At 40.2% G+C, this 576,716-nt stretch overlaps 2 protein-coding genes, 2 non-coding genes and 4 pseudogenes across 7 annotated transcripts; 4 read left to right on the top strand and 4 right to left on the bottom strand.

The window, feature by feature from the left end:
• Positions 1-15,085: 15,085 nt before the first annotated feature.
• Positions 15,086-15,450, top strand: LOC101431241 (NHP2-like protein 1 pseudogene; annotated as a pseudogene).
• Positions 15,451-91,845: 76,395 nt separating this feature from the next.
• On the bottom strand, positions 91,846-92,750 carry LOC131278407 (fibroblast growth factor receptor substrate 2 pseudogene; annotated as a pseudogene).
• Positions 92,751-113,306: 20,556 nt separating this feature from the next.
• On the bottom strand, positions 113,307-370,897 carry LOC101444420 (threonylcarbamoyl-AMP synthase-like; annotated as a pseudogene).
• On the top strand, positions 252,394-256,339 carry IL6 (interleukin 6). The gene is made up of 5 exons (XM_058296890.2): positions 252,394-252,479; positions 252,642-252,832; positions 253,858-253,971; positions 254,668-254,811; positions 256,080-256,339. Exons 1-5 carry the CDS (start codon positions 252,461-252,463, stop codon positions 256,251-256,253), a joined length of 642 nt encoding a protein of 213 aa, XP_058152873.1. The 5' UTR covers positions 252,394-252,460; the 3' UTR covers positions 256,254-256,339.
• Positions 284,252-284,411, top strand: LOC111764832 (small nucleolar RNA SNORA44; annotated as a pseudogene).
• On the bottom strand, positions 310,010-317,382 carry LOC111764828 (uncharacterized). Of its 2 annotated transcripts, none has more exons than XR_009185790.2 (3): positions 317,192-317,382; positions 313,774-313,822; positions 310,010-310,236 (listed from the first exon to the last, which is right to left on the bottom strand). It is a non-coding gene; the product is annotated as an uncharacterized protein (transcript). The 2 variants fall into 2 exon arrangements; XR_009185791.2 differs by having other exon boundaries at positions 317,150-317,327.
• On the top strand, positions 366,100-366,174 carry LOC111764833 (small nucleolar RNA SNORD93). Its single transcript, XR_002797341.1, has one exon. It is a non-coding gene; the product is annotated as a small nucleolar RNA SNORD93 (small nucleolar RNA).
• Positions 370,898-436,766: 65,869 nt separating the features above from the next.
• On the bottom strand, positions 436,767-553,566 carry HYCC1 (hyccin PI4KA lipid kinase complex subunit 1). 3 transcript variants are annotated; one of them, XM_071215122.1, is made up of 12 exons: positions 553,298-553,548; positions 498,622-498,700; positions 483,818-483,919; positions 479,558-479,737; positions 478,520-478,600; positions 477,906-478,021; positions 477,426-477,521; positions 469,291-469,407; positions 467,214-467,301; positions 466,106-466,265; positions 442,083-442,378; positions 436,767-441,300 (listed from the first exon to the last, which is right to left on the bottom strand). In XM_071215122.1, exons 2-11 carry the CDS (start codon positions 498,670-498,672, stop codon positions 442,110-442,112), a joined length of 1,260 nt encoding a protein of 419 aa, XP_071071223.1. In that variant the 5' UTR covers positions 498,673-498,700; positions 553,298-553,548; the 3' UTR covers positions 436,767-441,300; positions 442,083-442,109. The 3 variants fall into 3 exon arrangements, with proteins under 3 accessions (XP_071071223.1, XP_058152870.1, XP_058152869.1); XM_058296887.2 differs by lacking the exon at positions 442,083-442,378 and adding an exon at positions 517,506-517,635 and having other exon boundaries at positions 553,298-553,515; XM_058296886.2 differs by lacking the exon at positions 442,083-442,378 and having other exon boundaries at positions 553,298-553,566.
• Between the last annotated feature and the right edge of the window lie 23,150 nt (positions 553,567-576,716).

Below are 576,716 nucleotides of genomic sequence, written 5' to 3'. Positions count from 1 at the left end.
AGCCCTGGAAGGCCATCTAGTCTAATTTGTGGGAGAGTCACTGGCAGAGCTTGGAGCCGGGAAAGGTGGATATACCCAAAGTTCATTACCAACTCAAGCTTGAGCTTCAACAAACATCTACTGAGGGTTGCCGTGTCCTAAGCATGTTTATATGTACCACTTCATCTCAGGCTCACACATAGTTATCCCCATCCCCTTTCCGCAGATGAGGAAACTTAGGTGCAGACACATGAAGGCATTTGATAAATGGCACGCAACCAGTCACTAGTAGAACCAGAGCTTCAACTTCAGACTTCTGACTCCAAGGCCAGTGTTCTACTAGGCCACCTTTATTTCCTGCCAAAAGGTAAAATGAATAAGCCAACTTTTGCTAATGAAATTTCTAAATCTATTTTACAGATGACAAAATAAAGTCACGAAACAAAGCATAAAGGAAATGTATTCTCATAAGCCATTCATTCACTCAGCCACAGGTCATTCTGAAACAAAGACGTTAAAAGAGACGTTGGCAGAGCTGGCTCCTGATCTGGGCCTTGCCATCAGGAGCTTTCTGGTTTCTTCCATTTTCAACGTGTGTGTCCCAGGAGGAACAGAAGCTGAGAAAGGGAACCTGAGAAAGGAAATGGGAGGTGTCACTTTCATTCAATTTAGGAGGGATTTTTTGCTTTCAATTACTGATTCCCATATTCAGTCAGTAAGTCAGTCAGTCTTTCTTTATGGTGTGTTTTAAGTAAGACAACTTGGTTTACTCACGTGCTTCCTAAAACAATTTTCGAAAACTACATGAACTTTGAACATTTGAAAGACGTGATCTAAAGTTTGTCTTCCATGTTTAAAAATTGCAAGTAATATGATTCTGGCATGTAGTCAATCTTGACTATTTAAATAAAAGTGATTTTGGATACTTTTTAATGTATCCATCAAAATACATAGAAAAATAATAGCAATTATATGTTAAATCACCCCAAATTTTAAAAACATGAACCTTTTTTTTTTTTTTTCGGTACCAGGGCTTGAACACAGGACCCCATATGTGGGAACTCGGCACTCAACTACTGAGCCACATAGGTTTCTCTGAGTTGATTTTTTTGTTTGTGTTTTTTCAGGAGGCACTGGGAACCAAATTTGGGACCCTTCATGTGGGAAGCCAACGCTTAACCTCTTGAGTCACATCGGTTCCCAACAACCTTTTTTTTTATCGCCCCCTCTTGTGATTTTTTGTGTGCTGTCTGCTCTCTGTGTCCATTTCACTGTACATTCTTCTGTGTCTGTATTTATTTTTCCCTCCCCCCTTGTGGCTTGCTTGCTGTTTGCTCTCTGTGTTCATTTGCTGCCGGCTCTTCTGTGTTCTTGCTTGTCTCCCTTCTTTTCGTTGAGTCATCTTTTTGCTGAGTCAGCTCTCCACGGTGTCTGTGGGCCAGGCGGCGCTCTACAGCATGAGGGCAAGTCTGCCTTCACAAGGAGGCCCTGGGACACGAACTGAGGGCCTCCCATATGATAGATGGGAACTCATCTGATTGAGCCAAAAGCCTTTTAATAGCAAGAAAATGTAGTTGTTCCCTTTCCACCTTAAACTCATATTTCTGTTCCATTTTCCCCAATTTTACCCCTTTGTAATGTATTTTATGCTTAAATGTGTTTTATTAATTATCCTATCATAATTGTCTGCAACAATATTTTGTGTGTTAATTAAAATATTACTTTTTAAAATTTCCTGTAAGTCTAAGGCTTTATAAGTTAAAATATTTCTTCTGGATTGAGTTACTATTAAAATCATTATTAAAACAAAGATAATCAAAGCAACATAAATATATTACAATTTTTGGCAATGCACCATAAAATTGGGGAGATAAGAGGCATACCTTTTTTTTTTAACATTTTGATTATTTTACTTTTATTCTTCAAAATTTTCTGTCATGATTCAGGAATGCATGATAGAAATGGCTCAACATCTTCACATGAAACATGTGGGTTCATTTTCATTCACAAGTTTTTCTAAAAACATTTAACAATGCCCAACCACTATCACAGATTTAACTGATCATCCAATAGTAGTTGACAGCAACAGAGAGCTGGGATGCTTTTTGTGTACTAGTAGTATCTTTTCAAACTACCACGCAAGAGTATCATGATAACAAATCTCATTGTACATGGCAACCCCCAAAGTGACTGATATCCTCAAAATAAACTCCCTGTTTATCATGGAAACCTGTAGTCCCAGGAACTTAAAGAAATCCTTTTCCTTCTTCTGGAACTACTTGGTCATGCTATGATATTATTCTTGCAGGTAACAGCACACACTGATGTGATGATATAAATCATCATTACTTAGAGGCAAATATAGATAGCTGATACTGGTGTTGTCTGCTAACCATGTACAGAACATACTAAAAAACATGGATTGCTTGGAATCTAGATCCAAGAGAACTACTTTGAGGTGTTTTTTTAAGTATAGTTGTAAACAAAAGGAAAGAGATTTACATGAACATATATCTATACACATAGAGATAAACACTGAGTAATTTCAATGTGGTGCATATGTTCATTTATAGAGATACACACAAACACAGCATGCCTTTCTTTTTTAAAGTCCAGAAACAGCCACTCTTTATTATTAGTGACAAATTATCTACAAAATATTATTTAATAAATAAATTTTATTGATACATATTAATAAAGCATAAATCCATCCAAAGTGTACAAGCAATGGTATTCAGTATAATCACATATATGTGTATTTATCATTTGAATCATTCTTAGAGCACTTTCATTATTCTAACAATAATAATAAACAAAAAACGAACAAAACTCACCTCTCAATCTCTCTATGTTTTCCCTGCTGTACATAGCTGTTATTCTTTTTCCTTCTCTCTAGGAAATTTGTATTTATATTTTGTAGAAACAGTCTTACATATGCAATATCACCCATATTCGTGTTTTACATGAGGTTTTACTGTCTTACACAGTCCCATGTTACAGTTTTTAGCTTTCCTTCTAGTAATATACATGACCTTAGAATTTCCCTTTCAACTACTGTTATACCCACATAATAGCTCTGCTAGTTACAAACACTATGATATGCTTTCACCATTTCTGTTCAAAAAACAAGCTATTTACCAATTCTGCACAGATTAACCATCAGCTTTCTATTTTCTACCTTCCTTCTATTTTCTGATGTATAATTACATTCTAATTATTAACTCCATGAATTTACACAATATATTTAGTTCCTAATAGCATAATCATAAAGTATTTGTCCTTTTGTGTCTGGCTGGCTTCACTCAACATAACGTCCTCCAGGTTCATCCATGTTGTCATATGCTTCACGACTTCATTTTTCTTACTGCCGCATAATATTCCTTCATGTGTATACACCACAATTTATTTAACCACTCATCAGTTGATGGACACCTGGGTTGTTTCCAACTTTTGGTAATCATGAATAATGTTACTATGAACTTCAGTGTGCAGATGTCTGTTTGTGTCTCTGCTCTCAGTTCTTCTGGGTATATACCCAGTAATAGTATTGCCAGGCCACATAGCAAACCTATATTCAATTTCCTTAGGAACTGCCAAACAGTCCTTCATAGTGCATGCCTTTTTTTATGTTTTTTTTTTTTTTAAGATACATAGATCCACAAAATGTTACATTAAAAATATAATAGGTTCCCATATACCCCACTCCACAACTCCCACCCCCACTCCTCCCATATCAACAACCTCTTTCATCAGTGTGGCACATTCATTGCATTTGAAGAATACATTTGGAGCACTGCTACACAGCATGGATTATAGTTTACACTCTCCCCCAGTTCATTCAGTGGGTTATGGCAGGATATATAATGTCCTGCATCTGTCCCTGCAATAGCATTCAGGACAACTCCAAGTCCAAAAATTGCCCCCATATCACACCTCTTCTTCCCTCACCCTGCTCTCAGCAACTCCCGTGGCCACTATCTCTTCATCGATGATAGAATTTCTTCCATTGCTAGAGTCATAATAATTCTATAGTAGAATACCAGTAAATCTACTCTAATTCATATTTTATTCCTCCATCCCGAGGACTCTGGGATGGCAATGTCCACTTCACCTCTAAGTCAAGAGGGGGCTTAGATCCCACATGGCTGATGGATGGGATTCTCCTGTTTGCAGTGGTAGACACTCTTGGTTCTCTGCTATGGTGGTTGACCATCCTCATCTCCCTGTTAGCTGACCTGGGTAAATCCAATGAACCGGAGTGTAGGTGTTGCAACTCTGCTGAGGCTCAGGGCCCAGCTGGCACATGGACAGTCCAGAGAGTCAAGTCTCCTAAGCATACACCAACTCCAGTGCCAACCACAGGTTCAGTAAAAGGGATAGAAGAGGTATATGTAGAGAGGTCACATCTGAGTCCCAACTCCATCACATCCAGGAGCACAAATTCCAAAGTAGGGCTCACTGGTAAGGCACTGAACTCCAGAGCCATCTGCCATGAATGTAGGACCTGGGTGTCTCCATAGCCCTCCCTAGCCCACTACCTGGGGTTATATCTACTTTGGCTGTCTCTGGGATCCTGCTGAGACATGCATAACCATGACCCTGCTGATGCCCTCCCAACTCATTTTGAAGTCCCTTAGCCACATAAACTCATTTGTCCTTACCATTTTCCCCTTCTATTCAAGGTCTTTTTGTAGTTGCATCACCAACTGGTGCTTGGTAATAATCCCTCAGTGCCAGGGAGGCTCATCCCCAGGAGTCATGTCCCACACTGAGGGGAAGGTAATGCATTTACATGCTGAATTTGGCTTAGAGAGTGGCCACTTTTGAGAACCATGGAGGCTTTCAGAAGGTAACTCTCAGGCACCCTGCAGCTCTAGGCCTAGTTGAAATTTCAAGCACACAGGCTCATAAGCATAGTCATTAGTATCAAGGACCTATCATTGGACCATCCTTCTTCACTGGTCTTTGCCCTTGTACTTGGGGGACTGTTGCTGCTCCTTTGTGGAATGTGACAGAGCTCCGCAGGATGGGAACTCAGCACTCCCTCAGTTGTCATGTGTAACTCTACCCACTATGACAATACCCAATGAACATCCAAACATATCTGTATACCCTATATGCATATCCTGTAGAACTCCCTCCCACCCATGCATCCCCCACCAATGACACCCCTCACCAGTACTCCTCCCCTGCCATAGTTGAACCCCTCTGTCATCCAAAACTTCTTCAAAAATGAAGCCTAATATATTGCCAAATTCAATTAGTAGGAAAATGAAATAGTAATGATAGGTTTAAAGATTAGAAATAGAATACATAATAATTTAGAAAAAGTAAAATAAAGTAAAAAACAGATTGGGGTATTAAAAATGAAAAATATCATGAAACTTTTTTGACATTATGCCTTTTATCACTGTAGTAGGTTTTGCCCTGTATGTACAGTGTCAAGGCAATCTCTTCCATTTCTTCCTCAGTATATACATTCTTTTTTTTCCTTTTAAATGAATTTATCATATCTTCAAAATCATTTTAGGTCACAGTAAAGTCACATACAGAATATAGGGGACGCCCATATACCCAACATCAAACCCTTTTTCCCCTTCCCCAGCAATGATCTTTTTACATGTGGGTGTTATATTTGCTACAATTGATGTACAGATACTGAAACATAGCTACTAACCATGGTTTCATTAGGGTATACATTATGGCTTATATTTTAGACTGTACATTTTTATAAAATTTTGGTTACATTATGGTTTCCATTTTAGACTATACAATTTTATAAATTTTTGGTGAAATTTAACACGGCCTGTATCCGTCATTGCACAATCTTGTGAAACACTTCCATTGCCCCCCAGTTTTCCCCTCTTCCATCTATTCTATTCCTCTCTCCACCTCCCCTCGGGGACCACAGTGACAACCAGGATTCACTGCTTGGAGGACAAGATGCTTAGATACTTGCAACAATGCTGAGGGCTTGACACACTAGTCTGTCCTCCCCCACTGGAAGCCACCCATTGTCATGAGAGACACCCTCTCCTCTGTTTGAGAACATTGGACCTCCCCAGGATGGGGGTAAAACACCTTCCCACTCATTGTACGGGTCTCCACCCACTGATATAACACACTATGACAAGATGAGCACTCCCACACTCCCTAGAAGTCTACCCCAGGTGGACCCTTTGCCAGATGCCCCCTAACAAACAGGTTAAACCAGTAACCCTTCCTTATTATATTTTCTAAAGAGTTTTTGCAACGTTATAGTTTCAATCACATACCTGACAATCTCCCTTGTTCACCTGCTCCCCCCCAACCCTCCCACAATTCCATGGACCATCTGACCCATCCTCCCAATCCTAGCCCCCTCAAGCCTGCAAAGCCCCACCCAATAGTATCCCTATGCCCCTGTCTTAGTCCTTCACTGCACAACTACTTACCTCCACTGTATCATAGATTTTGCCTATGTAGTCATCATCTTACAAGCTTCCTCTCTCCCGTTTCCTGTAAGCCTATCTTCCAGTCTCTAGCTCTCTGAGACAGCTTGATTTGCTTAATTCATATCAGAAAGGTCAGGTAGTAGTTGGCCTTCAATGCCTGGCTTGCTTCACTCAACATAAGGTTCTCAGTATTCGTCCATATTATTTCATGTGTTAATACTGTATTTCTCCTTATAACTGAGTAGTATTCCATTATATGTATATCCCACATTTTGTTTGTCCATTCATCTGTTGATAGGCATTTGGGTTGATTCCAAGCTTTGGCAATAGTGAATAATGCTGCTATGAACATTGGTGTGCATATATCAGTTTGTGTTCTTGTTTTCAGTTCTTCTGGATATATACTCAGCAGTGGAATTGCTGGGTCACATCGCAAATCTATAGCCAGTTTTTTGAGGAACCTCCAAACTGTCCTCCACAATGGCTGGATCCTTCTACATTCCCACCAGCAGTGGATGAGGGTTTCCATTGCTCCACATCCTCTCCAACAGTTGTAGTCCTGTTTTTTAATAGTTGCCAGTTTAATAGGTGTAAGATGGTATCTCATTGTCTTTTTGATTTGCATTTCCCTAATAGCTAGTGATGTTGAGCATCTTTTCATATGCTTTTTTTTTTAAGATTTATTTTTTATTTATTTCTCTCCCCTTCCCCTCCACCCCAGTTGTCTGTTCTCTGTGTCCATTTGCTGCGTGTTCTTCTTTCATCCGCTTCTGTTTTTGTCAGCGGCATGGGAATCTGTGTTTCTTTTTGTTGCGTCATCTTGTTGTGTCAGCTCTGTGTGTGTGCAGCACCACTCCTGGGCAGGCTGCACTTTCTTTTGCACTGGGTGGCTCTCCTTACAGGGCGCACTCCTTGCGCGTGGGGCTCCCCTACATGGGGGACATCCCTGCATGGCAGCGCACTCCTTGCGTGCATCAGCACTGCGCGTGGGCCAGCTCCACACGGATCAAGGAGGCCCGGGGTTTGAACCTTGGACCTCCCATGTGGTAGACAGATGCTCTGTCCACCAGGCCAAGTCCGCTTCCCTTTTCATGTGCTTTTTAACATTTGTATTTCTACTTTGGAGAAGTGTCTGTTCAAATCTCTTGCCCATTTTTTAAATGGGTTGTTCGTCTTTTTTATTTTTGAGATACTGGATTTCTTTATATATGCTGGATATTAGGCTCCTATCAGATATATGGTTACCAAATATTTTCTCCCATTGGGTAGGCTGTCTTTTCACTTTCTTGATAAATTCCTTTGAGATGAAAAAGTTTTAATTTTGAGGAAGTCCTGTTTATCTATTTTTTCTTTTATAGCTTATGCTTTAGGTGTGAAGTTCATGAATCCATTTCCTATTGCAAGGTCCTGTAGATGCTTCCCTATGCCTTTTTTTTGAAAGCAGAAGGAGAGTTGGAAAAGGAAAACCTTCCTGTTGGCATCCCCCTGCAGGCATATTCTCAGGCCTATGATATTAGGAAAGAGTACATGTGGAAGTCTAGGATCTGGAATTGAATTCCCTTAAATACATTCAATCCAGCGTACCAGCTGGAAGACTGTTTCCCTAGGATCCAAGAGCACAGAGGCTCCTTAAGGGGCAATGGGATGTGTATACAAACCCATAGCACACGTCAGGGACCAGTCAGGAGACAGAAACCCTTTTAGTAATTTGAACAGGGGAAATCTAGTATAAGGAATTGTTAACCAGGCAAAAGATGGCTAACTACTAAAAGAGATAAAAGAGAACTCCAAAGTATAATAGAGGTAGTCACTAAAGAAAGCAACTAACATTTCTAAGGCTGAGGGAAAGTTGAACAAGGAAATAACTTGGCAACTTAGAGGAGGGACTGGCAAGGCTGAGAGGCTCACTGTTGCAGTAAGGAAGAAATTGGCTTTACAGCTCTCACTGCAGCCTGATGAGAGCCATCACTACTGTGGTGAACATTGCTGGGACCCTCTGCACAAGGACTTGCTCACCACGGCATGGGAACCACCACAGGGAAAGAATGGGTCCCTCTTCCCCTTCCTCTCTGCAGTCTCCTTCCAGCGCCCTCTATTGACAGAGCTTCACATTGGACTACAGTGGACCAGCAGCCAAAATAGAAATCAAATCAGCAGAGTCAAGCTCCAGGATCACAACACAGGGCAAAAGGGGGGTAGGTTTGGAGTTGAGAGGCAATAAATTAACAACTGGCACCAATGTTAAAAATAAAAAAGTATAAATTATTAAATGAGTCCAGACAATGGAGAAATGATTTTTTACTCTCTACCATCTGCAAATCAATACATTGACAGTAACTAACCTGGACCCTAAGCTGATTCCTTTGGTCTCAGTGTAAAACATGCAGAGTAATTAGAAGCTAAATGACTCCATCTCAGGGCTGAGACTCTTAACCCAAGCTCACAAAATCTTGACTTTGTTTCTTCTGTGAGTGTATACGGCACCCATTTTCTCACATGATCAGGAAGTACAACCAGGATTCTTGACATGATATTTATTTGTCTCTGTGGAAGTTGCTCATCCTGACATCTTGGAAACTGCTTTATTTCTGAGCTTTGTCTCCTTCGACTACTACCTGAGAAGAGGAGGTAGGCAGGGTGCCAGGGACAAACTATTTTGATTTCTCCTATTTCTGCACTCTATTTTGATGTGAGATGGTTTCATACAGTCACCAAATTGGCACCAATTTCCCCTTTTTACCAACTCCCCGTCAGTCTTTAAGTCAAGAAGACATTACTAAAGAGGGAAAAGAAAAAAAAAATCATGTCAGTGCCAACCAACTGTGACACGATCTTATTTCAAAATCATTCTCTGTTGGCTCCACTTGTATGAAATTCTTGGCCATGTTCTCTAAAACACCGCATTACTCACCTCAAATGTCTTTAGACAAAAAGACTCTGAAAGGTCACACAATGGGCAGACACTGCACTGTCTGGAAATAGAAGTCTGAGGTCTTTCCATTTCCACCACTAAGTGGCTGGCTGTGTACTTAAGGAAAGCCACCCGGCTTCTCATCCCCTCCCTCAGCTTCTCTCCGCGAACACTGCAGAGGCCTGGGAGCCTACTTAGAGTTGTCAGCCTCAGGGAAGATGTGTAAAATACCATGTTCATGTTGCTTGGCACTGTTGAGATGGATGGGGCCACAGGAATTAGCCAGGGGGCTCTTGTTTACAGTTTCAAGACATTACTCACAACTCTTTCTTTATTTTATATTTGCATTACTTTTTAGTTTAGTTTTTGTTTTTCATGAAGGCATTATATACAATATATCATACACATTATATATATATATATGTTAAAGTGCACAAATAGATGAATTCTTGCATAAATATACACCTATGTAGCCATGTTTTGATCAAGAATAACATATTTCAAATATTCTAAAAGGATCCCTTGTCCCTAATAAGGCAAACAAATATTTTAAGAATACCCTAAACCATTTAAATATTCTCCTTCCCTTCTGCCAGGTCAACTGTTGAAGTTGAAGATTTCCAAAGCAAGGGATTCAGGGTTGGAATTTATTATGGAAACTTTGAGATAGAATCAGATTGTCTTTCCCAACTTCCAGGGGAGACATCTGTTTAAAAATCTGTGGTGACTGTCAGGGCCCACTGGGTGGACTGGGGGAGAGTGTGGACTACAATGTGGACCACTGTCCATGTACTGCAGTGGTTCTCCAGAATGTATTCCCCGGGTGTGGTGGATGTGCCACAATGATGGAAGAGGTTGTTGATGTGGGAGGGATGGCATGGGTGGGGTGGAGGGTATTTGGGGACCTCATATTTTTTTCATGTAAAATTTAAAAGAAAATAAAGAAGAGGAAAAAAAAATCAATGGTGAAAGGAGCAGGTGTATCTCAGTGGTTGAACACTTGCTACATGTGTACAAGGTCCTAGGTTCAATCCCTGGTACCTTCGAAAAAGAAAAAAAAAAAACCAATGGTGAGACAATACCACTTTAAGCACACCAATAGCAACTATCCTTCCCCACCTTATAAATATGTGCATGGCTATCTTTTTTCCCCTCTCAACATTAAGTTCCCTGAAAGCAGGGACTAAACTTTGTATTCATCTCTGTAACTCCAGGGATGGCCCAAGAATTGGTGTGCACAAAAGCTCTCTATAAATATCCTTTGGATAGCTTGATTGAATCACAGCTGTAATCTATTCCACGTGTTGATTAAGACTCAAACTGGGTTTTTACGTATGCTTGTTTTTGACCAATATGGATGCTGATGGTAGATCATAAGGGGACATATGGGAAGCTGGAAGAAAAACCTAATTCCCTGAGGCATAAAAAATGGGAAATTGGAGCCCCAGCACAACCCTTAGAGATGGCAACTGATAAGAGAAGGGTAAATAGAGTCTTGTTTAGACCAAGAAGGGGTCAGAAAGGATCTGACCACTTAGTGCCAGAGGAATGTTGGTTAGAAGAGATAACAGAGCTAAGTGCAGGAAACCTTCCAGATCCCTTAGCAGAGGTTCCCAACGCCAGCTGCATGTCAAAATCACCAGAGGAGACTTAAACCATACATTTTCCAGGCACCACCACAGACTAGCTGATTCAGAACTGGGGTGGGATGAGTTCCTGTGTTTTTTTCTTAATTGTCCCAGGTGATTCTGATGTACAATAATGGTTGAGAACACTTGCTCTAGAGCAGGGGTTCTTAACCTTTTTTGTTCCATGGACCCCTTTCCCGGTCAGGTGAAAACCACAGACCCCTTACTAAGTCCACACTCTACTGTGTATTATTTAATAAATTTATCACACTCGCATCAACACGTCCCCACAAGAATAATGTATTTTCGAATTTCAATTCAAGCTCTTGGACCCCTGGTTAAAAACCCCTGCTCTAACAAGGGGTTCATGAACTTGAACTGAAATTTTTGAAAAACTCACATTGTTCTTGTGGGGATGTGTTGGCGTGGGTGTGATATATTTATTAAATAATACACTATAATGTGGACTTACTCAGGAGTCCATGGTTTTCACCTGACTGGCAAAGGGGTCTGTGGAGCAAAAAAGGTTAAGAACCCCTGCTCTATTGCAGTGTGAGGCTGGAGGACTTCTCACGAATGTTGACCCTGACACCTTTGTTAAGAAAAGGCTGGTTCATATAAATTCCTTTAGAAAAATCCAGAGGGTCAACCAATTAGAAATTTGGGTGCTGTAAGATGAGGACTTTTAACCTAGATCTGAGAGGTAGACTTGGCATTCTGATACTGAGGACTTAACTTTCTGTCACTATAGACAGGAAAGCAATCAAAGGGCTGGCTCTGATTTTGAACTGAGGGTAGAAAAAAATAAAGGCAAATTAGGAAGCCAAAAAGGCTGGACCTTCTACAATTACCCATTCGTATCCCTTTTGCACCCTAAGAGTGCCACACAGTGTGAGAAAGTCACTTTAGGGATTAAAAGGTTGAGCCCAGGACATGGAGGGCCTTGAATGCCAAGGTAAGGAGAATGGGTGCCTTGTGGGGGGTGACTGACTGTCTCCCTGGTACAGACTAGGGAATTCATTCCTGTAGCAGGCACTTCTCTAGTGCATTAGTCTCAACTCTAAAATTCTACAATTCTATGATATACCCTATTTGCAAGAAATGAAGAAAGAACTAGTTATTTTTTTAGTCTGACGTTTCATCACATATCTAATTAATGCCAGCATACATTAGTAACTCAGTTTTTCCATGTGAGTAAAACTGGCAGTTGCCGACAGGTTTTGAGAACAGCAACTCTATGGGAAATTTTTAAGTCTCATAAATCGAGGTTTAAACGTGCAAAGTCAACTGCACTATATAATGGCATGGTATTAGATAAAGAAAACAGATGAGGTTTAAAAACATTGTAATTACACACACTGAAATCTTCAGGTTCTGTGCCACAAAGAACCAGCTGGAGAAACCAGTTCTCTAGTCATTTCCCATCCTGAACAAACCCTTACCCAGCTAATTGTCCACAGCTCTGTCTATAACAAGTCCAGGTGAGCCATTCCAATAGGTTGCTTAGCTAAGTCTTACTTTTAAGAACATTAAACAATATAGTCTAGCTGAAAGCAAAAGGGAGATACCCTTATTCATTCAATAAGCATATCAGATGACAGCTATATGTGCTAGGCGCAATGAAAGAGAAATGCATGGGATTTCAGGGGAGCACCCAGACCAATCCTGGGGCCAGACCAGGTTGTCATCAGAGGAAGCTTCCTGGAGGGAGGGCACGCTGGAACTGCTCACACTGGCTTGCAAGAGCCAGTTGTGTAAATCTCTTCCCAAGTCAGCATTCAATGACCAGTCGCTAGCGTGAAAGCAGCAGTGGTATAGTTATACCTAAGAAATCAGTAAATTCTACAAACCAAACTTTGTCATTTTGGAGAGCCAGTTGTTAAACATTTACCAGCACACCACAAGACAGGATATAGTCCAGATGCGGGGAAGGGAAGATCAGGCCAACTTTAAACCTAAGCAAATATATAGAAGTCTGGAAAGGGATGGAAGTGGGGATTTCACTCTCCTGGAACATAAGTGCACACTCAAGAAAGAGAGAATCTGCCAATAGGTGACTTTGGCCCACACCGTTGTCCCTCAGCACCATCTCAGGGTGTGTCATATTGGTGGATGTGGTGCTCTTTGATGGTGGTGGACCATCAATGGTTGGTTGATGGTTGATCAATGGTTGATGGTTGGTGGACTCTTGCTCTTCAATGCCCTGCTTGCTCTTTGCTCTGAAGTACACTTCGGTCGGTGCAGTAAATGTCAGCTCTCCTTTAGAGTGTAGGCACAATGTTTGATTCAATTTCATGAGTCTATTGACGGAAAAATGCCTCAACTTTTAAGCTTAGGGGCTGTTGGCCATTTACTTTGTAAATTTTTCTAATTTTATAACTGGCCAGAATGGACAAAGATGATATCAGCTGGAAGAAAAGGAAGCTGTCATTGGCTTTCTTTGCTGTGTTTTGAATGTGGCTTCAAGTTTTCAGTTTCAACTTTAAAAGAGCCGTCCTAGAACTTGATCCGATCATGTTGGCAAAATGCCCCAGATTGTGGTTGGGTGCCATGGCAATGTGACCTGAACAATGACGTCTGCTGGATTTTACAATCATTTAAAAATGTCTGGGGAAACGGACTTTGGCCCAGGGGTTAGGGCGTCCGTCTACCACATGGGAGGTCCGCGGTTCAAGCCCCGGGCCTCCTTGACCCGTGTGGAGCTGGCCCATGCGCAGTGCTGATGCGCGCAAGGAGTGCCGTGCCACACAGGGGTGTCCCCCGCGTAGGGGAGCCCCACGCGCAAGGAGTGCACCCATAAGGAGAGCTGCCCAGCGCGAAGGAGGGAGCAGCCTGCCCAGGAATGGCGCCGCCCACACTTCCCGTGCCGCTGACGACAACAGAAGCGGACAAAGAAACAAGACGCAGCAAATGGACACAGAGAACAGACAAATGGACACAGAGAACAGACAACCGGGGGAGGGGAGGGGAATTAAATAAATTTTTAAAAAAATAAAAATAAATAAATAAATAAAAATGTCTGTTTTAGCCAAAATAGCTACATATGACAAAAAAAAAGGAAAACTATTTCTATATTTCCTGCTTAGGGTACTTTGCATATCTCCTTCTCCTGGCACAAGGAGAGTGAGCCAGGCTGTGCCACCCTTCCCAATATCTTGCCAGCCCATTATTCTGCCAGGATTATTCAACCAATGTCCTCTTCTGCAATCCATGCCATTGACTTGTACTGTCACCCTCCATCTTTACCCCCAGGATGACGCCTGCCTGCAGGATTCATTCACTGGCTCTGCAACCCTCCCCTCATATCTGCAGTGAGGAAAGCCTGAATCCTCCTTCTCAGTATTGCTTTCAAATCTCTTTCCATTTTGGTTGGTATCTAGTGGTTTTGAGCCTTTCTGGAAGTTGTTCAGCAGTGCCCAGGTTTCCCACCATGACAGCATAATGTGGCTCAGGTGTGAGGGGAGGTCTATGGGTGGTCCATTCAGAATTAGAAACCACACAGTAGGTTCAACGTGGGGGAGTTTAATACAAAGAATCATTAACTGTGGTAAAAGGGTACCTCTCAGATATAAGGAGACTCTGTATGGAACCCTGGGGCTGAGGGGCTACCCAAGGAAGGTCAAACTTGGAAGGGTCAGACTTTGATGGAGAACATGTGGTTCAGGCCACCAGATAGCTGAGAAATTTGCTGGGGGGCTGGTCTGGATAAAGAATAGGCCACTCTCGGGAATGAAGACAGCCAAACCAGCAGTCAGCCATGCATGTTGTGGGTGCACTGTGCAGTCCGGGAGGCGACAGCATGGGATTTTCAGAGCATGCTTGCCTCAGGCAACTCCAGAGAGGTTGTCACCAGGTCCAGGCTGCAAGGTGCAGAGGGACCACGTTCTGGGCTCGCCTCACCAGACGCCCTCACACCCCCACCACCAACCCCTGGCTCACCCCAGGAAGGCAGGTGCACCTCTTCCTCCTGCAGTGTCCCTCCAAAGCCCTCAGCTTGGCATGCTCACTTCAAGGGAGACACACTGAAAGGAATCCGTTGATGATCAGAGCACGCAATGGAAAAGGACATGGAGAGCACTCCTCCTCTGACGAAGGCTGCCCTCGAGGAGAAACGAGACCCCGGAACTACAGCCATGACTCAGGCCGATGTCAGTCCAAAAGCCTGCGCCCTCGCAGATGCCCACCTCGCCAAGAAGCTGCTGGACCTTGTTCAGCGATCACGGAACTACGAGCAGCTTCCTGAGGGAGACAGTGAGCCCACCAACACCCTCGACAGAGGCTTCTCGGAGTTCATCCTGATGGCTGCAGACGCTGAGGCCCTGGAGAGCATCCCACACGCCCACTGCTATGTGAAGACAGGAACATGCCTGCGTGTTTGGGCTCCAAGCAGGCCCGAGGGGTGGGGGTCTCCAGGCCTGTCATCGCCTGCTCTGTCCCCATCAAGCTGAAGCAGCAGATCCAGTTCATTCCACAGTCCTTTGAGAGGCTCTTAGTGTAAACCCCTGGCCTCCGTGCTGCTCTCCCAGCTGACTGCTCCCCCCGGGGTAGTGTATCACGTATTGTCTGTGTAGGCTTGTAGTGTTTTCAGCTACTTTTTCTTGTTATAAAATCTTGTAGTCCTGAATTGATTTTTGGATTGATGTATTGTTTTTGTCTTGTTTTACAGGCTTTTTTTCTTCCCCCTTCCCCAATCCTCTTCTCCTTCCTTTTGAAAATGAACTAATACCCAGTAGGAGAAGCAGAATGGTGGCCACTTGCAGAGGCAGGGAAGAGCCAGGAGAGAGATCTGGTTCCAGCTGTCACCCTCTAGCTTCCTGGATACCTCCAGCCTGCAGGCATCCAGGAAGTGTGAAGGAAGGAAACACTGCCTGCTTCATGTCCCTTGTGCTGGCATACGGAATCATTCCTAAAATTTTTAAATGATCAAGGGGCTTCCTTCACTCTCTGGGGAACTCTGGGTCATTTGGCGGCAAAGCATGTGTTCTGTGAGGTTGTTAGACATATCTCCAAGCATCGGTTACTAATGTCAGCCCACTGCTTCTGGTAATGTGAGGCTATGTTCTCCCACCAGCCCCCACGGTGCCTCTGAGGGCAGCAGGGCAGCAGTAGACCAAAGAGATGTGCCATAGGGTTCTGGAGGCAGCCTGGGCCAGGAGACCTTGGCCTCAACAGAGTCAGGAGTGACAAAGGAAAAGAGGGTCAGCTGGTGCTGGAATGAAGAACTCTGGGAAGGTCATGGAGACTGGCTAGAACGTGAAGCAGAGATTGCTGCCCTCTTTGGTAACAGGATTTCTTCAGCGGACACTTTGTACCAGCTTTGAGGGGCCTCACCCCTACTTCCTGCCACAGTGTGGGTCAGGTGTACTCTTTATCACATCAGAAAGACAGTGCTAATGTGTCATTCATTCTTGTGAACAGCATAATAAAGAAACACACCTATTCCAAAAAAAAAAAAAATGCATTGAGAGCTGAGAAGTAATAACTGGGGTCCCTCTCTTGGGTGTTTCAGCTCCGCAATAACGGACAGGTAGCTGCGCTGGACTTCTCATGCCACCCCTGGATTTGAGGCATTTCTCACCACTCACTCTGAATGTCAACTCGGGACACTTGACTATAAATTGCAGGTCTGAAGAGGGTCACCTCGGTTTCTGACATTGTGGTTTCCAAGTGACAGTGCCTGGCATAGTTGTTCATTTCTTCCAGCCACTAGGTGCACTCTCTGGGCACTTCTCCAGCGTTTGACTGACCTCCGCCAACTCTGGTACAGTTTATTGTCCCAGGATGCTCACATTTCCCACAGTCCCGGGCCACTGGACCAAACCTCCACTTCCCACTGTCTCTCTTTGAGAACAAAATGAGTCTCTGCAGTGGCAGCTTGGACTTCACGATGCACCTGTCACGAGATGCTGTGGTTAAAAGACCAGTTCCGGAGTCAGATATAACACAGGCCCAACATTTAATTTAAGTTGTGCACTAAGTCATGAAACCTCGGCTTTCTCATCTGTGAAATGGAGATAAAGAGCACCTGTTCATGTGACCGTTAGAGGGAATCAATGAGATGGAAAGTGCCAGATGCATAATAAAAAATCGGTATTAGTTCATGTCATTGTACTGTGCTAATGGCCAAAACTTGAGCTCTCTGAGAAACAGCCAGCTATGCCTTCCTCACAACACTGACGTTTTAATAGTCATTTATAATTATTGTGATTTTTAGCATTGTTGTTTACCAACTAAGAAAGAAATGAGTTTTGATGGAATGTTTTTTACTTATCCCATGGCTTGGCTCCGGGAATGGAGAATTTGCAAGGATTTGCCTATGATTTTTTTTCTTTTCTCTTTTTAATTCAGCTGCTAGTGTCGTTCATTATCCACTTGGCATTAGAATAAATTAATATTAAAATATTTAAATTTAGAACAATGTGTTTGAAATGCCATTAGGAAGATTTATTGGCTGCAATGAGAAATCAGTGCTTCATTAGCCGCAATCCCCTTTCCAGTAAGTTTGGAGACCTCCGGCTCAGATCATTACCCAGCACCCTCTCTCTCCCTCTTTGTCCACTGACTGCTGTCTGGAAGGCCATTCTCCAGTTTACTGAGGGCTTGTTCTACTAAATCACTTTTCACCTCAGACAACTGAGGTGTTTTTTAACAACATCAGCCTAGACTCTGACCTAGGCCCAATTGACAATACAAGGAAAGTCAAAACTCACTTGTCCAACCAATTGTGAAAGGTAATGGAAAATCTACTTAGGAAAGCAAGGGGGATGATTTGAGAACTACATTTCCAGCCTTAAGGACAGAACTGTCAGAGGATACCCTACCACTTCTGTGAGGCAGGCTGAGCAGTATGGTTGCTAAAAGCACAGATTCTGGAGCCAAACTGCCTGAGTTCACATTCCAGTCCTACCACTTACTGGCCGTGAGATGTTGAGCCAGTTACTCACTGAAGTACTCTGTGCCTCCATTTCCTCCTCTGTGAAATGGTGATACTGCCTCCTAGGGCTGTCGCAAGGGTTACATGAGTTAATAAACGTAAAATGCTTTGAACACCTGGCACATGGTAAATGCTAGTATTTGCTGTCATTATCTGGTCTTGAAAAAAGACTTCTGAGGAAATATAATTATAGGTTTTCCAATCCATTAAGCACCCGCCAGCATTCCAGAAGCCCCCTTATGTATCAGATCCCTTTCTGTGGCTCAGACTTGTTTCCTTTTGCCAATTTTATTCAAAAGGATAGAAATCTGCTTTTAAGTAGAAAGCCTCAAGGAAGTCACTTTGAGAAGAAACTTCTCAGGGAACTGCCAGGTAATTTGTGGAGGAAAAATATCAGCATTTTAATTCTGATTAAAAGCCGGCCAGGCAGCCCCAAACTAGTCTCCCGCGTTGCAAGTCAGGATAGCGGATTGGTGAAAGTTCATTCAGCTGAGAATTTGTGGTTTGTGCACATTTCCATCTGTGTATTCAACTTCAGGACAAACATTGCTTAGGAAAAACCCAAATAGTCAACCAAGATATATTGTCCTGGCCTCACCCCAAGAACCTTTGAATTTCTTCTACATCTTCCTCATGGATATTTGGGAATTCCTTTGGTGAAGAGCTTGGATCCTCCTGGGACTGAGCTGAGGCCTCAGCAAAATAGGTAGGCCATAACAGAGCTCCTCAGACATTTTAATCCCTCCCCCAGGAAGTGCCTCACTAAATCCTTATCAGTCATTAACACCTTAGTTTATATTAGCCCAAATTGAGGTGTGTGTAAATATGAGTTGGTAAACATTAGAGAGACTAGAAGCAGTAGCAATGAGTATATGTACCGCTCAGATCTTGGCTTCTAGTTACCATTCTCCAATTAAAGAAGCCATGACTCTTTGGAGAACAGGCTGATTCTGGGGTCAGGGCAGAAAAAATATAAGATCAACCTGGAATATATTATGGTGCCAGAAAGTCAGGAATTGTTACCAAAAAAAAAAAAAGTGGGGTTATATAAAAAAGGCACAGGAGCCAATTTGAAAAGCTGGAAAAACTTGAGCAACGAAATAAATTATAGTATTGAATTATAAGGTCCACATTCAAAAATAAGTACTAATACCATAAATTTTCATACCATAAATAAATAACCAAATAAATAAATGAAAAAGAATTCCAAAGTAGGGCCCGCTGGCAAGGCACTGAACTCCAGAGCCATCTGCCTTGACTGTAGAGCCCGTGTGTCTCCATAGCCCTCAGGAGCACCAGTACCTGGGGTTGTACCTACTTTGGCTATCTCTGGGATCTTGCTGAGATGTGCGTAGCCATGACCCCTCTGCTGACTCCTGACTCTTTTTGAAGTCTCTTAGACTGAGTGTGATGGAGTGGGACTCAAATGTGACCTTTCTACACATGCCATTTTTGTCACTTTTACTGAACCTGTGGTTGGCACTGGGGTTGGTGTATACTCAGAAGACTTAAATCTCTGGACTGTCCATGTGCCAGCTGGGCCCTGAGCCTCAGCAGAGTTGTAACACTTACTCTCCGGTTCACTGGACTTACCCAGGTCAGCTAACATGGAGGTGAAGATAGTTAACCACCACAGCAGAGAACCGAGAGAGCCTACAACTGCAAGCAGGAGAATCATATGCATCAACCATGTGGGATTTAAACCCCCTCTTGATTTAGAGGTGGAGTGGACATCATTATCCCAGGGTCCACAGGATGGAGGAATAAAATATGGATTAGAGTGGACTTACTGGTATTCTACTGTAGAAGTATTGTGACTCTTGCAATGGAAGAAATTGTATCATTGAGGTGGAGACAGTGGCCATGGGAGTTGCCAAGGGCAGGGAGAGGAAAGAAGAGATGTGATGTGTGGGCAATTTTCGGGACTTGGAGTTCTCCTAAATGATATTGCAGGGACAGACGCTGGATATTATATATCCTGCCATAACCCACTGAATGTACTGGGCAAGAGTGTAAACAACTATAATCCATGCGGTGCCATAGTGCTCCAAAGTGTAGTCACCAAATGTACTGAATGTGCCACAATGATGAAAGAGGTTGTTGATATGGGAGGATTGGGTTGGGGGGGGGGGGGGGGGGTAAGGGGGCGTTATATGAAAACCCCTTATGTTTTTTAATGTAACATTTTTTGTGATCTATGTATCTTTTAAAAAAATTAAAATTTTTTTAAAAAGAATTAAAAAAAGAAAGAATTGATAAGTCTTCTTTACAGAAGATTTCCAATGAACAAATATAGAAGGACTGAGAGATGTAGAAAGTCATTTCCCCACCACACAGTAATAATTGCGGCAAATAGAATCCACTGATGGATGTTAAAATTAGGAGACAACAGTTTAAGCAGAAATAGGTAGTTGCATAACCTTAAAGCATCCCTCTTCAGATGTTTAGAAACTATGAAGGGAAAATAATAAGCTTAAGGAGAACCCTGGCAAACACCAGCTTAGCCAAGTGACCCAGGTAATGGTAACCAGTAACACATGAAGAAATCTTGTAGCTCTGACACAATGCACTGAGTAGGGAAACCTCCCATCCTATCCTTCCCCAAACTACATAACCTCAATCAGATCCTGAAAAAATGTCCACTGAAGCCAAGTTGAGGAACATTCAACTTGAAGAGAAAGACAAGTGCTCTTCAAAAGTGCCTAAGTCATGAAAAACTGATTGGAAGAGACTAAGGAGAAATAACAAATAAATGTAACGTGTGATCCTGGATTGGATACTGGGCTAGAAAAAGAACATTAATGGAGACACTGATGATATCCAAACAAAGTCTGTAGTTTAGTTAATAGTATTGTCCCATTGTTAATTTCTTAGTTTTTATAGTCTATGGTTATGTAAGATTTTTACATAAAGGAGAGCTGGGTGGACAGTATACAGGAACTCTGTACTATTTTTGCAACCCTTTTGTAAGTCTAAAGTGATCTAAAAATAAAACACTACCCAAAAAACATAAAACCCTCATTGCCCCCTCCCCATCCCTTACTCTAGCAAAAGAAAAAATCTATTAAAGAGACAATTTTAGCTTTTTAGGGTCAGGCTTTCAATGTTGGGGCTAATAAATTATTTGCCCAGTCCTCCTTGCATCTTAAAATTGGGTCAGGAATCTTAAGGAGTCTATTTTTCCCCCCTTTCCTTTTTCAAACTTCTAAATAAGGATTTCCCACTGAATGCAGCTGGTGCTCTCCCACACAGCCCAAACGCTTGACATAAGCGACAAGTCACAATTGGTGGGCTGCAAACCTTCTCAGCCTCCACTGCGCATACCCTTTCTAAGTGTAGTTTAGGGAAAATAGTTTCCCCAGGGTGCCACATGCTGTTAGAATGTCTGCAAACCCTTCTGGAATTTTGTGAAGAAAGCAATTTGGAGGAATCCCACCCAAAGCAAGAGTTGCGAGGTCTGGTAATGAGGACTCCCAGTTGCCTTGTTTTTTGAGGAAAATAACTCCTATCTCTGAATGTACAAATGAACTATTAGTGGGTAACTAAGCAAAAACCATCTGCTGCTATCAGATACTGCTGCCAAACTGTGACATTTCGTAGGGTTGTCTACATTTTCTGTCTTTCCATAAGTCAGAATTATTTTTTACCTAAAGCCGGATATTTTATCCCATTAGAGTTTTAGATACTATACAAGAAGTAGACGGGTCCCTGGCTTTGCAGTTTGTCCCCAAGGAGAAGACCACATATGATTAATATAAAAGGGTTTTATGTTGATAGTATGGATAGTTTGAGGTAACTGCTTTAACAGGACATGTTTCTGGCTAATGGGAAAACCAGCTGTATTAGTCAGCCAAAGGAGTGCTGAAGCAAAATACCAGAAAGTGGTTGTTTTTTATAAAGGCTATTTATTTGGGGTAGGAGCTTACAGATACAAGGCCGTAAAGCATAAATTACTTCCCTCACCAAAGTCTATTTCCACATGTTGGAGCAAGATGGCTGCCGACATCTGTGAGGATTCAGGTTTCCTGGGTTCCTCTGGGCCCATCTCCTCTGTTTTCTCCATAAAGTCAGCTGTAGACTATCAGGTGAATGCCTCTGTCTCTCTCCCTGGGGATCCAGTTTCAGCATCAAACTCCAACATCAAAACTCCAACATTAAAAGCCCTCACCTCTGTTCTTTGCCATGCCTTTTATCTGTGAGTCCCCACCCACCAAAGGATAGGGATTCACAGCTCTACTGGCCAAGAGTTTTACATAATTACTCAATCAAGTAAACCTACGAATCCAATATAATCTAATATGCACAGAGGAGAAGATCAGTTTACAAACATAATCCAATATTTCTTTTTGGAATTCATCAATATCAAACTCCTATACCAGCTAACTTACCAAAAACAAAACAAAACCCAGGAACATACCAAATTGGAATACCTTTAATAGATTCAAGGCACACTGCAAAATTTATCTTTTGAGGCTCAGGATTGTTGTGCATTCTGGATGAGAGAACAGAAGTGGAACCTGAATGGATTCTCCAGTATTGAATTATAAGGTCAATGCTAAAGCCTCAGATAGACACACCCCAGTGCATGGTAGTTCATTAGTGCAAACTTCAGAAGGTATAGCCTGAGATCTGGAAGGCACACGTGTCCTGCCTCCCCATCTGCAGTCACTGGGCATCCTGAGTCTGATCTGGAGCCACCATCCTGAGAGTCCCACAGGAGGGTGAAGGCAGCCAGGAACAATTTTTGTCATTCGTAGGCCAATAACAAAGATGGCAAATATCAGCCTGGAATCTTACATGTGCTCTAGCCCTGTGCTACACAAACTGTGGTTGATGGACAAACTGTTATCTGTCCATGATGAGATAAGAACAAAAACTGAAAGTAAGTGCTTAGAATTTTTATAGCAATTTGACTGTTATTCTGTTGAATCTAGCAATTTTTCCTTTCCACTGCCCCAACCCAGCATTTCCTAACTTTTTGTAACATGCCTGTAAATTTACCAGAGTTTCTGGGACAGTAAGAGGAGTTTCCCCTTTCTTTGCATAGTACTCTTCTCCTGTCCAGATACCTTTGCAACCACTCTCCTCTCCCCACCAACACATGCCTCACCCTAGCGGTCCTTGCTCTCTCCCTCCCCCATTTTCTTGGCTGTTTGGAAGCTGAGAAGCAGAATGGAAGACATGGGGATGGGCTATGCGGGCAGAAGACCTATGTCTGTCTAGCTGTGCAGTTCATAGGAAGTCACTCGACCTGTCACTTCACCTCAACTTCCTCATTCATAAAATGGGGATTATGATGATGGTACATACCTCATAAGATTGCTATAAGAATTAAATGTCATGGTGAAAATGAAAGCCCTTTGTATACTTATACTTTACTGTGGTCTATTACTGGTACCGTTTCTTAGCCCAGACCCTGTAGAGAGTAGATCTTGAAGTCAGCCCAGGGCAGGGAGAGTGAAGCCAAGAGTGTAATTGAAGAAGGAAAGATGCAAAGAAATACAATGTGACGCATTACTGGCCAGGATAAGTGAGTCACTAAGCAGGCATGTTTACTGGGCACAAGGGATTTTTCTGGAAGGTTTGCAAGGAGAAACTATACCTTGGAGCAATTCTTGGAAGGGAGAGAGAAGTGGAGGGGTTTGCTCTCATCTTCCATCTTCAGATGATCAAGGGTCACATCACTCTTCTGGGTTCAATCCTCCAGTTCCTTGTTGTTCTCCCAGAAATGTTGCATTTCATCTTAGTCTAGACAGAAAATGTGACTCACGATGAGTGAAGAACCCAATAAGAGAGAAAGAGACAGTCAAGGGAGTCTGAGAAGCTACGTAAGATATATGTTTAATATGTTAATTACTGATATTACTTCTGCATCCAACTTCTTATAAAAAAATCAGCAAAGGAGAATGAGAAAAATGACGTTTCTGACTTGAGTCCAATGATAGCACTGAAATAATGCAATTCTAAAACATTGGTTTAGGAAATAGAATTTTAAGTATTTCCACAATTCCACTGATTTTTTTTTTAGGAGGTACCAGTGAATGACCTACGTTTAAACAATGGGAATTTATTAGCTTACAGTTTTGAAGCTGAGAAAATGCCCCAATCAAGGCATCATCAAGGTGATGCTTTCATCCTAAAGACTGGCTGCCAGCGATCCTTGGCTCCTCTGTCTCATAGCAAGGCACATGGTGGTGTCTGCTGGTCTCTCCCTTCTCTTCTGGGTTTCATCAACCTCAGCTTCTTGCTTCTATGGCTTTTTCTTCCTTGTCTGAATTTCATTCCTTTATAAAGTACTCCAGTAAGAGGATTAAGACCCATTCTGATTGAGGTGTGTCACACCTTAATTGAAGTAGCCTCACCAAAATGCCTTAATTACAATGGGTCCATATCCACAGGAATGGATTAAATTTAAGGACATGTTTTTCTGGGGTACATATAGCTTCAAACTACCACAGGAACCTCTGCTTTAATTTACGCATCACCCCAAGACAAAGATCCTGCAGACTCCTGGGTGTCCTGAAGCCTGGGTGCTGGCCAGGTGCTCTGGGGGCTCAGGTCATGTCAGAGGAGCATGTAGACCATGAGTTCCAGTCTAGAGCAGTGATGGCAAACAGAGACAATGGGATAGCATAGTCCTGTTCTACTGTTAACAATCCACCTAGGACCTACTAGAAAGTGCCCATCCCTGGCTGCATGTTGAGAATCAATTTCAAAGGCAAAAGATAAGTGCATTAACCAGGGATTGATTTGTATTCTTGTTAAAGCTCAAAGGGGTAATATGAACAGTTAACAAATCCTAAAGTCATTGCACTCTTTGTTGGTGCAGTTCTAGCTACATGCCTAGCGCATATATATACATACACAAACACATGTATCTGCAGAATGAATTGATGTGCAGAGGTCAGTCAACAAACTGAGGCCTACCTGCTGGAAATGAAGTAAAAAAGACCCTTTCTTTCAGTGGTTCTCTACTTTGGCTACACATTGGAATTATCTGGGGAGTTTTAAAAAATACTGATGACTGCTTCCCACCAGATACTGATTTTACTGATCTGGGGTATGACCAAGACATTCTAATGCACACCCAAGGTTGAGAATCACAGCATTGACTTCTGGGAAGATGGCAGACTAGAAAGACATGGGACTCTCTTCTCTGCCAGAAAAATAGCTAGAAGACAGGCTGAAAGGGCCTGGGAAAAGATCTTCTAGGGTTTAGGGCACTAAGCAAAGGTTGGACACTGCCCAGAAGAGAGAGGGACAAAGGAGGGGAATCACTATGATGGCAAAACTTTGAGCTGAAACCAGCAACTGCTACTGCCAGCAACTTCCCCCAAACTAAAAACACTTTAACATTCTCAAGCCTCTGAGCCACCTACAGACCAGGGGGCTCTAGGAATCCCCTGCCCCAAGAAAGAGGAGAGAGAGGGTCACAGCCTGAGGCAGACTCAGCTTTTGACCCACAAATTTGGTCTACTGTGTCCCACCAGCCATTCCAGGCCAGACAGGACCATGCCATTGTTTGCCCTGGGAGATGGCATGTGCCTAGAGAGATCCAACCCTTTCAATCACCCTCTCTTCCAGCCAGGGCTGATTGCTGATGAAGCATCTCCCCAGGAAAGGGGATAGGGACACAGCATAAGTATGACTCAGCTTTTGACCCACAAATTTGATCTGCTGTGTCCCACGAGCCATTCCAGGCCAGGTGGGGCTAGTTTGCCTTGGGAGTTAGCAGGCAGCTAAAGAGATATCCTTCTCTACTAACCAGTGATAAGGTCACAGAATGGAGAGGATTATTTCCTACCCAGGAAAAGTGAAGAGTTTGCCAGAGAAGGCTGTAAATTCCATTTACAGTAGCAACAAAAAGACTCAAATACCTAGGGATCAATTTAACCAAAGAAATACAGGACCTATCTGCAGAAAACTGTAAAACAACGCTAAAAGAAGTCAATAAAGGCCTAAACAAATATAAAGACATTCCGTGTTCATGGATTGGAAGACTAAATATCATGAAGATGACAATCCTACCCAAACTGAGTTATAGATTCAATGCAATACCAATCAAAATTCCAGCCACCTCCTCAAAATTAAACACTTTTGCACCTCCCAAGACTTTGTCAAAAGGGTGAAAAGGCAGCTGACTCAATGGGAGAAAATATTTGGTAATCACATTGTCTGATAAGGGTTTAATATCCATGATATATAAAGAGAATGTTACAACTCAACAATAAAAAGACAAACGACCAAAGTTTTGAATAGACATTGATCCAAAGAAGAAATACAAATGGCAAAAAAACACATAAAAACATGTTCAACATCACTAGCAATTAGGGAAATACATATCAAAACTACAATGAGATATCATTTCACACCTATCAGAATGGCCACTATTAAAAAGACAGAGAACTACAAATGTTGGAGAGGATGTGGAGAGATAGGAACACTTATTCACTGTTGGTGGGAATGCAGAATGGTACAGCCACTGTGGAGGACTGTTTGGCAGTTCCTAGAGAAGCTGAATGTAGATTTGCCATGTGACCCTGCAATACCACCACTGTGTATATACCCAGAAGAACCAAGAGCAGTGACACAAATAGACATCTACACACCTATGTTCATAGTGGTGTTATTCACGATTGCTAAAAGTTGGAAACAACCCAGGTGTCCATCAACTGATGAATGGATAAACAAACTGTGGTGTATACACACAATGGACTATTACACAGCAGTAAGAAGAAATGAAGTCATGAAGCATATGACAACACGGATGAACCTGAAAGACATTATGTTGAGTGAAGCAAGCCAGACACAAAAGGACAAATACTATATGATTGCATTATTATGAACTCAATAGATGGTGTAACATATTATATGATTCCATTTATATAAAATGTAACTATTAATCAATTTATAAAGATGAAATTTTATTAGAGGTTATGTAGGGCTAGGGAAGGTATGCTAAAGGTTGTAGAGCTTTTCTTTTTGGAGTAATGAAATAATTAAACATTTTTTGTGATGATGAATCCACAACCTTGTGATTATACTAAAAACCATTGATTATTCACTTTAGATAGATTATAGGGTATGTGAATATATCTCAATAAAACTACTTACTAAATAAATGATCATGTAAGAATCGCCAGAAATAGCAGCTATATACAGCAGGGGAAACATAAAGATATTGAGAAGTGAGGAATTTTTTTTGTTTGTTTTTTATTATTATAGAAATAATGAAAATGCTCTAATAATGATTGAAGTAATGAATGCACAACTATATGATTATACGAAATACTATTGATTTTACACTTTTGATGCATTGCATGCATTACATTATCTGTATCATTAATGTATAGATTAATATGTATCAATAAAATTTATCTGTTAAAAAAAAAGAATCACAGCATTATTTGGAGTCTAACAGTCCCATTTATAGTCCTATTATTTTATGGCTGTTAATTTCTATGGGAAACCGGAGGAACCAGCTTCCTGTGTGGCCACCAAGGGCAGCAATGAGGATTCGACATGGTTTATTGACTGCTTGTGCAATTTAGGTCACATCACCTTGGTTCTTATCAAAGATAAGATAAAACTTCATAATACACAAGCTGCAGCTGTTGCTGGAGCAGGGCTCAAGTTTATGCAGCCATGAGTTCAAACATGACCATAGAATTATCTGTAGATGGCTGTGAACTTCGTGTCACTTGTAATATCTGGGCATCCCTCAACCTGGCTAGAAAGCTCTAAACTCCTCTGCCCAACAGCTCACCTATCTCTGTAAAGAGCCGAAGTCCCAGATCAGTGGCTGTATGATGTTATACCCTTGGAGAACTTGTAGTGATGGATTTAGGTCCCTGAATCCAAATTAGCAATGTCTCTTGATTGCCAAATAATCAGTCCCATATACCCTTTGAATAATCTCCTATATTTCAAAGACCAATTCCCTAGTGTCTTTATTGCTTTGATTTTTCCAACCCTCATAGTTTCCTCATCTCTAGAGGAAGGAGAGAAGTAACATATGTGTGCCCTCCAGGCTCAGATGCAGAGGTTTACATATATCAACTCACTTCATACCCCGCCCCAACCTAAGGAGTGGCTTCCTAGCCTGGCCTGTGCACTGCTGCCAGCCCATGTGCAGATAAGTCAGTCCATCAGCAGCCCCTGCCCTTCCAAACAGCAGAGTTTCAAGAGTCACATCTACCTGGAGCTGAGGGTGGAGGCTCCAAACACACATTTGCACAAGGCAACGCTGTGCTCCTGCTGTGTGCACCTGTGTGTGCCCAGCTGCCTTCCATGTAGTGCCTTGAGTAGCTGAATCTTTCTGTTCCCCATCTGGCAACTGGTGAGTCTCCCTCCAAATGTAAGTATATTAGTTTTCTATTGTGCAACAACTCACCATGAACTTAGTGGCTTAATGACTCTTTTATTATCTCACAGTTTCTGGGGGTCAGGAGTCCAAGAACAGTTTAACTGGGTCCTCTGCCCGGGGTCACACAGGCTGCAGTCAAGGTATCAGGCAGGCTGCCTTCCCATCTGGAGACTTGGCTAGGGAAGAATCTAGCTCCAAGCTCACTCAGGTCGTTGGCAGAACCCACCGCCTTGTGGCTGCATGACTGAGGGCCCTGGCTTTTTGCTGGCTGTCTGCTGGGGGCTGCTCTCGGCCATGTTGCCCACATTTCCCTGTCATGGGGCTCTCACCACATGGAATTTTATTCCTTTAAAGCTAGGTAAAGAGAGTCTCTTGCTCCTATGTGCTCAGATGGAGTCTTATATAATGTACCCCAATCAAGGGAGTGACATCCATCAACTTTACTATAGAACGTACCCTAATCCAGGGGGTAGCATCCACAGCTTTTACCATGTAACATGCCCTCATCAAGGGGATGGTGTCCCTTACCTTTGCCATATTCTATTGCGTGGAAGCTAGTCAGGGGTTCTACTTGCACTCAAGAGGAAGGGGTTTTATAAGAATAGTTCACTGGGACCACTTTAGGGTGTGTCTGCCATACTCAACCATTTGTTTTCTGTGTCTGGCATTGACTACAGAATTGGATTTCCTTGTTGATCTTTCTTGCCAGAACTGAGCTTTGCCTAAATTTGTGTCACTGATTCCTGATGGCTTCCCACCAATTCCACCCCACTTTTTCTCCCTCCAAAAGCTCCTGGATAGTGTACCTTGATCCCGTGGTGGCCTCTAGCCTTATGAAGTAGATACATCAAACTGCTTTCAGGAATCTCATTCAGAGGAGTGTTGTATCTTATCCAAAGTCACACAGATTATAATACAGATGGAATTTGAACCTGGGTCTGTTTGATTCTAAATCCCATGTCTTTCTAGTCCACTTGGTTTATATAGCAAAGATGATAATCCCACCGACCTACCAAGACTACTAGTTAATTAAATAATGCATGTAAAAGTATTTTGTTAATTGAAAAGCACTATGCAAATATTTACTCAAAATTTCACTCACTGAAAGCATGGATTTTTTGGCTTTTTAACAAAATACATCCTTACTTGGATTTGCTCTTTAAAAACCCCACCCCTAGACAAGATTCTGTTTACATAGCTTTGTGGCACATTAGCAAGAGCCAAATCTTCTTAAATGCTTCACATATAATCCAATGTGTAACATCCCAAACTAGAAATGAGCAAAGATTAATCAAAGAAAAATACCTTTAATCTCTTCTCAGTCTTCCTTTGTTCTTTTCTGCTTTCTCTTAGCATGTTTCCTCTTTAGACCTGTGATTTCCATGAAAGAGTCACTGATCTTGGTGAGAGAAGCAGGCTGTCTGCTCAGATGCCCTTGATATCCAGAGACTTGGTGAAAGCTCACATCTCCTTCCCACTCCACCTCAGGGTGCTGTGCTGCCCATCAGAGCCCAGAGCTCTTTCTAATGCCAATCAGCAAGGGTGATCAGTTCATCATGATGTTGATCTTTCATATTCACAGCTTTAGAAGAATCAGAAAGAATGAGTGATGTTTGTGTTTTGTTCTCTCGAACTCCAATTAGGGAACTGAGGTTGCTGGGAGGGCATGCACCAGAGGCTGGGGTTAGGATACTGAGATTCAGGACCCTGTTGTAGCACCAAACTGGTCCCATTTGCTGGATAACTGACACTAGTCTCTAAAGCAAAGAGACAAACAATCACACCACTGTTCAAGAAATCTAAGGTTTCTCCTTGGTTCTGTGAGACACTAAGGATAGACCATGGAGATTTCCACATCTCTCTGGCACTAAGACTTGGAGCTAACAGGCAAAAATTCCTGCTCTCAGATACAGCCTACCATTCAAAGATAAAAAGCCATTCCTTCAGCAATGAAATACAACTCTGCTCTAATCGCAATGTTCCCACAGGATATTCAGCACATTTCTTTAACATGTCTTATGATAGCCACACACAGTTGCAGGGCTGAGTAGACACTCAAGCTCCAAGAAAATGTGTGATCAAAAGTCAGACTAGATTGAAATCCTCAAGTCTGACATTTGGCACCTGGTTAACCTTAAGCCTCTTTGGATCTTTATTCCTGCTCTATAAAATAAGAATAATAGTTATCTCATTGGTATGTGGTGAAAAATATATGTTATTACATGTAAAATCTTACCACAGGGCTTGGTCTACTTCAACACTGCCCAGTAAAATTTTCTGCCACGAAGGAAACGTTCTATATCTGCACTCATCAATACAGTAGCCACTGGCCATGTGGGTCCACTGAGCACTTAAAATGTAGCTAGTGCAACTGGGGAACTGAATTTTTAAATTTCTATTAATTTTCACATTAATGAAGGATGTTAATGTGGGTAAGTGTGGGAGGGGTACCAAGTGGGGCAAATGGGAATGCCCTACATTTTTTATATAACATTTATGAAATCTAAGTATCTTTTTCAAAAAAATGTTGAAGTATATTTTAAAAATTAAATTTAAATAGCTGCAGGTAGTTAGTGGCTACCTTATTGGACAGCACAGTTCAAAATAATAGCTCATTTCATTATGATGTTAGTTTATCTTTTATTTTCATGGCTTTAGAACAATCAGAAAGAATGGGTGATTATTGCATTTTTTCCTCTGACTTTTTTGCCTCTAGTCCCTAAAAGGCAAGTCAGACCATTGTGTTTCCTCACTTCAGGGGCACAAAAGGGTTCCCTGCTTTCTGTTTGGGGTTTCAGTAAACCTGAGTTCATTGCAGGGTAACACAGGAAAAGAGCATCTGAGAAAGTGGGGGCATGCTGTGCTCTAGGCTCCTGGCTAGCCCCCTGGCTGCACACCAGGAGAGTCAGGACCTCAGAGGAGGAGAGCTGGAGTGTGGCACCCAGGAGGCTATCTCCAGGTCTTCCTGCCAAAATGGCTGAAATTAGAGTCCTGAGCTTGGCAATTTGGTTTAAAGAAAATGAAGACATTTCTCCCATACTGACGGGGAATGAGAGTCATCCATGCTACAATATCATCAGCCTTTTCACCAGGGCTTCCATAGGTAAGACTGAATCTTAGACCAGGGTGAGCAATGGGGTAAAACGGTCTATGGAAGAAACTCTCAAAAGAGATACTAGAGGAAAACAGAAGTGCAGGAAGTAGGAGGGAGCAAAGTGTGATACCCATGCTGTATAGAGGTAGTCCAACTGCTCATGCTGTCTTCCCTTAGTAAAACCACATTATACAGTGTAGTGCTTTACAACATACAGCTGAGATCATTAATAGCCTCTGAATTGTAATAACTAATTCACTCTGCCAGGTAGATAGATAAGAAGACAGATTTTACTCATTACATCATTATCCTTGTAGAATAAACTTCCAGTGAGCAGGCAAATAAGGGAAACAACTAGGGGACTTCATACTCCCCTAAAATCCCATATGCTAATGTAAACCTCCTGAGGCTTTGATGTATAAAGTTGTCTCTCTAGAACAGCTCTGGGCAAGATGGCAGCCACTAGCCATGTACGGCTATTTAAATTAGTTTATTTAATAAAAATAAATGAAATTAATTAAAATAAAAATTAATAGCTACAGTTGCACTAGTCACATCCTTAGTGTTTAAGAGTCACATCTGGCTGGTGTCTCCTCCATTGGACAGAACAGTTGTATGATGCTTCCATCGCTGTGACAAGTTCTATCACACAGCACTCCTCTAGAAACAACTACTGAATACACACCTAGGAAAATGCTTTAGATGACCACTTTTTTAGTTTTTGTAAGCAATCATTTAGTTTACACTTGAAAAAATGAGAACAAGCCTTACCCTGCTCTATACCCTAAATAATCATGACCTAGAGTCATAATTTTACATAGCACTCACAGCTAAAAATAAAAAGCTAAGTCCTCCCACACACACAGCAATTGTTCTTTATTCTAAAAGTTTAAACTGTTTTGCTTCCCAGGAACCTACAATATTCCAAGAGTTTAGTCATGGTCTGTGAGCAGAGGTACCTTTTGTGTATAGAGACCTGGTGATTCCACACAAATGAGAACATGGGGCTCCATGCTCAAGGTGGTACAGCTGATGCCCTACTACCGAGAGGGGTTAAATTCACCGCAGTTTACAGCTCACCCCTGGGAGACCCAGTCTATAAAAGCCAAGTGAATGGGGAGTTGCTGTTCAGAAACAGGTAATGAAGGCACAAAGCTAACACCTCTACAGGGGGAAGAAGGGCTCAGGGCTGAATTGTCTGGGTACACTGTCTATACCAACTGAGTATCTAGATAATGGCTTGATGCACTCCTCCCAGATTTGTTGCTGCTGTGGATGAGCTGTGTAGTACAATGCTGCCTCCCATTAAAAGCCTTTACCCTTTCATTAATAGGTGCCAGCTGCAGTGTGCCTACACAGAATTCTCAAAGCTGCAGGACCAGGATATAATCATTTAAGTTTCATCCTAAAGAAACAGAACCTGCAGCGACAGGAAGGCCTGCATTCCAGGCCAGGCCCAGCCCACGTCCTCCTGCTGCCCCTGTGGCCCTGGCCAGTTCCCCCACCCCCTCCCCAGGGACCTTGCCTTGTTGTAGGAGGACAACCATTTCTGAGGTAGGGTTAAATAATAACGGTTACGAGCTGTTAAGGTTTCCTCTGGGACAGGCAATTGATGTGCATTACATCAGGACACCGTCCAGCACGAAGGGGTCATCGTTGTGACCCTATTGCACAGTGATGCAAACAAGTTAGGATGTCCCAAGGTCACACAGTCAGGAGAGTGACCACAACTGAGCACAGGTGATCAGACCACTGCTCGGGATTTCTGCGAGTCTCCTGGCACAGTTTCTTGTCACTTTGTGAACACGCCCATCCGGTCCCCATTCTCCTGGCTTAGTGGTTAAGAGCCTGAGCTCTTACCTGGGGTCAAATCCCAGCTCTGCTGTTAGCCACCCATGCGCCCTTCCCTAAGGCCCCTGGGATATGCTCAGTGTCTGACATCACCTGAGAGCCATCAGAAATGCAAAATCTCACGCCCCACTGCAGACTGACTGAGTCAGAGCCCACGTTTTATCAAGGCACCATCCTATCCTAGAAAATAGTGCACTATGAGGAATTATTTTGGAAAAGAAGCCTCCCAAATGAGCCTATTTTGTAAGGCCAGACATATCACAGGTCTAGTTAAACCTCCTGTGTGCACTTACTGGTTTACACAAGTTGTGTCTTCAGGGGAACACAGCCATTGTAAATCAGAGGGTTACTGCATTGAAAGATGAGGAAATGAGGCGAATTGCTGCTGTTAGGACTAACGTCAACGAGGTAGCATTAGCGGTACGGTTCCTGTCATCCGTGAGGGTTGGGGAGGAAATATCACTTAAGCAAAATGAAATCTGTTGGCACATGTTCCCATCAAGATTTCAAGCCTAATTAGGAAAGACCCTGGAAGCCTGAATTGTGCTCTGTGGGGATGGAGTGGCCACAGCTTTCCCTCTGGAAACTGACTGCCCCTCACGAGGGCCAGGCTGGCTGCACCTGGACCTGGGCCTCAGTCTCCCCGAGTGCCACTTCCAAGACCTGCTTCCAGGCCACTGGCCCGGCAGCACTGAAGAACGGGTTCTAAATGGTTCAAACTCTCCCTTCCTTCCTGCCCTCTGCCCAATCCCCACCCCTCCCCCTTTTTAAAGAAATTCCCCAAAACAGGGAATGAGACAGAGTCTTATTTAAGTGATTTACTGGGGGAGCACTCTCAGGAGAATGGGGCTCAAGTAGGGTTGCCAGATAAAACACAGGACACCCTGAAATTTCAGGTAAATAATTGTTTAGTATAAGTTGGCCTGAATGTTTCATGGGGCATACTTACACTACAAGAGAAGTCATTGCTTATCTGAAATTTAACATGGCATCTTTATTTCTATTTGCTAACTCTGGCATCCCTGGGAAGCAGGACAGGCAGGGAAGAATATGAGCAAGGAGCTGGACTCAGCTGGAACCTGGCTTCTGCCTGATCCCACAGGGAGCCCAGGACCACGAAGTCCACCCCACAGTAGTCCCACTGGGAGGTAAGGGGGTGGCATTTTATATCCTTGTGCCAGTCAGTCACTGATCAATGTCTACCCCTGGGGAGATGGGTCATAGGCAAGGGGGAGAGATGGCGTCCATGTGGCCCAAGGCAATTCTCCAGAGAAGGGGAACACCTGGGAGTGGGCAACGGCAAATTATCAGGGAGGGGTGGCAGACATCCACAAAACCCCTGTCCCCCATCACCCATCCTCGGGCCTTTGAGAAGTCATTTGTGACACCTTATTGGTGTTTTTGAACTGGGGAAGTGTCCCTAGGTATTTTATCCACTTTGGTTCCATTTTGCTGGGAATAGATCCGTGAACAGGTCTTTCTAGAATAGAAGTTTGCTTTGTCCATTAACTGCCACATCTGCATCATCAGCATGTTACCTTGTCAACTTCGTTTACTCTCAGTGCTTCCAAGAGCTAGGTCGAGCATTTTCTTTCCACAGTACTTCTAGAACAGTCATTGTTTCACCAGGATCAGAAAGCGAGGAGGAAGAGGAGCCTCCTGCTCATGTCCCCTCCTTGCAGGCCTTAGGGACTTGGCAGTTTTGGCCTGGGCCATATCAAGAATATAAAATGCTCATGGTGGCTTACAGGTAAGGCATAAAGTGTACATAAGAAATAAGCAGCTAAAGAAATTCCCCACACAGTATTTGATATCTGTTTGCCTACTTAAGCCCCAACAAAAACTTAGAAGTAAATAGAAGTATTTAGGACCAAATATTTGGAAATCCAGACTGGTACTCAAAGAAGAGGGTGGATTTTGCTAGATTTTGCCCAACTATTCAGCAAGAAGACCATGGGAACTCCATTCCCCAACCTTAAAATTCCCTCTCCCCTCACTGCCACTGCCAGGTATCACCAGCTCCTCACCAGGTACAACTAGATCAGTTTCCCCAGAGTGTGGTTCATGGAACACAATCTGTATATATCCCTTGTAAATGAGGTTCTGTGGTTTGGAAAACTGCGAACCATACTGCTACGGCCCCAAGAAGTCCTGCAGCAAAGAAACTCAGCATTTTGTACAAATGTACTTGTTTGCAGATCGTGTGGAGTTCTGTGAAATAGGCACTGGGAAGTGCTCAGCAAGCCCTACCACTAAGGGAGAGAGATCAGGGAGGCCTCCCCTCCAGCATCTAATGTACTGAGCCTACTTTGCTGCCTCTTATTCCTACATTACCAACTTCACATGGAAAAGAAAGGCAGTAAAACGTATACCTGGAATGAGGAAGGAATTTACCCAACAGATCCCCACACTGTTCCTGCCACCCCTTTAGCCCTCCATTCACACCTCGAGTACATATCAAGGAGAAAGAGTAAAGCCAGAGTGCCCAGGTTATCTTAGAATTACCAGTGGAGGAGACCTTGGTAACATGAAGGAGGAAAACTGGCAGAGGGTCCTGCAGACCCAGGAATTGGGAAAATATCACCATTTAACCTTTTGTAAAGAAAATACTTGGGGGAACCAATATGGCACAAGCAATTGAGTGCCTCCTTCCCACATCGGAGGTCCCAGGTTCAGTTCCGGGTGCTTCCTGAAAAAACAACAGCAACAAACAAAGCAAATAACAACAACAAAAAAAGCCAATTCAGGGGGGCTGATTGGCTCAGTGATTGAATGCTGCCTTCCCATACACGAGGTCCTGGGTTCAATCTCTGGCCCCCAGTACCTCAAAAAAAAGAAAAAGAAAGAAAAGAAAATACTTGGGGAGGAAATATCAATAAACCCAATGCCTCACACTGAGAAAAATGGTCAAAATCCCACGCATTTGGACACCTGGGAGAAAAAAATTCATCCTTAGAAGGAAGCAATAAATATACCCTATTTTGCCACATTTAGCAGGTTTTGTTTTGTTTTTTAAAGATTTATTATTTATTTATCCCCCCCTCGTGGCCCACTTTGCTGTCCATTCTCTGTATCCATTCGCTGTGCATTTTTTCTATGTCTGCTTGTCTCCCTCTGCTGCGTCATCTTGTTGCATCAGCTCTCCATGGTGCCAACGTGGACCGTCAGCTCTCCACAGCATGGGCCAGCTTGCTTTCTGGGTTATGAACCCAGGGCCTCCCATCCTCCCATATGGTAGACAGGAACCCAACTGATTGAGCCATAGCTGCTTCCCATTTAACAGGTTTTTATTTTACATAAGGATGAGTGGGGACAGACTGAGCATGGTCATTTTCCTCCAGTTAAAACAGTGGGAGAGGATGATGGCATCAGATTAGGCAGGCAGGGCTCAACTCTCTCACAAAAACAATGGAGAAAGGGCCAAAAGCCATCTAAGGGGACTGCTTTGGAAGTCAGCAGACCAGGACAGTGCTTCACAACTCCCAGGAGGGTGAGGGACTGAGAAACAAAGAACCCAAAACAACAAACATGAGTTACCAAACCTCCACAGCAGCCAGGAAGAGCTCCCCACCCCCACCTCCATGATTAAAGCTGGGGTAAAACCCCTGGCTCATTGCAGCTGACTGAGAGGGGAACAGACATCTTCCTCCCTGTGAGCTGTTACAATGGAAAAGGGATGGGGAGTCAAGGGGCTTTTCTTAGGGAATTTGGCCAGCAAAGCCTGCTTTGAATCTCAGCTGTCACCAGACCAAGGCACAGGAAAATGGAGTTTGAAACACCTCTGTGGAAAGGTGTACCAATGAGTGCCATCGGCCGACTGGTCTGAAAATTGCATGGACAAAAACTGCTTTTGTCCTCTCTATCTCCTAACTCCTGGAAGAAAATCTGTACCCCATTAGTGAGTCCCTGGCATGATTTTGATAACTTAAGCTGGGCAATTTTAAACACTTAGAATAAGTTGAACCAAATACCAAAGAAGAGCTGTGAAAAGAGAAAAATAGGAAAAAGAGAGATATTGGCCATCAGAGTAAAGTTACCAACATATTCAGATGCCTAGACATCAGCAAAAAATTACAAGCCATACTAGGAAACAGAAAAGATGGTCCAGCCAAAGGGACAAATAAAATATCCTGAATAAATACAGGATTTAAGACAATTAATCAGTGATAATCACACAACTGTAATACATCAATTCAAAGAATTGAAAGAAAATATTACAAAAGAGATAAAGATATTAAGAAGACTCTTAAAAAACAAACAAACAAACAAACACTGGGTGAGCATAAAGAACTATTTAAAAGCCTTCAAAGAAAAGTACCAGACTTTATGGGAATGGAAGACACAATGGATGAAATTAGAAATACATAAGAGCAGATTTGAATTACTCAAAGACAGAATTAGTGATTTCAAAGATAGAACAGAACAAGTGAACTGGAAAAAGACAGAACAGAAAGAGAAGAGAATGGGAAAAAATGGAACAGGCTCTCAGAGAATTGAATGACAACATGAAATGCACAAACATACACATTGTCCCAGAAGGAGAAGATAATGGAAATGGGGCAGAAATATTTGAGGAAATAATTACCAAAAACTCTCCAACCCTTATGAAAGACAGAAATATCAATATCCAATAAGGACAATGCACACCAAACAGAATAAATCCTACTAGACCTACCCCGATACACCTATTATTCAGAATGACAAATATCAGAGATAAAGAGAAAATTCTGAAAGCAGCAAGAGAAAAGCAAAGTATCACATAAAAGAGAACCTTGATAAGATTAAGTGCCAACCTCTCATCAGAAACTATAAAGGAGAGAAGAAAGTGGTATGATGTATTTAAGGTACTGAAAGAGAAAAACTGCCAGCTAAAAATTCTGTATCTGGCTAACCTGTCCTTCAGAAATGAGGATGAGTTCAAAGTCTTCACAGACAAACAAAAACTGAGAGAATATGCTCCCAAAAGACCAGAATTACAAGAGATACTAAAGTGGGTGCTGCAGCCTGAAAGGAAACAACAAGGGCAGAGACTTGGAGAAGAGTATAGAAAGATTAGTAGGAAGGGTAAATTAAAGAGTAAATTAAAACCAGACAATAGTATGATATGACAACAGAAAGCCAAAGGACAAAATGGATGAAGTAAGTAATGCCTTTAGAGTAATAGCATTGAATGTTAATGACTTGAACTCCCCAATCAAAAGACAGAGACTGATAGAATGGATAAAAAAAATTATGAGCCATCTATATGTTGTCTACAAGAGACTCACCTCAGACATAAGGACACACCAGGTTAAAAGTGAAAGGTTGGAAAAATATATTCCATGCAAACAGTAACCAAAAAAGAGCTGGAGTAACAATACTAATATCAGACAAAATAGATTTTAAATGCAAAACTGTTAAAATGAAGAAGGTCATTATATATTAATAAAAGGGCCAAATCACAAAGAAGAAATAACTATACTAAATATTTATGCACCTAACTTGAGTGCCCCAAGATACATGAGGCACACATTGGCAAAGCTGAAGGGAGATGTAGATATCTCTACACAAATAGGAGCCTTCAGTATACTACTCTCAGTATTAGATAGAACATCTGGACCAAAGATAAAGAAACAGAGCTTGAATAATATGATAAATGAACTAGACCTAAAAGACATCTATAGAGCATTGCACCCCAAAATATCAGGATACACATTCTTCTAAAGTGCTCATGGCTCCTTTACCAACATAGGCCACATGTTGGGTCTAGGGACAAGTCTCAGTCTATTTAGAAAGATTGAGATTATACAAAACACTTTCTCTGATCATAACAGAATAAAGCTGGAAATCAATAATGGACAGAAAAAGGGAAAAGTCGTAAATATATGGAGATTAAACAACACACTCTTAAAGCAAAAATTGCAAGAGAATTCACCAAATGTCTTGAGACAAATGAAAATGAGAACACAACATATCAAAACCTATCAGACACCCTCAATGCTTACATTAAAAAAGAAGAGAGCTAAAATTGAAGATCTAACTACATACCTGGAGGAACTAGAAAAAGAACAGCAAACTAATCCCAAACCAAGCTGAAGGAAAGAAATAGTAAAGATGAGAGCAGGAAAAAATGAAATCGAGAACAAAAACAATAGAGAGAATCAACAAAACCAAAAGTTGATTCTATGAGAAGATCAACAAAATTGACAAACCCTTAGCTAGACTGATAAAAAGAAAAAGAGAGAAGATGCAAATAAATAAAATCAGAAATGAGATGGGGCACATTACCACCGACCCCACAGAAATAAGAGATTTCATAAGAGGATACAATGAACAACTGTACACCAAAAGACTGGACAACATAGATGAGGTGGACATATTCCTGGAAACACACTAACTTACTCTGATCCTAAAAAGAAATAAAAGACTTCAACAAGCCAATCACAAGTAAAGACACTGGAATAGTCATCAAAAATTTCCCAAAGAAGAAATGCCCAGGTCCAGATGACTTCATAAGTGAATTCTACCAATCATTCAAAGATGATCTAATACCAATATTGCTCAAGCTCGTCCAAAAAACTGAACAGGAAAGAACACTACCAAGCTCATTCTATGAAGCCAACATCACCCTAATACCAAAACCAGATAACAATACTACAAAAAAGAAAATTACAAACCAATATCTCTAATGAATATAGGTACAAAAATCCTCAAAAAATATTTGCAAACCGAATTCAAAAACACATTAAGAGAATTATACAACACAATCAAGTGGGTTTTATCCCAGGTATAAAATGGTGGTTCAACACAAGAAAATCATTTAGTGTAATAAACAAACTGATAAATTGACAAAGAAAAATCACATGATCCTCTCAATTGATGCAGAAAAAGCATTTAACAAAATACAGCACTCTTTCTTAATAAAAAAAAAAAAAAAAAAAACAGTCCTTCAGTGGGGCACATTGCATTTGATTAATACCTTTTGGAGCACTGCTACACTGCATGGATTATAGTTTACATTGTAATTTACACTCTCCCCCAGTCCATTAAGTGGGTATGGCAGGATATATACTGTCCTGCATCTGTCCCTGCAATAGCATTCAGGACAACTCCAAGTCCTGAAAATACCCTCATATCACAGGGGGATGGGGAGTGGGCTACATGGGAACCTCTTATATTTTTTAATGTAACATTTTGTGTGAGCTATGCATCTTAAAATAAAAAAGACAATAAAAAATATTTTTTAAAACGGTAAAGGTATAGAAGGAAGCTTTCTCAATATGGTAAAGTGAATATATGAAAATCTACAGCTAGCATTGTACTTAACAGTGTAAGACTGAAAGCTTTCCCACTAAAACCAGAAACAAGACAAGGATGCTGACTCTCACCAGTTATCGTTCAATATTGTGATGGAAGTTCTAGCTAGAGCAATTAGGCTAGATAAAGAAATAAAAGGAATCCAAATAGGAAAGGAATAAGTAAAACTTTCACTATTCGCTAATGATATGATCCTATAATGAGAAAATCCTGAAAAATCCATAACAAAGCTACTAGAATTGACAAACAAGTTCAGTAAAGTAGTGGGATACAAGATTAATGCACAAAAATCAATAGTGTTTCTATACACTACAGATGTGCAATCTGAGGAGGAAATCAGGAAAAAATTTCCATTTATGATAGCAACTAAAACCATCAAATATTTAGGAGTAAACTTAACCAAGGACCTAAAGGACCTATATTCAGAAAACTACAAAATATTGCAAAAAAAAACAAAGATGACTTAAATAAATGGAAAGATATTCCATATTATGGCTTGGAAGACTAAATATCATTAAGATGTCAATTCTACCCAAACTGATTTACAGATTCAGTGTAATCCCAATAAAAATCCCAACAGACTTTTTTTGCAGAAATGTAAAAACCAACTTTCAAATTTATTTGGATGGGTAAGGGGCCCTGAATAGCCAAAAAATGTCTTAAAGAGGAAGAATGAAGTTGGAAGACTCTCACTTCCTGACTGTAAAGCTTATTACTTAGCTACAGTAGTAAAAAGCAGCATGGTACTGGCATAAAGACAGATATATGACCAATGGAACTGAATCTAGAACTCAGAATAGACCCTCATATCTCTAGTCAAGTGATTTTTACAAAGCTGTTAAGCCCACCCAGCTGAGCCAGAACAATCTATTCAACAAATGGTGCAGTGAGAACAAGATATTCCATATCTAACAGAAAGAAAAGGATCCCTATCTCATACCTTATACAAAAATTAACTCAAAATAGTCAAGGATCTAAACATGAAAGTGACAACCATAAAACTCCTAGAAGAAAATGTAGGAAAACATCTTCAAGATCTTGTGGCAGGCAGTAGTTTCTTAAACCTTACACCCAGAGCATGAGCAACAAAAGAAAAAATAGATAAATGGGACCGCCTCAAAATTAAACACTTTTTGCACCTCAAAGGACTTGTCAAAAAGGTGAAAAGGCCACCAATTCAATGGGAGAAAATATTTGGTAATCACATACCTGATAAGGATTTAATGTACATGATATATAAAGAGATTCTACAACTCAACAATGAAAAGACAAACTATGCAATTAAAAAATGAGCAAAAGACTTGAAAAGACAATTTTCCCCAGAAGAAATAGAGATGGTGAAGAAACACATGAAAAACTGTTCAACATCAGTAATGATTAGGGAAATGCAAATCAAAACTACAATGAGATATCACTTCACATCTATTAGACTGACCACTATTAAAGAGTTAGAAACTGTAAATGTTGGAGAGGATGTGGAGAAATAGAAATGTTTACTCACTGTTGGTGGGAGTGTAGAATGGTTCAGCCACTGTGGAGAACTGTTAGGCAATTCCTAAGAAAGCTGATTATAGACTCGTCATGTGACCAGGCAATACCATTGCTAGGTATGTACCAGAAGAACTGAGAGCAGTGACGTGAGCAAACATCTGCAATGTTCATAGCATTGTTACTCATGTTGCCAAAAGTTAGAAACAATCCAGGTGTCCATCAACTGATGAATGGATAAACAAATTATGGTGTATACACATGATGGAATATTGTGCAGCAGTAAGAAAAAATGAAATCATGAAGCATATGACAACATGGATGAACCTGGAGGACATTATATTGAATGAAGCAAGCCAGACACAAAAGGACATATACTGTAGGATTGTACTACTATGAAATAAATATATTGTGTAATCTCATGGAATTAATAATTAGAATATAGGTCACCAGAAAATAGAACGAGGGTAAAGAATGGAAAGCTGATGGTTACTCTGTGCAGAACTGGTTGAAGGTGGTGTGTAAATCTTTGGAAATGAGTGGAAATGGTGAGAGTGCAGCATGGTGTTTGTGACTAGCAAAGCTATTATGTGGGATGTGGTTGAAAGAGAAAGCCTAAGAACATTTATATTACTAGAAGGAAAGCTAAAAAACGTAACACGGGGCGATATAACACAGTGAAATCATGTAAAATACAAATATGGGTGATGTTGCATATTTAACACTGTTAACAAACTGTAAATACAAATAAACTAAAGAGAAGAAAACAATTGCAGCTATTGTACAATAGAGACTGAGAGGTATTGAGTTTTGTTTGGTTTTTGTTTTATAGTATTATTATTATTACTGGAATAATGAAAATGCTCTAAAAATGATTGAAGTAATGAATGCACGACTACATGATTATACTGAATACCATTGATTGTACACTTTGGATGGATTTATACTTTATTAATATGTGTCGATAAAATTGATGAAAAAAAAAAAAGAGTAGGAGATGTGGGGAACTTAGCAATGGGTGTTATTTGAGAGGCAATGAGAGTCTTTCTGTCCCCAGAACATCTCAACATAATGTACTGATGCCTGAAATTCTACCTTTAGAGATTTATTCCTTTGAGTTAAGTAAGTGATTCTCAAGTGGGGACAACCTCCACCTTTCTCCTCCCTCACTAGAAGGCTTGTTAAAACATGTTTCTGGGTCCTACACCACAAATTCCTGATTTGATAGGAACCTGAGAACTTGTGTTTCTAACAAGTTCCCAGGTGATGCTATGCTGCTGGTTCAGGCACCCCATTTGGAGAACCACTGAACTGAATGAGATGAAGCATGTATATAGCTATTAGCATGACTGGCACATGTAACCCACCACACTCAGTGGTTCTCAAACTTGGCTGCACATTAGAGTCACCTGGGGAGCTTTTAAAATGCCTATGTTTAGCCTATACCCCCAGACCAATTAAATCAGAATCTCCTGGGGTGGGTCCCAGGCGTCACTGTTCTTTAAGGATCTCCGGGTGCTTCTCCTGTGCAGCCACGGTTTAGATGCACTGTCATAAATGGTAGCTTAAAGAGAAAGTAAGCCCTATTCCTAGCGCATTCTGATTTGTAGCAGCAGGTAAAGGAAGAGGATGAGAAACAGATCAGTTGTGCCACAGCTGGAAGGCCACGCCCCAGGCCGCGATGAGCACACTTGCTCTTTCCAGAAAGGAAAGAGGCCAGGGGAAACACAGTCGAAGAGATTCATTCTAATCTGGCCCTGGGACTCTGCCTCTGCCTCCTCCCGATGGCCGGACGTGGTCGCCTCAAACCCCGCCTCTCCCAACCCCCTCAGGGGAGCAGCCCAAACAGTCATTTCTCTAGCCCAGGCTGCAGCTTGTTCCTCCTCTCCTGAGGAGGCTCTTGTTTCCAGAAAAGCCTCTCCCGTGCCCAGTGGGCAGCTGGCCAGGCCTCTGCTACTCCACGCCTCCCTCCCTCCTTGATATCCGGGGGGCCGGTCTTTTCAATACCCAGGCACCACCGTCCTCAGGTCCTCACCATTTCCCATCTGATTTCCACAACATCTCCCCATGGGTGGCACTGCGGCAAGTAGTCTCTTCCAGTCCACCGCGCACCGCTGAGGAGCTCTCCTGCTGAAGTTGTGTCAGGTTGCGCTGACTCCCTTTCATGAGACCCCTTCTCTCCCAGGGCCTCCTCGCGGGCTACCAAGGCACCTTGCTGCACCCTCGGAGCCTGCTCAGCCTCCTCTGCTGCAATGGTGTTCCCCTCCCCGCAGGCTGCCTGGTGACGCCTGTTGTTGTGATGACTCTTAGGATTACAGTACTTGTTGGTTTGTCTCTTCAAGTAGGGATGGGGACGAAAGAGGCAAATGAAAGAATGGAAGAATGGAAGTCTCCATTTTTAACAAGAACTACCATTTCTTTTTTAGGTGTCCACTATTTGTTTTACTGCCATGTGGACACAGAAATTGAGGACATGAGCCTTGCTCCAAGGAGTTAATATCAGATTGATCTGGTAGCTTCCCATAATGTCACCATGAGCGCAGGTCTAAACCTACCCGAAAATTAGGACCAATAGTTTGACAAAAGATTTCTCAGTTATATGAATATTTGAAAACTCTTACAAGGCTATGAAAATTAAAGCACGTTTTGTTACACATTTACCATATTGCCTTTCCAAAAGTGTAGGTAAAAAAAAAAAGACAGCACTGAGCAAATCATTAATCAGTATCTGCCTCTATTTGAACCATTGAAAACCAGGACTATCCCAGAACCCTTCTGGTCCACAATTACCATCACCCCAAACCATTCTTTTTTTTTTAATAATAACTTAAAAAAAAAAGTTATTTATTTCTCCCCCCTCCCTCCATTGTCTGCTCTCTGTGTCCATTTGCTGTGTGCTCTTCTGTGTCTGCTTGTATTCTCATTAGGTGGCTCCAGGAACCAATCTTGGGACTTCTAGAGTGGAAGAGAAGCCATCATTCTCTTGCACCATGTCAGCTCCCTGGTCTGTTGCATCTCTTACTGTCTGTCTTCCATGTCTCTTTTTGTTGTGTCATCTTGCTGTGTCAGATCTCCTCATGGGCCAGCACTCCTGCACGGGGCAGCCCTCCTTGTGCGGGCAGCATTCCACGTAGGCCAGCTCGCCTTCACCAGGAGGCCCTGGGCATCGAAACCTGGACCTCCTATACGGTAGACAGGAGCCCAATTGCTTGAGCCACATCCATTTCCCCCAAACCATCCTTGAGATTGGGAATCCACACTAAGGGCCAGCTCCTCTCCCACGGGCCACTGTGGAAACTGCTGTGGTTGCACAAACCTCAAGCCGCTTCTGAAACAGGTGGCTGCACTATTGTCTCCAACCTTGGCTTCCTTCTCTCCTGGCCTTTCCTCAGCTCCACCCTCCTGGAGCAGCTGCCCATCCCCATGGCCTTCGGGCCCCAGCAGCTGCCCAAGCAGATACTATTTCCTTTTCTTCCCCTGCCCCACCTATCCTTTCCACAGCCAGCAGAGAATTCCTTCCCCCCATTTCCTGCAGAGCCCTGCATTTGTGTGTGTGTTTGTGTTTGGGGGAGGCAGGTAGGAGAGGGGAAGAGTTTTATTATCTCAGCCACAACCTTTAGGAGCTAATCTTCCACCCATGTTATTCCAGAACCCAAAGGAAAGGCCAGTGCCCCAAGTGACCGAATCACCGAGTGGGCTCAGTGCCCAGTGGACAGGGGGAATCAGGGCTATTTGAATAAATGGACTCCCACCCTCATCCTCTCCCCTGCTGGCTTCACTATACCCGTCGCTTTCCTAAATATCAAGTTCAACCTTGAAATGTAGATTCAGCAGCATACTAAAAAACAAAACCAAAAAACTTTACCCCTAACAAAAGGGGAAGATGGAAAGCAGAGTTCTTATTTTTGGAGCAGCCATAGCACAGATGATGATTCCAACAGCCCCTTGAGAGGAAACCCTCCCGTCTGCTACCCAGCGTGATGGGGAAAATCTGAAAGTGTATATATTGGATTGCAAAGGCCTTGTCGCAATCTTCCCAAACACGTGATCTTCAGCCTGGTATCCCCCAAGTCTTCAACACACACAAAGACAGAGATTGAGAAAAGCCCTCGAGATAAGAGAAAAGCCCAGGGGGAGGGAGAAGGTATTATATTTTGCCATGGGCAAGTCCCCAAATGGATCTGAGAGTTGAGTGAGTAAGAAAAATGGATGGCAGTTGCAAGGACTCTGGCTGCAGAGCCTTGGATCTGTTTCTCACTCTACAACTGTATTGCCGTTTCTTCTACTCAAGGCTTTTTCTACAGGATGAACAGTCACAAAGCAGGCAACAGTGACATCTGCTGTTTAGAACGAAATTGGCACTACTCTATCAAATTTGACAGGATAGTTTCACTTCTAAGAATCTATCCTTCAGAAAAACTGTATACTTGCCACCCTTTGGCTACCCTGCACAGATACCTGGGCTGGCCTTCTGGAGACTGAGACCACAAGGAGCGAGGTCTCGGCCATGCCAGGTGTCTCCAGCATCCCAGCTGAGACCCCAGGCATGCCAATCTAGACCTGAGTGAACAACCAGCTGACCTGCAGAATTGTGAGCAAATAAAATAATGGTCATTTTAAGCCATCACATTTTGGGGTGGTTTTGCTACACTTCAAAGGCCAACAGATAGTAAGCATAGAGATCATGGGCTCAGCTGACTTTTTTTCTGATAGAACTGGAGAGAATGCAAAAAGAAAAAGAAATTAAAGGCCATGAATGCCCAACGGAGAACATACCTGGAAAATCCGAAGCCTCTATGGTAGCTTTGAAGGAATCCTTCATCTCCTGTAATCTCAGGCAGATATGACTGGGAACCAAACCCAGCATCTGACTGCCGGAGTTGCCAAATTGCAGCAAGAGATAAATATGCAACCCCACCAGGTATCCTAAACTATAGTAGTCATTGACAAGGGTAGTTCCCACTCCAGCAGCGACAATGTCAGCTGGAAACTTGTTAGCAATGCAAATTCTCGAGCCCCCTCCCCCCCACCCCCCCAGACCTACTAAATCAAACTCAAAGGTTGGGGCCCAGGAGTCTATAGTTCATTGCATTCCCCAGGTGATTCTCATGTACATGAACTTTGAGAACCACTGCACTGGGGTAATGGCAGTGATGAGAAGGTTGTGGAACTCTAAGATAAAAATGGGGACATTTGGACAGACACAGAAGAAGCTAAGAACTCTGAATCTCCCAACTTTCCTTAAATCTGCATTGTCTTCAGAAGCTGCCCCTCTGCCATCCAAGGAAACAGCTGACCCCTGTATGAAAGCCTTCAATGACGTCCAGTGAGGCAGCCTGTCATCAGGAGCAGCCAATTCTCTTCAGTCCTACCACCAGGACTTGCCTCCAGGCCTACAACCAGAATTAGATCTCAATACAGCTCACATAAAACATATCAGGCCTGCTCTGACCTCGCTGATTTGTGTTGGTAGGAGTTCAGAGAACATGTGTGAGAATGCATGCTCAGGGTGAGGGACAGAAGAAGATGAAATATAAGCATTGGTGTGCTGCAGCCCGGTTTTACCAGCTCAGGAGAGCCCATTGTTAAATCTTTAGGAATTTTGCAAACTAGTTCCTAACTACAGTCATTATTAAAATTTAAATTGTATGTCTAATAAAACTATTAAAATAAAGATACTCAAAACTCATTGCTTCTATTTATCTCTACTATATTTTACTATTTTCTAGGTTTTGGAGGTTATTTACCTCCACTATATTTGTATGATGGAAATACTACATAATTGTGTGCATCTTCTCCCAACTTTTGTTCAGTAATATCATGTTTGTAGCTTGAAATGAACCAGAATGAGAGTATTTACAACTTGGAAACTGGTAAATGCTACAAGTCAGTGTTTTTTTTTTTTCCTAGGGGGATGATTGCTACACATTTACTAGCATACCACTGACTAAGTTTTGATAAGGCTAACTTTATTATCATGTAATACTCATCTGAAATTCAGTATCTAATATATTGACTCAAGAACTTGGGAGTGACACTAAATTCAAACCTGGACTCAATGGTAGCTGTATAAATTTCCTATTGGTGCAGAAACATTAAAAACTCAGCGGCTAAAGCAGTATAAATTATGTAATTTACCTTGCAGCTTTGAAGGTCAGAAGTCGAAAATTGGTCTCAATAGGCTAAAATCAAGATGTTGGCAGGTGTGTTCCTTTCTGGAGTCTCTAGGGGAGGATCTGTTTTGACCTCCTCCGGTTTCTGGGGGCTGCCCACATTCCTTGGCTTAAAGCCCTTTCCTCCATCTTCAAAGCCAGCAATAGGCAGTTGAGTCTCTTTCTGCTTCTCTGGTTCTGAGTCTCCTGCTTCCCTCTGATGTTACATGGAATTAAGCTCCCTGATCTCAAGGAGCGTATCACAATTCTGGTATGATGAGCCCAAGATGGCATTGATTAACCAATAGGGGCACCTGGACATAATCATCACAATAAGCCCTAAGGTCAGGATGTTACTCCCAGGATTTGTGACTATGACTAATTTTTATGGCATCCTTAGAAATTAAATAGATGGGTAGCTGTGGTGGTTAGCTAATGTGTCAACTCAGCCAGTTAACTGTACCCAGTTGTTTGGTCAAGCAAGCACTGGGCTAATTGTAATATAAGGACATTTATGGGCTTTAGTCATCCATGAATTTACTGCATAGATGACGGAGTACATCTGCATCAACTAGGGAGATTGCCTTCAGCAATGAGTGATGCTTTGTCCAATCAGTTGAAAGCCTAAAAAGGGGAAGTGATTACAGCATTCAGAGAGTATTTCCCAGATCATCTTTGGACAGCCAGCATCTTCCAGGAACTTATCAAGGACCTTCCTTGGACTTTCATCAGAACCCTGGTTTGCAGCTTGCCTGCAGAACCTGAACCTGTGCATCCCCATGGTCACGTGAGAGAATCTTACAAATCTTGTAATATTTACAGGTATCTCCTATTGATTCTGTTTCTCTAGAGAACCCTGACTAATACAGTAGCCTACTAAGAGTCTGCTTGATATACATAGGTAGAAAAAATGTCTGTTTGTGGGTCAGAAACCTAAATCAAAACAATGTAAAGGGATGCATTACCCCTTTCCCGATCCACAGACCTGGAGCTAGAATGAAGACCCTGAAAAGCACCATAAGTTTCTCCCAAAGCTTTCCCAGAGGGAGCTGTGGCCCTTTACCCTGGTAATTATAACTGGAGAAAGGGAAATAGCCAAGCCACCTAGGAGTTACTAGATCCTGGCTCTGAGTTGACAGGACTCACCACAGACCACCAGGGGCCACTTCTTTAGTGGGAGTTCATGGTGTCAGGTGACAGGGAGTTGCCTGGCCCAAGGCCCTCTCACCCTGGGCCCAGTGTAGACACTTACTGTGGTAGTTTCCTCATTTCCTTCAGGACGTATAGAAGGAAGAGATAAACTCAGCAACTGGCAAAATTCTCACACTGCTTCTCTGACTTGTGGAATAAGGGCTATTATGCCTGGAAGGGATGAATAGATTCCCCCAGAACTGACCTCCCTGCCAAGATGGTAAATCAAAAGCAATACCACATCTTTGGGGAGCTGCCAAAATTAGTGTCATGGTCATGAACTTGAAAGATGCATCCCCGTTGAACTCTTCTGTTTGGTTGGTGCAAATTTTAGATGGGTCATAACTAGAGATCTTCACTACTTAGGACCTGTTGGGTTTTTTAATTCATTTTTATTAATTTTTCCCTGAAGGTGCACAGATGTTCTGGTTAGGAGACAGGTTAGTTATTATTCTCTACATCATATAACTGTGTCAGCCCCTCTTGCATGTCTCCTTGGGGAGACATGAGGAAAGCCAGATGGAAAAATCTCCCACACAGTGGGCAGATGCACCATAGGTGAAGGATAGAGAAAGATGGATTTTCTCTTTTTATATACTGAAAAGAAGCAGCTGTCCCCTCCTTTCCTTGAATGGAGGGAAAGTCTCTGCTCCTTGGAGATGGGATAGAAAGGATCCTGGACTCTCCCTCTATCTCTTTGGTATGTAAATAAAATTTCTGCAGAGGCCAGAAAGTCCTGTGGATCTCCAATTACAGTTATGACCCAGAGGTGTCTCCACAGTCCTGGCCCTCATTCCTTCTTGACATGTTGTCTCAGGTATGTCGAGGAGCTGTGTAAAATGACAGCTTCCCACTGAACTGAGAATGAAAACATTAGACCAAAAGAGACTCAGGCAAGTCCATCTGGCGAGTAATGAGCATTTGTTTAGGGAGCTTACATGGGGTCCTTATCCTTAGAGGCTGGAGGGGAGATAGCATTTTCCAAGGTCGATCATGCATGCCTACCACAAAAGGAGAGGGGTCTTTTATAATGCATGTCTATGTGCAGTTGGGGAAGGCACACGAGGGGCAGCAGGACTTCTAAAGAATGCAGTGTTACAAGATTTACTGATCAGTCATAAGTGCACAACCAGTTCACAAGTCTTGCCTTTTAACTATTTAGGAATGGAATGTTGCTGCAGCTGGAAGAGGAAAGAACTGGAAGGGCTGGGCGAGGAAATGCAAAGTCATATATGTCACAATCCACCCCATCCCACAACTTTTAGAATCTTTCCACCACCTCTTTTGCAAGAAGCCCTGAATGTGGAATGGGGTGGGGTGGGGGATTATAAACAGCAGTACTGAGATATAAGGCCACAGCTGCAATATAAACAACAACTATTAAACAGGCAGGAACTGTCTGAACCAACTATTTTTAAATGCCAGAGGCCACAAGAACACTGCACTGTAGAGCATCCAGGGAAGCGTGGGAGGAAAAGGCAAATAAACTACAGTAAAGAAATATAAATTGGCCTCTCTGCATGATGGCTACTGGTGCCCATGCCCCACTCTCACAGCAGGCTACCATAGGGTCCAGTCCCTGGCTACCAGGTGCTGACAGAAAGGGATATAAAATCCTCTTCCCCAAGAACAGAAGTAGGGACAACTGATCACTGATCACAGCTTTTGATTAACAAATTCGGATCACAGGGTACCAGCTCTGAGAGCAGCTATTGTTTCAACGAACCCTAGACAAAGGCAGCAGCTGTGATTGTTTCAATCCTCCCCAGAAAGAGATGGAGGCAGCAGAGATTTAAAGATATAAAATCCTCTCTAAACTGTAGGGGGATAGTTAGCTGAAGGGCTGCAATTGCTGGGCAGGTCAGGAAATCTCAGCTTTGGGAAGTCATCAGAGAAGTTTTGGGTGTCCTTCCTGACAACCCCCTCCCCCCCGCCACACACACATACACACAGGAGGAGCTTGGAACTGGTCTGCGTCTCTTTGGTGGGTCCCTGTCTCTGTTTGGGGCTGGAAAATGCCAAATTGGGAAAGTCCTCCCCAGGTGATCCTCCTCCAGAATTTGCCCTCCAGGAAAAAGCAGGATAAGACAATGAAAGGAGGAAGATCTATAGAAGCTGACAGTAGGGGACAAAGGCCTGCAGGCTTCAGATAGCAAAGGGAGGAAGGTTTGTCCTCTGGGAAACAGGAGCCAACCAAACTCCCATAAACAGGGAAATTCAAAACTACTAATAAGCAAAACCCAGGACAAGACAGAGGTCCAGTAAGACAGGGAAAATCCTACACAGTGCATTCACCTTGGACAAATCTTTCTGAAGCTCAAGAAAATCTGTCTTATCACCAGCTGGTTACAAAATTAGGAAACAGACATTCCAGGAAATAAATCCCAAAGTTAACATTTTAAAATATTAAAATATACATTATGCAACAAAAGAGTACAAGACAAATAAAGAAACAGGAAATGTTGGCCCATCCAAAGAAAGAGAATGAAAGTCCAGAAAACACAAATAAAGAAGACAAGAATGTGGACATACTGAAAAAAGCCTTTGAAAAATGATCAGTGGTGGAGTGGATGTGAATCAAGCAACTGGGTGCCTGCCTCCCACATGGGAGGTCCTGGGTTCAGTTCCTCGTGCCTCTTAAAGAAGAAGAGTAGATGCCACAATGAGCAGATGCTGCAACAAGCAGACACCACAACCAGCAGACACCGCAACCACCGCAAAGAGAAGTAGCCGCAACCAGCAGATGCTGTAGACTCCACAACAAGCAAATGCTTCAATGAGCAGATGATGCAACAAACAGGGAGCAAAAGTGGCTCAAGTGGTTGGTCACTTGCCTCCTACATGGGAGGTCCCAGATTTGGTTCCTGGTGGCTCCTAAAGAAGATGAGCAGGCAACAAGCAGACAGATGAGGGAGCCATCTTGGGGGTAAGGGAATAAAACATGATAAAAATGCTTGTGGAGATGGAAAGTACAGAGAAAGAACTACACTGTATCAGGAAAACAATGAATGAACAATATGAAAGTCTAAGTAAAGAGATAGAAATTTTAAAAAGGAACTAAACAGAACTACTGGAGATGAAGACTACAATAACACAAAATGAAAAAAGCCAAGGAAGTTTTCAAGAGCAGATTGGAGCCAGCAAAAGAAAGAATCAGTGAACTTGAAGATAAGACACTTGAAATGAGTGAGACTGAGAAGCAGGAAGAAAAAAAGAGGCACTGGACTTGGCCCAGTGGTTAGGGCGTCCGTCTACCATATAGGAGGTCCATGGTTCAAACCCCGGGCCTCCTTGACCCGTGTGGAGCTGGCCCATGCACAGTGCTGATGCACACAAGGAGTGCCCTGCCATACAGGGGTGCCCCCCAGGTAGGGGAGCCCCACGCACAAGGAGAGCACCCCATAAGGAGAGCCACCCAGCGTAAAGGAAAGTGCAGCCTGCCCAGGAATGGTGCCGCACACACAGAGAGCTGACACAACAAGATGGTGCAACAAAAAGAAACACAGATTCCTGTGCCACTGATAACAACAGAAGCAGACAAAGAAGATGCAGCAAATGGACACAGAGAATAGACAACCGGGGTGGGGGGGGGGGGGAAGGGGAGAGAAATAAATAAACAAATAAATCTTTAAAAAAAAAAGAAATATTAATAGTGAAAATAGTCTGAGACCCCTATGGAACACCATTAAGCACACTAATATATGTATTATGTGAGTTCCAGAAGAAAAAAAAAGATAAAAAGGGACAAAAGGAATAGCCAAAGAAATAATGACAAAGAACTTCCCAAACTTAGCAAAATACATGAATATGTACATCCAATAAGCTCAGAGAACACTGAACAGTATAAACATGAAGAAAAATACACCCCATCATATATTGATTACACTATCAAATGCAAAGGACAAGGAGAGAGTTCTGAAAACTACAAGGAAAAAGAAATGTGTTTTATACAAGGAAGTCTGAATAAAACTAATTTCTTAGCAGAAACCATGAGGCAAGGAGGCAGTGAATTGAAATACTTAAAGTACTGAAGGAAAACAACTATCAGCCAAGAATTTCATATCCAGCAAGACTCTCTTTCAAAAATGAGGGGGGAGCTGAAGACATTCTCAGATAACTAAAAGCTGAGGGAGGACATCACAACTCTACCTGCTCTACAGACAATGTTAAAGGGAATTCTTCAGACTGAAATAAAAGGACAATAGAAGTGGTTCAAAACAGCATAAAGAAATAAAGACCTGCAGTAAAGATAACCATTTGGATAATTATAAATTCCAGTATTATCACATTGTATTGCTTGGTATATAACTCCACTTCTTCCCAGAATTGTTAAAATGCAAATGCATAAAAAGTAATGATGGACTTCTGGGAAGATGGCATCTGGGTAGCTAGGTAGGGATCAACTCCTTCACAAAAACAATGGAGGAAGAGCAAAAAGCCATCCCAGAGAGCTGCTTTGGGGATCTGCAGACCAAGAGAGTGCTGCGCATTATCCAGGAAGGAGTGGGACAGAGAGACAAAGAGGCCAAATGAAAACCATAAGTTACTCACTCCTGTGGCTAGGAAAGGCACATATACCCCATCCTCAAGACAAATAGCCTCAGTAAAACCCCTGGCTTATTGCAGCCAACTAGATGGAGATAGAATGTTCTCTTCCCTGGGAGTAAGAGGGGTCTGGCAGAGGTGGAGAGCAGTTTCTCTTCAGTGAGTTTGACCAGCTGAGCTTCCCCTTGAAGCTCAAAAAAAGGCCCCAGCCAGCATGGAAGTGACCCCAGAAAGTGAGGAGGGGGGATCAGATCAGGCAGGCTGTCACACCCAACCACCCTGGGGGAGAAAGGAACTAGGTCAGTGAGGGGTAGGCAGAGATAGGTGCCTAACAGCCAGGGAGAGAAGGAAATCAGATAAGATAGCCCATGAACTGTTAGAAGTCCAACTTGCCTGAGAGAAAGGGGCAGGGAGAGCCAGATAAGCTTTCAGAAACCTACCTAACCTGTGGAGTGTGGGTGTAGCTCAGTGGAGAAATACCTGCCTCTCATATACTAGGTCTGTAATTTCATTCTTGGTACTTCTTAAGAGAAGGGATCCAGAACATAATCCAGTGGTTGTCAGACACCCAGCCAACACCTTATTACAGGGAATTTATAGACTGAGATTTTTTTATTTTAGGTTTTTAAATTTGTTATTTTATAATTTTTTATTTTTATTTTTTTATTTTATTTTTTATTCTTCAGTTGATTCACAAAAATCAGATACCTTACCTGTGGAGGGCCAGCTGCAGGGTGATTGATGAGCACTGGAAGCCTGAGACAGTTCCTCAGGGCCTAAGAGGGAAGCCTGTTTTTCCTGGATTGTTTTGTTTTTTGTTTTTTTGTTTGTTGTTTTTTTTTCTTCATTTTCATTTTTTTCCCCTTATTTTTTCTGTTTCTCCATTTACTTTTTTTCTTTCATTTTTCAATCTTGTGTTGTTTTTCTTCCACTCCACCTTCTCTTCTTTGGTCATCTTTTCTCCTTCTCCTTCTTCTCCTTCTCCTTCTTCCTCTTTTTCTGGCCTTTTTTTTTATTCTATTTTTTTCTCTTTTCATTTTTCCTTCCAGTCTTTTTATTCTTATTCCTTTGTATTTTTATGATTTTTCACTCTTATTTAATTTCCTGGCTCTTTTATGGTTCCTCTTCTATCTTTTTTAAATTATTACTATTATTGTTTTTCTTTTCTCTTTCCTTTTCTATGTTTTTAATTTTTTTTCCAATGGAAAACAGATAATTACAAGGATATAAAATAAGTGGAACCAAGTGTCAAAGAAGAACCTTAACATAAACCAAAACAAAATAAAACCGTAGAGTAAAAAGAGAAGCTAACCATCTGAATAAACACATCAAGATAAACAGATGCCTAGACACCAACAAAAAAATTATAAGCCATACTAAGAAACAGGAAGGCATGGTCCAGTCTAATGAACAAACTGAAAAACAAGAGGAGATGCAGAACTTGGAGCAACTAATAAAAAATATCCAAACAAATATTATGAATCAACTTAATGCAGTAAAGGAAGAGATAAAGGATATTAAGAAGACACTAGGAGAATATACTGAAGAAATTGTAAACATAAAAAGATAATGGATCTTTTAGACTGAATATCTCAGTCTACATATAATACCAGGAGTTAAAAATGGTTTTTGACCTGAGTAAAAAGGGGATTTGGAAAGGACAAATGAGTTTATATGGCTATGAGTCTCAAAAAAGAGCCAGGAGATTATCAGAGGGGTTGCCCTTATACACACCTGAGCAGAGTCCCAGAGACAGATAAAGTAGATACAACCCCAGGTATTGGTTCTTCGGAGGGCTACAGAGACCCACAGGTTCTACAGGCATGGCAGATGGAGTTCAGTGCCATGCCAGTTGGCCCTACTTTGGAGTTTGTGTTTCCGTGTGATGGAACTGGACTTAGATGTGATCTTTGTCCCCAAGTCTCTCCTGTTACTTTTACCAGAACTGTAGTTGGTGCTGTGGTTTAATGTATACCCAGGGGACCTGAATCTCTGGACTGACCATGTGATAGCCAGGCCCTGAGCCTCAACAGACTTGCAACTCCTACACTCTGGTTTATTGGACTTACCCCACTCAGCTAACATGGAGGTGAAGAAGGTCAACCACCACACCAGGGAGCCAAGAGTGCCTACAACTCAAAGCAGGAGAATTGCATCCAGCATCCATGTGGAATCTAAACCCCCTCTTGATATAGATGTGGAGTGGACACAACCATTCCAAGGTCCACAGGATGGAGGAATAGAGTATGGATTAGAGTGGACTCACCGATATTCTATTCATGAACTATTGTGATTAGTAATTGAAGAAAATGTGGCATTCGTGTGGAGAAAGTGGCCATAGTGGCTGCTGGGGGTAGGAACTGGGAGGAGGAGATGTGATGTGGGGGCATTTTCGGGACTTGGAGTTGTCCTGGGTGTTGCTGCAGGGACAGTTACCGGACATTGTATGTCCTCCCATGGCCCACTGGGTGGACTGTGGGAGAGTGTGGGCTATGATGTGGACTATTGACCATGAGGTGCAGCAGTGCTCAGAGATGTATTGACCAAATGCAATGAATGTCTCATGATGACTGAGGAGGTTGTTGTTATGCGGGGAGGAGTGGGGTGAGGGGGTTGGGGGGTATACGGGGACCTCATATTTTTTTAATGTAACATTAAAAAAATAAAGAAAGAAAGAAAAAAGATAATGGATCTGAGACTACCACAAGATGGCAGCAGAGTAAGGAGCTCCTAGAGTCAGGTCCTGCTGCAGGGCAGTTAGAAGTACCCAGAGCTATCTGGAGCTAGCTGAAGCACCTGTTTGGGGGCTCCAGGAGGCCAAAAGAGCATCCGGCCACATCCTTGATGGAATGGAAGGAGGAGACTGCCAATCTGCAGAGAAAACTCATAAGTAGAGCACCCCATGCCCTGGAGGCCAGAGCCCATCCTCCACTGGAGGCACAAGGCGCATCAGGAGCTGTTCCGCAGCTGGAATTGAAAGCTCCACTTCCCAAAAACAGGGGAGGGAGAGATGGTTGGACACCAGCTTCAGCTACTGATGAGTAAATTCAGCGTGCTAAAGTATAGTCCTGAAAACAGCTAAAGTTTGAGCCTGTCCAAGTCAGAAAGAAGCCAGTAGCCACCATCTTAACTCTGCCTGGCATGAGGGGAAGCAGGACGGACTGAAAATCACAGTGCTTGTGGGGCTGGCTTCTTTCCATCCAGGTCAGATTGTAGCTCTAGCCTAGCCCCCAGCACCACCTCCAGCAGGAAGGAAGCTGTGGGGACTGGCACCAGCCTCTCTAGGAAATTACAGGCCAAGCCACAGAGGCCAGTGATTATCCTACTCTGGTGGCATGAGCCGCCCCAGGAGCTATTCTGTGGCTGGAATTGTAAGCTCCATTTCCCAAAAACAGGGGAGGAGGAGACAGTTGGCTGCCAATTTCAACTACTGATTGGTAGACTCAGCTGGCTAAGATATAACCCTGAGAATAGCTGGGGTTTGAATCTGCCAAGTCGGAAAGAGGCCAGGGGCTGTCATTTTGACTCTGCCCCCAGCCTGCGGGGAAGCCAGGACCGAAAATCACAGGGATGATAAGAACCCATTTCTTTCACACAGATCAGCCTATAGCCCTAGCCTAGGCTTCAGCCCCACCTCTGGCAGGGAGGAGGCTGGTGGGCCCTGCACTAGCCTATCCAGATAACTGTAGGTATATTTGGCTGGCACAGACAGAAAATCAGAAGTCTACCGGGGCAACTGTGGTCATCTTGGTCCCGCACTGCATAGATTGCTGCCCACACCTTCAGCTCCATCCCCGCCTGAGGCAGGGGAGAAAGTGGCATGAAGCTTCATCAGTCTCTCTGAGATACTACAGTCTAGGACTGTACGACTTGGATTATTCCACACAGCTATGACTCTGTCCCTATCCCTGGCAAAGGAGAAAGTTGGGAGAAGCTTCATTGGTCCCTGGCACAATGAGGGCAGCTTGGGCCTCCACAGCTTATAGCACCAATTACAACCTTGGCTCTTACTGCACAACCAGCAAGGGAGAAAGGGCAGGAAGCCCTAAACTAAAGAGAAAAACTATGCCCAGAATAAATACTCTAGTAAGACAGATGCCAAGACACCAATGAAAAATTATAATCCACACCAAGAAACAGGAAGATATGGCCCAGTTACAGGAACAAGATAAGTCTCCAGATGACATAAAGTAGTTGAGACAACTAATCATAGATGTTCCAACAAATCTCCTTAATAAATTCAATAAGATGGTTAAAGAGATTAAGGATATTAAGGAGACACTGGATGAGCACAATAAAGAATTTGAAAGCATACTTAGAAAGATAGCAAATATTATGGGAATGAAAGGTGCAAAAATGAAGTTAAAAAAAACATTGGAGTCATATAACACCAGATTTGAGGTGACAGAAGAGAGGATTGGTGAACTTGAAGAAATGACCTCTGAAAGTGAACATACAAAAACAGATGAAGAAAAGATTGGGAAAAAAATTGAACAAGTTCTCAGGGAAATTAAAGACAGGAAAAGATGGGCAAACATACATGTCAAGGGTGTCCCAGAAGGAGAAGAGAAGGGTAAAGAGGCAGAAGGAATACTTGAAGAAATAATGGTAGAAAATTTCCCAACCCTATTGAAGGACATACATATCCATGTCCAAGAAGCACAACGTACTGCCATCTGAAAAAACCCAAATAGACCAACTCCGAAACACATACTCATGAGAATGTCAAATGCCAAAGACAGAGAGAATTCTGAGAACAGTAAGAGAAAAGCAATGTGTAACATATAAGGGATGCCCAATAAGATTAAATGCTGATTTCTCACCAGAAACCATGGAGGCAAGAAGACAGTGTTTTGATATATTTAAGACACTACAAGAGAAAAACTTCCAGCCAAGTATCTTACATCCAGCAAGACTGTCTTTCAAAATGAGGGCAAGATTAGAATATTAACAGATAAACAGAAACTGAGAGAATTTCTAAGCAAGAGACCAGATTTTCAGGAAATACTAAAAGGGATGTTAGAACCAGAAAAGAAAAGATAGGAGAGAGAGGCCTGGAGGAGAGTCTAGAAATGAAGATTATGTCAATAAAAGTAACTAAAAGTGTCAAAAGAGTGGTGAAAATAAAATACCACAGATAAAACTCAAATAGTCAGGAATAAGCTTAACCAACAAAGTAAAGCACTTGTATTCAAAAAACCATTACTTGATGTTAAAAAGAAATTTAAAAAGTCCTAAATAACTGGAAGAACATTCCATGCTTATGGACTGGAAGACTAAATATCATTGAGATATCAATTCTACTCAAATTGATATACAGTTTCAATGCAATCCCAATAAAAATCTCATCAGCATTAAAAAAAAATTGAAAACATGATCATCAAATTTATTTGGAAGGGTAAGGGGTCCTGAATATCCAAGAAACATCATAAAAAGGAAAAGCAAACCCTTATCTCCAGACTTTAAATCATATTACCTAGCTATAGTGGTAAAAACAGCATGGTACTGGCATAAAGACAGACACATAGACCAATGGAACTGATTTAAAGGTTCAGAAACAGACCCTCACATATATGGTCAAGTGATTTTTGACTAGGCTGTCAAACCCACACAGCTCGGGCAGAACAGTCTATTCAGAAAACGGTGCTGAAAGAATTGAATATCCATGGCCAAAAGAGGGAGAGAGGACCCCCATCTCGTACCTTATCCAAAAATTAACTCAAAATGGATCAAAAACCTAAAAATAAAAGCAAGAACCATGAAACTTCTAGAAAAATTATAAGAAAATATCTTCAAGACATTGTGGTAGGTGGTGGATTCTTAAAGAGATAAGAGAAGGACTGAGATGGACTACTGATGTTTAACGTATGTAGAAGTTTTAATTAGCTTTACTATAAAAGTGTGGAAATGTACAGACTGGATGGTAACATATAGTGAATGACAGCTAGTTTATATATGGGAATGTGGCTGAAAATGGTAGTCTAGGTACGTAAATGTCAATTGACAGAATGCTAGAAAATAATCTAGGAACTGAATAATACAGTAAACCAAAAGGTGGATCAGAGTTGTGGTTGATGGTACAGATACAAGAGTGTCCTCTGTGAGCTAGAGCAAATGTACATCAATACTGCAGGGTGTTGGGAATGTGGAGAAGCATGGAGAAAATACAGCTGGAGTGACCTATGGACTGTGGTTAGCAGTAACAATATAATATTCTTCTATCTATGCAAAAGATGTACTGTGTTGATAATGAGTCAGTATGGAAAATGTTAGCCAAATGTACACTATGGACGTGGTAACAATCAGATGATATTATCTTATCTGTAGCAAATGTTCCACCACAATGTGGTGTGTTGATGGAGGGGTGTTGTTTGGGAATTCTGCAAATGTGCATGATTGTTTTATAAGTTTACAACTCTGTCATAAAAAATATATTTACAAAATAATAATAGGGTGGATTGGGAGGAAAACACACCAAATGTAAGATAAGGACTATGATTAGCGGTAAGATTTTGACAATATTCTTTCATAATTTGTAACAAACTTCTCACAACAATGCAAGGTGTTGGTGGAGGGTTGATGTGTGGGACCCCTGTATGATGTTATGGATGTTTGCTTTGTAAGTTCAAAGCTTTTGCTATGCACTTAATTGTTTATGTATGTTAATGTACAAATGATACAAAGATAATAATAATAATAGGGTTAGTTGGGGGGAAAATACTTTGGTTAGTAGTAATATTTTGGCAATGCTCTTTAATCATTAGTTAAAAAGGTTTAACAACAATACAAGTTGTTGGTGATAGGGTGGGTTATGAAAGTCCTGTATGATGTTATATATGTTTGTGTTGTAAGTTCACAACTATTATTATACACTTATTGTTCATGTATGTTTATGTATGAGTGATATACTTCAATAAATCAATTTTAAAAATACTTTTAAAAAAGGTAATGGATCTGATTTTGATGAATGGCACAATGCAAGAAATCAGAATTATGCTTGAAGTACATAACAGCAGATTAGAACAGGAGAGGAAAGATTTAGTGATGTCAAAGATAGTACATCTGAAATCAGACAGATAGTAGAACAGATAGATAAAAACATAGAAAAAAGTGAGCAGGAACTCAGGGAATTGAATGACAACATGAAAGGCACAGACATATACATTATAGGCATCCCAGAGGGAGAAGAGAAGGGAAAAGGGGAATAAAGAGTGTTGGTGGAAATAACAGCTGAAAACTTCCCAACTCTTGAGGAACATGGATATACATGTCCTGAAAGTACAGTGCATTCCAGACACTAAAAATCCTAACAGGCCTACCCCAATAGGTATACTTATCAAATTGTCAAATGCTCAAGACAAAGAGAGAATACTGAAAGCAGCAAAAGAAAAGAGATCCATCATATACAAGGGAAGCCAGATGAAATTAATCACTGATTTCCTATTTGAAGCCATGGAGAGAGAAGGCAGTGGTATGACATAGCTAATGTGCTGAAAGCAAAGAACTGCCAACCAAGAATTCTGTATCCAGCAAAGCTGGCATTAAAAAATGAGGGAGAGGGGAACAGAGGTGGCTCAAGTGGTTGAATGCCTGCTTCCCATGTGTGAGGTCCCAGGTTTGATGCCTGGTACCTCCTAAAAACAAAACAAGCAAATGAAAAAACCAACTCTCATTGGGGAGAAGATGCAGCTCAGTGGTTGAGTGCCTGCTTCCCATGTACAAGGTCCTGGGTTCAATCCCTGGTACCTCCCAAATTAAAAAAAAATTTAAATGAGGGAGAGTTCAAAATATTCACAAACAGAAATTAAGTGTTTGTCAAAAATAAATCTGCCTTTCAAGAAATAGTAAAGGGAGTTCTGCAAGTTGAAAGGAAAGAAACAGGAGAGAGAGGGTTGGAGGAGAGTGTAGAAAGAAATAGTATTAGTTAGAGAAAGACAAAAAGAGAAATAAAAACAAAATATGACCTAAAGAAAATATGGCTAGTATAAGTACTGCCTTAACAATTTAACCCATTGAATGTTAATGGATAAAACTCTCCAGTCAAAGGACGTGGATGGGCAGATAAGGAAATATGACAGCAAATGCTGTCTACAAGAAACTCACCTTAGACCTAGATACACAAGGAGGTTACAAGTGAATGGTTGGGGCAGTGGACTTGGCCCAGTGGTTAGGGCGCCTGTCTACCACATGGGAGGTCTGCGGTTCAAACCCCGGGCCTCCTTGACCTGTGTGGAGCTGGCCCACGTGCTGTGCTGATGCGCACAAGGAGTGCCGTGTAGGGGAGCCCCACGTGCAAGGAGTGAGCCCCGTAAGGAGAGCAGCCCAGCTCAAAAGAAAGTGCAGCCTGCCCAGGAATGGTGCCACACACATGGAGAGCTGACACAGCAAGATGACACAACAAAAAGAAACACAGATACCCGTGCCGCTGACAACAGAAGTGGACAAAAAAGACGCAACAAATAGACACAGAGAACAGACAATCGGTGGGGGGATGGAGGGGAGAGAAATAAATAAATAAATAAATCTTAAAAAACAACAACAACAACAAGTGAATGGTTGGAAAATGGTTTTAAAGAATAACCAAAAAAGGACAGGAGTAGCTATACTAACATTGAACAAAACATACTTTAAATGAAAACTATTTTAAGAGATAAAGAAGGACATTATATATTAATAAAAGGGGCAATCTATCAAGAACAACCATAAACATTTATGCACCTAACCAGGATACCCCAAAATAACGAGACAAACATTGGTAAAATTAAGGGGAGAAATAGATGCCTCTACAATTATAGCAGGGGACTTCAATACACCATTATCAGCACTAGACAGAACATCTCAACCAAGGGTCAATAAAGAAACAGAGACCTTGAGTAATACATTAGAGTATCTAGACCTAAGAGACATATACAGAATAATACATACAAATGCAACAAAATATGCATTCTTTTTGAGTGCGCATGGATCATTTTCCAGGACAGACCACATGCTAGGTCACAGAACAACTCTCAATGAATTCAGAAAGATTGAAATTATAAAAATTATTTCTATAACAACAATGGAATGAAGCTGGAAATAAATAAGAGTTAGAGAACCAGAATAGGCACAAAGATATGGAAGCTAAACAACACACTCTTAGACGTGGGTCAAGGAAGAAATTGCAAAAGAAATCAGTAACTACCTTGAAAGGAATGAAAATAAGAATACAACACATCAGGAAGTGGACTTGGCCCAGTGGTTAGGGCATCCGCCTACCACATGGGAGATCTGCAGTTCAAACCCCAGGCCTCCTTAACCTGTGTGGAGCTGGCCCATGCGCAGTGCTGATGTGCACAAGAAGTGCCCTGCCACACAGGGGTGTCCCCGCGTAGGGGACCCCGCATAGGAGTGCACCCCATAAAGAGAGCCACCCAGTGCAAAAGAAAGTTCAGCCTGCCCAGGAACAGTGCTGCCCACACAGAGAGCTGACACAACAAGATAATGCAACAAAAAGAAACATAGATTCCCATGCCACTGACAACAGAAGCAGACAAAGAAGAACATGCAGCAAATAGACACAGAACAGACAACTGGGGTGGGAGGGAAGGGGAGAGAAATAAAATAAATAAATCTTTTTTAAAAAAGAATACAACATATCAAAACCTATGGGATGTAGCAAGAGCAGTGCTGAGAGGAAAATTTATAGCCATAAATACCTAAATTTAAAAAGAAGAGCTAAAAATCAAAGACCTAACTGCACCCCTGGAAGAACTAGAAAAAGCATAATGAACTAATCCCAAAGCAAGCAGAAAGAAGGAAATAAAAAAGATTAGAACAGAGCTAAATGAAATTGAGAATTAAAAAACAGTAGAAAAATTTTTTACAAAACTAAAAACTGGTTCTTTGAAAAGATTATTAAAATTGACAAACCTTTGCCTAGACTAACAAAGAAAAAAGATAGAAATTGCAAATACATAACAAAATATGAACAAGGGGATGTCATCACTGATCCCACAAAAATAAAGATTACCATTAAGAGGATACTTGGAAAAAATTGTATGCCAGCAAGATTGATAGGTTAGATGAAATGGACAAATGTCTAGAAACACACCAGCAGCCTACATTGACAAAAAGAAGAAATTGATTAACTCAACAGAACAATCACAAATAATGAGATTGAATTAGTCATAAAAAACCTCCCAACTAAGAAGAGCCCAGGACCAGATGGCTTCACAGGTGAATTCTACCAGTCATTCCGAAAAGAACTAATACCAATCCTGCTTAAACTCTTCTAAAATATAGAAGTGGAGGGAACATTGCCTGGAATCATTCTATGATGCCAACATCACCCTAATACCAAAGCCACATAAAGATGCTACAAGAAAAGAAAACTTCAGACAAATCTCTCTAACGAACCTGGATGCTAAAATTGTCAACAAAATACCTGCTAATTGTATTCAACAACACATCAAATGAATTATACACCATGACTAAGTGGGTTTTATCCCTGGTGTACAAAGATGGCTCAATATAACAGATTGAAAGAAAAAAAAAACCATGATCATCTCTATTGATGCAGAAAAAGCATTTGACCAAATACAGCATCCTTTCTTAATAAAAACACTTCAAAAGCTAGGAATAGAAGGAATCTTCCTCAACATAATAAAGGGTATATTTGAAAATCCCACAGCTAACATCATGTTCAATGGTGAAATGCTAAAGGCTTTCCCTTAAAGCTCTGAAAAAAGACATGGATAACCATTGTCATCACTCTTATTTAACATTGTGTTAGAAGTACTTGATTGAGCATGAAGGCAGGTAAAAGATATAAAATGCATCCAAATTGGAAATTTAGAAGTAAAAAGGTCATCATTTGCAGACATCATGATCCTACACATAGAAGGCTCTGAAAAATCTACAACAAAGTTTCTAGAGCTGATAAATGAGTTCAGAAAAGTGGCAAGATGTAAGATCAACACACCAAAAAATGAGTAGCATTTCTGTACACCAATAATGAGCAATCTGAGGTAGAAATCAAGAAAAAAAAATCCCATTTACTTTAGCAACTAAAAGACTCAAATACCTAGGAATAAACTTATCTAAAGATGTAAAGGACTTGTACACAGAAAACTATACAACATAGTTAAAGGAAATCAAAGAAGACCTAAATAAATGGAAGAATATTCCATGTTCATGAATTGGAAGACAAAACAACATTAATGTATCTATTATACCCAAACTGATTTACAGATTTAATGCAATCCCGATAAAAATTACAACAGCATTTTGTGCTGAATTGGAAAAGATAATTATGAAATTTATTTGGAAGGGCAAGAACCCTGAATAGCCAAAAACTTATTGTAAAAGAAAAACAAAACTGGAGGAATCATGCTACCTGACTTTAAAGCATATTACAAAGCTACAGTGGTCAAAACTGCATGATATTGGCACAAGGATAGACATACTGACCAGTGGAACTGAATTGAGAGTTCTCATATAGATCCTCACGTATATAGTCAAATGATAATCGACAAGACCACCAAACCCACTCAACTGGAGCAGAATGCCCTCTTCAACAAATGGTGCTTGGAGAACTGGATATCCATACCCAAAAAAATGAGAGAGGATCACCATCTCACACTCTACACAAAAATTAACACAAGATGGATTAAAGACCAAAATACAGGAGCCAAGACCATAAAGCTCCTAGAAGATAATGTAGGGAAGCATCTATGAAATCTTGTGGTAGGAAATGGTTTCATAAACTTTACACCTAAAGTGCAAGCAACAAAAGAAAAAATAGATAAATGGGACCTCTTAAAAATTAAAACTTTTACACTTCGAAGGAGTTTGTCAAGAAAGTAAAAAGGCAGCCTACTAAATGGGAGAAAATATTTGGTAACCATTTATCCAATAAGGGCTTAACATGCAGCATATATAAAGAAATCCAATATCTCAAAAATAAAAAGCCAAGCAACCCATTTTTTAAAATGGGCAAGAGATTTGAATAGACATTTTACAATGAAGAAACACAAATGACTAACAAGGTCATGAAAACATACACAACACCACTAGCTTTTAGGGAAATGAAAACCAAACCTACAATGAGATATTACACCTATTAGACTGGAGGTTATTTTAAAAGAGAGAGAGAGAGAGAACCAGCAAGATCCTGGGAGAATAAGGAGCTCCTAGAGTCAGCTTGTGCTACAAGGCAATTAGTAATCACTCAGAGCTATCTAAAGCATCTGTTTGGGGGCTCTAGGAGACCAGAAGAGCATCCTGCAACATCATTGAAAGGATGGAATGAGGAGACTGCCCATCTGCAGAGAAGATTTGTAGCAGCACAAGCAGCCTTGGGAGCTATTCCATGGCTGGAATTGGAAGCTCCACTTCCCAAAAACAGGGGAGTAAGAGACTATTGGGCACCAATTTCAGCCACTGATTAGTAAATTCTGCAGGCTAACAGAGTCCTCTGAACACCTAAAGTTTGAACCTGTCCAAGTCAGAAAGAGGCCAGTAACCACAATTTTAACTATGCCTGCAGCATGAGGGGAAGTAAGGCGGACTGAAAATCACAGTGCTGGTAGGGACTGGCTTCTTTCCACCCAGATGATGTTGCAGCTCTAGCGTAAACCTCAGCCTCACCTCCAGAAGGGAGGGAGCTGGGAGAACCTGCACCAATCTCTCTAGGAAACTGCGGGCCAAGTCCCAGAGGCCAGTGATCATCCTACCCTGGAAGCACAAGTCACCTCATGAGCTATTCCATGCCTAGAGGTGGAAGCTCCATTTCCCAAAAACAAGGGAGGAAGAGATGGTTGGCCACCAACTTCAATTCCTAACTAAAGTATAACCCTAAGAACAGCTGAAGTTTGAACCTGTCTAAGTCAGAAAGAGGCCAGTTGTTGCAATTTTTACTCTACTCCTTGCAAGAGGGGAAGTGGGTCTGACTGAAAACCAAAGTGATGGTAGGGACTGGCTTCTTCCCATGCAGATCAGACAGGAGCCCTAGTCTAGGCTTCAGCCCCATGTCTGGCAGGAAGGAAACTGGCAGAATGTGCATTAGCCTCTCTGGGTAACTGCAGGCACATTTGGCGGGCACAGACTGAACAGTCAGAAGTCTACTGGGGCAACTACTGTCATTTTGGTCCTACGTGGCAGATTGCTGCCCACACCTGCAGCTCCATTCCTGCCCCAAGCAGGGGAGGAAGGGGCATGAAGCTTCATTAGTCTCTCTGGGGAACTACAGTCTAGGCCTGCATACCTTGGATTATTATACATGACTGTGGCTCTATCTCTACCCCTGGCAAAGGAGAAAGATGGGAGAATCTTCATCGGTCCCTGGAGCAATACAGGGAGCTTAAGCCTCCACAACTTCCAGTAACAACTACATCCTTGGCTCCTACTGCACAACCAGCAAGGGACAAAGGGCAAGAAAGTCCTAAACTAAATAGAGAATAAATACATCTTCCCCCAGAAATATACATCTGCAAGCAAGATGCCAAGACACCAACAAAAATTACAATCCATATCAAGAAATAGAAAGATATGACTCAGTTAAAGGATCAAGATAAGCCTCCAGATGACATAAAGGAATTGAGACAAATAACCATAGATGTTCAAACAAATCCTCTTAATTCATTCAATGAGATGGCTAAAGAGATTAAGGATATTAAGAAGACTTTGGATGAGCACAAAGAAGAATTTGAAAGCATACATAGAAAAATAGCAGATCTAATGGGAATGAAAGGTAAATAAATGAAATAAAAAACACACTGGAATCATATAACAGCAGATTTGAGGAGGCAGAAAAAAAATTGGTGAGCTTGAAGACATGCCTCTGTGAGTGAACATATAAAAGAACAGATAAAGAAAAGAATGGGAAAAAATTGAACAAGTTCTCAGGGAAGTAAATGAGAGCAAGAGATGTGCAAACATATGTGTCATGGACATTCCAGAAGAAGAGAAGAGAAGAGAAGGGAAAAGGGACAGAAGGAATAATTAAAGAAATATGGTAGAAAAGTTCCCAACTCTATTGAAGGACATAGATATTGTGTTCAAGAAGCACAACATACTCCCATCCAAATAAATCAGAATAGACCAACTCCTAGACACATACTAACCAAAATGTCAAATGCCAAAGACAAAGAGAGAATTCTGAGAGCAGGAGGAGAAAAGCAATGCATAACATATAAGGGATACCCAATAAGATTAAGGGCTGATTTCTCACCAGAAACCATGGAGGCAAGAAGACAGTGGTATGATATACTTAAGATACTGCAAGAGAAAAACTGCCAGGCAAAAATCTTTTTTTTAATTTTTTTTTATTTTTTAAAATATTACATTCAAAAAACAAAAATCTTGTATCCAGCAAGATTATCTTTCAAAAATGATGGTGAATTTAGAATATTCACAGCTAAGCAAAAACAGAGAGTTTATAACAAAGGAACTGGCCTTGTAGGAAGTAATAGAGGGTGTGCTACAGTCTGAAAAGACAAGACAGGAGAGGCTTGGAAGAGAGTCTAGAAATGAAGATTGTATCAATAAAAGTAACTAAAAGTCTCAAAAGAGTGGTGAAAATAAAATATGACAGATAAAACCTAAAGGTCAAAATGGGTGAAATAAGAACTACCTGTACAGTAATAACACTGAATGTAAATGGATTAAACTCCCCAATCAAAAGGCACAGACTGGCAAATGGATATGATGTTTGCAAGAGACTCACCTTAGACCCAAGAATACCAATAGATTGAAAGTGAAAGCCTGGGAAAAGATATTCCACACAGGTAGTAACAACAGCAAAAAAATATCCAGAGTAATTATGCTTATATCAGGTGAAATAGACTTTAAAAAGCACTAGTAGGGAAGCAGACTTGGCCCAATGGATAGGGCATCCACCTACCACATGGGAGGTCCATGGTTCAAACCCCGGACCTCCTTTACCCATGTGGAGCTGGTCCATGCTCAGTGCTGATGCGGGCAAGGAGTGCCTACCTCACAGGGGTGTCCCCCGCCTAGGGAAGCCCCACACTCAAGGAGTGTGCCCTGTAAGGAGAGCCACCCAGCATGAAAGAAAGTGCAGCCTGCCCAAGAATGGCACCACACACACACACAGAGTTGACACAACAAGATGACACAACAAAAAGAAACACAGATTCCCAGTGCCACTGATAAGGATGGAAGCAGATGCAGAAGAACACACAGTGAATGGACACAGAGAGCAGACAACTGGGGAGGGGAGGAAGGAGAGAGAAATTAATTAATTAATTTTTAAAAAACACTAGTAATGTGCAAGCTGAGGAGGAAGTCAGGAAAAAATTCTATTTACAATAGTGACTAAAAGAATCAAATATTTAGGAATAAACTTAACATATGATGTAAAGCACTTGTATTCAAAAAGCCACAATGCATCATTAAAAGAAATAAAAAATGACCTAAATAATTCAAAGAACATTCCATACTCACGTATTAGAAGACTAAATATAATTAAGATGTCAATTCCACCCAAACTGATACACAGATTCAATGCAATCCCAATGGAAATTCCATCAGCATTTTTTAAATAAATGGTAAACACAATTCTCAAATTATGTGGATGGGTAAGGGGTCCCAAATAGCCAGAATCATCTTAAAAAGGAAAAGCAAATTTGGAGGACTCTCACTTCTGGACTTTAAATCATATTACCTAGCAATAGTGGGAAAAACAACATGTTACTGGCATAAAGACAGACACATAGACCAATGGAACTGAGTTGATGGTCCAGAAACAGACCCTCACATCTGTGGTCAAGTGATTTTTGATAAGCCTGTCAAACCCACCCTCCTTGGGCAGACCAGTCCATTTAACAAATGGTGCTGGGAGAACTGGATATCTATAGCCAAAAGAAAAAAAAGAGAACCCCTATCTTATGCCTTATAAAAAAATTAACTCAAAATGAATAAAAAACCTAAATATAAAAAGCAAGAGCCATAAATCTTCTAGAAGAAAATGTAGGAAAACATCTTCAAGATCTGGTGGTAGGTGGTGGGTTCTTAAAGGAGATGGACTACTGATGCTTAATGTATGTAAACATTTTAATTAACTTTACTGTAAAAGTTTGGAAATGTATAGAGTTGACGGTAACACATTATAGTAAGTAACAGCTGGCTTATAATGGGAATGTGGCTGGAAAGTGTAGTCTAGGGATGTAAATGTCAATTGAAAGAAAGCTAAAGAATAATCTAGGAAATGAACAACAGAGTAAACCAGAGGTGGATGAGAATTGTGGTTGATGGTACAGATGCAAGAGTGTCCTTTGTGAGCTAGAGCAGATGTATGTCACTATTGCAGGGTGGTGGGAATGTGGAGAAATATAGGAAAAATACAATGGAGTGATGTATGACCTGTAGTTAGAAGCAACACTGTAATATTCATGCATCTATGCCAAAGATGTTCTGTGTGGATAATAGGGGAACATGGGGAAAGTGTGGCAAATATACCCCATGGACCATGGTTGGTGATACTGGTCTGATGATATTATCTTATAATCTGTAACAAATATTCCACCATGGCATGGTTGTTGGATAGAATTTGGTATGGGAATTCTGCACATGTGCATGATTGTTTTGTAAGTTCACAACTTCTGTAATAGAAATACATTTTAAAAAATAATAATGGGGTGGGATGGAGGAAAAATACACCAAATGTAAGATATGGACTACAGTTGGTAGAAGCTCTTCCATTGTTAGAATAATAATAATTCTACATTTGTCCATACTTGCATTCCCCTCTTATGTTTGTTCATTCCTCAATCTTGAGGATTTGGGGATGGTGAGTTACCTCCTGAAAGCCATCCATATGCCCCATAGGATCTAAGTACCCTCTCAATCAGACACAGAGTGTGCATCAATGGAAGAGCTTCTAACATTGATATAAAAGCAGTGGCCACCAGAGGTTCTGAGGGGAGGGAAAGAGAAGCATAGGTGTAACATGGGGCATTCGGGTGACATTGGAATTGACCTGCATGATATTGCAGTGACAGATACAGACCATTATACATTTTGTCAAAACCTGTAAAACTGTGTGGTGCAAAGTGTAAAATATAATGTAAACTATAGAACATGGTTAGTAGCAATGCTTCAATATGTGTTCATCAATTGTAATAAATGTACCACTCTAATAAAAGCTGTTTTGGTGGGGAAAACTGTGGGAGGGGCAGGGGTGGGGTATATGGAATCCCCCTACATTTTTGATGTAACATTTATGTAATCTAAAGCTTCTTTCAAAACATATATTTAAAAAATTTTTAAGTCCAACAAAAATAATTTAATTGTTAAAAAAAAAAAAAGAAAAGATGGGCTACAGTCAGTAGCATATTTTGATGATGATCTTTCATAGTTTGTAAAAAATGTTTCACAACAATGCAAGGTATTGTTGATGGAATGATGTATGGGATCCCTAAATGATGATATACATGTTTATTTTGTTAGTCCACAATTTTTACTACATACTTATTGTTTATCTATGTTCATATGTGACTGATATATAAGGCCAAAAAGAATTTAATGATATATCTAGGTTCTTGGACACACAATGTACAAAGATATAAGTGGTAACAAGTATAAAAAATGGTAGGGTGACAGAGAGTTGTAGGAAAAGTACATGTGCATCCTATTGAAGTTAAGTTGATATCAAACTAAATACAAGTATTATATATTTAGGATGTTAAATTTTAGCCATATGATAACCACAAGGAAAAGAGATGAAAAATATATCCAGATAGAAATAAGAATGTACTCAATACGATATGAAAAGTGAATAAAAATAAAAGTAGCTTTAATGGAAGTTAGGGACAAAAAAGGTATAAGACTTACAAAGGTTGGGAAGTGGACTTGGTGCAATGGATAGGGCATCCGCCTACCACATGGGAGTTCAAATCCTGGGCCTCCTTGACCCATGTGGAGCTGGCCCATGTGCAGTGCTGATGTGCACAAGGAGTGCCCTGCCATGCAGGGGTGTCCCCCACATAGAGGAGCCCCATGTGCAAGGAGTGCACCCCATAAGGAGAGCCACCCAGCACGAAAGAATATTCAGCCTGCCCAGGAATGGTGCCGCATACACTGAGAACTGATGCAGCAAGATGACGCAACAAAAGGAGACACAGATTCCCATGCCGCTGACAACAACAGAAGTGGACAAAGAACACGCAGCAAATGGACACAGAGAACAGACAACCGGGGGGGGCGGGGAAGGGGAGAGAAATAAATTTTAAAAAGACTTACAAAGGCTAAATAGCAAAATATCAGAAGAAAGATATGCATTATCAGTCATGACTTTAAATGTAAATGGATTAAACTCTCCAGTCAAAAGGCAAAGATAGGCAGAATGAATGAAAAAGCATAACCCAACTACATGCTGTATCCAAAAGACTCACCTTAATGTCAAAGATACAAGTAGACTGATGGTGAAAGGATGGGAAATATATATATATACCATGCTATTAATTAGTAACCAAAAGAAAGCTGTGATGGCTATACTAATATTGGATAAAATAGATTTTAAGTCAAAAACTTTTTAGGGAAAATGATGTCATTACATCCTGACAAAGGGGATACTTCAACAGGAAGATGTAACAATTATAAATATATATGCACCTAATAGCAGAGTCCCAAAATATATGAAGCAAATACTGACTGATTTGAAGGGAGAAATAGATAGTTTACATTAATAGGAGAAGACTTTAACACACCTCTCTCAATAATGTATAGAATATCTAGTCAGAAGATCAATAAGGAAGTACAAGACATGAATGATACACTAAACCAACTACATGTAACAGATATTCTTCTCAAGTGTACATGGATCATTCTCCAGGATAGACCGTATATTGAAGTCATACAATGGCATATTCTCTGACCACAATGGGATGAAGCCAGAAATCAATAACAGAGAAAGAAAAGAAAAATTCACAAAACACGTGGAAATTAAACAACATACTCTTAAACAACCAATGGGTTAAGGAGGAAATAAAAAACAAAATCAGAAAATATTTGAGGCAAATGAAAATGAAAATACAACATACCATAACTTATGGGATGCAGTGAAGGCAGTAATGAGAGGAAAATTTATAGTTCTAAATGCTTACATTAAAAAAGAAGAAGGGCTTCAAATCAGAAACCTAACCTCAAAACTGAAAGAACCAGAAAAAGAAGAGCAAAGTAAACCCAAAGCAAGCAGAAGGAAGGAAATATCAAAGATGAGAGATGAGATGAGTGAAATACAAAAGAGAGAGAGAATCAACAAAACCAAAAGTTATTTCTTGAAAAGATCAACAAAATTGACAAACCTTTATGTATACTGACATAAATAAAAGAGAGAGGATATAAGTAACAAAAATCAGAAATGAAAAGAGGCATTACTACCAACACCAGTGAAATAAAAAAGAACTATACATGGATACTATGAACAACTATGTGAATAAAATAGATAACCTAGATGAAATGGACAAATTCTTAGAGACACACAAACTACCCAAAAAAAAACATAGAAGGGCTCAACAAACCAATATCTAGTAAAGAGGTTGAATCAGTAATCAAAAATTTCCCAAGAAAGAAAAGCCCAGGACCAGATGGCTTCACAGGCAAATTCTACCAAACATTCTAAGAAGACAATTCCAATTCTGCTCAAACCTTTCCAAAAAATTTATGAGAAGGGAATACTCCCTAACTCATTCTATAAGGCCAACATTATATTAAAGTAAGATAAAAATATTACAAAAGAAGAAAACTACAGACCAATATCTCTTATGAATATAGATGCAAAAATTCTCAACAAAATACTAGGAAACCAAATCCAACAGCATATAAAAAGATTATACACCATGACCAAGTGGGATTTATAATGATAGTTCAACTTAAGAAAAAATTAATATAATATACCATATTAACAGAATGAAGAGGAAAAAAACAACACATGATCATCTCAATCAATGCAGAAAAGTATTTGGCAAAATACAGCACCCTTTCTTGATTAAAAAAAAAAAACTTAGAAAACTAAGAATAGAAGGAAATTTCCTCAACATGATAAAGGGCATATATGAAAAGCCCATAGCTAACATCTTACATAATTGTGAAAGAATGAAAGCTTTACCCCTAAAATCAGGAACAAGACAAGGAGGCTCATTATCACCACGGTGATTCAAAACTGTACTAGATGTTCTAGCCAGAACAATTAGGCAAGAAAAAGAAATAAAAGACATCCAAATTGGAAAGGAAGACGTAAAATTTTCCATATTTGCAAAATATATGATTCTATAAACAGAAAATTCTGAAAAATCCACAACAAAGCTCCTAGAGCTACTAAATGAACTCAGCAAAGTGATGAGAGATACAAGATCAACACCCAAAATCTGTAGTGTTTCTATACAAGCAATGATCAATTGGAAGAAGAAATCAAGAAAAATTCTGTTCGCAATAGCAACTTTTTAGTTGATTGTTTTAAATCAAATATCTAGGAATATATCTAACCAAGGACATAAAGAACTTATACACAGAAAACTACAAAGCATTGCTAAAAGAAATTAAAGAACATCTAAATAAATGGTAGGATATTCTGTGTTCATGGACTGGAGGACTTAATATCATTAAAATGTCAGTACTACCCAAAGCAATTTGTGGATTAAATGCAATCCCAATGAAAATTCCAACAACCTTCTTTGAAGAAATGGAAAAGCCAATTATCAAATTGATTTGAAAGAGTAAGGGGCCCAGAATATAGTAAAGCCAACTTGAAAAAGAAGAATGAGGTTGGAGAACTCACACTTCCCAATCTTAAAAGTTATTACAAAGCCACAGTAATCAAACAGCATGGTACTAGCACAAGGACAGACATGTAAATCAATGGAAAAGAACTGAGATCTCAGAAATCAATCTTCGGACTTATGGCCAACCGATATTTGACAATGTGACAAAGACCTTTCAATTGGGAATGAAGTTTCTTCAACAGATGGTATTAGGAAAACTGGATCTCCATTTGCAAAAAGAAAAAAGAAAAAAAAAGAGGATGACACCTGCCTCTACCTCATCCCATAACAAAACTCAACTCAAAATGGATCAATGACCTAAATATAAGCAATAGAACTAGCAAACTCCTAGAAGAAAACATAGGGAAGTATCTTCAAGACCTTGTTATGGGGAAGAAGCAGCTGTGGCTCAAGCAAATGAGCTCCCATTTACCATATGGAGGACCTGGGTTCATTCCCCAGGACCTCCTGTTAAAAAAAAAAAAAGGAAACAGGCATCCCAGACATGCACGGAGAGGCACAGGCCCCCATGCAGTGAAGCGAGGCATCAAAAAAACGATGATGCAACCAGATAGGAAAAAAAGAGAAAATTTTTTAAAAAGACCTTGTTAATTAAACTTTACACTAAAGCAATGATTTCTTTGACTTTACACACAAGCAACAAAAGAAAATAAAATATAGATAAATGGGACCGGATTAAAATGAAAAGCTTTTGTGCATCAAGGTACTTTATTACGAAAGTAAAATGACAACCTACACAATGGGAGAAAATATTTGGAAACCACATAAAAATAAAGGATTAATATTCAATACATAGGGAATGTGGACTTGGCCCAGGGGATAGGGCATCCGTCTACCACATGGGAGATCCGTGGTTCAAACCCCAGGCCTCCTTGACCCGTGTGGAGCTGGTCCATGCGCAGTGCTGATGCATGCAAGGAGTGCCCTGCCACAGGGGTGTCCTCCGTGGAGGGGAGCCCCATGCGCAAGGAGTGCGCCCCATAAGGAGAGCCGCCCAGCACAAAAGAAAGTGCAGCCTGCCCAGGAATGGTGCCGCACACAGGGAGAGCTGACACAACAAGATGACGCAACAAAAAGAGACATATATTCCCATGCTGCTGACAACAACAGAAGCGAACAAAGAAGAACATGCAGCAGATAGACACAGAGAACAGACAACTGGGGCGGGGTGGGGGGGAGGGGAGAAATAAAATAAAATATTAAAAAAAAAAAAAAAAGAATAAGCAAAGTCATAGATTCCAAATCTAGAATACAAGGTTAACAGGGGATGGAGTAGGGTTAGAGAATGGGAAGTTAAGGCTTAAAATGTACAGCATTCATATTTGGAATGATGGAAATGTTTTGGTAATGGCTGGGGGTGCTAGAAGTACAACAATGTGAGCAAAATTAATAGCACAGAAATATATATCTGAATATGATTAAAAGGGGAAATGCTAGGTTGTATACATGGTAACATAAAAGAAATTTTTTAAAGATTTCACTATATAGTGAACCCTGAGTTAAACCTTGAACTTTACTTAATAATATAATTATAAACGTGCTATCACCAACTGTAACAAATGTTCCACACCAATGCAAGGTGTTGGTTGTGGGGTGGTATATAAGAATCCTGTATTTTTTGCATGATTGTTCTGTAAACCCACTACTTCTCTAATAATGAATAACAATTTTAGTTGTAATTTGAAGCCATGAAGCACAAGTTTCAATGGTACTAATGAAAACTTGAAATGAAGACATTGTCGATAGCTGAAGCTTCTGGCTAGCTGTGATTTGTTGTCTAAAAGATAAGAAGAAAAGTTTGAGAATATTTAACAACACATTAAAGCTATAGAATATTTCCCAACTAATTACCATCATATTCAAGAAATCTATACTTATTTCTGAATCTTATGTGGATGAAACTGCTTTTCTGTCAAAGTCAATTTACCAAAAAAAGAGCAAAAAGTTTTCCTGTACTATTTAGAGGATTGTAATAATAGTTATCTATCAAGGACTGCTGACCTGTGGCCTTAAAACTATGTATATTTGTTATTATAAACTACATGTAAATATTTGTATTTGTTCATTTGTGATCTATGTTTGCATAAGAGTTTTAACTTGCTCATCAACCTTGTGACACCGAACCACTAACTCTGACCTCATGGCTCTAACAAACAAATTGGCATGAAAACTGGGAAGTTTCTCTTGGAAATAAGAACATATCTTTATTTTGGCTTTCTCCTTGCATAGGTTTGTGTAAGTAAAATGATACTTAATACCAGGTTTATTATTTAAAGCATAACCCAAAAATATTTTTTTTAATAATAGTTAAATACACCAAACCAATGGAACAAAGAAAAAGAGCAAGGCTAAGTCCCCACTCCCATCCCCACCCCCTCTCCCATCTCTCCCTGCAGTGATTCTCAAACCAGAGCCTGGAGGGCTTGTTAAAACACTCGCCAACAAATCCCAGCCCAGAGTTTCGAATTCATTTGCTCTGGAGTGGGACCCAAGAATGTGCGTTTCTAACAAGTTCTCTTATGATGTTGGTGCAGCTGAACTGGGACCACGCTAACGGAGCACTACATTAAAGACATGAAATAGCTTTGTATGTGTGCTTGTGTGTGCCAAGGAGAGGATTTTGGAGCTGAACAAGGAAAAGATTTGACCAGTAGATGGCAGTAACACACAAGCTATTTTGGGGGACTGACTGACAGGTTTGGGGAGGCGGGCTTCCACAAGGCAGCCACCAAGGGAGGGAGCCACCAGAGAATACGCAAGGCTAAGGGAAAACTCCGCAGTTTCCTGGGGAGAAGAGAAAGGAAGAGGAAGAGAGGAATCCTTGTGTCCAGGAGTTCCAGTCAGCAGGGTGGGAAGCCTACAGGCCAGTGAGGTCAAGGGGCTGAGGCTGCGCAGGGCCCTGTAAATGCAGGGTCTTACCACCAGCTGTGTGCAGCTGGGCGTGGTTTCAAGGGCCGTGTAAAGCAGGGAACTCCCAGGGGCTCAGTGGACCTAGGCTGCGGTGGAGAAGTGAAGGACACACAGGGCTGCTACACCGGCCACCTCGGGCTCATTTACATAAATTACAAAACTGAAGTGAAAAATTCTCAAGACGCAGAAAGTTAAAAAGAGCAAACTAAAGACTGACAGGCATGTCTCATTTGCTTATGCATTCAAAGTGGCTGGAATGAAATTTGAGGTATAGACAGCCTCTTTTGGGCAGGGGTGAGAGAGCAAGAGGCTTTTGTGTACCCTTTTATACTGCTTCAGTTGACAACACACACGTGTTATTTTGAAAAGTGAAATAATAGTAATAATAAAAATAGTACAAGACACTTTTGAGTCTGGCAGTGGCTGAATTTATCTTTCTATTTGGGGCTGAGCAGGGCCTCCAAGGCTCAAACGGCCGAGCGCTTTTTCCAGATGATGCCTGGTGGCACATGGGGTGGCCCTATTGGAAGATATGCCCACTGTAGCAGGTTCATTTCTCAACCAGCGATATCCGGGGAGAGCTGTGGAAGGGAGTGGGTGGGGCTGGAGGTGGGGCGATGGAGCTGCCTCCCCCCGTTCCGGGGAGGCCAGGGCAGCTGGCGGTCTGGAATCTGCAAAGCTGCCTAGCAGAAGGGACAGAACAGCGGCCGGATCCTTCCCCAGCAAGGGAAGGAAAAGAAGCCACTGCTGGTGTGAGCGCAGCAATGAGAGGGGCAATGTGACAGAAGGCCAGTACGCGGCGGGAGGTAGTTGCCAGGAGGCAAACAGAGCCCCTGTGGACCACCCACCCCGCTTACTTTCAGACCCTGACCCTCCCGCTGGAGCGAAGAGGTAGCGCTTAGGGAGGGCCCTGTGCAATGCGCAGCGGTACTTGGCACCTGAGGGCAGGTGCGTCTCCCTTCACCCTCCTCTCTGCCCTAATCTATTGTGCAGTTCCAACAACAGCCCATCCTGCTGAGATGAGGAAAAACGGGAAATTGTGCCTGTAATATATTCTCTATAACCAGCATTCACGGAAATGTGATATCACAAATAACCCCACACCTCATTGCAGGCAATAGTTCCCATACCCATCACAAAATTTCTCTGTCCAAGTTGCAGATACATTGATACATAAATATATTTAAAGTTTCATACTCTTTCTTTTCTATTATACAGGGTGTTGCAGGCAATAAAAGGAAAAGTTTCCAAGTTCTTTGTTTTTCTTTTTTTTCTTTTTCTTTCTTTCTTTATTTTTACTATTGTCCTTTTTTTTAAGATAAATAGATCACACAAAATGTTACATTAAAAAACATAAGAGGTTCCCACTCTCCACCCCACCCCGACCCCCCGCTCCACATCAACATCCCCTTTCATCAGTAAGGCACATTCAATGCTTTTGGTGAATACATCCTGGAGCACTGCCACACTGCATCGACCATAGTTTAAATTGTAGTTCACTCTCCCCCAGTCCACCCAGTGGGTTATGGCAGGATATACGATGTCCTGCATCTGTCCCTGCAATATCATTTAGGACAATTCCAAGTCCCAAAAATGCCCCCTATCACACCTCTTCCTCCCTCTCCCTGCCCTCAGCAACTCCCGTGGCTACCGTCTCCACATCAATGATACAATTACTTCCATTGCTAGAGTCACAATAGTTCTATAGTAGAATACCAGCAAATCCACTCCAATCCATATTATATTCCTCCATCCTGTGAAACCTGGGTTGGATATGTCCACTCCACATCTAAATTGAGAGGGGGCTTAGATCCTGCATGGCTGATGGGTGCAATTCTCTTGCTTGCAGTTGTAGACTCTCTCAATTCACTGGTGTGGTTGACCATTCTTACCTCCCTGCTGGCTGACCTGGGTAAGTCCAACGAACAGGAGAGTAGGTGTTGCAACTCTGCTGAGGCTCAGGGCCCAGCTGGCACATGGACAGTCCAGAAATTCAAGTCTCCTGAGCATACACCAACCCTAGCGCCAACCTCAGTTTCAGTAAAAGTGACAGAAGAGACATGTGTAGAGAGGTCATAACTGAGTCCAACTCCATTACATTCAGGAGCACAAATCCCAAAGTAGGGCCCATTGGCAAGACATTGAATTCCAGAGCCATCTGTCATCACTGTAGAACCTGTGTGTCTCTGTAGCCCTCAGGAGCACCAGTACCTGGGGTTATATCTACTTTGGCTCTCTTTGGGATCCTGCTGAGACATGCATAAGCACAACTCCTCTGATGACCTCCTAACTCATTTTGAAGTCTCTTAGCCATATGAACTCATTTGTCTTTATCATTTCCCCCTTTTATTTAAGGTTATGGTAGTAATCCCTCAGTGCCAGGGAGGCTCATCCCTGAGAGTCATGTCCCATGCTGGGGCTGAGTTTGACTTAGAGAGTGGCCACATTTGAGCAACATGGAGGCTCTCAGGAGGTAACTCAGGCACCCTACAGTTCTAGACCTAGTTGAACTTTCACGCACATAGGCTCATAAGCAAAGCCATCAGTATCAAGAGCTCATAATTGCACCATCCTTCTTCACTGGTCTTTGCCATTGTACTTGGGCTATTATCGCTGCTCCATTGGGGAATGTGACAGAGCTCCTGGCTAGGAACTCAACACTCCCTCAGTTGTCCTTTGTAAACTTCATAACCATAATTTGACAAAAATGCAAACCAAGCACAGAACATATAATCCAATCTTAAAGCTATATACAAGCTTAAACATTTTAAAATAAATTTTAAAAATTAAGCAACAAAATAAGACATCTCAAACACCAAAGGGAAAAAAAATCTGAAGCTAAATGGGAACCTAATAGCACAAATGCCTCCAGAAAACAATGGCAATGTTAATCATCTATAGGAGAGGGAGCAGATGTGGCACAAGCAGTTGGGCACCCACCACCCACATGGGAGATCCTGGGTTCAGTTTCAGTGCCTCCTAAAGAAGGCGAGCATGACAGAAAGCTGATGTGAAGCAATGAGATGATGAAACAAGATGATGCAATGAAGAGATACAATAAGAAAACACAATGAGAGACCCAAAACACAGGGAGCAGATGTGGCTCAAGTAATTGGGCACCTCCTCTGACATGGGAGGTCCCGGGTTTGGTTTCTAATGCCTCCTAAAAGATGTATAGGCACACACATGGAGCCCACAGCAAACAGACACAGAGAGCAGACAGCAAGCACAATGAGGTGGGGGGACACAAATAAATTCTTTAAAATAATAATAATAATCTATAGTAGAGAAATTTTCATGGTTCGGATTTTCAAATATTTTTGGGTAAAGTATGAACTGAGACTGAATCTTGAGTCTATTGTGATTCTGATTCAGATGTTTGGACATGCCCTTCAAATGACATCATGAGATGATAAACAGAAAATCTTGTCTCCTTCCTGCCTCTTAAACACCAATAGCAAACCATATTCATGAACATAGTACTATTTCTAGTAACGCTGAAGGCAAAGGAGTTGCCTGGTATATAAGGAGGTGTGGTACTTATATTTCCTTTACATATGCTTTGGCTCAAGAAAAAAAGCCTTTAATTAATAAAATAAAGGATTCCTCATGTTACATGCTGGAGGCCACATACCATGAATAGTGAATATACAAATACTACTTTCAAAGCCTAGACTTATCTGTTAGCAATGCACATTATCAAGAGGCTTCATAAAATGTTTAAATGATGACCATAACTTAGACATGCCTAAGTCCAGAATATTGATAAAAACCAACCAGCATGTCACTTCGACTTTCATTTTAAATAGGCACTGTGAAAATGGGAATGCTGCTGTACAATGAGTAGTATTTAATGAAATTAGTGTTCTTTAATGAGCACCTGCTCTACATTAATTCCCTTTAAAGATGCACATGAATACTCAGGAAAAAATGTTATCAGTCTGTAAAAGGAGTTAGGGTTTAGAAATGAAAATGAGGCACTTGTGTCTTCATTTTTAAAAACTTCACAAAGGTGCTAACAATTTAATGCCTTCCAGGGTCACATGGGCAGATCAGTACTATTAAGTCTAATTTTCTTAGATATACCATCATCTTGTGGCAGTGCTTTCTGAAAATTTAATATAGCAGCAGTCCTCTCAATGTCTATCACGGCATACAGCTCTGTGCACCTGATAGGGGGTTGTAGAAGGGGAGTAGTAGGCATTTTTGGAGTCTGAAGTTTGTCAGAGTCACTGTCACCTTCCAAGTCAACTTCCAAGTAATTGTTCTAAACTTGGGTGTCTGATATCAAAGGTAAAGGCTGTCAGTACGCAGTCCTGACCCCTTGAATATTCTATTTTGTGAGCATTTGCTGGCACTATTACATTCTCTTTATTTGCATAGTTATGCATTGGATCTAAATTATTATGGTAGCCATTTAGAGATGGGGTCTTTGGTCCTAAATCTTCATCCCTACTTAGCTTGCAGGCTTCCCAAACAGAAGGCAAATGGCAAATTTTCATGGTTTAATAATGCAGTTCTCCTCTGAGCTGAGTTGTTGATATTCTGAGTATCTGAGGTACTGGTAAATGACAGACAACCTCTCTTGATCCCTGAGGCACTAGGGATAAATAGCCCATTTATATTTTCATACACCAGATTATTAACACAGGGTGCACCTCTTCATTCATCACTGTCATACCCAGTGTCCCATTCTGTGTTATTTGTACCACTTCCACTAACTTGACCTCTTCCAAGTTGCTAGTTTCTCTTTTTCCATTAATTGCTTTTGTTCTTTTTTAAAGATTTATTGATTTATTTATTTCTCTTCCCTTCTCTTCCCCCCTCCTTCAGTTGTCTGTTCTCTGTGTCCATTCGCTGTGTGTTATTCTTTTTTTTTTTAAAGATTTATTTATTTATTTATTTTTATTTTTTTAATTATTTTTTTTAAATTACATTATGAAAAATATGAGGTCCCATTCAACCCCACCGCCCCCGCCCCCCACTCCCCCCACAGCAACACTCTCTCCCATCATCATGACACATCCATTGCACCTGGTAAGTTCATCTCTGAGCATCACTGCACCCCATAGTCAATGGTCCACATCATAGCCCAGACTCTCTCACGTTCCATCCAGTGGGCCCTGGGGGGATCTATAATGTCCCGTAATTGTCCGTGAAGCACTATCCAGGACAACTCCACGTCCCGAAAACGCCTCCACATCTCATCTCTTCCTCCCGTTCCCCACACCCAGCAGCCACCATGGCTACCGTTCCCACACCCATTCCACATTTTCTCTGTGGACATTGGATTGGTTGTGTCCATTGCACATCTATGTCAAGTGAGGGCTTAGATTCCATATGGGTACTGGATGCACTCCTCCCACTTCCAGTTGTAGACACTCTAGGCTCCATGTTGTGGTGGTTGACCTTCTTCAACTCCATGTTAGCTGAGTGGAGTAAGTCCAATAAATCAAAGTGTAGGAGCTGAAGTCTGTTGAGGCTCTGGGCCTGGGTGTCATATTATCAGTCCAGAGATTCAAATCCCCTACATATATCTTAAACCCAGCACCGACTACAATTCCAATAAAGTAGCATGCAAGTCTTGTGAAAAGAGATCCCCTCTGAGTCCAATTCCATCACGCAGAAACACCAGCTCCAAAGAAGGGCTATCTGTCATGGCAGTGAACCCCTTCTGCCATGACCATAGAACCCGTGGGTCTCTTTATCCTTCAAAAGAACCAATACCTGGGGTTGTATCTACCTTATCTGTCTCTTAGACTCTGTTCAGTTGTACATAGGGGTATTCCTTCTGACAACCTCCAGACTCTTTTTTAGAGACTCACAGCCTTATAATCTCATTTCTCCTTTCCATTTCCCCCTTACATTAGGTCAAACAGCTTCCCGAAGTCATGTCATTATATGTAGACAGGTATATTCTGCTGTTCCGCATTGAATCTTTAATTCAAGGTCATTTTCTAGTTGCTTCTTCAGTTGGTATGTGGTAGTGATCCCTCGGTGCCAGGGAGGCTCATCCCCGGGTTTCATGTCCCACGCTGGGGGGAATGCATTGCATCTACACGCTGAGTTTGGCTGTGAGAGTGGCCACATTTGAGTAACATGCAGGCTGTCAGGAGGAAACCCCCAGGCACAATGCTACTCTAGGCCTTGTTCTTATTGCAGGTGTATAGGCTCAAAAGTGTAACCATTAGTATCACGAGCCCACTGTTGGGCCCTCCTTCCTTCCTGGTTCTTGCCGTTGCACCTGGAGGATTGCCGCTGCTCTCCCAGGGCCCACAACAGTGACCCCCCGGCCAGGAGCCCAGTACCCCCCCAGCTGTTGTTTTTGTTTCCACTATGAGTATATATAGACATTACCATATACCCTGGGCATATGCCCTGTATAACTCCCTGTCAACCATATATATCCTGTCAATAACATCCCATATCAGTATTCCTCCGCTGCCATTGTTGAACCATTCTGTGATCCAAAACTTCCCGTAAAGTGAATCCCAACATAATGTCAGCTTCAGAAGAGTCTTAGATCACTGAAATTCATATATACAATATACAGTATTTCCCCAGATCCACCATAAAACCTTTTCCCTTGCACAGCAATAATCTTTTAACTTATTCATATCATATTTCCTGAAACTGATGTACAGATTCCAACACTATAGTTTTCAAACAAGGTGACATTTGTGCTTACTATGTGGTCCATATTTTAGGCTGTACAGTTTTCTAAATTTTTTAGTTATCCTATGTTTTGTCTTATGGTTTTCATTATTAGTCTGTCATCCCCTATATGTTTTTGGTGTAATATTAGCTGTTTTATATTCATCCTCGTGTACTCTCACATAACTCCTCTTTTGCCCCCTTATTTACCTTTGTTCCATCCATTGCACGTCCATTTTCCCCTCCCCTTAGGGCCCACAACGCCTGCCAATCTAATACCCTGGGAGCCGTCCTTTCTCACAAGAGATACAGTTCTCTCTATTCAACGGCATTAGTCTTCCCCAGGATATGGGTCCACCCCACCCAATGGTAGAACCCACCTTGGCAAAATGAGCCTTCAGCTATTCCCTCCGGAGTCCGTCACGCATCAGACCATACCCCCTGAGTGTCCTAACCAGGTAACCCTCCTACTTATACTTTGATACGTTTTACTCAACATTTAGTTCTCAACGAACTTCTGACACTCTCCCATATTCGTATGTTGCCCCTCCCTCCCACCTATTTCTTGGACAATATTACCCCTCTACCCATCCCCAGCCCCCCTCAAACCCAGAAAACCCCACCCGAAGGTAACCCCTTGCCCCCATTTTGTCCCTTCTTTGTGCTCATACTTACCCCCAGCTCATCACAGATTCCACCCCTGCAGACATTAACTCACATCCTTCCTCCACCCCCCGATTTCCTGTAAGCCACTTTTCCAGACTCTAGCTCTCTGAGGCAGTTAACTTATTTCATATCATTGAGGTCATATAGTATTTGTCCTTCAATGCCTGAGTTGCTTCACTCAACATAAGATTCTCAAGGTTCATCCATGTTATCACGTGCGATTGTAGTGTATTGGTTCTTACAGCTGAGTAGTATTCCATTGTGTGTATATACCACATTTTATTGATCCACTCATCTGTTGATGGACATGGATTGATTCCAACTTTTGGCGATAGTGAACAATGCTGCTATGAACATTGGTGTACATATATCGGTTTGTGTCCTTGTTTTCAGATCTGATGGGTATATACCCAGCAGTGGTATTGCTGGGTCATATGGCAAATCTATGGATAATTTTTTGAGAAACCGCCAAACTGTCCTCCAGAATGGTTGGATCCTTCTGCATTCCCACCAGCAATGGATGAGTGTTCCCCTTTCTTCACATCCTCTCCAGCATTTGTATTCTACTGTTTTTTTCATGGCTGCCAATCTTATGGGAGTAAGATGGTATCTCATTGTAGTTTTGATTTGCATTTCCCTGATTGCTAGAGATTTGGAGCATTTTTTCATGTGCTTTCTAGCCATTTGTATTTCTTCTTTGGAGAAGTGTCTGTTTAAGTCTTTTTCCCATTTTTTAAATGGGTTGTTTATCTTTTTGTTTTCAAGATATATGAGTTCTTTATATATGCAAGTTATAAGTCTCTTATCAGATATATGGTTGCCAAATATTTTCTCCCATTGTGTGGGTTCCCTTTTTACTTTCTTGACAAACTCCTTTGAGGTGCAGAAGGCTTTAATTTTGAGGTAGTCCCATTTATCTATTTGTTCTTTTGCTGCTCGTGCTTTTGGTGTGATATTCATGAAGCCATTTCCTATTACAAGGTCCTGTAGATGTTTCCCTACACTGCTTTCTAAGGTCTTTATGGTCTTGGCTCTTATATTTAGGTCTTTGATCCATCTTGAGTTGATCTTTGTATAAGGTGTGAGATGGTAATCCTCTTTCATTCTTCTACATATGGCTATCCAGTTCTCCAGGCACCATTTGTTGAATAGGCCATTCTCTCCCAGTTGAGAGGGTTTGGTGGCTTTATCGAATATTATATGGCTATATACATGAGGTTCTATATCTGAACTTTCAATTCGATTCCATTGGTCTGTGTGTCTCTCCTTATGCCAGTACCATGCTGTTTTCACTACTGTAGCTTTGTAGTATGTTTTGAAGTCAGGAAGTGTGATTCCTCCTATTTCATTTTTCTTTTTCAATATGTCTTTGGCTATTTGGGGCCTCTTTCTATTCCAAATAAATTTCATAGTTAGTTTTTCTAGTTCCTTAAAGAAGGCTGTGTTGATTTTTATTGGGATTGCATTGAATGTGTAGATCAGTTTTGGTAGGATAGACATCTTAATAAGACATCTTCCTATCCATGAACAAGGAATAGTCTTCCATTTATTTAGGTCTTCTTTGATTTCCTTGAACAATCTTGTATAGTTCTCGATGTATAAGTTTTTTACCTCTTTAGTTAAATTTATTCCTAGGTATTTGATTTTTTTATTTACTATTGTGAATGGTATTTGTTTCTTGATTTCCTCTTGATCTTGCTCATTATTGGTGTATAGAAATGCTACTGATTTTTGCGCATTGATCTTATAACCTGCGACTTCACTAAACTCATTTATGAGTTCTAGGAGCTTTGTTGTAGATCTCTCAGGGTTTTCTATATATAGGATCATGTCATCTGCAAATAATGAAATTTTGACTTCTTCCCTTCCAATTTGAATGCCTTGTATATCTGGTTCTTGTCTCAGTGCTCGAGCAAGTACTTCCAAGACAATGTTAAATAGGAGCGGAGACAATGGGCATCCTTGTCTTGTTCCTGAGTTTAGAGGGAAGGATTTCAGGATTTCGCCATTATAAACAATGTTGGCTTTCGGTTTTTCATATATACTCTTTATCACGTTCAAAAAGTTTCCTTGTATTCCGATCTTTTGGAGTGTTTTTATCAGGAAGGGGTGCTGTATTTTGTCAAATGCCTTTTCTGCATCTATAGATATAATCATGTGGTTTTTTTCTCTCAATCTGTTTATATGGTGTATTACATTGATTGATTTTCTTATGTTGAACCATCCTTGCATACCTGGAATAAATCCCACTTGGTCATGGTGTATAATTTGTTTAATGTGTTGTTGAATACGATTAGCAAGTATTTTGTTAAGTATTTTTGCGTCTAGGTTCATTAGGGAAATTGGTCTGTAATTTTCCTTTCTTGTGGTGTCTTTGTTTGGCTTTGGTACTAGGGTAATGTTGGCATCATAGAAGGAATTAGGCAGTGTTCCTTCTGTTTCGATTTTTTGGAATAGTTTCAACAGGATTGGTGTTAGTTCTTTCTGGAATGTTTTGTAGAATTCACCTGTGAAGCCATCTGGCCCTGGGCTCTTCTTAGTTGGGAGATTTTTAATGACTGATTCTATCTCTTTGCTTGTGATTGGTTTGTTAAGATCATCAATTTCTTCTTTCGTCAGTATGGGCTGCTTATGTGTTTCTAGGAATTTGTCCATTTCCTCTAAATTGTCATTTTTGTTGGAATATAGTTTTTCAAAGTATCCTCTTATGATAGTCTTTATTTCTGTGGGGTCAGTGGTGATATCACCTTTCTCATTTCTTATTTTGTGTATTTGCATCTTTTCTCTTTTTTTCTTTGTTAGTCTTGCGAAAGGTTTGTCAATTTTGTTGATCTTCTCAAAAAACCAGCTCTTGGTCTTGTTTATTTTTTCAAGTGCTTTCTTATTTTCTATTTCATTTAGTTCTGCTCTTATCTTTGTTATTTCCTTCCTTCTTCTTCCTGTTGGGTAACTTTGTTGTTGTTTTTCTAATTCCGTCAAAAGTGCAGTTAGTTCTCCAATTTTTGCTCTTTCTTCTTTTTTGATATATGAATTTATGGCTATAAATTTCCCTCTCAGTACCGCTTTTGCTGCATCCCATAAATTTTGGTATGTTGTGTTATCATTATCATTTGTTTCAAGGTAGTCATTGATTTCTTTTGAGATTTCCTCTTTGACCCACTGTTTTTCTAAGAGTGTGCTGTTTAATTCCCAAATTGTCATGTGGAGTCTGGGTCTCTGTCCCTTGCAAATTTCCAGCTTCACTCCACTGTGGTCAGAGATATTGTTTTATATGATTTCGATCTTTCTGAATTCATTAAGCCTTTCTTTGTGGCCTAGCATATGGTCAATCTTGGAGAATGTTCCATGTGCGCTTGAGAAAAATGTATATCCTGCTGTGTTTGGGTGTAATGATCTATATATGTCTATTAGATCCAGCTCTTCTAATATACTGTTCAAATGTTTTGTTTCTTTAGTGATTCTCTTTTGAGATGTTCTGTCCAGAGTTGATAGTGGTGTATTAAAATCCCCCACTATAATTGTAGATGCATCTATTCTTTCACTTAGTTTTTCCAGCGTTTGCCTCACATATTTAGAGGCGCCCTTGTTAGGAGCATAAATATTTATGATTGTTCGATCTTCTTGACAGATTGTCCCTTTCACTAAAATATAGTATCCTTCTTTGTCTCTCACAATTGTTTCGCATTTAAAGTCTATTTTGTCTGATATTAATATAGCTACTCCTGCCTTTTTTTGGTTGTTGTTTGCTTGTATGATTGTTTTCCAGCCATTCACTTTCAACCTCCATGAGTCTCTGGGTCTAAGATGTGTCTCTTGTAGACAGCATATAGATGGGTCGTATTTCCTTATCCAGTGTCCCAGTCTGAATCTTTTGATAGGTGAGTTTAGTCCATTGACATTCAGTGTTATTACGTTTAGAGAGTTATTTATGGTAGCCATATTTTGGTTGGATTTGTGTTTGTTATATTTTGTTTGTATTATTTTATTTTCCCCTTCTATTTTTGTCTTTCTTGTTGCTTTTACACTCTCCTCCATCTCTGACTGTCCTGTTTTTTCCTTTCTTCCTGCAGAACTCCCTTAAGAATTTCTTGAAGGGGAGGTTTCTTGTTGATATACTCTTTCAGTTTCTGTTTATCTGTGAATATTTTGAACTCTCCATCATTTTTGAATGCTAGTTTAGCTGGATAGAGTATTCTTGGTTGGAAATTTTTTTCCTTTAGTACCTTGACTATATCATACCACTGCCTTCTTGCCTCCATGGTTTCAGATGAGAAATCAGCACTTAATCTTATGGAGTTTCCCTTGTATGTGATGGTTTTCTTTTCTCTTGCTGCTTTTAGAATTTTTTCTTTGTCTTGAGCATTGGATAATTTGACAAGTATATGTCTTGGGGTGGGCCTGTTGGGGTTTATGACCAGTGGAGTGCGCTGTGCTTCTTGGATATGTACATCTGTCTCTTTCAGTAGATTTGGGAAGTTTTCATTCATTATTTCCTGCAACAGTCCTTCTGACCCCTTTCCCTTCTCTTCTCCTTCTGGAATGCCTATAATACGTATGTTTGAGCGTTTTGCGTTATCATTCAGGTCCCTAAGTCCTATTTGGATTTTTTCTACCTTTTTATTGACCACTTCTACTATCTGTTTGATTTCCAATGCACTGTCTTCCACATCACTAATTCTCTGCTCTGCCTCTTCTAGTCTGCTGATATTTGCTGCAAGTGTATTTTTGATTTCTTGAATTGTGGTGTTCATTTCCATCATATCTGTTATTTTTTTGCGCATGTCTGCAATTTCCCCTCCAAGTGTTGTCTTCATGCTGTTAACCTCTTTCATTACTTCATCAAATTTGTCGGTGATAAATGATCTGAGATCTTTCATTGCTTGTGCGAAGTCCTGCCCCCCTTCCTGATTGGATTCAGCCATGTTTTCCTGATTACTGGTTTGGTTTGTAGATTTTTGTTGCTGTCTTGTCAACATTTTTTCTTGATGGGTTTAATCAGTTCCTTAGCTTCTTTGTCTAGTCTTGGAGATTAATTAGCTGTTGTTTTTGCGTAAGTGTTATATCTTCTCTTTGTCACTTTGTTCTTCTTATTCCAATTTCTTATTGCTAGTTAAGCTCACTTTAAAGGAAAGTATTAGTGCTGGGGAAAGGCAATTGTGTAAGGGAGGAAAAAGTGTGAAGTAGTATTGGTGATATATGTTAACAAAGCAACAATATGAGTTCTGGGAGGATGGAGGTTAGATCATGTAAATTGTGTAGAGTTATAGTAGTAGGAAAGTACCTATAATGAGGTAGACGACTGAATATGGGAGGAATGTGGTACGTACTAAGAGGCTATTGTTTCCGTGAGAGAGGGAAAGAGAAAAGAAAGGTAATAGTTTCAGGGATGAATACCAGATGGAAAACTAAACAAAGGTATTAGAAATTAAGAGTTAGACACTTTGTGGATCAAAGAAAGGGAAATGGAATATAGGAGAGATAGTAGATGGTGGAGGATATCAAGTTGTAGGGGAAAGGGGATAGTGTAGATAGGCTAAATCTATTCACAGAAAAATGAGGCAGTGGAGGGTGAGGAAACCCAGCAAATGTGAGGTATTTCCTGTAGGACCTATTGTATTGTTAAGATGAAATAGTATAAGAAGAATATTGGGGACAGGAAAGAGAGGATTAAAAAAAACAACAACAACAACAAAAATAAAATAAAATAAAAAATAAAAAAAAACAAAAAAAAACAAAAAACAAAGAACAGAAACCCTACCGCCAGGCTCGGCTGGGCTCGGCTGGGCTCGGCTGGGCTCCGGTCCCCTGCCCTCCGTGGCTCGGCTGGGCTTGCCTGGGCTTGGCTAGGCTCGGCTGGGCTCGGGTCCCCCGCCCGTCGCGGCTCGGCTGGGCTCGGCTGGGCTCGGCTTTCCCGCCCACCGCCCGCCGCGGCACAGCGCGGCGCGGCTCTCCCGCCCAGCGCGGTGCGGCTGGGCTCGGCCGAGCTCGTCTGGGCTCGGCTCCCTCGCCCGCCGCGGCTCGGCTGGGCTCAGCTGGGCCCGGCTGGGCTCGGCTTCCCTGCCCGCCACCCTCTGCAGCGCAGCACGACTCGGCTCTCCCGCTCACCGCCCTCCGCGGCGCGGCTGGGCTCGACCGAGCTCGGCTGGGCTCGGCCCCCTCGCCCTCCGCGGCTCAGCTGGGCTCGGCCCCGCTCGGCTTCCCCGCCCGCCGCCCGCCGTGGCGCGGCTAGGCTCGGCTGGGCTCGGCTCCCTTGCCCGCCGCCCGCTGCGGCACAGTGCAGCTTGGCTCTCCCGCCTGCCACCCGCCGCCCGCTGCAGCTCGGCTGGGCTCGGCTCCCTTGCCCGCCACCCGCCGCGGCACAGCACGGCTCGGCTCTCCCGCCCGCCGCCCACCGCGGCCCAGCTAGGCTGGGCTCGGCTCCCTTGCCCGCCGCCCGCCGCGGCACAGCGCGGCTCGGCTCTCCCGCCCGCCGCCCACCGCGGCGTGGCTCGGATCCTCCGCCCGCTGCCCACCGCGGCCCAGCTAGGCTACCCTGGCCGCCACCCGCCGGGGCTCGGCGCGGTGCTAGCTGCCTCGGCTCTGCCTACCCAAGGAGGGAATCCTCCACACGTAGCTGGGATCTCCGTGTATATTTCACGGATGGATCCTCTCTGTTACCTTCCCTCCAAATCGATGTCTAAACACCTTGGGACCAGGAAAAATCCCGAAACAGCCCCGTCCCAAGGAGTCTCCGACGCCTCCCAGCTGATTCCCTCCAGGAGCTAGTAACCGGGAAGTTCACTCAGCCGCCATCTTGCCTCCTCCCGCTGTGTGTTATTCTGTGACCACTTCTATCCTTATCAGCGGCACCAGGAAACTGTGTTTCTTTTTGTTGCGTCATCTTGTTGTGTCAGCTCTCTGTGTGTGGCACCATTCTTGGGCAGGCTGCACTTTCTTTCACACTGGATGGCTCTCCTTCGGGGCGCACTCCTTGCACGTGGGGCTCCCCTATGCGGGGGACACCCCTGCGTGGCAGGGCACTCCTTGTGCGCATCAGCACTGTGCATGGGCCAGCTCCACACGGGTCAAGGAGGCCCAGGGTTTGAACCGCAGACCTCCCGTGTGGTAGGCAGATGCCCTATCCATGCTTAAGAAGAACCTGAGGATCCCTGTCCTCAATGCTACTTGGTTCTTCTTTCAGTGTGTTGCTTTTGGCATTAGAAACCCTTGCCTCCAATGGGACGTGCACTCTTGTGTGATTTTTCTGCTCTTCTTGCACACCTGTACTGTTGACATAGGTATGTACTTGTTCCTCAGCCACAAGCAAAGGATGTGTATGTAGCTTCTTCACCTACTGAAGGCAGGCGTGCACTTCCTACAAATGGATGTCTGCTTGAAGGATGTGATGAAGCATCTCCAAATGAGGAATATCAGGGATATCCATTAGGTAAATTCTGAGCAGTCAAACCCTGGAGTTTAGGTGTTCTAGATGTTCTGTGAACTTCCAATTCTGTCTGATGATTATTTCTTTCTATGGCTGGCTTTTCCATCATATTTATACTATTATTTTGCATAATCTCTTGCAACATGTTAAATAATTCTTCTGCATGGGCACACTTAAAAGGCAAAAATTCCTTGTCCAGCTTGGCACCTTCGACCACTTTCAAAAGAAAAGAGATTTGAATCATAGCCATAGCACCACAGGGAGGGTAGTGCCATTTTAATGAGTCACATTTACAAGTGTATGAAATCAGTTCTGTGTCTATAAGTTCCATTATGCCTGAACCTAACTCATTCCCATCATCATCCACAGTAATAACCTTAAACTTGTTCCGATGGTTATCTGGGGCGGTGTTTTTATCTGCACAGTCACAACAGCTACCCAGGCTTCTTCAGAAGACTATATGAGCTCTAGATCTAGCTATTAGTAAGCTTAGCCTCTGCTGCAGCATCAGGAGTTTAATTATACTTCAAAATACCATGTTTTCTTTGTTGGCTGACTTAACCTTGTGGAACTCTCTCTGAGAAAAACAGATGTAATTGTGTTTCAATCTGTTTGAAAAGCTTCTGCTGCATCTTACTTTTTGACAAATTGACTGTTTCATCACTTCTGCCTCTGGGCATTTACCTTGTCGGTGGGGCACGGGTCGGCGGCGCGTGGAACCCCAGCTCCTACCTGGGCTGGAGCACCTGCTCAGAACTGATTGAGCCTTAGGAGCTGTAGCTGCAAGGCTTCATTCCCATAGTGTTTTTTAAAAAGTTTTATTCTGGTAACAACTATACAACCAAAATTCCCCTTTCACCACATTCAAATATATAGTTCAGTGCTGTCAATTACATTCACAATGTTGTGCTACCATCACCATCATCCATTACCAAAGTTTTCATCATCACTTTTAAGTCTTAACTCCCTATTCCCTAACATCACCCTGTCCCCTAGTAAGCTATATTCTAGATTCTGACTCTATGTGTTTGCTTATTCTATTTCAAGTCAGTAAAATCATATAATATTTGTCCTTTTGTGCCTGGCTTATTTCAGTCAACATGATGTCTTCAAGATTCATCCATGTTGTATGCATCTCTTCTTGGATTCCTTCCACCTTTTGGTAATTGTGAATAATGCCACTATGAACGCTGGGGTGAAAATATCTGTTTGAGCCTCTGTTTTCAATTATTTTGGGTATATACCCAGGACCTCTTACATGGGAAGCAGGTGCTCAACAACTTGAGCATCTGCTCCCCTCTAATAAGGTTTCAGGTCAGGAAGTGTGAGTTCTCCAACTTCTTTCTTCTTCTCTTCAAGATACCTTTGGCTGTTCAGGCTCCTTACCCCTTGTGGTAGTTTGACATTATTTATGAATTCCAAAAAGAGATATTGGTTATATTTCTAAACTCATCTGTTCCTCTGGGCATGATACCCTTTTATTGATTTACATTCAAAGGCTTTATGTTTACTTGATTAAATCAAGATTAGTGCTTTGATTTGACCATGTCATTGGGTGACTCAGTTTGAGTCCCTGCCCTCTTTGTAGGCTATATAAACAGATAATCAAGAACAAGGAAGTAGATATACAGAAGAACACAGAGGAAGAGAGAAAGCTCAATAGACACAGCAAAGGCCCTGGGAAGTGAGATGAGTTTTTCACCTGATAGTTTACAGTTGGTCTTGTGAAGAAAACAGAGCAGCTGAGCCAGGAAACAAATGAGCCCTGGGAAGAGAGAGCAGAATTATGCTAGACTACAGCTGAGACCAGAAGAAGCTGGACTCATGGAGCCTTAAGAGGGAAGAGGAAGGCTGAACCCTAGCAGACATCATCCACCATCTTGCTTCAACACATGGAAACAGAGTTTGGTTAAGTTGAACTCTTTAGGGCCTTTAACTGCAAGCTTTTACTCCAAATAAACACCCTTTATAGAAACCAACAGATTTTTGGTAGTCTGCATCAACACCCTTTGACTGACTAATATACCACCTTGTTGTTATTATTTTAAATATATTTTTATTACAGAAGTTGTGAACTTACAAAACAATCATGCACATGTGCAGAATTCCTATACAACACCCCTCTATCAACATAGCACACCATGCTAGAACATCTGTTACAGGTAATGAGATAATATCGTCAGGCTATTACCACCAACCATGGTCCACAGTGTACATTTGGCACACTTTTTCCATACTCCCCCCTTATCAACACAGTACATCTTAGGCATAGATGGATGTATTACAGTATTGCTTTTAACCACAGTCCATAAGTCACTCCAGTTGTATTTTCCCACACTTCTCCACATTCCTACCACTCTGCAATGATGATGTGCGTCTGCTCTATCTCACAAAGGACACTCTTGCATCTACACTCTGTTTCAGGCCTCTCTCATCCTATCTTTTCTTTTCAGACTGTCACACACCCTTTGTAGAAACACAATAGGTTTTGGCAAGACTCTCTTTTGTTTTAGATTTATTTATTTATTTCTCCCCACTCCCTCATTGTTTGCACTTGCTGTGTCTATTCGTCTTCCTTGTTTCTTTAGGAGGCACTGGAAACTGAACCCAGATCCTCTGATATGGGAGGGAGGTGCCCAATTACCTGAGTCACTTCTGTCCCCTCACACCCCTTAGTATTTCCCACAAAGCCAGTCTCTTGGTTACAAATTCTCTGTTTAACTGTGAATGCTCTAAACTCACCCTCCTTTTTGAAAGATAATCTTGCCAGGTATAAGATTCTTGTCTGGCAGTTTTTCTCTTGCAGTATCTTAAATATATCATACCACTGTCTTCTTGCCTCCATGGTTTCTGATAAGAAATTGACACTTAATCTTATTGGGTATCCTTTATATGCTATGCATTGCTTTTCTCTCAGAATTCTCTTTTTGTCTTTGGCATTTGCCATTCTGATTAATATGTATCTTGGAGTTGGTCTATTCTGATTTATTTGGATGTATGTTGTGCTTCTTGGACACAGATATCTACATCCTTCAATAGAGTTGGGAAATTTTCTACCATTATTTCTTCAAATATTCCTTCTGTCCCTTTTCCCTTCTCTTCTCCTTCTAGAACATCCATGGCACATATGTTTGCACATCTCTTGCTGTCATTTAGTTCCCTGAGAAATTGTCCCACTTTTTCCATTCTTTTCTTCATCTGCTTTTTTTGTATGTTCACTCTCAGAAGCCATTTCTTCAAGCCCACTAATCCTTTCTTCTGTCTCCTCAAATCTGCTATTATATGATTTCAGTGTATTTTTTGTTTCATTTATTGCAACTTTCATTTCCATAAAATCTGCTGTTTTTCTAAGTAGGCTTTCAAATTCTTCTTTGTGCTTATCCAATGTCTTCTTACTCTCTTTAGCCATCTCATTGAATGTATTAAGGAGCTTTGTTTGAACATCTATGATTAGTTGTCTCAACTCTTTATGTCATCTGGAGGCTTAATCTTGTTTCTTTAACTGGGCCATATCTTCCTGTTACTTGGTATGGATTATAATTTTTGATGGTGTCTTGGCATCTGACTTGCTAGATGTATTTATTCTGGGTGCAGTTTCTCTCTTTAGTTTAGGGCTTTCTTGCCCTTTGTCCCTTGGTGGTTGTGTAGTAGGAGCTGAGAATGTAGTTGGTGCTGTAAGCTGTGGAGGCTCAAGCTGCCTACACTGCCCCAGGGACCAATGAAGCATCTCCCACCTTTCTCCTTTGCCAGGGGTAGGGACAGAGTCACAGCCATGTGTAATAATCCAAGTCATGCATGCCTAGACTGTAATTGCCCAGAGAGACTGATAAAGATACACACCCCTTCCTCCCCTGCCTGGGGTGGGAATGGAGCTGCAGGTGTGGGCAGCTATCTATGCCTTGTGGGTCCAAATTAACCGCATTTGCCCTGGTAGACTTCTGACTACTCAGTCTGTGCCTGCTGAATGTACCTGCAGTTACCAGGAGAGCCTGGTGCAGGTCCCACCAGCTTCCTCCTTGTCAGAGGTGGGACTGAAGCCTAGGCGAGGGCTGCCGTCTGATCTGGGTGTAAAGAAGCCGGTCCCTACCATCACTGTGATTTTCAGTCAGCCCCACTTCCCCTCATGCTTGGGGTGGAGTCAAAATGGTGGCTACAGGCCTCTTTCCAACTCAGGTTCAAACTTTAGCTGTTCTTAGGGTTATACTTTAGCCAGCTGAATTTACTAATCAGTAGCTGAAGTTGGTGCCCAATCATCTCTTCTTCCCCCATTTTTGGGAAGTGCAGCTTCCAACTCCAGTCATGGAATAGCTCCTGTGACTGCTTGTACCACCACAGCAGGAAGAGCAATAGCCTCCATGATGTGGCCTGTATTTTCCCAAAGAGGCTGGCACAGGTCCTCCCAGTTTCCTCCCTGCTGGAGATGGGTTGGGGCTTAGGCTAGAGCTGCAATCCTATTTGGCTGGAAAGAAGTCAGTTGCTACCAGCACTGTGATTTTCAGTCAGCCCTGCTTTCCCCCATGCTAGGCGCAGAGTTAAAATGGCAGCTACTGGCCTCTTTCTAACTTGGACAGGTTCAAACTTTAGCTGTTCTTAGGATTATACTTTAGCCTGCCAAGTTTACTAATCAGTAGGTGAAGTTGGTGCCCAACCATTTCTTTCTCCCCCATTTTTGTGAAGTGGAGCTCCCGATTCCAGCCATGGAATAGCCTGTGCCATCAGTGGAGGTTGGGCCCTGGCCTCCATGGTATGAAGTGCTCTACTTATTTATATTCTGGGCAGATGGGCAGTCTCCTCCTTCCTTTCTTTCGAGGATGTCACAGGTGCTTTATATAGCTCTGGTTGATTATTAACTGCCCTGTAGCATGAGCTGACTCTAGAAGCTCCTTACTCTGCTAGTTGTCTCATAAGTGTTTTTGATGTAAAGCCTATTTTATCTGACATAGTATAGCTACCACAGCTATATTATGTAGTTACAACTTGAATGGTTTATTTTTGTTCAACCTTTCATTTTAAATCTACTTATGTCTTTAAATTTAAGTTGAGTCTCTTGTAAACAGCACATAGTTTGGTCATGCATTTTATCCATTTTGCCATCTGTATCTTTTACCAGAAAGTTTAATCCATTTACTTTAAAGTACTGGTGATGCAGGGCTTTTTTCTGCCAGTGTGCTACTTTATCTTCTACCTAAGTCTTATACTTTTTGTCCCTCAATTCTTCTATTAATGCCTACTTTCACATTTATTAGATTTTTTGTTTTGTGCCATATTGACTCCCTTCCCATTTCTTTCTGTATATATTTTTTTCATGTATTTTCTTCATAATTTCATAAATTTTAACCATGGAGTTAAAATTTAACATCCAAAATGTATAACAATCATATTTAATTTGATGCCAATGTAACTTCAATAGTATATGCTATTTCTATGTCCCTTTTTTTTAACTTGTTACAAATTATATTGTCATACATTGTATATCCAAAACCACAGATTTATCGTTACTTTTTATCCATTTACCCACCAGTAAGTTTTGAGAAACTGGAGTTACATACAAAATAAAAATTCAGAACAATAGAACTGGCAGTTATCAGTATATATATGGTTACCTTTACCAGTGGTCCTTATTTCTTTACACTGCTTTGATCCACTGTCTAGTGTCCTTTCCTTTCAGTCTGAAGAACTCTTAGCATCGCTTATTAGGGCAGGTCTAGCGGTGATGAAGTTCCTCAGCTTTTGTTTATCTGGGAATATCTTAATCTCTCCCTCGTTTTTGAAAGAAAGTCTTTCCAGATATAAAATTCTTGGTTGGCAATTGTTGTCTCTTAGCACTTTAAACATTTCAACCCACTGCCTTCTTGCTTTCTTGGTTTTTTAAAATGAGAACTTAGCACTTGATTTTATTAGTATTCTCTTATATGTAACACATTGTTTTACTCTTGCAACTTTCAGAACTCTCTCCTTGTCCTTTGCACTTGGTAGTTTGACCTGTATGTATCAGGACATACTTCTCTTCAAGTTTATCTTCTTTAGTGTTCTCTGAGCTCCTTCCATGTGCATGTTCACATTTTTTGCTTTTGGGAAGTTTCCTGTCATTTTTTTCCTTTTAATGTTCTTCCTGTTCCTCTCTTCTTTCTCCTTCTCTGACTCCCATAATTTGTATATTGGTGCACTTGATGGTGTGCAGAGGTCTGTTAGGCTATTTTTGTTTTTTCTAATTCTTTATTCTTTCTGCTCCTCAGCCGGACTCACTTTAATTATTTTATTGAGTTCATTGAAACTTTTTTCTGCCAGCTCCCATCTGCTGTTGAAACACTCCTGGGAATTTTTAATTTCAATTATTGTGGTCTTCAACTTCAGTAGTTCTCTTTGGTTCTGTTTGGTTCCTTTTAAAATTTCTATGAGATTCTTATATTATTTAATCATTGTTTTCTTGATATCCTTTAGTTCTTTCTCTGTATTTTCCTTCACATCTTTGAGCACATTGAGGGTTATTTTTTAAAAGTCTTTGTTCAGTATGTCTATAGTCTGGGTCTTCTTCATCAATGTTTCCTCTTCCTTTGGATGGGCCATTGTATTAATCAGCCAAAGGGGTGGCATCTCAGTTGAATCAAATACAATCAAAGGATATCACACCCAGAGGAACAGACCAGTTTACAAACATAATCAATATCTCTTTTTGGAATTCATAAATAATATCAAACTGCCATATTCCACCCTCTGAATTCCAAAAAGGCATACTGAAAAAAGAACCATATTTCAGTAACAATGCTAAGTACAAAATCATATCGCAATCAGTTTAGAGAAATACAGTATGTCTTGGGGCAAAATCCCATCCAGCTGTAGACTTCTGAAAGTTACAAAACAATTTACCTGTTTTCAATATACAAAGGGAGAGACAAAGGATAAACATTTGCATTACCCTAAGGAGAAATTGGGGGGGAACATGAGTCACTCATCCTCTACAGTTCCAAAAACCTGCAGGATATACTTCCTTAGATTTCAAAGTCTGAGAGTCATTCTCAAGATGATGGTTTCTTCTCCCTAGGGCCTCATGGGGACCCACCCTTTCCACAGGCTTGCCCAGTGGCCATTTTCTTGGTTCCACCCTCACTGAGCATCTGGGTGGTGACCAAGCTCCAGACCTCACCCTCCTAGAATACTGGGGTGATGCCACACTTTACCCAATCTCTGAGGTAGATTCTCGACCCTCTTAGTACAGTGAGGAGGAGGCAACATTGTCCCTAATCTCAGGCATACAAACCCAACTCTCTCAGAGCAATGAGTTGGCAACCTGGCCTTCCCTAATCTATGGGGAAAAGGCCCACCTACCTGAGATCTATGGAGTGTTGACCTCATCTTCCAACCCTTCAGGATTGTGCTCCACCCTCTCTGTAGCCTGGGGTGGCAAAACTTTCCCTGAACAGCAGGCTGGAACATCCATCCTCTTCAATTGCAGGGGCAAACTCATCCTCTCTGTACACATGGGTGGGGTTCCTCTCTTGGCCCCAAGTAGATATCTTAATTCCAGACCTCAGCCTCCATGGTTTTCCTCTTAAGCCATTTTCCCTTCTATCTCTCCCATTCCTGCCCCTTTCAGTCAGGCTGACAGTGGTTTTGTTCATATAGCTCTCTCAAAAAGCCCATTGGTTTAGTATGCAGGAAGCAGGGATCCAAGACATAAGACAATTACACTTTCCACAAGTCTTCCCTGGATAACTGCATTTTCAATCCTGACTTACAATTTCCAAGTTTAGTTAATTCCTTAAATGGGGCACTATTGTCTGAGGGCTTGATTTCCAAAGGTTGGAATTTCCAGAATCAGTTTCTGGTTTCTTTGTGCCCAGTAATTCTATTATCAGCTTATCTTTTTCCTCTAACACTTAGCTATAAGCTGCAAGGAGAAGCCAGGCTGTCTTTCCCACATTTAATTTGGAAATCTCCTTGGCTAAATATCCAAGCTCATAGTTTTCAAATTCTGCCTTCCATATAACATCAGGAGTCAATCATGCTAAGTTCTCTGCAACTTTAAAACATGGATCACCTTTCCTCCAGTTTCCAATAGTTTCATGACTTCTAAGGCCTGCCTTATCAAAAATCTCTTTAGCATCCATATACTATCAATAGTCTCTTCAGCCCAATCTAGACCTTTTCTATCAAGCATCTCACAATTCCTCCAAAAAATACTCATTTATTTATAAAACCATCCCAGCATTTTTGGTAATTGTATCAGAATGTACCCCACTCCTGGTACCAAATTCTGTATTAGTCAGCCAAATGGGTGCTGATGCAAGTACTAGAATTCTGTTGGCTTTTATAAGGTTATTTATTGGGGTAAAAGCTTACAATTACACAGCCCTAAGGAGTACAACTCAAGGTACCATATGAGGTACTTCCTTACTCAAAGTCTGTTGCCATGTGTTGAAGCAAGATGGCAGACAATGTCTGTGAGGGTTCAACCTTCCTCTTTCCTCTTAAGGCTTCATGATCCCAGCTTCTTCTGATCTCAGCTATAGGCTGGCAGAGGGCTCATTTCTTTCTAGGCTTAGCTGCTGTGTTCTCTTCACAAGGTCAGCTGGAAACTATCAGGTGAATGGCTCAACTCTCCCCAGGGCTCCAGGATCAAAGCTCTTTCCTCTGCTGTGTCTATGGAGCTCTTGCTATTCCTCTGTGTATCTTCTCTTGTGTGTCTTTTTGAGTCTGTATCTGTTTATATAGCCCTCAAAGGGGGTGGGGACTCAAACTGAGTTGCCCTACTGACGTGATCAAATCAAAGACCTAATCTTAACATAATTTAATCAAAGACATCTCCACTGAATCTAATACAAAGGGTATCATACCCAGAAGAACAGTTTATAAACATAATTAATATCTCTTTTTGGAATTCATAGATAGTATCAAACTTGCACAGTCATCATTTCCTGTTTCTCTATTTGTCTTGTAATCTTTTTTGTACACTACATATTTTAATATTTTAAAGTGCTAACTCTGGGATTTATTCCATGAGATGTCTGTTTCTTGAGTTTGTATCCAGCTAGTGATATAACTGAGAATTTCCTGAGTGTCAGGAGCTAATGAAACTGAGCAAACCTAATTAAAACACACACACACACACCTTTCACAGTCTTTGCAAATTGGCTTTGCATGGCTGGTATTCTCTTTCAGAGTTCAGTTCTCCTATCAAAAAGGTCAAGACAGATGCAAAGTGCAGGGCCCTCCCTGTCTTTTCTGGGCCTATGTCTTATCCTGAGCTTGCATTTGCTAGTGGCCTTAGGAGTTCCCCTGTTTTTAGGAATTTGAATGCTCTCTCTACAGGAAATAGACCTTCTCCATCTCCCAGGTTCTCCATCTGACCAGGACTTAAAGCAAGTAAGTCTTTGTCCCAAGCCACCTGCCTCAATTGTTTCTTACCCTGACTCAGGCTACTTTTGCTGGGAGGGCAAATTCTTGTGTGTGTGTGGGGGGGGGGGGGGGTGGAAATAGAGTGGGTGGCACCCCAGAAAGAAATTTCCCCAGTCACTCTTTTCCATCTGAAACAAGGCCAGGGACCCACAAAGGGAGCACCAGTTGCCTCCAAATTGCCTTGGAGTAGGGGGTTGGGGAGGGGCCAAAAGAGTGCCAGGAGCTTGTCTCAAAGTTCCCCAATGCTGCACTTTCTTGACTTGGCACCTGCCCAGCAAATGCAGCCCTTCTAATGTCCTCCACAACTCTAAGAAGTGTAACATCTTTAAGTCTCCTCTGCCACCTTTGTCCAGGGCAGGTTGGAATAGTGGTTGCCCTCAGAGCCAGGCATCTAGTGGTGTGAAGTAGCTAATCAAAAACAGTGATCACAAGGTTCCTGAGGGCTCTAGAGACATCTAGTCTCTATAAGCAGAGCAGACAATCTCAGGAATTCGGCACCCTGTCATTGGGCCTTACTTTGGAATTTATGCTCCCCTCCATAAGGATTAGATTCATATATAGATTCCCTACATATGGCTCTTCTGCCCCTTTTATTTGAACCTATAATTAGCACTATACTTGTTAAATATGTGTCCCAGAGACTTAAATCTTTGGTCTCTTCATGTGCCAGTTAAGCCCTGAATCTCAGCAGAGTTGTAACACCTACTATCCAGTTCTTTGGACTCACCCAGGACAACTAACAAGGAGACGATGATGGACAATGCCCATCCCAAGGAACAGAGAGTGTCTGCAGCTGCAAGCAAAAGAGTTCCACCCATCTGCCCCATGGGATCTAAGCCTCCTCTCAATTGGAAACAGAGTGGGCATCACCATCCCCAAATCCTCAAGACTGGGACATGAACAATGGACTACAGTAGATATTATTATTCTATTATAGATTTATTATTATTCTAGCAATGGAAGAACTTTTATCATTGATATAAAGGCAGTGGCCACCAGATATTCTGAGGGGAGGGAGAGGGAAGAATAGAATTGTTCTGCATGACATTGCAAGGACAGTTATAGGCCATGATACATTTTGTCATAGCCTATAAAATTGTATGGGGCAGGATGTAAACTATAAGGTAAACTAGACTCCATGATTAGTAGCAATGCTTCAATATGTGCTCATCAATTGTAACAAATGTACCACACTAATGAAAGATGTTGTTAAAGTGGGAATTTGGGCGAGTGCATATGGGAATCCCCTATATTTTTATCTAACATTTATGTAATCTAAAACTTCTTTAACAACAACAACAACAAAGCAGTGATCAGCAGTGGAACTGTACACTCCTGGGTCTTTATGTTCCACCCTGGCACAAGCACGCTGCACCAGGCCTGGGTTTGAGTGTCACTGCTGCCAGCTGCGAGACGGGGGGATGGTCCATGAGCAGCCACTTGCAGAAAGTGCAATTTGCTGGTATTTATTGCAATTTACCAGGCTCTTCCTCCTGCTCTTCCCTGGATGCTGCACAGTAATTTACTGGACTCTGAAGTTCTGAAATAGTTGATTCAGACAGTTGCTGCCTATTTTATAGTTGTTAGGGCAGAGGGACTGATTCCTTGGAGCTCCCCACTCAGCTGTCTCCCCACAGTCTTCCAGGATGTACAGTTCTTTACCTCAACCCCATTCTCCATCCCCCTGTTACTAAAGACATGGTTTGGAGCAGGGATCCAACTTCACGTGATCTATGAACTTGCCAAAAGTGGTTGCATAAGTCTGGGTAGATGTGCATTTGTTCTCTTTTTCCCTAGGGCTAGGCCGGTGTCCATGGTGTTCACACAGGGATTCTAAAGGAGCCATGTCTCCAAACAGAACAAAACCATTGCTTTAGACCAGGGGTTCTTAACAAGGTGTTGGCGAGCTTGAATTGAAATTAAAAAAAAAAAAAAATTCTTCTGGGGATGTTTTGGTGCAGATGTGATATATTTATTAAATAATACACAGGATAGTGTGGACTTAGTAAGGGGTCCAGGGTTTTTACCTGACTGGCAAAGGGGTCCACGGAACAAAAAAGGTTAAGACCCCTGCTTTAGACTGCAGCAGTGATTCACAAACCTTATTGTACATTGGAACCACCTGGAGAACTAGTTAAACCGCAGGCTACTGGGGTGTGGAAGGGTACAAGAATTTGCATTTTTATCAAGTACCCAGGTGATGCTGCTGCTGCTGATCCAGAGACCACACTTTGGGACCCCTGCTTTAAGACGCCAGCAGCAGCTAGGAGCACTATGCCCACATCAAGGGGAACCTCTCTTTACCAGCAGAGGGCAAACCTACATTAATTCCAACATGTGCCAAATGCATCCTATAGCACTAGATGGCAGTACCTGCATACAAATCTATAGCTCTCAGGAGTCCCATTTAAAAGGAAATATATATATATATAATATAAATATTTCAGGAGTAATGTATAATATAAAAGGCTAGGTTAAGGAAAACATGTGGGCAGCATTTATTCTATGAACAGGATGAGAACCTAAACCTGGCAAATGATCAAACTCTTGACATATGTATCGGTCAAGAACACATACCCATGTATATCAGGCTTCAAGTATGAGTAAAATACACAGTTTGAGAAACAGGAAAAGGAGGTAGATACTGTGTGGCCTCTGGCCTTGAGATTGAAACCTCTAGACATGATTTCATACTTCCCTGTTGGGTGATTCAGAAATGTTCCTCTGTGAACAGTCCTGGCTGGATGTATCAGAATTACCTGGTCGCCTATGAAAAATGCAGACCCTGGCCTCCCCAAGTCTCATTAAGTAGCTCTGGGGTTAGGGACGTGCATCCGCATTTTTAACAGGCAACCCAACTGATTCTAAAGTATAGCCATTGGGGCTACATGTTTCTATACGTTTAATAAACCTAAAGCCACTTCTTAGGTATGAACACTTAGCTAGCTCTGACTTATGCAAAGGGGTCCTTTCTAAGTTGAGAACTCTCAGCACCAAGTACAGAAGAGCTGCACTGTCCAATACTGTACCCATTAGTCACATTTGAAATGTGGTTGGTCTGAATTGAGATGTGCTGTTCGTGTTAAATTACACCAGATTTCAAAGACTTGGTAGGGGGAGAAAAAGAATGTAAAACGTTTCATTTATAACGTTTCATATTGATTACATGTTGAAATAATTTTTTATATTGGCCAAAATTAAAATACATTATTAAAATTAATTTCATGGGTGGCAGACTTGACCCAGTGGTTAGGGCGTCCGTCTACCACATGGGAGGTCCATGGTTCAAACCCCGGGCCTCCTTGACCTGTGTGCAGCTGGCCCATGTACAGTGCTGATGCACGCAAGGAGTGCTGTGCCACGCAGGGGTGTCCCCCACGTAGGGGAGCCCCACGTGTAAGGAGTGCGCCCCATAAGGAGAGCCGCGCAGCGCCAAAGAAAGTGCAGCCTGCCCAGGAATGGTGCTGCACACACGGAGAGCTGACACAACAAGGTGACGCAACAAAGAGACACAGATTCCCGTGCTGCTGACAACAACAGAAGCGGACAAAGAAACAAGACACAGCAAATAGACACAGAGAACAGACAACCAGGGTAGGGGGAAAGGGGAGAGAAATAAATCTTTAAAAGAAAAAATTAATTTCATCTGCTTCTATTTATGTTTTTTTAAGGTGGCTACCAGAAAAATGGAATTACATATCTGGCCCACGATATATCTCCATTGGCAGGGCTGCCTAGAAGATGTGCATAAGTTTGGCAAGACTAGAAGTGGCAAAGAATATGTGGAGCTCAGAGGAAGACGTCTTGAGTGCTCAGTTATTGCTCAACAGAGGCCCACACCTTGGCAGCTGGTCCTGGAAAAGAAACGCCCCTCAGGCTGCAGCCGTTGCCCGGGCATTCCCACTCACGCAGCGCTACGATCACAGCCTCTCCACGGATGAACTGCAACTTGAGCACAAGCCAGCTGCGAACACGCTGGAAGCACCCACTCTCCCAACAGGTTGAGTTCAGAAACAGACTGAAAATGTCCCTTGCCAGAACTCAGAGGTCAAAAATCACATAGGCAAAACGTGGAGTTACAAATGGTTGCTGGTATGCGGGGCCAACACACAGGGCCCTATTTAACAAGTAAGGCAGCTGAAAATGCTACTTCTGCAGTAGAGGAAAAGGTGACTGCTGATCATGAAATACAACCTTCCCTAATTGTTTGTTGTTTATTTTATTTATTAGAATAAGAAAGCTGCATTGAAATAGCCTCCCTGTAACACTACTACTGGACTCCAAGAAAGGAAGGCAGGCTTCTCTTTAGCAGTGGCCCTCCAGTTTTCCCTGGGCCAGCAGCATCAGCATCTCTTGGGAACTCAATAGAGATACAAATTCTCCGGCTCCACTCCATACCAAAGGAATCAGAAAATGTGGCTGCGGGACCTGACAATCTGAACTTTTATCAGCCCCCTACCCGGTGATGCATAGTAAGATGGAGAACCTCTGATCCGGAGAAAGAGAAGACCCCACCAAGGGAGGCCTGGAGGGTGCTGGAAGCCCGTGGCTGGATGTTGTTCTCTCTTGAGTCTGCTGTCACTGGAGAGCTGTTTCATGAGCCAGTTAAGAGCCCATGTCTTGGAGTCAGACTGAGTTCACAGTCAAACCCCATTCTCTCCTGTGGACCTGGGACAGTTACTGAACTTCCCTGAGCCTGTTCTGCCATCTGACACATGGGGAAAATAATACAGCCTGTGCGTAGCTATTATTGGGATTAAATGAGCTAACGTAAGGAAACAGCTGCACATGGTTCTTGGAACAGAGAAGGTTACTATTAGGTACATGAACCAAAGACGTCTGAAATTGCTAAGAAAAACTGCTCTGAGCACTTCCATAAGCATCACTCTACCCATTGTTATCTTATCTGTAGCCATAGCATGCTTGTGTTGTTGGTTTTCTTCATAGAAATTACTTAATTTTCCGCTATTAATCAGTGATTCTACCATTGTAGCTAATCTTTCACTCTTGCTTAATGAACTCAGAGTTTTATCTCCCCCATCTCACTGAATGAGGTTTGACCTCAATGGTGACTGAGAGTTTCCGTGTTCCCTGCTCCCTAGCAGCATGGCTTCAGACTCACCTGATGAAATGAAACCAGTTTGCCTATTATGTGTGCGCTGGAAACCTGATGCTCATTCCTGGGTTTATTGCTTTTCTAAGTATATCTCACAAAATCCAGAGAGTGCCATAATAGAACGGGTATGTGCTGGCAGGATAATACTCGCATGGCGGGATCTGTCATGTGTCTAGAAGCACATGTTTCACTCTCTGTTCTCTTCCTTTCTTGGTCTCTGAAGGAGAATCTTTGCAGGGAAGATGTCACGTACAAGAAAATATCGTCTTAAAAGAGCCTGAGATGGGCTGAGTCATCTGGGCTGATGGGATTAAATGGCAACCACAGGTTGTCCGCCCACCACCCACTCCCTTTACAAGCAGCAGAAACACTGAGGATCAGGTTGAATTACGAATCTGAAAACAAAAATCTCCTGGCTCCCACCACTCACTAGTCTGCCAAGGAGTGGATATTGATAATTGTTCATGATCTACTTCCCATCCTCTGTACCTGGAGGTGGATATCGTTGGAGCCCAGACTTTTTAGCCCTATCAGGATCTCAACTAAGCAGGAAACCATGGGTTTTACCTTCCAGAGGGGAAGAAACTACACTTCCAGTTTCCTTAGCTAAGGACTGGGCAACCCTCCTGTCTGCATGGAGTCCACCCAGGGCCGGCCTTCAGGAAAGCAAGGGAGGGAAGGAGACAACCACACCTCTTCCCAGGAAGGCTGGACGTTCATTGCAACCACGCTGTTTCAGCATGCAGGGCCAGCCTTACTGCACGCACCCCTTCGCAAGGCAGGGGCAGCAGAGAGAAGCTATCTCTGCACAATTGAGAAGAGAATTGAGAGACTTTGAACCTTCTTTCTAAAGACGTTCCTGACCAAGGGCCTCCTCCTGCAGCTATAAGCTGCCTCTTTGGCTTAGAGATGCATCTGGATTTTCACTGGTGGAAGCTCCCTTTGAGTCAAATCCATTCACCTCATTGAAAAGGGTGTCAAAAATGCCTGTCTTGACTTCCTGCTGAGGATGACTATGGTAAAGAGGTCTTGTTTCACAAGTAAACCACAAATAATTGGTACTAACCTGGAGCCGTAACTCTGAAGCTCCCCCTGGACTTGAGTGGCAGGACTCCAGGGGCTGACTACCAACGTCCGCTGAAGGCAGCAAATGAGAGTGATTGCCTGAACATGGCACACTTGCCACCTCTTCTGGAGCAATACTTCTTCAGTTTCTTAGCCTCTGCCCCAGAAGTCCTAATTAGACAATTTACTTCAATACCTTCTTGCAAAAACAAATAATGATGGCTGCAATATATTGAGTCCCCATTGGGAAGTGGACTTGGCCCAGTGGTTACAGTGTCCATCTACCACATGGGAGGTCCGCGGTTCAAACCCCGGGCCTCCTTGACCCACGTAGAGCTGGCCCATGCACAGCGCTGATGCGTGCAAGGAGTGCCCTGCCACGCAGGAGTGCCCCCATGTATGGGAGCCCCACACACAGGGAGTGCGCCCTGTAAGGAGAGCTGCCCAGCGCGAAAGAAAGTGCAGCCTGCCCAGGAGTGGTGCCACACACACAGAGAGCTGATGCAGCAAGAAGACCGAACAAAAAGAAACACAGATCCCCATGCCGCTGACAACAACAGAAACAGACAAAGAAGACACAGTAAATAGACACAGAGAACAGACAACTGGGGTTGGGGGTGGGGGGGAAGAGGAGAGAAATAAATAAATAAATCTTTAAAAAAAAAAAGTCCCTATTATGTGCAAACCATTGCTTCAGGTATTTTTCCCATAGCACCTGTGATCTTCACAACAATTCTTCAAGAAAAATATAATAATTCCTCCTTTGGATGAGATTGCTGAGCCTCAAGGATGTTTGGCAATGCCTCAGAGTAGAGCTGTCCGGGGCCAGGATGTGAACCCAAGCCAGCCCAAGTCAAGAGCTGCTGCTATCTTCACCCACATTGTACCATCTACTATCTTCCAACCTCTTGTTATTGGGTTATGCCTGGTTTCTTAAATATACTAAAATAGGCACCTTATTAATTCATGAAGAAACAAAGTACATGAAGCATGGAAGACATTCAGAAGGTAGAGGTGGAATGGATGAGTGGATTGGAACCATCAGCATCTCCCTCTCCACCCACAGGCTCGGGAGCCCCCAGAGCCCAGGCCCCTGGATGCGATTACTTCATGGGCCGTCTCCAGGCCCTGCACACCTAACGTGCTGGCCTGTTGCCTGACCTCACGGCCCCCTGTGGGTCTGAACCTTCCAAATGTTTTTTGTCTCCTGCCAATATTTGCCCAGATCTCAAACTTTAATCTCAGTCCCCTGTTCTGATACAGTCAAACCCGGTTTCTTTGGGATTCGGCCCAAACCAGAGAGCACAGGCTGGATGGATGAAAGAACATAGAAGTCATTTAAGGAATGGACCATCTTACATCATGAAGGCTATAGCAACCAGCCTGGGGACACTACAGACCACAGGTGGCTGAAGAATGCATTTTGGAGGCCTAAGAAGGTGAAGAGATTGGTAGCACAAGGAGCGGTTTGGGTTTGAATTTCAAATTTTTTCATGAAGACTCCATTTTTTTTCCCCTGTAAAATTAGGAAAACAGGAATAAGGTACCTCTAGGAGTATACTATAACATGACCTAACATTTCAAAAATTATATTTAGATTCAAGGATTCGGGGGAAATGGAGACTATGTTTTGTTAAACAAATTCCAGCCTGGTTAGAAACCACATGCACACAGCAAATGAAGAAGTGGCTTATGTAATGACTGACTGATGTTGCTAAAATCTCCTCCATTCATCCCTGAACTCATACCAGTTCTCACAACCCAATTATGCAAATTGCTGGTGTAGTCTTTTTCTCCTCATAGCAGGAAAAGAGAAGCTGTTTCTCTCTCTCAAAACCATTTTGCCTGACTAATTCCTGACTCCTGGACCCCAAGTATGACATGAACAAGACTTTCACTTGGGGTACACCTGGCCCCGCAGATAGCTGACAGAGCAGGTTACTCCTCCGCCTGGACCTACATCCTCACTTGCTTCTAGGCCCTCACTTTCTTTGCACCCCCCACCCCTGACAGTGGTTGCTCCTTCTTGGGCTCCTTGACAGGCTCCTCTCCAACCTCTAAACACGGACACACCTGTGGTCAGTCCTGGTCCTCTTTGCTTCTTTGGCTCACCCCTTGGTGAGCTCGTCCAGTTTTGTGGCTTTCAATAGCACCCCCACGCCACCAACTCCCATTCTTGTGACCTCTCTTCTGGACACAGCCCTCATCTCCAAGTCCTGACTTGACCTCCCCACTTTGATGTCTAACGGCCTTCTCTAACTCAGTAGGTCTAAAATGGAATGCCAGGTCTTGCCCCAAGCACGCCACAAGAAGTCTTCCCCATCACAGTCAGTGGCAACTCCATCCCTGCAGGGGCTTAAAGCAAAGATCGTCCTTGGCCCCTGTCCTTGTCTGGTTCCCTACCTACCATCTGACAGGAAGCCTGTGGCTATTTCTCAGAATCTCCCGTGCTGCTGCCTGGTCCAAGCCACCATAAGCTCTTGCTGAGATCGCTGTGATAGCTTCCTAATTGGCCAGCCTGCTCGCAACATACTCTCAACATAGCATCCAGAATAATCCTTTGAGCCCCTCTCCCCATTTCACTCAGCCTAAAAGCCAAAGCCTTCACAGTTTTCGAGAGGACCTTATAAGGCATTTTCTCTCTGACCTCACTTCTGACTACTCTCTCCATCACTTATTGGTCTCCTACCTATTGCCCAAACACACCAGCTACCTCTTGCCGTAGAATCTTGGCACTGGCTCTCTCCACCTCCTTCAGTCTTAGCTCAAGAGTCTGCTCAGTAAGGCTGGCCTGGTCTCCTCACTTAAACCACAAGCTCCGGATCCCTGTACTTGGCACTCCTGATTACTTATCTGCTATATATTTTCATAACACCTATCACTTTCTAATTTACTTTATAATTTACTTATTTACTGTGCTTATGGTTTATTGCTTTTCACTCACAAGAATGTAGGTCTGATGAGAGCAAGAATATTTTTGTTCACCAATGTATCCCGAATGCTCAGAACAGTTTCTAGGCACATAGTAGGTGCTCGATAAACTTTTATTGAATGAATGAACACTACACGATCCTTGAATTTGGATCTTATTAAGGGAAATAATCATCCAGGTATTCTTACTAGAATGAGGCCTCTAGCATCTTGCTGGTCCTTTCCCAAACACAACCAAAGCCATTTCTTCCATGCAACCCTAAGTTCCACTGTTGGAGAGAAAGTCCCATATACCTGAAATGAAACTAAAAGGAAAAGATGCAAGAATTTCATTCCTGCCTCTCCAGCACCCAGCTCCCCACGCCCTGGCGACTCCCCTCACGCAGTTTTGCCAATAGCCACACGCCCACTTGAGGACCAGCTGCCCTCCCTGAACCCTGGAGACAGGCACATTGAGCTGCAGATTCCTGTTGGTCCTAACAATCAAGGACTGACTCTGATTCTCACTGATTTCACTGCTTTGCCAATATTTTCTTGCCGTGTGTGCCTCCCACACTGGAGTACATGATTCCAACTGCGTGTGTTTCAATCTGAGCTGCCTCGCAAGTTTCTTCATCACTCTGGGCCTGTTTCTTCAAATGTAAAATGGAGATTATGATAAAAGTACCCAACTCACAGGACTGAGGTGAGGACTGATTAAGTTAATACAGGCAAAGTGCTGAGAACAGCACAGAGCACAAAGTAGGTGCTCAAAAAATGTTAGCGGTTATCTTTGGTAGTGTTGTCATCAACACTAATATTAAACAGAGTGGCTTCTTTGACTTTTTTTTTTTTTTTTTTAAGATTTTTATTTATTTATTTAATTTCCCCCCCTCCCCTGGTTGTCTGTTCTTGGTGTCTATTCGCTGCGCCTTGTTTCTTTGTCCGCTTCTGTTGTCGTCAGCGGCACGGGAAGTGTGGGCGGCGCCATTCCTGGGCAGGCTGCTCTCTCTTTTCAGCTGGGCGGCTTTCCTCACGGGCGCACTCCTTGCGTGTGGGGCTCCCGCGGGGGACACCCCTGTGTGGCACGGCACTCCTTGCGCGCATCAGCACTGCGTATGGCCAGCTCCACACGGGTCGAGGAGGCCCGGGGTTTGAACCGCGGACCTCCCATATGGTAGACGGACGCCCTAACCACTGGGCCAAAGTCCGTTTCCCTCTTTGACTTTTTATTTCTGGCATCAAATATAGTGCCTGGAACATGGGAAGTGCTTAGGAAAAACTTGCTGACTGGCTGATTGGCTGAGTGAATGAATGAATGAATTAATTAATTAATGAAAAAGAACGAGCTATTTCAGTTGCAGAGATTATGTTTTCATCTCTGTTTAGCACAAACCTGGCCCTAAAATTCTTGGGAGAATGCTTGTTGAATTTTGAATGAATTGCATACAGAAAGGTTTCTGCATTTATTCTGGACAGTATAGAAAAATTTGGAAAAGCTAGTGCTAGCATTACAGAAAACTGGGATGAGCTTAAGAAACTCTAGGAGATGGATAGACTGAGTCTGTGTCCTTGGGAAAATTCTTTTAGCTTTTTTGGTTCTCAGTGTTCCCCTCCATCAACTGGGGCTAATAATAGTCCCTAAGTCCTAAGAGGACTAAATCAGACAAAGCCTGCACGGTGTGCTGTTCAGGGTCTAGCTTGATAAATGTGAATGCTTGATAAATGTTGGTTTTGAAATCACATAGCAAGTGTGACTGACACGTGTGTCCTCCATGTGAGGCTGGGGGGCTTGATCAGAAAGGATGTTACCTGGCTTTATGAGGCAATAGTTATGCCTCCAGGGACCCATCTCTCTTTGCCCATGTCTATTCATACTCTCTTTTTTTGTCTCCTCTGCCCATGAACCGGGGACAATCTAGATAAGTTCCTGTTTTCTATAACCAGAACTTCTCCATTTGTCATGTGCAAGGTATTTCTCCAGAATTTTTCAAACAAGTCTAGACAAGTCTTATCCCTTCAGGAGACTGGAGAACAAAAAGAGCATTTTCCACTGGCTTCCTCTCCCCCACTTCCTCTCATGGACCCTCTCCAAGTCTTTGCAAGTGGATGGCAGGAAGGAGACTTGGAGCATGACAAATTGGGCTCTTAATCACAGAGTTCATCTTCATGCTTGCCCTACACGAACCAAACTTTTGCCTTCATTGGCTTAAATCCAGAAAATACCCACCAGTTTATCATGTATTATCTCTGACCATGATGTAAAACCTGTGTGATTAATATTTGATATCACATGAAATTTTAATTGATTGACTTCCCCAAAAACTTACAGTTATATTAGGTAAGAGAGAAAAGTTGAAAATGTCTTACACTTGGGTCAGTGGAGAGGAGAACTGCCTGCATCTTTGGGGTTTGTATCTAGACAAAGGGATTTGGGAGAAGCATGGAGGCAGCAGCTCATCTCTTTGTCTTTCAAAATTAAAAATTGAAAACTATTTCCATTACACTTTTAAAGGCTTAGTAGAATATCAAATCAAGTGATTAAGTTTGTTTTCTTTGCATGACCTTTAAAAAACAAGCTTGAAAATTGTTCAGCCTGGGAGAGGATGTGGCTCAAGAAGTTGAGCACCCGCCTCCCACACTGTAGGTCCCAAGTTTGGTTCCCAGCGCCTCCTGAAAAAACAAAAACAGACAACAAGCAAAACAAGTGAAAAACCAACACAGGGAAGTCAATGTCACTCAGTGCTTGAGCGCCAGCTTCCCACATATGAAGTCCCAGGTTCAATCCCCAGTCCCCGGGACCTCAAAAACAAAACAAAACAAAACAAAAAAAGTTGTCCACCCTAAAAATCTGAGAGCGTGAAACAATGAAAACAAATGTATGGCATGACAAAGGAAATAATACCAGCATTTTTTGAAAGAGCCCCATATTTTTTTCATTACACCTTACAAATGAAAAAAAAAAATCAAAGGGAAATATACTGCTCATACAGTGCTCATCACTGCAGTAATCAATGAGTACCTTTACTCTTTAGTATCTGCATTTTGATTATATTAAATGAGTTAAAAATGTCTGAGGCTTCAGTAATGTGCCTGCCATATATATATAATACTTGGTGACTAACTCTTTATGGGTCAGCCTAAAAGTATTATTTGTAGTAGAAGTTGTTAGACAGTATGATGGGAAAATAACGGACTTGGTCTGTCTTGTGTCCTACCAAAGCCTAACATCAAGTGTGTACTCAGTAAATGTTTGTTGAGGATATGAATGAATGAAACGGTGCATTTAACCAAAAATACATATTTAGATAAGGGAGTAGCATGTAAAAATTAGAGGAAGAAAATTCAATCAAGTAGAAGGAGGCTTCTGCAATGATCCATGACGTTCTGATATTGCCAATGGTGGCAGTGGCTGACATTTTGACATTCACACCAATTTTTATTTCCCCAAAACAAACATTAAATTTTCAACTTTTTTACTACCACAAAATCTGTGCATTTGGTGCCCTCACTCCATCCCTCAATGGCTCTCACTGTCCGTCTTTGACACTTGCCCCACCCCCTCTTTATACCTCCCTGTATCCTTTATTCTATCCTTCCAAATGCCCTCCAACATCAAAACATGCCTGATGTCTCAAGAGTATCATCCAAACATCCACAGGTGAGGGACCAATGGCCTGACCAAGGGAGGTAGGTGGCCATGGACCTGTCAGGAAAGGCAGATGGGACAGGAAATTGGAAGAATCCACAAGACATGGCAACAGAGTGGGTATTGTAGAAGGGAAGTAGAAAGTGTCTAAAATAACTTTTCTGGTCAGCATGTGATAAGAATAATGAGGACATTGGGGAAGTGGGGAGCAAAAGAGGGCGTGTGGTTCAGGAGGAAGAGAATGAGTTTGGATTGGGGCATGCCAAGGTCAGTAGAATTGCCAAGTCTGGAGCAGCTTCCCACTGGGGCAGATTAGAGATGGCATAGACGGTGCTAGGTGTGTGGAGCAGATACACTTTGCAGAGATAAAGAGCAGATGGAGGAGTCCTTGAGAAAGAAGTTCCTAAATGAGGGCTGTGTCCAAAAGGCTGCGGAGACCTGGCTCCCACGTATGCCAGGGCACTTTCCCCGGGTCGCACCAGTCAGGGCACCAAACACGTCAGGCTCCTTTATTACTGATGTCCCTTTCATTCTGAAGGTGGAGGAAGAGTCAGCCTCATAAGCCACGTGTGGATGAGGAAGTTGCCAGAACTGAACCAGGGAAAAATGCTCGCTTTTCTTTTATACCTCACTTTTCCCAATAAAGAGCCCCTCAGAAGCATTCCCTGAGAGAAAGGTTTCCACGCAGAGGAAGTGGAGCGGTGACTTGGAAACCTGGGGGCAAACAAGAGGGAAAGAGCGCGTTCCTGAGGAAGCGCATGTCACAGGAGAGCTCAGGAAAGCCGGAGTCTGTGGACTTGACTGTCATTGCTTAAACCCTAGACCTTCGGAAATCCCCTGCATTTGGTTTTCCCAGTTCTCGTAATCTCATCCCCTGGAAAAGACGTCTAAGTACATTCCATGCATTTCTGCTGAGAAGCTCACTCTGCTGCACCCTCTGCAACTTGCTAATTAGATTTTAACTAGAGTGGCTTAACTAGCTTGGCTAAAATAACATTCTCTGGCATTTCACCCATTCTTTAAACGCACACCAATCTGACCCAGGTGTTTAAGAGATTGTACAATCTCAGAACCGCTGAAACTTCATCCTTGGGGCCAGCGTAGGTTGGTGATGATGGCAGGTGGTGACCTTTCCCCCTTCTGTCGTTGCAGCAAAACCCTCTGTCGTGTTCCTCCAAGCTGGTTTGAGTGGCACTGCTGGGGGAAGCACAAGGTGGGCCCTTAGGACAGGTGACTATGGGCTCGTGCACAGGTGAGGGCTGAGTACCTGCAGCATCCCAGGTACTGTGCTAAGTCCTGGGGATGTACCTGTGAACAAAGTCATCTCCCAGGTGGGAGCGGGGACTCCCACGCACCCACAGGTGCATGAGATTTAGAAGTGGGGGGACCCAGAAGCTCAGAGACAGTGGGGTGAACCCCTTGCTTACTAGTTGTGTGAACACTTTGACTGGCGGGTTTCCACGCCAACCCAGTTGCTAAATATTTTTATATTACCTTCGCACGAGAGCATACTGTTTGGGGACTGGAATTGGCAACACACTCAAAGCTAAAGAAACAGGCTTTCGGTGGGTACATTTAGAGAATGCGTTTGGGAGAAATAAGCCAGAATTCATGCAGCAATTCTCAGACATTTTCTTATCAGGACCCTTTATCCTCTTAAAAATTATTGAGGACCTTAAAGAGCTTTTGTTTATGTGGCTTACATGTATTAATATTTACTACACTGGAAATTAAAAGAAATTTTTGTAATATGTATTTATTCAGTCATTTAAAATAAACCCTCTACATATGAATATAAGCAACATATTTTTTTGAAAATAACTAGAGTTTCCAAAAAAATATGTAGCGAGAAGACTGGCACTGTGCTACATTTTTGAAAATCTATTTACTACCTGGCCTCAGGGAAGATGGCATTGGTGTGTTGCTCGTGTTGCTTTGACTGCAGTCCATGAAGAAAATCTGTCCTTGTGCAGATATGTCGCTGGGAAAGGGAAGAACATGCAGATTCCCTGGAAAGAAACTGGGGAGTCCCTGGGAGCCCCCAGGCACACTTTGAGGACTGCTGGCCTGGTGGTTTTATCATCTTGTTACATCCTGATGGGAAGCCCCCTTCTAACTATACTGTTACAAAGGGAGTCAAAGCTCAGGCTTTTAATCTATAATAAAAACTCTGTTTAAAATATGTATCAAAGCTATGAAATCGTCGGTCTTTCTACTTCCACATTTAGGAAATCAGCCTTACACTAATCTCTGTCCATTGGGGGGTTTGCAGTGAAAAAGTTAGTTAAAAAAATAAATTAGAAACATACAAGTAGTCAGTACCTATATTTAGTCACCAGAAATAGTTCTCTATGTTTCCGACCCTGAAGACTGAAACACTTTTAACTCTGTACTTATAATATTAAAATATGTATCCATAAACCAGAGACAGCATAAGTATTCTGTTTTGTCATCTTTTTTTTTCTGGCCTTTCGAGGAACAATGTCATATGAATCATGATGACCACTGAGGATACACAGGAAGATAAGGACACTCTCTCGTTGCCCAAGAGTTGCAAGCCCAGCCCCTCTAAGCAAACCGTGGCTCCCTCAGCTGACAGAGGGACCTTGCCCGAACGAGACTGAGTGAGGCTACAGTGCAGCCCTCCCTGAGATGTAGATAAAGCCTCAATTTGAAAGCAGGGCACAAACAGTTTTGATAGGCCATAAGGTTTGCAGACTAGAACATGTTCTGTCCATATGGTTAACAAGGGTGACACTTCTGACACTACCAGGCCACAGATGCCAAAAAGGCTGAGAGAGCCCACAGCGGAGCAAAGCCTCCAGGCCAGTGGTTCTAGCCCGAGTCTTGGGCCCTGGGAGCAGCAGGAGGGAGGACAGGAAGGGAGGAGCACTCCCTCCTCCCTCGCCTCCAAGTAGAGCTGACCCCAGTCAGTATTTTCTCTTTGAAGAGTCCCTTCCACCAAACCTTCGCTCCCCTCTGCCACCTCTGAGGCACTTCTCACTGGCTTTCCTGTACCATCTCCTCAGGCCTGTGCTGGCCCCGATGTCATCTCCTCTGCCTCACACCATCCCAGCTGCCCTTCTTCTCAGCCTCACCCGGTGTCCAAACCTGTGGACGTCCCACCTCTGAGCTGTCAATTCCCGTTTCCCAAACCCTGCTTGGCCACCAGCTCTGGGCTCAGCCCGGGCAGTGAAATCAGTGATCCTGCCACCACACCTCCTTCCCCTGAGCCATTTGCATTTTTAGAAACAGCATTCATTGGTGGTCCTTCAGAAGAGTTCACAAGGAGAAGTGAAAAAGCTTCAGGTGCTGTGAGGGGAAATGCTGGGGACTGGGGAGAGTTCACGAGGACATCTCTCACTCCCACCCCCAGGGCTACTTTAAGCTATTCCTGTCAAGAGAGAGGGGTCATGCCCCACGAAACTTGACTTTGGGCCTCTGGTTTGATGTGAATTCCCCTACGGCTTTTCTAGAAAAGAACGTGAGATGTTTTTTCTTGATTTATTTAAAGAAAAATGGCTAATCATGTTCTAACTGCAGGGGAGGATCTGCAATTCAAGAGCTCTGTCTGGCCTTGTTTCCTCCTGATCTGGAGAGAAGGTGGGGAGTCCTCAGTGGGGTGTTGCCTACTGAGTGTGGGCCAATCTATTTTTGCAAAAGTGATACAATAAAAATGTACTTTTACACTTGCCAGGAAAAGGATACCTTTCTTTCTGCCTCTTTGCAAATCATTGAATTCATGGCAGAATCTGTCAGGCTGGACGATTTCGACTCAACACTCTCTTTTGTGGTTTGCTTTTTCTTGGTAATGATTCCATTCCCTACTTTCTTTCTGACTCTCCTGGATGTTATGTAGAAAATCAAAGCCGAGTGTGACGCTCCACTAAGTAAGGAGGGTATCAATCCTCGTCTAGTTTGCATACTGATATTCGTCTAGTAGACTGATAGCCAGACAGGTCCCATATGGAGTAGCACCAACTGCCTGGTTTCCTGGGATGATGGATTGATTTGGATTCTAACTTCAGCAGGTTCTATAACCCCAGCTTGACCCTGGAGACGTCATAAACTGGTCCCAGGCTGTAGGAGATATTTCACTCTCAATTTTAGTGAAGGCTATGCTGACAGACACAGAAGAAGATATTGTTGACGTTTAAAGAAACGTTCAGGTGATGATAATTGTTGAATTGTATCCATGGATTGTGGTGTGGAATAGGATAATAGGGTGTAAGGCGATATTATGGTTTATTTTAAAGGGTAAACACATCCATATACACAGTCATATTTCATGGAGCAATAGGGGAAACTTTCTTCCAAATGAGCAAATCAACTTAGGAAAACCAGATGCAGGAATCCATGCACATTCCTAGCTTTATGATCCCATGGTTTTATTTGGTTAAGGTTAACCTTCCACACTTGGCTACCAAAATAGGTTTCCATTCTGAGGTTGTTACAGCAAAGTGACTGTAGTTACTGTCTCACACTTCACCGGATATTAATCTTTCAGAATCCCTGACTTCCCTTTTGCAATGTTCCTAATTTTCATATTTCCTACTGAGAAACTGCCACACACACTGAGGATATCCTGCTTGGTCAGCGGGGTCAGCAGTTCTGAGTGGCAATTCTCGGGAGATATGCCCCCAGTATACTCCCCTGTCGCTGAGCGGGCAGGCACGCCTAGTGCCCCAGAGGTTCTCAGGTTCATCAGATCCAGATCATTCTCTCTGACTAATCAAGGCTTTGGACAACAGTTACCATCCAAAGCTTGCTCTCTGATGGAAAACCATGGCTAGATGACCAGTTCTTATTTAGAAACATTAGGCATTTTTAGATGTGACACCCTGATGTATGCCATCTTACGTTAGATTATGCAGAAAGACATCTTTTAGTAGAATCAGATACTCAATGAAGCACCATTATATTGAGTGGAAACAATTGTGAGTAGGGAGGAGATTTGAGGAAATGAGGATCCCAGCGAGCTTTGTTTTTGGACACAACTTTTCATAGCACTCGCATTGTTTCTCAATGCCAGGAAATCTGGGCTGGGAGAAATATGGGAAATTTTTCCTAAGATTCATACCATTGAAGTATATTTCTTTATTTGATGAGGGGGAATACGTTACAAATTGGGGGAAATTGAGAGAATAGTTTATAGGATTTAAATCCTAGTTGTGCTCCTGTCTCAGTTATCTATTACCATGTAACAAACCACCCCAAAATTTAGTGGTTTAAAAATAAAAAAAATATTTTCTTTTCCATGATTTTGTGGGCCAGGAATTTAGCCAGGGCTTAGTAGGGACGGCTCATCTCTGCTCCACCTGATGCCACCTGGGGCAGTTCAGCTGGGGCTAGAAGATCCAACTCACACGCCGAGAGCATTGGAGCAGGCTAAGGACTGGGGCGCTCCCTTCCCCTCCGAGGGCTCTCTCTCTCCACGGGAGCCAGCAGTCTATTTACACTGAGGTAGCTGCTCTCCAAAGGGGCTGGAAATCCTCTTATGGCTCAGAAATCACACGCTGTCATTCCTCCCACATTTTACTGATCAAAGTAAATCACAGAGTCAATCTAGATTCAAAACGACGAGAAAGACTCCTCTTCTTGACTGGAAGAGCAGCATGGGTGCACAGTAATTGTTGGTGGCCACTTTTTCTTAAAAAGCTCCTATAGTTGCTGACTTCTTGCAATGTGCTTCTAATTTCCTCCACTTACCAAATTCAGTTGTCAGATTTTACATATCACTTAAAAAGAAAATGAAAAAAATAAAAAGAAAGCAGCCACCAATGGAACCACAACATGATGTAAATTGTTAAGATATATCTCAGTTTCAGAGATTTAAAAGGTGGGGATAATGTGCATATGAGAATTAATGAAATAGGTAATTATACAACTCATAACTCTAAAGAGTTCTGAGATAATGGATAAAAATTAAGGTTTAAAAGCTAGAAATTATTTTGACTGACTCCACTGTGTTAACACTTGCGTGGACTAAGGCACTTATCCTGCCCAAGGTCTACCAGAACAAGGCAATAAGGGGGCATTATTTCTCTCCCATGGCTTCATCAATCCATGGGGAAAGGCAACCCATGAGAATCAGGACAGCAACTGAATATTTGTAGCTCAAAGAGGAAAGTAGGGCAGTTGGTCCCTCCTTTTAGTTGCTTCGCAAAATTCACCTCAACCAATACACCTAGACCTTCTTCCTGGTTGCTTTAATGTACTCACTGGATGGTCTTCACCACTGAGTAAGTGCTCAAGTACAGTCACAATAGCTTCCTTGATGATAGGGTTTTCAGGAATACACCATGTCATAAAAGCAGAGATCACCATATTTTCAAATTCAACCAACGTTTATTGGACCCCTATGTGCTGTAGAGGTCGTGTCATGTAGGTAGGCATGGAGCCTGCCCTTTTATAACGCATAATCTGTTGAGGGAGGCAGGCAATGGACAAGTAAAATAAATATGTAAGTCATCCAAGCTCCTGTTAAGTACATGTAGGAGTTAAAGAAGATGAAGAGGGATAATCAGGGGAATCTCCTTTAGAACAGAGGTGGTCATGGAAGACTGTTCTGAGAAAGGGACATTTAAGAAAACTAAAGGTTAAAAAGGAGGAGTCACAAAAAAGTCCAGGGAATTCTCTAAGCTAGACAGAGCACACCACAAGCACAAAGATGCTGAGGAGGGAAGGCACTTGCCGTGCCTTAGAACTGAATGTAGAATGGTGTGTCAGAGCACAGGGAGAGAATTTCTCTAGAAAACCAGAAACACACGTAGAGATGCGTGGTTATATTAATGTGGTGTTCCACACAGGCAGAACAACCCAAATCTTCAAAAACTAAATCATCATTGTCAACAACTAGACCCAGAATTTTACAAGCCTATCAACTTTCTGGGGGGAAAAAAAAACCACACCCTACAATGATTTTCTTACTCATCTAAGCCATGTGTTGAGAATGTGATGAGAATGTTTCTTGAATTTATAGGAGCTTATTGACTGAGGTTGTTTTTCTTAAATATGAGTAATGAAGTAACTCCTTTAGAGGAAAAATATTATAAACTATCAGTGTTGACTTAAATTATTTTAATAATAATGTTTTCTTACGATGAACGACGTGTAAATGACTTACGTTTAAAGCTCTTATGCAAATTGAAAACTAAACCAAGTTTAGCACAAAATCAAAGTAAGTACACACTAAGCTACAAAACCAATAAAATTTAAATTATCAATATTAATTTAGAGGAACAAATTATTTAATTTGCTGCCGCTAAATAGCCAATGTTTGGTTTAAGAGTAGAAAATGCACTGATGTATTTCATTACACTTCTTGGCTTGAGTCTTTTGGCTATGAATACAGTGGGTCATCATTTGACCCTTTATTATTAGAATCATCATTGTTTCTCTTTTTTCAAAAATTAAGATTTCCATTACTGAGAAGGGCCAATAGCACACTCGAAAATAGAATATTAAAATATAAAATACTATTTAACCAAAAAAACTTTGAGTTTAGTGTATTTGCTGCTGACTTTTGCTTATTTGTGTCTTCAGAGACAGAATTTGACAACAGAGCAACTGAGTTTGTAAGTATATACTGACAGACAGATCTGGGGTCTTTTTAGTTTTGCAAGCCTATGCTGTGGGCATTCAATTCTCCCACCACCTTTCCCTATCTGGACCACCAAAAAGCCTTCAGGGCTCATGTTATAATGTCATTTCACTTCACATGTTCCAACATGACCATACACTCAATGCAAATGTCTTTCTGAAACTGTATAAGTACTTCAATAAAAGGAGGTGTTCAAAGGTTCCAGAATGCGCTTATATTAATTTAAGATGACCACAAATATAAAATATCAAAATGCTTAATTCTTATAGATTTCATGAACTCACAAAAATATGTCAGGAGATACTAGGTTGGAAGCCCTGCACTTGATGATAATATATTAATATTGGGGTCAGATGGAAGAACATGTCATCTGAACTGTTATACAGCATTAGGAATTATCAAGTCCTGAAGGCAGTGAGGCTAGAGCAGCTCACAGATAGGACAAGGGATATGTATCCAGTTTAGTAAGAACTTGAATAAGGAAACTTTTTAAAAAGTAAATTCCAATTACTACTAATAATGGTTAACACTTATTAAGTGGCTATAGTACCAAGCATTGTGCTAAGCAATTAATAAGAATTCATTTCTGTCTGACTACAAAGCCTAGGCTTTTTCCTTAGCACTGCATTGCTGCTTGTTAAAAATTACAATAAAATGCCCCATTGTGCACCCATTTAAAAGTGAGCACAGGGAAGCAGATGTGGCTCAAGTGTTTGAGCTCCTGCCTACCACATGGGAGGTCCTGGGTTTGGTTCCCAGTGCCTCTTGGAGAAGACGAACAAGACAGCAATCTAGTGCGATCGGTAGAAACAGCAAGCTGATTCAACTAGATGACGCAACAAGGAGACACAAAGAGGAAAGACAATAAGAGACACAACAAAGTGGGGAACAGAGATGGCTCAAGCAATTGAGCACCTTTCTCCCATGTGGGAGGTCCCGTGTTCACTTTCCAGTGCCTCCTAAAGAGATGACGAGCAGACACAGAGAGCACATAATGAATGGACACAGAGAACAGACAGCGAGGACAAAGCAATGGGGCAGGGAGGCTAAGAAAAAAAACCTGAGTGCATGTCTATTATCTCTTTTTGTCATTATACATCCTTCTGAGTCTGCAAAGTCAGGTGTAGTCAACCCCATTTTACAGAAGAGAAAAATTCAATCCAATTAGATAAGTAGAATGCAAGTGATTTAAGACCACCAAGTAGCACTATGCACTCAAATGTACTTCTCACATTTGCTGCTGTTGTACCCAATGTTCTACCCTAATCTGCAGTAAACATGGGTACTACCAATGGAATCTACATAAATCTACATAAACCTCTGCGCTGGAAGCCTGCAGCACTTACACAGGGATGTGTTCTCGATCCTGCCATCAACAGGTTCTAGGGGGCCATTTGGCAGTGCGGTTCTCCAGCTGGCACTGGACGCAGCTAGCACACTGCTGAGTACCATGCTCACTGACACTGCTTTGCCCACACCTCACAAAGGGCCCTGGGAAGCTCAGTGTCAGGGTGAAACTGCTGTAGCCCTGCAGGTTTTTCAAAGCAGCGTGCTATCTGCATTTACCCAGCACAAGGAAGGCGGAAACCATGCTCGTGAATATTTTCAGCACTTGGGGCTGTCAGAAGAGCTAGAAGCACAACTAAACATATTCAGGTGGTTTCCCTGCATCATTAAGCAGGATTTATTTTTGTTTTAAAATCTTATCTCCCTTGGAACAGCAATAATATTGAAGAAATTAGCACTACAATGATAATCATACCTTTCTATGTAGTGAATTACAGAAACTTTCCTTCTGCTTATCTTCTCCAGAATTCTTAAATTTCTAGGAAACATGCTCTTAATAAGATCTTCCATTGGTATAATAGAATATTTTATGGAGATTTAGAGATATGGGCCACTAGTACACATAAGAACACAAATGCAATTTTCCACAACTATCAAAGTCCTCTTTATATTTCTTACATGTGTTGGCTAATCTACCTCTCGAAGTAAATTCTGACCCATCTTAAAAAAAAAAAAAAAGATTGAAAATCATTTAACTAAGTTACCTCAGGGACTAGTTGCAAGTACAGTATCTAAAATACATTAAATGCTTAGAGTGCTAAGTGCTTTACATGAATTATCTCACTGAATTCTCACAACAACCTTGTAGGAAGTACTATCATCGTCATCATCATCCCCATTTTACACATGAGAAAACAAGACAGAGCATGTTTCAGTAACTAGCCCAAGGTCACACAGCAGGTAAACTGTTAAGATTGTGATTCGAACCAGAATCCCTCTGATTACAGAACCAGCAAAGAGAACCACCCCATTATTCTATTAAAATTGCTTGGGAGGTCCATACAACAGCAAAGTAGGGCCACAGCATCTGAGGGCAAAAGGGAGCAGTTCCCAACTTTTGATTATCCAACTTACTAATAACACATATATTTGGCCACTCAACTGTAGAAACTCATCTCACCCTCAGTTCCCCTACTGTAGACGCTTGCATAAAAGGAGCCCTCTTTCAGCGCCATGCCTTCCACCACGAGGGTCCCCAGTCCCCTTCCTCTACACCCTTCTCTCTCCCACACCAGCCCAAGGGTTGCCCTCTCGGGGCGGGGAATTGCCAAAGTGCAGCTCGTGTCCTGGGCTCAGCCTCTCGCCCTGCACTACTGGCAGGACTGCCGTTGACTGCTAATTTGTCTGCCTGCAGCCCTCTCCTACGAGATTTTCCATGGGAAGAATCATATGTTAGTTTCAGACAACCAACTTAAAAATGAGCCCCATCCATTCCCAGGTTTTGAACTGCCTCTCCGAGATAATTTTATAGTGAAAATTCCTGTGTAACTACATCTTTCCAAACCTAAGAGTGAAACTGTGCTTTGGTACGTCAGGATAAAGTCAAAATTTCCTGTTTTACTTTTTACTGTACTTATGTAAATCCATCACTGGTGCACTCTCAAACTGTTTCCCAATGCCAAAAGTTTTTAGTCATTTCAGTGTTTAATGGCACATTTGTGAAATCCTCTCCAAGGCAAAGCCGCACGGCATCTGGGTTATCTCTTTTGTATTTCCTTCTGGCCTTCATAATTTTGAAATTATCTGGTGTACATTTTCCACTTCTGTTCATTTGTTGGCAGCATTACACTTTTCATCTCCTTATTGTCTTTCAGTCTAGTCTAAAATGTCAGTCCTGGCCTATTGAGATTAAAATTAGTGGAAAAGAAAAAATGGAAATGTATTAGAACTTCTTTAAAGTTATAAAAGTAATACATATTGTTTGTGAAAATTACTGTTTTGCCAATAAACATGATCTTTTGGCCTTCATCTAATAAATTAATGAGAAAAGAAAACTGCATCCATCAGTCTGAAAATGCCCTTCTTGTGAAAAACATATCCCCCTTAGTATAGCAATGCAGCAGTTCTCAAACTTGAGCTCACCGTGGAATCCCACAGAAGGCTCGTATCTTAGTTTGTCAGGCTGCTATGGCAAGCACCACACAACAGGTTTGCTTCAACATAAAGCATTTATTGGCTCACTGTTTTGAAGCTAGAATTCCAAAATCAAGATATTGGCTAGGCTTGCTTTCTCCCAAAACTCTATAGCGTTCTGGGGCTGGCTGCTGGCAAACCCTCGGGTTCCTTAGCTTGTCTGTCTCCATCCCATAGAGCTTTCGTGACTTCCACATTCTCCTTATAAGGCCACCAGTAACATGGATGAAGACCCACTCAGATTCAGCTGGTCATGGCTTAACAAAAATAACCTCTTCAAAAGCTCTATCTATAATGGATTCTCACCCAGAATGACACAGATTAAGATTAAGAACATGTGTTTCCTGGGGTACATAATTCAACCTAACACAGCTTGTTAAAACACAAAATGCTGCACCCCACCCACAGAGCTTGTGGTGTAATAATTCTAGGAGGATGCGTGAGAATTTGGCATTTCTAACATGTCTCCGGGTGAAGGTGATGCTGCTGGTCCAGAGACCCTCTTTGAGAACTTCTGGTGCACTATCAGCACTCAACGAGCCCTTGAGGGTTCTTTCTGCCTTAAAACCTAATGGTTGCAGTTTATAAAACCCACTTAAGCCGGCCTGAGTGCAGAAGAGGTTTTATTGGAAGCAGCTGGGATATCTCCCAGACTCCTAGGTAAAGTTGAACAATCAGGCCTAAGAGCAGGCAGGTTGAGGGGCACAGGAGGACCAGGAGGCGAGGACTTCCCTCTCTTTTACACTTGGCTCCCTAAATCCGGGCTCTGAGTTGCTCTCCTCAAATAATCAAGGGAGAGAGCTGATTGGCCACTGGCCAGCCAATGAAATGACTGCCCCTAGGGCAGGGTCTTCCCCCAATTTAATCAGCTTGGGCCACAGGTGCAGAGCTCCTTAGTCAAATATGGCACCATGAGGGAGAAAGGTACAGTTCTCAGAAAAGAGTGTGGTTCTCAGAGAAGAGTGGTGTAGGCTTGGCAGAGACCCCAAATGGTGCCTACTCTATCATCAGAACTCTCATTTCCCAAAAAAGAGAACGGTGATTTGGGGAGATGAAAAGACTTGCCAAGTAACAGACATTTAGTAAGTTGCAAAGCTGAAGGCAACCTTTACTTGTGGTACCCTGTGTTGGGGCTGGAGGGTGGAGTGAGGCAAAGCAGGCCTGGATGCGGTGAATAGAGATTTGATTCTTCGTCAGTGGTGTGTTGGAGTCACTGGTACCAGCACCTCCAGAGCTGATTGCTAAATATTCAGGAATTTTGTAGGCAGGTCAACCATCGATAGCTGGAAATTGGCAGTGGTCAGAGTACACCATGAAAATTAGCTAACACAGTAAATCAAGGCTTATTTTTTCCCTTTTCAAAGAGTTGGCTTACCAGTACACCATTGCCTAGGTCCATGTGGGGAGTTTCAGTACAGATCCGGTATTTCAGATGAGAGGCAATGGATTTGCAGAGTTTTCACGTAGTAGCTTTCTGCATGCCTACCATTGGCGATTGCCCCAGGACTGCCAGCTGGAACCAGCTTGGCAGAACCAGTCGCTCAAGCCTCTCTTCCGTGCCGGATGGCACTCTTCTGTCCACGCACAGCCACAAAAGGAGCCCACTGTCTCATTGCCTTGGTGCCTGCTCTCGTTCCCAAACTCGAAGCCAGCTCCTTTCTAACTCCTGAAGGTAGAATTTCAGTATTAAAAGAATACAAGCCTGAGCAAGTGCATGTCTGATGAAGAGAGGTGTCTTTAAGAGATTTCCCTTTTTTTCAAATAAATAAGTCAGCCAGCCAATCAGCAAAATTTCCCCAGAGATATTGACTTACTGTGTAGTTATTTAAAGAAGGAACCTCATTTGCAAATTGCCAAAGATGTCTTTCTGGGGCTCCCCTTGTGTGTCTTGGCTGCTTGCGCCTTCATTCCACCAGCGACCCAGGAGAGCAGGGGGCCACTCTGACAGTAAGTGCTCCCGGCCCTGGCCGCTGCCACCTGCCCCTGAGCCAGCTGACGCACCTCCACTGTCACACTTCCAGCGCTCGATGCTGTCTCCTGTCCCACATTTCTTAAGAGGCAAAAACTTCATTTTCTTCACTGACCACAAGATAGCTCTAGGGGATGAAGGGGGGGAGGGCAGAGTGTTCCTACCCAAGAATGCTTCCTGAGCCAGAGAGCCTAAAACAACAAAAAGCAAAGCTCCAGCCTACGCAGAGGAATGCAGGGGGAGTTGTTGTGGCTGCTGCCGCTGCGACTAGCATAATTTCCTGGAACAGGATGTTGTCATGCCATCTCCCCTGCGTCCTCTCCCGTGGCAGACTGGGGCTACTGGTGCGCTCATTTGGGATATGGAAAAAATGTAAGGATGCCAAAACAAATGTAAGTCCCAGCTCTTGCACCTCTGAAGATAAAAGCATTTTATGGATTTCTCCTTCCCTGTCTTTTTTCTTTCTTCTCCTCCTGCCTCCTCATCCTCCTCCTTCTTCCAGCCCTCCCTCCATTTTATAAATATTCATTGAAAGTCCACCATGAACTTTCACCACACATACTAAATTAGATACTTTGAGTAACACAAAAATGTGGGTCGAGGTGAACAGAATGTGGGGCATGGGATCTGGCTACTTCCTTCTCTAAGATTAACCTACCTCAGTTTTACTGTTTCCTCGAAAATCCACATTAAGAACAGCATTCTTAGTGATGTAGCATGCTCTCTTCCCCCACAGTCTCCTGGCAGATAGGCAGATAGTTAAAAAATTAATAAGAACATGGAGGAATATCTGCTATAAAATGGTGCATATAAAGTGCGAAGATCATCACACATTGAGTTTCATTGGATCACAAAGTGCTTTCAATGGACTAGTGCATGATACAATGAAATCTTCACAACAACCTATGAGGTAGGCAGATGACACAATAGTGTTAATTTTTGGCCCATTTGTCCCTCCCCTGGAGTGGGAGTCTGATTTGTCATAGAGTTAGATAATCTCATAGTTGGAAGGAAGACATCCGGCCTTGTACCTTCCTTTTACAGATGAAGAAAATGAGGTAGGAAGGCAGAATGAGGTGTTGGGGAAAGCATGGAATTCAAGCTCATCACCTGGGCTCCAGTCCCAGTTCTCAGCCACTTATTAGACACAAGATTCTACATGGACTACATGACCTCTTTATGCTTTGATATCCTCTTCTGTAAAATGCAGTCAATACTATTTTCTCTGTCCCCCTTATTAGATGGTCAATATTAAATGAGGTTCATCAATCTGATATGACTTTGAGAAACACTATTACAAATATGATAACACTTCCTAGCTATCTCTTCTAAAAGGCCTATCTAACTTTATGTTAGTGTTAGTGTAACATGTGGTCGTGTCAGCACCAGACTATAGGCTCTTTCGGGGCTGAAGACTTGTTTTATTTAGGCTTTATCACAAGCACTTAATACAATGCTTCCTAAAAAGTTGCTTTAAACATATTTGTTAGACAATAAGTTAATGGAGGAGTGGATGAAACATAAAGGTAACTCTCCCAAAGGCAGTTCTGAATGACTCTGGAGTTATATCAGGGATCACTCATGACTCTGAGGAATTACTCTTCCATCTCCAATTCAGTTCTTATGCTATGAGTACAACAGGGCAAGATAGTCACATTGCCTCTGCCACTGCCAAAAGATCACTCAGCCTTCCCACTCTAGCATTAATGAAGTTGAGAGGGAAGGGTTGCCATTCCACAGTCTGAATCTGAAAAGCAGTTTCCCATTTTCCTTTTGTAAACCCACTTCCATGTATGTTGAAGGCTGGCCAGGGACCTTAGGTTGTTGCCCTGAAGACAGTGCTGCCAGGATTGGCTGGCCCTTGGAGTGTAATCACAGGCCTCCAGACCCAGCAGAGCAGTGAGCCTGGGGCAGCCTCCTCTGCAGGTGCTGGGCCACTGTTAGGCTCACATCCAGCTGCCAAGGCCGCCAGCAATCCCAGACTGGTCCTATGAGACACTACCTGGAAAAGACATGGCCACTCTCATCAGCTACTTGATTAATTAGTTCAGGGGTGTTTGTCTGTGAAGCACCTACTCACTTCTGTGCTTGAATTACTGAAGCAGAAGTTGTTCAGAGAGGTGAGAGCTGATGTCATGAGAGTGAAGGCCTCCAAGGGAGGTTGAGTAAGTAGACTGGAACATTGAAGGATGTAGTAAATTGACGATGTACTCCAATTTAGACGTGTTCTTTTTTTTTTTTTTTAATTTAGATGTGTTCTTAATCTACATTTCTGTGGATGTAAAGCCATTGTAAACAGGATCTCTTGAAGATGTTATTTTAAGTTAACATGCGGCCCAATTTAAAGAGGTTAGATCCTAATCCAGATTCCTGGAGGCCTTATAAAAAGAAAAAAACTGGAAGCCAGAGTCAGAGCAGCTACAGGGAGGAGGCAGAAGACAAAAGAACAAGGAAGAGAAAGGAAAGGACATGGCCACATGATGGGACAGCCAAGGGACCCCAAGTACTGCTGGCAGCCAGTGCTGGACTATTACAGACTTTTGGGAGAAAGCATCACCTTCTCAACACCTCGATTTTGGACTTCTACCCTCAATCCCAAGAGCCAATGATTATGTAAGCCAAACCAGTTTGTAGTATTTATCAAAGCAGCCTGACAAACTAAGACAGAGGACTCTTACAGTTGGAGAGTGGGAGGGAGGAAGAGGAACTAGCAAAAGGGAGAAAGTTAGGAAACAATAGTGAAAGGGAGTCGCACTGGGAAAATGACATGTCATGGAAGCTAGAAAAAAAAGAGGGGAGGTAGCGTGTCATATCCCAAAGAGGTCAACAAACATGAAATCAGATGAAATACCATTTAATGTGGCAATAAGGAGATCATTAGTAAGATAGGGAGCAAGGGTTCAGCTATGCAGTGGTTATGAGTCAGCAGAAGAAAGCTAGGAAAGCTGTGGTGGTAGTTCACATGTTCAAGAATATGGGCATGGTGGTCTGGGCTCAAGGGCCATAAAGCAGGTCTTTGAAGGGGAGGGTGGCTATTCTTGGTTTTTTTGGCAAAATCTGTGACATGATAATTTAGGATCGGCAGACCAGCAAGGTGATTTGAGTCTTGCATGAGTAAGTAGTTGTTTGAACTGTCTATCCAAGAAAGCAGTCTATCGTCCTCAGAAAAGAGCTATTTGCCCAGATGAGCATACTATTTTCCAAGACAAAAGGAACCAGTGAAATTATTTATTGGTTTGCAGCCTGTTCTTTCTAGTATCATGTTAGTAGAAATGTTCTTGGTTCTCAGTCCTGAGAGTTAAGCTACATCAGTGCAGATGGCTCAGTGCTCAAACGGAGGGTCTCCTGAAGACTGAGCATGACAGACACAGCAGAAGTGATTCCAAACTTTGCAGAACATTTGAATCATCTCCAGGTCTTTGAAAAATACTGATACCTGGTTCCCACACCTAGATATTCTTTAGTAGTATGGGATGCAACAGGATTTTTAAAAGCTCCCCAAGTGATTCTAAGGGAAAACGTTTGGGAACTAGTTCACTAGAATTAAAGGAGAAAAGAGGGGTGAAATAACCATTTGGGGATAGAAGAAGAAGAAAAGATTGATAATCAGAGCACATTACAGATTGAAATCAGACAGCAGGACCCTGGAATAGGCCTCATCTGTAGCTCCTACCACCACTGCCCATTGTGGCAGGCCCAGTGGGAGGTCAGGCAGAGGGGACTGAGGTGCAGGGTGAGTTTACTGTGGTGATCAGTGTGTGGGCGGGGAGTTGGATTGAGGAATAAGATAAGGAGACAACTGAGAGAAATGATCAGCAAGGAGAAGCCTAAAGTATGGATTTCAGAAGTGGGGGAACCCCCAAGCAGGTTTAGAATGAGGAGGCCTGGGACATGAGGGTGGGGCTTCTCTGATTTGTGGGGCATCGTGGAGCAGGAGAAGGAGAGGGATGTGGTATGATCAAGGGTGATGGGATGACTGGCATGGAGAGAGAACAAACAGGAGCAAAAGATGGCATGTGCACCGATGGCGTGGAGTCCGAGAGATGAAAAAGGAAGAAAGACACGTGGGTTTTGAGAGCCTAGAAAGGGCCCTGAGAGTGAGAAGATTTTGCCCAGCCCCCTTCACTGCCAAGGCAAAAAAGGTGAGGTCTGTCCAAGAAAGAGAAGCAGGGAACCTGGGGCCTCCAGGGAACCTGGGAGTCAGATTTTTCACAAGGCCAAGAAAGGGAGGGAAGGCCTAAGAAATTGGTTAGAATTAAGATGAGCTCGTCCCTAAAAGGCGGGGCTTCACAGAGCACAAAGCATGTGGGAGGTGATGGGAAAGACAGGGGTGAAAAGGCATGTGTGGGTTTGCGACAAGAACTTTTGGAGATAGTGTGGATAAGAGCAGAGCATCAGAAAGCAGGCTGGAGAAAGGAATGCAGACAACTGACTGCCAGCTGTCTGCCGGGAGGCCGGGAGGTTCATGACCTCCTGCAAAACATGACGGCATCATCAAGGCATTATATATATATATATTTTTCATTTCTTAAAATGCTATTTAATTTTTGAACTGGGCATACCATCTATGTTTAATTATCATAAAGGTATTAAAAGGGCTATACCTATAGGTAAATGTCTCCTTTCCACCCCTGCCCCTAGTGGCCCAGTTCTTACCACTCCAACAGCTAAACATTAGTTCCTCAAGTAATATTCAAAGAATAAAGGTTTCAGACACACATGGACACAGTTCTGTTATATTATCAGAGCTGCTGAGAGTGCACAACTCCAAGGGATACCAATTCCACACAATACAATGTAAACAGTGCCCCAAGAGATAGTCAACATGAAAGTGTTCCATGACATAGGAAGCTTTTTTTTTTCCACTTAACAGTATGTCTTGGATATCTTTCCATATCAGTACCTAAATCACATCTTTGCCCTTTTTAAAAACTGCATATTTGGGGAGTGGATGTAGCTCAAGTGGTTGAATATCTGCTTCTCACATATGAGGTCTTGGGTTCAATCCCCCATACCTCCTAAAAACAAACAAATAAACGGAAAAGCCAACTCTTGTCGAGGAGTGGATGTAGCTCGGTGGTTGAAAGCTGCTTCCCACGTATGACATCCTGGGTTTCCCCGGTACCTCCTAAAACAAACCAACAAAAACACTGCATACCATGCCATGGCATGGAGGTACCATAATATATTAAGTGTCCTACAATGGACATTTTGGTTTTTCCCAATACTATGTTTTATGATTAATGCTGACAATTTCATTTTGCATATGTCCAAGCGTAATTCCTTCCTAAGGCTTCCATAACAAATTACCGTAACTGAGGGGCTTAAAACAAATTTATTCTTCCACACTTCTGGAGGCTGGAAGTCTGAACTCAAGGTGTCAACAGAGCCATGCTCTCTTGGGAGGCTGTAGGGGAGGGTCCTAGCTTGCCCCTCCTGGGTTCTGGAGGCTCCTGGCAGTCTCTGGCACTCCTTGGTGAGTAGCTGCAGCACTGTAGCCTCTTCCTCATCTTCACATGGCCTCCTTGCGTGTGTTTCTGCAGTGCTCTCCTTTTCTTCTAAGAAGAGCATTCAATGGATTTAGGGCTGACTCTAATCTCATCTCAACTTGATTTTATTTGCAAAGACCCTTTTTCCAAATAAGGTCATTTTCACATGGCTTAGGACTTGAACCTCTTTGGGGAGACACAATTTAACCCACTATACCTAGTATATAAGATAAATTCCTCAAAGCGCACCTACTGGACAACGGGTTTCTGCCAGGAGTAGGTAGGCAGACATCTTCAGTAAAGGGTCAGGTAGAAATAGTGTAGGCTTCATGGGTCATACAGTGTCTGTCTCTACCCTCAACACTTCAGTTGTAGGCAAAAGCAGCCACAGACAATACGTACATGAGTGAGCATGGCTGTGGTCTAGTAAAACTGTGTTTATGGACCCTGAAGTTTGAATCTCATATACTTTTCATGATACAAAATCTTATTCTTCTTTTGATTTTTGTTTCAACCATTTAAACAAGTAAAACTCATTCTTGTCTCATGAGCTGTACAAAGACAAGGTGACAGCCCACAGGCTGTAGTTTGCCATCCTCTGGTTTATGCAATAGAAATTTTGAAAAGCATGACCTAATTGCCCTTCATATAGGCTGCCTTGTTTCCTAGGGCTGCCACAGCAAAATACCACACATTGGTGGCTTAAACCAACAGAAGTGTCTTGAATCACAGTTCTGGAGAACTGCCAACTCTGAATCAAGATATCCCCAGGGCCAAGCTTCCTCTGAAGTCTGCAGGGTTCAGGCAGTGACTTGCCGGCAATCCATGGCCTTCTGTGACATTCTTCAAGCTCTGCCTTTGTCACATGGTCATCTTCTCTCGGTTTCCTACTGACTGTGTCCAAATTTCCTCTCTTTATAAGGGCACCAGTCATATTGGATCAGGATCTACCCTAATCCAGTTTACTCTCATCGTATCTACTAACATCTTCATTTCCAAGCAGGATCACATTCATGGGACCTAGGGTTAGTACTTGAGCATATTATTTTAGGGAACACAATTCCATCCACAGCATAGGTCCTATCACTTCATACTTCCACCAGCAATATTTAAGTGACTTATTTCACCATCAGCCTTGCCAGCAGAGTATATTATGGCACTTTTGGGTTTCTGTCAAACAAATGGGCCAAAACAATACCTCAGAGTAGTTTGAATTTGTGCTTCTCTGAGAATGAACATCTTTTCTTATGTTTAAGAGTCATCTGTAGTTCCTTTTCAGTTAACCATCAGTTCATATCCTTTGATGTACTTTATTTCAAATAACAAGTTTTTTTGTGAATAAATCCCTTTCTCTTCTAAAATGGAAAGGACTTTACTGCTTTTTCTAATTATATACACAATTATGATCACATGCTCATGGTCCAAATATTTATATAAAGAAAATTAAAGAATTATTCATAATCTCATTCCCAGGAATATCTACATTTTTATATTCATGTGTCTATTTTTCCAAGTCATTTTCCAGACCTTTGTATATAGACATGGTTTTAGAAAAACATGATTCATTCAACAAATATTTATTGTGTTATGCGTATTACAAGGGTCACACTACATATACTGCTTTTTAACTTGGTTTTTTCATTCAACAATGGATCATGGAAATTTTGATCTTAGCCTGTCAGTGCAGATAGTTGAGTCAAAAAAAGTAGAAAACACAATTCAACAAGAATGCGGCCTCCCTCATCTTCTCTGGGCTGATACCCTGTTCTGATGGACTGACAGTGTTACAAAGCCTGACAGTTAGAATCATTCATTCAACAAGTATTTATTGAGCTTCTACTGTGTATCAGACACTCTCTGAAATACTGGAAATATAAAAGGAAAAAGATTGGAAAGTTCCCTGATCCCAGGAACTCAGTGAAGGAGACAGAGAACAAACAAGAGAATTTTAGAGTGGGATATGTCTTATGAAAGAAAGAAAATCACATGGTAGAGATTGACAGGGTAGCAGCTTCAGACTGGGTGGTCAGAAAAGGTCCTGCTAAGGAGGAAAATAATGACAAGAAGGGGCCAGCCAGGTGAAGAGCTGGGGAAAGGGACTTCCAGGCTGAGGGTACAGCATGCCTCATGGACTTGACTGAGTCCAAGAACAGGAAGATGTGTGGAAAAGAGTGAGGAAAGAGAAAATGACAAGGCCATGGTCAGATAGGTAGACAGAACCATCCATGGGTGCCTTGGCAGGCCATGATGGGAGTTTGGCTTTTATTTACAGAGCAATGGGACTTTTTTTAAAAGGTATTATGGGACCTTGTTTTAAAGACTATTTTAGGATTTCCCAGTTACATCTGAATATCAGATAAATGAAAAATAATCTTTTATGATTTATTTATTTTGTAAGTCAAGCCACCCTGTTCTGTTGTTTTGGAGACTTGTTTGGAGGGGTGGGAGAGCGGAGGCAGAGCAATCCTTAAGAGGCTTTGTGTGTAGTCCAGGTGACTAGGGTGGTGGTCCTGGAGATGGGGGAAGGTAGGTGGATATGGAATATAGTTGGGCACAGAGGTAAAAGAACTTGGACTAGTATGGGGTAGGATGGAAAGAAAGACATCAAGGACGACTGCTAGGCTTTGACCTGGGTGGATAATTGCAGAGTGATTGTAGTTTTCTCTGCTTGGTTGTTCGCTCTACAAAGTCTGCAGAAATCCAACTGTTAGGTAAATAAAATTAAATAAAATAAGAAGCAAAGTGGTTTAAGGGAACAGTACGGTACCTCTTTCTTAATGACAACATCAGCCCTCTATCCCCATCTTCAAAACTCAAGTGACATAGCTGAAAGCCAGTTCACTTATTTTGTTTCTCAGAAAGTGAACTCTAAATTCTTCACTCAGCTTAAGAAAAGAGGGCATATTAAATCTTATTCAATGAGAACAAGCATGAATTGTATTGTGGCTCCAACCAATGGCCTGTTTCCCATTATATGGCAAGGACAAAATGACAGAGTGAGGAGAAAGAAAGGTGAGAAGAAAAGATGGGCAATGTGGTGGAGATAGCATGGGCAATCAGGAACCAAGAAGACAGGAGAGATTCCCAGTGTTTAGCTTCTAAACTGCCTATTGGACCATACTTTTTCCTAAATGGTTTAATCCTAGAGTATTTAAGGTACCAATTTATATGGGGTAACCATAGCAGCTTATACAGCTAAGTGGGAAGAGAAGGAATATTTATTGAGCCCCAACTAGGGACCAAGTACTTTGCATATATTTTCTCAATTTTCACAACCACCTGTGCTATAGGTATGTTTATTCCTATTTCCCATAAATTAGTACCTTGTCCAAGGACACACAGTAAATGGTTGGATTTGGATTTGAACATAGGTCTGTTATCTGCTTGAGTCCCAAGCATACATTTTCCCTACTTCCCTGTCTTCATGCTTCATCATTATAATTGTTTTCCTGATTGGCCCTTTTCTCCTTTACAGATTCTCTAATCCCAGAAATTGTTTTGTATGTGTATGTGTGGATATAAATAAAGACAAAAGAGGCAGAGAAGTAAATATTTCAGAATGGTTTTGCTATATTGTGAGAACAAAGATCTGTTTATGGATAGCGTCTTTTGCTAGGTGGTGGTCAATTCATTTTGTCTGGGAAAATATTAAACGACCTTATGCTTCCTTGATAAGGCCCAGGCTAATTTGATATGGGAAAATTTGCTAGAAAAGGAGGTGAACTTCATCTTAATTATGTGGAAAGGGGGTCGTCCTTCAGCAGAGTTGTAGGCTGGATTTCTGAGGAAGAAAAGAGTTTGTTTTGCCAGCTTGCTTCAATTAATGGATTTTCATTTTCCTCTACAGAATCTGGGACATGGGGATTGGAGAAAAGCAAAGATGGCCTTGATCTGTGTGAAACAATGGGTCTCTGAAACCAGAAAGAGGCCAAGGAAACAAGAAGAAAGAACACTGTGAAACGGAATGGCTGAAGGCGAACTGTGATATTCGATGGCTCTAGGTTTTCCTTTTCTGCTGTGTAATTCCCTTTGCTATCCTCATTTTCAGGAAACTTACTATCCACTGCAATTGATGTTGAGCCCTGGGTCATCAAGGCCTTAAGGAATGAAGCAGGAACTAACTGTATTTATTCTTGGAGCAAAGCCAGGAGAGAGAGTCAGTAGCCCTCCAAAGTTCTTACTAGGTAGCAAGAAAGCAATCCCTGGAGTCCACTGGAATATTCTGGGAGATAATAGATTTCCTGCTGTTGTGCAGGATGAGGCCTTGAGTATTTAATGTGGTTATTAAAGAATCACTGGAGATAGGTGGTCAGATTATAGTAGACTGGGAGAAGTTCGCATAGCATTATGTCTAAAGCAGGAAATTAGACACAAGATGAATGTAAGAGTCTGTGGTTGGGTTACCCTCAAAAGAGGAGGAGAAAATCCCAGTTTGTATCCCTCATCATGTAAATAATATGCAAATTACAATGGTCACGTGTTTACCTAGAAAATTTTGCTTACCTCATTTTGGCTTCTAGAGTTGCTGGGACACCAAAAGGGAATATTTGTCAACTGTCCAAGATTGTTTGTTTTCTTCTAGGGAAACAAAAGGGTAAATTTCTTATTAAATAAATGCCAGGTTTTAAAAATTTTCCTTCCAAAAAGTATACTAGAAAAAGGAAAAAAAGAAGTGGTCCATAGACAAATGAAGAAACAAATGAAAAGTTCTCCACCCCACCCCCCCCCCCTTTCGTTTTACCACAGGGTACTTTTTTAAAATAAACTTTAAAAAAAAAAATACTTAAGATTACGTAAATGTTACATAAAAAATATAAGGGATTTCCCATATGCCCCGCTCCCAACCCCTTCTACATTTTCCCACATTAACAACATCCTTCATTAGCGTGGTACATTTGTTACAACTGATGAACATATTTTGGAGCATTGCCACTAAGTGTAGATTATAGTTTACATTGCAGTTTACACTCTCTTCAGCACAATTTTGTAAGTTATGGCAAGATATACAATGGCCTGTATCTGTCCTTCCAATGTCATTCAGGACAATTCCCAAGTCCCAAAAATGCCCCCATATTACACCTGTTTTTCCCTCTCCCTCCCCTCAGAACCTCCAGTGGCCACTGACTCCACATCCATGATAAAAGTTCTTCTATTGCTAGAATAACAATAAGTCTATACTAGAATACCAGTAATTTTACTCTAGTCCATCGTTCATTCCCTAATCCTAAGGATTCTGGGATGGTGATGCTCACTCCACCTCTAACTGAGAGGGCTTCAGATCCCATGGGACAGATGGATGGGACTATCTTTCTTGCAGTTGTAGACTATCTCTGTTCCTTGGGATCATCGCTGTCCATCATAATCTCCTTGTTAGTTGTTCTTGGTGAGTCCAATGAACTGAAGAGTAGGTGTTGCAACTCTGTTGAGATTCAGGGCCCAGCTGGCACATGGACAGCCCAAAGATTTAAATCTCTTGGACACACAACTATCAACTCTAGCACTATATATTTATAGGATCAAATAGAAGGGACAGAAGAGCCATGTGTAGGGAAACCACACGAATCTAACTCTGTCACACTGGAGAAATGAATTCCCAAGTAGGGCCCACTGGCAGGGCACCAAGTCCCTGAGCTGTCTGCCCTTCCTATATTGTCTGGATGTCTCTGCTATTTGAGGCAATATTTACTTGGCAGTCAATGAGATCCTGCTGGGATGTGCATAAGTGTAACCTCTGGAATGACTCCCAACTCACTTTGACATCTCTTAGCCATATAAACTCATTTGTCTTTATCCTTTCCCCCTTTGGTCAATGTCTTTTTCTAGTTGCTTTGCTAGTTAGTGCTTGGTAGTAATCCTTTGGTGCCTGGGAGGCTCATACCCAGGAGTCATGTCCCATGCTGTGGGGAAGGTAATGCATTTCTATGCTGAGTTCAGTTTAGAGAGAGGCCACATTTGAGTAACAAGGACCTCCTCAGGAGGTAATTCTTAGACACCCTATAATACTAGGCTAAGTTCAGTTTCAAAAGTAAAGGTTCATAAGTTCAGTTATCAACATCAAGGGCCTGTCAATGGTCCATCCTCCTTCACTAGTCACTGCCCCTGTACTCAGGATTCTTGCTATTCCATTAGAGAATGTGGCAGAGCTCCCCAGGATGGGAAATTGATATTCTTTTGGTTATTGTGTGAATCTCCACCCACCATGACAATGCCCCATGAACACTTGAACACATTTATATGCCTTATAGCTATGCCCCACATGAACCACAGACTCCCAACACCAATGATCTTCCCCTGCCACAGTTGTGACCCTTCTGTGATCCAAAACTTCTTCAAAAATGAAGTTAAGAAAAATAACCAAATACAATTTAAAAAATGAAATAATATTGAGTTTCAAAAATAATAAATAAAATATTAAAATATTCAAAAAAGTTGAATTTTAAAAATATAAAATTAATTTTTAAAATTTTGCAATTATGTCTTTCATCACTGTTAAGATCTGTTATCCTATATGTACAGTGACATTTTCTTCTGTTTATTTCCCCACTGTTTTTTTTTTTTTAAATTTTGTCTTCAAAGAATATTTAGGTTATAGAAAAATCACATACTGAATACAGAATATAGAGGATTCACCACAGGGTACTTTTTCTCCCCTTTCTTGCCTCGACAATGTGAAGGAAGGGCAAGGATTTTCCCTCCAGATGATCATTGATATCACTGCTAACCTTTCATCTAAGTCTGGGCTTCAAATTTGTCACTTGGGAATGATACAGAATGCCTGTCTGATGGTGGTGACACCTGGGGCTGGGAATATCAGACCATCTGTGACCACCCAACTGCCTGGGCAGCAGCAGAAGCAGAGGCCCACCCTGGACGGCAATAGGCAAGAAAAGGCAGCTATCCCTGCCCTGGGCAACGGTGGGGAGGGAGTTAGAGGACTGCAGTATCTCCAAGGACAATCTAAAAGCCCAGAAAAATCTGCCTTGGATAGAATTTTAAATCTTTTCTGAACATTAACTGACCTACTTTAGGAGTTAGGCATCTCTCCCAATCTCAGCAGAAGCCTGTGGAATAGGTCTCCTATCAACAGGGATATTTTACCATCTTACAATAGGGCTGTTTCATAAAGGACACTTTCTCTGCTGCCCATAGTTCTCCCAATAACTACCAGAAAAGTCAGAACAAATTTAGCCATGCCTTCAGAATCAACACATGGTCCTAACGAAGCAACACTTTTGAGACCTGGATTAACTAATCCAAGTGAATGTTTTGGGGAGATTATTCTGAATGTTTCCCTATTTCTATTAAAAATAATCACTGCTCCTGTCCTGCTTCAAAACCTGGTAGTCTTTGTGCCTTCCTCTCATCTCACTTTTACCTCCTCTCCGTATATAATCCTCTCCTTCTCTTTCTCATGTTTCTGTGTCTTCTTTCTCTCCAATCTCTCACTCCTTTCCTTGCTTCTACTGCTCTCTAATCCCTTTCCAACATCTTTCAACCTTTCACCTCTTGTTCCTTCCTAGCCCCACAGCACCCTGTGGTAAGTGCTACCTCTTGTACACCTGCGGTCTCTCATATTGTCCCTCTCCCCGCACCCAATCCTCTACCTTTGTTCCAGGTACAGGCGGTCCCTTTCCCTTCCCAGGGTCTTCTTGACTCTAGTCTCTTCTCAAAATATTTTATCCTATATGCAGTTACCAAATCATTTTCCCTACAGCAGCATTTTAATCCTAATACTGTCCTGCTCAAACATTTTCTAGGGCTCTGCCTTTCCTCTGAAACAAGATCCAAAGTTCTAAGCTTGATATTCCAGGCACAACTTGGGCTGATCTTGATCTTCTCCTGCAGCTCTACCCCTCCCCATCTCCCTTCTGGTACCAACTGCTCTGGTCCAAATGCCTCTTACCCACCTGGGGCTTCTCTCCAGCCGTTTCCTCTGCATGGAGGCCATCCCTGCCCATTCCTTCATCTGTACACATCCCAAACCATCAGGCCTAGCTCAAGGTCTATGCCAAGGTCTATGTAGCCTTCCCTGATACCTCTGCTAAGTTTTTTCCTGAACCCTTTCCTAGAAGTTATCCACATAATGGGGTTAACCTAACAATAATAAATCAGGTGTGTGGTCTTATCTGGACCTCAGCCCCTGCTGAGTTCCATTCTACAAGTGTTTCTGGAAGTTCCTAGAGTACTTCCCATGTACTCACAGTTCAAGGACCCTTCTTTCAGCCTTGCCATTGCTCTGCCATCTCCCAAGCATCTGCTGGCACTGCTGCTCTGCCATCGTCAAGGCACTGAGCCCCTACCACGTCAAAGCTGTACTGCGTTCTGTGGTAAGATGTAGAAAGAACTTATAACTCTTCTTTACTGAGCTACTCCATTACAGGGGGTCCCCAGACAATGCTATTGATGCCCCAATTCTTTAATCCCTGTGAAACAGTTCTTTCTGCATTGTCCTCCTACCCCCCACTCCCACCAAGTCTCTTCTGAATCCACAGGACTCAGCTATTCAGATTTCGGGTCAATGTGGGCAGGAGATTGTTCTGTACTCATAACTGACCTACTCAGTCAAGTATGCTAGACCTGCCCCACCTTCTCACAGGAGGTCCAGCAGCCCCTTCTGCAGAGATGAGGGGCTGACCTGCCCACAGGCTTTCCAGAAAACGTAGCCTCAAGTGAGCCACTACTATTGTTGGCAATGTATCACATCCCTCAGGTGTGCTGAGGCAAAAAAGAAACACAGGATTAGATAAAATGCTAGCACTGCACTGTCTAACCACATGTGGTATTTGATATTGAGCACTGGCAGCTTGGCTAGTCTGAACTGAGATATGCAATGAATATAAAATACACGCCAGATTTTGAAGACTTACTCCAAGGAAAAGAATGTAAACTATGCTATTATTAACTTTTTAATGTTGATTACCTGTTGAAATGGTAACATTTTGGGTCTATAGGGTCAAACAAAATTACTTTTGCCTGTTTTTAAAAAAACTAACACACTTTCCAGAAAACTTAAAATGACACGTGGCACACATTCTGCTCTATTTCTCAGTGCTGCCCTAGAGCAATGGCTCTGTAAGCAGCTGGGAACTTGTTAGAAATGAAAATCTGTGGGTCCCACCCCAGACCTGCTGAGTCAGAAACTCTGTGATGGTGCCAGCAATCTGTCCAACAAGCCCTCCAGGTGAGCCCGATTCCAGCAGAATGCTAAGGAAGATAAGCTCCAAGGGGCAGAAATGAGGTCTGAAGCATCATAGGGCCTCCCTAATTTTTGTTTAATAATGATTTAATTTCTTATGATCCCTCTTAAGCTTCTAATGCATCTGAAAGTCAGTCCGTCACTGAGCAGCAAAGTAAATATTATTGTCAGGAAGAACTGCCAGTCATAACCAGGACATCTTTGGAAAATCTCAACAGAAATATAATGAGCACAATGGCTATGCCAGAAGCAAGAGGTAGCTGTGAAATCAGCATAGAGAACAATAAAACCATGATGACTATGTCATAATACAAAACAGTTCTGGATGCTAAGCCAGGATGAATGGCTAAGATCCTTTGCAATGGAGTAACTCGAGCTGCACAACCTCTTCCCCACTGCCTGTGCCCTTGCAGAGACTACCACAGCCTTAGTCCGGCAGCACGACTGCCTGGGCTTACCTGACACAGCCCTCAAAATCCTGCAGTCCTTGTGATCTCAACTTCAGTTATCCTGAAATTCGCCAACTATCATTCCTCCTATCACTATGCACCTTTACCAAGAGCATTAGCTCATGACCATGCTTAAAGAACAAGACCACAAAATATGCCAGGCACCCAACAAAGCATGTCTTATTTAAGTGTGGGGCATTGGTAGCAGGGAGAGGAAGGGAAATTGTTCTAGCAGCCTTGCTTTGGACACCCCCTGAGTGAAATAATATTCTCCAACCAGCAGTCTTTCAGGAACTGATACCATGCCTGACATATTTAGTGGTTTTTAAATTATCATCCGTTTACTTATTTAAAGTAATTCATGCACATTGTAAAAAAAAAAAAAAAAATCAAACAAAACAGAAGTGGATAAAGGAGAATGCAAGAGTTCTCTTCTCTAATTTAATTCCAATTCCTAGACAACTCTGGATTTTAAAATGCAGAGGGCAGGCGGGAGAGAACTGATACAGATATAGAGACAAACAAAATGATACATTTTTAAAAATGAAATAGTTTCAAGTAAGTTGCCTTCTTCACTTAGTATATTGTGGACAACTTTCAATATTTGTATATATAGATTTACCTTCTTCCATATAATAGTTGCCCAATATTCTATTGTATGAATAGTTTATTTAACCATAGTTTATTTCAACAAAACTTTGGGTTATTTCTGATCTTCCCCATCATCTGTATCTATCAGCACTTTAAGTATATCTTTAGGATAAATTCATAAAAGCAAATTAGTGCATCAAAAGAGGTGCAGTTAAGTTTTATAACTCAGTTGCCTCCCAGAAGATTTTACCCATTACCAACCAAATAACTATCAAATTATCTACCCAAAGTACATAAGCATGCCCATTTTCTGACATCTGCACCAAAAATGATGGTATCTTTAGTATTTGCCAATCTAGTGTTTAAAAAACACACTCTTTTGATGTTTGTTAAATATTTGTGTTTACTAGTACGTTCATTTTATGTTCACCCATTTTTCTATTGGGTTACATGTTTTTATTGTTTTGGAGGCACTTTTTATATAGTATAGGTATTAATTGAATTTTATAGTTTACACAAAATTTCTTTCAATTTGTCATTTGTATTTTTTTTACAAGATGTTTTTATTTATTTATTCTCTCCCCCCACCCCCACCCCATTGCCTGTGCTTACTGTCTGCTTTCTGCTCATCTTCTATTTTAGGAGGCACAGGAACCAAACCAGGACCTTCCATCTGGGATGGAACCACCCAATCACTGGAGCCACCTCCACTCCCGGCTTGCCGTGTCTCTTCATTGTGTCATCTCGCTGCATCATCTTGTTGCATCAGCTCGGTGCACAGTCCAACAAGTCAGCTCACTATTCTGCTCATCTTCCTTAGGAGGCACCAGGAACGAAACCCAGGACCTCCTGTGTGGTAGGCGGGTGCCCGACTGCTTGAGCCACATTCATGTTTCTGTCATTTCTATTTTACTTTTTTATTTTTTAAAAGATACTTAGATTACATAAATGTTACATAGACTATATAGGGGACATGTCATTTGTATTTTAAATTTGTATATTGTGATTTTGTATTATAAAAGTTTTACAATTTTATATGGTCATATCTGTCTGGGTTTTAGGTCCCACTTAGAAAGACTTTTCCCATTCTGGATTATAAAATTATCATTTTTCTACCATACATGTTTTGGGTTTTTTTACACTGAAATCTTTAATTCATCTGGAATTGATTTTTTGGTATGATATTAGATATGGATTTCACCTAAAATTTTTTTCATAAATGGTAAGCCAATGGTTCCAATTCTATTATTTCAATAATCCCTCTTTTCTCCCTTAATTTCATATGCCACCTTTATCCTAAACAAATTAAAGTGTTTTACATCCATGGATTTCCTATTCATTCAGTTATATATATATACATATTTCTCTACCTGTCTGCTCTCTGTTTCCATTCGCTGTGTGTTCTTCTGTGATTGCTTCTATCCTTATCAGCGGCAGCAGGAATCTGTGTTTCTTTTTGTTGCGTCATCTTGTGTCAGCTCCCCATGTGTGCAGCTCTCCTCCTAGGCAGCCTGCACTTTCTTTCGTGCTGGGCGGCTCTCCTTACGGGGCGCACTCCTTGCGCGTGGGGCTCCCCTACGCGGGGGACACCCCTGCGTGGCATGGCACTCCTTGCGCGCATCAGCACTGCGCATGGGCCAGCTCCACACGGGTCAAGGAGGCCCCGGGGTTTGAACCGCGGACCTCCCATGTGGTAGATGGATGCCATAACCACTGGGCCAAGTCTGCTTCCCTCATTTAGTTATATTGACCGGATATGATTTAGGAAGATTTCCATCATTTTCCATAAGCATAAAACATTATATCATTATGGGGTAGATCTTTAACAAATTTTAATTTTTTTTCCATTTGACCTATTTAGATTTTCTGTCTCTTCTCGTTTTAACTTGGTAATTTACATTATCTTTTATTTTTTAAAAAGTTGTACATGGTTCCTCTCATATTTGGGACTGCAGGGATTAACTCTAGTGTCTAAAGCCAGGGCTCTGGGTGAGACAGCCTGAGTTTGAAACCTGGCATCCCATCTTAGTGTCTCTGTAGGTTACTCTGCACCTTTGTTTTCTTGTCTCAAGTTAATATAAGCTGAGCACTAGAACAGTGCTTGGGACACAAAAAGCTCTTATATTTCCATATCTCCTTATTTATACTTCCTCATTCCTAAAACAGTATATTTGTATTTTCTCTTCTTATGTTAATATAATATTTTCCAGAAATACGTATATTTTATGGTCTTTAAGAAATAAATTCTAGCTATTATTTATAACTTTTACATTTTTAGCTTTATTTTTGTCTTTGCTATATTCTGTTTTCTTTGGGTTTATTTTTGTGCTCTTAAAAGGGGGAAATGGCAAAGACAAATGAATTTATATGGCTAAGAGTCTTCCACAAAGAATCGGGAGGTCATCAGAGGGGTCGCGCTTACGTACACCTCAGCAGGACCCCAGAGAGAGACAAAGTAGATTCAAACCTAGGTGCTGGTTCTCCTGAAGGCTATGGAGATCCACAGGGTATATGGTCATGGCAGATGGATTTGGAGTTCTGTGCCATGGCAGAGGGCCCTACTTTGGAATTTGTGCTCCCGAGTGTGATGGAGCTGGACTCAGATGTGACTTTTCTACATATGCCTCTTCTGTCACTTTTACTCAACCTGTGGTTGGCGCTAGGGATGGTGCATACTCAGGGGACTTGAATCTCTGGACTGCCCATGTGCCAGCTGGCCCTGAGCCTCAGCAGAGTGGCAACTCCTACTCTCTGGTTCGTTGGTCTTACCCAGGTCAGCTAACAGGGAGGTGAAGATGCTCAACCACCACACCAGGGAAGCAAGGGTGCCTACAACTGCAAGCAGAGGAATTGCATCCATCACCCATGTGGAATCTAAGCCCCCTCTTGATCTAGAGGTGGAGAGAGCATCACCATACCAGGGTCCACAGAATAAAGGAATAAAATACGGATTAGAGTGGACTTACTGATATTCTACTATAAAACTATTGTGATCAGTAATAGAAGAAATTTTAGCATTGAGGTGGAGAAAGTGGCCACAGTATTTGCTGACTGGGAAGTAGAGGGAGAGAGAAGTAGAGATGTGATGTGGGGGCATTTTTTGGATTTTGAGTTGTTCTAAATATTTCAGGGTCATGCTGGACTTTATATATCCTGCCATAACCCACTGAATGTACTGGAGAAGAGTGTGAACTACAGGGTAAACTATTATCTCTGTAGTGCAGCAGTGCCCCCACATGTGTTCACCGAGGGCGATGAGTGTGCCACAATGATGGGGGAGGTTGTTGGTGTAGGAGGAGTGGGGTGGGGGGTGGGGGGGTATATAGGAACTTCTTATATTTTTTAATGTAACTTTTTTTTGTGATGTATATATCTTCAAAAAATACAATTTACAAAAACGATGAGGTGGGGGGATGGAGAGTGGGTTATATGGGAACCTCTTATGTTTTTTGTGTTTTTTTAATGTTTTTTAATGTAACGTTCCTTGTGATCTATTAACTTTAATAAAAAAAAGTAGGAAAAATTTTTAAAAATCAGAAAAGAAAAAAAAACATTTAGTTATGGTTATTTTTTCTCCTGCTTTCTAAAAAGTATTTTAAAGCTATCTAAAGAAAATATTTTAATGTGGCTTTGGCTGCATCTTTTAGGGTTTAATATATCGTAGTCTTAATATGTTTTTCTAAATAAATCTTAATTTCATTTTGAGTTCCTCTTTGATCCAAGAATTATTTTAAAAATGCTTTTATATTTCCAAATGTTAGAAAGAGTTATTCTTGGCTATTGCTAAGCTTGAGTTTTATTGCAAGCATGGCCTGCATGTTTTCTATTACGAAAAAAAATAATACTGCATTTTTCTCTGTAGAAGAGGCATTTTTGCTACCAAGTATGTCTTCCAAGTGCTAATGGGATATAATGCAATCCATTAATCAGAGAATGTAATTTGTAGTAGGTGGACTGCTGCTGTTTATAATGGGTTTGCCATCTGTACAGGCTCTGTGCTTACCAGAAACAGGCTGTTTGCTTGTTCAGTGCTGGAATGTACACCTACTTTGCTTGGTGGGCTGCTCGGCTAGAAGCACAATCTCATGTTTACTGTTAAAGTTCATAGACTGTGATGCATGCAAACTGCAAGGTCAATGTCAAAGATGAAAGCTTGATGGAGAGACTCCTGTTTATAATTAAAATCCATAATCAAGTGACTTTAAATAAGGGAGATTATCCTTGATAATCTGGGTGGGCCTAATTCAACCAGTTGAAAGGCCTTACGAGAAGAGTTGAGGCTTCCCTAACGAAGAAAAAATTCTGCCTGTAGACATTAACTTCAGCCTGTGCCCAAGAGTTCCAGCCTGTCCTTCCTGACAGCCTACCCTATGGATTTAGGACTTGCCCGGCCATCTCCCAAGATCTCATAAACCAATTCCTTGCAATAACCCTCTTAATATAAATCTCCTATTGGTTCTGCACATCGACCTGCCTTAAATTCACCTTTACTTGCTCGCCTGCTTTCCTGCAGAGGAAATACCCTTCCTCCTTTTAACAGCCAACCTTTCCACAGCCTTGTGGAGCCCACCACCTCACCTTAAAGGCCTTGCTCCACACTTATTCTCTCTCTCTTCTTCATCTTCCTCTTTTCCTTTTCTTCTGGACCCTTCCCAGCATTCTCTAGTATGAGTCAATGGCTTGCATGTAGGTGGTTTATCTAGAAGTGACCCCAGGGTACAGAGCAAGAGAGTGTATAAGTATGATGTAGTGAAACAGGGGAAGGAGTAAAGTCAAGACAAGAATGCATAAGTTTGGCAACCTCTACAGACCCCTGTTGCTCAATCCCATGAGAACTTCTGAAGAGACTTATGAAATGTGTCTCAAAACAGGGAAGCAGATGTGGTTCAACTGATAGAGCATCTGCCTACCATATAGGAGGTCCAAGGCTTCAATATCCCGGGCCTCCTGGCTCGGGTGGTGAGCTGGCCCACATGCAGTGCTGCTGCGTACATCTACTGCCAGCCGACACAGGGATGCCCCGGCGTAAGGGTGCCCCCCGTGCAAGTAGTGGCCCCTGTGAAAGGAGAGCCACCCTGCATGAAACCACAGCCCACCCATGAGTAGTGCCACACACACTGAGAACTGACACAGCAAGATGACACAACAAAAAGAGACACAGATCTCCAGTACCGCCTGATGAGAATACAAGTGGACACAGAAGAGCACATAGTGAGTGGACACAGAGAGCAGACAATGGGAAGGGGGGTAGAGAAATAAATAAATCAATCCTTAAAAAAAAATTCATCCACCCAAGGAACGAGAGAAAACATTTATCCGTCAGCTCTCTTTTCAGGAGCTATCCCTCGGGTGTTAACTTCCCTGGCTTCTGGGTTGCACAGACATGAATGCCAAAAGGGTTCACTCAGGCATTCCCAGCCACACAGTCAAAGAAGCCCCAGAGAAGGAAGTGAGAGGCAGCGGCCCAAGGCAAGACATTGCCAAGTTACAATTGCAGTAAGCTGTTTGATGTCTACCCAAAACTTACCAAAGCAGTAACTAGATTAAGAAGGATGGTCAAGCAGCAAAAAGACACAGAAAACAGACAACCGGGGGAGGGGAGGGGAATTAAATAAATAAAAATAAATCTTTAAAAAAAAAAAAAAAAAAAGGAGGATGGTCAAGAGGATTTGAAGTGGTATACAAGTGGTGCACAATATAGTTCCCTTCCTATACTAATTAATCTCTGCAGGTCCTTCATAGTCACACTTCTTGGAAAACTTGTATACATATGCTACTTCCATTCTTTCACCACCTATTCACATTTAATTCTACGTAGGCTGGCTTTGCCGGCCCCCTACCTCTCTTCAAACTCTTCTCTAGGCCATTAATGATCTCCATGTTGCCAAATTCAACAGGGAAGGTTCTACCCTGCAGCCTCCTTGTCTCACAAAAACTCTCCCTCTTGGGTAACTCACACACACTCATGACTTTAAATACATTTTCTGTTCTTTATATACAGACTTCTAACATTTATTTATCAGCCTAAATTGTTCTTCTGAACTCCAACCATATAACCATCTGCACCCAACAATGCAGGTACCTCATACTTTACACGTCCAAAATAGAACTCCTGATCTTTTCTTGAAAATGTTCTTCTAGTGTGTCTCCCTCAGTAAATGGTATCACCATTTACCTAATTGCTCAAGCCAGAGAAGTAGGAGTTACCCGTGATTCCAGCCTCTCATCATCCTGTCCACACAAGACCAAGTTCTATTTATTCTACCACTAGCATATCGCTCAGATCCATCCGCTTTTCTCCATTTCCACTACCAACACCCTTGTCCAAGCCTCTACCATCTCTCACCTGGATTCCAGAGAAACCTCCTGACAAGTCTTCCTACATCCATTCTAGTCCCTACTCCAATCCTTTCTCCTGATAGCAGCCAGAGACATAATCTTATTAATGTTAATCAAATTGTTTTACTCCCTAGCTCAAACCACTTCAACGGATACCGATTGTATTGGGTTTAAAGTCTAAGGTGAGTAACAAGACCTGGGGGGCCTGTGATGGCGGCTTCTCTGTTTCTCCAGCCCATCCTTTACCCCCTCCCTTTCCCTCATATGCCCCACCCAAACCACTCGTCTTTTAGTGTCTCACAGACCTCTGGTCCTTTTCCTCTTTGGGTGTGTTCTACGTGCTATGCCTGCTGACCGAAAGGCAGTTCTCCCAGTTTCTCCTGGGGAAATCCCATTTTTCAGTTCTCAGCTCAAATGTCATTTCCTCAAAGAGACTTACCCTGGCCTACCTCTCTGTAATTTAGCAATTTAGTATTTTTGTTTAAGGAATTTATCACAGTTTAAAACGATATATTTACTTACGTGATTATTTGCTTAATGTCTGTCTTCCCGCTCCATGATGGGGGAAATAACACCCACATTTTTCTTTACAGGATGCTGAGAACCTAGCACAGTGCTTGGTACTCAAAAAACATTAACTGAATAAGGGAAGGGAAAGAGGATGGGCAGAAGGAAGGAATAAACAATTGAAATGAAATTCTTATAAGAAAATGGACTGTTGTATTAAGTGCTCTAGCCCCATCCCCCCTTTTCTCCACTGAAACAATTGCATGCTGAATCACAATGAAAGACATATTTGCAGCCAAAGTATACAAGCCCAGGTATTGGTTCTTCTGAGGGCTACAGAGACCCACAGGTTCTAAGGTCATGACAGATGGAGTTCAGTGCCATTTCAGTTGGCCCCACTTTAGAATTTGTGTTCCTGAGTGTGATGGAGTTGGACTCAGATGTGACCTTTGTCCACAAGCCTCTCCTGTTACTTTCACTGGACCTGTGGTTGGTGCTGGAGTTTGGTGTATGCTCAGGGTACCTGAATCTCTGGACTGTCCATGTGATAGCCAGGCCCTGAGCCTCAACAGACTTGTAACTCCTACACTCTGGTTCAATGAACTTACTCCAACCAGCTAACAGGGAGGTGCAGGTCAACCACCACACCAGGGAGCCAAGAGTGCCTATAACTGCAAGCAGGAGAATTGCATCCATCATCTATGTGGAATCTGAGCCCCATCTCGCTATAGAGGTGGAGTGGACATAACCATCCCAGGGTCCACAGGATGGAGGAATAGAGTATGGATTAGAGTGGACTTACTGATATTCTATTCTGGAACTATTGTGATTAGCAATGCAAGTAAATGTAGCATTGATGTGGAGAAAGTGGCCACGGTAGCTGCTGAGGGTAGGGAGAGGGAAGAAGAGATATGATGTGGGGGCATTTTCAGGACTTGGAGTTGTCCTGGGTGGTACTACAGGGACAGTTGATGGACATTGTAGGTCCTGCCATGGCCCACTGGGTGGGCTGGGTGAGAGTATATACTACAATGTAAACCACTATCCATGTGGTGCAGCAGTGCTCCAAAATGTATTCACCAAATGTAATGAATGTGCCATGATGATGAAAGAGGTTGTTGATGTGGGAGGAGTGGGGTGAGGGGGGTGGGGGCTATATGGGGAACTCATATTTTTTTTAATGTAACATTCAAAAAAAAAAAGAATCACCTTCATTCCAATTCAAGAACTACATGTTTAGCTTCACTGAGCCTCACAGTCATGTCATAGGTAATTAAATTAGTCAAAATCACCATCTAATATTTGCAAGCCCCAAAACCTTCAAGAACAATCACACACAAGCCACACCACCACTCTTTGATCAAAACCGTTAAAGAGAATCATTTGGAATAACTATAATAATTATTTTTAAAAAACAACAATGGCACAGCTTTCTGCAAGAGCCTTCTATTTGAAAGAAAGCTGATTGAGCTTTTAAAATGTGACCTCCCCCCGCCAAAAAAAGTGACAAAAGTAGACTACAAAGTAAAACTTTATTAGAAGGCACCATGATCAGCAGGTGGAAGGCCCAAGCTCAAGGAGCTCACATGCCATCACATGCCATACCAGACCCTTTCTGCAAACAGTGATTACTCCCACCCACTAAACCAGACAGACAGAGAGAACACACGTGCACTGGCGTGAGGAGAGGGAGAAAAAGGAGAGAACTAAAAAAGGAAGGTTGTAAAATATTTCAGCATTTCTCACCTTTCAGCATCTTTTCCTTCTTTAAAATAAATAAATGTGAAATAAACACAATCATTGAACAATTCTACATGCGATCAACCTACAGGACATTGATAAAACACAAAGAAGGTGTCTCCTGACAGGTTGGTTTCTCTGCAGTAACAAGTAATTTTCTTTGCCTTTTCCTTTTTTTTTTTTCTTTTTGGACTTCTAAGAAGAGGGTTAATTATGCATCTCAGTTCATGACCCATTAACACCATTGGTCTTCAAAAGATCACTGGCTTTTTTACTTGATTTTACCTTCATTCCCTACTTCCATTCCCCTCCCTGCCTATCCCCACCTCTCATAGGCAACTGTTCAAATGCATTTAATATATATATTTTTTGCTGTACAATGCATAATGTTTTGTCTATTTGCATTTTAATTTGTGTAAATGGCCTTTTATATTGTTTCTTACTTCTAACTTTTACATTCACTGCAATTTGCCTTTCTATTCTCCAGAAATTGGACACTAAGATGGTCTCCACTCCATCATCATAAATAACAGCCAACATTCAAATGCTACTTTTCTTTTTCTATTTAAGATTTATTTATTTATCCCCCTACTCCCCGTTCCCTCCCCCCTGCCCACTGGCATAGTCCATTCTCTGTCCATTTGCTGTGCATTCTTCTGTGTCTGCTTGTCTTCTCTTTAGGCAGTACTGGGAACAGATCCTGGAACCTTCCAGAGCAGGAGAAAGGTACTCAGTCTCTTGTGCCACTTCAGCTCCTTGGTCTGCTGAGTCTTTTATTGTCTCTCCTCTGTCTCTTTTTGTTGTGTCAACTTACTGCACCAGCTCACTGCTCGGGCCAGCTTGTCGCACAAGCCAGCATTACTGCAAGGGCCAGCACGCCGCTTGGGCCAAATCTCCTTTCAGGCCAGCTTGCTATGCAGGCCAGGTTGCCTTTACCAGGAGGTCCCGGGAATTAAATCCTGGACGTCCTATATGTTAGACAGGAGCCCAATCACTTGAGCCACACCTGCTTCCCCAAATACTGCTTTTCTAAAAGTCTCCAATATGTTTTTAATAAACTTCAATTAGAGTGAGTCATAAACTACCAGTGAGTTTTGAAGGACATCTTTCATAATGACTTAAGTTCCTAAAAATCTGTTATTTCCTGCAATCCTTGAAATATAACATTCACAGACCCTTTGGGAAAAAAAAAAAAACATGAAAAAGTATATTACCTCCAATATGGTGGACAACAAAGGGAAATTTATTAGGGAAACGGACTTGGCCCAGTGGTTAGGGCGTCCGTCTACCACATGGGAGGTCTGCGGTTCAAGCCCCGGGCCTCCTTGACCCGTGTGGAGCTGGCCCATGCGCAGTGCTGATGCGCGCAAGGAGTGCCGCACCATGCAGGGGTGTCCCCCGCGTAGGGGAGCCCCACGCGCAAGGAGTGCACCCGTAAGGAGAGCCGCCCAGCGCGAAGGAGGGAGCAGCCTGCCGAGGAATGGCGCCGCCCACACACTCCCGTGCCGCTGACGACAACAGAAGCGGACAAAGAAACAAGATGCAGCAAAAAGACACAGAAAACAGACAACCGGGGGAGGGGAGGGGAATTAAATAAATAAAAATAAATCTTTAAAAAAAAAAAAAAGGGAAATTTATTAAATATATAGGGTGTGTTGGGAACTCAACAAACTCAGGGAGAGACATAATCAAAATAGTACCATTCTCAAAGAGAAATAAAGGAAATAGCCAAGGTAGTCACACCAAATCCACCATTGCAAACCTAATACTTTTAGGCCCCAGGGGAAGGGGGGGGAATAACCTAACTGTTTCATCATCTGGGACAATCCTAATTTTTTAACATTTCTGTCTTGACGTTATTACTATTTTATTCATACAACCTCTGAACTATGATGACAGGCAGGTTCAAAATGAAAATAGCCACAAAATTATCAGAGAATTTCATCTTTCTGCCAATTCTACGGATATGTTGACATTTTGCAATTCTTGTTTCCAGATTTCACTCAATACGTCCCTCACTTTGCCCATATCCTCTCTAAATCCCTTCTAATTCATACACTGCATAGCAGCTTGAATGAGAGGTTTAAAAACTTGAATTTGATCCTGTTACACTACTGCTTAAAACACCCTTGAGGGGTTCTGCTCAAAGGGCTGCTCCTGCCTGCCTGCCCCATCTGCCTCCCACCCAGCTCCCATCCATCTCTGCTCTCCAACTGCTCACTGTATTCTCAGTTCCTCAAAAGCACTGGCTCCTTCAAACACCAGGCCCTCACACACCCTACTTTCTCTGTCTGGAAAGTTCCTCTCTATTTCCCTCCCTGACCCTCATCCCACAGTCACCTGATCTCAGAGCAATCATCAGTTCCCCAGGGGAGACTCCCCTGGCATCCCAATAAATGTGATCATAGACTCTTATACCATTTCTTTGGTTATAAATTACATACATCTCTGTGGGGCTCTTTGATTCATTTCCAGTCTCCCTCCTAGACCCAAGGATCTAAGGCCAGGGCCTTGTCTGGTACTGGTCACTGTTGTGTCCCCAGTAGAGAACAAGGCACAGAAAGTGTTTCAAATTGGATAAATAGACAAACTATGAAGGAATTCCTATTTTTAAATAAGCTATTCTATTCACTGTAATCAAAGCCCAATTCCAGTTGAAAAGTTTGTGAATTAGCCGTAATCATCCCCTGACCTTTATTTTTCCTGATTGTTTTGGTTCTCCTTTTTCTTTCAAGCATATTTGAACTTGTATCATTTTTTACTTGATGTGTGGTATGGAAAGAGGAGAGTAGTGATTGGTGATAATGGCCAAAGTGGAGGCCAGGTAAGAGACCATCGTCTCAGTGAGAGTGAATCCCACTGAAGAGCTGTGGATGGCCGAAGGAAGATGAGGATTTCATACATTACTATGTCTCATTCAAGAAGATCAATCATACAGTCAGAAAACCAGGACTGGATTGGTATTTCAATGTACAACCAGTTGGACTGCTGCCTAATTTGTATACCCACCCTGTTCCCCCTTCACTGGGAATAGCCCAAAGTGGTCTATCCAACTCTGTACCTCTGGCCATAGCTGGTTAATCCTGGGTTTGATCTGAGCTGGTCAACTTCTTTCCACCAAGGATTTGAAACCAAGAATAGAAAAACAAGGAGATTGGGAATGACGGGCATTGAGTTCAGGTAATAGCAGTGGACTCCAGAGCCATTTTTGTTCATAAATGTTCAACTCTTTTTATTCTGGGATATGTCTCTGTATCATTTTAATAGATTTCCCCTTCATTCAACTAGAGTTGATTTCTGTTATTAGCAACCCAAAGAGTCCCACATAATTACAAATACAGAAAAGATACCCCCATGAAGGTGGTAGCTGAAACTACAAAGGATGAGAGGTCATTTCATAAATTACAGGAGAGAGAACAAGAGGAGAGAGAGACTGAGAGAGCAACAGTGAGAGAAAGAAATAGGGAGAAAGCATGAGTAAGAAAGAGAGAAAGAACAAGGGCAAGAGGAGATTGAGAGCGAAAGCCAAGGTGTGTATGAAGAATTAGAGAGTGAAAGCAAGGCAAGGCAGAGGGGGAGAGCATGAGCAGGAAGGAGAGAGGGGGAGGGAGAGAGGAATTTGGAAGATTAGAAAAGTGTGGGGACTTGGGGATACCTAGCAAGGGTAGAGACTGAAAAGTAAAGTTCTGTTGGCTGCTAAAATCACATGAAGACCCAAATTAAGAAATAGGTCAGGTTCAGGAAAAAAAAAGAGGGAATTAAACATGTAATAGGAGAGGAAGATCACCTTGCATTAATTCTGACAGAGCTATGAAACTACAAACAGGCAAATATTGGGTATGCTTTCTAAAGGGATTGGTGCTTTTTTCTTTTTCTGATGGAGTTTTAATTTTTTTCTCCCACTTGGGCTTAACCTGATTGCTGACGGGAATTGATGGGGAAATATGAAAAGAATACAGATAAGGAGGAATCATCTCTGTGACCACAGATTACAATAAATTTGCTTAAAGACTAAAATGGCAGAGCCTTCATAAAATCTTGAGAAGTACAGTATAGACACAGGAGGGCTCATTTGCTCATTTACAGGCAGAGAGTAGGTCAAAGTCCTGAGGTTTCCTAACTGGAAAAACTACTGGATTTACAATAAGAATTGGCTTTGGTCAAGTTTGAAATATAGAGATACTGGGCCATTTTTGACTTTCCAAGCCTGGTTAAATATTCATAGCAGGGAAGCAGACTTGGCCCAGTGGTTAGGGCGTCCGCCTACCACATGGGAGGTCCACGGTTCAAACCCCAGGCCTCCTTGACCCGTGTGGAGCTGGCCCATGCGCAGTGCTGATGCACGCAAGGAGTGCCGTGCCATGCAGGGGTGTCCCCCGCGCATGGGAGCCCCATGGGCAAGAAGTGCACCCCGTAAGGAGAGCCGCCCAGTGAGAAAGAAAGTGCAGCCTGCCCAGGAATGGTGCCACACACACGGAGAACTGACACAACAAGATGACCCAACAAAAAGAAACACAGATTCCTGGTGCTGCTGCTAAGGACAGAATAGAGCAGCAACAATTTATAAGGTGGATCTGCAGGGAGAAATGAGCAATGCAGGGTTTAGGAGTGGAGTGTTTATCTAGGGACAGAAAGCATCTTCTTTCTTCCAATGCCAAGAGCAGTATAACTCATGCCTGAATGAAGCTTAACTAATGCACGTATTTGCTGCATACGGCACCACACAGCCTCGTTGCACTTAGGAACACTAGTCAGCACTTCAGCAACGTGCTTGGGGGCTATTTTAAATAGCAAAATCACCAATAGGAATCAGAAAATGCAAAAACTGTGCCACTAAACATATGCAAAATGCACACTTGTCTAACTCTGAGACTTGAAACAAGAAGGCAGAATGTTGCCTTGTTTGACCTCAGCTGAGAATATGTGCACCAGGCAACTCAAAATATTTCACCATTCTGCACATGTCCATGAATGACTGTGAAAGCACAACACGTATTGATTTGGGAGTGAAAAATAAGTTTTAGCCAGTAGGTAAATGCACACATTTGGATCCGTGAATAATGAGGATCAACTGTACAACCCCAACCACAATAAACACAACAAAAATAGTGGAGTGACAAAACAATTCTACTGAAAGAGAGAAATGAACATCATTCTGAAGACATAGAAGAAAAGCAAGCCTCCAAGAATGATCTCCTCCAAAATACTGAAGAAAATTTCAGAAAAATGTTTGAAAAATGCAAAATGACATCACCTTCATAAGGAAAGAACAGAGAGCTGTATGAAGTGATTTGGCTGACATGAAGAGACTGTCGGGCAAATTACAAAGGACCATGGCAGGTAGGAGAAGATGGCAAAAATTCCAAAAACGTAAAATCAAACTTCCAATGCATATTAATGGCAATAAAGAACACAATTGACACTGTAGGAAATTGAAAGTGCTGGCAAACAGATAAGTTCTCACAGAAAGGAGAAAAATAGGGCAAGGAGATGATAATTTGAAGAAGATGGTTGAGAAATACGCAGGACATGGGTAAAATCAATGTACAGAATATATGCTGCCAAAGCAGATATCTAAGAAAAAGAAATAAAATAATACAATTTGCAGAAGTGGAAAAAATGAAAGTGTTTTCCATGTTATTAAAAAATAATGAAAAGTGAATCAATCTAGATGAGAGTGGCTATTTTTTGAATGACAAGTATAAAGAAAAAGTCCCACAGTTGTCCAGACAAGAAGAAACAAACAAGCAAATAGATTTTACAAGGAACTAAAATCAGTCTGGTCACACACTTCTCTGTAACGTTAAAGGTTAGATGAAAAAGGAGCAATATATGGAGTACCAATTCTCAAATCCCAGCTCCATGTTAGAATTGTCTGGGAAACCTTTAGAGTATGCTGTGCCTGAAACCCACCCCCAGAAATATGATTTAGTTAACCTGGAGTAGGGAACAAGTGTGTTTTTGTTGTTGTTTTTTTTTTTGTTTTAAACAACAGCGATTCTTTTTTTTTTTTTAAAGATTCATTCCATTTATTCATTTCTCCCCTCTCCCTCGCTGTCTGCATTTGTTGTGTCTGTTCAACATGTGCTCATCTTTCCTTCTTTAGAGGTACTGGAAACTGAACCTGGGACCTCCTGTGTGGGAGGGAGGTACCCAATTGCCTGAGCCATCTCTGCTCCCCACTTTGTTGGGTCTCCCATTATGTTTTCCTCCTTGTGTCTCTAGTTGTGTCATCTTGTTGCAACACCCTGCCGCACCAGCCTGTTGTGCCAGCTTGCTGTCCTGCTCGTCCTCTCTAGGAGGTACTGGGAACCAAAGCTGGGACCTCCCATGTGGTAGGCAGGAGCCCAATCTCTTGAGCCACATCCGCTTCCTTTGTTTTGTTTTTAGCCCTAATATCTAGGCCACCTCTTAAGCTAGTTTAATCAGAATCACTGGACGTGGGATCTAAGCATCAATATTTTTTAAGCTCCCTAGGAGATTCCAAAGTGCTGTCAGGGTTGAGAATCACTGCTCTAGAGTTTTGGGGGCAAAAATCTGCAACGTGAAGATTTCAAGGTTATTTTATACTCAAGAAGAAACCAGGAGACAAAGTCAGACATGCAAGAACTTACAAAAATACCAATACACCTTCTTGAAAAAAATAACTTGAAGATATCTATCAACTGACCAAATCATGAAGCAAAACAAAGAGTTCAAAAGTAGTAAAGTCATGCTATAAAAGTATGGATCTAGTTAAAAATATCAAATATTGTTCTTGAGAAAGAATATATATAAGAAAAGCATAATTTAAGAACAATGCTTCTCTAAATCCCTACATTATATTAACAATGACTGACAAGGAAGAATAAAAATATATACATAAACATATACACATACATATATACACACATACATGCACACACATGAAAAAGACAACATAAGCAAAACAAACTTATTCAAGTATTCACAAAACTTCTTTAAATTCAGAGTTCCACAGCTGTGAAACTATTTTGGATGCAGTTGCTTGGTCATACAACCAATAGCAGTGTAATAAGTATGCTACTCTCTGTGAAAAGTAAAGTACAGATTTAAGTAATTTTCAGAATCAAATTAAATCTGGTTTAAACTCTATTCACAGAGGACTCCTTTACCACCCTTGGATCACATGAGAATTTATATCCAGAAAAATTGAGCAGGGGAAGGTGCTTAGTCCATTTTGATCGCTGCTAGCTATAGCTGCTGCAACCTTACATGGTCCATTCAAAATCCACCATTCATTCTGAGAGTTCTCCATCCTATGTAAATCTATCAACAGCTCCCAAAGCTATACAGCTTATTTGCTCAGGCCTCTGCAATTGAAAGCCCATGTCTGGGCCACTGATGTCACCTCCTCCCTCCTGGCATCTGAGTTCTAGAGGCAGGACATGATCCTTTACAATCCTTGATATTGTAATAAGATTAGTGGACCTCCATCCTCAGAATGTAAGGGTGAGGGAACTACTACTTCTGAGCAAAATGTAGTAGGTCCCATTGCAACAATTAGAGCCATATAAATTATAAAAACTGCATTTTAAGGATATCAGAAAATGAGGAAACAAATTGAGCTACATAAATTATCAGTTGTTCTCTTTCTTTGGGATATTTGACCATTCTTAGCATGGAACGAGAATTAGACCTGACTTGTATAGATGGAATCTGCCTGGGAAAGAGAAACCAGAAAGTTTTTGCCGGTCAAGTGGAGCTAGCAAGAGAAACTGAAAACTTAAGAAGTACTAAACACACAGCTGGTTTTCCCCATGGGACATCTTCTGAGCTCAGGGACTATACAAAGAAGGCTGGGAAACTGGGCTGAAGGCTTCTAAAAGGCATAATAATACCTCCTGTAGTTTCATGTTGCTAAGGCAAAAAAGTCCAACTAGAAAAAAGGGGTCCTGCAACTCAAACACATAGCCAGGCACCTCCTTTTTACAACTTCCACATTTTGAAGCTGTGATGGGGGCAAAGCGTAGGAAGGTACAGAGCTAAGTTCAAAACCTCCAATGTACAACATTAAATTTCCCACAATCTTTCAAGACTGAAAAAATGAGACCCTGCAGGCTCTAATAAAAAGGCCAAATAAGCTTTTGGAAAATCCAGAAGTGGACTAAGTTTTATAAAAGCTGTAGCCTAGCCACTAGCCAGCTCAAAGATAAGACTTTTAGAGAAAAGTGGAAACCCTCTCTGGTCACAGATATCATCTGGTGCTTCTGAAGCTCTTTTATATACAATGTCTGGCATACAATCAAAAGTTACTAGGCATACAGAGCATGTAGTGACTGATAACAGATAAAAGATAACAGAAGTAGACCACAGATAATCCAAATATTAAAGCTAACAGACAAGTACTTTAAAATGGTTGATTAGTATGATAAAGAGAATAAAAGACAAACAAAATGGACAAAAAATATATATAATGTCAACAGTTGAAACCTATAGAAAATAATAAATGGATATTCAATAAGTGAAAAATATAATATTTGAAGTTAAAATATAATATTGAAGTTAATTGGGTGGGTTTAACTGGACAGAGAAGACAGGAATATTAAACTCTAAGATAAGATAATAGAAAGTATACAAATCCAAGAATAGAAAAGAATGTATAAAACAAAACTGATATAAGAGACATCTGGAACAAAGTTAAAGGTCTACCATACTTAACTGGAATCTCAGAAAAGGAGTAAGAAGAACTAGAGCAGAAGCAATATGCAAAGAAATAATGGCCAAAATTTTTCCAGGGTCGATAAGACATCATCTCATAGATTCCAGAAGTTCAGCAAATTCCAAGCAAGATAAATAAGGAGAAAATCATACTTCAACATATTTTTGTCAAAATGCTAATAATCAAGGATTAAGAGGGAAAAGGCACATTACCTTCAGTGAAGCAATAACAAAACTAATGGGACAGTCAAAGTAGATACAACCCCAGGTACTGGTGTTCCTGAGGGCTACAGAGACATACAGGTTCTATGGTCATGGCAGATGGCTCTGGAGTGCAGTGCCTTGCCAGTAGACCCTGCTTTGGAATTTGTGTTCCTGAGTGTAATGGAGTTGGATTCAGACGTGACCTTTCTACACATGCCTCTCTGAAACTTTTACTGAGCCTGTGGTTGGTGCTAGGGTTGGTGTATACTCAGGAGACTTGAATCTCTAGACTGTCCATGTGCCAGCTGGGCCCTGAGCCTCAGCAGAGTTGCAACTCCTACACTCTGGTTCATTGGACTTACCCAGGTCAGCGAACAGGGAGGTGAAGATGGTCAACCACCACACAGGGAACCAAGAGTGCCTACAACAGCAAGCAGGAGAATTGCACCCATTATCCAGGTGGGATCTAAGTCCCCTCTCAATATAAAGATAGAGTGGACATCACCATCCCAGGGTCCACAGGATAAAGGAATAAAATATGGATTAGAGTGGACTTACTAATATTCTACTATAGAATTACTGCGACTAGTAATGGAAGAAATTTTAGCATTCATGTGCACAAAATGACCATGGTAGTTGCTGTGGGCATGGAGAGGGAAGAAGAGATGTGATGTGGGGGCATTTTCAGGACTTGGAGTTTGTCCTAAATGATATTGCAGGGACAGATGCTGGACATTACATATCCTGCCATAAGCCACTGAATGTACTGGGGGAGAATGTGAACTACAATGTAAACTATAATCCATGTGGTGCAGCAGTGTTCCAAAATGTATTCACCAAATGCAATGAATGTGCCACAGTGATGAAAGAAGTTGTTGATGTGGGACAAGTGGGAGGGGAGGTATATGGGACCCACTAATATTTTTTAATGTAACATTTTTTGTGATCTATGTATCTTCAAAAAAATACAATAAAAAAATGTGATGGGCTGGGGGGATGGAGAGTGGGGTATATGGAAACCTCATGTTTTTTAATGTAATGTTTTGTGTGGTCTATTAACTTTTAAAAAAAAAGATAATTTAAAAATTTAATTAAATTAAAAAAAAATACCATGCCTTTTTGTCCACTAAAACACCCCAAAAAAATTAATGGCTGACTTTTCAACATAAATTATGGAAGCTAATAGATAATGGAATAGCATCTTAAAAATGCTGAAATAAAAGACTGTCAACCTAGAATTCCACACACATTTAAAATATCATTCAAAAATGAAGGCAGGGGAGTGGATATAGCTCAGTGGTTGAGCACCTGCTTCCCATGTTCAAGGTCCTGGGTTGGAGTCCCCAGACTTCTAAAAAAAAGAAAAGAAATGTTCAGACAAATATAAATGAAAAGATTTTTCACCAGGAGATCTGCACTACAAAAATTATTAAGAGGAAATTATTAAGGCTACAGAAAAATGATCATATGAAAGCATGAAATTAAAAGAAGGAATAAAAAGCATATGAAAATATAATATGTAGGTAAATATAAAATGCTATTAAACTGTTGAATAAAACAACTATAATAGTATTTTATAGAATTTATAACACCTAGAAATAAAATGTTAAGACAGCAATAGCACAAACATTGTGCCACTGAGGATAAAATGGAATTAAGAGGAGTAATTGAAATTATACAATTATAAGCTTCTCACTCAGGATATGGTAAAACTACTAGTTTAAGTGGACTATATTAAATCAAGGATAGATATTATAATCTCTAGGATAGCATTAAAAGAAAATACAACTTATAATTAACCATCTAATAACACACTGAGTGGAGAAATGGAACCATAAAACATACTTGACTAATTCAAAAGAAATCTGGAAAGGAGGAATAAATTAACAAAAAAACAGATGGATGACTAAAATAAAAATGGCAATTTAATAACCCCAACTATATCAGTAATCTCTCTTAATATAGACAAGCTAAACATTAAAAAATATATACTGTTAGTCTGAATAAATGACAGAAAAACAAATCCCAATTATGCTTTGACAATGGACTCACTTTAAATATAAGGATACAGAAAGGGTGAAAGTAAAAGGATGGCAAAAGAAAATCTTGGAAATACAACCAAAAGAAAGCTGGTGACACTCTATTAATATTAGATGTTAACCAAAATAGATTATTTACTAGACTTAAGGGAGTTCTTAAAATATTTATAAAGGATTGAATTCATATGGAATATGTTCTCTAACTACAGTAGAATTAAACTATAAATCAATAACAAAGATAATAAAATCTTTCAAATGTTTGGAAATTATTCAATTATGCAATACACTTAAACCTCAAGGATCAAAGAACAAAATAAAAATTAGAAAATAATTTAAACTGCATGATAATGAAATTGGCATATCAATGATGCCCAGAAGGAAATTTATAGTTCTAAATGCATAAGGCATATTTGATGGAGAAAAAAAGAAAGATTGAAAAACAAAAAAGCTAATTTGCATTTTAGACAAACTAAATGCAAAGAAAATAGAAGAAAGGAAATACTAAAGAGCAGAAATCAGTGAAATAGATAAGAAACATATAATAGAGAAAATAAACAAAGCCAAAAGTTGTTTCTTTGAAAATATTAATACAATTGATTAACACTTGGTAAAATGATCAAGAACAATGAGAGGGGATATACAAATGACGAATACCAGAAATAAAAGAGGGAACACCCTACAGTCACAAGAAGAAAAAACATAATGAGAGACACAACAAAAGCAGAGAATTGAGGTGGCTCAAGCAATTAGGTGATTCTTCCTACATTGGAGGTCCCAGATTCAGTTCCCGGTGCCTCCTAAAGGAACAAGGTAGATGAACAGAAATAGTAAGTGCAAACAATGAGGGGTTGGGGAGAAATAAATAAATAAAAATAAAACTTTTTTAAAAACTTAGCAAAACTGACACAATAAATAGAAAACCTGAATAGTACTATATTAAAGAAATGGAATCTTCTAATATCTTGAATTGTTCTATCTTTATGAAATTTAATAGTTTCATATCTGCTTAAAAATTTAAAGAAATTAACAACCTTTTTAACAAAGAAAACTCCAAACCCAGATGGTTTCACTGGTGAATCCTTACAAATATTTAAGAAAGAAATAATATCACTCTCACACAAACTCTTCCACTTCATTCTAATATTTCTTTATCCTTGGTTAAGATAATTCAGGAATTTAATCTAAAAAAAAAAAACCAAAGTATACACCCAAAGTTTCTTAAGACTGTCTCCAAAGAGTCCTATAACCTTACGGCAAATTTCCTCCCTTGATCACAAATAGGGATTCTTGTTTTTTGGGTTTTTGTTTTGTTTTGTTTTACTGTTTTATTGTGGATTAGGCATAATATGTGGAGAGTAGAGGATACCTTTTGTAAATCTACAGCTAAAGATATTAAAAGATATAAGTTAATTTTTCGAAAAATTAAGTAGTTCAGTGGTAACAGGGCCACTTGGTACACAGCAATCACTCAATGTTTCTTTAGTTCCAATCTCACTTTAACTTTTATATGCATATATCAGCAGTTTATCATAGACATTTGTTGTTTTTTGCCCCTCGCTTTCACTCTATCTTCTTGTGGCAGTAGTCCTGTAATTTTCTTGTGGAAAATTCTCAGTCCATATGTAGATAAACTTACATATGAGCTTCAGGGATGGGAAAGGCAGCACAGGCCAATGAGACTCAATTCCAGGACTTTTTTGAGACTATGAAGGAAACAAATTTACTCAGACAGGGTATATTACAATGTGAGCCTGATGCTGCTGGGGTGGGAACGAGGAGTCAATAGACAAATCCAAAAGTGAAGTCAACTCAGAGGATGAAGAATGAAGAAAGAGATTCTGCAAACATTGGCTAAGCCCTCAATTAAGCTGTCCTGAAGCTCCCCTGGATCTTTCAATTTTTTTAGCTTATACCATACAGTGCATTTCTTTTTTCCTGTGAATTTTGGCTTGAGTTTTCTGTCATAATCAAAAGAATGTTTTCCTGAATGAACACTGGCACGCACACACACACACACACACACCCAATACTCTTCTGTCTCTTTATTTTTTTGAGTCTGAATAGATTGCTATAATTAACCATGAGAAAATTTTGTTTTCCTCCTAGACCAGCACTAACTAGAAAAATGAGACTTTCTGCAGTGATGGAAATGTTTTTATCTGCACAGTCCAATAAAGTCCTGGGACTGAACAAAATCACCTAGGAAGAAAATGTTGACAAAGAGGCTGAGTCCACGTGTGGTGAAGGAAGAGGAGCTAGCAAATGAGTGGCGATAGAGAAGAAAGAGCTCAGATAACTGCATAGTGCAGAAGCCTAGAGAAGAGCGTGTCTCTAGGAGGAGGAACTGGTCAACCATACCAAGGGCCACTGAGAAAAAAAATAAGATACATATAGTGGACTGTTGATCCTTTTAAGAGCCCTTTCAGTGGCATGGTGATTAAAACCTACTTGGAGTGGGGAGGAGGAGAGAATGATAAATGAAGAAGCATAAACCATGAAGTTAAATAACTCTTTCAATGAAGTTTTCAGTGAAAGGAAATGGAATAGAATAGTAGCTAATGGGGACATGGGGCCAAAAGAGCATTTGTTTTAGACCAGTGATCTTAAGCCATTTTTATATGCTGGTGGGAAAGATCCAGTAGAGAGAGACAAATCAAGAATTCAAGAGCCAAAGAAGTCAACTGCAGGATTGATAGCCTTGAGAGGGTGAAAGGGACGACAGGATCCAGAACATACACAGTGGGGACTTCTCTTAAAGTATGAGTCTTTGTATTTAACACGTAATTGGCTCAGTGAATAAACTGAAACCTAAAAAAGTAGAAACAGAAAGCAGCTTCATTCTTTCCCACCACTATGCCATGAAACTAGTTGTCTCAATTTGCATTTCTCCGCTTCTAGGTAAAACCTCCACATCTCACAGCTTTTCTAGTCATTCTCTTACAACAAAAATCTGTTAGTTTTGTTTAGTATTCAGTATATTCTCAACACTCCACAGTTCATTTAGTTTTAAGTTTCTCCTTCCACTCCCCAGCTCTGGCCTACCCAGACCAGAAATTATCAGTGGGGGAAGGGGAAAGAAGGGTGGTTTCTCCTTTCTCGCTAACTCCATCACAGGCACCAGCCTGTCCCCTCGAGGGCTGGACCCTATGAAAGGATGAAAGGTACAGGGAAGAAGAGTCTTATTTAATTGGTGAGTTATAATTTGGCATCAGTGCCCTTCAGGGTACAGAATTTAAATGCCACCTCTCTCTGTTCTGAAGCATTTTTATGGATTCTAGAAAGACTCCCCATAAGCTAGAATCTCTCAATGACAGAAACTGGACTCCTGCCCCTAGGTTTCTGACAGTTCACCCCATCTGTTGGGGTCATCTTTCCCCTCCAGGTGATCCTCTTGGACAGAGTACATCACAAAATGACCCAATATAGTCCTTTCTATGGGGTCCTCACTTGGCCAAGGAGAAATGCCCTTTCCTCACCAAATTCTGTAAGTAGAACTCATGACCAATGGCACTCTACTCCATGGATCCAGAGTAGCAAGCTAGAGACAATCTCTCCCCGACAAAAATTTTGGGTGTTCCTTCACATTCCAGGGAACATATGTTGACTTCTCTGGGAGGTTCTCTTACAGTCAACCTCAGTTGATTTGAGATGGTAGAAACATCCCCTCTCTCTTCCCACTGACAACTGTCTCCAAAGATACCTCAAACCTGGTTTCTATTATGTCACTTGGAGGTAGGCAATGGAATAAAGCCACAGAACAGATTTAACAGTCTCTAAGCATACCATGTATTGGCAGTCCAACACCTTGCTTTAGGATACTGGAATATTTGGTTCTTGGACTTGGGGTTGCTGCCAAAACTCTCAGAGTGAAAGAGTTCCATTTTGACATTCTACTGGAAATACATTTTTAAAATGATAAGTATATAGAGTCAGTGCACTTGTTGTGGCCAGACTTGGCTCTATATTGCATTTCCATAAGGTACCATAAATTTCATAAATTACTTCTCTCAGCACCACATACATCCTTCTTCTTAACCATTCATCTTTCTTAAGTTTTAAAGCATTGAAAGTAGGGGGAATCAGGGCAAACATATGCCCTTACAGAGGTGAGGCTCTACAAGCCTAAAGAGGTGGAAGGGGAGTGAAATGTGACCTATAGTCTACCATGAACCTCATCCTAGAGCTGTGTTATCCCTGAGGGCACCTGTTTTAATTTGCAGAAAGATGCCTCATGGGTTAACAGAGACCCTGGAAAGAAGCCACAAAAGCCCAAGAGTAATCACTAAAACAAACAGAATGATAATGATTCTGGGGTAAAAGAGAGAGTACTCAATAGTTGCATGATTTTTATCTTTAATCAAGGCAATGACGTGACCAAGTAGAGAAAACCCAGAAGCAACACTGATTTCTGGGATGCCCATGGATTTAGCAATGCAATCTGGATATACCTCCCTCCCTTTTCCTTTGCCTGGAATGCTTGACCTCTGAGGTCTGCCAAAGATCTGGCTCAGGAGAAGGCTAAGGAATGACTTACAATTTCTTTGCATATCAGTTGAGGACAATTCTGAGTTAATACTCAGAATTGAATATACATTTAGGGAGGGGACTTCTGACTGTATTAATAGTAGGCTAGTATGGTTATGTGTTTTCTAAAAATTCCTGGACTGGTTAAAAAAGAGAGAGAGAGAGAGAGCAATTATGGCATTTAGACTCCTGAAAATTCTTAAGAAAGTTAGTGTTTTTCTGTCTTGGATATATCACAAAATTGTCCCAATTGTCTCAAAACTGTCCCAAGTGAGCAAGGAATTTTATTTGTTCTAAACCATACATGAGTAATATAAAACACTAGCACAAATTACTTAACATATTAAAGAAAAAAAAGTAGCCCTGAAGGTAAGTACATTCTCCCCTTAACTTGCATGACATTTAGTGTTCAATATGACCAACTATTTTCAATGTTGCCCAATAGCGTCTTGGTATAACCAAACTATTCAGACATAATATCATTTCTCTGGGAATTTCTAAGCTGCCTCGGATCCCTACCCTGACGGTAGAAGCAAAGAGGTGCTGATTTAATTCCAACACACCAGGACATACTGGGGACATTTTTCCATTCCAACTTCCATCCTATTCCAAATCAGCATGAGATCCTGACAACTGAGGACAAAAGCTAGACTATGAGCTTCTGAGCAGACTCACTCTTGTTGGGCTTTTTCCCTAAAAAATTCACTCCCATTGTGTAGACTAAAATCAACAATTGAAAGGGAGAAGGCATTTGTCCCATAAATGGAAATCAGATATTACTCTGCACCTAGCATTACAGCTTCTCAGCATTATAGGACACTCAACGCAAGGGGTCTGGTTGATGTGGGAATGTCTCTGCAACATCTGTCAAGTGTTCATCTACTGTTGGAAGTAGAATTGCTAGGTAAAAGGGACAGTACATTGTTAATTTTGAGAGATATTTTCAAAATACCCTCCAAAAAGATTGTGACAATCTATACCCCCACCAATGAGACTGGCTCCTTCCACTCACATCATCACTAGACATTCAACATTATCAGACTAATTTTGTCACATGTTTTGCAAAAACAATACATATGTGTTTATGTATATCTACATCCATATAGATAAAACCAGTGTTTTAATAAAAATTTTTGTTACTAGCAGATTTATTGCTTATTAGTATTTCTCTTTAATTGGGGTTTTCCTTTTTCCTTATTTATTGTAAATTAGGAATATAAATTCTTTGATCTACTATGCATGTGACACATTTTCTCCTCATTTTTCATTTTGTCCCTTAACTTTATTCAGGGCATATTTTGCCATGTAGATATTTTAAATTTTCATGAGGTTAGTTCTGCTGCTTTTTTTCCTTTAGGGGTTCTTGGTTTTATGTTGTGCTTAGAAAGGCCTTTCCAATCTCATGGCGATCTAAAAAAAAAAAAACAGAACTCATCCTTCCGGAGTTGTGTTGTTGCCTTTGTGTGAGTCTTTCATTCAGCTAGAATTTACCACAGTAAAGGCTGACTATAGGGATCCAACATCTTTCCTTTTAATGAAAAGAGTTCTAACATCCCATCTCCAATTTAAATGACCGAGTAAATGGAAAATAATATTGTTAGTTAGTCAAATGGTATTTTATTTTTTTAACCACTGCTCTAAGTCCAGAGCAAAGAAGACATTGGATTCCCATTTCACAGAGTTTATATACACCACCACCACCCATTGCTTGATTTTTTCACATTTAGCCCAAGTCCAAATAATAGTCGGTTAGTAAAAAAGCATTACTCAAATGTATGCTGATGGTGGTCTTACAACAATTTCCTTAACAGAGCAGCTCTCTTCACACTCTGAATTCCAGACCAATGATGTGGCCTTTGAGAATCTCCTCAGAAAGGATAAAGTAGCATTCCATTCTTGGCTGTGTTCAGGGGGAAGTCTATACAGTGTGTTTGAATGGAGAAGGCTGGGGAAGTAGGGTTAAAAAAAGGGGGGACAAGTCATACAGGAATTATCTCTCTTAAAAAAAATTGACTCATTTCAATTCCTGCAAAGATTCCATACACTGTTTTAAGTTGGCTGAAAATTCACAGAAATATTTTGTCCCAAATATGCTATCGTATTGTAGCCGCCTTAGATTTATGCATACCAAAATGCTCAAGGGTTGTTTCTGGATTTCTGCCAAATGTTCTGATAACACTTCAGCTTGGACTGATTCAAATTCCAAGGAAAACATTGAAGTGATTTTTGACAAGAAAAGGAAGATATGAATCTAAAATTTGAACTATAAACAAAGTTAACACTAATTTACAAACCAAAGATAATTTGATGTTAATACTCAATTTGGGAAAAGCAAACCCTCTTAGGAATTTCCCTTCTCTCCCCCAATATACTAATAGCCAGCCTGTTGGTATGGACACTGCTGCTTACTGTAAATGGAAGACTGTGCATTTCAATTCTAAAAATAGGTAAAATCATCCGTAAAGAGAAACATACTTCACACTTACCAAACAGTCCCTTTCACTTATCAAAACAGGTATTTATATTTTATATTTTTGCCAGAATGACACGAATTCTTTACGGGAAAAAAAAAAAACTGATGTGTTACTAAGTTTACTTGGAATTGATCTAGAGTTAGAGGTTGGACTGAAATTCTAAAATTTTAATTTATTTGAAAAATGTCAAAGTATTAAATCAGCTTTTATCTTCGTAAGGATATTATTTTATCCTATGATGGAGTGAAAAGTAAAAGCTGCTGTGTACTTGAGGTCCCAGAAATATGACTAATTAAAAATATATTGGCAGAATATATTAGGCTTTGATGAATTAGATTAGGCACTGACCTTTCACTAAAGATGATAGTATGAAAAATTCCCAATCTCATTTCATTCAGTTAAATTCTAATGAGTTTTGTCCCCCCAAAATTGTACCAACAACAAAAAAGAAAAATACAGAAGATAGTTTGTTTGCAACAGGAGTAGGGGAGAGTAGAGCAGGGAAGCCTATAAATTGGTGAAATTTGGAAACTGGAAATAGCAACTCTGGTAAAACAAGCAAAAGCAATAACTTTTAAAGTTACCAAGCAACTATTCTGGAGGAAAGTGATGATGAATGAAAAGGGTGGTTTGGGCTGTTACTTTAAAAATCAGCTGGAGTTGTCATCATCTGAAAATAGATTCCAAGAAGAAGAATAAAAGCCCTTGTTCTAGAGTCCAACTATTCCAAACGTTAGTGGTGGTAGGCAGAGAATGGCCCCCAGAGACGTCCAGGTCCTCATCCTAGAAACCTGTGAGTATGTTACCTTACATGGCAGAAGGGACACTGCAGAAGTGATGACCTTAAGAAGCTTGTAATCACCCTTGTGATTATGTTGGCGCCACAGTGTAATCACAAGGGTCCTTTATAAGAGGGACAAAGGAGGATCAGAGGAAGAACATGAAATGTGACAACAGAAGCAAAGAGTGAGAGTCAAAGGGAGATTTGAAGATGTTATTCTGCTGGCTTTAAAAATGGAGGGTGGGACCACCATCCCAGGAATGCTGGTGGCTTCCAGAAGCTAGAAAAGGATCTTCCCTAGAGCCTCCAGAAGGAATGTAGCCGTGCCAACACCTTGATTTTAGTCCGTGAGATTGATTTTGGACTTCTGACATTCATAAGCATAAGATAATAGATTTGTTTTGTTTTAAAACACTAAATTTGTGATAATTTGTTACAGCAACAATAGGAAACCAATACATTCTGAACAGGAATATCCTGTTCAGCCTAGAAGCCTGGATTAAAGTGCAGAGGAAAAAGGAGCTAGGAAGAATATGTGTGAGAAACCACATTTGTAGTAGAAAAGACCCACGGGTGTGGTTCTCTGTGATATACCAGCTGCACACTCTAACAGTGAATGTTTCAAGGTGAAGGAGAGCAACCCTGGCAGACAGCTTTGTGCAGACCCTAACCCTGACACTCATTTTTAAAATTCTCTTTCCTAACCAGCTAACATCTGAAAATTTAAACAGATTTGCCCTACTTACAAATGTCTCCAGAAATATGTACTGCATGATTTCAAAATGTGCCTGGGGGAGGTTTTCTGGGGAGAAAGACAAGAACAATTAGTCTCCCTCCCATTTCCTAATGAGATGACCTCCTGTGGATCCCCCAGGGCAGCCTGGCAGACAGTAGAGATGGTCTTCTTGGAAGTTAACACTTCACTTCACTCCGTGAAGAGGGATGTTACCATCCAACCCAGATTGCATCAGGGGTGCAGTGAGAGACAGCAGAGTGGCAGCTGCCTGCGGCTCTGTGAAAGGAAGAAGTTCATCCACTAGTGTCCCTGGCAGCCTGGTCAAGCTGCCCCAGCATGCAGGAATCAAGGGGCACCTGACTGCTTGCTGCTCCTGCCTCCACATGCTCATCCTCCTGCCAGCTAAAGTCACATAGGCCACAGGGTTGCTGGCTCCCAGGACCCGAAGTTCAGCCCTTGTGGGGTGTTCATTCACCAAACCTTTTCAGCCCAGCTGCACTGGACACCAAAGTCCTGGCTCCTTTCTCCCTTTTTATGTGCAATTTTGTATGTTGGACAGCTACAGGGACTTCAGAGGCATGGAAGGGGTGTCACTCTGAAAGGGAGTTCTGGCACCAGGCTGTTTGGCCTCAAATGTGCAGCCTTGAGTAGCTTTCCAGTCCTCTTGAGGCCTCACCTTCTTCATGGGATCAACTACTACTCCTCTTAGTATCTACTACTACTCTTAGTATCTAATCCAATCTAATTCATAATTGTTGTACGGGTCTTAGCCCAGAACATTTTAAATGCTCAAAGAACGTTAGATGCTATTTAAAATTTTTTTTTTATTATTATACCTTTTCCTGGTTTTTAGCAAAAATGTGTTGAATGATCACTTATATGCAGGCACCAGGAACACATAAGTGAATAAGTTCCCTTTGCAGCTACAGAAGAATGCATATCCAGACGCAGAGACAGATACATAAACACACAACAATGGGAGGCTGCCCAAAACACCATCACAGCATGGAAGAGGGGACTGGTTAGCCTACAAATTGCTTACAGTTCTTCTGATCCAACCTGATAGATAGCAATGGCAAGTTGGTAGCCCCTAACGTGTGGTCTGTTCAGTGACTTCTCTAAAAATTATTTATTTTACAATGTTTCAAACATACAAAAAAATAGAAGGAATAATCACACATATACCCAATATCTAAAATTAATCATTGTTCAAACCATTCATTTTACTATATATATGTATGTGTATACATTATATGTTCTGCATATATTATATGTATATACTAAAGATAATTTAAAGTAAATTAAAGACATTATATTTCATGCCTAGATACTACAGTATGCATCTCTAAAAATTTAAGAACTCTCCCTATATATTCACAATACTATCACCACTCTCGAACTCTCGAACTATGAACTCCTAATATCATGTAATACCCACTTCATTTTCTAATTTCCAAAATTGTTCTCAAAATGTCTATCATAGAAGATTTTTCTTTTCAAACTAGTCTCTAAAGCAGGGGTTCTTAGCCAGGGGTCCACGGTCCATGGAAAGATTTCAGAGTGTCCGTGAGCTTGAATTGAAAAAAATCTACTTGTTATCCTTATTTTCTCTGACCTCCGATGTTGAGTGTCATAAAACTATCTGCCGCTACATTCTGAGAAGGGGTCCATGGTTTTCACCTGACTGGCAAAGGGTTCATGGAAAAAAAGAGGTTAAGAACTCCTGCTCTAAAGATACTCATTGCATTTGTTTAAGTGTGTTAAAATTTCCAAGCTACAATAGCCTGCCCCCAACCCAGCCTGGATTTTTTTTTTTTAATTACTTGGACTTTTTTCCTATAAGAGCCTGTGTTCTGGATATGCCTGATCATGTCCTGGTGGTACACACAATGTTTTTTAAAAATACCCTTCTGAAGTAGTAACTTGCATTTAGAATTCAGGTAATTTCATGAAAAATTTTGGATTTCTGGTTTCTTTGGCAAAACATCAAAAGACTTGGCAGCACTAGGCCCGGCCCCTGCCTGGCCACAATCTGTGGTGCTGCGGCATCCAGGGGCCCAGCTGAGCACGGAGGCCATTCTTCTTCACGTGAAGCCTCAGCCCACCATCACCTGAGGACAACTGAGTTTGTCTGAGAACCAAGCACTGGAATGCTGTTTCTCCCCAGCTTCTTTCTCCCCAAAACTTTCCTGCTCTGAATTGGTTTTCTATTACTGCAGAACAAATCACAACATAATCCAGCAGATTATAACACAAATTTATTAGCTCACAATTTCTGTAGGTCAGAAGTCTGGGCACAATGGGACTGGCTTTCTCTTCTCAGGGTATCACTGGGCTGAGGTCAGGGTGCTGGCCAGGGCCGTGTTCTCATCCAGGACTTGGGGTCCTCCACCATGCTTAGTGGCTGTTGGCGGAACTCACATCTTTGTGATGATAGAACTGAGGCTCCTCTGAACACTTACTTTTGTTTTCTGTTTGTTTTGCTGTTGTTGTTTTTTAGGAGGTACCGGGGGATTGAACCCAGGACCTTATACATGCAAAGCAGGTGCTCAACCATTGAGCTACACCAGCTCCCCATTGAATCATTGAGCTTTGAATGTTTTTTTAAGGAGGTATTGGCGATCAAACCCAGGACCTCGTACATACAAATCAGGTGCTCAACCATTGAGCTACACCTGCTCCTGCTCTCAGCACTTAGAAGTCACCCTCATTCCTTACCAAGTAGTCTTGTCCATCTTCAGGCCAGCAACAGCAGGTCAAATTTTTCCATAGTCTCATCCCTCTTCAGGCCTGCAATATGGCAGGTCAAATTCTTCCAGTCTCTGACGTCTTCTGTGACCAGCCAGAGAAAACTCTCTACTTTTAAAGGGCTTGTGAAACTAGGTCAGGCCCACCAGATTCTAGCCCTTTCTTAGAGCCAGCTGTGCCATATAACCAATCTAATCACAGGAGTAAAATCCAGCAAGTTCACAGTCATGGAGATAATACAGGGAATGGAGGGAATGGGAAATCTTGGTGGCTGTCTTAGAATTCTGCCCTATATTATCCTCTATATTCAAGGAAAGAATAGAATTACAAGAGTTGATCAAAAATTAACTGAGGGATGAGGGAACGGATGTAGCTCAAGTGGTTGAGTGCCTGCCTCCTATATATGAAGTCCTGGATTCAATCTCCACTACCTCCTAAAAAATTTTAAAAAGTAAATTAACTGATGAGCCAAAAACTGTTTCCTAATGAACATGAAAGGAGATAGTTAACTGCTGGGCCATGCCTTTCCATACAGGATAGAAAAACTTTTAAACAGAGCTTTACTAGATCATACATTCTCATAAAGTGCCAAGGGGATCTCCCTTTCTACAAACTGGGCCTTCAGAGTAAAGGTTTACTCATTTTTTTTTCTCCCATTAGGCTTTACTGGTAGCATCTTGTAAAACCAACCTCAGCTGTGCCCAGCCAAGCAGGCATAAAAGATATCTGAAACTAAAACTAGAGATTAAACACAGAGCAGCTTTGGGCATCACATTTTTACGTGAACACGAAAGGGAAAAGTTTTTTTTTTTAAACCCCAAATGGTGCCCCACAAATGGTTGTCATGATCTTGAGGAGGAGGCTTGAAGTGGTAACTCAATTCCTTATACTCATTAACATGTGCACTGCTACTTGGTTTACGGGGCAGATGAAACATGTAAATGGCAACTTATAGGAACTGAGGAAGGGGTGCAGAAAACAAAATTCCAGACTAAGAGAACTGGTGGATGGGCTACAAAGTTTGCAGTTATACTTACAAGTTTTACCTATCCATAGCCCCTTCCTGTGTTTTTTCCAGATCATTCTATCAAGAGTAGCCATGAATTCACTCACCAAAAAAACACAGCAGCAGCAATAGTATGCATTTATCAAACTTCTATTACACATGGACCTCTGCTCTGGTGATACAACAGATATTCAGACCTTGCCCCAGAATATTTTCCCCAAAACCTTTAAAAGACAATTATAAAAGAGGCAGAGGTTCTTCAGTTTCCTTATTTGAGTTTTCTTTTGCTGTAAAACCTGGAAAAAGACCCCAGGCACTTGTTTTTCTATGAACCCAATTTATAATACTACGCAATAGAGAAGAACCAAAACTAAAAAAAAAAAAAATTTTAATAGGTCTTAAGTCTTGCTAAATACACATTTCAGCTTGTTTTATGAAATACTGCATTTGACCATGGACTCAGATCTCCTGAAATAAATGGCTGGAAGTCCCCCTCAGAAGAACTTGTCCTTAATGAGGAGCCACAAGTGACACCTCACTTGAAGTAATAGTGATTAGGAGAGTTTAAAAGGAACTGAAATATTCTCATGAATTTTAATGTTTAATTTAAGCATTTCTTCCTCCAAATAAATCTAAACAGAAACCCTGCCAAATACCTCCAGTCGCTAGGAGAACCAACAATGGACTCCTCTGCCAAGGGCGTGGAGAGGTTGAGAATAACGATGTCCATCTCAAGAGAATTTTTAGGTCATGGATTTTTACCTTCAATCCCAACTTTCAGGGAGCTTTCTATTTTGTATATCTAGGATATTTCTTATTATATTAATTTAATGGAGGGAAAGGAAGGGGAAAAGAGAAAATAAATTAGCTTTACTACATGTCTAGAAAGAAAGGTGGAAGCAGAGCCCAGGCAGAGGCCAGGAGGAGACACTGGAAGCATTTAGTCGGCCCTCATCCCCATCCTCAGAAAACCCTGAGGAGTCTGGAAAAGAGAGCCTCTGAGTGTCTGGAGGCTGGAGCTCAGGGCTCATGGAACCAATTTCTTGGTCTCATCTATAAATTAAGGCCCAGACTTTATTTCTAGGGAAGATTAGGATGAGGATCTTATAAACATGAGTCTTCTTGACAACATATAGTTCCCAGAACATTCCTTCATACGTTCCAATGTTACTATCAACATTTACTACAATCACATGCTGTTCCCCATAGAGATCTAGAAGATGGGCTACTTAAACCAATACCTCCTACAAAGTAAATAACTTGTCATGTCTCAATTTTTACTCTCTAACATTTTCTTCTTTAATGTACTCCATATTCTACCACTTGCCTAAGGAAAAAGAGATTATATTCTCTGATTTAACATTAGTTTTGCAAGAGTGCTCACTTCCTCTTCTTTTTTTCCCATGACAGCTCCATATCTGACAGAATCCCTTCTATGGGGACAATTTTCTTTGACTAAAAGATGGAAGTGTTTACTCAGCGCCTATAATATGTCTATGGTGCTGGATTAGACACTAAGGCAGGGTTTCTCCACCTTACCACTGTTGATATTTTGGACCAGATAATTCTTTGTTGTGGGCTGGCTTTCCTGTGCATTTTATGATATTGAGTAGTATCCCTGACCGCTCTATCCACTAGATACCAGGAGCAGCATCCCCTGCTGCTTAATGAAAACCAAAAATGTTTCCAAACATTATTAAATATCCCCTGGAGGGCAAATTCATGCCTGGTTGAGAACCACTGGGCTCAGAGAACTGCAAGAGAAATATAAAACAGAGTCCCTTTCCTTGAGGAGTTTAAATTCTAAAGAAACATATTAGATATAGTAGCATCCTTAGAAATTATCTTGATCAACTCGTCTTTTTTTTTAAATAGAGAGACACAGAGACCATAAGTGATTTGCTCAGTCAGTGAAATAATAGAAACATTCCAGGGGGGGGAAATGCAGTATCTAATCAAGCCTAAATTGTATTTGCATGGACAACAGATACTACGAAAACCTAAAAGAGGGAGAGAACAATGCTTGTCAGCAGTGGCACAGAGGGAATAGGCCTGAGCTTTGAAGAATGAAAAAGGCAGGGAGCAGAGGGAAGGGAATTCCAGGGATGGGCATGCCTGACTGTAGCATAATCAGAGGCTTACAGTTAGAGGGCGGTGTTACAGGTAAACGTGCGGTGTTAGGGGAAAGAGCAGAAACTAACCTAGAATGGCAAGAGATGAGGGTGGAGAGATTGAGAGAGTCCAAACTCTGATGACTCCTGACCACCTGGATGAGGATGGATTCAGATCCTGTTTCTAACCCAGAGCACTCAGAAAATGACCTCTGACATCCTCCTAAGAAAGGCAGAAAAAATGGAAAACACATTAAATAGGAGTCAAGAGATCTGGTTGTAGAAGGAGCAATTCACTGTCACCTGTGTGACTTAGACAAGCCCTTCATTCCCCTGGGTCTCAGTTCCTGCATGACCCCCACGGTCCTTTCCAGCTCCCACCTCCTATGATTCAAAGAACACTCACTCCTAAAAATCCCCCTGTGAGATTAGACCCACCTGCACTCTCATCCACGCCTGGCCGCAGAGCTCCTTGTCACTGGCCCTGACACGTCTAGGCAGGTTCCTCGGGGGGCTGGGAGGCTAGGGGTCTGTAACGCTGGCCCAACCACACAGCATCTCCACATGTGTGCAGCCTGATTGCAAGGAGATACGTTCCCAAGTGTTCCTGATTAGTTGCAGCGCTGTTGGTTACAGATTAAGGTTTGCCATTTCTGGCCACGGCTTTTGTTAAACACGATTGAAAAGTCTCGCATTCAGAAAAGAAAGTAACATCCAACAGCTGAAAGGTGAGTAAACAAAAAAGTCAGCTAACATGACACTGTGATATTGTTTAAGCTAAGTAAAAGGCTTTAGTATGGTATGACATGGATGAGGGCAATCCAAGAGACAATGAAACAAATTAAGGCTCCTCTGTTCAATAAAGGACACTATGGACAAAGTTAAAGGATAGCTGATGAAACAGGGGAAGAAATTTGCAGTGTCTAAAGACAACAAGAGATTAATAGCAAGAATATGTTGGATTTCCTGCAGGTCAATAAGAAAGAAAGAAAAAGAAAATAAAGCAGACCCAATTGAAAAATCAGCAAAGGCTCTGAACAGGCAATTTCAAAGAGGAAACCCCAAAAGCTAGCAAGCATACTAGGAGATACTCAAAATAAAAGGTAATCAGATAATCAGGGAAATGGAAAATTAAAGGAATGAAGAAATATTACTTGATACCTATTAGGCTAGTAAAATGAGAAAGCTGGATGATGCCAGGTGTTGGCAGAGATGTAGAAATATCTATGTACTATTGGTGGGAGTGTAAACTGGTACAACCAATATGGAAAACAATTTGGCAGACACTTAAAGTACAGGCTCATCTATGACCTCTCCTGGGTAATCATCTGTATTAGTTTCCTAGGACTGCGCTAACAAATTACCACAAACTTGGTGGCTGAAACAAGAGAAATTTAGTCTCTCACAGTTCCGGAGGCCAGAAGTCCAGAATCAAGGTGTCAGCAGGGCTGAGCTCTCTCATGATGCTCTGGGGAGAACCTTCCTCACCTCTTTCAGCTGCTGGTGGCACCAGGTGTTCCCTAGCTCATGTCTACAACTCGTCTCTGCCTCTGTCTTCACATGGCCTTCTCCTCTGTGTCTTCTCCTCTTCTCTCTCTTATTAGGACATTTACCATTGCATTGAGGGCCATTTAAATAATCCAGTGTGATCTCATCTAGAAATCCTTAACATCTGAAAAGAATTTTTTCCAATAAGTTCACATTCATAGGTTCTGTGGATATATATCTTCTGAGAAGCCACCATACAAAGCATTACAACATCCCGTGCAAATTCTTACCTAGGCTCATGAGGGAGAAGTTCAGAGACACAATTCACTGCAGCGTGGTTGGTGGTGATAAGAGTTGCATACCCACCACCAGGACAGTGTATAGAAAAAACATGATGGATGCTCACTGTGTCAGAGACATTTACTGCTCACTGACTACCAATGTGCTTGCCTCCATGCAGTTGGGCAGGGCCATGCCTGAAACTGCCAATGAGCTGATTGGCAGTGACATGTGTTATCTCTAGTCTGAAAAACCTAAGAGTGGGTAGGAGTTCTCCATGCTCTCTCCTTCCTGCTGTAGCAACCCTGAAAGCCCTGTGTTCCCAGTGGCATAGCTTTAGGATATAAGCAGTAGGGACTCCTGAGTCACTGTTTAGAACTACCAGACCTACAGAAGATTCTGGGTAAATAAGAAATAAACGCTTATGTGTTAAGCCCCTGTGATTGGGGATTGTTTGTTATACCAGTTTATCCCAGTCAACTTGACTAATGGGCACACCATGATATACTATCATTAATTATTAATAGAACGAACATATCAGAAATACACATAGTCCCATGCATAGATATTAAAAACAGAGTGCTTAATGAAAAAGCAGGGAAGAGAATGCAATATATGACTTACATAATTAAAAATAAATACATCCAATAAACAAGCACATTTTACAAGAACACATCCCCCCAATAAAAAGATACACATTAAACTGTGGGTGAGGGGAGAAGAATAATAGTGGGATTAAAAGGAAATTAATCCTTCTATCAAGTAAAGGTCTTGCCAGTTCTAATTATAATGAAGATTTAGGACCTGAGGAAGATGATTAACCAGACACTCTGCTCCTCAGGTCTAAAAATGAAAGCAGGGCTGAACCCCTGGAAGAGTCTCTGGGAGAAGCTTGGGGCCTGTTGGGGGTTACAAGGTGAGAAGGGGGAAAAGATGAGCCAGCAAAGGAGCTTGAGGAGGCTGAGGAGTCAGAAAAGCTGAGAAGGGGCTGTGACAATAGCCCAGAGGAACAGAAACAGGGTCTTGACAAGGGCGTGAGTAGGGTGGCAAGAAGGGGTAGATAGATGCTGTGAGGATGGGTACTGTAGGAATAAAAGAAAAGAAACACAATTAAATTCACCATCTTTATCATGTCCCCAAAGCCCCAACGAGGTCGGGCCTCATTTATGTTGGTCCCAAACTCTCCAGACACAACTCTGCAGACCCTCCTTTTTCAAACCAAGGCTGGGTCCTGCCTCAGGACAGGCTCTTGCAGTTCTGTCTCCAGTGATCATGCCCCAATATTCTCATCGCTATTCTCAGAGGCCCTCCCTGACTACACTTTAAAAACAAACTTTCCCCATCACTCTCACCCATTGTTTTATTTTCTTCATAGAATTACTCACTAGAGAAATTAAATAATATCTTTACTGTTTATTATATTTCTCCCACTAGACAAAACTCCCTAAGAGCAGGCCCTGGTTTGCCTCATTCACCACTGTACATACAGTGACAGAAACAGTGGGTGGCACATAGTAGGTACTCAATAAATGCTGCCTCTGTGAATTCCTTGGGGGGATGTGAGACCAAGCTGATTCTGATATATTCAGCCCAAGTATTGGTGAGTATGGGATTGCCGTCAACTGACACAGAAATAGTAAGAAAAAGAGAAAACTTAAAAAAAACAATGTATCGGAGAAGTTGCAGGTTTACAGAAAATCATGCAGAAAAGAGAGTTCCCATATATACACCCCCCCATATACACACACAGACACAGACAGTTTTCCCTATTAGTAACACTTTGCATTATGTGGTACTTCAGTTACAACTGAAACAATATTATTACATAATTATGCTATTAACTATAGTCCACAGTTTACATGAGGGTTCACTGTTTGTGTTGTACGGTCATATGACTTTTTAAGAATTTTTATTCTAACAACATATGCATAACCTAAAATTTCCCCTTTTTAACCACATTTAAATATAATTCAGTGGTATTAATTACATTCACAGTATTTTCCTACCATTAGCATCATCCTTACCATAACTTTTCTACCACCCCGAAAAGAAACTCCCAATTCCCTAGACCCACCCCAGACCTTGGAAACCTCTAATCTACTTTCTGACTATGAATTTGCTTATTCTAATTATTTCACATCAGCAAAATTATAAAACATGTGTCCTTTTGTGTCTGGCTCATTTCACTCAACATGATGTCTTCAAGGTCCATCTATGTTGTCACATGCATTAGAACATCACTCTTTCTAACAGCTGAATAATTGTCCATTGTGTATATATATTGTATTTCATTCAACCAATCATCAGTTGATGGACACAAGGATTGCTTCCATCTTTTGGCAATTGGTGAATAACACCACTATGAACATCAGTGTGAAAATATCTGCTCAAGTTCCCGCTTTCAATTCTTTTGCGTATATACCTAGAACTGGGATTGCCAGGTCAGATGGTAATTTTATACTTAACTTTCTGAGGAACTACCAAACTGTCTTCCACAGCAGCAGCAACATTTTATATTCCCACCAACAATGAATGAGTGCTTCTATTTTTCCACATCCTCTCCAACACTTGTAATTTTTTATTAACAGTAGCCATTTTAGTGGGCGTGAAATGGCATCTCATTGTGGTTTTCATTTTCATTTCCCTAATGGCTGATGCTGCACATCTTTTCACACACTTTTTTGGCTATCTGTATATTTTCTTGGTGTATATATCCATCCTTATTCCAGTATTGAGCTGTTTTAATAACTGTGGCTTTGTAATAAGTTTAAAGACAGGGAAGTGTGAGTCCTCCAACTTTGTTCTTCCTTTTCAAGATGGATTTTGTGATTCAGGTCTGTTTCCTTATCCTTTCATGTAAATTTGATGACTGGCTTTTCCATTTCTGAAAAAAAAAGAAACCTGTTAAAATTTGGATTATGATTGCACTGCATCTGTTAATTGTTTTAGGTACACTTGACATCTTAACAATATTTAGTCTTCAAACTCATGAACACAGAATGTCCTTCCATTTATTTAGGTCTTCTTTGCTTTCTCTGAGCAATGTTTTGTAGTTTTCTGGGTATGTATCGTTTACATCATTGATTAGATTTATTCCTAGATATCTATTCTTTTAGTTGCTATTGTAATTGGAATTTTTTAATTGATATCTTCTTCATTGTTCAATATTAGGGTATAGAAACACTACTGATTTTTGCATGTTAATTTTGTACTCTGAAACTTTGTTGAATTCATTTATTAGCTCTAGTAGCTTTTTTTTCAGTCCAAAAGCATTGGTTTAGTATTACATTTTGTGCATTAGCCTTTTTAGATCCTGTAGGAAATAAAAAGTGGAGTTACAAATCAAAAATACAATAATATTGTTATTTATATTAACCCATTTCATTGTATTTACTTCTTCGTGCAGCTTCAGTTAATTGCCTAGTATTCTTTCCTTTCAACCTGAAGAACTTTCTTTAGCATTTCTTGGAGGACCAGTCTAGTAGTGATGAATTCCTTCAGCTTTTGTATCTGGAAACACATTTTCAAAGTGTTTTACTGAATAAAGAATTTGGGTTTGGCAATTTTTTGCTTTCGGCACTTTAAAAATCTCTTCCCACTGCCTTTTTACCTTATGGTTTCCAATGAGAAATTAGCACTTAATCTTATTAAGAAGCCCTTATATGTGACACATTGCTTCTCTCTTGTGGCTTTCAGAATCCCCTTTATCTTTGGCATTCAACAGTTTGATTATAACATGGCATGGTCTATTTGGGTTTTCCCTGTTTGACATTCATTGATTATCTCAGATGTGTATATTCATGTATTTTAATAAATTAGGGAAACATTATTTCTTCAAATATTTTCTCTGCCCCTTTCTCTCTTTCTTTTCCTTCTGGGATTCCTAGAAGGCATATATGGGAATGGTATGCTTAATTGTGCTTCACAAGTTCCTTAGTCTCTCTTTAGTTTTCTTCATTCTGTCTTCTTTCTGCTCCTCAGACTGAATGATTTCAATTGTCTTATCTTCAGGTTCACTGATTCTTTCCTCTGCCAGCTCCAATCTACAGTTCAACTTCTTTAGGGAATTTTTAATTTCTGTTATTGTGGCCTTCAGCTCTGGTTTCTTTTCAAAATTTCCATATCTCTGTTGTTATTCTCTTTCTATTCATCTACTGTTTTCCTGATTTCCTTTAGTTCTTTTTTTTTAAGATATATTTTTTATTTATTTTTCTTCCTCCATCCCCCCCAGTTGTCTGCTCTGTGTGTCCATTTACTGCATCAGCAGCACCGGGAATCTGTGTTTGTTGCGTCATCTTGTGTGTCGGCTCTCCGTGTGTGTGGTACCATTCCTGGGCTGGCTGCACTTTCTTTCACACTGGGTGGCTCTCCTTATGGGGTGCACTCCTTGCGCATGGGGCTCTCCTACATGGGGGGACATCCCTGTGTGGCACAGCACTCCTTGCACACATCAGCAAGGCACATGGGCCAGCTCCACACGGGTCAAGAAGGCCTGGGGTTTGAACTGTGGACCTCCCATGTGGTAGGCGGATGCCCTATCCATTGGACCTAGTCCGCTTCCCTCCTTTAGTTCTATGTCCATGTTTTTCTTTACCTCTCTGAGTGGTCATTTTTTTAAGTCTTTGTCTGGTATGTCCTAGGTCTGACCCTTCTCATTGATGGTTTCTAATACTTTAATCTTCTCCTTTGTGCCATCACTTCTTGTTTCTTTGTATGTTTTGTGACCTATTTTTAAAACCTGGACATTTGGTATTTTAGAATGATATTGCTGGAATTCAGACTCTGAGGGGTCTGTTTCTTTAGCTTGTATCCAGCTAGTGTTATGACAGACTTTGCCTTGAATGCCAGGGGGGTTCTAAAGGCTCTAAATCCAAAATCATTGTGTCAGTAGGGCCGCGCTTCCTTTGTAGTCTGTAGGGAAGAATCATTTCCATGCCTTTCACTTGCTGGCAATACATGGCATTCTCTGCCTCCATGGTCACATGACCTTGCCCCTGTGTCTGTCTTTGTTCTAGCAGCTTTTTGTGGACTTTTCAGGTTCTCTGTATATAGGGTCATGTCATCTGTAAAAAGGGAAAGTCTTACTTTTTCCTTTCCAATTTGGGTATTTTTAATTTCTTTCTCTTGCCTAATTGCTCTGGCTAGAATTACCAGGATAGTGTTGAGTAACAGTGGTGACAATGGGCATCTTTGTCGTATTTCTGATTTTAGGGGGAAATAGTTTCGTCTTTTACATTGAATGTGATGGTAGCTTTGGGTTTTTCATATATGCCCTTTATCATGTTTAGGGTGTTTCTACCTACTCCTAGTTTTCTAAGTGTTTTTATCAAGAAGGTTGCTGGATTTTTTCAAATGCCTTTCTACATCAACTGAGATGATCATGTATGATTTTTTTTTCCCCTTGTTCTGTTAATGTGGTATGTTATATTAATTGATTTCCTTCTGGCAAACTACTCATGTATCTGGGATAAATCCCATTTGATCATGGTGTACAATAATTTTTTTAACATGCAGTTGGCATTGGTTGGCTAGTATTTTGTCAAGGATTTTTGCTTCTATGTTCATAAATGTTATTGTTCTGTAGTTTTCTTGTGGTATATTTATCTGGCTTTGGTATGAAGATGATGTTGACTTCATAGAATGAGTTCTCTCCACTTCAATTTTTTGGAAGAGTCTAATCAGAATTGGTGTTAATTCTTCTTGGAATATTTGGCAAAATTCCCCTGTAAAGCCACCTGGTCCTGGGCTTTTCTTTGTTGGGAGGTTTCTCATTATTGATTCAATCTCTTTACTAATTACTGGTTGGTTGAGATCTTCTATTTCTTCTTGAATTAGCATTATTTTCGATATTTAGTTCTTTCTCTGTGTTTTCCTTTATCTTTTTGAGCATATTGGGTATCATTTTTGAAAAGTATTTTTCTGGTGTATCCAAGTCTGGTTTTCTTCAATGATAGTTTCTGGATTTTTATCTTGTTCCTTTGGATGATGGGCCATCATTTCTTGTTTCTTTGTCTTGTAATCTTTTGTTGTACATGGTACATTTTAATACTTTAAAGCACTATCTCTGAGATTTAGTCCTTGAGCAGTCTGTTCCTTAAGTGAATATCCAGTTAGTGTTATGACAGATTTCCGTGAGTGAAATGAGCTAACAAAAACAAACCAATACAAAAAAATCCTTTCAGTCTTTTCAAACTGGCTTTTCTTGGTTGGTGCTCTTCTTCAGAGTTTGGCTCTTATATCAGAAGATTAGGCTTATGCTGGTTTATGGTCTTAGGAATTCCTCATTTACAGGAATTTGAATGCCTTTTTACTCCCTATTTAATAGACTTTCTTCCCCGCACTGGTGCTTTATTGTATGACTTAAAGCAGGTAATTCTTTGCTCCAGGTCCCTTTGACTTAATTGTTTGCTGCTTTAGCTTTCTGCAAGCTGATTCTGTCAGCAGGGCAAGTTCTGGGAGGGCAAGCAGAGAGGAGTTTCCTGGTTTGTTGTTTTAAGCTGCCATCTGATAGATTGGTACTGACAAACAGGTACCTCAATATGTGCATAGTTGCTCTGGTTCCTCCTGAACAGGGTCAGGGACCCATAATTTGAGCACAGGCTGGCTCCATACTGTACCAGTAAGGGGATGAAAAGTCCCCTTTTCATTGTTCTGGGGAAGATTTGTAAATGTTGAGTTTTGAGGGAGCCCATGAGATATCTAGATAGAGAGTTCAACAGATAGTGAGTTGAAAATTGGGAAAGACTTTTAGATTTGAGAGTTATTAGCAGCTTATGGTTGAAATCATGCAGAGAAGTTGAGATAGAAGAAAAAGAAAAACTGAATGAATGCGGTCATCCTATGCAATGCTTGACACTAACTATGGATCCTACTATGAGGGTCTCTGACCTTTGACTTTGAATTCCACTCCCAAGCAATAAGGCTTTGATTGGGCCATGGCAGTCAGCAAGGACTCACAGAGAAAAGGACATGGCGAAAGAGAAAGTTGGAGTTTTAATGCTAGCGCCCCAGGAAGTAAATACACAGAGAAGCAGATAAGAGAGGAAATAAAGAGGGCTCCATTAGATATGGTGGAGGTCCCAGAAAGAGAGACTAGCTGTTGGTCTGATAGCTTACAGCTAGCCTGTGGAGAGAGCAGAGCAGCTGAACCTGAAGAGAAATGAGCCCCAGGAGAGAGACAAGACTTGTCCCAGCCTGCAGCTGAGATTGGAAGAAGCTGGGACCACAGAGCCTTGGGAAGAGGAGGAAGACTGAACCCTCACAGACATTATCCAACATCTTGCTCCAACATGAAGCAACAGACTTTGGTGAGGGAAGTAACTTACGCTTTCTGGCCTGGTAACTGTAAGCTTCTAACCCAAATAAACACCCTTTATAAAAGCCAACAGATTTCTGGTATTTTGCATCAGCATCCCTTTGGCTGACTAATACAGACAGCATCTCTGATGATGCCTTGATCTGGACATTTTTATAGCCTCAGAACTGTAAGATGTTACCCTAATAAAGTCCCATTATAAAAGCCAACTGGTTTCTGGTAATTTTGCTTTGGCAGCCTGTGGCAAACTAAAACATGGCCCTACCCCACATTTTACAGGACCAAAAACAGGTCATAAAAGGGTAAGCAATTTTGTTAAAGTCACGAGCTATTTATTAATAGTGTCAGTATTCCCAGCTGCATTTACTGCTCAGTCCACCTGACCAATGACTCAGACATAGCAGGAAAAAAAAAATACCAAAGGGTATTGACCTTTGTATAAAGCCCTTTCTTTATTATTTCTTAAATCCTTGCTATTCAAAGTGTGGCCCATGGACCAGCAACATGGGCATCATCTGGGAGTTGTTAGAAATGTAGAATCTCATGCTTTAGCCAGACCTACTGAATGAATCAGAATCTGTATTTCAATAAGATCCCCAGGTGATTCTAATACACATTAAAATTAGAGAAGTATTGTCCTAAATTATCATTTAGATATTTGTTCATGCATAGATACAAGTATTAACAGTATAAAACAGGATAGGCACTGAGGTTATATATACTAGAAAAAAATATACAAATAGATTGTAATAATTAAAATTTTTTTTAGAAATAGTGGTAAATTAAGGTATTTAGTTGGATACCCCTGATCCAATCAGAAATGATGGCTTGATTTCCATCTAGATATAATTTTACATTTAAAAATTATAACTTATGACAAAAATAATCTAAAAACTCATCATCTTGTTATCAAGTATATGTGTTCTCAATCCACCCTCCACTTGTATTGAAAGCCTTGGCTTGATTCAAGTGTTGGTTCAAGCCAACACTGAACACCAATTTCCTTCTTGTTACTGTGAAACTCCTGACCCAGAATAACTTTACTATCCTAGTAAAGGTTTCATCCTTCACTTTTTCCTTGATCTTGATGTATTAAAAAAAAAAATCCTTTCTGGTATGGATTAAGCAGGCCCAAAGCACTCTTGATGTTTGCCAACTTTCCTTGTCCTTTCTCTTATTAACATTGAGTTTCACATCAAGAGCTTTGGCCTTTCCTTGTTTCTTAGCAACAGAGCTTTACAGGAAGCACAAGAGCAAGGACTTACACAAAGACTATAACAGAACAAAGGCAGAAAGGATAAACATCCACTCAGTGAAACATAAAACCTGTGAATGCGAGAATAATGGGGCCCCATAGGTAGAGTGAAGGAGTTTTCATCAAACCCCAGGTGTCACAACTCCTCTGTTCTCTTTCTAGTGCTTTGTGTGCCCAAACCACAGCACTAATAAAGTTCTAGATGATAATTACAATTGACTGATGATTGTAAATTACATCAGCTTCTAACTCATGGAAAAAGAAAGACTTTGATTGTAAATACATTTGGGAAGAAAAGCAATCTATGTACAAAGCAGCAAAATCAAAGCCAGCCAGGGTGTAAGGGAGTAACCAAATGAGGAACAATGATGTTAAGTGTAACAGATGCTCAGAGAAGAGGCCTGAAGTGGGGGCAAAGTGAGAAGTGTCCTAGTCTCTCTGCAGACCAGTCCTTTTAGATGATCAGCTTTCATAGTGAGCAGAAGATGGCCACTCTACAGCTCCCAAGGTTAAGCATTATAAATGGAACTATGGCAAACACTGTCACTTGCGGTCATGACTCCAAAATCTCAAGAGAGAAAATTACTGATTCAGTTTGGATCTGGTATCTATCCCTGTACCAATTGCTTATAACCAGCCATTTTCAGCGATACCTGGGGTCCATGCCTATAGACCATGCTGGAGAGAAGGATCAATTCCTAGAAAAGGGAATTTCTAAGTCTGTGAGCTGGGCAACTACTCCAAAAGATGGTCACCTGTGAAGTGCAGTGACAAACACATGTCTCTCCCAGTAACAGCACCAGGTCCAGAAGGACCTGCCTGAGCCTGCCTGGATGGAACTTCACTGTCAGAGATTTCCACAGGCAAAGCAGAGCATTTCATGGGAATCTGGCAGGGAACAGTCACCCAAGCCTAGAACATTGGAGTCCTCTCAAACTCACCTCTTTTACCTCTAAAGTCTGTTTGATATTCTTTACCTGGTCATCTCCTGTGTCTTCAGTGCCCTTTTTGCTCTCTGTCCCTCCCTCTCCATTTGAGCTACTGGTCTTCTAGTATAGGTTCCTGTCTCCTAGTGCAAGTACACCCAGACCACTGACAGGGAAAAGGTGGCTCTCTTGCCTACGGTTGACCTTCCATGTCCTCTTTCCAGTCCCTTTCTGAGATTTATTTTCTGAAGTGTGTACAAACACGGGGTTATTTAAGAACTAAATGTTAAAATGCAGATTTCACTGTGGTTTTAGGCCTCAAGTGACTGTGGGTTATACACTAGAGCAATTCTGATGCTTTGATAAAGACATCATACAACAAATCTGCTAATTTTATATAAATTATATGCTGATCACAGATAATAAATTACATTGGCTATTCATCGCCTTACAGGTGATGCTTTAATACCCTGTTCAGGGGGCATTAATGTATGACTTAGGATAGGATGCTTTGGGCTGCAGGTAAAAGAAAACAACTGAAAGAGCTTAAATAATAGTCATTATACCACAACACTAAGGCAAGGTATGGAGCTCCTAATATTCAGTCTCTCAAAAAGGTCATCATTGACCAGATTCTTTGCCATCCTCAACATATTAGTTTGACTTTTTAGCTGGCCTCCCTCAGACCTCAAGGCGGCTGCCACAGTCCTAGGAGCCAAGAGCATTTGTTTTTAACAGTGAGGAAAGCCTTTTTGACAGCACTCCAGCACATTTCCCCTTATTTCATTGGCCAGAACTGAATCATGGTTCAATGCTTAAATCATCACCAGCAAGAGGAACAGGACTATCAGGATTGGCCTAGGCCAATTAGAATTTACCCCCAGGCCTGAAGAAGGGCCTATCTGCCCTGAAGCCTCTAAATGATACCCAAACAAATACTTGAGTTCTTCTATTAGCAAGTTCTATGGGTAGGCCACCATGGCATCTACCAATGCTCCCAATTCTAGGAAAGCATTTACAGCACTAAAAGGAAGGTCCCTGTCCTATCAAACAAAGATAAAGCTGGGATTTAAAAGGTACTTTCACTGAGCCAGTTGTCTGTGAGGGAAACTCAGCTGTGCTGAACTATCTAGAACAATGGCAAACAATTACTGAGCACTTTACCACATGCCAGGCCCTGGGCTACTCTATCTAGGGGATACTGTGCAGGGCCAGGACGAGGATGAGGCAAGCAGGCACCTCTGGGAACAAAATTCAAAGAGGAACTCACTCTCGGGGTTGTGTGCAAATGGGTCAGCACCTACCTGAGAGTGAGCACCTCCTTAAATTTTGTGATTTAGGCACTTCACTTTCCTCACTCGAGTCCCAGCCCTGTGCTGGTTAGACCCTGATCTACATTAGCGGTGCAATTTTTACCTGGGGTGAACTAGGATTGATATATTACACTCTCTGGTGCAATGCAGTAAGCATTTGTGAGGTGGCGGTAGGCAGTAATTATAAGGACCCTGGAATTGGATGGCTGCTCCTAGGGGTAAAGTTGCACTGCAGAAAGACAATGAAAGGCTGAGTGTGATTAATTTCTAATTAAAGCTGTGTGAATGTCAGAGGCCATCTTTGGAAGCATATAGAGAGACTCTTATATCCAGCAGTCAGAGAACAGGAAAAGCTGAGCATCAGTCCCAGTGTTTAATTAATCATAGTCCCATTGGAGGGTGAATGTGCAAGCCAGGTCATGTGCCTCATCAGAGCCTGGTCTCTGACTGAGAAGGGGTGAGACCCTGAGAGTTGGGTTGGGGGACATCTAGGTTGATGCATTGAAAAATCTTGAATCCCCAGTTTCCCCTGAACCCTCTGGGCCTGTAGAACTGGCTCCCTCCTTTCTCTTAAAAGCTAACACAGCCGCATTGCCTGAACACAATGCAAGAGGGCTCTTCTTGCAAGATGACAATACTTCTCTGAGGAAGCTGCTTCAAAGATTTCCCCCAGTGATACCAGCCTCCTAGTACTCCCACCCTGATATAGCCCATCCAACTTTGAAAAGGGCTGACTTTTGTGACCAATAGTATATTGCAGAAATGATAAAGTATGACTTCTGATATTACCTCCTAAAAGACATTGTGGCTTTCCTCTTGCTCTTTTTTGGATCACCTGCACTGGGAGAGACCCATGTGCAACTGAAGCCTCCTGCCAACAGTCGATGAGCCATTTAAGAAGTGGCTCCTCGGGAAACGGACTTTGGCCCAGTGGTTAGGGCGTCCGTCTACCATATGGGAGGTCCGCGGTTCAAACCCCGGGCCTCCTTGACCCGTGTGGAGCTGGCCATGCGCAGCGCTGATGCGCGCAAGGAGTGCCGTGCCACGCAAGGGTGTCCCCCGCGTGGGGGAGCCCCACGTGCAAGGAGTGCGCCCGTGAGGAGAGCCGCCCAGCGTGAAAAGAAGTGCAGCCTGCCCAGGAATGGCGCCGCCCGCACTTCCCGTGCCGCTGACGACAACAGAAGCGGATAAAGAAACAAGATGCAGCAAATAGACACCAAGAACAGACAACCAAGGGAGGGGGGGAAATAAAATAAATAAATAAATCTTTAAAAAAAAAATAAAAAAAAAAGAAGTGGCTCCTCGATTCCCATTCAAGAACTCAAATGAGTGCAGCCCCAGCAAACATCGTGATAGCAACGGCATACGAGACCTTGAGCCAGACCACATAGCTAAGCTATGCCCAAATTTCTGACCCACAGAAACTGTGAGATAATACATTTTGTTGTTTTAAGCTGCTCAATTTTGGAGTGACTTATTACACAGCAATAGTAAACTAATGCATTCCCTCAGGATCCTCCCCCACCTCCCGTTTTGGCCATCAGACCAATAACTGGGGTTAAATCACAACATAATCAAGTGTAGGAAGTTCCGGGTCTTCTACAAAAAGAAAAGAAAGGGGTTATACCCCTAAATAAACTGCAAGTCATGACTAGCACAAACAAGCAGGAACTAGGACACTATGTTTGTGACATAAGATTTAACAGACAGTATTCAGTGCCAAGACACATTTAAGATGGATCTTAGAATCTTGGAGAAAAGAGTGAAGTAGATGAGCCAGAACTCTCATGGCAGACAGTGGGAGAAGGGATCAAAAGGTTCAAAGAAATAGGCATACTAGAGCGGATACACTAAGATAAGATAACTTTGTTCCATGGGAGGGCCCAAAAAACACTCTGCTTATCAAAGTGATAAGGAATGCCCTGGTTAGAGGGGCACCAACATCATTGAGAAGGTCAAAGGTGGCCATCCTCTGTAAGGGAGGGCTGATGTCAGTAAATGTTATTACAAAATTGGGCTCATTAACAGCACTGGGGATGGCAGAATCTTGATAAGATGTCAGGTAGCCGCAATGTGTAAGGTGGTCACAACTGTCATAATTCATGGATATTGTTAACAGAACACAGGATCCCTATGATAAGATAGGTGGGCAGCCAGTAAGAGTACTATTCAATCCATACAAACAAAAGAAATCAAGATGGAGGATCAGGAGACTATGGACAAACCCCTCGGTGAAAAGTCATGATCCTTAGCCTAATTTCTAGCTCTGAGCCAGGAGGGAGGACCCCGAAACACCATGGCAAGTGTATATAGTAATGACTCCCTCAATTGTTACCTAAAGGGATCTCTGGCCATTTACTCAGGTAACTGTGCACTAAGAAAAGAGGAATCCCAAACATGTTGAGGTCTGTTGACACGGGATACAAGCTGACATTGAAATCCAGGAACCCAAAGCAATACTATGGCTTCTCTTGTAGAGTAGGGATTCTGGAGTCCTGGCTCAGCTCTGGCTCACAGTAGGTACAATGAGTCCCTGGACCTAGGTAGTAGTCCCCTTCCCTATTCCTGAATTTGCAATTGGAATAGGCATAGTTAGCTGTTGGCAGAACCCCACATATCAGTGGGAAAGCCAAATGGAAGCTTCTGAAACTGCCTTCCCTCCAGCCCCAGCCAAGATATTAAATAAAAAATAGTGTCATATTTTGGGGGTAATGGTCAATCTAAAGGATACAGGGGTGGTGGTCCCCATCACATTGCCATTTAATTTACCAATCTGGCTTCTACAAAAGGTAGATGGATCCTGGAGGATAACTATAGACTGGTAACAATGGTACAAACTTAACTAAGCGATAGCTGCAAGTGCAGCTGCTCTGCCAAGGATGATATTTTAGCTAAAACAGATTAACATTGCCTCCAGGACACATGATTTGCAGCCATAGATCTGACAAATGCATTCCTTTCCACCTCTATCAGAAAGGAGGATCAGAAACAGCACTCCTTCACTTGAGACAGATAATATTATACATTTACAGTCTTGCCCCAGGCTAGCTATGTTGTCTCCCCACACACACACATACCCCTGTGGTAAGACCCATGCCCTCCAGATGGTGGGAAATAAAACCTAGAAAGATTCAGTGACTCACACCATCATTAATGGCCCACTTCTGCCAGAGGACACAGTAAATCTCCCATTAAAGGATAAGCTGTGGTTCCCAACTAGTTACTCCAATCTCCTCATACCTAGAGACCAGTGGGCAAAGAAAAGAGTCACCATCCTGGCATTAGTAATTGACTCTAAGCATAGGGAGGCAGTAGGGTTGCTCCTGCTGATTAGGAGCAGGGAAGACTATGTTCAGCACCCGGGTGATCTTCTTGTCTCTTGATATTCCCTTGCCAAGATTTGATGGAAAATAGGTAAGTGCAGCAGCCAAAGCCTAATTTACACCCACCAGGTAAGTCACTTGGACCAGCAAAGATACTAGAAGGGTATGGGGAAGCTAGAATGGGTAAGAAAGGAAGACAATGAGTATCAATTGCAGCCTCCCTTGCAGCCCTCAAAGCAGCTGCTAAGGTGAGGGCTCCAGTAAGTTTCCCCCAGGAAAAGAAGCCCACCAGAATCCAGAAAAGCTGTTCCCAAATTTATCATAGGCAGCAAGTGGGCATGAGTTGCCGAGTGGAGTGCATCTGCAGGGCGCAGCCCCATCTGAGGCCGCCTTCAGGGCTGAAGCACTCATCTCCCCCACCTGCTGGGAGTGTTGGCTGCTGACAGCTCTCAGCTAAGGCTCTCTCTGGGAACTGCCCTCTGCTGAAGATTTCCCTTGCCCAAGATTACATCCCCTTCCAGGGTACAGCTCACATCAGGGTTATAACAACTGACTTCTTACCTCAGTTCAGGACATCTCTGAAGGGGTATCATAGCTCTACAGCTATCCACAGGATTAGTGAGGGCATTTTTTTTAATGATTTATTTTTATTTATTTCTCTCCTTCCCCCCGTTGCCTGCTCTTCCACTTGCTGTGTGTTCTTCTGTGTCCACTCACACCCTCAGTGGAACCAGGAAACTACGTCTCTTTTTTGTTGTGTCATCTTGCTGCATCAGCTCTCCGTATGTGCAGTGCCACTCCTGGGCAAGCTGCGCTTTTTTCACGTGGGGTGGCTCTCCTTGCAGGGCGCACTCCTTGTGCATGGAGCACCCACACGAGGGGGCACCCCTGCGTGGCACAGGACTCCTTGCGTGTGGCAGCTCTGTGCGTGGGCCAGCTTACCACATGGGTCAGGAGGCCCTGGGGGTTGAAGCCTGTACCCTCCCATATGGTAGGCAGACGCTCTATCAGTTGAGCCACACCCACTTCCCTTTTTTGTTTTTTTTTTTACAACTGCATCACACTGCACCTTCTCCCTCTGCCCATTTATGCTACTTTCACTTTCCCAAAGGTATTGATAGTAAGGTCATTTCCCAATAACTTTCCTGCATGTCAAATTTCCATCTCAAAATTTATGTCCAGCACACCCAACCTATAACACATGCACTATCTAATTTGTCCTTCACCACAACTCTGTATTACTATTATTTCTATTTTACAGAGGAAACACAAGCCCTAAGAGGCTTAGTAAACATGCACATTCACTGATTCTAGAGCCTATGCTCTTTACCAAAATGGATCAGCAAACTCTAATCCCTGCCCTAGAATTAGGCAAGTATCCCCCTGGATGAGAACACCGGGCTCAGTCACTTGGGCACTAACTCTCAGGACGAATTTTCCATACTGTGTTCCTTGGAAACTGGAAGTTTCAGAGGAAGAAGTGAAAGAGCTACTCCAGTCCTGAAAAGTCTTGGAAATTATTTTGGTCTGCCTCAACAAGCTGGGAGATGGGAAGCAGACTTGGCCCAGTGGATAGGAAGTCCACCTACCACATGGGAGGTCCACGGTCCAAACCCCAGGCCTCCTTGACCCTTGTGGAGCTGGCCCATGCACAGTGCTGATGCACACAAGGAGTGCCGTGCCACACAGGGGTGTCCCCCGCGTAGGGGAGCCCTGCGTGCAAGGAGTGCGCCCCGTAAGGAGAGCCGCCTAGTGCGAAAGAATGTTCAGCCTGCCCAGGAATGGCACCGCACACGTGGAGAGCCAACACAACAGGATGATGCAACCAAAAGAAACACAGATTCCCGTGCTGCTGACAACAACAGAAGTGGACAAAGAAGAATATGCAGCAAATGGACACAGAGAACAGACAACTGGGGTGGGGGGTGGGGGAAGGGGAGAGAAATAAATAAAAATTTTAAAAAATAAATAAAGTCAATTGATCATTTTAAAAAAAAGTTGGGAGAGCAGATGAGCAAGCAGTTGAGCAACTACTTCCCACACAGGGGGCCCCAAGTTTGGTTCTTGGTGCCTCCTGAAAGAACAGGAACGAACAAGCAAAACAAATGGAAAAAACAATTCTGGGAAGCCAACGCAGCTCAGTGGTTGAGTGCTGGCTTCCCATGAATGAGGTCCTGTGTTCAATCCCCAGCCCCGAGTACCTCAAAAAAAAAAAAAAGACCCTGTTTCTCAGTAGGGAAGGAAAGGATATACAAAAACAGTCCTCATCCCAAGACTGTAGAACTTCTGTAACCAGGCTCCACAAGCCTCCCCCATTATTGCCATAGGCCCCAGGGCTGCCTCCCCTGAGTCACCATCAAGTTCTGAGTTCTCTCCTGTACTGGTGACACCCACCAGCTGCCACACTGGGGGTGGCCCTAAGGATCCCAGATCGCCAGAGAACCTGAATGACCCAAGTACACAGTGATCTTGGTCTTATGAGTTCAGTGGTTTAATACATGATTTGTGGCTAGATAGTTACCTAACTGTAGAGATCATCTGGGTCTGAACCACGCCTTACTCCCTCTACCAACTGCCCATCCCTTTAAGTCACCCAGTCACCCCATCTCCTCAAAGTTCCGAAGTGGCAGCACTAGATGCAGCAAATGATCAATGGAAATGTGGTTTAAGCTCTCCACCACGAATAGAGAGACAGACTGTCATCCACTGCTGCTGGTCACCAAGAAGCCCTCTGTCTTTTATAACAACTTCATTCTCCCTTCATTCTCTGAGCAATCTCACACACAATGTCGACTCCCATCAGCTTCAGCACATACATGACGTTTATAAGTAACCAGTCAGGGCACCGGCACATGTTTAGTCATTTGCATGAGTACTTCCCTTGCACAACTTCTCTATTTAACACATTTGGCAACCCCCTCTTCTACCCATTGAGGTACCAATGCAGAACTGCATTCCTAGGCATGCCCACTGCCTTTCTGCCATGGGCTTCCTGAGGCAATGAAAAGAATATTTCAGGTATCTTTTCTCCTACCCCTTATACTTGCATTCTCCCACTGCCCCCTAGGTTTGTCTCCCCCTTCCCTGGACCCCCAACATGTGAAGCTCATCCCAACCCTTGTTCTCCTCTCATGTCATTTTCCATACTTCTCCCCACAGCAGGAACTCCCCTAGGTCTCACCAATTATCTATGTACCCCATATCCTCCCCCAAAATACCATGCCTGAGGCCCTCCATTCCACCCTGATCATCCATAAAGCCTTATCACCATGCACTTGTACTGGTATTGGATGGTGAAGATACTGGAATTTGATGCAGCTTTAGAGTCAGAATATAATTTCTAAGTTCAGACTCTGCCACTTACTGGAACGTGATCCTAGGGGAAATTTTAACCTCTCCAAGCTTCACTGTCCTCATTCATAAAATGAAGATAACAAAAGTTACCCAACATGCTTATGAAGAGAATTAATGAGGTAAAGTGATTGAAGGTGAACTTTACATTTTAAAGGGCTGTAAGTTATCATTATTGTGTCGTTTCCATACTGGGCACTCTGAGGTCACAGCCCATGTCTTTGACTTCCTCTCTAACTCTCCCCTGGGTCACATACAGAGCCAGTAACACTGTAGGCTCACAGTAGGTACAGAATTAAGAATGAATAAAAAGAAAGCCACTTGCCCAACTGAAATAAAACAAAACTTAACCAGAGTAAATCTACTGTAGACAGAGTTAATCTAGAACCTTCCCTACAGGGAAACATCCTGAAAGGACATGAAAATATATTTACAGCCTGACCTTGCAAATCTATGCTCAGAGGAAAAGGAATAGCATCAGAATCCATTTGCTGCTCATTCTAACAAGGGCCAGTCTTGCTAACCAGGGCTGAGATAACCTCTAGAACCCTCATTAGTTTTCCCCTAACAGGCTGCTACCTATAAACAACCATCTTTGAAAAATCATCCTTAAAGAGATCATTTTTATCCCCATGATAAGATCAGTTCCTCTTCAATATCTGATGCAACGCTTAGTGTTTTCCATTGCTTTCTAGCTGTGTCAGATTTCCCTAGAAGAAAGAAATGAAAATGATGACTAAGAAAATTGCACTTAAAATTCAAATGTTTGACCTACACATTGATTCCCCCACCCACCCCTCCCATTCCTGTCCGTTTGCCCAACAAAGGGAAATTACCATTTTTAAAATCATCAGCTTGCACCATTTCATGTGGAATTGCTGTCTTTAAATACAAGCTTAGTTCATTTACAAAACAGAACCTACACAGAGAATTCGCAGATCTTTTTTTTTCTATTTCCCTGACAATCTTCTAAAGAAAGAGTGACATGCCCAAAGTGTACCAATTATGGGCTGTTTCCTCTCCGTCACTTAGAAACAAGTGGGTATTTCCTCATTCCCTCCAGATGGGCCTGTATTCTATATTTCAATCTTGCCTCCAAGTCAAGTTATTTAAAGCACCATGTCTGAAATAGACAAAGACATTGGAAATAAGAACAAGAGCAAGAAGAAAATAATAATAACATGGAGTCTCACTCCAGCTATCTCAACATACTCTTACATTTTCCTCACAGAAACAGCATGAGATTTCTCAACTGTTGTTGTTGTGTTGTTAAGACCCTAACTTGAGTAATACAGCCAGTACTTTGATGGCTATCTAAGATAATTAAATGGTTACAGTGCTTGTTAATGTAGGTCACTTTCCAGTGCAGTCTGTTCCAGATATGCTTACTCCTAAACCAGGATCACTTAGAGTTTAGCACACATTTTAGCCCCACTATTAACCAAAAGGCAGATTCTCTAAAGGGCCATTTCTATCTTTATTTTACTAAGTCTGCGAAGCCTGTAAAAGGTGGATCATTAGACATTCCACACTGTCACTAAGAGATCTTTTGCAAAGGATGAATGTTACCCCTGGCCTAGCTCATAACATAGCACCCTAGAGGAACTCTACTTCCTCCATAATTCAAAGAAAGTCAGGCACTGGAACTACCAAGCTAATCCAAACAGCCCCAAACCACAAGTTCATGGTCTCATGAAGGAGACTGACTGACAATTTTAGTGCAAGGCAGGTAATGACAGTGATATACAGGGGCAGGGACTGGAGGAGGGGGGGGATTTAGGAAAGGGGTTGCCTGAGCAAGTCTTAAAGGATAAGCAGGAACTGAGCAGGAGAAAGAAAAAGAAAAGGCCAACCCAGGTAAAGAGAATTCATGAATAAATATTCGAGACCCAAAGAGAATGCGTTATGCAGAGAACCAACAAGTATTTTCACCTTATACATATGTATTTTCTTATGTGAACAAGTGTTGCAGCCACTATTCTAAGGGAAGAGTCGAGGCTGCATTTTGTCCCTCTCTTGCTCTGGAACCCTCTAGAGATGTTGGCTTCTGAGGACCATGCAGCCTGTGAGGTCAGCCAAAGCTCCTTGCCTCTAATGCCCATTGTCCAGTCACCTCCCTTCAAGCCCCTGCCTCTGATGACCCCTCCATTACTATTCTCAGAAAACACAGAGGTGCCAACACTGCCCAATGGTCTGGGGTGAACTGGGAAGGGAGCCTTTCTTCCATAGCATGGCCTGCTGTGATAGAGCAGTTTCTGAGCAGTGTTCACTGTCTTCCAGAACACTCAGCCCTTGGGTGCTTTACCTCACCTCATTGGGTTTCTTCCAAGCCAAGGGACTCAGAAATGCCTCCCGGGTGGGGACAGGGAGGCTCTCCCAAAAGAGTAGAGAAAACCACCACTGCTTCTTCAGAATTCCCCCTGCCCCCATTAAGCCCCAGGGCTCTGTTGCTCAGTCAAGCGCTTTCTCCCTTAGGCCTACTGCTCTCCCAGGTCACTCCTCACTCCACCACCGACCTCTGGCCTGCTGACCTGCCAGTTCACCAGACAGCCTAGATGCACCTTCATCCCAATAGAGGGCACAGCTGAGGCTTGAGTGGGGCAGGCGGCCTGCTACACAATTTCTCCGAAAGCATTATGGTGGATTGAAGCTGTATGTACCCCAGAAAAACATGTTCTTGAATCTAATCCATTCCTGTGGGTGTGAACCTATTGGAAGTAGGACCCTGTGATGAGCCTACCCCAGTTAAAGGGTACGTGGCCCAGCCCAATCAGGATGGGTCTTAATGCTATTACTTTCTAAATGGAATGAAGAGAGAGAGAGAGAGAAGAGAAAGGAGAGAAGAGAGGGAGGAGAAAAAGGGTGAGAAGGAGGGAAGAAGGGAGGCCACAGTCTTGGGGAGAAAGCATTATTACCTTGATGATGCCTTGATTTGGGTATTTTTGGGACTTGAAAATCATAAGTTAATAAATTCCCATTGTTTAAGTCAAACCATTCCATTGTATTTGAAACAGTGTGGGAGGGAGACTGACCTTTTTAAAACATTTTCTAGTAATTTTGAGTGTTGTCTTGTGCATATAGAGCACACCTATTCAAGAAGCAAGAGATTTTTTTGAACCCCAGAGTTTTCAGAATATTATCCAGAATGCAATATTGGGGACTTTGTACTCAAAAGGCTTAATTGAAAATAATCTTTTTTTTCTTAACAAATCAATATTATTGATACATATTAATAGAGCATACAATTTATCTAAACTATGTAATCAGTGGTATTTGGTATAATCACAGAGATGTGCATTCATCACTTCAATCATAATTAGAGCATTTTCATAATTTCAATAATAATAATCAACAAAAAACAGACAAACAAGAAAATTCTTCACTTCTCAATCTCTGTTTCCCCTGCTGTACATAGTTGCTATTTCTGGCTATTCTTGCTGAAACTAATCTTACAGATAAAAAGTCATTTGGGGTATTGGTTAAGAAGACAGGACTCAGATGCTATATCCACTGTGAAACCATAACTTGCTTGATTCCCCTGTTCCTCAGTCTCCACATCCGTAGAATGGGGATAATTATAGTATCTGCCTCACAGGTTTATTGTGAGGATTAAATGAACTAATGTATATGAAGTACTTGGTCCCTCTCACATAGGAAATGCTAGATAATTACTAACAATGCTGCTCACCTTTGTCACATATTTGCTGTAATGTGTGGAGAAAAGCAACCAGTAAATAAAACATGCCTATGAAAAGGACAGCATCTGCACTGAGTATTATAAATGAAATTTTAGTGCTTTCAAAACTCCTGTCTCCAGCCTAGTGGATAAAGACTTCCTTTCACTTGAACCACCTGGGTGGAGTACACAGGACAGAGTAGAGGCAGAGTAGAGGACATGAGTCAGGGAGCTGGGTTCAAGTCCCTGCTCCTCCACTAATCTGCCATATGGCCCTTGGGCAAACCACCATCACCTCTGAGGCTTCATTCCCAACAGGAGTGTTATAGGAACAAATCAGCTAGTGTATGTGAAAGTACTTTGTACCTGCTAAAACCCTGCAACTTTGAGGTGCAGTTATTAAAGGGAAGTCATAATTGATGAACCATTAAATAGAATAGCAGAGTTCCATAGAGTGAGTATCTGGACACTGGAGTTTCTACAGTGCCATGAGAAGTGTTGCTTTGTGGTAGAATTCAGCAGTGGTTAAATCAGCTGCTGAGGAAATGCCTCTCCCAGATGATGGGCTTCCCTTTACCACGACCCCCACCACCATTCCCTGGGGACAGAAGTCCTGAGACTCCAAGGGGCTCCCTTTCTCTTCCAGACCATTCCTTTGGGATCCATACTTCTCTGGAAATAACTTGTTCCCTTCAAATCCAAGGCACCAAACATATTTCAGGTTCCTATGGTTCAGCCCACAACTATTTACAATCAGTTTAAAGAAATCTCAAAGAACCACATACACTAGTTCTGTGACCTCAGAGTAAGTCATTTCATTTCTCTATGCCTCAGCTTTCTTACCAGGAAAATGATATGTCAAATTCTAAGACTCACATGAGCTTGGCACAAGTGTAAACTTCATTTCCACTGTTTCCTATCTCCCTGTCCTAGTTTCATTAACTGTCATCCTTAAATCCAGGCTGAAATCCACCTCACTTTCAGCTTCCTTCCGTTTTGAAGAAGGTGGATCCTGACTTGCTTGATTTCCAAGGCCAGCCCCACTCAGCCTCAGGTAGCAAAGGCTGCTCTCCTCCAAGCTGGAGCTCATCTGACCTGCGTCTGCACAGAGCTGCTGTTTAGTAAATTCTTGTTCAGTGAAGGGACAAAGGAAAGAATGTGTGGACAAGTGGATTAACAGTTCATTCATTCAACGAATATTTACTGAGTGTCTATTATGTACCACAGAGCATAGAGTTCATTAAGAACCTGGCTCACCTGTGGGGTGTGGGTGGAGGGCAGCAGGATTCCAAGGCTTCTCTGAGAAGTAAAGCTTGGCAGAGGTAACCTAATGGAGGGGAAGTAGCTGAGAGAACTGGCCAAAAGCCCTGCAGTAGGACAGAGGGAAGGAAGGGATAGATGGATGGATGGATGGATGGATGGATGGATGGATGGATGGATGGATGGATGGATGGATGGATGGATGGATGGATGAACAAATGAATAAATGAACAGGCCAATGAATGGGCCACAGTCTAGCAGTCTGCCTTTCACTGGGGTTCTTTCTCAATTAGCACATCTCTGCTGTCAGACACGTGGTTGCATTCCTTCAGTCTATAAAGTAGATTTGAGAACTGGGCTCCTAACACTGCTGTTAGAAAAAAAATTCACCCTTTTTATCTATAAACATTTTCTCAGCATTTCTTATCCAAATGAAGGACTGAGAAATCTCAGACTTTTACTGCTTCAAAGGCATCACTCCTTTCAGCTTTTCACTAATTTGTAAAGACTTTTCTAATTAACAGCTTTCATTTCAGCCCTCACAATTATCAATGTAATTGAAACACCTCCCCAAATTTGCTATAGCAATTTAGATTTTTATTTCTTGCAATAAGTTCCAGTAAATACAGTAGAGAATTTAACCATGTCTTTCTTTCATATGGTGACAATCCTCAAGGGAGATCAGTTTACTAAGTAGAAAGAAGAAAAACTTTTGCCATTCCTGAGAATGGGGTAAGGAGTGGGGGAAAAACCTTGCAAATGTCATTACTGACTAATTTTATCTATTTTTGGAAGGCCCTGGGGGGTTTTAGGGCTTTCCAAGCCTGACAAAGGCATTCCTTTGAAAAAGGAATGTGTGGTCTTCTCTCCCAGGAGCACTCAACCTGCAACAGTCATAATTTAGAGGCTGAAAAGCAATTAGGAATCCCAGGCGCACAGAATATAAAGCTTCCAACTGCACGCAAACTTGCTGTTGGGTAATGCAAGTCACTAGCGTTTTTAAGGCGCATCATCCAAGCAGGTCCCTCTTCTGATAGCCTCCCCAGGCCACTGTGGATTTGTGAATTTGCCTTTTTCGCACCTGCCTCTCCCACTGTGTCTATTACTATTAACTCCACTTAAAACTGACTTAGAACAGTGGTCAATGTCAAATGCCCAGATCCATTCCCACCAGCCTGCCATGAGCTATATTAATTAAATGGGTCTCCAGGGAAATACATCACAGTCAAAAATCTTGTCATTTAAGTGGACCTGGGCAGAGGTGGAAATAGGTCTTTGTTATGGTTTTTATGAACTGATTTTTCCACCGTGAAACCCACCATGTTTGTAAGGACTTCTTACATTTGCAACTTTGGTTTTTTCCATACCAGGTTGAAGACATTAGATTAAAAACAAATTCTTATAATGGAGGGTCATTATATGAGTCTCTCCACTTTAGCATGTGCTTAAAATTTTCCATGATAAACTTTTTAAAAAAAAGCACTTAGAAGCAGAGCTCATTTTTTTTTTGTACATTACCTCCCATCAATACTTCAATATAGGAACCCTGGTCTCACCATGATAGAAATTAAAGTTTCTGAGACGGAAATTACATATTAACAAGCATTCTAGTGTTATTCTTACCCTTTAGTAAAAGATAAGGTTATAAGGACATTAAAGATTGCAGTAGCACTATTGGGGGTAAATTTAATTCCTTTGTCTATAAAACAAAAATTAACAAATGATGATGTTATAGTTACTGAATTTTGCAATATAATTGAGGATTTTATAGTTACCTTAAGTCTAATCATCAACACAGATACGTTAAACACTGAAAATGAATTCTTTAAATGTCATTTGCCACAAATAAAAATCCACTGAGGGAAGCAGATGTGGCTCAACCACTGGGGTGCCCTCCTACCACATGGGAGGTCCGAGTTTGGGTCTGGGTGACTCCTGAAAGAAGACAAGCGATGCCAACTGATGCCACATCCCTCCGCAGTGAGCTAGCCTCTGCCTCCACCTCAACAAGCAGAGGCCACGAGGCAGCAGACGCCGTCTGGGGGAAGTGGATGTGGCTGGGTGGGTTGGGCACTCTCCTCTCATGTGGGAGGTCCCCGGTTCAGTTCCCAGTGCCTCCTGGGGAAGGCGAGCTGTCAGATGAGTGAAATGTCTAGGGGAAGGGAGGGATAAAAAATAAGTCATAAAAAAATGTATCAAGTTGTCAAAAGTTGTTTTGTTTTTTTTTTAATCCATGAAGCTGCTGTGATAAATACCACGCACTGGTTGGCTTAAGCAACAGAAATTTATTGTCTCTCCTTCGGAGGCTAGAAGTCCAAATCAGGGTCTCGACAGCCATGCTTTCTTCCAGAGTCTGAGGCATTCCGGTGCTGGCTTGCCATGGTCCTTGGGGTTCCTCTGGCCTTACCTCTGCCTCTGTCCCATGGTTATGTCCTTGATCTCTTCCTGTGGCTGACTCTGAATTCACTTTTACATCTCCTGGCTTCTCTGATCCACTGCATCTGAATTTCCTCTGCTTTAAAAGAACTCTAGTTGTAGGGATTAAGAACTACCCCAAATCAATTTGGCCTTATCTAAATAAGTCTATGCCATAACAATAATAACTTCAAAGGTCCTCTTTACAAATGGGTTCACACTGCAGGAACACGGATTAGGTGTTGGACATGTCTTTTGTGAGGGATATAATTCAATTCCCAATAAACATTTTAAAAAGTAATATGCATATCATGCTTGTGAATGATCATGGAGATGAAAGTACACTGGCTTCTAAGGAACTATTACAACAAATTCCACATTTCACATACAACACTTCCTGGGTCACAAGAGGTAATCTACTCCCAATTGAAAACCATTCTCTTAGCAGATATTTTTCAACACATCCAAGGCCAGGACAAGTTGACTTTCCCTTTCCGTCAGCCCTAAAGATGGGGACTGGTGGAGACAGTAGAGATCAGACAGAACAGAGACTGAGGACTCAATGCCAACCTTGACCAGAATGCCATCTCCACCCCCATAGCACTCTGTTCAACCTGATGGCAAACCAGCTTCCTGGGCTCTGGATGTCAACAGGAAGTTAGTTCCTCAAGCACCTTTAAATCATGCATGGATTAGTCAAAAGAAAACCTAAAAGTACTTGACTCCAGAGAAGTGGCTGTGGCTCAATCAGTTGGGATCCCATCTACCATATGGGAGGCCCTGAGTTCATGTCCTGGGGCCTCCTTGTGAGGGCAGGCTCGCCCACACTCTGCAGAGAGCCGTCAGCCCGCAGGCGCCACAGAGAGTCAACTCAGGAAGGTGATGCAACAAAAAGGGAGACAAGCAAGAATGCAGAAGAATGCGCAGTAAATGAACACAGAGAGCAGACAGCAAGCAAGCCATGGGGGGTGGGGAGGAGTAAATAAAAATAAATACAGACACAGAAGAACGGACAGCAAATGGACACAGAATGCAGACAGCAAGCAAAAAGCTGCAAGGGGGTAGGGATTAAAAAAATCATCAAAAGTACTTGACTCTACTGGTCATTTGAAGTAACATGATGAATTAGTGAATCAACGAAAATTCCCTTTATGCTTTAGTATGATCTGTAAGACACTTTTAAAAAGTAGTTTTATTACTTTCAAAACCATGGTATAACTTTAAAGTAGGCTATGTTTTGTGGGTATCTCTTGCTAGGTGGGAAAGATTTTCAATGTAACCATTAATTAACTCCTAAAATGTCCAAGCAGAGCTTGAAAACCATTTGTTCTTCTAGCTTTTTGTTTGTTTGTTTTCTATATATGAAATTCTATTCAGACAAAAGTGGTTTTGCACAGTTTAAATGTACAGATTTACCATTGTTCACTCTCTCCTATTTAAGTTATGACCTCTTTTTAGAGCATCATTTGCATACAAACCATCAAGAAAGAAATGCTGCACCACTAGGCTTTCTCAAGAAACTCTGCTCCAGGAGGAAGGAACCAACCAGCAATCTGCAAGACAACTGCAGAGTGAGCATAAGCAAGGGTATTGACATAGCTTCCCAGAGGTCCACAAGCAGTGCCAGGGACCCCAGGCTGAGGAAGAGTTTGTGCTGTGTTAGTTCAGCATATGTATCAGTTCAGGTCCCACCACACTCCACTATGTCTTTGCTCGTTCACACATATACTGAGTGTACTTGTTTCTTACTTCAGTCCCTTTCTCTTGCCCATGGTAACTCTGCAGAAGTTGGAAAACTGACCCATATTCCAGAATCCTAAGGGAGACTGGTCCAACTTCCAGAAAGTCAGCAACTAAGTACTCTGACTCTTATTTTAACAGCAGAATCAAAATCCCAATAGGCTTTGTCACATTAAACAAGATGCAGGGGAATGAGGCTTCATGTAAGCAAGTACACAAGCTCAGAGAGAAGACATGGGTTGACCAAAGTAGGTAAGAATAAATAAAAAGGTAGGTCTTCTTCACTTGAAGAATTAAGGATTTGTGTTTCAGTCTCCCAAACTCATTCAAACGTCATTATTAATTTTTCTTTTTTTTCCTGGAAAAAGAGCCTTCAATAGACAAGGAACTCTAGAAATAGAGCTCCAGAAAAAGTATGGACATGATGAAAACCAGCTGAAACCACAGAGAATAAGTGGATGATGAGACATTCATGAATGTGCACACACACACATACACATTCACACATGAACACTCACACACCCACACCACCCCCACTTTTCTATGGTTCAATAGCCAAAATACTTGGAAGTTGAGGAATCTCCCAAAAAGTACAATGAAAGATAGAGGAATTAAAAAGAAGAAAATAAATAGCAGATTAATGCAGGACAGCCAATATTCAGAAAGAAAATTTTGAAAAATGAAGATGGGAGGAAAATCATTAACTTAAGAATGGATATGTGTTTCCAGAGTGAAAAGTATGAAACAATAGATGAAAGCCATCCTACTCCAAGACATATCATCATAAAATTTTAGAACATACAGGACAAAGAAAAAACTCTACAAGCTCCTAAAGTTGGGGTGGACACAGGAGAGAGGAAGCAGTGGGGAAAGCGGAGGGAGATAGTACATACAAAAGGTCAAAAATCAGAGTGAGGGGAGCAGATGTGGCTCAAGTAGTTGAGCACCTCCTTCCCACATGGAATGTCCCAGATTTGGTCCCCAGTGCCTCCTAAAAACAAAGCAAAGAAACAAATGAAAAAACCAACTCAGGGGGGCCGATGTGGCTCAGTAGTTGAGCAGGGGCTTCTCACACATGAGGTCCCGGGTTCAATCCCTGCTCCCGGTACCTTACAAACAAAAGGAAAAAAAAAAAATCAGAGTGAGTTCACACTTCTCAACAGCAATACTGGAAAGCTAGAAAATAGTGGGAAAATAACCTTAAAATTCCAGAAAGAAAATGATGTCCAACCTACTCAAAACTATTAAAGGGGAAAGTAAAATAAAGAAATTTTCAGACATCCAAACACTCAAAAAATATATATATATATATATATATCAACCATATACCCTTTCTCAGGAAGCTACTGGAGGATGTTGTCCACAAAACAAGACGTAAAACAAGAGAAAGGAAAACATGGAATATATGTCACAAGAGACCTGACACAAGAAAGAAGAAAATGCATCTCAGGATGATAGCAAAGAGAAGACCTAGGATAACATCAGGGCACAGAGAGAGAGACCAGCCAGTCCAGAATGGAACAGGGAGGGGAAAAAAGAGGGATATCACCAAAGGAAAAGGAAAAAAGGAAAAGGGGGAAGGAAGAAGAAAATGGAATACAGAGATAGAGAAATATAATCCTGTTATACAATGCAGCTCAACTGTAAATATTAACAATATTTCATAAGGTACTTGTAGTGTAAACACCAAACACTGATTTAACCAAAAAAGACAATGTTACTACATCGCGAAGAGAAATGGAGAAGTATATAATGTGTAAAGGAGAGGGAAAGAGGGATGTGAATGGACTAAATCCTCATTTTCAAAATAGGAAATCAGTAGATAATATCTATATCTTAAAAATCAAGAAATAATAGTATGGCCATGCTATTTAGCAATAAATAGGTAAATAAATAGCTAAAGTAATTAAAACTATTTATCTCTAGAGAGCAGGACTCCATCATTGGGAGGCATGAGTATTGGGAGAATTCTGTTTTTATTTGTTATAACAGTAATTTTTTAAAAAATAACCTTTTAAGAATATGACGGATCATAAAAATACATTTTTCAGATAGGTTAATCTGAAATGGATATTAGATAATATTAAGGAATTAGTGTTAAATTTGTTATAGATAATAGAATATTGGTTACCATTAAAAATCCTTAAATTAGAAATCTTCCTGAAGCATTTATGGTTAAAATAATATGATACCTAGAACAGCTCAGGAAAAAAAAAGGGGGTGGGGGTAGATAAAACGGCATGGGCAGAACATTAATAATTATTTAATCTGAGGGATAAGTACATGGGGGTTTGTTGGATTACTCTCCTTACATAGGTTTATCACTGAAGGGACTCGTTGTTGGCATGGAACAATACCAACAATTAGGACATTTGGTGAGCATAGAATGGGGATCTTCCAGCATTTCACCAGCCCTCCTTTACCAACATTCTCCCAATTCAGCTCCCAGAACACTGATGGCAAACCTATATCCTTGGAGGAGATAAGAAATGTTTTTCTGGGGAATATAACCAATCCAAGGGAAAAAGACCAGAAAAAAAAACAAAACAAAACAAAACTGAATGAGAGATTTCCTGAAACAAACAGTGCTTCCAGATCACCATGGAAGTTCAAAGTCAACTAGCCCCAGCTACAAGCTCAAAGCATCCTATCAACTTTTTGGTCCCCTATTCAAATCCTGAGCAGGCATCCAAAGATTACTAGATATCTAAGGAAAGCCTCAAATGAGAAAACAAGGGAACAAAACAAACAAATAAAAGCAACTTGGAGAAAACAAAATAGAGGCATTTTTTAAAACTAAGGTACCATTAATACCCTCAGGGAAATAAGAGATTATATTATACATATGAAACCAGACTATGAAGTCATAAAAGGTAGCATTCTAATTACCAAAAAAAAAAAAAAAGGTATTAAAATTAATAAATATTGGGGAGCTGGTATAGCTCAATGGTTGGGTGCTGGCTTCCCACATATGAGGTCCTGGGTTCAATCCCCAGCCCTGGTACCTCAAAAAAAAAAAAAAATTAATAAACCTTATGACAGAAATGAAAAACTCAAAAGAAGGATCAGAAGATATAAAGTTGAGTATTCCTCTAGAAAGGAGAATAAAAGAGAAAGACAGGAAAGAAAAGATGAGAAAATTAGAGGGCCAATCCAGGAGTTCCAATATCTGATTAATAAGAGTTTTAGAAAGAGGGAACAGAAAACTAAGAGGAGAAAAATCATCAACAAGATAATTCAAGCAAATTTCTTAGAAGTGAAAGATATAATTTCCCAGATTTCCTGAAAGGCTACTGAGGGCCCAGAGAAATGGATGAAATAAACCCCACTCCCAGGCACATCGTTGTGAAATTTCACAACACTGGGGACAAAGGGAAAAATGAGTTTAACTTGACTGCGGAGGATGTTCTCCACCAAAACAAGATAGTAAACCAATAAAGAGGAAGAGAAGAGGAATCCAGCTCAGGAGAAACACAGAGGGAATTCCAAGGTTGACAGTGTAGGGAAGTCCCAGCATGACAGCTCTGCAACAGGCCTAGAGAACAACTGAGCCAGGTAGAAGGAGAACAGGATTGGGGTGTGGGGGAGGGAGGGCTGTCTTCAAAAGAAAAAAAAATGGATTGATAAATTATCTAATGCTGATGGACCTCTATCTGTTAGATGGTGTGTCTATTAGAAAGGAGGTACCAAAAATATGAATCAAATGGGGAAAATAAATGGCAATTTTATTCTCTGGAAAAATGAAAAGAAACCATAGTACAGGATGCTCAGTTAAAGAATTATATTTGCATAGATAACTTATGTAAATATAGGATGTGATCTGGTCAAAAATTATATTACCTGGGCAGGATGGGGCACAGGAATAAAATAAACAAAGAAGAGGGTAGTGTTAGAGGTGGGTACTCATCTACCGTAACAGTTGATAGAAAATGGCTAAAAGTCACAATTCAAAACAGTATAATCCAGGCATATTATTTAAAAGTATCCAGATGTACATGCCAGGAGAAAAGGCCCAATGAATCAAAAGTGGTTGCCTGTGGGAAAGGGGACCAGGGAAGTGGGAGGAGTTACACAGGGAACTGTGTTTTATTACAATACTTTTTTCAGTACTTATTAATGTTTTAAATAGTGTACATGTATGTTTTAATAAAATAATTTTAAAAACACATGTTTTTTCAAAACTGGAAAAATAAAACAAATTTTAGTCCTTAATCGACTTAGTCGACTCAACTCCTACAGATAAGAGGCTAGTCCTGCCCTCCTCCTTCTCAGCATTTAGCACAGAGCAGACCCTCAGTAGATTTACATAGTGCTTATGTAGTGACAATAATGTAAATTACTAAATACTGACTTAGCCAAAATCACTATGTAAAGTATATTGGATAGAAAGGGTGTATATGTATATTCTGGGTAGGGAAGGAAAGACAATGAAGTCTTCACCTAACTTTGTGGGAAGTTAATGGATGGTTTCTTTTATTGATTGATTAATTGAAACAAGCTGTCAAAAATATTAATGGATGGCTACATTAATAGAAGAGTTCTAGAAAAAAAAGTTAATAGCTAACACTCATTGAACACCTACTATGTGTCAGGTTCTGTTCTACGTGCTGGGCAAGTACACCTCATTTAATCTTAGGAAGATGCTCTTATTTTCCCTATTTTACAGATGGGGAAACTAAAGGAAAGAGTGGTTATAGAACTCATCCCAAATCACACAGCTAGGAGGAGTAAAAGCAGTTCAAAGCCCAGGGTGGCTGCTGCAGTGCCTCTGCTCTTAATTGCTTCTGGGCAGGCCCCATCTGGAGTATTCTGTTCCATCTAGGGCATGCATGCATGCACACATGCACACACACACTTTAGAAGAACAATGACAAAGTAGCATGTCATCACAGGAAGTTAAACAAGATGTGAGGAGACTAAAAACTATGAAAGTTGCTGAGGGAATAGGGATAGTCAGTCAATGATGGCAGTCTAACAGTGTTGGAAGGGGGGCTGATGAAGAGGAATTGGACTTGATCTATGTGTCTCAATTAGTAAAGCTAGAGATTGCCCAAAGCTACTTTTCAATTCAGTTTAAGGAAGAACTTTTCCACATTTCATTGGGAAATTGGGCATAGGGATACTATTGGGTAGGGCTTTGCAGGTTTGAGGGGGCTAGGATTAGGAGGATGGGTCAGATGGTCAATTGCTTTTGAAAATAGACAGTCCCATTACCAAAACATATGAGCTCATCAAACTCCAGACTTGGAAGAAACTCCAAAGGAATTTCATCCAATTGTCCCACAGGATGCTTAGATAGCCTTTACACCACCCACTTAACTGGTCATCTCAAACATTTCAGAGATAAAGAACACACCACAGGCAGCACGTCCCCCTCCCTTTTTTTTTTTTTAAATCAAAGTTATGCATGCATGCTCTACTTTGAGTAGAGTAGTTCCAAAAGATTCATTAAGAGAAACAGAATTCCTTCCTTTCAATTTTTAATTAGGTAATTCTTAGAAAAAAATTATCTCTATATATCTAAATAACAGGCTTATATTGTTATTACTTGGTTTATTTGGTGTTTGTTTTTAGTACTAGGAATTATCCATTAACTTCCCACAAAGTTAGATGAAAATTTCATTCTCTTTCCTTCCCCACCCAGAATACACACACACACACCCTTTCTGTCCTTTTAGTGTACCAATATACTTGATGTAGTGATTTTGGCTAGATCAGTATTTAGTATTTACAATATTGTCACTATATAAACACTATTCAGAGCTGACTCATGAGGTAAACCATGATTACTTTTCCTTTACTACCCAACTTTGTGTTTCCCTGGAATGAGTAAAAAAAAATCTCACTTTTTGCCTCTCCTTAGTTTTCTATGTACTTATCAGCAATTCACACTTCCACCTTTCTGACAAATATCTGAATTTCCTTCTAAGACATTCAGACTCCTCAGGTATTCTAGTCATTTCATCTCTTGAAGGGGCCTCTCACAGAGCCTCCTGACTGGTTCTTATGTGGACTGGTTACCTTCCACTCCTAGTGCAGAGTTGCCATCTGGGAATTTCCCTTTACCTTTACCTGGAGATCCACCTTTTTCCTGTTTCCTGTACCTTCTTTCTCTTGTTTTGTTTTTCTCCACTGTTTCACTGGAGCTCATTGTACAGTAGCTTCTTGAGAAAGGCTGTGTGGGAAGTATATTTTTAAAATCTTTTCTAGACTAAATATGTCTCTACTTGACACTCAATTCAAAATTTCATTCCAGCTTCTAGTGCTGTTGCCAAGTCAGAAGTCATTATGATAGCTGGTTCTTTGTATATGACCTGTTTTTCTCCCTTGAAGTTTTTAAGATCTTTTCTTTGTCTTGAGTGTCCTGAAATTTCACAGTGTTGTGCCTTGGTTGTGGGTCTATTCTCTTACATTTTGCTGTGCATTCAATTAGCCATTTCAGGCAGGAACTCATTTCTTCCAGGTCTAGGAAATGTGCTTGAATTGCTTTGTTGATGATTTTCCCGCTTTGGTTTGCTCTGTTTTCTCTTTTAAACATTCTTGTTACTCAGACACTAAACTTCCCGGATTGATTCTCTAATTATTTTACATTGCTTACTTTTTCTCCCGTTTTCTATCTCCTTTTCTTTCCATTCTAATTTCTGAGAGGTTTCCTCGACATGATCTCCCAACCTTTCTATGGAAATATTCTTTTTTGATGTCATTATTAAGTTCTAAGAGCTTTTTTGTTGTGTTACAATTCCTTTTTCTATCACCCTATTCTCATTTTGTGGTAAAATATTTTCTCTTATAACTCTAAAAATGTTAATAGGTTTTGTCCCTTGACAGTTTCTTCTCCTTGCAAATGCCCCCCCTGCCCCTCCTCCAAATTAGCTTACTCCAGGTGTTTGACTGTTTAGGTGTCTTTCATTCAAGGTTTTTCTCGGAGTTCTGGTATTCCTTAATTGTACATATTAAAGAGTAAGGGATTAAAAAACTGATTGGAAGCGCTGACCTTTCTTGGGCCTTGTTCAATTCTGGCTTCACTGTGGTACAATCTGGCTGGTTTGTAGGGGAACCTCCAACACTCAACATCAAAAACTTCAGGTATTTTTTCTTGGCCTGGTCAGATGTGCCAGATCATACTCTTCTGTTCTTCCACTTGAAAGTCAAAGCTCGGTTGCTGGAATTCTAAGAGCCCCGGGGGTATTTATGTATAACACCTGTACCATTGCCTCAACTATGCTTCAAACCCCAGTCCAGAGACTGTGTTTTATTATCTCTAGAGAAAACAAAAACAAAACAAACAAAAAACCTCCAGGCTTCTGCTAGGTTTGAGGTGGGGATGTGACAGTGATCTAGCATTGATTAATTGTTGAGAGGGTCTAGTACTATCACTACTCCTCTACTTTTAGATTGATCATCTGATTTTAGACCCCACCCTTCACTCTAGTTCTTCAGGGAACTGGTGCTGCCAATGTCAAAGTCTTTGGAGATTCTTAGGTTTTGATCAGCGAGTTCTCAACTTTCCCTGATACCAGCTTAATATTCACCTTTCCCAGGTCTGCTAAGTCAGTTACCACTTTTCCATCTGCTTTACAACTTGCAAAATATTTTTGCTGTGCCCTTCTCTCTCATTCCCCTATCCTTGTGGATTTGTGCCTTTTGAAAAATTATCTCTTCAGTTTTAGTGACTTTGGGGGAGAGAGGGAAAAAGTACAAATATGTACTCAATTTCCAAGTTTTCTTCCGTCTTTGCCCAAAAATCTCCCTATCCCATTTTTGGGCAGTTCTGACAGAAAGTTCCTCCCTATTGGTGTGACCTCTTTGGAATAAAACTGATGAGATATATCAAATTTTTTAATGCAAATAATCTTTGGTCCAGCAATTCTATTGCTAAGAATTATTCTAAAGATATACTTATAGAAGTGGGCAAAGAAATACAGACACTTACTACAGCACATCTTTTACCTAAATACATAAATAAAATACAGACAGGAAACCATCCAAGTGTCTATCAGTAGGAGTGTGGATAAATAAATTATAGTAAATCCATATGATATGAAACCTTCCTGATGTTTAACAGCATGAAGCAGGACTGTGCAGACGTGGACAGTCATCATGATAAGAGCATGAACTCTGAAGCCAAGGTTCATAGAGGAGCTTGGCTACTTACTAACTGCATGACCTTAGGCAAGCTAACTCTTCTGTGCCTGTGCCTCAGTTTCCTCATCTGTAAATGAGGATGAATTTGTTTTCTATTCTGTCTCACAAACTACCAAAAACTCAGGGGCTTGATCTACCCTTACTATCTCACCGTTTCCATGGTCAGCAGTCTGGGCACAGCGTAGCTGGGTCCTCTGCTCAGGCTTCCACATGACTGCAATCAAGGTGTCAACCAGGCTGTGTTTTCATCTGGAGACTTTACTGGGAAAGAATGTAATTTCGAGCTCACACAATTTACTGGCAGAATTCATTTCCTTGAGACTGTAGGCAGAGGACCCCAGCTTCTAGCTGGCTATCAGCCAGAGGTCACCTACAGGCCATTAACTTCATCAAGCCAGCAAAGAGAGTATCTAGAGTTAGTCTGCTAGCAGATGGAGTCTTACAGAACGTAATATAATCATAGGGATTGAGACGTAACTACTAAGGGGTGTGGTTTTCTTTTTGGAGTAATGAAATCTATGTAAAATTTTTTTGTGGTGATGAATATACAGCGTCGTGATAATACTAGAAGTCATTGATTATACACTTTGGATAGACTGTATAGTATGTGAATATATCTCAATAAAACTGCTTTTAAAATATATAAATACAAAGAAACTAGAGAGATGGAAACCGAATAGCATCTGTACGGCAGGGGAAGCATAGAGAGATTGAGAGATAATGAGTTTTTTGTCTGTTTTATGTTTATTACTACAGGAATAATGAAAATGCTCTAATTAATGACTGAAGTGATAAATGCACTATTATGTGATTATAGCAAATTCCATTGATTATAGACTTTGGATAGATTCATGCTTTATTAATACATGTGAGTAAAATCGATTTGTTAAAAAAAAAAGTAAGTCACAGGTCCTACCTACATTCAAGGGGAAAGGATGACACAAGGGCATTAATACCAGGAGGCAGAGATCATGAAGGTAGGGGCACCCAGGATCAGTCTGCCATAAGAGTTAACAGGAGAACCCATCTCTAAAAGTTGTTGTGAGGATTGAGTTTTTATATATAAAGCAATTAGGCAGTGCCTAGTTATAGTTAACACTAAACAAATACTACATTTATTATTTTTAACATTATCAAATATGCTGATGTAGATAGATCTCCAAGGAATACTGCAAAGTGAAGAAAGTTGCAGAACACATAGTATGATCTTTGTTTAAAATAAAAAAAACAAAAACCCATACAAATATATACATGTATACGTATATTATAGAAAATTTCTGTGACTATTAATACTTGGGGGTAGGGGTAAAATAAGGTCACAAGAAGAAAAAAAGGTACCTCTCTGAATTAAATAGAAATATGTCTCCATATGAAATCCATTCATTGGTGATCATCACTCTTGTGACTCTTCCTTGATTGAGCTCCAGGTTTGTAGAGTTTGTCAGAGACTGCTATTGGCATTTGAAGTTGGAAAATTCTTCACTGTGCCGGACTGTCCTATGCTTTGAGGTCATTTAGAATCTGTGGCCACAGTGCATCATGGCAACCCAAAATGTCCCCCTACCACATTTTCAAATACCTGAGGGTAAGGCGGAGTTTACTGAACCTGGTTGAACATCATGGTGGTGAGACCAGAACTGCTGCACAGGAGGGTAGGGAGATGTTCCATAACCTCAAGGACCCTTCCAAACCTTAGCGATTCTAAGAAATTACTGAGCCAACCATCTGTGCCTTGGCTACTCTCAGTATAGCCGTGCCTATAAGAACTAGAACTTCTTCCCAAACCATACTTCTAGGCTGGATCTTAACCCCCAAATCAATTCAATTCAGTTCAGCAGTAATTTATCAAGACTAGTTTATGTGCAAAGCATTGGAAGTGATGCTCTGTAGAATAAGGGAGAATTGTAAAATGAGACCTCTGCCCTCAAAGAGTTTCCAGTCCAGTTGAAATGGATAAAATAGATCCATCAGAATCAGTAGAAAACAATATAGACCCAATTTAGGGCCAAACATCTAACACTGGCAAGACACCTGTTCTTTCTTTATAATTGTTTCTGTATCTCCTTCACTTGTTTGCCATCTTGGACGGTTGTCCTTTAAAGATAAAGAGTACCTTAATCCCTCACTGTGGCAAAGTGGGAGGATGATCCTGACTGACTTCGACTGATCAGGACCTAGACCATGAGTGGGAGTGGATCAATTCCACTCAATGTCAATAGTGTCTCCTTCGTGTCACTGTGACAATCAAGGATTCCCAAACACATTTTCAAACACATCCAGGGAATAACTATCCCATGCTAAGAACTAGTCTGACGGAAAAAAAAAGGTGGTAGCTACACAGTAGAGAAGAGATATTGCAAAGATTACTATAATAATCAGTAGAGTATTATCATCTCCATTACAGAGGTGAACAAACTGAGGCTTATAAAGCCTAAGTAACTTGTCCAAAATCATTCTGTGACAGAGGCAAGTCACTGAAGCTCTCTGATTATCAACTATTTCTTCTGTTACAGGCAGCTAATAGTGCCATCAGGAACTTTGTATTACATATTAAGGTCCTCCAACCCTCAGAAGATTATAATGAAAACCTGAGATGACATCGAAAGACCCCACCCAAAATCATCTCAAATATTGTGATCTCACCTTCCTTCTCAGCTAAAATACTGTGGATTTGTAAATGAATGGAGGAGAGGAAGGGGGGGAGGGGAAGGGAGAGGGGAGGGGGAGGCGGAGGAGGGTGGGCATGGAAAGCTTTTCCTAACTTTTCTGTCCACAGTGGTCCTGAGGAAAGGACAGCACTCTTCTGGTGATTATAATAGGTTACCCAAGGAGACATGACAGATAAATTAGATGTCATCCCCAAGGGTGGACTATCTCAACACACTTGATAGGAACTTGGCCCAAGCAATCTTCCCAATCAGTAAGTCCTGAATTATCTCACCCTCTCACTGCTTACCTCACTTCCCCCATCAAATCCTGGCCATTGCTTAGGCAAATCTTCTCTAAGTGCCTTCTTAGCAACATTCTACTCATGCATAGGAGTCTCTTCCAAAAATACACCCAATGCCTGAAAAGCGCTTCCTGCCCTCTAAATAGGCTCCCTCATTGTCACCCTGGTCCCAGTTCCTGAGGTCTCAGCCCTACCAGTCCTCAAGACTCCACAGATTAACGGGAAAGAGAAGGGTCTGTTCCCCAACACTCACTCACTTAAAAGGTCCTTAACTGATCGTTTAAAAGAAAAAAAAGGTATTTCCCAAAGAACAAGCAGATAATTATAATACACACTTGCCTCTATGAATCTATGCTTAAGAGAATAGGGAACTAGGGAACACGTCACACATGACAGAGCAATGAGGCTGTTGCACTCTTTCCAGATGACAATCAGAAGACATCTCAGGAAAAGTCAACAGCAGCACAAAGGCACAGCATATAGCATATTCAGGGAATGTCCAAGAGTTCAGCATTCCTGAAGCTCAAAGTTTGAAAGAAGTATGCAGAAAAATACCTCTGGACAAGGAGGCAGGGGTAAAATCATAAAAGGCCTGCATACCAGATTAAGGGAGAGAGATTTTATCTTGTGGGTAATAGGGAGCCACTGAGGTGCTGGAATCAGAGAGTGATCAGATTTTGTGTCAAAAAGCTCCCCCTGGCAGTAGGGACAGAACAAATGAGGGGAGCAGAGCAGGTAGGGTCTGAGGGAAGTTCTGGCAGAAGATGATGCAGCCTGAACCAGGGAAGCAACAGTACAAGTAGAGAGGACGGGAAAGATCAAGGATAACTTGATGAGGTAGATCTCACAAGCAAGGGTGAAGGGAGATGTTAGAGCAACTCCAAAGTTCTAGGCAGTGATGCCATTCACCAATAAATAGACTACAGAAGGGTGAGCTGATCTGGAACAGAGGGTTTGCATTCAGTTTGGAACATGTTGACTTGGAATTGCCTGTGGGATGTACAAGTGGAGGTATCCAGGATGGGTGGACTAGGATCAAGGGCTCAGCCCAAAGTTGGGCTGAGATGTATACAGATGGTAAAATCACACCCATAGAGAAGATGACTGAAGCTACAACAGAAGATGATGAAATTCCCCAGGGAGAACTAGGGGAGGCAGAGCAGGGAGAGGAGACCAGGATTGATTTCTGAGCACACATAAAAAGTTATCTGGAAACTACAGAGAGACTGAGATAAAAAATAAATGTTGACTCCATTAAATTCTGATTCTGTCTCTTCTCTTACAATATAGGTTATGGATAAATTGGACCAATAATAATACCTTGTATTTTATATTGGAGGGCTTAAAGGAGTATCCTCATTTAAAATTACAGTAAACTGTGCTTCTTTCTGTGTGCAAATCAAGGAAATATGCTTGCCCTACAGGCAATATTTGCATAAGTGCTTGGCTAGCAAAAAGCAGGTTTTGTTCCTAACTAAAGGTGTCTTTGCTTGGGCCTAATTGCATTCCTCTGTGAGTAAGAGCGGAGCCAGAGAAAGACACATAAGATCCTTTTCTGGAGCTGGAGCTGGTAATGAGACCTAAGCACCAAGAAGTTGAGTTAAATGACGTAGGCAAGATGCCAAGAATGACAGAGAAGAGTCTCCAGGGATAGACAACTCTGAGGAAAGGACAAAGATCTCCACAGTATAAGGGGAAAGGGATTTTTACTCTTTATTATAATGATCAGATTTGTGTGTGTATGTTTGTATCCATAGCTGATAGAATGCATTTAAAGCCCTAGTTCCCATGATGTGGTGACCAGTAATATATTAATTGATTTAAAGTTTGATTTCTATGAAATAGACTTTTTCATTTATAGGAAGTTTCAGAATAAGCAATAGATTAGATCTGCTGATTAACTCATGATAGTGGTTACATCTGGAGGGTGGTTATTGACTGGAAAGGAGCCCAACAGGATTCTAAGGGGTAATGGAAATGTTCTAGATCTTAATCTGGGTGGTGGTTATATAGGTGGTACATAGGCAAAAATTGTTCAGGCCGTACACTTAAGATTTGTGCCTTTTACTGCATATAAATTCTTTATCAATAAAATAGGCAATCTAAAACAAAATAGACATAACATGCATATCTCACACATAAAACCACACACACCAACAGATGGATACATGATAGGGTCTATGTTGCCCAGGAATGAAAATGAAATCAGAGACTGATCCACTAGAAAACCAGGGAAGTGAAAGATCCCAGTGAGATCCAAGAGCTGAAGTAATGAAAAAGGGAGTGACAGTGAGGGGAGATTAGAAGTGGCTATCAGGGTAGGGTGTCAGTCAGCCTTAAGGATCTCCTGCCCCAAGCGGCCCTGCTAGATAGCAAAGTCCAAGGGGGGCCAGAAATGGAAAAGACTGAAATGGAAAGAGAAGTCATTGCAACTGAGGAGGTCTCAAAGAGAAAGAAATACTACCTGTACGATCACTCAGGCTCCCTAGGAAGACAGAGGAGAAAGAATTTTAGGTGTCAAAGACCTCAAAAAGTTTGGGGAAGTGGCCAAAGAAATAAGCAGCTGGTAGCTTGAGATAATAGCAAACCACTCAAGTGATTCACAAATGTGTTTTTTGATAACGACAGCAAAGGGGAAGTTTTAAGTAACTGGCTTAGAGTAAATAACTCTTGAGAAATGGGTTTTTAAAGCAAAAGTGGGAAAAAAAATTAAAGGTTAGTGCTATATTATTGAAGGCAGGGAAAACGTGTTGGGTGGGGTTAGGTCACCTTCTCTGTTCCAACAGCCCTCTATGCTACCAATACCTAACTAACTAGCTAACACTCTCCCCAACAACCCTACTCCCACAAGTCCATTTCCAAAAGTGTCTCTCACACTGCCTGCAGTAGAATAAATGTTTAGTAAGTGAAAGGAAGAAAGGAGGAAAATGTCAGATTACAATATTTTAAAGTACAATTAAACCCATCATGATGAAAATACGGGGAGTACAAAAATTTTAATGCTGTAAAGTGCTGAGTTATGATATTGAAAGGTTATTGGGAAATAAAATTTTTAAAACTATTATGAAACTTAAAAACATTTGTATATATAAGACATGAATCTGCAGAGCAACTGACTAATTTATGAGCTTTCAAGGCATCAAATGATCAGGAGGCAATCATTTTCTAGGCCCTCCCCAAAAGGCAAGTACTGTAATGAGCCTCCTTCCCAAGACGCAGGGTTGAGGGAAGGTGGGGATGAACTGGCAACTACATCATATCCAGTCTCAAGTTATCATGGGTAGAGCAATCCCCTAGCTTTACTGTATCCAAAAGAGTATGATGCAAAAAGCATCGTCATCATCACCATCACCACTACCACACATCGCACCCTCTTCCCCTGCAAAGAACATTCTTCAAAGGTTCCAAGTGAACCCAGGTAGAAATCAGAATCTGCTTATGCCCAACAAGAGGCAGAAGCTTAATCAATCTGCAAAATTTTCTTCTAGGTTTTTATGTAACCCCTTAAACACACCATCTGGTAGACGGAACACAGAATGGTAGGTTCGAGTGACCTAAGTAGAGGAGAAAGCAACTCCTAAGAGCCTGGTTTGGGACAAACTAGCCAGAAGGTCTTTGTGCCAATATGGTCATCTATACTTTTAAGAGACCTGTTCCCTTTTCAGCTCACCATCTTTTACTACTTTTCTCCCAGTTGGTCATATTAAGACAGAAAACATTCTGATAAAGCAAGAAGTAAGAGACTGATTAAACCATCTCCCCAGAGAATTGTGAAAAGATGACTTATCTGATGAGAAAAATTAATGTCTAGGTGTGAATTTTAGGTTCCAAGGTACTCGGACCCAAGAGTTATATGGGAACCTGGAATCACACCAAGTAGCCTGACACAGTATTTGGATCGGTTCATAATATCCAAGCATCTTGTAAAGAGCTTGGTCTCAGTTGCTCCAGCCCTCCTACAGCTGGAACGGTGCCAGGGTGTGATTTCACAGCTTCCTTTTCTACCAGGTACCTCCATTTTTCAAACACATATGAATTAAGATGAATTGTGCTTGGAGATTCTTTTTTTAATGTTTCTATTATTTAAAATATCCTTTGAAGTAAATGAAAACATGCTTTCATGAGGCCCCACCAGGGTGAGAAGCTTTTACAGTCAGCATCTCCTTGGGACTGCTTTCCAAAAACGGTAATAAAATCAGTCTCCATCCATAGCTTAGAAACTGTGAGAACTTTTATTTGATGTTTAAAAATATGCAGGCATCAACCCAGTCTAACATATATGTAAGAAAATTCTTTAATAGGAATATCATAGTCCAAAATAGCACAGGTAAGATGAAAATCAAGTAATTATTTTCACATGTGTCTGTTTACTGCTACTAGCATGAGTATATCCTAGATGTAAATGCAAAGAATTTCTTCCTGATTAAATTGAAGATGTAGTGGTTAATCCCAATAATATACTCCAATAATAAAAAAATTCTTTCATTTCTTGTAAAGGCTCCCAAATTAATAGGTTTAAACCATCTGGTAAAGAGAGAGCATCCATATAAGAATATGGTCAAAGAGGTAATAGATAAAGAATAAACAAATTGGAGAAACCCCTTAATTAATTTTCTGTAAAATGAGGGTCCCTAGCAAAGAATAAAAAACACTCCCTTAATATCACAGATGTGATAATATATTATTAAATAAAATATTTATTTTGCACAAACAACTCACCCAGAAAACCAGTTCCTTCTTCCTTGATTTAAATCAGGGATTCATAGCTTTTTTTGTTTCACAGACCCCTCTGCCAGTCAGGTGAAAATCATGGATCCCTTTGTAAGTTCACACTATACTGTGTATTATTTACTAAATTATATCACACCCATACCAACACATCCCCACAAGAATGTTTTTTTAAATTTCAGTTCAAACTCACAGACCACTTGTTAAGAACCCGATTTAAATGAGGGGAGTACACTAAAAAGGTTTGGTGATTCATCTAGGAGGACTGTACTGTACAAGAATAGTACCTTAGCACAATTGGCTAGGGGCCAAGTTTTTATATCCCAAGTATTATGAGCTATGATTGACTGAAGTAATAGCCTGAGTTATACAATTAATAAGTTGGTTCTAGGGAAGTGGACTTGGCCCAGTGGTTGGGGTGTCCGTCGACAACATGGGAGGTCCGTGGTTCAAATCCTGGGCCTCCCTGACCTACGTGGAGCTGGCCCATGCGCAGGGCTGATGCACCTAGGGAGTGCCGTGCCACGCAGGGGTGTCCCCTGCGTAGGGGAGCCCCACATGCCAGGAGGCGCCCCATAGGGAGAGTCGCCCAGCGCGAAAGAAAGTGCAGCCTGCCCAGGAATGGCGCCACACACATGAAGAGCTGACACAACAAGATGACACAACAAAAAGAAACACAGATTCCCATGTTGCTGACAACAACAGAAGCGGACAAAGAACACGCAGCAAAAAGACACAGAGAACAGATAACTGGGGCGGGGAGAGAAATAAATAAATAAATCTTTTAAAAAAAATAAGTTGGTTCTTTAAGGGTAATTTGTGGATCTCCTTTTGTAGAACATAGATCCTTGGGCCCACTGCCAGTCCCTTTGAGTTAGAGTTTCTGAAAGTAGGACCCAAGAATCTGTATTTTTGTGAACATTAAAACTTGAGCGCTAGTAATTAAGACTATATTTATTTATATTCATCTTGGATTTCACAGAATAATGAAATTTATAATTTCCACTACTCCCATTACTTTATAAAACAGCAGGGGAAATAAAGTAGAATAGTTTAAATGTCACTGCTGTCATCATGAGATGTGACTGGGGATAAATAACTTGTACATTCTTCTGAATTTTGGTTTCCTCATATGAAAATGTGAATAGCAATGTCTATTTCATAGTTGCTAGGAAGATTAAATTATAGTAAATGCATATTACTATTAAGTCATGTTGGACATGAAATGATAAATAGTTCCACTCTTGAGCTCCTACATTTACAAGGGACACCTAATGATTTTATAAGGGAGGTGATAAAGTCTTGATGATTTTACTCCACAGGGAATTTGTTCCTAGTTAAAATGCCAATCATGGAATAGTACCTCAAATCAACACAAGCATTCCCAGTAAATACTGAAGCAAGACTAGAATACTGAGAAACACTACAAATATTCAAGATTCTAGAAGTGTGAGTAGTAATAAGACAAGAAAAAATAAGTATAATTGTCAAAAAGAGGTCACAAAAATGTTATTTGAACAATAACAAATGATTAGTAAAAATCATATCAAGTAAAACATTTTTGTACAAACAGTGCAGTTTGGTAAAGTTAAAGGGTTATAAAATATACAAAACGGAAAGACTTTCCTCTATAGAAATAACGGCAAGTTTGATATACAACAGAAAAGATTTATTCCCAAAGCACACCAAAAACATGAACTACATAGGAATTAATGGAAAAGGAAATAGGTAGGATTTTCACATTTTATTGAAATACATTTTATTGAATTTTATTGAAATATAGTAGATATTTGATAGGCATAAATTAGCTTCTTGAATGAGAGAACTCAGCATGGTAAAGATGTCAAATCATTCTACAATAAGACATATTTAATGCAATTTCAATTAAAATTTTTAAAAGATTTTTGAAATTTGAAAAAAATTTTCCAAGTTAGTGAGATGAGATAGCTAAGAAATAGGAAAGGGAGTAATAACAAAGAGGCACCTTCATTGCCAGAGAGTAAGATATATTTTAAAGCTACAGTAACCTAAACAATTGGGTATTAAGAGAGATAGCATGCTCTGTGAAATGGAATAGAAGGTCCAGAAACAAACACGCATACAGAAATATTTTCCATGTAATAAAAGTGGTATTTCAAATAAATAAGAAGATGAAAGATCATTCAATAAATAGCATTGGGGTTGTTTTAAAAAAGCAATAATATAGGTATCCTACCTCATTCTAGTTACCAAAAGTAATTCCATATAAATTAAGTAACTAAAATTTTTAAAATGAAACAAATGAAAAAGCAAGCAAAACCCTATATGGAAATATGATAATATTTATATAGTCCTGGAATAAGAAAGAACTTATATGCAGAAACTTATATAGTTTCTGTACCATGACAGAAACGATAAAGAAAAATTGACGAATTTTATTTATAAATTCTTGTAGGTCAAAAAGACATAAGCAAAATTAAGAAAAATAGGGGAAGTATTTATAGCTATAAGACAAAGGGTCAGTATCCTTACTATACAGAGAGTACATCATAGCTCACACTGAGTTAGCAGTTATTATGTGGCAGACACTGTCTCAAGAGTTTTCCATAGATTAATTTATTGAATCCTCACAATAAGCCTCTGAGGTTCTTCGCTTTACACATGGGTAAACTGAGGCACAGAGTGGCTAAGTAACTTATCAGGGTCACCAGCTAGTAAGAGGCAGAGTGGAATTTGGGCTCACACAGTCTGGCTTCAAGCTCATCACTACTCTGCCATGCTGCCAGTGAGTAACTGGAGTTTATGGACCAATACACAAAGAAACAGGAAAAAAGGTGAGCAAAATGAGTAAGGTAACTAAAGAAGCAAATTCACACACAAAAAGTATATCTGATCATCAAACATATGTAAATATATTCAGTCTCATAATCAAAGAATTGCCACATAAAACACTGAAATGCCATTTTACACCTATCAAATAGACAAAGATAAAAGTACCAAAACCTGAGAAATAAAGACTTTCATATACTGCTGCTGGGACAGCAAATTGGAACCACCTTTATGAAGTATAACGTGGCAGTATTTATCAAAAGCCTTAAATGTGCATGCCCTATGACTCTACAGTTTCACTTCTAGGAATTTATTCTGAAGAAAATGTCAGACGAGTACAAAGATGTCTGTGTAATCACATTCATTGCCATCTTATGTACAATTGAAAAAAATGGAAATAATTAATCTACATCCATAAAATCTAATACTATTGAGCTAATAAAAGAATGTAAAAGATATTTTCGACATGAATGGCATAAGAAGAAGAAGATATCATATTGCTAAATTTTAAAATGCTATGGAACAGGAAGCAGAGTATGGCTGATTTATAATGTTAATTTGTATGTTTTTAATACAAATTAAAATGCCTGAAAGGATATATATATTCTAAAATATTAGTAGTGGCAATTTCTAGGGAGTGGAATTATGAATATTTTTCCCTTGTACTTTTCAGTTTTTCAAATTTTCTCTCCTGAGCATGATTTTTAAGAAAAAGGGAATATATATTTTTAATGTAATATTATTACAAAGTCAATAAAAAAAAAAAACATAAAAAAAAAAGAAAAAGGGAAAAAAGCTGGAAGCAACTTGTCCAGCCTCAATGAACACACAGAACAGAGTACCAGCTAGCCAGAGGAAAGGGGAGCCAAGCAGGACAAGGCTACACAAAAGACGAAAGGAGAAGACATTTCTCAGTAATACGTGACAAAGAACAGGATTACTACAGATTCCTTTCAGGAGAAGCTAAGCCTCCTTAGCAATGTAGTTAGTAAACACTGAAGAAAAACTTAAAAAGCACTCTGCATTCCAGAACTTGCCACTCCTACCCTGACCAGCATAGCACAAGAACAGGTCAGCATTAACCCAGCAACACTAGACACAGGTCTGAGCCAGAATGGAAGGCAACTCTCTTAACCATCCTTTGATAAGTATTGGATTCACCAATGCTTTAGGTGAGGAGGGAAAGGAGGAAGCTGGTATCAGTACTGAAAAATCATTAATAATGTCTTGTATAGAATTATGCTGGAACCAACTGCATAGTAAATTGCATCAAGCTGTAATTTCATAGTGTACACTCCTTCAGTCCCGAGTGACCTTTTATGGCATCTAGGGATTAGTGATAGAAGTTCCTCCATTTGTCTGGATGAGTCCTCCCTGACTTCACATCAAAATTCTGGTCCTTGGATGGGCAAACCGTCACAGAATGCTGTTGTAACAATGGCTTAGTCTATCTCAGAGTGTTCCATAAGAAAAAAAGCTTCTGGCACAATGACAACACTCATAACTTCTGTTGAATTTGTATCAGAAGCCCAGGAAACAGATTATGGTTACCAGTGGCCAGAGCTGGAGGTTAGAAGCAGGAGAGAAATAATGAGGTCTTTCAGCAATGACAAACCAACACCATTGTTTTCAGTTTCTACAATAATTATATTAGAATGATCAAATGTTCAGTTGTAAATGTCAACACCAAAAGTGAATAATTTTGGTGTCCTATAGACAGAGAAATCAGAAAGGAGTTTCGAATTTATTCAAAGATGTAGAGAAAAGAATTATCACAGAAGAGGATTCTTTTGACTTGAAGAAACCAGAAGAGAAATGATGCCAGAAGCCAATGGAAGAGTATTAGGATATGAATAGTAACCAGTCTCTTTCCATATTCCATAGAGGACAGAAGGAGAAATGATTTCAGCTAAGTGAAGCAAGAACCTTCTAACCTGAAAAGGGGTTTAATGCTCAAGTGATTTTCTGAGCATGGTTATGGAGGTTTTCCTCCCCTAGAAATATTCAAGAGCAGGAGGATTTCCAACCCACAGTCTGGTGTGGCCAAGGAGAACAGTTCCCAGTGAAAAGAGGATGTACTCCATGACATTAAGTGAATTTGTTAGGTCCTGTATTTCTATTAAAAAAATGTAGAGATACCTATTTTTAGATCCTTGACTATTATTTCTCCATCACTTGCCTTCCCTCCCCATTTCACGATTTCCTTCTTATTTTGGTCAAACTTATCCTCTAGTAGTTTTATCCAGTTTTTTAAGACTGTACAATGGCAGAAAATCTAGTAATGACAGCTCTCAACCCATCTCCTGAGCTACCTTATCCCATCTGTACAGATTGCCTTCCATATCTCAGGCACAGCTGTCATCCTGGGATCTCCCTTCACCATTGCCCAGGAGATTCCCTTCCCTTCTCCCTGGTGATGGGTCTCCTAGTTTCTGCGTTCCATGCCTTCTTCATTTTTGGCTTATTCACATGTCTATACAGAATATATCCCATAGGAGCTTCCAGGAAAGGGAGCATTTTTTTTTCCTGAGTTTTGCCTGTCTGAAAGAATCTTTTCCCCCTACCTTCTCCCTTGATTCATAGTTTGGCTTGGGATGGAAATTTATGCTGGAAGCAATGTCCTTAGCATTTTTTAAAAGCATTATCCATTGTCTTCTAGTTTCCAGTGCTGATGTTGAGAGTTCAAACTCTTTTGATTGTTAATCTTTTTTATTTGATCGGTTCTTTCTGTCTGGGAGCTTGAAGAATCTTCCTTATTCCTGTGTAACAAAATTTCACAATTATGCCATGCATATTTTTTCATCTATTGTGCTGGGCAATTATTAGGTACCCTTCATCTCAAAGCCCATGACTTCCAGTTCTGAAAATGTTCTCTCTGTCATGTTCTAGTTTTTCTTATTTCTTTCTGGGAGTTTCATTGTTGGGGTGTTAAACCTCCTGGACTCTTCCTCAAATTTCTTCTTCACTCTCCTATTTTCAACTCCATCCTTTTTGCTCTATTTTGAGAACATCCTTAACTTTATATCCAAACTTTCTTTTGAGTTTTCCATTTTTCATGTATTTCTGATACACAAGAGTTCTTTTTGTTTCTAAATATTCCTTTTCTATAGCACCCTGCTCTTGTTTCATGGAAGAAATATTTTCCCTGGGAATATTAATGTCAAGTTTTCCTCCAAGTTACTTTTCTGCTTGTTTTGGACTCTCCCATCTTAGAGATTGCCCTCAGATAGCTGGTGATCCTTGATTGTCTACTTATGTTTTAAAAAGAAGAAAGAAAAGGGTTGGAAGTTTTAAGACTGAGGATGTGACTTACTTTGAGCTTCACTGTACAATGATCTGGATGGCACAGGGTACTTATATCTTTCCCATTTTATGAATCAGATTCCCTAGGGTTTACTCTTCTAGCCCCTACCCTACAGGTGAAGGACTGACTCAGGGAACCAAGTGGTGAAAAATATTCAACATGCATATGCTCACTTAACGCCCCTGTTTTCAGCAGAATCTGTGCATTCAACTGTGCCTTGCATTCCCCAGTCTAGATATCCTTCTCCCCAAATCCCTTATTCCCCACCATCCTAAAACACACAGTTCCAGAGGGAAGTGTCACTGTCAGCTGCTGAGCCTTTGAGCATCCTGAGTTAGTGCAAGTGATTCTCAGCTTTTCCTACGGTCAGTTTAGGATTCAGCTTTCCTGGGTCTACTACATTAGTTAACCCTCATCGGCTTTACTGCCTCCAAAACTTTAAGCGCTTCCTTGTCTATTTTCTCTATCCTTATAAGTTTATGTCTCAAAAAAATAAATCCCTTTCTGTAGTTTTAGTGGAGATTTAGAAGGGAGTAAAAGTATGTGTTTAATCTGCCATCCTAATGCAGAAGTTCCCCAAAGAGATCTATTTTTAAAATAGAAAGAAAATTGTAAACACAGTATATTACAATTTATATGGGGAAAAAAAGATGAGACTATATATAGGATAATATATACATAGTAGACTTATGGAAACATACATGAGGATGAGAGTAATTTTACTCTACACTCTGTGTCTTTCTATACTGATTTATTTGTGTAAAACAGTAAGCATGAAAAAAATGTAAATACTAAAGACCTAGGTAAAAAATAAAATCAAATTTAAGAAAGCGAACATGTCATATAGGCCAGCATAACCTCTCTGAAACCATCATCTGCTCTAGCTTGTCAATTGTATCAGAGAGATTATTACCAATTATGCATCTAAAAATTACACAAGTGCTATACTTGGCTTAAAAATCTTTGAAAATACTCCTCTCTCTTAGGCCATTTACCTACAAATAAAGAAACAGTCTAGATTTTGATTTCTGGGTCAGTAAAAGAGGAGTGGCATAAAACAGACCAGGACCATCTACCTTGGCTCCCATGTCGCCCGTCGCCCCCAGCATCCATCCCCCCAGCTCTTGCACACACCCACAGTCAGACCTTTTCAGTCAAGTGAAACCCTAAACGTGTGATTCTGCGTGACTCATGTATCACATAGCCAAAAGTTGCTGCCAGTCTTGTCTCAGAGTCTTCGTCTTTTAACAAATATTTATTTGTGGTAGAAGAGTATGATTTAAGTTTAAGCTCTGCATCTAGACTGACTGGGTTCAAATCCTGGCTCCACTACCAACTAGCAGATTACTTAACCTCTCTGTGCCTCAGCTTCTTCTTTTATAAAATGGGGATAATGCTATCCGCCTTCTCGGCTACAGGGAGTTCTAAGTAAATTGATACTTGTAAGTGTTTATTGAGTACCTACTCTCTACCAGAGATGATTGTAGGTCCTGTGGATAAAGAATTCATCAAAATAGAGATTCCTGCTCCCATGGAACTGAGGGTCTAGTGGGAAAGTAAGAAATACATTAAAAAAAGAAAAAGAGCCTGACACAAAACCCGAAAATCACACATTGTGATAAGGGCCATAAAGGAGGGGGGAAAGTGTGGTAAAGGTCACAATATGGGACCTGGTCCTTAACAAATTCTCATAGCTCAGACAGGAATTTAATGGCTGCACAACGAACAGCATTCAGCAAAAGTTTCCTTGGAGCATTTTATATATTCTTCTACCTAGGAATTCATTTTAAAAGAAGTGCCCACCCTTTGAAAGGTGTGATAGACCACTGTAGTATCTTAATAAATAAGCAGAGAGATTCCAATGTACCTACACCCTAGAGAAAAGGAAGGCCATGCAGATTATTTCTCTCTCAAATTAAAGCATACATGTCTATTTGCTCTCTACAGTAATAAAAGAATTGCTAGAATTTACTAAGCACTATGTGCTAAGGCACTGCAGGTCTTACCTTGGATAGTCCCTAGTTTCACAATGCCAACCTTCTGGTTCCTAGGGACATGTCCAAGTGCCCAAGGGAAGATCTCAGAACCTCCACACCCCATCCCCACCAAGAGTTTTATTTAATCTGTTCAACACACACCTGGTAAGGTGCCCTACACCATGGAAACCAACATTTCACCAATCTTAGATCCCATCTAGGTATAGGTAATAGTTTAAAGTAATTTGCAGTATTGATTTATAATTGTATGAAATCTGTGAGATGGATAATCAAAAGGTCTTGGACAGCACTCAAATACTATTATTCCCATGGTTAACAGACTTCAATGGACTATGAATAGCTGTGGATTTTCATCTTTTTTCCTGAGCTATCTAGGGTTCAAGCCTTGATGCAAACCATGACAGTAGCCTCCAGCCAGACTCTGTCCCTGGTTTTCATGGTTAAAGGGATTTCCCCAGTAGTTCAGTAAGAGAGAGAGAGGAAGGGTAATTTACTATGTACTTCCCTTCCTTACAGTCACGAGGTCCCCTGCTATTTCCTATCTGAGGCACTCAATTAGAAAGTATCGATGAAGATGGCCATTATAAACTGTAGAAGTTACCTTATGACAAAGAGACCATAAAAGACATATATATTTACATGTGCCAACTAAATGAAAATGTATTAAAGAAGGGCCTTGGGGAGACTGCGGCCAGAAAAGATAGATCAAGGGGAGATTTAAAGAAGACTTGAACATAAATTTTCATTCGTTCAATAAACACATTTTTATGGAGGACCTACTATGCACTGGGCACGCAGTGGACACTGTGGGTACAATAGCAATATCAGCCATGTTATCAGCTCTCACAGAACATACAATAGAGTAGGAAAGACAAATTAATCAAGTAGTTACATAAATGTGTGTACTGACTATAGACTGTGGTAAGCACACACAGAAAAAGAAAATGGTTAGGGAATGCTTGTAACAAGAAACTGAAACTGGGAGCAGTTAGGAAACATTTTCTTAAGAAACTGAGCCTTGAGCTGAGATCTGAAGGATGAGGAGAAGTTGATTGAACAAAGAAGAGGAAATGGAGAGAAGAGAGTTCCAAGTAAAAGAGCAATGTGCACAAAGGCCCTGAGGCAGGAAGGAGTTGGCACACTCAGGGAACTGGAAGAAGGAGCGCAAAATACAAGATAAGATTGAAGCTCCACGCTTTGCAGGGCCCTAGAGGCCATGCCATGTTGCACCTACAGCCTAAGAGCATCAGGGGGCCTTTGAAGGTTTTTAAACGAAGTAGAGAGAGCAGTCACATTGTGAAAAGTTCACTCTGAGAACTGACAGTTATTTTAACTGTCTAGGTGAGAGATGATGGAAGGTTGGACTGCGGTGGTGGCATTAGAGAGAGAGAGAAGTAGATAAATCGGAATTATTTAGAAGGTAAAACTATAGGACTTCTAGAAGACTGCATATGGGGTGAAGAAGTAGAGGGCACCTGCAACGACTCCTAGATTTCTACCTGAAGCTTGAGGAAGAAGGGAGTGGCAAAAGCTGGAAGGAGAGGTAAGCTGGTATACACTGGAACTGAAAGGGTGGATCTGTCTAGGATCCATCTTTCTGAAGAGGAAAACTGAAATGCTTAATGATAGGAGACAACATTAGAAGACTTGCAGGAGGCCACTGCTTTTCTAGACAGAATGTCGTACGAGGAGTCAGGAAACTCTGGATCAATTTTGGAGTTGGCCACAAATTAGTTGTATGGTCTTGGGCAAGTCACTTCACCTCTCCAGATTTCATTACCTGAAAGGTCCCTAACACCATCCTCTCATATCAAAATCCTCTAAAGTGCTTGCTAAAATGCACAATCATGGACATCTGTCCCCCACTGGACAATGAAAAGGCATAGACTTAAAAGAAGTGCCTAAGCCATTTCATAAATTGATAAATACAAATTCCAAAAATTTTATTTATGGTTCATTTTCACTAACAGTGCACTTATTATTACTCAATATTCTATTTTGGTTTTGTCGCCTTTGAAAAAACGTTTACAATTATCATTTCATCTTCCTACATACTTAGTACTTAGAACTTGTCTCTATTGACAACTTGTCTTGATACTTGTAAATCAGAAGTGATCCTTATGTTAATACTGTATCTTGTAGCAAAACAAAAACAAAAAACTTCACATTAAGTATATTCTGATTTTCTTTGTTATTATTATATTCTAGAAAGTTATTATCAGAGTCATTTCAAATAAATAAAATCAACATTGGGGGAAAAAAAAAGAATTGCCTAAGGTCACACAGATAGTAAGACACAGAAGGAAGAAGGTTGAAATCTAGGGATGACTCACCTGAAACAGTAAAGAGTTGAGTAATTTAGAGGAGAGAATGGAGAAGATCCAAAGCAGCATTTCCAAAGCATCACCACTGATAGGTCATGATGTAAGAGGGCCAGGTTTGGGGAAAAGCTGCAGCTGACCTCCCATCCCCTAGTTCAGCAATACTTCAGTTAAGTTCCATTATTTCATCATTTCCTCTATTGTCCCAGCCAGGTACCACTTAACCCTCAATCAGAGACATACATAGGACTCTGACATTTTATAAAATAATCCTAAAAACAAGCCTAAAATTTCCCATTGAAACCTCAAAGAATCAAATCTACCTTAACTCTACCCTGAAGCTATTTTTAACCCAGACGCTAATAATATTTTTTAAAGAATTATAGCATGTTGACTGTAGAAACCATGGCAAGCAAAGCATTGAAATTGAACTTTTGAAAAATGAGGTTGACATATCAAGCTGTAATATTTCTTATGAGATGCTATAACAAGAATGCCATGCAAAATTAAAGAGAGCTCTTCAAAGCATCAAATTTCCCAAAACACATTATTTCATTGGAACGGTTTTTAAAATTATCCATATAAATAATCTCCAGGGTAGATCTGGGTTTCTGGGACACTTAGAACTTTTGAAGGTCTTCATTTTTCCCCGATGGTTTCCAATGGGCTTGTTGTGCTTTTCCAACCAGGCTAGGATCTAATCTCATGCCTCCTTTAACATCCCCTCAGGTGCCTAGTACATGTTAAGTACTGAGAGCAAGTATTTATTTATACTAAATACTTTACAAGTTTTATCTGATTTGATCTTCACAACAGCCAATATAATTGGGGAATCTGAGGTCACACCATTAATAAATGGTGGAGCTGGAATTCCCACTCGGGTCTGTATGATTCCTAACACTCATGAACCTAACCCTCACATTACATTGGTATTCACCAAATCACCCATATCTTTCCTTCCTACTTTTTCCTCTCTTTCTTTCAAATGTATCCTCATGCTCTTTTAATCACTGGCATAGTTAATAATACCATTATCTTAAGAGAAAACTATCACTCTCATGCCAGTAGATAGGATTATAAAATGGCAGAAACTTCTTAGACAATTTCAAATGCATAGACCGTTTAATCCAGCAACTCCACTGCTAGAGATATAGCTAAAAGATATATTCCAGCAACTATGCAAAAAAAAGTATATGTAGTAAATGACTGGAAACAACCTAAATGTCTATCAGTAAATTGTTTCTTTTTATGGAATATCATGTAGTTTCAAAAAACAATACAGTAGATAGGTATGCATGAAAGAGCTTCAAGAAATATTGAGTTGAAACAGAACGAACAGAACATTATATATAGTATGACCTCACTTTTGATTAGTTAACACAATAAAAAGGCATATATATGTAATGGTAACTGTGTATCATTGTTGAAGGATTTCCTAATTTATGTTCCTTTATCAGCAGGCTTGCTTCTCTCTCTGATCTCTGCATTTAGCAGTTAGACTAAGGCATAGTACTAGAGTTAGACAGAGGAAGATATGTCATAGGAGAAGTCCCTAGAAGACAGGAAGGAGAAGTAAAACAGCCCAACCAGCAGGCTCACAGGCTCAGTGGGCTGTGGGGGCCGGGAGAGGGTGGCAGGCAGAGACACGACAGAATGAGACAAGTGTGTTATGGATATCCTGCCTCCCAAGCTAAAATCCCAGAGGGTGGGTGTTAGGCTGAGGGGAAAGTTAAAAGCAGAGGGCCTCATTTCTTTTCCATTTGAGACACTGGGAAGACAACTGCCTCATATAGCGCCTCACACATTTCATCAGAGGGGCTGGGGGAAAAATATAGGGAGAAGTGTGATGAGGCAGAAGAAGGGCCTGAGTTTAGTGACCTCTCAGCTGACATGTTGTGTGGGAGTGTATACAAGTTCCTTTATCCCTGGAAAGGGCACAGAACGTGGCTGCAAGCATTGTCAACACGTTCCTCTCTGGCACTCTCCTCTGCCAGGTCAGCCAAGGAGGCCCTGTGTTCCAGACAGCACAACCACAGGAAGCTGGAGCCTCAGTCAGCCTGGATCAGTGAGGGGGGCTGCCTGGAGTATGCCCCAGGCCTGCAGCAGACCATTACTGACCAAGCAATAAACTAATATTGGGTTAAGCCATTGGGATTTGCAGAGTGTAAGTCACTGCAGCATGACCTACCTAACTAATTCATAAACCAACCTGCAAAAGGTGTTCTGAAGAGCTGAAGACTGACTGGGGCTATCTGATGAGTGAGAAAACAGTCAGGGGAAGAGGTGAGGAAGGACAATCAGAACAGAGGGGAAGTCGTGACCAAAGGTCTAGAGGCCAGAAAAGGTCTGGTCTTGGGTAACTGCACATGGTTCAGGTCTCCTGGGCAAGAAAAAGACCAAACCATGGAGCTCCTTGCAGGCCATTTTAATAGTTTGGCCTTTATCCTGGAGGAGAGAGGGACCAAGCAGGGTTTTTAAGCAAAGGAATTACATGCTTATACATGGCCATGAAGAGGAAGGATTGGGGCAGGACTGGAGGCAAGAGACCAAGATGAAATTAAAACAAATTATAGAAAGTATCTAATGCAGTACCTAGCTTGCAAAAGTACATTACTTCTCTTTTCCCTTCTTCTTGCTCATATATTAATGTAGTTTTAGAAACTAGACAATACCATGAAGTTCAAAATTCTTATTTTTAGAACTCTTTAGAAATAAATGCTTCGTTATACAAGAATGTATGTACAAGGATGTCTCCTGAAGCTTTGCCTGTAGAGACAGAAAACTAAAACAATCTGAAAGTCCTTCAAAAGAAAATTGGTTTAATAAATTGTGGAACATGCTATATTGTATACTATTAAAAATAATGGGATATCTATGATGTAGCATTAAGGGAGAAAACCAAGTTGCATTATGTGTATTATATGATTTCAATATTATAAAAACAAAACAAGCCCTGAATCCTAGGTAGATGATTAGGAAGCCTGTTTGTCCCCATTCGTGTGAGCCTGTGGCAAGGTGCGGAATACAACACAGGCCATCAGCAGCGGCCAACTCAAGGCCTGGCAGGCTTGTCATAGTTACAATAAGTGCATATTGCTTTCATAGTTTTTAAAAAATTGATAAATGAGAACTAGAGAACTGGAATTGGTAATGCTCTTCCTATTTTGATTATAAATAATTGCAAAGGCATATAGCCAATCTTTGAACTAGAAACTTCCCCCTGAAGTTTTCTCTTGCCTCTGGAATGCAATTGTTTTTTATCTAATGCCCTTATGTGAGTTCTCTGTGATAAATTCTAATGGACTAGACTTAAATGGATCCAGGTCTGCAATGCTTATTACTCACTGAGAATTACTCCCTGAGAAAAGGTACCCTTCCCTTTTAGGACAGGAATGGGCCTTCCTATCAACACAAACAAATTATCTTGGAGAAAGGCAACCAAGCTTGCAAAAGGATTTACTGGCCTTCAAAGACCAAGAACATGCTAATCAAGCTGAATCACTGATGAGGACCTGGGGCAATGGTTTGTAGTAGTTGCTCAATAAATGCTTATGAAGTGATTCTAACTTACTTAAAGCAAAGTGCTAACCTCCTGATATTGTCATCTACCTGCATTTCATACCAGACAATATGAAAAATAACAGCCCCCAACTTCCCAGGTTCACAATCTTGAGCGATATAAGGGTGATGAATTTAAGATGCCTGTCGGACATCTAAGTGGAAATGTCCAGTGGGCCGTCTAGAGCACAGGAAGGAGATCTGAGCTAGGGACATAATCTTGAGAATCTTATATCTAAAAGAGAAAGGGTTATAAAGTCATACAAGAATGGGCTGGGGAAAGGAGGCTGAGCCATTTTCCTGGAAGCACAGACTTGCAGTTTGGAGTGTTCGTTAAGAGCGCAGAGTCCCTGGATCCAAACCTGAGCTTTACTGTTTGCTAGTTGGGCACTCTTGGGCATATTACTGAACTTCTCTAATTCTCTATTTTCTCATCTGAAAAATCCAGTGGATAACTGAAGCTCCCTTAGAAGATCACGGTGAGGCCTAAATGAGGTACTATATGTGACACACCAGGAACATGGTGAGTCCTCCATAATGTGGCCTGTTAGGGTGCTGTCAGGGTCACTGGTCTGAGAAACATCCAAGACTAGGAAGGAGTGGGGAATGGGAAAAGATGAACAGCAGAGAGAGAGGAGGGGCCGGGACCAGCAGGACAGAGTGGTCAGGAGTGTGAGATAAGCCAAAGGAAAAGAAAGATTAAGACAACAGAGCTTCCATGGGATTAGCAGGAAGGTCACTAGGACTGGGCTGAAGCTGTTTTGGGGCAGAAGTCAGGTGTTCACAGCATCCTGAGAGGCCCAGGCAGCAAGTTAAGGGAGGTAAAAGTAGTCTTTTATTTAATATTTTTCTAAGAGCCAAAGTAACGCATAATCAATGCAGAAGACTTGGAAAACAAAGAAAAGTACAAAGAAGAAAAAAGTACCACTTCTTCCATCACTCAGAGACAGCTACCTTTTTCTCTATGTATATGTAAGTTCATAAGAATAATTTGTTTTGTGGCAAGCATAATCCTTATTTTCCCAATACTTCAAAACCTATTATTTGAAGATATGAAAAAAACTTGGAAGAACACTTTTTATAAAAGTAGACTAAGCCTTTATAAGTATGTCACAAAACCTAGAAGTCACAAAAGAAAGGATATAAAAAGTCTGCTTCATATAAATCAAAACTTTCTGCATGATAAAAATACACACACCATTAACTGGGTATAAAGATAAATGATAAACTAAAATACATATGGAAAACAAAAGTTTACCTTTTGGAGTATATCAAGAGCTCCTTCAAGCCAATATGAAAAAGATCAATAGCCAAGAGAAAAATAGACAAAGAATATGAGCTTAGAGTTGCTCTATCTTACTTACTAATAAGAAAAATGCAAATTAAAACTACCTTGAGATGCTTTTTGTTTAGCAGTCTGGCAAAGATCAAGACGACTTACGGTTGGTAGCTATGTTTCAATATCTGTACATCAGTTGTAGCAAATATATCCACACGTAAAAAGATCATTGCTGGGGAAGGGGGGAAAGGGGTTGATGTTGGGTATATGGGAGTACCCTATATTCTATATGTGACGTTACGGTGGCCTAAAACTTTTTGGAAGACATAATTAAAAAATTAAAAAAAAAAAAAAAGAGGATGTAGACACTGAAGAAGAAATGGAAGAGACTATATTGCCACTGTACATACAGGGTGACACCTATTACAGTGATGAAAATTATAACATAAAAAAATTTTTTTTATATGTTTCATTTTTTAAATACCCCAATTTATTTTTTACTTAATTTTACTTTTTCTACGTTGTGTATTCTATTTCTAATCTTTAAACCTATCATTACTATTTCATTTTCCTACTAATTGAATTTGGCAATATATTAGGCTTCATTTTTGAAGAAGTTTTCGATGACAGAGGGGTTCAACTATGGCAGGGGAGGAGCACTGGTGAGGGATGTCATTGATGGGGAATGCATGGGTGGGATGGAGTTCTCCAGGGTATGCATATAAGATATATAGATACATTTGGATGTTCATTGGATATTGTCATAGTGGGTAGAGTTATACACAACAACTGAGAGAATACTGAATTCCCATCCTGGGGAGCTCTGTCACATTTCCCAATGGAGCAGCAACAATCCCCCAAGTACAAGGGCAAAGACCAGTGAAGAAGGATGGTCCAATGCTGGGCCCTTGATACTGACGACTATGCTTAGGAGCCTGTGTGCTTAAAATTTCAACTAGGCCTAGAGCTGCAGGGTACCTAAAAGTTACCTCCTGAGAGCCTCCATGTTGCTCAAATATGGCCACTCTCTAAGCCAAATTCAGCATGTAAATGTATTACCTTTCTCCCAGCATGGGACATGACTCCCAGGGATGAGCCTCCTTGGCAAAGAGGGATTACTACCAAGCACTAGCTGGTGATGCAACTACAAAAAGACCTTGAATACAAGGGGGAAATGGTCAAGACAATGAGTTTATATTGCTAAGAGATTTCAAAATGAGTCAAGAGGTCATCAGAGGGGCCATACTTATATCCTGCTTAGATCCTGCATGTTTCAGCAGGATCCCAGAGACAGCCAAAGTAGATACAACCCCAGGTAGCAGTGTTCCTGAGGGCTATGGAGACATACAGTTTCTACAGTCATGGCAGATGGCTCTGGAGTTCAGTGCCTTGCCAGTGGGCCCTACTTTGGGATTTGTGTTCCTGAATATGATGGAGTTAGACTCAGATGTGACCTCTCTACACATGCCTCTTCTGTCACTTTTACTGAACCTGTGGTTGGCATTTGGGTTGGTGTATACTCAGGAAACTTGACTCTCTGGATTGTCCATGTGCCAGCTGGGCCTAAGCCTCAGCAGAGTTGCAACACCTACACTCTGGTTCATTGGATTTACCCAGGTCAGCTAACAGGGAGCTGGGGATGGTCAATCACCACACCAGGGAACTGAGAGAGTCTATAACTACAGGCAGGAGAATCCCATCCATCAGCCATGTGGGAGCTAAATCCCCTCTTGATTTAGAGATGGAGTGGATATCGCCACCCCCAGGGTCCTCAGGATGGAGGAATAAAATATGGATTACAGTGGACTTACTGCTATTCTACTATAGAATTATTGTAACTCTAGCAATGAAGAAATTGTATCATTGATGTGGAGACGGTGGCCACGGGAGTTACTGAGGGCTGGGAGAGGGAGGAAGAGGTGTGATATGGGGCATTTTCAGGACTTGGAGTTGTCCTGAATGATACTGCAGGGACAGATGGAGGACATAATATATCCTGCCATAACCCACTGAATAGACTGGGGGAGAGTGTAAACTACAATATAAACTATAATCCATGCCGTGTAGCAGTGTTCCAAAATGTATTCATCAAATGCAATGAATGTGCTATACTGATGAAAGAGGTTGTTGATATGGGAGGAGTGGGGGGGGGGAAATGGGATATATGGGAACCTCTTTTATTTTTCAACGTAACATTTTGTGTGATCTACATATTTTTTTAAAAAAAAGAACTTAAGGGCTTCCTGCAAAAAAAAAAAAAAAAAAGAAGACACATAGTTAGTATGCGCTAACAGAAGTATGACAAACAGGTGGTCTCACATGGCATTGAAAGAAATGTATATTGGCACAACCTCTATCTGTCTCTATCAAAATTGCCCATATCCTTTGAGTCAGCCATTCCATTTCTAGGAAACTATCCCACAGATACACTTGCATGTGTGAAATCACACATTGACAAGATTATTCATTGTAGCTTTATCTGTAATAACAAAAGGTTGGAAACAACCTAAAATTCCATCAATAGGGGACCAGTCAAATAAATGGAATACATATGCAAAAAGGAGGGGCAGCCCTGAATCTCAAAGAAAGCAAGGAACAGAAACTGTAATTAGTGTGCCTCTGATTATGCAGACGAATAAAAATAAGTCATGGGAAATATGAAAATGCAAATAAATGCATGAAGTATTTCTAGAAGGAATCACAAGGAACCAGCAACAGTAGTTCCCTCTAAAGAGCTGAATTGGTTGACTCAGGCATGGTGAATGTGACTTAATTTTCAATGAGTACCCTTTGACTCCCTTTGAATTTTGCGTTATGGCTATGGGTTACCGATGCAAAAAAAAAAAAAATGTGTGTATATATATATATATTTGCATTTAAAAATAAAATGAAATCTACAAGCCACATTTGCCTTTTTTTTAAGCTGTTTCTGTTTTTTTAGCCGTCTCTCCCCTTCTTGCTTTATCTACCTTAATCCTTTTCTCCCTTTTCCCCTTCTCTAATCTTTCCCCCTTCTCTATTCTTTCCCTTGCCCTACCTCTTTCTAATATAACAACAATAAAACAACTAATATCCAAAGTAGATAGAAACCTAGGTACTGGTTCTCCTGAGGGTTACAGAGGCCCACAGGTTCTTTGGTCATGGCAGATGGCTCTGGAGTTCAAGGCCATATCAGTTGGCCCTACTTTGGAGTTTGTGTTCCTGAGTGTGATGGAGTTGGACTCAGATATGACCTTTCTACACATGCCTCTACTGTTACTTTTACCAGACCTGTGGTTAGCATTTGGGTTGGTGTATACTCAGGAAACCTGAATCTCTGGACTGTCCATGTGATAGCCAGGCCCTGAGCCTCAGCAGACTTGCAACTCCTACCCTCTGGTTTATTGGACTTACCCCGGCCAGCTAACAGGGAGGTGAAGAAGGTCAACCACCTCACCAAGGAGTCAAGAGTGCCTACAACTGCAAGCAGAAGAATTGTATCCATTATCCTTGTGGAATCGAAGCCCCCTCTTGATGTAGACGGGGACTGGACACAACCATCCCAGGGTCCACAGGATGGAGGAATAGAGTATGGATTAGAGTAGACTTACTGCTGGGGCACTATTGTGATTAGTAAGGGAAGAAATTGTAGTACTGATGTGGAGAGGGTGGCTATGGTAGCTGCTGGTGGTAGGGAGAGGGAAGAAGAGGTGTGATGTGGGGGGCATTTTCAGGATTTGGAGTTGTCCTGGGTGGTGCTGCAGAGAGAGATGCTGGATATTGTGTGTCCTGCCATGGCCCACTGGGTGGACTCAGGGAGAGTATAGACTAGAATGTGGACCACTGTCCATGTGGTGCAGTGGTGCTCCAAAGTGTATTCACCAGGTGCAGTGAATGTGCCACGATGATGGAAGAGGTTGTTGATGTGGGAGGAGTGGGGTAGGGGTGTGGAGGGTATATGGGGACCTCATATTTTTTTAATGTAACAGTTAAAAGAAAAACAAGTAACATCTACTGAAACAGTCTAGTATATTCAAATAACTATGATTCATGTATATGATTTCATTTAATTCTCCCAACCTCTTCAGGAGGCAAGTTTTGTTTGCCTCAGTTTACAAATGAGAAGACTCAGGCACAGGGAATCAAAGTCCCTTGCCCAGGGCCACACAAGCAGTAAGTGATGAAGATGGGATTTAAACCAATTTTCTATCTCTGAAATCCATGCTTTTCCCAGTAAACCACACCATCTGAGATATAGAATAAACACATTTTTGAACGTTAAATAAAGTATTAATACAATCTGTTTCTAATTTTAAGTGAACTTAATATTTTATATGACTTTATAAAACAAATATATAAAGAATATTGGATGAGTTGTTTACTTCCAAACATTTGTAATTCTCAACACATCAGTAAAAAGGAGAGCCGCCTTTTATTCATTCATCAACCCTGAGCACCTACCATGCTTTCAGCTCTGTGTTACATGTTGGGATTAGAAAGATGGAGTCCTCTGGAAACTCTCAAATGCAGGGAAAGAAATAATAATAATAGGGAATATTTATTGAGGTCTTTGATGGTTTGAAGCTGTGTGGGCCCCAGAAACCATGTTCTTAAAGCTAATCCATTCCTATGGGTGTAAACCTATAATAAATAGGACCTTTGAATTAGGTTCCTTCAGTTAAGGCATGGCCCAGTGTGGGTCTTAATCTTCTTACTGGGGTCCTTCCCTAAGCCAGGGAAGTAAGAAGTTGAAAGCAATGAAACCTAGAAGAGAAGGGAGACGCTGCCATGTACCTTTTCATGTGACAGAGGAGTCCAGTATCGCCAGCAGCTGGTCTTTGGGAAGAAAGCAACACCTGATGATGCCTTGATTTGGGACTATTTCTTAGTCTCAGAACTGTAAGCTCATAAGTTAATAAATTCCCACTGTAAAAACCAATCTATTCCTGGTATATTGCTTTTGGCTGCCTAGCAAACCAAAAGAACCTCTGTTATATACCAGACAAAACACTTTACATAGGTTCCCACAACTATATGAATGTAAGGTACAATTGTTCTCCCCATTTTGCAAATGAGAAAAATGAAGCCCGGATTTAAAATAACTTCTCAATGGCTCAAAGCTTGTAAATTGTTGAACAGAGGTTTGACCCAGGCAGTTAATTCCAGAGTCTGTGCCATCACGACCCTGCCTGGAAACAGACCGGGATAGTACATGACCTGCAGGAGAGCCAGAGAAGGCTCTCACTATTCCTGGAAATGGGTCACAGAAGACTTCCCGGTGGGTTGAGGAATGATCTGAGTCTCAATGTGAGGTCAGATCATAGAGACGTCACAGCATCCGCAAGATGTCATTCTATCCTGCACTGAAACTGACATGCTTAGGAGAAAAAAAAAAAGGAGTATAGAGTCCCATGTGACCTGCCTGGGAGCTGTGCCATGTAATTGGACTACGTTTTTCTCAGGGAGTTTTATATTTTACACAATGTTCTGAAGTTTGGCTATAACACAGCCAAGAACCAACCTGTCATCAATGGACACAGTTTAAAAAATAAAAAAAAGGGTACTGTAAAAGAAGGGGGGGGGAGGTGGATTTAATGACAGTTTGTTTCCCTAATGCGATGTCCTAGAAATATGCAGGAGAACTATAGCGCAGATGAGTCAGGAGGATGCAGCGCACTAAGACACAATGCCAAAAATAACATTAGGAGAAGTGATTTCTTATGATTCTGTTACAGTCAAGAACTGAACTTATGATCCAAGAACAAGCAATCCTTTGGGGACCCTCAGAACTCTTTATGACTCTCCTCATCCTGTCCATTCAGAACAGGGCCTCAGAACAGACTCTTGATTCATCTGCTCTAGTTGGGAAAAAGACAGTGACAAAGCTGGCCTCCCTTGGCCCCTGGGCAGCCTCCTGGCTGCGTCTAATTCCCTCACGGTGACCAATCTTCAGTCTCTAACTTTACTCATGGCCTAAAAAAGAACTGTACTCAGCCCCTACGCTGACCACCAAGGCATGATCCAGTACCTGTCTGGGGAAAATCAAAGGCAGTATGTGGGAAGTGGATATGGCTCAAGCAATTGGGCTCCCATCTATCATGTGAGACGTCCAGTTTCGATTCCTAGGGCCTCCTGGTGAAGGCAAGCTGGCCTGAGCAGAGAGCTGGCGCAGCAAGATGATGCAACAAAAAGAGACACAGAAGAGATACAATAAGAGACGCAGCAACCAGGGAGCTGAGGTGGCGCAAGAGAATGATCACCTCTCTCCCACTCCGGAAGGTCCTAGGATCGGTTCCCAGTGCCACCTAAAGAGAAGACAAGCAGACACAGAAGAACACACAGTGATTGGACACAGAGAGCAGACAATGGGGGGGTGGGGGTAGGGAATAAACGTATAAAAAAACAACAACAACATAGGGCAATATGTCTGCAGAACAAGCTTGCCCTGCGTTCACCCTCACTCAGCTGGTTAGCCTGTTCCTATCCATTTATACAAGTAGCATCTTTCATTTGGAGGCATAGAATCAGTGTGCACGGACCAGAACAATCTCTCTCTTTCCTTAAAGTTTTATGGCCAATTGGCTTTGAAATTTAAGAAGAGCAAATGGTCCTTAATGCCTTTGATGCCTTCTTTTCCTGCATTCCCCAAATAGTACCCACATAATAGCCAATCTCTGGATTCCATTGGTTTTGCCCTCAAAATATCCCTCCATTCCCTTGGGCCCAATGGTGTGCTGCAAAATGTTTCACAGCTAGTTCTCTGGGGTGGGGGGGTGAGGGCAATCACCTAATTTGAAACATTTACCAACTTCCATGGTATACTACTCCCAGCATGTCCGATTTCAAGCTACCAACAGGAGTCAGTGGTGCAAAGTTGGAAAGAGAGATGCACAGTTAGCTCTCTTGTGCCTGTGCCCATCAGCTCCAATAACTCCCTGCCTGGGCCCCCCCTTGGTCATATGCCAAATGGCTGCAACAGCCTCCAAGCCCACCTCCCTGACTCCAGTCCTCCCAGGGCTTCTTCCTGTTCTCTCAGATTAACTATTTCAAGTCACTGTTCTGCTCAAACCATCTTCCTTGGCTCCCTATTCCCTTCACTTCCATCCTGCTTTCAGCAAAACTTCCTTCCCCATAATCTAGCCCCACCTAACTAAGTAGCTAGATTTAATAAATAAAAATACAAAATGCTCAGTTAAATTTAAATTTGAATAAACAGGGAACATTTTGTTATTGTAAGTACTTAAACTAAAAAATTACATACTGTTTATCTGAAATTCAAATTTATGTGGCATCCTATATTTTGTCTGGCAATCCTACACTAACCTATCCATTACATTTTAACTCTCCTCCTAAACACCACCTTTTGCTCAAGCCCCACAAGCTTCTTCACAATTCCAGGAGCCTGCATGATCTGAGGCAAATCAACTGAACCTCTCTGAGCTTCCACTTGCTCATCCACAAAGTGAAGGTAATAATAGCCACCTCCACAGAGGGAAGTTTAAAGGAATGAATGTGTGTAAAGTATCTAGCCCAGCACCCACATGCAACAAATATCTGCTTAATTATTCCAATTACTCTAATGTCTTATAGGGAAAAAAACAAACAAATAAGAAAACATGGTTACGGAATCCAAGGGCCAGAAGACCTTCTGGTACACAGCACATCCAACTATCCCAAATGTTTAGGATTATGGTTTTAAAGATATCTAGAGGTCAAAAAGTGCTGAAATAGCCCAGGAGTTGCCCATTCCCACATCTCAGACAGGGTTCCAGCACCAGGGGAGATGATGGCTATCCACCTCTCACCAAACACCTCCCCTGACCACCCTCAAAGTAAGGTATCTGCTTTGCTGTGGATCTAGCTTCAGTTCCCATAGGAACTGCCATTTCTCCTGCACAAACAACACAGTCACACCAGGTGTGAGGTTCCCTCGGAGATACAACCAGAACTGCAGGTGGAGAGAAATGTCACACTGCAAAGTTCTTATCAAGATGCACATGGGGATTTTTCGGCTTGGTAAATAGCCCCCAGTAAGGAATTTCAAAATACTAGAGGAAATGAGGCAGGTGAGATACAGGGAGATAGGATGCCATATCCAATGACTGATCCCCTGCCCCGCCACCATCGAGGAGCAATGAGCTACTGACAGTCACTCGGAGTTCTGACCAGTGCTTAGCTGTGTCAACTTCCCAGAACCAGCTGAAAAGCCAGTTCAGTCAAACTTCAAATTTCATTAACATGATATCAAACAATCGACACATCTTATTGATTCAGAGATTCCATTACTCCATGAACAAGTAATAAATTAACCCCCAGGGAAAACCTGTTATTTTTTTTATATGCACCTTATCTGTATTAAGATATGAACTCCTTAATGCTTAAATTGTACAGTTTCTATATGGGGTGATGGAAAGGTTTTGGTAACAGATGGTGGTGATGGTAGTACAATACTATGAATGTAGGGAAGCGGACTTGGCCCAGTGGTTAGGGCATCTGTCTACCACATGGGAGGTCCACGGTTCAAACCCCGGGCCTCCTTGACCTGTGTGGAGCTGGCCCATGTGCAGTACTGATGCGTGCAAGGAGTGCCATACCATGCAGGGGTGTCCTCCATGTAGGGGAGCCCCACATGCAAGGAGTGTGCCCCATAAGGAGAGCCGCCCAGCACGAAAGAAAGCTCAGCTTGCCCAGGATTGGTGCCGCACACATGGAGAGCTGACACAACAAGATGACGCTACAAAAAGAAAACACAGATTTTCATACTGCTGACAACAACAGAAGCGGACAAAGAAGAAGATGCAGCAAATAGACACAGAGAACAGACAACCGGGGCGGGCGGGGGGGGAGAGAAATAAATAAATAAATAAATAAATCTCAAATACAATGGTCACATTCCTTTTAAAAAATAAAACACTATGAATGTAATTAATAGTACTAAATTATATATTTGAATGTGACTAAAGGGGAAATATTAGGCTGTTTATATGCTACTAGAGTAAACATTTTTTTAAAAAAGACATAGGACTGTGAAACACAAACAGATAATCCTAACATAAACCAAAGACCACACTTAACAGTACAATTATACTAATATTTTTTCATTGATTACAATAAATGTGCCACACTAATACAAGGTGTTAATAACTGGGGGTTTATGAGAACTCTGTGTTTTCTGCATGGTTTCTCTGTAAAACTACAACTAATAGAAAGAAAAAAAAAACATGTGAACTCTTTCTCTGTACCTTATAAAGTATATGTAGGATTCACCTATAAACCTCACTTGATGTTTTCCTTCTGAACTCTGACTGGCAGACCCATAACCATTATTTACATCAACACTACTCAGAGAATCACGCAGAATGTTATACCAAAAAAACAATATAAAATTGAAGGGCAGATTATAAAACACTAGATATGGTCTTTTCCTATTTCCAATACATGTGTATATATATACAGCGGAATAGAAAAATGACTAGAATGATTATACCATAATGACAACAAAGATTACCTCCAGATGATAAGATTATTTGTAAAAGTGTTTTTTTCTTTTTAGTTTATCTCCGTTTTTATCCATTTCCTATAATGAACATCACCTAATTTTTAATTGTGAATATTGATCTGTTTCTGCTTATACAATCACCAAGAAATCTGCTCCCTCATTGCATTGATGTGTCTGGGTTCTTGCATCTTCTGAACCAGTTTGGCCTGCCTCAAGGGCACCAAGATCCTCGGTGCATCAAACTTGGTGGCACCTTAACCAGCCACAACAGGTCTACAAATAGCTCTTTGGGTATGAATTAGGAGGTGGCATCAAACTTTTGGACTTTTAAAAACTATTTCTTAATATAGAGTCTCCTAGTTCCCCTCGTTCCATCAAGAGTAGGCACCAGACTACTCCAGCATAGCTAATAAAGATCCACGGAATCACAGAATTTAAAAATGTTCCATTTAGGAGGGAATTTAGAGAGCATCTCTCTACCCATCTCATGTTACTAAGGAGGAAATGGAGCCCTGAGATGTGGGAGCCTTGAGATGGGGGAGCCCTGAGATGGGGGAAGCCCTGAGATGGGGGGGCCCTGAGATGGAGGAGTCCTGAGATGGGGGAGTCCTGAGATGGGGGAGCCCTGAGATGGGGGAGCCCTGAGATGGGGGAGCCCTGAGACAGGAGAGTACCATGATCAAAATCCATGAGTTAGTCATCGTCTCAGCGCTCATATCTGCCAAGAGCTACACTTGTAAAATACAAGAAACTAAGGATTCAACAATGCAGGGAAAAGACAAACCTAATTCAGGGAAACCCTACATTCAGCCAAATTTTTTGCTGGCAATGTAAAGCCCCAAGGGCCTTCTGAATCCTTCAACCAAGAAGGAGGCTTTTTACAAGTCTGCTCAGCAGAGCAGCCATATGACACGAGACCAAAATAGCCCAGCACCCAAATCTCCCACTGACACCTGACTTGCCCCAGACTACACGTCTAGTGTCTTCAATAGCTTCCCTGAGACCACGGTGAATAGACCACTTAGAGAAAGGAAGTACAAAGGAAGGCCTCTTTGTAGGCTGTCCAAAGAGAATGGGAGGATCCCAGGCAGTCAGTAGCAATAGCTTAGGTGGCAAGCCCCCAAACAAACCTCCCAGGAAAAGCCTCATTGTGTACCCTCAAAACACCATTCCAAATCTCAGGGTAGAGGAAAGGGTTTTTACACATCCTGATCATGTGCCAAGCTGACTGGTATATCAGGCCATGCCTTTCTTCCTTCCCCCATCACCTCTCCTCCAGGAAAGAAGCACCGAAGGATGGGGGATATAGCGCAGTCACCCCATACAGCCCTGGGGTGGGGGGGACAATCCTGCTGCTCAGACACAGACCACTGTGGAGACCCAGCAGCACAGGAGCAATGAGCCGGGCAGACCAAAGACCAGCAGCCAACCAGCCCAGGCTTCATGGGGGCCCAGCATTTAGGGCTGTCCTTACACAGAGAGGGCAGCACCTGTTGTGGCCATATCCATGGTAGGTCTGTGGGTCAAGGCCTCTGCTCCGTGCCACACACACCCACACACATGCCCAGGGACATAAAACACAGAATTTAATAGCTTGAAGAAATCACCTATGATTCTTTGGCCTTCTTACCTGGATCTAGATTCTTCCATAACATTTTTCAATCAATCAAGGTAGACCCTTCTTTAGGAAAAATGAACCTCGATATCTCAGAATTACAGAGCTCTCAACAGTCCAAAGCATTTCATGGGAATTAGTCCATCAAAAAGACTAGAGAGATCTTCCCTCCCTTCATGGATCCAGCCTGCAAAGAAAAACACACACAAGGCTAAGTTCAGAGGACTAAAACACTCTTTTTTTAACAAATAAGTGGCCAAAAGGGCAGGGAAGGGAGGTGACATATGTCACAACCAAGCCAGCAGAATCCCCTGGTCTTACCATTACATGTGATGCCTGTAAATGGGTTCTTAGTACCTTAATTTTGAGGGAAAAGAGTAGAAGGAATCAGCCAATGTTTTTGCATGTTAAGTTTCTGCCTATGACACTGAACTCTAGAGAACTGAGACCTTTGGAGAAACCAAAGATGGTTCAAATGACTCTTGTGAGAGTAAATTAACTTATTGCTTCTAGCTGACAAATTGAGATTTCCTAACTGGAAGCAGAACCAGCAGCTGCCCACATAGAAGGCCTGCCCCACAGATGCATAAGAGACAAAGTACTGAAATTCAGCCTCGGGGACCTCCCTAACCCTGGGGTACAGAGAAAACCAGGCTCCTTTGGAATCAGCAAGTTAATTTCATCAGCATCCAGGTCAGAGAAGCTGGCTTATTAACATCTTGAGATTGTGGTACCCTTCCAGGCCTGGAGAAAGGGGCCACAGTTCCGGGAATAAGGGTAGGGTCCAAGGTAGGGGGAGTCTTCACTGTTGTCTCAGAAGAGGCCACTTCCCTCCTAAGATGCCTGGGATTTCCCACTTCAGTAGGGGGATGATAATTCAGCATATAGCAGAATTAGGATGGCAGCATGGGAGGACCTCTTTGCCCAGTCTTGAATCAGAAACACAGCAGGGCATATGTGTCACCTTTCTGGCCTACAGAGAGCTAGGCCTAGTCTCAGAACACCCTGCCCTCCTCAGAAAAGCTGAGGCCAGACTAAGAAGTGGCCCAGAGCCACAATAGGACAGCTAAGGCAGCATCAGAGGTTAGGAGAGCCAGCGCCAGATGGGCCAGGCTGGTAACTGTCGGGAGATTTGGCCTCTGGGCCTGGCTGCCCTCCGAGATCAGCCTGCCCTTTCCAACAGGCACACCACAGTTCCCTCGTGTTCTTTCTCCAGGCAATACACCACTTTCCCTAAAGCAGAGCCTTGCAGGCCTGGTATCTGCACAGAGAGGCTCATTCCTGGAAGGAGCCGTTAAATCCTCCACAGTTTCAATTTGCAAGCTTCCTAAGACACAGTGACAAGTGAAACTACATTCTGACAGCATCTGCAAGTTCCCTAGTACCAAGTGACCTCCCTTTTTTTTCTTGGGATACTCCCTCCTATTAAATCAAAGACCCACCCAATCCCAAATCCCAAAATGCAGACATAAGGCACAACACCACAATTAACTTGTGAGATGTAGAGCACCTTTCCTCCTTAGAGCTTAAGTACCAAAGAGAAGTTAGTTTTTCTTCTTCATCTTGAAAACATTGAGACCCTCTGAGCTGGACTCCACCAGCCTGCAGGGAAGCAGTCATGGCAATAATTCTGAGAGTCAGCCAGGACCCACGAGCCTCAGATTAAGGTGGTAAAGAAAGCAAAGCTGCTTTGGCTTTGCTTCTCCTTCCCCATGTATTATCATTTATCCTGCTCTTCTTCCTCTCAGCTGGAAGTCATTTCAGATCAGTGATGGTACTAACTGGTAATTTAGTCGAATTAATAAAGTCTACAACATAGCCTTTCCTGGTCATCTATGCACATTAAAATATGAAGGATCCACTCTCCAAGTGGAACCCACTGAGATCCAAAGGAAAGAAGGCTTAATGGTGGAATTACGGCTTCAAGATTAGGGAGAACCCATTTCTCCCACAAGCAAATAGCAACCCAGGGCTTTGAGGCTAAGAAAGACCCATGTTAGAGGGCAGTGTCGCCCAGCCTCCCACACACATACGGTCCCACACACACACAACCGTCCTTCTCCTGGCTGCCAGAGACATGAGGTCAGGGATTCAGCCCCCAAATCCCTGACCTTGATGCCCTTGAACAGGAATAACCTGAGAGCCATGCTCAGGAATTTGAATAATGGCAATGCCATGCACAGGAAAGGCTGCTGACTTCTGACATAAAAACACTCAGCAGAAGACACTGGAGAAAGTCTAGGAGCAAGACATAAGCTCTGCCAGTGATCTAAATTGAGGGACCTGGTCTAGAGATCTTTGTGTTCTCGAAAAAAGAAGAGAAGTTACATTTTCTTTTTTGCTTTTCACTTTGTGCCATAAGTTATTTTCAACAAAACATGTTGAAAATGATTGAGAGACCCGCTGATCAGTGGCTTATAGTTCCTTCATGGGCAAGATACCGAGTGAGTTGACAGAGACTGGGAACTAAAGGAAGCTAACATTTATTGGGTGATTACTATGTACCATGGATCTTTCATATCTCATCTTATTCAGTCTTCACAACGACACTTTAAGGAGGGAACTATTATTATCCCAGTTTCACAGATGAATAAACCAGCGCACAGATCCTTGAGGTAACTTAGCCAAAGTCACACAGCTAGCAAGTGGCAGAGCTTGACTTTGAACCAGGCTGCAAGACTCAAAGCCTGTGACCTACTTATGCCCTACCATATAGAACTGCACAGATACACCCAGACAATTGGAAATGTGTGTGTGTGTGTGTGTGTGTCCATCCATACATAAGCCAATACTGTAAATACAGAGGTGAGGACCTGGGTAGCTGAGAAAAACCAGATTAGGGTAATGGAGGATTTAATTGAGATACTGTGGGTTAGGTGCTGCCTCTGGGGAAATGAACTGGGAAGCAAGGGAGACTTTCTCCATGCCCTGATGTCCTATTTGAATCTTTTGATCATGTAAATGTAGTTTCTATTTTTAAAACATTGTTAACTGAAAAGATAAAGCTGGATGTTGTTCAGCCACAATATTGAAGTATTTGAAATTTACTGAATTATATATATATTTTTTTAATTAGATATTTGAGGAAATCCACAGAGGCCTATCATAGCACAATGCGGGGGTGCTGGGAGAGGGGGTTTTCATTCAGCACATAAGAGAGAACTCAGTTTTGGAGTGTCGGAGTTGCTCAAGATCAAGGAGCACTAAAAGCGAAACCACCCAGCCATCCTCCTCCAATTTCATTTTCAAAGTAAAAGCCCAGTTAGCACCAGAGGACCTACCACTGCTTCTCTGTTTAGACTGTCAGTAAAAGAACGGATGACCTCACATTCCCCAACAGGCGCCTCCTACAGTGTTGTGCACAAAACAAGACTTTTGTAAATCAATTCATATTTTAAATGTCATGCCTAGCAGAAGTGGTTGTTTTAGCAATCCTGAAGAGACCCCCTACCCGAAGAGAAGAAACCTATTGTGATGTTAACACTGTGTTTTGTAAATAAATTTATTGGTGCAATGCAAGAGTCTCAGTGTCAGTCTGCATGCCTGAGAGCAGTGGTCCTGCAGGCCTTGTCCACAGTCTATTTGCATGAGATCAAGGACCTGCCTGCAAGAGACATCATCCTAAGGGCAAAGGGAGTACTGCAAAAGGGTGACCCGAAAGCAAAGCCTCAGGCATTCAGCGGGCGTGTGATTGGAGCTTAGAGTGGTATCCAAGTTAGTAGATTTCTTCTCAGCCACCTTTAGATTCAAATCAAGTCATGCAGGGAGAGGGAGCTGTGACCACAAACTCCAGAGGTTGCCACAAGCTCCTCCTTTGACATCCCTGTTAGAGGTAACACTCTTCCCATTTCAGCTCAGAGGTTCCCAGCTGACCCAGCACCGTCAAGCCACCTCCTGGGCTCCGCAGCGGGAGCGTGATCACAGGGTTGCGGGCAGTGGTGAAGGGGCCCAGGGGGCAGTGATGATGGTGGCACAAGAAAGACCCCTTGGCACGGAGCTCAAATCTCCACAGGGAGCAGCCCCAAGGAACCACTAGGCCCTGGAGGGAGCAGAGATGTAGGGGACCCAACCCAAGTCTGCTGAAGCAAGTGAGGAAGAAATTGGCAGATGCCAGCATTCAAGTATGCACCTGGAGACTCCTAGAAATATGCGCGTCAGATCTGAGGGATGCCAGAGAGTTCTGCAACTGGTCACAGTGAGAGCCAGGAAAAAAAGAAAACTATAGCACATTACTGGTAATATTAGCTTATTTGGAACCCCAGGCTGGCAGGCTGTGTAGTGTGGTCTGAGAAGCTCAAGTCAGATCTTGGTTGTTTTCAAATACAAATAAACTGCAATACTGAATCCTACCCTATTAATTGAGTAATTGAAGGGTTTTTTTTAATCATAGTCAGCTGTAGCTTTTTTTCTTGTAATTATCTGTGCATGACTTAAGCTTTACTTTTTTTCTCCAAAAGATGCCAAAGTGCAGAATCACTAAAAAAACAAAAAGTAAAAGAAAAAGTAAAGGAAGAGAGATCCTGCTTCTAGGGCTAGCCTCAACAATGACCTAAGCAGCACTTTCCCCACCGCGCCCCCCCAGTTGCGATTCCTGTGATGCTAAAGGACGTCAAGTCACGTTGCACAATCTTAATAAGGTTTCCAATCAGCCCCACCCGCTCTGGCCCCACCCCCCACCCTCCAACAAAGATTTATCAAATGTGGGATTTTCCCATGAGTCTCAATATTAGGTTCTCGTGCCCCAATAAATATGAGACTGGGGATGTCTGCGGTTCATTCTGCTCTTGAGCCCACCAGGAACGAGAGCTCCATCTGCCCTCCAGGACCTGAGCTATGAACTCCCTCTCCACAAGTAAGTGAAGGAAACCCCAAGCCCTGACCGCTGCGGAGCGCCTGTGTGTGAGCGAGTGTGTGGAGCAGCCGGCGGGGAGGGCTGGCAGGCCGCCAGCAGCCCGCAGCACAGCTCCCCCCACCGGGCGCCGGCTCACTCGCGGCTCGCCTTCCCTCCACACAGGCGCTCTCTGCCCAGTCGCCTTCCACCTTGGGCTGCTCCTGGTGATGGCTACTGCTTTCCCTACCCCAGCTCTCCGGGGAGAAGATCCCAAAGATGATGCCACCCCAAATAGACCAGCACTCACCTCTCCACACAAACCTGAAGAACTCATTATGTTCATCCTCAGCAAAATCTCTGAACTGAGAAAGGAGGTGGGTAGCCTTGACTGGTGCTTAAGGACGGCCCGTGGGGGGCACTCACTCTCCTTCCTCCTGGGTGCAGACAGGGGCTCCTGCATTGGGAAGTCTTTGCTGGGTGCTGGGGCAGTTGAGATTTGAGGCCAAAGGGGGTAGACTGTCTTCTGTATTTCTCCTCTGCCGCTGATCTGCTCCTCTGTTAACTTTCCTTCCTGGAAAATACAAGACCGAGCTGGAATCCATGCCCTGGCAGCTCCACACTTGGCACAAACTGAGAAGCATTGTTTCTCAAGGCTCTCTTTTCCCTAACCAAAAATAAGGTCGGTCTGCCTTCTTTCAGTCCCTTGGAATTTGGGAGGATTAGAAAAATACCACCTGAAATGAATGCTCAGCTTCTCAGGGCAGGTGCAGTACTTTTAGGTTTTGCAGGTTTAGTGGTTAGGATTTCCCAAAGTCATTCCAGACAAAATCATAAGTAGGTTAAAGAGGCCCCAAGCTTTAAATGTAATATATTTGACTCAGCTTGGTAGCAAAGAAAAAAATAGAGGAAAGGGGATTGGGAGTCTGGACACTAGTTCCCAGCTTTGAGATCTTGGGCACATCTACCAGCTCTGGGCCCTCTCTGTAAAATTCTACAGCTGGACTAGAGGCGCTCACAGGTCCTCCCAGCTGTCTCCAATTATACTCACCCATTTTCATAAAAATTTCTATCATTTATTAAGTACCTACTATATACTCAGCATTTTCTATGGATATTATGCCTAATCCTTGCAACATACTTGTAAAAGGATAGGTTTAATTTTCCCTAATTTAGACAGAAGGAAACTGAGACAGACTCAGGCTAAATAACAAACCTGAAGTCACAGGTGTTGAACCCAAGTGTGCCCAGCTCTACTGTACCTTGTTTGCTAGGATGCTAACAGGGTGTGACCTCATTTTTCTTAGAGAACTTCCTAGCTGTGGTAGAACTTGAATTGGCCCTCTAGTGGCGTTTGCCTTAGGGGCACTTGTATGATAAGCATTCTGGTATTCCTTTTCAGATATGTGAGAAATATGGCAAGTGTGGAAAAACACCAGAGGCACTAGCAGAAAACAATCTGAACCTCCCAACAATGACAGAAAAAGACGGATGCTTCCATGTTGGGTTCAATCAGGTACAACTCATCACATTTTCACTTTCAGCTGTTCTGCAGGCAAAAATTCTCCCTCTTGCAAGGTCCTTTATGAAGGCAACAAAGAAAGGGCTAGATGTTAGGTACCATGTATATATATATTTCTTGAGGAAGACAATTTAAAGCTTTTTAAAATGCAGCTTACCTGAGGACGGGCACAGGTAGAAACAGCCCCTCTGTGTTGGGATTTTCACATCTCTGGAATGTTAGAGTGAAACCCCAGCATGTTTGACTAGTTGGGTGACCTTTCTCCTCTTGGGCTGTCTGGGAAGGCTCCCTGTCTGCCCTCCCTCCCTGCCAAGGTCATTTTCTACACCCGTCTTCCAAACCGAGAGATGGCCTGCACTGGCTTCCCGTTATTCCCTAAAAGGAGGTTCCAGCCCAACACTGGCAAGGGCAGGAGCACAGCCAGAGGGAAGGGCATCAAGAGAAGAGAAGAGCCCTGTGGCCCCACTTTAGTATCTGTTGGGTTTTGAGTAAAATTGATTAAGTGCTGCACTGATTGTCCAGATATTGTAAATGGGGCAGCTGATGCTGTCCTGTGTGGGAAAACATGATGCCTAAGGAGTATTTGCAGTGCCTTAGAAGGATAGAAGGAGAAATGGCGAAATTATACCAATTTTATACCAATTATATCTTCCTTGCAATAACCAATTTTTTCACCATCTTTCCTCTCAGGAAACTTGCATGACGAGAATCATCACTGGCCTTTTGAAGTTTCAGCTGTTCCTAGAGTACCTGAATAATTTTGAGGGTCATAAGGGAAAGTTTGAAGAGGTGCAGATGGGTACCAATGCCCTGATCCAGATCCTAAAGCAAAAGGTGAGTGGTGAGGAGACATCACTTGATGTGGTGGAAGAGCGGCTGGAAGGAGGCAGCCTAGAGAATCTGGGGGTGCAATGCCAAGTCAAAAAAGATAGCTACCTGGAAATAGAAGGAGCCAGGAAATACTCCTGATATAGCTAAAACTTTTGTTTTCTCCATTCTACAAAGGGCATCCAATACTCTATTTAAGACTACATTAAATAAGATGGATTTTAACGTCAATATCTAATAACTTAAGAACTAAAATAATAGGTATCTGAAGCAGAAGAAGACACATCAGACCATACTCAGTGGTCCATAGTAACAAAATACAGAGAGCATAAAGAGTATTTTAATATTAATTTTTGCCAAGTGACATTCTCTGTCATTCTGGTAGTTTCTACTCATTTTCCCTACTTATTACCAGAAGAGTTATTGCAGAGAAATGGCCCAAAGGTGAAGGATGGTAGAGGAGGTAGCTAGCTATTCAAATGCCAAATAATGGCTAGTTGACTGCATGAAGTGTGAATGAACCAATCCAGCCCCACCCCACCCCAACCCCCACCCCCATTTAGAGCCTTTTGCTCTAAAGCAGGGCTTCTCACTCTTTCGAGTGCATGTGAATCCCCTGGGGATATGGTTCTAAGCAGAATCTGATTCTAGTCTGCTTGAAGCCTGTAAGTCACCTTTCTAACAAGATCAGAGGTGATACTGCCCCTCCGGGAACACACTTGCAGGTGGAAGGCCTCCAACAAGTTATTTGGCCCTGTGTTCGGTGGGCCTGTGGGGAGGGGTTTCCCTGCCATCTTTACACCACCGGATCTGAGTTCACAGTTCCCTGGCTCTGAGGGGACTCCCAACAGATGCTAGAGGGTGGAAGGAAGGGAAACCAGAGAAAAGTATTCAAGGCTACTAAATACTCCACCACATGCCTTGAACTATAGGTTCTCCCTACAGTTCAGTCAACCAACATCTCTTGAATTCCAGCTATAGCCAGGCATGGTTTCAGAAAAGACTACAAGATAAGATACCGTTGCTGCCTTCCAGATGCTTATGGCCTAAAGGGCGCAGCAAAGGGCGCTCACAGCTCAGTCCCTATGAAAGGGGCTTATGCAGGTTGCTGGGCTCCATGGAGAAGCACCTCCTTCCATCTAGGCGAGTTAGGACAGGTGGCCCCATCCATCTCATTCACCCCAACATGAAACAGCTTCCCCACAGCTTAGAGCATCCATCCACAGCAAGGGATGTCTTCGATGTTTAAATGATCCTTTTTGCTCTCTTTTCAGATAAAGAATCCAGATAAAGTAACCCTTGACCCAACTGCAAATGCCATCCAGCTGACTGAGCAGCCGCAGAGCGACTGGCTGAAGAACACAACAATTCACCTCATCCTGCAAGACCTCAGGAAATTCTTGGAGAACAGCCTGAGGGCTCTTCGGAATTATGCAGCCGAAGATTAGAGTAATTCGAAGATTAGAGTAATTCGTGGGCATTCCTTCTTCTGGTCAGAAACCTGTCCGTTGGGCACATAATTTATGTTGTTCTCTATGAAGAACTAAAAGTATGAGCATTAGGACACTATTTTAATTATTTTTAATTTATTGATATTTAACTATGTGAAATTAATTTATATAAGGGCTAGATATTTATATTTTTATAAAAAAATGAGATGCCACTTGAAATATTTTATGTATTAGTTTTGAAATATTAATATAAAATGGCTGTGCTGGCCATATCTTGTTTGAGCCAAATCATTTCTTATAATGCATAGGCTTACCTCAAAGAAATTGTTAACTTATACATCTTTTTTTAAAAAAAATTTATATTTATATAATTTTCAAATTGTTTTTATACCATTAAAAAGCCTTTTAAAAACCAGCAACCAAGCTTGTGTGTTTTATGAAGCTCAATATAAATAAGTTGCCACCACCACCGAAACAAAAAAATTATAATCATCCAGAGGAATATAGAGTTGAACAACTACGAGTGGTTTATACTAAGCATGGGACTTTATAACACAGGGAATCCTTGTGTTAGAAGATGGACTGTGGTTAACAGAACAAATGGAATGTTGTCTCATGAACTATAACAAACATATAATACTAATACAGAGGGTTAATAATCAGGTGGGCTGGGAGAAAATGCACCAAATGTAAGATATGGGCTACAGTTAGTAGTAATACTTTGACCATATTCTTTCACAGTTTGTAACATTTCACAACAAAAGTAAGGTGGTGGTGGGGGTTGATGTATGGAAGCCCTGTATGATGTTATACATGTTTGTTTTGTAAGTTCATAACTTTCACTATATACTTATTATTTATGTTCATGTATGAATAAATGACAATAAAAAAATTTTTAATGGAAAAAAAAAAATAGAGTTGGAAAAGCTGCCACATGCCAGACACCAAGCTAAGTGCAATATCTATCATATTTAATCTTGGCACTTACAGACTCTTTTACATATATGGAAGAGTACATGATCTGCTAAGTCACCTAGTAGGGAAGTTATACATGGGGCCAGATCTGAAACCCAGTACTACCTTCCTCCAGGTCCCCTGTTCTTAACCTTTAGGGCTCACTGCCTCCCAGAGAAGGAAAGATGTTGGAGAATGTCCCAAGACATATAAACGTAAAGATACAAGCAAATGCCTTTGAGACCACACAAACACGTGTAAAAGTGTAGGAGTTAGCTGGGCCATAATACGCAGGAAGAGCTTTCCAGGTAGAGGGAACAAACAGCACATGCTGAGATCTAAATAAAGAAATAGCATCTGATAGCGGAGAGACTGGAAAAGGTACAGTATGTCCAGTGCATAGAGAAGAAGAAGGAGGGTGGTTGAGATGGAGTGCAGAGGGAATGGCTCATGGACAGCATCAGAAGCCATATTAAAAATATTTTTTTAAATCTTTTCATTAATGAGACCTTGACTGTGTCATTTAACTCATCTGTGTTCATCTGTGTATCTTTCTGAACACTAGAGGAACAACTGAGTTAGTGGTTGGAATTAGATAAGATGAAAGCACCAGGACAGAACTTTTTAGGAATAATACTTCCATAACTTGCTTGTTGAGCTGCCTTTTCCTGTTGTTGTTTTATTTTGGAATAGTTATTTCAAAATTTTAAAAAATTGGGAAGCCAATATAAATGGCTTTACTTGTCCTAGAACTATCTCTTAATAAACAAATCTAGGAGGGAAAAGATGTGGCTCAAGTAGTTGAGTGCTTGCTTTCCACGTGGGAGGTCCCAAGTTCAGGAGTGACAAAACAAATGAAAAAAAGGTGCCTCTCATGATGTGGACCATTGACCATGGGGTGCAGAGATGCCCAGAGATGTACTTACCAGGTGCAATGGATGTGTCATGATGATGGGAGTGAGGGTTGCTGGGGGGGGAGTGGTGGGGTGGGGGTGGTAGGGTTGAATGGGACCTCATATTTTTTTAATGTAATATTTTTACAAAATCAATTAAAAAAAAAAAAGGTGCTTCCTAAAAAAAAAACAACAAGCAAAACAAATGAAAAAAACAACTCAGGAGAGCCAATATGGCTCAGTGGTTGAGCAACAGCTTCCCACATACAAGGTCCTGGGTTCAATCCCCAGCCCCCGTTCCTGAAAAAAATAAAAGAATGAAACAAATACAAATATATATACACACACATATGTGGTTTTTTAATTTCAGAACATATTTCACATGTGTTGAGAAGGCACGGGTGGGTTTTAAGTAGTGGAATGATATGTGAGATTTACATTTTAATAAGATCACTCAAGCTATAGTGTGGAGGATGGGTGGGAAAGGACTGGAAAAGGATGCTGGGAGAATAATGCAGAGGTCCAGAGGAGAGATGACAATGCCCTAAGTTATGATGGCGGCAATGGCAAGAGAAGATAGGGCAATGGCAACTCCCAGTGAAAGATGATAGGAGCTAGATTCAATGGCATGTGCTGAAAGGTGAGCAAGTTTCAGGAACTCTGGAGGACAGAGTATAGGCTTAGAGGAAGAAAGAAGGAGGGCTGGATGGAGGATTTTGTTTTGAGGGTATTCCATTCATTCATTTATTCAAATATTCTCTAAGCATCTGCAAAGGTGGGGGGCGGGGACAGGGGGGATACCAGGGGGAATAAGACAGGCAAGGTCTAGAGAAAACAATTCAAAGGCACAGCACTGTCATATGCTAAGTACCCATCATTATGGGAGCAATGATTTATTTGTAGGCTTAAAGGAATTGATTCAGTTTAATGAGATAGTGGTTGGGCTGCTGCAGATAAGGGGTTGCAGGGGTTACAGGATTTTTTACATCTCTAAGATAAGTAACAGATCTAGAAATGGGAGTATGAGGTTGCACCTTTATATGTGAAGTGCTCCTTCACAATCATACTCTAGTTTCCTTTCCCCTTTTTTTCCCAAGCCAGCATTTCTGGTACTCTGGTACCCAGGAATCTGCTTTTTCCTTCCCATCCTTTCCCTTCCCTTCCCAGCCCTTCCCTTCCCTTTATTTTTTCACAAATTCCCAGGTGTCTCTGATGATTCAAGTAGAGAACAAGGGAATACTCTAAACAGATCCAAAATCAAGATTTTAAATAAATTAGGTCAATAGCCATGGCCCCTGCTATTTCCCAAAATGCTCTACCATCGTGGCTTTTGCTCTTTCCTCAGAAGTCCCCAGTTCATCCTCTCTAGGACCAAAACTAAATTTTAGGTCATTTTCCTTTAAGACGACGGTGCCTAGGGGACTTCTGGATAAAAACAGTGAAGTAATATTTTACTCTACTCCCCTCTCTCAAAATTGACTGAAAACAACAAGGACGAAACTTTGAAGGAAAAAGAAAAACAACATCATCAGTGAAACAAGAACCCAACCATGTCAGTCTACAATCACACGAAGCACGTGGTCCAGAGACTGTGGTGTTTGGACCAGATGTGAGGAAGCCAAGTACCTGCACAGCACACGTTTCCCCAAGAAGGCATTCTGAAGGGCCTCGCCAGGATCTTTCCATCAGAGCAGGGGTTCTCATCCTTTTTCGGGTACCACGGTCCCCTTTGCCAGCAGATGAAAACCACGGGCCCCTTACTAAGTCTACAATATACTGTGTATTATTTAATAAGTATATCACACCTGCACCAACGCATACCCACGAAAATATTTTTTTGAATTTCAATTCAAGCTCACAGACCCCTTGTTAAGAACCCCCACTTTAGAGCATCAAGTGCTGTGGGCGGGAATGGCCCCAGAAGTGGGATATACAACCTGTTTTGACATAACACGCTTCTTTAATGAGAACTAATTCAAATAAAATTGGTAACTGAATTATGCAGAAATTGTGTGGGTTCCCAGATGATCTTTCCCAGGCCTTTAATATTTGAAGATACTAAGGGCACATTTTCTCACAATTAAAGAGAAAGTTTTAATAATACATGAAATTTTTTTTTTTTAATTTTTAAAAGTTGAAAATCCTTCATGCAAGTAGTGACTGGCTTAGTGGCTTTAAACACCTTCTACATTTTCTACTATGGTAACAATCTCAGGAACTGAGAGTGTACGCTAAGACACTGAAGAGGCATTCCCCCATGTGAAAAAAAAAGAAAAAAATCAATTAATTAAGAGACTCCTATACTTGGGATCAGCAGATTTTTAAAGATGCAAATTATCTTAAGGGCCTATACCTGGGTTTTTTAATAGTGGCCATTATAATAGATATAAAAATCTCATTGCAGCTTTGATTTGTGTTTCCCTAATCGCTAGTGATGTTGTACAGTTTTTCATGTACTTTTTGCCATTTGTACTTCTTCTTTGGGCAAATGTCTATTCAAGATTTTTGCCCATTTTTTAATTTGGTCATTTGTCTTTTTATTTATTTATTTATTTTTAAGATTTATTTATTTCTCTCCCCTCCCCTCCCACCCTGGATGTCTGTTCTCTGTGTCTATTTGCTGCGTCTTCTTTGTCCGCTTCTGTTGTTGTCATCAACACAGGAATCTGTGATTCTTTTTGTTGCATCATCTTGTTGTATCAGCTCTCCGTGTGTGTGGCACCATTCCTGGGCAGGCTGCACTTCCTTTCGCGCTGGGCGGCTCTCCTTACGGGGCGTACTCCTTGCCCATGGTGCTCCCCTACGCGGGGGACACCCCTGAGTGGCACGGCACTCCTTGCGCGCATCAGCACCGTGCATGGGCCAGCTCCACACGGGTCAAGGAGGCCCGGGATTTGAACCGCAGACCTCCCATGTGGCAGATGGACGCCCTAACCACTGGGCCAAGTCCGCTGCCTCATGCCTCTTTTTACTGCTGAGTTGTAGCATCTCTTTCTTCCATTGAGTCAGCTGCCTTTTCACCCTTTTGACAAAGTCCTTTGAAGTACAAAAGAGTTTAATTTGGAGGAGGTCCCATTTATCTATTTTTTTATTTTGTTTTTCATGCTTTGGCTATAAAATCCAAGAAACCACCATCTACCACAAGATCTTGAAGATGTTTTCCTTCTTTTAATAGTTTTATGGTCCTGGATTATATTTGTAGATCTTTGATCCATTTTGAGTTATTATTGTATAGAGAGTGAGATAGGCATCTTCTTTCATTGTTTTGGTTATAGATATCCAGTTCTTCCAGCACTATTTGTTGAAGAGACTGTTGTGGACTAGTAATGTGGACTTGGTAATAAGTTGGCTATAGAAATGAGGGTTTATTTCTGGACTCTCAATTCTATTCCACTGATCAATGTATCTATCTTTATGCCAGTACCATGCTGTTTTGACCACTGTACCTCTGTAATATGTTTCAAGGTCAGGCAGTGAGTGTCCTCCCAGGTAGCTCTTCTTTTTTAGGATGTTTTTGACTATTCAGGTGCCCTGTCCCTTCCAAATAAATGTGGTAATTGTCATTTCCATTTCTGTGAAGAAGGCTGTTGGAAATTTTATTTGTATTGCATTCAATCTATAAATCAGTTTGGGTAGGATTGACATCCTCATGATGTTTAGTTTTCCAATCCGTGAACCTGGAATGTCTTTCCATTTGTTTAGATCTTCCTTGATTTATTTTAGCAGTGTTTTAGAGTTTTGTGAATATAGGTCCTATACATCTTTGGTTAAATTGATTCCTAGGTATTTGAGTCTTTTTGTTGCTATTGTAAATGGAATATTTTTCTTGTATCCTGCCACTTTGCTGAATTCATTTATTAGCTACAGAAGCTTTGTTGTAGACATTTTGGAATATTCTAAATATAGGATCAAGTCATCTGTGAAGAGTGAGTGCTTTACTTCCTCTTTTCCTATTGGATGCCTTTTTTTTTCTTGTCTAATTGCTCTAACTATAACTTCTAATACAATGTTGAATAACAGTTGACAGCTGGTTCCACAAACTTCTGCTCTTGGGTTCCACAGAATCCTCTGCTCCAGCCCTTCCCAAGTATGGTTGGGCGGTGATTTCCTACATGATTGGCATAATCCTGCATCAGTCTAACATATTTCCCTTTTGTTTCAGCTAGCCAGAATCTATTTCTGTCACTTACAACCCAGAAAACCTTAACTCACGCAACCTGATAGCTGTTTTTCAAAAGAAGCTTCTCAGAACCTGAGTTCCAAAAACTTTAATTAAAAAAAAAACCTAAGCCAAGCACTTGTGATTCCTGGAAGTTAGCTGTATGGCACACACTGTTCTAGTTATATCAACTCATTTTCCCTGAAGAGAAAGCAAGTCAGCTGCACAGCAGGCCTCACTGGTAAGAGCCTGATCCCCCAGCTTGAGTGACCATGCTAGTGTCTGACCATATGAATCACTCAGAGGCATTCAGACTAGCAGTCCTCAGTCTCACCACAAAATGCTCCTGTGATTCTGTGAATCAACCAATCCAACTTGCTTATTTTTATCAATTTTTTATCTTTATTATTATTAACAATATATATTTTTTCAATAGAGGAGTAGAATGAGTTAAAGAGTATCTAACAGTGTTCATAATCTAGATAGTTGGACAATCAATTTTCAGATGTTATTCTGTATTGCTATATTTGTGTAACACACAAATTAACCATTGCTAAATAAGAAGCAGCTCAATAACTTTCCCAAGGTCACACACAATCTGTAAGTGGTGAGCTGGACCTCAGACCCAGGTCCCACAGCTAGTAAGTCACAGAGCTAGAATCTGGCTGACTTTGTCTTAAAGCAACAAGGATGTCTCTTTTTCACTTAGTTCCAAGGTTACCTCATTTCCTGCCATAGGACTAAGAAGTTTCTTTCAGAGAAAATGCCACCCCATCACCTTAAAACTCTATCCAAATGACTTTCTTGTCACTTAAAGTAAAATTGTTCATTCTTAATGTTAAAAGTTATAATAATGTTATTGTTCAGGACAAGTTAGGAATGCCTATGCTCTTTTTTAAAAGATAAAGAAATGTATACATATGGAGGCTTTTGCAGGAGAAGAGAACCAGCAAAGGAGATTGAAATGTAGCAGCCATGAGGCAGGATTAAAACCCAATGTTGCACCAGGGAACCGAGAGTGCCTACAACTGCAAGCAGGAGAATTGGATCCATCATCCACGTGGAATCTAAGCCCCGTCTCAATGTAGAGGTGGAGTGGACATCACCATCCCAGAGATCATAGAATGGAATAAAATATGGATTAGAGTGGATTTACTGATATTCTACTATAAAACTTTGTGACTACTAATAGAAAAAAAAAAAAAAAACACACACACACAATAATGCCTGGAAGACAAGAAAAGAAAATACTTCAAAGAGGAAGGAGTGGGTCTGCTGTGCCGGATGCTGCTAAAAAGGTCTAGCAGGAAACAGTCTGACTACTACATTTAGCAGTGTGAAAGTTTCAGAAGCATTCTCAGATAAATATTCATAATCTTAAAACCTAAATCTAAGGAAATATCAAAACCAAACATCCAACTTAAAAAGCTAGAAAAACAAAAGAAATGCAAAATAGAAAAAATTATTTTTCCAAAACCATAAATGTAACCACTCAAAAGAAACAAACAAGCAAAAAACTCTACAACCATAGAACTGATAATTCCAAGAGTTAGTTCCATAAAAGACCAATAAATTAGTAAATAAATCTCTGGTGAGACTGAGCAAGAAACAAAATACACAACACCAATTAGTATTAAAAAGTGGGTATCACCCCAGCTTCAAAGATTTTTAAATTATATATTTTAAAAATGTCATGTACAACTTCAGGCCAAAAGTATTTTTATTGATAAAATGGATTCTATTTTAGGAAATTACATATTACCAAAATTGACTCAAAGGAAAACAAGAAATGGCTCAATAACCATTAATTAATTAGAAAAGACTAAAAGATACATGTCTCTAAAAACTCAAGTTAAATGGTCATAAAGCCAGGTTCTTTTATTAAAACTGTAAGAAATGTTAGTTCCTAAGTTACTTAACTTGTTTCCAACAACAGAAAATTAAGGAGACTAGAATATTTTTTAACAAACTTGATAGAAAATTACAAAGTATTTTCACTTAAGAATAAATATTGAACCTTAGCAAAATGAATTTAGCAGATTAGTAAAAATAATAATATATTATGAACAGGCCATATTTATTCCAGGAATGCAAAGATCATGAAATACTAAGAAACCTATCAATAAAATTCTTTGCATTAGTAGATTAAAGAAATATCATATGATCATCTTAATGGATTCCAAAAAGACATCTGATAAAATTCAACATCCATTCTTTTTTTTTGTTAAGGTTCTGTGGCCAGAAATCAAACCCTGGACATTGTATGTGGGAAGCCAGGGCTCAACCACTGAGCCTCACTTTGGCTCCCCATGTGAGAAGCAAGCCCTTAACTGCTCGAGCCACATCTACTCCCTTAACTATTTGGCATTTTTTCATAAAAAAATAAACCATGGTATTGTTATCAGAGTCAGTATCTAGGTTCTTGGCTTCATCCAAGAAAGAATTCAAGGATAAGCCACAAATTAATTAAGTAGAGAATTTATTGGGGTGTAAAGCAAGAGGAAGAAAGGACACCTTCAGGGACGAAGCCTGGCATTCTCAAGGGAGAAAAACATGAAGTTCTGTCCTGGGGTCCCCTGTTTTATGAGGGTATAGGACTCCAGAATCTGTGCTGATCAGCATATTTAAGACCAAGCAAGGGAAGTCTATTGGGTGGTTTGATTTGCTTAGCAGTGTGGGGGTTGGTGTCCGGTCGCGATTGGCTTCTGGCTGCTGTCCATGAGCCCTGCAGTACATATTGGCCAGTGGTTATTGGCCTCAGGTCACTGTCCACTAGACAGGAGGTAACCTGAAAGGGAGTGGGAGGTGGGGGTGGAGCCCCTCCTGTGCCTTCCCTGTTTCCAGCCCTGTAACAGTGTTGCTAGCTGCCTTCTGATAAGGCAGCCCTTGGGTATGTCCTTGTAAGTTGCCCCTTCCAAACTTGCTTGTGTGAGTCAGCAGGCTGATGCGAATCAGCAGGTCATTGTCTCAGTTTCTGTTTGTGTGGCTTATTAGATTTTTTGTCCGCTTTCTCCTTAGGTCCCTATTCTATCCTGCCTCAGTATAACCTTCTTAAAGGACAATTTGGCAGTAGCTATCAATATTTAAAACTGGTATACCATTTGACTGACAAATCTATTGCTATGAAATTACTCTCCAATAATATTTATATACATTTGCAAAGATATATAAAAAAGAACATTCACTAGCAAAAAAAATGCCTACCAATTAGGGGGAAAATTAAATAAATTGCAGGGAAGTGGATTTGGCTCAACTGATAGAGCATCCACCTACCATATGGGAGGTCCAGGGTTCAAACCCAGGGCCTCCTGATCTATGTGGTGAGCTGGCACATGCGCAGTGCTGATGCTCGCAAGGAGTGCAGTGCCACACAGAGGTCTCCCCCATGTAGGGGAGCCCCAAGCACAAGAGTACGCCCCATAAGAGAGCCGCCCCACACAAAAAAAGCCTGCCCAGGAATGGTGCCACACACACAGGGAGCTGACACAGCAAGATGACACAACAAAAAGACACACAGATTCCTAGTGCTGATGACAAGAATGCAAGCAGACACAGAAGAACACACAGTGAATGGACACAGGGAGCAGACAACGGTGAGGGAGGGAGGAAAGAGAAAGAAATTTTTTTTAAAAATCTTCTTTAAAAAATTAAATAAATAAATTGCAGTCCATCTACACAATGAAATCCAGTGCAGCCATTAAAGAATGAAATAACTCTGTATATTTACACTTGGTCAGATGCCCAAAACAAGAGTAAGTAAAATAAAGCAAATTGAAAAATTGTATGCATTGAATGATGCCATTTTTGTTTAAAATTTGTATGTTCCTATACATTTGGGAAGAAAAGGGTTTAAAAGGCTATACGCCAAGTCATCATCTTGGTTATGTCTGAGAAACAGGGTTGGGAGGATGTATTTTCTCTATTTAATTCATTTGCTCAGCAAATACTCATTGAAAGTTTACCTCTGGTCACATAATGGATGCTAATTCTGTTATCTGTTTTTTTGCATACATTACTTTAGAGCTAGAAGAAAGCATTTTACTTTATTCATTTTTTGAAAAGTAGCAAATGCTCTTATACACCATGAATGATGTGGCCCCTGCCTACCTCTGGGCCTTGCCTCCTGCCATTCCCCACCTCTCTGCTCGAATGTACCAGACACACGGTTCTTCTTTAACATATTCCTATGTGTTATGCTTATTCCTATCCCAGGCCCTTTGCACATTCTGTTTTTCTTACTCCCCATTCACCTACTCACCCTTTTTTTTTTTTTTAAAGATTTATTATTTATTTATTTCTGTCCCTTCATCTCCCCGCCCCCCCCCCCCCAGTTGTCTGCTCTCTGTGTCCATTTGCTGTGTGCTCCTCTGTGTCCAATTGTATTCTTGTCAGCAGCACGGCTTGCTGCATCAGTTCTCTATATGTGAGGCGCAACTCTTGGGCAGGCTGCACTTCCTTCACATGGGGCGGCTCTCCTTATGGTGCGCACTCTTTGCACATGGGGCTCCCCTACGCGGGGGACACCCCTGTGTGGCACAGCACTCCTTGCGTGCGGCAGCACTGTACATGGGCCAGCTCACCACACAGGTCAGGAGACCCTGAGTTTTGAACCCTGGACCTCCCATGTAGTAGGCAGACGCTCTATCAATTGAGCCAAATCTGTTCCCCTACTCACCCTTCTTATCTCAACTCAATCTTCATTTCTTCAAGGAAGCCCTCCCTGACTCCCCCCATACTTCCAGATATTCTCATTTATAGCACTTATGCTTTGGGTGATTGCTTCCACTGGTCTTCCCGACTAGACTGTAAGTACCACCAGAGCAGAGATTACTTTGAACCAAAGCAAAAGTCAGCAGAATTCCATTTTGCTGTCAGCCAATCTGACTTTTTCAAGTATTTTGATGACTAGAAAGGGCCTGCAAGAACTGCTAGTGTGATGTTATTGGGAGGTCCAGCAGTATTCAAGTTCTTGTCCGAGTGAAGAGAGCACTCTCCTATAGATGAGGGGACTGCTAAGAACTCAGTTTGCCACGATGCTTATCAGCGCTAATTTTTACAATTAAACTTTGTATTTTGAGATAATCATAGGTTCACACCCAGTTGTAAGAAATAATAGAGAACCCATACGCCCTTTCTCCAGTTTCTCCAACACAAACTCAAGCATAATATCACAACCAGGATATTGACATCAATACAGTCAAGACAGAGAACTGTCCCATCACCACCAGGATCCCTGAGGCCACTCTTGTATAAGCCCATCCACCTCCTAACAAACCTCTCACCCCATCCTTCACCAGTCTGTTCTCCAGTTCTAAAATTTTGTCATTTAAAAAAGAAAATATGTAACCTTTTGCTTTTTCCATTCAGCATAATTCCCTGGAGATTCATTCAAATTGTTGTATTATCAGTAATTCATTCCTTTTTATGCTGAGTAGTATACCATGGTATGCATATACCACAGTTTATTTAATCTTCACTTGTTAGACACTTGGGCTATTTCCAGTCTGGGCTATTACAAATAGACTGCTGCAAACAATCATGCAAAGATTTTTGCATGAATGTAAGTTTTTTTTTGCCTGGGATAAATGCCCTGGATGGTAATCACTGGGTTATGAGAATTGGAACTGTGAGACTGTTTTCCAGAGTGGCTGTGCCATTCTGCATCCTTATCAGCAATGTATGAGTGATCATCAGTTTCTCTACATTCTTACTAGCATTTGGTGTTTTCACTTTTAAACATTTTTTTTAAATTTTAGCCATCCTGATAAGTATGTACTGATGATGTCTTGTTATGGTTTTCATTTGCACTTCTCTAGTGGGTGATGATTTTGAATATCTTTTCATTTGCTTCTTTGCAGACAGTGAGGTATCTGTTCATATCTTTTGCCTATTTTGTAATTAAATTGTTGGGTTGTTTTGGGGTTTTGTTTTATTTTTGTTTTTGTTTTACTGAGTTTTAAGGATTCTTTATACATTCTGGATACTGGTCTTTATCATTTGTGTGGTTTGGAAGTGTTTCTTCCCTATCCCCTTTACATGGGCTTTCATAGAACAGAGGTTTTCATTTTGATATGGTCCAATTTATCCATTTTTTCCTTTTATAGAAAATGCTTTTGGTGTCAAGTCTGTATTGTTTTTTTGACTTTAGATTATAATCAAATTCATCAGTGCTCACAATTTAGTTCAGACTCCTGACAACTGAGTTCAATCAAGTTTTCGGTTTACAAATACATACTGATGCTTCATCATATTTCCTGTAATAGAGAGTTTTTCAATTAACACAGAAATACTGAAGAAGAAAAACAAAAAAACAAAAACAAAAAAAACTAAATGGACATAGTAGAAAATTTAAGGCACAAGAGGGTAAAGATAAGAATTTTCCTCACATAGGGCCCCAAGCCATGAATTCCCCCCATCCAGAGGCATCCACGTTTGCCAGCTTCTTATACATCTTCCGAGAGACACTGCACACAATACAGGAACATGTATGGATTGGCAAGGAATCAGCAAAATAGATCCTTCCTTCCACAAACCCTTCCTTTATCCCTACAGATATTAATGTCCAAATTCCAGCTGAGGTAGGTGCAGGACACTGCCCGACAGCATAGAGTGTGATGGACTCTAGCTTTTCAAATAGATCTGGCCCATTCCTCCTCCACCAACTCATTCTGAGATCCCAGGCACCCTGGTGCTGTCAGTTACTGCCTATGTACATCAAGAATTAATCATAATGGGAATGGGTGTAGCTCAGTGGTTTGAGTGCCTGCATCCCATGTACAAGGTCCTGGGTTCAACTCCCAGTACCTTAAAAAAAAAAAAAAAAAATCAATCATAAGAATGTTCTTCCTTTACAAAGTACTAAGAATATGGTGAAACACAGGGAAGTTACAATTAATGTAACTTATGTGTGATAGTTACTAATAATAAGTGTAATATTTTTGCAGCAATGGCAAAGAAGACATATCAATTCTAAGGGACAACAATAAGGGATATAGGATTTTTCCTTTTGGAGCAACGAAAACATTTTAAACTGAGGCAATGACAGTGCAATTCTGTAATGAAAATGAGATTCAATGAGTGTAGACTTTGAATGGATTGCACAAGGCATGGGACTGTATAACACAGGGAATCCAGGAGTGGAAGATGGACTGTGGTTAACGGGACAAATATGAGAATATTCTCTCAGGACCTAAAACAAATATATAATATTAATACAGGGGCTTAATAATCTGGTGGTTAGGGGAAAAAATACACCAAATGTAAAAAATGAGCTATAGTTAGTAGTAATATTTTGATGATGCTCTTTCATAGTTTGTAACAAACGTTTCATGACAATGAAAGGTGCCAGTGGTAGGGTGGTGTATGGAAGCCCTGTATGATGATATGCACGTTTGTTTTCCAAGTTCATAATTTTTACTTAACCCTTATTGTAAGTTCATGTATGAATGATATACTTTAATAAAATTCTTTAAAATTAAAAATAAATGTGTCCTATTAACTTTCCCTGCTACCCACCCATGGTTCCACCATCTTGAGTGGCCTAATTCAGATACCACTCATCTATCTCTTATCCAACTTCCAAAATGTGGTTGTTTTCTCTTTTCTTGTTCTTCTTGTCCTCGTGGGTCTATGTCTACAACTATTTTTAAGTCCTTTCACTGTAGAACTGGTAAGATTTTTGGGAGGAAGCAAAATTAGATAGGCATATTAAAGCTGCCATCATAACCCTGAAATTCCCATTCCTTTTTCTTTTTTTGAGGTACCGGGGTCTGGGAATTGAACCGTGGACCTCATATATGGGAAACTGGCACTCAACCACTGAGCCACATCGGCTCCCCTGAGTTGGTTTTTCCATTTGTTTGCTTGTTGTTTGTCTTCTTGTTTCTAGGAGGCACCAAGGACCAAATCCAGGACCTCCCATGTGGGAAGCAGGAGCTCAACCTCTTGAGCCACATCTGCTCCCTCCCATTCCCTTTTAAAAACAAAATAAAGCCGTTTAGAAACAGGATACACACAATCCAAACACCAGAGTGATCAGCATGATGGTGCTCTATGAACTAAATTTTCTGCCAAGGTTAGGGTTGAACAGAAAAACTTTATTTCATCTCTTGTTGAAAATCTTTCTAAAACTTAAAGCCTTGGGAAGCAGACATGGCTCAACTGATATAGCTTCCGCCTACCATATGGGAGGTCCAGGGTTCAATACCCAGGGCCTCCTGGCAACAAGGAGTGTTGTCCCACACAAGGGTGCACCCCCTGCGCAAGGAGTTCCCCCTACACAAGGAGTGCAGCCCCACACAGGAGAGCAGCCCACCCAGGAGTGGAGAGCTGACTCAGCAAGATGATGCAACAAAAAAGAGACACAGAGAAGAGACAATATGAGACACAACGAACTAGAGAGCTGAGGTGGAGCAAGAGAATGATCACCTCTCTCCCACTCCAGAAGGTCCCAGGAGGATCCCCCCAGCCCCGATTGAGAATACAACAGACACAGAAGAATATATAGCAAATGGACACAGAGGGCAGAAAATGGGGTGGGGGGGGGGAGGGAGAAATAAGGGAAAAAAATTAAAGTCTTATTTTTCTCCTTAATGACCCTAAGCAGCTGAGAACCTTCAGTTGCACGCAGTGATCTCTGTGCAGTGTGATGAATGGTTAGCTGGCAACTCAGTCCACCTGCAGCTGGGTTTTGTTCGGCTACAAAGAGTTTCAAAATATTTTAATTTGCTGCCAACTTTTGAAAATAAAAAAATTCTAATAAAAATCTGGATCTCCAACTTTCCTAAAAATCAAAAGACCTAGTGGCTCTGGGCTCACAATAGTGTATGGTAACAATGAGCTGAAACTAAGTAGACAGCAGTTGTCCAATTTAAACAGAGTGTCTGGTCAGTTCACCATAGTCTAACCCAATCTACTTCCCTTGTTATATTACCTGTCTGGCCCCTAAGGGCATTTTCAATTTCAACACCTATTATAGAGGGAGTTAAGAATGGAAATGAAGTGGTTCATCTATAAATCTGCTGAAATATAGTAGTCCTCTTATCTATCCAGAACTGAGTTGTTATAGCAAATAGTGGTGAAAAAGTAATAATAACATATGCATTATTTACATATTTCACTATTGTGGAGGTGTTTAGGAATTGTAGATGACACAGTCCATTGGATTTGGGGGAAAGAGGGTATGAGAGGCTTGGAGGACAGAGGAGGACAGAATACTGCCACTTCCTAGCTGTGGGAAATGCAGCAGCAGAATGAGGATATTAGCCAAAGTAGAATGAAAAGGGATATAAGGGATGTAAGAATGCTCTGTGGGCTGTAATGTAGTATTTAAATGACAGCTACTACATCTCAAAACTAAGTAGCTCAGTGCTACTCAAAATGTGGTTTGTGAATAGATGCTGGTCCATGGACTCTTTGTTATAGGTCCGCAACAAGACAAACCAAAGCTGACTGGGTAAACGTTTGGAAACTGCAATTTGATATTGCTGCACCATCCAAACGTGTGATCACTGGCCACCTCTTACCGCAAGGAACAGATCAGTTCCGAGTTGCTAAACTCGCTAGGTAAGTCCACATGACATGGGCTACATGTATTTTCAGGTAAGTCAGTTGAAACCCCAAAGTTTAGAAAAACTGTAAATGTAAGCATTTTTAATAACATCATTTTACAATTAATTCAAATTTTACCCAAGCTTTTTTTTTTAATTGAAGTTTAGCAACCAGTTATATTATAGAAGTAAATTTCGATAATCTATTTTTAACCCTAATTTGCTAATGACAAAATAAGCTTCACTGGATTTCATACCTTCATATCTTTTTTGAATGTGGCAAATGATGACAATGGGAGTGATTCCAAATAAATAAAGATTAGAAGAGTTTGTACTCGTTTTACTCAGAATATTATCCCTTTTGTACCAGGTTTGTTTGATTTTGTAACAGTAATTGATGGTCAAGTGCTAAAACCACAGTATGTTATTTGTAGAAACACAACTAATGAAGCAATGAAACCACCTAAACTTAAGTAATATTTGTGTTAAAAAAAAATAAACAAGTCCAAAAAAATTTTTGAAAGAAAAAATATTGAATTAAATAGCTGACACAGACAAAATATCTCTTCCATAAACAGTACTTTGAGAACTTTTTACAGAACAGCACTTCAGGTTGCTAAGACTAACAAACCATACACAACTGACATTAATCAAAGACATTAGTGAAAGGCTGAATCCAAGATATTTTCTTCGAAGTTTTTAATGAATACACAGCAAAAAATGCACCTCATGTACCACTTTCTAGTGGTCTCACAGATTGGCATATTCAGAAACTGGCTAATGACATGAAAGACTAACGCAATGAACAAAGAAAGCTAATAAAGTATTTTTCATTACAACTTGATGAATGCACAGATGGAGTGCTCATGTCAAGTCTTAGTTCATATGCAATTTGAACATGATGGTAATATGAAGAATTATTTTTCTTAGCTTCATTGCCATCAAACACAACTAGCTCTGAATTGTATAAACCTATGAAAGATTACAATGTCCACAAATTTGGCTTGGAGTTTAAGTTTCAGGGGGAAGTATCAGCAACAACAGGAAAGCATTTAGGAGTGTTTACTCAGATTAAGGGGCTGGCACAGAAAGTTAATCAACACACTGCTTCCTTTATCAAGAAAATTTTCCTATGAGAAAAAAGTCAGCAGCGTGCTTTAGTGACCCAGTAAAAATTTTCACTCAAAAAAAGTCTAATGGGGAGAGACAGCAAGATGGCGGCAGAGGAAGGAGCTCCTAGAGTCAGCTCCTACTACAGGGCAGTTAGTAAACACTCAGTGCTCTCTGGAGCTAGCTGAAGCACCTGTTTGGGGGCTCCAGGAGGCCAGAAGAGCATCCTGCAACATCTTAGAAGGAATGGAAGGAGGAGACTACCCAGCTGTAGAGAAGACTCTTAAGTAGGATGCTCCATGCCCAGAGGCCAGTGCCCATCCTCCACTGGAGGCACAAGCTGCCTGGGGAGCTGTTCCACGGCTGGAATTGAAAGCTCCGCTTCCCTAAAAGAGGGGAGAAAGAGATGGTTGGACACCAACTTCAGCTACTGATGAGCAAAATTCAGTGGGCTAAATAAAGTATAATCCTGAGAAAAGCTAAAGTTTGAGTCTGTCCAAGTCAGAAAGAGGCTGGGAGCCGCCATCTTAACTCTGCATTTGACACGAAGGGAAGCAGGGTGGACTGACAATCCCAGTCCTGGTGAGGACCGGCTTCTTTCCATCCAGGTCAGATTGCAGGAACAGGCTAAGACCCAGTGCCACCTCCAACAGGGAGGAAGCTGCAGGGACCTGTGCCAGCCTCTCCAGGAAATTGCCGGCTAAGCCTCGCAGGCCAGTGATTGTTCTACACTGGCGGTGCAAGCTGTCCCAGGAGCTGTTCTGTGACTGGAATTGGAAGCTCCATTTCCCAAAAATGGGAGGAGGAGACAGTTAGCTACTGATTTCAGCTACTAATTGGTAGACTCCGGATGGCTAAGGAATAACCCTAGGAACAACTGGGGTGTGAATTTGTCCAAGTTAGAAAAAGGCCGGTGGCTGCCATTTTGACCCACAGCCTGAGGGGAAGCCAGCCTGACCAAGTATCACAATGATGGTAGGAACCGGTTTCTTTCACCTGGATCAGCCTGCAGCCCTAGCCTAGGCTTCAGTCCCACCTCTGACAGGGAGGAGGCTGGCTAGCTCAGCACCAATTTATCCAGGTAACTGAGGATATCTTTGGCTGGCACAAACTGAATAATTAAAAGTCTACTGGGGCAACTATGATCATCTTGCACCTGCACTGCATAGATTGCTACCCACACCTGCAGCTCCATCCATGCCCCTGGTAGGGGAGAAAGGGGTGTGAAGCTTCATCACACTCTGGGCAACTACAGTCTAGGCCTGCATGACTTGGACTATTCTACACAACTGTAACTCTGTCCCTACCTCTGGGAAAGGAGAAAGTTGGGAGAAGCTTCATCCATCCCTGGGGCAATGAGCGCAGCTTGAGCCTCCACAGTTTATAGCACCAACTACATCCTTGGCTCCTGCTACACAACCAGCAAGGGAGAAAGGGCAGGAAGCCCTAAACTAAAGAAAAAACTGCACCCAGAATAAATACTCTATAAGCCAGATGCCAAGACACCAACAAAAAGTTACAATCCACACCAAGAAACAGGAAGCTATGGCCCAGTTAAAAGAACAAGATAAGGCTCCAGATGGCATAAAGGAGTTGAGACAACTAATAGATGTTCAAACAAATTTCTTTAATAAATTCAATGAGATGGCTAAAGAGATTAAGGCTATTAAGGAGACACTGGATGAGCACAAGGAAGAATTTGAAAGCATGCATAGAAAAATAGCAGATCTTATGGGAATGAAAGGTGCAATAAATGAAATTAAAAAAACATTGGAGTCATGTAATAGCAGATTTGAGGAGGGAGAAGACAGGATTGGAAAGCTTGAAGAAATGGCCTCCGAAAGTGAACATACTAAAGAACAGATGAAGAAAAGAATGGAAAATTTGAACAAGTTCTCAGGGAACTAAATGACAGCAAAAGACGTGCAAATATACATGTCATGGGTGCCCAGAAGGAGAAGAGAAGGGGAAAAGGGCAGAAGGAATATTTGAAGAAATAATGGTAGAAAATTTCCCAACCCTATTGAAGGACATAGATATCCACGTGCAAGAAGCATAATGTACTCCCATCTGAAAAAATCCGAATAGACCAACTCCAAGACACATACTAATCAGAATGTCAAATGCCAAAGACAAAGAATTCTGAGAACAGCAAGAGAAAAGCAATGCATAACATGTAAGGGATACCCAATATGATTAAGTGCTGATTTCTCACCAGAAACCATGGAGGTAAGAAGACAGTGTTCTGATATATTTAAGATACTATGAGAGAAAAATTTCTAGCCAAGAATTTTTTTAAAAAACATTTATTTATTTATCTCCTTTCCCCCACCCCCACCCCAGTTGTCTACTCTCTGTGTCCATTCACTGTGTGTTCTTCTATGTCTGCTTGCATTCTTGTCAGCAGCAGGGGAATCTGTGTCTCTTTTTGTTGGGTCATCTTGCTGCATCAGCTCTCCATGTGTGCACTCCTGGGCAAGCTGCACTTTTTTTGCTCTGGGGGCTCTCATTATGGGGTTCATTCCTTGCACATGGGGCTCCCCTACATGGGTGACAACTCTGTATGGCACGGCACTTTTTGCTCACATTGGCACCACGCGTAGGCCAGCTCACCACATGGGTCAGGAGGCCCTGGGTTTGAACCCTGGACCCCACATGTGGTAGGTGGATGCTCTATCAGTTGGGCCAAATCAGCTTCCCCCCAGCCAAGAATTTTATATCCAGCAAGACTGTCTTTCAAAAATGAGGGCAAGATTAGAATATTCATAGATAAACAGAAACTGAGAGAATTTCTAAGCAAGAGACCAGATTTTCAGGAAATACTAAAGGGTGTGCTGGAGCCAGAAAAGAAAAGACAAGAAAGAGAGGCCTGGAAGAGAGTCTAGAAGTGAAGATTATATCAATAAAAGTAACTAAAAATGTCAAAAGGAGTAGTGAAAATAAAATATGACAGATAAAATTCAAATAGGAATAAACTTAACCAATGATGTAAAACACCTGTATTCAGAAAACTGCAATCCAATGTTAAAAGAAATCAAAAAAGTCCTAAATAACTGGAAGAGCATTCCATGCTCATGGATTGGAAGACTAAATATCATTAAGATGTCAATTCTACTCATATTGATATACAGATTCAATGCAACTCTTATAAAAAATTCCACGAGCATTTAAAAAATTTTTTTGAAAACACAATTAGCAAATTTATTTGGAAGGGTAAGGGGTCCTGAATAGCCAGAAACATCATAAAAGGAAAAGCAAACCCTCATTTCTGGACTTTAAATCATACTACCAAGCTATTATGGTAAAAACAGCATGGTACTGGCATAAAGACATATACATAGACCAAAGGAACCCAATTGATGGCTCAGAAACAGACCCTCACATGTATGGTCAAGTGATTTTTGACTAGCCTGTCAAACCCACACAGCTTGGGCAGAACAGTCCATCCAGCAAAATGGTGCTGAAAGAACTGGATATCTGTAGTCAAAAGAAGTAAAGAGGACCTCTATCTCACACCTCATCCAAAAATTAACTAAAAATGGATTAAAAAAACTAAAAATAAAAGCAAGAAGCATAAAACTTCTAGAAGAAATAGTAGGAAAATATCTTCAAGACCTGGTGGTAGCTGGTGGATTCTTAATGAAGATAAGAGAAGGACTGAGATGGACTACTGATGTTTAATGTATGTAGAAGTTTAAATTAGCTTTACTGTAAAAGTGTGGAAATGTATAGAATGGATGGTAAAAATAGTAATAGCTAGTTTCTAAATCGGGATATGGCTGAAAATGGTAGTCTAGGGATGTAAATGCCAATTGACAGAATGCTAGGGAATAATCTAGGAACTGAATAGCACAGTAAACAAGAGGTGGATGAGAACTGTGGTTGATGTTACAGATGCAAAAGTGTCCTCTGTGAGCTACAGCAAATGTATATCACTACTGCTAGGTGTTGGGAACGCACGGGAAAAATACAACTGGAATGACCTATGGACTGTGGTTAGAAGTTAAATATTCTTGCATCTATGCCAAAGATGTACTGTTTGATGATGGGGCAGTATGGAAAATGTGAGCCAAATGTATACTATGGATATGGTAACAATCAGATGATATTATCTTATCTGTAACAAATGTTCCAACACAGAGTGGTATGTTGATAGGGGGGCGTTGCTTGGAAATTTTGCACATGTGCATGATTGTTTTATAAGCTTACAACTTCTGTCATTAAAAATATACCTAAAAAATATAATAAGGTGTGTTGGGGGAAAAACACACCAAATGTAAGATAAGGACTATAATTAGTAGTAAGATTTTGACAATATTCTTTCGTAATTTGTAACAAACATCTCATGACAATGCAAGGTGTTGGTGGAGGGTTGATGTGTGGGACCCCTGTATGATGTTACACGTTTGCTTTGTAAGTTCACAACTTTTACTATACACTCGATTGTTTATGTATGTTCACATATAAATAAAAAGATAATAATAGGGAGGGTTGGAGGAAAATCCTTTGGTTAGTAGAAATATTTTGACAATGCCCTTTAATCATTAGTTAAAAGGGTTTAACCACAATGTAAGGTGTTGGTGGTAGGGTGAGTTATACAAGTCCTTTATGATGTTATATATATTTGTTTTGTAGGTTCACAACTATTACTATACACTTATTGTTTATGTTTGTTGGTGCGTGGGTGATATATAAAAAAATTTTTAAAGTCTAATGGGTTAAATTTCATATGAAATCTCTTTGTTAGTATAATAATATGGAAGGAGATCATACTGTTATTGCCACAAAGGTATAAGAGTTGCTTAGGGAGACCATCAGAATATCTCAGCCTACATGTTGGATCAAGTGTTAAAAACTGCTTTTTGACCTTGAATAAAAGGGGGAAATGGCAAAGACAAATGAGTTTATATGGCTAAGAGTCTTCCACAAAGAGTCAGGAGGTCATCAGAAGGGTCGCATTTACATACACCACAACAGGACCCCAGAGAGAGCCAAAGTAGATACAACCCTAGGTGCTGGTTCTCCCGAAGGCTACGGAGATCCACAGGTTATATGGTCATGGCAGATGGATTTGGAGTTCTATGCCATGGCAGAGGGCCCTACTTTGGAATTTGTGCTCCTGAGTATGATGGAGCTGGACTCAGATGTGACCTTCCTACACATGCCTCTTCTGTCACTTTTACTAAACCTGTGGTTGGCACTAGGGATGGTGCATACTCAGGGGACTAGAATCTCCAGACTGCCCATGTGTCAGCTGGGTCCTGAGCCTCAGCAGAGTTGCGACTCCTACTCTCTGGTTCATTGGACTTATCCAGGTCAGCTAACAGGGAGGTGGGGATGGTCAACCACCACACCAGGGGATCAAGAATGCTAACAACTGCACTCTTGTTCAGAGGAATTACATCCATCATCCATGTGGAATCTAAGCCCCTCTTGATCCAGAGGTGATGTGGACCTCACCATCCCAGGTTCCACAAAATGGAGGAATAAAATATGGATTAGAGTGGACTTACTGATGATATTCTACTATAAAACTATTGTGACAAGAAATAGAAGAAATTGTAGCATTGAGATGGAGAAGGTGGCCACGGTAGTTGCTGAGACAGGGAGAGGGAAGAAGAGATGTGATGTGGGGGCATTTTTGGGATTTTGAGTTGTCTTAAATGATATTGCAGGGTCAAATGCTGGACTTTATATATCCTGCCATAACCCACTGAATGTACTGGGGGAGAGTGTGAACTACAGGGTAAATTATTCTCTATGTGGTGCAGCAGTGCTCCAAAATGTGTTTACCTAGTGCAGTGAGTGTGCCACAATGATGGGGGAGGTTGTTGGTGTGGAAGTGGGGTGGGGGGGTGGAGGGTATACGGGAACCTCTTGTATTTTTTAATGTAACATGTTTTGGGTGATGTGTATATCTGCAAAAAATACAATTTACAAAAATGATGGGGTGGGGGAGTAAGGAGTGGGGTATATGGGAATCTCTCATGTTTTTTGTTTTTTAATGTACTTTCTTTGTGATTTATTAACTTTAATTTTAAAAAGTGTTTAAAAAACAAATATATTGGGAATTCTATTTAGATTAAAAATGATGCATTGTGAAACTGTTAAAAAAAAAAGAGTTGCTGAGGGAAAAACATTGTCAAGGATATTTAAACAACAAATAAATTCTTGGTGCCTCTGCAAGGGAGAAAACACAACAATTTGGGTGCAACATTTGATAGATGTAAAGTGGGTCACCAGACTTGCTGGTATCATCAATATTCTTAAAGCTCTTTATACTTCCATGCAGAGAAGGAGTGTGACATGTTTCTTAATTAACACCGTAGATTGAAAAAAAGCTTGAAGTTTAGAAAAAAGTATTTTTGTAATTTAACAATAATTGTCAATTAAGAGGATAATATTATTTTACATCTGTGAAAGTTTGCAAATAATTTGAGTTTGATGCATTTTCATTTTTATTTTCCACCCAAAAAGTAGTTCCACAAATAAGAAATTCATGGATCTGGAACCCATTTTTTTCATCAATATATATTTAGTTTAACCAGATAAAACTGTCAATATTTGACAATTTGACATTCAGAAATAGAAGTTGCATATAGTTCAATCAAATGGATGTCACAAAGTCCATGTTCTGACATTTATAGACTTTGATCCTGGAAAAGTTCCTATATTCTCCTTCTGGAACTATGTATTCTTGTTTTTACATATATCTCTCAGGCTAGATTTAGGTCCCCAGTGTCCAACTAATTTGGAATTAGAGACTAGAACTGCTACAGAGAGGCTCATAGATACAGGACAAAATGTCACCTAGGGAAGAGAGAAGAATTATAGAAAGTAGAGAACAGCTACCTGAGGCTATTCAGTGAAGGGCCAAATGGTCCCATACCTCTCAACAGGCCCTGGAAGCTGTGGTGTCCTTTCTTCCATTTTCAATGCTGAGTAATCAGGAAACAATATACCATGCTGGGTGCTGTGACTGGAGAGGTATGTAATATATTTTGGGTTCAAAACATTTAATACAGTTTTTCCATTTAAAGGAGCAAATCTTCAGTTTTCCAGGAAATTCATCTATTTAGTCAACTCTTATGCCCAAATGTATAAAGGAATTTCTGCATTGCAACATAACAAAACACAAATAGACAGGATTCATATATCAGGCCAAGCATTATTTAAGACCAACAACATACACCTGGGTTTAACATTAATCACAGGCAGCAGTTACTCTTCTACTCAGATTCAGCTTCCAGGAAGATGAGAGCCGTTAAACTAACTACTCTTAATAACTGCTTTGCTAGGACCTGGTTAAGCCTGGTTAAGGTAGTCAAACCTCAGCCCTCAGGCACATCCATCCACCCATTTGGAACCTCCTTAGTATGCCCTTTAAGACATGAAGGGGTAGTTTGTTATATTGTAAAAGAATCTTACCAAATCTTATACTTGAAAAAGATTAACACCTGGGCAAGATCATTCTGGCTGCTGAAGGGGGAAGAATAGGATTAGATGTGGGAAATTGTGCTGAAGGGACAGACAGCAGTCAGAGAACTGTTGTAAAATTCAGGTAAGAGACCATAATAGTGTGAACAAAAGTAGGCAAGAGATTAGAATTCACAGGAGGTAAAACATTGGATATGGGGGTTGAATATAAGAAAATAAAACAACAAAAAAGAATAACTCCCAAGTTTGTGGTTTAAGCAAATGTAATGATGATGGAGGCATTTACTCAAACTTTAGAGGAGTAGATTTACTGGGAAACCTAAATTTCATTTTTGACATGCTGTTTTAAAGATACATTTGCTTCTTATGAGATATCAAATTAAAGACATCCATACAGGATATGGTATTCTTATTCAGAAGAGAGAAATTTGAGGAGTGTTTAGAATTTCAATGTTTCACAACTCACTTCTAAATTATCCATATTTTGCTACCAACCAAATCTACTACAAACTAGCTATATGACTTTAGAGATATTGCCCAGTGTCTCTCAGCTTTCATTTCCTAATGGAGATGGAAATCCTTGCCCTACCTCCCTCTCAGGCTAGGTAATTTAACTATGAGCATTTTGAAAATGGGAAAGAGGGAGACTATTATCTCTTATGCTTACTACTAGGTTGTTGCAAAAGGAATTATGGTTTCAGACCATGAATTTTAAATCATTATAACTAGGTTCAAACACATCTTTATTCATCAAAATAGGAACCATTACAATCAACACATTTTTGCCAATGAGAAATAAGTTTGTTTATTCCTATAGCATAAAAATTCATGCTTCAGGATTCGGTGAACACTTGGCAAGCTTTTCTGCATCCTGCCGGTTGTGGCAGCATTTTCCCTGCAAAAAGTTGTCAAGATGCTTGAAGAGGGAAGCGGATTTGGCTGAACAGATAGAGCATCTGCCTACCACATGGGAGGTCCAGGGTCCAAACCCAGGGCCTCCTGACCCATGTGATGAGCTGGCCCACGTGCAGTGCTGATGCGCCCAAGGAATGCCATGCCACACAGGTGTCCCCCACGTAGGGGAGCCCCAGGCGCAAGGAGTGCACCCCATAAGAGGAGCCACCCAGCGTGAAAAAAGTGCAGCCCGCCCAGGAGTGGCGCTGCACACACGGAGAGCTTACACAGCAAGATGACGCAACAAAAAGAGACACAGATTTCCAGTGCCGCTGACAAGAATACAAGCAGACACAGAAGAACACACAGTGAATGGACACAGAGAGCAGACAATTGGGGGTGGGGGGGGGAGGGAAGAGAAATAAAAAATAAATCTTAAAAAAAAAAAAGGTGCTTGAAGAAGTGGTAGTCAGTTGGGAGGAGGTCAGGTGAATATGGTGGATAAGGCTAAACTTCGGAGCCCAATTTGCTCAACTTTTGAAGCATTGGTTGTGCGACGTGCGGTCAGGTGTTATCATGGAGAAGAACTGGGCCTTTTCTGTTGACCAATGCTGGCTGCAGGTGTTGCAGTTTCTGGTGCATCTCATCAATTTGCTGAGCATACTGCTCAGATGTAATGGTTTCACCAGGATTCGGAAAGCTGTGGTGGATCAGACTGGCAGCAGACCACAAAACAGTAACCATGACCTTTTTTTGGTATAAATTTGGCTTTGGGAAGTGCTTTGGAGCTTCTTGGCCCAACCACTAAGCTGGTCATCACCGGCTGTCATATAAAATCCAATTTTCATCGCTTGTCACAATCCAATTGAGAAATGGTTCATTGTTGTTGCATATAATGAGAAGATGACACTGCAAAATGACAATTTTTTTATTTTTGGTCAGCTCATGAGGCACCCACTTATCGAGGTTTTTCACCTTTCCAATTTGCTTCAAATGTTGAATGACCACAGAATGGTCAACATTGAATTCTTCAGCAACTTCTCATGTCGTTTAAGAGGATCACCTTCGATGATTGCTCTCAGTTGGTCATTGTCAACTTCCATGGCTGGCCACTAAGCTCCTTATCTTCAAGGCTCTCCTCTCCTTTGTAAAACTTCTTGAACCACCACTGCACTGCACGTTCATTAGCATTCCTGGGCCAAATGCATTTGTCCGATGTTGTGAGTTGTCTCCACTGCTTTACAACCCTTTTTTTTTTTTCTTTATGACCCATTTTGAACTCAAATAAGAAAAGAGCTCGAATTTGCTTTTTGTCTAACATCATTTCCATAGTCTTAAAAATATATAAAATAAACAGCAAGTAATAAATTAGGAAAAAAAACATAAAGTGAGAAATGCACATTAAAATGCTGTATAACATAACTACATTTAAGAATGTATTCCAATTTTCAACAATGCAAAACTGCAGTTACCTTTGCGCCAACCTAATAACACAAATGTTAAGCCACTTGCATTTTCATTTCCCATAAATACATCATTGCTAGAATGGAAGGAGGCAAGATTAGAAGGGTTTTTCACATTCAAAACAAAAAATTTTACAAAGAAAAAACACATTTTAAAAGGGCAATTTTATTTGCAATCATTTTTAGAAGGAACTAATATCAATTTTAAGAAGTCCAATAGGGATATGGCTCAAGCAATTGGGCACCTGCCTCCCACATGGGAGGTCCCAGTTTCAGTTCCCAGTGCCTCCTAAAGAAGATGAGCAGATGCTACAACAAGCAGATGCCACAGATCCTGCAATAAACAGATGCCTCAATGAGCAGACACCATAACAAGCAGATCCTGCAACCATCACGGCAAGCAGAAGTGGCTCAAGTGGTTGGGCACTCGCCTCCCACATGGGAAGTCCTGGGTTCAGTTCCTGATAACTCCTAAAGAAGATGAGCAGACAGACGAGGGAGCCATCCTCGGCCAGCTGGGTATAAAAAAATTTTTTTAATCCAAAATATAATGGATTTTAAATAAAAAGAATAATCCTTCTGGAGTTCTTATTTTATTAAAGCTTTTGTATTTTAAGAATTAAACCACTTAGCACAGATTTTTCTGTTACAATTTTCTAGGATGTTAAAAAGCATTAAAAACTTCGTTCTTAAAGGATAATCAAAAAATACTTTGTAATGCAAAAAGAGAGGGTAGTATTAAGAGTTATATGCTAAAAGCATGTGCTTTTTAAGCCAGGGGGACTGATTTCTAATTCTGTCTCCACTGATTAATAGTTGCCTGTTAAGTAAGACACATTACTTAAATATTCTGAGCACCAGCTTCCTAATCTGTGAAATGGAAATATATAGTAGCCTTCTCAGGGAGTAATTATGAGGATTATATGAGATGATAAATGTAAAGCACTTAGCACTATGCAAAAGGGTTTGAGAATTATTAGATTGTGAAATGAGAATGAAAAGTTAATTCATATATATAAATGATCAGTGTCAACAGTAATTAAATTAACAGTTTGTTTTTTTTAATTGTGTTGTATTGCTATTAATAACATTCTGTAGGGAAGTGTATGTGGGTCAACATAGTAGGTCCATGGTTAGGTTCCCAATGCCTCCTAAAGAAGACAGCAAGCTGGCATGACAGGCAGGCGCAGCAAGCTGACAGAAGATGACGCCACAAGAGACACATGAGGAAAAAGATATGGGAGACACAACAAAAGCAAGGAGCAGAGGTTCCTGGTGCCTCCTAAAGAGGATGAGCAGGATGGTGAGCTGGAGTGACAGGCAGTTGCGGTAAGCTGACGCAACAAGATGATGCAACAAGAGACACCACAAAGCAGGGAAAGGAGGTAGCTTAAGCAATTAGGTGCCTGCCTCACATTGGCAGTGTCAGGATCAGTTCCCAGTGCCTCCTAAAGAAACAAAGACAAACAAATGCAGCAAGTACAAATAATGAGGGGGTGGGGAGGGATAAATAAAATCTTAAAAAAAAAAAACACACCAGCATGTTCCCAGGGTCTCTGGCTGCTTGTGGTCAAGAGACCTCCAAATGCATGCAAGAGCAACCTGGAGAGTCAGTGACAACCCAGGTCAGCAGGTTCAAATGAAATTGAAATTTAAGTCCAGTTCAATTTCAACTGGTTCATTCCATTCCTATTTATTCTGCAAGTTACCCCTGAGTTTCCAAACAGTGTAACAAGCCTGAAGATGCCATCTTGTTGCTGGAGCAGGTCTGTGATACCTAGAAAGCAATCCTCATTTCGTTATGGACCTAAAGTTGGGAGAAGCACTGGGAAGAGGCAGGCTAAAAGACACCTGGGTAATTATAGGTAGAAACTGAACACTGCAAGCAGTCCTTTGCTTTTTGTTTAATGCTTATATTCCTTGTATCTGACATGTTGGTGACCAAAAAAAGACTTACTCTACGGGAAAAAAAGAAAAGAAAGAAAAAAAATTACATTCCCTGTCGGTGGGGGAGCATTCTAATATTACTAACACAAGAGTAAGAGGATAAAAATATTTCTGGGAAACAATTGGGCAATAATATGATATTAAAAGCCTTAAAAATGTCTACACTCTGACTCATGATTCCATTTTTAAGAATTGCTCCTTAGAAAATAATCAAATACAGAGAAAATTTGTTGTTCAAAAATGCTCACTCCAGAATTATGTGTAAAAAGCAGAAACTACCCTAATGTACAACTATAGATGAATGGCTTAATAAGTTATGGAATATCATCTTTTGAAATGATGCACTGAGAAGGGCACAGTATCATTTTTGTGATATTCTTGTTAAAAATGACAATTTAACCACAAGAAAATGACAAACAAACCCAAACTAAAGGACAGTCTACAAAATAAGTCAAGGTAATGAAAGGCAAAGACAGATGGAGAAACTATCTTGAATTGGAAGCAACTATGGAGACTTGCAACTGAATGTAATGCATGATCCTGGACATTAGTAGAAAAATTAACAAAATTTGGATAAAGTCTGTAGATCAGCTAACAGTATCATATCATTGTTAATTTTCTGGTTTTTATCATTGTTCTGTTACTATGTAAGATGTTCACATTTGCAAAAGCTAGGTGAAAGGTATACTGAAAATCTTTGTACTATTTTTGCAACTTTTTGTAGGTCTGAAATTAATTCAAAATGAAAAGTTTACAATTTTAAAAAATTAAATAAAGTTTGGTACTTTCAGAGGGTAATTATGCAGCCATTAAAATGCTTACAGAGAAGCGGACTTGGCCCAATGGATAGGGCATCCGCCTACCACATGGGAGGTCCGCGGTTCAAACCCCGGGCCTCCTTGACCCATATGGAGTTGGCCCATGCGCAGTGCTGATGCATGCAAGGAGCATCCTGCCATGCAGGGGTGCCCCCCCGTAGGGGAGCCCCACGCACAAGGAGTGTGCCCAGTAAGGAGAGCTTCCCAGTGTGAAAGAAAGTGCAGCCTGCCCAAGAATGGCACCGCACACATAGAGAGCTGACACAGCAAAATGATGCAACAAAAAGAAACACAGATTCCCGGTGCTGCTGCTAAGGATAGAAGTGGTCACAGAAGAACACACAGGGAATGGACACAGACAGCAGACAACTGGGGTTGGGGGGGGGGGGAGAAATAAAAAAATAAAAATCTTTAAATAAAAAAAATGCTTACAAATAATCTTATCTTAATGACATTGAAAAATACTCACCATACAGTACTGTGGGGAAAAACAAGATTGTTCATTTGATTATAAAGTATGAATTAGACTATGTAAATTATACAGTGTGTGCATCAAAACTGAAAGTCCAGAAAGAAATCACTGAAATGTTAAGATTGGTCATCTAAGTAGATTACAGGTGATAATTTCTTTCTTCTTTTTTACTTTCATATGTTTCCCAATATTTTCTACAACAAGCATCTACCACTTTTAAAATCAGAAAAAGTTAACTTTAGAAACACACCATGATAGGACAAAAAGTAGATGAATGGTTGCTTAGGCCTAAGGGGGTGGATAGGGAGGGGGGGATAGGGAGGTGATAGTTAAATGGTATGGGGTTTCATTTCAAGGTGATGAAAATATTCTAAAATTGACTGTGTTGATTGCACATATCTGTGAATACACTAAAAATCATTGAATTGTACTCTTTAAAAATCAGATAAGTTGTATGTTATGTGAATTATACCTCAAAGTGTTTTTTTTTCAAAAAAGAATAGGAAAAACACCTCATGAGTTCTGCATCATACAAAATTAATTAGACATATCACTCCTGCTTTGTTTTACCAAAAAAAATTTTTTTTCTAAAACCTTGAATTAAAAAAAATCTATGACCAGAGGGTATTAAACAAACAATGGTAAGTTTTGGCTTATCTGAGTTTCTTAATTTAACACCAGTAACAAAAATTGCTTACTGATTTCACTTATTATTTAGAGCTGAATTCTTGGCATTCTGTCACCCTAAATACAGTTTAACTCCTATGTTGAAATAAGTGCTTCATTTCCACTAAATAACTGGAACGATTTCCTGGGTCATCAGGGGAGCTCAAACCTATGCCCACATGAATCCCAATCAAGAACAGAAGAAATGGGAACCTAGTCATTTCTCCTCAGCTTGTCACAAGTCAAGGGAAGAAGGTATTTATGCCAAAGACTGGGAAATAAAAAAGAAAGCAAAACTTGCTGGGAGACAATTCAAGGTGGCTTCCAGTTGTCTTCGATTTTCCTGCTTCACATGACACACATTTAAGTAGACATAAAGCATGGCTGCCCCCACCCAAAATACCTCTTCTGGTAGATAATGTATGTGTCTGCTTTCTCCATCCAGGGACTGGCCAAAAAAACCTTTACTCCCTTGACTCTCAAAGAATCTTATATTTCCACCCACCTGCACCAAATATCCACATGTGTCATCTCCCAACACTTTACTAACTCTCAAATGGTATTAACCGAAGGGCAACCAGAGGAAAAATAGTGTAGGGAGCTGGTAAACCCATGGTACTATGGAAGGGCAGCTTGAAAGGAGAAGTGCAGAGCACCTGCAACAAGTGCTGCCAGACCCTGGTCATTCTGGATGTCACCCACTTCAGGCATCCACTGCCACCTGCTCAGCCAGCATCAGTCAGTCTTCTCAGGTGAAATGAGTACTTTGCCCTCTGAATTCCGTAAGTATCCCCTACACCACCCTGACAAGCTCAACACCAAGCCCCGGGCTCATCTCTCCAAAGTCCCTACTCGCTGTTCCCCACCTCACAGTCCAACTCCAGCCACAGTTCTGAACTTTGTACACCTTTGTGTACAAAATGCTCTCTTTAGCTTTCTACCACAACTGTATCTCTGCTTTCTTTGTTCCAGCTTCACCCATGAAGGCCAAATCTCAGCTGCTAGCTCCCAGCACATGCTGTACCAATTATTCAGTCACTCAGCCCTTTCGTTTCCCAACTCGCCTCCTCACCCTTCAGGGCTGCCCTCCTGGCCCACCTCCATCAACTGCCTTCCAGGAGCCCAATTTCCCCACATGTAACATGCCATGAAGGACAAGATACCACTGTCTCCCATTTTCTTGTTAATTTATTTATGACTGGGCTTCTTCCAGCAAGGATTTCAGATAACACATATTCTGATCCTACTACGTTGTCCAGATGGGATTCTTAGCCCATGTGTCTTCTCATTCTATCCACCAATGAAACACAATGGGGTCCAAAGACAGCGTTTTTCTAAGAAACCAATTTCTGCCCCTTCTAAGACAGTATTGGTAAAGGCAGTCCTCTTACCGAAGGAAAACAAAGGCAAAACACTGGTTTTAAACCACAAGACAAGACCAAGTGAAATACTGACACAACAAAGACAGCAAATCTGACTCAGAGCTGGTAGCTGGGACTTTTTTATCTGACAGTTGCTGCTCTCCCACCCCCCCTGCTGGACAGAGATCCTGCTGTGATTCTTTCAAAGTCGACTGCCCCAGGCTGATCTGATACACTCAAAATGCATAGGTGCATCAAAATGCAGAGACAAACATTAAAGAGAAACCACAGATGCTAATCACACTTCATTAACTTCAATGTCATATCAGAGAGACGGAGCGCACCTCAGTGGGAAAAGGCCTAAAACACTTCTCAGTCCAGTGTCTTAAGTCCTCATTCTGTCACTCTCTAGTTCATCTGATACGAGAAAATATTATTCTGAGTATCGGTGAGGCTCAGTTTACTCATCTGCAAAATGTGGATATCATACCCACTCCACATGGTTGTCGTGATGATTAAACAAGACAGTACTTGCCACCTGGCCTAAAGCAGGCATTCAATCATTATTGTCTCTCCCTTAGCCCCCAAATGACACCCAACATCTTGGCATCTCAGTGACTTTATCTGACACAATGATAATACCTGCTCAGTCTACTTGTGAGAGTTGGGTGGGCCAAATGAAAGGACAGATGTGTGTCAAAACTCTTTGTAAACCATGAAGTGTTATCCTAATTAAATTCATGAATGAGAACAACACTGCTTGACACTGTGAAGAGACAAAGATGACAACGGCAGTTTCCATCTATGTGGAGTATTATAAATTTGTAAATGAAATAAACATGTCTTAGAATAACTGTGCTTCGAAGCAGAGACTAAATGGCATATTAGTTACATAGAAAAAAAGATTAATGGGCACACAGAGGAAAGAAAAATTAATTTGTCTGAGGTGGAGGGCAGAATGAGGTGGCTTCATGAGTGTGTCCACATTGGATCAGGTCCTAGAAACAACTAAGATTTCAGTCAGCCAAACTCAGGAGAGGACATCCCAGACCCAACAAAGAAAGAACAAAAACACAGAGTCACAGAAGGTTCAGGGGAGACTAAGAACCCCAGTTCGGCTGTAGCATGGGACGAGGTGCCATAGTGGAGAATGGGGCTAGAAAGATAGGTTGGGGCCCTCAAGTGTTTAGTGCAATTGAAACTTACAGGGTATAGGCAGTGATGAGCCATCCGTGGTTTGTGAACAGGGTGTCTAAGAAAGTTTTCTGAAGATATGCGAAAGGTGGCATGGGATGGAGGAGAAAGACAGCAAATACAGAAAGGGATTATAATTGCCAAAGAGTGATGAGGGCCTGAAATAATTCAGCAAAGTCAGAAGGAGAGAGAGAGAATTAAAAGGAGGGGACATGGGAGCCAGTGTGGCTCAGTGGGTAAGTGCCAGTTTCCCACATACAATATCCTAGATTCAATCCCCAGCCCTGGTACCTCAAAAAAATAAAAAATAAATAAAAGGAGACAACGATAAATTATATAAATGTAAGGTTTTACATCGTATTATTGAAGATAGAGAGTCACATATTATTTCTCAGTTCTACATGTACCAAAGAAAAAATATCATGAAAGATGTGGGTTGTAATTGGTCCTATTCTTAAGTAATCCACAAAAAGACAGAAGCAATAAAATTATACAATGAGCTTCTCTGGCAGACTTCTAGAATTAATAGGGCATTGAGTGGGGTGAGGTGGAATAAGTCTCTGAGTAGGTAAATTTCAGAAGTAAATTTCAGGGATACATATTCAGTAAACATATAGTTAAGCAGCTGTTTGACTAAAAGTTTAATAATATTTTACAAATTTTACTACACTTAAACCATGCTGAGAGCAGCAGCATATCCATTTCTTCTTGTAGCTAACTCAATATCATCCTGTATAACCGGGAATTTATCTTACTGGTATTCCCGATAGATTGGAAAACAGCAAATGCAAAAGGAACCTTATCATTCATCAAATGTTATTCACCCCACTGACAAATTTGAGAAAACAAAGACAACACACAATATGGAATGGCCAACTTATAAAAGCAACTTATAAAAGCTTTTTCTTCAGCATACTACCTGTTAGCATAATTAAAAGATACTAAAATAATCCATATCATTAAGTATATGTCCCAAATTATTAAGATGCCTGATTTCTTATACCATGCCATCATCCCAGGAAAAAATATTTTTCAATTTTTTGCAAATTTTCTTTTATATGAGAATTCACATATGCTCAATATGGCAAGTAAAGAAAAGCATAAATAAGAACAAACATCATCCAATATATCAATATGCATCTATTGGTACACTTCCTTCTAGTCTTTCTGTGCTAAAAAAAAAAAATTAAGATCAGATTATATGCATAATTTTGCATCCTATTGCTTTCCTAATCATTTTCCCCCTTTTGTTGAAAACTGGAAGAGTCCACTCAGTATACATACTACTGTAAGAAGCTAACCTAAGAAGCTAATGTGTATTATTTAGAAAAGTAATTAGGAAGAGTTTCAAGGGTTCCCAAGAACAGCCTCAGATTCAGCAATTCATGAAAAGAAATCACAGAACTCAGAAAAGCTACTATCCTCATGCCTACAGTTTATTACAGCAAAAAGATGCAGACTAAAATCACCAAAGGAAAAAGATACATAGGGCAGTCCAAACTAAACCAAGCATGAGTTTCCACTTGTCCTCTCCCAGTCAAGTCCCAAGGACAGCACTTAATTCTCCCAGAAATTATGTATGACAACATGTTCAAAGTATTGCCAAACAGAGGAACCCCCCTAAGCCTTCGAGTCCAGGGTTTTTACTGGGGTCAGTCATATAATCCTGGAGTACACAGGTGAATGGCCTTAACTATTAAGTCTTTGTCCGAATCCTCACACCCAGAGGTCAAACTGATACAGTGTGACCCAGGAACCCAGGTGAACAAACATATTTACCATAAATACCATTGTTAGTATAAACTATCTGGCAGGCCCAAGGCCCCAGGCACGAAGACACTCTTATCAGGCAGGTTATTCCAAAGAGTTGGAGGTATGCCTGCTTGCTGGTCAAGGACCAGTCTCAAAGACCTCTGGAATGTGCAGGGTTTGGATAATGCAGACCTGCTGAGTTAACCTTCTACTGCATAGTAAGTCAACAAGGAAAGAGTTGCTTATGTAGGAAGAAATTCCCCCGATGGTATCAGGGGATACGATAGTCTCCCTGTTGCTGTGCGCCTTCCACATGGGCGATATTGCCCTCTGTAGAACATATACTAGAAGATGGCCTATCAAGCAGGAACAGTATCACTGTTCCTGTTAACCTGAGGAGACCATGAGTGGGAAGACCTATCAGAAGCTTCCAAGCCCAGGTTAGGTGGTGTCAGGGAGAACGTAGTTTACTACCCTAGGGAGTTAGCGTGATATAGAGAAAGGACGGATAGGTTCAGAATGAGGTCACCTGATCCTTAATCACATCATTTTGTCTAACTGGCTTTAGAGTCTTTATCTGTAATATTTTTTCACACCTCACAGGTAGGAGGCAATATTGCATAGCAGGTAAGAGTGCCAGCCAGGATCTGCTTCAACTGTGCAGTCACATAGAGCCCTAAGCTCAGAAAAGCCCTATACTTGGTTTATGCCCCGCCATCCCAATTTTCACATTTTTAATAATTTTTAACAAGGGGACCCACATTTTTATTTTGCACAAGGCCCCAGAAATCATATAGCTGGTCCTCGTGCCAGTTCTGAAGAATTCACTTCAGTAGTTTTAGAGTGCAGAACATTAATAAGACTTTTAGATTCACCCCCATGTGTCTAAACTCACTGTTTGAAAAAGTTGTTTTATTTGAGAATATACCTATTTCGTTTGGCATCATTTTTAGATATATGCATACCCTACTCATTCTCTGATCTTATCAGAATGCAAAACCACAGTAATCCAATTTCTTTTAACTAAGCTTTTGAAGAAGCTAAAAAGGGCTAGACATATGCTGGGTTTGCAACAGCTACCACCTGTCAGAGAGGAGTCTTGCTCTTGAAGAAAAGAAAGTAAACTTAATAGTCCAATTTTACATTTCAATGTAAAATAACTCCTGGGCATTATCTTGAAAGTATTTGAAAAATCTAATAATCTAGCTACCCATCCACATCAACGCTGCTAATTAGAACCTCTCTTTTTACTTAAAGTAAAATACACGCACACAAAGAGAGAAACCAAAGGAAAAATAAGATCAAGTCAAATAGATATGCCAAAAACTCCATCTTTCATTGACAACTACATCAATTAAAAGCTACTAGATTGTATGATTTAAAAAAAAAAAAAGTATATGTATCCAGTAAAAAATTTTTAAAAATAATTTATTTTAAAGGAATGGCCAGAAAGATAGAACTTAAACGTGAAAAAATTAAAAATTAAAATAAAAAACTATTGGAGGAGAACAGATGTGGCTCAAGCAGTTGAACACCTGCTTCCCACACAGGAAGGTCCTCGGTTTGAGTCCCGGTGCCTACTAAAAACAAAAAAAAACAAACAATAAGCAAACACATGAAAAAACCAACTTGGGGAGCTGATGTGCCTGAGTGTTGAGTGCTGGCTTTCTACATATGAGGTCCCAGGTCCAATCCTCTGCCCTGGTACCGGAAAGAAAAAAAAAAAAGGAAACATTGAAAAAAATACTATTGGACTTTCAGCTGCAGCACTGGCAGAATAGCTGGTATTAAACGTAACCCTCTTGCCATAAGCCAGACAAAAAAATAAAAACAGCTAAAGCAGCTATGATACTAGAAGAAAGGAAAGCAGTAAGATGAGCTCCACATTCACCCCTGTTTAGGAAATTGAATCCAAGCAGAAAATGAGAATCTCATAGACCAAGGAAAACACATACTAGAATTTGGGGCTGCCAAAATGGCTGGGATATGGAAGACAGGTGCTGAAGAGGAGTGAATTGTACAATAGAGAACTTTACAGAAGGAACCCCTGAAATTCTTTTTTCAATTTTTAAATATAGTAACACATATACAACTCAAAATTATCCATTTTAAATATATTGTAGTGTACAATTGTTATTAATTACATTCATAATGTTGTGCTACCATCACCACCATCTATTACCAAAACTTTTCATCTCCCCAAACAGAAACTCTCTATGCATTAAATAATAAACTCTCCATTCTCCACACCCACCCCTTGCCCCTGTCTTCTTTCTGTCCCTACGAATTTGCTTATTCTAGGTGTTTCATGTAAGTGAAATTATACAATATTTGTCTTTTTGTGCCTGGCTTATTTAATTCAACATGATGTCTTCAAGTTTCCTCCATGTCGTTGCCTGTATCAGAACTTGATTTTACTGCTGAATAGTATCCCGTTGTATGTATATACCACATTTTGTTGATCCATTCATCTCTTGATGGACATTTAGGTTGCTTCTACCTTGTGGCTACTGTAAATAATGCTGCTATATACATTGGTATACAAGTATCTGTGCAGTTCCTGCTTTCAATTCTTTGGGGTACATACATAGAAGTGGGATTGCTAGATCATAATTCAACTTTCTGAAGAAACCGCCAAACTGATTTCCATAGTGGCTGCACCATTTTACAATCCCACCAACAATGCACAAAGTTCTAATTTCTCCACATCTCCACCAACACTAGTTATGACCTGGGGTTTTTTTGTTTGTTTTAATAATAGCCAACCTGGTGAGTATAAAGAAGTTTCTCACTGTGGTTTTGATTTGCATTTCCTTGATGATCAATAATGTTGAGCATTTTTTCATGTGCTTATTGACCACTTTTACATCTCCTTTAGAGAAATGTATATTCAAGTCCTTTTGTCATTTTTTAATTGGGTCATTTGTCTTTTGGTTGTTGCCTTGTAGCTGCTTTTTAAAAATATATTCTGGAGATTAAACACTTATCAGATATATGATTAGCAATTATTTTCTCCCATTCTGTTTTCTTGATGTCCTTTATAGCACAGAGATATTTCATTTTAATTTTGATGAAGTCCTTTTTACCTTGTTTTTCTTTTGTTGCTTGTACTTTTTTTGTCTTTATTTATTTTTTAATGTTACATTAAAAAAATATGAGGTTCCCTATATATCCCCCATAACAACAATCTCCTCCATCATCATGAGACATTCATTGCATTTGGTGAATACATCTCTGAGCACCGCTGCACCTCATGGTCAATGGTCCACATCATAGCCCACACTCTCCCACAGTCCACAGTGGGCCATGGGAGGACATACAATGTCTGGTAACTGTCCCTGCAGCACCACCCAGGACAACTCCAAGTCCCCAAAACGCCCCCACATCTCATCTCTTCCTCCCACTCCCTACCCCCAGCAGCCACCATGGCTACTTTCTCCACACCAATGCCACATTTTCTTCAATTACTAATCACAACAGTTCATGAATAGAATATCAGTAAATCCACTCTAATCCATACTCTATTCCTCCATCCTGTGGACCTTAGAATGGCTGTGTCCACTCCACACCTATATCAAAAGGGGGCTTAGATTCCACATGGATGCTGGATGCCATTCTCCTGCTTTCAGTTGTAGGCACTCTTGGCTCCCTGGTGTGGTGGTTGACTTTCTTCACCTCCATGTTAGCTGTGTGGGATAAGTCCAAATAACCAGAGTGTAGGAGTTGCAAGTCTGTTGAGGCTCAGGGCCTGGCTATCACATGGTCAGTCCAGAGATTCAGGTCCCCTGGGTATACATTAAACCCCAGCACCAACTACAGTTCCAGTAAAAGTAACAGGAGACTTGTGGACAAAGATCACATCTGAGTCCAGCTCCATCACACAGAAACACAAACTCCAAAGTGGGGCCAACTGACATGGCACTGAACTCCATCTGCCATGACTATAGAACCTGTGGGTCTCTGTAGCTCTCAGCAGAACCAATACCTGAAGTTGTATCTACTTTATCTGTCTCTGGGACTTTGCTCAGGTGTGTGTAAGGGCAACCCCTCTGATAATCTCCTGGCTCTTTTTGGAGACTCATAGCCATATAAACTCATTTGTCCTTTCCATTTCCCCCTTTTATTCAGGTCAAAAAGCATTTTTAACTCCTGGTATTATACGTAGATTGAGATATTCTGCTGGTCCGAGTTGACCCTTTTATTCAAGGTCATTTTCTAGTTACATCATCAGCTGGTACTTGGTAGTAATCCCTCAGTGCCAGGGAGGCTCATCCCCGGGAGTCATGCCCCATGCTGGGGGGAAGGCAACACATTTACATGCCGAGTTTGGCTTCGAGACTGGCCACATTTGAGCAGCATGGAGGCTCTCAGGAGGTAACTCTTAGGCAACCTGCAACTCTAGGTCTTGTTCTTATTTCAGGTGCACAGGCTCACAAGCATAGTCATTAGTATCAAGGGCTCATTGTTTGACCTTCCCTACTTTTTGGTCTTTGCCATTGCACTTGGGGGATTGTTGCTGTTCCTTTAGGGACTGTGATAGAGCTTCCCTGGCTAGGAACTCAGCACTCCCTCAGTTGTTGTTTTTAATTGTACCCACTATGAAAATATCCAAACATTTTTATGTACCCTGGATATATGCCCTGGAGAACTTCCTGCCAACCATGTGTCCCCTGTCAATAACATCCTACACCAGTATTCTTCCCCTGCCATTGTTGAACCTCTCTGTGATTCAAAACTTCTTCAAAAGTGAAGCCCAATATATTGCCAGGTTCCATTAATAGTAAAATGGATTATAGGGATGAGTTTAAAGGTTAGATATAGAATACATATTAATTTAGAAAAATTAAGGTAAAAATAAATTGGGGTATCAAAAAATTTAAAAATGCAAAAGCTTTGTTTTTGATGTTTTGCCTTCCATCACTGCAATAAGTGTTGCCCTGTATGCAAATTGGCAAGGCAGCTACTTCCGTCTTTTCCTCAGTGTCTACGTCCTTTTTCTTTTTTTTCCTAATTATTAACCTTATCTTCACAAAAGTTTTAGATCATAGTAATTCATATATACAATATACAGTACTCCCACATATCTAACATAAAACCCTTTTCCCTTCCACAGCAATAATCTTTTTACATATTCATATTATATTTACTGAAACTGATGTACAGATATTGAGACAATAGCTTTCAAACAAGGTAACATTTGGGTTTACATTGTGGTTTATATTTTAGACTATACAATTTTCTAAATTTTTAGTTACCTTATGTTTTACATTATGATTTATCTTTTAGCCTATCAGCCCCTATATATTTTTGGTGTAATTTAACATGTCTTATATCCATCCTTGCATAATCTTGTGGAACACTTCTATTTCCCACACAGTTACATTGGTTCCATCTATTCAATACCTCTCTCCCCCTTCCCTTAGGGCCCACAGTGACAGTCAATCTTCATTGCTTGAAGGGCCATGTTCAGAGATACTTGCAACAGTGTTGAGGGCCTGACATGCTCAACTGCCCTAATGCACTGGGAGCCACCATTTCTCTCGAGAGATACAATTCCCTCTATTTAAGAACATCAGTCCTCCCCAGGATGTGGGTATACCTTCACTCTCATTATATGGGTCTCAATCCAATGATATAACCCACTAAGGCAAAATGAGCACTCATACTCCCTGGGAGCCTGTCCTGCGTCGGATTATCCCCTTTAAGCATCTTAAACAGGAAATCTTCCTTATTATATTTTTTAAAAAGTTTTCTCAGCATTATACTCTCAACCAAATACCTGACAATCTCCTATGTTCGTATGTTGCCCTACCCTCCCCCCAATTTCTTGGGTAATATTACCCATCCTCCCATCCCTAGCCCTCCTCAAGACCGCAAAGCTCCACCCAAAGGTAACCCTATTCCTTCATTTTATCCCTTCCTTGTACAAATACTTACCTCCAGCTTATTATAGATTTCACCCATATAGGTGTCCGCTTACATCCTTCATCTACCCCCCCAATTTCCTTTAAGCCTATCATCCAGTCTCTAGCTCTCTGAGGCAGCTTGGTTTGCTTATTTCATATCATTGAGGTCATGTAGTATTTGTCCTTCAATGCCTGGCTTGTTTCACTCAACATAAGGTTCTCAAGATTCATCCATGTCATCACATGTGTTTGTAGTGTATTCGTTCTTAAAGTTGAGTAGTATTCCATTGTGTGTATATACCACATTTTATTTATCCATTCATCTGTTGATGGGCATTTGGGTTGATTCCAACTTTTGGCAATAGTGAACAATGCTGCTATGAATATTGGTGTGCATATATAGGTTTGTGTACTTGTTCTCAGTTCTACTGGGAATATACCCAGCAGTGGAATTGCTGGGTCATATGGCAAATCTATAGTTAGTTTTTTGAGAAACCGACAAACTGTCCTCCAGAATGGCTGGATCCTTCTGCATTCCCACCAGCAGTGGATGAGTGTTCCCATTCCTCCACATCCTCTCCAGCATTTATAGTCTTCTGTTTTTGTCATAGCTGCCAATTTTATGGGAGTAAGATGGTATCTCATTGTAGTTTTGATTTGCATTTCCCTGATAGCTAGAGATTTGGAGCATTTTTTCATGTGCTTTTCAGTCATTTGCATTTCTTCTTTGGAGAAGTGTCTGTTTAAATCTTTTTCCCATTTTTTAAATGGGTTTTTTGTCTTTTTATTCTCAAGATATAGTAGTTCTTTATATATGCAGGTTATAAGTCTCCTATCAGATATATGGTTACCAAATATTTTCTCCCATTGTATAGGCTCTCTTTTCACGTTCTTGACAAATTCCTTTGAGGTGCAGAAGGCTTTAATTCTGAGGAAGTCCCATTTATCTATTTGTTTTTTGCTGCTCGTGCTTTTGGTGTGATGTTCATGAAGCCATTTCCTATTACAAGGTCTTGTAGATGCTTCCCTACACTGCTTTCCAAAGTCTTTATGGTCTTGGCTCTTATATTTAGGTCTTTGAATTGATTTTTGTATAAGGTGTGAGATGGTAATCCTCTTTCATTCTTTTACATATGGATAGCCAGTTCTCCAGTCACCATTTGTTGAATAGGCCATTCTCTCCCAGTTGAGAGAGTTTGGTGGCTTTATCGAATATTATATGAGGATCTATATCAGAACTCTCAATTCGGTTCCATTATTCCATGGGTCTATCCTTGCGCCAATATCATGCTGTTTTCACTACTGTAGCTTTGTAGCATGTTTTGAAGTCAGGTAGTGTGATTCCTCCAATTTTGTTATTCTTTTTCAATATGTCTTTGGCTATTCAGGGACTATTTCCTTTCCAAATAAATTTCATAGCTAGTTTTTCTAGTTCCTTAAAGCATGCCGTGTTGATTTTTATTGGTATTGCATTGAATGTGTAGATCAGTTTTGGTAGGATAGACATCTTAATAATATTTAGTCTTTCTATCCATGAACAGGGAATATTCTTCCATTTATTTAGGTCTTCTTTGATTTCCTTGAACAGTGTTGTGTAGTTCTCTGTGTATACGTTTTTTACATCTTTAGTTAAATTTATTCCTAGGTATTTAATTTTTTTAATTGACTATTGTAAATGGTATTTGTTTCTTGATTTCCTCCTGAGCTTGCTCATTATTGGTGTACAGAAATGCTACTGATTTTTGCGCATTGATCTTATAACCTGCGACTTTACTAAACTCATTTTTGAGTTCTAGAAGCTTTGTTGTAGACCTCTCAGAGTCTTCTATGTATAGGATCATGTCATCTGCAAACAATGAAATTTTGACTTCTTCCTTTCCAATTTGAATGTCTTTTATATCTGGTTCTTGCCTCAGTGCTCAAGCAAGTACTTCTAAGACAAAGTGAAATAGAAGAGGTGATAGTGGGCATCCTTGTCTTGTTCCTGATCTTAGAGGGAAAGATTTTAGGATTTCACCATTGTAGACAATGTTGGCTGTGGGTTTTTCATATATACTCTTTATCATGTTCAGAGAATTTCCTTGTATTCCTATCTTTTGCAGTGTTTTTATCAAGAAAGGGTGCTGTATTTTGTCAAATGCTTTTTCTGCATCTATAGATATAATCATGTGATTTTTCCCCTTCAATCTGTTTATATGGTGTATTACATTGATTGATTTTCTTATGTTGAACCATCCTTGCATACCCGCAATGAATCCCACTTGGTCATGGTGTATAATTCATTTAATGTGTTGTTGAATACAGTTAGCAAGTATTTTGTTGAGGATTTTTGCGTCTAAGTTCATTAGAGAAATTGGTCTGTAATCTTCCTTTCTTGTGGTGTCTTTGTTTGGCTTTGGTAATGTTGGCATCATAGAATGAGTTAGGTAATGTTCCTTCTGTTTTGATTTTTTGGAAGCATTTCAGCAAGATTGGCCTTAGTTCTTTCTGTAATGTTTTGTAGAATTCACTTGTGAAGCCATCTGGCCCTGGGCTCTTCTTAGTTTTCAGGTTTTTAATGACTGATTCTATCTCTTTACTTGTGATTGGTTTGAGATCGTCAATTTCTTTTTTCATCAATATAGGCTGCTTATGTGTTTCTAGGAATTTGTCCATTTCCTCTGAATTGTCATTTTTGTTGGAATATAGTTTTTCAAAGTATCCTCTTATGATAGTCTTTATTTCTGTGGGGTTAGTGGTGATATCTCCTTTCTCATTTCTTATTTTGTGTAGTTGCATCTTCTAACTTTTTTTCTTTGTTAGTCTAGCTAAGGGTTTGTCAATTTTATTGATCTTCTCAAAGAACCAGCTCTTGGTTTTGTTTATCTTTTCAAGTGCTTTCTTATTTTCTATTTCATTTAGTTCTGCTCTTTGTTATTTATTTCTTTCTTTTTCCTGTGAGGTTACTTTGTTGTTTTTTTACTAATTCCTCCAAATGTAGAGTTAGTTCTTCAATTTTTGCTCTTTCTTCTTTTTTGATGTATGAATTTATGGCTATAAATTTCCCTCTCACTACTGCTTTTGCTGTGTCCCATAAGTTTTGTTATGTTGTGTTCTCATGTTCATTAGTTTCAAGGTAGTTATTAATTTCTTTTCAGATTTTCTCTTTGACCCACTGTTTTTCTAAGAGTGTGCTGTTTAATTTCCATATCTTGATGTGAAATCTGGGCCTTTGGCCCTTGCAGATTTCCAACTTCATTCCACATGTTCAGAGAAATTATTTTAAATGATTTCGGTCTTTCTGAATTAATTGAGACTTTCTTTGTGGCCTAGCATATGGTCTATCTTGGAGAATGATCCATGTGCACTTGAGAAAAATGTATATCCTGCTGTATTCGGGTGTAATGATGTGTATATGTCTATTAGCTCCAGCTCCTCTAATATACTATTCAAAGTTTTTGTTTCTTTAGTGATTCTCTTTTGAGATGTTCTGTCCAAAGTTGATAGTGGTGTATTAAAGTCTCCCACTATATTTGTAGAGGCATCTATTCTTTCACTTAATTTTTCCAGTGTTTGCCTCATGTATTTGGAGGCATCCTTGTTAGGAGCATAAATATTTATGATTGTTCATTCTTCTTGAAAGATTATCCCTTTCACTAATATGTAGTATCCATCTTTGACTTTCACAATTGTTTTGCATTTAAAGCCTATTTTGTCTGATATTAATATAGCTACTCCTGCCTTTTTTTGCGTTATTGTTTGGTTGTAAGATTGTTTTCCAGCCATTCACTTTCAACCTCCCTGAATCCCTGGGTCTAAGATGTGTTTCTTGTAGACAGCATATAGATGGGTCATATTTCCTTATCCAATCTTCTAGTCTGAATCTTTTGACAGGTGAGTTTAATCCATTGACATTCAGTGTTATTACTTTCAAGGAATTATTTATGTTAGCCATATTTTGTTTGGACTTGTGTTTGTCCTATTTTGTTTGTTTGTTTCCTTCTCTATTTGTCTTTTTTGTTGCTCTTACACTCTCCTCCAACTCTGCCTCTTCTGTTTTTTTCTTTCTTCCTGCAGAACTCCCTTTAGTATTTCTTGAAGGGCAGGGTTCTTGTTGGCATACTCTTTTAATTGTTTATCTGTGAATATTTTGAACTCTCTATCATTTTTGAATGCTAGTTTAGCTGGGTAGAGTATTCTTGGTTGGAAATTTTTTTCTTTTAGTACCTTGACTATATCATACCACTGCCTTCTTGCCTCCATGGTTTCAGATGAGAAATCAGCACTTAATCTTATGGAGCCTCCCTTGTATGTGATGGTTCTCTTTTCTCTTGCTGCTTTTAGAATTTTATCTTTGTCTTGAGCATTGGATAATTTGACAAGTATATGTCTTGGGGTGGGCCTGTTGGGATTTATGGTGTTTGGGGTGTGTTGTGCTTCCTGAACATGTACATCCATCTCTCAGTAGATTTGGGAAGTTTTCAGCCATTATTTCCTCCAACACCTCTTCTGTTCCCTTTCCCTTCTCTTCTCCTTCTGGGATGCCTATAATACATATGTTTGTGCATTTTGTATTGTCATTCAGGTCCCTAAGTCCCAGCTGGATTTTTTCTATCTTTTTATAGATCAGTTCTACTATCTGTTTGACTTCAGATGTACTGTCTTCTATGTTGCTAATTCTCTCCTCTGCCTCTTCTAATCTGCTGCTATTTGCTGAGAGTGTATTTTTGATTTGTTGAACTGTGGTGTCCATCACCATCATATCTGTTATCTTTTTGCGTATGTCTGCAATTTCTTCTCCAATTGTTTTCTTCATATTCTTAATGTCTTCCTTTACTTCATTAAGCTGGTCTCTAATATATTTTTTGAGATCTTTAATTACTTGTCCGATGTTCTGCTACCTTTCCTGGTTTTTAGTTTGTTCATTGGATTCGGCCATGTTTTCCTGATTATTGGTTTGGTTTGTAGTTTTTTGTTGCTGTCTGGTCATCATTTTATCTTGATGGGTTTAATCAGTTTCTTAGCTTCTTTGTCTAGTCTTGGGGATTAATTAGTTGTTGTTCATGAGTAAGTGTTATGTCTTCTCTTTGTCACTTTGTTCTTCTTACTCTATTTTCTTGTTGCTGCTAAGTTCACTTTGAAGGAAAATATTAGGGCCAAGGAAAGCAAAATGAGCAAGAAAAGAAAATGTATAAAGTAGTATTGGTAATAAAATGTTAACAGAGCAACAATGTGAGATCTAGGAGAATGGATATTAGACTCATGTAAGTTGTGTAGAGTTATAGCAGTAAGTAGAGTACCTATAATGAGACAGTCAACTGAATATGGGGAGGAATATAGTATGAATTAAAAAGCCAGTGTTTTTATGGGAGAGGAAAAGAGAAAAAACAATAATATCAAGAGTGGATAAAAGACAGAAAACAGAACAAAGGTATTAGAAATAAAAAGTCAGACAATTTGGGGGCCAAAGAAAGGGAGGTGGAATGTAAGAGAAACAGTAGATGATGGAGGATAGAAAGATGTGGGGGAAAGGGGATAGTGCAGGTGACCAAAATCAATACACACAGAAAAGAGGAAACGGAGGATGAGGAAACACAGCAAGTGTGAAGCGCTCCCTGTAGCACCTATTATATAAAGAAAATAAAATAAAAAAAGAGAACAGAAAAAAAAAAGAGAACAGAAAAAGGGGGGCAAAGAAAAGGGGGGAAACAAGCAAGAAAAAGAAAAAGAGAAAAATAAATAAATAAATGAAAAAGGACCTTGGGGGATAAAATGGGAGAAAAGACCAGGAGACAATGCAATATTAGCAACCACAACAACAACAAAAAAAAAGAACCAACATTTCAAGCTAGGAATCCTCTTTGCAGTTAAATAATACGTTTAGCGATCTGACCTTCCCCCTTTCTCCTTTCCTCACTTCTCTCTCTCCCAGGGCAGCAGGAAAGTTGCCTGAGAGGTCCGAGAGGAGATTCAAGTAGGTCCTTGTTGAACCAACTCAACACAGAAGACTGTGACTCTTTATTTCCAGCGTGAGGGCAACTACACCTCACCAGAAACTCCAAATATGCTATTAGAAGCTTGGATAGCACCTCCTACAGTCCCTCCCCCTTAGGTGTGCTAGGGGAGGTCTAATTGATTTTCTGACTCCACCTTCTCCCAGACCAAGTTTCCTATCCCAGGACATTTAGGTAAATTGGGCTTTCTCAGCAGATTCGCCTCTCCTTTCTTCCCAGACTCTCCCCAAATCAGCTGGTACATGCCTCCAAGTTCAAGGAGAGAGAGCAAAAAAAACAACAACACAAAACGCAGAGGGCTAGGGTAATCAAGGGCCTCAGACAGACCTCACAGTATGGTAGATTCGGGGATGGGAAGTCTGTGATATTGCAGACTCAAGGTCTGTGAGTCTCTGGAGCGTTGGCCACCAGGGTTTAGGGGACACAGACCTGGGAACCATGCATCCGATTAACACGGGGCCTGGGAACAGGGCAGCACAACAAAGCCTTCAGGGATCACCATGGTGGGCCACCAGCCCTAGGGGGAGGGATCCCACCCACAGCTTCAGACCTCTGTGTCAGAAACCCAAAATTCCACCTCTCACAAGAATTTCTTCTGTCACTGTCTCACCAAATCTACATTCAGACACCTCCTGCCCTGCAAGCCACCAAAACAGCCCGCTCAGGGTTTGGGAACACCGCAGCACAACAAAGATCCCAGGGATTGCCGCGGCTGGGCCGCCAGCCCTAGGGGGAGGGGCTCCACCCACAACTTCTGACCTCCATATCAGAGACCCAAAATTCCACCTCTCACAAGAATCTCCTCCATCACTGTCTCACCAAATTGACATCCAGACACCACCCGCCCTGCAAGCCCCCAAAACAGCCCACTCAGGGCTTGGGAACACCCCAGCTCAACAAAGCCTTCAGGAATCACCGCAGCTGGGCCACCAGCCCCAGGGCAAAAGGTCCCACCCACAACCTCCTACCTCCGTGCAAGAGACCCAAAATTCTACCTCTTGAAAGAATCTCCTCTGTCACAGTCCCACCAAATCGACGTCCAGACACCTCCTGCCCTGCAAACACACAAAACAGCCCGGTCCAGTGGGACTCCAACCCTACTCAGCTGCTTCTTTGCAGTTGCTTATACTTTTGATGTAACGTCTAAGAATCTATTGCCTAATAAAAGGGTTTAAAGGTTTTCTTAAAATAATTTCATGGTTTTAGCTCTTATATTTAGGTTCTTGGTCCATTTAGTTATTTTTTGTATATGGTGTGAGGTAGGAGTCAAACTCCATTTTTTTGCATATGGACATTCAGTTTTCCTAGCACCATTCTTCCCAATTAACAGAATTGCCACCTATGGCAAATGAATTGTGTACTTCAGTTTGACGTGTCCTTGGTACACATTCTGGATATTACTTCAATCAAAGTATGGTCCAACTGAGTCAGGCTGGGCTTTAATCAGGATTACTGGAGTCCTTTTCAAGCAGAATGAAAGCCACAGGAAGCAGCCAGAAATCAGCAGAACTGGAGGAAAAAGGAGAAGACATCACCATATGCACCGTCATGTGACAGAAAAGCCAGAGTCAAAGACCACTCACATCTAGTCCCAGAACGTCAGTCTTCAGGGAGGAGACACCTTGATTTTGGACTTCTAACTTTAAAACTGTGAGCCCATAAATTCCTATTGTTGTATAGTTTTGGTTTTAGCAGCCAGAAACTAAGACAATCCCTTTGTTGAAAATCAGTTGGCTATAGATGTGTGGGTTCATTTCTGGAGTCTCAATACTATTCCATTGGTCTATGTGTCTATCTTTAGGTCAGTACCACAGTTTTATTTACTGAAGCTTTATAGTAAGTTTTGAAATCAGGAAGTATGAGACCACCAACTTTGTTCTTTTTCAATATTAACAAGGCCATATTTGGAGCCTTCTGTTGTTTCATATGAGTTTGAGATCGGCTTTTCCATTTCTGCAAAGAAGGCTATTGGGCTTTAGTCAGGGATTGCACTGAATCTGTAGATCACTTTGGACAGTATCAACATCTTAATAATACTATGTCTTCCTATCCATGAAGATATCTTGCCATTTTATTAGGTCTTCTTTAATTTCTTTCAGTTGTTTTTCAGTTTCCAACATACAAATCCTTCAACTCCTTGGTTAAGTTTATTCCCAGATATTTTACTATTTTAGATGCTTTTGTGAATGGAATTTTTTTTTTAGTTTTCATTTAAGATTGTACTTTGCTGGTGTATAGAAACAAAACTGAGGAGGTAAGTTGTGTCTAGGAGTTTGTCCATTTCTTCTAGAGTATCTGATTTATTGGCATACAATTATTCTTAGTATTCTTATGCTCCTTTTAATTTCTGCAGAATCAGTAGTAATGTCCCCTTTCATTTCTGATTTTAGTTATTTGCATCTTTTTTGTCAGCCTAAATGTTTGTCAATTTTATTGATATGTACGAAGAACCAACCTTTTCATTAATACTCAGTTGTTTTTCTATATTGTATTTATCTCCACTCTATAATCTTTATTATTCCTCCCTCCACCCCCAAAATTTTTTTTCCTTCCTTCTACTAACTTTAGGTTTAGTTTGCTTTACCTCTTCTAGTTCCTCAAAATGTATTTTTCCCTCTCTGCCTCCATGCCCTTTTCTTTCCTTCCTCTTGTGGGCAGCCCTTCATGCAAAATGAGAAAGTGGTTATGCTGCCTTTTTTTCCATAATCCCAATTTTGAGTCAAATTCTAAGATGGTCGTTTACCTTTTAACATCTTTGTTTCTTACAGAAAGGAAGGAAAACATCAATTCAAACTTCTCTATACAGTTTATCTATGTCAACCTCAAAAACAAAAATTATATTTAATTAAAAGACATTTGCTGAGAATCTACCATGTGTGATACACTGAGTTATCAACAAAGTTGAAGAAGATTCTGCTCTCCATCTTGGTGTGGTAGTTACAAGGTATATATAATTGTCAACATTCATCCAACTGTACACTTAAGTTCTGTTCATTTTATTGGATATAAAATACATCTCATTAAACAAAGCAGGTGTAGCTCAGTGGTTGAGTGCCTGCTTCACATATACAAGGTCCCGGGTTCAATTCCTGGTACCTCCTTTAAAAAATAGAGAGGGTAGGGAGGGGAGAGGGAAAGAGAGTCAAGGAAAGACAAAAGGCTTAGGGTTTACTACAGCTGGAATAATAATTTCAAAGAATGTGAATTTGATTACTCTCTTTGCTATTATGTAGGCCCTGGGTATCAGGTAAAGTGGGTTCTTTCTATGGAACTTGAAATGTAACATTTTCTAGGTGTAATTTTGTACTATATCTTTTCATCAGTTCCATAAATTGAGAGGTGACTTGCATGAGTAATAAAAACATAAGCTTTAAAACCAACAGATGTGAGTTCAAATCAAATATTTTCCTGTGATTATGGAAAAATTACCTGTTTCTGTTTCACCTGCATAATGGAGATAATGCCCTACTCCAAGGGGTGGTTGTGCAGATTAAATGGGAAAAAACATTTTTTCCCTCATCACCTCTTCCCAACATCTTTTGATGACAGGACCTTGATCAGGAATGCAATTATCAATTATGACTAATGCAGAATAAAATACTGGCCCTTTACCAATGATTCACATTATGGAAATTTCTACTTTACAAAGCATTTTACATATAATACACATATTCTCATCATTCAGTCACTCTTAATAAACACCTAGTATGTGCCATGATCTGTTTCTAGGCTCCAAAAATATAGCATTTAAGAAGCTTACATTCTAGTGGACATACAAGAAAAAAGACATTTATGTGTGCGTATGCATAAAAATGTGCGTATTGTTTGTGTGTGTGTGTGTGTATATATAATATTAGGTGGGTAAAAGTGAGCATATATATAATATTAGGTAGGTAAAAGTCCTGTGAAGAAAATAAGGTGGGGCTATAGAAAAGAATGATGGGAAGGCAAGACAGTAGGGGTTTCTACCAGGGAAACTCTGTGTAACAAGGTGACATCTGGGCAGATACTAAAACTAAGAGAGGAAGCCAGGTAGACATATGGGTATCTGAGAGAAGAGTGTTCTGGCAAAGACTAGAGCAAAGACTCCTGAAGGACAGGAAGAGACCAACATAGTTAGCATGTAAATAAACATGGGAGAAGACTCTTGGGGGCTGAAAAGACCAAAGGCACATAAGGCCAGATTACAGAGGACCTCTTAGGTCATGTAAAGTAAGGATTTAGCATTTTATTCCAAATGAGATGGACACTGGAAAGTTTTTATCAGGGTGTGATCTTACATTTAAAGAGGTCACTCTGGATATTATGTGGAAAAAAAAGAGTAAAGCACAGGTGGAAGCAGAAGGGTGACTGTAATGGTCTAGGGCCACAGATCTCAAACCTGAGGTGCATCAGAATCGCCTAGAGGGCTTGTTAAAACAGGATTACACAAAAACCTGTACACAAATGCTTATAACAGGTTTATTCTTAACAGCTAAAAACTAGGACCACCCAGGCAGCCTTCAATAGGTGGTTTAACTGTGATATATCCATTATATGGAATACTATTCAGCAATAAAAAAGAATGTACTATTGATACATACAACCTAGGTGAATCTCCAGAGAATTATGCTGAGTGAAAAAAAGCTAATCCCAAAAGGTTACCATATGATTACACTTAATCATTTAAATGAAAAAATTATAGGAATAGAGAACAGATCAGTGGTTGCCAGGGGTGAGGGAAGGAAGGAGGTAGCTATAAAAAGGCAACATGAGATATTTTTTAAGTGTAGGAAATGTTCTGTCTTGACTGTATTGATGTCAATACCCTGATATTGTACTACAGTTTTGCAAGATGTGACCATTGGGGGAAATTATGCTAAGGGTATTCTGGATGTTTCTATATTATTTCTTACAACTTTATGAGACGCTATAACTATTTTTAAAGTTTATTTAAAAAAAAAAACAAAAAAACACAACAGATGGCTTCCCATTTCTGATTTAGAAGGTCTGGGGTGGGACCAAGATTTTTCATTTCTAACAAGTTTCCAGGTGATGCTCGTCTAGGACCAGTATAAGAACAACTGGTCTAGGGACTAATACCCTGGGACAAGTATTATTCCTATTACTGAGGAAACTGAGCTTAAAGAAGATTGACTTTTCCGCAAAGGGTAGTAGAAACTAAGCAATTGAGCTAGGACTGAAATCAAGTCCTCTTAGCTCAGTTTTCACCTAAGCAAATCAAAGTCAGCAATAATCTTAATTGTAAGGACTATCTGATATCAAGTACAGAAAAAAGACCAACAAATGCTTGAATGGAATTGCACTGCCCTAAAAACTAAAATTCAGCAAAATGTAGCTTAGTTTCAAATGTTTCATAAGCTTTTTTTTTTAAGATTTTTAAATTTCTCTTCCTTCCCTCCCTGTACCCCGCCCCCCCCCCCCCAACAGTTGTCTACTGTCTATGTCCATTCCCTGTGTGTTCTTCTGTGTCCACTTGGATTCTTGTCAGTGGCACCTGGAATCTGTGTCTCTTTTGGTTGCATCATCTTGCTGCGTCAGCTGTGTGTGTGCAGTGCCACTCCTGGGCAGGCTGCACTTTCTTTCGCGCTGGGCGGCTCTCTTTACGGGGCTCACTCCTTGCACGTGGGGCTCCCCTACACAGGGGACACCCCTGCATGGCACGGCATTCCTTGCGCTCATCAGCACTGCGTGTGGGCCAGCTCATCACATGGGTCAGGAGGCCCTGGGTTTGAACCTTGGACCTCCCATGTGGTAGGCAGATGCTCCATCCGTTGAGCCAAAACCACTTCCCTGTTTCATAAATTTATGAACACAAAATGAAGATATGTACTAGTTTGAGCTCTTATCCTATGCTGTGAACAAGTTCTTAAACTATTCCTCAGCTTTCTCACATAGGAGATGAGAGTTCATCCCTTCTTACTTAACTCTGGAATCCTTAACTTTAAAATCTTGATTTTTATGGAAAGCTATGGGGCAACTCCTAAAAGAACACATTACTAGTTATATTCACTATCCATGTTATTATTTCAATTTCTCAAAACAAACACCTGCCAGTTTTACTTTCAATTTCTAGAAACCCTGAGAAAGGGGAGAAAAATGTATACCCACACACTAACAAAAATTCACTGACAAAACCTAGAAACAATTGGGGGTAAACCACAAATTTAAACAATTCTGACATCTAGAAAAGGAGTCCAGCAAAATCATACATGCCTAGATCAATGTAGATGTTGAAACAATCACATTGTATACTTATCACAAATGGTTTTTCTGCAGTTAGCTCTTAAGAATGCCACTTTAAAATCCTCTCATAAGCCTCTACAATAGTTTTCCATGTCTCCATGGCAAAGGTAAGAGGACTTGAGGAAATAGGCTTAAATAGCTAAGCAGCTTTAATATTAGATACAAGAACCTTCTGGTAAGGATAGCTCCAGTCACCTGAGAGGAATCATGTTTATGATCTCTACTTCAATATCTGGTGTTTAAAACATTCAACTCAACTGGTTCCTTACAAAACTGTCCTACCCTGTTTCAGACTGTCCCACATTAATTATAGATTGTCCCGTGTTTCTACATTGCCACATTAAGTGAGTGATTTTGTTAGAACAACAGAAAAAGTTAAAAAAGGCTTCAAAAATATAGGCAAAGGTCTCAGGAAACCAGTCTCTAAAATTGAAAGTTAGTTCCCATTAGTTAACTGCCTGGCCTTCTACCAGAAAATAGAAACTATTTATTTGGAGTTCTCATAGGTTCTTACCTGGCCAGTTCCAGCTGACCAGCACCATAGAGGGAAACTTTAGACTCATACTGGAATTATACAAATAAGTCAGAAACACAACTAGCCAATGTCACTCCCACCCCCTGGAAACAGAGCCACCAGGGGCCCTATTTCTTACAAGCAGAACTTTCCTCCAACACAGTAGAAAAAGTAATGGCCCAGTTTTTCACAAACTGAAAACTGTCATACTACCTTAGAACATTGCAAAGGGAGTTATTAATTCACTCCGAAGGGAAACTGGAATCCATTTATGAAGTGAATGGGCAGGAATTAACTTGGAAATTTTCTTATTTTTTATTAAGGTTGCATCTAACCACGTACATAGATCCTCTGTTTAAAATAAGTACCTAAAAGCTTAATTTTTACATAGTCTTATTATGTTCAATTCAAAAAGGACTCAAGACAGAACACTGTTAAAAACATTTATTTTGATATAGTCTATCATAAACAATTCAGGAGAGATTCCACTCAGCCTCAGATGCATCTGTTAAGAGCCCTGTGCCACCCAAATGGTGAAAGTCTGAACAGGTCCCATTTCTTATCCCAGCCGGCATGTACACCTTCCATGTTTCTCCTGTCCATGACTGCTTCCAAATCCAGATGACCAAATAGTCCTTCATCCCCAAAGTAGGCTAAAATGTTTGTGAAAAGGAGAGAGAAATTAAACCCCAAAATAAAAACTTTCTAAGCTTAGTTTAAGAACAAGGAGATTTTTAAAAAAATATATTTGTGTTTGCTGTCAAATGAATTCAGTTATTAGAAGATAATGATTAATCTCATTAAGCAAAAAAATCAAACATGCAGGACTATATTTAAAGAAATAATTCATGATCTCTACTTTAAAGATGTGGAAATGGAGGCTCTGAGAGGGTTACATATCATAAGTAGAACAGTATTCATGTATTTTACTCAAATAGTGTTTTACTAATATATTGCCCCTTATTCTGAATGAGGCATTCTGAGTAAGGCATTCCTATCAACCATCACCTACAATGCGCCATCCTGGGCAAAAGCAGAAGATACTAAAATGAATGTGGTCCTAATTCCAAGGAAACTAACAACTGGGTCACGGAAACAATTATGAATGTACATATATACTATATATTATATTAATAAAAACCATAGCAGCTACAATTATGTTCCTTTCAGAGTATACACTAGGCAACCCAGGAAGACTTCCCAGTCAGTCTCCCCAACCCAGGAAGCACAGTATAGGGAATTCTACAGCTGGATAACCCTTTTCAGGCACTGTTTTTTCCTAAAACACAAATGCCTCTGGAAGTAAACCAGAAGAAGCCCTAAGGAATGAGTCAGCACCAGAAATGAGAGGAGCACTGAGAAGACAAAATGGTGAAGAAACAAAAAGCAGGGGGTTTGCTTCATTTTGTCTACAATTTTTAAGGGTCAATTTGTAGTGGGAAAATTGAAGCAAAATCAGATGTACAAAAATCAGTACAACTTAAACTTGATTACAAATCAGGTTGAAAGGCACATTCTCTAAGTACCTCTGGATCTTAGATCAAGTATGCACAAAAAAAATGCTATTTCCCAGGATTGAGATCCAGTCCAAAAGGCATACCACAAGATGGAATCCTATATCTACTACTGTCCAAAGGACCACCCAGAAGTTAAGTCCATTCAATTAATTTAATTCAACACTAGTGGAGTAGCTACTTTAGTTGCTTACAGGACAAAATATATATAAATAATCAGTTACATAGTACAAAGCAGAGAAAGAACACTATAGGAACACAGAAAAGGGAGTGATTTCAGGTAGAACAATGGGGAAAAGATGGAGGGAAGAGGTGGTATTTGGGAATGGGCTTTTCTAGAAGCAAGTTTTCATCAAGTAAAAACTGAGGGGAAGGAGCATTCCAGACTGGGGAACACAAGCATATAGACAGAGGCATCAAAACGCAGTTTGTTCAAGGACTAGCGTACAGTATTATGTAGTTAACAGCATTGTATGCACAGAAGGAAGTGAGGAAGGAAAGAGATGACACTGAAAAGATTAAAAATTACTCTTAATATTTTACTGATCACATATTATTTGACAAGTACTATTAATAAACATTTTCCTTATTTAATTCTCATGGCAGTCTCATGAAGTAGGTATGCCTAACTTATGCAAGAAGAAACTAAAACTCAGAATGGTAGCGGTCTCTTGGGGAAAGCTATTTGATTACCTAGAAAATGTTCATACTTTGACACAGTAGTCCCATCTCTGACAGTTTCCTAAGGTAATGTTTCCCTAAGGAGGTAACTGATTTTAGATCACTCAACTAGTAAGCAGATACAGTACCTCAATCCCCATTTTACAGGAAGGAAACCTTTAGTTCAAAGAGTAAGGGCTAAGAAAAAGAAAAGAACTTAGCAGGGATCATTGAAAGAAGTTTTAAAAGGCCAAACCATAAGGAGTTAAAGAAAAAGGGGGGGGGAGGGGAAGCAAGAAAGCAGTGAATGAAGAAAATTGTTGAAGAATTAATCAAGGAAGAGAGAATAACTGCAGAAATGGACAGGTTGAGGGCACATATTGTGGTAACTTTTCCTCTGAGAAAAGAGACCGGCAAGGCAAAGAGAACAGAAGAAATTCTTATCAGATGGCACAGTGCTAAGTAAGGGGTAAAATTATCTGGAGGAGGCTATGCAATCCCATGGAAAGAATAAGAGCTTTGAAGATAGTCATATTCGACCACCTACCAACTGTGTAACCTGCTTGTTCTGAGGGACCAAAGGAACAAACAGATATTGTGAATAAAACACCTAAAACAATGACTGATACATTGAAGATGATGGTTAAGGACTATTATTTTCTGCTAACTGTAGAAAAAAGTGGCTTGGAGTAGGAGTTTGTAGAATTTGAAAACCTAGAACAGATGGTGAAAAGTCTGTGAAAGAAATCTACAAAGGGAAACGGACTTTGGCCCAGTGGTTAGGGCGTCCGTCTACCATATGGGAGGTCCGCGGTTCAAACCCCGGGCCTCCTTGACCCGTGTGGAGCTGGCCATGTGCAGCGCTGATGCGCGCAAGGAGTGCCGTGCCACGCAAGGGTGTCCCCCGCGTAGGGGAGCCCCACGCGCAAGGAGTGCGCCCGTGAGGAGAGCCGCCCAGCGTGAAAAAGAAAGAGCAGCCTGCCCAGGAATGGCGCCGCCCACACTTCCCGTGCCGCTGACGACAACAGAAGCGGACAAAGAAACAAGGCGCAGCGAATAGACACCAAGAACAGACAACCAGGGGAGGGGGGGAAATTAAATAAATAAAATAAATCTTTAAAAAAAAAAAAAAAAAAAAAAGAAATCTACAAAAGTCATCCTTAAGAAGAGAGGGTCAAGCTGAAATCCCAGATCAAGAGCTGGCAGTGGCAGAGGTGGATCATTACAAAGCTATGAATGTAGGTCCTTTCTACAGAGCAAACATAACCTGTATCTGCATGAGATTCTGCCAGTGTGTGTATATACAGGTTATATATTCTTTCACAAGTATTTATGTGTTATATGTAAGAATATGTATACAGCCTATATAAAGATTTCCTAAGTGTATATCCAACATGGGTGAGGTTGTTTCTGAGAAAAGTATTTTAAAAAAATATTATTTTCAGAGCCATGCTAATATACTTGGATTTATCAATTCCATATGAAAATTTATCATAAGGAAATAAAAAACTATAAAAACTAGTACAGAAAAAATGTTCATTACACTGTTATTTAAAATATTGAAAAACTGAAAAAACTAAGCAATTGATAACTGGAAAATGTCTGAGGGATCAAATCTAACTTCAGGTGAAGAAAATGAAATATATGTACCCTAGTTTAAAAATGATAGAAAAATTTGTATTCATCTGAGTAAGGATGAGATGGGAATAAAGGAAATTAAAAATGGCTCACCTCTTAAACTGGATGATAAATTAGCTTCTTTTACCTTTTAGAATATGCTTCATTATGGTAATAACATTGTACAGTTAATAAAAATTAGAAGGGGAAGGGGGAAGGAAAAGTAGTTACCTGATAAAACAAGCTAACCTGCTCTGCAAACTTGACATTTTCCAAAGTCCAAAACCACACTGACTTGTAAAACTCCATTTCACAGTCTACCACTATTCCTCTTTTGTTTCTCAATGACTCAATGTTACTATATGAACATTAGTCCTGAAATGTTTGTGAGAACAGTACCTCAAAACTGTTGGTTCAGGCATTCCAGGATCTGCACCCCTCTTAAATCCTGGGTTGGAAGAGAGAGAAATAAACACTAATTAAAACCTCAGGAGCTAAGAAAATTTATAAACAAGACTTTCTTGTTTTTACTCCAACCTAGGGTCGCTAAAATGACATCCAATCTACCTGCAATATTTTGATTTACCTGTGCTGCAGAAGTCTCAAATCTTTCACTAGAGTATGAGATTTTACAGGCTAATCAATGGGAAGGATAAGCTATGTTATTTGATATTCCTATCACATATTCATACAAATACACTATTTTATCCCTCATGAACCCCTCTTTTTATAAAGTAATCAAAGACTAGTAATAGAAAAAAGGAAAAAATTTATACAATAGTCATTATTTATCAAAGTAAACCAACTCTCTTAATTTTAAGTATGGTTAAATAAATTTATTCCATCACTTAAAACAGACTGACTTATTATCAACTTGATACATATGCTATTGGCTAAAAGAGAGGACTAAAATAAGAGTTACTGAAAAGAACTGTGAGGGATCTTAAACTTTACCCTATTTTCAAGTCAACAAATTAGCTCACTAGTTTCAAGCATGCTAGTAGAAGATACATGATTCCAGAGTCAGAGACAAAGGAGAGTTTATTACTCCCAGTAATGGCAGTAGTCAGAGTATTATCCTTTATGTTTCAGTTCCCCAAGCCCCAATTTCCACACAAAAAGGGTCAGAAGATACCTGCACATTCAGTGGCCTGCTTTAATGAATGGATTCCTAAGTTTAGGGAAGCAGGACCTTTTGTAATGGGCAGTAAGCATTTCTCCCCATTAGTCTGGAGGGAAGTACTAACTTCCAAGGTATTCATTCTACAAATACGCTTAGAAAGATAATAATGGGAAAGTAGATGTGGCTCAACTGATAGAGCATCCGCCTACCATATAGGAGGTCCAGGGTTTGGTTCCCAGGGCCTCCTGGCCTGTGTGGTGAGCTGGCCCATGCACAAGGAGTGCCATGTCACAAAGGGGTGCCCCCCATGTAAGGGTGCCCCACACGCAAGGAGTGCGCCCCACAAGGAGAGACGCCCTGTGTGAAAAAAGTGCAGCCCACCCAGGAGTGGCACCACACACACGAGAGCTATCGCAGCAAGATGATGCAACATAAAGAGACACAGATCCCCGGTCTGCCTAACAAGAACGCAAGCGGACACAGAAGAACAGTGAATGGACACGAAGAGCAGATTGGGGGGAGGGGAGAGGAGAAATAAATAAAAATAGATCTTACAAAAAAAAAAAGATAATATGGAAAAAAGGATGGCCTGGGTCTCTGCCCACAATATTTTCAGAAATGCAAAAGACTATAGAAAACAGGCTTTTTGTTAGTAAATTACTTCTATATATATTTTAGATCACGTTACTGTCTGTCCTATTTTATAGCACTACATTCTGTGAGGTCTCAAAGAGTATGTCTGGGGAAACGGACTTGGCCCAGTGTCTACCACATGGGAGTTCCGCGGTTTAAACCCCGGGCCTCCTTGACCCATGTGGAGCTGGCCCATGTGCAGTGCTGATGTGCACAAGGAGTGCCATGCCACGCAGGGTTGTCCCCTGCGTAGGGGAGCCCCATGTGCAAGGAGTGCGCCCCATAAGGAGAGCCCTCCAGCGCGAAAGAATGTTCAGCCTGCCCAGGAATGGCGCCGCCCACACTTCCCATGCCGCTGACGACAACAGAAGCGGACAAAGAAACAAGACGCAGCAAATAGACACAGAGAACAGACAACCGGGGGTGGGGGGCAATTCAATGAAAAAAAAAAAAAAAAAAGAAAGTATGTCTGCATTTAAATTACACAGAAGCTAAATCTGCATAGCCGGTTTTAGTGAGAGCTTGGGAACTGGGTTAGACAAAAAAAATTAAATTTCATATAGACTAAGCCCTTAATACATAGATTGTAGCAACCAGCTATAGCTTTCTGACAGTAGAAGAGGAATACAAAAAATGGGAAGAGTTAAAGATAAATGAAAAGACTTACAGAGCAGCAAAAAAACCCACAGGTCAAAAAAAGCGAAAGCAGGCTAATACATGATCCCCCATGGACAAGAGTGGAAAAGGGGGGTGGTACAAAGAAGGGGCATAATCAAAGTCCCTATACATTTCTCAGCTAAAGGGAGAGCAAGACCCAGTGTTTGACCAGCCACACTGTACCTTTCCACCAGTAAGTGAAAGCTAGAGGAGGGACAGGAGGAAGGGAGTCAACACAGCTTATAAATACTATCATTATTTTCCTTAATCCCTGAACCCTATATAAAAAATTACTAAAATCGAGAAAAGAAATGTTTTAAAAATTTCCTTCAGGAAAAGGGAAGAAAAAGATCTTTTCAAGTCCTATAAAACAAAATATCTCCAGGTGATCAAAGTTGGCTTGCAACTCATGGGGAAATGGGAGCCACACCTGCCTGGACAACATCCAGCATAATCAAAAGCTCTATCCATCAAGACTAAGAGTACACTACATCTTTTACTATGCATGGCACCCAAAACAAATAGGTAGCAGCATCTTCTTCGAACTGTAGTATTTTAAAGTGTGAAATTCAGTTTTATTAGTGTCAAACTCAATATGAAAGAACTAGGACTAAAATCCATGCTCTTTCCCTTCCATCATATTAGCTAAGGGCAATAAGATTAAAAAGAAAAAATACCCAAGGCTAGACACAGGATAAGGTCCCACTGTGCAGCCGTAGGTGGAAATGCTTGCCTGAGCTCTTAGCAAATCCTTGCAGTACACCATAGTAGTTAAGAGGATGGGCCCTGATGCCCCAATGCCTGAGCTCATACCGCCTCCACTTGACAGCTGTTAATCCTTGGAGAGGCATAGCTTCTCCATGGCTCAGTGTCCTCATATGCAACTTGGGGCCAATAACAAAAATCATCCAATCCCGTCATTACACAGGTGATAAAACAGAGGCACTCGACGACTTATTATAATTACCAAGCTTCAAGGGAGTGGCATACCCACGAGGTCTCTAGATACCTAGCCCGGTCCTCTTTACACTTATGCCCTCCTGCAGAGGTGAGGAGAAACGCTCTGAAAACCCACCTAATGTCAAATAGTGAATCACACGCCTTCACATACACTAGGTCATCTAACCCTCACAATAACCGTAAGAAGTAGATCTTACTTTCACTTCACAGACGTAAAATAAGAATGGGAGGGATTACAGGACTGTAGTTAAAGATTAACCGTCTAGTAAGAAATAGAACTGTAACTCGACCTCGGCTTAGACAGACCCCACTTTAGACCTCAGAGGAAATGCACACTGTGGACCCCGGCGTCCTCTCCCGCCCTCCAGAAGCCAATACCATAGTGGAAGAAAGCCCACGCACCTCTCCCCCCCTCCAGCATCCTCCCGTTATTCTCCCACTGACCCAGGTAAATCACGAGAGGGATGAAGCCCCAGCGGATGGCGAACTGCCCGCCCTTGAACAGCTGCTGCAGCCTCTGCTTGGCCTCTTTGCTCAGCTTCACCATTGCGAAGGTAAGGACACCACCACCGCGGCCCGCAAAAGCAGCAACCTACGAAGGAAAGTCTGAAGAAAAGGGGTGCGCACGCGCCACAAGAGACCTTTACGGCAGGAGTCGCGAGCGCGCTAACAGAGGTCGTAATTCACCATCCTCGACCTGCCGCCGCGGCCCTCCATGGCACAGCCTGTGGGAAGCGCGTGCATGGTTCGTTCGCCTTGTTCTGAAGTCTGTCAAGTTCATTTTCTTTGCTGGCGTTTTAAGAATGCTCTGGTTTTGCTGGCACCAGGAGTACTTGGGACACTGTTCTTGAGGTTCTTTCCGCCCAGAATGCCCTCTCTCTTCCCACAGTCTTACCCATTTTTTAAAATACATCCTTTAGAGTGTTCCTTCCCTAAGAAGGAACATTAATTGAATTCAAAAGTACTGGGGTTTTTTGTTTGTTTTGTTTTTCTAAAATTTATTGAAATATATCACTCATACATAGACATACATGTAAACAAGTGTATAATAGTTGTGAACTTAAAAAACAAAACAAAACACATTTGTTGAGCCTTACTATTAATGCAATACAACTGTAGGCATTAGTGATATTATTTAAAAATAAAAGAAGACAATGCCCTTACGTCCATGGCTGAGTGGGGAAAACATGAGTAAACATAGGATTATTACAGTGCAATGTGGAATTGCTAAGTCCCATCATAAAGTGATGCACAAACCATGATGGGAAGACAGACAGAGGACACCTAACTCTGCCTGGGTTGTCAGGAAAGCCTTTGAGGAAGCCAGTGGCAGCCTAGAAATCAGAACAACTTTTGGGTTCTAACCATATGTCTTTGAATTACTTAACTTCCCTATGTCTCAGTTTTTTCCTCCAAAAATAAGTGTAATTCCTAGAATATTCTAAGGAGGAAAAAACAGTGAATGTTTGTGAAACTTCTTTGTAAACAGAATGTTATATACATATTAAGTAATATGAAAACCAATGGTAAAAGACAGTACCTAGCAAATGCTAAAGAGGTGGGACTGACAAAATTACCTGGAGGAGAGTGCTAGCATTGTGAGCTGAGCTAATCAGGGAAAACCTCGTGGACAGCATGGGATTTAGCTGGCCTTGATGAGCCTTTACACGAGTCCAGAAACACAACTTCATCTGTTGATACAAAGATTGTCTCTTTGCCTTTAGCTTTGGTCTCTTCATTCCTTCCTCCTAACTTAATATCCTGCCACAAAACCTTCATTTAAAGATTTGAAAAAACAAGATTCTTCTTGTATTATAAATAATGATAACCACCAAATATTTGTTAGTAGGTACAGAGAATGAAATCCAGATAGAAATACTACAAATTGTTAATAGTGGCTATCTAAGGGGGTAGAAAATTATGAGGAATCTTCACTTTCCATGCACGTATTTCATTAATGCACTCATTTTTTTCATAATGAGCATATGTGACTTTATAATCATATAAACAATAAAGGTATATTGTAAAACAAAACAAAATGCTGCAAGGTCTCCCCATTACCTTTAGGATAAGAAATAAAAGATCCATTCCCTGAAGGTCTCATGCCGGCTCTCTGGCTCTCCTCTCTGCTGTTTCCTCTGCCACAAATGTCTGCCCAATTTCACATCTCCCCCGCCTCCCTCCCCGCTTTGTGACTTTTTTGCGTGCTGTCTGCTCTCTGTGTCCATTCGCTGAGGGCTCTTCTGTGTTCTCACTTGTCTCCCTTCTTTTTGTTGCGTCACCTTGCAGAGTTGGCTCTGCGGGGCATCTGCAGGCCAGGTGGCACTCCGCGGTGCTTGTGGGCCAGGCGGTGCTCTGCAACACATGGGCAAGCCTGCCTTCACAAGGAGGGGGACTGAGGGTCTTCCATATGGCAGACAGGAACTCATCTGATTGAGCCACAGCCACTTCCCCACGTCCCTTCTTTTTAAAGGTCCAGTCATGGGAAGCAGACTTGGCCCAGTGGTTAGGGCATCCATCTACCACATGGGAGGTCAGCGGTTCAAACCCCGGGCCTCCTTGACCCGTGTGGAGCTGGTCCATGCGCAGTGCTGATGTGCACAAGGAGTGCCCTGCCATGCAGGGGTGTCCCCCGCGTAGGGGAGCCCCACGCGCAAAGAGTGTGCCCAGTACGGAAAGCCGCCCAGCACAAAAGAAAGTTCAGCCTGCCCAGGAATGGCACCACACACACAGAGAGCTGATATAACAAGATGATGCAACAAAAAGAAACACAGATTCCCATGCCGCTGACAACAGAAGCGGACAAAGAACATGCAGCAAATGGACACAAAAAACAGACAACTGGGGTGGGGTGGGGGGATGAGAGAGAAATAAATAAATAAATCTTTAAAAAAAAAAAAAAAAAGGTCCAGTCAAACCTCTCCTCAAGATGTAATTTCCCCTGAACTTCCCCTGCCCCTGCCCAGGGCAAGATGAGCAATTCCACTTTGGTGCCCTCACTCTTAGTCCTGCTACCACCTCATCATCTACTTATATGATTGTCCTCCCAAGTAGACTACAGTCAGAGACACCATCTCATTAATCTTAGCTCAGTGTAACATTTGTAGAATTGGTTATGTAGAATCATCAGGAACTAATTTCATAATACATGCCACTTAATCACCCAAGGAATTGATCTCTAACATGCTTATTTGTCAGTTTACAAGGTATCTTGACATAAGAACTGACATTCTCCCTCCTGGTGGGCAAGCATACTTGGCTGACCAATCAGAGGTCACTTGATGGGTGCTTACTAGGTGCCATGCACTCTGCTAAGTGTTCACACGCATTTACTCATTGAATTCTCACAACCTTGTGAGATAGAGACTGTATTGTCATCCTCATTTTAAAGATGAGGAAACCGAGGCAAGTAAAGTAAACTTGCTCAAAGTCATATAGCTGGTAAGTGGTAGAGGACAAGTCTAAACCCAGGCAGTCTTAATCCAGAGCTTAGGCCACATCACTAGACCAACTCATAGATAAGAAGTAAGCATGGAACTAGAAGAAATGAAGGTGTGTGTTCTCAAAGAATATTTTCCCCAGGCTGTGAGAGCTAAAAGACCCATCTCCACTGTATTAGAGTAAAATGCATGATTGGGAGGGGAGGGGCAAGATGGTGACTGAGTAAGGAGCTCAGAGAATAAGTTATAGGGCAGTTCATAATTACCCAGCATTATCTAAAGCACCTGTCTGGGCAGCCCAGGAGACCAGAAGAACATCCTGCAACATCCTTGAAAGAATGGAAGGAGGAGAATGACCTTCTGCAGTGAGGATTCATGAGTAGAGCAGTCCATGCCGTGGAGGCTGGTGCCCATACTCTGCTGGTGGCACAAACTGCCTAGGGAGATATTCTATGGCTGGAGTTGGAAACTCCATTTCCCAAAAACAGGTGAGGAAGAGATTGTTCACCACCGGTTTCAGCTGCTGTTTAGTGAATTCGGCTGATCCTAGAACAGTTAGAGTTTGAACCTGTCCAAGTTGGAAAGAGGCTGGTGGCTGCCATTTTGACTTCACCCCTGGCATGAGGGGAAGCAGGGCTGACTGAAAATCATAGTGATGGTACTGACTGGTTTCTTTCCACCCACATTAGATTGCACACCGTGCCTAGGCTCCAGCCTAACTACAGCAGGGAGGTGGTAGGACCTACACCAACCTCTCCAAGTAAGTGCAGATGCTTTCAGCTGGCATAGACTGAATAGTGAGACACCTAGGGCTCCATCCCCATACCCCAATAGGATGGAGAGGAGCCATGTTTCTTTGGCTTCTCTGGGCAACTGCAGGCACTTTTGGCTTGCACGAACTGCTTTGCTGAATACCTTTGATTCCATTTCCACCACTCCACCCCTATATGATTGCAGGGGGCTGGTGTTTCTTCAGCCTCTCTGGACAACTGCAGGCACTTTCAGCCAGCACAGACTGGATACTCAGACAATTGTAGCTCCAGCCTGCCCCCCAATCATATTGGCGGGGAGCTGCATTTCCTCAGTGTCTCTGGACAACTGCAGGGGCTTTTGGCGTACATGAAATTGACTGCTGGGTTCCTGTGGCTCCACTCCCACCCTCAATGAACAAGAGGGGGGCAGTGTTTTCCCAGGCCTCTATGGGTACCTGCAGGTGATTCTGGCTACCATAGACTGAATAATCAGATACCAGTAGCACCGTCCTCATCCCCAAAGAGGATAGGAGGGGACCTGTGTTTCCTCAGCATTGCCAGGCAATGGCAGGCACTCTCAACTGTATAGACTGGACTGGTGCATACCTGTGGAACCACCCCCACCCTCCGATAGGATAGGATGGGGCAGATGTTTCCTCAGCCTTTCTGGGCAGCCAGCAGACCCATTCAACCTACATGGACTGAACTGTTGGGTGCCTGTGAATCTATCCCAACCCCCTAATAGGATAGGAGGGGACCTGTGTTTCCTCAGACTCTCTGGGCAAAAGGAGGCACATGGACTGAACTGTTGGGTGCCTGTGGTTTAATCCCCACCCCAAAAGGGGTGAAGGGACAATACTCCCTCAGTCTCTTAAGGCAACTGCAGGAACATTCGGCCCACATCGATTAAATTGTCAAGCACTCCAGAGGTTCCATTCCTTCCCCTGGCAGGGGAGTAGGGGGATCAATGCTACATCAGCCTAACTGGGCAACTATGGTGATTTTGGACCCACATGGCATAGATTGATGGCGACACCTACAGCTTCATCCCTGTCCCAAGGAGGGGAGAAAGGGGCAAGAAACTTCATCAGTCTCTCTGGGCAACTACAAACAGTCTTGGCCTGCATGACTTGACTTATTACACACAGATGTGACTCTCTCCCTACCCCCTGGCAGAGGAGAAAGGAGGAAGAAGCTTCCTTGGTTCCTGGGGCAATGCAGGCAGCTTCTGCCTCCACAGTTCACAGTACCAACTATATCATTGACTCCTACTACACAGAAGCAAGAGGAAAAGGGTAAGAAAACCCTAAACTAAAGAGAGAAACTGCACCCAGAATAAATACATCTAGTAAGCCAGATGCCAAAACACCAAAAAATATTACAATCCATATCAAGAAAAAGGAAATATGGCCCATTCAAAGGAGCAAGATAAGGATCCAGATGATGTTAAGGAGTTGAGACAACTAATTAAAGATGGTCAAAAAAATCTCCTTAATAAATTCAATGAGATGGCTAAAGAGATTAAGGATATTAAGAAGACACTGGGTGAGTACAAAGAAGATTTTGAAAGCATACATAGAAAAATAGCAGATCTTAGGGTATTGAAAAGCACAATATATGAAATTAAGGGGAGATGGAAGAAAGTTTCAGTGAATTTGAAAATGTGGCCTCCAAAAGCAAACATACAAAAGAAGAGATGAAGAAAAGAATGTAAAAAATTGAACATGGTCTCAGGGAACTAAATGACAGCAAGAGACACAGGCAAACATATGTGTCATGGGTGTCCCAGAAAGAAAAGAGAGGGGGAAAAGGGGCAGAAGGAATATTTGAAGAGATAATGGTAGAAAATTTCCCAATCCTATTGAAAGACATAGATATCCATGTCCAAGAATCAAAACTTACTCCCATCTGAATAAATTTGAATAAACCATCTCCAAGAAGGCCAAATGCAAAAGATAATGAGAGAATTCTGAAAGCAGCAAAAGTGATGCATAACACAAAAGGGATGCCCAATAAGATTAGGTGCCGATTTCTCACTAGAAACCATGGAGGTAAGAAGATGATGGTATGATATATTTAGGATAATGCAAGAGAAAAACTGCCAGGCAAAAATCTTATATCTGGCAAGACTGTCTTTCAAAAATGAGAGTGAGTTTAGAATATGCATGGATAAACAGAAACTGAGAGAGTTTTTAACCAAGAGACTGGCTTTGCAGATCATACTAAAGGGAATGCTACAGCCTGAAGAGAAAAGACAGGAGAAAGAGGCTTGGAAGAGAGTCTAGAAATGAAGACTACATCCATAAAAGTAACTAAAAGTCTCAAAAGAGTGGTAAAAATAAAATATGACAGATAAAACCCAAAGGTCAAAATGGATGAAATAAGAACTGCCTTTACAGTAATAACATTGAGTGTTAATGGATTAAATTCCCAATAAAAAGACATGGACATGGAATGGATAAGAAAATATGAGCCTTCTCTATGCTGTCCACAATAGATTCACCTTAGACCCAAGGAAGGCAAGAAATTGAAAGTGAAAGGCTGGAAAAAGTTATTCCATGAATGCAGTAACTAAAGAAAAGCTGGAATAACTATACTTATGTTGGATGAAATAGACTTTAAAAGCAAAACTTTTATTAGAGACAAGGAAAGACATTATAAATAAAAGAGGCGATTCACCAGGAAGAAATAACAATCACAAAAGTGCATGCACCTAACCAAGATGCCACAAAATACATGAGGCAAACACTGGCAAAACAGAAGGGAGAAATAGATATTTCTACAATAATAATAATTGGAGACTCCAATACACCATTGTATAGAACATCTGGGCGGAGGATCAATAAAGAAACAGACAGATTGCATAATACAATAAATGGACTAAACCTAGTAGACATATAAAGAACATTGCATCCCCAAAACAGCAGGATATACATTTTTCTTAAGTGTCCATGGATCTTTCTCCAGTAAAGACTATATGTTGGGTCACAAAGCATATCTCAATAAATGCAACAAGATTGAAATTATACAAAGCAACACGGGATTCTCTTCTCCTCCAGAAAGAAAGAGTACAGGCTGAAACAGCCTAGAAAAAGATCTTCTAGGGTTTAGGATAGCAGGTGAAGCCTGAACACTGACCAGAGAAGAGAGGGACAAAAGAGAGAAATCACAATGACAAAACTGTGAGTTGACACCAGCAGCTGCTACTTCTGGCACCATGCCCCACACTAAAGACACTTTAGAATTCTTGGGCCTCTGGGCCTGTGACTACAGACAAAGGGGGCTCCAGGGATCTACCATCCCAGAAAGGGGGGAGAGAGGAACACAGCCTAAGGCTGACTCAGCTTCTGACCCACAGATTTGGTCTACTGTGTCCCAGGAGCCCTTCCAGGCTGGGTGGGACCAAACAGTGGTTTGCCTTGGAAGCCTGGGAAGGACTGGAGAAATCTGACCCTCACAATCTCCCTCTCTTCTGCTGGGACTGAATGTTGAGGATGTCCCCAGGAAAGCGGAGAGAGAAGGACACAGCCTAAGGTGACTCAGCTTTTGACTCACAAATTTGGTCTGCTGGGTCCCAGGAGCCCTTCCAGGCCTGGTGGGGCTGTGCCATTGTTTGTCTTGGGAGCCAGCAAGGGGCTAAAAATATACAATCCTCCCAATCTCCTCCTCTAAAAATAGGGACTGATTATTAAGGACCCAGAGGGGAGTAGAAATTTTTCCAACCCAGGAAAAAGGAGTGGGCTGCCAAACAGGCTGGAGAACTGTCTCAGAGAAACTTTGAATTACAAGGCTCATAGCCTCCAGACAGGAAGCTCTATCACATTGACCAGGTCGGTGTTGCAACAAATCCACTCTGACCAGGCATGGAACTGTGAGCTGCCAAAGAGTGCTAACTGCTGGCAGATCAAGAAAGTGCACTCAAGAAAATTAAAAACAAGTAGGAGAGAATTTTTCTGGCCTCTATACCTACCCTCCCCAAGGCCCTAAGAAGCAACTCTACAACCAATTATTGGATCCAATGCCCAGTTTTGAACAACCAGGAGGACAATCCTAACAATCCAAGTTGAACCAAGAATCAAAGAGCAGCTGTAACACACAGCCTCCTGCCACTAAGTCCCTACAAAAGAGAAAGAAATTGAGCATCTGAATAAACTACATCCTAATTAGATGCCTAGATATCAGCAAAAATCATGAGCCACATTAAGAAAACAGAAGACATGGCCCAAGAAAAGGAATATATCAAAGCCCCAGAAGAGATGCACATTTGAGAGAACTAATTAGCGAGATGCACACAAATTCCCAAAACCAAATTAATGAGTTGAAAGAAAATATGGTTAAAGAGATAAATGACATCAAGCAGATATTGAGCAAGCACAAAGAAGAATTTGAAATCCTGAACAGAAAAGTAACAGAGCTCAAGGGAATGAAAGACACAATAGGTGAGATCAAAAACACATTTAAGGCATACAAGAGCAGACACAAAATGTTAGAAGAAAGAATAGGGAAGCAGATGTGGCTCAAGGAATTGGGCTCCCATCTACCATTTTGTCTAAAAATAAGATGACAAATGAAAACCAAAGAATAAAATGGAGGAAGTAAATAGTGCATTTACAGTAATATCATTGAGTGTGAATGGATTAAACTCCCCAATCAAAAGACACAGGCTGATTTTGTGTGATCTATTTATCTTTAAAAAAAAAAAAAAAAAGAGGATACAGGCTGACAGAACGGATGAAAAAATATGAGCCATCTATACTAGTCAGCCAAAGGGGTGCTGATGCAAAATACCAGAATTGGTTGGTTTTTATAAAGGGTGCTTATTTGGGGTAGGAGCTTACAGATACCAGGCCATAAAGCATAAGTTACTTCCCTCACCAAAGTCTATTTAGAGCAAGATGGCTGCTGACATCTGCAAGAGTTCCAGTTTCCTGGGTTCCTACGTTCCTGGGGCTTGCCTTTTTTCTGGGTTCAAGTTTTCTTTCTTCCTGGGACTGGCTTCTCTTTCCTCTGGAAGCTTACTTCCTGGGGCTTCAGCTTAAGTCTTCAGCATCAAACTTCAACATCAAAACTTCAACATCAGATACCCTCAACTCTGTTCTTTGCATGACTTTTTTTTTTTTTTAAGATTTACTCTTTATTTATTTCTCTCCCCTGACCCCATTGTCTGCTCTCTGTGTCCATTCACTGTGTGTTCTTCTTTGTCCCCTTGGATTCTTGTCAGCAGCACTGGGAATCTGTGTCTCTTTTTGTTGCATCATCTTGCTGCATCAGCTCTCCGTGTGTGTGGCGCCACACCTGAAAGGCTGTGCTTTCTTCGTGCAGGGCTGCTCTCCTTATGGGGTGCACTCCTTGCACATGGGGCTCCCATACACAGGGGACACCCCTGCATGGCAGGGCACTCATTGTGTGCATCAGCACTGTGAGTGGGCCAGCTCACCACATGGGTCAGGAGGCCCTGGGTTTGAACCCTGGACCTCCCATGTGGTAGGCAGATGCTCTATCCGTTGAGCCAAATCACTTCCCTGTCATGACTTTTATCTGTCAACTCCCTAATCATAATTCAATCATGCCCAGGTACAGATCAGAGTACAAACATAATTCAATATCTCTTTTTGGAATTCATAACCATATCAAACTTCTACACCATCCATATGCTGCTTACAAGAAACTCACCTTAGACCTAGGGATACAAACTGGCTGAAAGTGAAAGGCTGGAAAAAGATACTCCATGCAAACAGTAACCAGAAAAGAACAGGGGTACCTATACTAATATCAGACAAAACAGACTTTAAATGCAAAATAAAGTTATAACAGATACAGAATGCCATTATATATTAATAAAAGGGACGATCCACCAGGAAGATATAATAGTCATAAAAATCTATGCACCTAACCAGGGTCCCCCAAAATATATGAGACAAACTCTGGGAAAACTGAAGGGAGAAACAGACATCTCTACAATAATCATTGGAGACTTCAACACCCCACTCATATCATTAGATAGAACACTAGACAGAAGAGCAGTAGGGAAACAGAGAACTTGAACAATATGACAAACAAGTTAGACCTAACAGACATATACAGAACATTGCATCCAAACTCAATGGGTTATACATTCTTCTCAAGTACCCATGGATCTCTCTACAGGGTAGACCACATATTAGGGTACAATGCAGCTATCAATAAATACAAAAAGATTGAAATTATACAAAGCACTCTAATCATAATGGAATGAAACTGGAAATCAATAATAGAGAGAAAAAAAGTACATTTGCAAATGTGTGAAAACTGTGGGTCAAAGAAGAAATTGCAAGTGAAATCAGTAAATATATTGAGACAAATGAAAACAAGAACACAATTTATCAAAACTTATGGGATACAACAAAGGAAGTCTTGAGAGGGAAATATATAGCCTTAAATGCCTATATTATAAAAGAAGAAAGAGCTATCAAAGATTTAACTGAACAACTAGAGAAACTAGAAAAAGAACAGCAAACCAATCCCAAAGTAAGCAGAAGAAATAATAAAGATCAGATCAGAAATAAATGATATTGAGAACAACAACAACAACAACAAAAGAGAAAACCAACGAAACCAAAAGGTGGTTCTTAGAGAAGGTCAATAAAATTGACAAACCCCTAGATAGACTAACAAAGAAAAAAAGAGAAAAGATGCAAATAAACACAATCAGAAATGAAATGGGGGAAGTTACAACTGACCCCACAGAAATAAAAAGAACCAAAGAGAATATTATAAGAAACTGTATGCCAACAAACTAGACAACCTAGATGAAATGGACAAATTCCTAGAAATGCACAACAACTTACACTGATGCTACAAGAAATACAAGAACTTCACAAACCAATCACATTTAAGGAGATTGAATCCATCATCAAAAATATCCCAGCACAGGAAGTAGACTTGGCCCAATGGATAGGGCGTCCACCTGCCACATGGGAGGTCCATGGTTCAAACCCCGGCCTCCTTGACTCATGTGGAGCTGGCCCATGGGCAGTGGGGATGCGTGCAAGGAGTGCCCTGCCACACAGGGGTGTTCCCCGTGTAGGGGAGCCCCACACACAAGGAGAGCCACCCAGTGCGAAAGGAAGTGCAGCCAGCCCAAGAATGGTACCACACACACAGAGAGCTGACACAAGATGATGCAACAAAAAGAAACACAGATTCCCAGTGCCGCTGATAAGGATAGAAGCAGTCACAGAAGAACACACAGAGAATGGACACAGAGAGCAGACAACTGGGGGGGGGGGGGGGGAAGGAGAGAGAAATTAAAAAAAAAAAAAATCTCAGCAAAGAAAAGTCCAGGACCAGATGGTTTCACAGGTGAATTCTACAAAGCATTTCAAAATGCAGAGGTGCCCAAAGATGTACTTACCAAATCCAATGGATGTGTCATGATGATGGGAACGAGTGTTGTTGGGGGGGGGGAGAGGGGGGGTGGGGGGGGGGTTGAATGGGACCTCACATATATATTTTTAATGTAATATTATTACAAAGTCAATAAAAAAAGAAAAAAAATAACAAAAATTTTTTAAAAATTGAAAAAAAAAAAAAAAGAATTAACACCAAGCCTGTTTAAACTCTTCCAAAAAATTAAAGAGGAAGGAAAATTACCCAACATATTTTATGACACCAACATCACCCTAATACTAAAGCCAGATAAAGATACCACAAGGAAAGAAAAGACCAATGTCTCTAACAAACATAGATGCAAAAATTCTCAACAAAATATTGCAAATCAAAACCAATAGCATATCCGAAGACTTATACATCACGACCAACTGAGATTTATTCCTGATATGCAAGACTGGTTCAACCTAAGAAAATCAATCAATGCAATACACCGCATTAACAAACTGAAGGAAAAAAACACATGATCACCTCAATAGACACAGAAAAGGCATTCAACAAAATCAAGCATACTTTTTTTTTTATAAAAACACTTAAAAAGATAGGAACGGAAGGATAATTCTTCAATATGATAAAAGGCATATGTGAAAAACCCACAGCCAGCATCATATTCAATGGGGAATGGTTGAAAACTTTCTCTCCAAGATCAGGAACAAGACAAGGATGCCCACTGTGACCACCGTTATTCAACGTTGTACTAGAAGTTCTAACTGGGGCAACTAGAAAAGAAAAAAATTAAGGGCATCCAAATAGGAAAAGAGGGAGTAAAATTCTCACTATCTGCAGATGACATGATCCTGTACTTAGAAAATTCTGAAGTATCCATGACAAAGCTACTTGAGCTAATAAATGAGTTCAGCAAAGTGGCAGGATACAAGATCAACATGCAAAAATCTGTAATGTTTTTATAAACTAGTACTAGAGCAATCTGAGGAGGAAATCAGAGGGAAAATTCCATTTTTAATAGCAACAAAAAGACTCAAATACCTAGCAATTAATTTAACGAAAGAAGTACTGGATCTATATGCAGAAAACTACAAAACAATGCTAAAAGAAATTTCAAAATAACTAAACAAATGGAAAGGCATTCCATGTTCATGGATTGGAAGAATAAATATCATGAAGATGTCAGTCTTACCCAAATGATTTATAGATTCAGTGCAAAACCAATCAAAATCCCAACAGCTTACTTTACAGAATTATAAAAGTCAATTACCAAACTCATTTAGAAGGGTAAGTGCATCTGAATAGCTGAAAGCATTCTAAAAAAGAAGAGCAACATGGGAGGAACTTCAGTGCCTGACATTGAAACATATTATAAAACTACAAGTGGTCAAAACAGCACAGTACTGGCATAAAGACAGACACATCAATCAGTGGAGCAGAACTCAGAACCCAGAAATAAACTCTCACCTATACAGTCAACTGGTTTTTGACAAACCTATCAAGTCAATGTTAATGGGACAAAACAGTCTTTTCAACAAATGGTGCTGGGACAACTGGGTATCTACAACCAAAAGATTGGAAGAGGACCCCTTTCTCACTCTTTATACAAGAATCAACTCAAAGTGGATCAAAGACCTAAATATAAAAGCCAGGACCATAAAACTACTAGAAGAAAATGTAGGGAAACATCTTCAAGACCTTGTAGTTTCTTGGACCTTATACCCAAAGCACATGCAACAAAAGGAAAAATAGATATTTGGGACCTCCTCAAAATTAAACCCTTTTGCACATCACAAGACTTTGTCAAAATGGTGAAAAGGCAGCCCAGTCAAGGGGAGAAAATATCTGGAAATCACATATCCAATAAGGGTTTAATATCCCGGATACATAAAGAGATGTTACAACTCAACAATAAAAAGACAAATTACCCAATTGAAAAAATGGGCAAAAGGCTTAAATAGACATTTGTTCAAAGAAGAAATACAAATGGCAAAAAAACCCCACAAAGAAATGCTCAGTGTCACTAATGATTAGGGAAATGGAAATCAAAATTAAAATGAGATATCATTTCACACCTACCAGAATCACCACTATTGAAATGACAGAGAACTACAAGTGTTGGAGAGGATATGGAGCAATAGGAACAATTATTTACTGTTGGTGGGAATGCAAAATGGTACAGTCACTTGTGGAGGACTGTTTGGCAGTTCCTAAAGAAGTTGAATATAGAGTTGCCATGTGACCCGCAATACCACAACTGGGTATATACCCAGAAGAACTGAGAGCAGTGACATGAATAGACATCTGCATACTGATGTTCATAGTGACATTATTCACAATTGCCAAAAGTTGGAAACAATCTAGGTGTCCATCAACAGATGGATAAACAAACTATGGTATAGTCACAGGATGGAATATTATGCAGCTCTAAGAAGAAATGAAGTTGTAAAGCATATGACAACATAGATGAGCCTGGAGGACATTATGTTGAGGGAAGTAAGCCAGACACAAAAGGACACTGTATGATTACATTACTATGAACCAAATATATTGCATAACATATTGTATGATTCAAAAAAATAATTACATGCGTCCAGTACATCTAAATGAGAAATGTATGTTTTTATTCAACTGTTTTCTTTTTAGTTTTTGTTTATATTTTCAATTATTAAATGTGAAAAAAAAAAGCTTAAAGAAAGAAATTATACAAAGCACTTACTCTGATCATAATGGAATGAAGTTGGAAATTAACAAGAGGTGAAAAAATGCAAAATTCACAAATATATGAAGATTAAACAACACACTCTTAAATAATCAGTGGGTTAAAGAAGAAATTGTGAGAGAAATCAATAAATATCACAAGGCAATTGAAAACAAGAACCCAACATATCAGAACCTATGGGATGCAGCAAAGGCAGTGCTGAGAGGGAAATGTATAGCCCTCAATGCTTACATTAAAAAAGAAGAGAGCTAAATCAATGACCTAACTACATAGCTAGAGGCACTAGAAAAAGAATAGAAAATCATTCCCAAAGCAAATAGAAGGAACTCAATAACGAAGATCAGAGCAAAAATAAATCAAATTGAGAACAACAACAACAAAAAAAATAGAATAACAAAACCAAAAGTTGGTTCTCTGAGATTAACAAAATTGACCAATCGTTAGCTAGACTGACAAAGAAAAAAAGAGAGAAGATGCATATAAATAAAATAAAAAATGACATTACTACTAACCCCATAGTAATAAAAAGGATAATAAGAGGAAACTGTGAACAACTGTATGCCAACAAACCAGACAATGCAGACAAAATAAAACTATTCCTAGGGACATACAAACAACCTACATTTACCCTAGAAGAAATAGAAGACCTCAACAAACCAATCACAAGTAAAGAGACTGAGACTGACTTCAAACAGTTCCCCAAAATGAAAGGCCCAGAACCAGTCTTCCTCAAGCTCTTCCAAAAAACTGAACAAGAGGGAACACTACCAAACTCACTCTATGAAGCCAATATCACCCTAATACCAAAGCCAAATAAAGATATTATAAAAAAACAAAATTACAGGCCAATTTCCCTAATGAATATGAATGCAAAATTACTCAACAAAATACTTGCTAATTGAATCCAACAACACATTAAAAAATTATTCGTCATGATGAAGTGTGTTTTATAACAGTCATGCAAGGCTGTGTCAACATAAGAAAACCAATCAGCATAATATATACCACATTAATAAATCAAAAAAGAAAAATCACATGATCCTATCAATTAAAAGAGAAAAGGCATTGACAAAATACAGCATCCTTTCTTAATAAAAATACTACAGAGGACTGGAATTGAAGGAAACTGTCTCAACATGATAAAGGCCACATATGAAAAACCCACAGCTAACATTGTACACAATAGTAAAAGACTGAAAGCTTTCCTGTGTTGAAATCAGGACAAGGATGCTCACTGTCACTGCTGTAGTTCAATATAGTGCTAGAGGTTCTAGCTAGAGCAACCAGGCAAGGAAAAGAAATAAAAGGCATCCAAATTGGAAAAGAAGAAGTAAAACTTTTGCTGTTTGCAGATGATATGATCTTATACCTAGAAAGTCCCAAAAAATCTACAGCAGAGTTGCTAGAGCTAATAAACGATTTCAGTAGTATGTCAGGATACAAGATCAGTATGCAAAAATCAGTGGTGTTTCTTTACACTAGTAATGTGCAATCTGAGGAGGAAGTCAGGAGAACCTCTATTTATAATAGCAACTAAAAGAATCAAATATTTAGTAATAAACTTAACTAAAAATGTAAAGCATTCAGAAAGCATTACTTGTATTCAATGCATTACTAAAATAAAGTTTTAAAAGACCAAAATTATTGGAAGAACATTCCATACTCACAGATTAGAAGACTAAATACCATTAAGATGTCAATTCTACCCAAATTGATATACAGATTGAACACAATCCAAGTAAAAATCCCGCCAACATTTTTAAAACATAGTTATCAAATTTATTTGGAAGTGTAATGATACCTGAATAGCCAGAAACATCTTAAAAAGGAAAAGCAAAGTTAGCGGACTCTCACATCTCATATTACCTAGGTAGAGCAGTAAAAACAGCCTGGTACTGGCATAAAGATAGACACATAGAGTAGTGGAACTGAACTGATGGTTCAGAAACAGACCCTCACATCTATGGTCAAGTGATTTTTGACAAGCCTGTCAAACCCACCCACTGAGTAAGAACAGTGTATACAACAAATGGTGCTGGGAAAACTGGATATCCACAGCCAAAAAAAGAAAGAGGACATCTTATTCAAAAACTAACTAAAAATGAATCAAAGACCTAAGCATAAAGGTCGTAGAAGAAAATGTAGGAAAACATCTTAAAGACCTGATGGTAGGTGGTGCATTCTTAAACCTTACACTGAATGTATGAACAACAAAAGAAAACATAGATAAATGGGACTTCCTCAAACTTAAACACTTTTGTGATTCAAAGGACTACCTCAAAAAAAAAAAAAAGGCTACCTCAAGAAGATGAAAAGGCAGCCCACTAATAGGAGAAAATATTTGGAAACCACATATCTGATAAGGATTTGATTATAACCCTATGGTCTCAGGTAATTCTAAAACAACAGGAGATAATTGAAGGCATGGAGGTGAAAATCCAGGGGAAAAATCAGCTGTCAGGGTTTCATCAGCATCATCCAAGAATTAAACTCCTTCATGTTGCAAGGAAGAAAGGAACCATGGAAATATGGATGCTAGATATTCCCAGTGACACAGCGAGGCTTCACAGTAGAACAGAACCACCCCTTTGAATTTACACATCTACAAGTAAGAAAATAAAAACTACCTAACGGGGCTGTGTGTGACAATAATTAAATCAGATGATGAAAGTGTATTACTAAAAGTACTGTGTATTGGGCACTTTCCTGGGCCAGGCCCTTCAAAGACATCATCTCTAGTGTTCCAAAACACACACTCTTTCCACCACCTCATACTAACAGGCACATAGTTGGATTTTTGAATTTTGAATCTCAGTACCATAGTCTTATAAGCCATAACTGTGTGTTATACATTTATTAATTCTGGAATATTTGGGTAGTGTCTACATTCAGCTCCCTATGCTATGGATCATCATGTGTGGAGAAACATAATCTCCAACTTAAAGACTTTATGAACTGGTGGGAGAGATTAAGACAAGTATATTAATAAGTTACTTGGCCTTACGACTAATCTTAGGGAAAACAATAACATAACATCAAGATTAAGCACATGGACCAGGGGTCAAAAGATCTACATTTGAATTCTGGTTCTACTCCTTAGCTGTGTGGTCTGAGTCTCTTCTCTCATTAACAAGGGAAGATAACTGAAGTTTCCACTTCAACTGGCTATTGTAAAGATAAAGATAACTCTGAAACACCTAGCATAGTGCCAAGCTAAGTAAAAACTTAATAGAATCTTTTATTATTGTCTGACTGTTTATTGTGAGTTGCTTTATTTTTACTAGATTCAGTTTCAAAGACTGGCCTTTTCTGGAGATTGCTCTAAGGTTGCCTTTGGGGCACCTCTCAGGAACTGCCTGCACCTAATACACACACAGCTATAGAGTGGAGAAGTGACAAAGTAATGAACTACACAACTAGAGGGTAAGCTCCCTGAGGGCATGGGCTGTTTTTATACTTTCCTTAGTCTCCATCAGATCTTAACGCAATGTTGTGTGATATTGGTTTGCACCAAATATTTGTTGCTCTAGGGAAGTGAACTTGGCCCAATGGACAGGGCATCCGCCTACCATATGGGAGGTCCGTGGTTCAAACCCCAGGCCTCCTTGACCCGTGTGGAGCTGGCCATGCACAGTGCTGATGTGCGCAAGGAGTGCCCAGCCACACAGGGGTGTCCCCCGCGTAGGGGAGCCCCATGTGCAAGGAGTGCGCCCTGTAAGGAGAGCCACCCAGCGTGAAAGAAAGTGCAGCCTGCCCAAGAATGGCGCCACACACACGGAGAGTTGACACAACAAGATGACGCAACAAAAAGAAACAGATTCCTGGTGCCGCAGATAGAAGCAGTCACAGAAGAACACGCAGGGAATGGACACAGAGAGCAGACAACTCGGGGGGGGGGGGCGGGTAGAAGGGGAGAGAAATTTAAAAATATATAAATAAATAAATCTTTTTTTAAAATATTTGTTTCTCTAAAGAAAAGAGCACAGGCTTAGGAGTCACATGCACCAGAGATCAGACATGCCAAGGTTTGAATCCAATCCACCCATTTACTCAAAATGAGGAGTTTGAGAACTGTTGGTAACATATCATAAAAGCTAATTAATTCACCATGGTTACCAGTATCTATATAGGGCCTAGTTTCCAAAATGCAGCCAAGTATATAAGAAAATTTTCATCATGCATCTTCTTGTCCAGAAATGTTAAACTTAAAAACATATCAGTGTTAAAACCTACATGCTATATGCATGAAATAAAATTTCCACAAAGAATACATTGGTCAAAAAGCATCACTTGGACATCAACAAAGTGTAAGGCAGGAGTGGGTGTAGCTGCCTGCTTTACAGATAGGAGGTTCTGGGTTCAATCACTGGTACCTTCTAAAAAAACAAAATAAAATTAAGTATTAGGCTCTCTGCTAGGTGCAAGGTTGTTTCAGAAAACTGTTACACCCTGCCCCTGTCCACAGGGAATTAATTGCTGATCTTACTGGGGAAAGAGGGCACATACTCCTGATAAAAGAAGGTGGCATGGGATAAAGGCCAAATATGCAGGGCAGATGATGTATTATAGGAATGTAGAGGGAGAGAAGTCTCAAGGGGCTGGACTCTATGGAGAGAACCTGATAGAAATGAGCCTGAGTGAAACTGAGGAAGAGGAAGGAAAGAGGCAGTGAACAAATGCCAGAAAGTACGTGATTGTGAGGAAAGAGAGAACAAAACACTTTAGGTGGAACAGAAAACCCCAGGCAAGAAATAATGAGACCAAGTAATAAAAAGAACCTTAAATGTCAAGTGAAGAAATTTGGAATTTAGCCAGAGAGCAGTTGGAAAGTTGCTGAATATTTTAGAGGAAAAAAAAATTACAAGGTGAAGTAATTTATTTCTAGGATTTCATTTTTTCACTTTATTTTGTTGAAAAGGAAATATATTCAAATAATCCAAATTTGGAAGGTACAAAGGGTATGTAATGAAAAGTCTCACTCCCACTTCTGTCTCCCTGATGTCTTTTTCCTCTGCAGAGACAAACCAACATTACTGTTTTATATATTCTTCTAGAGATATTTCTACCTATGGAAGCAAAGCAACACATAAATTCTCCACCCCTCTTTTGTTGTAAACAGGATGTGTATTATATACACTGATTTACCTTGCTGTTTTCACTTAAAACTATAGCATAGAGGTTACTTTGCATGGATACAAAGAAAGATTTGTCTCTCTATTTTAGATAGGTGGATTGGTACAAAAGAGTATATAGTGAGGGAAGCGGTCTAGCTCTTCCGGTTTAGCATCTGCTTCCCACATAGGAGGTCTGGTTCAATCCCTGGTGCCCTCTTTAAAAGAAAAAAAAAAAGTGTACAATTAAAGTTGTCTCTACTTCTCCTGAACCTTGCTGCCCAGCTTTTCTTGATAATGTGTCCGGTTTCTTAAGGAGCCTTCCAAAGAGATTATATGCATATGGTAGCAAATAAACCACATTCACATCCTTCTTTTAAAATAAATATATAGGATGCATCTTCTACATTCATGATCTTAACTTTTTTAAATTAAAAAAAATCTTAGAAATATGAATAAAATCTTTGCATTAATTTGTATTGTACACCAATTTTAATTTCCTGGTTTTGACAATGTACTGAGGTTATGTACAATTTTATCTTGGAGGAAGCTAAGTGAAGGGTACCAAGGAACTCTGTGTACTATTTTTGGAACTTTTTGTAAGTCTTAATTAAACTATGTCAAAATGAAAAATATTCCTTAGAGATGATTCCCTATCAATTCATAAATAGCTTTCTTTTTAAATAGATGCAGAAGAGTGCATTTAATAATTTATTAACTTGTGCTGCATGAAAACAAAATATTTCAGATTTCTTTAACTTTGAAAAGTAAAAACAATTTTTTTGTGTCCATCTGTGTACTTTTGGTCTTTGGCTCCAGGATTAAAAATGGACTATGGATCAAACTATGTAACCTCAATAAAGATTCTAATAGGAAAGCAGGGGCCAGGAATCAGGAGCACCCAGTTCCCATCCTCAGCCTGTTGCTTGCAGTGTTTGTTTGTTTGTTTGTTTGTTTGTTTGTTTGTTTGTTTGTTTGTTTTGAGGTACTCAAGCTGGAGATTGAAGCTGAGACCTCGGAAATGGGAAGCCAGCACTCAACCACTGAGCTGCATCAGCTTTCCTAAGTTGGTTTTTTCATTTATCTGCTTGCTGTTTGGTTTTTTGTTTGTTTTTAGGAGGTACCAGGAACCGTACCTGGAACCTCCTGTGGGAGAAGCAGGAGCTCAACCTCTTGAGCCACATCTGTTTTTTGATATTGAGCTGGTCACATAATTCACCCTAGCCTTGGCTCCCTCATCTGTAACATTGTGATTAAATGCCCTGGTTACCACCTAATTTTCTTGAAGAGTAGATGAGATGATGGACATAACAATACTTTGTCAAATTGAATCCATGTGCAAGTGAAAAGTTTCACAAGTTTGGCTATCCCCTAGGGCCTATATCATAATTCTATATCTATAATCTAAATTAGTACAAGTGATATCATGCAGTTTCATCCTCAAATTAAAACATGTCCACATTTTTCATTTGTAAATAAAATGACTTTGTGGGCCCTTCTAATCCAGTGACTGATTACTGTCAGAAGGTGTGGCACAACAGTAATAATGATGAAGATAACATATGTATCTGGTAGCTACGCTGCAATATTTATATGGACAGTCTAATAATCCCATCCAACAGGCTGGCCCCTCTGTGGTATTAAATTTTATAGCTAAATCATTCTGTTGGGCAATAGAAGAGCAACTTTGGTTAAAAATCAGGTATTCCAAAGGATTTTTTACTCACGGGTGATATTAAAAATATTTAGGGAAGCAGACTTGGCCCAGTGGTTAAGGCGTCCATCTACCACATGGGAGGTCCACGGTTCAAACCCCAGGCCTCCTTGACCCGTGTGGAGCTGACCCATGCGCAGTGCTGATGCACTCAAGGAGTGCCGTGCCATGCAGGGGTGTCCCCCATGTAGGGAAGCCCCATGTGCAAGGAGTGCGCCCCACAGGAGAGCCACCCAGCACGAAAGGAAGTGTAGCCTGCCCAGGAATGGTGCCGCACACACGGAGAGCTGACACAACAAGATGACGCAACAATAACAACAACAAAAAGAAACACAGATTCCTGTGCCACTGACTACTACAGAAGCGGACAAAGAAGACGACGCAGCAAATAGACACAGAGAACAGACAATGGGGGGGGGGGAAGGGGAGAGAAATAAATAAATAAAATAAATCTTAAAAAAAAAAAATTTAACAGCCCAGTCTTCTGCCAATCAGAATGATACCCCCTGTAAACCAACAGTACACCCACATTGGTCCAAATGGGCTGCAGAGCAGAGTGTAATTTTGTTTGCTTGCTTGCTTGTTTGTTTTTCAAACAGAACTTCATCCTGAATTTCCCCAAGAACAACACAACTATGTCATCAACACTTGTCTTTAATTTTTTTAAAGCTAAACATGTGCTCTTCGTAGTCTATAGTGCAGAACTTGGAAAGATTCAAAGACTTTTTTGGACATTTTAATTTTTTTCTTACAGAATTTTACAGAAAATTCATGCAGAAAGTACAGAGATCCCATATACTCACACAGACACATACACAGTTTTCCCCATTATTAACATTTTGCATTAGTGTGGTACCTTTATTGCAATTGTTGAAGCATTATTACAGTTATATTATTAACTATTATTAACTGTAGTTCATAGTTTACATTAAAGTTCACCCCTTCTATTGTACAGTTCTATTCTGGTAACATATATACAATCAAAAATCAATTACTTTAGCCACCTTCAAGTATACAATTCACTGGGGTTAAACATATTCACAATGTCATGCTACCATCACCATCATTTGTTACCAAAACTTTCCCATCTCCCCAAACAGAAACTCTGTACCAACTGAGCATTAACTCCCCATCTCTCACTCCCACCCCTCCCCCTGGTAAGCAGTATTCTAATTTCTAAGTCTATGAATTTGCATGTTCTACTTATTTCAATCAATGAGATCATACAATATTTGTCCTTATGTGGTTGGCTTATTTCATGCAACATGTCTTCAATGTCCATCCATGTTGTCACATGTATCAGAACTTCATTCCTTTTCACAGTTGAATAACATATCACATTTTACTTACCCATTTATCAATTTTTGACAATCGTGAATGATGCCCCCATGAACATAGGCGTAAAGTATCTGCACAAGTCCCTGCTTTCAATTCTTTGGGGTGCGTACTTAGAAGTGCTGGGTCATTTGGGAATTCTGTACCTAAATTTCTGAGGTACCACCAAACTGTTTTCCACAGCAGCTGTACTATTTTGCATTCCCACCAACAATATTCAAGAATTCCTATTTCTCCACATCCTCACCAGCACTTATTTTCTGCTTTTTTTTAAGTAGTAGGCATTTTAGTCCGTGTGAAATGATATTGCCCTGTGGTTTTGATTTACATTTCCCTGATAGATAATGATACTGATCATCTTTTCATGTGCTTACTGGCCATTTGTGTATCTTCTTTAGAGAAATGTCTTGTCAAGTCTTGCCATTTTTTAATTAGGTTGTGTTTCTTTTTGTTGTTGAATTGTAGCAATTCTTTATAAAATCTGGATATTAAACCCTTAACAGATATATGACTTACAAGTATTTTCTCCATTCTGTAGGTTGTCTTTTTTACTTTTTGATAAAGTCCTTTTTTTAAAAAAAGATTTATTTTATTTATTTATTTCTACCACTCACACTTTGTTTGCACTGGGTCTGCTCTCTGTGTCTGTTCATTGTGTACTCTCTGTGTTTGCTTGTCTTCTTTTTCAGGAGGCACTGGGAACCGAACCTGGGACCTCCCATGTGGGAGGGAGGTACCTAATCACTTGAGCCATAAACACTCCCTGCTTGCGTGGCTCTCGTTGTGTTTCCTCATTGTGCCATCTTGTGTCAGCTTGCTGTATCAGCCTGTCACATCAGTTCACTGTCTTGCTCATCTTCTTTAGGAGGCACTGGGAACCGAACCCAGGACATCCCATGTGGTAGGCAGGTGCCCAACTGCTTAAGCCACATCCACTTCCCTGATAAAGTCCTTTGATGAACAAACATTTTTAACTATGATGAGGTCCCATTTATCAATTTCTTCTTTGTTGCTTGAGTTTTTGGTATAAAGTCTAAGAAACTACTGCTTGTATATTCAAGATCCTGAAGATGCTTCTTATGTTTTCTTCCAGGAATTTTAGAGTTTCAGTTCTATATTTAGGTCTTTTATCCATTTTGAGTTTATTTTTATGTATTTTGTGACAAAGCCTTTTTTTCTAAGGAAAAACATGGCTCTTCCTGTAGTTACTAGCTGCACACAGCTTGACTGAGGTGAATGCTTACTCTCCCATGGGAAGCCAGCTTGTTTAAATCTTCAGGGCCTGCTGTTCCCTGGGGCCGTCACTGGTGGTATTAACATTATAAGGCACTCCAGGTGAATGGTCATGCCCTTGTTCCAGGACTTTTATTTCTCAAAATATATCCTGGGGAAACGGTGGACTCTTTGAGGAGTGTGTCACCTCACTATGACCATCTTAATTGCCCTCCACACCCATGGGGTTGATCCCCCGCACCCGTGCGTTGTGACCCACCATCCTGGCCAGCGATTGAACAAAACATAAATTCCCACGTCACACAGAGCCAATTCGAGTCTCTCTCCCAGATTCTGTAACTAGGACAAAGAGACTATAATTCACTCAAGAAAGGCCTCTTGAAAGGAGGAGATAGAGTATTGAGAGAGGGAAGTGAGCTATCTCCTCCCACCATGAGGCCTAAGAAAAGAGAAAGCTGGTTGGCTGTGTAAGAACAATGAGGCACACTCACAGGGATGCACAGGCAAAAGGCTCAGTCTGGATGGCGAGTGCAGTCCTTCACAGCAGCCCCCTGTCTTCCCTCCCTCAGGGTCTCTGTGACACGCCATCTAGCATCACTGAAAACTCTCCAACTGGCTGGCAGGAGCTTGAGTTGGTTTATTGCGACTAAAGAATATAACAGGAAAACAATCATGCTTACCAAAATTATTCGTTGCAGCATGAGGTGTGGTTTGGAAACAAATTCAATATTCTGCAGCAGAAGTATCATTATTGGTGCTGGCATGCACACTTACACAGTCTTTAAATACTCATTACAGAGACCATGTGCAACAAGGTAAAAGGTTCATTAACTGATCAATGCACAATATAAAATTTCATGAGCACATGGTTACAACTATGTAAAAATATACTAACAAATGGACAAGAGCTGGAAGAGAAGAGACAACAGAGAAACAAAACAGGTGAATGTAGAAATATAAGGTGGCAAACACCTGAACTTGAACAATGGCAGTGGGAATGGAAATGAAACTAAGAAAGTGAAAGAGCTATTAAATGAAGAATTGATAAGAAAGTGGGGATTAAATATGGCTTTGAGATTTCAAGTGCGTATGATGCTATTAACACAAACAGAAAAAGCAAAGAATAGGAAGGGAAGGGAGGGGAAAGAAAGGAAAGCAACGTTCCTGGAGCAAGGCCTCTGCTATCGTGGCAGAGTTGACACTGCTTTGCTGCGCAGAGAATCATGTCTGAACATAAACCGAGGGATCTGGTTTTCACTCTACAAATAGAAAATCTGAGGACCCTAGAGGTGAAGTGACCCACTCAAGGTCACCTAGCCAGGACTTAGCAGATCCAGGCCCTTAAAATTCAAGTACAGCATACTTTACACATACCATGTAGCTCGTCATTCCTAAAAAGAAAAGAAAAGAAGTTTCTTAAAGCCAACATATAGTGGGTTTGACTTTACAAACTTTTCCCATTGACCTAGTGAAAAATAAGCTTCTCATTTCACCATTAAATTCTTCTCTGAAGAGCACTGTTATTAAGAGATACTGTTTGATAAGGGATTATGAATGTTGACAAATTGTTCGGATGACTGACCAGAGTTGTGAAATGGTTTCCTTTCTAAGAAGGATTAAGAATTGGAGGTGAGGGCAAGACATAAGTGAAAGTTCCCCCCACCAGGAGGTGCTGTGACATAACCGTCTCACAGCAGGTGCAAACCCTGGCTTTGCAGCTTGTTAGCTGTCTTGATGGAGTTATTTAGGGTAGTACATGCTCTGTAAATGTCAGCCCTTATAATTAGCGAAATGAAGTGCAGAACTATACACTGTGACTGTTGGTTCTAGGTCATGGCATTGGGGTATCTTAGAGAAATTTGGAACCTACATTGAGGATGGATTAGGGTACACCAAATCCTGGACATACAAGTAGACAGATCAGTTGAAATCTGAGCAACTGCTCACACTGGGTTTCCAAGAAAAAGTTCAGGGCTCCATTCAAGTGGCAGTATTTCAGGATAAGAAATTATTGGAGAATACTCAGCTTAAACCTAGAGGAAGACTAAGGTTGGCCAACACTAGTGGTAGATGGGAATGGGAAGTGGAGTAGGTTGGCAGAGAGAAAAAGCAGAGTGCTCAGAAGCCATTCAGTGCATAAGAAGCAACCTGTGCAGAGTTTGAAATTTCACCCTACTTGCAAGCTTACAAATTAATCTTTCATGGATGCCGCAAAAGACACGAGACTCCAGGTCAGAGACAAAAGACTTTATTCATAGGCAAAAGAAATGGCCAGAGCTTCATGTTGGTTTGTCTTTGTTCCCCACCCCAAGCCACAAGGGTGATGAAACAGGCCCATGAAGGATGCCCATACATGCAGTAGGTTGTATTACAGGAAGGGGACACTGAGCTGGGTCAAGGGGGTGGGGGGACTCACTGCTTATATAGTGAGCAGAAGGACGGCCACTCGTTGTCGAAGGGGAGAGATCACCTCCTCCCTGAAGGCTGCTTGCTGCAAACATAACCTTAAGACATGGCTGGTCCAAGGACAGTCAGGGCCTTGCATTTTTGGTATATCCAGAAAGAACACACAGGGATGCTCAGGGCCTAAAGCAGACTGCCTCTCATAACAATACTTTTAAACCAAAATTGAGACTTTAGTCAGAGTTGATTAAAAATGAGGCTGGGGAAGCAGATGTGGCTCAAGCAATTGGGCCCCCTTCTACCATATGGGAGGTCCTGGGTTTGGTTCCCGGGGCATTCTGGAGAAGATGAGTTAGCCCACATGGAGAGCTGATGCAACAAGATGATGCAACAAAACAAAAAAGACACAGAGGAAAAAACCATGAGAGACACAACAAAACCAGGGAGCCCAGGTGGCTCAAGTGATTGACTGCCTCTCTCCCAAGCCAGAGGTCTCAGGATCAGTTCCTGGTACCTAAAGAGAAGACAAGAAGAGAAGACAAGCAGACACAGAAGAACACGCAGCAAATCAGCACAGAGAGCAGACAGCGAGCACGGGAGGCAAGGGGGTGGGGGCAGGGGCAAAAAGAGGCTGAACTAAGTCAAAAGGCAAGAGCCTCCTAATGCCCCAAACATGCAGAGCTGGAAAAAGAAGGTGAGTTGGGAGCTGGCTCTGGAGACAAGTGGAGACTACAGACTGGGATATGAGACCTTTCCAGGGAAAAAAGGATCTGAAAGGATAAGACTTCCAAGGCAAAGAATGTAGAAAGAGAACATCACCAGAGGTGGCCTTTCACACAAAATGCCCAATCAGGAGGGAGTGCAAGAAGCCGAGGCAGCCGGGTGGGCAGAGGACAGGCAGGAGGAGATCCAGGCCCTGTAAAATTAGTCAGGGCAGGTGCAGAAGTCAAGGGAAACCTTTCCTGGCCATCCCCAGGTCAGGCAAGACAAGCCCCTGTGCACTCTCCTAGCTCCCTCGGTCTGCTCAGCTACCCTGTAGTGGCTGTCACAATAGGGATTGTATCACCTTGGACTGGGGGCTGGGGCTTATTTATATACCTAACATCTGTAGCAGAACTGACCGGCACTCAATGAAGGCACTTTGAGTTAATGAGTTAGCCAGTTAGCCAGTGAGATAGTTTCTGGAAGAATTATGTGGCCCATAATGTCAGATTCTACAGATAAATCATGTAAGATGAAGTCTGAAAACAAAGGCATTGCTTTTGAAAATGGGGAAGTCACAGGTCACAATTCCAGAAGACAAAATTGAAGGTATAAAACCAGACCTCTGGGGACTAAGGGCAGGGTGGGTCATAAGAAACCAGGCAGTGAGCTCTTCTTATTCTTTATGTTCCTCCTTGTCTCACCTTGTACATGCTATAGTCAAGCAGAGGCATCCTTGTTGCTTCTGCAGGATTGCTATAGCTGAAATGAAAAGAAGTGGACAGAACTTCAACTTTGAAAAAAATGTCCACAAGAGGCTTTGTGAATTAAAACATCAGGCCTCGGGGACAGGGGAGAGTGGTAAGAATACAGAGCTAATACCAAAACAATGGAGGAAGAGGCTACTTCTGCCTGTCCCTGGAGGGGACAGGGGACAGAGGATGGGAAAGAGGTTGTCTATTCTCTCATAGTTCTGGAGGCTGGAAGTCCAAATTCAAGGTGGCAGCAGGGCCATGTTCTCATTAAAGCTCTCGGGAAGAACTCTCCCTCGCCTCTTCCAGCTTCTGATAGCTGCCAGCAGTTCTCGGTATCTCTCCAATCTCTCCTCCGTCTTCACACAGCCTTCTCCCCTCTGTTCTGTGTCTCTTCTCTTCTTATAAGGGCACCAGGCATAATGGATTAAGGGCTCACTCTGCTCCAGTATGATCTCATGTTAATTTAACTAATTACATCTGCAAAGACCCTGTTTCCAAATAAGGCCACATTCTGAGGTACTGGGGGTTAGAACTTCAATATATCTTTTGGGACATACAATTAATCTACAATAGGGTGTATTAGTCAGAGTTCTCCTTAGAAAAAGAACTGATAGGAGATTCACATTTATATATACATACATATTAAGAGATCATAGGAATTGGCTCATGCAACTATGGGGATTGAAGCTGAAAACTCCAATGAAGGTGACATTGAATTCCCCAGCAGAAGTGGGTTGGCTGAAGTAGAGATAGATATTATTCTTTTCACTGCTGAAATTCTCAGTTCTTGCTTTAAGGCCTCCAACTGTTAGATGAGGAGACTCCTCTCCTTGCTAAAGACAATCTCCTTTGCTGATTGTAGATGTAATCAGCTGTAGATGCAATCAACTGGCTAATGACTTAAACCCATCTATGGAAGACCCTCATAGTAACAATCAGGCCAGTGCTTGTTTGACCATAACCTAGCCAAGTTGACACATGAACTTAACCATCACACAGGGTGTTAACATTTTTAGAAACATATTGATGTGATTGTTTGCATGTGTCTCAATACATCCATTTCTTCATTCAACCAACTAGTTGCTGAGGTCCTGCTAGGTGTTGGGCATTGCTTAAGGATAGGCAGATAAAGCAGTAAAAAGACAGGCTAAGTTTCTGCCTTCATGGACTTTATATTCTAGTAGGGAAGACAGTCAATAACAGTAAGAGAGAACAAGCAAGATGGCAGGGAGTAAGGAACTCCTAGAGTCAGATCCTGCTACAGGGCAGTTATTAAACAACCAGAGCTCTCTGGAGATTGCTGAAGCACTTATTTGGGGCTCCAGGAGGCCAGAAGAGTATCCTGCCACATCCTGATGGAATGGAAGGTAGAGCCTGCCCATCTGCAGAGAAGACTCATAAGTAGAGAACTACAAACCACGGAGGTCAGTGCCCATCCTACACTGGAGGCACAAGCTGCCTCAGGAGCTGTTACGCAACTGGAACTGAAAGCTCCACTTCCCAAAAATGGGGGAGGAAGAGACGGCCGGGCACCAATTTCAGCTACTGATGAGTAAATAGAGCGGGCTAAAGTATAGTCCTGAGAACAGCTGAAGTTTGAGCCAGTCCAAATCAGAAAGAGGCCAGTAGCCACCATCTTAACTCTGCACCTGGCACGAGGGGAAGCAGGACAGACTGAAAATCCCAGTGCTTGTGGGATTGGCTTCTTTCCATTCAGGTCAGATTGTAGCTCTAGCCTAGGCCCCAGTGCCACCTCCAGCAGGGAGGAAGCTGTGGGGAACTGTTCCAGCCTCTCCGGGAAATTACCAGCCAAGCCATGGAAGCCAGTGATTATCCTACTCTGGTGGCATAAACCACCCCAGCAGCTGTTCTGTGGCTACAATTGGAAGCTCCATTTCCCAAAGTCAGGGGAGGATGAGACGGTTGGCTGCCAATTTCGACTACTGATTGGTAGACTCGGCTGGCTAAGATATAACTGTGAGACCAGGTAGGGTATGAATCAGCCCAAACTGGAAGGAGGCCAGTGGCCACCATTTTGACTCCACCTCCAGCCTGAGGGGAAGCCAGGACTGAAAATCACAGTGATGGTAGGAACAGGTTTCTTTCACCCAGAACAGCCTATTGCCCCAGCCTAGGCTTCAGTCCTGCCTCTGGCAGGGAGGAGCCTGGTGGACCCTGCACCAGCCTATCCAGGTAACTGCAGGTACCTTTGCTGGCACAGACTGAAAATCAGAAGTCTACCAGGCAACTGTGGTCATATTGCACCAGAACTGCATAGATTGCTGCCCACACCTGCAGCTCCATCCATGCCCCAGGCAGGGGAGAAAGGGATGTGAAGTTTCATCAGTCTCTCTGGGCAGCTACAGTATAGGCATGCATGACTTGCACTTTTCCACACAGCTGTGACTCTGTCCCTACCCCTGGCAAAGGAGAAATCTGGGAGAAGCTTCATTGGTCCCTGGCACAATGAGGGCAGCTTGAGGCGCCACAGCTTATCGCACCAATAACAGCCTTGGCTCCTACTGTGCAACCAGCAAGGGAAAATGGGCAGGAAGCCCTAAACTAAAGAGAAAAACTGCACCCAGAATACATACTTTCATAATCCAGATGTCAAGACACCAACAAAAAAATTATAATCCACACCAAGAAACAGGAAGCTCTGGCCCAGTTAAAGGAACAAGATAAGCCTCCAGATGACATAAAGGAGTTGAGAAAACTAATCATAGATGGTCAAACAAATCTCCTTAATATATTCAGTGAGTTGGCTAAAGAAACTAAGGATATTAAGAAGACACTGGATAAACACAAAGAACAATTTGAAAGCATAAACAGAAAAAGAACAGCTCTTATAGGAATGAAAGTTGCAATAAATGAAATTTAAAACACACAGTGGAATCATATAATAGCAGATTTGAGGAGGCAGAAGAAAGGACTGGTGAGTTTGAAGAAATGGCCTCTGAGAGTGAACATACAAAAGAACAGATGAAGAAAAGAATGGAAAAAAATTGAACAAGATCTCAGGGAACTAAATGACAGCCAGAGATGTGCAAACATACATGTCATGGGTGCCCAGAAGGAGAAGAGAAGGGAAAAGGGGCAGAAGGAACATTTGAAGAAATAATGGTAGAAAATTTCCCAACCCTATTGAAGGACATAGATATCCATGTCCAAGAAGCACAATGTACTCCCATCCGAAAAAATCCAAATAGACAAATTCCAAGACACGTACTAATCAGAATGTCAAATGCCAAAGACAAAGAGAGAATTCTGAGAACAGCAAGAGAAAAACAAAGCATAACATAAGGGATATCTAATAAGATTAAGTGCTGATTTCTCACCAGAAACCATGGAGGCAAGAAGACAGTGGTCTGATATATTTAAGATTCTACAAGAGAAAAACTTCCAGCCAAGAATCTTACATCCAGCAAGACTGTCTTTCAAAAATGAGGGTGAGGGAAGCGGACTTGGCCCAGTGGCTAGGGCGTCCGTCTACCATATGGAAGGTCCACAGTTCAAACCCTGGGCCTTCTTGACCTGTGTGGAGCTGGCCCATGCGCAGTGCTGATGCACGCAAGGAGTGCCCTGCAGGGGTGTCCCCCACATAGGGGAGCCCCACGCGCAAGGAGTGAGCCCCATAAGGAGAGCCACCCAGCGCGAAAGAAAGTACAACCTGCCCAGGAATGGCGCCGCACATACGGAGAGCTGACACAACAAGATGATGCAACAAAAAGAAACACAGATTCCCATGCCACTGACAACAGAAGCAGACAAAGAAGAACATGCAGCAAATAGACACAGAGAACAGACAACTGGGGTGTGGGGGAAGGGGAGAGAAATAAATAAATAAATATTTTTTTAAAATGAGGGCACGATTAGAATATTCACAGATAAACAGAAACTGAGAGACTTTCTAACCAAGAGACCAGATTTTCAGGAAATACTTAAGGGTGTTCTAGAGCCTAAAAAGAAAAGACAGGAGAAAGAAGCCTGGAAGAGAGTCTAGAAATGAAGATTATATCAATAAAAATAACCAAAAGTGTCAGTAGAGTGGTGAAGGGAAGTGGATGTGGCTCAACTGATAGAGCCTACCATATGGAGGGTCCAAGGTTTGATACCCAGGGCCTCCTGACTCCTGTGGTAAGCTGGCCCACATGCAGTGCTGCCATGCGCAAGGAGTGCCATGCCATGCAGAGGTACCCCCATGTAGGGGCCCCCCACATGCAAGGAGTATGCCCCACAAGGAGAGCCACCCCACATGATAAAAGCATAGCCCACCCAGGATTGGCGCCACACACACAGAGAGTTGATGCAGCAAGATGATGAAACAAAACAGACACAGTTTCCCAGTGCCACCTGACAATGCAAGTAGATGCAGAAGAAAACACAGCAAATGGACACAGAGAGCAGACAATGTGGGGGAAGGGGAGAGAAATAAGTAAAATAAATCTTTTTAAAAAAAGTGAAAATAAAATATGACAAATAAAACTCAAATAGGAATAAACTTAATCAACAATGTAAAGCACTTGTATTCAGAAAACTGCAACTCAATGTTAAAAGAAATTTTAAAAGTCCTAACTAACTAGAAGAACATTCCATGCTCATGGATTGGAAGACTAAATAAAACTCAAATAGTCAGGAATAAACTTAACCAATAGATTCAATGCAATCCTGATAAAAATTCCACCAGCATTAACAAAAAAAATTGAAAACACGACATCAAATTTATTTGGGAGGGTAAGGGGTCCTGAACAGCCAGAAACATCATAAAAAGGAAAAGTGAACCCTCATCTCCAGACTTTAAATCATATTACCTAGCTAGAGTGGTAAAACAAAAAACAAAACAAAAAAAACAACAACAGCATGGTACTGGCATAAAGACAGACACATAGACAAAGGGAACCAAACTGATGGTTTAGAAACAGAGCCTCACATGTATGGTCAAGTGATTTTTGACTAGACTGTCAAACCCACACAGCTTGGGCAGAACAGTCCGTTCAAGAAATGATGTTGAAAGAATTGGATATCCATAGCTGAAGGAAGGAAAGAGGACCCCTCTCTCACACCCTATCCAAAAATTAACTCAAAATGGATGAAAAATCTAAAAATAAAAGCAAGAACCATAAAACTTCTAGAAGAAATTGTAGGAAAATATCTTCAAGACCTGGTGGTAGGTAGTGGATTCTTAAAGAGGATAAGAGGAGGACCGAGATGGACTACTGACATTTAATGTATGTAGAAGTTTTATTTAGCTTTACTGTAAAAGTGTAGAAATGTATAGGGTAAACGGTAATACATGGTGATTAACAGCTAGTATATAAATGGGGATGTTGCTAGTATGTAAATCCCAATTGACATAATGCTAGAGAATAATCTAGGAACTGAATAGCATGGTAAACCAAGAGGTAGATGAGAATTGTGGTTGATGGTACAGATGCAAGAGTGTCCTTTCTGAGCTAGAGCAAATGTACATCACTACTACAGGGTGTTGGGAATGTGGAGAAGCATGGGACAAATACAACTGGAGTGACCTATGGACTGTGGTTAGCAGTAATAATATAATATTCTTGCATCTATGAGAAAGATGTATTGTGGTGATAATGAGGCAGTATGGAAAATGTGAGCCAAATGTACACAATGGACATGGTAACAATCATATGATATTATCTTATCTGTAGCAAATGTTCCACCACAGCGTGGTGTGTTGATGGAGGGGTGTTGTTTGGGAATTCTTCACATGTGCATGATTGTTTTATAAGTTTACAACTTCTGTCATAAAAAATAAATTTACAAAATAATAATTGGGTGGGTTGGGGGAAAAACACACCAAATGTAAGATAAGGACTATGATTAGTAGTAAGATTTTGACAATATTCTTTCATAATCTGTAACAAACATCTCACAACAATGCAAGGTGTTGGTAAAGGGTTGATGAATGGGACCCCAAAATGATGTTGTGCATGTTTGCTTTGTAAGTTCACAACTTTTACCAATCACTTAACTGTTTATCTATGCTCTTATGTAAATGATATAAAGATAATAATAATAATAGTGTTGGTTGGGGGGAAAATATTTGGGTAATACTAGTAATATTTTGACAATGCTCTTTAAACATTAGTTAAAAAGGTTTAACAACAATGCAAATTATTGGTGGTAGGGTGAGTTATGAGAGTCCTGTATGATGTTATATATATTTGTTTTGTAAGTTCACGACTATTATTATACACTTATTGTTTATGTATGTTTATGTATGAGTGATATACTTCAATAAATTAATTAAAATAATAATAGCAGCAGCAAATAGCTAGATGGTGCTATCCATGTGTCAGGCTGTCTTCTAAACCTTTGCCATATATTAATTCACTATCTCACGAACTATAAGGAAGGTATTAATATTCTCTCAATTGTACAGATAAGTACACTGAGGCATAGGCAGCCTAGAGCATAGGGGATAAATAATAAAATAAGGATTCAAACCTAGTCAGCTTAATGTTAGAGTGCATTCTGTTATTTCATATATACACCATAGACACAAAGGTCTGATCCTGGTCTCACTATTAGTTTATAGCAAAATTATACATGCAAGCATCAAGATATACTATTGATATAGGTACAAATATAGATACAGCTATATGGATAGGGGTATAGATAGGAATGCAACTGTGTAATGGGTAGGCTAATGTGTCATCTCGGCCAGGTAATTGTGTTTGGTCAAGCAAGCACTGGACTAATTGTAATATAAGGACATTTATGGGCTTTGGTCATCAGTGACTTTACTACACAGATGGCTGATAATATATCCACAATCAACCAGGGAGATTGACGTCAGAAATGAGTGAAGTTTTATCCAATCAGTTGAGTGCCTTAAAAGGGGAAGTGATTTCAGCATTCAGAGAGAATTTCCCATCTCAACATCTCCCAGAAACTCATCAAGGACCTTCACTGGACTTATCAGAGCCCCTGGCTTGCAGCCTGCCTGCGGACTTGTGCATCCCCACAGTCATGTGAGAGACTCTTATAAATTCTCATACTACTGACAGATATCTCCTGTTGTTTCTGTTCCCTAGAGAACCCTGACTAATACAGCTTGGTACCAGGAGTGGTCTTGAGGAACAGAACCTTAAATATGGGATGTGTGAGGTGGTTCTGGGAGTTTTGCAATTGGCTCTCTCCTCTAATTGGACTCAAGGGTACTAATCACTCCCTTTCCAATAATGAAGAGGCCACTAGCAGCTCACGGCACATGTTTGCAATGGAGATACACAAAATATCATCACTGCATTCCCCTACTTCCACACTTACAAGAAGCAAGGATCTGGGCAAGAGTGTTTTCAACACCTTAACAGAGTTTTGTGGAGTCAAAAGGTACAATGATGTTGGCTGGCTCCTCCTAGAAACTCTGGATACAGTTACAAAAGAAAGAGAGGAGCTAAAGACTTCAAAGTTGCAACTTAAACACCTCATAAATGATGTGAAAGTTTCTCTGTGTGTTCCGAAAGAAAATCTTGTCTCCTGAAGCCAAAGGCTTGAGATATCTGAGAACCAAACTCAGACCTTCATTGTACGTGTAGCAGTAACACAGGAAATTAAAATCTCAAAACCTCAAGATAACTGCAGTAAAAGTGAAGACATTGATTGGAAAGGACTGGAAACCCAAGGATTGGGATGGAGACATATGGAATGATTATAATATTGGTGGGAATGTTAGAACACTAAATTCTGTTGAGACTTTAACAGATAAACCTGTGATGGCATGCCTCGTGGAAAGGACACTTTATCAACCTTGTATCACCCAACCTCTGTCCTGCCCATGGGAGTCTGGACCTTCTCCCAGTCCAGAGGCAGGTACCAGCCAAACTTCTGCAAGCACTGCCCAACCTCCACGTCGCCCTGAGGAACATGCCTTCCAATCGCTGACTGAAGAGATTAATCCTATCTCACCAGAAGAAAATGCAAAGGAATGCCCTGAGGTCAGGAGCTTGCAAGATATTTCTAATCCTTCTACTTCCCCATCCCTACCATCCCTCTTGTAGTTGAGACCTATTACTAGATTAAAATCACAACAAGCCCCCAAAGGTGAAATACTAATACAAATTGTGATCTATGAGGAAGTATGCTATACTCTGAAAGAACTGCATGAGTTTTCCAACTTATATAGAAAGAAATCAGGGAAATATGTGTGGGAATGGATATTAAGGGTACGGGATAATGGTGGAAGGAATATAAAGTTGGATCAGACTGAATTTATTGATATGGGCCCGCTAGGTAGAAATTCTGGATTCAACGCTGTAAGCTCAAGGGGTTAGAAAGGGCTCTAATAGTTTGTCTGGGTGGCTGACTGACACACGGGCCAAAAGATGGCCTAGCATGTCTGAGGTTGAGATGCCCTATTTGCCCTGAAATACAGTAGAAGAGGGAATTCAAAGGCTTAGGGAGGTTGGAATGCTAGAATGGATTTACTATTTGAGACCTGCCCACCCACCCTAGGAATGTCCAGGGGACAAACCTTTAACCAGGACTGTGAGGAATAAATTTGTAAGACTAACTCTGTCTTCCCTGAAGAGCTCTGTGATTGCTCTTCTCTGTAGTCCAGATATTACTGTAGGGAGGGCTGTGATGGAATTAGAATCCTTAAACATTATGGGGATGATTAGATCTCGGTCCAGTAAAATCAAGTATTGGCAGTTAATCACCAAAGACAAGGTGGGCGTGGCTACTATAACGAAAGGCAGATTCACAAAAGCACTCAAAATACTCTAGAGTTATGGCCTTGGCTAATAGATCATGAGCAACCTAGAAGTGAAATAGATGGACAGTCCACTAAATTTCTTCTGGATCTGTATAAGGAGAAGAGTTCTAGGTCGAGTGAACAAAACCCTAACTCAAATTACAGACACAGATAATCATAGCCCCTTAATCAATTCCCAGATTTGAGACAGTTTACAGACCCAGGGCCTGAGCAACCTAGAAGTGAAATAGATGGACAGTCCACTAAATTTCTTCTGGATCTGTATAAGGAGAAGAATTCTAGGTCGAGTGAACAAAACCCTAACTCAAATTACAGACACAGATAATCATAGCCCCTTAATCAATTCCCAGATTTGAGACAGTTTACAGACCCAGGGCCCCTTGAATGAGGAGAAGGCCAGGTCCCCTGGGGAAGGATCCCGCTACTGCCAAAGATTTATACTGTTAATCCTCCTCCCACCTTTCCCCAAGGAGACTTAGAGTCTTTTGCCAGAGTAACTGTGCATTGGGGAAGATGAAATGATCAGATATTTGGGGTATTATTAGACACTGGCTCAGAAGTGACATTAATTCCAAGAGACCCAAAATGTCACTGTGGTCCACCAGTCAGAGTAGGGGCTTATGGAGGTCAGGTGATTGATGGAGTTTTAGCTTAGGTTTATCTCACAGTGGGTCTAGTGGGTCTCTGGGCCCATTCTATGGTTATTTCCCAGTTTCAGAATACGTAATTGGAATAGACATACTCAGTAACCAGCAGAATCCCTACATTGGATCCCTGACTTGGGAGTGAGGGCTATTACGGTTGGAAAGGCCAAGTGGAAGCCACTAGAACTGCCCCTACCTAGCAAAATAGTCAATCAAAAGCAATACCGGATTCCTGGAGAGATTGCAGAGATTAGTGCCACCATCAAGGATTTGAAAGATGCAGGGGTGGTGATTCCCACCACATCCCCATTCAACTCTTCTATTTGGCCCATGCCGAAAACATGAATCTTTAAGGATGACTGTAGATTGTCAAACTATTTACAGATATCTTCTGTTGGTTCTGTTTTCCTAGAGAACCCTGACTAATATACCACCCTATCTAAAAATAAGACTCCCTCCCTCCATTTATCTCTGTCTCTTTACCCTGCTTTCTTTACTGCACTTATCTATCAATCTCTCTCTCAGTAAAGCTCTAAGTTCCTCTAGTAAATCTTAAATCCCTTTCAAGATTACTTTCTAATGTTCAGTGGTCTCCTATCATCTAGGAAGGTAGTTTGTATTAGTCAGGGTTCTCTAGGGAAACAGAACCAATAGGAGATAACTGTAAATAGTATGAAAATGTGTAAGAGTCTCTCACTGGACTGTAGGGATGCACAAGTCCAGGTTCTGAGGCAGGCTGCAAACCAGGGGCTTCGAAGAAAATCCAGTGTCTCACATGACTATGGGAATGCATGAGTCCAAATGCCATGGTCAGACAGCAAACCAAGAACTCTGATGAAGGTTCTTAATGCGTTCCCCAGAAGAAGCTGGCTGTCTGAATTAGAGATGGGAATTCTCTCTTCTGAATACTGGAATCACTTCTTTTAAGACCGTCAACTGATTGGATGAGACTTCTCTCATTGCTGAAGACCATATCCTCAGTTAATTGTAGATGTAACCAGACATAGATGCAATCAACTCACTATGATTTAAATTTACGAAATGTCCTCACTGTACAATCTGGCCAGTGCTTGCTTGGCCAAACAACTGGACACCATTACCAGGCCAAGTTGACACATAAACTTAACCATCACTGGTGATAAGGCTGGCAACACTGGAGTTGTCCAGCGCATATTCCCAAGGCCTGCAAAGCCAAGAGCAAGTGTGGTCATGAGTCCCCAAGTCTGGGGTTTTCAGCAGCAAACTCCAGGGAAGACCCAGGGTTGCAAAGATCAAATCTGTCACTGTCCCAAGGCAGCTTGCACTGTGGCAGAAGTCAGTGCACATCCAGAAGATACATGCCAACCCTGTTGCCCTGCCCTGCCCTAAGTTCCTCTCACCTGCCCTCGTTCGCCCAGATCCCATCTCTGGAGGAATAGGGGAACACGTGCCTTTTACAAAAGTAGACTGAACATTACTTCAACAGCCTTTTTAAAGTATTGAATCTAAATAAATTTATTTGACTGGACTGAAATATAAGTTAAGCCCTTGCTGCCCCAGGTACTTCATGTCCTCTCTAGCAGAAGGGAGTGCAGATGAGTAATTGAAAAACATAAAGGAACTCTGCTTTTAATGTGGCTGGTACCATGGGAGGATTTTGTGATGCTGCTGTCCTGACTTTAAGGCTCATTGGCAAGGAGATGAGAAAGGATGGCAGCAAGAGAAGCTAAATGGGTCCTGTTATTTGTCTTTGAGGTGGAATAGTCACGCTCACAGAGATGTTTAACCAGTCAAGTTAGGAACTAAATGCACATTACGTATTTCTAGGGAGAGAACAAAAGGATTATTCATTTCTTCATTATAATTTTTCTGAAGCTAAAAGCATGATTTAGGAGAAGTCATTTGTGGCACTGCTGCATTCAATTACCCCACCCAAATGTGGTTGGGCGGGGTAGCTATTTCCAGGCTTCCAAATGTGGGTGATTAACATGCACTAATCGGAAAGGACGATGCAGTCAGGGGACTTGGCACCATCCATTATTATTATTTTCAAGTGCATTTATTAGCAACTGTCTACATGTGGTTCATGGGTTTTGTATACAGAAATTAAGCAGCCATAATCTCTATTCTCTTGAAATTTAAACTTGGCAATGGTGATTGAACAATCACATAATATGCAACTGAAGAGAGCTTTGTCTGCTGTTATTCTCCACCCCACACACCCACTCCGAGATCAAGCCACTGTGAAGCTCTTTCATGTCCATGCAGGACTTTTGTATACACTGTTCTCACTACCTGGGACTCGGATTAAAGTAGAAACGTTGAGCGTGGTATTGTGGTTACATTCTTTTAGGAAATAGAAAGTGGAAAATTTGCCTCTCTTTTGCAAAAGAAAGATGCACACACTTCCTGCTGGGTAAATAGCCAATTTCCATAACCACCCCACTTCTTTTCTACAAAAACACCCCATTTTTATCCATGGTACTAATGTGTCTGCTTTAAAAAACAACAACAACAATGACAATTTCCAGTATCACTAGCAGCTTGGGAAAGCATGTACACCATCCTGGCCAATGAGATAGAAGTGGAAATCACCAAATGGGGCTTCTAGGAAAGTATTTTTCAAAAAGGCTACTACCTCAGTTGCCTTTGCCTTTGCCCTTTCCAATTTCCTTGCCAGGAACACAGATGAGATGCCAGATGTGAAGCAGCCAACTTGTGACCATGAGGACTCAATCAGAAGGGCTAAAACTATATTTTTAGGATGTTTGAACAGAAAGATAGAAAGACCTGGGTCCCTGTTGGCACTTTGCAATTATGTGGGGAAATTTTGCAATTATGTGGGGAAATAAATCCATATCTGACTAAGCCCCTGTATTAGTCAGCCAAAGGGGTGCTTATGCAAAATACTGAAATTGGTTTGTTTTTATAAAAGGTATGTATTTGGGGTAGGAGCTACAAATACCAGGCCATAAAGCATAAGTTACTTTCCTCACCAAAGTCTTTTTTCATGTGTTGGAGCAAGATGACTGCCAACATCTGCCAGGGATCAGGCTTCCTGGGTTCCTCTCTTTCAGGGTCTTGCTTCTCTCTGGGTTCAGGGTTTCTCTCTTCCGGGGGCTTGCTTCTCTTTCCTCTGTGTGCTTACTTCCCAGAGCTCCAGCTTAAGGCTTCAGCATCAAACTCCAACATTAAGAACCCTCAACTCTATCTTTGCCATGTCTTTTTTCTGTGAGTCCCCACCCACCAAGGGGTGACATGGCCCAATCAAAGCCCTAATCATAACTTAATCATGCCTAGGTTTAGACCAGATTACAAACATACTCCAATATCTATTTTTGGAATTCATAACCACATCAAACTGCTACAGCCCCTATAGTCAGGTTCCAGGATGGTTTGGGGGCACTGTGATTGGACCTCATTTTTTTATAGCACTTTCTTCCTTTTGAGCACCTGTAAGTTGTCTGCAGGATGTGAAGCAATGTTATCACAGTGGAATTTCACTCCAGTTCAATCAGGAGCATTTAACAACCAATTAGTGAGGGTATGAGATGGGCCAAGCACAGTGTTAGGTGCAGTGGGTAAAAGTCTCTGCTCCGTGGTGCTGACATTCTACTGGGGGGAGAGGAACAATAAACAAACAGGACAATCTATAGTATGACAGGAGACAAAAGTGCTGTGGAGAAAAATAAAGCATAGAAAGGAGGATAAATGTGCTGGACAGGACTAGGGGAATGGGCACTTTATACAGGGTGATCGGTCAAGACTTCACTCATTTAGTGGTGTATGAACAAAGGCTTGAAGGAAGAGACGGTGAAAGCCGAAATGAAACCTGGGGGAAGAGAATTTCAGGCAGAGGCATAGCAAGTGCAAAGGCCCTGAGGTAGGTGTACGCTTGGTGTGTTTAAGGGACAGCAAGGAGCCATTGTACCTGAAGCAAATGAGCAGGGGGAGAGTGTAAGGGGAGAGGACAGCTTAGAAATAAGACCAAATCATGCAGGGCATTGTAGGCCATTGAAAGGACTTTGGCTTTATACTGAGAGAGATGGAAAGCCTCTCAAGAGTTCTGAGCAGAAGAGTAACACGAGCTTATGTTTTAAAAACTCACTCTGGCTGTTGTGTGGAGAATGGAGTGTAGGGGTCAAAGCACCAGTTAGGAGTCAGTTAAAATAATCGGGAGAGAGATCTTGGAGCCCTGGGCTAGGGTGGTGAGAAGTGATCAGATTGAGATTTAGAGATAGAGCTGATGGGACTTGCTGCAGATGGATGGATGGAGTAAGAGAAAGAGGAATAGGGCTGCCTCCAGCCTTTTTGCCTAGGCATTTGAAGAATGTAATTGCTATTCATTGAAATGGAGTAATGGTGGGAAAAAGAGTTTTGAGGTATGAAAAATCAAGAGTTCAATTTTGGAGAAGTTAATTTCAAGAAGCCTTTTTTTTAAAAGTAATTTTCTTTTTTTTAAATTTTTAAATTTATTTCTTTCCACTTTCCATCCTCTCCCTCCCCTCTACCCCTCCACCCCCCCCCCGCCCCCCGTTGTCTGCTGTCTATGTCCATCCGCTGTATGCTCTTCTTTGTCCGCTTGTATTCTTGTCGGCAGCACTGGGAATCTGTGTCTCTTTTTGTTGCGCCATCTTGCTGCATCAGCTCTCTATGTGTGCAGCGCCACCTGTGCAGGCTGTGCTTTTTTCACGCAGGGTGGCTTTCCTTGCCAGGCACATTCCTTGCACATGGGACTCCCCTACGTGGGGAAGCCCCTGCGTGGCACGGCACTCCTTGCGTGCATGGGCCAGCTCACCGCACTGGTCAGGAGGCCCGGGGTTTGAACCTGGACCTTTCATATGGTAGATGGATGCTCTATCAGTTGAGCCAAATCCACTTCCATCAAGAAGTCTTTTAAAGGCCAAGTACAAACATGGGCAGTAGGGTATAAGAGTCTACAGGTCAGGGAATGAACTTGGCTAGAGACAGAATTTAAAAGTCATAAATAAGAGTGGTATTTAAAACAACATGACTAGATGAAGTCATCATCTAGATAAGAGAAGATCAAAGAGAGCTGAGTTTCCAGCACTGAGCTCTGGGGAGGCCTGCAGGAAAAATAAATAAATAGGAAAATGTGCTAACCTGGAAGCCAAGTGAAAAGTGTTTCAGGAAGGAAATGTGTCACTTATAACTCACAGGTTAAGTAAAGTGAAGACTGAAATTACCACTGACCTTGAAAAGAACTGTTTGCATGATGTTGTGGAAACAAAAATCTGTCTAGATTTGGTATACTAGTTATTGATGACCATGTAACCAATTACCCCCCAAAATTTAGCAGTTTAAAATACTAAGCATGGGAAATGGATGTGGCTCAAGCCATTGGGCATCCACCTAACATATGGGAGATCCCAGTTTGGTTCCTGGTGCCTCCTAAAGAAGATGAGCAAGACAGTGAGCTGACACACTAAATAATAATTTTTAAAGAAGCTTTATGTTACATAAATGTTACATCAAAAATACAGGGGAAAAATGGGGAAAAAATTTTAAATATAGGGGATTCCCAAATACCCTATCCCCTCCCCCTCCCACACTTTACCACATTAACAACATCTTTCATTAGTGTGGTACATTTGTTACAACTGACAAAAACATATTGAAGCATTGTAGTAAACATGGAATATAGTTTACATTATAGTTTACACTTTGCCCTTCACAATTTTATAAGTTTTGACAAAATGTATAATGGCCTGTATCCATTATTGCAATGTCATGCAGGACAATTCCAATGTCGCCAATATGCCCCCATGTTGCACCTATTCTTCCCTCTCCCTCCCCTCAGAACCTCTGGTGGCCACTGCCTGTATATCAATGTTACAAGCTCTTCCATTGCTAGCATAATAATAAGTCTACTTTAGTCCACAGTGCTTTCCCCCTTATGTTTGTTCATTTCTCCATCTTGAGGATTTTGGAATGATGATGCCCAGCCTGTGAAAGGGGGCTTAGATCCCATGGGGCAGGTGGATGGAACTGTATTTCTTGCAGTTGCAGACACTCTCAGCTTCCTGGAATGGTCATTGTCCATCATCATTGTATTAGTCAGGGTTCTCTAGGAAAACAGAATCAACAGGAGAAATCTGTCAATAGTATGAGATTTTATGAGTCTCTCATGTGACCGTGGGGATGCACAAGTCCAGCTTCCACAGGCAGGCTGCAGACCAGGGCTCCGATGGAAGTCCAGTGAAGGTTGTATTAGGCAGCCAAAGGGGTGCTGATGCAAAATATCAGAAATGGGTTGGTTTTTATAAAGGGTATTTATATTTATTTGGGGCAGGAGCTTACAGATAGCAGGCCATAAAGCATAAGTTACTTCCCTCAGCAGTCTATTTGGAGCAAGATGGCTGCCAACATCTGCGAGGGTTCAGGCTTCCTGGGTGCTTACCCTCCTGGGGCTTGCTTTTCTCTGGGTTCAAGGTTCCTTTCTTCCTGGGACTGGCTTCTCTTTCCTCTGGGAGCTTACTTCCCGGCACTCCAGCTTTAGTCTTCAGCATCAAACTCCAACATCAGAAAACCCTCAACTCTGTTCTTTGCCATGCCTTTTATCTGTAAGCCCCACCCACCAAGGGGTGGGGACTCAATGCCCTAATCATAACTCAATCATGCCCAGGTACAGATCAGATTACAAACATAATCCAATATCTATTTTTGGAATTCATAACCATATCAAACTGCTACAAAGGTATCTTCCCAGAGAGAGCTGAGAAATTCTCTCTGAATGCTAAAATCATTTCCCCTTTTTAGGCATTCAACTGATTGGATAAAGCGTCATTCTTTGCTGATGGCAATCTCCCTGACTGAAGTAGATGTAATCAGCTATGCAGTAAAGTCACTGGTGACTGAAGTCCATAAATGTCCTTGTATTACAATTAGCCCAGTGCTTGCTTAACCAGATAACTGGACACAATTACCTGGCCGAGTCCACACATTAGTCTAACCATCACAATCATCCCTTTGTTGGTTGACCTGGGCAAGTCCGATGAACTGGTCAGTAGGTTTTGCAACTTTGCTGAGGTTATGCCTAATCATTCTTATTAATATAGGTGATATGTCTGACTTATTGAATGTGTAACTAGATATAATTCTATTTTATACCTTAATCCATACATTTCCTAGAAGTATTGTGAATAATAAAGCTTAGGCTTCTGAATAACAAACCTGAGATGGGATTTTTTTAATAGACTTGTTCTGTACCATGTGGGGATCAGTAGTGAGAGCACCCATTTCCCCAGGCTTCCCAGATACTTAACCATACAAGCCCCAATTGCTAAAATCAGCCGTATGAAACCAACATGCCTGGAGAAGGGCCGCCATTTTCTCTTGGCTTGAAAACAAGCCCATCCTCAGCTGCCTTGAAAAGGCAGGCAGCTGGTCAGAGATCTGCAGATGGCCCGATGACCCCAATTAAAATGTTATCCAATTGGAGTGACCACTTAAATCATTAATAATGCCTGCAGTTGCTTGATCTTCTGACTCTACACTACAACTACACACTAAAATGTGATTAGGCCCTGAAACAAAAGTAAATGAAAGGATCAATTATTTCACAAAATATGTGTTTAAATCTGTGTCTTATGTTAGTCTTATGTTAGTATTTAGAAGCATGGGAGTCTTGGGTCCTCCTGGAACAAGGATCAGGCAACTGTAGGATTTGGAGAGAGTAATAAATAAGTCATTTTTTCTCCCTCTCACATTCAGAACCAACTCAGAAATAAGACACGGAGTGGAAAGTAAAGTGTTAGCTTTATGACTAATCAGACAGTGTTTTCAGAGCTGAGACCATTTTACTCCCTGTCCCAGTCTAGACTTGAACCACCATTAAGTTATACTAATCCTGGGCAGCAAGGGAAGAAAAAAGGAGTGAATCCTCAGAGCTTACAGTCTTCTTATAGATTTACTCTTTTATTAGAAGAATGCTACCTTCCAGAACATATGTGGGTCTAAACATTTCAGTTGGGTAAAACGCAGTCATGTTGTTCCAGAGTTAATGAGAAACAGTCTTTTGCATTCAGTTTGGACTATTGAAAAAGCACAAAAGTAAAGACAGTGACATTTATAATGTACCCAACAGAATGTACACTGAACTGATAAAATTCTCAATGACTTCAAGGTGGTCCCTTATCTCCCACCCCCATCAGAAAAGGTCAAGAATCCTGGCACCGTCCTATTGAGAATAGGAGCTGGGCAGAAGATGGAAGCCAACAGATCTAACTTCAACTTACATGCTTTCGAAATTCGTGTTAGCACAGGATTTTATTGAAATCCATTCCAGCTCTGGAAAGGAATGAGGAAAGGGTGGGCAAGAGGCCAGAAGCATTACTCTGGCAAAGAAGTTTCTCCTCAGAGAAATGTGGGTTGGGATAAAAGGCCCCCTCTAGCAGCAACAAAACAAGTCAGAGAAGTCCCAAACAGCTCCCAACACCCTGGGATTCCTGCTCTCCAAGTCGTTCACCGCATGTATGAAAGCCAGGCCAAGTACAAACCAAGAAAGGAAACCCAGCATGTTTTATCAAGAATTTACAATGTACCAAGCCATAGGCCAAAAACTGGGAACAGAGGGGTAAACTCACACTCAAAATGAGCCAGGGAAGCTTCAACTTGCATTACGACCCCACCACTATCATCATTAGGAGTCCTGAAGAATGCATGCCATGAATAGCTCATAGAGGGCAAATGGTGAATCTCTTTCCTTGCAGTCATTTCCCTGTATCTTTCTCCATCATTAGAAATATTCCTGGCACTCTGCTGTATGCTGGAGATCCAGGACAGAAGGAAACAGAGTCGTGTGGAGCTTACCTTCTACCGTCACCCCAACTTTGCTTTTGGAGAGAACCCTAATGTGGCTGCGTGCCACCAGAGAAAACCCTGGGTAAACTAAACAGGCTATGATTCTTCTTCAACTCTCTTGGCCTCTTTGGTTCTTCCTCTCCTGTATTTGATATGCTGTCAGTTTCCTTGCTGGTGATGGTAGATTCAGTGTAGGCATCTCCTCCTTTGGGAAGCCTTCCCTTAACTGGCTGGGCTCAGTGGCTTTGTGCCGTGCTCTTGGCACTCTACCTGCAGGTGAACCTCCCTTTAGGTTCCTTGAGGCTAGGGACAGTTTCTCATTCAACTTCACACCCCTGAGTACCTAACACAATACCCAACACAGAGAAAGCACTCAAAAAAATACTTGTGGCTTTGAACAGTCCTATAAATAAAATAGTTGAAGTGCTCTAGATCCTAGGAAGCCCCAAATCTCAAAATTCCAGGACATCGAAACTAAATGTAGAAGTAAATGTAGAAGCAGGGCTGGGCGACTGCAGGGCCTGTGTGGTAGCTGCAGACTATCTTAGGGGAGATCCTGGGAGCGTTCTCTAGGACTGCAGCTGTTGGCCTCACCCCTCCCACTGTTAATCCCCACCAGCTTTCCTTCCAGAGAATTCATGCCTTGGAATAGAAGACAAACAGCTTGGGTGATGTTGCCACGAGACCGCGAACATGCAGATTCATGTTCTAATGGAAGGGTCCCTAAATACAAACGGTAAATATGTTCACCATTTATATTCCCACTGCCTGCTACAGTGCATGGCTCAGTCATTAATTCAGCGAATATCTACCTGGAGCCTGCTAAGTGCTGGGCAGTGAGCATCAGTGAATGTGGGAGACAAGTTCCGTGCTCTCAAGGGGCTTATAGGAGACGCGACTCTTGACTCTTGGAGGGCTGGGAGCTGACTCCCCACTCCCCAACCTTGATCTGAACACAGTGCTTGATACAGCATGGTATCTGGTTAACCGAACTCTTCAGTTATTTCACTGCAGTCAACATTCCCTCCTCCCCCTTCCCATCCAGCGACACAGAGGTGGCTCCGGTGACAAGGTGGGGCATTTGGAGACTGTGGCTCCGGTGACAAGGCGGGGCATATGGAGACTGTGGCCATTATATTAAACAGACCGTCTATAATGGGATTTCCAGGCAACGGAACTCACCCCCTTACCTCACTCCCTCCTCAGAGGTTTTCCTTTAACGAGCACACCACCCCCGCCCCGTCCCCTCAGCTATTGTCTTTAATAGAAGACTATCTTCTGTTACATAATTAGACTTGTCTTAGCATTTAAAAAAGCACAAAGGCGCCCGGTTAGAAACTTACGAAACAGGAGGCAGGATTGGGGGTGGAAGGTGGAGTGGAGGGAGGCGGGTAGGGTGGGGGGCATGAGGAGGTGCCTAACATTATTTTAGTGCCAGGAGCTTCCTCTGCCCTTCAGCCAGGTGTCTGGGGCAGACGTGCCGGCGTCCGCGGGACGCACAGACTCGGGTAGGCAGAGGCCGGGTTTTCTGCACCGCCTGGGCCGACGGCGGCGGGCGTCCGGCAGGAGGCGCCCGCGGGCCCCCGGGCGTGGCTCGCGGGGCGGGGTGCCAGGCCGGGCGGGGCGCTCGGGCAGCTTTCTGGTTGGCTGCCGCCCGGCTGCCGGCCGCCCAGGCGCCTCTCCACCGCGCGTCGCCGCCGTTCTCCCCTTTCGGCCGCCGCGCGCGACCGGGTAAGTGGGTTCCCGCTGGCGCGACGCCGCGGTCGGCCACGTGGCCGCGCCGTCAGGGAGGGGGCTCGCCCCTCGCTCCCCCTCCGTCGGGGCGGCAGGGAAGGCTGGGCGGGGGCTGTGCGCCCCGGGCGCCCTCTCGGGTAAACTGCCCTCCAGCCCCGGGAGAGGCAGCGCCCGGGCGAGAGCCGGCTTTAGCGCCCCTCCGAGGCGGGGGCCCCCGTTGAGCCCGAAATCCCCCGCTTTCTTGAGGGTCCCTGCAGGAGCAGGTCCCCGCCCCCCAAGGTGTCCGGCCCGCAGCCGGCTTACCGTTCCCTGGAGAATCCGTCTCTGACCCGGGCCGAGGCGCCGAGCCCGGGGCCGCCTCGGCTTCTCGGCGCACTTGGGACGCGCGTGTGCGCGGGGCTCGGGTTCCGGGCCGCAGCCCCCGCGAGGGAGCCGGGTTTCCCGCGGAGCCGCGCGATAACGGGCCGAGCCCGCGGAGGCGACTTCGCCCGCTCAGCCCCGAATGCCGTTCCGTCCCCACTTTGCCCCGCAGTTGGGTGCGTTGAAAGGTCTGGAGGCGAGGGAGCCTCGCGGGAGCGGATCACCGCAGGGAGTCCAGCGGGGCGCGGGGCGCCTCTACTCCTTCCGATTCACCTTTATTCGCCTTTTCGGGAGTGGCGCGTGCCTTACGCAGCGCCCAGACGATTCATTCAGCATTTTCAGGGTGTGAGGCCCATCACGGTTTTCCGTCCTGGAAAAGCAATCTGAGCAATTGGGGGTGGCGGCTGGGACGAGGCCTTGAAGGTTTACCTTCTGTCCAGAGAGAGACACCTGCAAGGCTGCCCTCAGCTAACTTGGTTTGGTTGTGTGTGGCTCGGGAGCACCAGTGCGCACAGTAAGTGTTCATTACTGGGGCGAATTGCTGTACAAAGCGATATTCTCCGAACTCAGCAAAATTTGGTAAGATCTAAATTTAGGGTGGAAAGAATGCTGGCTGTTATAAATACCACTTAGTAGGCTTCTGCGGAAACGTGAGGCGCCCGGCGCTGGATGGCTTGTTTTCCTCAGTACTGAAAGACATTTACTAGCCTCTTGCTGGTTAGGAAACCGGCTGGAACGACATTTTCACCAGGCGTTTTAAAAGGGGAGTTCTGGGCACCTTTTTATGCATGTGGGCGCGAAGCACAATCTCTGGTGAATAACTCTCAGGACAAGAAAATGAGACCGTAGTAATTTCTCCTGTTGAACCAAAGCTGGCTATGGGAGAGAGGAGGGCTGGAAGCCAAGGAGCCCGTCCCGGAAGCTGCTGCGGCCAGTATCTATTTAAAGAGTGTGGAACCCCTGGGAGTGGAGTGCTAGGGGGCTGGAAACTGTTACCAACGCCCTGGGCTTACCCCAGGGTAAACAAGCCTCTTGCTTCGACTTCTAAATCTGTTAAAGGTTTGTTTCCCTTTTTCCGGGGGTAATGAGGAAATTTTGTCAAACTGTTGCCAGCCGGGAGCACAGTGCTGTTTTATAAAATTGTTACTCTTATATGGTAAGGTAACAAAGGGGAAGTTTGAAAGTTTGATAATTGCTGGCATTCTGCCAAATGGATTCCTAAAGAATAGAAATTTAATGTACATCACTGCACATTTTACTGGCTGAAAATCACAGGTTTCACAAGTATCAGGAAAGTAGCTTTGTGTGGGAAATCTAGCCAAAGGTAGTTTTTTGTCAAAAGGTAGATAGTATATCATGACAAGAGAAACCACTCTTAAAAAGAATACCATTAAAAGCTATGGCTTGATATTCTTAACATTGCTCTTTTACTTTTCTACCAGGCTGTCAAGTTCAAGTTGCTGAGGCACTTAAGGTATGGACCAAATGGAAAGAATTTGGCTTGATTATTTAATAGACTAATTCTTGGCCAAGGATGAGAACTCTAATCTGATTGGACCATGCTTCAGCTCTGATGGGTTAAAGGATTTACCTGAGGCCAACTTGATGTGCAGTAACCTACTAAATGCAGTTAATATCATCGCCCCCTGAAAAAAAATTGTTCCTTAAGAAAAAGAAAACCTCTAGAACTAGATCGTATTTACCACTAAGCCAAAAAGGGTTCTTTTAGAAAAGGTTGCTTATTTAACCTTTGAGTTTTTCTTCTGACAGGGGCCATTTTTTTAATGTCACTACATTGATAATGTCATACATTGTGGGACTCTATTTACCTGCACAGCATTTGTGAACAGCCCAGACTCTACTTTATTTTTCTTAGCATATATTCTCTTATTTAGTAGTTGCTGACCAAAATACTGTTGTGATTTCTTTCACAGGGCAGCTGTTTGGAAGACAGAATGAAGAGAAGCCTTTTCAAGGGGATAAGGTGTATTTGAATGTGAGATTATTGATACATACAGAATAGTTTTGTTTTCTTTGTCCCTCATTGTGGTGCAGGAGTGAATTTTGAAAGTCCTAAATATCTGTAGGAACCTGTATCTGAGACTGTTATATTAAGAGAACAAAATTTCCATTTATGGTATTTCTTTCATCAGCCAGTCTTAATCCAAAGCTTAACAGTATTAATACCAAAAGAACAAGAGAGTCAAATCCATAATCTTAGTTCATATACTTCACAAAGCTGTGGCTAAGATTAGTTGTTTTAAGTAGATTACTTTTGTTTATAACTAGGTTAACATTTTAAAAATTCCTTTCTTTGGGTTATTCTGAAGATCACGCTTTTACAGTGTATCGTAAAGTCACTGATGAGGCATATATATGGCCATGGTAGACTTAATTCTGGCTAGGATTTATCTCTGCACTAAGTAAAATATACGCACAGCTATAATAAAATGTGACACTACCTTCATGTTGGTATGCCAAAGTATCTGATCAATGTTTCCCGGGGATGGAGAGCTGTTGAGTATGAAGAGGTATAAGGGAATTGGGGGGGGGGGGGGGAGGGTTACATGGCTATTAGTACACACTTAAAAGGGTAAATTTTACTGTACGATGTCAATAAATATGACTTTACAAAACTTTGTACCTTTTCTCATATCTTAGTGGTACAGCAGTAGTGCTTCCTAATTAAGTCATACAATTTTCTTTAATAGAGGTTTCCGTCAATAATACAGTATTCCTGTTAACTTACAGCTGCATTTTGGTAAAATTCCATTCTTGTGGATACAAGGTGATAGAAAAGTTACCATGTACCCTAACCCCTGTTGGGTTCCTTGCAACTTCCGGATAAAGAGATGCACTTACCCAATAAAGCACTTAGGAGTGGAGCTGATGCAGCTCAGTCGTTGACAGCCTGTTTCACATGTACGAGGTCCCAGGTTCAATCCTTGGTATCTCCTAAAAAAAAAAAAAAGTTATGAAATTGACACTTGACAGTATTGGCAATTGAGTTACATAGTTTGATTTTTAAAAGTGTTCCTATCAATTATAGCATCGGTGTGGAGAAACTGGCCACAGTAGTTGCTGGGGGCAGGGAGAGGGAAGAAGAGATGTGATGTGGGGGCATCTTCCGGACTCGGGAGTTGTCCTGAATGATGTTGCAGGGACAGATGCTGGACATTATATATCCTGCCATAAGCCACTGGGTGGACTGTTACCCATGTGGTGCGGCGGTGCTCCAGGATGTGTTCACCAAATGCAATGAGTGCCGCAACGGTGGGGAGGGTTGGTGATGTGGGAGGAGTGGGATAAAGGAGGATGGGGGTATATGGGAACCTCTTATTTTTTTAACGTAATGTTTTTTAAAAAGTGGTCATATCCTATATAGAATACAAAATTCTATCTAGTTATTAGGTATAGTGTTCCTAAGAACTTGGTTGCTAATGATTCTAGTAGTAAATCTTTGTAATTAAAGTGACTATTCTAAGCTAAAATACCTTATTTTTTGAGGTTCCTAATACCTCAGACATTTGGTAGTGTTTATTGTGCACCTACTATGTTAACTTTTTAACAGCACTGTTTTATATGGCATAAAAATTTAAATGCCCAACAATAATTATGTTTAACATTTGGTATACATATGAGTAAAGATAAAAGGTTGCTGAGTAAATACTGTATTTAAATAAGAGTTAAAGGTTTAATTAACAATAGCTTATTTATGAATAAGAAAAGTCACTGGCTGAAGAGGATGGTGTTTATTTTCCAATATTTGATTTGGCTCTACCCTGACTTCTAGCCCCTGCCAACTGAACAGAATTCCCCACCATTGTAAAATGATGCTCTCGACCAGGCCAAAACAGCACACCCTTAGTTTGGCCTGTGGCTCTTTACCAGCTAAAGTTGTCCAATCCCACACCTCTGGTCATGGCTTTGAAACTGGTACCTGTAGCTCATTTGACCTTAAATGCCACTTCCCACCAGGAAGGAGGCTCTCACTAGACTACGAATCTGTTATTTAAATCACTTCAGTTTAGAAAGGGAAAAAATGATCCAAACAAGGCCTTAGGAATGTTCTTAATCTATCCATTCATTTTTTGACTGAAATGGGAAATTACAGATAATGTAAGCTTCCCCACAGGTGTTCAGCTAAACAGTAGCTTCTGGGGCAGGTCTACTGTGTTCAGAAAGGCATGCTGCCCACACAGGTCAGGTTTTGGGGTAATGTAGCCCTAGTGGCCTCTGCAAATGAGGCCTTGCCAACCCCCTGCCAGCAGACAGTGTCCAGCACGAGTCCTTGGGGTTCTGAGCTTTCGCAAGCAGGAACCATCTGAGGGGAGCAGCCGGTACTTCCGTTGGAGGGTGCCTGTATACTCAGGGCACAGCCTGGACGAATGAGGCCAAACTTCGAGGCACAGGTAAGTACCACAGTCGAGGCAGGGTGATACTCAGCTCTGCCCATCCCCAAGGGGCCCTCCGTCAGTGACCAGGCACAATTGAGGCCAGAGGTCCTGGAACTCCTTGACATTCAGAGAACTGACTTGGGAGCTGAGGTTGGCGCTGGTGAGAGCAAGGGGTCCCTCAGATAGCTGGGCCCAGTCCTGCTTGAAGGCATGCTCTGGAATCCGGACGCCGCCAAGAGAAGGGAAGGGTCAGGTCTTTGTTGAGCTCCTTGGGAAGTTCCATCGCCAAGAGGTTTCTCAGGAGTTCACCCAGGCATAAGGTCAGCGGCTTGGCTTTGTTGCCACCCTGGAGGCAGTAGACAACGCCCAGGGCTGCCAAGCTCCCTGCGCAGGCCAGACCATGGGATGTGTAGGTGGGAACTGCCAACACGGTGCCGGCGTGCCCTTGGTCAAGGCGGCTCCCAGTGCAAGGCGGCCCCCACTGGGAGCGGCAACAACTGGGACCGGAGCCAAGGGGGCAGGGCTCGGCGGGCGGAGGAGAGGCCTCAGCGCATTCCCACATTGGCAGCCACCGCGGATCTCAATACGTTAAATTCTAGGTTACAAATAATCCCTGCCTTTATGGAATTTACACAGTGGCGTTTTTCTGGGGGTTGAACCCAGGACCTTGTACATGGGAAGCAGGTGCTCAACCACTTGAGCTACATCTGCTCCCCTATTTCAATGATGACGCTGGTTAGGCTTCCATCAGTTGACTTGTGTTATGGGGAACAATTTCATTTCTGGGGGGATATCTAAAAGACACAGTCGGCTTGCGGTTTATAAATATTAAAAAATGCATTAGCGGGAAGTGGATGTGGCTCAACTGATAAGTGTCCAACTACCATATAGGAGGTCTAGGGTTCGGTACCCAGGGCCTCCTGACCCATGTGGTGAGCTGGCCCACGGGCCGTGCTGCTGCACGCAAGGAGTGCCGTGCCACGCAGGGGTGTCCCCCACTAAGTGGAGCCCCATGCACAAGGAGTGCGCCCCGCAAGGAGAGCTGCCCAGCATGAAAAAAGTGCAGCCCGCCCAGGAGTGGCAACGCGCACACACAGAGCTGACTCAGCAAGATGACGCAACAAAAAGATTTTCAGCCCTGTCTGACAAGAGTGCAAATGAACACAGAAGAACACACAGCAAATGGACACAGAGCGGATGAGGGGTGGATCAAATTTTTAAAAATGTTTAAAAAGATGCATTAGAAGAGGGAATAAAAGTTCAGCAAGAAGACAGATGGAGAAAAGCCAAGCCAATAGTCGTGTTCTCTTCAGACTATCCAATTTGACCTTGAGCCTTTCTGTAGTCAGAATAGCCATTTGGACAATTGAAAATAGCTTTAAAATGGAGGAGAGGGATGAATTAGAATTCTAGGTGTCTTTCCACGTAAGATGCTTTTCTCATCTCAATGTAGAAGTAGAACACATAGCAGGATAATTGAATAGGACTTAGAGAAAGTGGACACTGAAGCATCTGGCTGCCTTAAGAGCTGTGGTCAGTTGGCCAGGTGAACCTGTGAGTCTGGGCAGTCTGGTTTGATAGTCAAGCCAAAGTGTTTTTTTTAAACAAATCAATTTTATTGATACATATTAATAAAGCATACAGTTCAACGTGTACAATCAGTGGTATTTGGTATAATCACATAACTGTGCATTCATCACTTCAAACAGCATTTCCATGATTTCAATAACAATTATAGTAAAAAAGCAAACAAGAAAATTCTTCACCGCTTGCACTCTACGCTGCCCCTGCCTTACATAGCTGAAAGCTTTTTAAGATGCAACAAACACCATTTATATAATTAATAAACCTCCCATAATGGAAAATACATGGAACTTTGGGAAACAGTCCAAAATTGCACTTCAAGACAGCAGTCACTTACCACATGTAGCTATTTACTTGAAATGTGGCTGGTCCAAATTAACATGTATTTTATGTAAAAAAACAAACAAAAACAAAAACACTCCAGAATTAGTATAAAAGAGGCAGAAAGTCCAATCTATAGGACTATGACCAAAGGAATTGAAAGCAGGGACTCAAGATAAGCACTGGGGTTCATAGCTGCATTCACAGTTGCCAAAATGTAGAAGCAACCCAAGTGTCTAACTGGATGGGTAAACAAAACAGTATATACATGCAATGGAATAGTCAGCCCTAAAATGAAGTGAAGTTCTGATACAACATGAATGAAACTGGAAGATACATTGAGTGAAGCCAGACACAAGGACAAGCATTGTATGTTCTCATGAAATATGAAGAACACGCAAATGCATAGAAACTAGAATCCAGGTTATCAGGGACCAGGTGGGTGGGGACTGGGGAGTCAATGCTCAGTTGGCTCTGAGTTTCTGTCTGGGATGATGGTGATAGAGATACAACTTTGTGAATGTAATTACTACTGTTAAATATCTGAAAGTGGATAAAATCGGAAGTTTTAGGTGGTGTGTAAATTGCCAGAAGATAGGAAAATTAAACCATACTGTAAACTATGGACTACAGTTAATAGTATAATATTGTCTCATCAGTTGTAGTGTATCACACTAATGCAAAATGTTAATGGGGAAACTGGGAAGCGGACTTGGCCCAGTGGTTAGGGCGTCCGTCTACCACATGGGAGGTCTGCAGTTCAAACCCTGGGCCTCCTTGACCCGTGTGGAGCTGGCCCACGCGTAGTGCTAATGCACGCAAGGAGTGCCAAGCCACGCAGGGGTGTCCCCCGCGTAGGGGAGCCCCACGCACAAGGAGTGCACCCCATAAGGAGAGCCGCCCAGCACCAAGAAAAGTACAGTCTGCCCAGGAATGGTGCCGCACACACGGAGAGCTGACACCACAAGATGATGCAATAAAAAGAAAACACAGCTTCCCGTGCCGCTGGCAACAACAGAGGCGGACGAAGAAAAATACGCAGCAAATAGACACAGAGAACAGACAACTGGGGCTGGAGCTGGGGCTGGGGCTGGGTACAAATAAATAAATCTTTTTTAAAATGTTAATGGGGAAACTGAGAAGACTACTATATTGAGAAAGCCACTTTCTGATTTTTCTGTAATACTATAACTTTTCTAATAAAAAGAGTCACAATTTTTTATACTGATTACATGTTGAATGATAATATTTTGGATATATTGAATAAAATAAAATATATTAGAATACATGATTTGCATTATTCCTGTTGGACAGCACTGCTCTAAAACATGAATCAAAATAGTCACGGAAACTTGCAGATACATTTCACAATCCAGGATATAAGATATTTCCAAATGAATCTTTTACAAAGAAATACTTTGCTATTCTCTTATATAGGACCTTGAGGAAAAGCAAGAGTAAAATTAGCACTTACAATGCAGAATTTAGGGGTAAATAGCTTTTTTTCCATGGGCTGAAGTTGCAAGCGTAGGGAGCCATTCCTGCTAAGAAGACTTAATACAAATTCCACACTCCACTGCTAACATTTCTGAGATTTTAAATGAAAGATATCAGAATATGGTGAACATTTTTGTTCTATGACTACTTTGCAAGCAATTGTGTGCTTAGAATATTAGAATAATCAGGAGGCCAAAGGACAAAATACCACTTCTTTAGTGGAGACGCCACACAAAGAATAGTTCTGGTTTCCTGGTTTAGTGGATTTGGGTTTGTTTCTCACATACAGTTATGTAGTCTTCCCGGATTTTCTTTTTTAATAGTAAAAGTGAGAAGTTGGGAGGTGGCACCATAAATATTGCCAAGAACTTATATAAGGAATATTTTTTAAATGCTTATGTCAAGGCTTGGAGAAGAGGACGCGCCTCCGCAGTGGCGCTGGCCGGCGTCCCGGGCTCAACCGGGAGAAGGGCTCAGGCACCACGATCCTGACGGCGTTCCTTCGCCGCAGTGAGATTCCTGGAAATCAGTGGATCGGGAAGCACCGGCGGCCGTGGACCGTCTCTTTCCGTGCTAAGCAGAACATGATCCGTCGCCTGGCGATGGAAGCCGAGAACTACGACCGGCTGAGCAGGCCCTGCCTCACGGCGGAGCAGGCGCGTGGCCGCGCCCCGGCCGCAGGGCGCAGGCTGTGAGGCCGTCAAGGCAGCCACCACTTCCAGATTTCCCTCACACAGATGGGTTGTAGACCAGCTCAGCCATCTCACTGTCACCAAGAAGTGGTCCTCGCCCTGACTCACCACTCTCGTTTTTATGGATGGACAGGGCTGCCCTCTGTTCACCTGGTCCTGGAAACCAAGAACTACAGCCTCTAGGAAAATGGGAGCCTTGGAACTGGTCACATATGGAATAGCTGGGGTCCTAAATTCTCTAATACTTCAAAGTCTGTGGTACTGTGTTTCTTCTTAGGTCGGAAAGGAAAATACCAGGAATTTCCTGGGTCACAGATAGAAAACATATTTGGAGGAAAGTTTCAATAAAGCTACAAATGATGAAAAAAAATTACTTATGTCAAGCAAAATGTCCCACAAAATTCTTCTCTAGAAAGCAGGGCTGTGTAAAATCCCCTTTCGTAGTTTCCTTGCTCTTAATGACTTTTTTTCTCTTTGTTTTTAAAGACCAAAGACAATAAATGATTCTTCCTTTCACTTTCATTTCTCCAAGAGCAGTGGTTCCTAATGGGAACAGTTTTGCGCCCCCCCCCCCCCCCCCCCAGGGACAATGCCTGGAGACACTTTTGGCCACAACTGGTGGTGCTGCTGCTGGCCTCTAGTGGGTAGAGAAGCTGCTAAACATCCTGCAATGCTCAGGACAGTCCCCCAACAAGGAATCACCCGGTCCAAACGTCAATAGTGCTGAGGTTGAGAGCCCCTGCCTTGGAAAACATCATTCCCAAAATACCAGTCTCCTGAGATGCTGCTGTGTATGCCACAGGTTATTCCCCAGTTGAGACTTTTCCAACATCCAGAGAGGTTCTCTGTACTTTGAGGCTCACGGGGGCTTTATTGCTAGCACAATTGTTTTCACATGTAAGTGAACCTGCATAGCTTGTAAAATAGCCATTCATCATATTTTAAACCAAGGAGTGTATGGATTTTTTTCAATCAGACCTGATCTCAGGAGGTTTTACCTTAGCTTTATCACTGAGGCAGAGCTTACCCAAGTCAGCAGAGGGACCGCCAGAACTCTGGCCTTGCCCCAGAGCCCATAAAGTTTGTCACCGTGATCGTTTCTCCCACAAATGGCTTCTTCCCCATTAGGGATACAATGTATCAGAAGAACATTCACAAACCTGCAACGGAATGGAAGTCCACACCCAGGGACCTAGGGCCAAGCATCACTGACCACTGTCTACCTCTCTCCCTTTAATATTGAATATTCTAATTTTAGAACCCAAAGAACAATGAAAACCTGAAAACATTGAATTATTCTATTGGTAAGATTAAACTAATCTCCTTCAAGGGTCAAGGGTGGACTTGTCTGAAGTGGATTAAAGGGCACAGAGTGAGATGCGACATGAGTCAGACCCCTTTCAAGCTCTGGAGAATGCCCACCCTTGCAAAGATACATTGTTGCAGTTCATGCTACTGGAAAAAGAGCCTGGGTGATACAGTTGTTCTCAAATGTAGCTGTGACACAGGCTCAACATGCAATAGCAATAACAATAACTCAGGTGATCAGTTGCTAGAATGATTTTCCCCCCTATGATTTGTGTACTACATGATGGTCATGTGTCATTGTAAATGGAATTAAAATTACTTCTTTGCATTGTTTTTCTCCTTTATATTACAAACAAAACAAAATCTTTAAATAATTACTACTACTAATAAAGCAATAGCCACAAGCAGGGCCCTGGAAACCCTCAGTGACTTGGGGACAGCATTACCAGCTCTGAGTGGACACTGCTTTCCTCAAGTGAAAGGAATCTGGAGCTCTTCTTCACTGTCCTGCGAGCACGGGCATTTTGAACCTTATACTTTCTTGCATACACAAAATACAGGGTGTGCAGCTGTGGAGCCAGCATGACAAGGATGAAGCGGATGAGTTTCATGAGGAAGTTCAGGGATACCTGCACACCATTCATGGTCCTTTGCTTGGCTTCTGGAATGTTCTCCTTTAGGAGATGGGTCACAGTGAGGTCAAATGACTAGAGACCTGCAAGGCAGCAGGGGGAGGAGTGGGTAAACCTGAACTGATGTCAGAAGGACCCTCAGTGAGAATCCTGGTTCTGGTACTAAACAGCATTGTTGCCTTCAGTAAATGAGCCTTTCCTTGGCTTACTTTCTGCATCTGTAAAATGAGGAAACTTGGAGCATATCTCATCGAGAGATTACATGAGATCACACTGTTAAGAGTATAGTACATTGCCTGGTCATCTGTGCACAGTATTTACTGTCATAATTTGTGGCATTTGAGTTATCCTTTTAAAATCACCACCTTTGTCATTAGATATCAACATAACTTCATTTTAGATGTATTTATTTATACCCTGCTCTAGTTTGTCAAAGTCTGCCAGACCGACATGCTAGAAATGAGTTGGCTTTTATAATGTGACATTTTAGGTTAAAAGCTTACAGTTCTGAGGCCGTGAAAGTGTCCAAATCAAGGCATCATCAAGCGGTACGACCTCAGGAAGTGGATGTGGCTCAAGTGATTGGGCTCCCATCTACCATGTGGGAGGTCCAGGATTCGATTCACAGGGCCTCCTGGAGAAGGCAAGCTGGCCCATGAAGAGTGCCGGCCCATGTGGCAAGCTGGCCTGTGTGGAGTGCTGGCCCACACGGAGTGCTGGCCTGTACAGAAAGTTGGCGCAGCAAGATGATACGACAAAAAGAGACACAGAAGAGAGACAATAAGAGACACAACAGATCAAGATCCTGAGGTGGTGCAAGTGATTGAGCACCTCTCTCCCACTCTGGAAGGTCCCAGAATTGGTTCCTGGTGCCACCTAAAGAGAAGGCAAGCAGACAAAGAAGAACACACAGTGAATGGACACAAAGAGAAGACAGTGAGTACAAACAATGAGGGGGAGGGAAAAATAAATAACTTTTTAAAATGTTCTTAAAAAAAAAAGAGAGGTACTGTCTCACCAAGTTGCAGCTGTTGGCAATGAGGCACAATAGGGCATAATGGCGCCTCTGCTCATTGATCCTGGCTTCTCTGTGATGTTTTTATTCCTCCATTTATAAGGAACTCCAGCAAGAGGGCTAAGATCTACCCTGGGTCACACCTCATTGAAGTAATCCAATCAGAGTCTCACACCCACAGGAATGGACCAACTCCAAGAACATGATCTTTTCTGGGATCCACAAAAGCCCCAGATTGTCATTAACCCCCACGTCACTCCAAACATGTTTAGGACAGAGAGCAGAGTGCTGGGCTTCAAACCTAGTTCCCCTTTCAGATGCGTCTTCACTCCTGGCTTAGCAGAGAAGGAATTCACCTCTCCTGCCCCCCGCCCCCTTGAACCACATAAACAGGCTACCTTTGATTACACTTCAGAAGCAGCCTCAGGACCTGCTGAACAGGCTTCAGATAGGGTGGACGCCAGCTGCAATGAGGATGATGCTTTCCTCAAGGGACAGGGGTCTGGTCGGCCGTCAGAGCCAGCCCACCAGCCCCAGGGGTCCTGGTGCCTGCATCCACGGGGACCATTGCTTCTTCTGCCTGCCTGGGCACTTCCCAACCAGCAGGCCTCCTGGATCCTCTCTGAGATCCAGCCCCAGCCCTGCAGAGGCCTCCTGACTACCTGTGTCCTGACACCTGGGCATAGCTCTGGACTCAAGAAGTGATGAACACAATGTGCTGTGTCTGCCATGAACTCTCCTAGACACTGGGAATAAAGGAGTGATTTAATCAGAGAAAGTCTGGGCCCCATGGAGCTTACAGTTTGAGGGAGAGACTACTCTACAGAGAGATAGGAGCTTGGGATTGGGAACACTTAGGAGGGATACCATATTTGGTCTCGGGGCTTGGAGAAGGCTTCCTGGAGGCAGGCACAATTTAGTGATCTCTGAAGGATAAGTTAGGCAGGAGACATGGGGAAGGAAGAGTGTTGCAAGCAAGGTGGACAGTTGTACAAAGGCTGAAAGATGAGAACATGGAATTTTGAGGAAGTGAACATAGTTATTTCCCAGTGTCAGGTATGTAAATGCTACGAATGGCATCTACATCAAAGGGGTATTTTGACCTGGATCCTTTCTCTGTGGAATTGGGGTGGGGGGAGAGGAAAGAGGTCAGCTTGTGGGGCCATGGCTTTCCTTAGATACTTGGAGGAGGCTACCCAACAGTGAGGGTCTGCACAATTGTCTGCCACAAGTACTTGGTCTCTGATTTCGGCCACCAACCACATTCCATTCATTCCTGGCAGTAAGGATATACTGATTTGGTTAGGTTGTGTTTTCATTTATAATTTAAAAGAATTTTTTGGCCTTGTAATACCTGGATACATTGGGGATCAATGGTGATGGCAAGAGAAACCACTTACCACTGGCCCTAGTATTCAGATCAACAAATTCCTAGCCTGGGAAGAGTGTGGGCCTGGTTCTTAGACATGAAATCCCCATGATCAGGTTTCCACCCACAGAGCATCATTTCTTTGCCCAAGCCCTACTTCCTGCCCTAAGGCAGAACCACAGTCTTCTAAGCTCCTCTTTGGAAGCCAAAGCTCAGAGCCAGGGGATCCCCTGCCCTCAGGTGAGAAATGAAAGAGTGAGAAGTGTTTTGATGGGTAGTGGAAGGGGTGGATCAAACCCAAGTGTGTCTTCCTCATTCATTCAACAAACCTTCCCAAACACCTTAACAAGGTTTTACAAGGTGCCTGTAAAGGTGCTCAGGGCCTCACCTTCTCACTCCTGGGAGCACAGAGGGGTGGGAGCATGAGGTTGGGGGATGTGTTCCTGATTTTTCTCATGGAGACCCAGAACCCTTTGGTCTGCAGAAGCTTTGGGATATGGGGAGATGGATGGAAAACGAGTTTTGTAGGTCCATTCAAGAGGTTAAATAAAACCATGGGCTAACCTGGGAACCTAATATTCTGATGTAATGTGTATGCATGAGAGAGAAACTGTGTTCCTAATTCCAAATAATTTATTTAGAAACCCCTTCTTCCATCTGGACACTACTTAACCTCCAAAATAGTTTAAGCGAGGAACCTGGAGGAGTGTGTGTGTCATTTTTTATTATTATGGGTATTTGACTTGCATTTCCAGCCCTTAATTGCATGAACAACTGAAAGCAGATGGGCCATGTACAGTTTATGCAATTCACATTATATGGCCTTAATGAAATATTTGGTTCAAAATGAAATGTATATAACTTAATTTTTTAAAATGTCCACCAGCGACTCCTGTCCATTTGAATAACATCTCTTCCTGACACAAAGAAAATGATCACATTTGGAAAAACATGAAAGCTCAACAGTGCCTGCGATCTGTAAAGCATTATGTGTGAGAGAAACCTTGTGCTTTCCTCGACTGCAATAGCTTTCTTTCTGCTGGACCCTGGAAAAGGATGCCCAAAGCAATGAAGCAGGCTGCCTAATGACATTGGCGAGTTTCTTAACCCCTCTGTGTCTCTGTTTTCCTATCTGTAAAATGGAAATGATAACAATTCCATCTACCTATCAGGGAAGTTGTGAGGATGAATTGAAATAATTCCTGTAGGTAACATGTTCTGCACAAAACTTTCACAAGTAGTAGAAGCTCAACAAATATTAACCCTTGTTATTAGTTATCATTGTCATTATTACATTTTAGCTTTAACTTTGGTACTTTCCTGGGAGATCTTGTGTAAGGGCCGGGCATGGTGTGGACAGGGAGACATCGAGATCCATGTGCTGAGTCGCAAAACACATACGGGTGAACCCGCACACCCAATGCCAGCAAGTGCAATTTACATTTATTCCTAGCAGAATTACAGATCACCTTGGGGGTCATCTTGTGGTGCTGAAACTGCAGATGTTAAAAAGCACCAGTGCCTAAAGGATACATTGCACTTTTGTTGGCATGAGGCCAGGTGGTGGGGATGACGGGAGATCTCCCCCGAGGGAAGAGTGGCCAGTGGCCTGCCTTGGCATCCAACATGTAGCATCAAGCACAGGACTCATCCTGGGCATTTATTTGCTCAGGAAACACTTGTTTCCATTCTAATGGAAACTAAATTACAGAACTCTGACAACAACAGGGTTTGGCACGTTGCTTAAAAGTCACTTTGCTTTTTAAAATCTAAGGTCTGTAATTCTTTATTCTCTCAATTTAGAAATAATTCTGTCAGTGCATAATTAGCCCTCGCATCTTTGAGCACTCTACCTTGCACAGCTGCAGCACTTTGCAAATGCCTCCTAACTCTGAAAGGGCTGCTTGTTAGGGCTTAAGTGCAGGGATTTCACAGGTGACCTTCGTGTCAGACTCCAGTGCAGAGCTGAATCCTTGGCAGGCCAAGCTGGGGCAGTCAGGTGGCCCAGGAGGGTGAGGGACCTGGAGGTGGGGGCCACAGCAGGGTGGTAGGGGGAGCTCTGGTGGATGATAGAGACCATGTCAGGGTGGCTAGGACAGCTCCAGAGGACAGAGGAGGGCCTGTCAGTGTCTAGGACAGCTCATGGCAAATAGCAGGTTCTCGCATGAAGTATGAAGACTTGTAATGGCACAGTGGTGAGACTATAAGGGCTGCTAAGTGTGTTCACAGAACAGGCTGCAGAACCCCATTCAACCCGTGACCCACTGCTTACCAGTCCTTGTCAGGATCCCTCTAGAGCAGAGCAAGATCCTGGAGATATTAGACTTACGGTGCGCAAGTCCTCACTGTGCTATTGGTCCAGTGAATGGAAGAGAGGTCTGCAAGGATAGGTTGAGTCGTGTTTCTTTCAAAGGGGTAAACATATACATGCTCCTCTTTTAGCAACTCATAGTTCAAAGAAGAGTTTTTGCTTAATGAAAGTGAGAAAATTGCCAGGTCAAAAGGACTTCCAAGGGAACAAAGACAGAGAACATAGAGAGAGACAATGTATGTGGAGCCAGCTGGATATGATTCCCCGAAGGCCATCTGCCTCTTGGTTGGATCTCAAGCACCTACATCTCTCTGCCTGAGGAGCTCCCTCTGGCCCATGAAGAACATGTCCCTGAGGAGCATGCTCAGCCCACAAAGGGCAGGCTGTAAGAGCCCAGAAGTTCATGTCCCGGGGAAGAGCCCTCAGCCAATGAGTAACAGGAGTCTCTGGGTGAACACTCCATTTTCTCTGGCTCTTGCTGGACAGTTCTGCAGTGGGTCCTACACAGCATCTCAGAGGGTCTGCATGGAGGGAGCCCCAACTGCCTTCAGCAGTAGCCCAGACAGAATACACTCTTTATGGGCTCTCCTCACTTCCCTGCCTCACTTCCTATCGCCCCAACACACTTCCTGGGATCATCTTCCAAGTATATTACTTCTCACCCAAATCTTCATCTCCAGGATTGCTCTTGAGATAACTCAAACTAAGACACACAGTTAAATCAGGAAGAGTTAGCCTGATGGGGAGGATACAGGGGAGACTGGAAGAAAAAATTTCATGAGTGGAATATGGTAATGAACCATATTGAAAGAAATAGTGATGAATATTTCCTTTGGTTATTTTTCTGAACACACTCATGAAAACTGGTAAATACCTTTTAGTCTTCCAGGATAGAACAGTGATTGTAAACAAATTAAATTAAAAGTAGATATATAATTTAATTCATTTACAATTAAGGTGATATAAGGAGATATATATATATATATACACACACACATATGTGTATATATAAATATATGAATCAGGATTAGAAGAGCCAAATATGCTGTGAAAGAAGGACACAGGGACAGATGGTCAAGCCCATTCCAGATTAAGAACTCTGGGAAGGGTAAAGCTCTTGGATACAGAAATGAACTCATTGCCAGAGCAGGTTTTTTTTAAAAAAAGAAAATAACCCTAACATCAATAGTGAAAAAAAAATAGCTAATACTGATTTAAGCTGTACAAGAAAGGCAGGGAGTAGAATAAGTGTTTTATACAGATTATTTCATTTAGTTGTCACAACAACCTTATGAGATTAGTTCTGTTATTGTTCTCACTTCACAGACAGTGAGACACAGAGAATCTGAATGAACCTTGGTCACACAGCTAACAAGTGGCTGATGGGAAGGATATAGCACCATGTCATCTATCCATCTATTGATCCATTCATCCATCATCAATCTATGTTATCTACCTATATCATGCTGTAAATATATATATTTTATTCATATAATATCTGGTGGACTTAAACAGCCAAACAATTTCATAAGGGAAGAGAATTAATTATGAAAAGTCCAGAAAGAGAGGCTGAGTCAGAAGCAATGTCTGGACTGTGCTGTACCAGGCAGATGGGCAACATTGCCACTCGGCAGAGAGGGCTCCCACCTCGGGAGGGTGGTGTCATATCTGTCGGCAGGTCCCCCTTTCCTCTATTCCCTATTAGGGAGATTCAGGTTTTAAAAAATCTAACCCCACTATCTAAACAGCATTAATATTATTAGCTACTGTTGTAACTAACATGTTGACAGGGTAGGGAGGCAACAAGAGGAGGACAGAGGATAGAATTAGTTTAGCACACTCTGTGCACATTCATCATATGGTCTAGACCAAAGAGCAGCCCGTGCTGCCTGACGTAGCCACCTTTCTAACTTAGCATCTTTGGAGAGGACGTTCCTGGGACAATGAGAGTGGAAGACGTAACTGGCCTCCAGGACCATGGCACAAGGTTATGCAGGTTGTGCACAGTACAGCCCCCAGGGGGCGCTACTCTCATTGAAGACTATGAACGGAGCCTCATGGAGTTATGCGGTGTACAACCTGTGTACCCATACATGGCAGCCCTACCTACCCCCACCAATGAGATCAGTCATATGAACACCGTCAAAAAATGAATGGCACAGCTAGGGCCATCTCATTTCTCACTCTTTCTAGACACCCTTGCAGACAGAATTTAAGACCCAAGTTCCGGAAAGAAGAAATGAAACACTGAAATAGAGGAGTTAAAAAAGAGCAGGAGCTCTCTGGGTTTGTATTACCTTGAATGTTCAGTCTTCTGTTATCTTTCTAGGAAGCATCTCCCTGCTTGTTGCTGGGGCTTTACAGCCAGTTGGGGAACTAGTTGATAATCTCTGGACAGAAATAGAAACTCCACAAGAAGTGAAACCAAATTCCACCCAAGAATGAAACCACAAGCAATCACATGAGATGTCCATTGCATCACCTGGCCCATTGGACAAGGGAGAAAATGTATTGATGATCTTGTCCAGCTGCTGGACAGCCGCATTCACCCCCGTGAGAGGAAGGAAACACTGCAACTCAGTGGGTGTATCCTTCTTCTGGGTGACTTAACACCATGCATTGGCTGGATTTGCTAGCTATGCACTGGATGAATGATGGTGAAAATGCAAAAGATCCTTTTTAATTTAATTATAGACTAATCTTAGGATTTTTGACTTGGCAGGAACCTTGGAGATAAATTCTGGTGAATCTTGATCTGTGAACAGATGAAAAAAAACTGAGGAATAAGAGAGACTAGTTACTTGGAGCTAATTATTCTAACTCCCATCTCAGCACTCTTTTCCATTACACCCCACTATCTTAACAGCATTAGCATTACGGCTGTTATTGTAACTAACATGTTGATGGTAGGGAAGCAAAAAGGGGAGGACAGAAGATAGAATTAGTTGAGCACACTCTAGTTTAGAGTTCTAAGCTTTCTACATAAACCTCACTTAATCTTAACAACTCGAAGAAGCAGCTAGTATCTAACTTTTACAAAGTAGGAAACTGAGGCATGGAGAGGTGAAGTATTTATTCAAGGTCACACAGTAAGTAAGGAAATGGTGCAGCTGAAATTCAAACCCAGGCAGTCTGACTCCAAAATTTATTTTCTTAACTATTACACCATCATTAAAGAACATATTTAAAATTTCATTTTTCAAATTGTAATGAGCCACAACCAGCATTTGTACTTTGTTTTAGATCTCTTTAAAATTAAAAACCAAGAATATGGAGACATTTTCTTTTAATCAGAGAGATAGAGAGACACCTTATACATCATGACACCCGGCTTTTACCCACAGAGCTATTTTATTTTGGGTGATGTTATTTAAACCCCAGTACATCTAAATGAGTGTAGTTTAAAAGAAAACATGATTATAAGGGACTTCTACTCTTTGTAAGTAGTCTATTTTCATAGTCTTCTCTTAACAGCTTCCTTTATCTTGGCCATCAATACTCATCAACATTTTCTTGCAGAGAGTACCAGTTGCACAAATATCAGGGTAGGACGAGATCTCCAGCTTTAAGCTTGCAATTTGAATAAATCACCACGGGAATGGTTCAAGTTTCATAAGTTGAAGCAAAGAAGTTGCCAGACTCTACCATTTAATTCCACTATTAAAAACATAAAAAAACAAAACAAAAACAACCACTCATATCGACAGTCACATGTGGAGGAGTTTGGGACAATGGAAGCTTACCACTGCCCAAAATTAAGAAACCATTTAATTCACTACTTATTGTCCACCTCAAAGCTAAGTAACTTCTGTGATGTATTTTGAGGGGCTTCCCCATGAAAGCACAGCCTACATGTTCTTTCAACAATAACAATATCAACCGTTTCTTGTGTGCTTTCCATGTGCAGATACAGTGCTAAGTGTTTTACAAACCTGCTTTCTCATAGAATCCTTTCCCAAACTGGGGGATCATTGTTTTCTGCACTTGATAGAGGAGGAAAGTAAGATCTGGAGAAGTTAAGCAACACGTGCCAGGCTACACTGGTGAGTGACAGAGCTGGATCCAAACCCAGGTCTGCTTGGTGCCAAATCCCATCTCTTAAAGGCTTCTTCACTGCCTTTCTCAGAGCCCTGATCGTCTGGCTCACCACTCTGTTATCTAAGGCAGCGCACTTTCCAAGCTGAGCAGAGGGCCCAAGTGCCCGAGGCAGTGTTGCTGACAAGCCACCTGGCGGCTCTTGCCACCTGCGAGGCTCACAGTCCTGTCCCTCTGGGTGGTGAAGGTCAGTGCGAGTCTGGCGGGGTTGGCCGTGGCCACCATGGAATCACTGCTGCATAGCAGCCCACCTACAGGAGCGGGGCGAAGGCGTTTGGAATTCAAGAACAGACTTTCCCAGCCCATGTAGTATTTACCTGATAGCTGGAGAAATGTCAAAATGAACACAAAGACCTCTGAGAGAAACAGGTTCAATGTAGGTCTGGAGGCAAATGTTCTCGTGTTGAGTCTAAGTATTTTCTTCCTTCCACCCCCTTTGCACCAGATCCGATGCTAATTTGTACCCTGCAGAAAGAGAGAGGCTCTGCTGTTCCACTGCCTTCATGCCTGTGGCATTCACATTCTGATTCACATATGAGGGGTGAGGAGAACACTGGTGGAGGATTAGCTAGATCCGAAACCAGTGAGCAGGACCTGACAGACAGGACTCACGGATGGACATTCAGGTCTGCAGCTCTGACATTCACCCGGGGAGCAGGAGTGAACCAGCCGTGCCAGACTTCTTCAGTCTCCGTTTAATAAGAGAACATGAGCATCAGCACAACACAGCAGGCGTTGACAGAGGCGTTCAGAGTGAAAAGTGAGGCATGAACAACTGCAAATGGAAACACTTGTGAGCCTAAACTTACTCTTAGTTTTAAGAGGCAGGTCACAGCAACAACCTCATTTAATGCAGAGTAACTCCATTTGAGAAAACCCCGTGCCAGCCAGGGTGATCACGTCCTTCAACAATACAGGTTTGAGGAAGAAGCAAAGAGCAGGCTCATGTGCTTACTAAAGGCAAAACCTTTGCATCCAAAAGGAAAAGAAAAGAAGCTGTACTTGACAAGTTAAATGAAAATGTACCTTGAGAGAATGGTGATACGAAATGCTTCTTAGATAAGTCAGCAAACATAAAAATGTCTAGTGCTACATCATGCCCTGCTGGATTTAAACCTGTGATCTCAGAACCAACACTCCAGATTTTAAATAAACTAGTGTTTACAATGGAGTGATTCTGTAGAGTCTTCTACGGGAAATAAAAAACTATCATGTGGACTAGTGAGAAAAAGAATAGGAAGAACTTGGGAAATCCTACATTCTGTTGGGTAAAGATGATTAAGGAGAAATTATAACCAAAATCTAAAAGTAGATCTACATTTGACCAAATAAGTCTCCAGATATTAATTCCTAGTTGAAACAGATTACCTGGTACCAAAAAATGTCTTTTTTACAAAGAAATTTTCTTTAATAAAAGTAACAAAGGGTATTATACACAGCAATATCAGAATGTTAAAAGAAAGAGAGTCTTTCAGGAATTTATTATTAAAAATCTGTGCTGGGAAGTGGACTTGGCTCAACGGATAGAGCGTCAGCCTACCACATGGGACGTCCAGGTTTCAAACCCAAAGCCTCTTGACCCATGTGGTGAGCTGGCCCACGTGCAGTGCTGATGCGCGCAAGGAGTGCCCTGCCATGCAGGGGTGTCCCCCGCATAGGGGAGCCCCACACGCAAGGAGTGCACCCCGTAAGGAGAGCCGCCCAGCGCGAAAGAAAGTGCAGCCTGCCCAGGAGTGCCACCGCACACACAGAGAGCTGACACAAGATGATGCAACAAAAAAAAGACACAGATTCCCAGTGTCAAGAATACAGGCAGACACAGAAGAACACACAGCGAATGGACACAGAGAACAGACAACTGGGGTGGGGGGGGGGGAAGGGAAGAGAAATAAATAAAAATAAATATTAAAAAAAAAAGTCTGTGCTAAGTAAAATCTAAAAATAACAACATAAAAATATTTTAAATACAGCACCAGAACATGATGCAAAGCTGTATAAATCTTTGTCTAGTTTTTAAAAGTTATGTTCTATTGCTACTAAGCTCATACTTGTAGTTTAATTTCACTAAATAAACCAAAAAGTTAGTGAGGTCACAATGTACTTAATAATTGTGTATATTTGAAGTAAGAGTATTACCTTTATTTCTTGGGTTTCTGTCAATCCAATCATCAGTTAAGACCCCAAATACTAATACAGAGCCAGTTACCACTATTTTTATTAGTAGAAGATTATGTCCATCTAATTCTATCAGGAACACAGACATGGCAAATGCTACATTAGTGCCCCCTACAAGGCAGTAGAGATAAAGCCTGTTTTAATTATTGACTTAAAACTTTGAACAAAGATAAAATTTAGAAAGATGCATTTCTCCAATGGAAACATAATATGTAGGATTTTAAAACAGATTGTCAAAATTATTCTTTTCTGCAATTCAGCTATTACTTTATTTTTATACAATAAATTTACAACTTTCAAAAGTTGGATAAAATATATTTTTAACCAAAATACATTTTAATATCTGAAAAGCATCAAAGATCTAACAAGCTAATTAGAAAGTATCAGACCAATGCTTGAGAGAATATAAGAACCCCAAGAAGTAAACCAGTACTCAAAGCTGTTGCCCTGAAGGTCTCTGCTAATTCAGAAGCTAGGAAATAGAATTGCTGCTTTAGTGGCCCCAAAATGTCAGATGACGTCTACACCTATCAAAGATGTGGACTAACATAAACAAGTTCCCACCTTAATGGGAGATCCCATATGATTACACCCCCAGTGTAAGGGTGAACTGGAAGCAAACCAACCATTACAGGGACTTGCGGTCCAACCTTACATGTCTGGATGGCCCAGCAAATCTCATTCCTTGGATTTGGATTCAGGTGATTACAAATCATTAGAGCCTACTAAGCATCTGTTAGAAGCCAATTAAAATCCTCTCTAAAGGAATATGCCATCATTTTAGGTGTCAAAGAATTTCTATAATAATTTTTAAAATACCATGTCCAGTACATATTGAAAGATAACCAAGCACACAAAGAAATGCAGCACCATGATCAAGATTTAGAATAAATTGCATATCCAGGCACAGGGACCTAAGTCTGCAGAGAGCCAGGGCAGAACACAAGCCACTGAGGAGTGCTGCATACAAAAGGGACCCACAGGAGTCAGGGGAAAATACCATGATAGAAATGCTGGCAAGAACTGTTGTGCCCTCACTCAATCCAATTTCAATTGGCTGGACCACCTTATCTGAAGTGACCCACCTTTCTAGATTGACCCCATCTGGCTCTGGGGGTATAATACCCTAAGGGAGAAGAAGTCGGAGGCAGAAAAGCCTCACAGGAAAAATGGGGGTGAGGGCAGGTTAAAGTGAACTGCTAAGCTAAGATAGAGCTCAGAACTGAAGAGTGTTAGGAAAATGGGGCACTGAGTGAAGGATAGAATTTAAACAAATCATGGGAGGTGGGGAGAAAAGTTTTCACAAAAATAAACAGGAAGAAAAAAATTCCCAGAGAAGGAATAGAGGAAAGGAAGTTGTCTCCTGGAGGTGAAACAATGCACAAAAAATGAAATCTTCAAAATTGCACCACATATCCAGGGCAAGAATCAGATGAAGACAAGCTGAGAAAATCTGAACAGTTAACGACAGGCTATTCTAAAGTTTGAGAATAAAGTTGGAGCAGGTGTCAAAGAAGAGCTTTAACACAAAGCCAGTCAACAGCAAATCTCCAGAGAAGAGGGAGAAATGGGCCTTCAGAGTTAACTCATCAATATAAGAAGATGCCTGGATATCAGCAAAAAATTACAAGCCATATTAAAAAACAGGAAGATATGGCTCAGTTAAGGGAACAAATTAAAACGTCAGAGGAGACTCAGAAGTTGGAACAACTAATCAAAGATGTTCAAACAAATGTCCTAAATCAACTCAAGGAGATGAAGGAGAATATGTAAGAAAGATAAAGGATATTAGGAAGACAATGTGTGAGCACAAAATTTGAAAAAATAAAAAGAAATATAACAGAAATTGTGATGGAACACACAACAGTAGAGATTAAAAATACACTAGAATAAAATAAAAAACAAAACAAAAAATACACTAGAGGCATATAACAGTAGATTTGAACAGGCAGAAGAAGTCAGAAAATGAGAAGATACGACAATCTAAATCATGCAGCCAAAGGAATAGATAGAGAAAAGAAAAGAAAAAAATGAGCAGTGCCTCAGGGATTTGAGTGGCTGCACAAAGTGCACAAAGTGCACAAAGTGCTATGAGTGTCCCAGAAGGGTAAGAAAAAGGAAGAAGAAAAGAAAGAATATTTGCAGCAAAATTTCCCAACTGTTATGAAAGACATAAATATATTTATCCAAGAAGTACAATGCATTCCAAACAGAATAAATCCTAATAGACCTACTCTGAGACACATACTAATCAGAATGTCAAATGTCAAAGATAAATAGAAAATTCTAAAAGCAGAAAAAGAAAAGTGATTCATCACATGAATGTGATCCTTGATAAGATTAAGTGCCAATTTCTCAGCAGAAACTACAGAGGCAAGAAGGCAATGATATGATAAATTCAAGGTACTGAAAGAGAAAAACTCCTAGCCAAAAATTCTTTGTCTGACAAAACTGTCCTCAAAAATGAGGGAGAGTGTAAAATATTCACAGTTAAACAGAAACTGAGAGAGTTCATCAAAGAGACCTGCCCTACAAGAATTACTAAAGGGAGTCCTGCAGGCTGAAAGGAAAAGACAGAAGAGTTGCTTGGAGTAGAGTGAATAAATAAAGATCATTAGTAAGGGTAATTTCAAGGGCAGATGTGAAACCCAATAATATTTAATCCTCAATATAAAACTCTAATCTTTTAATTCATATAAGAATCAATATACAATTGAACAGGAAAAAGGCATATCTCCTGAGAGAAGGCATGTAAAATGTAAACTGGTAAAGTGGGACAAAAACAACATAAAGAAGGAAGCAGAGGGTATATGAGAGGAAAGAATATGTATGCTATTGAAGGTAAGTTGGTATCTTTTCAAATTAGTAGGTTATAGATATAGGTTGTATAATATAAACTCAAGGGTAACCACAAAGAAAGTGTTTAAAAATATACAGAAACAGATATGAGAAAGGGATCAGTCAAATGCAGCACAAAAGATCACAAAAGGTCAACCTTATAGAGACAGAGGTTGCAATGAAGGAAAAGAGGGGTGGAAAATACATTAAAAAGTCAAAGGACAAATAGCTGAAGTAAGTACCGCCTTTACAGTAATAACACTGAAGGTTAATGGATTAAACTCGCCATTCAAAAAACACAGATTGGAAGAATGAATAAAAAAGCATAATCCAACTATATGTTGTTTACAAGAAACTCATCTTAGACCTAAGGCATAAATTGATTGAAAGTGAAAGGATGGAAAATGATATTCCATGCAAGTAGTAAACAAAAAAGAGCTGGGGTAGCTATACTAATATTGGACAAAATAGACTTGAGGTCAAAAGTTGTTATAAGAGAATTTCCAGTAAGATGGCATCAAAGTAGGCAGGCAGGGCTCAACTTTCTCACAAAAACAAAAGAGAAAAAGCCAAAAGCTGTTCAAGGGAAACTTTGGGGATCAGCAAACCAGGACAGTGCTGTGTAACTCCCAGGTGGTTGAAGGACAGAGAAATAATCCCCCCTCCCCCCAAAAAACAAACAAACAAACAAACAAACAAATGTGAGTTACCAAATCCCTGCGGTGTCTGGGAAGGGATCTCCTTCCCCACCTCCAAGATATTAAGACAGGGTAAATCCCCTGGATCACTGCAGCCAACTGAGAGGGGAACAGACATCTTCCTCCCCATCAACTATTACAAAGGAAAAGTGATGGGAACTTGGGGAGCTTTTCTTCAGTGAATTCAGCCAGCAGAGCCCACTTTGAGTCTTGTTGGCTCAGGCCAGACCTAAACACAGGGAAGTGGAGATTGAAACAACCCATGAAAAGGTACACCAAAGAGTGCCATCTGCTGGCCTGTCTAGAAACTGCATGGACAAAAAATGCCTTGGAGTCTCTCTGTACCCTAACTCCTGGGAGAAAATCTGCACCCCATTAATGAGTCCCTGGCCTAATTTTTTTTATCTCTCCCCCCCTGCCTTGTGGCTTGCTTGCTGTCTGCTCTTTGTGTCCATCTGCTGTGCATTCTTCTGTGTCTGCTTGTCTCCCTTTGTTACATTATCTTGCTGTGCCAGCTTTCTGTGGCCATGGGCCATCAGCTTTCTGTAGGTGTGGGCCAGTTTGCCTTCACAAGGAGCCCTGGGATGTGAACCCAGGGCCTCCCACATGGTAGATGGGAGCCCAATTGATTGAGCCACAGCCACTTCCCCCTGGCCTGATATTGATAACTAACTGGGCAATTTAAAAGACTTGGAATAAGTTGAACCAAATATCAAAGCAGAACTGTGGGGGGAAAAAAAAAGACACACAATAGGCAAGAGAGAAATTGGCCATTGGAGTAAATTCACCTACATATTCAGGTACCCAGACATCAGCAAAAAATTACAAACCATACTAGGAAACAGGAAGAGATGGCCCAGCTAAAGGAACAAACCAAATATCCTGGAGAGATACAGGATTTAAGACAACTAATCAATGATAATCACACAACTCTCCCCAAATCAATTCAAAGAATTGAAGGAAAACATGTCTAAAGAGATAAAGGATATTAAGAAGACACAGGATGAGCAGAAAGAACAATTTGAAAGCTTGCAAGGAAAAGTAACAGATATTATGGGCATGAAAGACACAGTGGATGAGATTTTAAAAATACATGAGAGTCACATAACAGCAGATTTGAATTGCTTGAAAACAGAATTAGTGGTTTTGAAGATGGAACATCTGAACTGGAAGAAACAAGGAGAAAAGAATGGAAAAAATGCAACAGGGTCTCAGGAAATGGAATAACAATGTGGAATACACAAACATATGCTTTCTCAGTGTCACAGAAGGAGAAAAAAAATGGAAAGGGGGTAGAAAGAATATTTGAGGAAATAATAACTAAAAAAATCCCAACCCTTATGAAAGATATAAATACCAATATCCAAGGATAACACACCCCAAACAGAATAAATCTGAATAGACCTACATTCTAAGACACCCACTATTCAGAATGACAGATATCAGAGATAAAGAGAGGATTCTTCCCCCCTCCCCAACTCCGCTTTTATTTATTAATAGATACAGATTTCTGGAAAACAAAAATGATATCAATCATGCATTCTGTTCATTAACTGGCTTTTTTCCCCCATTTAATAGTATGATTTGGAAATCTTCCCTATTACTAAACATAGACCTACCTCTTTCTTTTTTTTATAGTCATCTAGTCTTCCATATTGTAATTTTAACTGTTCCCTGTTGAAGGATATTGACTTTTTAAAAATTGTTAACGTTATAAATAATGCTGCAATAAAAATCCTCAGATATATCTTTGCTCTTCTAGTGAGTGCTCTGTAGCATTATGTCTCAAATTTTAGTGTGCATAGGAATTGCCCAAAATCTTATTAAAATGGAGATTGTGAATGCTCACACTTTAAGTAGCATGGCTGTGACATGCAGAAAACTAGAAAACATTGAAAGAGTATTTTTTAAAGCCTCAGGGATAAACAAAAGGGCAGTGGATTTAGCAAGGAAGACTCTGATGACTGACTAATCCAGGTGGGGTTGTAAGAGTTTAGGAGGGAGTGGTTATTATCATAATAGGTTTGCTCCTTTTTACGCACAGTTTTTAATATGACCTAGGTGTTTCTTACTCCCGGCCTCCCACCTACAAGGTTAACAAAGTGATTCTCTGCCTGTGGAGGATTCCAAGATAAAACTAGTGCAAGAGAGGATGAGAAAGCAAAGAAACAATTTTGAGGGACAGTGGAATCTACACCCGTAAATATAAAGAAACTGGGTATGAGTCACAATTATGAGATCTGCCCAGGTGCGCCTGACTTTCACTGCCCTCGAAGAAGTCCTCACCGTTAAGGAGAGGCTTTCGGCCCCAGGCCTTCACCTCTGCCCTGGGGCCTTTGTTCCTGAGCAGAACTTCCCAGGTGTGGCCAGCACCAGGAGTAGGTTGGTGGGGGTGGGCGTTGCTGACTCTGGCCTCCTTCCTGGCTGATAAGGCAGGTAGAGCAAGCAGGGAAGAGACCCCAAAAATAGGATTCTGAACACAGCAAGAGAAAAGCAAAGCATCACATACAAAGGAAGCTCAACAGGATTAAGTGCTAACTTTTCATCAGAAACCATGGATGCAGGAAGAAAGTGCTATGGTGTATTTAAGGTACTGAAAGAGAAAAACTGCCAGCCAAGAATTCTGTATTGGGAAAAACCGTCCTTCAGAAATGAGGGTGAGTTCAACATCTTCACAGACAAACAGAAAGTGACAGAATATGTTACCAAAAGACCAGAATTACAAGAGATACTAAAGGGAATGCTACAGCCTGAAAGGAAAAAACAAGGGTGAGAGAAGGAGGGTAAATTAAAGGGTAAAAAAGACAGACAATAGAATAATATGACAACAGAAAGCCAAAGGAAAAAAATGGTTGAAGTAAGCAATGCCTTTACAGTAATTACATTGAATATTAATGGCTTAAATGCCCCCAATCAAAAGACATAAACTGATAGAATGGATTAAAAATAAAATAAGCCAGGAAGCTGATTTGGCCCAACTGATAGGGCATCTGCCTACCACATGGGAGGTCCAAGGTTCAAACCCAGGACCTCCTGACCCATGTGATGAGCTGGTCGATGCACAGTGCTGATGCACGCAAGGAGTGCCATGCAATGCAGAGGTGTCCCTGCATAGGGGAGCCCTATGCACAAGGAGTGCACCCTGTAAGGAGAGCCGCCCAGCGCAAAAAAAAGTGCAGTCTGACCAGGAGTGGCACCGCACACAGCAAGATGACACAACAAAATGAGACAGATTCTGGGTGCCACTGACAAGAATACAAGCAGACCCAGAAGAACACACAGCAAATGGACACAAAGAGCAGCCAACTTGGGGGTTGGGGGTGAGGAGGGGAGAGAAATAAAAAAATAAATCTTTAAAAAATAATAAAATAAAATAAGCCATCTATATGTGTCTACAAGAGACTCACTTCAGACATAAGGACACAACCAGATAAAAGTAGAAGTTTGGAAAAACATATTCCATGCTAATAATAATAACAAACAAAAAAAAAAGAACTGGAGTAGCAATACTAATATCGGGAAAAATAGATTTTAAATGCAAAATTTTTACAAGGGATGAAGAAGGTCACTATATATTAATAAAAGAGGCAATTCACAAAGAAGAAATAATTACATTAAATATTTATGCACCTAACCTGAGTACCTCAAGATACATGAGACAAACACTGGCAAAACTGAAGTAAGAAATAGATGTCTGTACAATAATAGTTAGAAACTTCAATAACCACTCTCAGGATCAGATAGAACATCTTGACAGAGGATAAAGAAACAGAGAACTTGAATAATATGATAAATGAACTAGACCTAACAGACATCTATAGAGCATTGCACCCCAAAACATCAGGATATCCATCCTTTTCAAGCACTCATGGATCCTTCTCCAAGAGAGACCACATGTTGGGCCACAAGACAAGTATAAATAAATTTTAAAAGATGGAAATAATGCAAAACACTTTTTATGATCATAACAGAATGAAGTTGGAAATCAATAATGAATGGGAAAAGGGAAAATTCATAAAAATATGGGGATTGAACAATGCACTCAAATAATCAGTGTGTCAAAGAAGAAATTGCAAGAGAATTCAGCAAATATCTTAACATGAATGAAAATGAGAAAATAACATATCAAAACTCATGGCACACCACAAAGGCAATGCTAACTGGAAATTTATACTGTTCAATGCTTACATTAAAAAAGAAGAAAGAGCTAAAATTGAAGATCTAATTGCACACCTGGAGGAACTAGAAAAAGAACAGCCAACTAACCCCAAGCCAGCTGAAGGAAACAAATAGTAAAGAAAAGAGCAGAAATAAATGTAATTGAGAACAAGAAAACAATAGAATCAACAAAACCAAAAATTGTTTCTTTGAGAAGATAAACAAAATTGACAAACACTTAGGTAGACTGACAAAGAAAAAAAGAGAGACAAAGCAAATAAATAAAATCAGAAATGAGAGGGGAGACATTACCACTGACCCTGTAATAAGAGAGATCATGAGAGAATACTATGAACAACTGTATGCCAAAAAACTAGACACTGTAGATGAGATGGTCAAATTCTTAGAAACACATGAACAACTTACACCAACCTAGAAGAAATAAAAGACCTCAACAAACCAATCGCAAGTGAAGAGATTGAAACAATTATCAAAAACCTCCCAAAGATGAAAAGCCCAGGACCAGATGGCTTCATGGGTGAATTCTACCAATCACTCAAAGATGACCTAATACAAATCTTGCTCAAGACTTTCCAAAAACATTGAACAAGAATGAACGCTACTAAACTCATTTCATGAAGCCAACATCACCCTAATACCAAAGCCAAATAAAGAGACAACCAGCAAGATGGTGGCAAAGTAAGGGGCTCTAGATTCAGCTATGCTACAGGGTAGTTAATAAACACCCAGAGCTCTCTGGAGCTAGCTAAAGTACCTATTCGGGGTCTCCAGGAGGCCAGAAGAGCATCCTGCCACATCCTTGATGGAATGGAAGGAGGAGGCTGCCCATCTGCAGAGAATATTTGTTAGTAGAGCGCTCCATGCCCCAGAGACTGGTGCCCATCCTCTACTGGAGGGACAAGCCGCCTCGGGAGCTGTTCTGTGGATGGAATTGAAAGCTCCACTTCCCAAAAACGGGGGAGGAAGAGATGGTTGGGCACCAACTTCAGTTACTGATTAGTAAATTCAGCGGGATAAAGTATAACCCTGAGAACAGCTAAAGTTTGAGCCTGTCCAGGTCAGAAAGAGGCCAGTAGCCACCACCTTAACTCTGCGCCTGACACGAGGGGAAATGGGGTGGACTGAAAATCACAGTGCTGGTAGGGACCGGATTCTTTCCATCCAGATCAGATTGCAGCTCTAGCCTAGGCCCCACTGCCACCTCTAGCAGGGAGGAAGCTGTGGGACCCTGCACCAGCCTCTCTGGGAAATTATCGGCCAAGCCGTGGAGGCAGTGATTATTCTACTCTGGTGGCATGAGCCGCCCCAGGAGCTATTCTGTGGCTAGAATTGGAAGCTCCATTTCCCAAAAATAGGAGAGGATGAGACGGTTGGCTACCGATTTCAGCTACTGATTGGTAGACTCGGCTGGCTAAGATATAACCTTGGAAACACTTGGGGTGTGAATCTGCCCAAATTGGAAAGAGGTCAGTGGCTGCCATTTTGAATCTGCCCCCAGCCTGAGGGGAAGCCAGGAACAAAATCATAGCAATGGTAAGAACCAGTTTCTTTCACCCAGATCAGCCTGCAGCCCCAGCCTAGGATTCAGCCCCACCTCTGGCAGGGAGGAGGCTGGTGGGCCCTGCACCAGCTTATCCAGGTAACTGCAGGTAACTTTGGCTGGCACAAACTGAAAATCAGAAGTCTACCAGGGCAACTGTGGTCATATTGGACCCACACTGCATAGATTGCTGCCCACACCTACAGCTCCATCCCTGCCCCAGGGGAGAAAGGGGTGTGAAGCTTCTTCAGTCGCTCTGGGCAGCTACAGTCTAGGCATGCATGACTTGCACTTTTCCACACAGCTGTGACTCTGTCCCTACCCCTGGCAAAGGAGAAAGTTGGGTGAAGTTTCATTGGCCCCTGGTGCAATGAGAGCAGATTGAGCCTCTACAGCTTATAGCACCAACTACATGCTTGACTCCTACTGCACAATTAGCAATGGAGAAAGGGCAAGAAGCCCTAAACTAAAAAGAAAAACTGCACCCAGTATAAATACTCTAGTAATCCCGATGTCAAGACACCAACAAAAATTACAATTCACACCAAGAAAGAGGAAGCTATGACCCAGTTAAAGGAAAAAGGTAAGCCTCTAGTTGACATAAAGTAGACAACTAATCATACATGTTTAAACAAATCTCCTTAATAAATTCAATGAGAAGGCTAAAGAGATTAAGGATATTAAGAAGACACCAGATGAGCATAAAGAAGAATTTGAAAGCATACATAGAAAAATAGCATATCTTATGGGAATGAAAGGTGCAATAAATGAAATTTTAAAAACATTGGACTCATATAATAGCAGAGTTGAGGAGGAAGAAGAAATGATGGAGAGCTTGAAGAAATGCCCTCTGAAAGTGAAAATACAAAAGAACAGATGAAGAAAAGAATGGAAAAATTGGACAAGGTCTCAGGGAACTAAATGACAACAAAAGATGTGCAAACATACATGTCCCAGAAGAAAAGGAAAAAGGGGCAGAAGGAATATTTGAAGAAATAATGGTAGAAAATTTCCCAACCATATTGAAGGACATAGATATCCATGTTGAAGAAGCACAGCATACTCCCATCTGAAAAAATCTGAATAGACCATCTCCAAGACATATACTCATCAGGATGTCAAATGCCAAAGACAGAGAATTCTGAGAACAGCAAGAGAAAAGCAATGCATAATATATAAGGGATACCCAATAAGATTAAGTGCTCATTTCTCACCAGAAACCATGGAGGCAAGAAGACAGTGTTCTGATATATGTAAGATACTATGAGAGAAAAATTTCCAGCCAAGAATCTTATATCCAGCAAAACTGTGTTTCAAAAATGAGGATGAGATTAGAATATTCACAGATAAACAGAAACTGAGAGAATTTCTAACCAAGAGACCAGATTTTCAGGAAATCCTAAAGGGTGTACTGAGACTGAAAAGAAAACAGGAGAGAGAGGCCTGGAAGATAGTCTAGAAATGAAGATTATATCAATAAAAGTAACTAAAAGTGTCAAAAGAGAGGGGAAAATAAAATATGACTGATAAAACTCAAATAGTCAAGAACAAACTTAACCAATGAACATTCCATGCTCACGGATTCAAAGACTAAATATCATTAAGATGTCAGTTCTCCTAAAATTGATATATAGATTCAAAGCAATCCCGATAAAAATTCCACCAGCATTTAAAAAAAATTCATTGAAAGTATGATCATCAAATTTATTTAGAAGGGTAAGTGGTCCTGAATAGCCAGAAACATCATAAAAAGGAAAAGCAAACCCTCATCTCCAGACTTTAAATCATATTACCTAGCTAGAGTGGTAAAAAAACCCAGCATGGTACTGGCATAAAGACAGACACATAAACCAATGGAACTGAACTGATGGTTCAGAAACAGACCCGCACATATATGGCCAAGTAATTTTTGACTAGACTGTCAAACCCACACAGCTTGGGCAGACTAGTCCATTCAACAAATGGTGTTGAAAGAATTGGATATGCATAGCTGAAAGAAGGAAGGAGAACCCCTATCTCACACCTTATCCAAAAATTAACTAAAAATTGATCAAAAACCTAAAAATAAAAGCAAGAACCACAAAACTTCTAGAAGAAATTGTAGAAAAATATCTTCAAGCCCTGATGGTAGGTGGTGGATACTTAAAGGAGATAAGAGGAGGACTGAGATGGACTACTGGTGTTTAATGTATGTAGAAGTTTTAATTAGCTTTACTATAAAAGTGTGGAAATGTGTAGAGTGGATGGTAACACATAGTAAGTAATAGCTAACTCATAAATGGGATGTGGGTGAACGTGGTAGTCTAGGTATGTAAATGCCAATTGACAGAATGCCAGAGAATAATCTAGGAACTGCATAGCACAGTAAACCAAAAGGTGGATGAGAATTGTGGGTGACGGTACAGATGCAAAAGTATCCTTTGTGAGCTAGAGCAAATGTACATCACTACTGCTGGGTGTTGGGAATGTGGAGAAGCATGGGAAAAATACAGCTGGAGTGATGTGTAGACTGTGATTAGCAGCAATAATATAATATTCTTACATCTATGAGAAAGATGTACTGTGTTGATATTGAGGCAGTATGGAAAATGTGAGCCAAATGTACACTATGGACATGGTCAAGATCAGATGATATTATCTTATCTGTAGCAAATGTTCCACCACAGTGTGGTGTGTTGATGGAGGGGTGTTGATTGGGAATTCTGTACATGTGCATGATTGTTCTGTAATTTTACAACTTTTGTCATAAAAAATATTTTAAAAAAATAATAATAGGGTAGGTTGGGGGGAAAACATACCAAATATAAAATACGGACTATGATTAGTAGTAAGATTTTGACAATATTCTTTCATAATTTGTAACAAACTTCTCATGACAATGCAAAGTGTTTGTGGAGGCTTGATGTATGAGACCCCTGTATGATGTTAAGCATATTTGCTTTATAAGTTCACAACTTTTACCATACACTTACTTGTTTATGTATGTTCATACTTAATGATATAAAGATAATAATAATAGGGTTGGTTGGGGGAAAAATACTTTGTTTAGTAGTAATATTTTGACAATGCTCTTTAAACATTAGTTAAAAAGGTTTAACGACAATGCAAGTTATTGGTGGTAGGGTGAATTATGAGAGTCCTGTATGATGTTATATATGTTTGTTTTGTAAGTTAACAACTATAATTATATACTTATTATTTATGTATGTTTCTCTCTGAGTGAAATACTTCAATAAATTAATTTTTAAAAACCAGATAAAGTTACTATGAAAGGAGAAAAATACAGACTAATAGATGCATATAGATGAAAAAATCCTCAACAAAATGCATGCAAACTGACCCCAAAAGCACATTAAAAGAATTATACACCACGATCAAGTGGGTTTTATCCCAGGTATGCAAGGGTGGTTCAACACAAGAAAATCAATTAGTGTAATAAACCACATTGATATATTGAAGGAGAAAAATCACATGATCCTCGATTGATGCTGAAAAGGCATTTGATGAAATATAGCACCCTTTCTTGATAAAAACACTCCAAAAGATAGGAATAGAAGGAAGCTTTCTCAATATGGTAAATTGCATATATGAAAAATCTACAGCTGGCATTGTATGTAATGGTGAAAGACTGAAAACTAACCCACTGAGATTAGGAACAAGACAAGGATGCCCACTGTTAACACTGTAATTCAATATTGTGCTAGAAGTTCTAGCTAGAGCAGTTAGGCTAGATAAAGAAATAAAAGGCACCCAAATAGGAAAGGAAGAAGTAAAACTTTCACTATTCTCTGATGATATGATCCTATATCTAGAAAATCCTGAAAAATCCACAAAAAAGCTATAAGAACTAATAGACGAGTTCAGCAAAGTGGCAGGATACCAGACTAATGTGCGAAAAATCAACTAGTGTTTCTATATACTACCATGTGCAATCCTAGGAGCAAGTCAGAAAGAAGAATTACTTTTTATAGTTGTGACTAAAAAAATCAAATATTTAGTAATACGGTTAACCAAGGACATAAAGGACTGTATTCTGAAAAATACTAAACATTGCTTAAAGAAATAGATAAATGGAAGGACATTCTGTGTTCATGGGTTGAAACACTAAATATTATTAAGATGTCACTTCTACCCAAACTGATGTTCAGTTCAATGCAATCCCAATAAAAATATCAATAGCCTTTTATGCAGAAATTGAAAAGCCAATTATCAAATTTATTTGAAAGAGTAAGGGGCCCCAAATACCCAAAAATATCTTTAAAAAGAACAAAGTTGAAGGACTCTCACTTCCTGACTTAAAAGCATATTACTTAGCTACAGTGATAAAAAAACAACAACAACACCATCATGGTAGTGGCATAAGGACAGACAGATTGACCAATGGAACCAAATCAAGAACTCAGAAATAGGACTTTCACATCTACAGTCAAGTGATTTTTGACAAGGCAGTCAAAACATTGGAGAGGAGGGAACGCTATCTTACTCACTCTATGAGGCCTACATCACCCTACTACCAAAGCCAGATAAAGATAGTAGAATTAAAGAAAATTACAGACAATCCTCTTATGAACATAGATGCAAAAATCCTCAACAAAATACTTGTAAATTGAATCCAACATCACATCAAAAGAATTATACACTATTATCAAGTGGGTTTTATCCCAGGTACTCAAGGGTGGTTAAACATAAGAAAAATAATGTAATATACCACATCGACAAAACGAATGGACAAAAACCACATGATCATCTCAATTGGCACAGAAAAGGCAGCTGACAAAATTCTGCATCCTTTCTTGATAAAAACATTGCAAAACTTAGGAATAGAAGGAAAGTTCCTCAACATGATAAAGGGTATATATGAAACACCCACAGCCATTATCATACTCAGTTGGGAAAGGTTGAAAGCTTTCCCTCTAAGATCAGGAACAAGACAAGGATGCCCACTGTCACCACCGTTATTCAACATAGTACTAATTAGAGCAACTAGGTAAGAGAAAGGGATCAAAGCCATCTAAATTGTAAAAGAGGAACTAAAATTCTCACTATTCACAGATGACATGATCTTATATTAGAAAATTCCAAAATATCTGCGAAAAGCTACTAGAACTAATAAATGAGTTCAGAAATGTGGCAGGATATAAGAACAACTCACAAAAATCAGTAGCATTTCCAAGAGCTCAGTGGTTGAGCACCTGCTTCCCATATACGAAGTTCAGGGTTCAATCCCTGCTACCTCCAAAAAAAAAAAATCAGTAGCATTTCTACACACCAGTAATGAACAATCTTAGGTGGAAATCAAGACCAAAAAATTCCATTTACAACACTAATAAAAAGACTCAAATATCTAGGAATCAATTTAATCAAGGATGTAAATAACCTGTATTCAGAAAACTACAAAACACTGCAAAAAAAAAAAAAAAAAAGAAATCAAAGGAGACCTAAACAAAAAGATAAATATTGTATGATCTCACTGAAATGAACTAATAAGCAAACTCATAGAGTTAGAATCTAGAACAGGGATTCTTAATAAGGAGTCCGTGAGCTTGAATTGAAATTCAAAACCTCGTTCTTGTGGGGTCATGTTTGTGCAGGTGTGATATATTTATTAAATAATACACAGGATAGTGTGGACTTAGTAAGGGGTCCATGATTTTCACCTGACTGGCAAAGGGGTCCATGGAACAAAAACGGTTAAGAATCCCTGATCTAGAATATAGGTTACTAGGGAGGGTTAGATTGGGGATAGAGAATGGCGAGCTGTATTAGTCTGCGAAAGGGGTGCTGATGCAAAGTACCAGAAATCTGTTGGCTTTTATAAAGGGTATTTGCCTGGTGTAAAAGCTTACAATTACAAGGCCCTAAAGAGTCCAGCTACCCAAAGTCTGCTGCTACTTGTTGAGACAAGACGGCAGGCACCAGCTTCTTCCGATCTCACCTGCACGCTGCCATAGGGCTCGTCTCTCTTCCTGGGACTCGTTCCTTTCTGGGCTCAGTTGCTCTGTTCTCTCTACAAAGTCAGCTATAAAGTATCAGGCAAATGACTCATTTCTCTTCCAGGGCTGCAGGATACTCTTCCATGTCTATGGGGCTGTCACACTTCCTCCGTGTATCCTCTCTGTGTAGTTACTTCTGTGTTCTTGATTGCACGTCCCTTTATACAGCCCACCAAGGGGGTGGGGACTCAACCTGCATGCCCTATTGATGGGGTAGAATCAGAGCCCTAATCCTGATTCAATACAGTAAAAATTAGACCTCCGAATTTAATACTATCATGATGTGTCTGATAATTCAGACTTAAATGGGGCTTTATGTAAAATTTGGATATAAATAAGAAAACATATAGCTCACCTGTGACAATGTCTTGTATATAAAGGACACGCAAACAGTACCTAATAATACAATGAGTAAGATTAGTGACCCCTTTCTCTTGCATAATGTCCATCGCAATGAAAACAATCTTTAAAACCAAACTGTATATGGAAAAGTGATACCAAAATTGAAAGTGAAGCAAAAGACGGTTTTCATGAATGATTTAAAGGTTTCCATTTCACTGGGCTAAACAGAGCATGCAAGAAGCCTAAGGCCTCCTTCTGGACACCGTTTATCTTTCCGTTCAACATCAATATGATATAACGTAGAGTGAATTTTAGTTTTAGTTTCATTTTAAAATAATTTCTGTTACCTAGTGAAACAGAACACTAAAGAAAAAGAGAAACAGTTTAGCAAGTAAAAAGTAGCAGATACTGCTACTTGATAGTCAACAACCATTTTCCTCTTTTTCAACAGAGCACCAGTTTTGTTCAGGGTGGCAATGAACTCATAGTCCGAGGAGAGGAATCACAATGATTGTAACTCACTTATGGTGATTTTATTGTCCAGGTTCTCCAGTAGCTAGGACTGGTCAATAGGAGTGATGTTCTGGCCACTGAAGAGAACTGGTGTAACCAGAAGATTCCTGGGGGCTTCTGGGAAAGATTTTGCTTTCTGACTAAAGATGCAGTGCAAGAGGAGAGCTCGCTTTTGGCGTGCTCCATCCACACCCTGCCATTGAAGGTGGCCACAGTGTCTACAGCTGCAGCAGCTGCACTGAAATTATGAATAGACAGGGTTAGGGGCAAATCTGCAGAGGCTGATAGTGCAGATGGATGATCGAGGCTGGGTTGTGATGGCCTCATTGGGGTGCTGAGCCAAACTTGAGCAAATTCTGCACTTCTTGTTTATTAAATAGTTAATGTTCTTAAGGCTTAAGCCATTGTCAGTTGAGTTTCCTTTTACTTGCAGCCAGAAATGTTCCCAACTGATGCATAGGCCTTTAACTACTGGTACAATGACTGCTCATAGACCCAGTATCTAAATTTAACTACTGCTAACATTTACCATATTTACTTTATCTGTATGCATAGGCATATTTTCAATGTATGTTGGAGGTAAGTTGTTGACCTCATAACACTTTCATTATAATACATTACCCATGTAAAAATAACTCTTTTCTTCACAATAACCATAATAACATGATCCCTCTTTAAAATATTAATAATTCTCTGCTATTATTTAAGAACCAGTCATTCCATATTCAACTTCTTCTATTGTTCCCTAAGTGATTTTATTTTGTTTTGGTGACAGGAGAAAGCTTCCATTTAAATGGTACAAGCTGGGACTTGGGGGTTTGTCTTCATTTTCTTCTTCTTTTAATCAAAAAGGAAGACTCCCTGCTCCCTACTCATGTAGCTGTCAAGTTTCACTTTCCAGCCCAATATTGGCTTCTGAGTCCAGTAGGACCCTCGGGATGATTGGAAGGAATCTTTGGAGTTAAGACTGTATGTAGCAAATCATCTGAGAACCTCATCCACATTTCCCTAAGTGTTGTAAAAATTCCCATTTGGAAACTTATTTGGGTTTGAGCTCCTGGTATACTAGCACTCTTCTTGGTTAGAGAGAGAGGCCAAGGACCGTGGAGTAGAGCATTCTCTCTGTGAGGCAGCTTGGCTGGTCGGGAACCTAGCTTTATTCCTGACATATCACACTGCACAACTTACAAGTAACAATGCAAGAAAATCAACAAGAGCTGACATTTCTACCCACAGTTGTTGTAATTATAATGCTAATTGTCTATTTGATATAGTCAACACTCTTTATAAATATAATTAAGAAAATATAAGATGCACCCACACTTTGGAAGAGAGACATGGGAAAATCAAGCTAATTACTTTGTGACATTTAAATTAGTGAAATCAATTCAGATTTTTGTAGAACATCGTTACATAAAAGGACAAATGTTGCTTGATTATCTTTGTTGTTTTTTTCTTAACCTTCCAATTTGCTTAATTAAAACCACTGTATTCAGAAGAACTGTGCAATTTCAGACTGATGATGTGAATGCAGCAATATTATCCCCACAAAGGGAGTAAGCTCAAGTAGAGCTTGCTAGAGTTATATCTAACTAGAGACTTACCTATAGGACTCTTCTCTCTCTTCATTTACCTAGTGCCTGCAGTTTTAGGTCTGTTTCTCCTTATTTCCAGAATTTTCAGTGTCATTTAATTCTCCCATCATTATTATAGTCTAGGAGAAAAAGGTTTCAAATAATGAAAAATACATTCAAACTACTACAGTATGGTCATAAACTGGAAGAAGTCAATGTGCTTTAACTTTAATTCCAATTGGATTCCTCTAAAACCATTTTTATTTCATCAATTTCAACTGCAGAAAGTTAACTGCATAATCTATTATAAGAGCTTTATTGCATATGAATAAAATCAAAGCAATTTCCACTGACAAATAAAGGCCTACACTGTTCATGGGAATGTTGAATGCTGCAGCCTCTACGGAAGACAGTTTGGCGGTTCCTCAGGAAGCTAAATAGAGAACTGCCATACGATCTAGCAATTCCTTTACTAGGAGTATATCCAGAAGCACTGAAAACTATGACATAAGCAGACATTTGCACACCAGTGCTTATAGTGGTGTTATTCACAATTACAGAAAAATGGAAACAACCCAAGTGTCCATTCACCAATGAATGGATAAACAAAATGTGGTACATACATATTATGGAATACTATGCTGCAGTAAAAAGAAATGAAAATTGGGACACATATGGTAACATGATGAATCTTGAAGACTTTATGCTAAGTGAGGTAAACCAGGCACAAAAGGACAAATATTGCATGGTCTCATTAGTATGTACAAAATACAAAGAATAAACACATGGAGTTAAAATCTAGAGGGAAGCAGATGTGGCTCAAGCAGCTGGGTGCATGCCAACCACAGGGGAGGTCCTGGGTTCGGTTCTCAGTGCTTCCTAAAGAAGATGAGCAAGACAGCAAGCTGACACAATGGGCCGGTGCTGCGAGCTGATGCAACGAGATGATGCAATGAGGAAACACAATGAGAGACACAACAATCAGAGAGCAGATGTAGCTCAAGCAATTGGGTGCCTCCCTCCCACATGGGAGGTCCCACATTCAGTTCCTGGTGCCTCCTAAAATGAAGACAAGCAGTTACAGAGCACGCACAACAAACACAGAGAGCACACAAGCATGCAATGAACAGACACCTAACAGCAAGTACAAACAATGAGGTGGGGGAGAAGTAAATTAATAAAATAAATCTTTAAAAAAGAAACCAAAAAACCCCCTACAGTATAGGTTATTAGGAGATAATAGGAGGGTTGAGAAGAACTACTGATGCTTAATGTATGTAGAAGTTTTAACTAACTTGACTGTAAAAGTATGGAAATGGGTAGAGTTGATGGTAGCACATTATAGTGAGTAGCAGCTGATTTATAAATGGGATAGTGGTTGAAAAGGGTAGTCTAGGGATGTAAATGTCAATTGAAAGAAAGCGAGAGAATAATCTAGGACTGAATAACACAGTGAACTCAGAAGTGGATGAGAATTGTGGTTGTTGGTACAGGTACAAGAGTGTCCTGCTGTGAGCTAGGATGGATGGATGTCATATGGCAGGGTGGTGGGAATGTGGAGAAGCATGGGAAAACTACAACTGGTGTGACCTATGGACTGTGGTTAACAGCAATACTGTAATAGACTTGCATCGATGCCAAAGATGTACTGTGTTGGGAGGTGGCTATGGAAAAAGTGTGCCAAATGTATGCTATGGACCATGGTTGCTGGTAATAGTTTGATAATATTATCTCATAATCTGTAACAAATATTCCACCACAGTGTGGTATGTTGGTGAAGGTGTGTTGTATTGGAATTCTATACATATGTATGATTGTTTTGTAAGTTTACAACCTCTGTAATAAAAATATAGTTTAAAAATATTAGGGTGGGTTGGAGAAAAAATACATCAAATGTAAGATATGAACTATAGTTAGTAGTAATACTTTGATGATGCTCTTGCATAGTTTGTAACATATGTTTCACCAACAATGCAAGTTGTGGGTGGAGGGGTGATATATGGGACCCCTTTATGATGTTATGAATGCTTATTTTATAAGTTCACAACTTTTACTATACACTTATTTTTTATGTATGCTCATGTATGAATGTTATACTTCAATTAAAAATATTTTTTAAAATTTTTAATGAAGATGAACTGCTCTAGAAACTGTTTATCAAAAGTGGTTCTGATATGTCCACACAAAGACATGTACACAATTGTTCATAGCAGCATTATTCATAATAGACAAAAATGGGAAATGACCCAAATATCCATTAACTGGTGATAGGATAAATAAAATGTGGTATAATCTTTGCAGGGGTTCAGCCAAAAAAAAAAGGAATGAAGTACTGCTTCATGACACAACATGCCACATAAACATAGCTTCAGTATTTTTTTCACAGTTATTCCAAAGAATGACCCCTCTAACTTATTTACATTTTGCCTTAAATATTCCCAAACCTGTCCACGAAAAGTTGGATTTTAATCTTGCCTGATATTATGGTATTTCACTTAAGGTAAACCTTGATCAGTGGCCAAATCTGAAGGGAAAGAAGACCCTTTGGTCAACTAAGCAGTTTTATTTGGATATTAAATTTAAAAATACATACTAACACAAATAAGTCATATTTCTGTCTTTAAATGCCAGTTATCTAGTGGGCTAAAAGATAGTTGCAAATTTGGGGTTTAAGCCAAATACAATTTTTTTAAACAAAATTATTTTGAAAGATTTATATTTTTCCATAAATCATTGGGATTTACAACTGAATAATCGAAGTTTATACTTTTTTTTCAGGACCAAGGCAGAAAAAGCAAAGAAATTTCAATGACTCCAGCCTCTTTGCATCTGCTGAAGAAGTAAGCTTAACCTACTACTTTAAGAAGTTAACCGTCCTGCATGTTTTAAGTTTTCTAAAAATTTTTGTTTGTTTTTAAGTTTGGCCACCTATTGGATAAAAATATGGGATCCAAGTTTGATAGCACTGGCATGAATGCCATGGCTAACAAAGGTAAGGCAAGTAAGTGCCTTGAATTTTTTACTGAGGTTTCAAAACACCCTTGACTTAGAATTTCTGAAGATGTAAATATTTTGGAGGAGTTTCTTATAGCCTCTTACAACCTGGAAGGAATGGTTTCTCATCCCCAAGTTTGGCAGCATGTAGGACTTAAAAGCAATTAGACCTCAGCCTTTTAAATGTTACTTTAATTTGTTTTAGGGGACAGGCTACTTTTATAATGTGTGGTTTGCTAAGTAATTTTATGTGCTTTATAGATGTTTTAATTATTTCTAGTATCGATAGTATTGATTTCACCAGTAAGTTTTTTCAAGGGGAAGAAAATACTTTAGAGCATTTACATCCTCCATGGTCTTTGATTTGTGAAATATTAATCTTGGACAATAAATAATGATACAGAAGAAAACAAACAAGCAGTGGATTTTGCATAGTGGGTAGGAAAACGAGCCAAGTCCACGGCAGGCCAGGAGTTCCCGTTCCTTGGTAGGGCGTTCCCTGCAACCGTGGAGAGGCTGCAGTGTGGCGAGCTCATCTTTCTTCTCTCCTCCCAAGGTCTCAAACAGCTTAGACGGGAAACTGAATGAGATGACAGGTTTAATTTTTGCTGCACAACCATTTTTCTTGATCTTGCTGTCTGATTGCATACATTGCAGACGGTTCAATGGATCTCTAATAAACTTCCGAGATGAAGGGAAGGTTCTTGCTCCTTGTTTGCCTGAAATTTTGGCTTGTGTTCATCTTATTAAACAAAAAATAAGCTCCAAAAATGTCTACAACTTCAGCTACTAAAATTCCTTTAAAATCTTCTTTCCTGTGGTTCCACACTACGGGCCGTCCTGAAGCACCAATGCGAGAGGCTGGCTACGGTCTACTTTTGACACCTAGGAAGTAGTAACAGGTTACTCTGCCCCAGTGGAATATGAGATTGGGGTTTTTCTCTGACAAAACATAATCAATTAATTCAAATAAAGGAATAAAGGAACAAAGCACAGATGGAAAAATAGAAATTAACTAACAAGATGGAAAATTTTAATCCAACCGTATCAATACAAAGACAGCCAATTAAACGACAGAAATTGACAGATTTGGGGGAAGAAAGCAAGAGGCAATAATATGCTATCTGTAAGAAAGCCATTTCAAATACAAATATAGAGAGAGGTTAAAAGTAAACACATGGAACAAGATACCATACAAACACTAATTATAGAAAGTCTATCAAAAGTAGACTTTAGAATAGGAATATTAGCTAGGAAGAAGAGAGGGACAACACATAATGGTAAAGCATTCAATTCACCAAGAAGACACAACAGTTTTTATATGTGTACACACCTAAAAACAGAGCTTCAATATATATGAAGTAAAAACAAATAGGCCCAAAAAAAGAAATAGAAAAATCTATATTATACTTGGAGAATTCAACACTTCTCTCTCAGTAATCAATAAAACAAGAAGACAGGGGGGAAAAGTGAGTATATAGCAAACAGACAATACTATCAACTAACCTGTCCTAATTGACATTTTTGTAACATTCTATCTAACAGCAGAATACAGATTCTTCTCAATAACACATGAAACATTCATTAAAATGCATCATATTCTGGGCCATAAAACAAATAGCAACAAATTTAGAAGAATTAGAATTGCACAAAATATTTTATGACCATAACAGAATTAAATTAGAAACCAGTGACAGAAGGATACCTGGAACACACGCCAATACTTTGCAATTAAACACTTCAAAATAAGCCATGAGTCAAAAAGAAAGTCCAAAAGGAAATTAAAAAAAGAAAAAATTCTGAATTGCAGCAAGAGACCTCCATCTCATTCTTTTATTCTTTTTTTTTTTTTAAGACATTTTTGGCTCTTTGGGGTCCCTTACACTTCCAAATAATTCGATGATTGGCTTTTTCACTTCTGGGGGAAAAAAAGGCTTTGGGATTTTTATTGGGATTGCATTGAATCTGTATATGTTTGTGTAAAATTGATACCTTAATGATATTTAGTCTAGTTGTCCATGAACACAGAATATCCTTCTATTTACTTATTTAAGAATTCTTTGGTTTCTTTTAGCAATGCTTTTTGTTTTGTTTTTGTTTTTGCCCTCTCAGGAAAGTTCTGTTCATTGTCTGCTTGTTGTTTGTTTTCTTTAGGAGGCACTGGGAACTGAACCTGGGACCTCCCATGAGGGAGGCAGGTTCTCAACTGCTTGAGTAACATCCGTTCCCCTTATCAATGCTTTGTAGTTTTCTGAATACAGGTCCTTTATGTCCTTGGTTAAGTTTATTTCTAAATATTTGATCCTTTTAGTCACTATTATAAATGCTTTTTTTTCTGATTTCTTTCTCAGATTACTCATCTGATTTTTCATATTAATTTTGTATATTATCACTTTGCTGAACTCATCTATTAGTTCTGGTAGCTTTGTTGTTGATTTTTCAGGATATTATTTTTTTTAAGATTTATTTATTTATTCCCAACCCTCCCCCCCCCCCATTTTCCCCATTTCCCCCGTTGTGTGTGCTCTGTGTCCATTTGCTGTGTGTTCTTCTGTGTCTGCTTGTATTGCTTATATTCTCATTAGGCATTAGGCAGCTCCAGGAACTGATCCTGGGACCTTTTGGAGTGGGATGGAGATGATTATTCTTTTGTGTCACCTCAGCATCCCTGTTTTGCTACATCTTCTTATTTTCTCTCCTCTGTATCTCTTGTTGCATCATCTTTTTTTTTTTTTTTTAATTAATTTATTTATTTAATTCCCCTCCCCTCCCCCGGTTGTCTGTTTTCTGTGTCTTTTTGCTGCGTCTTGTTTCTTTGTCCGCTTCTGTTGTTGTCAGCGGCACGGGAAGTGTGGGCGGCGCCATTCCTCGGCAGGCTGCTCCCTCCTTCGCGCTGGGCGGCTCTCCTTATGGGTGCACTCCTTGCGCGTGGGGCTCCCCTACGCGGGGGACACTCCTGTGTAGCACAGCACTCCTTGCGCGCATCAGCACTGCGCATGGGCCAGCTCCACATGGATCAAGGAAGCCCGGGGCTTGAACCGCGGACCTCCCATGTGGTAGACGGACGCCCTAACCACTGGGCCAAAGTCCGTTTCCCGTTGCATCATCTTGCTGTGCCAGCTCTCTGTGTCAGCTAGCACTCCTGAGCAGGGCAACTATTCCTGCATGGGGCAGCATTCCCACGCAGGGTGGCTCTTCTGCACAGGGCTGCATTTCCGCATGGGCCAGGGTTGCCCTCACCAGGAGGCCCTGGGCATCAAACCCTGGACCTCCTATGTAGTAAGCTGACAGGAGCCCGATTGGTTGAGGCACATCTGTTTCCCAATTTTTCAGGATAGTCTTGATATAGGATCATATCATCAGTAAATAGTGAAAGTTTTACTTTTTCCTTTCCTATTTAGGTGCCTTTTATTTCTTTATCTAGCCTAATTGCTCTAGCTAGAACTTCTAGCCCAATATCGAATAACAGTGGTGACAGTGGGTATCCTTGTCTTGTTCCTGATCTCAGTGGGTTAGTTTTCAGTCTTTCACCATTGAGTACCATGCCAGCTGTAGGTTTTTCATATATGCAATTTACCATCTTGAGAAATCTTCCTTCTATTCCTATCTTTTGGAGTGTTTGTTATCAAGAAAGGGTGCTGTATTTTGTCAAATGCCTTTTCAGCATCAAGCAAGAGGATCATGTGATTTTTCTAGTATTTATTAATGTGGTTTATTACACTAACTGATTTTGTGTTGGGCCACCCTCACATACCTGGGATAAAACCTACTTGATCATGGTGTATAATTCTTTTAATGTGCTTTTGGATTCTGTTTGCAAGTATTTTGTTGAGGATTTTTACATCTATATTCATTAGAGATATTAGTCTGTAATTTTCTTTTTTTTTTTTTTGTAATATCTTTGTCTGGCTTTTGGTATTTGGGTGATGAGTTTGGTAGTGTCCTTCCTGTTCAGTTTTTTGGATGAGCTTGAGCAAGATTGGTATTAGTGTATCTTTGAATGGTTGGTAGAATTTGCCTGTGAAGCCATCTGGTCCCAGACTTTTCATCTTTGGGAGGTTTTTGATGACTCTACCAGTCTCTTTACTTGTGACTGGCTTGTTGAGGTCTTCTATTTCCTCTAGGGTACAAACACTGGAGAGGACTGTTTCGCAGCTTCTAAGGAAGTTGTATAGGTTTGCCATGTGACCTGGGAATACCACCACTACTCTCCCTAAGAACTGAGAGCAGTGACACAAACAGACATCAGCACACTGACCTTCCTAGCTGTGTTATTCACAATTTGCGAAGGATGGGAACAACCCAGGTGTCCCTCAACCAAAGAATGGACAAATGGTGGTGTATTCACACCATGGAATATTATTCAGTCGTTTGTTTAAAGAGCAGGTTTAAGTCCACCAACCCTCAAATTTTAAAAGAATCATATATCCAAAACGTCATGAGTTCGGATCCCGTGAGGGCGCCGAGCCTGAAGGACCTGCTGGAGCGCCGGCGTGGCGAGGTGGAGAAGCCCAGCGGCTCGGCGGCCACCTGCGGGTCCAGCGCAAGGCTGCTGCGCGCCAGCCCGTCCACCCGGGCCCAGGCAGCCGAGATCGACGGCCCGCACGCGGGCTACCTGCGACAGGCTGGGCGAGGGCTCCCGCTGCGCCCCCCGCGCCGCGCCCGGGGCGGGCTCGAGGGTGGAAGCGCCGGCGCCGGGCCCTGAGTCCGCGCGGCCGCAGGACCGTGGAGGGGCGGCGGCGGCCGCTGCATAGGATGGTCTTGGTGCTTTTTTCCTGGACTAGTGAAAATGTCCAAACGCTCGCTGAAGAAATGAAAGCACAGCTCTGTGAAATGCAGTTGCCTGTACCCTTTAGATGGATCGTATGGTTTATGAACGCCTTTCAATAAAATTGATTTTAAAAGCCATTTGAGAAGAAAGCCCTCAGAATGACAGAATGCGAAACAAAAAGGTAATTTTACCCTTTTAGATTAATTCTTAACTTAGGGCACACAGTAGATTCCCCTCGTAAAAATTCAAATAATACAGATAAGAACGAAATTTCCGGAAGCGGACTTGGCCCAGTGGTTAGGGCGCCGTCTACCACATGGGAGGGCCGCGGTTCAAACCCCGGGCCTCCTTGACCCGTGTGGAGCTGGCCCATGCACAGTGCTGATGCCGCAAGGAGTGCGGCCCCAGGCAGGGGTGTCCCCCGCATAGGGGAGCCCCAGGTGCAAGGAGTGCGGGGGTAAGGAGAGCCACCCAGCACGAAAGAAAGTGCAGCCTGCCCAGGAATGGCGCCGCCCACACTTCCCATGCCGCTGACGACAACAGAAGAGGACAAAGAAACAAGACGCAGCAGATAGACACAGAGAACAGACAACCGAGGGAGGGAGGGGAATTAAATAAATAAATAAAAGAACGAACTTTCCTTAGACCACCACGCGCAAACCTAGCGCCCTCCCCAGAGGTGGACGCAGCTGTTAGTGCGGACCTTATCCATAGAAAACCCGCACCACTCATTTTGGTTCCCATCAGTGGATTCTTATTCTAGGTACTCTTCAGCAGCCTGCTTTTCTTATTCAGTAACGACTGTAGATGTTTCCAGGTTAGTAAACATAAATAGCTCTACCTCATTCATTCTTTTCAATGTGTCTGTACCTATTCCTAATAATTGTCAGAGATTGTCAGTAGGTCTTATCAGCTTCCATTCCTCCCTTTTCTGTCTGTTCCCAAAGGTGTTGCTTTGTGAGGGAACTATTACTGGCCTGAGAGCCTGGGGATTTGTTCTTTGGTTCTCACTGCTAACTGGAAGTGAGACCTTGAACTAATCATTAAGCCACTCTGAATACCAGTTCTCTCAGCTCTTAAAATGAGAGAACTGGAGTGTATGGTTTCTGAGTTCCCATACAGCTCCCACAATCAGTGTTTAGGGTACAGTGACAGAGAAAAGGGACCTCTTCTGAAAGCCGTCAGAATGAGGGAAGTTGTGAGTAGGTCACAGCTGACGATCTCTCAGGAAAGTTCTGCCTGCTAGTAGGCATATGCTTTCCACAAGTCTAGGGTCCATTCATTAGCTAAAGTCTGGTTACCTTGCTTTTATTTTTAAATGGAAGCATAGTATTCAATAGCACGTAGGCTTTATTTGACATCACAAGAGTCAAGATATTTTTGAGTGCCACAGATACTCAAATTCTTCTGATAGAACTTGGTTGAAAGTAATTGCAGCTGGGCTGTTTATCGAGGATTGAATCGAGGTGTTAGAAGGCAGATTTGGGGAAGTGTGTACCAAAAGGGGGGCATGTGAGTGCCCTAAAAAGATTTGTTCCATCATTTGTTTAACATTTAATAAAGAATCATTATGTCCAGGGCTGGGGATATTAAAATAAAGAATCAAGACCTGTAACCTTCGTGCTTCCAAAACTTTTGCCATTCTCCATGTAAAGGCCGTCTGCATTACGGGGTAGTTCTCTTGCTTCCCAAGTCCCTGTGGCACTTTGCTGTTGGAGAGTTGACACAAATCCTTCAAGAGCTGCTTGTCAGCATTTGTCTTTTTAATGAGATCCACTTCAACCCCATCATTAGTATTTTCACCAGCAGAGGAGGGAGAGGTGGTTTACAACCATTTCATTTACTCTTACCAGTATTTCTGGAATGTAGAAAAATTATCATTACTGGCATCAAAAAGAAATTTTTTTTTTCAAAAGGAAAGAAAATTGGAAACTCTTATGGTGTATATGAGCAGGGATATCATGAGGAGTATGTGTGGAGGTTGAAAGTGAGGGTTGCAGTGGGAAACCCAGCAAACCTTTACTTACCTTCTTCCCATTACCCCCTGAACTGCAGTTAGGTTGTAAAGACCTGGTCAATCCATAGCATGACCTGCTCCCCAACTGAGCCTTCACTCCAGGATGAGCCTTATCCCTAAAGTTAGAGTACCTCCTAACCTCATCTGGTTCACTATTTGACTAAGGAAGTCAATCCTTAGCCTCCATCAAACAGATTTTGTAGTAAAGCCGGTGTTGGAATAAATCCTAGTTTTCCTTTATTGAATGCTAAATATAAATCCATGATGGGCTAAGCAAAGCTTCCCCCTACCCCATTTCCCATCACTATCCCACCCCCAATCACAACCATTTAGATTATGCAGAGACCAAGGCTGGGGGTCTTCGGTAACCCTGTAAGGTGGCCGTGTTGGCTTTCCTGTAAGCCCCCTTCCCTTGTTATGAGTCCCACCCCACCCCCACCCCACGTGCCCTTCTCCTGCCCCTGGAAGCCAAGGCTCCTGATTCCAGGGCTCCCCAGTGCAAACAAAATTGCCCAGCCTCTTCAGTCATCTCAGTGTCCCTTCCTTTCCAGGGTCCTGGGCCATAGAAGAAAGGATGGGATGAACTCATGCACTCTTATCTCAGAGCCCTGGGGAAAATGACTGTCCCACACTTCCCAAGGCAGTGACACTCAGGAGGCAACAAAGTGTTAAAGAAATTTGTCTTTAACAGTATATTTTAGACATTATCAGGCAAAAAGGAACTGGGAGATATTTTTAGGTGGTCAGTTTTTTTCTAGAGCCCCTCCAATCTCCTCACATTGACCTGCTAATAATGGAAATTCATTATTCTATGAGTTTCCATATCTTTTTTTTCATGCTCAAATGTTGAGGGCTGAAATCAGGACATGAAATGACCTTAGGCTGTAAATTATCCTTTATGTATATTGAAAATACATTAATCATCAGTAACATTAAAACTGGATTTTCATCACACTAGCCGTTACTCTGAAAAATGACTCCTAAAAAAAGGAGTCATTAAAACTACTGTAATGTCTGTTAGGTTCGAATTCTCAAAAACAGTTCATACAGATTGCTTACGTACATACAACTCCTTTTCTGATAAATCGTTCCATTTTTATTAATTTGATGTCAGAAATAGCTTTTTCTGGACTAATCATGAAATGTTTCTCTTAGTAAAAAATTTGAATTATTGAAAACAAATTTCATTTTGGATCAAGAGTTTTATACTCTTTGGATCAAGAGTATAAAATGTTTGTATATCCAAACACATATATTGGATATATATGTGTTTGTGTGTATTTAATAAAGGAATTACATTAGAATTCTAATACTTTTTTTCTACTGTGACAAAGATTATTTTGGGAAGGGTGGAAAGTTGAATAAGTGAAATTGAATTAAAGGTGTAGCCTTTTTCTTCCTAATTTTCATTCATTTGGAACTCTGCCCACACTATTTGCCTCCACTGAAATTTAGTCCTCTTTGAGATATTTGTGTATAAATGTTATTTAGCAAAAAACATCTCCAGAGGTATTGGCAAAAGTTACAGAAATGTAAAAGTTCTGCAAATACCCATGGGGAACATCCCCTCCTGTGCTGAAAACTCCTGGCAAGGAGCCCAGACCTCTAAATTCTCGGACTCGCCAAGTTGAAAGCCTTCCTTATACCTTTGTCCCTCCTGTGAACTGCCTTGCGTTTTTGCCTTAATCGCTATGTGACTTTCAGGCATTCTTATGAAAGAATTTTTTTCTTACAGAAGCCTTCTTTTGCTCCTAAACAGTTAAGGCAAGCAACCCTGAAACGTTTTGGAAGCCTCATTTCCGTATTCCAAGTTATCATATTTCATCTACTGAAGTTAATTCATTACTTCTTAGCTAGCCATCATAATTTAATCTTCCATCCTTTAGATCTCTTAAAGACAACACTATTTTTCTAGACCAAAAAAAAAAAAAAAAATGGTGTATGGCAAAGACAGCACCCAACACCAACAGGCAGGGAAGCAATTTTTATTATGATGATTTCTTTACGTTGTATAGACTGTGATATCCAAGCTCTGTGGTTAATACTATATTTGAAATGAAAAAGCCTCCAAGTTCTTCAAAATTTGCATTCTCAAAGTCTGTCTTCTTGGAACTTCTATGCCTTAAAAATAATCTTCTGACAATTAAAATCGTATTTAAATCGGCCTTGAAAATTCCAGCAAAAAATTGAGTCCATATCACTTGAGGATTTATTCTGTCGACTTCCCTTGCTTCCCCCTAGCCAAAAAGATAAGCCATTTTAAACAATTTTTAATTACTTTTTTCACATTTTTAAGTATTCGGTATATAGTAGCTAGGCTCCCTGGGAGTTACCACACAGAAAGAGAAGAGGCCAAAAGGATACAATGCCAACAACTCAAAGAGGAAAATTCATAAATTAAATATGACTCTAAAGCAATGGAACAAAACAAATTCTAATGGGCAGACTGCAGTTCTGGTTACTCTGGATTAATTAAATTCTGAATTAATTCATTTAAAAATGATCATTACAGAGCTGATTTAAGAGAACAGGTCACAACATTCTGCAGTTGCATTAATTCCTTTTATACAACAATTTAGCAGTGGCGTTAAAACAGAGCTGGCCAGCAAACCACATAGCCCAAGAAGAGAAGTGGGCTTTGGTTCCAAATTAACTACAGCAGCCTGACTGGATGAAGTCTCTAAGTGTCTCCACCTTAGTTTTGCCTTTTATACAAATCTCTTCGGTTATTGCATGGATTAAAAAAAGAAAAGAAAAAAGATGTTCTGCTGAGCGTTCTCTGGCAGAGAAGAGAAGAAAAATTTTGTTCTGGTTCCCATTCCCATTCTTAACCTCCCCCAAAGGGAGGCTTTTCTGACAAGCTGGGTGTTCAGAGCACAAATCTGCCCTTTATTAGCTCTGGACATTGGGCAAGTGACTTAGCTTCTCTAAGCCACTCATGCATATTTATTGAGCTACTATGTGCCAAGCAATTTTTCAAGTGATGGAGATCCGGAGGTGAATAAGGCAAAACGCCCACACTTTATAAGCTTACATTCTTAGGAGCCAAGAGACAACGAACAATAAAGAGGCATTTAATATAATGTCAGGTAGCACTAAGTGCAGTGAAGAATAATAAGCAGGATCAAGAGACGAGAAGGAAGAAGGGAGACTATTTAGAAAGAGTGATCAGGAAACCATTCTGGGGAGTGGGGTTTGATGGCAACTGAAGTGAGGGACTGAGCCATAGCGAGAGGAAGGAAGCAGCGCTGGTAGACTCCAAGATGGGAACACGCGTGGCCTCTCCTGAGAAGGGCACGGAGCTGGTGGGGCTACACAAGGTCAGTGTGGGGCAGAGTAGAAGGACATGATGCCACAGAGGTACAGGGGGTCAGGGCATATGCACCCTGTGGGTCTCTGTGGGACTTTTGCTGTTATTCGGTAACAGGAAGCAACCGGAGAGTTTTTAGCAGAGGAGCAACATGATCTGATTTCATTTTGTAAATATGCCTCAGGGTGATATTGTGGAGAATGGACTAAAGGGAGAATATACAAGAGGAAAGACCAGAAAGGAGCTTATAGTAAAGGCTGCAAGGGATGGTGGTATTTCACTAATCCATAAGGTGAGGATAATAGTAGTAACAATTGTGTGGCACTATTGTGAGAATTAAATACGATAATACAGGTAAGTGGCTCAGTATGATACCTAGTACATAATGATCATCATCATGGTTGTTATTTTGAGGTGGATCATCTTCCCCAACTAGTAGCTCCTTTTCTAAGTTTTGGCACTCCCATAGCTCAAGGGATTCCAAGTACTCCTTTGACCCCTCTAAACACTGCCTCATGTGTCCTTGAGCAGCCTTACAACAGGGGAGTATATGTGTTCTGTCAAAGAAGTGCAAACTGCTTTGTCAAGGGAGTGGATGTGGCTCAAGTGGTTGAGTGCCTGCTTCCCACATGGGAGATTCCGGGTTCGGTTCCCAGTGCCTCTTAAAGACAAAAAAAAAAAAAAGCAAACAACAACAACAAAAAAACCAACTCAGGGGAGTCAATGTGGCTCAGTGGTTGAGTGCCAGCTTCTCACATACCAGGTTCTGGTTCAATCCCTGGCCCCAATACTCAAAAAAAAAAAAAAAAAAAAGTTTTGTCTAGACTTCTTTCTTCAGTGTGGCTATAAGTCTTGCAATTTATAACATTAGACAGACAGCACAGTGAAGAGTACTGGGACAGTGGGTCAGTACCATCCCCCAGGGTGTGGTAATGTGGGGGGGGGGGCATTTCTGGTTGTCACAACGATGGGAACAGTGCTGGCACTTAGTAGGTGGTTTTGAGGATGCTAAATGGATGCCCAGCAAAATTGAGAAAAGTCCACCCAAATTGTTAAGGTTGTCCCTCTGGGAAACACTTAGGTGGCAGAAGAACCATGCAAATTGTATACAGCCAACTCCAAGGAAGTTGTGTGGAGTGGGGGATCTGGAAAAGCTGACATAGAGAAAAGAACATTGGGTTGAGAATCAGGTCCCAATCGCAAGGTTAACAAGTACAAGCCATGTACATTTAGATATTTCATGAATTGTTTCCGAGTCTGCCCTCGTATCTCCCATGAAGGTTAAGGAAATTCAATGAGATCATGGCTGTGTAAACATCTATTAAATTGTAAAGCATCATGAGGTCAAACGACCTGTTTTTCGGCACACAAAAGTTGCTAATGAGATAGAAAATTCAGTCTCTTCCCTAGAGAATTTATAATTCAATCCTCATTAATGAAGAGCTCCAAGCTCCCCATATAGAAGAGAGTAGGAAATGTGCTTTCAAAATCATAGGCCTGGTTCTCACAAGCCCAATATTCTATATTTAACTAGACTTCGTAAATGCCAATTCCCTTTCCCCCAAGTTAAAGTATTTTTTCCCAAGTATATCCACATTGTAGTAAAATGCATTAATGCAAAGATACTAAAATATTACTTAGGCTTTTAAAATTAAAATTACTAGTACCATTGCTTTTGACAACTACTTTCTTTTAAAAATGGGGTAGGAAATAACCCAATAGCACAAATCAAGCTTTTCTCTGTTTTGTCTTTTTTTCCCAAACAATTATGAGTATCCCCATTATGGCAAAATACTTTCATTGTGGGAAATTCTGATCCATCAAAATAAAATTGAACTTAACCTTTATCAAATTTCACTTTTATAGTCAGAAAATATTTCTATGCATTAATTTATTCACTCACTTAACTTACTAATAGATAATATTTATCTACAATAGGCCAGTTTTGTAAAAACTTTCAAAATTTATTCTAAAGGGTTTTGTACCACAAATAAACAATAAAATGGGAAAAGGATGTACAGGCAACAAACTAAAAGCTATACTTCATATAATTCTTTGAAGGAGGTAGTTTTTTGGTTAATGAATTAATAGAAATGATTAAAAAAATTTATAAAATGTGCTAAGGTTAAACATTTGGCAAACTAAGTATGTTAGATAAGATTAATTACTGTGGCAGAAACTAATGCTGTTTACCCTATATTCACCCCCCTTCTATCCTGATAACAAACTCCAGTTTTCCCAGGTAGCAAACAGAGATCCCTCTATCTCAGCATAGATGGATTTATACTCTAATTCCAGAATATTAATTTGCTTAACCCAATCATTACTGTTGGACAACGATTGGTCTAGATGTAGTGATGAGATCTAGTTTTAGCCAATGAGATTTAAGTAGGTATCTGTTGGCTGGATTTCCAGGATAGCTTTTGGTGTACTGTATTTAAAAAGCATGTCTTGTTAAGGATGTATATTGGAATTCCTAGAGCAACCACTAAAATAAATCCAAAGAGGCATAGCTAAAATGCCAAAATCCAATCATATCAATAATTATATTAAATGTTAGTGATCTAAATGCACCATTTACTAGTCAGAGATTATCAGAGTAGATAAAAAAGTAAGACCCAACTGTATGCTGTCATACTTTAAATAAAAAGACATACTTTAAAGTAAAAGGCACAAATAGGTTAAAAGTAAATGGCAAAAAACATACTATGGATTTTTAAAGTGTCTAAGTAGCCCATAGAAAGGGAGAAAAAGTAAAGAGAGAAACACAAAATAGAAGGAACAACCAGAAAACAAACAAACAAAAAACAGAATGGCCAACTTAAATTCCAACATACCAATAATTACATTAAATGTAACCTGTCTATACCAATTAGAAGACAGAGCTTGGCAAAATGGATAAAAGGAATGATGCAACCATATGCTATCTATAAGAAACCCACTTCAAATATGAATCTCTAGAGCACTATGCTGAATAACAAAATCTAATATCAAAAGGTCATAACTGTATAATTCTATTTATATAACATTCTTGAAATGACAAAATTATGGAGATGAAGAGCAAATTAATGGTTGCAAGGGATTAGAGATGGAGGAGCAAGGAATTGTGTGATTATAAAGGTATAACCCAAGGGAGATCTTGGGATGAAATAGGTCTATTGTCTTGAGTGTGTATGCAAATCTCTACATACGATAAAATGGCATAGAACTGGTGACTGCTGATAGGCCCTTAACCATAGAAGGAAATGGGGACCTTGTAAATGAGGGCATAAGTGTGTAGGTTTTTGTTTGTTTGTTTCTTTTTTTGTTTTGGCATCTTTGTTTTTAATCATAGAACAAACAATCCTGGTACTTGGGTTTCTTTGGTATCAGGCCTTCTTTGATAATCAGTCTTAATGATGCTTTGAAATGAAAACTTCAGCAATGTCTTTGGCAGCAAGAAAATTTACCCCTAAAAGTGGACCCTAGAAAGCAATCATTTATTGTTCTTTTATCTACACTAAAGCCAAGCTTCTTTGAAATGTTTCTAATTCCAGTACTGTAGCTTTGAAATATATTCTAACTAAATTTCTGGGCATGCAACTTAGAAAAGCAAGTCTTTCATCCTTTTCTAAAAAAAAAGGAATAATACAAGAACAAATGAATAAAGAAAAAAGGAATATACAAAAATCAATAAAAGCTTAGAGTTCTGAGGATGTGAAAATGCCCTGATCAAGGGACCATAGGAGACGCTTTCTCATAAAGGTCGGCTGCTGGTAGATCCTGGACGCCTGCCACATGGCAAGGCAAGAGGATGGCTCTCCATCTAGGTCTCTGCCTTTTCCTCCCTGAACTCAGCCATGGGTGATTAGGCACATGGCTGGTCTTTTTAGCCTTGAGCTGTTCTGCTAATTCCAGTCTCCAACCTCTCCCTCTCAGGCTTTCAGGTTCTCTGTCTTTCTGCCGCTATAGGTGATCAGGTGTCCTTTCTTACAAGGCAAGGTAAAAATTGCAGCTGTCTTTCTCTGAGTGTTTCTGCTTTCAGCTCTCAGTTTATATAAAACCACAGCAAGAGGGCGGAGACCTAACCTGGGTTACATCTCATTGACTTAGTCCAATCAAAGGCCCTAAAGCTATCTAATCAAGTGATCTATCGAGGTTCCTTAGCTGAATCAATGCAATCAAAGGGATGCACACCAACAGGAATGGGTTAGTTCCAAAAACAGATTTTCCGGGATTCACAAAAGAACTTCAAACCATCACACTTACAAATAACTCAATCTCAGAATCTGAGAAAGGTAGGCATCCCCATGAGGCAGCAGGTAGTGGCAGCAATAGCTTAGAGTGATAGTGGAGCCTGCACAAGGGGACGACAGCACCCATATGGTATGTGGCGTGGGCAGCAGTCAAGCCGAGTGAGCAGGAGTGAGAGGGTTGGTTCAGACTTCAGTGGTGACCCAGTGTTGGAGTGCCTTAGCCCAAACATGGTCTTGAGATTGTACATAAGGATGGAACAGTGGCAATGATCTTGTGTAGATGTAGTTGCCTTGCACATGTGAAAAGAGCATCCATGGAGGGAGGCGTGTAGAATATCCTAGTGCAGGGTATCAGAATCTGAGTGGGATTAGGAGGCTGACTATGTCAGGGAAAGGAAGTGGCTGCACAATATGGTGTGTCAGAGAATGAGCAAATTGAGGACAGGGTCCACTGGGATAGGGAAAGACAAAGGCAGTGGATGGACATTGGTCATAGTTGGATCATTGATCCAATAAGTGAATGTATTGAGGTCAATGGGAGGCAGGTTCCTCATTTTTGGAAAATGGAGTTACAAACATGCAAAAAGAGACAACTAGAACGAACTTTGTGGGTTTGGTTAGAATTAGATTTATCAGTGTGAAATCATAGTTTTCAATAATAACAATGGATGATAACCTATTGAATTAAATTGAAATCCATGAATCCATGTTGATATAAATAAATCATAAATATAGAAGGAATGTAAAACACCATTTGGCACCATTACAGAAATAATTCAGCCAAGAAACATCAATGCAAAAACTAATGGGTAAAAGTTTGAGGAAGTACAAATAGTTATGTAGTCTCAAAACATCTCCCTTCAAAATACTTATTTCAAAGGAAAAAAACAGTACATTTACAGTGGAGAAACCCAGCAGACATGACCATAATCAAGTGAGCAAATTTAGTATCATCAAAGCTACGATAAATGGAAATCACATGCCATCTTGTAGGATTCAGGGAGAAGAACATAGCACCACTTCTGTAATATTCCTGTCAAATATACTTAACAAATCTAATCATGAAGAAGTATCAGGCATATATAAACTAAAAGATATTTGAAAAAATAAACTGGCCTATATTCTTCAAAAAATGTCAGGGTTGTAAAAGTCAAGGAAAGGCTAAGCATTGTCTCAGAATGAAGGAGACTAGCAGGACATGACAACTAAATGTAACCTGTGATTGGGAATTGGGTTCTTCTGCTTCAAAGGGCATTATTGGGACACTTGGGGAAACCTGACTGGGGTCTGTGGATTAAAATGAAGTGTTGGCAAACTTACTCTTAAAGGGTCAGATAGTAGATATTTTATGTTTGTGAGCCATACAGTCACTGTTAGAACAACTCAACTTTGCTATTGTAGCATGAACTCAGCCATGGACAATATGTAAATGAATGGCTATGACTGTATTCCCGTAAAACTTTATTTATAAAAACAGGCAGCAGGTCCACAGGCCAGTCTGTTGACCCCAGTATTAGATGATAGTAATATATCATTGTTAATTTCCTGATTTTTAGGATTTAAAAACAAAAATTTTAACTTACTTATTCCCCCACCCCAAGATGGCTCCCTTGTCTGTCTGCTTTAGGAGGCACCAGGAACCGAACCCGGGATCTTCCATGTGAGAGGCTGGTGCCCAACTGCTTGAGCCACATCTGCTTTCCCAATTACCTGTATTTGGATGACTGTGTTGTGTTAGGTAAAAGAGTGTCCTTTTTGTCGGAATTGCACACTAACTATTCAGGGCAGATGGGATACCATATCAGCAACTTATTCTCAAATGTCTCAGGAAAAAATATTCTTTATTTATTTTTGCAATTTTTCTGTAAGTTTGAACTATTTCAAAAGGAAAGAAAATATGATGACAAAAAAGTAAATAATTTTTGTTTTAATATATTCTTCCTTGAAAAATCTAAGAATTTGAACAGATAAAGATGAATTCCTCCTCCACCCATAATCGCATTTCCTTTCCTTTTTTTCAGAGACAATATAGATTTCCAGGTCATTCCTCCATTGACAGACACATAAGTGGTTTTCAAATATTACAAATGATGCTGCAAATATCTTTGGACAGAGGTGGTACTAAAAATGCTGGGGTTCAATTGTAATAAAAACCAAATTGACTCCCATTGTGATCACATCACCTCTCATTTCCAAAATCTGGGAATTAGAGTACCCATTTCCCAATCTCATCACCAACACTTAATATTATCTATCATTTTAATGTTCACTATTGTGATCGGTTAAAAAAAAAGGTATCAAATATTAATCTGCATTTCCCTTCTTATTGCTGAGGATGAGTGCCTGCTCATAAATTTAGAGGCTATTTCTTTCTCTTGATTAGGAAACACTTTCCTGTTTCCTCCAATTTTATGTCTTCCTTTCCAAGCTGGATACTTTTATTTCATTTTCTTCTTAATTACTGGGGCTGAAGGCTCCAGTACAATGTTGAATATAAGTTGCAAGACTAGACTTTGGGGAGCTGGAGAAGCATTCAGCCTTCTGTGGTTACATATGATGGTACCTATGGGGTTTTGTAGATGCTTTCCATCAGGTTCAGGAAGCTCCCTGCTCTTCATTGTTTCTTGAGCGTTTTTATCATGAAAGGGTGATGGATTTTGTCGATGCTTTTTCTACATCTATTGAGATGATTGTGTAGTTTTTGTCCTTTATTCTATTTTAATTTGGTATACATGGTGGTTTGAAATTGTGTGTATGCCAGGAAATCATGTTTTTAAAGCGAATCCATTTCTGTGGGTGTAAACCTATTGCAAGTAGGAACTTGTGATTACGTTATTCGTTCAGGCATGGCCAGGACCTTTACTGGAGTCCTTTACGAACAGGATGAAGTAGGGGGGGAGGAGGGGAAGAAGGAGAGAGAGAGAGAGAATGCCATGGAGCAAGAAGCTGAAAACAACAAAACCCAGAAGAGAAGAGAGAGACCAGCAGATGCTACCATGTGCCTTGCCATGTGACAGAGGAGTCCAGGATTTTCAGCAGCCAGTCTTTCGGAAGAAAGCATTGCCTGATGATGCCTCGGTTTCTCAGCCTCAAAACTGTAAGCTTGTAAGCTAATAAACTCCCACTCTTAAAAGCTAACCCATTTTATGGTATTGGCTTTTGGCTTAGTAAACTAAAACAGTTGTGTAATACATTGATTTTCCAATTTTAAATCAACCTTGCATCCTGTGATAAACCCCACTTAGGACATGTTGCCAATTCCTTTTTATATGCTTCTGAATTTGGTTTGCCACTATTTTTGTGAGCACTTTTGCATCTATATTTGTAAGGGATATTGGTCACAGGTTTTTTGTGATGTCTTTGGTCTTGTTATCAGATGACTATTGGTCTCAAAGAATGAGTTCCCTCTTTTATTTTTTGGAAATGTTTGTAAAGAATTGACACTAATTCTTTAAATGCTTAATAGAATTCACCAGTGAAGTCATCTGTGTCTGGGCTTTTCCCTATGGAAATGTTTTAATTACTCATTCAATCTCTTTACTTACTATAGATCTATTGAGGTTTTATAGTTCTTCCTGAGTAAATTTTGGGAACTTGTGTATTTCTGGGAATCTGTCCATAGTTTAGATGATCTGGGTTGGCATAAAGTAGTATTCTTTATAATCCTTATTTCTGTAAAATCAGTAGTAATGTCTCCTTTTTCATTACTGATTTTACTAATTTATTTTCTCTTTTTTCCTTGTTCAGTCTAGCTAAAGATTTGCCTATTTTGTTGAATGTTTCAAGAACAAACATTTGGTTTTATTAAATTTTTTCCATTACTTTTGTATTCTCTATTTCACTTATTTTCACCCTAGTCTTCATTATTTGCCTCCTTCTGCTTCCTTTGGGTTTAGTTTTCTCTTCTAGTTTCTTAAGGTGGAAGTTTAGATTATTGATTTGAGATCTTTCTTCTTTTTTTAATATAGACATTTATAGCTATGCATTTCCCTCTAAACACTACTTTAATTGCTTCCCATAAGTTTTGGTAAGTTGTGTTTTCATTTTCACTAACCTCAAAGTATTTTTTGATTACCTTGTGATTTCTTCATTGACTCAATAATTAGTTAGGAATGTATTGCTTTACTTTCCACATATACGTGTGTTTTCTACATTTCCTTCAGTAATCCATTTCTAATTTATTTCATTGTAGTTGAAGAATGTAATTTGTATGATCAAGTGTTATTTTATGGCCTAGCTTATGGTCTCTCCTGGGAATGTTCCATATATGCTTAAGAAGAATGAATATTCTACTGGATGGAGTGTTGTATAGATATCTGTTAGGTCCAGTTAATTTATACTGTTGTCTAGGTCTTCTATATCTTTGTTGATCATCTGTCTAGTTGTTCCATCCATTGTTGAAAGTGGGGGTATTGTCTCTTGAAAATTATTGTTGTTGATTTTTCCCTTTAGTTCTATTTTTGTTACATGTATTTTGGGAGATCTGTTTTACGTGTTTGTATATTTATAATTGTTATATCTTTATGGTGGATTTTCCCTTTTATCATTATTCAATGTCTCTCTATCCCTAGCAACATTTTTGTTTTAAAAGCCTGTTTGATATTTGTGTAGCTATTCCAGCTCTTTAATGGTTGCTGTTTGCATGGTGTATCTTTTTGCATCCTTTTATCTTAAAGTTACTTGTGTATTTGAATCTAAAGTGTCTCCTATAGACAGCAGATAGTTGGATCTTCTTTTTTATCCAGTCTGATAATCTCAGCATTTTGGCTCAATTGTTTAATCCATTTTCCAGTCTGCTTTTACATATATATTGAATTCTTAATTTCAGGATTTGCATTTTCCAATTCTAGAATTTCTCATTGATTTTTTAAAAATTCCAATTCTCTCATGAAATTCTTCATTGACTCAATAATTAAAGCTATTTTTAACTCCATCTGTGATAATGCTAATAACTAGATCAGAGAAGCAGATGTGGCTCAAGCAATTGGGCTCCCATCTACCATATAGGAGGTCCAGGGTTCAATGCCCAGGGCCTCCTGGTGAAGGCAAGCTGGCCCATGTGATGAGGTGGCCCACATGGAGAGCTGGTGCAACAAGATGATGTAACAAATAGAGACACAGAGGAGAGATAATATGAAATGCAGCAGATCAGGGAGCTGAGGAGGCGTGAGAGAATGATTGCCTCTCTCCCACTCTGGAAGGTCCTAGGATTGGTTCCTAGAGCCATCTATTGAGAATACAAGCAGACACAGAAGAACACACAGCGAATGGACACAGAAAGCAGACAACAGTGAGGGGGGAGGGGAATAAAGAAAAAGAAATCTTAAAAATAAAACAACAACTAGATCATCTGTAAGTCTGCTTTTATTGCATTTTTCTTATGGTTCTTTTTTTTTTTTAAGATTTGTTTTATTTATTCCTCCCCCCTTTTTGTTGTTTGTGCTCACTGTCTGCTCTCTGTGTCTGTTCATCTTCTCTTTAGGAGGTATTAGGAATTGAACCTGGGACCTTCCCTGTGGGAGAGAGGCTCTCAATCACTTTAGCCACCTCAGCTCCCTGCTCTGTTGTGTCTCTCATCGTTTCCCTCTGTGTCTCCTTCTTGAGTCTTCTTGTTGTGTCAACTCACTGCACCTGCCTGTTGTGCCAGCTTGCTGTCTTGCTTGTCTTCTCCGGGAGGCACTGGGGACCAAAACCAGCACCTCCCATGTGATAGGTAGGAGCTCTATCTCTTGAGCCACATCTGCTTCCCAGGTCTGCTTTTTCTTTTTTTACATACCTTATGATTTTTCATTTAATGCTAAATATTAAATATATATTGTAGAGTCTCTGGATGATATCTTGCTATAAAGAGGGATCATCCTATCTACCAGCTAAGAGTATAGAATGGCGCCAGTAGATCACATTAATCCATTCAATAATTCTGCTGACTTGAAGTTGCAATTTTTATGAGGTTTAATTTATTTTGGATTCTCTCCTGTTACTAGAGTTCTTAAATGAGATACTAGGTTGTATGCTAGGGCTTCTCCTTCTTATGGGTCCTAAAATTCAGTTTTTGCCTCCTAAATATCCTGATACAATTTTAAAAGCCTCCACTTTTGCTTTGAATAGGAATCAGTCTTGCTTTTATCTTTTTGTAATTAAGCAAATACCCAAGAGAAAACCAGAAGCACCACGTTCACTTATCTGAATCTCCTGTCTCATTGGGGTTTTAGATTTCCTAAGTTCTGACTGGCTTGGTGGCTCTAATCTTCAATTTTTGTCTCTGCAGTCCTGTATGATTGCTGTCATTTGCTTGCATCTTTGATTCTTAGCAGTAGTCCTCTGCTCAGGCCCTTTTCCCAGATTTGTGTCAATAATTGGAAAATTTGCTAAAGAAAGAAGTGGCTGTAGAATGTCTGCTCAATTCCATTAACCTGGTGAGGGCCCCCAATACCACCCCAATTGTGATGGTTAGGTGAATGTGTCAACTTGTCCAGGTAATGGTGGCCAGTTGTTTGGTCAAGCAATCACTGGGCTAATTGTAACACAAGGGCATTTTGTGGTCTTTAATCACCAGTGAGTTGATTATATAGACAGCTGGTTATATCTATGATCAACCAAGGAGATTGCTGTCAGCAATGAGTGACATGTCATCCACTCAGTTGAAGGCCTTAAAAGGAGAAGTGATTTCAGCATTCAGAGAGAGAAAATTCTGCAGATAGTCTCCTGGGGAACTCAACAAGGATCTTCATTGGAGTCCCTGGCTTGCAGCCTACCATGCAGAATTTGGACTTAATGAATCCCCACGGTCATGTGAGACAATTTTATAAAATCTCATACTATTTACAGATATTTCCTGTTGGATCTATTTCCCTAGAGAATCCTGACTAACACGACTTGGTATCTGGAATGGTTTCTGAGAAACAGAATCTTAAAAGTGGGATTTCTGAATTGGTTCTGAATTGGTTTTTGCAACTGGTTCTCCACTCTGATTAGATCCAAGGGCACTATTGACTCTGTTTCCAACAATCAAGAGGCCACTGACAGTTCATGGCATGAATTATCAATGGAAATACACAAAAATCACCACTGGATAACTATTTCCATGCTTATAAGAGGCAAGGATGTAGGTGAGAGTGTTTTTAACACCTTAACTGAATTTCGTGGAGTTGAAAGATTCAATGATGTTGGCTGTTCCTAAATATGCTGGATACAGTTACAAAAGAAAGGAATGAACTAAAAGCTTCAAATTTGCAACTTAAGTGCCACATGATGTGATTGATTTTATGTGTGCTCTAAAAAAATATCTTGCCCTTTCTGGCGGTGACGACCTCCTCACGAGAACATGCCTCTCGCAAAGGACCTCTTCCATCCCTCTCCAGAAGAGGAAAAGAGGAAACACAAGAAGAAGCACCTGGTGCAGAGCCCCAATTCCTAATTCCTGGATGTAAAATGCCCAGGATGCTATAAAATCACCATGGTCTTTAGCCATGCACAAACAGCAGTTTTGTGTGTGAGTTGCTCCACTGTCCTCTGCCAACCTACTAGAGGAAAAGCATGGCTTATGGAAGGATGCTCCCTCAGATGGAAGCAGCACTAAAAGCACCATGAAGGAAGATGAGTGGGATACTATCCCAATAAACATTTTGGATAAGAAAGAAAAGAAAGAGAGAGAGACAGAGAGAGAAAAGCTTGTTTTGTGCAGCCACAGATTTGAGATCTCTGAAAACCAAACTCAAGAGTCTCACTGTGCAACTAGCAGAGTTACAACAGAAACTAAGATCTCAACCTTGCCAGGTGTCTGCTATTAAAGCGAGGGCATCGATAGGAAAGGAGTGGGATCCTGAGGATTGGGATGGAGACACATGGGTTGATTATGATAGCAGTGGGGACACTGAAACCCTAAATTCTGCTGAGACTTTGCCAGATAAACCTGTAATGATCGGCTGTGAGACAGTCACCTGGCCTCCTCCCCATCCAGAGAAGACCACCCAAGGTCAAGCCTGCACTACCCAACCTCCATCCTGGTCCAAGGAGTGCTGACTTTTCCCTGCCCTGAGGATACAATCACCCAACATCCACCCTGCCCTGAGGAGTCTGTCCTCCCATCCCCATCAGTAGAGATTAATCCTGTCTCACCAGTTGAAACTGCAAAGGTAATTGGCTTGCAAAACACTTCTAATGCTTCTCCTTACCTACACCCAGCACCCCTTTTCTCTTCCAGACCTATAACTAAAGTCAAAACAAGCCCCCAAAGGCAAAGTACAAAGTGTGACCCATGAGGAATTATACTACACTCCAAAAAAACTGCATGAGTTTTCCAATTTATATAGATAGAAATCAGGGGAATACATGTGGCAATGGATATTAAGAGTATGGAATAATGGTGGAAGGAATATAAAGTTTGGTCAGGTTGAATTTATTGATATGGGCCCACTAAGCAGAGATTCTGGATTCAGCGCTGTAGCTTGAGGAGTTAGAAAGGGCTCCAACAGTTTGTTAGGGTGGCTGCCTGAAACATGGGCCAAAAGATGGCCTACAATGCCTGGAGTCAAGATGCCAGAATTACCCCGACAGACTGTAGATGAGGGGATCCAAAGGCTTAGAGAGACTGGAATACTAGAAAGGGTTTACCATTTAAGACCTGCCCACTCACCCCAGGAATGTCCAGAGGACACACCTTTGACCAGGACAGTAAGGAATAAATTTGTGAGACTAACTCCATCTACCTTGAAGAGTTCTGTGGTTGCTCTTCTCTGTAGGTCAGATATTACTGTGGGAACTGCTGTTAAATACTAAGGGGATGATCAGATACTGGGCTGGCAGAAGCCAAGTAGCAGTGCTTAATCACCAAAGACAAGGTGGGTGAGGATACTACAGTGAAAGGCAGACTCAAAGCAGTAATCAAAAGATTGAGTTGCATAGACCTGTGGCATTGGCTAATAGATCATGGGGTACCTAGAAGTGAAATAGATGGGGAGTCTACTAAATTCCTCCTTGATCTGTGTGGCAGCTTTAGATTATTTTGATGAATCCCAAAAAGAGAGATTATGCTTGTAAACTAATCTATTCCTCTGGGTGTGATACCCTCTGATTGTATTAAATTCAGTGGAGGGGCTTTTGATTGGATTAGTTGATAAGATTGCTTTAGGGCTTTTGATTGAGCTACATCAATGAGGTGTGACTCAGAGTGAGTCCCTGTCACCTTGCTGGGTCTGATATAAATGGACTCACATGGACAGAGGAAAAAGGGAACCGCCCGAAAGAGAAAACACTCCAGTTTTGTCCACAGCTGAGCTGCAAGGACAGAAGCCCTATGCCAGGAGAGAGAGGACTACAAGATCCCTTAAGCATGAAGCCCCAAGAGGCTGGGCCCACAGGGCCCAACTCAGTTGATGGTGAGTCCAGAGGGGAAGGGTTAAACCTCGCAGAGATGGACAGCCACCTTGCTTCACCATGTGGCAACACATTGGGATCAACAATATCTGGCTTTGATGAGATTGCATCTCTGTCAATGCCTCAATTTGGACATTTCATGACCTTGGAACTGCAAGCTTTTACCCCCCAATAAATCCCCAATACAAAAGCCAACAGATTTCTGGTACTTTGCATCAGCATCCCTTTGGCATACTAAAACACTCTGTATAAGCAGAAGAGTTCTAGGTGGAGTGAAGAAAACCCTAACTCGGATTACAGAAACAGAGAGTCATGGCCCCTTAATCAATTCCCAGACTTGAGACAGTTTATAGACCCAGAGCCCCCTGAATGAGGAGAAGGCCAGGTCCCCTGGGGAAGGATCCTGCTACATTGCCAGGTTGACAAGGGGTAGACTGTGATGGTTAAGCTAATGTGTCAACTCAGTCAGGTAATAGTGCTCAGGTGTTTGGTCAAGCACTGGGCTAATTGTAATACAAGGGCATTTTATGACTAATCATTCAGTGAGTTGATTGCATACATGACTGGTTATAGCTACAATCAACTGAGGAAGTTGCCATCAGCAATGAGTGACATCTCATTCAATCATTTGAAGATCTTAAAAGAAGTGATTTCAGCATTCAGAGGGAAACAGAATTCCCTTCTCTACTTCAGATAGAACTCTCTATCAACAACACCTGTTGGTCCTGTTTCCCTGGAGAACCCTAAAACACCCAGGTTGAGTGATTTGGTAGAAAGACTCAAAGGGACAGCATACAGTCAAACTCATGGCTATGGTTTATTACAGCAAAAGGATAGAAAGCAAAATCCGCAAAGCAAAAAGGCACATGGGATGAAGTCTAGAAGGAACCAGGCACAAGCTTCCAAGAATTCTCTCCCTGTGGATTTATATAGGACACCCTTAAATCCTCCAGCATCAAATTGTGATGTGTGAAATACTGTTAGGGACTCTCATTAGAGAATTAGTACTCAGGTTTTTATTGGGGACTTGGCATCTTGTTACCCTCTGCCTCATACATTCCGGAGTTCCAACTTCTTAGAAGAAAAGCAGGTATTCAGCACAAACTGCTACGTTTGTAAAAATAGTTTGTGCACAGCAAACTACTCTTACCAGTTAAACAACAGTGTAACACTCTTGTAAGGCAAGTTCGCAGACGCTACCCAAGGACAAACCTTGCCACCAGGCTTTTCTAAAGACAGCAGTCTCAGGACTATATTAACTCTTTTCCTCACACCTTCCCTCTAGGATTTGGTCCTGGAGTCCTATTTGCCTAAGAGCTTTTTGATTCCTTCAGGATGGCTGGTTCGTCTTTCGGTCTGCTCTGGAAGTGTTTGGTTATTTTTTTCTTCTCTGTTGTACATTGTATTTGAAAAACTGTAGAATTAACTTGAAGCCTAAGGTGCCATTTTTTTCTCCATGCAGTATTGAGTTTTCATTTTTTTTTACTAGGAATGTAGGGGATTGTTTAAATCCAATTTTGGGAATTATAACGATTTGAGGTTGCTCTGAATTCCCTGCACATGTTGAGAAAGGCAGTAGAGAATCCATGTACTTTCAATTTACTATTACTCCTACGATGGAGCTTTATGGGGCCCCAGCACAAACATGGGAATTTTCTAAGCTTTCCCCCATGCCTTGACTGGTCTTGGTATCCAATTTTTGTCCTCCCAAGACAATGAAAAGCACAGCTCAACCCCTTAAATGCTTCTTCTAAAATCAGTTATCTCAGATACGAAGCCCAATGCTGGGCTTACCTCTCTAGATTTTCATGTGTTTTTTTTTTTAAGTATTTCTTTCAGATTATCTAGTTGTCCATGGAAATTTACCACTAGTGGAAGTGGAAGTCCACCTCTACTTTACTTCTTAGGGTTTAAAAATAAGGCCCTTAGAAGCACTGTTGTGGAAATCACAATGGTGAATTGGGCATTTAGCATTGCACAGAGAACTATCTTAAACAGGGAAGGTTGAGGATTAAGTGTCTATTCTACAGGACACACAGCTGCCTCTCCCTGAGAGAAAAGATTAGATCAATCTGCCATTAAATAACATCTGGCCACCCTAAGGCATGATACCTTAGGGCTGTTCACTGCTAGAGGCAGAATGGGCCCCCAGCCGTGGCAGTCGTCAGGGTAGCCTTGATAAGAGGGCCATATTGCTGCAGGCTATGTTTGACTCTGATCCATCCAGGATGGCCACTTTGTTCATCAGAAAATTTAACAAGACTGGAATATCTAAAGAAAGAGATCTACTGATATCCTCAGAATAAGTCAACTTAACTATTTAATTATTGAGAACTTCCCTCACAATGGGGCCTTTGAGAGAATTGAATGGGAAATAATTATTACAATATGAACCCATTTCAAGAAGTGCCTCCAAATTTTAGTTCCTAAACTTTGTCACTCATTCTATTACAGATTAATTCATGGGTTTATTATCTCCCTCCCTTTCAAACATATCCTGTCTCATTAAATTCAACTTAGTGGATATAAATGAATTAAAGGATATAAGGAAAGAATGAGTATTGAAACAAAATTCTATACTAGAATGGAATTGGAATAGAAGAAGAAAAAGTGGCAGGATGTTGTTCCAAAGGGTTACATTTCAAGAGATTTGGAGAAGAAAATGTTAACAAAAATTATACAGCACAGGGGGCAAGACAGCAGTAGAAGTTGGGCATCAGCTATAGCAAATGATATATCTCGGCTACATGAAGAAAGTAAAAGTTTTAAAATAAATAAACTATAGACCTTCATTAGGTAGTAGTGACCTAGGATATAAAAGTTAATTTTACTTATAGTTTCTACAAAAGGAAGTGAAACAAGTGAGAATTTGTAGTATTGAAGATAGGTCTTTCTTTCCTACTTTGTTTTTTGATAAGTCTAGGTAATACTCATACGCACCAAATGATAAATATAGGAGAGTATAACATAGTAGAAAATAAAAAGAAATAAATGTCAGACACTAGCCCAGGAAAGTCTTCCTATCATTATTCTAAGTACAAACACAAAGCATCATAATTTACCTCTCAAAAATTCTTTATGTAGATATTCTCTAAAGACTCCATGCAGATGTACATTAGAGAATCAAAGATGTTTTACAGACTTCTCTTCAACAGAAGAGAGTGACACAGAATCTCCTACACATCTACCAGTTCCTGATTGGATTCATGTTCTAGTTAATTAAATATGTATTCACTCTCATGTATCAGGAATTTACGAAACTGCCACAGAACCATGATCTATATATAATACATATCGCAGATAAATATTACACATTTTATTTCCACACACGTACAAAAATGGGATCATACTATATATATAAAATTCTGCAACATGTTTTTTGTCAGGGAACATTGTATTAATAATAATTGAGACTGATAGAGGAAAAGATTGCAGTACAATGTGATGAGGATTATATTAGAGTATTTGAAAGTATGAACCAAATGCTATAGGAAGCAGAAGAAATCTTTGAGGTGTTCAGTAGAACTCTAAGAAGTAACTGAAACATGTCAATAAACTGTTCTTATAAAATCGATTACAATCTAGGACTGGATAAGGAGAGCTAGAACTGAAACCATCAGTACCAACACAGCTTAGAAAGGCTGTAGCCCATCTACAGCAACACATCTTAGTTGTTTATTCCAGGAAAATTAGGCCCAGGAAAGATTGTAAACCACAAAACAAACAAGCAAACAACAACAAAAAACCCTCTAATACAACTGAACCTACAGATTAGAAACAGTAATTTGCTTAAACCTGGGCAATCGGTTCATCAAGTAACAGCTTACTCCAGACTCTTCAAGACCCTTGCTTGCCATGCCCACCAATACTAAACTAGCTAATCAATCCCAATCAGCTCCACGCCTTGACCGACATCCCTCAAGCCACTGGAGCACACATCCCAACGTCCCACAAATACGTGACTTCCCCATTTTTAGACACAGATACATTCGGTAAATTCTGAATTGCTCGCCAATTCAACTGGACCAATTTACAGTCCTGCTAATAGAGTGACCCACACCCATGCCAGCACTAGTATCAATCTTTTCAATCTTTGTTAATCTGACAGGTAAGGAAAATGATTTAAAATTTTACGTTATTAATATTAAGGTGGCAGTATCTCTTATTGCAGTTATCTCTAATACATAGTTTTGCTTCATTCAGGTTGATGATATTTTGAGGGGCTTAACAATAGCAAGTATTTTTCTTTTTTAAGGCTTGCTCATTTAATTGAAATGTAATCCTCTACAGAATTGTTTTTCTGTCTCATACCAATTCTTCTTTCACTAACTGGCCAACTTTGATGATATTAATCAATGTTAACTGGTTTTATCTAAATTAAAAGATAAGATTTCTTCAAGAAATTTGTCCTAACTGCAAACGACTATCAGAGCCACAAAGAGAATTCTCTGTCAGCTCTAAGATGAAACTTCAAGTTTTAAGAATCACCTGGGGGACTTGTTAGACATTTAGGCTTCCATGCTTCACTCAGTGATTCTGATTCAGGGAAACTGGCACAAACCCAGGAATCTGCATTCTAAAAAGCACCAGTTTTTACCTAATGTAGGCTGTCTTTAGACCATGCTTAGAGAAAGAATGCTTCTCTTTCCTCATCCCAGCAAACATGTATGTGTATAAAACACAGACCTATATTATACATATTTCACACTTATGAAAATGGGATCATACTATATAGGTGTATAGATACATATATAAAATTCGGCAACTTTTTCAGGGAACATTGTATTTCTAAATCAGCCCATATAGATCTGCATTCTTTTTAATGGTTATGTCATATTCCACTATATGTATGCACTATATTTATCCATTCCTCTATTAGTAGACATTTAGGTTGATACGTTTCATTTTGTTTTATTGTTTTTTGCCATTTTAAGTAATGCTGCAACAAACACCTTGCATGCTTATGCTTACATGTTTGTGCTAAAATTTCTGTCAAATATAGACAATGGAATAGTAGAGTAGTATTGCTGGATCAGAAGGTATGTGCACTTTAGAGTCTGATCGATCCTGCTGAATTGCCCACCAATTCAGCCCTATCAATTTACAGTTCTACCAATAGTCTCAGAAACTAATGCTTTCCCACACCTATGCCAATACTAATCTTTTCAGTGTTTACCAATCTGACAGGTAGAAAGAAAAATGAAGTCTTAATTTGCATTTTACCATGTTGTTATCAGAATAACCAGCAGCTTATCACTGAAATATAACTATCTAAAATTTTACAAAACATATTTTTTGAAAACTTTGGTCTTATTTTACCTTAAAATTTAATTTTACCACCTATAAGACAGATGGGATAGATTTCAAACATATGGCCATGAAGTAGTATTTACTTAGTATCTCTTTTTACTAAGTGATATAAAGAAAAGCAGGAGTCTAAAAATCTGTGTTCAAGGCCTGGCTTTGCCACCCAGCAGCAAGGTAGGTCACCTACTCTCTTGAGAGCTTCAGTTTCCTTTTGTAAAATGGGGACTATCTTTGTTTTATAGGATTGTTTTGAGGGTTAAGTGAGTTATAACTTTAATTACAAATGCGCTACTGCAGCTATCACAATAATATAGTGCAAGGAAAATTAAGAAATTACCAGAGTTGTTTGTAAAAATCTTTAATAACTATAGAATAATGAAGTTGGTATTACTAAAGTCAGATACTATCAGATGAGTCCTACTATTCATCGGGATTTCTAAAGCCATTAGAAGAGTGCCTATTTCATAGGGCTAACATGTTACTTACAAAATTATTGCTCTGGTTCTCTATAAATACTGTTCTAATAATACTTCAGAAACTATTTCCTAAAACAGTTCCTTAGATAAAATGGAGTTATCCAAATATATAATCAAGTACATAGCAGGATATTTTCCTCAAATTTCTGAAAGGTTCTTGTTTCTAAGCACACACAGTAACACAATTTAAGCAATACCACTGAGGTTTCTTAGAGCCAAGAAACAGAATTCTAAAATTTTATTGTTTTTTTGGAGACCTGATCCCTGACTCTTTTCCAAAGCTAATATCAACCTCACTCACTCATTCATTAAATACCTAAATACCTACCATGCATAATGTCCTATGCTAAGTACAAGGGCATATCATATCTGATAAATAATTAGCCAATGGTACATGGCCCATGGAGGGCTCATCTCCTCTTTAAGATGGGCACTAATGGGACTGTCATGCTACTTATCCTGAGGCCATGTAAAGCAAAAAGCCAGGAAATGAGGTATCGTGGCATATAGCTTATCCCCAAAAGCTCTCAATGGCTCAGCTCACCTACATTTTCCTCCTTTACTTTCCTCTTCCAATCTTGTCTTTTGCAAATTTTCACAATATATTTTTAATGAGTAAAATGATCTGGAAATATTTTTCAGCTTTTATTTCAATAAAACAAGAGGCAACACATGGCTGTATAAAGTACAACACACGGAGAACATTTACACAAATATAAGAAACTTTGAAACACTAAACTCCAGTTTATTTCCATATCTTTGAAAGGTAGGGAACACATAAAAATATCCAACATCATAGTTTACTCTTTAGGAATGTAAACACTAGGAATACAGTGTGAAACGAATATATTTACTGTGAAAAGATTAGTATCACTACATGATTAGAAATAAAGATGAGAGGTACAAAATAAATTCCATATAAGAGAAAGCAACAGTTTGTGAAATAGGACCTTGAGTTTACTAGTAAAAACTTTTTATCAAAACACAGGTACTCTGTTACTTTACTATAAAAAATACAAAAACATCTTCCAAAATGTTCACTGCTAGTCTCTTTAGATATGCACAAGTTACCAAGTATAAAAGACAACATATTTATGCTCTCTGATGAAGAATTTAACAATATTAAACATACATGTAAATGACTCAAAATACTGAATATAATTTTACTAAGCAACAAATCTTAAAGTATAAATCATGCTAATCAAGACTAAAGAGTTTTTGTTTTCAAAGGGAAAAACACTATTACACATTAATTTCTATCTACAGTGCTTAAATACTCATCAATTGCTTTTCTCTTTAAATGGTTTAAAATAGTTTTTTTTTCAGTTATTTAGCATTTATATTTCCTTTCTGTACTTCCCTTTAATATAGTATAGATTTATTGTGCCTATAGATTCAAATGTTAAACTGTCTCATTTCAAATGTTTAAAATTATGTCTCAAGAGTACATTTTCTCTATACAATTTTCAGCTTTAACACTTGATTTTCTTCTTCCAAAATAGGCAAAATCCCTTAAAACTGGGATCATTTTAATCTATTTTGGATTAAAAATATATTTTCTTTTAATACAACTTTTAAAAAGTATATAATGCTGTTGAGCTGTTGCTTCATAATTGAAAAGGAATATAAAATATTGTTTTTTCAAAAAAAACTTCAGTTATGATTTAAGGACAGAATTTCTACTCTTCAACAGAGCTGCCTTTAGAAAGTTCTTTGGTGGTATGCAAGGAACTCCAAGGTGCCTTCCTGTCACCTCAGGGAGAAAAGAGGAGACACGTGCCTTGGATACTCTGTGACACTCTCTTAGAAAGTCTAGTTTGCTTCTCTCCCCACTTGGACTCCAAATAGTGCCAGAGCTCAGCTTCCCTAAGAACATCTTAAGGAGTCTGGTGTTTCAAGAGTGAGAAATTTTGGGTAATCCCTAGAGGTTTAAAACTTGAAAGAGAATTGCAATTTTTGTTGAGATTCTCTGTTCTATAGGGTGCAAGACCCCAATTTTGTTTAGAATCCTTCTCATGATAAAAGGAATCATTCTGAATATATATAAGGTCTATGACCAAGTGGTCACATCAGCATCTTCACAGGAAAGTGAACTATAAAAGCCACTCAACTTAATAAATTTGGGAAGGTGACTAGGGAAAGGATCATAGGAATAATAATTTGTTGCCATAGTCAATATAACTACAAAAGCATTCAAATGATAATCCTTATTTGAAGTAGTATTAAAGGTAAGTTTAAGGTACTATAAAATAATTTGTTAACTCCATACTCAAGAAAATCAATTGGTGCAAGTTACTTGAAGTAAAAATTCAGAATCACTCCACTGAGTAAGCCTTTAGAAATTTAAAAAAGAATATACACATGCAAATTTGTTGTGCATTGTAGACAATGGGCACTGTACAACTGTGCATTGTATCCCCTTCATACATAAGTTTGCCGCTATCTACAGATCTGATTCCTTTTAAGGTTAAACAAGAGAATAGAGAATGTCACGTTTTTATTGCAAAGTTAATTGAGAATCATTAAAAATTTAAAATTAGAGGATTTAAGAAGTCACATGTCAAGGTTATTAAAAATTAGCTATCAAAAAAGATAATGATCTAGTATCTAAGTGACCTATTTCTATGATTTGTTTGCACTGCCAGTCTCTTGATCAATGCTTCTCAAACTTTAATGTGCATAAAAATCAGCTGGGGATCTTGTGAAAATGCAGATTCTGATTAATCACAGTAGGTTTGGTGCAGAGATTCTGCATTTTGAACAGGTGATGTCAATACTACTTAGGGGTCTTTGGACCACACTGAGTAGCAAAGGTCTAAAATAATATTAAAATGAAGTTCCACCACAATGGTTAAACATATAATCTGATATCTCACTTGTGCCATCTAATGTTTCTCAAACTTATTCTAAAACATTTCCTAAGCAACTCAACTTGCTTAAAATGCCAACTTTCAAATTAGTTTTTTATGTTAATAACTATGCCTAGGGGGAAAAAATCCTTGTTAAAGAATTACAAAATGACAAGTCATTCTCAGTGTCATTTTACAAATATTTTAAATTGTACAGAGGACTCCTATTAATTTAATACAGTAACAACTTTTACTGCCTGATTGCCTTAAATTTTGGTCTACAATCTATGCCAATAAATCTTGTTCTATTACTAGAACCAAAAAGTAATAATTACTTAAGTTAATAATCATATTGTATTCAGGGCTAATGAATGAAAACTAGCTAATGCTTTCTGAAGAATGAGATTTAAACTTGTAGCCAAAGCAGTTACGGTCAAAACTGCAATCAATAGTGTAAATGTTTTTGGCACCCTTCAAAACATAAGAGTTCCACATAACTAGGTACAAGAGAAAAACCCTAGCATTCTGTCTTTGTGCCCACAGCTAGGGACTGTGGATAAGGAAACTACTGTCTACTAGTAGTAAAAAAGCCCAAGAAAGAAGTGGACAGCCCTAGGCCTTCCTCCCCAGCAAACTTACTCTCATCCTCAGTATTGCATTCTCTCTCTTTCTCTGAATTATTAAATTCTTTCTATATCACAATAAGAACATTTAAAATAGGTCTGTTCATAAAACAGGAAACACAAATTTTTTTTCTATTTTGTAATTTTAAACTTACAAATACACACAAAAAACCCTCTAAACTGGTTAAAATATAAACGTCCTCTGTCCATATTTCACTTTCTTTTTTTCCTAGATGACAAGTTTTCTAATCTCCTTCATTTGCTGACAAACAATTCATTGATAATGGTATCTTGAGAGTTGTGTTGCAAGATTTACAATGATTTCTAGGAAGTCTTCAATAATGTGTGCTCTGATAGGATTCTAAATTAACTAGGATTTCTTAGGTTGGGAGCAGGGTAAATCACCTTAATGGCATGATACTCCTTAGGTATTATATGGGATTTTCACCTGCTAAATCCAGATCAAATACTTGAAAACAACACACCTATCAGCAATCTGAATTTTGATATAAAAATGTCCCAAAGATGACAGAAATCCTTCCATCTATCTCTTGAAATCATATAATATTCTAGGTACTGAGTTACCATATATTCTTCCAGTGTTTTGAATAAACTGCTCTCATCTGTAAGAATATCTGGTTACAAACATGTTTTTTTGGGTTATGGCCAGCTATAGAATTCCTGGAGTTGCACATCTATCTCCTCCTTTATAAAACAGTTCCCATATTTGACGGTTCCCTTTTACTCTGAAAGCTAAACATACAGCTACCAAAATAGGAATTATTAAAAACAAAGTCTCACTATGTCATATGAGATGTAACCAACCTGATTAGACAGCCTGTCAAAACTGTCACACTGACAATTTCAGGGCAACAGTAACAGATTAGAAAGAAAAAAAAAAGTCAAACTGAAGGGGGGAAACTCAACTAAGAAATAATAGTATACAATTTCAATTTACTGCAACCTAGACATTATTCCCTTCATAAATTCAAGGTAGCCTGCAGAATTTAAGACATCAGAGTTCCTGAGAGGAACAGGGATGAAAAACCTGGGGTACTTTCATTCAGAAGTAAAGTCACATTTCCAGATTCACTAGTTATGTGAGAAAAACATGTTACAAATCAATCTGTTGACAGAGTAATGCTAATACTAGGAGGTCTCTGCTGTCCTGATTGATGCTTCACTGGAAGTTCCATTCTTTCAGAAATGTAAATAAGCTTTTCTTCTTGGAGACTACAAGCAGAAAACCTATTGGCATCTGTCCCAGTCCCACAGCCAACAACAGATGATGGGTTATGTGGGACTGTGACACCACTCACTTGTTCAAAAGATTTACTAAATACAGTAGCAGCCGTCTTAGCCAAACCCTGGCTACTAGGCTTAGGCAGGGATTGGCTGGTTGTTAAAGTGAGTCTCTTCAAAGAGAGAAGCTCAAGATTCTCACTTTGGGCTCTCTGAGTTTGTTTTCGAGCAAAGTGATCTTTGCAAGATTCCCCTGTAGTTTCTTTTTCTTTTCCTCCAGTTTTGCTTCCTCCTGACCGTCTCTGGTTTTTTCCTACACTTGTCTTGTTACTAGAATTGTGACTACTGTTTGATAAACCCGACTGGCTGGTACTAGACGCAGCCCTGGAATAAAATCCCTCGTCAACTTCAGATATCTCCATCAGTTCTTCTTGACCTGTTAAATCTGTATTTCCTAAACAAAGAAATAACAAAGATTAATTAACATTAAGCATTTAAATCAATTATTTTCATGATTAATACCAAATCAATTATAAGTAAATTAAAATTTAGTATAATTTCATAAAGCAACAGATTATAGTAAAATCAAATCAAAGGATAAATCAAAACATTTATTCCATAAAATCTCAAAAATAGTTCATTATAATTTAGAGTATAGTAAACAAAAGCATGCCATAAATCATACCCCCACTGTGATTTTAGAGTTCTCCTATTACTCATGCAAAAGATAAAAAACATCAGAAAAAATACCACACAGTAAAACTAGGGGTAAACTCTACCCGAGTAGCAAAGCAGTATAAAATCAAAGTTCTTACCTAGGAATTTTATAAAAAATATTAGGATATATTTTAAAGACAAAAAAAAAAAAAGTTATATTCTGTATTCTAGATTATTTTACTAAATTTTAAAAAACTGGACTATAAATATCACAGGCTGAAACTTGTTAAAATGCTATATACATTATCCTTCATATCAAAGATGACAAAAATACAAAAAATGAAGATAATGTTAGATCTCAAAGCAAACAAAATTATTTTGGAAGCAATTTTCTGCCTGAGTTTTTATAACAATTTATTCAGAAACAATATAGGTATGACCATTCCAAAGAGCATTAAGAGTCATTGAGAAATTATGGTGCATAATTCATGCATACTGATTATTAGATAACATGCAAATTTTTTGTGACTGTGCAACTGTTGCTTAAACATGCAGCAGTGGCCCTTTGCCATGAGATACCTTGGAGGGCAGCTATAAAGTGCTCTGCTAAAACTGCACTCTGCCAGGTGAGTTTATTCCATCCTCCATCAATTTTCTTACAGATTTTTGCCTCCTGATCTCTGGCAAGCCTTTGCTCTCAGTTCTAGGGTCTGTGGCTGTTTCCTGCACACCCTGTATATGCTGAGCATCAATCTCTCCTAGTGTTCTGCCTTTTTCCCCATTCCCGGTTCTCTCTCCGGCCACACTTGTGACACTAATCTCAGGAATGACAAGGATGCCCAATTCAGTAGTATCATTATTGTTGTCAGGTTGCTCTAGAATTGAAGATGATAAGACAAAATGATGGCTGAAAACAAAATAAAAATGTGAAACAAGAAAAACAAAAGACCCAAAACAAAAATTGGACGACTGAATGTTATGGATTAAGCCATGGATTTGTACTGTAAACATTACCGTAATTTATAATACTTTGATAGCACTGAAGACAACAGGGTCACGTTCTTTAATTTTAAATGACAAAGAAAAAATTCACAGAGCATCATTTCATGTTCTGCATTTTTTCACACACATATTTCACATAGAATATGAAACATTTTTAAATAAATAAAAATAGAATTTCTATTGTTTTAAAGATAATATTGTGACAACCTAAACTTAATTAAGCCTTAGGCAAATGTTCATGGATGTACAAACAAAACTGGCTCTTGTCAACAATAGGAACCATGCAATTTAGGAATTCTCCTTTGTACACTTAATATTCTATTTTTTAAATTAGATTACACTGAGGCTGACTTACTAAGCCATGATATTTTGAAAAATACTTATTCAGTAATGGCACCATGGTTAGTAATGCCACAAGCATAGTTTTTATCTCACACACCAATCACCTTATATATTATAAATTATTAATACAGCTGTCATATAATTAAGCAGTTTATTCCTTCAGACTCATACTAATTCCACAGAAAACAGAAAGGTTGTAAGAGTTCATTATAACACTGGAAAAAAATATAAATGTACTTTTTAAAAACCTGATATAAAATTAGTTTAAAAAAATAATTGGTGATCAATTCTTTATTCTGAAAACTGCCACTGTAATTGAAACAAAGCAATGAAATTCTAACTAGGTAATATCAGTAACGTGATTTTGTTCTGTTTTTTATGTCACCAAGGCATGGTTTTATTTAAAGTTATCAAGGAAATATCTGTAGCAAATGAGGAAAAAATAACATGAATATTTCTAGTATGGGATAGTAACAAAATTTAAAGTTCAAAACAACAAAAGACCTTGTAAAACAGTATACATTCTAAAAAATGTTAACCCCCAAATCTGCTTGAGCGACATTACCTACTATTTTCTAATGTTTTTCATAAGATTATCAAAGTCTCACTATTGGTGCCAAAGCCTGTGAGAAACAGTAGCAGGTAGTAAAAGAATGGAGGCTGGAGCCACATATGCCGATTCCTTTGCTTTCCAAACTTTTACTGCACATTGGCATCACAAAGGCATCTTTAAAAAATACTAATGCTTGGTGGTCAATAAAAAGGTAGAAAAAATCCAGATAGGACTTAGGGACCTGAATGATAACGCAAAACGCTCAAACATACGTATTATAGGCATTCCAGAAGGAGAAGAGAAGGGAAAGGGGTCAGAAGGAGTGTTGCAGGAAATAATGAATGAAAACTTCCCAAATCTACTGAAAGAGACAGATGTACATATCCAAGAAGCACAGCGCACTCCACTGGTCATAAACCCCAACAGGCCCACCCCAAGACATATACTTGTCAAATTATCCAATGCTCAAGACAAAGAAAAAATTCTAAAAGCAGCAAGAGAAAAGAAAACCATCACATACAAGGGAAACTCCATAAGATTAAATGCTGATTTCTCATCTGAAACGATGGAGGCAAGAAGGCAGTGGTATGATATAGTCAAGGTACTAAAGGAAAAAAATCTCCAACCAAGAATACTCTATCCAGCTAAACTAGCATTCAAAAATGATGGAGAGTTCAAAATATTCACAGATAAACAGAAACTGAAAGAGTGTATCAACAAGAAACCTCCCCTTCAAGAAATTCTTAAGGGAATTCTGCAGGAAGAAAGGAAAAAACAGGACAGTCAGAGATGGAGGAGAGTGTAAAAGCAACAAGAAAGACAAAAATAGAAGGGGAAAATAAAATACAAACAAAATATAACAAACACAAATCTGACCAAAATATGGCTACCATAAATAACTCTCTAAACGTAATAACACTGAATGTCAATGGATTAAACTCACCTATCAAAAGATTCAGACTGGGACACTGGATAAGGAAACACGACCCATCTATATGCTGCCTACAAGAGACACATCTTAGACCCAGAGACTCATGGAGGTTGAAAGTGAATGGCTGGAAAACAATCATACAAGCAAACAACAACCAAAAAAAGGCAGGAGTAGCTATATTAATATCAGACAAAATAGACTTTAAATGCGAAACAATTGTGAGAGACAAAGAAGGATACTATATTTTAGTGAAAGGGACAATTTGTCAAGAAGATCGAACAATCATAAATATTTATGCTCCTAACAAGGGCGCCTCTAAATATGTGAGGCAAACGCTGGAAAAACTAAGTGAAAGAATAGATGCATCTACAATTATAGTGGGGGATTTTAATACACCACTATCAACTCTGGACAGAACATCTCAAAAGAGAATCACTAAAGAAACAAAACATTTGAACAGTATATTAGAAGAGCTGGATCTAATAGACATATATAGATCATTACACCCAAACACAGCAGGATATACATTTTTCTCAAGCGCACATGGAACATTCTCCAAGATTGACCATATGCTAGGCCACAAAGAAAGGCTTAATGAATTCAGAAAGATCGAAATCATACAAAACAATATCTCTGACCACAGTGGAGTCAAGCTGGAAATTTGCAAGGGACAGAGACCCAGAATTCACACGACAATTTGGAAATTAAACAGCACACTCTTAGAAAAACAGTGGGTCAAAGAGGAAATCTCAAAAGAAATCAATGACTACCTTGAAACAAATGATAATGATAACACAACATACCAAAATTTATGGGATGCAGCAAAAGCGGTACTGAGAGGGAAATTTATAGCCATAAATTCATATATCAAAAAAGAAGAAAGAGCAGAAATTGAAGAATTAACTGCACATTTGAAGGAATTAGAAAAACAACAACAAAGTAACCCAACAGGAAGAAGAAGGAAGGAAATAACAAAGATAAGAGCAGAACTAAATGAAATAGAAAATAAGAAAGCACTTGAAAAAATAAACAAGACCAAGAGCTGGTTTTTTGAGAAGATCAACAAAATTGACAAACCTTTAGCGAGACTAACAAAGAAAAAAAGAGAAAAGATGCAAATACACAAAATAAGAAATGAGAAAGGTGATATCACCACTGACCCCACAGAAATAAAGATTATCATAAGAGGATACTTTGAAAAACTATATTCCAACAAAAATGACAATTTAGAGGAAATGGACAAATTCCTAGAAATACATAAGCAGCCCATACTGACGAAAGAAGAAATTGATGATCTTAACAAACCAATCACAAGCGAAGAGATAGAATCAGTCATTAAAAATCTCCCAACTAAGAAGAGCCCAGGGCCAGACGGCTTCACAGGTGAATTCTACAAAACATTCCAGAAAGAACTAACACCAATCCTGTTGAAACTATTCCAAAAAATCGAAACAGAAGGAACACTGCCTAATTCCTTCTATGATGCCAACATTACCCTAGTACCAAAGCCAAACAAAGACACCACAAGAAAGGAAAATTACAGACCAATTTCTCTAATGAACCTAGACGCAAAAATACTTAACAAAATACTTGCTAATCGTATTCAACAACACATTAAACGAATTATACACCATGACCAAGTGGGATTTATCCCAGGTATGCAAGGATGGTTCAACATAAGAAAATCAATCAATGTAATACACCATATAAACAGACTGAGAGAAAAAAACCACATGATTATATCTATAGATGCAGAAAAGGCATTTGACAAAATACAGCATCCCTTCCTGATAAAAACACTCCAAAAGATCGGAATACAAGGAAACTTTTTGAACATGATAAAGAGCATATATGAAAAACCTAAAGCCAACATTGTTTACAATGGCGAAGTCCTGAAATCCTTCCCTCTAAAATCAGGAACAAGACAAGGATGCCCATTGTCTCCGCTCCTATTTAACATTGTCTTGGAAGTACTGGCTCGAGCACTGAGACAAGAACCAGATATAAAAGGCATTCAAATTGGAAGGGAAGAAGTCAAAATTTCATTATTTGCAGATGACATGATCCTATATATAGAAAACCCTGAGAGATCTTCAACAAAGCTCCTAGAACTCATAAATGAGTTTAGCAAAGTCGCAGGTTATAAGATCAATGCGCAAAAATCAGTAGCATTTCTATACACCAATAATGAGCAAGATCAGGAGGAAATCAAGAAACAAATACCATTCACAATAGTAAATAAAAAAATCAAATACTTAGGAATAAATTTAACTAAAGAGGTAAAAAACTTATACATCGAGAACTATACAAGATTGTTCAAGGAAATCAAAGAAGACCTAAATAAATGGAAGAATATTCCCTGTTCATGGATAGGAAGACTGAATATTATTAAGATGTCTATCCTACCAAAACTGATCTACACATTCAATGCAATCCCAATAAAAATCAACACAGCCTTCTTTAAGGAACTAGAAAAACTAACTATGAAATTTATTTGGAATAAAAAGAGGCCCCGAATAGCCAAAGACATATTGAAAAAGAAAAACGAAATAGGAGGAATCACACTTCCTGACTTCAAAACATACTACAAAGCTACAGTAGTGAAAACAGCATGGTACTGGCATAAGGAGAGACACACAGACCAATGGAATCGAATTGAAAGTTCAGATATAGAACCTCATGTATATAGCCATATAATATTCGATAAAGCCACCAAACCCTCTCAACTGGGAGAGAATGGCCTATTCAACAAATGGTGCCTGGAGAACTGGATAGCCATATGTAGAAGAATGAAAGAGGATTACCATCTCACACCTTATACAAAGATCAACTCTAGATGGATCAAAGACCTAAATATAAGAGCCAAGACCATAAAGACCTTAGAAAGCAGTGTAGGGAAACATCTACAGGACCTTGTAATAGGAAATGGCTTCATGAATATCACACCAAAAGCACGAGCAGCAAAAGAACAAATAGATAAATGGGACTACCTCAAAATTAAAGCCTTCTGCACCTCAAAGGAGTTTGTCAAGAAAGTAAAAAGGGAACCCACACAATGGGAGAAAATATTTGGCAACCATATATCTGATAAGAGACTTATAACTTGCATATATAAAGAACTCATAGATCTCGAAAACAAAAAGATAAACAACCCATTTAAAAAATGGGAAAAAGATTTAAACAGACACTTCTCCAAAGAAGAAATACAAATGGCTAAAAAGCACATGAAAAAATGCTCCAAATCCCTAGCTATCAGGGAAATGCAAATCAAAACTACAATGAGATACCATCTTACTCCCATAAGATTGGCAGCCATGAAAAAAACAGTAGAATACAAATGCTGGAGAGGATGTGAAGAAAGGGGAACACTCATCCATTGCTGGTGGGAATGCAGAAGGATCCAACCATTCTGGAGGACAGTTTGGCAGTTTCTCAAAAAATTATCCATAGATTTGCCATATGACCCAGCAATACCACTGCTGGGTATATACCCATCAGATCTGAAAACAAGGACACAAACCGATATATGTACACCAATGTACATAGCAGCATTGTTCACCATCGCCAAAAGTTGGAATCAATCCAAAAGTCCATCAACAGATGAGTGGATCAATAAAATGTGGTATATACACACAATGGAATACTACTCAGCTGTAAGAACCAATACACTACAATCGCACGTGATAACATGGATGAACCTTGAGAATCTTATGTTAAGTGAAGCAACCCAGGCATTGAAGGACAAATACTATATGACCTCAATGATATGAAATAAGTTAACCACCTCAGAGAGCTAGAGTCTGGAAAAGTGGCTTACTGGAAATCGGGGGGTGGAGGAAGGATGTGAGTTAATGTCTGTAGGGGTGGAATCTGTGATGAGCTGGGGGTAAGTATGAGCACAAAGAAGGGACAAAATGGGGGCAAGGGGTTACCTTCGGGTGGGGTTTTCTGGGTTTGAGGGGGGCTGGGGATGGGAAGAGGGGTAATATGGTCCAACAAATAGGTGGGAGGGAGGGGCAACATACAAACATGGGAGAGTGCCAGAAGTTCGTTGAGAACTAAATGTTGAATAAAACGTATCAAAGTATAAATAGGAGGGACACCTGGTTAGGACGCTCAGGGGGTATGGTCTGATGCGGGACGGACTCCGGAGGGAATAGCTGAAGGCTCATTTTGCCAAGGTGGGTTCTACCATTGGGTGGGGTGGACCCATATCCTGGGGAAGACTAATGCCGTCGAATAGAGAGAACTGTATCTCTCGTGAGAAAGGACGGCTCCCAGGGCATTAGATTGGCAGGCGTTGTGGGCCCTAAGGGGAGGGGAAAATGGACGTGCAATGGATAGAACAAAGGTAAATAAGGGGGCAAAAGAGGAGTTATGTGAGAGTACACGAGGATGAATATAAAACAGCTAATATTACACCAAAAACATATAGGGGACGACAGACTAATAATGAAAACCATAAGACAAAACATAGGATAACTAAAAAATTTAGAAAACTGTACAGCCTAAAATATGGACCACATAGTAAGCACAAATGTTACCTTGTTTGAAAACTATAGTTTCGGAATCTGTACATCAGTTTCAGGAAATATGATATGAATAAGTTAAAAGATTATCGCTGTGGAAGGGAAAAGGTTTTATGGTGGATCTGGGGAAATACTGTATATTGTATATATGAATTTTGGTGATCTAAGACTCTTCTGAAGCTGACATTATGTTGGGATTCACTTTACGGGAAGTTTTGGATCACAGAGTGGTTCAACAATGGCAGCGGAGGAATACTGATATGGGATGTTATTGACAGGATATATATGGTTGACAGGGAGTTATACAGGGCATATGCCCAGGGTATATGGTAATGTCTATATATACTCATAGTGGAAACAATTAAAAACAACAGCTGGGGGGGTACTGGGCTCCTGGCCGGGGGTCACTGTTGTGGGCACTGGGAGAGCAGCGGCAATCCTCCAGGTGCAACGGCAAGAACCAGGAAGGAAGGAGGGCCCAACAGTGGGCTCTTGATACTAATGGCTACACTTTTGAGCCTATGCACCTGCAATAAGAACAAGGCCTAGAGTAGCATTGTGCCTGGGGGTTTCCTCCTGACAGCCTTCATGTTACTCAAATGTGGCCACTCTCACAGCCAAACTCAGCGTGTAGATGTGATGCATTCCCCCCAGCGTGGGACACGACACCCGGGGATGAGCCTCCCTGGCACCGAGGGATCACTACCACATACCAGCTGAAGAAGCAACTAGAAAATGACCTTGAATTAAAGATTCAATGCGGAACAGCAGAATATACCTGTCTACATATAATAACATGACTTCGGGAAGCGGTTTGACCTAATGTAAGGGGGAAATGGAAAGGAGAAATGAGACTATAAGGCTGTGAGTCTCTAAAAAAGAGTCTGGAGGTTGTCAGAAGGAATACCCCTATGTACAACTGAACAGAGTCTAAGAGACAGATAAGGTAGATACAACCCCAGCTATTGGTTTTTTTGAGGGATAAAGAGACCCACGGGTTCTATGGTCATGGCAGAAGGGGTTCACTGCCATGACACATGGCCCTTCTTTGGAGCTGGTGTTTCTGCGTGATGGAAATGGACTCAGAGGGGATCTCTTTTCACAAGACTTGCATGCTACTTTATTGGAATTGTAGTTGGTGCTGGGTTTAAGATATATGTAGGGGATTTGAATCTCTGGACTGATAATATGACACCCAGGCCCAGAGCCTCAACAGACTTCAGCTCCTACACTTTGACTTATTGGACTTACTCCACTCAGCTAACATGGAGTTGAAGAAGGTCAACCACCACAACATGGAGCCTAGAGTGTCTACAACTAGAAGCGGGAAGAGTGCATCCAGTACCCATGTGGAATCTAAGCCCTCACTTGACATAGGTGTGCAATGGACACAACCAATCCAATGTCCACAGAGGAAATGTGAAATGGGTGTGGGAACGGTAGCCATGGGGGCTGCTGGGTGTGGGGAACGGGAGGAAGAGATGAGATGTGGAGGCGTTTTCGGGACGTGGAGTTGTCCTGGATAGTGCTTCACGGACAATTACGGGACACTGTAGATCCCCCCAGGGCCCACTGGATGGAACGTGAGAGAGTCTGGGCTATGATGTGGACCATTGACTATGGGGTGCAGTGATGCTCAGAGATGAACTTACCAGGTGCAATGGATGTATCACGATGATGGGAGAGAGTGTTGCTGTGGGGGGAGTGGGGGGCGGGGGCGGTGGGGTTGAATGGGACCTCATATATTTTTTTTAATGTAATTAAAAAAAAAAAAAAATAAATAAATATTTAAAAAAAAAATACTAATGCTTGGCTCCTATACCCAGACATTCTGATTTAATCAGTATGAAGTATGACCTCAGCACTAGGATTTTTAAAAGCTCATTAGATGACTAATGTACAGCAAGTTTGGGGAACCACTGCTCTATTCTGTCTTTAAAATTTTGAAAACTTACAACAAAAGTTCTTATGGGGATCTGGACCCTCCATACCCAGCAGCAATGTGCATTTCTGAATTCTACTCCACAAAGCTCCAGGTTTTTTTCCTGGGCTGGTGGGCCAATGTGGTACTGTATTAATTACCCTTTAACTTAGTGCTTCCTAAACTTTTTATTTTTTATTTTTACGAAGTACAAGGGATTGAACCTGCGACCTCACACATGGGAGGCAGGTGCTCAACCTTTGGGCTACATACATACCACTTCCTAAACTTTTGACTACAGGCTCGCTCTCTAAACAAAATTTTTACTTCCTAGACAGGCCAAAGTATGTTGGTAAGCTAGTAATTTCCTGATGCTTATGTGTGCTCCCTAGTCAAAGTTTAATGACACTAAGTTCCAACCTAGTCTATTCCCAATTGCTAACAGCTGTGTTCAAATGAGGGCAAATATTATTGAGGTTTCATGCCAGTGTACACTACAACTAAGAGTGAAATCACCATGGCGCTTTTGGGTGACAGTCAAGACTTGTCCATTTACACAGTAGAAGTAGTTTCACAAAAGATCTACTAAAAGGACTTTCACTCAAAAAAAAAAAAGAAATATATATATATATATAAACTGTGGAAATTATCCAGACATAACAAAGGCAATGAATATTAATATTTAACAAACAAAAAAAATAAGCATTAAGAGACCTATTAGAATAGAGAACAATACTAGTTAGTATGGCACTAAACAGGATTTGTTTTTTTAGAGTGTTTATATATATTATTCAATTATATTCTCAAAACAATGTGTTGGTGAACCTCTGAAATAGATATGATTCCCATTTACAGACAAGGAAACTGAAGTTCAGAAAGAGCTATACCTCTTTTTAGTGGGTAAGCTAAACAGTGAAGTCTTTGACTTCATATGTCCAGCCTACTACAGTAGAAATTCTAACCCTTCAATTCATTTAAGTCATTTTGAGTTAAATATCCTCTGACATCTTCCAATTAGGTTCATTTATTTGCTTAGATTCTTGGTCATTTCATATGAAGCAAATGACTTCCTTTGTCTGAATAGAAAACCAGATCAAATAAGTCTCTAATAAAACCTAAGTAAGTCATAACTCTTCAGATCAGTAGTTTTTTAAAAATTTGGGTTTCTTTTTTAAAAGATGGCGATGAAAATTTTTAATTTAAAATGGTGCTTCATTGGTGAAAATTTTTAAGTTAGCAAGAAAAACTAGAAAAGAACAAGAAGAATGTTATATAAAGCAGCAATAGGCAACTGGATTGCTAATCACATTTATCAGGATAGTGGTAAAGATCTGCAGCCAGGGAAGCAATGACATTAAATTTTTTTTTAAGTATGAAATTAAATAGCAAATAGAAAAATGAGATCATGTGTTTTCCCACAGACACAAATCTTTTGAGTAATTGATTTACATCATCACTCATAAATAGTAATAGATTTTTTAAAAAACAATTTTTAAAATGAATTTACTATAGTAAATTCATAAAAAGAAAAGCATATAATTCAATATTGAGCTAGAAAGAACAGAAATGTAATTCTCAGGAAAATTACAGAACAAAGAAAGTTATATAACAACCCGAACAAACCATTTGCTATGTGATCTTGCTTCCTATTATTTCTCTGATTTCAACCCCTATATAATTCTGTGACCCAGTCAAACACACACTTTCTGGCCTCTGCTATTCTGTAGGCCTGGAACGTTCTTCCCCAAGATAGCTCAATGGCTTGTCTCCTTAATCTTTTCTCAAAATTCTTCTTCTCATTAATGTCTTCCCTGATCATGCTATTAAAATTTCAAAAAAACCCCGTATTTCACATCCCTCTTCCCTGCTTTTTCCTTCTTAGCACCTAGCACTTTCTCCCATACAATTATTTATCTTGTTTACTAGAATTTAAGCTCATTAAGGGCAGAGATTTTTTGTCTGGTCACTGTATATACCTAGTACCCAGAAAAAACAGCTTGCAGATAATAGGAGCCCAATAAATATTTGTTCAATGAACTGAATGAATTTCCTGTTATGGGAGGAAAATATTACTAGATTAACAGTGAAAAAACATGCAGAAGATGAGAAAGGGAAGCTAGCAGGAAAGTGTTTCTTGAAATGATACCAGGAAAAAAAAACATACAGCTTATGCTAAGAGCTTTCAGATGGCAGAGAAAAACAAAAGCTCTTTGTTTTGGGAAAGTGACATAGCCACCTCTAAATAAAGGTTCAGTAAAATGCTTAACCTCAAAAAGCTTTTTTTACTCTACTTCTTTTATTCTGTTTTTTAGCTAAGCAGAGGAAGTTAATCCTTCTCTAAGAAACTTATATAGCAAATGCTTTAAGGGAATGTATATGCACAAGAAAATAGAATGTTTAAAAGCCCAGAAATTTAAAAACCCTATGCAAAAGGTATCATGGTTAATCTATATTTATAAAAAACAATAGTCACATTTTACTTCAAATAATTTGAAAAGTTAGCAAAAGATCCAAAGAGAAACTTCTCAGAGAATATTTTATTTGTATAACCTCCATGTGAGTAAATAAATAGGTAACCTTCTCTCCATATGCAGAAATGAGAAGAGTTAAGAGAACACTTAATATTCCACATCATGAGTGTAAAGGAATTCTGGCTATGATCCAAGGTTTACAACGTTATTTGTAAAAATAATAAGCTGAAGTAAAAAACCTGTAGTTTAAATGTCTACATCACCCAATTTTTGACATTAATTTTAAAAAGTATTTTAGAGTAAACCCCCAAATAAAGTCACACATATTCCTTTCTAATTTAAAATTAGCAGATTTTTTAAAGGCCAAAAACCAACTGAACAAACTCATACCCTTAATCCAGTCATTTTATAATTTATTCTATTCAGTTGAAGAAAAATGCTATTTAAATTTTTAAGCTTTTTGTTGCAGTGTTTTCTATAATTGCAAAAAATCAGAAACAAAATTATTTAGCAATTAGGAAAATGGTTAAATGAGTGATGGAATATTAACTCAATCTGGTAATATGTAGCCATTAAAATAACTGGATTTACTTACTAAAGGAACATGGAGAAAATGTTTGACAAGGTTAATAGAATGGAAGCAAGTGTTAAAATTTTAATCAGATACAATTATGAAAAACACACAAATTTTAAAAACTATAAAATGAAAGCTCCTTAAGCACTGGGATTATAAGGGAATACCCCTCTACCCAATTTACTATCATGTTGCCACACTGCTTTTCAATAAAACAGGAAAAAATAAAGGGAACAAATTGAGCTCCCTATGTTATAAATTTATCATTCATTCACTCATTCATTCAGCTACCATTTAATGAATACCTATCCTGTGTCAGGCATTGTTTTAGGTGCTGGGGATATAATGACCAACCAAAGATTCTGCCCATACAGAATTTACAGTGTAGTATGGGAATTAAACAAGTAGGCAAGAGAATTTTAGGTAGTGGAAAATGCAGTGAAGAAAATAAAAGTAATGGAGAGAGTAAACTGATTGAAGAATGGATACTTTAGATGGGTGGTCTTGGAACACCTTTTTGAGAAAGAGAAATTTGAGCTAAGATTTGAATAATGAAAAATTGCTAGGAGCACAGAGTTCAAGTTGGCCCTTTTTCATCTTCAAATCTCAACTCAAATATCCTAAATAACTAACATAAAGGTCCTAAGGCATAAGTGAGCTTAGTATGTTGAAGGGTTAAAAGGAAGGAACCAGGATGACAGCAGTCGTCTAAAGTGAGACTAAAGTGGTAGAAGAGGTCATATAACTAGGGTGACATATATCACAGTGTGGAGATTGGAATTTATTCTGATTGCAGTGGGCAGCCATTGACAGGTACACAGTTAAACTACTTACAAACTTTATTGTCATTTTTATCAAGAGAAATTACATTTATGTAACACAAAATCTTGAGCATGCAGTGTGTCCCATGTTAAAAAGATTAGCACTGTAGTAATGACAGCCTGACTTAGGAATTTATAAGGATGATTAGGGGAAAGTGAAACTACCAGAGAAACAAAGAATTAAGGAAAGGGCTGCATTCTGAATAAGGAAGCAAGCAAAGACTAAGCCTACAAATCTGGGTCCTCAAGCCAGTGGTAGACTTCCTGGCATGCAGTAGACCAGGTAAGGAAGAACCACCTAGGTACACAAAGAATGCAGTCTGGAGGACAACCATCTATGTAGATTCATTGCTCAGAAGTTATTAAAGTTCCTTAAGTAAAGATCAACTATCTAGTCATTTGTTTTTGTGATATATATACTCTTTGTTGTATATATAGATAGAATTTTCCTTATTGAGGTGGATTCAGTCACTCTTCATAATTTCTTTTGTCATCTTTATTAAGTCCCCGTTAAAAGAATCCCTTCGAGAATTTATAACAGATAGATGCTGCTGCTGGACCAGGTTAATCATTCATGATTATTAAAAATCCTCAAGAATTATGTAAAGACTCCTTAGTAAAAAGTAAAACAATTTACAAACAAATGTCTGCCTCATAAGACCAATAATTCTGAAATTACTTGCTCTTCTAGATAGCATTTTTTTAAACTTTTATTTTACCTAGAAGTAGAATAAGTTTTTTTTTCTTCAAATATTGGCTAAACCAGGATTCTGAGACTACTCAGTCTTTCCTCTTAAATCTAATGTTCACATGTCAAACATATGAGCATATTTTAGCTCTCTGATTAATATGTCCTTTTTCTTTGCCCAATAATTCCTACTATTTTATTTTGTTCTCCATGAATATAAAGCATCCATATCAAGAATTCCAGTTAAAATTCATCCAAGCTAACTCAGAAGGAAATGCTTATTTTTGGTCCAAATGTTTTCTTATCTATATTAAGAAAGGAAATTTTGTTCTTCAAATAGCACTTTAGAATCTGGAAATAATTCTCAAAATGACACTAAAACAATTAAAACTTCTTTTAAAAACTTAAAAATATTTTTTCTAAATTTTCTTAATTTAAACATGAAAACATAAGCATTATACATTTCTAGTTGTAGATGTAAAAATGATTCCACTAATTATTTAAAGTTTGCTACTTTTCCGTTTAAAATTATTACCATTTCTGTATTTTTCAAAATACTTCTGTGTAACAATTAGCAACTTTATTTCTCTTCAACTGAAGGCTTTTCTTGCAGTTTAAAAAAAAAATCAGATTTAGAAGATAAATGTCTATCTCAAGACTCATGACAGGATACCTTTTGCAGAGACTAAAAAGGTGACCTTAAATATCTTGAAATATCTATAAACACAATTATTTTTTTTAAATACTTAGCTTAAATACACCTATTATAATTACTCAGATTTGTTCAACAGGGTTAAAAAGTTAGTACTATCCTCTTTCAGCAATATAGTATCATATGATAGAAATGTATCAACATTTTAAAAACTCATTATTTTCCAACATGAATTGCATCTTTTTATTGTTCCTTTTCTTTTCTCATCTATGAAGTCAGTACTAAACTAATAAGCAAATTATAAGACTAGTAACATTTTTGGTTAGTGTTTCTCACTTTATTTTTTAACATAATCACTGGTTTACCTGAACTTTGTTGGAATTATTTACATTAGTTTAAATACCTATATGTCATTCATTAAATAGAAAATTGTTCTACATGCTGAAAATGCAGTAAAACTGCTATGACATCATGACACTGCACTTTCTTTGGGTTCAATTTATGTACATTGTATTTAGTTTGAGTTTTCACTTAACAATATAATTAAATATTCTAAAATTCTCAGGGTATTTATTTTGTATCAAGGTATAAGATATAAAAACATATGTTATTTTCAATTCTTTTTTACTTCTTAAAGCTTCACACTCTTAGATTTCCAAAGTCAAATTAATGTAATGCAATGTTATCAAAATAAACGTCTTAAGGAGAATCAGCAAGATGGTGGTGGACTAAGGAGCTCCTAGTCGGCTCCTGCTACAGAGCAGTTAGTAAACAATCAGAGCTCTCTGGAGCTAGCTGAAGCACCTGTTTGGGGTGCCAGGAGGCCAGAAGAGCATCCTGCCTCATCCTTGAAGGAATGGGAGAAGGAAACTGCCCATCTGCAGAGAAGACTTGTAAGTAGAGTGTTCCACGCACCGGAGGCTGGTGCCCATCCTCCACCGGAGGCACAAACCGCCTCAGGAGCTGTTCTACGGCTAGAATTGAAGCTCCACTTCCCCAAAATGGGGGAGGAAAAGACGATGGGCACCAATTTCAGCTACTGATGAGTAAATTCAGCAGGTTAAAGTATAATCCTGAGAACAGCTAAAGTTTCAGCCTGTCCAATCCAGAAAGAGGCCAGTAGCCACCATCTTAACTCCATGCCTAGCACAGAGGGAAGCGGGGTGGACTGAAAAATCCCAGTTTTGGTGGGGACCGGCTTCTTTCCATCCAGATCATATTGCAGGTCTAGCCTAGGCCCCAGTGCCACCTCCAGCAGGAAGTAAGCTGCGGGGACCTGCACCAGCCTCTCCGGGAAATTACTAGCCAAGTCACGGAGGCCGGTGATTGTCCTACTCTGGTGCGCGAGCCACCCCAGGAACTATTCTGTGGCTGGAATTAGAAGCTCCATTTCCCAAAAACAGGGGAGAAGGAGATGGTGGGCTGCCAATTTTGGCTACTTATTGGTAGACTTGACTGGCTAAGATAAAACCTGGGGAACAGCTGGGGTGTGAATCAGCCCAAGTTGGAAAGAGGCCAGTGGCCGCCATTTTGACTCTGCCCCCAGCCTGAGGGGAAGCCAGGACTGAAAATGACAGTGATGGTTTCTTTCACCCAGATTGGTTTGCAGTCCTAGCTTATGCTTTAGCCCCACCTTTGGCAAGGAGGAGGCTGGTCGGCCCTGCACCAGCCTATCCAGGTAACTGTGTGCAGGTACCTTTGGCTGGCACAGACTGAAAATTGGAAGTCTACTGGGCAACTGCAGTCATCTTGGACCTGCAATGCATAGATTGTCCCCTACAACTGCAGCTCCATCCCCGCCCCAGGCAGGGGAGAAGGGGGTGTGAAACTTCATCAGTCTCTCTGAGCAACTACAGCCTAGGCCTGCACAACTTGGATTATTCACACAGTTGTGACTCTGGCAAAGGAGAACATTGGAAGAAGTTTCATTGGTCTCTGGTTCAATGCAGGCAGCATGAACCTCTACAGATTACAGCACCAACTACATGCTTGGCTTCTACTGCACAATTAGCAAGGGAGAAAGGGCAAGAAGCCCTAGACTAAAGAGAGAAACTGCACCCAGAATAATACTCTAGTAATTCAGGTGTCAATACACCAACAAAAAATTACAATCCACACCAAGAAACAGGAAGCTTTGGCCCAGTTAAAGCAACAAGATAAGCTTCCAGATGACATAAAGGAGTTGAGACAACTAATCACAGATGTTCAAACAAATCTCCTTAATAAATTCAATGAGTTGGCTAAAGAGACTAAGGATATTAAAAAGACACTGGATGAGCACAAAGAAGAATTTGAAAGCATAAACAGAAAAATAGCAGATCTTATGGGAATGACAGGTCAAATAAATGAAATTTAAAAAATACAATGGAATCATGTAATAGCAAATTTGAGGAGGCAGAAGAAAAGACTGGTGAGCTTGAAGAAATGGCCTCTGAAAGTGAACATACAGAAGAACAGATGAACAAAAGAATGGGAAAAATTGAGCAAGGTCTCAGGAAACTAAATGACAGCAAAAGGTGTGCAAACATACATGCCATGAGTGTCCCTGAAGGAGAAGGAAAAAGGGGCAAAAGTAATATCTGAAGAAATAATTGTAGAAAATTTCCCAACCCTATTAAAGGACATAGATATTCATGTCCAAGAAGCACAACGTACTCCCACCTGAAAAAATCTGAATAGACCAACTCCAAGACCCATACTCATCAGAATGTCAAATGCCAAAGACAAAGAGGATTCAAAGAAAAGCAAGAGAAAAGCAATGCATAACATATAAGGTATACCCAATAAGATTAAGTGCTGATTTGTCACCAGAAACCATGGAGGCAAGAAGAGAGAGTTCTGATATATTTAAGATACTACAAGCATCCTATATCCAGCAAGACTGTCTTTCAAAAATGAGGGCAAGATGAGAATATTCACAGATAAACAGAAACTGAGAGAATTTTTAAGTAAGAGACCAGATTTTCAGGAAATACTAAAGGGTGTGCTAGAGCCTGAAAGAAAAGACAGGAGAGAGGGGCCTAGAAGAGAGTCTAGAAATGAATATTATATCAATGAAAGTAATTAAAATTGTCAAAAGAGTTGTGAATACAAAATATGACATAACACTCAAATAGTCAGGAATAAACTTAACTAACAATGTGAAGAACTTGTATTCAGAAAAATGCAACTCAATGTTAAATTTTTAGAGAAGGCCTAAATAACTGGAAGAACATTCCAAGTTCATGGATTAGAAGACTAAATGTCGTTAAGATGTCAATTCTACTCAAATTGATATACAGATTTAATGCAATCTCAATAAAAATTCCACCAGCATTAAAGAAAGAATTGGAAACGCAATCATCAAATTTATTTGGAAGGGTAAGGGGTTCTGAATAGCAAGAAACATCATAAACAAGAAAAGCAAGGCCTCATCTCCAGACTTTAAATCATATTACCTAGCTACAGTGGTAAATACAGCATGGTACTGACATAAAGACAGACACAATAGACCAATGGAACCAAATTTATGGTTCGGAAACAGACCCTCACATATATGGTGAAGTGATTTTTGACTAGCCTGTCAAACTCACACAGCTCGGGCAGAACAATCAATTCAGTAGATGGTGCTGAAAGAATTGGATATCCATAGCCAAAAGAAGGAAAGAGGACCCCTATCTTATACCTTATCCAAAAATTAATTCAAAATGGATCAAAAACCTAAAAATAAAAGCAAGAACCATAAAACTTCTAGATGAAATTATTGGAAAATATCTTCAAGACCTGGTGGTAGGTGGTGGATTCTTAAAGGAGATAAGAGAAGGACTGAGTAGACTACTGATGTTTAATGTATGTAGAAGTTTTAATTAGCTTTACTATAAAAGTGTGGAAATGGATACAGAGGATGGTAACACAGTGAGTAACAGCTAGTTTATAAATGGGGATGTGACTGAAAATGGTAGTCTAGGTATATAAATGCCAATTGGCAGAATGCTAGAGAATAATCTAAGAACTGAATAGCACAGTAAACCAAGAGGTGGATGAGAATTGTGGTTGATGGTACAGATGCAAGAGTGTCCATTGTGAGCTACAGCAAATGTATATCACTACTGCAGAGTGTTGGGAATGTGGAGGAGCATGGGAAAAATATAGCAGGAGTGATCTATGGACTGTGGTTAGTAGTAATAATAAATATTCTTACATTACCTATTCAAAAGATGTACTGTGTTGATAATGAGGCAGTATGGAAAATGTGAGCCAAATGTACACTATGGACATGGTAACAATCAGATGATATTATCTTATCTGTAGCAAATATTCCACCACAGTTTGATGTGTTGATAGGGGTGTTGTTTGGGAATTCTGCACATGTGCATGATTGTTTTATAAGTTTACAACTCCTGTCATAAAAATATATTTAAAAAATAATAATAGGGTGGGTTGGGGGAAAAACACACCAAATGTAATATAAGGACTATTAGTAGTAGTAAGATTTTGACAATATTCTTTAATAATTTGTCACAAGTGTCTATTCATAATATATGATGTTATGCATATTTGCTTTGTAAGTTCACAACCTTTATAATACACTTGTTTACGTATGTTCATATATAAATGACATAAAGATAATGATAATAGGTTTAGTTGGGGGGAAAATACTTAGATTAGTTGTAATATTTTGACAATGCTCTTTAATCATTAGTTAGAAAGGTTTAACAATAATGCAAGTTATTGGTGGAAGGGTGAGTTATGAGAGTCCTGTATGATGTTATATATGTTTGTTTTGTAAGTTCACCACTATTATTATACACTTATTGTTTATGTATGTTTATGTATGAGTGATATACTTCCATAAATTAAAAAAAAATAAAATAAACCCCTTAACATAGACTTGCATCAAAAAGTAGGGCATAGTTTAAGTAGGGCATCAAAGGAGCTAGTTTATAAGCATTGCTTTTATTATTGATACCTACCAGTTTCAAACACTTGTGATTACATAAGTGAGAAATACAAGTTCAATCAATTTCTATTTTCATGTTAACTTGGGATAAAGTGAGATAATAAACCTAAAAAAAGGTTTTTAAAATCCTGACTGTAATAGTGATATAAAAGTCAGATAATAATGTCCGAGTGTTATACTTCAGGGCTACAGAATAACAAAAGTCTCATTAAACCAATTGCTACTATTATATAACATATGTATTCTTTTGGGTTTGATACTACACTCAAACCAAACAAGTTAACACACACTGAGAAAATACAAACTATACATTTAAAAACTTACAGTTTTTTGAAAGAACTAATCATGGGACCATTTAAATAGCAAGTTATCCAATAAAAACTTATTAAGAATACAATTATGGTGCAGGTAATAAAACAAACAGTTCTTAATCAACAATCTGCCTTTTATGTCATGATTTAAAGCATACCAAATGCTTTTCACTTACTTGTCCCATTATTCTATACCCAATGTTTTTCAACTCATTTGTCCCATTATGCACAAGTGGAAAGAATGGTGGGTAATAATAAAGACTTGGGCTTTCACTAGATAAGCCCTGTTATTAGTTGACTAGTTGGAAAAAATTACAAAACCATATTATTTGCAACCTACCTTAATTAGAGGAATTTTATAGAATGAAGCAGTGATATTCAATAACTATTTTAAAAGAAAGGAGGGAGGTTGTTTATCTGTTCTAAGTATAGATATATTTCTAAGTATAGATATATGTTTTTTTAATGGAAGATGAGCAAATCGTGGTGGTGGTGGTAGGAAGAGACAAAAAGAAACAAATTTGCTCTGGAAAAGTGGAGGGAATGGAAAAGAACAAGGAAATAAGGAAGTATTGATTGTATAACAGACCTTTCAATTGGTGGAGAAGCATTTCAGGGATTTAAGAAAAAGAAATGGTAGATGATGAAGATGGTTTTAGAAACAACATTTAGGAATACTAAGAGCTGAAGCATAATTGTAAAGAAATACTTCCTGTTTTCCTTCAGCTATTCTGTTTTATTTTTTAAAGGACATAAATATATAAGAAAGCAAAATTTCAATTTTTATTATTAATTTTTAGAAAGAACAGGTTATCTCTAAATTTTATCTCATTTTTCTTACTAGAATGTTCACTTCAGTTTTTGTTATGGTCATAATCTATTCCTTCTTCTCTTACCTTATTTAATGCTTTTTAAATTTTTGTCTATTATTGTCCTTCTCTAATTGAAATTTACATTCAAATTATGACTTCTAGACAGCCCTCAATCTTTAGCTGACTTGTAGAATCTAAGTTTGGAGAATACCCCCTTGTCTTGATTTATTTACCATCTACAGACTAAATGAAACACAATATGCATAAAAGAATTAGCGATATAAAGATAATGCTATTAATTCTGAAATTATGATCTTTGAAAGTCAAGAGCAGCAATTCTATATTGTAATCTTGCTTTCCAAACAAATGTATTAACATAAAATTATAAAGTCATTAAAATTTCCTCAAATAAATTAAGAAGTTTGAAAAATACATTCAGTAGAATCATGTCAGTATAATATCAAAATAATCATATAAAAATTGGGGACAAACAGGCATCTATGCTATTAGTTGTCAAAAAAATCCATCCAAAATAACCCTAATTTAAGCCAACCTTTCTTTAAAAATCACATTATTTATCTGATATCAGAAAGCACTGTCTGGTCAAAATTAATATTACAGGGCCAAGAAATAATACAACTGGTCAAAATACAATTCTAGAAGTTTGGGTTGTTATTTAACAATGACAATAAGACCATGACAAGGGATATGTGTTCTGTAAGGTATGGAAATATTAAAACTAATTTTTTAACCTTCCATAAGAACACTTTACATTAAAAATGTAAGTTGTGGAAAATGGTTAAGTTTAAGAGACTTGAAATATAATTGAGCATAGTTCAGAAAAAAATATTTTTAAATGTAAGCAATTAAACTGTTCAAAATAATTTTTTAAAAAAAGACATAAGTGTGAATTAGTTCAGGCTATAATGAAATGATTTTTCGTTATAAGATAAATGTGCTTAATGTTTCCAATTTAATGTATTTGCTTGCATGTATAATCATTTTTGGTGACTTAGATATGTAGACACACCAACAATTCATTTACATAGCTTAATTATATTCCTAATGATAATGAGAGCTGTGAAGAAAAAAAGCAAAAAAACAGTAAATAAATGAAAAAGGAGGAAAATTCTGCTTTGGTTGCTTCCATGGGAGAATCTCATTTACTTCATTTTCTTCTCCCCAGATAGGATGAAAAGAGGACAAAAAAAGGAGAGATGTAATAAATAGAGACAAATGAGTAAGAGGAGAAAATGAAGAAAAATGACCCAGGGACAGGAAGAAAGGGCCAATCAATGATTTCTTCCTTCCCAGCACTGGTAGTAACAAAAGAAAAAAGCAAGAATTTAAAAAAACAAAACAAAACACCTCCTTAGAGTTCATGTTTCTTGTCCTTTATTTCCCAATCCTTATCACCCACTGGTTTAGCACTGCATGATCCCACTCTATGATAAGTTTAAGCATTTGGGAAGGAATCCCTTCTTTCAGGGTTCATATGGTGAAGGAATAGATAATAGGTAGAAGGGGGAAACATTCAGGATACAATCAAATACAGAGACTCTAAACGTGATTTCAGATAGTCATAAACTAAACTAGCAGTATATATATAGTACTATGCTTCAGAAACATTATGGGATAAAAAGGTTTTTGTGGGTTACCCTGTAATCTCTATGTCCTTTAATATTGTTCCTGAAGCAGAAAGAACTATATAAATAAATTAAATTTCTGGAATAAAATCCATTTGTAATTTGAGAACTGTCTAAATATTTAAATGCAACAAAGATATATATTTTCCCCACAAGAGGCCAAAACGTCTAGTGTCAGCTAAAGAGCCCAGAACAATAAGGTGACAAATAGGAAGAAGGACCACAAGGATGGACAGTAAAGTTTTTATTTCAGGCGAAAATGGTAATGAGAAACACTGCTCTAGAAGAAAAGCCAAGACAATCCTTTTAAAAAGAGGGAGAACACAAGCTACTTGTCGAGACAAATAAGAAGGACCTTAAACTAGGAAAATTTTGGAAACCATTTGGATAAAAGGAATTCACACTATAGGTAAACTAAAGGGCAAACAAGACCCTGTATTCTGTACCTGCTAAGCGTACCTAATTTGCTTTCTGTAGTTTATTATCTTCTACAGTCTCATCTGTGACTTTTTTGTTACCATAAACAGGAGTTACCCGAACGTTAAGAGTTATGCATGTTGGGTAAGTGCAAGGGGATAGATGGTAAGGAAGGTCACTTTAATGAGGCTGTAGTCCTAACACAGAGTACCAACTCTTCAGGTGGTGGCAAAAATGGAACCTGAAGATCTGTAAGAACCTAAAAGACATACATATTCAAGTATTCTTTTGTTTTGAGATTTATTTTCCTGTATTTCTAGAAAATGGTTGCTGTTTTATTGCAGGGTAATCTTATTCTGCTAATGCATGCACAGATGTGCACACACACCCTCCCTTTCACACATACACAAAGGCATAAGTATTTTACCCCCAATTCCCAAAATGTCCACCTACACAGCAAGAATAAAAAGTAGAAAGGGAATTAAAATTCATTTCTGCTTTTCCTTGGTTAAAATTTCCTATAACCTCTACGTTTTTTGGGAACTAGACAGTAGTAGTATGGGAGCAATTATGGCTACAATAACCAATATGGCCTGGTTTATTGCCTCTATGCCTATTTTTACCCATTAATGCCAAAAAAGAAAAATCAATCAAGGTACCACCATACCTAATTAAATGACTTTTTACCTGTAAACTAGCTCCATTAGGTAGCATAACTTCTCTAAAGAAAATGAAGCATGTTTAGACTCTGACTGTATATTTTAAATAGTATCATAGTTTGTCTTGCTAATAGCAAACATTACCACCTCTTTTATGCCTTCCCTAAAGTACTTTTAAGAATTGTCACACTGTGGAGTGGGTGTAGCTCAGTAGTGGAGTACACATTTCACATACATGAGGTCTCAAGTTCAATCCCTGGTACCTCCTTTAAAAAAAAAACTGTCATACTAACTTTAAAAAAGAAAAAGATGATCATTGGATAAGCTAACTAATTTCATCATCATTCCTTTTAAAAAAAAATACTATCACCTAGATTCCCTGAGTGGGAACAATGGGAAATGTTGTCATTATCAACTTTGTATTTTGCCTTGAATAACCTAATTTTTATCACTCTTTCATTTTATCTATAGAAACCATAGAGGCAACTGGAGGCAAATACACCAAAAGGCCCTATTATTTTCATCTCACTTTACAGGAAGAATAAAACAGAATGAATTTTGTTTTACCCTTAATACACATAATACATGACTGCTTGGAGTCTTTTACTTCCCATCTAGTGGTTACCTTCTGAAGAAGTGTAATCTTCTTATAGTGATTACTGCTACTATAATAAAGTTATAAAAAGAATAAGAGATCAAATAAAGAAGAATAAATCTAAAAAGGAAAGAAAGAAATGGGAAAGCATTGAGAAGGTGAAGAAATTAATGTCCAATAAAATTTTTAAAATAATAAAATGAAGCAATCATAAAGGAATACTCAAACAAAAGACAATCTTGGAAGTAAATTAACTTCGAGAAAAATACAAATGCCTATATTTGCATCAATACTAAGGTATGCTTTTCCAGGACATCCAGAACAAATGGTTGAAAGTCCCTATTAATTGTTATAACTCAATATGCAAGTCTCTTTGTTAAAGAGATAGTACAGAAATAAGAAATATTAAGGAATATTTGCAAATAGAATATGAAGAGAAATATAAAATGTATTAATAACTTTAAAATGAATTTTCCTACTTTCCTATTCTACTGAAATAACATTTAAAAGCCAATATAATTTTTAAATAATTTTCCATTCATGTATCATAAGGAGCTCCATTTTCCTTATTGCCTGTCACTCGTAGATAATAAAGTAGGAGTTAAGGATGACACAACAATTCTCTCTTCCAGGTCACTGTAGTACTATTTACTAAAATTAGAGTTATAGCATCATAAGCTTAGAGAGAAATATGAGAGAATCAACAATGGTCTAATTTGAAGAGTTAGGCATTTCTTACCGTGTCTTTTCCACCTATGACCTCTTATTGACATGCTGGTTACTGCATTTCTTGATATTCTAGAGGAAGTTGGTGTAATTTCAACTTGAATACACCTGGTACCCTCCTTACTAGATTTCATGGCACCATGAGGCAATGAAGCCTTTACTGCATTAGCAACCTAAGAAGGAAAAATATAGTTTACAATTGACATTAATAGTATGCTATCATAGCATCAGATAAAACATGATATTAATTTTTAAACATATTTTTAAAAAAGAATACTCTCTTCAAGCTATTTCATAAGTGATACAAACTCTCTAGAGTAAGGAGAAAAGAGCTCAGAAGGAATCTAATGGTTAAAAATACCATGTAAGTGATGAAATTTAAAACTTCCAGGCGGCGGACTTGGCCCAGTGGTTAGGGCATCTGTCTACCACATGGGAGGTCTGCGGTTCAAACCCCAGTCCTCCTTGACCCGTGTGGAGCTGGCCCATGCACAGTGCTGATGCGCGCAAGGACTGCTGTGCCATGCAGGGGTGTCCCCCACGTAGGGGAGCCCCACGTGCAAGCAGTGCGCCGCATAAGGAGAGCTGCTCAGTGCGAAAGAAAGTGCAGACTGCCCAGGAATAGTTCCACACACACGGAGAGCTGACACAACAAGATGATGCAACAAAAAGAAACACAGAGTTCCCGTGCCACTGACAACAACAGAAGTGGACAAAGAAGACGACACAGCAAATAGACACAGAGAACAGACAACTGGGGTGGTGGGGGGAGGGGGAGAGAAATAAATAAATATTTAAAAATAAATAAATAAAATAAAATTTCTGAATATTAAATCAGATTTCCAAATGGCTAGTGCTAATTAATAAATGCAGCTAAAGCATGTTAAGAAAATTTTTGTAAGTAAAAAAGCTACCAGGTATTAGGTAGTCTAATGAAATTTTCAAATTTTATTATATATACCTTTTCAAGTATAAAATTTTCCTAATATAACAGGAACATAAATCAATGAGTATTAATGACACACAGTATTAATGCACTATGAATGGCTACTTCTCAATTTATAGGTCTAAATTGACAAATCTTAAATTATAAAATTTATATAAATAAGTGAGATACCTACCAGCAATGGCTCTGGATATAATTCCAGCTGGGCTCTGTATATAATATCATCTAATGCTTTTTGAGCTAGATCCCATTCTCCATTATAACTGTAAAGTTAAATACATTAAATTAGAAAAGTATAATATTTTAATTTTATATAACAAAATATGAGAAACTATCTTTAATGAGGAAAATAACATATCATATTAGCACATTGCATGGCATTCCATGTTCCTTAAAAATGTATTTTTAAATCTTTGAATTCCTTTCAATTGTATCTGAAAGCCTATAATAGCAAAGAAAATTTTATAGATGTACATTTCTTTTCTAAAGAACATCTCTATTTATAGAACAAAACTTTTAAAAGCTAGAACAATTTCAAAGTATTTTACACTTTCAAAGCAAGTCTGAGCATAACAAATTATACACCTTAGAATAATGTTCAGAATACTTTATGGTAAAATTACTCTGTAACTCCCACAGTAGTTTTTTTTTTTTTTTTATGAGAATCTACAATTAGTGTGGCTTGCAGTATTCTGTGTAGTTACTTCTTTGCATTCTGATAGTCATTAGAAGTACATACATGATGTTTGCTGCAAAAATAAGGCAGGTATCAAGGAGAAAGTATATATATGAATAATTTTCAAAGATATGGCCAAACCCTTCATAAAAACTGCTTACGTGACAAAAATGAATAGATATAATGGCTTGATAATCTGCCAACAAAATAAGTATGAATTATTACATCAAGAGTGCAAATGAGGCCTAGAAAGAATATTGTTCCCAACCTAGAAACAATATAATCTACAAAATAATGCCTTTTCAAGGACCTATCAAAGAGAGTTGAGTTCATGGGGCAACCAAGCAGCCTGAAGTACAGGTGCTTTTATGGAAAAATGGGCCACAATGCCAATGGGTAAGAAAAACTCAGATAAAATTTTTAATCAATTGCTAAAAGCCAAGTGTGAACTAGCATGAGAATACAGAATCTCTGGGCACACATACAGGGGGAGCTTGTGCCCATGCACAGGCTTTTCTTCACAAACCTCACTTAGTGTTCACAAGAAAAACTGGGGGCAGGGCGAGAGACCAGAGAAAGCTTCTCTTGGTGGTCTAGGTCTGAACGTGGCCACCCATATAGAAAAAGTATGAAGACCCAGCCAGACTCTTCTCCTATATGAGCAAAAGTTTTTAAGCCTTTGGGGAAAGAGTAGCAAACTCTTTCAGACTCAGGGCAGGTACAGGTGAAGACCCATCATGGCTCTGAGGGAAGAAAAAAAGAATAAAACTTCTACCCTTGAGAAGAATCAGGAAACCATCTTGTGCTGAGATAAAGAGAGGTCTCCTACAACTGAGGAGGGGCAGGATCACTGAGAAAACAGAGATATGGGGCCTGCCTAAGACTGAGGCTGGTCCAGACAAGAGAGAATATCCTCTACCTACACCCTCCTCCCACGCAGGCTACTACACTCAGAACAAGCAAAAATAGTCTACTCCTGGAGATCAGACAAGAAGGTAAAAGGAGACCTTCTGTGAGTTATAGGCACATAGGTAAGCCAAAAGTTGAAGATGGAGCAGGAATATTGAGAAAACCCTCTAGAAATCCAGCTCCCACCCCAAGTACCAGGTAATATTAAGTAAAAGGTATCTTTACAAAGTAAAAGATAAGGTTCAAAGAAAAATACTAGTCCTAAGGCATTAAGCACTGAGTCTCAATATTTGAGAAATAGTAAACTATTTCTGATCACAGCTCTAAAATTTTTTTTTAAGATAAAATTTTTGGAAATTGGAAAAAGATATTCAAGGGAAAAAAACAATATGAAAATTATAGTGAAAAAGTAATAAAGAAAGGGAATACAAGTTGATTTAGGTTTTACTAATTTTCATTCTGTTCTTGAATTAAAGAAAAATGAATTATCTTAATTGGGTATAAATCCTTCAGAATTTTAAAAAATAAGCCTTACATAATTATCATCAAGACCTTGATTCATACTCTTTCACACAAACTATGCTAATTATGCTTATGTACTGAGGTGATAAAATAGTAATATTTTCAAAGACATTAAAGGTTTATTTTGTATATGAGATAAACTTACAAGGCATAATAAATCCCTGTTAACATTTGCACCATGAATTCTGAAGAAACTGGTATCCTGTTACTTATACCTTTGTATTTTCTTACTTGTTGTCGAGGATATCCACAAACACAGATTCTAGAAAGATCAAAATAAATATATTTGCGAAATTGGTAAAAATGTACATTATTTTAATTTTAATATTTATAAGCCAACAATGTACCAGCTATGTTCTTAAAACAAACAATCTTTATGAAACAAGGAATCTTCCTAAACAGTACATTTGCCTATAACTTCTTCTTGAGTAAGCTAGACTAGAAAAAAAATTATAAAGCTAGAGGTACATTAATATATAGTAAGTGAACCAGGTTCTCATTGTTGGGTCACTAATTTTGGTCAATTCAATTACCAATAATTTCTGGCTACAGCAAAACCTATTATGTGGAACTTGGCACCACTGGTCCTAAATAGACCTATGATATGATCTTCTATTCCTCACAAAGGATTTGACATAAACTGCAGGCTCCCAAAATTACTATAAAATTAGCTTTAATACTCATATTGTACACCATAATAAATTTCAGATGGATTAAAATTTTAATGTTAAAAAAACTACAAAAGAGATAAAGCATAAGCAAATAGTTATCTATTCTTCACATGAGAAATGCCTAAACAGGATAACAAATGTAGAAAGAAAGTTCAATAGATTTTACTAAAATTTTTAAAAGAAACTACAAAAAAACAAAATTGAAATGCAAATGAGTATTTATTATAATGAGGAATATTTACAATTAAGAAGTAATAAAGTAAAGGAGTATTTATTGTAAATAGGAAGACAGCTAAAAGTCCAAACAGGGGACCAATTAGATAAATTATTCACAGAATACGATGAAAGAATTAAACATGATGATTTGAAAGTCTATTTTAATAACAATGAAAAAACTGTACAAAACAATACATGCAGCATAATCCCTTTTTGGAAAAAAAAAATAGGGGTATGATGTGTGTCACTGTAAAAAAGAATGTACACAAAGTCAAAGAGTTATCTCTGAGCTACAGGATTATATCTGACTTATTTTCTTATTTATATTTATATGTAATTCCTAAATTTCTTATGATCAGCGTGCATTGCTTTAAAAAATAAACAGTAATTTTCTATTTTTAATAAACGTATACACTGGACAGGAGCTGTGTTCTTATATTATGCTATGGTTGATATAATATAACTTTTACTTAATATAGTACTAGCCAGTAGATTGTAATTATTTATCCCCTCAGCCCATGCAATCACTGCCTGGAATTTAGTATTTCCTCTACTCAATGACTCTAAAGGCCTTCAATTTAAAATGCCCAAGTATACCACGAACCTTTTCAAAATTATCAATAATTCGAAACAACTTTAAAGAATATATACAAAGTCATTTGTTATTAGGACAATATCAGAAGTCTTTTGAGCCAAGAGTAAAAGATAAACAGGGAAACAGAAAAATTAGCTGTACATGAAATAAAATCATCTTAAATTTTGTTTGCTATTACAGAAGCTTATATATAACTAGAATAGACTCCTCTTCTATTATCTAAAGAAGCATACTTAGAAAATTTTATTTTCTTATACCTTCTACCTTGTGTTCATAATCTAATCATGGAGACTGTAGTAAACAAATACTTACAATGAAAAAGTTACAGAAGTGGCAAAGCAGAGAGTGGTAAATTCCAGGGGAAGAAATGGAGAGTCGAAGAAGGTTTTTCAGAAAAAGATTCCTGCGAACTGAGTCTTTTTTTTTTAAAGACTTATTTTCAATTTATTTCTCTCCCCTTCCCCTTTACCCCCTCCCCCAGTTGTCTGCTCTCTGTGTCCATTAGCTGTGTGTTCTTTTCTGTGTCTGCTTGTATTCTTGTCAGCGGCACTAGGAATCTGTGTCTTGTTTTGTTGTGTCATCTTGCTACATCAGCTTTCTGTGTGTGCAGCGCCACTCCTGGCCAGGCTGCACTTTTTTCAAGTGGGGTGGCTCTCTTTATGGGGTGCACACCTTGCACGTGGGGCTCCCCTATGCAGGGGTCACGCCTGCATGGCACAGCACTCCTTTTGCACATTAGCACTGCACGTGGGCCAGCTCCACACAGGGCAGGAGACCCTGGGGATAGAACCCTGGACCTCCCATGTGGTAGGCAGACACTCTTATCATTGAGCCAAATGTGCTTCCTGTGTGAACTGAGTCTTAAAGAAAAAGTGGTATCTTCCAGGAGGAAATTATAGGAAAGGGCAAAGGCAGAGAGGGAAGAAACAGCACAGCCTTGAGGAGATGGGAAATTTTAGTAGGATGGAATGCTAAGATACCAGGAAATAAGCTAGCAAGGGTCAGATCATGGAGTGTCTTTTATGACCTGCTAGGCTTTAACCTGTAGGCAATGGGAAGCAACAAAAACTTTTTGTTTTGTTTTAAGCAAGGGAGTGATATATTGGCTATACTGGAAGAGTTCATTAAAAATGGAGGGTATGGTGGAAGAGTCAAAATATGCAAGGAGTAAGATGAAGCAGGCCTGAACTAAAGAAGAATGGTGGAGAGAAAGAGAAAGGGTGGGACTGGAGTCACACCTTGGAAGATAATTAGGGGTGAGACAGAAGGAATAAGAGGAATGGATAATTCCCACATTTAGTTTCGATAGCTGGATGAATGGTAGTGTTATTAACTAATTAAGACAAATAGGACATACTGTTTTAGAAGAAAGATGAAAAGTTTCAGACACGCTTATTTTTAAATATAGAGTATAGATGTTATCTTTGCCTGCCATTCTCCTTTTCCCCATCTTCTATTACTAGTACCTCCAGCCCTCAATATAGTCACATGATTATGGTACGGCTAACAATAAAATTTTCTGTGACAGAGATCACTAATTATTCCCCAACATCCATTTTCCCCTTCTTTATGCTAATAATATATATGTAAGGTAGGCTTCTCTCTTCTCTCCCCTGACAATTTTAGCTAGGACAATGGCCACTCTGCTAGAAACCACACTTCCTAGCCTTCCTTGCATATAGGTGTGCCCATGTGACTAAGTTCTGGACAGTGGTCTGTTAAGTGAAATGGTACAGTTTCTACATGATAGCTGTTAAAAAGCAACTGCATGCCTTCGACTCTCTTTCTCCCTCCTTGCAAGATAGGAGAAAGATGTAGTAGTAAGATGTAGTAGTAGAAATCCATTATCATAAAGACAACGGTAATACCAAAGAGGATGGCAGAATCCCAAGACAGAAGGAGCCTGCACACTTTATAAACATAGCCAGACTACTCCTAGAGCATTTTTACATGAAAGAGAAATAAATGTTTCTCTTATTTAAGTTACTATTATTTATCTGTTAAAATAGCCAAACCAATATTAAAACTGATACACTACTCTTCCAATAATAATATCTAACATGATCCCAGCCTGGCACAGAACATATTTTGCTGGATTTTTTCTTTTTCCATATTGAAGCTGGGAGAGAAGATGTTCTTTCTTCTGGGGTCACTAAAAATAGACAATATAAGCTTTTAGGTGTCTGTACTCACTACATGTTCTTACTACATGGAAGAAGTTCATCTTTAGAAGGAAAGTACAATGCCAAAAAATAAAAAAGCTGAGATGAAAGAGATGGTAACATTTTAATCTCTGGATCCAGGTGATCCTGAGTCCAGCTCCATTCCTGCTCTTCCCAAGTCAAAAAGGCCAAGGAGGGAAGGGGACATGGCTCAACTGATAGAGCGTGCATACCATATGGAGGGTCCAGGGTTCTATACCCAGTGTCTCCTGATCCATGTGGTGAGCTGGCCCATGCACAGTGCTGTCGCATGCAAGGAGTGCCATGGCATGCAGGGATGTCCCCCGTGTAGGGGAGCCCCAAGTGCAAGGAGTGCACCCCACAAGGAGAGCCACCCCGCATGAAAAAAGCGCAGCCCGCCCAGGAGCAGTGCCATACACATGGAGAGCTGACGCAGCAAGATGATGCAACAAAAAAAGACACAGTTTCCCAGTGCCGCCTGATAATACAAGGATGCAGAAGAACACACAGCAAATGGACACAGAGCAGACAATGGGGGTGGGGGGAAGGGGAGAGAAATAAATAAACAAATCTTAAAAAAAAAAAAAGGCCAAGGAATTTTTCCTTTGGTATTATCTAGTTTAATGTAAATTTCAGTTAGCTGCAACATGAAAAGTCCCAACTTTTACAAGGTATCTATGGGACATTTTGATGGAGATGGTTATTGGATCTACAGGTTAGAAAATCAGGAAAGAAGAGTAGGATTCAGGCGGTAGGATATGGTCAGAAAAGTTGTTGCTGTTATTCCACAACTTTTTTCCTAAAACAACTTTGCCATGGTTCTAGGATGGTCTATCAACTTTTTAAGTTTACTTTAGGTAAGAACTAGAGAGAGAATGTGCTCAAATACAAACACACTGGAAAGATTCCCAGGGGAAATAAGATTCTGGATTTTCTCATTTTCTGTACTGGCTACTCATATGGTCATTTTTTTTAAAAAAGCTTACCTAAAACCTTTATTCAGAAATGCAAAGGATTAGTTTTTCATAGCTATTAATATTAAAATTTGACTCCATTAAAAATTGACTCCAGCAGTTCTGCATTTATCAATGAAACATTTTTTAATAGTGAAAACCCAATTATTTCTTTTAATCATAATTCTACTGATAGAATAAAAAATCTGAAGTGGAAGAGAGCATCTATCATTCATTCATTTAACAAATAATTATTAAGGTCCTACTATATGGTAGGCACAAAACTGAGAATAGAGCAGTGAACAAAACAAAGTTCCTGACATCACAGGGTTTCCAGCAGTTGACAGAAACATCAAAAACAAAAAGATAATTATAGTTACAAGTGCTATAAAGAAATAATCTGGGGTGGTAAGGTGCTACATTAGAAAAGACGGTCATGGAAGGCTGAGACCTTTGAGCTGAGACCAAAACAGTCTAGTCCTATCCAGCTGGGTCACTAAGTGATAATCTTTATATCTTCTTTTCTCCATTCCTTTCTTTTAGTATTTAATATTCTCTAGTTAACTCTTCAGTTTTCTGATCTCCCTCTATTCAAGGATATTATTCTCTCATAGACCCTTCACTGAGTTTAAATAAGAAGATGAACAAACATAAAACAAAAAAGCTACATGCCCCATGAATGCCTACTCCTCCATTCAGCCATACTATATATATCCTTAAGTTCTCTGGTTTCTTTTTACAAATCTAAAACATAAAGACTCAACCTTAAGAAAGATACGCCAAGTGGCATAATCCCTATATTTGAAATAACCTTACTTTATGGTCACAAATAGATACATGCCAAATTTCTTAAACCCTGTTAAAATAAAAACCCTTCGGAAGGCATCAAAAATTTCTGGGAGAAGTTCTGAACAGCAATTTATAAGTAAGAAACACTGTTCTCATTCTCTGTTCATTCTTTTTTTTTCTCACTACCTGGATGTGTTATCATCTTTCTGGTGCGCCTCTCTACTCACTGCAGGTTTGAGATGGCTTTTTTCTTTTTTTTACCAGGAGGTCCCGGGGATCAAACCCAGGTTCTCCATATGGTAAACAGGCGCTTAATTGAACTACAGCTGCTTCCCTCTAGGATTTCTTAAAGTGAAAGTAAACTTATTATATTTTTTATTTTTACTTTTTTAGGAGGTGCCGGACATAGAACCTGGGACCTCATATATGCAAACCATGTGCGCAACCAATGAACTACAACCAATGAACTACGCCTGCTCCACTTAAAGTAAACTTTTTTGGTTGTTGTCTATACATTCTGAATCACAAAACTGAATAGAAAGAAGGCCCATTCCAGTTAGGGTACTTGGACAGTTTTTCATGAATTTACAAGAACCTAAAATAGAAAAGAAAGTTAGGCTAACTACTATTATCAGATCAGACCAATGAGTAGAAACTAGCCTGAAAGAGGGAAACACTTGTTTTTCTAATTTTTAATTTGAGGTATATTTAAAATTTGGTCCAGTTCTACTTTATTGCCATTTAGATAAAATATATAAAGTATGAAATAAAACTAATAAATTTCCAAATCTATTCTCTTTCTGCACTGTCTTTTAAAAAGTGGGGTGAGGAAAGGAAAAAAGGGGAGAAAAAGAGTAAGGGAAAAAGAAAGAAAAAAAATTGACTACAAAGTAATGCACATTTTCTGTCCTCATTCTACTTTTTGAACTTAGAGATCTAAAAAAGGCTGAGTTTTCTATCACTTTCCTCAAAAGAACACTACACAAAATCGTGCTCAGGGAGTTGGAGAAAAGATGATTTTAATCTGGTTGTGAAGGATGGGCAAGATTTAGATAGGTAAAAAGAAGTTTACAAATAAAATAATAAGCAATAAAAAATCAACTCTAAGTTCTTCCAACAATGAATGACCTGGTATAAAATATGTCCTACAACTGTTTTAGTACATAGCAAAATTTTCACTTGGACCATACTGAAAGGAGAAACAGGAAATGCTAAATTTATTCTGTTTTTAATTTACAAATTGTTGTCCTTCTCTGCCAACCTTCCCCCATGTTTTGGTATTAAAATAGTTTTCCTTTTAACGAAAAAATGTTGACGGCAGATGTTTATAATACAATGACTTGTCAAAATTTAAAGTTGGCAACACTATGTAGCTACCCCACTCACTGCAGCTTTTTAAAATTTTATAGATCTGTGAAATTCAAAAGTCTAGACACCTTTGTCTTTAAATGACTTAAAGTAAAATATATGTTAGAAAGACACGGTAAGTGTGAGAGATGGCATATTGGTGCCATCTCTCAAGGTCCAGGAAATGTAATTATGCTCTATTTTAGCAATCTTCTCAATGACTCTCTCCTCTTCTCCAGCTTTTCTACCAGGTCCCTTGCTTTGTTGTCCCCATTCTCACTCTGGTTGCTTTCCAGCCTACTCAGAATCAACTACTATTTTGTTTGTTGTTTTATTTTGTTTTGATTTGATTTGATCCTAAGAATTGTTCTATGTACTCTGCTTTTGGCTAGTTCTCCAAAGTTGTATTATCTAAATAACTTCTCCAAATCATTCTACAAATTCCTTAATTCCATATTTTTCCTTATTTACTTGCTTTTCTCTGTCTTTTTTGCTGGTTTTTTTTTTTTTTAAAGATTTATTCCGCCCCCCCCCCCCCCCCGCCCCAGTTGTCTGTTCTCTGTGTCTATTTGCTGCATCGTCTTCTTTGTCTGCTTCTGTTGTTGTCAGCAGCACGGGAATCTGTGTTTCTTTTTGTTGCATCATCTTGTTGTGTCAGCTCTCCGTGTGTGCGGCGCCATTCTTGGGCAGTCTGCACTTTCTTTTGCACTGGCAGCTCTCCTTACAGGGCACACTCCTTGCTCATGGGGCTCCCTTACACAGGGGACACCCCTGCATGGCACGGCACTCCTTGCATGCAAAAGCACTGCTCATGGGCCAGTTCCATACGGGTCAAGGAGGCCCAGGGTTTGAACCGTGGACCTCCCATGTGGTAGATGGACGCCCTAACCACTGGGCCAAGTCCGCTTCCCTTTTTTCGCTGTTTTAAAAAGGTAACATGTTCATAACGGAAAATTTAGATATTCACAGAAAATCACAAAGAAGAAAAATTAAAATAAACCATAATTCCACCAATTAGAGATAATCAATGTTAATATTCTAGTCATATTCAACCACTGCTGGAATCATACCATATATATTATCACTAAATATTTCTTCTATATTAGGATCTTTAAATCTTTGCATAGAATACACAAGGACTATCATAATTTATTTAACCAATCCCTTGGTTCAACTTTTTTGAAAGAAAGAAAAGAAAGAGAGAGAAAGCAAACAAAATAGAACTAACCACATGCCAAAAATTAAAACGTCATAACAGTTCCATTTTTTAGATATATAATATGATTACTCTTCCAATAAGGAACTATTCCATTTAAATGTTATTCCCCTTTACACTCCTCGTCACACTTTTTGTGACTATTATTTACAGTGAGCTTTTTATGTGCTGGATAGTCTGAGCTTGATATTAGCTTATTTAATGTGTTAAACAAATGATTAATAAACAACAACAAAAATAACCAGGTATTATAAACTAATAATCCTAAATCATATATTTCCCTATTTAAAACATCTGAATTTTAATTTACCTTGAACAAATTTGACACAGTGACTGAAGAGAAACACTGGGCATATAGGTTAAGGCAGCATTGTAACACAACAAAAGGAATGTCAACACTTCAAACCTAAAAATAAACCAAAAGAATATTCACAAATCTTTAGAATTCTAAGAAGTCAAACATAATTTAAAGTCTTCAGGGAGAGTTGTTATGTGACAAAACAGACCTCAACAATATAATCATACCAATAATAATATAAAACTAAAAGGAAAAATAAGACTTCCCAAGTAATAAGCATATGAAAATTATTTTTAAAATACAATGTTCCAGAAAACATCTGAAGCAAAGTACAACCAACTAATATAGAACATGTTTTCCCTCTTCTATAAAATGACTCAATATCCAAACACATTTTTAGCACACCTTATTAAACATATTATAATTTACTGAAATAATTTTTTAAAAATCAGTATGACTGGACAATAATTATGTCTCCACACTATAGTATACCTATTCTGTGCTGTTAGCATCTCCCTTTGAGGATGAGGTCCACTGTACACAACTTTCGACAAACCATGTTGGGATAGAGCACTCTCAGTCAGAGCCATGGAACCAATGCTGGAAGGCTAAAGACAAGACATTTAAATAAAGAAAAAATACAGCCATTTTGCTGAAATTTTATATTTGGAATATTACACCACTAAAAACGGTTGCCATGAACATCATATATATTAAAAATAAATATTAAGACTGACTACCAAATTTTTTCGGAAAGATTAAATAAAAATCAAATCATAAATAAGAAAAAACAGCTCAACTTCAAAGAATTCTAACAGCAATATATAATCGCAAAAAAAAAAAAAGCAAACTAGTCTCATCCATCAGGAAATAGAAATATTTCAAAAAGGAACTTTCAATAGATCTTTTACTATCAGATTAGCTTAAAGGTTAATGATTTTGCTTTCTTCTTTTGCTTTGAGATTAAAAATTACTTTGTGTAGTGTTACATACTTTTTGAGGTACTAATAAACTCATTGATTTTTTTTACCTCACTAACTAAACCCTAATTTATGGCAACTTCAAAATTTAAGACCAGTAAAATTACTTTGAGAAAATGTACTTACTTCATGATAAACAGATGGTTTGGATAAAGATGGAATCGTAAAACTCAATACCTTGCTATGTCCCTGTTTGTCAACTATTTCCTACAAAAGTGAAAGAAAATATCTTAAAATATTTTTGCACACAAATTTAAAAGCTAAATTTAAATTGTTAGTCTACATGAAAAAAACATGTAAGTACAAAGGAATTTTTAAGTCAACTAAAACCTTAAACCATGATAATCCACCCTCAATTACTGATAAACACCAGTAATTACAATGTACATGCTTTCACTTTTAAAAATTACTAATGTACAGTTTTCTGGATGGCTGAAAGATATAATTCCTTAATAATCATTAATTTTCCACATGCAACAAGTTATATTTTCTAAATAAATTAACATATTTACAAAAGATATCAAGAAAAAGACCTTAAATTTCTTTTTCCATTTTAAAAACCTCAAAATTTATCTAGAATATCATGCTAATGAATATCGTGCTAATGAGTATATAATAATGCAAACTATATATCAAATCAATGGTGTAAAAAACTGGAGACAGTGCAGATTTTATGAAACAATTACTGCTGGATATTTTAGCCCTTGAGATTATATTAGATCTTTTCTCCTAAACTTTTTTAAGGTCAAAACAGATAACTCACAGACAATGGATTTTAGGTTTAAAAAAATTGAAAATGCAACCCTGATCAGATTTCTCTATAAAAAAACTGAAATGGTCTGACTTTTGGCCTAAAATCAAACCAAAAAGGTATAATGATCTGATTATATATATATATCCATGTGCCTCCCAACTCCCATAAAGCTGTTTATGAAGACTGTGTGCTATGAATCATCTGAAGTTAGAAAAACAAATATTAGCTTTACAAAAATTATAAATAATCGCAAATCTTAAAACAGTTCTGGTAAAAATAAACAAATATGATTACTGCTGGCCCATGAAAAAGAAGGAAAAAAAAAAAGCTTGGGGAATGACTATTCCGATCCAGGGTTATCTATTTGCTTTGGCTGAAAAACATTTTAGTTAACTACATTAAATACAAACCAAATTGTAAACCCCTAGAAGAAGAGCCTCAATGCATCCACTGCTATGCACATTTCTGCTGGCTGAGATTGCAAGGTAGCACCAAATCAATTCTGGTAGAAACTGCAGTGTAAATCGAAGCAACTCTTCCTCTCCACTGCGATAGAATTCAAAGAGCTGGTGACAGACGGGTTCTAACAACTGGAAAATGCGAAACATTAATTCAATGACCGAATAATATTTGACTGACTTTGTTATATGAAATACAAATAAAAGGTTTTCTCTGACGGGTAATTACTGAAATACACAAACGTTTAAAAATTTTTTGAAGCAAACTTCATTGTTAAGCTTTTTAGTAAACCTTCTGACTCTGATGGAAATACAAATAATACAAGTGTATATGGAAGCACTTTGTAAACTCTAAGATAATCAGTGTTAGACTGAGATAATGGTTATTAAAACTGTCTTTTTTTACTTCTTAATATAGGTAAATTGTAGGAAGTTTCTTCCTTAATATCCTTCTTCCTAGTAAAGCAATATGCCAATATATAAATGTTTGGCTACAAGGCTGAAATTGAAATGGGAATCTGGGTAATTATGGTCATATCTTACTATTGAGCTTATAATTAGGCAGCAGCTGACCAAACTGATTGGTGTTAAGGGGTGACTGAAGAATTTCTGAGCCCCTGGATCTGGATCCTTATCATCATTGGATAATAATAAACACTACTGTTTGTTTTAAACATGATTTGGAGTTATCGATAATCTTTTCTTCTCCCCATCCCACCTCAACATTATCCAGTTAAAAGAGTTCACTGTATCTTTCTAATACACAGCATGTTTTTTTTTAATTTTGAAAGGCAAAGTAAGTGACTCTCATAAGTAATATTGTCTTAAAGCATATACAATGGTCACATTCACAAACATGTCATAATCAAATATGTCAAGATATTCACGGGACACTGATTTATCAGAGAAACCATAAGACTATTATATTTTCAATAAACTGTAATTCCCTAATTTAGGCAATAAATTTATTAAATGGATTTTCTACTACAAATAATCATAATGAAAAGAAACTAATTTGCAGTGAATGTTTTGATTTCAAATAAGTTGACTATGTAAAGTAAACTGGGTATAACTGAAGTTAATAATATTTATATAAGGTATAGCAAAGACTGGCACTTCAATATTATTGACAAAGTCAAACTAGTCTTTTTTTTCCCAATTGAAAAATTATCTAACATGACAATCTTCCATAAGGAATACTTTTTTTAACTCTCAAAATAGTCTTTAGGGTGCAAGAGACACCCTCTGTGGCCATGGCAAAGTTAATAGGAAACTGAAGGGGTAGGTGGTAAAGTAACCCCATTCACACATAGCAGCAAGTTTTTAGGATAGGAATTTGAAAGAATGGGATTGGAGAGGCAGGAAGAAAGGAAAAATTGGTCAGGGGATGTTTAGCTTTTGAGGGAGTTTTTAAAAATTCCTTTGTAGGCCAGACAAGAACCTTGTATTGTGATCTATCACATCACTTATCTCTAAATTCCTGTGAAAGCTCTAATTAAATCAATTGATAAAGTCTAACAAGCATCCACAAAACTATGAAAACTTACTTAAAAATGTATTCAAGGGAGTTGCATAAAGGCATAATCAGTTGTTTTTTTTTTTTTTAGAAGGACCAGGAATTGAACCCAGTACATGGGAAGCAGGCACTCAACCATTGAGCTACATCCTGTCCCCAATGAGAGTTGGTTTTTTCGTTTGTTTGCTTTTAGGAGGTACTGGGGATCAAACCTGGGATCTCATACATAGGAAGCAGGCACTCAACCACTTGAGCTACATCCATTCTCCCACAATCAGATTTAATCAAAACACACTCAAAAGGCTTTATAACCAGTTTAAAATCCAAAATTTTGAGTTATAAAAGCAGAAAAAAATGAAGAGTTTCAATGGGGAGGTAAAAATTATATGTTGCATTCGTATTAGAAATGAAGAATTAAAGAAAAACAAGATTAAATGAAATTATTCATAGTAAGCCAATCCAGATTAATACCAATATATGTAGAATGCTTTTCAGTTTATAAAGTACTTTCACATACAGAAACCCATTCATTCCCAAAACATTTTAAGTAAGAATATAATTATCTATACTTTCCATATAAAGAAATTGAGACAGACACTATACAACCATGACGAAATCACACAGCTCACAAGGGTCAAACCGAGAGCTAGGTTTTATGACTCCTTTACAAACATACATAAAAAATATCAAGAAGGAAACAGTATACAATTTGGAAAATATAGGCAATCTCTGACTTACCTAACTTGAATATGTTCAAGGCAAGCAACGGAGCATTAGAATATATTTCGTTCCTAGTGTCTAGGTTGAAATTTTGAGTATATATTCTCATGGAAACACTGTCATATAGGGTATTTAGGTTTTACAGTACTATTAACAGAGAACTGTATCTAAGGTAATTTTTATGAGTTAAATGGGCTTTTTAAAGGTATAATGAGAAATTTATCACCATGTACCTTCCCTCTATTCTACCTACATTCTGGGTTCTAAAACAACTAAGTTACAAATGAACTTTTACAACAATCCACTCATGAGTTAGAAGTCTATACCCTAAGATTTGTAGTGGTAATAGAAATGTGACAAAAATGCTCTTCAAAGACTAAGCCAAGGATAGAAAATGAAAAAGAGTCATGTTTAGATACTTTTATAAGTGAAATCTTGTAAAAATGTTTGCATTGAACAATTACTAAGGAACACGAGTAGGAAAATGATACAGAAAAGTTGGAGGGACATTACCATCCAGGTGCCAGTGGCCACCCCTGCCTCTGAGCTCCTTACTCCTGAACCCCAAAGAGACTCTCTGTGGCTCTTTCAGAAAAACAGCTGGTTTCATGACAGACTTGAGCACTGTTAGCCTCTAATCATAGGCCTATTTTAGAGTTATAGTCAACTAAAAGCTCCATTCTGGTAAAATGCATTGTACTACACGGGTCTCTCGATAGTTTAACGTACCATATATACCCAGCTCAGAGTTCTGTACTTAGCATTCTGTCTCTTTGAAAGATTCTGTCTCTGATTTTTGTTGGATTTTCTCCCTCTAATGTATTCAGACCTTGATTTAACCATTACTTACTCAGTTCCTACACATATCCCCCCACTTCACTTTATCTTAATAGCTTTTATCATTAACTGGCATTTTATTATATATTTAGTTATTTTGTTTTATGTCTATCTCATCTAATAACATACAAATTCTAATCAATTAGATCAAGAATTTAGTCTACTTTGTTCACTGTTATATTCCCAAGTGGTCCCGTGGCACATTATATGTGTTCAACAAACATTCATTAAATGAATAAAAGAAAAAGTACTATTAATAAAATCCAAATACTAAGTTTCAAATAACACCAGATACTAACTTCAAATAACACCAGAACCTATGTCTAAAATTTCAAAGATGCCAAAGACAACATTAACTTTTTAGCAGTATTTCCAAATTAAGGTACAAAATATTCTAAAGAGCAAAAATGTTAGGATGTTAAAGTATTTTACACTGTTATATTTTAGAACTACTTTGAAATACATTTTAAGAATTCAGCTGTCTTTTAAGAATATAAAATACCACTCTCTTTGCCACATTCATTAGGCTGAATACTTTATCAGCTTGAAGAAAGGACAGAAGGAAGGAAGGGAGAGGAAGGGAGGGAGGGAGGGGGACAAGAAGAAACAGGGAAAGATGGGGAAAAGCACCAGTCAGACCAAACTACTTTCCATTCTTTACATAATTTGCATCTTCTCATACCTCGAAATACCATCCCCTCTGCTTGGAATGTTCTTTCACCTTGCACACTTGGAAAATTTGCACTTATCCATGTAGACTCAATTAAACATTTCCCTGAAAGCATGTGCTCACTTATTTCTCCCCTTTTACTCCATCAGGATAAAGACCATGAATTATTCAACTTTCCCTATTGCCTCATTGAGGCAGTTGACTCATTACAGGTACGCAAATGTTTATCGAATAAATAAATGTACTGATGCAGGAAAAAAAAAAAACAGGAAGAGGAATATTATTAAAGATGGCATTTGGAATATGGTAATAATTCTATTTCTTGGCGTGGTGATGGTACACTGGAGTTCATTTTATTACTGTGTTAAACATATGTTTCTTATACTTTAATATGTTAAACTCCACAATAAAAAAATTTAAAATTGATCAACTGAATACTACTAACATAACAAATTGTAGAAGTCCTTACCTCACTTTGTGGCTCCTGGATAACTTTATATAGAGATGAAACTAAAGAACTCTTGTCTTTCAAATTTGTGGCATAATTTGGTAAAGATGTTTCTGGTAGCGTCTAAAAAAAATTTTTAAATACATTTTATTTATATGAAATGTCCATAAAGACAGCAAGTAGATTAGTGGTTGTCATGGGCTAGAGGGAAGAGGGAATTGGGAGTGACTGCTAACAGATACGGGATTTATTCTGGGGATGACAGAAATGTTCTGGAATTAGGTGGTGGTGATCTTTGCACAATATCGGGAACACACTAAAAATCATTGAATTGTAAACTTTAAAATGATGTTGTTTATGTTATTAAAAAACATAAGACTTCTCAGAACTGGAAAAAACAACATTCACGATACTAACATGCAAATTTTCCTAATGTTTAAATTATGGACCATTAATCACAGGTTACTAGCACCACCCTGGTACCAGCACCATCCAGAAAGGACACCTCGACCAGAGAGGAAGGGGAAGAGATAGCATTCTAGTAGTAAATTCAGATGGTTTTAGGGAAATGTGAAATAAACATTTCATTATAAACAATGTTAAAAACCTGTCCTTCTGCAGAACACCCCTTCCTTAATATATCTCCCAAGTCATTATTCTTTCTCACTTGAATTACTCTCCTTCACCCCAAAAATGTCTAATCCTGTAGTAGATACCATGTCTCAAGGTGCTCCCAAAAGTAATTCTAAGAAACACACTATTCCATACATGTTCCATTATCTTTATATTTCATTGTTTAACATGGGTTATGGCTAGTATACATATTTGTGAATGTGTGTATAAATACATGTAGGAAATTAAACCACTTAAAGTTTTATAATAAGGATATTTTGTTCATTTTTACTTTACTGTGAGCTTCTTGAGGCCAAGAACTATCTTATCTCTCCATCCACAATACTTAACACAAGGCCTTATACTCAAATCTTTGCTGAGGAAATTTATTATATATGAAGAGAAAAATAATTAAAATTGGTCACTGTTTAGACATCAGCAGATTCTGTAAAAATAGGTCATATTTCACCTCAGGATATGTAAGCAAATAGATTCTTTTTTTTAATTTAATGAGACTTTTGTTTATCAGAATGGTAAGTAAATGCGAATTATTTGGAAGTCTCCCACCATTCTCCAGCAGGGGGAAAAAATAGTTTCACTCCTACTGATTACATAAAGAAGAGATTAGGACTTTCTTCAATACTTCAAAAGCATGCAACAAAAGATTGCCAAGCAACATTCTATTTCTGTCACTTGATCAAGAGTAATCTAATACCAGTAAAATTTATATAAAAGGAAAAATAGTAAAATAAACAAACAGCTGCTCTCTAACCTACTGAATGGAAATGAACCTAAATTATATATATAAAATATATTATATATAGTATGTGAATATATACATAACTAAGTATAAATATAAGAATTTTAAGTGAGTTGAAATATAAATCTTAAAAATTATTAATGAAGAGAAAACTATCATATGTACTATGTAGACAGAAGCTGAAACAATCATTAAAAACATGAATTAAAAATTTTCGGTTATGTAACAGCCAAAGGTCAAAGGATAATAACACAAGCTCTAGAAAATACCTTGAACCTAGGCTAATACTACTAAATGAGAGGAAGGGTATACCAAAAATTAGTGAACTATTACTTTTTTTTTTTTTTTTAAGATTTTTTATTTATTTCTCCTCCCTCCCACCATTGTCTGCTCTCTGTGTTCATTCACTGTGTTTTCTTCTGTGTCTGCTTGTATTTTCATTAGGCAGCTCTGGGAACCAATCCTGGGACCCTCCAGAGTGGGAGAGGGGCGATTATTCTCTTGCACCACCTCAGCTCCCTGGTCTGCTGTGTCTCTTATTATCTCTCCTGTGTCCCTTTTTGTTGTGTTATCTTGCTGTGCCAGCTCTCCACATGGGCCAGTGCTCCTGTGTGGAGCAGCACTCCTGCATGGGGCAACACTCCTGCGCATACTCCATGCAGGCTAGCACTTTGCGCAGGCCAGCACCTCATGCAGGCCAGCACTCCGCGTGGGCCAGCTTGCCACGCAGGCCAGCTTGCCTTCACCAAGAGGCCCTGGGCATCGAACCCTGGACCTCCTATGGTAGACAGGAATCCAACTGCTTGAGCCACATTTGCTTCCCAAACTATTACATTTATTCATAATTCTGTCACTATTTTGTTTCATGAATATGGGAAAAGTTATTTGTGTCTGTAGAAGGGGAGAAAATATAACTGCTGTGTTTATAAAAGTTATTCGTAAAACTTAAGCTCTAAAAGGCCAAATGAATTTAAATAACGCTACAGCAAACATTTAAATTTTCTTGTACTGTATTAGTTCAAAGGTACTAGGCTTTCAATCAATACCAGCTAAACTTTCTCGTATTTCAGTAGACAAAACTGGAGATGAAAACGTAATAATGGGAAATAAGTCTTGGCAAAATTGAAGAAAAAGACAGATGCTTCATACTAAAGTATCATTTGGCAGATGGTCTAAAAAAATAAAAGGGTGTGATATGGTTGGGTGGGAGAGAACTAATGAAGATGGACAGATGGGTGGAGAACCAATAAACAAAACAATCCTGCCCAAAAGCATCACACATAAGACTGGATTTTGAGTCACATATTTGAGACTCAGTGCCTACTGAAAAGTCAAAAAAAATTAAGAGTCTGGGAATCTGCTAGATAAAGCTACACACAATATAAAGAAAAATACAATACAATATGAAAGATAATGTTTTACAAATAAACTTTGAAAAGACAGATTGAACTATTCAGAAAAACCTTAAAATAATGATGTCCTATTCTAATCACTCTGATGATATATAAAGACAATGCAAATGAAGGCCCACTGCTAAGACAGATACTCGATTGTTTTTCTGAAGCCCCAAAATAATACTAGTAGTTAGGTTTTCACAAAACAAACTGTGCTGGCTCTGCACATTTGAGGGACTGTTACATGAAGTTATGACATTAGGAGTTCAGGCTGTGACCATGAAACAGTGAAGAACAAAAAGCATTTTTTCACAGACCTCCTTGCAGCAGTTTGATATGGTTATAATTCCAAAAATAGATACTGGAATATGTTTGTAATCTGGTCTGTACCTGGGTGCAATTAAGTTATGATTAGGGCTTTGATTGGTCCACATCATTAGGGCGCTGATGAGGATTGGGCAAGCATGTGGAAAGGGTAGGTTCCCACAAAGCACCAAGGAGAAGAAACCATCACCTTAAGAATGACTGTAAGACTGAAATTGAATGGAGGATGCCCTGCAGGTTTGCTGAACTGTAGAGGACCCAAGACCAGGTTTACCTCCTGATTTCTGCTTATTGTAATGAAAATGTTTATCCTTTGTCCATTTATGTACTGGAAACAGATAAATTGTTTTGTAAGTTTCAGAGGGCTATAGCAGACAGGACTTTGCCCACAGACAAACTGTATTTCTTTAAATTGATTGTGATATGATTTAGTACTTGCATTGTTACTGATTTAAGGTTTTTTAGAATATTGTAATGTCTTTTGGAATTCAGAGGGTGGAGTGTAGCAGTTTGATATGGTTATGAATTCCAAATATAGATGCTGGATCATGTTTGCAATCTGGTCTGTACCTGGGAGTGATTAAGTTATGATTAGGGCTTTGATTGGGCAATGTTGTTAGGGGCCTCATGAGGATTTTGAGCCTGGGAGAGGTTATGTGATTTGTCCAATGTCATAAAATCACCTAGTGGAAGAATTAGGATTAGATTAAAGGGTTATGACTCCCAGCCCAGTGTACTTTGTACCACTTGTTCAATCCATGACTTTGGCCTAGTTAGCACCACAGTTATTAAACAACCAAGCACAGGCTTTTCTAACTATATGTATATACCCTCAAACCTCCTTCCTTGAATATTTTAACCAAATATGTAATTTAACATCACAAATCACTTCAAAAGACATACTTACTCTAATTTTTAAACTACCTAACAAAATTATTCCCAAGCACTTTTCTATCTTCTATTTCCTCTGGTATGCTGTTAATTTCATATAACTTTAATCTCTTTATCAAACACAGTGCTGAATTCAGCCCCAAAAAACACAATTCAGAGTAACAATCAAAATAATTTTCAGGCGTATCAACCAAATTAACTAAAGAATAAGGAAAACCTTCCCTTTAACCAATTATATTATAGACCTGAAGACAATGTGAAATATTTGTTATATCAAATTGATTGAAAATAGGGTTAGTTTAATATTGCAAGGGGGTAGAGGGCAACTAAATTACTTTTTTATATTTTAAGATTTATTTATTTATTTCTCTCCCCTTCCCCCCACCCTGGTTGTCATTCTCTGTGTCTATTTGCTGCGTCTTGTTTCTTTGTCCGCTTCTGCTGCTGTCAGAGGCACGGGAAGCTGTGTCTCTTTTTGTTGCGTCATCTTGTTGTGTCAGCTCTCCATGTGGTTGGCGCCATTCTTAGGCAGGCTGCACTTTCTTTCGCACTGGGTGGCTCTCCTTACGGGGCACACTCCTTGCATGTGGGGCTCCCCTACGCGGGGACACCCCTGCGTGGCAGGGCACTCCTTGCATGCATCAGCACAGTGCACGGGCCAGCTCCACACAGGTTAAGGAGACCCGGGGTTTGAACCGCGGACCTCCCATGTGGTAGATGGACACCCTAACCACTAGGCCAAGTCCATTTCCCTAAATTACTTTTTATTTCAGGGGACCCATGATTTCATTTCTCTTCAACCCAATGGAAGTTTCCTTACTCTTGAAGTAAATTCATAAAAATGCTAATAAAATATTACATATTCAGTATATTATATTATAAAAGATTACCTAGATAATACTTACCTTTATTCATACCGTAGTTTCTTTTAGTGGAAGATGGCATTTAGAAAACAAGATCTGGGTGCTTGGTACACTCATTGTTACTGGGGTGTCATTTTGCCCTCTCAGTGAAGAAAGCTAGGAAATGTATATATGCACACACACTCATACATATATCATAAACATATATAATATACACATTTCCCATGAATTCATACTGATTCTTCCAATTCCAATCCAACCCCTCAGGTTCTTTCTTGCTTTACCCCAATTCATGTTTGTAAATCACTTCTCAGACATGGGGAAACCTAAATACCACTATCCTAATATCTTTACTTATTTGCTCAATGCAATCCATCTAACAACCAATCTGGCTGACTCTGCTACATGCTACAACTGCAACCCTCTGCTTCCACGACCCACTTCCTCAGGCACTGGGGTACACTACTGACGATACCACTGCACCACCCCTCACAACCCCATTTACTAGGGTATCTACATGTCCTTGCCAGGGGAGGAAGGGAATAAAAGGACATATAGGAAGGGAAGTGCATGACTTAGGATTTTCAATTATTTGTCTTATGAATAGAGCTCTTCCTTATGCCCCACCCTTTAATATGGCCTCTTTCCACAGCTCCCAAGTTAGAGTATGGATAACTGGTTATATCTGCTTTTGCAAATTTGATTTTACTATTAAACATAGAATGCCCTAGCTGAAGTGGTATTCAACTGTTAAGCTTGACAGTTTCCAACAACCTGCCATAAAAATCATAATACCATAAACCATATTAAACTCTTGAAACAGAAAAAAGCTTAAAAACACCTTGAACATGTATTCAAAAAGATAACATTAGCCAAAAAGAATACACATAAAAGACTTAAACTATTAAAACATATAGATGGCACTTCATACAGTACACTTCATAACAATCTACATCACTTGATGATTTAGGGGATCCATACAGGGATGCACAATTCATGGCTATAAAAGCTGATAAAGTAAAAAACAATCTACCCAACCATTCATAAGATGAGATAACAGACAGATAAAACTAGCTGCAAAGTTAACAGGAAACAATGCTTCTGCTAAAGACATAATGCAGCTGAAAAGTGTATTAACAACCTTTTTTTGAGTGACTACAGTGTTCTTACTCACTGAGAAATCTTGTTTTCTAAAACCTTAAATTATCAAAAAAATTGCTCTTTGAACATTAATCATGAAGAACGAAACATCCAACTCTTGCCTGGAAGATCTAAGTCATTTTGACACAAGAGAAGCAGCCTTGATTTCCAACCTAGGTGCAGAGCTTCAAATAAGAGTTTTCTGAATATTCAGCATGTATCCTAACTTTTAAGGTTCCAAGACAAAAGGACCCAGGGTCCACTTCATATTTCAGACTAGCTGTTGACCCCTTTTATTCACAGCCCTGCTTTGCTTTGAGCCCATCAAAACACTACTTCATTTAAATTTCACCTAAACACTACCCTTTCTCCACTACCATAATTCTATCTTTTCCTTTGTTCAGTGAGAGGCCCCATGTTACCTGTTGTGTAGTCTCCCTCTCTGCATTAAGACAATAAGCCAAACTTAGACTATTGGTTTGTCCCAGAGGTCATGGGCTGATAGGGCTGGACAAAATCAAAGTGACAATTGCAGACCAAATCCTTCATTTCTGTGGTTCATGATCATTAAGTTTATAGAATTATGTGCAACAATGAAACCCAGAGGACAAAGAGAAAGGTAATTAGCCGGATTAAGGAACATAATTTTAGCTCTCAAACAAGAAAGTGGAAGTTCTATTTTCTTCAGCAACTAACCAAAAGTTATACACTCCTTATATAGCCACTGCATTAGCCAAGTAGAGAAAGATCCAGGAGTAGAAAATTGAGCTAATATTTTCCCAATTTTTCCTTATTGTTGAGCATGTCCAGTCAATCTGACCCACAAATTGAAACAAACCTTTCAAAACTGAACTTCTGATGGCAGCTGGACAATGAGATCATTCGGAAACTTCAATCATGTTTGTGGTGTTGAGGTAAAAGAGAGAAAAGGAAAGAAAATAAACTCTTTGAACTAATTGGTAGAAAAAAAGAATCTATATTACTATGTGTAAACAACTCCCTACTAAGATTGTTTTTACATACTTCTGCTTCCACAGATATTCAGCTTTTCAGCCATTAAAAGGAAAAAGCCAGGGAGAAGCCAAGATGGCAGCAGAGTAAGGAGAGCTCCTGGAGTCAGTGCCCCAGGACAGTTAGTCATCATCCAGAATTATCTAAAACAACTGTTTGGGGGTCTCAGGAAACCAGAAGAGTTCCTGCAGCATCCCTGAATCTATGAAAGGAGAAGACTGCCCATCTGCAGAGAGGATTTGTGAGTAGAGCCCTCCATGCCACGGAGGTCAGTACCCATGGCACAAGCTGCCTCAGGAGCTATTCCAAGGCTGGAAGAAGACACGGAGTGGCACTGACTTCAGCTACTGATGCGTAAAGTCAGCTGACTAAAGTATAATCCTAGGAACAGTTCAACTTTGAGCCTGTCCAGGTCAGGAGGAGGCCAGTAGCTGCCATTTTGATGACACACACAGCATGAGGGGAAGTGGGGCTGATTAACAGTCACAGTGCTGGAAGGGTCTAGCTCCTTTCCACCCAGGTCGGATTATAGCTCTAGCCCAAACCCCAGTCCCACCTCTGTTAGGGAGCAAGCTGGGGGGACCTGCAACACCTCTCTGGGAAACTGCAAGCCATTCCGCAAAGGCCGGTGCCCATCCTACCCTAGCAGCACAAGCCACCTCAGGAGCTGTTCCGTGGCTGGAGTTAGAAGCTCCATTTGGAGGAAGAGATGGTTGTCCACCAATTTCAGGTACTGATTAGTGAACTTGGCTGGCTAAAGTATAATCCTAGAAACAGCTAGGGTTTGAGCCAAGTTGGAAAGAGTCCGGTAGCCACCATTCTTACTCTGCCCCTGGCATGAGGGGAAGCCGGGCTGACTGAAAATCCAGCAAAGTTAGGGACTGGCTTCTTTCCACCAAGACTGTATTGCAGCCCTAGCCGTGGTTCCAGCCCCACCTCCAGCAGAGAGGAGGCTGGCAGGACCTGCACCAGGCTCTCCAGGCAAGGCAACTGCAGGTGTTCTCTGCTGGCACAGACTGAATAGCTGGATACTATGGGGTTGCAGCCCCACACCCCAATAGGAGAGAGGAGAGGAGAGGAGCTGGGTATCCTCGGCCTGTCAGAGCAACAGCAGGCATTTTTAGCCCACACAAACTGGTTTGTTGAGTGCCTTTGAGTCCATCTCCACCTCTGCCCTCCATAGGACAGGAGGGGGCTGGTGTTCCCTTAGCCTCTCAGGGCAACTGCAGGCACTTTGGCCTGCACAAACCAAAAAAACTGTTGGGCACTTGTGGTTCCATTCCCATCCCCAATAGGATGTTGGCCCAGCCTCTCTGGGTAACTGCAGGTGCTTTTGGCCCACACAGCCTGGACTAGTGGGTGCTTGTGGATCCACCCTCACCGCCCCCCCCAATAGGAAAAGAGGGGGGCTGGTGTTTCCACAGTCTTTTTGGGCAATGGCAGACAATTTTGGCCTGCATGGACTGGACTGTTGGATGCCTATGGATTGACCCCTACCCGTAATAGGATGGGGGTGGTTTTGGTGTTTCCTCAGCCTCTCCGGGCAATGGCAGGTGCTTTTGGCCTACAGGAACTAAACTGTTGGGCACTGGTGGTTCCATTCCCACCCCCTAAAGGGGAGAAGGGACAGTACTCCCTCAGCCTCTCAGGGCAATTGCAGGCATATTAGGCCCATACAGATTACACTGTTGGGTTCTCCAGAGGGTCCATTCCACCCCCAGCAGGGAGGGGGTCTGGTGCTATGTCAGTTTACCTGGGCAACTGTGGTCATTTGGACCCACACAGCATAGATGGCTGCCCACAACTATAGCTCCATCCCGCCCCAGATAGGGGAAGAAGGGGTGGGAAGCTTTATCAGTCTCTCTGGACAACTACAGACAGAAAGGAAAATATATAGCCCTCAATGCTTATATTAAAAAAGAAGTTAAAATCAATGACCTAACTAACTACACAGCTGGAGGAACTAGAAAAAGAATAGCAAACTAATCCCAAAGCAAGTAGAAAGACTGAAATAGCAAAGATCACAGCAGAAATAAATGAAATTGAGAAAAAAAAAAAAACAACAGAGAGAATTAACAAAACCAAAAGTTGGTTCTTTGAGAAGATTAACAAAATCGACAGACCCTTAGCTAGACTAAGAAAAAAAAGAGAGAAGATACAAATAAATGAAATAAAAAATGAAAAGGGGAACATTACTACTGACCCACAGAAATAAGAGAGATCATAAGAGGATACTATGATCAACTTTATGCTAAAAAGCCAGACAATGTAGATGAAATGGAAAAATTTCCCCAGGAACGTACAAACAACATGCACTGAACCTAGAAGAAACAGAAGACTGCTCAGCAAGCCAATCAATAGTAAAAAGATTGAAACAGTCATCAAACTGCCCCCCAAAATGAAAAGCCCAGGACCAGACAGTTTCACAGGTGAGTTCTACCAAGCATTCAAAAATTTAATACTGGCGGCAGACTTGGCCCAGTGGTTAGGGTGTCCATCTACCACATGGGAGGTCCGCGGTTCAAACCCCGGGCCTCCTTGACCCATGTGGAGCTGGCCCATGCGCAGTGCTGATGCATGCAAGGAGTGCCATGCCACGCAGGGGTGTCCCCTGCATAGGGAAACCCCATGCACAAGGAGTGCGCCCCATAAGGAGAGCCGCCCAGTGCGAAAGAAAGTGCAGCCTGCCCAGGAATGGTGCTGCACACATGGAGAGCTGACACAACAAGATGACGCAACAAAAAGAAACACAGATTCCCGTGCCGCTGACAACAACAGAAGCGGACAAAGAAGATGCAGGAAATAGACACAGAAAACAGACAAGAGAGTTGGGGGGGAGAGGGGAGAGAAATAAATAAATGAATCTTAAAAAAAAAAAAAAAAGATTTAATACCAATCTTACTCAAGCTCTTCCAAAAAACTGAACAATAAGAAACACTACCAAACTTATTCTATGAAGCCAATAGTACCCTAATACCAAAGCCATATAAAGAGATTACCGGGAAATGGACTTTGGCCCAGTGGTTAGGGCGTCCGTCTACCACATGGGAGGTCCGCGGTTCAAAGCCCGGGCCTCCTTGACCCATGTGGAGCTGGCCCATGCGCAGTGCTGATGCGCGCAAGGAGTGCCCTGCCACGCAGGGGTATCCCCCGCGTAGGGGAGCCCCACGCACAAGGAGTACACCTGTAAGGAGAGCCGCCCAGCGTGAAAGAAAGTGCAGCCTGCCAAGGAATGGCGCCGCCCACACTTCCCGTGCCGCTGATGACAACAGAAGCAGACAAAGAAACAAGATGCAGCAAAAAGACATAGAAAACAGACAACCGGGGGAGGGGAGGGGAATTAAATAAATAAAAAATAAATCTTAAAAAAAAAAAAAAAAAAGAGATTACCAAAAAAAAATTACAGACCTATTTCTCTAATGAAAACTGATGTAAAAATCCTGAATAAAATACTTGCTAATCGAATCCAGCAACATATTAAAAGAATTATTCATCATGATTAATTGGCTTTTATACCAGACATGCAAAGGTGGTTCAACATAAGAAAATTAATCAGCATAATACAACACATTAATAAATCAAAGAAGAAAAATCACATGATCTTACCGATTGACACAGAAAAGGCATTTGACAAAATACAGCATCCTTTTTCGATAAAAATACTATAAAAGATAGGAATTGAAGGAAATTTTCTCAACAATGATAAAGGCAATATATGAAAAATCCACAGCTAACACTGTACTCAATGGTGAAAAAATGAAGCTTTTCCGTTGAGATCAGGGACAAGACAAGGATGCCCACTGTCACCATTGTTGTTCAATATAATGTTAGAGGTTCTAGCTAGAGCAATTTAGGCAAGAAAAAGAAATAAAAAGCGTCCAAATCAGAAAGGAAGAAGTAAAACTTTCACTATTCCCAAATGATATGATCCTATATCTAGAAAGTCCCGAAAAATCTACAAGGCTGCTAGAGCTAATAAAACGATTTCGCGGAGTATCAGGATACAATCAGTAGGGTTTCTATGCAATTGTAATGTGCAATCTGAGGAGAAAGTCAGGGGGAAAATTCCATTTACAACAGCAACTAAAAGTATCAAATATTTAGGAATAAACTTAACCAAGGATGTAAAACATTTATATTCAGAAAACTATAAAGAAATCCAAAAAGACCTAAACAATTGGAAGAACATTCCATGCTCATGGATTAGAAGAATAAATATCATTAAGATGTTAATTCATCAAAATTGATATACAGATTCAATGCAATCCCAATAAAGGTTCCGCCAGCATTTTTTAAACAAATGGAGAACACAATTATCAAATTTATCTGGAAGGGTAAGAGGCCCTGTGTATTAGTCAGCCAAAGTGATGATGATGCAAAATACCAGAGATCAGTTGGTTTTTGTAAAGGGTATTTATTTGAGGTAGGAGCTTACAGATACCAGGTCATAAAGTACAAGTTACTTCCCTCACCAAAGCCTGTTTTCATGTGTTGGAAGAAGATGACTGCTGACGTCTGTGAGGGTTCATACTTCCTGGGTTCCTTCCTTTCTTCAGCCTTCTTTTTCCTGGGTTCAAGGTTTCTCTCTTTCTGGGGCTTGCTTCTGTTTCCTCTGGGTGCTTACTTCCTGGTGCTTACAGCTTAAGGTTTCAGCATCAAACTCCAACATCAAAACTCCAACATCAAAAACCCTCAACTCTGTCCTTCGCCATCCCTTTCATCTATGAGTCCCCACTCCACTTGCACAAGAGGTTTACATGATTACTTAATCAAGGAAACCTATAAATCCAGTATAATCTAATATGCCCAGAGGAAAAGATTAATTTACAAACATAATCCAATATTTCTTTTTGGAATTCATCAATAATATCAAACCTCTATACCCTGAATAGCTAGAAACATCTTAAAAAGGAAAAGTGAAGTTGGAGGACTCTCACTTCCAGACTGTAAATCATATTACTTAGCTACAGTGGTAAAAACAGCATGGTATTGGCATGAAGACAGACACATAGACCAATGGAATCAAACTGATTGTTCAGAAACAGACCCTCACATCTGTGGCCAAGTGATTTTTGACAAGCCTGTCAAACCCAACCAGCTTGGACAGAAGAGTCTATTCAACAAATGGTGCTGGGAGAACTGGATATCCATAGCCAAAAGAAAGAAAGAAGACCCCTACCTCACCCCTTATACAAAAATTAACTCAAAATGGATCAAAAACCTAAACATAAAAGCAAGTACCATAAAGTTCCTAGAAGAAAATGTAGGGAAACATCTTCAAGACCTGGTAATAGGTGATGGATTCTTAAACCTTATACTAAAAGCATAAGCAACAAAAGAAAACATGGGTAAATGGGACCTCCTCAAAATTAAACACCTCTGTGATTCAAAGGACTTCATCAAGAACGTGAAAAGGCAGCCCATTCAATGGGAGAAAATATTTGGAAACCACATATCTGATAAGGGTTAGATTTCCATTCTATATAAAGAGATCAGGGAAACAGATTTGGCTCAACTGATAAAGCATCCACCTACTATATGAGAGGTCCAGGGTTCAAACTCAGGGCATCCTGACCCATGTGGTGAGTTGGCCCATGCGCAGTGCTGATGCACGCAAGGAGTACCGTGCCACACAGGGGTGTCCTCCACGTAGGGGAGCCCCATGCACAAGGAGTGCATCCTGCAAGGAGACCTGCCCTGCACAAAAAAAGCATAGCCGCCCAGAAGTGGCACTGCATACACAGAGAGCTGATGCAGCAAGATGACACAACAAATTCCCGCTTGCCACTGACAAGAATGCAAGTGAGGAACACATAGTGAATGGACACAGAGAGCAGACATCAGGGGGTAGGGAGGGGGAGAGAAATAAATAAAAAATAAATCTTTAAAAAGAGAGAGAGAGAGATCATACAACTCAACAATAAAATAGCAAACCACAATTAAAAACTGGGCAAAAGATTTAAATAGCCATTTCTCCAAATAGGAAATCCAAATGGCCAAAAAGCACGAGAAAATGTTCCATATCACTAGCTACTAGGGAAATGCAAATTAAAACAACGAGATATCATCAATATCACACAGAATGGCCATTAATTAAAAAAACAGACAACTATAAGTGCTAGAGAGGATGTGGAGAACTAGGAACACTCCTTCACTGTTGGTGTGACTGTAAAATGGTGCAGCCTCTGTGGAAGACAGTTTGGTGGTTCCTCAGGAAGCTAAATATAGAACTGCCATATGATCCAGCAAATCCTCTACTAAGAACATTTCCAGAAGAACTAAAAACTATGACATGAGCAGACATCTGCACACTGATCATCACAGCAGTGTTATTCACAATTGCCAAAAGATGGAAACAACCCAAGTGTCCATCAACCAATCAACCGATAAACAAAATGTGGTATACACATACAATGGAATACTATGTTGTGGTTAAGAAATTAAACTGGGACACATATGATAACATGGATGAATCTGGAAGACATTATATTAAGAAAAGTAAGCCAGACACAAAAGGATAAATATTGCAATGTCTCATTAATATGAACTAATACAAAGAATAAACACATGGAGTTAAAACCTAGAGTATAGGTTATTAGAAGATAAGAGGAGGGTTGAGAAGAACTACTGATGCTTAATGTATGTAGAAGTTTTAATTAACTTGACTGTAAAAGTGTGGAAATGGGTAGAGTTGATGGTAAGACATTGTAGTCAGTAGCAGCTGATTTAAAAAAGGGATTGTTGCTGAAAAGGGTAGTCTGGGGGAACTAAACGTCAATTGAAAGAAAGCTAAAGAAAAATCTAGGGAATGAATAACACAGTGAACCCAGAGGTGGATGAGACTTGTGGTTGAGGGTACAAATATAAGAGTATCCTTCTGTGACCTACTGTAGATGTACATCACTACTGCAGGGTGGTGGGAATATGAAGAAGCATGGGAAAACTACAGTTGGTATGACCTACAGACTGTGGTTAACAACAATACTATAATATTCTTGCATCAATGCCAAAGATGTACTGTGTTGATAATGGAGGTGTACAGAAAAAGTGTGTCAAATGTACACTATAGACCATGGTTGGTGGTAACAGCCTGAAGATATCCCATAATCTGTAACAAATGTTCCACCACAGTGTGGTGTGTTGGTGAAGGGGATTCTACACACGTGCATGATTATTTTTTAAGTTCACAACCTCTATAACAAAAATATATTTTTTAAAAATAGGGTGGGTTGGAGGAAAAACACACCAAATGTAAGATAGGGACTATAGTTAGTAGTAATATTTTTCATTTTGTTTTTTTATTGTCTTTTTTTTTTTTTTTTGAAGATAAGTAGATCACATAAAATGTTACATTAAAAAACATAGGAAGTTTCCCAAACACCCCACTCCCCACCCCTCCCCTACTCCTCCCACAGCAGCAGACACATTCATTGTATTTGGTAAATGCACCCTGGAGCACTGCCACACCGCATGGACCATAGTTTACATTATGGTTCACACTCTCCCGCAGTCCTTCCAGTGGGTTATGGCAGGATATACAATGTAGTAGTAATATTTTGACAATGCTCTTGCATAGTTTATAACAAATGTTTCACAACAATGCAAAATGTTGGTGGAGGGGTGATGTATGAGACCCCATATGATGTTATGCATGTTTATTTTGTAAGTTCACAATCTTTACTCTACACTTATTGTTTATTCATGTTCATGTATGAATGATATACTTCAATAAAAAATACATTAAAAGAAAAAAGAAAAAGTCACTAGATTTTAAACACCAGACAAAACTTCTCTGGAATAAAATTACTATAATAGAACAGTAAATATTACCTTAAACTCTGACAACCACTCTTCTACAACCCCTTTCTCTGAAGTGAACATCTTTCCACATCTGTTCCAAATTTTCAACCTGGAATTGAACATAGAAAAATGTTAAAATTTTGAATACATTTGCTGTATAATCAGATTACCATGGATAGAGATAACTCTATAAAGTTAAATTACTTCTTATTTGTGAAATTAAAGCAGGCTCGAACGTAAATTACTAGGTACATTTCAAAACCAATGTGCGTGAACAAGCCTTAAAATGCAAGAATTTTGTCAAAAGTATAAGTATCATAATGTGGTGAAATTGGCTGTTCAATTTTCATTCAGATTTCAGGAATGCCAGCTGCAAAATATTCTTGACATTTTCCCCCTAGTTTCAATGAAGTAATTCTAAAAAGTATCATGTGGTTTAAGAAAATTGCAGGAAATATTTCAAAAGGTTTGCCAATATAAAAAGACATGCATAAAAATGGATTTTCTACAAGGCATTCTAAAGTCATTTAATTTGCTTATATATCAGTTCTTTACCACAGCAAGAATCTATCTAGGCAAGCCACTTGATTCCCTGAAAGCTTAATATTCATAAAACAAAAGTAAAAGTAACAATATCTAAGATAATGTCCATATCCATCAATAGTTATTCAGAAGGTTGCATTAACTTATATACAAATAAGAAAAAAGTGAAAGGAAATGCAAATGGTTTTATCTTAAGAAGAATTTTTACCAAAATATACTGTTTTTTATTTTTTGTCTTTATTTATTTTTTAATATAACATTAAAAAAAATATGAGGTCCCCATATACCCCCATCTCCCTCACCCCACTCCTCACCCCATAACAACAATCTCCTCCATCATCATGCAACATTCACTGCATTTGGTGAATACATCTCTGATTCTTCAGTCATCCATCTGTATGGGAGTGAACTTAAAAGACTAATTTTGGAGTAAAAACCTTCCTTAGCACTATCTCATTTCTTAACTTCCTAACACAGCACAAATCCTACATTAGGTTACTGAAGTTTCATCAGAATTATAATGTAATAGAAACTGAAGCAGACTTGCCAGAAGCTAAAATCACAATTCTACTACTTACTTGTAATAAAACCTCAGGCAAGTTATTTGCCTTACTTTCTTCATATGTGAAATAAGGACAATGATAGCATCTGCCTTCAAGGGGTTATTTTGAGGAGTAAATGGAAAAAAATAACACATATTATAGTACCTGGCAATAAAATTCTACTGCTATGTAACATTATTATTAAAGAATATCAACTCTATAACTATTCTGCTCAGCTATCTATAAAAGTATACAAACAAATATGCCACAAAATACATTCTGAACTTTCTACTAATTTTCATAAAAATATGGTTAAGGAAATTTAAAATATATATATTCATTTATTCTTTTATGAAGGATTACTTGATAGATATGCATCATATTTTTTAGAATAAAAACAGTCCCTTCCAGTCAACAGTATCTCAATGCAAGATGGTACAGGATGCTATTTCTCCACAGAATCTTTGAACAACTAGTAAAAACTGCCCAAGCCATCTTCCTCAGAACTCTCACAAATAGTAAAAGGGTTCCAGTAACTGATTGAGTACTGAATCAAGAAAACACAGCTTTAAAAAATGGTAGGAGTTAAAACAAGGATAAGAGAAGCTCGTGGCATCATTGCTGATATGTCCACAGTGCTGTGGGTTCCTGGCTCAGCCCAAGAGGAAGCAAAGTAGCCCTATACACAAACTGCAGTGCTTGTGTGACAGTGTCAATCACTGGATGGCAGCCTGAAAGATTAACCACGAAACTGTTCTCTGCCTTGCCCTCCCAGAACTTGCCTTGCAGGCAGAAGAAGCTTGCAGACAGCTAAAGCAATGTAAGAAACAAGTCAAAGTGGCCTAGAGTAAAGGATTACCTGCTTTAAATGATATGATGGAGCATCCAGGATGGGAAAAAGTCTATTTTATAGAGTTGAAGGAATATTCAAATTCCTGTAAATGGGGCAATCCTAAGGCAATGAGCAAGCACAAGCCCAGGACAAGACTCGGGTTCTGGAAAGACTGAGAATATCCCACACATCACCCTCACGGGCTGATCTTATTGACAGGAAGGCTTAAACTCTATAGAGCACCAACCAATGTAGAGCCAATTTGCAATGACTAGGAAAGGTGTTTTTTTGTGCATTGGTTTGCTTTTTTATATTAGCTCCTGGTATTCAAGGAAATCTCTGCCATTTTACGAGCTGTATACAAACTTAAGGAGCAGACAGTTCAGGGACTAAATATTAGAGTTAACATCATGAAATATAAAAATATGCAGCATGCAACAAAAAATTACAAAAAAACCCCACAAATAACAGTACAAATAGAATACAATTAGATCATCAATTTTAACAAAGGTTACACACTAAAGCAAGTTGTTGTTGTTGGGGTAATATATAGGAAAATCTGTATTTTACCCATGATGGCTCTGTAAACCCACAACTTCTCTAATAAAGAAAAAAAGAGAAATAAAAAAGAAGCAGGAACTGGTCCATCCAAAGCAACAAGATAAAAATCCAGAAACTATCAGTGAAGAAGACAAGACTTTGGACAAACCATATAAAACTTTAAAAAACTGATTCTCAGTATGCTCAAGGAGATAAAGAAAAACACAGAGAAAGAACTAAAGCATATCAGGGAACTGATGAATGAACAATATGAAAATCTCAATATAAAGATAGAAATTTTAAAAAGGGATTTGACAGAAATACTGGAGTTGAAGACCAAAATAAATGAAGTGAAAAATTCTCTTAAGAGTTTAAGCAGCAGATTGGAGCTGAAAGAAGAAAGATAATATAATGGAAATGATTCAGGAGTAGAAAGAAAAAAGAATGAAAAAAAAAGTGAACAGGGCCTAAGAGACTGTGGGACACCATCAACCATATATATATTGGATATAATATCTAGATAGAAGAACAATAAGGAAATGGAAGACTTGAATGATATCATAAGCCAACTAGACATAATGGACATACAGAGAACACTTCACCCAACAGCTGCAGAATATACATTCTTCTCTAATGCACATGGATCATTCTCCAGGACAAATCTCAATAAATTAAAAAATACTGAAATCATACAATGTATTTTCTCCATCACAATGGAATGAAGTAAAAATCATTAATAGAGGGAAAAGGAAAATTCACAAATATGCAGAAATCAATGTATTCCTAAACAACCCATTGGTCAAAGAAGTAATCAAAAGGGAAATTAGAAAATATCTTTTTTTTTTATTTTAAATTTTATTTATTTTGTAAAAATATTACATTCAAAAAATATGAGGTCCCATAGAAAATATCTTGAGACAAATAAAAGTAAAAAGACAACATACCAAAACTTAGAGGATGCAACAAAGGCAGTGCTGAGAAGGAAATTTATAGTTTTAAATGCTTGCATTAAAAAGAAAGAAAGATCTCAAATCAAAACCCTAACCTCACAACTAGAGGATCTGGGGGAAAAAAAAGAACTAAACCCAAAATAAGGAAAGGAAAAAACAAAGACTGAAGTGGAGATAAATGAAATAGAGAAAAAACCAACAGAGAGAATGAGAGAATCAACAAAACCACAAGGTGGTTCTGTGAAAAGATCAATAAAATCAAGAAACATCTTGAGCTAGACTGAAAAAGGAAAGAAAAAAAAGAGGGAGAGGGAGAGAAGATACAAATATTATAATTGAAACTAGAGATAAAGGGGGGAGGGCATTATTCCCAAACACACAGATAACAACAAGGATTATAAGAGGATACTATGAACAACTATACACCAACAATTTAGATAACCTAGAAGAAAGGTACAAACTCTTAGAAAACTCACAAACTACCTGTGGCAGTTTGAAACTTTTGTGGACCACAGAAAACCCTGTTCTTAAAGCTAATCCATTCCTGTGCATGTAAAAACCTATTGTAGGTGAGACCTTTTTTGATTAAATTACCTCAGTTAAGGGCCTCTGATTATATTGTGTGATCCAGAGTGAGTCTTAATCCTCCTACTGGAGTCTTTTATAAATGGAAGAATAAAAAGCTGCAGATACATAGAAAAAAGGCTGCAGAGACAGAGAGGAACCCAGAGGCTGAAATCAACAGGGCAAAGAAGTTGAGAAGAAACCACTTTAGCCAGAAGCTGAAAGCAACAAGGCCTGGAGGAGAGGGAAGAGATTAGTGGAGGTCACCGTGTGTTCAAATGTCCACAGCTCCAGCTCAGAAAGAAAGCATCTTTAGATGATGCCACCATATGCCTGATGCCCACAGCTGCAGATTGGGGAGAAAGGTGATGATGCTTTGATTTGGACACTTTCAAGGCCTCAGAACTGTAAGCTTTTAATCTAATAACTCCCATTGTAAAAGTCAATCCATTTCCAGTGTATGGCTTCCAGCAGGCTTTAGCAAACTAAAACACTACCTACAATGACTCAAGAAGAAACAGAAGAGGTCACATGCATACTCATTTGTTTAGCATGTGTGCCAGCTCAGAATAAAACTACCCCTTCCCATACTTATTTCTAGAGAGCTCAAAAGGGAATACAAGAAACTCTTCCATACCCTGAAACTTTCACAGCCTCACCACCACTATCTCACTGAAGTATACTCAGACTAAAGTCATTATCCCCTTTCTCCATTTGTCAGGCACCACAAGAAGCTACAGGCTCCCAGGTTACATTCATCTTCTGCACACTAGTCTTATAACTTTGTTCATCCACTATTTTGCCCCCATCTTCCATCCCATTCTAACTTTGGAAAGAGGAAAACCCTTCTACCATTTCCTCTCAAGCTGACTGTACACTGCCAGAAAATCCTCTGTATCTTCAACAGTTCTCTGAATGTTACTTTCTTCTTTCTTTCTAACACAATTCTGGCTCTTCTCTAAGGACATTCCTTCTCCTGAGAGCCATCTTAAAGAATGACTGTTTTTCTCACACAGCTCTGAAATAAACCACCAGGCCTAGAGGTAAAACGTATGTCCTCCTTCCTCCTTATTACCACTCTAGATCATTCTACCTCTCTCTTCTCTAACCTGTCCAATAAACACAGCTTTGAATCTCATGCTGCTTCCATCAACCAATCAATTCCACTCACCCACCTACCACCATCACTACCCTTCATTTCTAGATCAACTAGATCATCTGGCTCACTGTCACTCTTTCAGACCACTCCTAATTTAATTCTCAGTGACTTTTTTTTCTCTCAACTTGAACTCTTTCTTTTCATAGTTCTAATTGTTTTTTCATTTTAGAAAATTATTGAAGTTTATCATTCATACATGAACATATAAACAATGAGTGTATAGTGAAAGTTGTGAACTTAAAGAACAAAACGTCAGGGCAATAAATAACAACCTTATGAAAATCCTCAACAACAGTTTTCTTAACTGTTCTGTTGTCTACCATATTCTAAATCCAATTACTCAAGAAGGAAGAAAGCACTCTCTTCAGCTAATACCTGCACACAACCTCGAAAAGCATTTTTCTATGAATTAGACAATACAGACAAGACTTTAGCTAAACTGAAGAAGCAAAAAGACAAAGAAGATCCAAATTACTAAAATCTGAAGTGAAAGTGGGGATTTACTAACAAATTTCCAGAAATAAAAAGGTTTAAATGATAGATAGATCACAATAGATCATATTTATTGGGCAATAATATGGGCATAATACTATGAATGATAGTATGCCAAAAATTAGATAACCTAAGTGAAACGGGAATATTGCTTGAAACACACAAACCACCAAAACAGATGCAAAAGAAATAGAAAATTTGAACAGACCTATAATAAGTAAAGTAACTCAATCAGTAATCAAATTCCCCTCAGCAAAGAAAAGCCAGGGACCAAATAGCTTTGCTGGTGAATTCTACCCAACATTGAAAGAAACATTAACACCAACCCTTCTCAAACTTTTCACGTACACACACACACACACACACACACACACATACACACAAACAGAAGAGGAAAGAACACTTATTAACTTTTTCTATGAGGCCAGGATTACTCTGATACTAAAGTTAGATACAAACATCACAAAAAAAATCCCTTATGAAAATCCTCAACAAATACTAGCAAACCAAATCCAGCAGCATATTAGGAGGATTTATCCCAATTATGCAAGGGTGGTCCAACATACAAAAAATAAATGTAACATCCTAATAAAAGAATGAAGAAAAAATACACGTAGAAAGCTGCAGGAAAAAGAACCCAAGCCCCTACTGAGCTATTACCTGAGAGCCAACACCAAGTGATGGCCAAGGACTAAGCCATCTTGGACATTCCAGCCAAGTTAAGCCTTCAGACACAGCAGCTGACAACATGGAGCAGCAGATCTGACCAGTTAAATGCAGTCAATCTCAGATTTGTGAAAAATAATAAAGTTATCATTATTATTTAAAGCCACTAAGTTTGGGGATAGTTTGTTAGGCAGCAATAGATAATCAAAACACTGTCAAACATTTAGGTCATACCTTTTTTGTGCAAGGCATTATGCTAACTCCTACTAGAGAATATTAGATTGATCAAGATATAGTCCCTACCTTCAAAGAATTAAATTTTTTTCTGCAAATTTGTAGTAAAACCCATAGTAAATAGGACATAATCTCCGAATTGCCCAATAAATATGATCTATCATGATGACTTTTTGCCTGATTCCTATTGTTTATAGTGGCAAACACCAGAGAAGTCCACATCCACAAAACAAAACAATGCTCACTGACTAATCATCATCCTATTTTAACTGTTATGCTGAATTAATGGAGCCAACATCACAATAACCATCACACTTGCCACTGCATTTATAAAAGTTCCTTATATATATAGTAGATATAAACAATCTTATTTCATATATATTATGGTCCTGCCTCTTCAGAATTTTCCTGAAATGTCAAATTACTTCCTTTAAATTTTCAGTTAGGAAAAATGAAGTTTCATCTTGATTTGCTGCTATTAGTATAAGATATTTGCAAATAAAATGTTATTACTCTGTTATACATTTTCACAATGTACCACCTTAATATTACAGAAAGGAATATATGCAGAAAACCATAAAAACCATTATGTCCAATAACAATACCATCTCAAAGCACAAAATGAATATATATTACTTTGATAATGTTGATAAGTTTTCCAAACAGATGGTTTGGTTTTTTTTTTTGGTTTTGGTTTTGGTTTTTAGATACCAGGGGCCAGGATCTCATATGTGGGAAGCAGAAACTCAACCACTGAGCCACATCGGCCCAAGTTGGATTCTTAGTTTGCTTTGCGAGTTGTTTGTTTTTTTAGGAGCCACCAGGAACCAAACCCTGGACCTCCCATGTGGGAAGCAGGCACTCAACCACTTGAGCCACATCCACTCTCTACACTCTCTAACAAAGGGTTTTTATTTATTTGATTGCAAAATCTGGAGAATAAGCCCAAGTGAAATGCCTTTAAATTAATCCTGAATATTGATGCTTATTGAAAGATAGTGACAACAGAAATGGTAACTATATATATAGTAAAACCACCAAGAAACAAATTTTCACTCTACCAGGAAACCACAGTATGAAAGAGAATGCTTAATAATAACAGTGGGCCACTGAGGCATGTGTCATATTAATCTAAACCAGAAGTGCTCATCTTAGTAACATGATTCCTAGAGATTTCACATCTTAGCTGCTCTTATTTATCAATCTTATCAATAAATTTGCAAACTATTTAGTCAGGATTATTTGAATGCTACATCAAAAAAGAGGGAGAATATTTGCAAAGAATCTTGCAGAAATCCTAGGCCAGAAACTGTAACATAAAAGAGGCTTAAGGAAATGAGACCTTAAAACTAAAAATTAGAACTTAGATCCCTGTCTTCTAAACAGGTGATCTCTATGACTCTTCTGCCTTGATCAGCATATCTGTTCCATTCTTTTTTTGCTGAATGGCTTCTTTACTTACTTATCTTGCCTATGGCCCAGAATGACTATGCTATCCTAACTATCATGACCTTTCTCTTCTAGGAAGCTGCACTCACCTCTGCATCAAACTTGTTTTTCTCAATTTCCTAACTCTAAATTTTCTAAATAAGCCTCTGATTGTGCCAGTTCCTTAATCTGATCCTGAATACAACTCAGTGGCCATCCTTATGTCAGTGTTCTTGGGATACATGTCTATCCTTGGCCCAATAGTTGAGACCAAGGTTATAGACTTATGTAGATAATGGTTTATCAGAAGGGAGTTTACTATAACAAAAATGGTAACTATACCTAAGATCCAGTTAGTATAAAATCACAGAAAAAAATCTAAAAAGCTGAATATCAGGGCATGACATTTCAGTCTGTGAAATCTAAAATTTCATAACTTTCCTTAGCAATTTGGACTCATAGAAAGAGTTCATATTAGGCTTGGAGGCACCTAAAATGCCAATATCTTTCTCATACAAACTGCTTCTAAACCAGATCACTTCTATCTTGTACTTTTCTAAACAATTTTAAAAATCGAAATTGCATTTAGTCTTCTTAAATTGGTTTGCACACAACAGATATGCAAATATTTACATATGAATCTTTGCTAGTTAGAGTCCTGAATTCCACTCTTAGTTTAATATAGCAGTTAACTTATTAGCCCTCCATGGTAGTTAAAATTATGGCATGCAATAAAAGTTATCCTCAAAGCAAGGAATTCTGTACTAGAGGACAAGTAGGGAATGAGAACTAGAACTATATTATAAAGCCATCCAAGTGTAGGTAATCATTAGTGCAACAAAAATAAGTGACTTTTCCCAAAATGAATATGGGTTAAGTATACGGGAATGGAGCAAGTTGATATGGTTATGAATTCCAAAAATAGATATTGTATTATGTTTGTAATCTGGTCTGTACCTGGGCATTACTAAGTTATGATTAGGGCTTTGATTGGGCCACGTCATTAGTGCATTGAGTCCCCACCACTTGGTGGGTGGGGACTCACAGATAAAAGGCATGGCAAAGGACAGAGTTGGAAGGGTTTTTGATGTTGGAATTTGATGCTGAAGCCTTAAGCTGGAGTCCCAGGAAGTAAGCTCACAGAGGGAAGAGAAGCAAGCCCTGGGAAGACAGGAACCCTGAGCCCAGGAAGAAGCAAGACCCTGGAAGGGAGGAATCCAGGAAGCCTGAACCCTCACAGACATCAGCAATCATTCTGCTCCAACACATGAAAATAGACTTTGATGAGGAAAGTTAACATATGCTTTATGGCCTGGTATCTGTAAGTTCCTACCCTAAATAAATACCTTTTATAAAAACCAGCCAGAGAACCAGCAAGATGGCGGTGGAGTAAGGAGTTTCTAGAGTCAGCTCCTGCTACAGGGCAGTTAGTAAACACCCAAGTTATCTGGAGCTAGCTGAAGCACCTGTTTAGAGGCTCCAGGAGACGAGAAGAGCAACAACCTTGAAGGAATGGAAGGAGGAGATTGCCCATCTGCAGAGAAGATTTGTAAGTAGAGTGCTCCACAACACAGAGGCCAGTGCCCATCCTCCACTGGAGGCACAAGCCATGTCGGCAGCTGCTCCGTGGCTGAAACTGAAAGCTCCACTTCCCAAAAATGGAGAAGGAAGAGATGGCTGGGCACCAATTTCAGCCACTGATGAGTAAATTCAGCGGGCTAAAGTATAATCCTGAAAACAGCTAAAGTTTGAGCCTGTTCAAATTAGAAAGAGGCCAGGAGCTGCCATCTTAACTCCATGCCTGGCACAAGGGGAAGTGCAGTGGACTGAAAATCCCAATGTTGGTGGGACCGCCTTCTTTCCATCCAGATCAGATTTCAGCTCTCTAGCCTAGGCCCCAGTGTCACCTCCAGCAGGGAAGAGGCTGTGGGGACCTGCAGCAGCCTCTCTGGAAAACTATAGGCTAAGCCGCAGAGACTGGTGATTATCCTATATAGGCGGCACAAGCCACGGAGGTCGGTGATTATCCTACTCTTGCAGCACCCCAGGAGCTATTCTGTGGCTGGAATTGGAAGACTGATTTCCCAAAAACAGGGGAGGAGGAGACAGTTGGCTGCCCATTTCAGTTACTGATTGGCAGACTTGGCTGGTTAAGCTATAACCCTGGGAAGAGCTGGGGTGTGAATCTGTCCAAGTTGGAAAGAGGCCTGTGGCTGCCATTTTGACTCTGCCCCTAGCCTGAGGGGAAGCCAGGACCAAAAATCACAATGACGGTAAGAACTGGTTTCTTTCACCCAGATCAGTCTACAGTCACAGCCTAGGCATCATCCCTGCCTCTGGCAGGGAGGAGGCTGACAGGCCCTGCACGAGCCTATCCAGGTAACTGCAGATACCTTTGGCAGGCACAGACTGAAAATCAGAAGTCTGCCAAGGCAACTGCAGTCATCTTGGACCTGCACTGCATAGATTGCTGCCCACACCTGCAGCTCCATCCCGCCCCAGGCGGAGGAGAAAGGGATGTGAAGCTTCATCAGTCTCTCTGGGCAGCTACAGTCTAGGCCTGCACAACTTGGATTATTCCACACAGCTGTGTCTCTGTCCCTACCCCTGGCAAAGGAGAAAGTTGGAAGATGCTTCATCAGTCCCTGGCGCAATGAGGGCAGCTTGAGCCTCAACAAGTTATAGCACCAACTACATGCTTGGCTCCTACTACACAACCAGCAAGAGAGAAAGGGCAGGAAGCCCTAAACTAAAGAGAAAAACTGCACCCAGAACAAATACTCTAGTAAGCCAGATGCCAAGACACCAACAATAAATTACAATCCACACCAAGAAACAGGAAGCTATGGCCCAGTTAAAGGAACAAGATAAGCCTTCAGATGACATAAAGGAGTTGAGACAACTAATTTTAGATGTTCAAACAAATCTCCTTAATAAATTAAATGAGATGGCTAAAGAGATTGAGAACATTAAGAAGACACTGGATGAGCACAAAGAAGAATCTGAAAGCATACATGGAAAAATAGATCTTATGGGAATGAAAGATGCAGTAAATGAAATTTAAAAAACATTGGAATTATTTAACAGCAGATTTGGGGAGGCAGAAGCAAGGATTGGTGAGCTTGATGATACAAAAGAACAGATGAAGAATGGAAAAAATTGAACAAGGTCTCAGGGAACTGACAGCAAAAGATGTACAAACATACATGTCATCGGTGTCCCAGAGGAGAAGAGAAGGGAAAAGGGGCAGAGAGAATATTTGCAGAAAAATGGTAGAAAATTTCCCAACCCTATTGAAGGACATAGATATCCATGTCCGAGAAGCACAACATACTCTCATCTGAAAAAATTCCAATAGACCAACTCTGAGACACACACTTATCAGAATGTCAAATGTCAAAGACAAAGAGAATTCTGAAAACAGCAAGAGAAAAGCAATGTATAACATATAAGGGATATCCAATAAGATTAAATGCTGATTTCTCACCAGCAACCGTGGAGGCAAGAAATCAGTGGTCTAATATATTTAAGATACTATGAGAGAAAAACATCCAGCCAAGAATCTTATATCCAGCAATACTGTCTTTAAAAAATGAGGGCAAGATTAGAATATTCACAGATAAACAGAAACTGAGAGAATTTCTAAGCAAGAAACGAGGTTTTTAGGAAATACTAAAGGGTACGCTAGAACTTGAAAAGACAGGAGAGAGAGGCCTGGAAGAGAGTCTAGTAATGAAGATTAACAATAGTGCAAAATAGTGGTGAAAATAAAATATGACAGATAAAACTCAAATAATCAGGAATAAATTTAACCAATGATGTAAAGCACTTGTATTCAGAAAACTGCAACTCAATGTTAAAAGAAATTTTAAAAAGCCTAAATAACTGGAAGAACATTCCATGCCCATGGATTGGAAGACCAAATATCATGAAGATGTCAATTCTTCTCAAATTCAGTTTGAGATTCAATGCAATCCCGATAAATATTCCACCATCATTTTTTTAAAAATTGAAAACACAATCATCCAAAGTATTTGGGAGGGTAAAGAATCCTGAATAGCCAGAAAGATAAATAGGAAAAGTGAGCCCTCATTTCCAGACTTTAAATCAAATCACCTAGCTATAGTGGTAAAAAACAGCATGGTACGGGCATAAAGATAGATACATAGACCAATGGAATCAAATTTATGGTTCAGAAACAGACCCTCACATGTATGCTGAAGTGATGTTTAAAACCCAAAACAGCCTGGTAGAACAGCCCATTCAAAAAATGGTGCTGAAAGAATTGGATATCCATAGCCAAAAGAAGGCAAGAGGACCCCTATTCACACCTTATCCAAAAATTAACTCAAAATGGATCAAAAACCTAAAAATAAAAGCAAGAACCATAAAACTTCTAGAAGAAATTGCAGGAAAATATCTTCAAGACCTGGTGGTAGGTGGTGGATTCTTAAAGGAGATAAGAGGAGGACGGAGATGGACTACTGAATTTTAATGTATATAAAAGTTTTAATTAGATTTACTGTAAAAGTGTGGAAATGTATAGAGTGGATGGTAACACATAGTGAGTAACAGCTAGTTTATAAATGAGGATGTGACTGAAAATGGTAGTCTAGGTATGTAAATGCCAACTGACAGAATGCTAGAGAATAATCTAGGAACTGAATAGCATAGTAAACCAAAAGGTGCATGAGAATTGTGGGTGACGGTACAGATGCAAAAGTGTCCTTTGTGAGCTACAGTAAATGTATATCACTACTGCAGGGTGTTGGGAATGTGGAGAAGCATGGGAAAAACAGAGCTGGAGTGACCTATGGACTGGTTAGCAGTAATAATATTTTTGCATCTGAGCCAAAGATGTGCTGTGTCGATGATGAGGCAGTATGGAAAATGTGAGCCAAATGTACACTATGGACATGGTAACAATCAGGTATTATCATCTTATCTGTACCAAAAGTTCCACCACAGTGTGGTGTGTTGATAGAGGGGTGTTGTTTGGGAATTCTTCACAAGTGCACGATTGTTTTATAAGTTTACAACTTCTGTCATAAAAAATATATTTAAAAAAAATAATAGGGTGGGTTGGGGGAAAAACACACCAAATGTAAGATGAGGACTATGATTAGTAATAAGATTTTGATAATATTCTTTCATAATTTGTAACAAACATCTCACAACAATGCAAGGTGTTGATGGAGGGTTGATGTATGGATCCCCTGTATGATGTTATGCATGTTTGCTTTGTAAGTTCACAACTTTTACTGTACACTTAATTGTTTATGTATGTTCATATATAAATGATATAAAGTTAATAACAATAGGGTTGGTTCGGGGAAAATACTTTGGTTAATAGTAATATTTTGACAATGCTCTTTAATCATTAGTTAAAAAGGTTTAACAACAATGCAAGTTATTGGTGGTAGGGTGAGTTATGAGAGTCCTGTATGATATTATATATGTCTGTTTTGTAAGTCCACAACTATTATTATACAGTTATTTTTTATGTATGTTTATGTATGAGTGATATACTTCAATAAATTCATTTTTTTAAAAAACAATCAATATCTGGTATTTTGCTTCAGCGCCCCTTTGGCTAACTAATACAGGGATCCAAATCTAAGTAAATATCTGTATTAGTCAGGGTTCTCCAAAGATACAGAAACTATAGGAGATAGAGAGAGAGTGAAAGAGAGATTTATAATAGGAATTGGCTCACCTAACCATGGGATTTGGTAAGTCTGAATTCTGTAGGGCAAGATGTAAATTGGAAACTTGAAAAAGGCGAAGTTAATTCCCAAGGTAAAGCCAGAAGTTGGGAACTCTGAAAAAGGTGATTTTAAATTCCCCAGGAGAAGCTAGTTGGCCGAAGAATAGAAATAGAAATTCTTTCTGATTGTTAAAGTCCTCAGTACTCACTTTAAGCCCTCCAAAACTGATTAAACTGAAAGACTCCTCTCATTGCTGTAGTCAATCTCCTTTGTTAATTGTAGATGTAATCAGATGTAGATGCAATCATCTGACTAATGATTTAATCCATATATGAAATACTCTCATAGTAACAATTAGGTCAGTGTTTGCTTGACCAAATAACTGGATACCATAACCAAACTGATATATGAAATTAAATATCCAGGGGAAAAATCTACTCTTAATATGATTACTATGGGGAAGGAATAGGGGTCTGTTTTCATTTCTTAGACTACTTAAAACAAATACCAGATTTAAACATTGGGGATTTATTAGATTACAGTTTTGAGGCTGAGAAAGTGTTCAAATCAAGGCATCATCAAGGCAAAGCTTTTCTCCCAAAGACTGGCTGCTGGCAATCCTTGACTCCTCTGTTTCAAGGAAAGGTATGTGGGGTGTCTGCTGGTTTCTCCCTTCTCTTCTGGGATTTGCTGGTTTCAACTTCTTGCTTAGCTAAAGGTTTGTCAATTTTATTGAAATTTTCAAAGGACCAAATCTTGGTTTTGTTAATGCTCTGTATTGTTATTTTCTTACCCTCTATTTCATTTATTTCTGCTTTAATCTTTCTTTCAGCTTACTTTGGATTTAGTTTGCTGTTCTTTTTCTAGTTCTTCCACGTATGCAGCTAAGTCTTTAAATTAGTTCTTTTTTAATGTAAGCACTTAGGGCAATAAATTTCCCTATCGGCACTGCCTTCACTGTATCCCATAAATATTCTGTTTTCTCAATTTCATTCACCTCAAGATACTTACTAATCTCCCTGGTAATTTCTTCTTTGACCCATGTATTGTTTAAAAGTGTTATTTAACTTTCACATATTTATTGATTTTCCAGTTCTCTGTCAGTTTTTTATTTCCAGCTTCCATGTAATTTGGTCAGAGGAGATGTTTTATATAATTTGTCTTTCTAAATGAATTGAGACTTGTTTTATGACCAAATGTGGCAGTTTTACATTATCTATGAATTCCAAAAAGAGATATAGATTATGTTTGTAAATTGGTCTGTTCCTCTGGGCATGGCACCCTTTGATTGTATTAGACTCACCTGAGATGCCTTTTTTTATACACTTTTTTAGTAAAATTAACAGATCACAAAGAATATTACATTAAAAAAACATAAGAGGTTCCCATATATCCCATTCCCCATCCCCCCACCCATCATTTTTGTAAATTTTTTTTTTGAAGACATATACATCACCAAAAAAATGTTACATTAAAAAAAATAAGAGGTTCCCTTTTACCCCTCACCCCACTCCTCCCACACCAACAACCTCCTCCATCATTGTGGCACACTCATCGCACTCGGTGAACACATTTTGGAGCACTGCTGCACCACTTAGATAATAGTTTACCCTGTAGTTCACACTCTCCCCCAGTACATTCAGTGGGTTATGGCAGGATATATAAAGTCCAGCATCTGACCCTGCAATATCATTTTGGACAACTCAAAGTCCCAAAAATGCAGCCACATCGTATCTCTTCTTCCCTCTCCCTGCCCTCGGCAACTACGATGGCCACTTTCTCCTCCTCAATGCTACAATTTCTTTTATTACTAGTCACAATAGTTTTATAGTAGAATATTATAAGTCCACTCTAATCCATATTTTATTCCTCCATTCTGTGGACCTTGGGATGGTGATGTCCACTCCACCTCTAGATCAAGAGGAGGCTTAAATTCCACATGGATGATGGATGCAATTCCTCTGCTTGCAGTTGTTGGCACTCTTGATTCCCTGGTGTGGTGACTGACCATCTTCACTTGCCCTCCCTGTTAGCTGACGTGGGTAAGTCCAATGAACCAGAGAGTAGGAGTCACAAGTCTGCTGAACTAGGCCTAGAGCTGCAGGGTGCCTAAGGGTTACCTCCTGAGAGCATCCATGTTGCTCAAATGTGGCCACTCTCTAAGCCAAACTCAGCATGTAAATATATTACCTTCCCCCCAGCTTTGGACATGACTCCGGGGATGAGCCTCCCTGGTGCTGAGGGATTACTACCAATCACTAACTGGTGATGCAAGTAGAAAGAGACTTTGAATAAAAGGGTCAACTCAGACCAGCAGAATATCTCAGCTTACATGTTGGATTAAGTGTTAAAAACTGCTTTTTGACCTCGAATAAAAGGGGGAAATGGCAAAGACAAATGAGTTTATATGGCTAAGAGTCTTCCAAAAAGAGTCGGGAGGTCATCAAAGGGGTCACGCTTACACATACTTCAGCAGGACCCCAGAGAGAACCAAAGTAGATACAATCCTAGATGCTGGTTCTCCTGAAGGCTACGGAGATCCACAGGGTATATGGTCATGGCAGATGGATTTGGAGTTCTGTGCCATGTCAGAGGGTCCTACTTTGGAATTTGTGCTCCTGAGTGTGATGGAGCTGGACTCAGATGTGACCTTCCTACACATGCCTCTTCTGTCACTTTTACTGAGATGTCTTTGAGTAAATTATGTTAAGATTAGGGCTTTGATTTGGCCATGTCATTAGCGTGACACAGTTCGAGTCCCTGCCACCTTGGACACCCAATCAAGAACATGGAAGCAGATATGCAAGAAAAGAAACACTTCATAGAAACAGCTGGAAAGAGAAATGAGTCATTCACCTGACAGTTTACAGCTAACCTTGTGAAGAGAACAGAGTAGCTGAGCCTGGAAAGAAACAAGCCCTGAGAAGAGAAATGAGCCCTGTGCCAGCCTATAGCTGAAATTGGAAGAAGCTGGAGCCTTAAAAGGGGAGAGGAAGGCCCTTGCAGACGTTGCCTGCCATCTTGCTTCAACATGTGGCAACAGACTTTGAGTGAGGAAGTACCTCTTATGGTATATTGAGCTGGACTCTTTAGGGACTTATAACTGTAAGCTTTTACACCAACTAAATACCCTTTATAAAAGCCAACAGACTTCCAGTACCTTGCATCAGCACCCCTTTGGCTAACCAATTCACCCAACATGTGAGCTATCCTGGAGAATGATCATGTGCACTTGAGAAGACTATATATCCTGCTGTTTGGGGGTACAATGTTCTGTATATGTCTGCTAGGTCGAGTTCATTTAACGTATTATTCAAGTTGTCTGTTTTTTTATTTATCTTCTGTCTAGATGTTCTATTGATGAAAGTAGTATACTGAAGTCTCCAACTATTACTGTAGAGATATCTATCTCCCCTTCAGTTTTGCTCATGTATTTTGGGGCACCATGATTAGATGCATAAATATTTATGATTTTTATTACTTCTTGATGGGCTGACTATTTATTAATATATAATAATATTGTCTCTTATAACAGCTTTTGAAAGTTATTTTGTTTGATATTAGAACAGCTACCCCAAAAGGACAAGTGAGTTTATATGTCTATGAGTCTCCAAAAAAGAGTCAGGAGGTCATCAGAGGGGTGACGCTTATGCACACCTCAGCAGGTAACCAGAGACAGCCAAGGCAGATGGAAACCCAGGTGCTGGTTCTCCTGAGGGCTGCAGAGACTCACAGGTTCTATGGTCATGGCAGATGGCTCTGGAGTTCAGGGCCATGTCAGCTGGCCCTACTTTGGAGTTTGTGTTCCTGAGTGTGATGGAGTTGGACTCAGATAAGACCTTTCTACATATGCCTCTTCTGTTACTTTTACCAGACCTGTGGTTGGCATTTGGGTTGGTGTATACTCAGGGGACCTAAATCTCTGGACTGTCCATGTGACGGCCAGGCCCTGGGCCTCAGCAGACTTGCGGGTCCTACCCTCTGGTTTCTTGGACTTACCCTGGCCAGCTGACAGAAAGGTGAAGAGGGTCAACCACCACACCAGGGAGCCAAGAGTGCCTACAGCTACAAGTAGGAGAACTGCTTCCATCATCCGTGTGGAATATAAGCCCCCTCTTGATGTAGGACATAACCATCCCAGGGTCCACAGGATAGAGGAATAGAGTATGGATTAGAGTAGACTTACTGGTGTTCTGCTGGGGCACTATTGTGATTAGTAAGGGAAGAAACTGTAGTAGTGATGTGGAGAGGGTGGCCAAAGTGGCTGCTAATGATAGGGAGATGGAAGAAGAGATATGGTGTGGGAGGCATTTTCAGGATTTGGAGTTGTCCTGGGTGGTGCTGCAGGGACAGATACTGGATGTTGCATGTCCTGCCAAGACCCACTGGGTGGACAGGGGGAGAGTGTGGACTACAATGTGGACCACTGTCCATGTGGTGCAGCGGTGCTCCAGAATGCATTCGCCAGGTGCAGTGGACGTGCCACAATGATGGAAGAGGTTGTTGATGTGGGAGGGCTGGGGTAGGGGGTATATGGGGACCTCATATTTTTTTAATGTAACATTTAAGAGAAAATGAAGAGGAAGAAGAAAAGAATAGCTATCCCAGGTCTTTTTTTTTTTTTTTTTAATATTTGTATAGCTATCTTTTTCCATGCTTCCACTTTCAACCTAAATGTATCTTTGGGTCTTAGGCGTGTCCCTTGGAAACAACTTGTAGTTGAATCATGTTTTTTTAATCCATTCTGCCAATTTGTGTCATTTGATTGGGGAGTTTAATCCATTCATATGCAATGTTATTACTGTAAAGGCAGTCCTTATTTCAGCCATTTTGTCCTTTGATCTTTATATGTCATATATTTTTTAAATCTCTTTTTATTGCTGCCCCCCTTATTGTATAGTTGATCTTTTGTGATGCATCTTTCTGATCCCTTTCCCATTTCTGTTTCTGTATATTTTAAAATATTTTCTTTGTGGTTACTCTGGATTTTATATTATACCTTCGTATCCCTATGTTTATAAACTACTAATCTGAAAAGACACCAACTTAGCTTCAATAGTATTCTAATTCTCTGCTCCCATGCCTCCATTCCCTCTCTGTATATCACTTTCATTCCATATTACCTCTTTATATTTTGTGTGTCCATGGTCAGGAAATATGACTTTTCCTGTTCAACTGTATTCTGACTCTCAGAGAAATTATAGAGATATATTGAGCATACACTACTATTGAATTTTGCATTTACCATTTTATTACCTTTACTGAAGAGCTTTACTTCTTCACATTAATCCAAGAGGCTCTTTCCTGTCTTCTTTCAAACTGCAGAACTTCCTTTAGTAATTCTTATAGGGCAAGTCTTTTGTTGACAAACTCTGTTTCTGTTTATCTGTGAATATTTTAAACACAGACAGTTTTGCTGGATAAAGAATTTTTGGCTGGCAGTTTTTCTTTTTCAGTACTTTAAAAATATCATACCATTGCCTTCCCCATTTCCATGCTTTCTGATGAGAAATTTGTATTTAGTCTTATTGAGGATCCCTCGTGTGTGATGAATCACTTTTCTCTTACTGCCTTCACAATCCTCTCTTTATCTTTGGCATTTGACATTCTGATTAGCATGTGTCTCAGAGTAGGTCTATTAGGGTTTATTTTGTTTGGAGTATGTTGTATTTCTTTAACACACAAATTTATGTTTTCCTAACAACTGTGAGATGTTCAACCATTATATCCTCAAATATTCTTTCTGCCCCCTTTCCCCTCTTACTTTTCTGGGACACTCACAATGCATTCATTTTTACATTTCATGTTGTCACTCAAATTCCTGAGACACTGCTCAATTTTTTCTATTCTTTTCTCTCTGTACTTCTGACTGCAGGATTCTGATCATCCTGTCTTGTAGTCTGCTGTTCTTTCTTCTGCCTGATCTGCTGTTGTATAACTGTAGTGTACTTTTAATTTCCATTATTGTGCCTTTCCTTACCATAATTTGTTATGATTCCTTTTCAAATTCTTTTTTAGACTCACATATTGTCTTAATATCCTTTAGCTCCATAGCCACCATTAGTTTATTTCTATCCATAGTTTATTTCCTTCATCTCCTTGAATTGATTTAGGAGATTTACTTGAACTCCTAACAAATCTTTGATCAGTTGATCCAAACTCCGTGTGTCCTTTTAAGTTTTAATTTGTTCTATTGACTGAGCTGTATTGTCCTGTTCCTCAGTGTGGCTTGAAATTTTTTGCTGATGTGTGGGCATCTGATTATTTTGATGATTGAACTCTGAAAGTCAGTCTCTCCCTGTTGTCTAGGGTTTTACGGTTGATTAGTTTTGTGTTAAGGTTCTTCTTTACACTTGATTCAACTGATTCTGGACCTTCAGAGGGGCCTGTGTTTAACAGTTCATATTTTCTCATCTCTTTTGCATGTGATTTTTGCCCTGGATATGTAATTGCCCTTTCTGCATGCAATTGTTTCACCTCCAGGAGAATTTTCCTGTTATCTTCTCCTTCTCTGGAATCTTGATCTGTTCTGGTTAAGAGCAGAGTTTTTTTTCCCCAACTCCTAAGATTTGTTTAAATTCTCCCCACAACTCAGTGTCCTCTTTTCATTATATTAATACTTTTCAGTTCTGAGACCAGTCAGTCCTGTCTTACAACAGTTCAGTGCACCCCCATCTTTTTTTTTCCATGAGGCTTTTCTGCCTTCAGTTCTTTCCCCATAGGGGCCTGTCCTGGGGAGCCAGGTGCAGTCAATTCAGAAAGTTCCATTTTGCATTTAGGTGGTCTGGCAAACAGAGACTGGATGGAGCGTGTGCACCTCTTGCCATCAGTTCTGTCATGGTCTCATTTTTTTTAAATTTCTCTCCCCTTTCCCGCCCCGCCCCCCCCCCCCCCCCCCCCCCCGTCCCAGTTGTCTGTTCTCTGTGTCCATTTGCTGTGTGTTCTTTTTGTCCACTTCTGTTGTTGTCAGCGGCACGGGAATCTGTGTTTCTTTTTTTTTTTTTAGATTTTATTTTTATTTATTTAATTCCCCTTCCCTCCCCCGGTTGTCTGTTTTCTGTGTCTTTTTGCTGCGTCTTGTTTCTTTGTCCGCTTCTGTTGTCGTCAGCGGCACGGGAAGTGTGGGCGGCGCCATTCCTCAGCAGGCTGCTCCCTCCTTCGCGCTGGGCGGCTCTCCTTATGGGTGCACTCCTTGCGCGTGGGGCTCCCCTACGCGGGGGACACCCCTGTGTAGCAGGGCACTCCTTGCGCGCATCAGCACTGCGCATGGGCCAGCTCCACACGGGTCAAGGAGGCCCGGGGCTTGAACCGCGGACCTCCCATGTGGTAGACGGACGCCCTAACCACTGGGCCAAAGTCCGTTTCCCTGTGTTTCTTTTTGTTGCGTCATCTTGCTGCGTCAACTCTCCGTGTGTGCAGCACCATTCCTGGGTAGGCTGAACTTTCTTTCGCACTGGGCGGCTCTCCTTATGGGGCGCACTCCTTGCACGTGGGGCTCCCCTATGTGGGGTACAACCCTGTATGGCAGGGAATTCCTTGCATGCATCAGCACTGTGCATGGGCCAGTTCCACATGGGTCAAGAAGGCCCCGGGGTTTGAACCGTGGACCTTCCATGTGGTAGACGGACGCCCCATCCAGTGGGCCAAGTCCGCTTCCCACTGCCACGGTCTCTTTATCTCCTGGGGGCACTTTTGTATGTGATGCTCAACTGTTTGTGTTCTACTCTGGGTCTCTGTGGACTTGAGTCCCTGAGCCTGAATACGTGTGGAGTTCTAACTCTCTGCTGAGAGTGGCTTTATGGTCTCCATCTGTAGCAAGAGGGTCTAGAAACCTAGGTTAAACACTTTCGTAGATATATATAAATCATATAAATGGTGTTTATCATAAATGGTTTTATTTTGCAATATTTGTTTTGCTTTTTCTACTTTTGTTTCCTTATTTCCTCTCTCCACAAGCCGTGCTGTCTCTATGTGACAACCAAGCTTCATGGGGCAAAGTGAGGGAGAGAGGTCCAGATTGGCCTCTCACCCAATTTTGGTGTTTATTCTTTTTCTTCAGTTCAGTGACTGTGGAGTCCTTCTCCAGTCTGTTATACTCCAGACATCCAAGCATGCAGGATTTCTCATATTAGCTGTTGATTCTGAGGAGAGACTTTTCCAGAGGCTGTCTTATGTTATCACTCTCTCCTACATTTTTTTTCTTTGATTTTTATTTTTTTATTGGAGAAATTGTGGGTTTACAGAACAATCATGCATAAAATACAGGATTCACATATACCACGCCATCACCAAAAACATTGATGGAGAACATTCGTTACAATTTGTGATAGCACATTTTTATAACTGTACTATTAATTAAAATCCATAGTTTAACATAGGGTTCTCAGTGTAGTATAGTTCCAGAGATTTTTTTTTAAATTTTTTATTGTTACCATATATACAATCTAACATTTCCCCGCATATTCAGTTATATATTTCAGTGCTATTAACTGCATTCACAATGTTGTGCTACCATCACCACCATCCATTATCAAAACATTCCCATCATTCCAAACCCAGTACATTGGAATTCCCTATCCCTAACCCATCCTCTGATAAGCTATATTCTAGACTCTGATTCCATGAGTTTTATTATAACAGTTTCAAATCAGTGAGATCATAAAATATTTCTTCTATTGTGTCTGGCATATTTCCCTCAACATAATGTCTTCAAGTTTCATCCTTGTTATCGTATGTATCAGGACTTCATTCTTGTTTATGGCCAAATAATATTCTATTATATAGATAGACCACTTTTTAAAATCCATTCATTGGTTGATGTACACTTGGATTGCTTCCATCTTTTGACTATTGTGAATAAGTTACTAAGATCAAAAGTGTGAATCCTCCAACTTCATTCTTCTTTTTCAAGATGGCTTTAGCTATCTGGGGCCACTTACCCTTACATTTAAATTTGATGATTGGCTTTTCCATTTCTGCAAAGAAGGTGGTTGGAATTTTTATTTGGATTGAATTGAATCTATAAATTGCTTTGATCTATGTGCAGCTGAGAACAATGTGTATTCTGCTTTTTGTTGGGTTCTTTTTATGTCTGCTAGATCAGTTGGTTTATACATTATCATTCAAGTCTTGAACTTCCTTACTGATCATATGACTAGATGGTCTACCCATTATTGAAAGTGATGTCTTAAAATCTCCTACTAATAATGTAGAACCATCAATTTCTCCCTTCAAATCTGTCATATCTGCTTCCTATATTTTGGGGCCCTGCTGTTACATGCATATATATTTATAATTGATATATTTTAATATTAAATTATCCTTTTTATCAGTATCCAATGACCATCTTTGTTCCTCATAACTGTTTTTGACTTAAAGTCTATTTTATCCAATATTAGTATAGCCACCCCAGCTCTCTTTTGGTTCTTACTTGCATGGTATATTTTTCCATTCTTTTACCCTCCACATACTTATATCTTTGAATTTAAGGTGAGTCTTTTTCAAACAGCATATAGTCAGATAATGTTGTTGTTGCTGTTTTATGTATTCTGCCAATCTCTGCCTTTTGACTAAATAATTTAATCCATTTACATTTAGAGTTACTATTGATAATATAGGACGTTCTGCTGTCAGTTTGTTAATCAGCCTTTGTAAGTCTTATATTATTTTTGTCCCTAATTTCCATTAATGCCTTTTATATTTATTTGATTTTTCGTCATGCCATAATGAGTGCCTTCTCATTTTTAACTACATGTATTTTTCCTTCCATTTTCTTTGTGTTTACCACAGGGTTTAAAGTTAATAGCCTAAATATATAACCATCATATTCAGTTTAATAGCAACTTAGCTTCAATATCATGTACATAAACTTTTCCTATACCCCTCTGTCCCCCACTATTTTTTGTACTTATTACCATTTCTTTCTTTTAACATTGTATGTCCAAAACTATAGATTTATCATTCCTTTTAATGCATTTGCATTTCAGCACCTACAGGAAGTCAGAAGTAGAGTTACATACCAAACAATACACTACAACAATGCCAGATATTTATAATTACTGAAATGGTTACCTTTACCACAAGTCTTTATTTCTTTATGTCACTTTGAACTACTATCTGATGTCCTTTCCTTTCAGTTTGATGGACTCCCTTTATCAATGTTTGAGGGAAAGCCTAGTGGTGATAAACTCCCTCAGCTTTTGTTTATCTGAGAATATCTTAATCTTTCCCTCAGTTTTGAAAGAAAGTTTCACCAAATACACATTTTTTGGCTGGCAACTGTTTTCTTTCAGCACTTCAAGTATTTCAACCCACTGCCTTTTTGCTGCCATAGTTTATGATAAGAAATTGTCATGCAATCTAATTGGGACTACTTGGTATGTAACATGCTACTTTTCTCTTACAGCATTCCAGAACTCTCTCCTTGTATTTGAAAGGGATCAGTATATGATGGGGTTTATTTTTTCTTCATGTTTATCATTTCTGATGGTCTCTGGATATTTGGATGTGCATACTCATGTTTTTTGCTGAGTTTAGGAAGTTCTTTGTCATTTCTTGATTATTCCTTCTGCCCCTTTTTCTCTCTTCTTCTTCTGGAACTCTCATAATGTGTATATTGGTGCACTTCATGGTGTCCCAGAGTGTCTTGGATTAATTTTGCTTTTTCTAATTCTTTTTTCTTTCTGGTTCTCAGCCTGACTCATTTCAAGTATCTTGTCTTCAAGTTGATTGATTCTTTCTTCTACCAGCTCCAATATGCTCTTGAAATTCTCCTGGGCATTTTTCATTTCAGTTATTGTGGCCTTCAATCCCAGTAGTTGTTTGATTCCTTTTTAAAAATTTCTATTTATTTAGGTTCTCATATGACTCATTCATTGTTTTCCTGATATCCTTTACTTCTTTCTCTGTATTTCCTTTCACCTCCTTGAGCACTTTTTAAATCATTTTCTTAAAGGCTTTGTTTGTTTCGTCTACATTCTCTTCTTTCTTGGTATTTACTGGATTTTTATCTTCTTTCTCTGGATGCAGTCATCATTTCCTGTTTTTGTCTTGTACTCTTGTTTGCACACTGTACATTTTAATATTTTAAAATGTATCTCTGGAATCTACTCCCTGAGATGTCTGTTTCTTGGTTTGGTAATCAGCTGGTGATAGGACAGATTTTCTTGAGCTTCAGCCTTCTTGTTAGGAGGGTTGCAAAGGCAAATGCAGTGTGCAGTATTTTTCCCATTTTTCTTAGCCTCTGTCTTGCCCAGGGCAACTTTGTTAGTTGTTTTGGCACTCATCAGTTTATGGGGGTTTGACTGTCTCTTCTCTTTCCCAGGAGAGAGACTTCCCTCTCCCACTTGTTGGAAGTTGGCAGGACTTTTCCCAAACTGTCTGCCTCTACAGATGTATTTACATTCCTTTTGTTGTCTTATGCTGCTTTTGCCTGCCTGGCAAATTCTGGGAGGAAGGTACAATGGAAAGGACTTTCCCAAGTCAGTCTTTCCAAGCCAGAGACCCACGAAGGGAGTACAGACTCAGGAAATGCAGCCCCTCAATTAACTGTCCATCACAGCCATGCAGATGCATAGCATCTTTAAGTCTCCACTGCTACCACCTCATCCAGGAGTTGGCTGAAATAATGGTTGCCACTGCCTTTGTCCAGGGAGGTTAAAACGATGCCTTTGTCCAGGGCTGGTTGAAACAATGGCTACCCTCAGACCCAGCAATCCAAATTCGCTAATCAAAAGTTGTGATCAGTGATGAGCAGTGCCTACCTGGTTCTTGGGGAAGAGGATTTTTCTGTCCCTTTCTGTCACTAGCAGCTAGCCAGAGTCTGGAATCCATGGCAGGCTGCCACAAGAGTGGGGGAATGGGCACTGGAAGCCACTGCACAGTTAATAATTTTTATCATAATTTATCAGCCTTTTCTTCCCACTTCTCCCTAGGTGCTGAACAATGTTTATTTCTGGCCTTTGGAGTTTTAAAATAGTTGTTTCAGACAGTTCCTGCTTGTTTTAAGAGTTATTTTGGTAGAAAAACTTAGTCCTGGAGCTCTCTACAATGATACCTTCCCACAATCCTCTCCAGCAATAATTTCTCCTTCACTATTTTATATATATATTATATAATTATATAATTTTGTTGAATATATAATTCTAGGTTGGTGGGCTTTTCCTTTCAGCATTTTAAATATTTCACTCCACTTTCTCCTTGCATGCATTATTTCTGAAGAGAAATCTTATATAATTTTTACCCTTGTTCCTCAAAAGATTAGATGTTTGAGGTTTTTTGGTTGTTGAGGTTTGTTTGTTTGTTTTTTCACTGGCTTCTATCAAGATATTCTCTTTGTCTTTATCTTCTGCAGTTTGAATATGATATGCTTAGGTGTGGATTTTCTGGTATTTATCTTGCTCAGAATTTTCTAAGCTTCCTGAATCTGTGGCTTGTTGTCTGTCATTAATTTGGAGAAATTCTTGGCCATTATTACTTCAAATACCTTTGTTCCTTTCTCACTTCCTTCTCCTTCCGGTATACTTAACATATATATGTTATACCTTTTGTAATTATCCCACAGTACATGAATATTCTTTTCCCTTTTTTTTTCTTTTGCATTCATTTCTCTCTTCGCTTTTCAATTTGGGAAGTTTCTATCAACATATCTTTGAACTCCCTGATTTTTTTCCTCTACTATCTCCAGTCTACTCATGGGTCCATTTCATTTCTGTTAGTGTTTTTTATTTCTAACATTTCCTTTTGATACTTTCTGAGAGTTTCTATCCTCTGCTTACATTACCCATATGTCTTTGCTGTTGTCCACTTTTCCCAAGAGAATCTTCAGCATATTAATCCTAATTTATTTTAATTTCCCAATCTGATAATTCCAAAAATCTCTATCTTATCTGAATCTGATTGTGATGCTTGTTCCATCTTCTCAGGCTGTGTATTTTGCATTTTAGTAACCCTTGTAATTTTTGTTGAAAGCTAGAGAGGAAACACTCATTAAACAGAACTCAGTAAACAGACCGTTAGTATGAGGTTTTATGTTTATACAGCTAGGAATTAGGCTGTTTTTACTATTTGCTTTCGCTGTAAAGGAGGCTAAAATTTCTTCTGGTGTCCTTATTTTTGTCTCCCCTATTGTCTTTGGCTTTCCCCGGAAAGGTCTAAGTAATTAAGTATTACAGCAATACTGGCTCCAGTAGCAGGCTTCTGCTCTTAGGCTTCTGATCCCAATAAACTGTGATTCTAGGTATCTACACCTCTCGCTCCAGTTTTCCAGACAATGGTTTGCCCTGCGAAGTCAGAGTCTATTAAGTTACTTATTTTTAAAATGACAAATAAGAGAATATTAAGAACTTCACCACCAGTGTACATAATTTTAAAATTTAAAATTGTGTCAGTAATTACAGGCAAAGTTAAATCCAGATATTACAAGCATAAAGATATGTATAAGTATTTAATAAATATTTGCTGAATAAAGAAATAATTTCATCCTTCAGAATGCCTGTCGTATTTACCATCTGCTTTCCCTCTCCACCACAAACACATAGTCTGGGCCTTTATCATCTATATATGCATTGTTTTTGTTTTTTTTTGTTTTTTTGTTTTTTTTAAAGATTTATTTATTTATTTAATTTCCCCCCCTCCCCTGGTTGTCTGTTCTTGGTGTCTATTTGCTGCGTCTTGTTTCTTTGTCCGCTTCTGTTGTCATCAGCGGCACGGGAAGTGTGGGCGACGCCATTCCTGGGCAGGCTGCTCTTTCTTTTCACGCTGGGCGGCTTTCCTCACGGGCGCACTCCTTGCGCGTGGGGCTCCCCCACGCGGGGGACACCCTTGCATGGCACAGCACTCCTTGCGCGCATCAGCGCTGCGCATGGCCAGCTCCACACGGGTCAAGGAGGCCCGGGGTTTGAACCGCGGACCTCCCATATGGTAGACGGACGCCCTAACCACTGGGCCAAGTCCGTTTCCCTATATATGCATTGTTCACATAGCCTTTCTACTCCTGGTTTCTTCCCTTCTCCAATGCAATATGCATGTTACTACCAGACTGCTCCTCCTGAACCACCAATTTTCTCTTGAACATATCATGATAATTTTCTACATCAGGTTCAAACTCTCCCTATAATATGGCCATAATTTCCCTATCCAAATTTTACTTACCACTATTCTCCAAAAAAAAAAAAACCATTCCATTCCAAACTCCCTACCTTTGCTATTCTGTCATGTCTTCCTGTTACTCCTCAGCTTTTTACAGCCTACCCAGGAAAAATTCATAGCTCATGTTGATGAGGTATATGGGTTGGTAATGGCAACTTGGTAAAAGTAAATTATGAAGAGAGAACTAAGGCACTGCTTCTGTGAGCCACAATAGAAACATATGGCTGATTGTTTTAAACACTGATTGATTTAGATAAAAAAGGCTTAGAAAATATCTTATTAGAATTTTCAAATAATTCTAAAAGAGTCCACTAATATATTGTACATTAGACTAAATAAATACCACAAATTGAATGATTTAAAATTTAATATGAGGTAGAAATTGACAACAGCAACTATTGACTAAAGTAAGATTTCCCAAAATGTTTAAACCGTATTTTACAAAGTATAATTATGATATATACTAAATGACTCAAATATTAACTCAGCAAACACCCTGTTAACTAGGATACAATTTGTAAAGTTTATGTTGACAGAGTTTTAGAGATCAGTATAAAAAGCTTCAGACAACAAAAATTACCTTAACAGCATTCATTGACATGATTATTGTACAACTGAATGGTAAGTACCATAGTGATTAGAAATGTCTTTTGCATATTCACTAAACCAGGACCTCAAGTTGACAAATGTGTAATTCATCCTCTGTCCAGCTCACACAATTTATCCAGACTGTAAGCAAGAACAGGACCTTAGTGAAAGAAAAGAGTACTAGGCAAAATCAGACACAGAGTGGGAGGTCATGTAAAGGTATAAGTCACTCAATATTTTTATATATATAAAAAAAAAGTCAGGGAAGCAGATTTGGCTAAACTGACAAGAGTATCCGCCTACCACATAGGAGGAACAGGGTTCAAACCCAAGGGCTTCCTGACCCTTGTGGTGAGCTGGCCCATGCACAGTGCTGATGTGCAAAAGGAGTGCCGTGCCACACAGGGCTGTCCCCTGTGCAGGGGTGTCCCCCGCATAGGGGGGCCCCACAGGCAAGGCGTGCACCCGGTAAGGAGAGCTGCCCCGCATGAAAAAAGCACAGTCTGCCCTGTAGTGGTGCTGCACACACAGAAAGCTGACGCAGCAAAATGACTCAACAAAAAGAGACACAGATTCCCGATACTGCTGACGAGAATGCAGGTGGATACAGAGAGCAGACAATGGGGGGAAGGGAGAGAAATAAATAAATATATTTTTTAAAATAGTCAATATTACTATACCTGCAAATTGCAACATCAATAATTCAACAAGCACCTGAGTACCCACTGAGTATAAAACAAAAGTATAAAACAAAAGGTTGTTGATTTAGGAGGAGTGGGGTGAGGGGGGTGGGAGTATGTGGGGATCTCTTATATTTTTTCAATGTAACTTTTTTTTTAAAATAGGGAGAAAAAAAAACAAAAAGGTTTCTATTACTGTGCATTATTAACAAAATAACAGCAATAATGTCCAAGTTTTCTTTCACAAAATTGGACCCTCCAATGTTTTTCTCTAGTGTTGTCACAATTTTACATTCCACAAAACATCAAGGGAAGTGGACGTGGCTCAACTGATAGAGTGCCCATCTACCATAAGGAGGGTCCAGAGTTCTATCCCCAGGGCCTCCTGACCCATGTGGTGAGCTGGCCCACATGCAGTGCTGCCTCACACAAGGAATGCCATGCCACACAGGGGCGCCCCCAAGTAAGGGTGCCCTATGCGCAAGGAATGTGCCCCATAAGGAGACTTGCCCCACATGAGAAAAGCGCAGCCTACCCAGGGGTGGCGCCACACATACGGAGAGCTGATGCAGCAAGATAACTCAACAAAAAAGAGACGCAGTTTCCCAGTGCCATAGGATAATGCAGTCAAACACAGAGGAGCACACAGCAAATGGACACAGAGAGCAGACAATGGGGGGAAGGAGAGAGAAATAAATAAAATAAATCTTAGAAGAAGAAAAAAATCAATTCCTGGAATTTTTTTTTAAATGTATGCATGTACCCGCACTCATGATATAAAGTATGAATCTAACTTATTCTCCCCTAATAAATAAAGTATACTAACACCATTCATTGTATCCTTTTCCTACTGATTTTAAATATCTTAAATATGTACTAAATTTCCATACATGAGTCTCTTTCTGAACTCTCCAAATATTCTAGACAAACTATTGTATTGATTATAAATAACTGTCCCATCTTAGTTAATTTTTATTCCATATCAACATTAATGTACAATTTAATCTCACCTTTAAGAATTTTGCCTTTCAGTTGGTATATCATATTTTGCATTTCAAACTTAAATTTGCAGATTTTAAAGTTTGCTGCTACAAATACAATAGGAAGAGACATTGACACTGCTGCTAAGATTACCAAAACTTCATAAAACTGTACTTTATTAAAAGATATCTGAATTATTAAAAAATACATAATCCACTTTAAAAAATAGCTTCAATAGTTAATAGAACAGTTTTCTTGTTTAGTTCATAACTAAATGAGATCTATCACTACCAAAGACAAAGAACCTGTGCCAGTTCAATTCCTACTCTCTCAAATTTTAGCATGTTAACACCTACAGAAAAAGATGTCCCTCTAATAGCTTAGCATCATGTACTTAATCTTTTTTGTTTGTTTCTTAATCTTAAAAGATGAAATTGGGGAAGCAGACGTGGCTCAACTGATAGTGTCTGCCTACCATATGGGAGGGTCCAGGGTTCAATACCCAGGGTCTCCTGACCCATGTGATAAGCTGGCCCATATGCAGAGCTGCTGCACGCAAGGAGTGCCGTGCCACACAGGGGTGCCCCCTGCAAGGAGAGCCGCCTGGCGTGAAAAAAATCACAGCCTACCCAGGAGTACTGCCACACACACAGAGAGCTGATGCAGCAAGATCACACAACAAAAAAGAGACAGTTTCCCAGTGCCGCTGAGGGTACAAGCGGACACAGAAGAATGCACAGCAAGCAGACACAGCAGACAATGGGGGGGGGGGGAAAGGAGAGACATAAATAAAATAAATCTTGAAATAAAAAAGATGAAAGTGAATGGGAATTAAATGAAGATCATATAACTGAATCTAAAAAATGAGCTGGACAAAAAGGATGGGGTAGACCTGACAATATATAGAAAAAATAATTTAGGTGCTTAAGGAAACAGTAAGTATAAGAGAATTTTTTTTTTCAGGAGGATTTTAAAGTGTAATTACAACCACTAAAAAGTTAAAGCCATATTGGGCTGCACTAATAGAAATATTTAGGACAAAAAGTTGAATGAGTGACACCTACAAGAGAGCACAATATATTTACAATTCAAGTATAATGAAGAACTTAAAAGAGAAAAGCCTGAAAGACAGATGGGACCAAAATTCTATTTCCACCAATTATACCAATGTGACCAAGCAAATGAAGATACTAAGGCTCAGAAAGTTTAAGTAACTTGCCTAGTAGGTGATGCTGAAATGTGGAAAATAATAACTGTCCTACCTACCACACATAACACTTACGAGGAGAAAATATGAAAACACTCTAAATCTGAGGTTCTTAACCAGGGATCCATGGACCCCCCCCCCCCTCACCCAAAGTGTTCATGGAAAGATTTCTGAGAGTCTGTGAGCTTGAATTGAAAATTCAAAATAACATTATTCTTGGGGGAACATGTTGGTACAGGTGTGATATATTTATTAAATAATACACAATATAGTGTAGATTTAGTAAGGGGTCTGTGGTTTTCACCTGACTGGCAAAGGGGTCTATGGAACAAAAAAGGTTAAGAACCCCTGGCTTTAAATTGTAGAATGATAAATGAATAGGTATTGTTACTAGTATTGGTTTCAGAAACTTTTTCAAAATTCTATTTAACAGATAGATTAATAGATTTTATTTTCACTTGAATAAGACAAAGCAATCTAAAGTAAGCTGTAAAAACAAAACAGAACAAGAAAAACTCCTTACCATATACACAATTTGAATGCTCAAAGAACTTTGACCAAATTTCCCAAACCTTCTGTAGTTTTGTTTGTTCATTTCTATAATGAGTTTGGTATCAGGAACCTCAGGAAAATAGCTTCTATCCCTAGAATACTATTTGCAAGGCTGGTTATATCTTTAGTATAACTCATTGCTTACAGTCATTGAACTCATTTAAGGAAAAAAAGATACATTCTTTTAAATTTCTGTAAAGTTCAACAATTTGGAATTTCAGAGGTTAAAGAAAAGAAACATAGACATCTAGTCTAACCACCTTGCTAGGAAATCAAGGCTCAGACAGAGGTTAAACACAAGATCACTCTCCTAATTAGTTACAGAAATATTACTAGAATCCCAAAGTCCTGAATCCTTCTAATTATACATCATACTTTATAGGCAATCAAGAAAAATTAAAAGGATCACTGTATTCATTCACTAAACTAGGTAAATGCAAGTATAGTACAGGCAGTCTTTCCTTAAATGATGTTAGGAGAAAAATGGTTCTGGAATATATTTAAGTTATGCTGAGGAAGCAAAGGCTTTTCTGTAAAAGTTTAACTATACAACAAAGTTAAAAAGGTTTGTTTACTTTTTTAATTGAAGAACTTTTCAGAGACTTTAATACACTAAATATCTATTTGAATTTCCAAGAAAAGTACTTAGAATTTAGAATGTGTTCAGAACTTCTCCTCAGTGTATCTGATCATGGCACACTTTACTGTCCAAACACAAAGGGCATCATTGGGAATATATTTGGAAAACAGTGTGAGTCAAATGTGTCAATGACAGATATCCATGACGATATATGATGTTCCGTGGATAATATGATAATGACTAACATCCCTCAAGCACTTATATATCTGGCATTGTGCTAAGTGATTTATGGGAATTTTTATTTAATCTCCACAATTCTAGTGGTAATTTACTATAATTTCCATTTTACCAAAAAAAGAAAGAAAGCTGAGGCTTACAGAAATAACTTACCCAGGTCACACACTAGTAAATGGTTGAATTAGGGTTAGAACCCATTTGAGCCCAAATCCAGAGCTTCCACTCTCATTAACCATACATGTTATCAACAACCCTACCCCCAGGACATATAAGAGTTCAAAGATAATACTCTTTCTTGGGAATAATTTATTCTTTTATTCTTTTTCTTCTTCCTACTATTTCCATTCTCATTTGAAAACTACAATATTTTCATTCTAAAATAAACTGGTAGGGGAAAGCAAATAATTATTTGGAAGATTCTGATTTGCAGTCAGGTTGAAAAATACAGGGTTGTAGAAAGAATATGGTAAGGTTCTGGAGTGAAAGTCGTGAACTCATAATTAGACCCAGCTCTGCCACTTGCCAGCATGTGATTTTGAGGAAATTCTTGGTTTCAGTATTTTTCTCAACAACTGGAAGGAAGGAAAAGAAAAACTGTGTTAAGCGTATCACTGGCATTTAACACAATGCCTACATACTGGTAACAAGGGTATTCCAGAAATGTATGGGTGTGAATTGAAGTTTAAATGCCCAAATTAGATCAAAATGCTTACTTGCCTCTAAGCTAGGTTTGTTGTCTGTTTTGTCTTGTTTTGCTTTATTATTTATTTATATCTCTGAGATTAAGACTTTTACTCAAGTTCACTAGTTAATTTAGTTTACTTGCAGAACTCTGGTAAACTGCTTCCAAATGATGACATAGAAGGTGTTCTACTTTTGTACATGTTTGAATTTTTTACTTTGAGCAAAGTATTTCAAAACAGTATAAAAGAATTGAATAGGGAAACGGACTTTGGCCCAGTGGTTAGGGCGTCCGTCTACCATATGGGAGGTCCGCGGTTCAAACCCCGGGCCTCCTTGACCCGTGTGGAGCTGGCCATGCGCAGTGCTGATGCGCGCAAGGAGTGCTGTGCCACGCAAGGGTGTCCCCGCGTGGGGCAGCCCCACGCGCAAGGAGTGCGCCTGTGAGGAAAGCCACCCAGCGTGAAAAAGAAGAGCAGCCTGCCCAGGAATGGCGCCGCCCACACTTCCCGTGCCGCTGACGACAACAGAAGCGGACAAAGAAACAAGACGCAGCAAATAGACACCAAGAACAGACAACCAGGGGAGGGGGGGAAATTAAATAAATAAATAAATCTTTAAAAAAAAGAATTGAATAAATGCTGCAACTATCTGATCCAATTTAAATATGATAATAGAAAGAAATGGCAAACATTACATATATTCAGTTTATAGCTGAAGAATGTAATGAAAACGGCTGTAGAAATCAGGATAACTGATCACATGATCAGATGGTATGGCAACTATCAAAACAATGAGCATGAGCTAAACAACAATATATTGTTTTGCCCATTGATTATAACATAGGCAAAATAATGTTGCTAAGATTATGCACAAACAATGAACTCAAATTAATGTTATATAGAAAGTATTTTCTTCAGTCTTCTTTCATTTCCTACTTTGAAAAAGCAACCAGGTCTACTGGCAGAAGCTCTTGAACATTTAAGAACATAAATACCACATTAACACTTTCTCCTTGCCAAAACAAACAAATTCAAATGAACTAAAGAATTAGCCAACTGCTTGCCATTGGCTATATTGGGAGGGCACAGAAGGAGTCTAATAGTTATTATTTTCTCTTAAACCAAGCAAATTTCTCTTTCCCATGTCTTGCCTAGGGGAAGTATAAGAAGTTTTAAGGTTTGGCATTAAGCTTGACAAACTATTCCTTGGAGATAGGCAAATTAAGGTTATTTGAAATTTTGCTGCATCAAAGCATATAACACTAATTAGGCTAATTAGGGAATCAAGAGACAGATCTGGAACCTGGCAGAAAGCCCACATGGCCATGAATATCTCACAAAATGGCTGCTGGAAGAACCTTTCAAGAACCCCCATTCGGAACAGGATTTCCTCCAGAATCAAGGAGAGGCCCCGGATTTCTCCAAGGGCCCTCCCAGGGAACTGAGGGTCAGGGTAATCAATCAAAGCAGTAAATGACTGGGATTCCTCCCCTGACATTAGCAAAGGGGCCGAATAACTAATGGTTTAAAAAGCAAGCGCGAAATCCAAACCACCCTGTTCTTGCCTTTTTTCCCCCTGCCTGGATCAGCACACAAGTAAACCTGGAGATTTGTAATCTGTAATGGGGACTTGTAGTCTATAAATCAGCCCTTTTTGATCTCTTTTCAGCCCCTTTCCTCTCTACCTGGGACTAATAAGCTGTTATTTTCTCCCATTTCTCTTTTCTCTGTTCCTTAATAAATTACTGGCCTAACTAAACTGGTTTGCACTTAAAATTCATTTTTTGTAGCTGAACCAAGATCCTAGAGAAAATCTGGCGACACCACCAAAGCTATAATAAACTAGGCTTACAACAATTAACCCAGCTTTTCTTTTCTTCTACTGAAATATCATTTATTTATCCATGAACTATTACATGTCTACCACATCCTAGATACTAGGTTTACAAAAATTAGTATAGCCATAGTCCCTACCTTAAAGGATTAACAGTCTATCAAGGGAGACAGTTGAGTAAACTTAAAAACACAGAAGTGAGTGTTCCTTAATCCCTTTTGAAACAAATCAAGATAAATCAGAGTATAAGTAAAAGATAATAATAATAAATACAAATACTATGAGGAAAATGAAAAATGCAAAAGTTCAAGATAAACATTCTCTCTCATTTTGTTATGTCTCACTCCTCTTTTTTCTCTCTTTCCCATGCATAATATCAAGTAGAAACACACTTTATTTCTTAAAGATTTTTGCATTCTAAGCAGTAGTTTTCCCTGCTACAATGTTGGGAATAATGTAAGAGAGCAATGTAAAGAGAACCAGATTCCAACTAACTTGTGGGTTAATGTCTTAGGATGAGTCACTGCCATTTAATACATGGGAATGAGATTGTCAACCATTAACAAAGGTTGCCAACAGAAGCTCAGATGCTCAATTAGAAAATGGTGAGGCTGAGGGTGGGGGTGGGGTGGGGTAGGGGGTTGGATACCAATGAGAAAAGCAAGTAAACATAGTTACTGCAATAATGTCTACTAATAGGGCCATAATAACAAAAGCAACAGATCCGGACTGTACTATAAAATTCTATTTGATTCTTATCAATCAGAAACTCAGTGGATCATATTAATACAGTTGTTTTTCTTGTTTTTAAAAAATTATAACAAGAAGAAATAAATAGTTCAGTATGACCATGTTGATTCATATTAATTGGAAAAACAGTCAATTTTATTTAGTAAAGGCTAAATTTTTTTTTTTAATTTTTTTTTTTTAGAGGTACTAGAGCCAGGGATTGAACCTGGGACCTTTTATGTGAGAAGCTGGAGCTCAATCAATGAGCCACATCAGCTCTCCTGAGTTGGTTTTTTCATTTGTTTGCTTGTTGTTTGCTTTTTTTTTTTTCCAAGGAGGCACAGGGACTGAACCCAGGACCTCCCATATAGGAATCAGGCACTCAACTGCTTGAGCCACATCTGCTCCCTAAAATTTTTTTTTAAGTTTTTCAATAATTTTAAGTCTCATATTAGTATAATAAAATTAAACTAGACATGGCTCCTTAGTTGAATATAAGACTAAAATTAGCATGGCAAAAAAATTACATTACCTTGGTTCCTCCCAATATACTTAGAATGAAAGTCCTGTAGAATGTATAATCCCTAAAGCATTTTAAGTATTTCTTCTTCAATTATGCTTTGTTTCTAAGGAAAAGGCTATTACAGAAAACTGCTTGAAACATCTGCTTTGACCCTTTCACTAGTAACTAATTCACAACTGATGAAATCCAAATTCAATAAATCACATTCTATTACAATAAACTCTTTGAAGCTTTATAATCTTGTGACATGAAGAATATCTGCACTGACTACCAGCTTATGATCAGTTCAATAAGATTTCCATGAAGAGGTTGGCCTTTTTAAGGTGTTACTAAAACTCGTAAAATATTCGAAGTTCTCATGTCAAAAAGAACAAGTTTTACTCTTATTTTTCTTGATGTCCCCTTTCTTAGCCTGTCCATCCTCTCCCTTTGACCTATCATTATCAAGGGTAAAAAGAGCATCTCATTTCCAAAAAAAAATTAATTGTTGGAAAGCAGATGTGGCTCAAGCAACTGGGCTCCCATCTACCATATGGGAGGTCCCAGGTTCATTTCCCAGGGCCTCCTGGTTAAGGTAAGCTGGCCCGCATGACGAGCTGGTGCAATGAAAGAGACAAAGAGGAGAAACAATGGAAACACTACACACCAGGGAGCTGAGGTGGCTCAAGCAATTGAGTGCCTCTCTCCCATATCAGAGGTCCCCAGATCAGTTCCCAGTGCCTCCCAAGGAGAAGACGAAAAGAAAAGACAAGCAGACACAGAGAGCACAAAGTGAATGGACAAAGAGAATAGAAAGCGAGCACAAACAATGGGGGGGGGTAATAAATAATAAAATAAATCTTTTTTTAAAAGTAACTTAAAAATTAGACATTTTAAGTATGGTAGAAAATGTATTAAAAGGAATACGTTAATAAACCATTTTAAGTAAAAAAGATAGTTTAAAAATTTTCAGCAAGCATAATTAAATGTTCTCTTCCATTCCTTTCTATGAGATGACTCACCCTGCCCCCTCCCCCAAGTGTTTAATTCAGCTCACTAAATAGAGAAAACAGCATGGCATAATGAAAAGAACATGGACTTCGTAGTCCAAAAAAGTAATATCTGAAACTTAGCTCAGCCACTTTTTAGCAAGTTATTTAAACTAACTAAATACGTTTCCTCAAATATGAAAGGTGTATATCTACTTTTTAGGAATGTCTTATGGATTCAAAATAATACAAATAAAGCATTGGTACACTGTAGATCCACAAGAAACAAAAGCTCTAACAATCACTAACAAAATATGTAAAATTTTTACATATTGGACAACTGAGACTATATTTCAGAATTTTATGCAGGGAGAAGTATGCTTCATTAGACTCTAACAACCTCTAGTTACTTCCATCCACGCTTATTTTTCACTGATTAACTTTCTGGTTTAGTAAACTACGGAATTTAGATAAAAAAGACATATAAGTGCCCTGCTAGTTTAAATGAATCGGCTGGCAAATTTTTGTGCCCTCAATGCAGAGAGGTGGGGAGAACAGTATGTGTGTGTGATCAGAACCAATACTGTAGGGAAGCGGATTTGGCTCAACTGACAGAGCGTCCACCTACCACATGGGAGGTCCAGGGTTCAAATCCAGGGCCTCCTGACCCGTGTGGTGAGCTAGCCCACAAGCAGTGCTGATGCGCGCAAGGAGTGCCATGCCACGCAGGAGTGTCCCCCGTGTAGGGGAGCCCCATGAGCAAGCAGTACGCCCCATAAGGAGAGCTGCCCCATGTGAAAAAAGCACAGTCTGCCCAGGATTGGCGCCACACACATGGAGAGCTGATGCAGCAAGATGACGCAACAAAAAAAGGCACAGATTTCCGGTGCCGCTGAAAAGAATACAAGTGACACAGAAGAACACACAGCAAATGGACACAGACAACTGACAATGGGGGGTGGGTATAGAGGGGTGGGGAGAAGGGGAGAGAAATAAATATTAAAAAAAAAAAAATAGAACCAATACTGTAACTGACCAAGAAAACATTCATTTACATGAAAAAAAAACAAATACTCAAAAAGATTTAAAAAGTTGATAATTGCTTGCCCAATTTAAGCACTGCTAAGATTTACATAATTTTCTTAAATTTCCAAGCCTACAAGTCATTCTATAATACTAAATGTACAGGAATTCTGGGAAGATGGCATTGGGGTAGGCAGGCAGAACTCAACTGTCACAAAAACAATGGAGAAAGGGCCAAAAGCTGTCTGAAGGACTTTGCTTTGGGAGTCAGCAGACCAGGACAGTACTATGCACCCAGGGGTTAAGGGACAAAGAGACCAAGAACCCGAAACAACCAATGTGAGTTACTAAACCCCCGTGGCAGCTAGGAATAGCCCCCATCCCCATTCTCAAGACATTGAGATAAAACCCCTGGATCACTGTAGCCCACTTAGAGGGAAAGAGATTTCTTCCTCTCTGTCAGCTGTTACAAGGGAAGAGGGAGGGTGCACTGGAGTACGGAGAGTGGTTTCTCTTCAGTGAATTCAGCCAGCAGAGCCTGCTGTGAATCTTGTTCCTGGCCAGAGCAGAAACAGAAAGCTGAGGTGAAAAAAACACCTCTGTGGCCAGTTTAGTCAAAGAGGACCATCTGCTGGCCAACAAGGAAATTGCAAGGAGAAAAACTACTTTCAGTTTGTCTTTAGCCCCAACTCCTGGGAGAAAATCTGTACCCCGTTAATGAGTCCCTGATCCAATTTTGATAACTTAAGCTGGACAATTTTAAAGACTCATAATAGCTTGAATGAAAAATCGAAAAACAGCTGTGAAAAAAAACACTAGTCAAGAAAGAAATTAATCATCAGAGTAAATTTATCAACATATTCAGATGTCCAGACAGCAGTAAAAAAATCACAGGCCATAGTAGGAAACAGGAAGAGATGGCCCATCCAAATCCCGAAGAGTTATAGGATTTAAGACAACTAGTCAGTAATAATCACGCAAATCTCCTAAATCAATTCAAAGAATTGAAGGAAAATATGACCGAGATGATGGATATTTAGAAGACACTGGGGGAAGCGGACTTGGCCCAGTGGTTAGGGCATCCATCTACCACATGGGAGGTCCGCAGTTCAAACCCCAGGCCTCCTTGACCTGTGTAAAGCTGGCCCATGTGCAGTGCTGATGCATGCAAGGAGTGCCATGCCACGCAGGGGTGTCCCCACGTAGGGGAGCCCCACGTGCAAGGAGTGCGCCCCTCAAGGAGAGCCACCGAGCGCAAAAGAAAGTACAGCCTGCCCAGGAATGGCACCGCACACATGGAGAGCTGACACAACAAGATGATGCAACAAAAAGAAACACAGATTCCCGTGCCACTGACAAAGAAGAACACACAGGAAATAGACACAGAGAACAGACAACTGGGGCAGGAGGGGAGAAGGGGAGAGAAATAAATAAAAATAAATAAATCTTTAAAAAAAAAAAAAGAAGACGACACTGGGTGAGCATAAAGAACAATTTGAGGGAAACGGACTTTGGCCCAGTGGTTAGGGCGTCCGTCTACCACATGGGAGGTCCGCGGTTCAAGCCCCGGGCCTCCTTGACCCGTGTGGAGCTGGCCCATGCGCAGTGCTGATGCGCGCAAGGAGTGCCCTGCTACACAGGGGTGTCCCCCGCGTAGGGGAGCCCCACGCGCAAGGAGTGCACCCATAAGGAGAGCCGCCCAGCGCAAAGGAGGGAGCAGCCTGCCGAGGAATGGCGCTGCCCACACTTCCCGTGCCGCTGACGACAACAGAAGCGGACAAAGAAACAAGACGCAGCAAAAAGACACAGAAAACAGACAACCGGGGGAGGGGAATTAAATAAATAAATAAATCCTTAAAAAAAAGAACAATTTGAAAGCCTTCAAAGAAAAGTAACATAGCTTATGGGAATGACAGACATGATGGATGACATTAAAAATATATTAGAGGCAAGTAATGGCAGATTTGAATTGTTTGAAAGACAGTATTTGTGATTTTGAGGACAAAATACCTGAACTGAAAAGACAGGAGAATAGAAAGAGAAAAGAATGGAAAAAATGTAACAGGGTCTCAGGGAATTGAATGACAACACAAAATGCACCAACATATGCTTTATTGGTGTCCTGGAAGGAAAAGAGAATGGAAAGGGGGCAGAAAGAATATTTGAGGAAATAATGAGCAAAAACTTCACAACTCCAGGACATAAATATCCAAAAAGGACAACACACTCTAAACAGAATAAATCCAAACAGGCCTATTCTGAGACATCTACTATTCAGAATGACAGATATCAGAAATAAAGAGAGGATTTTAAAAGCAGCAAGAGAAAAGCAAAGCATCACATACAAGGGAACCTCAATAAGTTTAAGTGCCGACCTCTCATCAGGAACCATGGAGGCAAGAAGAAAGTGGTATGATGTATTTAAGGTACTAAAAAAGAAAAACGGCCACTAACACTGTCCTTTAAAAAATGATGGTGAGTTTGAAGTCTTCACGGACAAACAAAATCAGAGTATGTTACCAAAAAGATAAGAATTACAAGAGATATTAAAGGGAGTTGAGGCAGTTTGATATTATTGATGAATTCCAGGAAGAAATATTATGTGTATATGCCTCTGGGCATGATACCCTTTAATTGTATTAAATTCAGAGGTTTCACTTTTACTTGATCAAATTTAGGGTTTTGATTCAGCTTGGTGAATGGACATTCACACACAAAATGACAAGGCAGAGGACAGAGCTTAGTTTTGACACTGGAGCCCTGGGGAGAGAGCCAAACTGTTCACCTGATAGCCTACAGCTGGCCTTGGGGAGAGAACAAGCAGCTGAGCCAGGAAAGAACTGAGCCCCGGGATCAGAAGAAGCTGGGACCATGGAGTCTTAAAAGGAAGAAGAAGGCTGAACCCTCACAGAGACAGGCAGCCATTTTACTTCAACATATGGCAACAGACTTTGGTGAGGGAAATAACTTACTCTTCATGGCCTTGTGACTGTAAGCTTCTACTACAAATAGTACCCTTTATAAAAGCCAGCAGATTTCTGGTACTTTGCATCAGCACCCCTTTGGTTGACTAATACAGGGGTGCTACAAACAAAAAGGAAAAAAACAAGGGCCCGAAACTTTGAGAACAGAGTAGAAATGAAGATTATAGGAAAGGTAAATTTAAGGGTAAAAACACAGACATTAGTAAGATACGACAATGGAAAGTGAAAGGATAAAATGGACGAAGTAAGCAATGCCGTTACAGTAATAACATTGAATGTTAATAGCTTGAACTCCCCAATCAAAAGACATACACTGATAGAATAGTTTTTTAAAATATGAGCCATCTGTATGCGGTCTACAAGAGACTCAGATGTAAGGACACAAGCAGGCTGAAAGTGAAAATTTGGAAAAAGATATCCCACACAAATAGTAACCAAAAAGATCTGGAGTAGCAATACTTATATTGGACAAAACAGATTTTAAATGTAAAACTGTTAATAGGGGTTATATTATTATATTAATAAAAGGGGCACTTCACCAAGAAGAAATGACTATAATAAATATTTATGCACCTAACCTGGGTACCCCAAGACACATGAGGTACACACTGGCAAAACTGAAGTGAGAAACAGATGAGAATAGATAATAGTTGGAGACTTCAATACACCACTCTCAGTATTGGATAGAACATCTGGACAGAAAAGAAATAAACAGAGAGCTTGAATAATATGATAAAGGAACTAAACCTAGCAGGCATTTACAGAGCATTACACCCCAAAACAGCAGGATACATATTCCTTTCAAGAACTCATGGATCCCACTCCAAGATAAGACCGTATGTTGGGTCACAAGACAGGTCTCAATAAATTTAAAAATATTGAGATTACACAAAACATGTTCTCTGATCATAATAGAATGAAGCTAGAAATCAATAATGGATGGAGAGGGGAGAAACACATGGAGATTAAACAACTCACTCCTAAATAATCAGTGGGTGTATTAGGGTTCTCTAGGGAAACAGAATCAACAAGGATATCTGTCAATAATAAGAGATTTATCAGAGTCTCTCACGGAGCCATGGGTATGCACACATCCAAGTTCCGCAGGCAGGCAGCAACCAGGAGCTGCGATAAAAGTCCAATGAAGGTTCTTGACAAGTTCTGGGAGATGCTGACTGTCTGAAGACGAGCTGGGAAATTCTCTCTCAATGTTGGAATCACTTTCCCTTTCAAGGCATTCAACTGATTGGATTAAGCATCACTCATTGCTGATGGCAATCTCCCTGACTGATGTAATTATAACCAACTATCTATGATATACCACTGCAGTAAAGTCAATGGTGACTAAAATCCATGAATGCCCTTGTATTACAGTTAGACCAGTGCTTGCTTGACCAAACAAAAGGGCACAATTACCTGGCCAAGTTGACCCAACAGCCTAACCATCGCGTGGGTCAAAGAAGAAATTGCAAGAGCATTCAGTAAATATCTTGAGGCAAAGGAAAATGAGAACACAGCATATCAAAACCTATGGGACATCATAAAAGCAGTGCTGAGAAGGAAATTTATAGCCCCCAATGCTTCCATTAAAAATGAGGAAAGAGCTAAAATTGAAGGTCTAACTGCACACCTGGAGGAACTAGAAAAAGAACAGCAAAACCAATTCAAAACCAAGCTGAAGGAAAGAAATAGTAAAGATCAGAGCAGAAATAAATGAAATCAAGGGGGGAAAAAAACAATAGAATCAACAAAAACAAAAGTTAGTTTTTTGAGAAGACCAACAAAAACAACAAACCCTTAGATAGACTGACAAGAAAAAAAGAGAGAAGATGCAAATAAATAGAATCAGAAATGAGAAGAGGCACATTTCCACTGACCCCACATAAATAAGAGATTTCATAAGAGGCTACAATGAACAGCTGTACACCAGAAAACTAGACAATGTAGATATAATGGACAAATTCCTAGAAACACACTAATAACCTACACTGATCCTAAAAAGATATAAAAGACCTCAACAAACCAACCACAAATAAGAGATTCAAAAAGAGTCATCAAAAACCTCCAAAAGAAGAAACACCCAGGACCAGATGGCTTCACAAGTGAATTTTACCAATCATTCAAAGGTGATCTAATACCAATCTTGTACAAGCTCTTCCAAAATACTGAACAGGAAAGAACACTACCAAACCCATTCCATAAAGCCTTTATCACCCTAATATCAAAATCAGATAATAATACTATAAAAAAAGAAAATTACAGCTCAATATCTCTAATGAATATAGACGCAAAAATCCTCAAGAAAATACTTGCAAACAGAATCCAAAAGCTCATTAAAAGAGTTATACACCATGATCAAGTGGGTTTATCCCAGGTATGCAAGGGTGGTTCAATACAAGAAAATCACAATAATTATGTGTAATATCACAATAATAAATTGAAGGGAAAAAATCACGTGATACTCTCAATTGATGCAGAAAAGGCATTTGACAAAATACTGCATCCTTTCTTCATAAAAACACTCCAAAAGAAAGAAAGAGAAGGAAGTGTTCTCAACATGGTAAACTGCACATATGAAGCAGCTTTCGTACACAGTTAGCATTGTACTCGGTGGTAAAAGGCTGAAAGCTTTCCTGCTGAGATCAGGAACAAGACAAGGATACCAACTGTCACCACTGTTATTCAACATTGGGCTAGAAGTTCTAGATAGAGCAATTAGGCTAGATAAAGAAATAAAATGCACCCAAATAGGAAAGGAAGAAGTAAAACTTTCACAATTTGCTGATTACATGATCCTATAGCTAGGAAATTCTGAAAAGTCAACAGCAAAGCTATTAGTTCTAATAGATGAGGTCAGCAAAGTGGTGGGATACAAGATTAACACACAAAAATCAATAGTGTTCTATATACTACCGATGAGCAATCTGAGGAGGAAATTAGAAAAAAAAATCCATTTATAATAGCAACTAAAAGAATCAAATACTTAGGAATAAACTTAACAAAGGATATAAAGGACCTGTATTCAGAAAACTACAAAACATTGTTAAAAAGGGTCCAAAGAAGATGTAAATAAATGTAAGAACATTAGAAGACTAAATATCATTAAGATGTCAATTCTACCCAAACTGATTTACAGATTCAATGTAGTAATCCCAATAAAAATCCCAACAGCCTCTTTTGCAGAAATGGAAAAACCAATAATCAAATATTTCTTTGTTTGGAAGGGGAAGAGGTCCCTAATAGCCAACAATGTCTTTAAAAAAGAGGACAAATTTGGAAGACTCTTACTTCGTGACTTTAAAGCGTTATTACCTAGCTACAGTGGTAAAAACACCATGGTACTGGCATAAAGATAGACTGAATAATGGAACCAAATCAAGAACTCAGAAATAGGACCTTCACATCTATAGTCAAGTGATTTTTGAAAAGGCTGTCAAGTTTTCCCAGCTAAGCCAGAACAGACAATTCAACAAATGGTGCTCAGAGAACTGGATATGCATATCCAAAAGAAGAAAGAGAACATCTAATCTCATACCTTACATACAAATTAACTCAAAATGGATGAAGGACCTAAATATAAAAGCCAAGACCATAAAACTCCTAGAAAAAAACACAGGATCTTGTGGTAGGTGGTAGTTTCTTAAACCTTACACCCAAAGCATGAGCAACAAAAGAAAAAAATAGGTAAATGGAACCTCCTCAAAATTAAACATTTTTGCACCTCAAAGGGTGGAAAAGGACCAGACTCAATGGGAGAAAATATTTGGAAATCACATATCTGCTATGGGTTTAATACCCATGATATATAAAGAGATCCTATAAATCAACAATAAAAAGATAAAATATCCAATTTAAAAATGGGCAAAAGACTTGAATAGACATATGTCTAAAGAAGAAATACAAATTGCAAAAAAAACCCAAACACATGAAAAAAAGATTCAAAATCACATCACTAGCAATTAGGGAAATGCAAATCAAAATCATAATGAGGTATACTTTCATACCTATTAGACTGGCCACTATTAAAAAGTTAGAAAACTGTAAGTGCTGGAGAAGATGTACACAGATAGCAAAACCTATTCACTGTTAGTGGGAATGGAGAATGGTACAGCCACTGTGAGGATTGTTTGGCAGTTCCTAAGCAAGTTGAATATAGACTTGCCATGTGATCCAGAAATGCCACTATTAAGTATACACCCAGAAAAACTGAGAACAGTGACATGAACAGACATCTGCACACCATGTTCACAGCAGTGTTATTCACAATTGCCAATAGATGGAAACCCATATAACCATCAACCGACAAATGGATAAACAAATTGTAGTGTATACACATAATGGAATATATGCAGCTTTAAAAAGAAAGGAAATTGCGAAGCATATGACAACATGGATGAATCTGGAGTACACTGTGTTTGTTGAGTGAAGCAAACCAGACACAAAATGACAAATACTGTATGACTATATGTTATGAACTAAAGATACTGTGTAAACTCATGCATTTATCTGAGAAAGCAAGTAATGTTCATCAGCTAATCAAAAGACTTTCCTCAAGAGCAAATATCATTTAACATTTACTACTAAAAGTCTATCCTGGAGCATGTGTAGCTCAGTAGTAGAGCACCTGCTTCACATGTATGAGGTATTTCCTAAAAAAAAAGACTACCATGATGCAAGGTATTACAATGCTTTATAACAACAAATATTTAAGCTAGAATGGAAAAGTACATTTCCTAAACTCCTTGATCTCTTCTATATGGTGCACTTAACATAACATTCTTTATAGGTACAAACAAGATTCAGGAATGCAAATTGATCTTGAACTCCCAAAAAATTAAAAAGTAAATTATATTGAGTACACTCAATATCAATTTTAAGACCCCCCCCACCCCACCCATTCCACTCCACCCCAGGATCTTCTAACATAACCAATATGGGCTGTACTTATTAAAATAACAGAAGATATGACATCAACACAGAATAGACCAGTAGGAATTATGGCAGGATTACTGAAATTTCAAGCTAATTGGGCAGAGAGAAAACAATTAATAGAACACTCAAAGTGATTATACTGACTTCCCAGTAATGGGGAATGAGGGAAGAGTACTGATTAGGGAAAAATGTGTGTGCTGATTAAAGAATATGGACCACAGCCTCAGATAGGATTTGAATTTAAACTCTCTCTACCACTACCTGTAGACCTTGAACAAGCATGTTATCCTCTTTGAGTCTGTTTCCTTATTTATAGAATAGGGATAAGAATTTTTATCTTATCAAAAAGGTATGTAAATGAATTTAATTATGCAAAGTACTTAGAAAGTAACATATATTAAGATTTCAGTAAATTGTATTCAATCCAAAAATTCCTGGACATTTTAACAGCTAAACTATCTCAAATCTATCCACAAGGAAGAAATTTAATTGCAAGAGCACAGAAAAAGATGAAAAATCTCTCTCATTTCTTAAATTTTATAAAGCTAGCATATCCAAAAACCAAAATCTGAAAAAGGTAGTTCAAAAGGAACACTGGAGAGCAATCTCACATTTCACTACTTTAGAGCAGTTGTCTTTATCCCAAAGAAGCAATTGTTTAGTGAAATCTATTGGAAATCTTCTAACATAATTCATCAACCAATGAGTAAAAGAAGAAAAAATATTGATCATCTCACTGTTCATTAAGAAGGCATGTCATCAAACTTAGTATCTCTAATTTAATCTCAGTTGAAAAAAATAAAGATTATTTCGGGAAACGGACTTGGCCCAATGGTTAGGGCGTCCGTCTACCACATGGGAGGTCCGAGGTTCAAACCCCAGGCCTCCTTGACCCGTGTGGAGCTGGCCCATGTGCAGCGCTGATGCGCACAGGGAGTGCCACACAATGCAGGGGTGTCCCCCGCATAGGGGAGCCCCACTCCCAAGGAGTGCACCCGTAAGGAGAGCCACCCAGCCCGAAAGAAAAGTGCAGCCTGCCCAGGAATGGCGCCGCCCACACTTCCCGTGCCGCTGACGACAACAGAAGCGGACAAAGAAACAAGACGCAGCAAATAGACACAGAGAACAGACAACCGGGGGAGGGGGGGAAATTAAATAAATAAATAAATCTTTAAAAAAAAAAAAGATTATTTCCTCAACATGGCATAAAAATTTAAAAATACATATTTTTTAACTCCAAAAAGAATACACAACTGTGAAACTCTAAAAGCCATTTCATGCCTACGCGCAAGGAGTGCGCCCTGTAAGGAGAGCCGCCCAGCACAAGAGAAAGTGCAGTCTGCCCAAGAATGGCGCCGCACACACAAAGCACTGACACAAGATGATGCAACGAAAAAAAACACAGATTCTCAGTGCTACTGATAAGGATAGAAGGGGTCACAGAAGAATACACAGTGAATGGACACAGAGAGCAGACAACTGGGGAGGGGGAGGGGAGAAAAATAAATAAATAAATAAATAAGAAATGAGAATGAGTTAAAGATGCCCATTATTCACCAATATTATTATTCTACAAATTCTGGTCAATGTAGTAAGAAAAAAAAAAAGATTCTATGTTGGTAAGGACAAAATAATCATCATTTACAAATGCTTTAAACAACTTATTATAAAACCTGATGAAAACTATTAGAAAGATGGCCAGTTAGAAAATAAGTCTACAAAACTCACCATTTTTCTGTTCCAGCAGGAAGGTATAAACCTCTTTAAAAAATAATTTAAAAAGAATCCATTCACATTAACAACAAAAAGTTATAAAATACCAGAGATAACTTAAAATGTGTAGAACTCATGTGAACAAAACTACAAAACACCTTGAATCATGAAAGATGATAAATAAATGATGGCAATCTTATAGATATCAACTCTCCCAAAACTTACTTAGAAATTCCAGTGGGGTTCTTTTGGGATCCTAAAAAACTGAATTAAAGGCAATGTGAAAGAAGAAATATGTGAGAAATACTGAAATGTTCTGAAAAGGATAATGAATGAGATTCACAATACATAAGACAAATTTAAAAGTTACCATGATTAGGACAGTTTGGAATTACAAGAGTTCAATGAAACAAAACAGAAAATGTAAAATAGTCGTGTGTGTGTTTGTGAATGATTTGATACACAATAAAGATAGCATTTAATACCCCTGGGGAAAATATAATTGTTCAATAATTGACTGCCACCCTACTTTAAAATACCTTCCAGGGGAGCAGATATGGCTCAAGCAGTTGAGCACCCACCTCCCACATGGGAGGTCCTGGGTTCAGTTCCCAATGCCTCCTGAAGAAGACAAAACAAAGAGCAGACAACGAGCACAAACAATGAGCAGACAATGAGCAAACATAAGTAAAAACTAGCAAACAAGTAAAAACAAGGATCAAACAAAGGAGATAATTTTTTATTTAAGTTTTTAAAAAAATACAATCCAAACAGATTAAAAATGCAAATGCTTTTTAAACTGTGAAAGTAATATAAGGAAATGGAGGTAGTAGTTACATAATTTGGGGATGTAGAAAGGTCTTTCTAATCAGGCAGACATCATAAAAGAAAATTGTGAGAGAATTAACTACATTAAAAATGTAGTTTTTAATCCATTTTTTAAAAAACACCAAAAACAAAATTAGAGGGCAAATGCTAAATTGGGGGAGTTAAATTGACAAAGGTCTAATAGTTTGTATATACAAAGAGCTCTCAAATTGTGTAAAAAACCTCTAATATCATAATAGGCAAAGGACACAAACATATAATTCACAAAAAAAATACAAACTTTAATGTGACTAATAACTGATGAAATGAAAAAAATTTATAGAAGACACAATTTCTCTCATCAAAATGGCAGTTTCTTAAAATGCTATTGCCGAGTATGGGGAAGTACTGGCACTCTCACATAATAATAATAAAAATCAATATTAATTAAGCTTTTCTGGAAGTCAATCTGCTAATACATATCAAAAATCATTAAAATATACATGCCAGGGGACGGGGTGGTGACAGGGAATGGGAAGTTGAGGTTAAAATGCACAGGGTTCTCGGGAAGCAGATTTCACTCAAGTGAATGAGCTTCCGCCTATCACATGGGAGGTCCCAGGTTCAGTTCCTGGTGCCTCCTAAAGAAGACAAGCAAGACAGCAAGCTGACGCTGCAAACTGGCACAACAAGATGACACAGCAAGAGACACAAAGAAGAAAGCATAATGACAGCACAAAAAAGCATGGAGTGAGGTGTCGCAAGCAATTAGGTACCTCCCTCCCACACGGGAGGTCCAGGGTTTGGTTCCCAGCACTTCCTAAAAAGATGAGTGCACAATGAACAGACACAGCAAGTTCAAACAACAAGGGGCTGGGGAGAAAGAAAGAAAGAAAAGAAATCTTAATGTTAGGTTGCATATATAGTTAACAGAATAAAATTTCTTTCAAAAATCCATGGAACTACCCAACACAAACAGTGAACCCTAAATTAAACCATGGGCTACAACTAATAGTACAATTATAAAAATGTGCTTTCATCAATTTTAACAAATGTTCCACACCAATGCAAGGTATTAATAAGGTGGTATATGGGAATCCTGTATTTGATGCATAATTGTTCTGTAAACCCACAATTTCTCTAATAAAGAAAAAAAATACAAAAAAATTTTTGACTTCAGAATTTATCCTAAGGAAAAAATCAAAGATATGGGCAATGATTAATCATTCAAGAAGCTCAATGCTCCATTCTTTCAAAACTATTGAAAAAGGCCTAAATTTTCAACAATTAAAGTAATGATTAAATAAACGATGGTAAGTTCATAGGCTGGAATATTAAGCACACATTTAAAATGTTACATTGTAAAAGAATAGTATTTTACTGATTTGGGTAAGTATTCATATACTCAGTGGGAAAAAAGCTAGTGACAAAGCATAAGTATAGTACGGTTTCCTTTTGCTTAAAAAAAAGAGATGCAAATATCCTAAAAAGAACCTATATGGATATTTACTGGTATTAATAATGACTATCTCTCAGTGGAGGCATCATAAATGCTATTAATCACAGATCATACTTTGATTCTTTAACCAAAATGAAAGAAAATTTCAAAACTCTAGTTGGCCATCATTCAAAAGTTTTTACTTCAACTTTATTATATTCAAGTACAATGCCAAATAATATTCAGATATTAGCTATTCTGCCTTTAAACACCTGCCAAAGGTGAGAGGCAAGGGTGTGGAACAAGACCTGGACTTCAGAACCAATAGGGCTCAGGTTTTATCTATGTTCAAACCCTGAGCCAGGAATTTTTTTAAATGAAATGTAGGTGGGGGGATAGAAAATATGGGTCTTCGATAAATTCTCATCAAAACTCTTCTCTGTTTTATTTATGAGACAGAGGAATCATTTTTCCCCCTCCAATGAATTTATAAAGCATATATCCAAAGATCAAGTAAGCAGGATTACTTCTGAGAAGAGATGCCTTAAACAGGAAATTTTCAAGTGTTACATGTCCTCTTTCCTCAGTACAGATATACAGCCTAACTCTCAGTGGGCCAAAAAGACTCTGGCAGAACTATGCTCTTAACAATAAGCAAAAGTCAAACTGTTAATTCCATCTGCTACCCTCTGAAAAATGACAAAATGGTGGTGCCAGGAGTCTCAGGTTCCATTTAAGGGGATTTCCAGAGGAACATCCAGTTTTGCAATCACAAGTTGTGCTCTTAATTTTGAGTTCTTCAAAAGAACTACACAGTGGCAATTATGGTGATGATAACAACAAAGTATACTATCTTTAACATGATATTCTGGGAGAAATAAATAGCTTGATTTTATTCTTTGTTAGAGATGTTGTTTCCAGAATTGCCCACCCTTCTTACTAGTCAAAGCTGATTTCAATCCCCTTCTATCTCTTCTCAGATTTGATTCCAATGATTATCCCACCTTTTCTAAATCTCTTATTACCTCCTTCTGTCTACTCTCACTTTCCTTACGCATGTAAACAAATTTAACATTCCTTCAACTTGCAATGGTTTTTTTTAAAGATTTATTTATTTTTATTTCTCTTCCCTTCCCCCGCTCCCTAGTTGTCTACTCTCTGTGTTCATTCGCTGTGTGTTCTTCTGTGTCCACTTGTATTCTTGTCAGCGCCACCAGGAATCTGTGCCTCTTTTTTGTTGCGTCATCTTGCTGTGTCAGCTCTCCATGTGTGCAGTGCCACTCCTGGGGAGGCTGCACTTTTTTCGTACTGGGTAGCTCTCCTTACAGGGCACACTCCTTGCGCGTGGGGCTCCCCTACCCGGGGGACACCCCCGCGTGGCACCTTGTGCTCACCAGCACTGTGCATGGGCCAGCTCACCACACAGGTCAGGAGGCCCTGGGTTTGAACCCTGGACCTCCCATGTGGTAGACGGACGCTCTATGAGTTGAGCCAAATCCACTTCCCTGCAATGGTTTTCAACCATGCCTGCACACTGGAATTACCAAGGGAACTTAAAATAATACAAAATAGTACAGAAAGTAGATCAGTGGCTGCCTGGGGATGGGAGGGAGAGATTACAAAGGGACACAAGGAAACTTTCAAAGGTGATGAACATGTTCACTATCTTGATTGTGATGACTGGCTTTACCAGTGTCACAATTTATAAAATTATATCCTTGCCCCATCCCCCAAATTGATATGGGGGTTACCTCTCAAAACCAGGATTTTTTTGTTTTTTTTAAAGATTTATTTTATTTATTTATTGCCCTCCCCCTACCCCATTGTCAGAGCTCTGTGTTCTTTTCTAGAAGGCACTGGGCAGGGAACCTCCCAGGTGGGAAGGAGGCACCCAACCACTTGAGCCACCGCCATTCCCCAGGATTCTTAAAAGCTCCCTAGGTGATTTTAAGTGTGTAGCCTTCTCACTAATCTGCCAGAAAGTTCTTCCCTTGCTCTTTGCCCTTGGCAAAATTTTATCATTCTTCTAAACTTTGTTGCGACCTTCTGACTCCACCCACATCCAAGCTGGTTTAGCCATCTCTTTCTTTAAGCTCTCTTACTACTCTATGCATATCTCTATTCACACTTGCATATTGTGTTTTTTTTAAGATTTATTATTTATTTATTTCTCTCCCCTCCCCCCTCCACCCCAGTTGTCTGTTCTCTGTGTCTATTTGCTGCATCTTCTTTGTCTGTTTCTGTTGTTTTCAGCGGCACAGGAATCTGTGTTTCTTTTTGCTGCGTCATCTTGTGTCAGCTCGCCCTGTGTGCGGCGCCATTCCTGGGCAGGCTGCACTTTCTTTCGCGCTGGGCGGCTCTCCTTACAGGGCACATTCCTTGTGCGTGGGGCTCCCTTATGCGGGGGACACCCCAGTGTGGCACAGCACTCCTCGCACGCATCAGCACTGCGCATGGGCCAGCTCCACACGGCTCAGGAGGCCGGGGGTTTGACCCACGGACCTCCCATGTGGTAGGCGGACACCCTAACCACTGGGCCAAGTCCGCTTCCATTATTGTGTTATAATTGTTACTTTTCCTATGTATCTTGTATATTTGACAATAAATTCCTTAAGGACAAGAATTCTGACATTTATTTCTATATCCGTAGTACCTATTTAGCCTAGAGCAGTACTAAATAAATATATGTTTGATAAAATTTTAATTCTCTATAAGATAGAAACTTGATACTCTGAAAAAAAGGTCTTGAATACGAAGATTTTTTTAAGATTTCTGAAGATTCATTATAAAATAACTATTAGGCAACAGGATCCAGAAAAAAAATCCGTTGACTATAAGATATATTTAAACTCAGATTGTCAAAACTACTCTAAAAAATGAAACAAGGAGACACAACAGCGATAAAAACGCTGACCTAGCCAATACCTCACCAGGGTGTCCACACCCAGGTACTGTTAACTCTCATAACTAAGAGGGTTTAGAGTTTACCTTTATGGTAATACATTTAGTAAATCAAATAAGGATAAAATTAGTCAAACCTAGAACTTGTTTTACAAATAAGTGATGATTCTCCCCCTTATCACTTAGGTTAAAATGAAATAATTATTTAAACAAATGACTTCTGAAGGTACTATTGGCCAAGCAGATCTTTAAAAATGATTTTTTACTTTCTTGGCTTTCCCTGCACTTCAAAAATATGCAAACTTTAACATGTATTAACCTAAAGGGGGAAAAAATGCTTAGAAATGGGGGGAGGGGCAGTGAATATTAGCAGTAGAATGTTCTTATGGAAAACAAGCCTCCCAGGACTATCAAATTTACTCAAGGTTACAGCAGTATGGCTTTATCCAGATAAGATTTTAAAAAGCTGGAAACCTCAAAGTGTAAAGTGTTACTTGAACAAAAGTGGTGGCAGACTTACTTCAAAAACTACTGTGTGACCCAAAGGACAATCAGCAGAAGGACGTTTGGCCGTATTGACTGTAGTTAAGGTCTCTGAGATAAGTAGTAGCTACCGCTGGAACAAACTCCTCCTACCTGAAGAGCGAAGAGGTTGCTAAGCTGTGATTCCGTATTTATTAGAGAACTGATTCTGTACAGCATGGAATTACCAGGGCAAAATGAAAATCATTTAGGAAATGTCTGAACTCTGGAGGTACAGACCACACACGTGCACGCCGAAGGGAGGACGCCTAGGTTTGCCCAAGCGTGCTTAAAACTCTCAACTTGACATCTCTTCAACGCGACCATTTTCAGACAAAACCCCGAGGATTCTCGAGTGTGCTAAAATCAGCCCCGGGAAAGAAAGAACTCGTAGGAAGACGGGGCACGGGCTCAAGAGGAGATGTCCAGTGCAACAGCCAAGGAAGGAACCTTGGCAGCCTTCTGGACTCCCCGCCCTGCGGCGGGACCGAGGACCGAGGAGAACGCGGCTTTCACAGAGGCGGGGTCCGCAGCGCCCATTTTGCCCACCGGAGTGGACGGAGCGCGGCTGCCTCGCGGGAGGGAGGGAGGGAGGGAGGGAGGGAGGGAGGGGACGGGCGGAGCATCAGCCCGCGGGGTGGTGGCCCCCTCCCCAGGGCACCGTGCCGAGGGGCAGTGGGGCGGGGCGGGCCGAGTCGGCGACTCCGGGTCCCACCCGGGGGCCGGACCGCTCCTCGCGGGGAAGGAGAAGGACCCGAGTCGGCGCGCACAAAGCTGCCGCCGCCCAGGCAGCGCGCCGGCTGCGCCCAACTTCGCCGCGAGGAGCCGCCCCCAGCGCCGCCCCGCGGAGCCTCGCGCCGGAGCCGTTACCCCAACGAAGCCGTCGCCCCAGGGACAAAGTCCCGGGCCCCTCCCCGCCGCCGCCTCGCCCCGGCTCCACCCGGACAAAAAAGTTATCCGGCGCCGGCAGCCGGGGGGCCGCAGAGGGGAGCGGTGTGGGTTGCTCGGCCCGACTCACCAGAGCGGCTCCCCGAGCTCCACCTGAAGAACCTCGACGGGTCCGGCTCGCAGCGACAGCCACTGCGGCTGCTCGGCTTTCTCCCGTGCAGCAGCACCACCTGGCCCCCGCCTTCCTCCTAGCGGAGCGGGTCCCGACGAGCCATCTTCCCCCTCGGCTCACTGACTGACAATCCAGCCCGGCGAGCCGCCACTGCCGCCCGCCGCTCTGACAGGCACAACCGGGGACCCGTGCCTAGGCAGCCAACCACCACCGCCCCACGCCAATTTGGCCTATCGTCGTTCTTTGGGGCGGGACCAGAACAACTTCTCCACCAATGAAGACCTTCCGCTGCCTGGCCTGGGGCGGAGCCACGGGGGGCCAGTTGGTGGGCACGGTCTGAGGAGGGGGCGTGGCCTGGGACGGGGAAAGATGATTGACAGTAGGGTTTGCGTGGGCCTCTAGGCTATAATAATGGTAAAGGTCTCTTGGTCGCTGAGCTAAGCCTAACAGCGCGAGGCTAACAACAATCACAGAAGCGAAAAAAACTGATGTTTTACTTTCTTGGTCAGGAGAATTTACTCCCTAGCCATTCAATTCACAAGAATTTGTCAAACTCCAAGAGGAAAAATAATGTACATTTTTGCAAACGTTAACAAAAACTCTTTTCCACCTTACTAAAGGTCTTAGCCTGGAAAAAGCCAAACACAATTCCGTCCTTTCCGTAGGCTTGTTTTTATTTTCCTCATCTCTCCCTACCCTGCCCAACACACTCGAAATATCTGGCATTTGGAGTGGAAGTGAGCACAGTCGCATCAGCTCCTGCATATAGTCCCTCCGCTTTTGACCTTGCGAACTCCTCCTACCACATCTCTCTCAAGTCCTATCAGGATCAGTTAGAAGGAAAAAACACTTTCAACCTGGAAGACAGGGAGTCATTCTAGGTTTACACTAGAAATAGGATTTCTCCCAAGGTATCAAGTGGTTTTTTCAAACATACGGACAGCAAAAATAACAAGCACTTAAATAACAAGGAGAAGAGACATTACTTGTATCAGAAGGGTATCAAACAAATTCAGGTAATCATTGGGACAGCATGACAATGCAATTAAGTAGGAATCCCTTCCTAGGGAGTAGCCAGGACTCTGTAATAGGAAAATACTTATAAATAAGTAAAATAAATTTTAAAAATACTTTGAAAATAAGGGCGACGGAGGTAAGTTCAATGAGCAAGTGGTATACAGAGCAAAAAAATGACTGTTTAGGAAAGTATGGGAATTCATAGTTTGAGTTGGATCTTAAAAGGTAAATAGGAGTTTGCAAGAGTTTTCAAGGCATTTCAAGAAAAGAAAACAGTATGTTTAAAGGCATGAAGTTGTGAAAGGGTACTGAGTGGTTGGTGAACATTGGGAAAGGCTTTGGGATGAAAGGAGAAGAACAACCAAAAATTAGGCTAAAGCAAGTGGTCGAGATGAGATTACAAAAGACCTTTTGAGCTACACTAAGATGTTTAGACCAAGTTTTCTGCAATGATGGAAATGTTCTATATCTGTGCTGTTCAAAATGATAGCCACTAGCCACACATAGTTACCCAGCACTTGAAATAGGGCTTGTGTGACTGCATATGCAGTTATTTTATTTTAATTTTAATAGCTCCCATATTGCACAGCTCAGGTTTAAACCTATTTTATGGGCCATGAAGGACCAGCAGAAGTTTTAATCATGCAAATACCATCAGGTTTCTTTTGAAAGTTGAGAAGTCTAGAAGCAGTGTAGAGAATGTCTGTTCTCTGAGGGGAATCCTAACAGATCAGACCAGGGCACTGGTAGGCTACTGGCAGGATAATTTAGGTTCCCTGGGTCTGAACCTGCCTAGGGAGAGTGTTTTCCCAAAGAAATAGGAACAGGAAGATCCAGTTTGAAGTCTTAAAGAACACAAGTAGTCAAAACCTGAGAAGCTGAATTCTGTCATCGAGTCCTGGGAAAAATGACAGTGGGCCAGAGAAAGAAGGAAAGTCAAAGATTCAGCTGGAGCAAGAAATGGAGAGCGAGGCAAGGGTGAGCAAAGGTGTACACATACATTCAGTTTTACTGGCCATTGGCCATGTGGGCCACCAATGTGTTAGCCTTACTTAAAGGAACAGGGATCTGGTGGCTGCAGTGCCAGTGAGGACCAGAGCAAGGCTCCGGGAGAGATGAAGGCCTGCACCATGCCTGTGGAAGTGGGGATGGAAGGGTGGTGCAAATATTCATTGACTTTCTGCACTTTGGAAGGCAATAAACTTGGGAAGAATACCAAAAAAAAAAAAAAAGCTGAAAGCTAGCAGCCTACTCCCTAAGTAGCTGGACAACAAATAGGTGAAAAAGTTAAGCAAAGATTAAAGTAAGATTTAATGCTTGAATCTTTAAAAAGATTTAATGCAACAATAGAAGAGATGACACAAGGAAGTTCCTGAGTGATTCTTTGTTCAAATGTGTTTCTAGGCCATAACTGCTGTGTGAGTTCAGAGGAGGGAGCAAGCCTTCCAGCCAAGGGTGGTCTTAGAAGGCTTCCCAAGTGATTCTAATATACACCCAGGGTTGAGAACAAGGGAGTGACATAACATTTTACTAAAACTAAATCAGGACTGTGCACAGGATGGATTGAGTGGAGAGAGACGGAAGGCTGCCTATGTATATTTACATGTTTGTTTCCTTCAAGACAGGAAGCAGCTAGTGCCTGAACTCACTGCCCGTTTTTCAATAGTAAGAAGATATAGAAGGTAATTTCCTTCCAAGTCAGAATAAAACCAAAGCACAAATTTGTGTTTAATCCACTTTCCTTTACATCACATTTTGTACATATAAAAATAATTTCAAACAATAGCAGTCTGCAGTTAACTGTTACACATAACCATTTATATTTTTTAGCACAGCACCAGGAGAGTGCCTAAGAGAACATTCTGTTTCAAAAGGGAAATGCTTGTAAACTACTTCATGAAAGTCAGCAGATTCCAGACCTTTCCTGCCCATCTTTGCTAGTCTCTGCACTCCATAGACACAATTCTACATTAAGAATTAAAATACATTCACCTTCTTGCAAATGCCTCTATACAAAGGCTGACTAAACATTGTAAAGCAAGAACATTTCACGTATGATGTTAAATTCCAGGAGCTTTTAAAGAAAACAGAAAATGAGCTCAAATATATTTCTATTAAAGTCAGCATGAAAAGAGCTAGGTGACATGACTATTTTAAATGAAAGATGAGAATTTTGTCTTCAACTAAACATGAAAAATATCTCAAAACATGATTTCAGTTATAAGTATGGTAAAAAGTATAGCAAAAATAAAACAAAAAAAAAAGGTGCCTGTGAAGTCATTCAAGGGCCTGCCATGCTTAGAATCCCCATCTAAGGAAATTAACCCACCCAGCACCCTCAGCTGAGGCAGCGGCCTGAACTGTGTTCTGTGCCATACAACCCCCTTCACAGAACCATATAACCTGAGGGCAGCCAAGGCTAAAAGGTGGCCTGATGCTAACACTCTACCAAAGAAGGGATGACAGTGACTACTTACACCCATTCGTTTTCAAGGATTTGAAGTAGAAATGGAAAAAGAAAATCACTACACCCATTCTTTCTCAAGGATTTGAAGTGGAAATGGAAAAGGAAAGTCAATCACTTTTTTAGCAGAAGCTAAAAAGTAAGGCCGTGGAAAGGAGCTCTGAGAAGCCAAAAGAGGAGCAAGGTAAGAATAAACTAAATACATCAGGTAAAGAAAAGACCTCCGTGGTGGAGATTGAAGTAATTGGTAATGAAGTAGAGATGGAGTAGAATGAGTCATTGTAAAAAAAAAATGGGCGTCAATGAAGTCCTGCTGTTGAGAGAACAATGAGATAACCCATTTCCTACAGCGCTACTGGATTGCTGCAGTTCCTTGTACTGGTATCCAACATCTTTAGGGCAACCTGTAGCCTCTCCCTAGAGTTTCATAAGATTCCCATCTGCATCACCTAAGGGATTATAAATGAATCTTTGTATCTTGGACGTCTAGTGGTATCTGCCAATAAACAGACTTCCAGAATTATGTAGAAGACCAAGTGAAAGAAGCTGGACCAGTTGCATTATGTAAGGACAACTTTAGCCTTCAAGGTCAGTTATGGTTTTCTAGGAGCAACACCCTTGGAAAGAAAAATATATAAACATTTAGCAAAGTAGTTTTCTCTACATCTTAAAAAAGACCCATCAGTCAAAACTTTATAATGTATTTCAAGGGAAAAATGTCTTCTCTTGTCTTTTACCAGCTGAGCCAACCATGCTCACATTTATAAGAAAGTTACATAAATAGAAGTGGAAAACCTAATGACTCACTGCTACCCTCACGTGATTGGAAATGAAGAACATCCATGTATAATTTCTAAGACATTTTATTAACCAATGTAGTCTAGAAGAATTATTATTAGGAGATTCTTATTATACAGCTTTTATAAATCATGCTTTTGAAAATCATTTTATGACATGAAGAAAAGACGTGTTTCATCGTGTTAGATGAAAAAGCTGCATACAAAACTGCATGTACAGCATGGTCACAATTTTGTAAGTTAGTGTCTAGGCGGGGACTATATCAACAACATGTAAGCATGGAGAAATCATAGATGAATTTTGTTTTCTTGTTCATACATGTTTTTTATTTACCAAATGTTCTACAATAAACCAGTCCTGGTTTTATAATCAGAAGAAAAGAAGTGCACATTATTTTTTAAGATGAAAAGACAGCATATGTACATCCTTATTGCCATTTCTGCCTAAGTGAACCTCAATTAACCACTCTTCTTTTCACTTTTAACCAATGCATTATTCAAAATTTAAAGTGCTATCATAAATCCCACAGAGAAGCTCTTGTTGTAGGCAAGTAAAAGAGCTCACTAGTGATATTAAAGCACAAAATTGTATGTGGATTTTCTCTTCCAAATGGGAGGCCCTGAGAACAGAAAGCAACACAGAGAACATATGAAGGTATATGATAAACTGTGACATCCCCACCACAGAGCAAGTGGAACTGTGTTTTGTCATGTTTGGGTCCCCTGCAATAACAAACTGCTTGGCTCGTAGAGGAACTTCAGAAACATAGTTCAAGTAAGCGTATGAAAGAATGGTTGTTTTCCTCGTCTTTCTTTGGTTTATGATTTTTTTTTCAGTTTTGCACTTTTCCAGAGAGTCTATAAGCCAAGTATTGGAAAATGTGGTCTGCCTCCTTTCTGACTTCATTGCATACATCAAATGCAATGTATTTCAATTATATTCAGTTAATGCTTCATTGTGTATCACTTTGAATAGTTCCAAAATTGTTGCACGTGTGTTAACCCTTAACTGAGACAAAAAAGGCAACAAACAGGCTGCACACTTCCTTGGTTTACTTGTTGAATGGTACCCACAAAAGATTTATGGGTACCAGCATTGGATGAAGGGTAAGTAAGTCTGGGACTTCGAGGCCCAGGTGCAAGGACAGGAATGCAAAGAAATGGCAGGAAAAAGCACACCCTTGAGTCCAAAGAGTTTTGCCAACCCACTCACTCTGGTAACTCTTGGACTAAGAAAGTCCAAAGTATGAATAATACTTCCATTTTCAATGTTGTTCTCATTTACTTAGTCATCATCACTCCACCCTGATATTTATGCCAAAAAAAAAAAGTTTCAGTGAGACAGTGTGACATCATCAATTTTTAAAGAACAAGCCCATCTCCTATTCCCACCACCACAGGGAAGTAAACAAGCCCATTGTCAAGTTGGCTTCTGTTGACACCCATTATGCTGGCAGAGTCAAAGCACACCTTCTCTTGACTTTTCTGCTTACCCAAGGCCAGTCTTCAGCATAGACATGGGATATATGTCCAGGGCCAGCTACGCTTTGTCATTTAAAGGGCTCCTAAAATTCGTTCCAAAAAACCTGTACCTGCTGTGGATTGGAACATGATACTAATCCTTAAAGGCACTCTAGAGGATTTTCTCAAAGTTGAACCACACCAAGGAGGGGAAGAAGCCATATCAGTCATCAAAAACTCTGCAAAGATCAACTGGTCAGGTCCCTAAGAAAGAGCAGGCCTTTAGAAGAGAAGGTGGGGAGGGAAGAGGGAAGGACCATAGACACCCAGAGCCTGGGGCCATGCCTGAGGAGGGGACTACTTGGCCTCAGGAAGTCATGGGCATTAGGACACTACTGGGTGCTGAAGAGAGTTGGGCACTACTGAAGGAAGGAAGAAGCACCAAGAGGTTCAAGGAGGAGCTGCCTATGCTACTTGGGGTCAGTCCTGCTGAGTCACTGAGGGAGCCGTTGTCCATTCCTCCAGAGAAGCCAGTTCTGCCATTTTTGTGACTTTTTTTGGTAATTTAAGTACATAAAACATATAGAAAAGTAGAGAAAACAAAAATATGATTAAGTCAGTGGATGATCATACCTCAGATACTGCAATGACCTACCCAGGACAAGAAAAAGAACATTTACAACAATTCAGAAGTCCCCCTTTGGGCTCTCTCCTAATCAACACCTTCTTCTTCCTCCCTAAAGATTACTACAATTTTGGCTTATAATGCCTTAGTTTATCTATACCTGTTGAGTTTTCTATAAATGGAGTCATACAGAATATATACCTCTGTGTCTGAATTTTGTCTCTCAACATTATGTTTGTGAAGTGAATTTATTTCTTGTCATTGTAATTTCTTCATTTTCATTGCTGTATGGAATCCCATTATGTGAATTGCTATATGGAATCCAACTAATTGAATATGTCACAATTTATTCTACTGCTGGGTTGTTTCCAGTTGGGGGCTATTACAAATAATGCCACTGGGAAGTCTTGGTACACATGTACTGTGTGGTATATATCCTAGAGTAGAATAAATGGGTATAGAGTTGGCACATGGTCTCCTCTAGATGATACTGCTAAATCATTTTCCAACGTAGTTGTATCATCTATACACCCACCAGTGGAATATGAGAGTTCCAGTTGCTTCACATCCTTGCCAATATTTGTATTATCAGTCTTTTAAATTCTAGCTACTCTGGTGGGTGTGTAGTGGTACCTCAGTGTGGTTTTAATTTGCATTTCCCGGATGACTAATACAGTTCTTTTCATATTCTGCAATTTTAAAGCATCTGTGCATGTCTGTTTCATTGCAAATCACTGCTCAGCTACAATTAGACTTAGAATCAACATTTTTTAAGTCCCTACTATCAGCCAAAGACTACATGTGTTAGATGATGCCATGTACACAGCCTGTAGGTGATGGTGAGAGATTTTTCTGGACTAGGTGATTTCTGATCAGTCCTGCTGTTTCACTCTAGGGTATATTGTCATTGGCATTGCAGAGAGAGCACATCTATGTCATGAAGGTCTCAGCAGGAATGGTGACAGAGGGGTGGGAATGGAGTTGAGTGAGGAGAGTAAAAACCAGCAGGATTTTCAAACTTTACAGCTTGAAAATAGTTTATGACAGTGTCTACAATTAATAGCAATTTTACTTATCAGCCATAAAATAGTATGATGATTGATACTGAAACAGGCAATACTAGTTCTTATAAGCATGGGAACAGTGAACTTTGACAGTTGTTTGACAGTATTGTGAAATAAAATCTCCCAGAAAGATTTTCCTTTGAATGACTCATAAAACAGACTCTCAGGAAATGCAGGTGAACCTCTCTCCGGTTATGTGATGTTCTTTGAGGGTCAAAGAAAGGCTTACCTGATCTCAAATCCCACCTGGTAGAGCTTTGCTGAGAGTTGACAACAGGACAGACAAGGGGTTCTTTTTCTGCCTTAGAAACAGAAACTGTGAATTACCTTCCTGTTTGTCTCAGTCAAGAGATGGTGCTAGATACATCTTACTCTGCTGCCTTTGAGTGCCTTTTAGTGTATAAATAGTCTACCACAGGATCTGCTTATCAGATTGAGATGCTACAAATGTGGGGAAAGTGGCCAGGAATGAGAATAAGAGGAGAGAACCTGGGAAGAGTAACACATTAACATGTTACCTAGCAACCCTTACCGTTTAGGCACACAATTGTTTAGCAGATCTCCTGCTGAAATCTCTCTAAATGGGAAATCCTAAAGGACAGATAGACCTCAGCTGAGCAGAGGGCCAAGGATGGTCTGAAATGCTGGACTACATTCAAGGGAGCTACATTTAAGAGGGTGGGGGAAGGGCCCTTGGAAGGATGAATGAGATATGAACGGACTTAAGACAAAGGTCAACCATTTCCCAACTTTCTCTGAGTCTGTCCCTGAAACGCTGAAGCCTAACGTATCCTACATTTCAGAGTGGCAAAAGTCACCACTGAACCTACTAGAACGGTTCATTTTGGCCACCTTCATTACCCACTCTCTCCTTTTATTGTATGTGGTATATGTGGATGGATCAAGTTGACCCCTCTGGGGAGGCAGTTTTTCTCCACTTCTCCCCCAGATCCTGCTCTTGCTTTGGTCCCAAGAGGCTCTCCACACTCTACATCTCCTACGTTCCCTTGTTCTCTGGGCTCTGATGGGTACAGCAGTGGGTGGGTACCTGCCGGAGAACTGAGGGGTGAAGGAGAGAAGGAGAAAACAAGATGTTTCTTTCCCACTCCCTTCTTGCTTTTGTGTCCTGGTTCTATGAGACAACTTCTGCAGGGTGGTCCGTCCTCCAGCTGATAACAATTTCCTCTCTTGCCTCCTCAGTCCAATGGATGGAATGAGCTCCTCACTGTCTCTAGTCCCTGAGTGCTTCAACATCTTTGCTGGGTGATTTAACTGTACCTCACCTCCATAAAGTCTCATTGGTTGAATGACCTAACTATAAGAGCTAAAACCATAAAACTCTCAGATGAAAACATATGGAAATACCTTCAGGACATTGCATTAGGTAATGGATTCTCAGACTTTACATCAAAAGCACAAGCAACAAAAGAAAAATTAGATAAATTGTACTTTATCAAAATGGAAAACTTTTGTGCATCAAAGGACACTATCAAGAAAGTGAAAAAGATAACCTATGGAATGGGAAGAAATATTTGGAAACCATATATATCTGATAAGGGTTTAAATCCAGACTATATAAAGAAATCCTATAACAACAAAAAGACAAACAATCCAATTTTACAAATGGCAAAGTACTTGAATAGGTATGTCTTCAAAGAAGATATATGTATAGCCAATAGGCATATGAAAAGATACTCAACATCATTAGGTCTTAGGGAAATGGCTCTTATTTAAAAAACAGAAAATAACAAGCATTGCCAAGGATGCAGATAAATTGGAACACTTGTGCATTGTTAGTGGGAATGTAAAATGGTGTAACTGCTGTGGAAAACAGTTTAGTGGCTGCTCAGAATGTTAAACATAAAACTACCATATGATCCAGCAATCCCACTTGTAGGTATATAATCCCAAAGAACTGAAAGCAGGGACTCGAACAGATATTCGCATAGTGATATTCATAGCAGCATTATTCACAATAGCAAAAGATGGAAGCAACCCAAGTGTCCATCAACAAATCAATGGGTAAATAAAATGTGGTATATATATACAATGGAATATTATTCAGCCATAAAAAGAATGACGTTTTGATTCATGCTACAGCATGGATGAATGTTGAAGACATCATATTGAGTGAAATAAGCCAGACACAAAAAGACAAATATTGTCATCACTTATATGAAATAATTAGAATATGAAATTCAGTGAAACAAAACATAGATTATAGGTTAACAGGGGCAGAGTTTGGAAGGAGAGGAAATGGGGGTTATTGCTTAATGAGAGTTTCTGTTTGGGGTGATGGAAAAATTCTGGTAATGTTTTGTGGTGAAGGTAGCACAACATTGTGAATGTAGTTAACAACTCTGAGTTGCATATTTAAAAATGGTGGACACAGAGAGCAGACAACGGGGGGAGGGAAGATAAATAAATAAATAAATAAATAGGGTTAAAATGAGAAATTTGTTACATACATGCTACCACAATAAAAATAAAAATTGCTTCAATTGAACCATTTCAACTGGGAAATTCTTTTCCCTGCCCAGATTCTGGCTGGAAACTTTCTCTACAAAAAGGGAAGTATGCCTTACAGTGTTCCCTAACTGTTGGCCCTCCAGCCAAACTTCATGCTAACCATGACTCTTTTCTCACTTCCAGGGAGAGATAAAGTTTGATGGATTATATTTGCTTTGAAGAAAAAAGGATAAACAGAGTTAAGGAATTTCCTTGTTTCTTACTTACACATTTTATCTTCCACTATTTTCTCTAACTCTATCATTGCAGCACCTCACAACAATATATAGCTACACACCTCACCCAAAGGTTTGGATGTTCTTAAGTTGTCTGACTAATGTGTGGTCAAACTGCGCAGTCCAGATTCCAAAGACTACCCCTTCCTCTCCACATTTCCTCCAACCAGAATACTGGATTTGACTTTGAAATGTGACCAGACTAGGCAGGCCCTTTCCAAGTTTTCCTTTCTATTTTGCATCCAGAACAGACAGGATCCATGACTTTAATTTGAATAAATTTTGGTTTCAGTCAGGAGCTGGCAGCTTTTCATAAAGGCCCTGCCAAGTTTTCATTTATTTACTGAAATTTACATTTTTCCTTGCTGGCTATAACTTTCCTCCCTATCTCCTCTTCTTCCCACATCCTCCGTCATTGTGGATTAAGGCCTTTATATCCCTTAGGAACCAAGGGATTCAAGAAGCCCACGTTGTCATTCTGTCACATCTCTGTGTTAGCCCTGGTCATGCACTGACGTTTTTCAAATACATTTGTTGTCTGACTCTTCACACTAGAATGTGAGCTCCCGAGAGTAGGGGCCTTCTGTCTTGTTTAACAGAGGACCCTTAGTGCTAGGAGCAGTGCCTGGCAAATGTTAGGTATCGCACAAATATTTGTTGGACGAATTAATGATTGAATGAATTGACAAAAGCCCCGTAAAGCATGTAGCACAATGCGTAGCACATAATAAGTAGCAACAAATATTATTTTTATTACTGTTCGTCATGTTCTTTACTTGGAGGAAACAGAAAAGCCCGAAACTTGTAACTGGTCCCCTTCAAAATGACTTAAAAAAAGATTGAGATAGACTCAGTCCTCAGGTGAGATATGTTTTCTGAAACAGAACCAAATGATTACAGCTCAACGAAAATGATCTCTCACACAGAAGAAGGTCTCACATGGAACTATTTGTCAGAGTCAGGGATCAAAAATGTTGTTTGCTTACAAAAGAGTCATGTTTCCACAAGAAAGGAATGAACTGGGTAAATGTGTGGTGTGTGTGTGTATATATATATATTCTGGTTCTGTGATACTAGAAAGACTTAATATGTTATTTGAGAGTCTTTCTTTTTAATATCCTTACCAAACTTGCAGCTATTTACAGTAACAATACAAAAAAAAACAAAACAAAACATGAAGGAGTTGAATTAATTTATTTCACTTCTGCTCCTAACTGGACTTATAAAACAGAGTGGAAGCTCTAAAAAAAAAAACAAAACAAAAAAAAAAAAAAACACGGGCAATTATTAAGAATATGTGGCTCAACTTCTTTAGAAAGAATCTATCTTGTCTAAGAATTTCAAATGTTTCCTTATTTTATAATATACTGGAGTATGTTTCTCCACTGACAACTACTAACTACTCACATTGAATCTTTTGAAAGAGAATTGTTTTTCCTGCCCATAGTTTATCATAAAAGCACTAAAAATAGGCCCATGCAGTCTTGTGGCTTAAATTCCATAAATAGATTTGTATTTACATATGTAATATGTCATTAATGAAAAGTAAAGTTGTCAGTAATTTGGAAGAGGAAAAGCTGGCATTAAATTTAAATGTTACTTCTATCAAACGCATTTATTTTCGTTCTTTTGAGTCTTAGGAACTTTCCTGACTTTGAGCAGTTAGTTAAACATGATTAAAGTAACATATGCTCTGGCTTGAACTAGCTTAAACAGTAAAGGAATTTGCAGCCTCACTTACCAGGAAGTCCGGAGGTAGATCAGGCCTTGGGTTTGACTGATTCAGGGACTCAATGATGTCATCAAAGGCTTGGGCTCTACCCATCTTTGCTTTGCCAACTATAGCACTGAGTTTTTAATGAGGCGGGTTCCCTCCTCAGGTGATAAATAGGATGGCTTGCGGCAACAACTGGGCAAATTATTATTTACAATAGGCGAGAGTACATCCTCCAACGGAGGACTATGCATTCTTCCCTTTAGTCTGATTGGGCCTCTTGCCTATCCCCAGAACAGAATAATGACATCTGATTGGCTCATACCAGCGATTCTCAAAGCATGGGCCAGGAACCGCTGCAAATTTGAAAGCAGGAGTGCAAATTGTTGGGCGCCACTCCAGATCTACTGAATCACAAAGTCAGGGGAGGAGGGTGTCCAGCAATCTGAATCTTAATGAGCCCACCATGTATTCTAAAGTTTGCAGACCATCCTGCTTTAGACTAAATAGGATCCCCTCCTAGAGATGAGAATGGGGTGAATGCTTGGACTAGGTCAGCGCTCCATTTGGAAGAAGGGAGAGGGAAGTTATACCTGTTAAGGAACGATCAGTGTGCACCTCCTGAATTTTTTCAGGAATAGTACTGGTTTCAAATATTCTCTTCCAAGGGGGTTGTGAAACATGGTCACCCCTAAGATGACTATCTCAAAATCTATCTTGGAAAACAGATGTGCTTTAAGCAGTTGAGTGCCAGCTTCCCACATATGAGGTCCCAGGTTAAATCCCCAGCCCCAGTACCTAAAAGCAAAAACAAAAACCTCTATTGAAATCCTCTTGTGAATGGACAATATTTTGGAAAGATGGTGGGAATATATCATGACTCAAAAGAACTGAGTCCCAAATGTGGTTCTGCCACTGATTAACCCTGGGTCCCTTGAATTTACTTTGGCTTTTTGGATTCCAGCTTTTACTTCTGTGAAAGTATTGGAACAGAGTCTTGAACTTTGTGAAAATGAAAACAAGTGTCAGTAGCATTTTTGTTATTGTTTCGTTATTTTTTTTATTATTTATTACTTTGTGTTTTCTTATTTGTTTTGTACGTGGCATTTTTGAGCATTTACTATATCCCATGTGTTTCCAAGCATTCTATTTACTGAGCGATAGTTAATTATTAGAATAACCACTATGAAGTTTGTAACCTGCTAAACTCAGTGGGCTACCAAGTGAAGCATCTAAGGTTCAGGTGTACCTGATGCCACAGCTCATTTGCTTAGTTACTGCATTATACTGCTTCACTTTTCCCCCACCCCCATCAAACTAATTTTTCATACATTTGGTTTCATGTGGTTTAACTCATTCTACTTTTTAGGAAAGAAGTAATTCGAAATAATGAAAAAAATATGGACTTTGGGTTCAGGCTAGTATGTGATTTGGGGAAAATTAATTTGCTTCTCTGAAACTTTGAATTTTATTCTGTAAAGTGATATATTACATGGCATTTGTAAGGATTAAAGGAAAGAATACCTATAAAAAGGTCTTAGCACAGCATCTGGATTATAATAGATACTCAATAAATATTCATTTCCTCCTTTGCATATTGCCCTGTGAGAAATGTTATGATTTGCTAATTGAGGGGAAATATTTTGAAATATAGAATGGAAATATAAAACATTTCCATTCATAAATGAACTTATTAATTAAGTACCACCACGATTGGAAAAATTCTGTCTGCAATATTTTAGCTAAAACTGACTCTGGATGTTAGAACCTAGGTAGAGAAAAGAGCAAGCTGGACAGCTTACATCAGTCTCCCCATCTCCAAGCACTTACAATAATCTCTTCCTAGAGTTTTTTCAAGTAGTATATGCAGGGTCTGTATTTGAATTTGGAGGACCATTTCCACATTTTGGAAAGAACTCTCTCAACCTGTTTTCATCTAAAAATGTCTGTGGGATAATCAACCTAGTTTTTCCTTTTACCGGCCTCCCTGCAACGGAGGGGCAACAGTTGCCCACAAATGGAGTTTTGGGAAAGCTGTTTTGTTCCTGACAGCAAAGGCCATGGTTCCCAAGGAAGGAACTCTCCATTTGAAGCAGCTACAAAGAGGAAAGAATTTCACCCTAAGATCTCAGAAGGGTGTGTGTCATAAATAGGCCATGAGTCACTCCCATGGGTTTTAATCATTTAGGACAATTTGTTTAATGGTTCTATCATCATGCCATTTTTTAATGGTGAAAACTGATAAAATTAGGAAACACAGTCATTTCAAATACAAGAAATATAAAACACTCCTGTGTTTGTTTTAAATTTCAGTATCATGGTTGGTTGTGGGCTGTTTAATTTTGTCATCTTGAAGAATAAGAGACTGGTATAAATTTACAATAAATGGCTTCTGAATTTATTTAATACTTATGCTTTCTTGCAACATTATTCAAGCAGAGTAGACATTTATGCTCTTGTGTTTTCCAAGGCCGTGACCACTACCCCTTGCAGTCATATTTTGAAGCAAGTGTTTGACATCAGATAATTCATCCAGAGACTAATCCTCTAAAATGTTCTTTATGGTAACCAGGAGATAGTAATAGGTCAGAAAGAGGAATGGATGTTATTATTCCTTTGGTTGATACAGAAAACACAAAATAATAAGTTTGTTTTATGGCTTATCTTTATTTAATACAATGCCAGGAAGGTGTATAGCCATTTATCTTGAGTCTTCATGAGAAAGGAAGAATATAAAGGTGAGAAAACATCCAAAAATATTGGTAGTAATTTTTAATAATTCAATTTCATAATTAAGCCAACTTTTCAGATAAAAAGTTTTACTGTACAATATAACTGTTCTAATGCTACCATATGGATGTATGTTTTTAATTACTAGCAGGCAGAACTGGCTTAATTACCTAGTATCTTGAGATTCTCTTGGGTGGAGACCCAGGCATTAATATTTTTTAAGACACCCAGGTGATTACAATGTGCAGGCAGGGTTGAGAGTCACTAATCCAGAAGGTTCTACCAACCACACTTGACATATATTTTCTTAACTTCACTTGGAACACCTACTTACTTGACAAGTAATTCATTGTATAAGTACAGAGAAGTTCAAGGGCATTGTTTCCTGCTCCCTGTCTGCTCCCCACTCCCCATTATCCCTCTTTAATTCCCCCTTGGGCAGAAAATCCTGGACAGTGGTTGGCTGGTATGTGTTTAGTGTCACAGCTCTTTGTTCTAATTCCAAATTAAATTTCCTTCATACTTAACAAATAAGATTGAAGAACCAAAACCTGCAGACCTGAAGTGAGAAGGGAGTTCTTTGAGCCCCACCTGCCATTTTATCCCTGCTCCATCACCACTGCACCCCGCAGGGCTTCCCAGAGCACCATTTCAAAATCTTCCTCTCAGACATCAGGGACTTCGTTGTCTGACTGAGTGACTACTAAAAGATTTATTTCAAATGTGACAGGAAGTTTCCAGAACAATCTGCTGAATTCACTCAATAAGCAACTCTACATAGGCAGTCCTGGATCTACTTCTGCTTTCACATGGCCATGCTATGAAACACCAATAACTGAGAAATTAGAAGTTGTTCTCCAAATCCCACTATGGATTGTCCAAGCAGGGCCTTTCCTAATGGGTCACAGAATGGCACAAATCATACGGCAGGCTCTGCTCCCTCATTTTTTGTTCCAAGTCAGGTCCCAGGGAAGACCCCAAGAGACCTGGAAGGGAAAACCCAATCATGAAAGGGCAGGGTATAGGCTGAAAGGGATGTTGGAGTAAGGGAGGACAGTTTTGCTGACTTGGTTTGGTGATTTGGGGAAGTGGTTGTGGGCTGACACATATGAGTCTTGGTCTTTGCTGAAAACGAAATAAAACAAAACAAAGAAAAGCGTATTGACAGCATGTCCTCTCCCTGGCCACCTCTGTGTCGTTTCTCCTCCATTAGTCTTTGTATCCACTGACCTCCCCAGGTCCTGAGACCTGGACTAATCATACAAAAGGGATCTTGGCTGAAGATGGTAGCTGAAAGTTGTGGGGTCCATTCTTTCATGCCTTTCAACAACCCAGTGGATAACCTCATTATTTTACAGGTCAGTAAACCAGTGCTAAGGAAAGTTAACCAACTTGGCCAAAGTCACACAGTAATTAAGATGGGTTCTCAACCCACATTACTCTGACTCCAAAGCCCACATGCCTCTGACTACATCAGCTGCTCCTGAGGGAAAACAGTTTTGATTGGAGAATGAGGGAAAGGATGGGGCAATTTTGGAGAACAGGCAAATTTGGGGTCTGATGCCTGCATAAGTGCTTTAGTAAGGATCTTTAGGAAAACCTAGGGAAGCATGGACCTGAGCCACATGGAAGATAGGGGAAAAGGAAAAGGAAAACATTACCTACTTCAAAAATGTGAACATTATTAAATGGCTTCTGATACTAGGCTTTGCTAGGCTTTGTGTAGAAACTAAGTATATACAGCTCTTATTTTTTTATTGTGTGACATTTTAATCTGATAGAAAATATACATTCATATTTTGTTTTCATATATTTCTTCAGCTTGTTTCTGATGCAGTTAACAAAATAAGTCAGTATAATACAATTTGTCATGGATAGTCAAATATGGTGAAACAATGCACATTGGTAAGGTGCCAGCTTGACAACCTATTTCACACAGATCTCCAATAGGATTAACTTGAGACCATGTCCGTCCCGGTCTTTATTAGATATGAGGACCCACAGGTCATTCACTCCTTCAATAGCTCAATTTACAATTTGTCATTGGGTTCCTCCTCGCTCTCCTGCATACAGATGTGATGGTAGGTAAACCAAAACCAGGTTGAATTTTAACTAACTTGAACATTGTGCGTCAAGTCAAAATTAGCTCCAATCAACCTGATTCAAACAACAACTGTAAAAATGAGCATATAAGATAATTGGGAAAATATGAACATTGGCTATACATTTAATGATATTAAGGAATTATTGCCTAATAATTGTGTAATAAGGTATTGTAGATAGTATAATAAGGGTGTGATAAGAGTATTGTAGTTAGTTTATATATTTTAAAGAATATTTATCTTTTAAAAGAACGTACTATATTATTTATAGCTAAAATGTTACGATGTCTGGGATTTGTTGCAAAATAATCCAGTAGTGGGTGAGGGAGAGAGTGGAAAAGATGTAAGTGGGGAGAGGTCAAACAAGAATGGAAAGCAGTTAAAATAAAATAAACTGAATGAAGGATACATGGGGAACTCATCATACTATACTTTCTCCTTTTACTTATGCTTAATTTTTCCTATTTAAAAGGTATAGGTATAATCAGTGTGGCATAACAGAAATTCCAAGGGCTTTGGAGTCAGGTAGACCTAAGTACAAATACTTTTCACTAACTGTTTAGAGGACCTGGGACAAGATTCTTTTGCTCTCAGAGCTTCTACTGCCTCATCTTTTTTTAAACAAGAGACTAATTTGTACCTCATAGGGATGTTGAGAATCAAAAGAAATGATATTCTAAAGCACCTAACATAGTGTTTGATACATAGTAGACATTCAATAACTATTGTTATAATTGCAGAACATATTGAAAATGTAGGCATTTCAGAGAAACTTGGAACAACATATTTTGAGATTTCCATGGAAATGTCAATGCACAATGAAGTGAACTAACAAAGAGGAAGAGGTGGTAGCCTTTTACAGAGAGCCTGATGTTAGAACTTACCTTCCTAGGCAACAAAACAATTATTCAAAATACAAAAGAAAACAGCTTTCTATTTATCCATTTCTAAGGTAACCATTGTACCAGTAGTGAAACAGTTCAGGTGTAAATTGGATTAAAATGCAAGGTCTGGGATTTCATTCCCTTTCAGTATTTAAAGGAGAAATATGTCCTTGGCTGGGGAAGTGGAGAATAGGATACAGAATTTTTTTTTTTTTGATGTTTTTCTGTGATTTAAAATCTACCTTTAGATTTCTTATGCGAAAAATGGATACTTATTAATCAACTCTGCTGCTTCTCCTACAATAATTCAGTTAATGGCTTCACCACTTACTAATCCCAAACCAAAACTTTGGTAGATATATACAATTGCCTTTCCTCCTTCACCACTTCTCTCCCCAGACACTTTTTTAAAAAAGATTTATTTATGCATTTATTTCTTTTTTGTCGCCCCCCCCAATTGTCTGCTCTGTTTGTCCATTTGCTGTGTGTTCTTCTGCGTCTGCTTGTATTCTCATTGGTGAGGCTCTGGGAACTGGTCCTGGGACCTTCCAGAGTGGAAGAGAGGCGATCATACTCTTGCGCCACCTCAGCTCCCTGATCTGCTGCATCTCTTGTTATTTCTCCTCTGTGTCTCTTTTTGTTGTGTCATCTTGCTGTGCCAGCTCTCTGTGTGGGCCAGCACTCCTGTGTGGGCCAGCACTCCTGTGCATACTCCACACAGGCCAGCACTCTGCAGGCCAGCTCACCACATGGACCAACTTGCCTTCACCAGGAGGCCCTGGACATCGAACCCTGGATCTCTTATATGGTAGACCAGAGCATAATTGCTTGAGCCACATCCACTTCTCCCCAAACACTTTAAATTGATTACCAATCCATCAATCACATCCCTTAGATATCTCTTGAAAGAATCCCCTAGATTTTATTTTCACTATCCTTGCCTTAGATCAGGTTCTCAGCATCTCAAACTTAAATTCCCAAAGCAATTGTGAATCTGGAGTACTTGACACTAGACTCTTCCTTCTTCAAATCATATTCCAGAATGTTGGCAAACTAGCCTTAAAATATGTAAATCTGATCATGTCATTATACTGAGTAAAATAATTCACTCTCTTCTGTCAAGAGGATAAATCCAGATTCTCTAGCATGGCATACAAAAACCTTCTGACTTGCCCTTGCCCACTTTTCTAATCTCATTTCCTCTTTAGCCATGCATTCATATGCACCTTCCTCTCTTGTCATCCTAAACTACTTGTCATTTTCTCCAAGTGTTATGTTCTTTCTACCGCCATGCTTTTGCCATATGCTATTCCCTCTGCCTTGCATGACATTTTTCCCTTGTCTATTTGACAAAACTTGCTCATACTTCAAGACTCAACCTAGGAAGTAGACTTGGCCCAGTGGTTAGGGCGTCCGTCTACCACATGGGAGATCTGCGGTTCAAACCCTGGGCCTCCTTGACCCGTGTGGAGCTGGCTCATGTGCAGTCTGATGCACACAAGGAGTGTGTGCCACACAGGGGTGTCCCCGTGTAGGGGAGCCCCACGCACAAGGAGTGCGCCCCGTAAGGAGAGCCGCCCAGCACGAAAAAAAGTGCAGCCTGCCCCGGAATGGCACCGCACACACGGGAGCTGACACAAGAAGACGCAACAGAAAGAAACACAGATTCCCGTGCCGCTGACAACGACAGAAACGGACAAAGAAGAACACGCAGCAAATAGACACAGAGAACAGACAACGGGGAGGAGAGGAGAGAAATAAACCTTAAAAAAAAAAAGATTCAAACTAAATGGCCCTTCTTTTGTGAAATTTGCCCTTTCACGAGTTGCCTACAACCACTGTATTGAATTAGACCCTCTATTCTCAGAGCAACTTGTATTATATGCATACACATCCCCCTGCTAAAAAGTAAACCTTATAACATTTTATAGAAAAATTTGTTTAAATGCATGTATATACATATATTATATGTAAACACACATATTTAAACAAATTTTGCTATAAAATATATGTACATTATATGTATATAATATAGTGGTTATAGTGTGTATAGTACAATGTATATGTGATATGTATAATGTAATATTTATTATAGTGTTATATATTCAATGTTTGTAGTATATGTATATTGTGTATATTACATGTTATATACCTGTGTAATTTGTATGGTGTTATATAATACATATAATATAATATACACACATATCTATACAGTCTTCTCTAGTAGCCCATGTGCTCCTTATGAACAGAAACCATGGCTTCTTTACCTTTATCTCCTCAAGCCTTACCTAGTGCCTGGCATAAAGTAGGTGCTCAGGAATATGTGGAATGAATGAAGGGAACAAAAAAGAAAGCATAAGAAAAGCTAATAAATATAATGCAATTAATAAACATGCATCAGGGGGAGCCCATGTGACTCAAGCAATCCGGCGCCCACCTCCCACATGGCTAGGTCTCAAGTTCGGTTCCCAGCGCCTCGAAAAGAAGATGAGCAGACGCTGCAACCAGCAAGACGCCTGCAACTGGCAGATGCCCCAACCAGCGAGGAGCGGAACTGGCTCAAGTGGTTGGGCAACTCACCTCTCACATGGGAGGTCCTGGGTTCGAGTAGACAACAAGCAGACAGGAGAGAGCCATGGTGGGGGGATTTTTTTATTCATTTTTTAAAAATTAACATAAACATGCATCAATCCTTCCAAAAATACTTGTCTTGGGAAACGGACTTGGCCCAGTGGTTAGGGCGTCCATCTACCACATGGGAGGGCCGCAGTTCAAACCCGGGGCCTCCTTGACCCATGTGGAGCTGGCCCATGCGCAGTGCTGATGCGCGCAAGGAGTGCCGTGCCACGCAGGGGTGTCCCCCGCGTAGGGGAGCCCCATGTGCAAGGAGTGCGCCCGGAAGGGGAGCCGCCCAGTGCGAAAGAAAGTGCAGCCTGCCCAGAATGGCGCCGCCCACACTTCCCGTGCCGCTGACACAACAGAAGCGGACAAAGAAACAAGACGCAGCAAATAGACACAGAGAACAGACAACCCGAGGAGGGAGGGGAATTAAATAAATAAATAAATCTTTAAAAAAAAAAAATACTTGTCTTTCCTAAAATGCGTCTCACTCTCTCAAGTTCAGTAAGAAATGTTAGTAGATAAGTAAGAATGCCTTTCCCTTCTATTTTACCCTTGGCTCATCTGCAAGAAGCTACTCAAAGGCAACATTGTTATTGCTTTCTAGGGCCAGTTACTCACTCCCTCTTTGGATGTACTCAGCATCTAATGTAAGTCTCTATTGATCCTTCACAGTATGTACCATAGACCCTCAGTATTCACAAGGTCTACCCCCTAAGCCTTCACAGATCCAAATTCATGAACATGCAGCTGTATGTGTGGCTTTTGAGTTCCTTTTAAATTAAATTTCTAGCTTAAATCTGGGATTTCCTCCCAGTACAAATGATTCAGCTTTTAAACATTTAAAATTCCTTTTTCTTACTTGACAGTCATTTTTAAGTCAGTTTTATTGATCTATAATTTACATAGAGTGAGAATCACCCATTTTAGATGAATGTTGACAAGCACTTTCAGTCATGTAACCCCTACCGGAATCAAAAATATAGAACATTTCCAGTACCCCAGAAAGTTCCCTCACATCTTTTTGTGGTCAATCCCCAGTTCATGTCAATGTCAGTCCCTAGAATTTTACTTTTTCTAAAGTGTCATATAATTGAAAATATAACACATGGCTTTTTTTTAGGTACTGGGGGCAGAGATTGAATCCAAGACCTCATATGTGGGAAGCCGGGGCTCAACCACTGAGCCACTGGTTTCCTGAGCTAGTTTTTTTTTGTTTGTTTGCTTGTTTCTTTTTTTGTTTTTTCAGAGGGCACCGGAAACTGAACAGGGAATTCTCATGTGGGAGGTGGGCGCTCAACTGCTTGAGCCACATCTGCTGCTCCCAACACATAGCCTTTTGAATTATGCTTCTTTCATTTAGCATATTGCTTTTAAGATCTGTCCATGTAGTAGCATGTATCATTATTCATTCCTTTCTATTGTTGAATATTATTCATTGTATGGATATACTATATTTTATTTATCCATTTATAGGTTGATGGACATTTGTGTTATTTGCAATTTGTGGTTTTGGCAATTATTAATAAAGTTGGAATAAACATTCATGTACAGGTCTTTGGACATTTTTTTTCATTTCTTTTGGGCAAAAACTAGGAATGAGACTGCTGGCTTGCATAATAAGTACACATTTAACTTACAAGAAACTACCAAACTATTTTTCAAAGTGGCTGTACCATTTTATATCCCAGTTACATGTAAGAGTTCCAGTTGCACAGCATCCTTTCCCAGCACTGTCAGTTTTTTTTTATTTATTTATTTTTAGCCGTTCTAATAGGGGGATAGTGATATCTCACTGTGGTTTTAATCTGCACTTTCCCAAAAACTAAGGATGGTGACTATCTTTTCATTGCTTATTTCCCACCTGTATCTCTTTCCTATTATTAAGAGAGTTCTTTACATACTAAGGGTATCCGTCTTTTATTAGTGTGTTTGGAAATGTTTTCTCACAGTCCTTGTCTTCTTCTTTTGTTTTAAGTGTCTTTTGAGGAATAGGTGTTTTTAGTTTTGATGGAGCCCAATTTTTCAACTTTTTCTTCATAGTTTGTGCTTTTATAAAGAAAATTTTGCCTAATGTAAGGTCACAACGATTTTCTCCCACCTTTTCATCAGGAGGTTTTATAGTTTTAGCTTTTATGATCTGTTTTGAGTTAATTTTTTAGTATGATGTGAGGCATGGGTAGAGATTCATATTTTTTGCACATAGAAGTCCAACTGTTTCAGCAGAATTTGTTGAAAGTCTATCTTTTCTCCATTGAATTGCCACAGCATCTTTGTCAAAAATCAATTGGCCATATGTGCGTGGGTCAGTTTCTGGATGCTCCTATTCTAGGAGTTGGCAAACTTTTTCTGTTACAGTCCAGATAGGAAACATTTTAGGCTTTGTGGGTCTGCTAATCTCTATCACAACTACTCAACTCTTCTATTGTAGCACACAAGTTGCTATAAAAAATGTACATAATAATATGCCTTTATTTCAGTAAAACTTTATTTACAAAAACAGGTTAGTAGGCCAGATTGGATTTGAAGTCCATAATTTGTAAATTCCTACTCTAGTCTGTTCCAGTGGTTTATGGACTATCTTCTTACTATTACCACACTGTCTCAATTACTGTGGCTTGTAAATCTTGAAATCAGGTAGTGGTATGAGTCTTGCAACTTTTTTCTTCTTTTCCAGAATGGTTTTTGACTATTACTTTGTTTTAGCCATTCCTTTGTGAGCTGTTTTTGCCATCATTTGTTTTCCATATAAATTTTGGATCTGCTTGTTGATTTCTTTAAAAAAAAAAAAAAGACTGCTGGGATTTTTACAAGAATTGCATTGAAGCTATAGATCAATTTGGAGAGAACTGACATCTTACCAATATTGAATCTCCCAATCCTTGAACACAGAGAGCTTTCTATTCAGAGATTTTTACTCTGTCATTGTTGTCAGGGACACCCAAAACCACCCTCAGTTTCATTGATTCACTAGTAGGCCTCACAAATCTCAGAAATGTTGTTTATACTCAGAGTTAGGGTCTATTACAGTGATAGAATACAGGCAAAATCAGCAAAGGGTAAAGGCACATAGAGTGGAGTCCCAGAAAGAGCAAGCTTGAGCTTCCATTTGTCTTCTCCTATAGTCTTACAGACAGCGCTTACTTCTCCCAGCAG

The sequence above is a fragment of the Dasypus novemcinctus genome, chromosome 5 (assembly GCF_030445035.2).
Source record: "Dasypus novemcinctus isolate mDasNov1 chromosome 5, mDasNov1.1.hap2, whole genome shotgun sequence".
Classification (NCBI taxonomy): Eukaryota; Metazoa; Chordata; class Mammalia; order Cingulata; family Dasypodidae; genus Dasypus; species Dasypus novemcinctus.
Note: the sequence above shows the minus strand (reverse complement) of the source record. Positions and strands in the feature narration are given on the sequence as shown.

Bases quoted from the DNA above. Each gene is read 5' to 3' on its own strand.
- IL6 (XM_058296890.2), top strand. The intron at 252,833-253,857 runs GTGGGTAGCCTT...ATTCCTTTTCAG, and splicing joins TCTCTGAACTGAGAAAGGAG to ATATGTGAGAAATATGGCAA. The intron at 253,972-254,667 runs GTACAACTCATC...CTTTCCTCTCAG, and splicing joins TCCATGTTGGGTTCAATCAG to GAAACTTGCATGACGAGAAT.
- HYCC1 (XM_058296886.2), bottom strand. From the start codon at position 498,672: ATGTTCACTTCAGAGAAAGGGGTTGTAGAAGAGTGGTTGTCAGAGTTT. The intron at 478,601-479,557 runs GTTTGTATTTAA...TCACTTTTGTAG, and splicing joins TTCTAGGGGTTTACAATTTG to GAAATAGTTGACAAACAGGG. The intron at 466,266-467,213 runs GTAGGTATCTCA...TTTCCTTCTTAG, and splicing joins TATATCCAGAGCCATTGCTG to GTTGCTAATGCAGTAAAGGC.